We start from the raw sequence: 430,984 nt of genomic DNA on the forward strand, positions 1-430,984 counted from the left end.
ATGTCACTTTTGAGAGGCTGCCTTTTTTTGGCCCACTGATTTTTCCCTGTCAAGCCACCCTACCATATCTAAGGGATGTTCCATGCTTTGCTAATTACTATTTCAGGTGATTATAAAAAGTTATTTTGTTCTCTATTTAATCATATGCTTACATTCTTTGTTTGTGTGTTTATTTTTACTTAAAATAATTTTTCCTGTATAATTCCAAGTAAAGGTATATGTAATAATGATATATCTGGTTTCTCTCTTAGATAAAAAAATGTAACACTTGTAGAAGTCTTACAGTATGACAAAGAAATGTCACTTTCCTTAGGTCCACACTTGCTCTTAATTTTGAAGTTTAAGTGTCATGCAGATTTAAATGTAAAATGCACAATTTTTATATATATTTTTGTTTAGAATAAAAAAATGTTTCCCATCAAGTAAAGGCATAAATGACTGTAGTTTCAAATGTTTCAAAAATTTAAGTTTGTATGAAGAAGTGACCTGAAGTGACTAAAGCACTGAAAAATAATTCTTAACTGTAACGTGAAATACAAGTAATTAAACCCAAATTGTTATAAAGTTGAATTTTCTTGGGTACAAAGAATTATAATAAGTAATAAATTCTCCATACAACAGAACCAATTCATGATGTTTTTGGATTCCATTTTAAATCCTGTTATTAGGCTTAATCAGAAAAGAAAAAAAATAGGGAGACTTAAAAGAGGTCAGGCAAGCGAAGGCAGATTACAGGAAATCTTTGGCAAAGGATGCAAAGAAAAACAGCAAAGACTTCTTTACTTATATAAACTCCAGAAGGAAGGGGATGAATCAGATTCATCCAACTTGATATCAATGGTTCGACTGTTGAGGATCCTGTTCAGATAGCTGATTAACTGAATGAGTATTTTGCATCTACATTCACATGAGGAATTCTATATGGAAGTGGAGAACAGAAGCTTATTAAACTCTAACAGGTGGCTTAATGATTTTGTAATAACTGACAGTAAAGTGGAGGAGAAATCATTGAAGTTAAACATAAGAAAGGCACCTGGAGTGGATGGGAGCTATCCAGTTAAATTAAAGGAGGCAGCAAATAGCATTAGTAGAGGCATACGATGCAAGAAAGCAGGCTAATGCAGCATCAGACAAAAAAAAAAAAAAAAACACCCCTCCTCTTTGTTCCAAATGCCTGTTCAGCTCAGCTTTAAATTTATTTAGGCTATTAGCTTCCACAACAAAAGATGGAAGCCTGTTCCACCAATCAACTACCTGCTGGCTAAAGGCAAATTTCCACAACTCTTCTATAACTATCTTTCCTCAATTTCAAACTGTGCTCCCTCACATTCTTAGTCTGAGCAAGACGGAGCTCGATTCCTGGGCCTTATACATCTCGATTGAGATGTATAAGGCTTTGAATGGGCATTATACATCTCAATCAGATCATCTTGCAGGTGCCTACTCTCCAGGCCCTACAATTTGCAGAACTTAAGCCATTCTTGGTAAGAGCACCCCTTTGTTCCCCTTCTTTGTACTCTTTCTAGCAACTCTACATCCTTCCTAAAATGAGGCCTCCAGACCTGTACACCTGACCATTGCCTTGTATAACAGGATAATCACCTCCCTGTCCCTACTAGCAAAATTCCTATACATCATTGACAAGACTCCATGACCTGCCCTGGCAGCTCGTCTGCACTGCTCAGTGAACTTCATATTTGAATGCATAATTACCCCCAGGTCCCTTTCACTTTCCACTTCCCTGAGTGTAGTACCATATAGTTGGTATGTTTCCCTTCAGTTATTGCTACCCATATGCAGTACTTTACATTTGTCAATGTTAAACTTCAGTTGCCACTTCTCAGCCCATTTTCCCAACTTATCTAGATCCAGTTGGAGTAGCATACTGTCTTTACTGTCGTTAACAACACTGCCAACCTTTGTATCATCTGCAAACTAGGACATTAAACCCAATATACGTTTGTCAATATCATTGAGAAATATACAAAACAACAACGGGCTCAACACTGAACCCTGGGGAACTCCACAATTAACATTTGTACACGAAGAGCAGTGTCCACTGATTACCACTCTGTCGTCTCCCACTCAACCATCCCTTTATCCATTGTAGTAACTTACCCTTAATGCCATACCTCTCCAATTTATACAGCAGTCTTTCATGTGCAACAGTATCAAAAGCTTTCCTGGAATCCAAGTATACAATATCAAAATTATTTTTGGTATTCAGTTCCTTTGTGACCACATCGTAGTACCCAATCAAATTGGTCAGAAAAAACCTCCCTTTAACAAACCCATGCTGTGTCTTAACTATTACTGCAGTCTTGTCTAGATGATCTTTCAGTGCTTCTTTAACCAGTGATTCCATTATTTTCCCTGGACCACAAATTAAACCTAACAGGCCTGTAGTTACTGGTGTCACGTTTTGAACCCCCTTTGTGAATTGGTGATACATTTGCACACCTCCAGTCCACAGGGACCTCCCCTAAGTCCAAGGAAGCTCTCATAATTATGGCTAAGGGTTTGCTTACTTCCTTTGCTACCTCCTTTGGATGGGATCTATCCCATCCAAAGGAGGCACCTGGGGTGGACAGGATAGATCCCGTCCATCCCAGCTGCCTTCCTTTATGTTTAACTTCAGCAATTTGTTCTCCACTTTGCTCTCAGTTATTACAAAATCACTTAGCTCTCTATTAGAGTTTGATAAACTTCTGGCACTCCCCTCATTGAATAACTCCTCATGTAGATGCAAAATACTCATTCAGTTTATCAGCTACCTGAGCATGATCATGAATAGTCAACCCATCTATGTTAAGTGGTCCAATCTGATTCATCCCTTTCCTTCTAGAGTTTACATAAGTCAAGAACTGTTTGCTGTTTTTCTTTGCATCCTTTACCAAAGATTTCTCGTAATCTGCCTTCACCTGCCTAACCTTCTTTGGGACTTGATTACAGACTAGTTTATACCTGCCACAGGCTTCTGTGTCACCTGATAATTTTTATGCATCGCATACATTTTTCTTCTGTACCACGAGCCTCATTAATTCATTGACATCCATTTAGGCCTGAACCTTGAACAGTATTTCTTAGTTGGAATGAAAAGCCTAGTAGCCTCCAAAATTAATTCCCTGAAGGCTTCCCATTTAGAATTCAATGCTGGTAACATCATCAGTTGATCCCACTGTACAGAATTTAAAAACTGTCTGAGACCCCTGTAGTCACCTTTACGAAAGCAAAAGCCCTTCCCTTTAGCCTTGATGGTAGTTTATCTTTAAATAATTCCCACATCAGTACACTGTGACCACTGTCACCCAGTGGTTCTTTTATCTGCATATTCTTAATGCATGAATAATCACTGCTGATAATCAGATCAAGTGTATTACTCCCTCTGGTTGCCTCTTGAGCATGTTGCTGTAGAAAACAGTCATCCACAAAATAAATCCACAAAAGTCTCACTAGTGTGCGAGTGATCAACCCACAAGTTCCAGTCAATATCTGGAAAGTTAAAATCCACTATTATAAGACATTCTGATTTACTGGCCCACTATTCCACTATTTCTCTGCAAAATTGCTCATTATACTCATCAGATTCATTAGGCTTATAACACACAGCTACTCTCATTTTTCATTTCTGAGTGCTTATGTCACACCAAATTGACTCAACATTTCACTGTCCATATATGTCAAATGGATGCACTTCCTTAGATTTTGTGTTTCTTAACTAATAGCATAACCCTTCCTCCCTTCCTGTCCTGTGTATCCTTACTGTACATATTGTACTCCCAAATTCCAATTCTGCACTGCTTATATCTGTGTGACACCATGTCTCTGATATCCCAACAATATCTGCCTTTGATGCCTTGACTGGCACTTCATGCTCATCAAGTTTAACTATACTCCTAGCATTGGTGTACATGCAATTATACATGCACCTGTTCCTATTCTTGATTACCTTAACACAGCTGATGTATTTAATTGTTCCACTATGATTCCCAACAGGCCTGGAAATCTCAATTACCTTGCTTTCCAGGCTGCAGCTCATTCTAATTGAAGTAGTGCAAGAATCACCTCTGCCTGCGGCCACTGTTAACCAAGATAGCAGTTTTCTGACCCGCTTAACGCTGCCTCGATAGCATCAGCAAATATTCTTGCACCCTTTCTATTGAAGTGTACCCCATCCCTGTAGAAGCAGTCTCTTCTGTCAACAGGCACAGACCAGGCTGAAAAAAATTCTACCCCTTGAGCCCTGCACAATTTCTTCAGGACTCTATTCATATACTCCCTCCTATCATGTCTAGGCAGAATTGCAGACACTTTTACATTCAACTCTAACTTGTGACTTTTTTCAATGAGTAAATCTGCAGATTTCTTACTCTTAATGTTATTAGTTCCAACGTGCACAACATCACCTTTTGTGATCTTAAAAGATTTTATCTGCTCTACATCATCAACTTTTGCCCCTGGCAGACATACTCTGGTCCTGTTCCACCTATCCTTCTTGCATAGTATATTCATCATCACCCTGAGAATAGTCACCAACAATAACTAGTTCCTTTGGGACCAGCGCATTCTGCCTTGGAGATTGTCTCTTTTTTGCCTGATGCACAGAAGTGAGCTCTGTCATTGAGCTGGGCAGCTGAGAGATTGATGGGCCCCTCTTATTAATTTCTTCGAGGGCATTTACCCTAACACCTCAAGCTCTCAAAGACAATGTGATGAAGTAAGCAAACCCTCAGCCATAATTATGAAAGCATCCTTGGACTCAGGAGAGCTCCAAAAAAAAAAAATTTGCACATCTCCAATCCATCCCAATGGATTGGAGATGTGCAAATGTATCCCCAATTCACAAAGGGTGATATGAATAATTACAGACCTGTTAATTTAACTTCTATTCTAGTGAAAATAATGGAGTCACTGGTTAAAGAAGCATTGCAGGATCATCTAGACAAGACTGCAGTAATATTTCACATACAACATGGGTTTGTTAAGTGAAAGTTTTATCTCTCAAATTTTATTGGATACTATGAAAGGAACTGGATGCAATAAATAATTCTGATATCATATATGAGTACAAAGAAGGGCAACAAGACTGGTGAAGGGAACAAAGGGGTGCTCTTATGAAGATAGGCATAAGTTCTGCAAATTGCAGCTTCTGGAGACTAGTCACCTGCGAGGAGATCTGATTGAGGTGTATAAGGCCTTGAATGGATTGAGAAGCTCAATGCTGATAGGATTCTTCCTCTTGGTCATATTACAAACCTGATTTTTTGCTCAGATTACAAACCTCAGTTTGAATCTATGCCTCCTGAGGAGGTATAGATTCAAACTGAGGAAAGACAGTTGTAGAATAGATGTGCAGAAGTTTGCCATTAGCCAGCTGGTTAGTTGAATGCTGGAACAAACTTCCATCTGTTGTTGGAACCTCAGAAGGAAGGCTGAGGTTTTAAACTATTTTGGAGGTCATGGTCACTCAGCCTTCATTAGTTTGTGATTTAACACATTTGATTTTTGAAAACAGTTGTTGACATTTAGAGGTACTCCCAAGAGGTAGAGATTAGAGAAATGATAAAAATAAAATAAACACACACAAGATACTATGTTAGTTATAAAGGATTAAAATTTTATCATGAAATAAAAGATAGACTTAAGCATATTGGCCAGGCAAAAAAAAAAAAAAAAAAAGCATTTGTAGGCTATCCCTCCTTGTTATAATCGAGTAGGCCTCTTCAAAACTGATTCTGCATTTAATCATATTCACAAAGGAATGATATGCCCCAACAAAGCAGTAAAGGCCATGAGGCATCAGTATATTATCTGTAAACTGTGTGCAATTCCATTGTTGATTTGCCTGTTGTGATCGATGAAAACAAGTTTCTGGAGGAGTGAACTGTGCAACCCTCATGAGAGACTAACTTGGCCATAGTGAAAAAAGCCCATAAAAATTCCTTCTCTCTTCACAGAATTCAAACCCAGGTTTTTTCACAAAATATGAAAGGACAGCAATTGTAACCACTGTGCTATCTACAAGGGTAAAGGGATGATATATAAAATATATCACTGTATTACTGAATTTATATAAACTGAAAGATGTTATGTTTGTGATGATGTTATTTTGAAGGATCAATAGTCAATAAATATAAAAATTACATATGAATAATAAATAACACAAGGGAGGGAAAAAAAAAAAACTTTATGCATTTTTTGAATATAAAACTATCTGTACAGAGAATGAAACAGAATTATTATACATGATGAAAGAGAACACATTTTGAAAAATAAGCTAAGTTTAATTTTTTTCATCTTTTCAGTGTAGTGCATCACACCATAACCACAGTTCAATAATTTATGAATCAAATGGCATGTTTATACCCATCATAAGTTCTTGGTCCAAGTTTATGAATACTCAGAACTTTAATCTTCACTCAATAAATCTTCATCTAAACTTATTTCCTGAAAAAAAGAACAAAGTATATTTTTTAATATGAATTTTATTTCTTACTTAAATGCTATAATAATGATGGTACTCAAGTTTATTGTCATAATTATCACATTTATATTGGTTGTGTAAAAATATTTAGTCTGATCATGTAGCCACTTCTGAATACTATAACTGATTTCTTCATCTGTTTGTAATTTTTGCCGTCCCAGATGTTCTTTCACTGTGACGGTGGTGGGGGAGAGTCCAACTGTAAGGAGAATGTGTAAGGTTTTTCATCCCGAACTGTCAGCGTTGTTGATCAGCTTTAATGGTTTCCTGGACTTTCTCTTGCAAACTGCCTAGTGCATATTACTACATATTACTCTGTATTAAACACTGAACCTCAAGCATGCATACAATCAATATGAATTACTCCAACATTCCCAAAACTAGCCATATGACCACATTGGCTGATAACAGCCTTGAATTTATTTGGAAGTTTTTGTGGCACCATTCCATGCTCGTCTCCTTTGAATCAGGGGCAAAGTGATGCACCCATCAGATTAAAGGTCAGAAATCTCTTTGCAGGAATGAGTCTTCCTTCTATCGCAGGCTTATTACCTCTGGATCTGTATCTTATGTACAAAGGCTTTGCCTATTATATTCGTAAAGGATATCCTCTAACTCTTTCTGATTTGACCTGTGATCCTACTGTCGATCCAAAGAATGAAAAGGTGAAATGTTGGACTGAGCTTCATAAAAGATGGAAAGTGAGCTGGAATTCTTTGATCAAAGGAGCAGTGACCAAATGTTTTATACCTCATATTAAATTCACTACTGTACCTCAAAAAGTAATCAGCTTTGGTTTTACCAAGCCTTGTTACATCATACATTCTAACTGGCCATGGTTCTTTGAATGCTTGTCTTCTTCGATTCAATCTAGCTAGGTCAGGTACCTGTTTCTGCAGCACCTCTGAAGACTGGAGTCATGTCTTATTCTTTTGCCAGGTTTACCAAGATTTAAGACAAACATTACCTAGTACAGTACATAATTTCTCTCCTGGAAATGAAAGATATCTTACTGCAAATCAAAATGCCTTCTGAGCTCTACAGGAATTTGCCACACAGATTTGTAACAGACTACGCAGATTACTCAAACTGACTCCTGTACTCAACAAAACTACTTTTAGGGCCCCTCTTGCATTGAAGTTCAGCTTTATTTACTTGGGCTTCATTATTTCCTTAGAACAGTGTTAACTTTTATCTCTCTCTCACTCTCTCTCTCTTTTTTCCCCTTAAAATATTATTTTGTTCATTTAAATATTTTCATTCTAAAATTGTTAATTTTGCCAGTCCCTTTAGAGATATTGTTTTTTATTATATATATGCTAGCCCCTTTGGAGGCAGGATTTGCTGTTCTCCAGTTTAGAGACTGGATTTTCACCTGCTTGTGCCCAGATTTGAGCTTTCTGGGTACAGGAACTGCTGGCATCCACTGGTATTACACTTTTGCCAATGGATGTGGGATTCTTTGTGGTCTTCACCACTATACGTGATTATAGGAGACTGCTGCACCCATACGACTTGCACTTCTTCCTATGGGTGCTGGTAATATTACATTTAGTTCAGTATGTGTATAGTTGGGCCTACCTCCTCATGGCATGGCATGGATGGGTACTGGAAATCAGCCTTCCTGGTGATTGCTGCTTCCAGGTAAGTGACCAGAAACAACTAAACAACATACACACTATGCAAACATAGCACTACACTCATTTCTGGCCATTGTACAGAGTTTTGTATATCATCACAGAGGACCATGGAGATGAACTAATGTTTAGGGACCATCTTACATAAGACAACACATATGTTTACTTATGTTGCCCTACCCAGAGTAGTGGCATCCATCTGCTTTGCCACACCTGGTAGAGGATTTGAAGTATTTGCTTCTTTTCTTGTTTTATATTGTTACTTAGGTTGATTGTCATGTTCAGGATTGTTGCAGGTAACTGTTTCCTTATGTGATAGGATAATCCTGTATAAATAACTTCTAAATCCAGTGGGAGTTACCCATGATGACCTGCAGAGCACAAGTTGAAGTGGTTCTTGAACGCTCATGTGATGGTGAGGAGAGTCAACTTTTGCAGTGAGTCAAATTTTTTCTTGATTAGTGTTTTGTCTACTCTGTGGTATCATATACCAGCACCATATACCATGGGGGAAAAGATGCTTTTATAAAGAGTTGCTAAAGCCTTACCTCTCAGCCCCAATCTCAGCATATCACCCTCCTAATAAGGCCAACAAACTTTGTACCTTGTCCTTAATATATAGAATATGGTGCACAAATTACCCACAATGAGCTCAAGGTATTTCCAGTGAGTTTCATGGTTGACTTACTTTGCATGTGTTATAGATTTGTTTTCAAATTTTATGGTTGGGGATCTGTTGTCAATTTACCTTTCACAAATATGGCCTTTATCTTTCTAGGTGATATGTTTTGCTTACGCATCTTAGCCCACTGTGCAAGTTAATTCGGGACCACATTTGTTTTAATTCCAATTGCCATTGAGAATTTTACCTACCAGGAGCACAAGGTCATCTGCAAAGCTGACTATCTATATGAGATGTAGCTCTTTTCCCAAGAATTCATCAAATACAGCACTTCAACAGGAAAAGCTCAACACAGAGCCCTGTGGGCAGACCCTCTACATTTCTTTGTTTTAACTACTGTGTCTAACTGTAACTTTGGTTCTAACCGTAACTTTTCTATTATGGAAGTAGCTCTTGAGGAGTCTGAACAGGTTTGCTGTAAATTTCATATATGTGAATTCCCAACATAATGTGTCAAAAATCCCCCCCCCCAAAGTCAACTAGATAAGCTGAAATGTTAAATTTAGCAACATCATCATTATTATTATTATTAGCCATATGGTGCAAGAAAGCCCAAGGCTTATGCTGCACCAGCCAAAAAAAAATATGAGCTACCCTGAGAGAGAGAGAGAGAGAGAGAGAGAGAGACAAAAGTAGAAGGGAATCACCAAGAAAGAGAAGAATGATATCCAGCTCAGGACCCTGGGTGCAACATAAGCACACTAAAATCTCATTAAAATCATCACTGTGCTACATTGAATCAATAGCTATACTGGCTCATTCATAAAAGTTGGATAATGATTTTCTTCTGTAGTTTCCAACTAATTCTAGAAAGGCAAATGTTTTTCCACTGATCTTCCACTGATCCAATTTAATCAACAAACTTAGCCTTCTGGGACAACAACATCAAGTAACAAGTTGTCCATTTACATCTGCATGACAAAGCAGACACTTTAATGGATTTTTGCCTCTGAATTGAACTACTGTTCTATTCTTGTAACTTAAAATTAGCTGGAAATACAGTCAAAGCTCTTTATGGTGACCCTCTTTTTAACATCCTAACACGTTATAATGTCCCATATGGTTGGTCCCAGCCAATTTCTCATTAAGCTAATGCTATTTTATATTCAATGTAACGACCTTGAAAATAAAAGAATTTTACACCATAAATTTCCACCTCTTAATCTGAATTTTTACTTTTTTATTACAATATTCAAATTTAAAAATGACAGAACACTATAAATATATTGAAGTAATTGCAGCCTGACTGTGAGAAATCATTTGTTAAGATTTCACATGCTCTTTTCTCACAGTATGATAATGAAATGAACATTGGCTAGAAGTTCATTACATAGAGTGCATGTTTATCGACATGGCTCCAAGAAAGAGGATATAGCTTTTTCAATCGAGATAAAATTAAGATTTTGCAAGCTGTAGATAATGGTGTGCATTCTAAGACTGACATTGCCAAACAGTTTGGCATTCCTAAGAGTACTTACTCTGAAAGAAAGATCGGAAAAAGACAGTTTAGAGAAATATACTGCACCAGGTAGGATTTGAGCACGAAACGAAGTATCTGGATCTTGAAAAGGTACTTTTGAAATGGTTAATTATGATGCGTGCAGAAAACATTCCCATAAATGGTAATCTTTTAAAAGCTAAGGCTGAATCATTTGCGCATCAAATGGATATTTTTTATTTATTTATTTATTGTACTAGGTGGTCCCCAGCCAGCTTTCCTGGCATTCCTGCCTTGAAGAATTTAAAAGTTCAGATGGATGGTTCCAGAAATTTAAGGAAATCATTGAAATCATTTAAGAAAAACTACTGAAGAATGCTATTAAAAAAAAATTTGCTGTCTTGAAAGCAAAAATAAATGCGAAATTGACATCCTACAGGCAACATATTTATGTTTCAGCATGGAATGAAGTTGATAAAAAAGTGATTACCAATTGCTTCAAACATGCTGGATTTACCGTTTTGAATAATGTGATGTGTGAAGTTTTGAATGCTTCTTTCTCTGTTAATTGAGAAGTACAGTCCAATAATAGGGAAGAAATATTTGAGCATGTGCATCTTCACCTAAACTTACAGGAAAACTTAAGCTTCAAAGATTATGCAGAAATAATGGAATCTTCTGAAAGTTGTAGTGATGAAGACGAAGAACCTACTGTGGTTGAACAAGAAGTTGCAGTGAAAGATACTCATCAAGGATTAGAACTTGTACATTGATTTTTTCAATGTGCAGCTAACTGCACAAGTGAAATAACTGCTATCGCACATCTTCATAATTCTCTTTTAAAACATGCTCTTCCATTGAAACGGTGTGTTCTGACAGATTTTAAAATATGAAACAATTCTCTTGTTAGGTCTTGATAGATATGTAGCCTATGTAGTGAAATTCACAATTTAATTGTAACATTACTGCGCCCTACAATCAATTTCCTTGTTTAATACTATAGTAACATATTATAAATAATATTATATAACATTGTATTAGTAGCATTACATTAAATTTTCAAGCTTTTACTTGTTTTGTTGCTGATTTTATGAACATTCAATATAACGTCCTTATGATATAACAACTGTTTTTCTCATTCCGCTATGGGTTCGTTATACAGAGCTTTGACTGTATATCAATAACCTCAACTATCCATCATAAAAATGCTTCTAAATGTTTGAAGCATTTTTATGATGGATTTAAATAACTTGAATTCTTTATAATGATGAGAATTTCAAGACAATTCACAAAATATTTTAGATACAACTGAATGCAAACTTGGCCATCATCCAGGCATGGTAATGTGGGAGAAAAAGAAGTAGCCATTGATTTATTTTTTAAGGAATAATTTGTTTACCAAAATTTCTACCTTGTCATGTAAATGGCATAACCATTTATTTTGGTTTACTGACTGTTCTGTGCAGAGTTTTCTCTGCAATATGTTTATGCTTTCAGGTAGAAGTTCTCCCACCACACTATTAACATTACTGTAAAATTTATTCATGTATTTTCTAGTTTGTTGTGAGTTTAGTGTCTAACTAGAAATCATGAACAAAGAATGATAAAAATAAAGTTTTTGGGATTGGCTTTGAAATTTGTCCAAGGACATATCAACTCCAGAGCTTTTTTGACAAATTTAGGTAAAACGCTGTATACTACAAACAACTTTATAGAGTAAAAATGAAGAAAATTTGAAACTCTGTCAAAGAGAAATAAATCAAGATCTATTGTTTCCTAAGAGGCAAGGATTAAAAGTGACAAAATTGTGTGAGGAGCACAGTAAAGTGTTAAGCAAACAGAGTCAAAAAATGAGAATTGCAAAACTCTTTAGTGCTGTTCAGGAGAGTGTTTGAAAATTCAAGCTAAACTAATAATGAAAGTCTCACCAATGCTAGTTATTTGCTGTGATATTTTTCAAAGGTGGACTAAAAAAAATGTTGAAATTAAGCCTTATTTACATAAAAATCCATGAAGGTGCATTTTTAATTCACATGTATTTATTATATACATTTTTTGAGTACCAATCAATATTTTTATTCTGTTTAACTGCAATTATTTAAGAAATATATATCCACTCTTTATCTTACAATATATACATTTTTTTTTTATCGCTATGCTTTCTTGATAAAATAACTTGTGTGACACCTTTATCCACACTACCACTGTTGGTCAGGACGGCACTATAACTCCCAGTTTATATACAGCACATGCAAATCTAATGTTCCACATTAAAGAACTATAAACAAGTAGTGTATTTTTGGCTTGCCTGAAGATTTTTTGTAAAGCAATATTTATTGTCTAAGGATATGTTTTAAACACTTATTTAACTAGTGTTAAGTAGCAATGCACTCACTCACCACAGCATCAATATTTTCATCCAAAACAAGGTTATTAATGTCCAATTCTAGCTCTTGTTCAATCTGGGCAGCATCAATTTTTAAGTCAATACTCCCCATCCCCCTACTGTCAGTCCACGTACTTTGACTTTCCATAGAAACTATCGGAGAGGGTGTAACTGGTTCTGAAGGAATACTGATAGGATCTCCACCTATCTAAATAAAAATAAAATAAAAAAATCCTCATAATTGCATGACATTTACACACTAATTTATTCCTTCTTTTTAGCTACCTGAAACTGAAGTTGTCCTAAAAAAAAATAAGTGACATAAAATTACATCAGCTGAAAATTAATATGGTCAGCACTGTTATACAAAGTGCTCAGAAAAATATTTAGTTTTCATTGCTTATAATCACTGAATCATTATTTACAAAATTTAAGTGATGTGAAGTAGGAGACCATGAAAGTAACTTAGTTCTTCAGATGAGCGATCAGCAGTCTTATACAAGAAAACGGGCTACAAATGGTATCTCTGAAAACAGATCTGAGAAAGCAAAGTATCGAGTGAAATATCAAACTATAAACATATTTTATATGTAGACCTCACAACGAAAATTTGTTTATACAGTGGACCCTCACTTTATGATATTAATCCATTCCAGAGACACCATCATATATTGGTAAAATATAACATGAACTCAATAATGCAATGTGTTTTGGTAATTTGTTCCAAGACCTTGGAAATTGAAATTTTCTTCTTACTGTGCTCTTTAGGGAATATATCAGTTTACACAATGTTGTACGTGCACGAATTCAATACAGTAAATTTATGTCAAATCAGCACAACACACACAAAAAAAAAAAAATCACTTCAACTAAAGGATGCAAAAACAAAACGTGTCCAACACGTTCACAAACGCTGCAACTGTCCGAGAGGAAAGATCCTGTGGTCTGCTCAGAGACAATCATAAGCCCATCGTCAAGTGATATAAGTAGGCACTAGTCAGTAGAATCAACAGCTTCATAGAATCAAATTTCAAAAACCAATTTGAATCATTAAAATGCACTACCTTTCATCATTACATGTTCGGTTATAAGAATCAATTTTGAATGCCTTTGTGATTTTTTTTTTTTTTTTTTTTTTTAAGCACATTTCTGGAGGTACTACCATAAAACAATAAAAACAATTTGCAGTTTCTGGTTTAATGGGCTTCTCTGTTAGTTTAGTGCAATCTATTATAAACGGTCAGATTGAATTTGCAATAATACCGACAGCTGGAATTGTTTGGGTTTTTACGTTATTATGGTGAAATGTGTTTCCCCCTCCACAAAATCTTCAATTATATATAAAAAACAAATTTTCAGAATCTCTTTTTCATTCCTACTTTTTAAGCTTCATAAACTTGTGACTCGGTTTCTCACTTGCGCTTATCGTGTTAGTTGCAATTTGTACGTGCTGTGTTCTTTGTTCTTCATTACTTATCTTTTTTACCAAAAAAAAGTCAGTGCATACCAATTAGTCAGTATGTACACATTACAGTACATATTAAGTTATGTATGTAAGTGTAAATTTATTTTTATTTTGCTAATCCTTGGAAAATATTCTTCCAATTTTCAGGTATCATTTAATTTTGTTAATTGGTAAGGTAATGAAGTGTAAATTTGTGCTTAATATGTGGATAACATTCCTCTTACTTTTGCTTATTAGAATTGCCGTTTAATAGAATTAAAATTAATTTCACAAACCTGATCACAACCGGCACTTACTACATATTGTATGGTGAACGGTTGTTCATCATAAAGTGATTTGATTGTACAGTGAACCAATCATAAAGCAGGGATCCACTGTGTTTGAAACAGCAGGTCTTATTCTGATGCATGCAACCATAATATTTATGACTTTTGACAAAAGTATGGAAAGTACTGAGGGGACATAATTATGCATAATAAAATCTTTGTATTACAATATGGAAAAAAGGTTTATTTAAAGAAAAAAGGAGATATTCTGAGAAATCGATAACATTTTTTTAACCTTTTCATCATCAAATATTATCTGTAGAGAATTCTGTATATAGTATATAGAAAATGTAAAAGTAAAATTTAACAAAAATGTAACGATTTTTCAGTATCTTCAATTTCTAGAGTGAAACAATCTAGAACGAATGCTATTAAAAATATGTAAAAATGCCAGGATGGTGCAAATATCTGTAATGCATAGAACATCAGTGAGATATCTTCCACAGTATCTAACTCGAGGAAGAAAAGGTGTTAAATGCAATTGTTAAATATTGGGAGGGTAAATCTTCAACATTAGACTGCTCAGATCAAACCCATGGGTAAACCGAAAATCTGTTTATAAACTTTATTTTGAAAAGTAATTTAATTAGTCTCTATTAAGTCTGATTAACTTAAATTACCTTAATTGGGAGTTGAGTACATTTATTGGGAAGGAGTTATTACTCAACATGTCCCAAATAATATCTAAAGTATAATATACATTCCCGTTGGTGTATAACAACGAGGTGACATTGAGTGAAAATAACCTATCGTTACCAAGTTTTTAATATATTAAGTTTTTGAATAATACCTCAGTTTTTTATATCAAATTTTATGGCTTGTCTAAATGGTTTTATGATATTAGCAGAAGCATATGGTGCAAGAAAGCAAGCTTATATAGCATTAAGCAAAAAAAAAAAAAGAAACCCACCACATTTACCATTTCACCCGTCCAAATGGACGAGGAAGAACTGGACAAACTTTTGGAGCAAATGCTCCAAAAGTTTGTCCAGCTCTTCCTCGAACTTATCAACTTCCACAACATGGAAGTCAGTTTCCGTAATCACTTACCCATTGGCTAAAGGCAAACTTCTGCACATCTCTTCCACAACTGTCTTTCTGCAATTTCAGCTTATGCCCCCTCAGCAATCTAAGCAACAAGAAGAATCCCATCAGCATTGAGCCTGCTCAAACAGTTCAAGGCCTTATACACCTCAATCAGATCACCTTGCAGGTGTCTAGTCTCCAGAAGCTGCAATTTGCAGAACAGCCTTTCTTGGTAAGAGCATTCCTTTGTTCCCCTCACCAGTCTCGTTGCCCTTTTCTGTACTCCACATCCTTCTTAAAATGAGGCCTCCAGACCTGTAAGCAGTACTCAAGGTGTGGCCTGATCATTACCTTATACAAAGGAATAATCACTTCTTTATCCCTGCTCGCAAAATACCATATACAGTAGACTCTCAATTTACTGGGAAGCGGATTAACCGGGACACTTCAAGATGCCAAAAAAAAAAAAAAAAAAAACAACCAGAAATCATAAAATTCAAGTAATAACTAGAATAGGTATAAACAGATATTTTGCAAATAGTAAATAAGCGGCGTTATAAGTCGTCATTAGGAGATTAGTGTACCTATATTATATTGCAATCCCCGTTTTCTTAACACCCTCTGCTCAAAAAAAAAAAAAAAAAAACTTCAACCAAATGCTTAGTTTGTTTTAGTGTGTCGTGTCAATTGTTGTGTTCCGTTGTGTTGCTTTCAATTAAACATAAACAAAAACTTGAAAATACAGTAACTCCCCGACTTATGCAGATTCGGACTTATATGACTGAAGATTTCAGTGAAGGGGACACACATTTCACCATAATAACGCAAAAGCCCATAGAATTCCGGCTATCGGTACTATAGCAAATCCAATAAGATCGAGTTTACTACCCATTTATAATTGGTTAGACTACAGAAAAGCCCAATAACCCAGAAAGTGCAAATTGTTTTTGTTTTTTGGCAGTGACCTCCAGAAATGTGCTTTAGTAAAATGTGTGCTCACGTGGGGTGATAACCTTGTAAAGTTCTTTTCAGAAAATTTAATTTTGATTGTTATCATGGTGCCGACTAAGAGAATTAGTGACAGCGGTACTAGTAAATTTATCAAGAAAAGGAGAGTGATCAAGTTGGATCAGAAAATTAAAATAATAACAATGTATGAAAATGGCCAAACATTAACAAGTATCGCACGGAATTCAGATTTGTAAGTGGCAACGGTGAACACAATAAAGGAGAAAAAGAGAATACGAGAAGCAGTGAAGCGATCGGCACCAATGAAGGTCAACTATAATAACTAAGGCTACGAAATACATATCAGTTTTTACAGTACAATAACACGCGTTTTTTCTTCCTTTTATGTTTTCCTTTCTTATGTGCCACTGGCTACTTTATTGCTGTCCCCAGATCAAGTTTTAATTGAACTAATTAAAAATATATAACTATTATTCTTCATTCTTCTGAGGACATTGTAATTTTTGTAATTTTGGCATATTAGGGATATAGCAGCAATATTTTATTAGTCATTCCAGAGTTATGTAAAATTCGACTTATATAAGAAATCCTGAAACGTATCTCTTACGTATGTCGGGGACTTACTGTATTTTTGGATTAACCAGGAATTTCTTTTTATCATCCATCCCAGAAAAACGAGAGTCTACTGTATCTTTAACAAGATATCAAAGACCACAAAACATGACCTGCTCTGGCAGCCTGTGTGCACTGCTCAGAAAACTTCATATCTGACTGCACAATTACCCCCAAGTCTTTTTCATTCTCCACTAACTGAGTGTAGTGCTACGTGGTTGGTACATTTTTCTGGGCTTACTGCTACCCATATGCAGTATTTTACATTTGTCAAACGAATGCAAAAATGATATAAATAATATTTCACTTTCCTGAAGCTGAGGAAAGTAAAAAATTTTTATATCATTTTTGCAATGAAATCTACATCTGCTGTTAGATCACTGTTTCTTCAGGCATAGAGAATTCATTTAAGTTAGTTTTTATATTCATTTGAATAACGGAGAGTGCTAGCCTCAAAGCATTCTACAAGTCAGTATTGAGGCAATTCCTCTCATTCTTTTGAACTGATGAGACTTGTGGCTGAGAAGAAAAGTGCTTGGATGCATATAAATTATCTGGTAATACAAAAGCCTATGTAAGATATTAACTAGTCTGTAATCAAGTCACATAAGAGGTTAGACAAACTAGGGAGACTATGAGAAGTCTCTGGCAAAAAATGCAAGAAATGTAGCAAAGACTTCATTACTTATATTAACAATAGAAGATGTCTGTGGGGGGAATTGAATCACATTGATCCATTTGATGATGACAGTATAAGTGTTGATGGTCCTGCACAGGTTGCTGACAAACTAAATAGGCATTTTGCATCTACATTCACACGAGTTCTTTAGTGAGGGGAATTCCAGAAGGTCACCAGAATCGAATAGGGAGCTAAACGATTTTGTGATAACTGAGAGGAAAGTGGAAGAGGAATTGTTGAAGTTTAACATAAAGTGCCTGGGCTAGTATGCTACTGCAACAGGATCTAGAAAAATTATGCATTTGGGGTGAGAAATGGTAATTGAAGTTTAACCTTGACGACCATGTGGTACTACACTCAGGGTAGTGGAAAACGAAAACGACCTGGTGAAAATTGTGCAGTCAGTTATGAAGTTCTCTGAATAGTGCAGACAGTCAGCCAGGACAGCTCATAGAGTTTTGTCAATTATATACAGGATGTTTGCTAGCAGGAATAAGGAGGTGATTACGAATACTGCATACAGGAGGTGGTATATTAAAGGAGATGGCAAAGCAACTAAGCAAACCCTTAGCCATAAATTATGAGAGCATCCTTGGACTCAGGGGAGGTCCCCACGGACTGGAGATGTGTAAATGTATCCCCAATTCACAAAGGGGGATCGAAGGGTGACACAAGTAATTACAGACCAGTTAGTTTAACTTCTGTTCCGGGTAAAATAATGGAGTCACTGATTAAAGATGCATTGCAGGATCATCTAGACAAGACTGCAGCAATAATTCAGACACAGCATGGGTTTGTTAAGGGAAAGTCTTGTCTGACAAATCTGATAGGATATTATGATGTGGTTACAAAGGAACTGGATGCAAAAAATAATTTTGATATCATATATTTAGATTTCAGGAAAGCTTTTGACACTGTTGCATATGGACGACTACTGTACAAATTGGAGCAGAATGGTATTAAGGGTAAGTTGCTACAATGGATAAAAGGATGGTTGAGTGGGAGAAGACATAGGGTGGTAATTAATGGGTGCTGCTCTTCTTGGACTAATGTTATTAGTGGAGTCCCACAGGGTTCGGTGTTGGGTCCTCTGTCATCAATGATATTGATGAAGGTATATCAGGCTAAGTGTCGAAGTTTGCAGATGATACAAAGGTTGGCAGGGTTGTTAATGACAGTAATGGCAGTGTGTTACTGCAACAGGATCTAGATAATTTGGGCAGATGGGCTAAGAAGTGGCAACTGAAGTTTAACCTTGACAAATGCAAAGTACTGCATATGGGTAGAAGTAACCCCAGAGAAACGTACCAACTGTGTGGTACTACACTTAAGGTGGTAGAAAATGAAAAAGACCTGGGAGTTGTGCAGTCAGATATGAAGTTTTCTGAGTAATGCAGACAGGCTGCCAGGGCAAGTCATGGGGTTTTGTCAATGATATATAGGAATTTTGCTAGCAAGGAAAAGGAGGTGATTGTCCCTCTGTATAAGGCAATGGTCAGGCCACGCCTTGAGTACTGCGTACAGGTCTGGAGGCCTCATTTTAGGAAGGATTCAGATTTGCTTGAGCGTGTACAGAGAAGGGCAACAAGATTGGTGAGGGGAATGAAGGGATCCTCTTATCAAGAGGCTTAAGTTCTGCAAATTGCAGTGGCTGGAGACTAGGCACCTGAACTGTGATCTGATTGAGGTGTATAAGGCCTTGAATGGATTGAGCACGATGAATTCTGATGGGATCCTTCCACTTGTTCAGATTACGAACCTAAGGGGGCATAAATTCAAATTAAGAAAAAACAGATGTAGAATAGATGTGCGGAAATTTGCTTTTAGCCAGCGATTGGTTAATTGCTGGAACAAACTTCCATCTGTCGTTGTGGAAGTTGATAGGTTAAATAAATTTAAGGAGGAACTGGACAGGATTTGGAGGGAATGGTGTGATTTTTTTTTCCTTTTGGCTGATGCTGCATAAGCTCCTACACTTGCTTTCTTGCATCACATGCCACTACTACTATTACAGGACTGCAGGCCTCAGTTTAGGAAGGATGCAGAGCTTTCAGAATGGGTACAGAGAGGGAAACATGATTCAAAATGGTGCTCTTACCACAAAAGGCTTCAGTTCTGCAAATTGCAGCATCCATAGACTAGGCACCTGCAAGGTAACCTGATTGAGGTGTTTAAGGATTTGAATGGATTCAACAAGCTCAGTTCTGATGGGATGCTTCCTCTTGTTCAGATTACAAGCCTGAAGAGGCAGAAACTCAAACTGAGGAAAGACAGTTGTACAACAGATGTGCAGAAATTTACCTTTAGCCTGTGGGTAGTTGATTGCTGGAATGAACTTCCATCTGTCATTTTGGAAGTTGGTAGCTTAAATAAATTCAAGGAAGAACTGGACAAACTTTTGGAGTGAATGGAAGTGTTTTTTTTTTTTGGCTGATGCTGTACAAGCTTGCTTTCTTGCATCACACACAGTGCGCCAATTAAATAATGGGACTGATGCTACTACAAAAGAAGAATAACACTAAAAACCACTGGAACTTCTCTTCTGGTACCACTTTCAGGTGGTTAGTCACTGCAGCCTGAATGTCCTCCATTGTCCCATATCGCGTTCCTTTCATGGCTATTTTCATTTTGCGGAAGAAAAAGTAATCTGTGGGGACCAAATCTGAAAAATATGGGGGGGGGGATGTGTTCGATGATTGGAATCGATTTTTTCACAAAAATTGCGTGATGTTGACAGCAGAATGTGCGGACGCATTGTTACACAACAACCAATTTTTGGGGTTGAACATTTCGCATCTCACCCGACGAATTCGATCCCACAACCTTTTCAACACCTCCTTCATAGAACTTTTTCATGACTGTTGTCCCTTGAGGCACAAATCCTTTGATATTGAAGAAGACGATCAACATGGTTTTCACTAGTGATTTTTCTAACCAAACTTTTTTCTGACTGGGAAAGGATGGCAAACAGCATTCTGAACTCTGACGTTTTGTATCAGGATCGTACTGAAATACCCAACTCTCATCACCGGTAACGATTCTACTCAAAAACCTTGGATCATTGTCAACACATGCCATCAAATCAATGCAACACTCTAGTCTCTTTTCTCATTGCTCGAAAGTCAACGAATGCAGTACAAAACAGGAACAAATTTTTCTCTTACCCAGATCATTCAGAATTTCTCGTACAGATTCCTTACTGCTACCGATCATCTCAGCAAGGAACCTCGTTGAAATCGATCTGCCTTCAGTCACTTTTCTAACCTTGTGAAAATCTTTGGTGTTCGAACACAGATCGGCCAGCCAGGCCGGGGATCATCCTCTAACAACTCACATCCTTTATGAAAAGGAGAAAACCATTCAAACACTCTTGGTCGAGACAAACATCCATCAGCATAAACTTTTTTCAAATCGTCAAAAGTTTCCATAGCACTTTTTCCCAATTTACAATAAAATTTGATAACTGCTCTTTGCTCCATTTTCAATTTTCTGATGACATGCACAAAACTACCATTACCCCTTATGTCATAAATCACGAACTACTGACCGGATAAGTTTCTACTTGGACTTGGTGGAAAGACCACACTCTAGCACAGTGTTTCCCAAACTTTTTTTAGTCACGGAACACTTTTCATCTCACAATATATTTACGGAACACTTATATATTTACAAAACACAAGTTTAGTGGGAGCCAAAGAAATGTTTGCTAATATTTTATTACATACGACGCACTGTGCATCAGGATCATCTTTATTTCCAACGCATGTTATTGTTATTTGGTTTTTAGGAGCATTAGCAACTAAGGCCATATTGCTCCAGGAATATGTGGTGGTCATTCCCTGACCTTTCCGCATCCTCTGTATTTGGTAGTGATGGGCTCGAACCCTGGTCTAATCAAGAAGCGTGTGCTACACACTGCTGCTCCTTCCCACCTGGCTACGGAAGCGCCCTCCAACACATGTAAAGCCGAAATTCAAGTAACTGTTATCATACTTTCATTTTAGTCTTTTATTAGTTGATTCCTGTTTTTTCACTTTCAATTTTTGGGGATCAAAAGGCTGTGATTGTTCATCCTCATTTTGAAGTGTGACGATATTGTGTTCGTTTTCATCAATCACAGTTGCACTACTACAAGTACTTGCTTCTCATTTTAAAGTTCCTTTTTTTTCAACCACAAATCCACGGTAATTTATTTTAATAATAATATTTTAAAATACTGATAATCAACAAAAAAAAATTTATACAGGGTAGCAAGTTTAGTCGTGATATCAGTTCGTTTCACCCCTCTCCCTCAACCTGTGTACTCTGGACTAAATCGCATAAGAATGGCATATTAGATCACTACATTGTTACTTTTCGTTGATGTCATTATCTCTATGCAAAAGCATGCAAAAATAAAGTGTTCCACGGTCTATGCCAGTATATTAATAACCAAAAAAAAAAATGTTAAAAATTATAATGATACAAAAGTGGTGTATGCTATAAATATGCAAAATTTATTTATTTTATTTTTTTATTTATTAATTACGATTTTTCACGGAACACAGTTTGGGAAATGCTGCTTTAGCGGATCTAATCATGCACTATTTCAGTCTCTTATGTTAATACTAGACGCAGAGCGCATACAGTCTCGTTATTTAATTGGTGCACTGTGTATACCTCTACTAATGCTAAGGGGTGTGAATGGAGATGCCATTGTATGCGATTAAAATTTGTCAGCAACCTAATCAGCGTCACCAACAGTTAACCCATCGACATTAAGTAGCAGCCTAATGTGCTACTTAATCCCATCCTTCTACTGTTAATATATGCATAGAAGTCTTTGCTATTCTTGGCATTCTTTCCAGACTTCTTGTAATCTGCCTTAGCTTGCCTAACTTCTTTGTGATTTGATTACAAGCAAATTTATATCTACCATAGGCTTCTGTAACACCTGATAATTAATGCATCCCATGCACTTTTCTTCTCTGCCACGTGTCTCAATATTTCATCTGACATCCATTTAGGTTTAAGTCTTGGAAGACTATTTCTTTATCAGTATGTTTGTTTGTTATTTGGTTTTTAGGAGCATTAGCAACTAAGGCCATATTGCTCCGGGATATGTGGTGGACATTCTCGAACCCCGGTCTAATCAAGAAGCATGTGCTACGAACTGCTGCTCCTTCCCACCTGGCTACAGAGGCACCTTAATCAGTATGAAAAACCTAGTAGCTTCTTTGATTACTTCAAGTGCTTCCCATTTAGAATTTGCTGTTGGTAACATCACCAATTAGTCCCATTGCATTTGTTGTTGTTGTTTATTAGTTGTTGGCGCATCAGTTTCTGTGGCCATAATGCACTCCCATTGCATAGAATTTAAAAACTGTCCGAGACTGCTGTAGTCACCCTTACGAAAGCAAAAGCTTTTCCTTTTACCCTTGACAGTAGTTATGTCTTTAATTAAATTCCACATTAGTACACTGTGATGGCTGCCACAGTGGGTCTTTTTTACCTGCAGATCCTTAATGCATGTAGAATCACTGCTGATAACCAAATCAAAAGTATTGCTTCCTCTTGTTGTCTCTCTGACATTCTACTGTAGAAAACAGTCATCCAAGAAATCTACAAAATTATTGCTAGTTTGTGGATGACCAATTCGCAAATTCCAGTCAACTGGACATTTAAGATCCCACATTAGAAGAGATCCTGATTTAATGGACCACTATTTCTCTGTATAGCCATTTGGTATACTCATCCCAGTCAGTAGGCCTATAACACACTCCTACTGTCAATTTTGTTTTCCCAGTGCTTATATCACACCAGACTTATTCAACATTGCACTGGTCACCATTTTGACTGGATGCACTGCCTTAGATTCAATATGCTTCTTAGCTAAGAGCATAACCCATCCATCCCTCCTGTCTGTCCTTCTTGTATACATTGTACTTCCCATATTCAAATTCAGCATCACTCATGTCTGAATGACACCATGTCTCTGCTATCCCTACAATGTCTGCAGTTAAAGTACTTCAAATTTATTTACAATGCTCCTAGCATGACAGTACATGCTTTTAAGCTTAGTTACCCTTTCACAGCCCATGTATTCACTTGTTCCATGATGACCCGTAGTGGGGCCTCAATTCCCAGACGCCTTGTTTTCCCAGTTGCTGCATTTTCTAATAGAAGGCAGTGCGAGAATCACCTTCACCTCTGCCTGTGGCTCTAGTTAATCTATTAGTGTATCACTCCAAACTAGCAGTTTTCTGACCCACCTATCACTGTCTCTATATCATCAGCAAATACTGTTGTATCCCTTCTATTTAAGTGTATCCCATCCCTGCGCCGTAAAAACAGTCTCTCCTGTTAACAAGCACAGACCATGCTGAGAAAAATTTAACCCCATAAGCCTTGCACATTCTCTTCAGGATCGAATTGATTGACAAGGCTCTCAACATGTACTCCCTCCTATGGGCAGAATTGCAAATACTTTCAAATTCAATCCTAACTCATGACTTTTCCCCAATGCTGCCCCATACTTGTTAAGTCCTCAGATCTCCTACTCTTAATATCATTAGTGCCAACATGTCGCACTGTAAGCGATCTTGTGTAGAAATCTACGTTGCTGAAGATGAGCATGGCAGTAGCAGATTATTTTTTGTGAGAATTATTATAGAACTTACTTAAAAGGACCAAATTAAGTTTAAATTTTCACCTCTTCAATAAAACTGAGATCAGCATTGATGGATATTTGTGAAGAAACAGGCGTTTGTGCTGAGAAGAGCTTGTGAAACAGGAAAGTGGGATTGTATGTACTTATCATCAGCAGAACTATGCATGGGATTTCCAGTCAATGGGATAAAGTCATTAATATACAGGAAGAGAGAAAGTCAGCAAAAGAACAGAACAACTTTGGAGAAAAGAGCAGTCAAAAAAGAGAAGTTAAAAGAAGAGAAGCTAAAAAAACTGAAAACTTTTCAATGTTATGTACCAAAATATTAGTAAATAACATTGAAGAAGTATGAAAAATAACTCGGAAATGGGGGGGGGGGTGTCCTGATTATAGAAATATTTTGGGCTAGTCCACCCCCACAGAAAGTGTATAAAAAGGAGTATAACTGTATTATAGCAATATTATCATTATAACATACTTCAGAAAGAGAATATGAGCTTCCTGTTGCTCCATCAGTTGGAATATATACATAAGTTCCCAATGCTTCAGCTTCCTTCATTTCAGCTGAACAATTTCTCTCATGGTTAGGCTATAGAAAAGAGATTATATGCATATAAATAAACAATCCTGCTGACAGTAACGACAATTAAAAAAATTTATTCTGGCTCTATACCATTACATTATCATCAGCAGTTAAACATTAAAGACATTCCATTAAGAAATTATGTAAACAATATTACATAATTAAATAAAATTACATTTATGACCAAGTTCAGATATGTACAGTCAGTCGTCGTATAACACTGTAGTTGTGTTCCTAGAAAGCTTCGTGTAATGCAAAATTGTGCAATATAAATAACAGGTCCTATGGAAAAAATAGGGTTAGGTGCCGACCACCCAAGGTCGAACACACATTTGTAACTAAAACATTACCAAACACAATAAATAATTGTAATAAAATATTGCTAATGCTTTTGCTTCTATCGTAAGAAAACTTTCTTCGTTTGATCTTCTTTCTAAACAAATGACAAAGGTTCCATCTCTTTGAATTCTTTGTGTCGTGATCCAATGGCTTTTGTTACACTGAGTTGTTCCTGCTATGAAAATTGCTTTCATTTTCTGTGCATTCTTTCTAATTGCTCTCAGCGTTGCCTCATTTAAGCCTGTAGCATGCATAATAGCACGTTTTTTCATTTTGCTGAAAGTTTCACAATTTCATATTTTTCCTCATCAATATTGCTTTTCTTTTTCGTTCTGAATCTGTACTATCTTCACCAAGACGCTTCCTCTCACACTTTTTTTCAAGATTTTACTCATTTTTAGGAGATAAAGCACAATTACAGTATAAAAAGAACAAAAGTGAGGCACGCTTGATACCCATAAACAAAGCAGAGTGTGTGTAGCAACTGAATAAACAATGCAGTAAAGGCAGAAACACACTAGCTCACATTTTACTTAAGCACATTTCTGGAGGTCACTACCATAAAACAAAAACAATTTGCACTTTCCAGTTTATTGGGCATTCCTGCTAGTGGAATCTGTTAAAAACGGGTAGTAAACTCTATTTACTTGTGATATAATACCTATAGCTGGAATTCTGCGGTTTTTTTATGTTATTGTGGTGAAATGTGTTTCCCCTTCACTGAAATCTTCACTCATATATAAGAAACAAATTTTCAGAATCTTCTCTTGATTCCTGTTCTGTTGCATTCAGCTGGGAGTGATTCCAGAGTTTGACTGCAATTTCTTGTATATGCAAAGGCAAATCATGCATAAGCAAATTTGGTTGTGTTATTTACGACATCGTTCCCCTATTTATAATTCTGTAGGGTAAACACGTGTTATACGAGGACTGACTATATATCATTATCTCACTTTTAAGCATGACAAAAAAAGGAAACACTATTCAAGAGACAAGTTCTGACAATTTTTTTATTTTCTCCATTTTAATGTGATATGAATAACACAAATTAAGCACAACCCTAAACAACCCTATATCCTCCCGTGTGCAAGGGATAAAAATACTAGGCCTAGCATGTTGGAGGTGACTACTCAAACGTGAACTGACTTTGGCAGGGACCAAGGTGTGGCATTTACACCAGACAGGGATGCTGACCCTCTGACACCAAGCAATATTATTTTCATCATCCATTTTGCTTAATGAAAGCTTGAAGTGGCAAAAGCAGTATTTGGTCTCCAAAGCAAAGCCCTGCCTGTCTCTTCTGTCATTCAGCATGAATTTTGTCTTTTGAGGTTATGACAGGCATCATGGTGAAATTCAATATTCTTTACATTTCAAGGGTGCAGCTTTAAATTGTTTTTTCCAAATCATTTAGTGCACCACTTGATGTCTCTACTCTGCCAGCTGAGCATCGCCAATAAAATGTCAAGGAACCGAGTGTATCTTTCATAAAATTATGCACATTAATATTCCCCCTACTTTTCCCTCATCTATTTTTTAATGCATCACAAATGGTCAAAATAATGGAATGAACTTATCTGCAAAAAAAAACACCTTCTCAAAAACTTCCAATTTCATTTCACAAATTCCTTAGCAAATTTGAATAGAAATGGAATGATTTCCATTTAAAAATGTGCCAAACTCAACTTACTTTTTCTGAGAGATCTCAATTATTGGTTGCCTCAACTATCACTCATCTCATTTGTTCTAATTATTCACTCTGATTCGTTTTATTTCAAAGTTGGCATTTGTGTATGTCTGCACAAGGGCCACCAGATTAGAAAATCTCTTATTCAATGTGTAATGAGTTCAACCAAAGTGATATCATATAAGAATGGATGGAGGGGGGAGGGAGAGTACATTTGACAAAGTGTAGTTTTTTGTTATAAGCTTTTCAGAACCTCCTAGTTATAGTCATTAAATTTATTATGCATTCAAAGATTAAGTAGAAATTTTTTTCAGTGAAAATATTTTATTTTCAAAAACTTAAGTGATGTCTGTAACAAATTAATGTGAAATAACGCTAATTAAACCATATCAATTGTTGTTATCAAGTGAATTTTAATGTGTGCAAAATTTTACGATAAGTAACTCCCACACAATGGAACTACTACACAGAATAGAATGATTGATGACATTTTTGGTTTCCATGCTAAATCCTTGATCAGGAAAGACTTGAAAGCTGGACCATCTGTACAGAATATCAGATTATCTTCGACCCTGTACAGTTAGTCCCAGTTTTCAAATGCGGGAGTTTAACTTGCATATTTTATAATATTGTACACAATAAATTCACTTGATAACAGTCTTGATATAGGGTCTTGTGCTGGTGTAGTCTAACCAGCACAAGAGTGCAAGCAGAAGATATGGCTGTTGTAGAACTGGCTGCTGCCATATTTTTACACACTAACTCATAATAAGGGTATCTGAATATTGGCTCCATTAGCAATTTAGGCTCCAAAGTGTCACCCTTAGCTATTGTTACTAAAGAATGTCAATAACAAACCTCATGGATTAATAAAAAACAACCTTAAAACAAAACAGCAGATAAAAAAAAAAAAAAGTTGGTAAATTGGTGATTAACAAGACAAAAATAGTCTATCAACTTATGGAATAACGAAACATGCTAGAAATATGACATGACAATTTCAGTTGATTCTCCTAAACTGAAGGGTTAGCAATAAGTTGCTAACCCTTCAGTTTAGGAGAATTTAGGTCACACTAAAGAGATGACAGCAAAAAGTTAATTAGTTGGAGTGGGTTTATAATGAATACTGATGTCATGAGGTCTCAATGCTCATCTTATAGTTATGTCAAAAGTAATAGTGGGCAGCACCATCATTACTTTACATGGTTACAATTTTTGAGAGTCTGAAGTGACTAGTGATGGCAATTTCATATATAGGAAATAAATAAACTATAGAAGTTACGAAGATAAACTAATTAAGCTACGCTATTATATTGTGTAAACTATAGAAGCTATTTAAACACCTTGGCTATATCACTTACTGGAATATGTGGGTAGTTAGATGCAGGAATTATCCGTTCTTCATTTTGATCAAGATATTGTTCAGTTTTTATTGCATCATGTAAACCAGGAAATAAGTTTTCATAATCTTCTGGGTCTGCAAGGGCCTGAGAGGCTTTTTCATTCACTTTGGCTAGGTTTGTTTTCCACAACTTCACAACTCTGGGGTGAGAAAAAAATAAAATAATAAAATAATTTTTAACATTGAAGAGAAAAAAAAGCCTGAAAGGTTTGGTCAAACTTCCACTCACCAAAATAACAACAAAAAGAAAACAAACAAAAAAAAAAAAAAAAAAAAAAACCAAACATAGGCCAAAAATTCTTTCCTGCCTAATTACAGTGATACTCTTTGGGGTATTCTGAAAAGCACTGCTGTAAAGGCATATTGAAGGTATTCAAGTACTGTAGTTGCTCAAAACAGCTTCCTTGAGCAGCTATACAGGCATCAACACATCTTTGCAATGACTGCTGAACATGATCAAAATTATCAGGAATGTTGTGGATTGTGTGACAGTCAGCAGGCTATGATGATTCTCTTTGTTGCTAACCAGAAATGAATAGACTACAGCTTTTAGGTGTCGCCCAAAAGGTAAGCATCCATGGGATTCAAAATTTGTGAGCATGAAGGTCACAGTTGACCTACCCTGATTTATCCACCTGTTAGGATAACAAGTGTTGAGAACACATGAGCAGTATGGTTGAAAAGCTGGGGAGGTCAATTATGCATTAACCATCATGTGCTCTTGTCCCCACACATGGAATTCAAATTTGGTAAGCATGGAGGCTATGCAGTCAGCCCATGCTAACCCTATCCAACTGTCAGGATAACAGGTGTTCAGCAAATCGTGAGCAGTATGGCTGAAATGTAAGGGAGGGCCATTATGCATACGTCATATGTGTGCTCTTGTTTGTAATGGTACATCTTTGAGCAATGCAAGCAGATCATTTTACAAATAAAAGCCTTTGCAAATGTTGTCACCAAATCTATGGGCCATGCAAAATCCAATCAAATATTTAACAATGATACAAACATTGACAAGCTGTTGCTGATGCAGAGGTTAAATGATCCTATGAGGATTTTTCCTCTGCCCATAGCTGATTATAAAAATTGTTGATACCATTCCTAGTAAATTGTGCCTCATCCAAGAAGGTAACTAACAAGGTAAAGTGAGGATCAATGCACTGCTGCATGAACCTCTGTCAGAAAATTGTTTGGTGAGATGGACTGCACACTAGCTGTTGGTTGATTTGAATATTTTACTGGCACATCAGCTTCTATGGCTACAGTGCACCAAACTTATGATTTATATTTTATTCATCGTCTTTCGTTAGATGATTTTTATACCAAATTATAGTAATTTATGCGTTTCAGAAACTGGAAAATTTCTGATATATTAGATTTATCTGACAATATTGTTCTTAATGAAAATGTGTTCGTTCCTTTTAAGGATTTAAAGGTAATCTGAGGTGCTCGTGTAAAGTTAGGGCAGTCAAGTAAGATATGTTGGACTGTTTGCACCATTTGACAGTCAGAGTACTGAAGTGGAGATTCAGTTCGGAGCAGGTAACATTGGTGTGTCCTATTCTTAATCTGCTCGGTATAACTTCTTGTCTGTTGGTTCTTGTACCGGTTTTCCATCGTTGAAACAATAGTTTTATCTGTAATAATTTGTTACCAGCTTTCTCCTGCCATTTTTGTTGCTACTGTCTTTCGCAGCTAACACTAGCTGTAGATGAAAAAAAAATGTAGCTGTTGTAGACGAACAATCCTCCAAACTGTTGCCTGATCCAGCTATTAACCTTGTATTGAGTCTGGGATTATCCTCAGTCTGGTTCAGAACTCATTACAACTCAGATGCTTAGGTAGCTCTCTCTTCCCCCACCTCAGTGTTTTCTAAAGCCCTCAAACTTTAGTGTCATTACACTGCCCATACATTAAATGTACATTGTCACTTCAGGATTTGAATAAATGACTCATGTCCATAAGAATGAGACGAAATAAAATTCAGCTCAATGGCAATGCTGACAATACCATCAGGAGCAAGTAACAGGGTTTTAACTTGACAATGATGCATTTCTGGATCTATGTTTATGTTTATGTTAAATTTCTTTGTTTTGATAGGTAGAGCTTACTCAATTTCAGCTACACCTTCGGGAATTACACAGTATATTAATATTTTTATGACAACCCATTATGATTCCTTAAAATATAGGTATACAGATGAAAAAAAGATTAAGATCACACTTTCAGAATTTAAAGTTATGAACTGTAAAATTAATATATACAGTCTAATTTATAACATCAAATTCAAAAATTTCAGTACAAATATGACAAAAAAGGTCTGAATAACAAAAAACAAAACAAAAAACTAATGAATTTACAAAAGTGTTTTTAATCTTATTACTGCACAACAGTTACAAAATATCTACATTTTTTATGAATTAGCAAATTGGGTATATGATTATATAGTGAACAAACAAAGTTTACCACTTATGTATTTATTATTTTCTCATTAATTTCAAATATTTATTTTTCCTGCATTTCATATTTATTCATTTAACTTCTGATGTAAACAGGAATCTAGCTTATAAAAAATATTAAAATTTTATTTATTTTGAAATCCTATTTTAAATTTAAAATTTTCAAATAATGAGCTAAGGTTGTACTTGTTTTAAAATAAACAATATTTTTAAGAAAGCCCATTGATAAGTGTATTCACATATGAGTTCTATTAATAAGTAGTTTAACACTGTAGCAGTTAAGTGCTCAATTCTGTAGATATTCCACAAATAAAACGTGTGCATCATCAATTAAAAAAACTGTAACCCTTTGCAATCCAGCAAATAAATAATTGAAATGTTATGTGCAAAAATTATTTATTTTTGGGTTTACATCAACTAAACAGCATGGCTAAACATTTTAAAAGCTCTAATGCAATATTTCTTCATGGAAGAAAATATTCCCAAAACTTTCCATCCAGATAATCAACATTATTATTTTTTTTTACATTAGAGCACCTATCTACTCTGAATTCTGTTGTGGATGGACAGAGATGCAACATCCAAAATATCTAAGAAATCTCTTCCTGCTAAATACAATCTTGAAAGTTGAATTCTGTCTATTTTTCAGACTGCTATTCATATCAGTTTTTTTTTTTTTTTTCCCCCATTTAGTTCCATGTTGATAATAACATAAAAAAAAAAAAAACACCGTTAATTCATTTAGAAACTAAAACGAAGTCATCCCCCATATGAAACAGTTGTAAACTATCTTATTTGTAAGTTTCCTTTTCTTTCCCCTCAGTTTCTTCAGAAAGGTCTAACAATTTCTCCATCAGAAAGGCTTCATGAAATCTTAACAGCATGTCTTAATACTTTGCTCTAACACAGAGTCTAAGTTACTTAGTGGTTTTTACACTGCAGGACATATGCACACAAGCACATGCCATTAACAATTGAATACAAATGTAGACTTAGTCTTTCCAATTGTTTATATAATTATAAATGGATGGCAGTAATTGAGCCAGCACAGTGGGAAAACCAATTTCATAATCTGAAATTCTCACATTCATAGCACCACAATATCCGACTGAAAGAGGACAATGGAGTAAATAAATGGTAATACCATAATTGTTCCAGCACAGCAAAAAAATTCTGTAATCAGAAATGCTTTTTTTTTTTTGGTAGTTGTTGGCGCATCGGCTTCTGTGGCCATAATGCACCTCCCAAGGTTTTTGCAGTACTTTGATCCAAGCACGAGGCGGGATTCGAACCCGCGACCTTTGGGTTGCCAGGCAGGCACTTTACCCACCCGGCTAGCCCGGTCGGCCATCAGAAATGCCAGTGTGCATGGTGGCTGCAACATCAAGACTGGAAGTGGAATTTTATGATGGTGCAGTGACTGATATTAGACCAAAAAGGGTTAAACTTCCACACACAATTTGAGACCGATTTTTGCCTAATCTTTTAGAAGCATATAAAATACCTGGCATTCAATTTTTTTTTTCTGATTTTTTTTCTTGGTCAGAAGTAGAATATATTTATAGCATAAATAGTTTTTTTTTTAAAAAATAACCTTAACCTAAGCAGATGTTCACATTTCTTTTCTACACAACTGAAATGCTCATACTGCATCCACATGAAGATTTCTCAAAATATATTTTTTATTGGTCAACAATACCATATTTACTCAAAGATAATTTTCATCATATTTCCAAAACTTTTTTTAATTTATACCCCATTAAGTATAAGAAGCTTATAAGATGGAAACAATTAGGTAACTATCCTTTAATTTTTTCCCCTAATTAACTGTACTAGGAGTAAAAAGATGAAATATTATTCGTGATAGAAGCTTTTTTAATATTATAAAATCATAAAAAGTTAAGTCTCTGAAACTCAACCTTTAATTGGATTTGTCACTGCAGATGACAAAATTTTATTACCGACAGTAAACTTATTGCTGAATATCTACCAATATTTTATTACCGACTATCTATCAATATTTTATTACTGAGTATCTACCAATATTTTATTACCAAGTATCTACAAATCAAAAAAAATTCGAAATTTTTTGGAAGGTGGAGAAAGATGTTTTCAAATTAAAGGTACTAAAAACACTGATGCACATTTCTCTCCTTATGTATGCTAAAGAATTAAAATGTATATGGATCACATTACTAAAACAGTGTGTCTATTTTTCCTTTTAATCTCATAAAACAAAGTTCCAAATCTAAGAACAAAACACTTTGATAATTCTATATCATGCAACATATTTCTTACCTGGACACCTGACTAGGAAGATATGTACGAGCAAAGAAAGCAGCTTCGGGTAAACGATCAGTTTTAATAAGCACCTCTAATGCTTTCTCCTTCCTGGAGATATAATGATATTTAATAACTTAATAATAAATTACATAAGACAGAAAATGTTTAAAAAAACATTCTTGCAGATTTCATTTAAAGCAGTTACTTCAAAAATATAGCATGAGTTAATTAATTAATAAGAATAATTTAAGTCAATCTAAATTGAGCTTTAAGTATATAAAACAAAAATCTAACTTCTTGTATAAAAAAAAATATGACACACCAAAAACATTAATGACATAAAAGCTTACTGTGGCTTCACAAGTTTTTCTGTTTCCACAAAACTTTCTGGCTTCTAGGGCACAGTAGGTTAATTATAAAGTGCTATGCCACTCATATTTAAAGGTCAACTGGAAAGGATAATGTCAAAAGTTTATTGGTCTGGACAGGAACATTAAGTGATTTCCTAACTAGAAAACTGACATTTTCTGCTAACTAGCATTAATAGAGGCATACAATGCAAGAGGAACAATGGACAGGAACATTAAGTGATTTCCTAACTAGAAAACTGACATTTTCTGCTAACTAGCATTAATAGAGGCATACAATGCAAGAGAGCAAGCTTATAATACAGCATCAGCAAAAAAAAACAACCCTACCAATTTCACCCATCCATTCATTCCAAATGCTTGTCTAGTTCTCCCTTGAATTTAATTAAGCTTTCGACTTCCACAACAACAACAGATGGAAGTTTGTTCCAGCAATCAATTACCTGCTGGCTAAAGGCAAATTTCCGCACATCTATTCTACAACTGTCTTTTCTCAATTTCAGTTTATGCCCCTCAGATTCCTAATCTGAGCAAGAGGTAGAATCCTATCAGAATTGAGCCTGTTCAATCCATTTAAGAACTTATACACCTCAACCAGATCACCTCGCAGGTGTCAAAGTCTCCAGATGCTGCAATTTGCAGAACTTTGTAAGAAGCATTTCTTTGTAAGAGCACCACTTTGTTCCCCTCACCAGTCTTGTTTGCCCATACTCGTTTTAGCAACTCTACATCCTTCCTAAATTGAGGCTTCCAGACCTGTATGCAGTACTCAAGGTGTGGCCTGACAATTGCCTTATACAAGGAAATAATCACCTCCTTATCCTTGCTTGCAAAATTCCTGTATATCATTGACAAAACCCCATTACCTACTCTGACAGTCTGTCTGCCCTGATCAGAAAACTTCATATTTGACTGCATGATTACCCCCAGGTTTCTTTCATTCTGCACCACCCTGAGTGCAACACCACCCAGTTGGTATGTTACTCTGGGGTTACTGCTACCCATATGCAGTACTTTGCATTTGCCTATGTTAAACTTCAATTGCCACTTCCTCAGCCCATCTACCCAACTTTTCCAGATCCTGTTGCAGCAGAATAAGGTCATTAACAAACCTGCCAACCTTTGTATCATCTGCAAACTTTGACATTAAGCTTGGTATACCTTCATCAATATCATTGATAAATATACAAACCAACAATGGGCCCAACACTGAACACCGGGAGACACCACTAATAACATTAGTTCATGAAGAGCTGTGTCCATTGATTACCACTCTGTCTTCCCCCACTCAACCATTCTTTTATCAATTGTAGCAACTTGCCCTTAATGCCATACTGCTCCAATTTGTGCAGTAGTCTTCTGTGTGCAACAGTATCAAAAGTTTTCCTGAAATCCAAGTACATAATATCAAAATTAATTTTTGTATCCAGCTCCTTTGTGACCACATCATAGTATCCAATCAAATTGGTCAGACAAGACTTCCCCTTAACACACCCATGCTGTGTCTGAACTATAACAGCAGTCTTGCATTGCTTCCTTAACCAGTGCCTCCATTAATTTCCCTGGAATAGAAGTCAAACTAACAGGTCTGTAATTTGTGAATTGGAGATATATTTGCACATCTCCAGACAGTGGAGACTTCCCCTGAATCCAAGGATGCTCCCATAATTATGGCTAAGGGTTTGCTTACTTCCTTTGCTGCCTCCTTTAATATAACTGGATAGATCCCATCCACCCCAAGTGCCTTCCTTATGTTTAACTTCAACAATTTCTCCTCCACTTTGCTCTGAGTTATTACAAAATCACTTAGCTCCCTATTAGAGTTTGATAAACTTCTGGCATTCCCCTCATTGAATAACTCCTCATGTGTGAATTTAGATGCAAAATACTCATTTAGTTTGGCAGTTATCTGAGAATGATCATCTACAGTCAAACATTGATATCAAATGGACCAATCTGATTCATCCCCATATATAAGTAAAGAAATATTTGCTGTTTTTCTTTGCATCCTTTGCCAAAGATCTCATAATCTGCCTTTGTTTGTCTAACCTCCTTTGTGACTTGATTGCAGACTAGCTTATATCTACCACAGGCTTCTGTGTCGCCTAATAATTTATGTGCATCCCATGCATTTTTCTTTTCTGCTACAAGTCTTATTATTAGTTCAACTGACATCCATATGGACCTAAACCTAGAACAGTATTTCTTGCAATGGAACAAAAAGCCTAGTAACTTTCAAAATTACTTCCTTGAATGCTTCCCATTTAGAATTTGCTGTTGGTAACATCATCAGTTGGTCAGGGGTACATCTTTAAGTAAATCCCACATCAGTACACTGTGATCACTGCCACCTAGTGGTTCCTTTATCTGTACATTCTTAATGCATGAATAATCACTGCTGATAATCAGATCAAGAGTGTTACTCCCTCTGGTTGCCTCTCTAACATGCTGCTGTAGAAAATAATCATCCAATAAATCCACAAAAGTCTTGCTAGTGTGTGAGTGACCAACCCACAAGTTCCAGTCAATATCTGGGAAGCTAAAATTCCCCGGTATAAGACATTCTGATTTACTGGTCCACTCTATTTCTCTGTATAACTGTTTATAGTACTCAGAGTCATTATGCCTATAACAAACTCTTACCCTCATTTTTGCTTTCCCACTGCTTATGTCACACCAAACTGACTCAACATTTCACTGTCCATATATGTCAACTAGATGCACTTCCTTAGATTTTGTGTGTTTCTTAACTAACAGCATTACCCCTCCTTCCTTCCTTCCTTCCTTCATTCCTATCCCGTCTATCCTTTCTGTACTCATTATACTTCCTAAATTCCAATTCTGCATTCCTAATATCTGTGTGACACCACATCTCTGATATCCCAAGAATATCTGCCTTTGATGTCTTGACCAGCATTTCAAATTCATCAAATTTATTTACTATACTCCTAGAATTGGTGTAAATGCAAGTATACATGCACCTGTTCTTAATCTTAGTTACCCTAACACAGGTATTTACTTGTTTCATGACCCCCCAGCAGTTCCTGAAATCCCCAGCACCTTGCTTTCCAGTCTGCTGCTCATTCCAATAGAAGCAGTGCAGGAATCATTTCCATTTCTGCCTGCAGCTACTGTTAAATCTATTAGTCCATGAATACTCCAAGCTAGCAGTTTTCCAACCCACCTAACATTGCCTCGATAGCATCAGCAACTACTCTTGCACCCTTTCTTTTTAAGTGTATCCCATCCATGTAGAAGCAATCTCTCCTGTTGATTTGGGTAATATTACACGATATTAGGCACTTTAAATTTAAGAAACCCTTATGATACCTTTTTTTTGTAGGCTAAATATCAGTCCAAGAAAAATTTCCTTGAAATTGTGTTCCACAGAACAATTTCAGGAAAAAAAAATTTTTTTTTTTGATGCTCTACAGTAATGGTACATAGAAACAAAAACATGTTTAAAATAAATGCTTCCAACTACTTCAAACAAAACTACAAATTTTGATGAAGGTTATGCTGGTTGTAGTAATCATGCAGGATCTTTCCAATAGAGTACCAATTTTAATTGTATATATTTACTATAATACATACATCAATGTGCTTATAGTCTTTAAATTCAAAGTCTCGGGAGACTATGATGCCCCTAGCAATAACTTGACAAAAGCAGTGCACCGGTTGAATGCATACACTGTTGCAGAGTCCCAGAAAAATCTGTAAAATGTCCCCCAACAAACTGAAAGAATCATCATCATTAAAGTACAAGACTGGCTGAAAAGGTGCAAAACTATTTATATAAAAATTCAAGCGCAGCAATCTCTTAGTGAAAAAGAGTAGATTTCTGTTTTGTTCTGTGGTTCATACGAGCATTTTTGGGAGAATAATCCCGCCATTCTAACAAGCATATGGTTTTCACACAAAACCCATTTTCCACTTTGTTAACCAAAAAAATATGCATGCACATGCCACAGAAATGCACAGTGTGATGTGTTGTTTCAGCTTGCAATAGCTTTGGCCAATTTTTCTCGACAACGTTTACTGCTGACCATATTCTATGTAATCTTGAGCTTTCTTTTTTTTTTAAGTAGAAAGGGATTGCCACATACAGCAAATGTGCTAGATGTTCTCAACAAGCATTTTCATGACAGCTTGCTTTTTTTCTAATCTATTTTCTGCATGTTTTGGGAATGTATAGTTCTCAAGTACTCTTTAGATGTGAACCTATGCAATCTCTTTTCTCAAGAATATGTTTACAGAAACAACCCACAGTTCAAGAACTGAAGCAAGCAGCAGACAGCACTGATGAAGTGCTGTCGGCCACATTTTCAAAAACAAGGGATGTCGATGGTACACATATTGTAGATATTTCATGATTTTCCCTTATCCAAGACAACTAAGTTTAAAGATAACTTTAAATTGAATATATTCAGTAAAAAATGAATTGAATTTATTCAATTGAATCAATTGAAAAAATTGAATATATTCAATTAAAAAGATCTTTTAGGAATTTTTTTGTTGGAAAGAATGCATTCCAGGGAACTAACTCCACTCTGAGAAATCTTATTTTATTTAACAGTGAATTACATTCTTATTCAACGCAAGTTCACCTCCTGACAGGTCCTCTGACAACACAGATTTTACCACTTGTCACTCCTTTGTAGAGGTCTGGGTTTGAATCTCATTAGAAACGAAAAGTTCTTAATACCCCCCCCCCCCTTCAATCAAGGCTGTAGATAGGTAATCTCAGGTGGAGAGAGTGGGGAGTTATACTCAAGTTACTCCAGGTTTTTCAGCCAACAATATGCAGACTGGCCCATGAACACACTTGTAAAAACAATAATATACAGTATGGTTTTAGATGCTAATGTGCTATAATAAATAACCACCTCCTAACACAGGAAAACACCCCTATAAGAGCTTCAGTGAAGTTTTTAAAGATATACTATGGGAAAGTAATGCAACACCATTGAATTTACGAAAAGCAGGATTATAGGTGTTCGTGCAGCAAAGGCAGTAGTGGAGTCCACCCAGGTATTAATGCAGAAAGTGTTTAAGATCTTCAGTCAGTGGCTCATGTGGGATAAAATCAACAATGAGAAAAAAGTTGGGATGGTAGAAGATACTATATAATAGAAACACAGACATCTGGCTTATAACATATGCAAAAAATCAGAAGGTAACATTGAAAGCAATTAGCAAAACTTCAACACCAGACAATGGGAACCCACTTCCATTAGCAGAGAACACCAAGTTTAGGACAACAGGTCTATTTGGCTGTATGAAAATTTACAAGCCTCTAAGAACAGGCAAATCTGTTTGCAGCGACATTGGGAACAGTTGTAATGGTGGACTGAGCATTGGAAGCATGTAACGTAGTTAGAGAAATCACAGTTCCCATTATTTAGCACTAAAGGGTGCATAGCAATGTGGAAGAAGCTGCATGAAACAAAACAAAAGATACTGAATGCATCTTGCCCTCTGTGCAGGCTGATGGTAATATTCTTGTACAGGGACTGTTTTTGTAGTGTGGTGTGGTGTCTGACATGGGTTCTCTCTGTATTCTGGAGAACCTCTGTTCTTGGTAGATTATCTGAATACTGTTGTGGAATAAATCCATCCCAATATGATGCTGTACCTGGATGGTCCCGCCAAGACAACAATGCCACATGTGTGCCAAGACAACAACATATAAGTTGTGCAGGAGTAGCGTGTGGAACACATCAGTGATAAGTAAACTATGTACTTATCTACAGTAATCAGAGAAATCCAATTGTGAGATCATTAGGCACAATGCATCTGATCTAAGGGAGGGACAGAGAACAGTTACATCACAAATATTATTCAGTTTAAGGATTTGAGAAAATAATTAACAGAAGAACAATGACATTATTATAATAGCTATATTTTCAAATTTAAACTTACTTGCCCAGTAGAAAATAGGATAAAAAGGCAACATTATTTTTTCCACTTTCTTCAGCACTCTGTCCCAACTTTTTAACCATAGAGCCATTTCCAGATGAAGTAGCCAGCAATAAAAGTCCTCCATAGTCCTGAGCATGATGCAGGCATTCTTGTGCCAAATCAAACTTACAGCGACTCATGGCTAATTCGGCCAGCTGTTTCCACTTCTGTTCACTCTGGACATACATAGGGGAAACACAATTATTATGAATGTTTTATGTTATAGAGGAGGGGGGGGAAGTGTTCTACAGCATTAAGAAAACCTAGTCAAAACCAAAACATATTATATGTCATTTTGCCATCTTAACTACATTAGCTTTCTTCACAGAATGGTAATAATTACATATTCACAGAATCAGTTAACCTTTACCAAACCTTTTCATCTTGAAGAGAAAATGTTAACAATTTATAATGTCAGCATTTTACTACAACATAACTGTTAATACTGATACTAATGGAATGTTCTAAAAAAATATATATATATCACCCCACTTCTACTACAACAAATAAACTGTTCATGAAATTAGCTATTATAGCTACAAACAAAGTTGAATGTTTCAGTTCATTGATTTTTATAGTGATATGTGCAATGTCAACTATTAATATTGACCATCAGTTTTATGTGTAATGCTTTGAAATTCAAAAATATGCTAAGTGAAATCAATACTTATCTAAATTTGGTATGAATTTATCACATAACTATCATTTTATGACACAGTCATGGCTGCTTCTAACAAGAGGATATACCTTTCCATTCTGTGCAAGTGATTTAGTAACTTACCTGGTTATAGATCTGTTCAACTCATTTCTTATGTAAAATTGAGTTCCCATCATTTTTGAAATGAATTATGGGAACCACACTCTTGCATCCCCATGCAAAACTTATGCCTCTCTCTCTCTCTCTATATATATATATATATATATATAACTTCTCGTCCCTTACTATAAGGGACGGGAAGTTATGCTCCCGGTATTATCCTACATACAATTATATTAACGCTTTTTCTTTACTTTTTACTATTGACTATCTAATCCTATTTGTCATACCTCAACCTCATGATCTATTAGAGCAAATCGAGGGAGATTGAGGTACTATTACTATATGTTACCCTATTTCCTTTCTCCTTGTGTTAGCTATAACTTCTTTTGGTACCAATATATAAAAAATTATACCACATACGAATATGAAAATTATGGATGGATTTCTTTCCCACTTTCATTTTTCCAGATATTTCTCTATATATATGTGTTTAAGTTATCTGTCGGGCTAAATGTCATCTTGCCTGTTAACTACTAAATTATAACATACTATTTTATTAATATATTGGACCTTGTTAAACAGGCAGATGACAACAGAAACAGATAGCTCTGTTAATTATTGGTGGGATATATTGAGAGGGTTAGCCCTTGAAAAAGTCCCTTTCAATGTATCTATATACCTATAATTAACAATTTTTTATCTTTATATTGTATTGCTAATTAGAATTCTTTCCAGGGTTTGGCTATGGGAACCAGCATAGGCGATTATATAGTTCCTCAAGTGGTTTTGTTCTACAGGTCTATTGTGGTCTGCATGTTGATATACATATTTTTGTATTCATATAGTAGATTGTTTTTTACATTTTTGGCCTTTACTAGAATAACTACCTTATTGACCTATTAAATAGTATGTACTTATTTTACTTAGGCTATAACAAATAGTATACCGGCGGATGTAATGTACAATCGATTACAGATGGCATTAATCTGATCTGGGTTATATTATATTATATATAAAATTTTTATAAATACTCCTATCATTGATATATTATATTCCTAAACAGGAGATTGACAACAAGCATTTGTCATCCTGCTGCCTGTATAAAACCTTAAAAATCAATAAGTTCAGGCTGTTTTCAGAGAGAGAGAGAGAGAGAGAGAGAGAGAGAGAGAGAGAGAGAGAAAGAAAGAAATTGCAACATTCAAAGACAAATGAGATATTAATGATAGTCAGAAAATGCCTCTGAAACCATGTAGGAAGCTTTTACATAGCAGAGTTACATCCTCCAGCTTTTCCCAATCTTAAAACTAACTTGTCACAAAATACAGTATCACGCCAACTTTTTAAAATATATACATTATTACAAGCATGGAATAAGAATAAAAATGTTATTCAATAATAGTGCTGGACTTTTGTATTTAATTAATAACTAATAACTAATGAAAAAAATTAAACTGTAAATATAAATACTGATCAACAAAAACTAAATTTTTTTTAAATAAAAAATTAGTCAACATCAACTGTTTTTATGGCCCATGACCCTTGAGAATGCATGCAGCCCTTGAGTTTCAGCATTTTATTTCTTTTTGGCCCCTAGCCAAAAAAGGTGAGATGCACCAGGTGCACAAGAAATGTGTAAAAGAATTGAGAACCTTGGTAAATCTGTTAATCAAGAGGTCATTTTATAAAGGAAAAGTTCTGGAAGATTGTACCAAGATATTAGCTGGGCAGGACCTCAGAGGATCCTTTCCAAAATAATTATTGGGCATTATTTATTTATTCAATACTAATGGCTGAAACTTCAGGTATCTTCCTAATTAAAAACAAACTTTTATTTGAGCGCTTTTGGAAGTGAAAAATTGCTTACTTTGAATTATATATGCAAAGGACCTGTTGGGTCCTGCACAAGTATTTACTATTTTTTGCCTTCTGCTTCAATGTGCTAGTTTTGGCTACAAGCATAACTTAAAAATACATTGCTCTCCCACTGGCTGAAGCAGCTGCTATAGAAATTAGATATTCTTTGAGTTATGTTTAAAATTGTACAAAACGTGTTTTTTTGTCTTTTCTATTATTATTGACATTTTTTTTTTATTTGATTACACTACTCTTCATCTGGAAAAAAATTCAGTTTTCTCAGAAAGTGTTTCTGAATCATTTTCTAATGCTAATTTCAAAAATACTTCTGTTTATTTTCATCATGTCTGGTTGGTTTCTTCAAAAATCATGAATGAAAATTTCATTTTTCAAAAATTTTTATTAATTTTGGCAGCATCTGTACACTGAAATTATAACCACATGCTACTTTTATATTTAAATGCATGTTGAAAACACTATTAAAAAAGGGAAATGTGATAAAAAAAGTCCACTAAACACCTCATTTAAAAAAAAAAAAAAACTGATCTAAAATGGATAAAATTTTTGTTTCTTTGAGTTTCTTGCAGATCCTTCTCCTTTACAGTCCTTCAACATCCAGCAATAGTCAGCCATCATTGTGTTGACATTCCAACTCCCTTGGTACCTCATCTCCATGTCTTTAACATCCTGGTGAAGCCTCTCACCCTGTTCTTCACTAACACTGCCTAGATTTGCTGGGAAGTAGTCTATGTGGGAATATAAAAAATGTACTTTGACACTCATGTTGCAGCCCAGCTTCTTGAAGTTTTCCAACATATTTTCTTGTTATTCCATAAGAAGTTCTCAACAACAGGACCTGAAGCTAACCCATGCCTTTTTTCTTCTTTTATTCATAGTTCCCTCAAAAATACCCTGTTTTAGCTTATCTTGGGTGATCGATGGGAATTTAGTAACAAAGGCACTTGAAGCAGGAACCTGTCTGAGGTAAAGCTTTCACAAACTGTTTCATCAAACCCAGCCTGATGTGGAAGGACAGTTTTGGGGTCTACTAGTTCATGAACTATGTTCTTTGATCCAGAAAACAAATTGTCCCTCTTCAGCCAGACCTTGACATCCCAGTGCTTACTCCTTACCTGACTGTTCCACTCACACAACGAGCAAGGTATTTTTGTGTAGCCAGATTGCTGTCCAAGTAACATATACCATTAGAGGCCCTGGGCTAAATGCCATAGGAACAACAGGCCAATACAACCCACACTACATTTATTTATTTATTTATTTCTATTGTAGAGCAACACATCTTTGAGACTCCTCTTTGATGAGTCAAAAAGTTTCCACTGTGTAGGATTATAAATAATTTCTAAATAGTTCATTAAGTCACTTATTGCAAAAAACCATAGAATTGTCCTCAGAAAAGCAGAAACTAGTTCTCATACTCTGTCTGTCTGTAGCATGAGAAAAATGTCCCACATGCTAGATTTTTTTAACTTAAGTCTAGAACCAAGGAGTTCTGCAGATTCCTTTGGTAAATTTAAATCACTTACCAATCACCAAGTTCAAGTTGTGAAAACAGTTGTGGCTAGACTCAATGCCTTCAGGCATGTAGACTTCCAGTTTCATCTTCAGAAGTTTCACTTTCAGCTGCTACATTCTTCAATATAAGTGGAAGGCATGGAATCGGCAAGTTATCTCCATGTGGGATTGGTCTAATGGCAGATGGAATATTAGGATGCACAATGCCCTTCTTACTCTCTGCATTGTATCCCTCTACATTAACTAAGCAAAAGTAACAGTCATCAGAATGGTTTGCAGGCCCCTGCCAAATCATGGGAATTGCAAATCGCATAGTCTTCTTTTGACAATTTTTCCACAATCTCAATACTTCAACACAGGTTAGGCAAATTTTATGCGGAGCCCATTTTTTTTTTTATCTTGGCCAGTGGTTTCAAAATAAACATGATACACATTTTTTTACAAGTTCTGTAATATTTTGTCTTGAGGACTCAATCTTCAGACACAATTTTGTTATATTTGTGGAAGTTGTGTAGTTCTCAATTGCTTGAGAACTACATAACTTCCACAAATATAACAAAGTTCAGATTGTGTGAAGACATTTTACTCAAGTATGCACAAGTATGACATAACCTCAAAAATAAACTGAGCTCACATTGATAAACACTGCTGTATGGAGCTCTCAAGATCAAGAAACAAATGACTGAAGGCAGTGTTGCCAACATGTGAAGATTGTTTATAAATTCCCAGCACTTACTCCTAACTTAATACATTCCATAATACAACTTAAGTGATTTGTGAAAAACTGTACACGGTAGAAAAAAAGAATAACTTTTCTGAAATCGGCGTAAAAAACTGAGTTAAAAACAGCTATTAGTTTACAAACATCGAAAACCATAAAGCAGTGTTATTATTATGTTTATTTCTCTGTCTATTAATTTGGGTGTTGTCTCAAGACATAACAGAAACCTTATTATTACCTTAATAAACTTTTCAAAACTGTATGCCTCAAAACATGTGAATATCCAGTTCATCAACAAAAAGATAAGTGGTAGGTGAATGCAATGAAGACATGACTATGTCACTGGTGCAGATGAATTAAAGTAATCATTTTCTGTTGCTTTCCATTTTACAAGTAATCTGTAAGCCATGATTATCAAAATGTGCAACACAACTGAATATAACTCCACCACGAGCAATACTTAAAACCAACAAAATTTCATTGCAGTCACCAAAACAAACTACAGTGAAATAAAGATAACAATCTAGTAGCTAAAAAATAAGGAACTGAGAAATATGACTTCTGTTCGGAATGTGTTAAACATCAAATAATTATGACTGCTTCAAGAAAGAAGCTACTGCAGACTTTGCCCTCTTCAGAAATGTTGTTTATAAGTTCAAATCAGTGTTCTGGATCAGTAGGTACTGCTAAAGCTTGGGCTCTGAAGCCACAAAATAGCCATATAAATAGCTATTTCACTAGAAAGAAATCTGAATTTCATTACTTTTTTTTTTCATTGTGTTGAATATTCTCTCATACTCAGCATTGTTATGAGGAATTGTTAAAATGTCAAGCAAGATTTGGGATTATTTGTTATATTTCAAGATTCCTAGTGCAATTGTCAGTTACCTAACCAAGGACCACCATACATCAATTTTCTTCTTTTATAAAATGTTTGATAGGTTCTGATACTGAAACTGGTGGAACTGATACATTGAATTATCTATTTCTTTATCTTCGGGGATACTGAGAAGTACGTGACACTTCTCGGTATAGTTTTTTTTGTGCAAATTCAATTAAAAGTTAACATTTAACAATGCTTCTGAAAACATAGTTGCAACTTGCTATCTATGAATTCTGTTTGGAAATAGCAGACTTTTGACTGACATAAGGAAATGCACTTTGGTCACAGTAATTCCAACAAAAAGTCAGCAGGCTGCCAAACTAAGTCCACATTTTACCAATTTTATTCATAAAGATTCTACTATGAGTATATTAAATATCAGAAGTTGTAACACTTCATTGGATCATATCAATACAAAATCCAGTGGCAGCACAAAGTTGGTAGAATTTCATTAATGCTTTTTACCACATACATAGAATGCATATACAGTAAAGTTTGCCACAAATGTTGTGGTGGCATACTACTGATCAGTTTGTCATCCACTGACCTGTTGATGTTCATGATGTGTTATCCTTATACTCTTCTCTCATTGGTCTTTTATAATTGTGACTGACAGAGAAGGCTGCCTTTACTAATTTAAAAACAGTGATAAAGCTTTAATGATATTAGCTTTTATTAAACTAAGTGCTTTTATTAATCTTTATTGCTTTCAAGAGAGGGTACCTTCCTGTGCTGTATTGTAATTGAAAAAAAAAAAAAAAAAAAAAATATTGGCAGAATAAAGTTGACTTTGTTTCATGGTTAATTGAACAATTATGGAAAACTATTCTCAGGTGTTTATTATAGACGCATTTGTAATTAAAATAAGAAAAATTGAAGAAAATTTTAAAAATTCTAATTTTAATATAGTTTTACTGTTTTTCTGCAAAAATAAAAAGACAGAAAAACTGTTATTGCAAAATGATGGCAAAGTGTTATCAGCTATGTCATGATAGTGAATTCTCTGTTACAGAGTTAAGAGTTGGCGGCTATACATATTGCTTAAAACAATTATGCCTACTTTTATTATCTTACCTGAGATTCTTGTGCTAACTGATATGCAATTTTAACATCTCCTATTTGCAGGGCAAGTTCAAATCTGTGTTCTGGGTCAGTAGATACTGCTAAAGCTTGAGCTCTGAAACCCTGAAATAGCCATGCAAATAGAATATCATTTAATAAATGATAAATTTATCAATTTGTACATCCATGCGTTTATTATTACTATTATCAGTTATCAACTACAAGCCATTTATTCAAGTGGCTGAAACAAGGTTCAGCCACTTGAATAAATGATTTATTTTGAAATACTAAATCATATTTAACATATGTTATACATGACAATCTGCAGGCAACCACCTGCTCACTTAATTTTTTTTTTTAATGTGATGTTCCTACAAATGTCTTAAATATCAGTTGTTCTCAAAGCTCTCAGGATAGTCATCATTTTTTTTTTTTTTAAATCAATTGTAGAAGTTGTGCTAAAAGTCAGAAAACAAAAATAAAGGAAACTAAACTTCTATTATTTAATGAATTCAAACTTTTATGACCATATATAACAGTATGCTAAACTTCAAAATGGTGTCCTTTAATCTCAGTGCATGAAAACAGTTTTTTTTTGTAATTTTTTGCAAACTTTTGGTACATAACCCAATCAATTTTGGTGAGCTCTACTATCACTAGTTTTTTAAGTTCACACAATACAAGTACCCTGGAATAGACAAAGTCTTTCAAATGGCCCTAATACTGTATTATGGGTGATCACTTGATAGGTCCACAATGCCTAATCCACTTATTTGACAATTTTTGATTTCCCTAAAGTCAGTAAATTCTTAACTCCTAGGAAGTAACACATGCAGGAGTACCAACCCTGCATGAAAAAGAAACAACTTTCTTCTTCTTTTTTTTTTTTTTGATTTTAGGAAAGTAAAAGTCTGCAACACTGATATTTGTCTGAAGTAACATTTCTGTTGAGAATGATAGTACAACAGGCCCTCCTCAGAGCAATTCCAAGATAAACAACATCTAGACAGTCTAATCCTTGTTCATATCAACATTCTTGATGACTCAAACACAACTGTATCAATAAACTGTCTACTCATCATAACTGCTTCATCAGACCATAAGATTTCACTGGGTGAATTTATTATTTTAACACATCTGGAGAAACATTTCTGCAAATTCAACTTCCCTAACTGAATCATCCTCATCAAGTGTTTGCCACAGTTTCTAAAAGTAAACTTTGTATCCCAAATCTTTTAAAATTCTTATTAAAGTTACTCTTATTGTTGTTATTATTAAAATTAGCTCATCTGAAAGTCTTCTTGTGAATTTTTGGAAGTTCAATTCAGGGTTTCTTATAATATATGTAACATCCTCTGCTTAAGGTGATCAATCTTTGGGAAGTAGCAACACTTTCTGTTAACTCAAGATGTTTAATTATTTGATAGTCTTTGGAGAGTAATAAAATGTGGGAATACTTTGGCCATTCTCTTCATATGGTTATCATACCTGAATGATGAAATTTTACTACAGATTTTTTTTTTTTTTTTTTAATGGCGACCCCAAATGCAAAAGGTATTAAATTATATGGTACCATAGTACTTATATGGATTGAAGATATAAGCTACTTGACACTGGACTTAAATTTCTGTAAACTGTCATTTTAAAGAAATATATATGAAGGAAGGTTGTTCCAAAGAAAAAATGTAAAAGGGATAAATAAGGAAGATAAAAAGTTAGTTCTGAGAGTTTGTAGTTGAACAATGAATGGATGTTAACTAGTTAAAGGACATGTTCAGATTACTTTGGAAGAAATATGCAGAATTACAGATGCCAATTCAGAAGAACATGACCCATGAAAATAGAGCAGAAACTGAACACACACGCGCGCGCGCGTGTGTGTGTGTGTGTGTGTGTGTGTGTGTGCGCGCGCGCGAGAGTTTGTTTTGTTTGTTATTTGGAGCATTAGCAACTAAGGCCATATTGCTCCGGGATATGCGGTGGTCATTCCCTGACCTTTCCGCATCCTCTGTATTTGGTGGTGACGGACTCGAACCCCGGTCTAATCAAGAAGTGTGTGCTACGCACTACTGCTCCTTCCCAACTGGCTATGGAGGCGCCTGTGTGTGTGTGTGTGTGTGTGTGTGAGAGAGAGAGAGAGAGAGAGAGAGAGAGAGAGGAGGGAGGGGGATAAAAAAAAATTTGTGGGCACTACCTAAGATGTGGGAACAGTATTCCATGGTGGAGTGGATCTGAGATTTGTATAGTCAGCATCATCTGTTTAGGAAAAAAAATGGAAAATCTTAAGTTTTTTTTTTCAATGCAGAGGAAGTGATATTTGTGATATGCTCATGCACAAGGAAGATTAGAAGATAGGGTTATCTCTAATAAAGATATGTGACCTTGCTGACAAATCCAAATATTATTGAAGATGAGCACAAGACAAGCAGGCTTTCTTTTGTGAGAAATAAGACAGAACTGAGTTTTAGAAAGTTGTAACTAGGTTTTCTCTGCCCCACTGGAGAATTAACAGAGGATCAGTATTTTTGGAACTGAATATAAGCAAAGTTGTAGATGTTTGCGCAAAGAATGGTTTCACAAACTGGAAGGTGAAATGAAGTGTGCTATGAACAGAGCAACTATGGACAAGATTTACAGCCAGCAAAAAGAAGGTTATTAGTGTACAGGAGGAAAAGAGTGAGAAAGAACAGACCATTAAGGAATTTCAGCAATGTTTGTGATGTTAGAAGACAGCGAGCCATCTGCTACCACTTGCAGTGAGCAGGTGGAGAAAAAACAGGCTACTGAATTGCAAAAACTAGAAAAGCTCAAATTTAGAAGACTTAAGAAATGCTGAAAGTAACTGTCTGAGCATCACTGAATAATTCCAAAATGAGAACCAAAAAATATCACTGGTGGAGTGACACTGATGGAATCCATGAAGTCATTGATCAGGGGGAAGGTTTTTAGATAGTTGGCAGGTGATGGATTTCTCCATCATTTTGGAAAGAGTTGAAATAAGTGCAATATGATAATTAAAAGGGAAGGATTTATAATCCTTTTCAGGAACTGTGTGGATATGAGGAAATTTCCATGCAGAAGGAAAAACATCATGGAATAAGAGTGTGTGAAAAAGCAATACAAAGCAGGAGTAAGTTCTGGATTACAGGTTTTATGAACAAGAGAAGAATTGAATTGATGGCATTTGCTATGGCACATGGAAATGTACCAAGATCATTGATGCAATGGTTAGAGGAAAAGTAAGGTGCTAATTAGTTAGCTTTATATTTAGATAAGAATGCATTAGAACAATCAGGATGTAAAAGAAGTTGAAGTAAGTATGGACACAAGTTGTGGATGCAACTTCTGTTCATCCATAACCAGAAAATGACAGCAATCAGGAGGTTCAACTAGTCTTTTCAACACTGAGTTTTGATTTATTAATAATTTGCAAAATTAAATGCACAGGGCATAATCCTTATGGGTTTTGATAATTAACTATATAGTATCGGTGTAAATACACCATAGTTAACCCATATATTTAAACTATGTATGTAGTGTAGAGGGCATCGTTTTAATTGTATCTCATAATGTGGTTGCCTTCGCAATGAGATAACTACTATTGCATTACTTCAAATAAATAACGCTTCTCTAGTAGAGAAGACTACTGTTATTTATTTTCAGCGGTACCTGAAAACTATAGTGTATTTACACCAATACTATATAGTTAATTATCAAAACCCATAAGGATTATGCTCTGTGCATTTAATTTTCCAAATACATACCTCCACACCCTTTTGGCATCTCTCATAATGTGGATATAACTTCGCAACTGTGATGGCTTGTTGTATTACCTGGGTACCTGCCCCACTGGGATCAAAGCTTTCAATGTGCAGCTCTCTGATTTGAAGCACCACAATTTTCATCACAGCATTGATTTTTGGAAATTTATCACTTAATGAATTCCTCTCAAAGTCATCCTACTCACTGCTTTCGCAAAACTCTTCATTAGGCCAAGTTTAACATGGAGAGGTTGAAAGAAACTCTTCACTGGATCCACTAAAGGAACATACTACACACTTCTTGTTCCTGGTTCATATGAACTTCAAGGCTAGTCATGACTGATGTAACGGTTTGCAGTAAAACAGCTGTCTCATAGGAATAGGAAACAACAATATTTTGTGAAACCTCCTTGTATGCTCATTAAACATAACAATGACTTTGAGTCACTGCAGATATTTCATTAATGAGTGTTGCATTGAATTTCTCTAAGTAGCATCTTCATGTAATGGTACATCTCCTTTAGATGAACAGGGCAAACAATGGGGATGGATGGCTTTTAAGTTCCCATTATAAAAAGCGTTTTTCAAACTTTGCTGTTTCTTTTTCAATAGTGAGACATTGATATTCTTAACGTATTTCTACTTTATTCTCCTCTAAGTGAGAAGTTTGGCTTTATCTTTGGACAGGGCTAGATCTACAAGATCATTCAACTCAACTCAACTTAGGTGAACTCAGAACAGCTCTGGCTCCGATGTCTTTGTCAGGTGTTTACTCAGGATTAGCTGAAATTCTCAGCTATCTGCAAACCTTCATCGTATTCCCTTTCATTTTCTAAAGCATCTAGCCTTTGCTGTGGAGGTACTGGAACTGTACACTGTCATTGTGAGTAATTGGTCTCATTGCTGGATTCAGGTTCAAATAAACAATCTTTGCTGAGAACCCAGTTACATTCACAGAACAAAAGCATAACAGCACAGAACAATGGCATAAAATTTTCTTTTGTTCAACCAATCACATAATCCGTTCAAACAAGCAGTACAAATAATGTGTTGATGTAAAATATGTTCCTATAATAACTTAATTAGCAAAGAGTTGCACACATCAGAATTTGTTGGAGTGATTTTTACCTTTTGAGGCATGGTAATGAATGTGTTTCAGTAATTCAGTGGAACTCTTAAAACAATTTATAATCAAATAATTAAATTATGAAATAAAGGTACAGATATATCTGCAAACAGTTACATAAATATGAATGCATAAAGAATAATACCACTCACATACCTATTCAACCAACATTTAGGTTGGCTGAATAGGTATGTGAGTGGTATAATCAGTTTATGTTCATGTAATCTGCCTCAACATTAAAACTAGGCATGCTAGAGGAAAACTAAGAACAGATTTGAGATCAGCATTCGAACGTATATCTATTTCAAATATTTTTTTCAATGAAAAATACTTGTTGACATGTTATCTTTTCGATATTACTGTAGGCGAGTTATATACTTTTTGCATTTCAAAATTGTTTTTTTTTTTTATTTATTCTTTTAATAAAACGTGGTTATTATATTTATATGTTAATTATTGTTTGTGAATGTTTGACTTGATTTTTGGAAGAAAGGTAATTTCTTACAAAAATAAATTTTTATTAATGACATTAACAATCAATTTATCAAATCTAGAGTTTGATGTGTATAACCTAAAATTTATAAAACTTTTGTTCTATGGAGATTAATGACCTTCAGTTAATAACATAATTATAGTTATGAAATCATTCTGTGAATAGCAACATGATTAAAAAGCACTTACTGTTAGCTTTATTGTAAATATTTGCATACCATGCCCATAGTTGTAAATTATACTGTAAGTGAGTGACACCTAGAATATGCAGATTCATTTAAAGATTTGGTATTTATTTCATTTTATGATCCTAATTCTTCTTTGCAAATTAATTCTATATCTAAAGTATTTAAGATGATTGCTTCATCAAAAGAAACCAAATCTTAACATTTGGTTTCTTTTGATGAAGTACTTTTAATTTTAGTTTCTGCATTTGGATTTGCTGACATATACTTCTCAAATGTAGCATATTTTATAATATAAAATTCCAGTGTCAGACCTTAATAGCCACATCTTTGCTATTATTTCTTATGGAGAAATTAATTTGTTTAATGAACTTTTGCTTTATGCAAAAATTTTCAGGAATACATCTATTATATTACATAGGGGACTTGCTGTAATTAAAACTTCTCTTACTTCAAAATGCCATTCAATCAAATATATAAAATGAGGGAAAATAAAAAAAATTACTTGTTTTTCCAGGAAATGGGCAACTCTAGTTCTCTGTTCCCTAGGGATTGTAGGCAACACTTTGTCAGCTGTTTCAAAATCTCCTCTCATGACAGCAGTTTGATATTCAAGCACAGATAACAACAAGGAATAAGATACAACATTTAGTTCTTTATCTCCCAAGTAAAGCCTGCTATCTTTGGGAATATAACCCAACAGATACATTGTCCTGCATAAAATTATGTGGCCATATTAGATAAATAATTTATATTACTGGATTTAAAAATATTAATTTTACATTTATTAGAAAATAAATACAATAAATGTTAATTACTGAAAGAAAGTCAGTATGTCTCAATTTTGCTTTATTTCTCAAATCAGTCACATCCAACTGATTTGTTAACAGAGATAGGGCTGTCACACTTACCATATCAATATAATATCACCTCTACAAATATTACATAACTAATGAACATTAAAATGAAATCTTTTTTTTTTTTTTTTTTCTTGTTCTGCAAAATTACATTCATCATACTAAATCCAGCCTATTCATTAGAAAAATTAAATTTTATAATTAAGACAAAATTAAATTGTTTTTCATGTTTCCACAGCTGTGTGTGTGTGTGCGCACACACATGCAAAAGATAGATTTGCATTTCATCAGAGAACTGAATTTGAAGATTTCTGTGAATAATTTTATAGTATGAACCAGAGCTATAATGCTCAATATGTTCTAAGTTGATATCAGTATTTGTAAAAGAATAAGAAGTTTACCTCAATATGATATGTAGAATACTTCCGTATGATACTCTCCAGAAATTAAAACGAAAACAATTAAAAAATCGAAAATCTTACATTACAGTAAGAAATAATTAAAAATCAAATGAACACAATAAAAATTAATTTTTGTGTTCATTTGATTTTTAATTATTGTTAATTATTTCTTACTGTAATGTAAGATTTTCGATTTTTTAATTGTTTTCGTTTTAATTTCTGGAGAGTATCATATGGAAGTGTTCTACGTATCATATTGAGGTAAACTCATTCTTTTACAAAAAGTGAATAATTTTAGTATCATATATAGAAAATGTAGAAAACTGCTTACATATCATTATATCCAAAAGGGATTAAAAAAAAAAAAACACTTCCAGTATAAACCATCAAAAATTGATGTCAAATAAAAACTTCACAACAAACTTCATACTGAGTGCAAAAAGGAAAAAAAAAAAAAAAAAAAAAAAAAGCATTACATATAACAAATTGTTTTTTGAAGAAGATACTGTTATAGGAACTTCTTTGGCTGTGCACTCCATCTATAGCAATATTTTACTTTAAAAAATATATACATGTTACATGTAGTGTACATGCTTTTTTGCGTTCACTGTAAATTTTTATTGCAGATGCCAATAGATAATTTTCCTTGAAGTTTTGTTATTAGGTCAAACACCAAATAAATATTAGAATCTGTTATATGCACACCAATGATGGGCCAATAGCTTTGAAACAGTGCCGTCTGGGTGGTGGTACTCACTGAGAATAAGTAACAATAGTCTTCTCTATTAGTGAAGTGTTATTTATTTGAAGTAGTGCAATACATTGGCAACTCGTTGTGAAGGAAGAGCGCAACATGAGATACAGAGCAAATGATGTCTCCCACACTACCATCGTAGTTTCTTAAGAGTTATCTATGGTGTAACTACATTGATATTATATAAAAGAAAGTGCTTTGCTCCTCAATTGTATTATTATAGCTCTTTGCATGTCTCTTGAATTACCCTGTACTTTTAGTTTGTTTTTACATGGTCATAATGGGTTTCTCATAATAGATATATATTGTTAGAAAAATAATACCTGTGCATTAGACTTTTTTTTTTAACTTAAAATTCTCAACAGTTGTTTACAAAGAAAAAACACAAACATATCCAGAACAACACACAAATATAAAGCTCCAAAATGATCACAAACAGCAAACTGGATCAAAAACGAAATTGTGAAGCATATTAATCTAGAGTAGGAAAGCTTATCTCAGTAGCACACAGCCTCTTTGAAGATTAAAATTTTCACTTTTGTGGTTCTATCATTCATGAGACCAGTGCAATTGTGTGCTGTTCCGAATATATTTGGCATTTTTCTCTGAAAATATTTATTAGAATTTTTAGGGTAGAGACCGAAACTGAAACCTTTAATTCACAGGAATAATCCTATGTACGTGATGTGTTATTCTCACTGAAAGTGTTTATTTCACTTTAACAGAATTTGAATGTTTCAATATCTTTGCACTACCATAGAGATAACAATGTACTTACAAAATATGAAAACTGGTGACATTGTTTCTTGTATACAGTGACATACTTAAGAGATCCTTCAATAATATCTGTCACATTGTTATAAATGAACTGATCAAAATTATGACTGTACTAGGGTTTCAAGAATTACTTTAGTAATTCTTGAAACATCAGTAAAGATTTTGATCAGTTTATTAACAAGCTGTTGAACACAGTGTGTACACAAGCAGTAATCTGTCACCTTCAACGTATAGGTAAGGTTCAAACTTCCAAGATGCTATTTAAATTTCTAAATTATGAGAAAAATTGCATATTTTAGAACTATCTACAACAAAAGAGAATACTGCTTGGTCAAAATAAAGTGTATTTATAACACAAGTTTCTTTTTTATAAATCAGTATTAACTGAAAACTAATCCTGTTTTCTATCCTGAAATTGCTGTTGTATAAAACAATTAGAATTTCAAGGTAAAAACAGAACTACAATTTCAAGGTTCATGAAAAATTTCAATGTAAAATTTAATGTGCTGTAGGCAGAGCTATGCTTCCTGGCAACTCTGCTTACAGCATATCAAATTTTACATCTGGTATTTTGTATCAGTGATGTTGCAAATTCCAAACAAAGAATCACTGAACCTATTCTGAAATTTGATGCACACACAATTTTAATATTGATGCATGTTTTTTTTTTTTATTACTCAATGAGTGTTGAAGGCCTTTCTGCAGTAAAATAATTGGAAATAGGTAATATCTCCTCCATTTGGACTAATGGAGGAGATATTACCTATACAGTGAAACAGTCTCCAAAAAAAAAAAAAAAAAAACAGAACTACTAGAAATACTGCTCTGAATAAGGTTTTAATTAAAAAGTTCTGGTTTAGAGAGAGAAAGTTTAATAGCTAAAATGTAGGAATTTTATAAAGCAAATGATTAAAATTTCCAAAAGCTCACCTATCAAGGTGTGCAATTGTCACAATTTCTCCTCCAACATAGTAATTAAGCCGATTAACACTGTTAGTATAGATGAAACAGTCTCCAACCCACAAACCAGTCTTTACACACTCTTGAACTTCTCCCAACACCTACAAAACAGATCAGATAGAGATTAAAGACATACTAAATAAAAGATAATAATTTTTGCTCTATATTAAAAACAAAGTCACAAATATGTATTAGCATAACTTAGAAATTCTACCATATTCTTTTATATTAGAATGGTGATGTTCACCCTTCAAAACAATTATATCAAACTGATACTAATTTAATTGAGGCTATCATAAGATATATCTCTGTGCTTCAACTTTACTAGAATTAAGAAAGCAAGCATTCAATAATCATTCTGTAGAAAATAGCAGGCTATAAATGTTTCATATAATCACTCTAAAAAAATGTAATAAAAAGTTTGCCAAAAAACATTTAAACATGAAAAAAAATCTAATTTTGTCAGTAATTAAAATATTTTATTAAATGGTTACATTCTCATAACTTTTCTATAATTTGTCTTTAAGTTTGTCTCAGTGCAAATATTTTGATTCTGGCATCCCCTATTTGGTCTAAAATCTGAACATTCCTCCATAAGGTTACATTCAACAATACACCTAATCCTCTTCTCTGAGATACTTACATAGATTTTACCAAGGATACCAAGGAGTGAAATTCCTTTTTAATTTTCACACTCAGCTTCATTTGCCTTTTTATACAGTTTACTGATTCTATAATTCCCACTCTCTCTCTCTCTCTCTCTTTCAAAACAGTTCGAACACATGCAGCCACCTGCCAACATCCATTTACTGTCCAACTTCAGACTCACAGAACCAACTTTTCATCTTCCTCGTTTATTCATTCAACTGCTGTTTTCTGGAACAACCTTCCTTCATACATAATTCCTGAAAATTACAGTCTACAGAAGTTCAAGTCCAATGTCAACAAATATCTTCTTTCATCTTCTCAACCTCCAACCCAAGCACGGTACTAAATACTATAGGTTCTAATACCTCTTGTGTCTGGGGTTTACATAAAAAAAAAAAAAAACCAACAACACGTAACCAGCAGATCCTTGATGGGACTGATGTCTGCGGAATTTGGAGACCAGGGCAATACCTGGAAGTCTTCCTCATGTTCCACAAACCAGTCTCGAACAATCCAGGTGGTGCGCATGGCACATTATCCTGCTGAAAGACAGCACCGCCAGAGGGGAAGATTGTTGCCATGAAAGGGTGTACACCTGGTCAACAATGATATTTAGGTAGGTGGTAGACATTAGAGTGCCTGGCACATGGATGATTGGACCCAGGGTATCCCAGCAGAACATCGCCCAAAGCATAACGCTGCTGCCACTGGCTTGTTTTCATCCAGGCGCCATCACTTCCCCAGGTAAACGACACAAACATACCTGGCTGTCCACATGGTGCAACAGGAAACATGATTCATCGGACCAGACAACCTTCTTCCAATCACTCAAGGTCCAGTTTCAATGCTCGCGTGCCCATTGTAGGCACTGTCGCTGGTGAACCATTGTTAGCATTGGGACTTGGGAAAGCCTGTAGCTACACAGCCCCATTTTCAGCAGGGTTTGATGTACTGTGTGTTGTGACACATTACTCCCATCACCAACATTCCAATTACCGGTGAGTTGTGCCACAGTTGCCATGTATCATCTGGGAGAGCCTTCCTTCGCTCACCTCGAGCATCGATGAGCCGTGGTCATCCAACACCTCGCAGGCGGTTCATGGGTTTTCCTTCCTCCGACCACTTTCGGTAGGTACTAACCACAGCTGAATGTGAGCATACCACCAGCCGTGCTGTTTCAGATATGCTCTGACCCAGTCATCTGGCTATTACAATTTGGCCTTTGTCAAACTCGCTTAAGTCCTCTGCCTTTCCCAACTGAAGCACTAGAGTAACACTGATTAAAGGAGCTCAGTATCAGGTGTTTTTTATACAGTGTCCCAACCCATGCATGTGCCACAGTTCATCTGCAGTTGCTTCGGTTTGCATAACGACTTGCTAGTCATAATGTTTTGGCTCATCGCTGCATATGTATTTCACTTTATAATTCCTTATGTTTCAAAGATGGTACTTGTGCATATGTCTGTTCTGATATTCCCTGTCTGAGACTAAATAATTTGCAATCTCCTCTTTTCAATCTTCTCTGGATTAAAATCTTTATATCTACCTCATTTTGTCAAATTCATCTGTTGCCTCTATTGTTCTCCTAACTCCACTAATCATTTGTACCTCTCTGACTCCTCTCTTCGAAACTTGGCTTTCTCCAGTCCAACTTTTCTAACAGTTAGGTAATTTTTCTTGGTGATTTTAATGTTTGGTGATTTTAATGTTCACAACTCCAACTGGCTTCCATTTTCTAGCACACAGACCCAGCTGGTCGAGATGCTGAAGTTTTCGAATTACTAATGACCTTGCACAGATTGTTCATTTAACTAAAAGAATATAAGATAATCCTAACCAAGCAGCCAACCTGCTTGATCTTTTTCTCACAAACAACCTGTCTAAGTACACAGCTGAGGTGAGTGGTCTAGGCACCTCAGATCACAACTCACTGATGGTCTCTTCTCAAATGGAGCCTTTCTCTTGCAGTCATTCTGAACCCAGTGTTGTTTGTCATTACAAGAATGCAAAATGGGATGATTTGTGAGATTTCTTTTCTTTTTTCCCTCGGTCAGAGTACTGTTTCAACTCTTATGATGGCTGTTCAGATAGTCTCAGTAAAGTTATTCTTGTAGGGATGAAATCCTTTATTCCACACTCCACCTTAAAATCTCGCAGATTATCGTGCCCCACCCCACCCCACGATGATACCTGGACACGATAGTCAGTTATAATACCTCTCGTGTTGGGGTTTTGGTAAAAAAAAAATGTATGTATTGCCTAGTGCTGTTGAATCTTGCAGTTTTTCCAGGAGACCTTAACTGAAATAAACTGGTATTTTTATATTCTGGATGCACCTTAAAATTCAACAGATACGAGAATGAATCATAAGAAATATACAGTGGAATACAGTATATATTTAATTAATGTTTAATAAATTTAGACATTAAGAAGCATGAAAGTACTTACATCGAAAGCATCTTCAAAGCCATCTTCTGTTATCCCCTCTTTAGTTTCTCGTGCTTTATTTACTCCATCAGTATTATACTTCAAAATGTAAAAGGAATCTTCAACCGCAATGCACACCAGTTCTCCACCTTCTGACCAGAATACCTATTATATAGTATTAGAACTAAGTATATTTAGCATTCAAAATATCTCAAATTGGAAGCACTAAAATATAAAGTGTGTGTCTTTGGTAACATATGGGCAGATAGGCCAACTACTAAGGCTGCTGAATAAATTTCACAGTTTGTGCATCTGCAGATGTAACTGATTGTTGTACAGTTACATTATACAATAAGAGGATTCTCAGGTGAGATAGCCCAATAGAATCAAATGGCTAGAATGCAAGAAGAATTTTGTCTGAAGGAGGTGAAAAATCATAGGTTATAGAAAGTAGAAACCCTGCATTCTCCTCAAAAACCTAGTTCAGGAGGTGGAAAAGAATACGAAACAAACAGTAGAAAGATATTGGAAAAATGAAGAGGAAGAAAGAGCATAAACCAAACATAACTCAGGTCTTCTGAGGTCATCACTTCTTTTTCCAATTAATTCCCTGGATAACTATAACACTTATTTAGAAAACCTTTTCTCTTTTTTTTTGTTGCAGGAAGAAGTACAGTTTTATGCATATCATTGATGAAATAATAACTAAAGATACAGAGTGAGTCACGAAAAAGTAGCCTACCGCTCCATACTTGGAAGAACCAGCAGCCAATCAACACGTGACTAGCCACCTGCACAAACAAATCTTTCTCTCACAGATTAGTAGCATGTGTTACCCCTCAAGGTCAATCTCGTTGGAAGATAGTGTTTTGCATCATGCCTTATTCAGTTCCAGAAAGAGTTGCAATTGGTGAGGCATATGTGCATACAGGTTCATTTAAGGAAAAAAGAAGAATGTTTGCAGAACAGTTCCCCACTGCCAGGATACCAGCAAAACACTGTATACAGCAACTGATGAAGAAGTGGCATGAAACAAGAAGTGTCCTCAATGTGAAAAAGAACAGAGTTCCATCTATTCGTACGCCAACTATAGTGTGCGATATTCGTGAGAGGATGAAATTAAGCCCCAGGAAGAGTACCTGGAAATTAGCCCAGCAAGTCAGACAACCTGTGTACGTGTACTGCACTCTCTAAATTTGAAGCCGTTTCATGTAACATACATGCAAGAATTAAAAGAGACAGATAAAATGAAATGTGTAAATTATTGCAGGTGGCTCCTCAAGAGCGTCATTGATGGGATGCTCGATCCAACTCAATATTTTATGTCAGATGAAGCCTGGTTTCATTTATCCAGACACATCAATTCTCAAAACACAAGGTACTGGGCAACTGATAATCCACATCAACTTCACAAAGAACCACTTCACGACAAAAAAATTGGAGTACGGTATGCCATATCAGCAAGGCAGATCGTAGGGCCCTTCTTCTTTGAGACAACTGTTAACACAGATGTGTACTTTGCAATATTTGAAAGCTTTTACACACAATTAAACCCTGAAGTGTGGGTGTGGTACACATTTCAACAACATGAGGCCACTTGCCATACGTCCCACAGAGCGCTGGCCCAAATTCATGAAGCCTTTCCAGATGGAAGAACTGTCAGCAAAGATTTATGGCCCCCATATTCCCCAGACCTGTCCATATGTGATTTTTACCTTTGGGGTTACCTTAAGGGGAAAGTTTATGAGACGAACCCGCACACTCTTCAGGAATTACAGGAGAACATTCTTACTGCTATCACGGGCATCGATGGTACAGTGTTGCAGAGAGTTTGCCAAAACATGCCTCCTTGGGCTTAGCACTGTCTTGCAGCCCAAGGAGGTCATTTCCAATATCTTCTTTAGTGGCAGGTAATGTACTATACATTTATCCACTTGTGCATGCATCGTATTGTAGTTTCATTGACGGGGCTACTTTTTTCATGACTCACCCTGTAGAATTCTTGTAGTAAAGTTGTAGAATTCAGATAATTCAGTTTCACATTATGGAGATTATAATGTGCCAGGATGCAGAATTTAAGTTCCTGTAAATGGATAAGTTTCTGGAAATTTTTACTGTCTTCTTGATCAATTAACATATAAAATTGTGTTTTACAAATAGATTAAATAGCTTTAGTCATGTTATATAACTTATTTTTTAAATTTAGCTAGTGATTTTGTAACTTATGACTACTCTTACTGCTATTGTATTGGTGTTTTGGCATGAATATTGCAGCCCGTAACCAGTAATAAATAAATTGTAATAAGTAGATAAGTAAATAAGTAGATCGAAGATTCTAATCACTTATTGGCATATATCTTTGTGTTTAGCTAGGGATATAACTAATTTAACATTGTGATCGTTATGATATAGTGAAACTTATATCTAAAATTTGATAGCATAAGGTATAGGGTAAAACTAGATAGTGTGATGTCTCACCGCATTTAGGAATATATTAGCTTAGTGTAGTATTGTCAATTAAATTTAATAATCTTGTTAATTTTCATTGTTAATCAATTAAATTGTATTTAAATAGAAATCATGCCCCAGAGACTAAAGCAGCAAAGCAACGGCATAAAGTAGCAGGAGTGCTGTGGCTCAGGGGAGAACCGAAGGGGGGGGGGGATTCTCCAACGCATCACAGCCTAAAAAGAGTGTGCAACTTGTGAAATGTTTGCACACTTTCTGTAAAAGGACATGATCTATCCAAGGAGTTTCTTTGTGTGTGCAAGGTGCAGAGCATGTGAAGAAATTAGGCGACAACTCAGTATTCTAATGGACGTCTACGAAAGTTTGAAGAGAAGGGTAGATGCTCTTGAAGGAATTAAAATGTGAGACCCATCAAGCTTTCAGCTGCTGAAATCAATGCCAGAGCTCACTCTTGTGCATTGGGCAACACACCAGTAATCTTTAATGGAATGGATCCCAAAGGAGGCTAGTTATGATCGGTGACTCTATTATCAGGGGAAACGAGAAATATATTATGCAAAAAAGGATATGTGGAACAGGACCAATGGGCAAAAGTTGATGACATTGTAGAACAGATATCATCTTTTAAGATATCTGCTTTAGTGTACACACTGGCACTAATGACATTAAGAGTAGGAGATCTGCAAACTTATTTAACAAGCAGAGGTCAATGTTAAAAAAACTCACAAGTTAGGGTTAAATTTGAAAGGTTCTGCAATTCTGCCCTGTCAATCAATTTGGCTTTTCTTTACCACTTCATTTTGGTAGCGGAGGAGGTACTGATATTGGAGTGGCAGCTGATCCACTCAAAAGCCTTGGGTGGGCTTTTGTGAGCTCAATAAAGATCATGCAATGGGAGAGAATAACTTTCTTTGTGGAATAGTTATATCAGTTTACATCGCAATAGAATGCTTCCCTCCAACTTTCTCAGCACAAACAATTGACTTATTGCTATTTAAAGCTTCACTCTTTTCTTTGCCTTCTGATAGGATATGTTCAGTACTGCTTTGAGCCTTTGAATATTCTTCCTCTCCTCCCACAACAGGCATGCTCTTGAGTACGCAGGATGTTCTCCTTGGCAGGTGATGCATACAGGTTTTGTAGCTGAACGTCCCATAATTCCGTGGTGTTCCTTTGCACCACATCAAGCACATGAGCACATGCAAAGGCATCACAACAGGCCAATTGTCAGCGTCCATATTTTTGACACCAAGCATCTAAGGGATTCAGTACGTAACGGCCTTACTAGACAGTGCAGGTACCCAGCTGTGATGGAATTAGAAGTTGGAAAGTTGAAACAATGAGGTTTCTAATGGGTACCACACTCTCATTCCTACACACAAATATTTTCTTTATGGCTGTCACTCCTTGTGACCTAAGTTCAGAACAGATTTCTTCCTGATACTTTCATAAGATCTCACTTAGAGATCATGCCACGAGATGAATTCAGTGTTTTATGTGGGGTAACTGTAATTGTACTAGAGAGTCCTAGCCAGTTTTCCTCACAATCCTGCCACCTATTTATAATACAGTACAGATAATTACAAACTTACAGCCACTAATTAATACCCACTATTATAAGGAACTGAAGTTCTGCAGTTTGTGTAATGCGAATTTGAAGATCCAGCCAAGAAAAGTAGATAGTGAGAAATTGTATTAAGTTCACACACACACACACACACACACACACACACACACACACACACACACACACACACTGATGACCAGTCTGTAAAAAATTCTTTTTAATAAATAAAATATAATCCGGAAAGCTGAATTCCATACTGTAAGTATTCTTGTCAGTAAATTGCAATCAGAAGATGAACACAGATCTTCTGTACGTGCCAAATAGAGGCACTTACAGAAGATCTGTAATTCCCAAATAGAGATAGTTCAAAGAAATTGTTCCAACTGTTCGTCAGTTTTCATTTCAATTAAAACGTTACCAGAACATAGCTGTTTTACTGATTTAGGAGAGCCTGACAAACCTTCTAACCCCTTTTGTCTAAAGGGTGACATCTTTGCTATAGACTTTTCACTAGTAGAGTGATTTGATTTGATTTTTGATGGTGCAAAAACAGCAAAGGTTATAGTGCACCATGAAAAGGTTAAAATTCAAGAAAGATGAGACTGGTAACTTAAAAAGGTTACTTCATTGAACAGTGCATGTATACACAGGAATATAATAAATAAAATCAGTACAATGATAAAAGCAAATTGTATATTTCATATGAATGTATATATATTAATCGATTTTAAGAATTTAAAAACTGCTGACAATTGTCATTGTCATTTAAAATCTGACTGAGTGCATATGGCTCAGTCAGATGGGTACACTAGTAGAGTAAAATATCAAGAAGCGTGGTGTAGGTCCTGATACCTCCTCTGCTCTGGGTATTTTTGCTGCCGTGGTAGCATTATTTTCAATGTCACTGCTAACTGGTAGGGACTGTGTTGGGATCCCAAGAAAAAAAAATTCTTAATAATTAGTAGGATTCATGAGTGTTTATTTTTTGGTTCACTGCCTGGGCTCCCCACCCACTACAGAGCCCAAATGGGATGCCCACTACTTGGCAAGCAATAAATTCACTCAAGAATGGGATGTCATGGCTACCCAGACAGTATACCTGTACATATACCAGTCTGAATCCTGTCTCTCGGACTACAAGAGTAGGGGGTTATGGCATCAACACAGTTGACCCTTGCAAGCAAACCCACTAGACAAATGACCCTGGGTGAGGCATCTCAAGACCACCTGCCTTTTTGAAGTAGGGGGCCAAAGTGATGTGTTGGAGCAGGATCCTTCAACTGCCAAGATCCCCTTCCCCTCCTGAGTTTCCATGGGCCACAGCATACGGCATAGGTTCCTATGGTGGCAGCTTGGAACTTAAGCTGTGGCTATTAGATACTAGTGATTCTAATCTGGAGGATTGAATCACTGGGAAAGCCCCCTCACAAATACAGGTGCCCATGCTTGGGGGGGGGGAGCTCGATATTCTGTATTCCAGGATGCCTGGTTTACATCATCTGTTTCAAAATTGGTGGGCCAAGTCACAATTTAAATCCTACAGAGAATGCACAGAATTAACTTGAATGGAAAGTGAAAACAAAACAAAAGGATCTGCAAAATCTGAATTAATTATGCTCAAATGTTTTCAGAATGATCTAATATCAAAATTAACTATTTAAGGGGTCTAACTGAATCCTTACAAAAATTCATTAAGTGATTCGTGATAAAGGAGGGATTACATATTATTAAGGGGTGCTTACATATACCTATTCACTGCTCTTATATTATTTTATATTGCACATTCTGCTTTAATTAGTATTAAAGCAGAATGTGCAATTTTACACACAAAAATGTTAAATTGTGAAGAAATGAAATTCATTGAAAGAACTTCAGTTGACTATTTAATCATGCAATATAGGCAGGTTTTGTTTTTATTTTAATAAGACTGAGTTTCATTATTTTCATAATTTTAATTTCATTTAGTAGTAACATGGCAATGAAAATAGGGAAAATTTAAATATTTAAATTTCTGCTTATATATCCTAGAATTTCATTCAAACAAATTCTCAAAAAAGATGGTTGTCAGTTTGTAGGCATCCCTTAACTCATTACAGAGAACAGATATTCCCCATATACTAATAAGCACGGGTTATATCAAGGTGCTTTTTAAAATCAGCAAAAATAATTCAAAATAGTTCACTTTTTAATAACACCAAGTATTTTCAATTTATTTTGAATAATCCATTTTGATTTTATTTAAATTGGAAATGTACATTTTTAAAATAATTTGTTATTAAAATTAAACTACCCTGGAGCACTTTACAGAGATTTTTTTTTTTTTTTTTTTTTTTGATTTGGTAGTTGTTGGCGCATCGGCTTCTGTGGCCATATTGCACCTCCCAAGGTTTTTGCAGTACTTTGATCCAAGCCCGAGGCGGGAATCGAACCCGCGACCTTTGGGTTGCCAGGCAGGCACTTTACCCACTCGGCTAGCCCGGTCGGCGCACTTTACAGAGAGATGTGATTAAGTCTCGCATTGAATAAGTGCTCACATATAGACACAGAATGCAGTTTTTACAACTACCCCTCAAGATGGCACAAATAATCTTGAGCATCTTAGCATATGAATCTTGAATGGGTAAACTGAAGTATGCTTTTATTTCTTAGAGGGAAAGGCCAAGTGGGGGATACCATTTTTGAACAGTGACATTAAGTATGTACATGCATATTTCCTTTTGCAAAGGATCAATTTCTAATATAATAAAAATTGTGCTAATTTTGGTCTGAACATGCGTTCTAACAAAACTATTTCTACTTAATATAAGACATACATTTCCCAAAATTTATAAAGATACTGTCAAGTATATTAATTGGTTAAGACAAATAGTCTTTCTTATTCTAAACTATGATTTATAAAATTTATAAAATAGTTTATAATATAATATCAAATTTACATGCTTAGGCTGAATTTCTATCCTTCTAATCAATTCCAGTGACTCCCATTCGTAAAATGCAAGTCCACTTGCAGATCTCACTCCCAACATGTGCCCACCAAATGTAGCTAAAAGTATAAACAAAATAAACAAATAAACATAAATGATATAAAAGTCTACCTGTTACAGATTAATAAATTGATACAATAAATTTTACTATGGATTCCTAAATTATTTTTAAACTAAAAAAATTAAATGAATATTATATTTAAAATTAACACAGAAACATATTCAAATCTTTCATAAAGAAAAATTTCAATAACTGATTAGCGTTATTACAGGGGGATAGATAAGCATGTCTATCCCCTCTAATAACACTGGTCTTCATCAATTTTCTCCCTGAAATAATTGATAGATTCTTGTAGGAAATATGTTCAAAAACTCTGTGTACTTAAAATGTTGTCATCACCCTAAGTTTTCAAAAATCACAGGAAAGCCACGATACCTGTAGTTGGTTTAATCATCTTTTCCATCTATTTATTTATTTTTTCTAGAACATTCGAGAGCTTAACATTCAAGAATGTTCCGGAATGTTCTAGATTATTATTATGCACTGAAGAAAGGTTGGTTTGTTTGTTTGATTTTTAGGAGCATTAGCAACTAAGGCCATATTGCTCTGGGGGGATATGCCGTGGTCATTCCCTGACCGTTCCGCATTCTCTGTATTTGGTGGTCACAGGCTCGAACCCGGTCTAATCAAGAAGCGTGTGCTACGCACTGCTGCTCCTGTCCACCTGGCTACGGAGGTGCCCTAAGAAAGGTTGGGATGTTTCTGGAAGGTTCTAGAACTTTCCATGGAGTTCCCTAGAAACATTGCAAGCCTTCTAGAAACTTCTCTATCGGCATATTTACGAGCATGTTCCACACCAAGCAAGCATTTTTGTATTTCAAAAATGTTTATGTTTCAGAGAGCGAGTGGTGAACAAAGTTAACAAGTATTTTAGTGAATTAGTGTTTGTAAACAAGTGTTGTATGCCTAAGTGTAAATCATGAACTGTGTTTAAATTAGAAATAAAGATTTATAATTTTTTAATTGTGTTCTTATGTGTGCATACCGTATACGTTGCATTCGTGCTGAAATAAGCCTGATAGCTTTTGCTACATTTGACTGTGGCTTCCACTGCTATTTTAATAGCAGTGGAAGCCACAGTCACAACTTAAGCTTTTCTCACATTAACTCTATTTTGAATGTAAGGCTGGAGATCAAGATAAAGTATGGGCTCCAAAGATTTCCTGTAGCTCATGTTCAAGGACATTAACAGGCTGGCTTAGAGGCAGTCATAAATCAATGCCTTTTGCTGTTCAGGTGATAAGGCAGAAACCTCAAGACCAAATAAATGACTGTTACTTTCAGATAACCAACATTTATGGTTTTTCTGAGAAATCCAAGCATAAAGTAGAGTATCTCAACATATCTTCTGCTCTAGGGTCAGTTCCATGTGATGATACAATGTGAGTGCCACCAGAAACTTATGGACTTGACTCTGATTCGGGGTTGGAAAAGGAGCATCCAGAAGATGCAGAACCCAGAATAAGTACACATCCAGCTTTTCAACTCTTGATACTACAAAGCTGCATCTAATCACTCAGACAGAACTGAATGATTGGGTCAGAGATTTGGACCTCTCCAAAACCAAGGCTCAATTATTAGGATCACAGTTTCAGCAGTGGAATCTTCTTGAAAAGGGTGTCAAGGTGTCTTTTTATAGGAAGAGGCAATTTAACAAACTATTACTCCATGGATGGTGCTTTGGTTTATTGTAACAATGTCCAGGAATTAATGAAAGAGCTACATCTGGAGCACATCCCAGATGTAATACTTTTTTCTCAGACGGGAAAATGGAGTCTAAATATGTTGGCAGACTACTGTTAGAATCTTGTATGGGAGACACCAATGGACAAAATGTATAATGTGTTCTACAATTAATTCAACTTGTTTTACATTGTGAAAAACCAGATTTTCTGGGGAGGATGGATGGGGTGGAGGGCATGCAACTATTGTCTAAGACTGCCTAAGTCAATGCATGTGAAAGTTCATAAAAATTCCTTCCAGCATGACAGAATTTGAACACTGGTTTGCTATGTAGAAAACACTGGCATATTTTTGATAAAAGTTTACAAAACAAGTCAGCAAACAATATTTATTCCTATTTATTTAACAAAGCATTAATATCTATATTAGCATTATTAGCATTAGCTTTAGTAGAAGCAGGTGATATAAGATTGCTTTCTTGAATCATATGCCTCTACTAATGCTAATATAGATATTAAAATGCTCTGTTAAATTAATAGGAATAAAAGAACAGGACTAACACACATTTCTTCATAAATACTTCAAGCTGAACTACACACATGGAATAGAACAAATCTGTGAGAAAAATTAACTCTTTATACTCTATTTCATTTCTTCAAGTACACTACTTAACTTAATACTGACACACTGTATTACTTTTAAAAATTAACTTAAACATAATCTGCAGAAAAATAAAAAAAAAATCGGACTTCACAAAAATGATAGTTAATAGCCAAAGAAATTTATTAGATAATGGTAACAAGTAGAATTGCTACTTCTCTCTTGGTTTACATTATAATCTCTCAGCTTAAACAATTTTCTAGGTTTCAATTTTAAGGAAGGAGAACCAATGATGCTAAGACAAAAATAACACTGTGATTAAATTGAAGGTTATAATTTCTTTCTCCTCTGAGGGATAGGAAGTACACCAAATCTCAGTCTAACTATATTTGTAAAAGGTAACCCTTTTACATTTTGCAAGTATTTTATAAATTAAAATACTTGCAAAATACAAGTTGCATTTACAGTCAGCTCAGGAACACCAACACCAGACAGTGGAGGATTGGGAAAACTATGACAAAAACAGAATGAGTCCATGGACCCATTCTGGCAGGTGTCAACAATGCAGGCTGGCAGTGGTAGCATAAAGATATAGGCAGTGTTTCTGTAGTGCACACTGGGCATTTTGATACATTTAGATGCTACAAGTTATATGGAAATTGTTTCCAATAAAGCACATCCTTTCATGGCTGCAGTGTATCCACCTGTGAATGAGTTCCTCCAACAGCATAATGTGCCATATCACAAGCCAAAACTGTAAGAGAATTTGTTCCAGGAATGTGTGAAAGAATTCTGTGTACTCCAGTGGTCTCCTCACTCACTGATCTCAATCTAATTGAGCAGCTGTAGGATGTGGCTGTGGATCTCTTCAGAACAGAAATCTACAGCCATCCAATTCATAATTGTTGGAAGCCATTGTCAATGTGGACTATCATCCCTGTGGAACAATTTCTTTCAACATCTCAATGGGTCCATGGCATAATGAATCTAAACACTGTTTTGAGGACTAAGGGGGAGACACTTAGCAACATAATTTAAATAAATGTTATTTTATGAAGACATTATTTGGGGGGGAAAGCTTTAGCCAACCCTCTCTTGCAATATATGGCTATTAGTAATAGTAATAGCCATATAGTGCGGAGGAGCCACACGTTTTTGCTGCACTGGTTGGGGAAGGGGGGACAAGTAGATAAGAAAATACAAATTATTTGCTTGCTTCCTTCCTCACATAGGTAACTATCCAATTGACCTTTGAATTTATTCAAGTTACCTGTGAAGGCAACTTGTTCCAGCAATCAATGATCCCCTGGCTAAAAGAAAACTTCCTACAATCTATTCTAAACTTCTTCCCCTATAATTTGAATTCATGCCCCTGAGTTCTGGAATTATCTATAATGGTAAAAATTCTGCCTTCATTCATTTTACTAACCCCGCTTGGAGTCTTTTCTCGCATGGTTTCCCTTTTGCTAATCTCACCATGTGAGTTGCCTGTCTTTGGACCCTTTCAAGAAGCCCAATGATAGAACACCATGAGTTTTCTTGGCTTCCTGTTTACACTGCTCAGAATCTACCTATATTATAATTCCTAGATCCCTTTCTTCCTCTACTGTTTTCAATTCAACACCAAGTGTATAATTTATTTTGGGGTTGCTATTCCCCAATTGAATGACCCTGCATTTTGCTGCATTAAAAATGTTACTTTTCTGATCATTCTTGAAGTCTGTCTGTTCAAGTCATCCTGAAAGAGCACTGCTTGGTACTGATTATTAACTACTCTACCAATCTTTACATCATCTGCAGGGGGTTCGTTTCAACTACAGATGTCAAAACAGTTGCTGTTTCTTATTCCTAGTTTCTCCATTGCCATCTGCAGGCAATGCACTACATTGTCTAGCTCAGTGGTTTTCAACCTTTTTTTAATAACGGCACCCCTAAGTAATTTATTTTATTTTGCGGCACCCCTACTCAATCTTCTGCCTGTTAGATCCGATTCTCTCTCTGTGTGTATATATATATATATATATATATATATATATATTAGTTTGATTGCTTAGATGAATTAAACTTTAGTGTCTATTTTCCATTGGGTATTAGGGTGTATCCTGAACAGGAGATTTTGTTAGCATTTCAAGTCTAACATATTCCTAGGGGTCTGTGGTGGCGTTCAAATTATATAATAAACAATAATAAAAAGTTAGTTCTATTACTAATTATTTAATTTTAATTAATGTTATTAATCAATACTAAACAATACTAAATAACATTCCCTTATCTGGTCATCTATCCGCTACTTCTTCAGGGGCTTTGAGCGGATCGATAGCCAGTTTTAAAGGAATGTCTCATAATTACCCGTTTCTGTTAACTCCTTATCAGTTTTGCCTTTTTAGTGAGATTTTTTATCTCCTTTAGATTATTTAATTTATTAAATAATGATATTTTTATGCTAATTTGTCTTTAAATTTTTGAATATTTTTAATACTTAATTTAGGAATTCAGCAAACTGGTATAGGAGAAACAAAGCCCAACGGGTAATTATCGGAATAAGAGAGTGGAGCTATACTTATCTGTCCGGTTGTGGTGGTGGTCCTTCAGTAAAAGAGGGGTTAGCTCTTGTTCACTGTTTGTTTCATTCTTGGTTTGGTTTTTATTGCGCAGTCACGTCTATTGTTGCTTGATATTGTTGTAAGGTGATATTTTAGCAAGTCTTCCGATAAGTGGGTTGGTTCCCACGTCAGCCGGGGTGCGGCCTGGGTGGGGGGGTTTTTGTTTCCGTTTTTAAACTCCGTGGTGAACATTAATTTGAATAAAATGTGATATGTTTGTATTATATTTACAAGCGTTATTTATTGTTATTTACATAAGTTGGTTTGCTATCCCTTTGGGCTGGGCCGGTATAGCTTTTCTAAGGCATAACAGCCCGTTTTGTCCTCGGGGATAGCTATTTACATATTTACAGCCTCCTGTAAAGTGAATTTTACCTTGCGAATGGTTCCCCATAGATTAATTTTTTATTTTTATTTTTTATTCTGATTTTGAATTCTGATTTTGAAGGGTGGGTTAATATAGGAAACCGGATTATAGTGTGGTCAGAGGATGAGCCTCCTCTGAGCGTAAGATATCCGGACCTTAATTTAGGTTTTGGTATTGCTTTGTGATTTAGATATTAGATTTTTGTTATTAATAATAAGTGTGGCCGCTTTTATGTGGTGTTTGCTGTAATTGTAGGGTATATTGTTTTTTGTGAGTGTTTTTATCAGTTTGTTAATTGCTTTTGTTGTGTTTTCTGCATTACTGCATATTTTTATTATTCTGGTCGTTTGGTTCCTAATTGTGTTTCCGTATATGTGTTTTGCAACGTTGCTATCCCAGTGGATGAGTTTTATAGCTGGGAATTTGAAGTGGTCTCTTTTGTCGTAATGTTTAGTTTCGATTTTGTTATTTTTGATAGTAATCTGGCTGTCTAGGTAATATGCTTGTAATTTGCTGTTTTGGTTGGTACGTTCTATGCTGAGGTCGGTAGGATATATTGCTTGGGCTAGTGTTTCAAAACCGTCGTGGTTGATGATTAGGACGTCATCAATATATCTGAACATGTTAATTTCTTCTGTTATGTTATTTTCGAAGTGATGTAAATATAGGTTGGCAATCGCACTGGAGCAGCAAGATCCCATGGCTATTCCTCTGGTCTGTAAATAGATTCTGTTTCCTATCATTACGTAGTTATTTTTGACGTTGAGATTGACTAAATCGTTCCAGTATTGTTTTTTACAGTTTAAACTAATTTGGTGGTTTTGAAAATAGACTGAAAGGACTTTGATTAAATTGTCATGTGATATGCTGGTGAATAGGTTTTGGAAGTCGTAGGTGTATAGGCTACTTATCTTATTGCTTTTGTTTTGGATGTAGTCTAGATATGTTTTGTTGCTGGTGATTATTTTGGTACTGGTTATTTCATTTAATATAATTTTAAGTTTGTCTTTAAATAGGTTACTGGAAACTTTTGTATAACTGTTTTTCCCTGCTGTTATGAACCTTTTGCCGGTGGGTATTTTGTGGAATTTTGGGATCCAGTAAATGAATGGGTATTTTGTGATTTCTATTTTCAGTTTTAGTTTTTTGTGTAGTGCTATCATCTTCTTATTGACGCTGTTAGGTGTGGATACTATTTGTCTGTATGTTTCATGTTATATGATAGTTATTACAATAATATAATTATAAAAATTATATTTCATAATACAGATTATATATATATATATATATATACACACAGTATATAATAATTTTATTCTTTATATAGAAGGTACTAAGTAAATATCAATTATAAATCACCACAAAAAAAACATAAAAAACATTAAGAAAAACATAAAATCAAAGGAAGTGCACCCAGTTAATATAGATGAACAGTGCTCTGTTGAGTCAGTTTGGTGTGAGATAAGCACTGCGAAAGGAAAAATAAGAGTAGGAGTGTGTTATAGGCCTAATGACTTGAATGAGTACAATGAACAATTGTACAGAGAAATAGAGTGGGCCAGTAAATCAGAATGACTTATAATGGGGGATTTTAACTTCCCAGATATTGACTGGAACTTGTGGGTTGGTCACTCACACACTAGTCAGACTTTTGTGGAGTTATTGGATGATTGTTTTCTGCAGCAGCATGTTCGAGAGGCAACCAGAGAAAGTAACACTCTTGATCTGGTTATCAGCAGTGATCATTCGTGTATTAAGAATTTGCAGATAAATGAACCACTAGGTGGCAGTGATCACAGTGTGCTGAAGTGGGATTTACTCAAAGAGGTAACTACCGTCAGGGGTAAAGGAAAGGGTTTTTGCTTCCGTAAAGGGGAGTACAGTGGTCTCAGACAGTTTTTAAATTCTGTACAGTGGGATCAACTGACGATGTTACAAACAGTAAATTCTAAGTGGGAAGCATTCAAGGAATTAATCGTGGAAGCTACTAGACTTTATATACCGATTAAGAAATATCGTTCAAGGTTTAGGTCTAAATGGTTATCAAATGAACTAATGAGACTCGTGACAGAGAAGAAAAATGCATGGGATGCATATAAATTATCAGGTGACGCAGAAGCCTGTGGCAGATATAAGCTAGTCTGTAATCAGGTCACAAAGGAGGTTCGGCAGGCGAAGGCGGATTACGAGAAATCTTTGGCAAAAGATGCTAAGAAAAACAGCAAGGATTTCTTTACTTATATAAACTCTAAAAGGAAGGGGATGAATATGATTGGTCCACTTGACATCGATGGTTCGACTGTTGATGATCCTGCTCAGATAGCAAACAAACTGAATGAGTATTTTGCATCTACATTCACACGTGAGGAATTATTACAATTTGAAAATGGAAGAAGGTTATCAAATTGTAGCAGTGTGCTTAATGATTTTGTAATAACTGAGAGCAAAGTGGAGGAGAAATTGTTGAAGTTAAACATAAGAAAGGCACCTTGGGTGGATGGGATCTATCCAGTTATTTTAAAGGAGGCGGCAAAGCAACTAAGCAAACCTTTAGCCATAATTATGAGAGCATCCTTGGACTCAGGGGAGGTTCCCACGGACTGGAGATGTGCAAATGTGTCCCCAATTCACAAAGGTGGATCGAAGGGTGACACGAGTAATTACAGACCAGTTAGTTTAACTTCTGTTCCGGGTAAAATAATGGAGTCGCTGGTTAAAGATGCATTGCAGGATCATCTAGACAAGACTGCAGCAATAATTCAAACACAGCATGGGTTTGTTAAGGGAAAGTCTTGTCTGACAAATTTGATTGGTTATTATGATGTGGTCACAAAGGAACTGGATGCAAAAAATAATTTTGATATCATATACTTGGATTTCAGGAAAGCTTTTGACACTGTTGCGCATGGAAGACTACTGTACAAATTGGAGCAGAATGGTATTAAGGGTAAGTTGCTACAATGGATAAAAGGATGGTTAAGTGGGAGAAGACAGAGGGTGGTAATCAATGGGTGCTGCTCTTCCTGGACTAATGTTATTAGTGGAGTCCCACAGGGTTCGGTGTTGGGTCCACTGTTGTTTTGTGTATTTATCAATGATATTGATGAAGGTATATCAGGCTTAATGTCGAAGTTTGCAGATGACACAAAGGTTGGCAGGGTTGTTAATGACAGTAATGGCAGTGTGCTACTGCAACAGGATCTAGATAATTTGGGCAGATGGGCTAAGAAGTGGCAACTGAAGTTCAACCTTGACAGATGCAAAGTACTGCATATGGGTAGAAGTAATCCCAGAGAAACGTACCAACTGTGTGGTACTACACTTAAGGTGGTAGAAAATGAAAAAGACCTGGGAGTAATTGTGCAGTCAGATATGAAGTTTTCTGAGCAGTGCAGACAGGCTGCTAGGGCGGGTCATGGGGTTTTGTCAATGATATATAGGAATTTTGCTAGCAGGGAAAAGGAGGTGATTGTCCCTCTGTATAAGGCAATGGTCAGGCCACGCCTTGAGTACTGCGTACAGGTCTGGAGGCCTCATTTTAGGAAGGATGTAGATTTGCTTGAGCGTGTACAGAGAAGAGCAACACGATTGGTGAGGGGAATGAAGGGATTCTCTTACCAAGAGAGGCTTAAGTTCTGCAAATTGCAGTGGCTGGAGACTAGGCACCTGCGCGGTGATCTGATTGAGGTCTATAAGGCCTTGAATGGGTTGAGCATGCTGAATTCTGATGGGATCCTTCCACTTGTTCAGATTACCAACCTACGGGGACATAAGTTCAAATTAAGAAAGGACAGATGTAGAATAGATGTGCGGAAATTTGCCTTTAGCCAGCGGGTGGTTAATTGCTGGAACAAACTTCCATCTGTCGTTGTAGAAGTTGATAGGTTAAATAAATTTAAGGAGGAACTGGACAGGCATTTGGAGGGAATGGTGTGATTTTTTTTTTTTTTTTTTTTTGGCTGATGCTGCATAAGCTCCTACACTTGCTTTCTTGCATCATGTGCCACTACTACTACTACTACTACAAAATTAAAAAGATACTGTACACCGTTTTATAATGAAATAAACATAAATAAAAAAAATAAAGTAAGTAACTTAAACCCAAATTACGTGGCACCCCTGGAACGTTGTTGCAGCACCCTAAGGTGCCACGGCACCCCAGTTGAAAACCACTGGTCTAGCTGGTCAATCTGCCTACTTTTCAACTAACAATATGCAGAGGTGCACGAGTTTAAGCTATAAGCAGAGACACCAAATAAATGTTACTGTATGAAAACAAAGATTTAGAACACATGCAATTAAAATATATTATATTATGAAGACATACGAAGACTTAGAAGGAAACAATTGAGAAACAAGACACATGTATGCTTCATTGCCTAATATAGGAATTTTTATACCATGAAATTAAAAATGCTATACATCCCTATATTTTACTTTTAAACTTATGCACTGCATTATTTCTGGAAGTAATCAATCCATGACTTATTTTCAAGGTTTCTGCTATTATCACCAATATACATGTACTATTCTGATCAAACCTGTTATTTACAAAAATTTTCCCAATAAAAAATTGGGAAATTTTTTATTAGGAAAACTAGAAAATAAAACCAAGCACAAATGGGAATGGGAAGGCATGATGGGTTAGTACCAGCAAATACTATCAGATAACTGGAATGATATGTAATATGATATGATAAGTTACCTAGTTTTAATGAGCTTGAAATAGTGGCGTATCTGCAGAAAGAAATTCCAATTTTCCAGCATGAAGAACAAAGTTAATCAATATAAACAAATAATCTGGTAAGCACTGATGCGTGGCATACCATGCCAATAAATAATACAATCTGGCAAGCATACTGTCAGTAAATAATACCGGTCCAGCAAGAGTATTAAGCATACTGGGCAATCATCCGAAACCAAACTAAAATTGGCTTTTGCTGTATCAGCCAAAAATAAATAAATAAAATAATTAATTAAATAAAAAAAATATCTCTGTTTACCTCCTCACATTGTTGAGGAGGTAAACACAGACTATCCAGCTGACCTTGAGTTCATTTTTCTTATTCAATAACCAGGTATTGAATACTTTTCCCTATACATCCGACAGGAATGAATTAGAACTTTTACTCCGAAAATACATGTTTATAAAAAGAAAATGTCCTAGTACTCTAATTTGTGATACAATGAGAACAGTCAAAAATAATATTAACAATGCTCCAAGTAATATCTCATGTTCAGACCAACAAAAAGTCGCTTAAGTCACTTTACCCTTTTATTGTCAATTTGTCCATCAGTTACAAGAGATTTTTTGGAACACATATAGAACTCTAACATTTTCTTCACATGAAGTTTCAGAATCATGTTAAAAATTAAAAACGTAACGAGGAAGGGATTATACAGATGCACGGGATACATATAAGTTAAGAGACACAATACAAGATTGACTGCAAAGAGTACATCATTTTAAATACAGCAATACCCTGAAGTTACGCGATAGGTGGGTCCGACGAAAATCGCTTAAGTCGAATTCGCGTAAGTTGGGGTACAACTTTGCATATAAATACATATAAATTTTGTTTAATTGGGATCAAGGACTAACAAAGACACTAGTTTAAAAGAAAAATATTTAATAAAATTGCAGTTATTTATACATATTAATACAAATTATGTATTAAAAAAATAAATGAGTTACGTAAAAAAGTTATTTCAATGTCGATGGCTTCATAAAATCTAATATATTTGTCTGACGACAAAGCGCCTTCTTTTTTTCACGCAGAATTTCTTCGTAGCAAGCTAATAATTTTTTTATTCCTTGCTTTGTAGCTATAACGCATTCTTCATTGGAGTCTATGTTTTCTAAAATTTTTAAGCCCTTTTCAATTGAGCTGAGACCTTCTGTCAAGCTTGCAATTGTCATGTGCTTTTCTGGGGAAACTGGGTCTGAAGTGTCGGATACTTCAGTGACATTTTGCTAACGCTTCTCTATGAGCTCATTCACTGTTAACAGGAGACACAGCTTCTATAGGGATGGGAAACACTTAAATAGAAAGGGTGCAAGAATGTTTGCTGATGCTATCGAGGTAGTGTTAGGTGGGTCGGAAAACTGCTAGATTGGGGGGATACAAGGACTAATAGATTAACAGTAGCCACTGGCAGAGGTGAAAGTGATTCTTGCACTGCTTCTACTGGAATGAGCTGCAGCCTGGAAAATAAGATGCAGGATAATTCAGAGACTGCTGGGAATCATTGGGGTACAAATAAACACATAGGTTGTGTTAGGGTAGCTAAGAAAAAGAACAGGTGCATGTATACTTGCGTGTACACCAATGCTAGGAGTTTAGCAAATAAATTTGATGAATTTGAGGTATTGCTCAAAACATCAAAGGCAGATATTGTGGTGATTTCAGAGATGTGGTGTCACACAGATATAAGGAATGCAGAACTGGAATTTGGGGAGTACAATGTCTACAGAAAGGATAGACAGGGTAGGAAGGGAGGAGGGGTTATGCTATTAGTTAAGAAATACATAAAATCCAAGGAAGTGAAGCCAGTCGACATTGCTGGACAGTGCAGTGTCGAGTGAGTTTGGTGTGACATAAGCATTGGGAGATCAAAATTGAGTAGGAGTGTGCCATAGGCCTAATGATTCTGATGAGTATAATAAGAAACTGTACAGGGAAATAGAGTGGGCCAGCAAATCAGAGAGTCTTATAATGGGGGATTTTAATTTCCCAGATATTGACTGGAATTTGGGGGCTGTTCACTCACACACTAACAAGGCTTTTGTGGATTTATTGGATGATTGTTTTCTACATCAGCATGTTCAGGAGGCAACTAGAGGGAATAATACTCTTGATTTGATTATCAGTAGTGATTCTTCATGCATTAAGAATCTGCAGGTAAATGAACCACTAGGTGGCAGTGATCACAGTGTGCTGAAGTGGGATTTACTCAGAGGTAACTACCATTAGAGGTAAAGGGAAGGGTTATTGCTTTTGTAAAGGCGATTACGATGGTCTGAGACAGTATTTAAATTCTATACAGTGGGACCAACTGATGATGTTACCAACAGCAAATGCAAAATGGGAAGCATTCAAAGAACTTATCTTGGAATGCTACTAGGCTTTACATACCAACTAAGAAATATTGTTCAAGGTTTAGGCCTAAATGGATGTCAGATGAACTAATAAAACATATGGCAGAGAAGAAAAATGCATGGGATACATACAAATTAACACATGACACAGAAGCCTATGGTAGATACAAGTTGATCTGTAACCAAGTTACAAAGGAGGTTAGGCAGGCGAAGGCAGATTACAAGAAATCTTTGGCAAGGGATGCAAAGAAAAACAGCAAAGAGTTCTTTACTTATGTAAACTCTAGCAGGAGGGGGATGAATCATATTGGTCCACTTGATATCGATGGGTCAACTGTTGATGATCCTGCTCAGGTAGCTAACAAACTGAATGAATATTTTGCATTGACATTCCACACATGAGGAGTTATTCAGCGAGGGGAATGCCAGAGGTGTATTCAACTCTGGCAGTAAGCTAGAGAATCTTATAATAACTGAGAGTAAAGTGGAGGAGAAATTGTTGAAGATAAATACAAGAAAGGCATCTGGGGTGGATGGGATCTATCCAGTTATATTAAAGGAGGCAGCAAAGGAAGTAAGCAAACCCTTAGCCATAATTATGAGAGCTTCCTTGGACTCAGGGGAAGTACCCATGGACTGGAGATGTGCAAATGTGACCCCAATTCACAAAGGAGGATCAAAGGGCAACACAAGTAATTATAGACCTGTTAGTTTAACTTCTGTTCCTGGAAAATTAATGGAAGCACTGCAGGATCATCTAGACAAGACTTCAGTTATAGCTCAGACACAGCATGGTTTTGTTAAGGGGAAGTCTTGCCTGACTAATTTGATTGGATACTATGATACAGTCACAAAAGAACTGGATGCAGGGAATAACTTTGATATTATATACTTGGATCTTAGAAAGGCTTTTGATACTGTTGCACATGGAAGACTGCTGCACAAATTGGAGCAGTGTAGCATTGGAGGCAAATTGCTGCTATGGATAAGGGGGGGCTGAGGGGGAGAAGACAGAGAGTGGTAATCAATGGACACTGCTCATCGTGGACTAATGTTATTAGTAGAGTCCCTCAGGGTTCAGTATTGGGTCCATTATTGTTTTCTGTATTTATAAATGATATCGATGACGGATATCAAGCTTAATGTCCAAGTTTGCAGACGATACGAAGGTTGGCAGGGTTGTCAAGGACACTACTGACACTATGCTACTGCAACAGGATCTGGATAGGTTGAGCAGATGGGCTGAGAGGTGGCAAATGAAGTTTAACATTGACAAATGTAAAGTACTACATATGGGAAACAGCAACCCCAGAGCAATGTATCAACTCTGTGGTAATACACAGTGGTAGAGAATGAAAGGGACCTGGAGGTGGTTGTGCAGGCAGATATGAAGTTTTCTGATCAGTGCAGACGGGCTGCAAGAGTAGCTCATGGTGTATTGTCGATGATATATAGGAATTTTTCTAGCAGGAATAAGGAGGTGATTATTCCATTGTATAAGGCAATGGTCAGACCACACCTAGAGTACTGTATACAGGTCTGGAGGTCTCATTTCAAGAAGGATGTAGAGATGCTGGAACGAGTACAGAGAAGGGCAACAAGATTAGTGAATGGAACAAAGGGGTGCTCTTATGAAGAAAGGCTTAAGTTTTGCAAATTACTGTGTCTGGAGCCTAGGCACCGGCGAGGTGATCTGATAGAGGTGTATAAAGCCTTGAATGGTTTGAGCATGCTCAATGCTGATGGGATTCTTCCTCTTGCTCAGAATAATCACCTGAGAGGGCATAAATTCAAATTGAGAAAAGACGGATGTAGGATAGACATGAGGAAATTTGCCTTTAGCCAGCAGGTGTTTTTTGTGGAATAGACTTCCATCCCTTGTCGCGGAAGTTGATAGCCTAAATAAGTTTAAGGCTCAGCTGGACAGGTATTTCGAACGAACAGAGGGGTGAAGTGGAAGTGGTTATTTTTTATTTATTTATTTTTATTTTTTTTATTATTTTTTTTGGCTGATGCTGCATAAGCTTGCTTTCTTGCGTCAAATGCCTCTACTAATGCTAATTGTCAGCTCCTCACTATGTGAATCCAACAGCTCGTTAACATCATCACCATTGACTTCCAAATCTAACTGCCTGGCAAGATAAACAACTTCTATCATATGAGCAGCATGATCAGTTTCTGGCGTTGTTTTCGTCTCATTTTTGAAAAAAAAAAAAAAAAAAAAAAAAAAAGGACAAGGTTTCTTCCAGACACCATTGAATGATTTTTTGTGAATTTCATCCCAAGATTCTGCAATGATTCTTATGGCATCTAAAACATTGAATTGTTTCCAAAAGTCTTTAACAGATATCTCACTATTTTGTCTCATAGCTTCATTCAGACGTGCAAACGAACGCCTCATGTAGTAGGCCTTGAATGTTTTGATGACTCCCTGGTCCATCGGTTGAAGCAAGCTGGTTGTGTTTGGAGGAAAAACAACTTTCACACGTCGGTCAAAATTAATTAGGGTTGCAGGAGGGTGACCGGGTGCATTGTTAATAAGAAGGATCAATTTAAATGGAATCTGTTTAGACTTGCAATAATGTTCGACTTCGGGTATGAAGCGGTGACCAAACCAGTCCTCAAAAACGGAAGCTGTCACCCAAGCTTTATGATTTGACTTCCAAATCACTGGTAAGCTAATTTTAGATATATTTTTTAAAACTCTTGGGTTTTCGGAGCGATAAATTAAAAGAGGTTTTAACTTGCAGTCACCAGCTGCATTCCCGCCGACCATCATTGTCAATCGGTTTTTGGAAACCTTAAAGCCTGGAAAGTTTTTTTTTTTGTGAAAACGATGTAATTTCTGATAAAAGTTGAGCACGAATTCGAACACACACATAAATATGACAGTTGGAATGCAAATTCTTGTATATGTGTGCAGCTCATGCGGCAGCAAAGTTGAATTTTGTTCATCTTTCGCTCTCACTCTCCGCCATTGCACCGTATATCGATAGCATATGAAAAACGACCTTGAAGATATTGAGCGGCAGTGTTGCCAAACGAAAAAATCAAGACCCATGTAACTGTAATTTTTTTTTTTGTTATTTTTGGTTTTTTAGGAGCATTATAGCAACTAAGGCCATATTGCTCCGGGATATGCGGTGGTCATTCCCTGACCTTTCCGCATCCTCCGTATTTGGTGGTGACGGGCTCGAACCCCGGTCTAATCAAGAAGCGTGTGCTATGCACTGCTGCTCCTTCCCACCTGGCTACGGAGGTGCCTTACCCATGTAACTCCGAGTTCGTGTAAGTCGGGGTATTACTGTACAATGGCAGTAGTCCACTTGTTATTACAAATAGTTTGTCATCAGATAATTTCCAGACAGAGTTGTTAGCATGCTGCAAACACTTCCCCCTCCCCCATATAAATGAAGTGCACTCCCACATTAAAATTTTCTTTGAAATTCAAATTAGAAATCTTTGGTCATTAGAACATTCTAGTATTGTAATGTCACATTACTTAACGTCTATGTTCCACAGAAAATTTCCAAGGGATGTTCCATTCATGTTCATTCCATTCAAGTCACGTTCCACTGGAAATTTCCTCAATCACATTAATTTTTCTTATTCAAATTGTGATCATTCAGAATTATATGACCATTGACATATGTCTCCATTATATAAACCTTCACATTTTTATTTCTTTTTTAATTTATATGTTGGCAGATCATAATTATTCCAAAAACCAATGGTTTCAAATTACCAACATTTTTAATAACTATTAATTACTTAATCCCAAATAACGGAAATTCTTTTGGTGAAATTTTTTAGTCTTGGTCATGTCACTTTTTCACATTATTTTTAAATAAAATTTCATCAATATGGCATTAAAGGGAGAACACTGCAAGAACTGAGGTTACTTTATTTACATAATACTCAAATATCACTTACCATCAGCTCCAAATTCAGGTTTGAATGATTTCTTTTCTTTGAAGTTCTTGAAAATTTTCACTTGAGTACTATTTTCACGTACAGCATACTCTGAAGAGTCAAGGGCCCAAACAAATTCTTGAGCAGTGCCAAAGCTCTTATTTCGTAGAGCCATGGCAGTATAAATTATATATTCACCATCACCACACACTACAACAAACCTTAAAAGAGAAGTTAAATTTAAATACTGTTTGGCCAAAACAGTGAAAGTAGTAATTTTAAAATGAAGATGAAAAATATCAACAATGCTTTAAATATTTTCAAATACCATTAAATGTTTTAAATGTGAAAACAAAACTCAATAAAAATAAATAAAAAAAGGGCCTCTGAAAATTAATGCCAAAATTATTTAAGCCTTCAAGTATTTACAATTATTTTTCTATATATTCACCACTCTATATTGTATACATTTTTCCACCTTAGCTTCCTCTTGCTGTCAGCCTCCAAGAGCCACCTTACTGATAATCCCAATGACATCATCATCATTAGCAAAGCATTCCCTCTCAAAGCCATCCCTCAGTATTGTCAAACAGGTGGTAGTCTGATGGCATAACAGTTACTAGCGGGTGTTGCAGAATACTCCACTTGAATTCTGCAATGGTCTCTCTTGTAGAGATGCTAGTATGGGGTCTGGCATTGTCATGCTAAAGGAGAATTTTTCCTTTCTTCTTTGACCTCACTCCTGCAATTTGTGTTTTTAGCTCCTTTGATGCCTCCATATAGGGAGCAGAACTGACCTTGTATCCCAATTCTAGGAAATCTACAAGGATTATTATTGCCTTTCTCATCTCAAAAAATGAACTCATGATTTTTCTAGTGGATGGCTAATCTGAATTTTTTCTTTATCAATGAATCCATGTGTTGCCACTGTGACTCCATTTCATAGTGACGTCCTCTCTTCCGCGATGCACTATTAAGGAAATCATTGCTCATAGTGTCATTCTCCAGAAAATAGACACAATACTGCATTATCTTCTCCTTGTGATCTGGCATTAATATTCATGAATCCACATGGCAAACAATTTCCTTTATCCAAGAGACTGTACAGAAATATTTTTAACACATTCCACTGTCATATACATTACCCAGGTCTTAAAGTGCTGGTGTTTATGAATCAGTTTATCCACTCTTTTGATTTCCACCATTGTAGTGTGAGAATGCCCTGACCTTGGCATATTCTTGAAACCATCCACTACCACCATCATCACATGGCTAATCCACCACTAACTATTAATTATAGGAAACATTACTATGCTCACACTGACAAACCATATAGGGATGGTAGTTAAACATCAGTGAAACCTCAATGGGCACAATGTCCTCTGCTTTCATAAACTGAATAACACATCACTGCTTCATACACATGTCAACACCACTCATTTTCAAACTACTACATCCATGCCACCTGATGTGCAGTGCAATCATTTGCAGAATATTTAACAGCAAAGGTAAAGAAAGCCAACAGGAGAACCACAGTAAACTTACTGGTCAAACTGGTTTGTCACTGCTGCACTTTAGTGCTGTTTGCTCGGTACACAAATGGTAGGTATTATCGGTCTGGAGTAGAAGTCAAGAATGATATACTGACTGACAGGCAGGCATGGCAGATGATGTACTGATTGGTGTGTGAACACAACAATCAGTACTGATTGTTGTGTTCACACACCAATCAGTACATCATCTGCCATGCCTGCCTGGTGTGTGAACACAACAGATAACATCAGTTTAGTCTCACTTGCCTTAATTCATATGCAGTGCTGGATTAAGGCACAGGGTAGCAGAGCCCTTGTTGGGGTGCCATTCTTTAAGGGATGCAAAAAACAAAAAGAACAATGAGAAAAAAATATCTATATCCTTAGTAAAGAGTACGAAAAAATCTTTCTGCCAGGGCACGGAAATACCTTTGCCTGGCACTGTTCATATGCCCTAATGGTCACTTGCCCTAATTGCACATGCTCTAATGAATGCTTTCCATAATGGTAAAAAAAAAAAAGGCCAAGTTACCCCACTTGAATCCCATGGGAGCTTGAACCCCCTCCTGAAGTGGAGAGGGTAACCTGACCTTTTTTCTTTAGAATAATAGGTGGACTAGTGGATTAATTGTTTATTAACAAAATATTATTTTTTTTATTACTGTATTTTTATTTTGTTGTTTGTTTATTTTTAAAGACACTCGCGCAGATACACATGTATCATAATGTCAATCAACACCTCAATAGCTATTTGCTATATATATATATAAATTAAAAATATCAAATATAGTACCAATGAGTTAAAAACAGTGGAAATAGAGGGAAAAATAAAAATAGACTGAATATGTCAAATGCACCAAAGCAGCAGCAAAGGATGCAGATGTATATACACTGGTGTTCAAAGAAAGTGCATTACTCCTTAAAATTGTAATTGTCGTCGGCATAAGGCAATATTTCTTACAAACTGCATCAGATAAGATTGGCACGTGTAAGTGATGATGTAATATTGCATCAGCTGTTACTTTCAGCTATATAAGCACCCTCTGCAAGAGTTGCAGTCATTCCATGCTTGTTTCAGGATGGCGAGATACATGCAGTTGATGCCACAAATAAAGAGTGCTATTGTTGCTTTACATGAGGAAGCATGTCCTTCCCGTCATATTGCTTATAGAGTGTCTTGTAATCAGTCAACAGTTAAGTAGATTTCTTTCCAAATGCTAGAATACTGGTTCCGTTGATAGGAAAAATGGAACTGGATGCAAACGAGTCTCTAAGCCAAAACAGGACCAGGTTTTGAAGTGCTTATGCCTTAAAAACCGTAAAGCTTCTTTGTCTGAGCTGAAAAGAGAATGGGAAGAACATACAAGAGTGGTAGCAAGTGCAGTAACAGTCAGAAGACACCTCTTCAAAAATGGACTTGTACCTCTTCGTCCTATGAAGAAGCTCCTCCTCACACAAAAAATGAAAAAGGCCCGATTAATTTGGTGTAAGGAGCATGTCAAATGGACCCCCGAGCAATGGTTTTTTTTTTTTTTTTTTTTGGTTTGGTAGTTGTTGGCGCATCGGCTTCTGTGGCCATAGTGCACCTCCCAAGGTTTTTTTTTTTTGCAGTACTTTGATCCATGCCCGAGGCGGGATTCGAACCCGCGACCTTTGGGTTGCCAGGCAGGCACTTTACCCACCTGGCTAGCCCGGTCGGCTCCCGAGCAATGGAAGTCAGTTATTTTCTCGGATGAGAATAAATTCAACCTGCATGGCTCTGATGGGAGACAAACGATTCGCCGTAGACGTGGTGAAGAATACCATCAAAAATGTATGGTGTCTACAGTGAAATTCCCTACCAGCCAAATGATATTAGGGTGCATTTCATATTGCAGAATAGGTCACCTGCTGTTTATATAACATTCCGTAAATGCCAACGGATACCTAGCTATATTGGAAGACAAATTGCTGCCAACCATTACAGACCATTTCAACCTGCCAAGTAACTGCATCTTTCAGGATGACTCTGCTCCTTGTCATCGGGTGAAAAGTGTAAGTAGGCACCTCTGTAGTTTCTTTAGCTTCATTTCTGCATTAGAGGTTCGAGAGTAATGTGTTTACGTTTGTTACAGGTGAAAAAATGGTTAGAATAACTGCAACTTTTAGCTGGCCAGGAAACAGCCTGGACCTGAATCCTACAGAGAACTGTTAGCGTCGTGTGGAATCTGCAGTTGCCAGAATGAAACCAAAGACCCTTCGTGTTTGGACCCACGAACTATCAGCTGATTATCTTCAGAAATTGATCTTATCAATGCCTCGACGGTGTGTTGCTGTCATCAGGGCCACAGACAGTTCAACTATATGTATATATATATTAGTTTGTACCTAGTGAACCTTTCATTTTGTTTTCCATTTAAAACAATAAACTGAAACAAACTGAGGGCTTCTGATAACACTTCAGCCATAATTGTTGTTTACCAAAACTGTTGTATAAAGGTTACAAATGCTCATTTTGAAATATTTTGAGAGTACTTGTCAAATATTACTTAAGCTTTGCCTTAACTATTAATAAATATCTGTTGTTTATATTTCTATTTGTGATGCTAATCATTAATGTAGCATACCATTGCGAAAGAAGTTAGAAATGTGATATTCCTAGGTGATGCACTTTCTTTGAACGCCAGTATATATATGAATGTTATAATAAATATAAAAATGTAGATATGAGTTACACGGAAAGCCAAAAGCCAAAAAGAAGTAATAGCCAAAACATAAAAGAAATATTTTAAGGAAAGTGACCTGTAAAATAAAATAAAATAATGGTAGCTGTAAAATTTAGCTATAGTTCAAAAAGGAAAAATAGAGCAAAATACATTTAAATCTGATGTCAGCGAAAATAAAAATAAAAGTTGACACATGATCAGGTTTTTCATCAGGGGACTACACCAGACCATGCAACAAAGGACTGCGTTTCTATACTTGTCCAAAGCTGTGTAAGAGTAGAAATTTGAAAATAAAGTAAAAATAATCGAAAAAGAAAAGCAGTATGACTCCTAAAAGTATGGACAAGGTAGTCCCTATGCAGTGTTTATAATGAAAGTTATGATAAATTTAATTCAAAAGTTACGGTAAACTTAATACAAAAGAATTGAAGTAAACAAATACTGATAAGTCAAAAACGACAGTTAAAAAATTAAAAGCGTAAGACATTTTAGAAAATCTACACCTGAAATACAAAATCAAATGGGCAAGAAATGACAGGGTGAAAACACAAATAGTCAATCCTATAGCTGCAACCAAAGCGTTATCAAACAGGGACTGTTCTAAGCATTCATAATTTATAGTAATAAAACTAACGTGAGAGAGAGCTGTAAAAATAAATAACTAGTGACCTCTAAAATCAATAAAGAAATAAAGCAGAAGTAGTTAAATTTTAAGACTAGTTTTCATGCAAAGCAGCAGAAAGCTAAGACTTAAATTGGTAATAACAGTAAGTTGATACTAGAAGAAATTGAGGATAGATAAACATATTCAATGTACAGTTGATTCCGGCTATTTGGAACACATTGGAACTAGTGCATTTTGGCCCGATTAAGTGTCTGCCCCAATTATCCAAAGTTTCACGTAAATAGTTAAAAATACAATGGATCCCCGCTTTACAATTGGTTCATTGTACAATCAAATCACATTACGATGGACTCCCCATAGTAAAGTACTGTTCACTATACGATATGTAGTAAGCGCAGGTCATTGTGATCATGTTTGTGAATTGAATTTTAATTCTATTAAACAGAGATTCTAATTACGGAAAATAGGAGGAATATTATCCACAGACTATAAAAATAAAGATATTAAACACAAATTTACCCTTTATTACCTTACCAATTAAAAAATTAAATGATATGTGAAAATCGGAATAATTAATACGTATACTGTAATATGTACATATTAACTTTATCTTCAAACAGGCCTATGGGGCTGGGAAATTCCATACTGCAATAATTACACTCAAACACCAGCCAAGCGATTAAAAATTTTACTATAAAATAAAATAAAATACAAAAATAAAATATAATAAAATACTATGGTACAATATTGGGAGACTAAATTATTACAATAAAATAAAATATGATAAAACAATTGAAAACAATACTAAAATCGTTAAAATTTGCTAAAATACCGAAGCTTTCGGAGACTGCTGTCTCCTTCTTCAACAGTGTGCTATTACTGCAGTAACACATCCTTAAGTAGCAGGCCCATGGTCGGCATTCCCCACATGCGCATTGGAAATGGCAGTGGCTCGGGAGCGTGTCAAATGGAACCGGTCATCCCGTCCGAGGACAACCGCTTCAAACAGGGGGTATAAATGCATACCCTGTCAATAGTATTATGACTGGATGAACCGGTTCGCAAGCTCTCAAGCCACTTGAGCTCCCAAAATCCATGGGCACGGTCAGTAATGACTATGTCCTCAGAGGAGATCTGATGTTGCTTCTCCCAGAAATTCTCTGCCACAGCAGACCTCGCATAGTTTGCAGTCTTAATAGCGGTCATGTGCTCCCCAGACGGTCTTTTAAACGCTGCCCTGTCTCCCCCACATAACACTCCTCACAATCTGGGCACTTGATCTCATAGACCACACTACTAGTAGTCTTGGGCTACGGGATCTTTGACTTGAGACACCACTGTGCGCAACCTCCATCCCAGAAGTTGCACACAGTGGGTCTGACACTCCCGCAATGCCCGTACAATGCGTTCTGAAAGGCCCGGATAGTAAGGAATGTATGCAGTAGCCACAGGGGGCAGGCGACTCCCTACAATTGGACTCTACCCTATTAATATATTTGTCTAAGACCCTCTGGGGTACCCACACTTGCTGAGGTCTGCTGTAACTCTACAAATTTCCATTTCCTTATCCTCGGGGGTACTACAGTGGGTCCACACCCTATTCAACAATGCCCTGGCTACACTATTCTTATGTTGATAAGCCTGTGCTGAGCTGTAATGAACATACTGGCTACGGCACATTGGCTTTCTATAGATTGTTGTCTTTATTCTAGGCCCATCTCTGCTAACCAGGAGATCCAGAAACGAGAGGGACCCAGATGTTTCCACCTTCAAGGTAAATTGTATAAATGGGGAGAAGCTATTAAGGAAATTGAGCACTTCGTCTTCCTTCCCCTTTTTTATAATGGTGAACGTATCATCCACATATCTCCTCCACTCGCGCATGGGGAAATCCAACTGATGAAACATCCTGGTTTCTAGTTCCTCCATGGCCAAATTGGCCACAATGGCCGTGCCATGGACCTGCTTATACATAACATTTTAAAAAATCATGGTAGTGCTAGTGAGGCAGAACTCTATGCCTTACAGATATCATCGATACTTAATAAACCCTGGTTGCTTTATCTGCCACTACCCTCAAAATCAGCGCACAATGGGTTAGATTGGTGCTAATATATTCTAGCATCAATCCAATACATCTTCTAATATCTCTCAGGTCATTATGTAATTTGGAAATCCAAATACTTAAAACTTTTCTTTGATAGAGTTTGGTAACTCTCCCCAGATAGTCGTCATTAAATGGCATTCTAACCCGAAAGCCATGTGGCACCAACTCATGTGTTTTGCACCAATCGGCAAATCTCAGATGCTGCCTCTGTTTATCACTGCAGTAATAGTACACTGTTGAAGAAGGAGACAGCAGTCTCCGAAAGCTTCGGTATTTTAGCAAATTTTAACGATTTTAGTATTGTTTTTAATTGTTTTATCGTAATTTATTTTATTGTAATAGTTTAGTCTCCCGATATTGTATCATAGTATTTTATTATATTTTATTTTTGTATTTTATAGTAAAATTTTTAATCGCTTGGCTGATGTTTGAGTGTAATTATTGCAGTATGGAATTTCCCAGCCCTATAGGCCTGTTTGAAGATTGGTCATTTGATGCTTCGACACATCCACGAGTACCAGAAAATTAGCATAGCTGAAGCCAAACAGAGGCAGCATCTGAGATTTGTCCATTGGTGCAAAACACGAGTTGGTGCCATGTGGCTTTCGGGTTTGAATGCCATTTAATGACGACTAGCTGGGGAGAGTTACCAAACTCTATCAAAGAAAAGTTTTAAGTATTTGGATTTCCAAATTACATAATGACCTGAGAGATATTAGAAGACGTATTGGATTGATGTTAGAATATATTAGCACCAATCTAACCCTGATTCATTGTGCGCTGATTTTGAGGGTAGTGGCAGATAAAGCGACCAGGGTTGCGGACATTTACATGCGCAGGCAAACTAACAAATTCAATAGTTGCTAGAGGAATCTATGGTTGTACATAATAGGGATATTGGTAACTTTATTCATAACTTAAGTGGCAAACAGTTTACTAAAGAGCAGGAGGATTATTGAGCCTGGGTCCAAAGTTTGCTCTAGTACCTGCTAAGCCTTCCATTGTGGAGATAGCTATGGAAGTGGAGAAAGCCATCAACAAGATACCAGTGATCCAGGCTGATGAGATACGGGTTAGGATTACAGCAATTTTAAGTCGGGCCAGGACGGCACATTCTAATCTCAGCCATAGACATGAAAGAGCATTAAGACAGCTTAGACAGGATGAGGATATTATAATGTTACCTGCTGACAAAGGCAGATCTACAGTTATACTGAACAAAGAAGATTATTGTGCAAAAGCTCTAGATCTTTTATAGGTTACCAATGTATATAAAGTTACCCATCGAAATCCATTAGCTGGTTTGGAGAGACAAGTTAATAGCATTATATAGGGCTGGCATAAGGCAAGCAAAATATCTAAAGAAGTTTACTGGACTCTACATGCTTCAGGATGTCGAATACCCCGGTTCTATGGCCTCCAAAAGACGCACAAGGTGGGTGTTCCATTGAGACCAATAGTATCGTTTGTGGGTAGTTACACTTATGCCTTATCGGGATTTTTAACTAGAATTATTTCTCCTATAGTGGGACGCTCCAGTTTGGTAGTTAAAGATAGCAAGGAATTTGTAAATTTTATAAGAAGCCAGTTTATAGGTGAAGATGAACTTATGATCTCTTTTGACGTGGTATCTTTGTTCACGAGTATCCCCATCACACATGGGGTGCATTGTGTAAAATTGGCCTTGGAACAGGATGATACCTTAAGTGCTAGATGTTTATTAAGTATCGATGATATCTGTAAAGGCGTAGAGTTCTGCCTCACTAGCACTACCATGATTTTTCAAAATGTTATGTCTAAGTAGGTCCATGGCACTGATGGGTTCACCCATCAGTGCCATTGTGGCCAATTTGGCCATGGAGGAACTAAAAACCAGGGTGTTTCATCAGTTGGATTTCCCCATGCGCGAGTGGAGGAGATATGTGGACGATACGTTCACCATTATAAAAAAAGAGGAAGGAAGATGAAGTGCTCAATTTACTTAATGGCTTCTCCCCATTTATACAATTTACCTCGGAGGTGGAAACAGCTGGGTCCCTCCCGTTTCTGGATATCCTGATTAGCAGAGATGGGCTTAGAATAAAGACAACAGTCTATAGAATGCCAATGTGCCGTAGCCAGTATGTTCATTACAGCTCAGCACAGGCTTATCAACATAAGAATAGTGTAGCCAGGGCATTGTTGAATAGGGTGTGAACCCACTGTAGTACCCCTGAGGATAAGGAAATGGAAATTTGTAGAGTCACGGCAGACTTCAGCGGGTCTTAGACAAATATATTAATAGGGTAGAGTGCAATTGTAGGGAGTCACCTGCCCCTGTGGCTACCGCATACATTCCTCACTATCTGGGCCTTTCAGAACGTGTTGTATGGGCATTGCGGGAGTGTCAGACCAGCTGTGTGCAACCTCCGGGACGGAGGTTGCACACATGGTGTCTCAAGTCAAAGATCCTGTAGTCCAAAACTCTACTAATAGTGTGGTCTACGAGATCAAGTGCCCGGATTGTGGGGAGTGTTATGTGGGGGAGACGGGGCAGCGTTTAAAAGACCGTCTGGGGAGCACATGACTGCTATTAAGACTGCAAACTATGCGAGGTCTGCTGTGGCAGAGCATTTCTGGGAGAAGCAACATCAGATCTTCCTTGAGGAAACGGTCATTACTTACCGTGCCCATGGATTTTGGGAATGCAAGTGGCTCGAGAGCTTGCGAATCGGTTCATCCAGTCATAATACTATTAACAGGTGTATGCATTTACACCCCCTGTTTGAGGCGGTTGTCTTCAGACGGGATGACCAGTTCCATTTCCGATGCACACGTGCCTGCTGAATCACGTGTTTGAGTGCCACGGGCCTGCTACTTAAGGATGTGTCACTGCAGTAATAGTACACTGCTGAAGAAGGAGACAGCAGTCTCCGAAAGTTTCAGTATTTTAGCAAATTTTAATAATTTTATTTTATTTTATTGTAATAAGTTTAGTCTCCTGATATTGTATAATAGTATTTTATTATATTTTATAATAAAATTTTTAATCGCTTGGCTGGTGTTTGAGTGTAATTATTGCAGTATGTACATATTAACTAGTTGACATTTCTGTTCATTGACATTTGTGGGTGGGGGTTAAAATTTAAAACAGTATAAAGATAAGCAATTAAAACAAAGAACACGACACACAAAAATTGAAAGTAACATGATATGTGCAAGTGAGAACGGAGTAACAAGTTACGAAACTTTAAAAAGAGGAATGAAGAGAAGATTCCGAAAATTAATTTTTTTATATGATTGAAGATTTCATGGAAGTGTAAACACATTTCACCATAATAACCCATACAATTCCAGCAGTCGGTATTATCGCAAATTCAATAAGATCGAGTTTACTCTCCGTTTATGATATATTGCACTAACAGAAAAGCCCACTAAACAGGTGACTGCTAATTGTTTTTATTGTTTTATGGTTGTGACCTCCAGAAATGTGACCGAACCATGTGGTACGGTCAAAGGCAATTGTAGGATAATCTCCAGTGCTGTGGTCTCCTACCCTGATTAAACAGCATGTTGTCCCAATTAAGCGAAGTAAACCCTGGCTATTTTCTTGATTAGGTTCTGTTTTTTAAGATTTGCCCCAAATAAACGGCTGCCCCAATTAACTGGTTGCCCAAATAACCGGAATCGACTGTACAGATGATCTCCGCTTAACGCTGATAATTCGTTTTGGGAAAACAGAGCGCTAAGTGAATCCGCGGTAAGCAGGCGTCGCACTCCCACAGGGTAACATATGTATTTGTGAGTTGCGGTCGGTGCCACAGGATATTTCCTAATCAATAATAAACGGTAGTGAAAAGATCCACAAATGTCGTTCAAATATTTAATATTCAAATATTTGTACATATAAAATATTCTGCATTACATATGTATATAATAGAGGCCTCCGTAGCCGAGTGGGCAGGAGCGGGAGTGCAGTAGCACACGCTCTTTGAGTAGACTGGGGTTCAAGCCCCTGCCTGCTGAATACGGTCGATCTGCCAACCCGCACTGGACCAGCGTGGCAGATTATGGTCCATTTCTCTCAGCATGAATTGTTGTGGAGGCTTCCATCCTGCTGTGGGTTGATAATGGCTGCACTTTACTTTTTTTTACTTTTATAATTATGTGGTAACTACTTATGTATCAAAATTAAACTTAAAATTCCAATTGAAATCATGAATTTAATTGATCTAAATTGATTTAATTTAACTGATGAATTTAATCATGAAAAATGTGTCGATTTTGGGTTGTACTTTGGCCCTCTTCCTGGTAAACTAAAAGGGATTTTAATTTTAAACCTACCGCAGCATTACCACCCAACAATAAAGCTTTGAAACCTGGCATGTTTTTTTCTTCTTTCAATATGAAACTTTTCGTGTCCAAAAATGTCCTACTTTATCTACGTTAAAAACTTGAAGTGTAAGACATAATACCCCTCTTCGATAATTTTAACAAGTTCTTTTTTGAAAGCTTTGGCTCCTTGATCTGCACTTGTGACTTCTCCCTGGATTTTAAATCTATTCAACCAGCCCTTACTAGTTTTAAATGGTTCAACATTTTTTTTTTTTTTTGGCAAGTTTTCTTCAGATCATCATATAGGCTAATTTCTCTCTCTCTCTTTTTTATAATATTTAACTTAACTGAATTCTGAATTGGATATTATCTTCAATAAAATTAGTTAAAGTCTCACCATTTCAATCATAATAGCCGGCCTAGCCCTAGTTGCTTGCAGTGGAACAGCTCTGTCTTTCCCACTGCTAAAATTAATTTTTTATTTTTTATAATTGTTCTTACAGTTAAACTCGCCAGTCCTAAATTATGGCACACATCCACTTGTCGATGACCGGAATCGATTTGCTTCAAAGCTTCTAATTTAATTTTCAAATTTAGTGTTTTTCTTACATTTGTAGTCTTCGTACTGTGATCAGACGTTGTTGCTTTTTCATTCTTATCCGCCATTATTAACTCTTAGAAAATATAACTGCATTGGTTGCATTAATCATGATACAATGTTCAAGTAAACCGTCCGTTACGCACGATGTCTAATACTGTACTGAGTGATGACTAGACTTCGGATAAATGCATATAACGCAAATATTACAAGCAATATACTTGATAAATTTTTTAAAATGTTGATCTGTACTGCAATTAAATTAGCGTGCGAGAAAATTTCACCAAGTGTGAGGAAATTTCTCAAGTTGGCATGGGAAACGTTTTAATGCTGTTTTGCTATTCATTTTCAAGCTATCGACTCCATCAAATAAAATGATTTCATTAAATATGCCAAACATGCAATCTGTAAAAGAGCGTTATGGTGATTTGTGACAGCTTTATAGTCAGATACGGGTTATAATATAAGAACTGCATTATAGCGAATCAGCATAAATCGAACTGTGTTACGAGGGCCTGCTGTATATTGAATATAACAAATGCACCATAGCGTGCAAAGCAGCAGTATAGGATTGATTTGATTTTGATTTTATTGGTGCAAAAACAACTAAAGTTATACTGCGCCAAGAAAATATTAAAATATCAACAAGCAGCAGTATAGGATGTAGATGTGTATGTATAATAACTATGAAAGTTAATGCAAAGACAGAAGTGCAAGTCATACAAAATACCACAATATATAATGGGTTGCAATTATTAATATACTGACATTAATAAACTGTAATTAATAATCTGTATTTAATGCACTTGCGGTGGCAATGGATGCATTATGTCCATAATGTGTTGTATATAGTATTTATGGAGAAGATTATAGTAAGATATATAGGATTATATAACGTACAAAAGTTAATATATAAAAGGATAATATATAAAATTTATTTTTGCTTACCCACAATCTAGGTGACTTCGTCTGGGATCAACCATCCAAATTGAAAGTAAAACAGAGATAAGGGGTTCTCTGTTTCTGTGATGATCAATATGCGCTAAGAAGAAATCAATTTTGAGAAAAATATAATTTGGTGTAATATAACAAGTAATAAATTTAGAGGTTACTAAATCATTTGAATCCAATCCATATTACAATATGAAAGATTTTTTTTTTTTACTTGTTATATTACACGAAATTATATTTTTGGTATTCAATCTCAAAACTGATTTCACCTTAGTGCATATTAATCATCACAGAAACAGAGAACCCCTTATCGCTGTTTTACTTTCAATTTGAGTAACCTATATTGTGGGTAAGCAACAATATGTTTTGAACATTATCCTTTTGTGTACTAACTGTTGTACATTATGGAAAACATATAGGATGCTATGCTATACGTTTTCTATAGATCCATCAAGGTATATATCATATATCTTAATATGATTATCTTACTATAATCTTCTCTAATAATATTATAAAAATACTATGTATATATACACATGTTTATAGGTAGGAGGAATAGGTAAAGGGCTAACAGAACTGAAATTGTAACTATGGGGAACAAGGAAGGGACAGAAGGTAATAAGTAAATTAGAAGTACTAAATGCTGTGTATCCTATGACTTCAATGCTTTTTTTGAGGGCCAGCCGCCAAAATCAAAGGAAAAAATAGCAAGTAAGGCCCTGTTTCTGACATGAAATATATGTAGATTTGAAAAGCCTGTATGGAAGATGAGGGTTAAAGTTAAAGTTTAATGTATAATTAAATTTTAATTATGAGGCATACGTATATTTCATGGCTGACCTGACAGAGGCATTCCACCTCAGTCGGGTCAGCAATGCAAAGAATGAAAGAGAAACGTTAAAATGAAAGAAGATAACTTACTGAGGTAGAGTTGAGAAGAGAAGGTCTGTACTGCAACGTAGAATGACAAATGTTTCAAGTAAGTTTTTGGTATATGCTAACGACCCCTTGTGTAAGAAATAGGAAAAGGGTAAGTTAAAAGAAATAATTAAAATTAAAATAATCTAGCTACTCCATGTGTCATAGAATTGTAAGTTAGTGAAAATTGTCAAAATCAATTAAATTAAATTAAAATTACAAATGTATTTTGGGGTAGGAATTAAACACATGAAGTAGTAACAAGCTTACAAAGTAGCGGTAAATAGTCGCTAAACTTTGTTTAGGCGAGAAAAGTGTGTTAAAGTAGAAAAGGAGCATCTCGATATGGCATTCAGTGAACTAATGGCTCACAAGAAATAAAAATATATAGAATGGTAGAAAAGTGTAAAGAATACGGAAGACAATGAAAATAGGTCATGCTTGGACAGTTTGAGGTTGCTATTCCCATTCCTATAGTAGAACATAGTTCTGGGAGTATACTTCCAGTGTTTAAGTCAGTTATGTATGGTATATAAAATATGAAGTAATAAAAATAGTAAAAATAAAAATAAATTAAATTACTCCTTGGTTAGCCAATTGGTGGGTAGAAGTTTTTTAAGTTGTAAGACACCAAAGAGGCTAGGAATATAGACTATACAATATGTACAAGCCTAGCAGCTATAGAATATTAGTTAGCCATAATATTATTGATTTCAGTTGTGTAGTTGGTTAACTTTATATGTTTGATAATAAGTAGTGCTTTTTTTGATATGGTAATACAGGTAGGCTGTAGGAAACTGATTGTCTAGAAGCTTATTGTAGAGATTTCTGATATTGTTAACTATCAATTTTTTGCTATTGCATACGGTGGCTGTCCTGATACATTGGGACAATGATATTGGCATGTACCTTTTTGGAGATATTAGAATGCCAATGTGTAAAGTTAAATTTAAATAGATTGAAGTTGAAAACTTCACATTTATTGTATATGTTGACTGTGGTCTGAGAGTTATTAAGATCTATATCTAAATCAAGGTAGTTGATATCTATATCTAAATCAAGGTAGTTGGTTGCAAGGTTGTTATCATTGGTTTTTTCCAGAGCGAGTTCTGCAGGGTATATCTTGCCATTGATTTAAAAAAAAATTCTTATAACTAAATTGTGTGTGTGTGTGTGTGTGTGTGCGCGCGCGTGCGTGCGTGCGTGTAAAGAATCTGTCTTTCTTTTTCTATTATTTCCTAACCTACCCTTTAAAGTTAGGTTAGGAAATATAAGGAAACCTTTTATATTATTTCCTAACCTACCATTTAAGGTCAAGTTATGAAATATAATGAAAAATAAAGAAACCTTTTCCTTTTTTTGTAACCTAACCTAAATCAGTAATATAGTGAAAAATCATGAACTCCAAAAATCTGCTTTTAATAATGAGAAAATACATAATAAAGAATATAAAAATGAGCAGAACATTTTCATAAAAAAAAATAATAATAATAATCAATTTCATGAATACAAATTATATAGTTATGATATGTATTCATAACTATTCACAATTTGATTAAAATATTCTGAAAAGTGTCTTCATTTTTCCCATAAATTTGATGGCACATATATTCATTCATGTGACCTGTCAACATATTTTTACAGCTGTCATTTAGTCTCTTCCACTGGGCTTCGATGTTATTCGTATATGTTCCTGTATGTGGATCTACAAAATGTTCCTTATGTTTCACCGTTAAATGTTTGTAATTTTTTTTCTAAAGCTGTAATACACCTATATCCACGCCATTCATCTGTTATGATGGTAGTGTTTTTGCTTTCTGATTTTTTTATGAATTTCATGAACACAAATTTTGATTCCCTTTCAAATATTCCAAACACCCATTTCTTCTTAGTAATTAAATTTCGTCCTCTGATATTTTGATTTTACCAATACAGTTTTGTCAGCTTCTACAGTTTCCCCGATTCACCCAACTTAATTGGTTTTTTTTAACAACTGCAATTTGCAAATATCTCTTAATTTCTTATAAAACTTAACTGCTGTTACTTTTGAAATCTCCAGATGGAATACTGTTGTAGTTACTGGCGTGCACATTGACCAAAGGTATATAATATACATTATCTTTTTTAATGGAAGTTTTGTATTTTCCATAAAACTATGTTTTAATAAAGAAACTCGTACAGAACATTTTTTACAATGTCAGAACTTTCCACATGACTCTGATTCAATTAGTTTAAAATAATCATTGCATTTAAAACAGTACAATTTCAGTGTTATTAATTTAGTTTTCATCAAAAAATCAAGCAGCATTTCATTTTCTTTAGAAATTTCTATCTTTAAAAGATTCATCACTACTATTACCTGTTTACTGTTCATTACAAAACTAATTATGCATAAATACATATAATGCCAACCAATGACTACACAGTATCTTATTGTGTGTCATGCTGCTACCAATCATTTCATTGCATGTCACGCCTACGTGTCAATCAATACATTGTTCTTAACTTCTGCTCCAGACTGATAACACCTATCATCTGTTTACCGAGTGAGCAGCACTAGAGTGTGGTAGCAGCAAACCAATTTGCCTGGTAAGCTCCTCAAAGTTTGTCGTGGTCTTGTGCTGGCTTTCTTTACCTTCGCATATTTAACATTTAAACCTAGTGTTTTCACTTTACACCACTACATTTTGTAAACAACATCACAAAATTGGGGGAAAAAAAAATTTGGGGGGCATTAATTTTGTAGCACTAAGTATTTTTCACAAAATTGGAAAACACTGAAAAAAATATTTTGTTTAAATACATTAAAAACAAAACATATAAGTTTGTTTGTTGTTTGTTATTAGGAGCATTAGCAACTAAGGCCATATTGCTGCGGGGATATGCGGTGGTTATTCCCTGACCTTTCCGTATCCTCCGTATTTGGTGGTCACGGGCTCGAACTCCTGCCTAATCAAGAAGCATGTGCTACGCACTGTTGCTCCTGCACTAACTTATATGGCTACAGAGGCGCCATATAAGTTAGTGCAAATGCTTCATGTCTATACAAAGTAAATTAACCAAAGTTATAGTGACATTGTTTCATTACATCTTATATTGTGAATACCTTCATGAGTTGCCTATCTGGTTATACTTTGAATAAGTAACATTTCCCTAAAACAGAAGACTATTGTCGCTTATTTTCAGTGGATGTGGGAATACAGGATACAGGAAACATTATTTATTGAAAGTATAACTGGACAGGCAATTCATTGTGAAGGTACTCACAATATGAGATGTAATGAAATGATGTCACTATAATAACTTTGGTTAATTTACTGCACACAGACGCAATGCATTTGCACTAACTTATGTCTGTAAATTTTCCCACAGTCTGACACTTTAGTCCTGAATTTTTGTTAATTATTAAAAAGCAAATTAAACAAATACAATGAAAACAAATGGAGATAAGAAAGAACATCAGCTAAACAATTTAAATGATGTTTTATTCCCTCTTCCTCCTCTTTTTTTTTTGTTTGTATTGCATTTAAGTCTAAAATATTTCAAACCCACCTGCCATTAGGATTATGGGAAATTGTTTGTGGATAAATTTCACAGCTGCCCATATCCTTTACTTGTAAGGGCAACCGTTCTCCATCTTTTATTTCAGAATCAGTCATGGCTTTTAGATTGGCTTGTTGCAACTCAGAATGTTTAGCCCAAATAATTTTCCCTGAACTATCCATTGACATAGCAGGCTCTTCCCTTCCAAGCTAGAGATTACAGATATGGAAATTTATATTACAACCAAATAAATATCTGTGCAATACTTCAAATATATATTCAAATCATTAATTTAATTAATTCATGAATTAATTTATCACTGGTTCTTAAATCAAGTTAAATTAAAACAACTGGTTTTCAAAAGAACTATTCAACCCTCTAAATGAAATCTATACAATTATATACAACACAACGTATATACAATTAGTAAAGAAAAAATTGCAGCATCTAACAAAACTATGAAAATTGAGCCTTCAAACATAACATAGTTCTAATCTCATTTTATAAAAGTGCACCTAACAAATTTTTTACATTAATTCAATTAAAAACATGGAAAACAAGCAGTGCAAATATTGCTAACCCTGAATGTAGTCAATAACCTCAATCCTTGTGCATGCAGAGAATCAAAGGATAATGAGGTTAATAAGAGTATTACTGCTGACGGTGGCAAATGAAAGCATTATTGCTCTCACTGAAGAACACTTACACTGATGGAGGGATATGGCCTCCCCACCCTTTTGAAGTAGATTTTCAAAGAAGATAACTTGAATGTAGAACATGATGACAAAAGCAGAAAAGTCAAAGATGCACTTCATTGCTATAAGGAGCTTATAAGAGGTTAGGTTATGTTAGGTAAGATGTCATTCGATACTTTCTTCATGCTTAAGAATCCACCTCATTTTGGCTTCAGAATTTCAGCTATCAACTTCAACCAGCAAATTAGTCCTCATTTTGTTTCTTTTACACATTTGTTTTAATTTGTTACAGTTCATTTAAAATCATTATTCATTATAATAAATACAATATGCACATGTACTGTATAATTCCCTTTATTATTATAAATGTGTTTTCTCAGGCAACCACATCCCAAATTACTAGCTTTAAATTAATGGAAAATTTGTTTTCATTCAATGAATGACTTTGAAGGAACATATCTCTTTCATAAAAAAAAAAAAAAAAAAAAAAATTAGTGTAATGGAGTATGCTAGAATGAACGTGATTGGTTCTAGAACCTTGTTCATTCTAGAATATATTGAAATATATGTATTTAGGGGTAATCTGTTCCAGGCCCACAGTCTAGAGCAAAGTTACCATCCAATACGATTTAAACAGGAAAAATATAATACAAAACGAAAAATATAAGTGTAAAAATAATATAAAATTAATTTATTTAACTTTTATACACTGTACATAAAATCTGAAAGGCATAAACAATGTTTCCCTAGTGAAAAATATGAACAAACTTGCCCTAATAAAAAGCATAAACAATCTAACGCACATGAAAAGGATAAACAATCTTTCCCTAGTGAAAATTATAATCGAACATTCCATAATAAAAGCATAAAAAATCTTTCGCACATGAAAAGCATAAACAATATTCCTCCAGTGAAAATATAAACAAACTTTCTCTAATAAAAATCAAAAAAAAAAATCATATAGAGGTGGAAGGAGAGGAGTCATCATTCCTACTCATTTTGGGTGACTGTCCTGTGGGAGGTTCATCAGTTGGAGGGCATCTGTCCACCTTTTTGAAGAATGGATCCAGAGTTGACTGCTTTATCCTGGATTTTTGGACCTTCCAAAAGTGGGCTATCAAAAATGATTAAGGCCCATTTCCACAGCGGCAATATTTGAGTGATAATCTTTTATAAGCGAACACCTCTTTAAGGTCCTCAGCTGGAATGCTGTGGCTTTTTTCCTTGTCCTCGTCCTTCTCATCCCCAAAAGCTTTACTCTTCTTCAGTGCCTCTGCCTCTTCATTGTGAAGCTCTGCTAGCTTCTTCCTGTGATCCTCCACCAATTCCTCCACATCCTCCTCATTGATCTCCAGGCCCATGGAACTGCCCAAACACACAATTTCCTGCACAATAGGCTCTTCCTCCAACTGTTGAAAGCCTTTGAAGTCCCTTGGAGCCACAGCATCAGGCCACAATGGCCTCCAAGCTGAATTCAAGCACCTAGCAGAAACTTCCTTCCAAGCAACCACACAATTAGGAAAACAGCATCGGCTACATTGAAATGACCTTTTCAAAAGTCCTTCAGAGTCACATCACTGGAAGAAGTGGCCTCAAAACATTTCCTGAACAGTGCCTTAGTGTAGAGTTTTTTAAAATTTGCAATCAACTGCTGGTCTATAGGCTGGAGGAGAGGCATTGTATTAGGTGGCAAGAAGTGAACCTTGATAAAACTGAACTCATCTGGTAATTCTTCCATCAAATTAGGAGGGTGGGCTGGAGCATTATCCATGACAAAAAGAACCTTCAATGGAAGATCCTTCTCCCTAAGGCAGTCATGGACAGTGGGGCCAAACACCTCAGTCACCCAGTCAGAGAAAAGACTCCTGGTCACCCAAGTCTTGTGGTTGGAATGCCACAAAACTCAAAGGCGGTTTTTCCTGATGTTTTTAAAAGCTCTGGGGTTCTCCAAATGGTACTCGACCTTCCAGTCACCCGAAGCAGTGGTTTGACTTTACAGTCACCTAAAGCATTGGCACAAAAGAGCAATGTAAGCTGGTCTTTGATTGGCTTATGTACAGGCAAGGTGGTCTACTCCTTCGTGATATATGTTCTGCATGGCATTCTCTTCCAGAAAAGGCCAGTTTCATCACAGTTAAACACCTGCTACAAAAGAAAGCCTCCAATCCCCAATTATTTTCTTAAATTTCTCACAATGTTGCTCAGCAGCATCCCTCTCTGCACTGGCAGCCTCACCATGCATTACAACACTGTGTAATCAAGTCCTTTTCCTAAATCCGGTAAACCACCCCTTGGTGTCAAAAAACTCCTTCACAGAACCAGTACTTGTACTAAATCCTTAGCACCAAATTCCTCAAACAATTGTTTGGCCTTTTCACAAATAATCACCTCACTGACACTATCACCTGCCATTTGTTTTTCAATAATCCACACTAACAGAAGAGTTTCCATCTTTTCTGTGATATTACAACGTGAACTGCTTAACCTAGAGATTCCCTTTGCGACCTGTGCACTTTTTATTTCTTCCTTGTTTTTTAAAATTGTACTGATTGTTGATTTAGCCATACCATATTCAGCACTTAGATCTCCTACACTTTTTCCACTTTCTTGCTTGGAAATTATTTCTTTCTTAATGTCTAAGTTAATTAGCTTTCTCACTATTTTGCTGGCTCATGGGTAAAATTATATAGCAGAATAATTAAAAAATATATTTTTACTGCTAAAGGACAAATAAGCAGATAACTAAACTTTACAAATGATAACAGAGATGATAACTGATGCTCTAATCAAAGCTGGAAGGCCCAGACACATCATGCACATGCAATGTCAGCCGATAGTATTCCTCTGCATTTGTTGTAGAATCCTGATTTTATTGATAAAAACTGTTCATTATAGCATACCTGACTGTATTTGGATTTCAAGATATTATATATATACTGGAAAAGTCTTTTGTTATATACATTTCTAAATCTATGCCACCTGTTTTGATCTAAAACATCAGTGAGCAACTCCTTTTAGACTATTCAGTTGAACACACACACACACACACACACACACACACACACACACACACACACACACACACACACACACACACACACACACACAATTTGGCAATATAACTTTTTCTGAAAAAAAAAAGATGGCTTTATTTCATTTTTTAGGGGTGAAGTGATTAACAATGAAAGAGTTTAAAATGGTAATGATTTAACTTTTTTATTTTATCTTTTGGTTAGTACAGCCAAAGGCTATGGTTGCCTTGTACTATATGGCAAATACTAAAATACAGTCCTTGATTGGAGGATTACCTTATTTTTAAAATTTGCTTGTTTGTTCTTTGTTAAGAACATTTTTCGAATAGTAAAATCGAAAATTCAGATGGCATCCAATTAATTGATAGGTTATGTTCATAAAAACCTGCGTTAAGCAAATGGCCACTTATTATAGAAACTTATGTTACAAAGGAAGATACATTCCCTATAAAAGTCCAAATTATTATTTTTTAAAATTTAAATTAGATGATGATGAGTCAGTAAAGTTACAAAAGATAAATTTATATAAATGGTACAGTACATAACAATATACATATAAAAACACAATTGTATCCTTTTAACAAAATGAAAGTACTTTAGTCTCTACTTATGTTAATTGCAAATGTCCCTAAAAGTGAAAATTGCTTAAATACCATCAGTTACAAGATTTGTCACTAAAAATAACATTGTCATATGTACGTTCCAATTACAGAATATTAAGCCTCTGATAATGCTATCATGTTAGTGTGAAATTATTTAAATCTTTTCCTCATGCTACCTAGGTTCAAACTTTTCCATAGTGTTTACAAAGGCAGTTTTTGCCTATAAAATTTTAGTCTGCTAACGTGCAACATAGTGGCAAAGACAATACTGGCCAATTTGTGCTTATACAGTGAAGCACTAAGCATCTAAGGACAAAAAGAAGATTTAGAATATCTTACTTTTACAGAACGTACTTCCTTAAATGTTTGTGTTTGATTGGAATAAAAATCAATTGGGAAGGATTGAATTGGAATAAAACTTAATTAGGAAGGATTATGAGTATTAAAATTGTTTAAAATGAAATCTCACGCAGGAAAGGGCACTTTTCTCTGTGTTCATTATAGACTTGCTCCATGTTAAGAAATATGATAGAGAACCAAGAGTTCACCACCCAAACTCTTGGCTCTACCATATATGTGCAGTCTTTCATGCAACTGGCTATTGCTTTAAACACTGTACCCATACTGCCGTGGTTATACTCCTTTAATTTTAACTTCTAAAGATAATTTAGAGTAAATTCTCTTAGCATTTCATATTTCATATGTTTATTATGATGATTATTGATTATTAATTGCTCCTTTATGCCATAAAGGAGCAGGTCCAGGTACTCTGGTGTTGCAACACCCGAGTACTTGCCCACCCACCAACGAGAAGTCAATAAGCTTTGAAATGGTGCCATCTGGGTGGTGGTATCTGCTGAGAATAAGTAACAATAGTCTTAAGTATATCACAATATGAGATATACTTAAATGATGGCAATTGACTACTTTAGGTTGCTGCATACTAAAATGACACATTTGCACTAACCTGTATGTCAGTAAACTTTCTCACAACACGAGGCTTTACCCCAAAAACGTTTTCAGTCTGATAATAATTTTGGTTATTTGGGTTAATTGTTATTGTATCATCCAACCCTATTTTTCAGATATGGGTCCCTTGAATTATTACCAATTTCCTACAATGCAAGCATCTGAAAGAGAGAGATGCTGGGATGGATAAAGTTGTTTCATTTGAAAAGTGATTACAGAGACAAGACATTGGGTTCTATGTAAGTACTTCATAGTACTAATGCAATATTCATTGTAATACATAGAAATCGATTCATCACGAGTTTGAGATGTGTAGAACCGCAGAATAAATTACAGCTGATGAAATACTAATAAAGTCCCCCCCCCACACACTTTGTTCAGTAGCTGACTGAATTGTTTCTTCACTACTAAGGTATTCTGTACTTTTAATACCATTCATTAATTTCATCATCTCATAACCAGTATGTTAGAGATAGTAGAAAGTCCCTCCTTCTCTAATTTGTTTATCTCACCTCCCCAGTTTCTAAAGGACAATATACACTTCTAAAATGTGTTGTTCTCTGACCTGAGTGCTCTTGCAAAGAATACATTCTATACAGTTGTCACCATGCTTTTAAACTTCCATCATTAATAAAAATGACTAAAACAAGATTAAATGCCTAACTTTTCTCAACTACTCTAGTTGCCTCTCAATCTACAACTACATTTCAGTATTTTTACAAACTCTGAAGAAACAAACAAAAAAAAAAAAAAAACACACACACGCTTGGTTTCTATACAGAAGCACTTCTGAAGATAACTCACCCTTACTTTCCCAAACTTGACTGATCATTGTAGTTGGCTCATGCACTGGTAACCTTAGGTGACAGATTCCCATTTATATATAGGCTTGACAAGTCAATGTAAGCCTATACGTTGTTCTGTTTTGCTTAATGTGCAGCAGTATCTCCAGTTCTCTGCACTGAGTTCAATTTTCATTATCACTCTACCCATAATTTTTATTGTAGTTATCAGTTGTGATGATTCCTATTTATCAAGAAAATTCTTCTTTTCTAGTTTTCATTCCCCCCCCCCCCACTTATGGCATTAATGCAGATGACAGTGAAAAGAATACTTCTTTTCACTGTCATCTGCATTAAGTAAGAAAATTTTCATAATAATTTGTCTTTTTCTGCTTTATCTCTTAAATTCATTAACTAATAATGGTATAACAGTAGTCTGAAAACCTAAGTTGGTTACAACTGTTTAAATATAAAAATGAAAATTCACATATTTACACTTCTCACATTTAATTTTATTAAAAAACAAATCAAGTTTAAAACAATACTGCTATGCAACAAGTATGGCAAAATTATATTTCTATTTAATAATTTTTAGATTAACTTTAAACCAATTTTATAATAAATTGCGACAGAGATCGCGAGGTACCCTGATGAGAATGTTTTTAGTGAAATCCACCATCATTTGGTCCTTGAGGCTCTCACAAACATTCGCTCGGGTATGACAAGCTGGGCTTGTCAACTGGAAGTCTAAAACAATAATATTCAGTGACACTTGAGTCAAGTGGACCAAATTTTGGTGAAGTCCAGTCATTCTGTGAAAACCACATCCTCTGCTAGTACCTTCACGACGGTGGACCTGGATATAACTCCTGTGTGCAAATCCTGAAATATGGCACCTAGTATACTGGAGGTATACTAGGTGCCATATGTCAGGATTTGCCATCCAAGCGTGGTCACCTCCAAGAATGCTAACCCTCTGTGTTATTGGGCAATATTAAGTGGTAGACAACTGTGATTGACCAGTGCAATATCACTGCTTTGCTTATTGGAGACCTGAAGTGGTGGAACTTATGTTCAGTTTCCAGAATGAAACTCTGGCTACCCCCCCCCCCCATCCCAATCTCTTCCATCATGCAGTATGACTGATGTCTTTTGAGGTTGTGATGGGCATCACTGTGAGATCCAATCTTCTTTATATTTTGAGAGCATAGCTCTAGAACTGTGTTTACAGGCTGGCTGCATGTTAGTTCACCAGACCAAACCTATTGGTAACTCTTTAGGAGACTTCCAGTTCAACTAATGTACAATCTCACTGCCATTACTCTGCCAGATAGTGACTGGAGGGAGTCCAAGTGGTGGTGGGGGCATTGTTGAGGCCATGTTATTTCAAGGAGCTGGGTGTACACAAAATCCAAAAATTTTATTACTTCAAACAACATGTCTTCCCCATCTGTTCTTACTACTGAATACATCATGAACAGTCAAAGTAATAGAATAAACTTATCTGTGAAAAGATCTAAACCTCCCAAAACACTTCTTCGTTCATTTCACAAATAAATGTGGTCTCAGTTCCAATGATGTCCATTTCCAGTCTGACAAGCCCCACATACTTTTTCTAACAGAATCCCAATTATTGGCTGATTCAAAAACTGCTCATCTCAGTTTTCCAAATTATCTGTTGTATAATTCCTTTCAATTGTATTTGTGCATGTACCTGCTCTGATATTCTCTCAGAGACTAAATAATCTGGTCTCCTCTTTTCGATTTTCTCTGGCTTAAAATCTTTATCCCTGCCTCATTCTGCTAAATTCATCTGTTGCCTCTGTTGTTCTTCCAACTCCACTAATCACTTGGAACTTATTCACTTTCTCTCTTTGAAACTTGATTTGCTCCAATTCAACTTTCCTAACAGTGAGGTAATTTTCATTGGTGATTTTAATGTTCACAACTCCAGCTAGCTTCCATTTTTTAGTCACATGAACGCAGGTTGCTGAGGCTTTTGCAATTACTAATGACCCTGCATAGACTGTTCATTTACTTACCAGAATAACAGACAATACTAACAACAGAGCCATACTCTTGATCTTTTTTGCACAAGCAACTATTTCGAGTACATGGTCAAGGTGAGTGGCACCTCAAATCACAACTTGGTAATGTCTCTTCTCCAATGGAGCCTTTCTCGTGTGGCCATTCTCAACCTAGTGTTGTTTGGCATTAAACAAATGTAAAATGGGATGATCCAAAGATTTATTTTCTTCTTCTCCTTGGTCAGGTTACTGTTTCAAACTTCTGATGTCAATGTTTGCTCAGATCATTTCATGCCTATAAGAATAATTTCAGTAAAACTATCCTTGAAGGGATGAACTCCTTTATTCCACACTCCATCTTACACTCTTGTCCTTTATTTTTCCAATTAATTTTCCAATAAATGTGCTAAGGCTGTTCAAGAGAAGAATGCTGCATATCGTAATTGGCTTGCATCCAAATCTCCCAGTTCATTTTCTGCCTACACCAAAACGTGCAACAATTGTAAAGCAGTTATTAATCAGTCCAAAATAAATTTTGAACAGGCTAAGAAAACACTTCTTGTCCAAATGGTAGCCGAGCAGTCAGTCTCTCTTGCTAAAGCTATTGGGTACAACTTTACCTATCTCTAGTCTCACCTCTGTCAAAAGAGGACAATTCCACTGCAATCTCAGCTATAGTCACAGCTGACTTGCTAACATCCTACTTTTCTTCTAACTTGTGTATTGATGATCCTAGTAAACCACACCATGCAATTCCCAGTAATACTCCATTCAATGGCCCCTGTGGTATCTTCCAAAGGATGTCAGCGAACTTTGAATATTCTTGATGTCAAGAAAGCACAAAGTCCTGATGATACTTCTTCCCTTCTCCAAACTTGTGCTCCTAAGCTTATTCCTGTTCTGTGTCACTTTTTACACTTTCTTATTCCATCAGTGTTTTCCCCTTCTGCTTGGAAAGTTCCTAAAAAAAGGGTGACAAATCCCTCCCATCCAATTATCTTTTCATTGCACTTCTATTCTTTCTAAGGTAATGGAGAAATTCATTTACCTCCAATTCCTAAAACATCTAGAAACTTTCCATCCATTCAATGATCACCAGTATAGATTCCATCAGTGTCAATCCACTGGTGATGCACTGGCTTATGTTATCCATCTGTGAACAAATTCAATGGAAAAGTTTGGTGAAACTTATGCAGTTCTTGATATTTCAAGGGCTTTTGATTGTGTCTGGCATAAAGGTCTCCGAAATAAGCTTCCATCTTATGGTCTACCAACTGTTTTTTGTAACTGTGTCCAGTTTTCTCTCTGTCTGCTCACTGCAAAGTAAATGGCTCTGTCTTCCAACTTCACTAATGCTAGTGTTCCCCTTCAGTTCTTTTTCCCATTCTTTTCCCCCTTATATATTAATGATATTCTTCCACTGACCAGAAATCCAATCTACAGTTTGTTATTTGTTAGTTATTTGGTTTTTAGGAGCATTAGCAACTAAGGTCATATTGCTCCAGGGATATGCGGTGGTCATTCCCTGACCTTTCCACATCCTCCGTATTTGGTGGGCACGGGCTCAAACCCCGGTCTAATCAAGAAGTGTGTGTGCTACGCACTGCTGCTCCTGCCTACCTGGCTACGGAGGCACCCCTATCTACAGCTTTGCTGGTGGGGGCAAATCGCATTCTACCTTTCAATTTGAGAAACCTTGTCTTACACAAACTGCTTCAACTTCTCAAATATCCACTACCAATTCCGCTGATCTCCAGTGGGGCAAAGACAATTTAGTTGATTTCAATTCTTCTAAAACTCACTCCTGTCTTATATTACAAAAAAATGATTCTTCTGCTCCTATGATTATCGTCAATGACACTCGGATTTCTAGACAAGATCGCATATCTCTATTAAGGATTACCCTGACTTCTAATCTCTCTTGGCATAAGTACATCACAAACACTGCTTCCTCTGTATCAAAGAAAAAAAGCAAAAAAAACTGGGTTTTCTCTTTTGCTCTTGGCATTACTTTCTTCCAAACAGCTACTCACTCTGTGCAAATCTCAAGTTGCCCTACCATGGAATATTGTTCTCACATCTGGGGCGGTACCCCCAAAACCTCTTAAGGCTTCTAGACGTGATTCAAAAGAGGGCAGTTAGCTTAATTAATGACTCATTTTTAACAATCTCTCCACTCTGTCTCTGCTGTATGCTGTTTTTTTTATAGATACTTCAATGGAAACTGTTCGTCTGAGTTGGCTTCTATAATACTCTCTCCCCCCCCCCCCCCCAAACTGTCCACTTCAAACTTGCAGAACCAACTTTTCTTCTTCCTCATTTATTCGTTTAACTTTCGTTTTTTGAAAGGACCTTCCTCCATATGCGTTTCCTGAAAATTACAATCTACAGAAGTTCAAGTCTAATGTCAACAATTATTTTCTTTCATCTTCTCAACTTTCCTTCAACCCATGCATGGCACTAATACTATAGGTTCTAATACCTCTCGTGTTTGGGGTTTCATATATAAGGAAGGGCGGAAAAATCCAATTACAAGAGGAAGATCGACTTCATTTAAACAACTGAAACAGAAAGAAAAATAAGATATTTATTGAAATCACTACAATATAATGTCATTTAATCATTTTTCCTTTGTTGATATGTAAAAAATTTCAATATACCTTTATAATAATGCTACCTTCATCATAACCTAGTGCTACACTGTTCGAACCCCTCAGGCAAGCAATAGTCCATACCCTTTCTAAACCATAGTTAAGTGTGCTTTCAAGACGATAAGTGTTAGCATGCCAAATGCGTACTGTACCTGTAAAAGACAATTAAATCACATCTTTAAATAATAGGGGAAAAGAAAATCTAAATGATATTAAATTGACATGTGGAATCTGGAAGACTATTTAAATCTTATATTTAATTTTAATGATAGTGGCACTGCCTTATTTGAATGTCATTTAAATGCAATTCAACTTACTAAAGCAACAGCTGAACAAATAAGTTACACTTGTCTCAGTAAAATAAGCCAATCCAATTGCTAACCATAATTTGCACCCAAAAAGGTTAAATTTTTAATAATAGAGTATCTAGTTAAATTTTAAGAATTTTTTTTTTTGTATCTAAAAATTTAATAAAATTTATTAAAACTTGCAGTTCTGTGGTGCCCCAGTAAAAGTCTTATCTGAGTAGAATATTCAATTTTATGTTATTAGAATGTAGCAACTGCTGCATTTTAATTACATAAATTTTTTATATGTATGTAATACAGGTGAACCCTGCTTAATGCTGATAATTCGTTCCGGAAATACAGAGCTCTAAGTGAATCAGTGCTAAGTGAGCGGCGTATTCCTGTAATGTAACATTTTTGAGTCGTGGTCTATAACCAATGCAACTCATAAATGATAGTGAAAAGATGCTAAATGTCGGTCAAAATATTTAATATTAAAAATCTGTACATATAAAATATTCTCCGTTACATACATATATAATTATGTGGTAAGTAAACTACATTACGTATCAAAATTAAACTTAAAATACCAATTAAAATCATGAATCTATTAATCGAAAGGCCCTGGGCTGTTGAGTTTTCATACCTTTGATGGTTGATTTTGGGTAATACTTTGGCCCTCCTCCTAGTAAACTAAAAGGGGTTTTTACTTTAAAATCTCCCGCAGCACTACTACTCAACAATAAAGTCAACCGATCCTTCACTGCTTTGAAGCCTGACATGTTTTTTTTCTTCTTTTGTTATGAAACTTCTTTTAGGCATTTGTTTCCAAAAAAGTCCCACTTCACCTACGTTAAAAACTTGTTGAGAAATATAACACCTCTTTTCAATAATTTTAAGTTCTTTTTTCTTTTTTGAAAGTTTCGGCTCCTTCTTGATCTGCACTTATGGCTTCTCCCTGAATTTTAAGTTTATTGAACCAGCCCTTCATCATCATCATCAGCCATTTTCAATCCACTGCAGGATGAAGGCCTCTCCAGCAACTTTCCAGTTCCTTCTATTTTGAGCACTGGCCATCCATTTACTACCCACAAACTCGTAAATTTCATCTATCCATCTCCGCCTTTGTCTTCCAGGTTTTCTTCTAGCTCCTCTTGGATACCATTCTGTTATTTTCTTAGTCCATCTGTCATCATGTCTTCGAGCTATGTGTCCTGCCCAAGACCATTTTAGTTCTTTAGTTTTGATAAGAATGTCCTTTACTTGAGTTTGTTGCCTAATCCATGTGTTTCTCTTCTTATCTAACAGTCTGATTCCCAATATGATTCGTTCCATTCTTCGCTATGTAGTTCTCAGCTTCTCTTCCATTCTTTTGGTGAGTGCCCAAGTTTCACTTCCATAAGTCATGGTGGGGAGTATACATTGGTTCATTATTTTATGTTTCAGACAAACTGGGATATTGCTCTTCAGTATGTGACTATATTTCCTGAATGCTATCCATCCAAAATTCATTCTTCTCTTGACTTCCAGCCATTTATCATTATTACAGCTAATAACTTGTCCCAGATAAGTATATGACTCCACCTTTTCAATTACTGCTCCTTCAATCATTATTTCCCTTTCTGTGGCATACTTGTTCATCATTACTAGCTGTGCATAACTGATTAAGATTTTCCTCTAATTCTTTGGGATCGTGGCTTACAACCACAATGTCATCTGCAAATCATAAATGGTTTAGGTACTCTCCGTTCACATTGACTCCTTTCTGCGACCAGTCTAATCTTCTGAAAGCTTCCTCAAGGGCAGTAGTAAACAGCTTCGGAGATATTGTGTCTCCTTGTCGAACTCCTTTCTCAATTTTAAATTTCCTACTGTCTTTGTCTAGTCTAATAAAGGAGGTAGCACTCTCATATATTTTCTTCAAAATCATAATATATGGGGTATCAATGCCTTGTCTTTCCATTGCCCGAAACATTGCCTTATGCCGTATGGAGTCAAAAGCCTTTTCATAATCCACAAATGCCAGGCATAATGGTGTTTTATATTCATTTGCTTTCTCTATTAGCTGTGATATTACGTAAAGGTGATCCATAGTTGAGAATCCTGTCCTAAAGCCAGCTTGCTCTTTCGGTTGATTCTCATCAAGTATTCTTTCTAATCTGTTAGTAATGACCCTTGTGAACAACTTGTAGATGTGGGATAACAAACTAATTGGTCTATAATTTCCAATTTCTGATTTATCTCCTTTCTTATGCAGCAAAACTATGATTGCATTATTCCACTGCTTAGGCGTCACACACCTTTTCTAATGCACTTTGTGAAGAGCCTTGCCAGTTTTTGTGTTATGTCTCTTCCTCCCAATTTTAACAACTCTACAGTAACTTCATCTTCCCCCCGGGGCTTTCTGATTCTTCATTTCCTTCAATGCATGTTCTACCTCATCAGGAAGAATATCGGGTATGTCTTATGTGTTGCTACTTTGCAATCCATCTTCCCCACTGCTGGCATAATTCCACTGCTCCATGTATAATTCTCTATAGTAGTCTTCTGCTATTTGAATTATGCCTTCTCTGCTGTTTATAAGTACACAATCGCTATTCTTCGGTTTCAGTATCATTTGTCTTTCTGTATTACTGCTCATGGCTGCTGATTTAAATCCTTTGTTTTCCCTTAATGCTTGTTCTACTTTTCTTGTGTTAAATCTTCTTATGTCCTCTCTGAGTCTCTTTCTAATGGCTTTGCATAACTCAGTATACTCAATTTTCTCCCTGTCTGTTTTTCTTGCTTTTCATTTGTCGTCTTCGGTTCATCATGACAGATGTTTCTTGACTAATTTTTTCTTCTTTGGATTTCTTTTTCCCTATAGGTTTCTTGGGCTTTATCACTTTCAAAAAGTTGTAATATTCCTCGTCGATATCTTGGTCCTGAGCAATCTGCAGAAGCTCAAACTTGTTCTTAAGTTCCAGTACATACTGCTTTTTCTCCTCTTCTGTTATCTCAAAGACCTTTGTATTATTTACTCGAGTCAGTTTTTTTCTTTCCTTTCCTACATCTATATCAAGTGTACATCTTACCATTCTGTGATCACTTCCAACATTTACTTTATTCAGGACGGTAACATCATTCACAATATATCTTCTGTTAGTGAGGATGAAGTCGATTTCATTAGTAGTTAATCCATTCGGACTTTTCCATGTCCACTTTCTGTTCACCCTTTTCTTGAAAAAAGTGTTCATTACTGACAGTCCTTGAGATTCTGCAAATTCCACAAGTCTTTCACCTCTTTCATTTCTTTCACCAATTCCAAAATTTTCTATAGTTCCCCTTTTTGCGCTGTTTTGCCTTTTTCCAACCTTAGCATTGAAGTCTCCCATAATAATAGTGTAGTGGGTTTTCTGCTCATCTAGAAGACTCTCAATTTCGGTGTACATTTCTTCAACCTCTTCATCATCATGGCTCGATGTTGGTGCATAAATCATTATAATCTTTAGCTTGTACCTCTTAGAAATCTTAAGTATTAGTCTTGACACCCTTGGTGATGTACTTTTGAATTCCAAAATGTTGTTTTTAAAATCTTTATGGACCAGAAACCCAACTCCACCTTCACTCCTTTCACTGTTTCCATTGGTGTACAGCAGATTTCCACTTGATAAACTTATAAGTGATTCATTTCTTCTTCTTGTTTCAGCCAAACCAATGATATTCCAATTAACATTTTCTAATTCCTTTTCCAGCTCTAATATCCTATCTTCACCGATGAGTGATCTTACGTTATAACAGGCCAGGTTCAGTTTCCGTGCATGGCAGCCTGGTCGTACCTAGAGATTCTTAGCACCCTCTGCTTCCACTCTGATCCTCTTGCTGCCGTAAGAGGGAGAGTGAAAGCTGCTGGGGACTGAGGGCCATTTGTTTCGTTGTGCTGTCATATGCTGGAGGGTTTGGTCTTTTCCTCTTCACGCTGAACAGGCATCTTGAAGAGAACCACTCTACACGTTTGTTGCCACCTAAGTGACGTAACAGGGCTTACCATCAAAAAAGTGTGAATGAGTGGATTTTAGGGAGGCAGGCCAACCGGACTTCTCCTAAATCTTCTGTAATAGAGAGATATTGGATCCATCAGTGTTTTAGGCTGAGTGTCTGATAACACACAGGATACCTGTTCCCCTCTAAGCTCCTAGCCCTTACTAGCTTCAAATGGGTCCACATTTTTTCTTTTAGGCGAGCTTTCTTCAGATCATCATATAGGCTAATCGCTTTTTATTTAATAATATTTAACTTAACAGAATTGTGCGTTGAATATTATCTTCAATAAAATTATTTAGACGTCTCTCCTTTCAATTATAACAGCCAGCCTAGTCATAACCAATTTAGTTGCTTGCAGTGGAACAACTGTCTTTCCCGCTGCTAAAATACATTTTTTTTTTATAATTGTTCTTACAGTTGAATCTGCAAGTGGATGTGTGAAATCCTAAATGATTGCACACATCCACTTGTCATTGAACAGAATCAATTTGCTTCAAAATGTATAATTTAATTTTCAAATTCAGTATTTTTCTTACCTTAGTAGGCTTTATACCACGTCCACACGTTGTTGCTTTTTAATTCTTATCTGCCATTATTCATCTTCGAATATGTAACTGCATTGCATTAATTATTATACAATGTTCGAGTAAACGGTTCATTACTTAACACTGTACTGAGTGATGACTAGACTTCAGAAAAATGCATATAATGCAAATATTACAAGCAATATACTTGATCATTTTTTAAAATGTTAATCTCAGAATTACGTAACAAGTCACCGTACTGCAATTAAATTAGCGTGGAAGAAAATTTCACTGAGCGTGGGAAAATTTCACAATTTGACATGGGGAAACTTTTTAATGCTGTTTTGCTATTCATTTTCAAGCTATTGACCACATTACATGAAACGATTTTGTTAAACATGCCAAAAATGTAATCTGTACGGTAGTAAAAGAGCATTATAGTGAGTTGTGATAGCATTAGAGTAAACAGTGTTATAACGAGAGCCTGCTGTATATTATATAATATATTACATGGTAGTAGTTATAACTGTGATTGATACAGAATTCAAACACTTATACAGTTAGAAGCTCATAAATTCCATATCCTCCGGATATAGTATGTTTCAGATTTTTTTTTTTTTTAATGCAGACAGCTTAAGTATTCTGGGATACTTTATTTTTATCAGATATTACAGTAGCTCTGATCCCTACATCTCTGCAGAATGACAGTTGTCAGCATTAAGTTAAAATGTTAACTTGTGCTGCTGGATTGGTCCAGTGGGTAACATTCTTGCCTAAAAAATAAATGTTGCAGGTTTGAATGCTGCCTCTGGGTATGGTGTTGTGATTGTTGAATTCTTTTTTTTAATATGAGTTAGAAATGGTTCAATACGATTTCAAAAATTGAATGCCTTAATTAGTACTGAAAGTCTTCGAAAATCAATGATTTTATACATTACACATACATATAACAATGAATAACAGTCTATGAAACGTATAAAATAGAAAGAAATTAGTTTTTGGAAATTATTAATGGAACCATAATGCATAAATTAGGCATCAGCAGGAAGCAAAAATATTCAAAAGTTCAGGATTTTTGAGTTTTATATAAAATTTCTATAAAAACAACCTTTATGATAACTACTTTGATGAGTTTAATTAAATTACCCATGTTTTTTACTGATACAAACGATTCAAACATGTGCTGCCATCTGTTATCTGTGTGTGTTTTCAATTAAGAGTTAAAAACAGAGGCAGCACAAAATAGCTTTGAAAATCTGAGTAGGAGGATACACTTGTTAATCTTATTTTATAAGAGCCAAAAATTGGAGAAATTCTCTGGAATTCAGATCTAGAAATTGATGAAATCAAATAAAATTACACAAATTTATACATAAGTTACACATAACCATAAAAATTATGTCATCATTCAGGGTTCATTCTCTCCTCTGTGAGGTGTCCCACAAGGTTTTTCCCTCGGTCCTCTCCTCTTAAACATCTCAGCAGCGCCTTTGTCAAAATTTTCAGAACCATGAATGATATCAGTGATGCCAATAGACTTTAGCAAGCAGTTACTTCTGTTATGCATTGGGAAATTCACAATGGGTCTCACTGTCAATGCATGTCTGTCTCGCTCTCTTATTTGCTGGCCTTAAGAAGAAAGGCTGCTTTTTCTCCAAATATAGTGTAGATAATGCTGATATTGCCATTGTTGCTGAGGTTAGTTATCTTGGGGATTTTGTTTGTGAACAACTGCAAATTTGATAACCATATTAGAAATATAATTTAGTTTTCCAAGCAAGGGAACAGATCAGATTTAATAAAAGACAAACATTAGACAATCTTTAGTTTATGTTTTCTACTTTTTCTATCCTTGAATTTGAATCTCCTGTCTGGAATCCAAACACCTGCTACCCGATTCACTAGCTGGAACAAGTGCAAAGAAACTTCAACTGCTTTACTAAAAGAGGACCCATGTTTTACCAGAGTGTCTTCTACAAGCAGTTTTGTTACCATTTTAGTTTGGAGTCATTTGAAACTTGTACAGCTTTTCTTGATCACAAACTGCTATATCAGATTTTCACAGGACTGATTCTGGGACTAGACCTCCTTCAACATCTTTCTTTCCACATTCCTGCTGTAAACATATGAAAACAGCATACTTTTCACATTCCCAGGTCTCAACCTGACATACATCAGAACAGCTTTCTTCTCCATACAACTTCCCTTGCCAATGAACTGAGGCTGGATTTGACTGAAAACTTCATAAATTCTTACAGGCTATTCACAGACATCCAGCAGACCAGACAACCTTGAACCAGTAGCTTTCATTTTCGATGTTATGCAGCTGCTGACTCTGCAGTTTCTGATTGACTGCCACTTGTGTGGAATCCATCTGTGTCAAGCTTTTTTCCCCCTATATAGTTTAAGTTTTTTAAATTAAGTTTTAAATCTAGTTTTGCAAATATCTCATTGTGTATGGTGGTAAACATTTCAATGCAAATAGTGTAATTACTTGCATGCATTTTGTAAGGACTGCAATTCTTTTCCTTGGCTATATACAGTAAATGGGTCAACTGTTGTGTGATACTTGAATTGAAATAAATAAATAAATGTAGATAATATTAGTGCAACAAAACAGTGATAACAGGTTATGACAAAATATAATGAATAATGGAGAAAAATACAGACCTTTCAAAGGGAAATAGTGATTCCTTATTTCAAATAGGGAAATAACACTTCAAACCAGTTGATAATTTCACTCTAGCATTGGATTATCAAGTCAAAATAAGAACAACTTAATATTTAAAAATACTTCTAGTTAGTTTCATTTTTAAATATTTGAAATTCTGTTGGGGTGGGGGGAGTCAATCTACAGAAACTGGCTTAACAGCAGTAACTCACTCCTGAATTGGTAAAACAATACCAGCCAAGAATACCTTGGTTGGCAATTACAATCATATACACTTTACTAAGTGTAAACTTCATGAAATAACAATAATATTAATCAATGATTTGTTCACAGAGTGGTATCTCCAAAGGACTATAGAACCATCTCACTTTTAAATGCCTCCTGGTTTACTAATGTAAGGATGGATATAAATCTTGCTTAACGACAAAGTTATGATAGCAAACCTTCTTCAAAATATTCTTTAAAACTATTTTTAAATAGTTTTAAAGAAAATCTTTTAAATTCCTCTTGATTTGACTAATGTAACTAAAGCATTAGTCAAATCCTTAATGGGAGTTAACTTCTTCGAAACTGAATTGTTAAACAAAATGTTAAAGTGAATTGTGATTTTTGATACACTCCTATGTTATAAAGATAGATGCATTCCTTTACAAGAAACTAAGTAACAGATTCTAAATGAGCAGTTATTAGCTCATAATACAGTAACAGTGAAAGAATAGACATTTTTCACAAACATGATAATGACAAGGAAAAATTATATAATAGCATAATAAGAGAAGACTGAACCCAAATAGGCTCGCAACAATGAAAGAAACAAATTACAAAATAGAAACTTTTTTTTTTTTTTTTTAAATCTTACGAGTGTTTGTATCATCTCCGATTTAAATTTTAGGATAAATTATTCCTTAAATGAAGCAAAGTGGGCAGGCAAGCAAGCCTTCCTGCTTATCCCTGCAAGTCTTCCTCCCTTATCACTGCTTCAGTTCTCCTACTATTATCAATACCATGTGGCTTGATGGTTAAAATGAAAGCTTCCTCATTCAAAGGTCATATTTGTAGTTGCTGGTTGAGTAAAACAATATATTGTTCATAATTCTTGTTTTTCATGGCAAAATAGTTCTGACCTAGCATAAAAGAAAGAGGAAAAAACTGGTAATATAAAAATGCAAAAAATGAGAAAAAATATATATATAGTCCCTGGACTACTAAACTTTCACTTTAATCTCTAAATTGCAAGGACTGATATGAAGAGGTGAACTATAAGTATCGATAAGGAGCAAAGAAAAGTTGCACTACTTGGCCATTTTGTTCCATTTAAAGGAATAATTTATATTCAAAAAGTTTAAAATAAATCAGAGATGATACAATCATGCACTCCTTTATCAGTCACAGATAATGAAGCTTGCCTGTTGTTGCTATAAGTGGCTGAAGTTAATTAAATTATGTGAACTGATATCTATGTATTCTTCTGTTTGTACAATAGCTGATAACTTCACATGCTTTCATATACCCTAGTTAACTCTGCTGCTGCATTATGTCTATCTTTCTGAGAAAAGATGGCCATCGCAGTTTCTAAATCTTCAGACATTTCCTTGGTTGTTATATCCTTCACTGGCACTCTCACCCAAGGTAATTTTATACAGGTAACAGTTTTTTCCTTCCAAGTCTCAGTTACATTTGATGTTTTAACATTCATGTTACTTCTTTCTTTCAAGACCATTTCAGACCCATTTTAAAAGGGACTATTAAAATTAAGTCGATAAAATGAATCAAGCATTGCTAAATGATACTTTAATTTGGTTATAAATGTGGCAACAATTTAAGCTTGGAGCTCTACTGTTTTGTGGCATTCTTTTTTAATATGTCAGGAAAACAATTTGCAGAAATAATAAAGAAGAATAATTTCTACACAAATAATTTCACTGACACTATCTGAATAAATATTAGGAACAAATAATACAACAAAATTATAGGAGGCAGCAGTTATATTAAAGTTATATTAAAGGAGGCAGCAAAGGAAGTAAGCAAACCCTTAGCCATAATTATGAGAGCTTCCTTGGACTCACGGGAGGTACCCATAGACAGGAGATGTGCAAATGTGACCCCAATTCACAAAGGAGGATTAAAGGCTGACACAAGTAATTATAGACCTGTGAGTTTAACTTCTGTTCCAGGAAAATTAATGGAGGCACTGGTTAAAGAAGCACTGCAGGATCTTCTAGACAAGACTTCAGTTATAGCTCGGACGCAGCATGGTTTTGTTAAAGGGAAGTCTTGCCTGACCAATTTGATTGGATACTATGATGCAGTCACAAAAGAACTGGATGCAGGGAATAACTTTGATATTATATACTTGGATCTTAGAAAGGCTTTTGATACTGTTGCACATGGAAGACTGCTGCACAAATTGGAGCTGTGTGGCATTAGAGGCCAATTGCTGCTATGGATAAAGGGGTGGTTGAGGGGGAGAAGACAGAGTGGTAATCAATGGACACTGCTCATCGTGGACTAATGTTATTAGTGGAGTCCCTCAGGGTTCAGCGTTGGGTCCATTATTGTTTTCCGTATTTATAAATAATATTGATGATGGTATATCAAGCTTAATGTCCAAGTTTGCAGACAATACAAAAGTTGGCAGAGTTGTTAAGGACACTACTGATGTTATGCTGCTGCAACAGGATCTAGAAAGGTTGAGCAGATGGGCTGAGAGGTGGCAAATGAAGTTTAACATTGACAAATGTAAAGTACTACATATGGGAAACAGCAACCCCAGAGCAACGTATCAACTCTGTGGTACTACACTGACAGTGGTAGACAATGAAAAGGACCTGAGGGTAATTATGCAGGCAGATATGAAGTTCTCTGATCAGTGCAGACGGGCAGCAAGAGTAGCTCATGGTGTCTTATCAATGATATACAGGAATTTTTCTAGCAGGGATAAGGAGGTGATTATTCCCTTGTATAAGGCAATGGTCAGGCCACACCTTGAGTACTGTAGGTCTGGAGGCCTCATTTCAAGAAGGATGTAGAGCTGCTGGAATGAGTACAGAGAAGGGCAACAAGGTTCGTGAATGGAACAAAGGGTTGCTCTTACGAAGAAAGGCTTAAGTTTTGCAAATTACAGTCTGGAGACTAGGCATCGGCGAGGTGATCTGATAGAGGTGTATAAAGCCTTGAATGGTTTGAGCATGCTCAATGCTGGGATTCTGCCTCTTGCTCAGAATAATCACCTGAGAGGGCATAAATTCAAATTGAGGAAAGACAGATGTAGGATAAATGTCCGGAAATAGCCAGCAGGTAGTTGGTTGGTGGAACAGACTTCCATCCCTTGTTGTGGAAGTTGATAGCCTAAATAAATTTAAGGTTCAGTTGGACAGGTATTTCGAACGAATGGAGGGGTGAAGTGGAAGTTTTTTTTTTTTTTTTTATCTGGCTGATGCTGCATAAGCTTGCTTTCTTGCATGATATGCCTCTACTAATGCTAATGCTAAAATCAAACAAAGAAGAGGAATATAAATGATGCAGATCATTTCATACCCTTGCCATGATAAGCATGAAACTGAGAATGGTTGTTGTTTTGGTTTTTAGGAGCATTAGCAACTAAGGCCATATTGCTCCGGGGATATGCAGTGGTCATTCCCTGACCTTTCAGCATCCTCCGTATTTGGTGGTCACGGGCTCGAACCCCAGTCTAATCAAGAAGCGTGTGTTACGCACTGTTGCTCCTGCCCACCCGGCTACGGAGGCACCACTGAGAATGGCTATGGGATAAGGGCTCCATTGGAGAAAAGATCATTAAGCTGTAATATGAGCACCTAGAAGACAGCTAACATTGACACTGTACTTTCAAGGGTTACTGGTGAGGAAGAAATCAAGGGCCTTAAGTATGCAGTTAGGATTGCTTAAGTATCCTAGTAAGTAAATGAAGAAGCTGTGCAAGGCTATTAGTAACAACAAAGGCCTGAGGAACTCCACCCTGGGTCCTCAACTAGAAAATTGATTCCTGCTTGAATTGAACATTAAATGTCAGGAAAATTAGAAAATTGGTTAAGTTTCAAAGAAAACCAAAAAATGAGTGATCTGTAGAGCTAAGACAATGATGGAGACAAATAATTTCACAGAATGGAGTATAGAATTTAAGCCAGAGGAGAGCAAAATGAGGAGATTCTAGATTAGGAAGTCTCTGAAAAGGAATATCAGAATGAACAGATTCTAATGAAAGGAACCAGAGTGAATAATCAGGGCAAATGAGATGGGTAATGGTTGAGGCAACCAACAGATGAGAATCTGTCAGTAAAAACAGGACTTGGCCAATTACAGACACAAACACTAAGGCCTCAGAAACAAACATTAAGATCGGAACTGAGACCGCATACATTATTTGCCAAACTGCAAATAATGTATTTTGTCTTAAGCAAACAGCCAAGCAGTGGATGGAAGTTCCATTTAAAAACATAACTACTGTGTGGGCTCCTTTAACCCCCTGAAATGAGTCATGTTTGCCCTAATGAAGTGCAACACTATACGATTGCAGAAGTATTTCAATACAATTGTTGAAATAAAATCAAAATTTGTATGGTTTCACTCAAGAAGGGTCTTTCTGCTCCTTGATCGAAATAGCATTTATCTCTAAGTTGAACTTAAGCCCAAGCTTTAGTGCCAAGTGCGTGGTGCTCAGTCCTCAGAGAGCAAAAAGTTTATCCATGACATGGAGATAAAGCATATAATTTTGATTTTATTTAAACTACTGTGCTGAAATGTCCCTACAATCCTATGGTACTCCCTTTCTGTAATACATATTAAGTATACATTTACTTGTTGATGAAAAGCAAGCTCGCTAAAAACATGGAGCTCATTCTACAACGAGACACAAGACCACAGCATTTTCTATGCAGGGGGAAAAATATCACAAATATCAACTATATGAAATAGCTATTTTATATTTAGTTATTTCATAATTTTTTGCCATTAGTGTGTAATAAACATACATTAATTATACACAAGTGGAAAGCTAACAACTTTTTTTGATTCAAAATTATATCAGCAAACAAAGGGACAGTGACAAATGAAAGCCACGTTAATTTTTCAGCAAAAATTATTTAAGACAAGAAAGAATATTAGATTTGTTGCAAATACAATAATGAAATATGCAGCTGATATTCAATTATCATGAATCTAAAAAACCACATTAATTAGTTTATATTTTCTTTTACCCATTTTTGAAATTATAAAAAAATAAATAAACCTCAGTAAAAGAAATAATTAACTTACCATCCTCTGATCCAGTCATAATAATAGGAAGCTCTGGATGGAAGCTGACACCTGAAATATTTTGGGCATGCCCTTCTAAAGTCTGCACACAAGCCTTATACTAAAACCAAAAGATAATTTAAAAATGAGAAGATCAGAAGAATTCAGAAGTAAATGACGATTCTTTCAAAAGATTTTTTATGGAATTATGAAACAAAAAAACAACAGGTAGGCAGATTTCCATATGCACAGAGTGCCTATTGTCTTCCCCATATCTATCTCTTTGCACATAATTCAGAGTTTCATGAAAATTTATATTAGTGTTCTAGTGATACTGTATATTCTGGCATAAGTTGACTCAATATACAAGTTGACTTTTTCCTCTTTGCTGTGAAAATTCATGTCTAATAATATATTTGCCATAGAAGCTGATCCCCTTTTTAAGTCTTCTATTGCATTTTGTGTAGTTGTGCATTACAGTAAAATCTGAATTATTTCAACTCTTTCTTAAAAAGTTTACATTGCTACATTTTATTATCAGTAAATCATAATGTGGTATAAGCATATATAGTATCCTTTTTATAGCAATCAAAACCTGCAGGCATAGGTGACAACATGACATCACTCTTATTGACACTATATGTGTGTACAAGGGGGAGAGGCTTTGATTACATAACCAAGCCATTCTTTGTTGCCTGTTTAGTATTATATACTGCAAATTGGTTTCTCTGTAAACAGTACCTGAATATGGAAGTATATTTTTGGAGGTTATTACCGTGTTGGCCAAGATTTTTGCAGCTCTGGCAAATGCTAAGTTTTTATATATATTTAGTAGGCACCAGGATGCGGCTGCCCTTGTATTGGCTGCTCCCTGGTGGCAAAGTGGTCTGCCGGAAAAATTTTTCTGGCCAGTTTCATGGAGGTTCTAGACCATCAATGATGAACTAGGTGGAGATGGGCTTTTGCCTAGGAGCCACCCTCGATACCAGAACACAATCACACCATGCACCAGGAGGTCACATGTAACATGACATGTATAATGAGACCAGGAACATATTCATGGGGGGACAGAGGGGGAATATGCCCTCCCTTAACCAATAATTCAATTTTTGGTTAAGGAACACAGGAGGTGTTTTGTTTTATTTTCTCAAGGGGATTTCAGTGTACGAAGAGCTAACTGAAAGACAATCTCCAGAAAAACCATTGATTTTGTTCAGTGGCATAACTATTCCAATGCAGCTGCATTTGGGCCCAATCTCGAAAGGGGACCGTTAAATTTGGAAGACATTCATTTCTCAAGACAATCAACAAATTTCATTAATAAATGGGAATTTTTTTTAAAATTAAATGCAACACATTCTTATCAGCTCAGCGACTGGTCATCTGAGTACTGTTTTGACTGTGCAACACTTATAGAAATAGTATCAAATAAAAGATAGTCGTGATATATTCAGCAAAACCAGTGCCAAATATATACAGCGGATTCCGGTTATTTGGGCCGGTTAATCGGGGTAGCCGTTTATTTGGGGCAAATCTTAAAAAACAGAAACCAATTGAGAAAATAGCCAGGGTTTACTTTGCTTAATTGGGACAGCATGCCATTTAATCAGGGCAGGAGAGCGCAGCACTGGAGATTACCCTACGATTGTCTCCGACGGTACCACACGGTTCAGTCGAAATTCTGGAGGTCACAACCATAAAACAAACAGCAGTCACCTCTTTATTGGGCTTTTCTGTTAGTGAAATTTATCATAAACGGACAGTAAACTCGATCTTACTGAATTTGCGATAATACCGATAGCTGGAATTCTGTGGGTTATTATGGTGAAATGTGTTTACACTTCCATGAAATCTTCAATCATATAAAAAAATTAATTTTCAGATCTTCTCTTCATTCCTATTTTTAAAGCTTTGTAACTCGTTACTCCATTTTCACTTGCACATATTGTGTTACTTGCAATTTGTGTGTACCGTGTTCTTTGTTATTGATTGCTAATCTTTTAACTGTTTTAAATTTTAATCCCCACCCAAAAATGTCAGTGAACAGAAATGTCAACTAGTTCGTATGTACATATTACAGTACATATTAATTATTCCGATTATCACATATATTCTTCCGATTATCACGTATCATTTAATTTTTTAATTGGTAAGGTAATAAAGGGTAAATTTGTGCTTAATATATCTTTACTTTTATAGCATGTGGATAATATTCTTCCTATTTTCTCTAATTAGAATCACTGTTTAATAGAATTAAACTTCAATTCGTAAAAGTGATCAGAACGACCGGCGCTTACTACACATCGTATAGTGAACGGTACTTTACTATGGCGAGTTCCTCGTAACATGATTTGATTGTACAGTGAACTAATTGTAAAGGGGGAAGGGTACATTGTATTTTTAACTATTTTTGTGAAACTTCGGATAATTGGGGCAGCCGCTTAATTGGGCCAAAATGCACTAGTCCCGATGTGTCCCAAATAACTGGAATGGACTGTATATACAGTGTGTACATCACATCTGACTTTATTCTAGTGTTGAAGTTATTTTACATATTTTGTGTGGGTATACTGATTGTTGTCGGAAGGCAATATGTTTTATTTTAGAATTCACAAATTTGTTATATAACAGTCTAGCTATGGCCAGTGTTGTCATTTTAGTGCCTTAGATTTTTTTTCCCTTTTGTTTATCTGAAACGAAAAACTACAAGGAGCATGAATGAGTTATTACTATGCAAACCAGAGACACATCTAAACTGCCTATCCTTTGACCTCGCCTATGTCAATGGTGTTCTATAAGTGACCGATGCAGTGGGAGGAATCCTTCGTGTAGTTAGTATTTATCTCATGGTGTTCAGAGAGCGAATTAAACAATGACAAGGAAGAGTAAAACATCTACTTCGATCATGCCAAAATTAGTGGGTTTTGATCACACAAGTTGTTTTCCAATATCCCACTCCAAAGCATCATTAAATTTATGGTTTTGAGGTCATTTGCTATTTTCACAACAACATTCTACCCTTGTCTATTGCTTTCTTTCTATACAGCCAACAAGACTGTTTGGACTTTTGTCGCTTTTAATTCATTTTATATTTACTGTATCTGTTCTGTTTTCACATGTGGTAGGAAAATTTGTTGCAAAGTTACTTGAAGAAGAAACAAAACAAAAAAATTCAGCCAATCAGATATTTTCATTTTGCTTTATTGGCACAGAAAGAAAGCTCTGCAGCTCTTATGTACTATTCTGTGATTCTGCATTGTCAAATGTAGTGATTTTACATTTTCAAGTTTCTCAGAGCACGAAAAAAATAATTCACCTATTATAAGCATTCTTTTCTAACCTGTGATAGAGAGGCTGAAAATGTAAGTAAATTTATTATTCCAGTTTTCATTAGTTTACATGATGGACCATTCACAAACAGAGGTGGACTGGCCATAAGACTTACCAGGGAAACCCCGGTGGGCCCAAGACAGATGTGCAATTGCATGGCCATAAACACTGCTGTGAGGCCGATAAAAGTTTTCCCCAGTAAGAATTTTTCACCCAGTCCATCTCTGTTCACAAATGTTGAATGATCCACAATGTCTGCAATAGTCAAAAGGTTGTCCAGTTTTGATAATAATGTTACTCATTGCTGTATATTTCTTTTTTTTTTTTTCTTTTACTATTCTTTGCATTTTGTTACAACTTGACAGAACGATCTGTAATTTTGTTACTCTGGTGTCAGTATTTTTTTAAAATTTTTTTTTTTATTGAAAACCTGTTGCAGGATCATTTATAGATTATAGAAAGATGTCATATGAATTTCAAAAAGTATTTTTTTGTGTCCTCACCTTTTTTCCCCCTTTTGCATGCAGTAAACGACAAATGCACACCTCTGAACAGAGAAGTGTGCATTGATTTGCTTTAAGTGCACGATGAATGCCAACTTTATAGTGATTCTGTAATAAGTGATTTTATGAATGAATTTCCCCTTTATGCGCCAGGCGACCACATGGACAAAGGAGCTCACAAGATAGGGAGAATAGAAGAAACGGCACCATATTTAACGGGCATGGGTGGAAATAAATTTTTTGCTCACCAAATTAGAATACATGCAATATTTAAATTGTCAAATTTGACTAATTTATGTATACAGCTGAGCCAACGTTTCATGATCGGTGGGAGAAAGGACTTTTATTTTGAAAGAAAGAATTTGTATTGTTTTTAATGTTTAAATAAATTAATGAAAATATTAAAAATTGTGTATTACACCGAAATTCAAAGGTGGTGCACTTGCACCACACTGCTGGCACCTAGAGTCACAGGCCTGACCCCGGTCCCTCAAAATACGTGTACTTATGCACCCTTGCACTTGATCACTCAACTTTTACGGCCTTCAGGTAAGCATATTTATAATTCCAGTTTTCATAAATTTACATACACAAATTATGAATGGTCCATGACGTCTCACACAATTTGAGAGAACGGTTTGTAATTTTATTACTCTGAGGTCAGTAATTTATTTATTTTTTAATTGAAAATTCGTTGCTGGATCATTTACAGATCTCAGAAAAATATTATAATATGAATTTCCTCCAATCACTCAAAACTCTTCAACTTCCTTTCTTTGAAATTCGACGGTCTAATTTTCCTAATACAGGGGGTCACTTTATGCTGGTTCACTTTTCAAATTACTGGAGTAGACCACCCAGAACAAAGATGCAGTAACTTAAATCATTTCTACATGCAAACCACTGTTCTGAATAGCTTTAATAGAGTGCTGACGAAAAATTGCAATTCAATTACTTTGAGTAGGTAACTAATTTTTTCTTTTTTCGCTTATGAATTTTCATATTAAACTATAGTGTGTAATTTTTCCCCTTTTGAAAATGAGCAAAAAATATAGTCAACACTTTCATCAATGGCTCAAAGATGTTAAATCTAAGAACTGGCTCTGCAAATTAGAAGATGATTATTTAAAATGTTTTTGTAAATATTGCAAATGCAAGCTCACAGCCGAATTAAGTAATATTGAAAGGCATCATAATACAAACGAATCACAAGAAAGTGGAAGAGACTAGTTTTCAGCTTCAGAGTATTACCGTTCAAGAAAATTGGATACAGAACGTGCAATGGCAGAAAGCAGCACAGCATTTTTCATAGAGGGATGTAGGTTTTGTGGGCAATCTTTAAGAAAAAGATTGCAAAATTTTTGTATTTTTTAAAGCTGATGGTCACTCAAACCATGGGTGCCGGCAACATGGTGTAAAGTGCACCATCTTGCACCATGGACATTTGAAGTCCAAAGGTGGTGCAAGTGTACCACCATTGGATATCAAACTAATACACAATTTTTAATATTTTCATTAATTTATTGAAACATTAAAACAATACAAGTCCTTTCTCCCACCAATCACGAAACGGATCAGCTGTACACATAAATCAGTCAAACTTGCCTTAATTAAAATATTGCATTTTTTTTCCCAAAATTTGGTGAACAAAAATTTATTCCCACATCTTGCCGGCATTCATGACTTCAATGCCACCCAACACGACAGTGTGACAGAGGGGAAGTCAAAATGGAAAGAGACAGCAGTGATTAAAATATCTTACAAAAAGAAATGCCCATGGGAACATATTGCTAGGGCCTTGAAACTTAAGCTTCATTAGCTTCACTGTAAATCTGCCTCTGCACATACTTCTATTATTCTTTCCTTTTATTACAATTTTCTTAAATACATGTGTATTTCATAAACTTGTTCGTTCCATGTGTTCTATTGCCAAATGTTCAGAAATAATATATTATTGTCATTTTTTTGTGATTAATAAATATTATTATTCACATGCTTTCCTAATATTCATATAAAGATAATAATAAAATATGTGCATGTATAAGTGTTCCTAGGTCTGTCTAAAAAAAAAACCATTCAAATACCTCGTCGCCATGCCCCACCTTACGATGATACCTGGATACGCCACTGAATGAGACTGTAAATTTATATAGAATTGTATATAAATCTCTAAGTTTTGTACTTAAAATTGTGTGTTTAAATATATGGGAGGAAAAAAATGAAATGTATTTTTTAATCACTTCTCAGCCTTCTGGCTTAGATCGTATTGCATATTGTATTTTTTTACTATATATATATATATATATATATATATATATATATATTTTTTTTTTTTTTTTTTCCCCTCTTTCTCTTCTATTTCAGGGAAGGTTTATTTCTTCTTCCCCTTATTTTCTATCCAACTTTCCCTTCCCTTGCAATCCCCATACTTCTCATTCTTATCTCTGCTTCCTTTCCCTAAACACCTTGGGGCTCCCAGACTTGCCCAATAGCCACAATAAGAGTTTCAGTTAAAAAGCAGTCCCTGGCACGCCTCCTCATAGCCAAGGTTGGAAATAAGGGGGCCTGGTGTCCCCCCCTGCCCCTTGGCTGTGAAGTTGCTAGGTGCCAGCACTCAACACAAACAATACACATATACATCTTGCCTGCCTTGGCTTTATGCCTTTTCAGATGCTACAGCGGTATATAGGGAGAACCCTTGAAACTGCAATTTAAACAAAAACACCTTGACCTTGTATTTTTTACTTTGACAGAAGACTTCAAGAGGTTACTATCACTGAAATTGTCGAAAGAATAAAACAACTGTCAGTTAATGAGCAGGAGGAAGAAGTTATAAAATTCTTTAGAGAAGTTTGTAATGCCACCCTAACCAAAAAGAAACATAGGAATAACTTTGTTCCCTGGTGGTCCCAGGAATTGACTGATCTTAGGCAAAATTTGAAAAGAGCATGTAGAGATTTCCAGCATGCTAAGAGGAACAATCGGGTTCAGGAGGAGGTTGATTGCCTTGAGGAGATCTATAAGGCAGCTTAAAGACTATTCAACACCATATATATCGAGAAAAGGCAAGCTTGGGAGAGATTAGTTCATTCAACTTTAAATCAGGAACCATGGGAAGTTCCTTTCAAAACCGTTTCATCGGGATAACATTCATCCTGGTGAAGTTTTCTCCTGTGTTACTATTTCAAACAATTCTGAGACTATCATGGCAAGAATCTATCAATGCAATTCTTGACATTATAATTCATCAGGACATTATGGTGCCAGAGAGTTCAGCTCAGTCTGAATTGAGGTCTGCACATCAACATATTGTGGACCCAGCTCTGAAGAGCTATTAACTCTTAAATGAAAGATGGGAAGTGTCCTAGTTTGGACATTTTGGAAGTTTCGGTACTGAAAAGTTTGTTTGAGTCTGGGCTTTACGGTGCAAGAGCAACATGGTAGTACTGAAAAGAGTGTGGAAGGTTTGTCCCCAGTTTATTCAGAATCTATTAAACTCTTGGTTATAGAAGGGTACCTTCCCGGTTAATTGAAAATGAGTTAACTTAAAGCTTCTATGGAAAGACCCGGGAAAACATACAAATGATCCAGCACATTATAGTTGTGTGAGGTGACTTAAAATTCTAGTTTTTAGCATTAATAGAGGCACATGATGCAAGAAAGCATGCTTATACAGCATCAGCCAAAAAAGGGGGGACCCCCCCTTCCCATTTCACTGATCCATTCACATTCCAAATGTTTGTTGTTATTTGATTTTGAGGAGCATTAGCAACTAAGGCCATATTGCTCCGGAGATGTGCAGTGGTCATTCCCTGATATTTCCGCATCCTCCGTATTTAGTGGTCATGGGTTCAAACCCCGGTTTAATCAAGAAGCATGTGCTACGCACTGCTGCTCCTGTTTACCTGGCTACGGAGGCGCCATTCCAAATGTTTGTCTAGTTCTGCCTTGAATTTATTTAAGGTATTAACTTCCATAACAACAGATGGAAGTTTGTTCCAGCAATCAACTACCCGTTGGCTAAAGGCAAACTTCCACACATCTACTTTACAACTGTCTTTCCTCAGTTTAAATCTATGCCCCCTCAGGTTAGTAACCTGAGCAAGAGAAAGAATCCCATCAGTTTTAAGCCTGCTCAATTCATTCAAGGCCTTATACACCTCAATCAAGACCGCTTCGCAGTCTCCAGAAGATACAGTTTGCAGAACCTTTCTTTAGGCCTTTCTTTATAAGAGCACCCCTTTGTTCCCTTACCAGTCTTGTTGCCCTTCTCTGTACTCGTTCTAGCAACTCTACATCCATTCTAAAATGAGGCTTCCAGACCTATACGCAGTACTCAAGGTGTGGCCTTACCATTGCCTTATACAAGGGGACAATCACCTCCTTATCCCTGCTCACAAAATTCCTGTATATCATTGACAAGACCCCATGACCTACTCTGACAGCCTGTCTGCACTGCCCAGAAAATTTCATATCTGACTGCACAATTACACCAAGGTCTCTTTCATTCTCCACTACATAACACAACATAGTTGGTATATTTCTCTGGTGTTACTGCTACCTATATGCAGTACTTTGCATTTGTCAATATTAAACTTCAGTTGCCACTTCTCAGCCCATCTACCCAACTTTTCCAGATCCTGTTGCAGCAGCAGCAGCAGCATACTGTCATTAACAACCCTGCCAACCTTTGTAACATCTGCAAACTTTGACATTAAACTTGATATACTTTCATCAATATCATTGATGAATACACAAAACAACAATGGGCCCAACACCGAACCCTGAGTGACACCACTAACAACATTAGTCCACGTAGAGTAGTACTCATTGACCACCACTCTGTCTTCTCCCACTCAACCATCCTTTTATCCATTGTAGCAACTCGCCCTTAATGCCATACTGCTCCAATTTGTACAGTAGTCTTCCATGTGCAACAGTATCAAAAGCTTTCCTAAAATCCAAGTATATGATATCAAAATTATTTTTTGCATCTAATTCCTTTGTGACCACATCATAGTATCCAATCAAATTTGTCACACAAGACTTCCCCTTAAACCCATGGTGTGTCTGAATTATTGCTTTGAACACACTGTCTTTGTAATTTTTACTGTTGTCAGTATGTGGTGTACGGCATCCTCTATACAGTTGCCTTGCAAAGTAATTGCTCAATGATCTGATGTGGTCCAGGCAGGTTGGACACACCAGTCTGTAATTTATAAGCTATGAATTTGTAGCAAGAGGTGACATCAATATCACTTGCCCACACAGTGCAGTTGGCAGGTTATTTAGTCAACTTAATACTTGAAATGTGGAGGGTAACTATGCATTCAGTGTGTGTGTGTGTGTGTGTGTGCGCGCGCGCGCGCGCCTGCACTGTCTTCTGCATGATAAATGGCTTTTGATAAATGGTAATTATCATAAATGGTAATGATTTATCATCATTTTTGATAAATGGCTGAGTAAAACTTTCTCTAATGTTCAAATAGTAGCATATGCTGACAACCTGACTATCTTGGTCAGCAGAAATTCTAGAAAGCAATTGGAGGATACTGCAAACTTCGGTATTAGGGGAATTATCCAACTGGACCTTAATGCATAAACTTCGAATTTCATCTGCCAAAATGTTCCAGATACTTCTGAAAGGAAGTTTGGCTCCTAATCATCCCCCTGCAATAAAATATAATGGAACGATGATACACTATAATTCTACAGTTAAATATTTAGGCATATTACTGGATGACCATTGAAGTTTCCTACCGCATGTGAAGTATGTCAAATATAAATGTAAGGTTCTGACGGTAAAATTACAGCAGATTGCAAAACAAGATTGGGGAATTAAAGTACACATGTTGCATCTCTACTATAACTGCATCTTCTCAGCAATTATTTCCTATGGTGCTGGAGCTTGGGGGTTTCATGCTAATAGCATTAGCATTAGTAGAGGCATATGATGCAAGAAAGCAAGTTTATTCAGCATCAGCCAAAAAAAAAAAAAAAAAAAAACACACACACCACTCCCATTTCACCCCTCCGTTCGTTCGAAATACCTGTCCAGTTGAGCTTTAAATTTGTTTAGGCTATCAACTTCAACAACAAGTGATGGAAGTCGGTTCCACCAACCAACCACCCGCTGGCCAAAGGCAAATTTCCGCACATCTATCCGACATCCGTCCTTCCTCAATTTGAATTTATGCCCTCTGAGGTGATTATTCTGAGCAAGATGAAGAATCCCATTGGCATTGAGCATACTCAAACCATTCAAAGCCTTATACACCTCTATCAGATCACCTCGCCGGTGCCTAGTCTCCAGACTCTGTAATTTGCAAAACTTAAGCCTTTCTTCGTAAGAGCAACCCTTTGTTCCATTCACTAATCTTGTTGCCCTTCTCTGTACCCGTTCCAGCAGCTCTACATCCTTCTTGAAATGAGGCCTCCAGACCTGTATACAGTACTCAAGATGTGGCCTAACCATTGCCTTATACAAGGGAATAATCACCTCCTTATCCCTGCTAGAAAAATTCCTGTATATCATTGACAAGACAATAAAGTTGTGATTATTAATCAACTGCAGCAGGCTCAAAGATCTGCTCTTCTTTTGATGTCACGGGCTTGTAAAACTACGTCCACTGCTGCCTTACAGGTCCTACTTGGCAAAAGTTGCGGCCAATAACTTTGGCAAGGGACCAGAATACTCAGCTACCATTAGGGCAAGAAGCAAGTTTTCTACTCTTAGCCTGTTCAAACTCTAGTTTGGACTGATTAATAACTGCTTTACCACCAAATTATTTGCTGTATGATTCCTTTCGCCTGAAAGGTAGTACTTGTGCATATGTCCGTTCTGATATTTCCTGTCAGAGACTTGGAAATTTGGAATCTACTCTCTTTGATCTTCTCTGGCTCAAAATCTCTCTACTTCATTGTGTAAAATTCATCTGTTGTCTCTACTGTTCTCCAAACTCCACTAATCACTTGGAGCTTTTTGACTTCCCTCTCTTTGCAACTTGACTTTCTCCTTTGCAACTTTCCTAACAGTGAGGTAATTTTCCTTGGTGATTTTAACGTTCACAACTCCAGCTGGCTTCCGTTTTCTAGTCACACTGACCCATCTGGTCAAGATGCTGAGGCTTTTGCAATTACTAATGACCTTGCACAGATTGTTCATTTACCTACAAGAATACCAGACAATCCTAATCATACAGCCAACACGCTTGATCTTTTTCTCACAAACAACCCTTCTAAGTAAACGGTCGAAGTGAGAAGTCCTTTAGGCACTTCAGATCACAACTTGGTGATTGTCTCTTCTCCAATGGAGCCTTTATCTCATGGCTATTCCCAACTTCGTGTTGTTTGCATTACAAGAATGCAAAATGGGATGACCTGCGAGATTTGGCAAACTCCCAATTCTGTATGAGGCACAATACATTTGCGAAGGAATATCCCTCTGTCCTTTGGTGGTGTTCAGTTAAACTTAGAGGAAAGTTTAACTAGTGAAAAGAAGAGACTGCGTACTCATTTTGTCTCCTTGTGGAAACAGGACTGGTCTTCTGCTTTGGTCAGCTCTGTAATGAGAATTTTTTCCTGAGGTGAAAGAGTTTCTCAAAAAGGATCTACTCTGGATGTCACCAAGTCTGTGTGGAATGTTTCTTCTAACAGAACATGGTAGTTTAGATATATAGTTTAAATTGGGTCTCTCTGAAACTCCCCTTTGTCTTTGTGGAGCTGTTGAACCTGTTGACCATGTTCTCTTTGATTGTCCATCTTATTGTGATCTTAGGATTGAACTGGACTCATCAGTTTGAAACTTTTCCCCGGCTGTGAAAGGGGCCTTGGTGCAAACAGAAAATGTTTTTATTATCTTAAACTCTTTTGCTGGCAGAGCTTTCAAAAGAAGAGTGTTTCTGTGTCAATCTATGTCTCCTTAATTGAATGAGAACTTCACTGTTATATACTCAACACAAGTTGTGCCTAATATACATCTTCATGATATACTTGACTGCTTAGTGTTTCTCTGCTTATAATCCAGTAGATAGTATTTTGCCCTGTTTACGCTATGCACTTTTGTTGTCACTGGAACAGATTGTTATTATGGTTTACTGTGCCTGTGTACTTTCACCTTGTTTGGAAGCCACAGGTGCGTGGCTTTTGAACTTTCACCTATTCTGGAGGTCACAAGAAAGTCTATTGTACAATTGGTAATTGCAAATATTCTGTATTATCTGTTAGAATTCTGTATTATCTGTTATAGTGTAAATATTGTATTGTTGTTGTTGTTTATCTTGGTTTTAACTTACTGCCTGGGAAACTAGTGCTTGTGAACTTTCATCTCGTTGGAAGCCACAGGAATACAGTGTATTTGTAATTGTTATTGGTCCCTGAGAGCTGGATCAGTGATAGTTTGGTCATATTGTTTTATTATTTTTTTCTTTTGATTGTTTTATTGCTCTGGCTTAATATTAAATTGTATAATGTATAGTGTATTTGGTTGGTTGGTTTAGCTTTCACCCTGACTGGATTAAGTGTCAAATATGTGTAATCATTAATGTCTGCTTTCTTATGAACTTTCATTCTGGAAGACATAAGTGAGTCTAATTTACAAACTTTCACTTCTGGAAGTTGCAAGTCAACTGTGAAGATTAAATTTTAAATTCCTGGGTATTAGTTGGAGGTTGATGTAGTTCCTTTGCTGTCATTTAATCCTAAGGTCAATCATTCTTTGGCTTAGTAACTTATTCTGCTGGTAATGTCACTGTTATTATTATTATTGTGACCTTGTACCTTTTGTCTAAGGTTTGAGTGTGGTATATGCATATTTAAAATAATTAACTGTGCTGTATATGCTTTGATAATGTGTTTGATGGTTATGTTTAATTAGCTTTGATGCGCTGATGTCTAGTTACATTGAGATTGTTGTGATAAAGTTATTGAGATTCGAGTAATATACAGGTAGTTCTCGATTTTACGAGTTAATTCATTCCTAGCGTACACTCGTAAAGCGGGAATTAAATCCCATAGACAATGCTAAAAATAGGGGTTACGTTCTCAACGATGAAATTAGTTAGCTAATTAGTTTGTTTAAAAAATGATTGATTTATCCAAAGAAATTAAAATGTAGCCTCTATAATAATAAAGAAATTATTTATGACTTACAAATTTTAAAGAATGTTTATTCTTCATCATTGACTAAATGCACACTCATTTATCACTTATTATTGGCTCGGCACTCGTTAGTTTGTTGCACAAAGAGCTGCCTTCTTCAGAAATGCTTCAAGAGGCATTTGTTTCCAAGATAATCTTCTATTTTCTTTATAAATTTCGATAGATGCATAAGCATTTCTTAATGGAACGCACAAATTGCAACTAAAATAATTTGTGCAGAGTAACAAGTTTACGAAGTTTTGAAAAAAAAAAGGAATGAAGAGAAGATTCTGAAAATTTATTTATGTTTTTCATATGATTGAAGGTTTCAGCAAAGGGCAAACACATTTCACCATAATAACGTAAAAAAAACAAAAAAAGCACACAATTCAAGCTATCAGTATTTTCGCAAATGCAATAACATCGAGTTTACTACCTGTTTATAATTGCTTGCAGTAACAGAAAAGCCCAATAAACCAAAAAGTGCAAATTATTTTATGGTCATGACATCCAGAAATGTGCTTTTGAAAAATGTCACAAGTGAGTTCAAAGTTAGTTCTTATAACGGAACATATGATAACGATAAAGTGTAGTGCATTTTAGTGATTTGAGTTGGTAACTAATACAATTTACACTATAAAAACAACCTTTTAGGGAGTTATATAGCGAAAATTTGAACTTCCGAGGTCGTGGAATGAATTACCAAAAAACAATGTGTTATTGGGTTCACATTACGATATTTTCAGGATACAATGGTATCTCTGGAACAGATTAATATTATAAAGCTGGGTACACTGTATTGCATAGCTATGCGCAAGGTTTGAAATGCAGTATTTATGAATGTTTAACATTCATTTTTGCAATTAATGTTCATATTTTCGATTTTGTTGATACCTGATACTTTGAAAAAAAAACTCTTAAAGCAAGAACTGCCTGCACTCTATTTTTAACTTCTTGCTCTACCCCTGTCCTCAATCTGAAGATGTGTTTAAATATATTTTAGCTATTTTACTGGCCATTTGTCTGTTGGCTAGTTAAGTTGTTTGTTTAAGATGATATTTCTTTTATTTTACGAGTGTTAACCTGTTAGAAACTGTATATAGAACTACAGATATTATTGATTATTCTGTAGACAATTTTCTGTGTAGTTACATAGTTACTCTGCTCTGATGTTAGATGCTGTTTGTGGCAAAGTTTATATACAGCTAGTTAGATGTTCATAGCTTTCTTGTATATAGCTAGTTAGATGCTCGTGGCTTTCTTGTTCGACATTGTATATAGCCAGTTTAATTTGAGCTGAAGTTTAACTTCTACCTAACAGTAGTTTAAAGTTTAGCTGGAAGTTCCTTCCACTCTCCACTTATTTCTTTACTCTTTTCTTTACCATATTCTATTTCTTCTGTTTTCTGATGGATACATCTGTTGATCCCTCATTTTACTATTCTTTCCTAACCCAGACCAATTCCCATACTTCTCCCAACTTATACCCTTTCCAATTTCTCCATCAGTGGGGCTAGTCCCAACTGATGTGAGCAAAATGTTAGTAGATCCTGGCCACATCCTCATGGCAGGAATGGGGGATGGGGAGGGTGAGACACGGTGACCTGGTGTTTCTGCTTCTCATCTGGTAAGAGCCATCTGTCAGTTGCTACACAACAACAGAATAAACACTATACCTATACACTCCAACACTTTACATAAAAATGGCTGGCATTGCCATTAGCCTCTTCACAAGATGTTAAACTGTGGCTAATGGGGGGAACTTTGGGTCTGCCAATCAACACATGAATACTTGAAACGTCTTCTGCATGGATGTTCCATAAGGTTGACCAGCAGTTGATATCAGCACACACAAAATAATGTTAGCATTAGGTAGCAAATCTGTAACTACTTATAAATATTCAATAGTGTGATTTATATTTTCATCTGGCCTGGAATACAATGAAAGGTGACCCACCTTTATGACTGTAAGATCAGTGTTTCTAACTACTATTGCTGTAGAAGGGACACCTGAGTTGTATTCTATGATTTTATAGCCTCTTGGGTATCATTTAATCCTACCTGTGTGTGTGTGTGTGTGTGTGTGTGTGTGTGCACGCCCACAAACACACGAATTGCATAGATATCTTGGAGTACCAAGATATCTATGCAATTTTCTTCTAATTTGCATTTAATCTGATCTACAACAGTTCTTACTCACTGAGCATTCATTGGATGAGATTTAGAGCCTTAGTCACATTCATGTTATCAATCTGGCCCATAATTAGTCCTAGACTGTATAAGTTTAATCATCTTTTTTTTTTTTTTTTTTTTTTTTGTTAGTTGTTGGCGCATCAGCTTCTATGGCCATATTGCACCTCCCAAAGTTTTTGCATTTTATTGTGATCCAAGCACGAGGCGGGAATCGAACCCGCGACCTTTGGGTTGCCAGGCAGGCACTTTACCTACCTGGCTAGCCCGGTTGGCTCATCTTTTTATAACAGGGACTATATAATCTTTTTATATAGTCAGTCATCATTTCGGCTGCTGATTTTTATTTTTGCAATTGTGGCCAGGAACTGTGTAATGACCATAGACAGGTTCTTTCTGACTTCAATTCATGTGACCCACTTCCATCCATTATTTTGTGTGTGCTGAATGACATCAGCACACACAAAATAATGTTAGCATTAGGTAGCAAATCTGTAACTACTTATAAATATTTAATAGTGTGATTTATATTTTCATCTGGCCTGGAATACAATGAAAGGTGACCCACCTTTATGACTAAGATCAGTCATATTGGTCCAGCCAGCATAGATTTTGTTGTCCTTTTAAGTGTTGCCAAAGTCTGGGTGAAATTTCAGCAGTAACATTAAGAAGCCCATTTTTTCTATTTTTAGTTCCTCTCTTCAGTATAAATTCATTAGCAAACTTGTCTATGGTTATGATGTCCTTGAAGTTTTTATAATAGAAGTCAGTCATAAGCTCCCTTTCAGGAATTGACTGTAATATTTCAAAAGTTAATATATTTAGATTCCTTCCTTTTGGTTTATCCAATTTTAAGCCCAGTTTTTGGTATTTCAGGGTGATTTTGTAACCTGTTCCAGTCTTCTTTTGTTGCCACTTCTCATATAATACCAGTATTTCTGGTTTTTCTTAGATTATTTAATTTTATATCTTTCAAATGTGGTTTCAGTTTATTTATGACTGTTTCCTTAACAGTTTCACTTGTCTTTAGGTCAGTCATCTTTTGGTTTCGGAATAATATTTGTTTCATTAGCAGCTTAGTTATCACTTGCTTTTGATTGTCATTTTCTTTTCTTGCACTGGTCTTTGCCACTTGTGCATATGACGGTATTTACTTGTTTGTAATTCTCTTTTTCTTCAGTAGTCATTGAGTTTGGCTTTTAATATTTGATTTTCTAGGTTAAGTTCCACAAGTCTGTTTTAGTCTTCTTTTCCAGTCTTCTAAAACAGTTAACAATATGCAATCTTATGGCAGATGTTATCTATTGGTCTGCTTGTGCATAAACTCTTCAAAAAAAGTCTTACTTCTTTAGTTTGCTTTATAGGATCAGTTATATCCATTAGTTTTTCAAATTTTCTCTCTTCTTCACTTCTTTGTGGTTCACTTTCATTGATTTCCCTTATCTTTGTTTTCTGCTTGTGCCTTCCCTTTCTTAGCTAAGAGTGCCTGGGGAATGTTTTCAAGTTCATCCTTTGTTGTGTCATTTAGGGTTTTCTCCCTGAGAATTCTTATTTCATGCACAGGGAGACCCTTCTTGTTTGGATCATTGGTTATTTTTTCCATATTATTCGATTTTAACACCTTTTTTTCACAATATTCTAAGCCTGTAGACTAGCAAATCCAACAATACATTTGTTGGATTTGACCTATTAACACTCAAGTAACACAATTTTCCTTTTTTGGCAGGAAAATCACCTAAGACAAAGTAAATTTTTTATCAAGATCTAAGAATTTATTAATTTTGTTATTAGATCTAGATTCTCCATCCAAAACAACCTTAAAATAACCAGTTTTAAATATAGTATAGTCAAAGTCTTTGTGCTTTTTTGATGTGGAAAAAAGTCTGTAGTTGAGACAGTAGGTTCGCTACCACTGACACTGTAGCAATCGTGCAGTTGAAAAACACACTCAAAGGCGCAAAAATATATTAAAGCAATCCCAAATAACAGCCTTACCTGACTCAAGTTACTTCTCTTCATCTGTAATCAGCTTCAATGTCAAGAAATCCATGATGAAATGCCTGAAATAATCTCAAGTTTTCTCAGCTGCTGTCGACCACTGTCTGCCATTTATCTATCATGTGGAGCTACATGCAAACATGTCTTATCTCCACAACTGCAGTGCCTCCCCGGACTGTTATATAGAGGGAGTCAGTGCATAGGTTTAAAGATCATATGAGAAAGCATAAAAAAGCAAATAGCATCCATTGATTATAGGAAATCTGCTGGCTGAGCACTTCTGAGAGGAAGATCAAATTTTCTCCAGAGAAGCAACCAGTGTGTAGTGTGACTCATACTCTAATGCTAAAAAATGAGTCATTTTCTCATCTTTACTAATTTATGTGGTTGACCTATGCTTTAATTTTCACCCATCTTGCACTTTGACTAGTATTTGTATTAGTGGTGGCAAATGATGCAAGAATGCAAACATACAGCATCAGCCAAAAAAAAAAAAAAAAACCATCAACACTTCCCATATCATCTGTTCATTCCCTCTAACAGCTTGTCTGGTTCTTTCTTACTTGAATTTATCCAAACTACCTACTTCTATAACACTAGATAGAAGTTTATTCCAACAATTCAACTACCTGTTGGCTGAAAAATTACACACATCTGTACTGCAACCATCCTTCAACTTGAATTTATACCCCCTCATTGTGTGTTCTGAGCAAGAGGAAGGATTCCACTGGCATTGAGCCTCTGAATGAATTGGGCCTACTCAATTAGATCTCCTTGTAGGGGTCTGCAGATGCTGCACTTTACAGAATTGGAGCTTTTCCTGGTAAGAGCATGCATTGGTTCCCCTACTAATCTTGTTGCTCTTCTCTGCACCTGCTCCAACAGTAACAGTAAGGCTAAACAATAAACAATTTCAAAATGACCAGTTGGCTGAAGAAAGGCAAGGTACATGTGCAGTGTGTACTACAATAAATTATGTGAACAAACAAAAAGTGAAACAGAAAATTATCATATGCTACTACTAAATAGTAGAAGCATACAATTGTTGTTGATGTTATTTGGTTTTTAGGAGCATTAGCAACTAAGGCCATATCGCTCCGGGGATATGCAGTGGTAATTCCCTGACCTTTCCACATCTTCCGTATTTGGTGGTCACGGGCTTGAACCCCAGTCTAATCAAGAAGCGTGTGCTACGCACTGCTGTTCCTGCCCACCTGGCTACAGAGGCGCCAAAGCATACAATTCCCATACTATTTTCCTAAAGCGGAGATGGGGGAAACCCCTGGTGCTGTCAGACAACTAACACAAACACACTAATGAGTTACAAAATGAATTATACTTACATATGATTAATCAGTTTTTCCATTGTATTATGTAACATTTTATATTTCTCTTGCACATGAAACATTATGGTTTACTGAAAAGGATGCTCAACAGCTCACTGGAAAGAATGTCAATTTCATCCTTGCTACTTTTATCCCTAATGAGAATTTATATCAGATTTATCTATTTAGTACAATGCAAGTGATAAAAAGGTTTCCCAATTATCCATCACAAATTAAACTAGAATGTATACAATTTATTGTTTTGACAAAAAAAAAAAAAGTTAAGCTGAAACTTGCATCAAAAATAATGATTCATAAAACCGAAAAATTTCAATCATCACTACAAAATCCCTAATGACTTCTCTGAAGGAAAACTTTTGAATAAGAAATGCAAAAAAAAATGTATAATACTACATAAAAGTAATTTAATCAGAAAGTTGTTGTTATTGTTATTTGGTTTTTAGGAGCATTAGCAACTAAGGCCACATTGCTCCGGGATATGCGGTGGTCATTCCCTGACCTTTCCGCATCCTCCGTATTTGGTGGTGACGGGCTCGAACCCCGGTCTAATCAAGAAGCGTGTGCTACGCACTGCTGCCCCTTCCCACCTGGCTACGGAGGCGCCTTAATCAGAAAGGGAATGAATTAAGAGGAACTTCTTTTGAATAAGAAATACAAAAAAAAAAAAAAAAAAAAAAAATGCATAATACTCCAATAAAAGTAATTTAATCAGAAAGAAAATGAATTACGTTTAACTACTCCTAAAGTTAACTGTTTATGTTTTTCTTGTTTTTTTTTTTTTACCTGATAGTCCCATATCTTAACAAGTCTATCATCTGCTCCTGAAATCAAGTATGGTTTGTCTCCTCCATGATAGTAGTCAACGCAATTAACTCCTTTCTCATGACCTTCTAAGGTGAAGTTAGGTGAACTTGATCCTAACTGCCAAACCTAAAAGACATTCACTTGTATTGCTTTGCTCTTAATGATAACAATTATAATAGCAAAACCATGAATCAGAAATGTTTCTAAAAAATGGCTTAATTATGAATTCCTTTCCAGAATTTCACTTATCTGATTTCAACCTAAATTCTTCTAAATTATAATGAAATGTTTCTAACTTCAGAAATCTTAGTAATATACACGAAATGCAACATTTACTACTCTCATAAGAGTGCATTTTAAGAATACTGATTATATAATATCATAAGAGTAAACAGAAAGGTTGGGTGGGTGTGTGTGTATGCATATCAAATCAACTAAGGCTATTAGCCATCAGTATATTATGTCTGTAAATTGTGTATATTCTGTGGTTGATTTGCCTGTTTGCTAGATGAAGAAACCCAAGTTTCTGGGAGAAAAACCATATAATTCTCACCCAAAACCATTAACTTGGCCACTATAAAAGCCCATAAAAATTCCACACCTCAGGTCTTTTCCACCTGGTGAGTGGAGAAGAGTGATTATACCAACTGTGCTACTTATGAGGGAAACAAAAATAGAAGAGAACTTATAACATTAGTCCTCAGTTAATGACAGGCAACATTTTTTTTGTGATGCCATGAAGATTTAAATGTACATCGAGCACATATACTAGCATGTAATTAAAAATACTTTTGAAATTTTTCAATAGTGAGAGATAATACATCTTAGGATGCATTATCTCTCAAGTTATACATCTTGGGAGAGTCAACTGATTTAGAGACAAGAAAACAATCCACTAAACAATTATTATTATTATTAGCCATATGGTGCAAGGAAGCCTGAGGCTTATGCTGCACCAGCCAAAAAAAATTCCCATGTTACCCCGAGAGAGAGTCAGAAGTAGAAAGGAATCACCAAGAAAGAGAAGAATGAGGATATCCAACTCAGGGCCCTGGGTGTGCCAAGCCCATACTCACCAGATGTGAGCCCCTGGGGTTAATTTGCTCAACTTAATTTACTTATCAACAATTACTTTATCATTATTATTAGCCATATTTTATTGAAATGAATATTTCATAAGAGGCAGTTGTATCTTTCCCATATGCCGTCATATAAAAGTCAGTAACTATAATTCACTTACATAATTATTAAATTTTACATATATAAGTACTAAATATGATCAAGCGAGTTCGAGATAAAAGACATTGACCAAACTTTTTTTTAAACCTTTCTATAAAATTTCCTATATTTTTAAAGCTTTCTAAAGTGAACAGCTGAAGACGAGATGTTAAAATAATCAGGAATGATAGAGCAAGAATAACCATTACACCTTAATTAATTACAGACTTCTTCTATGACATGAGGATATTTTCCCCTTTAATGGTATCATAACTCTTAACATTATGCTGTATACAAAGCAGCTTTTTATTCTATTATTAAGTACCGTCAGACAGAAAACACATACACTAAATTTTAGGACTTACTATGAATGAATGACAAACACAATTTATAACAATTAAGTGTTAAAAATTGAACATGTCAACCACAGCAAATGGCAATTAGATAACCAATAATGATAAGAATCTCCAAGCTAAATTTACCAATCAATTGAAACCAGGTGTTTTGCTTCCTAAGGCATACAGAAACTGACGTGCACACTGAGAGCTAGCCCATATGCTGCTGCTGCTGCAAAAAATGCATAATCCATTGTCAACTGTTGCAATGGCTTATATGCTACAATGAAATAGTTACAAAGGGGTTGTAAACTCTGTTGGCTGTAGAAAGTATAAATAGAAATAATTTTTATTTTAAGTTTTTGTCAGGCAATGTTATTGCAGGGCTGCAGAATTTTCTCAGAAAATGACAGTCAAACAAGGAACAGTAATGACTGATGATATGTGTTGAAAACATGTTTGAATAAATTTCAGTATCTGCATTTCACTGCACTCAGGAGGCATATGATGGCAGCATTTTAGAAAAGAGCCCCAAAAATTGTTTCTGTGTAACTCATTGTGTGTGTGTGTGTGTGTGTGTGTGTGTGTGTGTGTGTGTGTGTGTGTGTGTGTGTGTGTGTGTGTGTGTGTGTGTGGCGGGGGGTTTCTTTCAGATGTTCAAAATGTCTGATACATTTTGAACATCTGATACAACCATTTCTCAATAGTCCGATATATGGTGGTGCATGTTAGCAGTAATTCTGCCCGATTCCTATTGTATCATTATCCACAAATCCTTCGATGCTTGTAGTTTATAACTGTACACTTTATCCTTCAGATATCTCCATTTTCCATCAGATATCAAGCTAATATATGTCACTCAGGATATCTTAAATCATTTCCCAAACAACAGTTTCTCTGAAATATTAGAAAATTAGTGGAGAAACAAGACAATTGTATTGAACTAGATGGGGAGTATGTTGAAAAGGAATAGCCATCAGAATCTCAACAAAACATGGATTCAGATTGAGGAGGGACAATTGTGGAACGGATGTGCAGAGGTTTGCCTTTGACAGGCGGGTGGTTGACGGTTGGAACAAGCTCCCATCTATTGTGGCAGGATCAAGAACTTGAATAGATTCTGGGCAGAACTAGACAAGCATTGGGAGTGAATGGATGGGTGAAATGGGAAGGTTTTTTTTATTTTTGGCCAATGCTTGCTTTTTGGCCTCATATGCCTCTACTAATGCTAATGTTAAAACAAAGTTTTATATTTTTTAAATTTGTCTCAGTCTTTTTGATAACCACTGTATAGCTATAAAAAAAAAAAAAAAAAAAAACCCAAACCATTTTCCATGCAACGGAAGAGAAGTTATACGAGGGTGGTTCAATAAAGAATCCCCCTCACCTACTTCCACATATCGCAGAGTCATGATATTCTGTGTGTAACATCATACATATCTCTGTGCTAAAGGTGTCAAATTTCAGCCCTATGTTTTAATTTGTTTTTCTCTTACAGAGCTGAACATGTGACAAAGTAGTATCATGGACAAAGTTGAAGCCAGAGCTGTAATCCAGTATCTGTTCTTGAAGGGGAAATCTAAAAAAATCCATGAGGAGATGACTGCTGTATATAAGGATGAAGCCCCATCCTATGGCATTGTGAAACACTGGCATAGACAGTTTAGATGTGGCCGGACATCGGTAGAATCTGAGCCCATTCCAGGTCGTTCCCATTCAGCCATTGATGACAGCCGATCAGAAAAGTGGAGTCCTTAATCATGAAAGATCGCTGGATATCTGTGCTTGAATTGTCCCAGGAGGTGAAGATTAGTGTGGGCTCTGCTGAAACAGTCCTTCATGACCAACTCCATTTATGGAAATGAAATGCAAGATGGATTCTCCGATTATTGACTGGTTTCCAGAAGGCTCATCAACAACAGAAATCACAAGAGTTGTTAGACCTGTGCCAAAAAAATGAGGAATAATTTTTCTCTCGTCTAATCACTCAGGATGAAAGCTGGATACACCATTTCGACTCTGAAAGTAAAAGGCAGTCCATGGAATGGCGACATCATGGTTCCCCCCCCTACCCCCACAAGAAAGCAAGGGATCCAAGCCTCAGCAGGAAAGGTCTTGCTGACAGTGTTTTGGAATGAGAAAGGCGTAATAATGACTGAGTACCTGTCGAAAGGTAGAACAATTACAGGTGCCTATTATGCCAACTTACTCACAAAATTACGGGAGAAAATCAAAACATGTAGGCGTGGCATGCTGTCCAAAGGTGTGAGAATGCTTCAACACAATGCCCCAGTTCACACTATTGAAATTGCAACAACACAAGTGGCCATTTGTGGATATGAAATACTGCCCCATCCAGCCTACTCACTCGATCTTGCACCATCGGACTTCTTGTTTCTTTCCCTCAAATCATTTCTTGGGGGGGGGGACTTCCCCGATGAGACACTCATTTCTGCAACAGAGTCATGGTTCAAAGACCAACCTCACCACTTCTACAAAAATGGCATCTGTAGCCTTATCCATTGATGGGAAAAAAAGTAAATCTGCATGATGGCTATGTAGAGAAGGACTAAAACCTGTGCCAAGAATCAACAGGCTAGCACCTCTGCAGCTAGGTCAGGGAGATTCTTTATTGAACCACCCTCGTGTATACAAGAAAATCAGTTATAAAATGTTTAAAATTTATGGTTATTTGAATACTATGCATAGTGCTGATCAGCAAATATGAGTCTTTTACGAGCAAATTTCCCCGAATGCATGGAGGACTCTTGCATTCTTGGAATGCATGTAGGCTGGTCAATGGTAACAACTTTACCAAATGCACATCATGGGCTACTAGTGAGTTTCTGATGGCAGTGGGCTATGTGGAGTTTTTGTGGAATTTAAGTTTTGGAAAATTAATAGTTTGTAAATAAAACATTTAAATATTAATTTGGTTTGATCATCCAACATTAGAGTGAAAATATTATTTTTTTTATACAATAATATCCTCTGCATCTATTTATGTATTATGTGATTTCATCAGCATACAGATTAGAAATCCAGTGAATTTAATTTTGACTTCTGTACAGCCAAGCTAGACGATTAATGCTAACAGGAATGAGTTTTTATTCTGATTTTCAGAGCTATTTTCTTACTGCTGTTATAAACTGTCTAGATTACCTTGAAAAACATAAGATAGGGCAGCAGCTATTTGAAGATTTCACACATAAATAGCCATATTATCTGAAACTACTTCTGAATGTTTATATGCATACATACTAGGCTACTTACAGTTGAAAACTGTATATAAACATATATGCTCCATAGAACACACATATGAAAAATGTGTAGATATGTACATATGAAAGGGTTAAAAAGTTTTATGTGCTCTTTACATTAAACTCAGCGAAGTATCTTATTTTATATTTCTTGTGTTAGAATTTTGAAATCTTACATCATCTAATTTTCTTTTTGCTTTTTTTTTTTTATTTTGTTGTGACCTTTCAATTATTTTGTAGAAAGTCCAGCAGAATGCTGACACATGTTTATGTTTGCCAAGATTATTAATCTATGATTAGTTTGAAACATCTGCAAAACAAAAAAGTAAGCTGCAATAACTTGTCTTATTGCAACAATTTTTAAAAATATTACTGTTTAAAGTTAAAAAAAAATAAAATTTCATCAGTTTATTTCCTAAGTAACCAACAGTTGTTTCCAAATCTATATTGTTCATATAGATTTGGATTAGGCATAAATTCAAATTAAGAAAAGACAGATGTAGAATAGATGTGCAGAAATTTGCCTTTAGCCAGCGGGTGGTTAATTGCTGGAAAAAACTTCCATCTGTCGTTGTGGAAGTTGATAGGTTAAATAAATTTAAGGAGGAACTGGACAGGCATTTGGAGGGAATGGTGTGATTTTTTTTTTTTTTTTGGCTGATGCTGCATAAGCTCATACACTTGCTTTCTTGCATCACATGCCACTAATACTACTATTGTATAGCATGTCACAGACAATGCCATCCTTTCATTTTTAAATGGCTTTAATTTGTGATGATCACATTCATAACTTCTGAATCAATGTTTATATTTGCTTTGCCCTTATAAAGGCATCCAGTAAGCATTTAAGGTACAGTGTTGAGTATATGGTCATCAACAGAAAGTATTATGCTAATCGATATGTATTAAGGTGAAAATTGTTCATTCTTCAATTGTTAAAACTTGAATATCGACCAAAACAACTTAAATCTACATTGAGAATTTAATTTCCTGTAAATACAAGTTGCTTCTGTTGGGGCCAGAGGCATAGTATACATGTAGTGAACTAGTACAATGCACCAAGGCCCCAGCAAAAGGAGAGGATTAATTCCCCTGACATTCTTATATCAAATTGATAAAATTAACAACAGCTCATTTTATCAATTTGATATAACACACAAGGATCTGCTATGCCACTGGTTGGAGCCACAACTAACTTTCCCTTGTCGGGTTTCCTAACTACAGAGAACCATCCACAAGCACACGGAGTAAAAGAAACTGCTCCAGTGTTTGTTAAAACTTTTTCATGAAAAAATTCTGCACGGGTTCATGATCAAATCCTGTCTTTTCAGGGATACACACTATGGAACTTTCTTTTTTTTAAATGCAGAGATGATGCATATAGCTGGAGTCAGAGGTTGTAAAGAGCTTACTGATTACAAGTTTTGACCATAGTTCTTGTTACATCTTCAAGAGCCAAAGAAGCATAAATTTTTTTTTTTTTTTTTTAAAGGAGATTATCATCCATAAACTCCCAGAGAAAGTTCACTTATTTATTCTTTAAGTCCATGGGGAAGTGTTAGCAAGATGGTCACAATTTGTTTACGATGTTAGCTGAGCTCTCACCTGACCATTTTGATAAAGCTACCTTACTTCTCATGTTCTAATTGCTTTATAGGGCAAATTTTTCAGGGGAAAGTGTTTATTACAGTAACTCATTTTTCAGGGTGATTTCTCTCTTTGTTTACTGTGGGAACATGAAGTTCCCTGATAAATGACCACAGCTGTCAGTTTGAAGATGCAAATATACATCAATATTTTCTGAATTTTTGATTTTGCAGGCATAATATATTAACCTTACATTGTAAAAAAAAAAAAAAAAAAGGCAAAAATCTATTTTTAGACATCCTGCTGATTATTTTTTTTGAAAATAATCATTTGCATGCAGTCAAGGTAAAAGCTTACAGAAGTTAACTACTTATGGCTACACTATGAACTTGTAAGAGTCTTAGTGTGAAAGTCTGCAACCACTTAAGTTTTACTTATTTTTGTAATAAAAATATTGTCATTATGAATATATTTTCATAACCAGGAAAAAAATTAATAAAAAGTATTCACAAATGGTCATGCTAAAAATGCTTAAGTTTTGGTTAAAATTCACTTTGTGAACCCACTCAACAAAATAAAATGTGCTTCCTGATGGGTTAAAAAGCAACATGAAAACTGAGTGAATTATGCTGACACAGGGCCAAGTAACAATCAACACTGAGCACAAAACAAAGTCCAGCTATTATATAAGTGGTTTAAACAATACTGAAGTGAGTGTGCTTAATTGTGTATATTAACTGCAGAGGGAGAAGATGCACTAATGAGGTGTGCTACCCAAGTTGTTAAAATGTATCAGAAAAGAAAGATTCATTTAACTTATCCAATTTTACATCATGTCCCTTCAAAGTACTCTCCTTAGGAACTAATACAGAGACCTCTAATTTTGTAATCATTGAAAGCATGTCTGAACTTATTTTATTTTTTTTGTGTGTAATACTGTCAAGTATCCTTCCATTTAAAAATCTGGGTTATCTTGAATCTGTTTATGAAGATGGCCAGAGTTCATTTTTCTGTTTCATCTGTTAACAGATGAATTTGCAGAGATTCTTTACACATTCTTTCAATAAATGTAGCAGCAGCTTCCAAAAAAACTGTTTTTCACACAAATCACAAACAATGAGATACACTTCCTGATGAATTAATGAATTCTTGAACCCTGCCAAATTTTCACTTGTTCTGCTTTGTCAATGCCATTGAGAACATTATCTTTTTTGCAAAGTTTTGTCACCACCAATTCCTAAAAAAAAGCACCTGAATGTTTATGCTTTTGATAAAGTATCATTTTCAAAGGTGTATATACTAACTGCAGGGGTGATAGTATACTAAAAATCATACTATCACCACCTAGCTAGAAAAATTCATTCCACTACTATAGCATGTTACTTGACCATTCTCAACTTTTAGGTAACACCTAATTTCTGATAATTCTCATATAAAACTATTTCATAAAAAAAATTATGCATTGGCAAGTCTTGTGAATCTAATTGAATGGTTATTTTTCTGTAACTATACAATTGAATATTTTAATATACATTACTGAAAGAAGTGGTGAAAAACAGTTATATACTTAATTTGTACCCAGATCCCTCATATCTTTCTTATCTGACAAACAAACAGGCTGGATTTTCTATTATGAGATTCCTGCAACCTAACCATAATTTTTTTTTTTTTTTTTTTTTTTAACATAATGCCATCCTTTTATTCACCCTTCATAATAGTTAATTTACTCACACAGGATATGTTCTTTCAGTGGCATATTTATATCAGTATATACAGGTCTGTGTGGGAACTAACCTTCACTGTCCTGTCCAGAGAAGCACTAGCAAAAGTATTATTATCTTTTGGATTAATAACAATCTGCATGACATAATGTGTATGTCCTTCAAACACTTGAGTGCAAGTCCACTGTTTTTCCCAATTCCATAACTTGATAAGCATATCATCTGTAAAAAAAAGCATACATTAATATACAAAATATAAAAATACTACTAATGGAATAGAAACAAATAATAAAACAAAAACAAGGATTTTGCTTTCTTAAAAAAATGAATAAATTCAATTATGTATATATTAAACATTATGAATATAAGCCAAGTAAAAACACAAACTCATTTAAGTATAAGGATAACCAAGTTTCATGAGATGGAAGCTCACATAGCAAGACAAGATAGTGAACTCCTTTAAACAATATTTATTCTGTACAATTAATTTTTTATCTGAAAAAAATGAATTTGGAAAATAATGACTCAATATCATGTTATATTTCAGATATCATCCCAAAATTCAATTTTGTATTGAATTAAATTATAATTCTAGTTATAATAACCTCAAAATGAAATCCAAAATCCATCTATTTACAAAAGGTGACACTGCCAACACTTTTGAAAAGTGCCATGCTTTCCACCACTGATAATAACCCTGATCTTTGGGACTTCTGTAGTAGGAAGCTAAAATTTATAGGGATTTATATTCCCAAATGGCCACATTTTTATAAGTTTTCAGGAGAAAATACGATGGTAAAGTCATTATTTTCTAATTCATCAAATAACAACATATCATTCTCCAAAATAATCAGGATCAAAATAATTTAAAGCAATACAGAATTCTCCTCACCCACTAACCAAATATTTAAATTTAACCCCTCCCTTTAAATTAGGATTCCAATCCACAGCCCATACCCAAGATTTCACTTTCAGAAATACTCTCACCCTCGAAATTAGATGCTCCCCACACAAACAACTAGAGTGAAGTACAGAAAATGTAACAATTTTACTCTTTCCCACAGAAGAGCAATTAAACAATTAAAACCAGGCCATAATGCATATTACAAACATTCATTTGTTATTGTTATACAATAAATTACTGGAATTGTGCAAATAGATAAAGATATTAAAGATACTCATTATGGACTAGGGTCACTGCCAAAGCAACTTAGCTTTATGACAATAATAACAGTAGTCAGGAGTAAAATATCTGAAGGAAACATTAGTTATGGCGTAACAGCCTGGTGAAATGATGGAGTACACCAGCATTAGAAGAAAACATATTACATTGAATGGACAGAAATCATGGGATACCTACCTAGAAACGGGAGGGACCACCTTTCACCTGGATAAGGGCAGTCACATGGCGAGGCATTGAGCCCACTAGTTCACAAAAGCGTTCCACAGGCATTTCCATCCATGCTTGCTGCACCGCTGTCCATAATTCCATCGCATTCCTGGGTGGAGGATCCAAAGCTCGAACAGACCTTTCCACAGCATCCAGAATATTCTCCACAGGATTCACGTCCAGTGAACAGGAAGGCAATTCTATGGTAGTAAAATCTGCAGAATGCTCTTCGAACCATGTTTTAGTCACCGCAGCTCTGTAGGGAGGTGCACTGTCCTGCTGGAAGAGTCCATTGCCCCGTGGTTGCACAATGACCACGAAGGGCTGCAGATGGTCTACAAGGATGGATATGTAACCTGGATCGTTCAGAGATGCATCGACTTACCAGAGGTTCCAAAGAGTGCCAGTTGAATACACCCCGGACCATTACTGACCATCCACCAGCCTGAAGTTCCTTGTTGACATTTATTATGCATTTAATAGCATATTATGCATTTGTTAGCATTTATCAATGTTAAATCTCAAATGCCACTTCTCAGCCCATCTGCCTAATTTTTTTTTAAGTCTTTTTGTAGAAGTATGCTTTGATTCCTCTTATTAACTACCTGTCAACCTTCATATCACCTGCAAACTTAGATGTTACAACTTTTGATATGAATCATCAAGATCATTAATAAACATTAAAAACAGTAAGGGGGCCCAGCACTGAAGTACCCTACTAATAACACTTATCCAAGGACAGCAGTGCCAATTAATAACTACCTTTTGTCTTCTTCCACTCCACATCCCTTTATCCACAGAAGTAATTTGTCCCAATAAGCACGCTGCTCTTATTTGAACAGCATAATTACAGTGATGGGCATAATTGAGAGATCATAATGGATTATTTTGATCAGAGCAAATTCAATTATTTTTGATAATACTTACGTCATTTGAATGATTCATTTAATTATGCTCATAACTAATCTCATATGGAACAGTGTCAAAAGCTTTATCAAAATATAAGTACATGATGTCAAGGTTATTTTTTTCATTCAGTTCCTTTGTTACTGCATCACAGTAATTAAATGCATTGGTCGGACCAATCTCCTCTTAACAAATTCATGCTGCAATTGCCATATAACCATATTCCTGTCAAGGTAATCCTACATTACTTCTTTATATAGTATGAACCAGAGCTATAATGCTCAATACGTTCTACGTTGATATCAATATTTGTAAAGTAATAAGAAGTTTACCTCAATATAGTATTTAGAACACTTCTGTATGATACTCTCCATAAATTAAAACGAAAAAAATTGAAAAACTTACATTAGAGCAACAAATAATTAAAAAATAAGAAAATTAATTAAAAGAATTTAACAAAAAAATTGCAAAATGATTTTCCTTCCTGAGGCTGACAACGCTTTTCGACCATATGTCGTGATCACAGGAATGAAAATTACCGAATAGGGGTGAGCATGAACCTTAAATAGGGATTATTTGTCTTCGTGCATGCGTATAAAAGACCACGAATCGGAGATCAGATAGGGCTGATGAACATTAACAGAATTTGTGTAATTTAATTTCTACGGTTTCTGCAATTAATAGTCACATATATTTACATTGGACACTTAAGTATTTTGGCCTCGTTAAATAAAAAATTATCTTTTTCGTTAACGGTGTGAAAGGCTAATTCTGACGCTGCTGAACAAGAAGCACAAACTGAGGCTGCATGTTGATTAACGCGAATATTCAAAGGAAATAGCGTCGAACCTTGGTAAGACGAGTTGCAACCACTGCAAGAAATGTTGTATACCAGGTCATTAATTTATGTTGCAAACGAGTAAAGGACTGAGCGATTGTTCAGTATAGTGTGTAATTTCCGTATTGGCCTGGTCACAATTTTAAATTCAGTATCTTTGAAGAATCTGTTAAGCTGTTTATGCCACTGTTACCGAATTTAAAATTGTGGCCATGCCAATAGGGAAATTACACACTATATTGAATAATTGCTCAGTCCTTTTCCTCATTTGCAACACAAATTAATGACCTGGTATAAAACATTTCTTGCAGTGATTAAGACTCGTCTTACCAAGGTTCGATGAGTTTTCCTTTGAATATTCATGTTAATCAACATGCAGCCTCAGTTCTTGCTTCTCGTTCAGCGTCAGAATTAGCCTTTTACGCCGTTAACGAAAAACATACTTTTTTATTTAATGAGACCAAAATACTTCGTGTCCAACGTAAATATACGTGACTATTAATTGCAGAAACCGTAGAAATTAAATTACACAAAAATTCTGTTAATGTTCGTCAGCCATATCTGATCTCCGATTCGTGGACTTTTACACACATGTGCGAAGACAAATAATCCCTATTTAAGGTTTATGCCCACCCCTATTCGGTAATTTTCGTTCCTGTGATTAAGACATACGATCGAAAAGCACTGTCAGCTTCAGGAAGGAAAATCTTTTTGCAATTTTTTCGTTAAATTCTTTTAATTAATTTTCTTATTTTTAATTGTGTTAAATTGAGCTTTGTGTTAAATTGATTTTTAATTTTTTGTTACTCTAATGTAAGTTCTTCGATTTTTTTCGTTTTAATTTTTGGAAAGTATCATACGGAAGTGTTCTACGTTTACATCTACTCATATTTATTTTGTCTGTAAATTGCGTGTGTGCTCTTGTTGATTTGCTTGTTTGCTGGACAAACCCCCCCCCCAGTTTCTGGGGGGGGGGAACCTGGCTGCCTACGCCTGAGACCGAAAAACTCAGCCACGGAGTGAAAAAAGCCCGCTAAAGTTCCTCGCGTCATTGACGGGATTTGGTAAACTTCTCTTATTATTTTACAAATATTACTTCTTTATTCAATGATTCCATTATTTTCCCTGGAGCAAAAGTCAAGCTTACAGGTATTGAATACTTACTTTGATGCAGTAACAAAGTAACATTCAATCTATAGGGATCTTCTCTGAATCCAAGGATGATCTCAGAATTATTGCCAAAGGTTTGCTTACTTTTTTTTGCTGTTTCTTTTAATAAAATTGGATAGATTCCATCAACCATAGGGCGACTCATTTACTTTTAGCTCAACAATCTTTTCCAATTTCTTATCAATTATCACAAAATAATTTAGCTTCCCATTATAACTTGATATAAACAGAATCACCAATAGTTATATCATTCATATCTTTGCTGTAGCTTTTCAAAGCAGAAAACTACAGCAAACTGCTGTAGGTTTCTACTGCTGTAGCTGAATTTCATGTTGCCTCTTCTGAGTGTGACATTAGAAAGCAAAAAGAATCAGTGAGCTGTTCAATGAACTGTCTGGCAGTTCATCATAGTACTGCCTAGTTCTTGAGTAATAAATGCCATTGTGTTATGGGAATATCCACACACACTGTTCGTAATAAAGATTGCATTCATAACTTTGTTTATAGTATACCACAGTATGATGGTAGTTTTTCTATCTATAGATTGTATAGATTTTCTTGTGTGACAGTGAGTAAACTTAATAATATGTTCTTGTGCTACATACTATTAAGTTTACTATTATTAAGTATGGCAACAGTGACTATACATTCATGAAGTAGCTGCTCAGACCTTACTTGGACTATGCTCTGAGTAGTACATTCCTGATCAGAAACTATCATTTTTTTTTTTTTACCAGGTTTTATTTATATTTGTAAAATTTTACTGCCAAAATTTTGTATAATAAGTAAATAAATCTATTTATTAATAAAAGTATGTTAATAGTTTTATGTATTTTTTACTATTTTATTGCATTCAACGTAGTAAAATAAATGCACCCTAAAATTGAGGTTACTTAGACAAGGATACTTATAGATGTTGTTGTTTGGTTTTTAGGAGCATTAGCAACTAAGGCCATATTGCTCCGGGGATATGTGGTGGTCATTCCCTGACCTTTCCGTATTTGGTGGTGATGGGGCTCAAACCCCGGTCTAAGCAAGAAGCGTGTGCTACACACTGCTGCTCCTGCCCACCTGGCTACAGAAGCGCCATACTTATAGATGAGGTTACTTATATATGTTTTGGATAAACATCCAGTAATTGGAATATTTGCTATTTCTGCACTGCTGGAGTCCTGCAGATGCTGGATTTTTACTTTAATACCAAAATGTCTTATTAATAGCTTCAATAGTAAATTTTCTAAAAAAAAGTGTATATAAGTGTTCAACTCTTTTATACTAAAATTTAGAGCTTATTGTGCAGCTACTAATAACAAATGTATCTAAAAATTTTTCAGTTGGTCAGATAATAGACAACGTAAAAAAGAGATACTAGGCTAGGACAATACTGTTTTGCTGATGCAAATCAAACTCGTGATATCTTATGTGATATAAGATATAATTTAGTGGTCTATTGATAATTAAACTCTGTGTAAATTAAATGCATTTAACTTTAAGTGTTTAACTTTTATCTTATATGTTAAATTAAATTACAGTTGAATCTCATTAATACAAAGTTCAAGGGACTTAAATTTTCACATTTCGTAATAACGAGGTTTGTAGTAAAGAGGTCCCCCAAAAGTGTCAAAATTTTACCTTTTTTTTTTGCACATATTATACATATCTAAGAATAATAATAAATAAATCGATAAAATTAATTAATCTAAATTAACAAAAACAAAAGCCTTGTCTAACAATACAGTAATAAGAATAACACACTCTTTAAAGATTTTATTTTATTTGTAAAATAAACTAAGAGAAAAGTAATTAACAGAAATGAAAATATCATATAGTATATATTTTGATGTATACAATATTTTAATATCACAGTAAAAAGAATTAATCTTAATATAAAAGGAGATATACAATCCATTAACTTTTTGATAAATTAATCTAATTTTAAAGAAAGAATCCAATGTTCTCTGCACAGTTTTTGTCATATGCATTTTTAACTGCAGCACAGACATTATCAAACAGTTGTTTCTTTATCAACAGTACTGCAGGCTAACACATTCTCTATTATGCTCAATACATTTTGGGCATCTTTTTTAGATGGCAGTGTGCTTTCGCTATCGCCGGTAATAAAAGCATCATCGTTTTGCTTGGTGCTTAGCAGTTCTTCTGGTGTTGCATAGCTGTGGTAGAAACTACTTCACATACCTTCACAAACTTGTCAAATCCACCAACAAAATCCATATGCACCTTCAAATTCTCCCATTCCTCAATGTTGCTATCACATTTGTCTGCTGGACCATGTTTTTCAACGATATTACCTCCAATCAACTGCTTCTTTCTGAAGCAGTTGGTTATTACACTTGATGGAATACTGTCCCAAGCAATAACAAGATTACAGATAGCATCCAAGACATTCAAATTTAGTTGCAAATTGTTCTCTCCTCTTATGTTGAGAATCAAGTAGCTAATCAGGCAGGCTCTATATGTTCTTGTGATTATAAATAATGCCTTGATCCAGTGGCTGCATAAAACTGGTGGCAATGGGAGGTTAAAAACAATAGGTGTATATTTGTTAACTTAAGCATCTCAGCACTTAAGTTAAACGATCTAGAATAATCAAAATGTTCCTTTTTTTCTTAAGCCATTCTTCAGTCCACCTTTGATAACCAAGACTGAAAAATTTTGACCATAAGCCAAACACTTCTAATACCCTCATAATCACAGGGAAGTTGGTTAATTTCTTTAAATCATCTAGGCTCGGAAAACTTACCAATCACAAGGGGGTATGGTTTTGTATTGCCATTTGAATTGCAGCATAACAGAACAGCGAGTTACTTAATTTTTCACCATGACAAGACTCTCCTCAAAAGGCAAATGTTTTGTTTGGCAGCAAATTATAAAATAAACCTATCTCGTCAAGATTAAAAATATCATTTGCCTCATATTTTTAAAGAATGGAACATACAGAACACAACAAGTCTGTAGCCTTTTTTTGTCGACTAACAAGACTCACTGCAAACATTTCGAAACCGAGTTATTCCCGTCTTTAAATCTTTGGAGCCAGCCACTGCTGCATTTGAAGTTGCTGTTCTTGCAAAATCGGACCTAATATTGGCAGATTAGATGCACGCATTTCTTGTAACCACTCGAACATTTTGTTTCAAGCTCCTCGTTTTTTGAACCAAGAACTTATTTCCTGTTTATTATCTCTGCTCCAGTGTCACACACTTCAAGTTTTTTTTTCAGTTTATCAGTATAAAGTAGGTAAAGGGATGTTGTATTCATTTGCAATGTCCGTTTTGCTAAGTTCAATACTATCAGCCTCATGTATGATTCAGTTCAATTTCCAGGCTTAATTCATGTAAAAGCCTCATACTGAAAAATAGCCAGTTTACATTTTGTAACCATAACACTACCAGATGAGATTTAATATGTACAAACTTTAAATTAATTTAAAGACAAGTTCCAAAAAAGACATTGGCTCATATAAAATGGCACAAAAAAATAGATTACTGTATGCTGTAGCAAAAGACTCTTTGAACTGGCATAACAATTGCAACTGACCTTAATCCCATGGAGAGCAAGGGAGTATAGTAAACTTAGAAAAACTGTTTTTATTCTTTTGTTAATTTAACATTTCATCTTTAAAAATTATGTTTTTCAGAGTGAACTTATGTTGTAGCTACCATAAACTTGTTTTGTTTACAGAAAAATAATTTTTAATAAAGGCAGTGCAAGGGAACCGGGTGGCCAGAAGCAATAATTAGACAGCTGTGCGCCAAGATTTGCATTAAACATACAAAATAACAATATTTATTTCCCACAGGGTGAAAATGAACTTTGTAATACATATCTGAATTTTGTAATAAACGAATATATTTACTTAGAAAAGCCTAAGTACCATTCCCCTTTCACAAGGGAATGGTATGTGTTTCATATAGCATTAGCAGAGGCATATGATGCAAGAAAGCTAGCTTATGCAGCATCAGCCAAAAAAAAAAAAAAAAAAAAAAAACACTCCCATTTCACCCCTCTGTTCATTCAAAATATCTGTCCAGCTGAGCCTTACATATATTTGGGCTATCAACTTCCACAACAAGGGATGGAAGTCTGTTCCACCAACCAACTACCCGCTGGCTAAAGGCAAATTTCCGCACATCTATCCTAATCTGTCTTTCCTGAATTTGAATTTATGCCCTCTCAGGTGATTATTCTGAGCAAGAGGAAGAATCCTGTCGGCACTGAGCATACTCAAACCATTCAAGGCTTTATACACCTCTATCAGATCACCTCGCCCGTGCCTAGTCTCCAGACACTGTAATTTGCAAAATTTAAACCTTTCTTCGTAAGAGCAACCCTTTGTTCCATTCACTAATTTTGTTGCCCTTCTCTGTACTCGTTCCAACAGCTCTACATCCTTCTTGAAATGAGGCTCTCGAGACCTGTATACAGTACTCAAGGTGTGGCCTGACATTGCCTTATACAAGGGAATAATCACCTCCTTATCCCTGCTAGAAAATTCCTGTATATCATTGCCAAGACACTATGAGCTACTCTTGCAGCCCGTCTGCACTACTCAGAAAACTGGCACCTCCGTATCCAGGTGGGTAGGAGCAGCAGTGTGTAGCACACGCTTCTTGATTAGACTGGGGTTTCGCATCCACCAAATATGGAGGATGCGAAAAGTCAGGGAATGACCACCATATATCCCCGGAACAATATGGTCTTAGTTGATAATGTTCCTAAAAACCAAATAAACAACAAGCTCAGAAAACTCCATATTTGCCTGCACAATTACCCACAGGTCCTTTTCATTCTCTACAACTGTCAGTGTAGTACCACAGAGTTTATACATTGCTCTGGGGTTACTGTTTCCCACATGTAGTACTTTATATTTGTCAATGTTAAATTTCATTTGCCACCTCTCAGTCCATCTGCTCAACCTTTCCAGATCCTGTTGCAGCAGCATAGCATCAGTAGTGTCCATAACAACCCTGCCAACCTTTGTATCATCTGCAAACTTGGACATTAAGCTTGATATACCATCATCAATATCATTTATAAATACAGAAAACAATGGACCCAGCACTGAACCCCGAGGGACTCCACTAATAACATTAGTCCACGATGAGCAGTGTCCACTGATTACCACTCTCTGTCTTCTCCCCCTCAACCACCCCTTTATTCATAGCAGCAATTTGCCTCCAATGCCACACTGCTCCAATTTGTGCAGCAGTCTTCCATGTGCAACAGTATCAAAAGCCTTTCTAAGATCCAAATATATAATATCAAAGTTATTCCCTGCGTCCAGTTCTTTTGTGACTGCATCATAGTATCCAATCAAGTTGGCCAGGCAAGACAAGTTGGCCTTAACAAAACCATGCTGTGTCCGAGCTATAACTGAAGACTTGTCTAGATGATCCTGCAGTGCTTCTTTAACTAGTGCCTCCATTAATTTTCCTGGAACAGAAGTTAAACTCACAGGTCTATAATTACTTGTGTCAGCCTTTGATCCTCATTTGTGAATTGGGGTAACATTTGCACATCTCCAGCCTATGGGTACCTCCAGAGTCCAAAGAAGTCCTCATAATTATGGCTAAGGGTTTGCTTACTTTCTTTGCTGCCTCCTTTAATATAATTGGATAGATCCAGTCCACCCCTGGGTGCTTTTTTTTATGTTTATCCTCAACAATTTATCCTCCACATTCCTCTCAGTTATTACAAAATCATCTAGCTCACTGCCAGGGTTTACTTCACCTCTGGCATTCCCCTTCCTGAATAACTCCTCATGGTGAATGTAGATGCAAAATACTCATTTAGTTTGTTAGCCACATGAGCAGGATCCTCAACTGTTGAACCATCAATATCCAGTGGACCAATCTGATTCATCCCTTCTAGAGTTTACATAGGAAAAGAACTCTTTTCTGTTTTTCTTTGCATCCTTTGCCAAGGATTTCTCATAATCTGCCTTTGCTTGCCTAATCTCCTTTGTGATTTGGTTACAGATCAGCTTATATCTATCATAGGCTTCCATGTCACCCATTAATTTATAAGTATCCCATGCATTTTTCTTCTCTGCCATATGTCTCATTAGTTCATCTGACATCCATTTAGGCCTTGAACAATATTTCTTAGTTGGTATGTAAAGCCTAGTAGCTTCCAAGATAAGTTCTTTGAATGCTTCCCATTTTGAATTTGCTGATGATGTTGGTAACATCATCAGTTGGTCCCACTGTATAGAATTTAAATACTGTCTCAGACCATCGTAATCACCTCTACGAAAGCAAAACCTTTCCCTTTACCCATGATGGTAGTTACCTCTTTGAGTAAATCCCACTTCAGCACACTGTGATCACTGCCACCTAGTGGTTCCTTTATCTGCAGATTCTTAATGGATGAAGAATCACTACTTATAATCATATCAAGAGTATTACTCCCTCTAATTGCCTCCCGAACATGCTGATGTAGAAAACAATCATCCAATAAATCCACAAAAGCCTTGCTGGTGTATGGATGACCAACCCACAAATTCCAGTCAATATCTGGGAAAATAAAATCCCCCATTATAAGACTCTCTGATTTACTGGCCCACTATTTCCCTGTTCAGTTTCTTGTTATACTCATCAGAATCATTAGGCCTACAGCACACTCCAACTCTCAATTTTGATCTCCCAATGCTTATGTCACACCAAACTGACTCAACACTGCACTGTCCAGCGATGTCAACTGGCTTCACTTCCTTGGGTTTTATGTGTTTCTTAACTAATAGCATAAACCCTCCTCCCTTCCTATCCTGTCTATCCTTTCTGTACACATTGTACTCCCCAAATTCCAGTTCTGCATTCCTTATATCTGTGTGACACCAAGTCTCTGATATCCCAACAATATCTGCCTTTGATGTTTTGAGCAATACCTCAAATTCATCAAATTTATTTACCAAACTCCTAGCATTGGTATACACGCAATATAAATGAGGACTTTGTATAAACAGAGTTTGTATTAACAAGATTTTACTGTATTACTGTGTATTGGAAGCAACACAAAATATGAAATTATGGGAAACTCCCCAACTTAGACATCTGCTTCAGAAACATCACACTTGTAATCAAAACTCCATAAGATATACAATATAATGATGTCATGAAGGAATAATCTTCAAATACTTATTTTTCTAGGTTAAATACATATACAGGTAACTCTCCAATAATATGGTAATCTCATATAACATGGTTCCTATATTATCATAGCTTTATCTTGTCATAGCTTTACCTAATCATAGCTTTATCACACATCTCTGAGTGATAAAGCTATGATTCTGATACAGTCCACAACTGAAAAATTGTCTTTTGAGCAGTGCTTTTTTTTTACTTTCTTTAGGCATAATTTAATTCACAACAAAGAAATTATTTCAATGTGGTTCAAAGTTTAGTAACATACCTGGAAAAATTTATAAATGATAAAATAAAAACCAAAATAATCTTACAAAAACCTTAAATGCCACGAACTGCACGATTCAAAGTGACAATTTTTTATGCTCTCAAACAAGCATGAGCTCAATAGCACATAACCCAAAACAGGGATTTTCCAACAAAATAAAATATGAAAATTTTCTAATTTTTTTTTTTTTTTTTTTTTGCATAGCTACTAGTGAGTCAACAGTGGGGATTCACAAAAAAGAATGGAAATGTTGAAAAATTATATGCAACATAGCAGGGTTTCCCCTGCACAAAATCTCAAAAATATCATGTTAAGAGAGGTTTGCAGCAATTCTCTAACCATGTTATATAAGTACCATATTATACGAGGACTGTGGCAATTTATCAATCGTATTAGAGCAAAACCGTGTTATAGAAGTACTGGGTTATACAGGGGGCTGCCTGTATGCACACAATTACAACACTACATTATAACACTCCTTTCATAGCACTATCCAACTTTGGTACTCTTTACTTCTGGTCTCATGATGAATCCTGTGAAATGGAGTCATTTATAGTACTCTTTGGGGTTGGTGTCCCTTCGAAAACACTATAACAGGAGTTTAATGCAGATAAAATATGCCGTATTCCTATTGTTCATGAACATGAAAATCAAAATGTATTACATTAGTCCAGTGCTTTATGTAAAAACCATGGAACCGAGAAAGAAACTACAAATTCCCCATTGCTATTATCTGAGCTGATAATTTTGCTCACAAATTGCAACAGATAACCCTACAAACTCTAAATTACAGAATGCAAACGTCTTAATTTGAGAACTGTGTGTAATGTACATTACTACATTTACTTCAAAGATAAACACAGTAAAAATTTTATTGCTTCGATGTTAAATTTCCATCATGCAATTAGCATTTAATTAAAAATGAAACAATGCTGACTGGCCTGCTCAGATGCGAGATAATATTACCCCCCCCCCTAAATCATATGCCAGATTATTGGATTTTTACTGTATTTATAAAATTAAAATATATACAAACAAACCAATTTTGGTTATCTGTCAGATTCCAATGTATGAATTACAAAATTCCACTAATGGTAATGTAGCAATTTGTTTTTAAAGTAAAAGTTTAAAGACTATGTTTACTTTAATTAACAGTCCTATTTTATTTTTCAGTATGAAGTTTTTACTAGCTATAATCTTCTAAAAATTTGTGCATAATATAAATATAATGAATACATTACCACTTGAAGTTATGATAAATGGCTGTGTAGGATGAACCACTATGGAACGTATATAGTCTGAATGAGCCTCAAACATATGTACTCGTTCCAACGTATTATAATTGAAGACCCTCACTTGCATGTCATCCTATGTTAATGAAAATTTTGATTATTAACATTTCTAAAAATGTTTAAAAGTGCCAATCAATATTACACTATCAATATTAAAGTTAAATGCTTTCTAATTCATTTAAAATACATATGATTTTTAATATTAATAAAACTTTAGCATAAATCAACATTTCCCACTTCTATGAAATATATAATTTGTAGAAATGGAAAACACCGATTGTTTGGTAACACAAATTTTTGCTAACATTACGTAGAGCAAGAACCACCTTCTTTTGTCAGGTATAGGGTGCATAAAAATTCTTTCACTATAAAAACTTTCACTAAATTTCACAAAAAAAAAAAAAAGTAACTAAGTGGCTCAGTGCACAGTCATCCTCCTTCCCCCCTCCCCAAGAAAACAATTTATTAAATTTGTATCAAAGAACAGATCAACCCTTTTGATGTCATTATAACACACAATGAGAGTGATCAACAATGTTGCCATAGCTCGAGGCTATTCATATTTGTGGTACAAGGATCAACGTTAACAGAAATAAGAATGTCAGAATTCACTCTTATCTCTGAATCTAATATTGTGTTGTGACTCATAATGGCGGAGGGAGGAAACAAGAACATCTATAACACATATGACACAAAGTATAAAGTATGTGTCTGATGAATGGTGGCACCTGGAATGTCAATTCAACTCCACCATGTTTTGCTGTGGTGATAGAGGATATGCCTGTAGGTAAAAAAACAGAACTAAACATGAAAGAAACCATTTCTAGTTAAATTAGGGATTCATATTGAATTAAATTTTGTTTAGAGTTAGATTTTCTTTAAAAATGGGGGAACCATTTTGAGATAGATAACCTGAAATAGTTAACCACTCAACTGTTTGTAAGAAAAGGTTCTTACTGTTCATACAGAAAATTACACAATATTAAACAAAAAGTTATACAAGCTGTTCGTATAAAAAGAAATTATACAGAAAATTTTCAAAAATGTATGGAATTATACAATAGTTACACAAAGAAATTATTACATATTCAGAAAAAAAAAGGGGGGGGGGGAGGGATTAATCATTAAAGTTAATAAATGTCCAGTCCAACAATAAATGCCCAATCAGTCCAAGACATACATAATAAATTTTACAAGAAAATGGCACAAATTATGTTATTATCAGTGACATTTCATAACGTGATTAGAATCATATAAGCAATGACAAATTTTGCGGTAAAAAAAATATGAACCAAACAATTGAAATGAATGTTACAACTTATACAATTTGTGTTACCAGGATGATAGCAACAAGTAAGTTTTTTGATACTTAAAATAAGAATTTAATCAAGGGTGGAAGCCTGGTGAAGTTCTGAAAGAATTTGAGAATTATAAATGAATTTAAGAAAGTTAAGTATAGGTATTGATCAATAAATGCAAAATGGGTTTATAATTCAGACAATAACTGTCGTCCTTTAACAATGACAGAGCTTGAGATATTCTGAAAGGACTGAAAGAAAGTAAGAGAGGAAATGAAGACAAGATTCCTCACCAGGAATAACAGGACCAGTGTCAGAGTAACTGTGACTGAAATTCATTGTAAATAGGGCAAAAGAAAAGAACGTGGGTAGAATTCTTGGCACAAACTGCAAAGACAAAGTTCAGAATTGGAGAGATAGAAATAGGCATGTTAAAGTTTAAGGGACCATGTTCTGTTAAAAGAAAACTAGAAAACATGCTGGGAGAAACCATTAAAGAGTCTTTTTATTAACAAATGTAACTTCTGGAATAAATAATTTTGTAATTAAACCTTTTTGGGAATCAGACCAGTGAAGTTGCCAATGGCCATTTTAAAATTCATTGTTTTTCTTGTTTTTGGACTGGAGGACATGTCAATTTGAATTCCATTGAATTCTGCAGGAAGACTTTTATAAATGAAGTAGAAAGTCCACGGTAAGTTAAATACAGTTAGCCCTTGTTTTGTGCTGGTCCGATTTGCACCGATTCGCAGCAGTGCCAATTACTAACCACAACGCCATTTTTTTTTTTTTTTTTTTTGCAATTTTTTTTATAAATTGAAAGTTTAAAATCGTCAGACAAAATTTATCGGCATTATACTGTGTCATGTAACATGCACTGTTCACATAATTTAGGACAATCTGAGCCAATCGGAATTAGCGCATTCGTATCACAGACGAGAATGATTCCCACCCTCGAAATAACCACTCGTGGATGCGGTAGCAAAGGTCCATGCGGTGAAGCATTTGGTTGGTTGTTGTTTACACTACTTACATGTGTTGGAAATTTATTACACCAACATTTTTTTATTAATTGTGCTATTAATAAATTAAATAATAATAATAGTGATAGCCGTGTGCAGTTTTTTCCAATCGTGTTATAAAGTTTTTAATTTAATAGAATAAAGACATGCCGTGTCTGGTAAAAGTAGTTAATTGAATCCTAGTGCTTGTTTGTTATTTGATTTTTAGGAGCATTAGCAACTAAGGCCATATTGCTCCGGAAATATGCGGTGGTCATTCCCTGACCTTTCTGCATCCTCCGTATTTGGTGGTGACGGGCTCGAATCCCGGTCTAATCAAGAAGCATGTGCTACGAACTGCTGCTCCTTCCCACCTGACTACGGAGGCGCCGTAGGCAGGTGGGAAGTGCAATATTCGGAGGATAGAATCTGATGAAAGCCACCCTAATGTATGTAGGGTTATGAATATGCCTTCATTGACTATTACTACAACTATGAAGAATGCTAATAAAATAAAAAAAAAAAAAAATCTATGCAAAGTGGTAGGTAAAATTTTTGGTGCCCAGAATCTAACCCTGTGATTTCTGATTGACTCCATCATATAAAGGGTTCCATTGGCACCGATTGCATTTGCGACTGTCCTCCCCCCCCCCCCCGGAACCTAATCCTGACGTAAATTGAGGGCTACCTGTATAAGTCTAAAGGTAGTGAACCACATAGAACTTGTAGGGCAGAGGTAGAGACAGTTCTATATGCCCTAACTAGTACTAGGAGGAAATTGCACTGGATTGAACCAAGCTGGGACTGAACTGTAATCAATTTAGTGAGTCTAAACCAGGCTGCAGAGCATAAGTGGTAATTGATAAAACAGCAGATTTGTATAGCATATGCAAAATCTTATGGTTCACACCACAGTCCAGATGGGAAATGCAAACATTCTAGGATGTTACTAAAATTAGATAACAAAGCGATTAGTCTGTAAGACTGGGGAAGGTAGGAGACTTGCCAGGTTTCAACAGAAATCTTAAGATAGCAGATTTCAACAAATTTGGGAAAACAGACCATTGCAAACATTTATTACATAAATTTAGAACAACATTTGTACAGCAGGAGTGAAGTTTTATCAAAAACTTCCCCCTAGATAAGATATAGGTGGGAAGTTTTTGATTAAACCTAATCAGTGATCCTTGCCAGGACACTAATTAGGTTTAATCCAGACATGGCAGAAGATAATTCAACAGGGGTAAAAAGAAGCAGCAACCAAGGAAGTAAGGTTGTTGCAGACATTGAGGTTGTCCTTGAGGTTGTCGCAGACATTCTCTCAGATATACCAGACAAGCTGTACTTGCTACCTGGGAGTCTAAAATGCTGATAGAACTGATATTCGGGTGACACTCAAGTCAAGTAATAGTGGCATGTGATGCAAGAAAGCAAGCATATGAGCTTATGCAGAGTCAGCTGGAAAAAAAAAAATGCACACAATCATTCCCTCTAAATGTCTGTCCAGTTCCTCCTTAAATTTATTTAACCTATCAACTTCCACAATGACAGATGGAAGTTTGTTCCAGCAATTAACCACCCTCTGGCTAAAGGCAAATTTCCACACATCTATTCTACAGCTGTCTTTCCTCAATTTGAATTTATGACCCCTTAAGTTTGTAATCTGAACAAGTGGAAGAATCCTATATCAGAATTCAGTGTGCTCAACCCATTCAAGGCCTTATACACCTCAATCAGATCACCTCGCAGGTGCCTAGTCTCCAGCCAATGCAATTTGCAGAACTTAAGCCTCTCTTGGTAAGAGGATACCTTCATTCCATTCACCAATCTTGTTGCATTTCTCTGTACACACTCAAGCAAATCTACATCCTTCCTAAAATGAGGCCTCCAGACCTGTACACAGTACTTAAGGCGTGGCCTAACCATTGCCTTATATAGAGGGACAATACCTTCCTTTTCCATGCTAGCAAAATTCCTGTATATCATTGACAAAACGCCATGAGGGCTTTGTCAATGATATACAGGAATTTGTCAATGCAGTCTGCATTGCTCAGAAAACTTCATATCTGACTGCACAATTACTCCCAGGTCTTTTTCATTTTCTACCACCCTAAGTGTAGTACCACACAGTTGGTACATTCCTCTAGGATTACTTCTACCATATATTCAGTACTTTGCATTTGTCAATGTTAAACTTCAGTTGCCACTTCTCAGCCCATCGTCTCAAATTTTCTAGATCCTGTTGCAGTAGCACACTGCCATTACTGTCATTAACAACCCTGCCAGCCTTTGTATCATTTGCAAACTTCGACACTAAGCCTGATATACCTTCATCAATATCATTTATAAATATACGAAACAATATAAATATACAGTGGACCCAACACTGAACCCTGTGGGACTCCACTAATAACATTAGTCCATGAAGAGCACATAAGTGGACTCAATTTCGGAGAAGTCTGGACGGTCTGTGACAGCCAAATCTGCTGCTTGCACCTTCACGATGGTGGGACTGTTAGTAATCCTAGGTATAACTCCCATGCACAAGTGCCTTGTGGGTGACCACCCAAGATGTGAACCAATGCAAGCAGGGGTTGAGGTGTGGCAATCACACTCATGGAGGAATGCCGCACCTCTGTGATACCAGGTAATAGATGATTGATGGTGATAGATGAATACTACGTGATAGATGACTCATCAACCAGTGCAATTCCACCACTTTGCTTATTGGAGGCTTGAAGTGGTGAAACCCATGTTTAGTCTACAGAGCTAAGTTCCGGTCAACCCTTCTCCCATCTCTTCCATCATGCAATATGACTGAGGACTTTTGAGGTTATGATGGACATCATGGTGAAATCCAATCGTCCTTACTTTTCATGGGTACAGCTCTAAAACAGTGTTCGCAGGCCAGCCACTAGTTAGTACACCGGACTGAACCTATTAGTAACTCTCTAGGAGGCTTCCGGATCAGCTAGTGTATAATCTTGCTACCTCTACTCTGCCAGATAGTGACTGGAGGGGGTCTGAGTAGTGTGTATGCAGGGGGACGTTGTCAAGGCCACGTTATGTCAAGGATCTGGGTATATTCTTATCACGTGTACGCCATATCAAAAAATTCATGTGCGATACAGCATGTCCCCCCCCCACCTTTTTCTTATTACTGAATACACTGTGAATTGTCAAACTAATAGAATAAGCTTATCTGTGAAAAGATCTGAACCTCCCAAGCACTTCCTAGTCCATTTCACAAATATATGTGGTCTCAGTTCTACTCTCAACGATGTTCATTTCCACTTGCAGTCTGCCAAACCCCATGTACTTTTTCTGACAGAATCTCGATTATCGGTTAATTCAACTATTGCTCATCTCAGTTGCCCAAATTATTCGCTGTATGATTCCTTTCGCCTCAAAGGTGGTACTTATGTATATGTCCATTCTCATATTCCCTGTAAGAGACTTGGTAATTTGAAATCTCCTCTTTTCAATCTTCTCTGGCTTGAAATCTCTCTACCTAATTCTGTCAAATTCATCTGTTGTCTTTAACATTCTGCCAACTGCACTAAACACGTGGAGCTCTTTGACTTCCTTTCATTGCAACTTAACTTACTCCAGTCCAACTTTCCTAAAATTGAGGTAATTTTCCTTGGCGATTCACAACTCCAGCTAGCTTCCGTTTTCTAGTCACACCAACCCAGCTGGTCGAGATGCTGAGGCTTTTGCAATTACTAATGACCTCGCACAGATTGTTCATTTACCGACCAGAATACTGGACAATCCTAACCATACAACCAACATGTTTGATCTTTTTCTCACAAACAAACCTAAGTACATGGTCGAAGTGAGTGGTCCTTTAGGCACCTCAGATCACAGCTTGGTGATTCTCTTCTCCAATGGAGCCTTTATCTCATGGTTATTCCCAACCTCGTGTTGTTTGGCATTAAAGAATGCAAAATGGAATGAACTGCGAGATTTCTTTTCTTCTTTTCCTTGGTCAGATTACTGTCTCAAAACTTCTGATGTCAACATTTACTCAGATCATGTCAGTGAAATTATTCTTGTAGGAATGGAGTCCTTTATTCCACACTCCACTTTAAAATCTCATCCTTTATCTAAACCTTGGTTTTCTAATAAATGCACTAAGGCTGTTCAAGAGAAGAATGTTGCATGTCATAATTGGCTTGTTTCCAATTCTTCAGTTTCATTTTCTGCCTACACCAAAGATTGCAATAATTGTAAAGCAGTTATTAATCAGTCCAAACTAAATTTTGAACAGGCTAAGAGTAGAAAACTTGTTTCTTGTCCCAATGGTAGCCAAGCATTCTGGTCTCTTGCTAAAGAGCTATTGGCCCCAACTTTTTCCCATCTCTCTGTGAAAACCAGATGGTTCTGTTGTAACTTCACCCAAGGATAAAGCTGACCCGCAAACATCCCATTTTTCTTCAAACTCATGTATTAATGATCTTGGTAAAACACCTCCCACCATTCCCAACACACTCCACTCAATGACTCCTGTGGTCTTCTGTCAAAAGGATTTTGACAAATCTTGATGCTAAGAAAGCTCCAGGTCCCGATGGTATTTCTCCACCTATTCTCAAAACCTGTGCTCCTGAACTTACTCCTGTTCTTTGCCGCTTTTTTCACTTTCTTATTCCAAAGGTGTTTTCCCTTCTGCTTGGAAATTTGCCCATATCCAACCAGTTCCTAAAAAGAGTGACAAATCTCTCTCATCCAATTATTGTCCCATTGCAATTATAGTAAACTCTTGATTTAACAGACTAATAGGGGAGAAGGGGTGTCCGTTAATACCGAAAGTCCATTAAATCGAATGTAACCTGGGGGGAGGCATTTTTAATGTAAAAAAGAGCTATCAACACTGTATTTTAAAGAAAAATGTTGCAATTTGGTCTTGGATATCAGAAACTTTTTTTTATGCCATAAATTTCATAAACATGTGCTACTGAGATGCCTTGTTCTCATTTCTCAATTAGCTCTAATTTCTGTGTCACATTTAAGTTCACACACTTTCTTTTAACTCCTCTTAACTTGATGCCTTTTTAAATTGTAAGGATTGCAAAATTAATTAATAAATAAAGTCACAATTCAGAAATCACAGAAACACTCTGTATACAACCTGACCACATGATAGCTTTAGGCAGACTGAGACTGAAACAAAGCGAGTCAGTAGACTGCAGTTTAATGTCCTGAGTCACATTCAGCCCGCAAGTCACCGCTTACTCTTATCTGGAAAAACAGCTATTTGAACACGTTTTTCAGAAAGAATAAAAAATAATTTCCTGAATTTGATTATAAAAATAAAAGCAGGTAATTATCAAAACAATAATGGAAATAGGTAATTATTAATTTTTAATTAATAATAACACTGAAGTTTTGTATAACCTAAAAAATATAATATGGTTGAGATTAATATGTACATTACTGTATTATTATTTGTCCAGTCCGTTAAATCGAGGGTTTACTGTACTTCTACTCTTTCTAAGATAATGGAGAAATCAATTAACCGCCAACTCTTAAACTACCTAGAAACCTTCTGTCTGATCAACAATCGCCAGTATGGTTTCCATCAGTGTTGATCCACGGGCAATATTCTGGCTTACGTTACCCATTTATGGACAAATTCAATGGAAAAGTTCAGTGAAACACAAGCAGTTGCTCTTGACATCTCAGAGGCTTTCGATCGTGTTTGGCATAAAGGCCTTCTAAACAAGCTTCCATTTTATGGTTTGTCAACTATTTTTTGTAATTGGTTATCGAGTTTTCTCTCTGATCGCTCACTGAAGGTGATAGTAGATGGCTCTCTGTCTTCTAACTTCTCCACTAATGCCGGTGTCCCCCAAGGTTCAGTTCTCTCCCCCACTCTTTTCCTCTTGTATATTAATGACTTTCTTCCATTAACTGGAAATCCTATCCATAGTTTTACTGATGATAACATATTGCATTCTACTTTACAGTCCTGCTCAATCAGCTTCAACTTCTCGAATATCCGCTACCAATTCAGTGGGGCAAAGACAACTTAGTTGATTTCAATCCTTCTAAAACTCAGTCTTGTGTTATATCTCGCAAAAAAGATTCTTTTGCTCCTATGCTTATCTTTGGTAACACTCCGATTTCTAGGTAAGTTGATATATCTCTTTTGGGGATTACCCTGACTTCTAATCTCACTTGTCACAAGCACATTACAAATACTGCTTCTTCTGCATCTAAAAAACTTTGTTTTCTCTTTCGCTCTCAGTGTTACTTTTCTTCCAAACAGCTGTTTACTCTGTACAAATTGCAAATCCAACCTACCATGGAAAAATGTTCCCACATCTGGGGCAGTGCCTCCAAAACCTCTCTAAGGGTTCTAGATTACATTCAGAAGAGGGCAGTAAAGTTAATTAATGACTCTTCTCTCTCTCTCTCTCTCTCATAGACGTTCTGTTTCTGCTGCATGCATTTTCTATAGATACTTCCATGGGCACTGTTCTTCTGAATTGGCTTTTATAATTTCTGCTCCCTCTTTCAAACCAGTCCGAACACATGCCACCACCAGCCAACGTCCATTTACTGTCCAACTTCAAACTCACAACACCAACTTTTCATCTTCCTTATTTATTCATTCAACTGTAGTTTTCTGGAACAACCTTCCTTCGTACGTATTTCCTGAAAATTACCGTCTACAGAAGTTCAAGTCTAATGTCAACAAATATCTTCTTTTGAATAATCTAACCCCATGCATGGTACTAAGTACTATTGGTTCTAATACCTCTCATGTTTGGGGTTTTCATAAAAAAAGGTAAAGTAAATAAGATTAATGACTTTTAGATTTGCCCTGTCAGAATATCTTTATGACAGGGAAAATCTAAAAGGGGATAATCAGCTAAGAAGAGAGCATCCAGAATTTAATTTACAATATCTGTCCAAGAAAGAGATTCAGTGTTATTACTTATAACATTATTATAGATAATAGGTGCATTTAGCTTGTTTCTAGTAATTTTGTAAACTGTGTTCCAGGGAGCTTGATTACCAACATGATGAACAAATTTCTTCCAGGTGTTAAATTTGGATTTAGCAATGAGTTTCGTATATTGATGTTTTTTTCTAAGATAGACTGCGTGGAGTTGGCTGACATCATCAGCTGGCCAAGAACGTCTATGCCATTGATAATTATTTCGGGCACAGAAAACGATGCCAGATTGTCGATTCGTTGTTCCACCAAGGAGTAGTAACATGTTTTTTAGATTTCCTTTTAGTAAAGTGAGTAGCAGTCAGCTGGAGACATATTTTCAGAAACTTCAGAAAAACAAGAAAATTCAGAAATCCAAATATTAGAGAATTTTTGCCAATTAGCATTTAGCAAGGAAAAACAAGAGGAGGTGGAAGAATACCAGGAAGAAATGGAAGGAACAGGTTGAATTTGAAAGAAAATTGCGCAATGATTAGAAGTTTAATCAACATAAACTGTCCAAGAACAGATTTGGTTTAAAATAGAGGAACAGCAGAGAGTTAAATCAATATTGGATTGACCAATAGAAGAAGAAAAAAGTATAAGGTAGATCAGGCTTGTTGAGAATATCAAGTCAGTGCTGCTGGATAAAGTTTTCAGGAAGACTACCATGAGGGCTGGAAGAAGAACAGAACCAAGTCACAGACTGCATTAAAATCACCAGCTATAATAAAATTTGCAGGGCAAGGTTCTGAAAGCATGGTCGAGAAAAGAAAAATTCCATCCAATTCATCTTTAGGGCAATAAACTGAAAAGAAATAGATACTTCTGAAGGGACCAGAGATATATGCACAAGTTACAAATTGGGAACTAGACAGCCAATCAAAGTAACCTCCAAATCATCATTCAAAAGCACAATAGCAGAACGAGGCTGTTGATGCAGATAAGACTTTTGGTTGTGGGAAAACCAGTAATCATTGTGTGCAAATAACAGGGCTCCTGAATTAACAAATTATCAATAGATTTCTCTAAAGAGACTTACAGAAGCTCATCTGCAACAGTTTTTGATTTTTGACCATTAAGCTGAAGAATTTTAACAGAAGAATTGTTGTGTGTTGGAATTATAATTTAAGGATGTATTATTTATATTGAGTATGATTCTTTACATTTTCCAAAGCTCATATATATATATTCACTACAGGTAACATCTCTGACTGAATGTTTATGATCCTTCTTTTTATGCTTACAGTTGCAGTAATAAGGGGCTGATCTTTATTGGGACAGTACTCAGAGACGTGTCCAGTACGGGCACATTGACTGCAAGATAGAATATCCGAGACATGAAACCGAGACACAAAAAACACCTGGTAACCACTTTTTTTTTTTTTTGGTAGTTGTTGGTGCATAGGCTTCTGTGGCCATAATGCACCTCCCAAGGTTTTTGCAGTACTTTGATCCAAGCCCGAGGCGGGAATCGAACCCGCGACCTTTGGGTTGCCAGGCAGGCACCTTACCCACGCGGCTAGCCCGGTCGGCTCTGGTAACCACTGTGAAAGGCCTACATCTGCAAGAAGACCAACCAATATACAAACATTCTAAGGAGATAGAAAGTTTATATATTCTTGAAGGAAAGCCTAGAATCCAATTCATAGTTTGTCCAGATTTTGAAGTAGTACTAAAACAAAAAGTAACTTCTTTATCAAAAGTCATTAAAAGAAAAACCTTGTTCGCTAAAGTTTTTATAAAAAAAGATCAAGTATTTCTTCCTTGGAGGAATTTGTCTATATCATAAATTAAAATGGTTGATTTTAGAATTTTAGGGGGGGGGGTTTCATCTTAATATCCGTATCAGACAGCAAAGTTAATGAAGTTATCTTACAAATATCTTCTGAGGTGGCTGTTTCTACAGTAATAACTTTGTTCTTTATCAATTTTATTTTAACCTGTTTTAAGGACTATCAGAAAGTCTACAGATCTAGTACTGATGGAACAAATAAGATTACATTGGATTTAGGCTTAGGTTTAGATTGAGTGGATTCTGTAGAAGTAGCAATATCCAGGTTGTGTTGATAATGGTTAAATAATTTTATGCTTGTATACAGGCAGCTCAGCACTGTCCCTCGAATTCTTTAAGGCATCCAGATAGGATGTGGTATGTGAAACTGATGATGAAAAAATATCTATATATTTTTGCAATTCCTCATTTATAACTAAGTTTTTCATTGTCTATAATTCTAAGCCACAAAGTTTTTCATAAAGAAACTTAGTTACTCTAGTAAATCTACTGCTTTCATCAGTAAAAAGTTCAACAATTTCTTTACGTATTTTATGAGCCTAGCATCAACAGAAGCATCAGCTATTGAAACAACAGTATTTGTTCGCTGACTGTCTTGATTTTGAGAATTATCATTAGGAGGAGAATCTATTCTAACAAGACTTACCATGAGGGATGCATTTAATTTTGCATCTGATTGAGTTGATGTTATGTCCTGTGCCCAAAGGAGGAAAATCCTCTTTTGAAATATTAGTATCAACTGCAACAGTTCTGTCATCCATGTTAAATTCAGAATTTAAAATTAATTAACAGTCATTAGCCTTACTTCCTTAATTATGTGCTGTTATTCAATGGTATGCAAGGACCAGAGGTGGGGGGAGGAGATAACAGAACAACTTAGCAGCTCACTAATGCAGGGTCAAGGTCACGTTGCTATCAGACACATTGGGCTTGAAAGACACTGAACAATGGACAAAGCTCATGTAAGAAGTAGCAACAATGACCATGAATTAAATTCATCCAAAACTAGATTGTATGTATAGCTTAGCTTAATTTTTCAGCACTCACCTCATAGTAATCCACTTAGTTGGTGGAAAGTTTTACCACATACATAGTGGTTATAGGATTCTAATAACTTACGGGGATTATGGATTTAAGAACTATGTTATGGGTTTTAAATTTTTTGCTAAGAAAGGAAAGTACACCTTCCATTCTATGGTTGCCTAATTAAATTAAATTAATTGAAGAAAGATAAAAGCTAATAGCCGCGCATGAGCGACTTTCGAAATCGTCTTCAGTTAGCTATAGTGGGGGGAAGAGAGCGTGGGAGTGTGTTATATACTGGGTTGGGTTCCTGAAATGCATTTCAGTGCACATGGAAACTTAATACGTGCTAAATTCCAAATGGGGGGAGACATTGGTGGGAATCTTTTTGTTTAATACGTTAAGTGATGTATGGCGCTTAAACCTCAATGACGAGGTCTTCGTTTTGAAGGATTTTATAGCTGGAATTTAATTTGACTACTGTGATGGCTGAATCGATGAGTGGGTTATGATTATAAAATTGGACATGTTGTGTTATTCTGTACTTGCTAAATTAGATTTTACAGAACTAACACCACACATCCAATTTTATAATCATAACCCACTCATCGATTCAGCCATCACAGTAGTCAAATTAAATTCCAGCTATAAAATCCTTCAAAATGAAGCCCTCGTCATTGAGTGGTTTAAGCGCCATACATCACTTAACGTATTAAACAAAAAGATTCCCGCCAACTTCTCCCCCATTTGGAATTTAGCACGTATTAAGTTTCCATGTGCACTGAAATGCATTTCGGGAACTCAACCCGTATATAACACACTCGCGTGCTCTCTTCCCCCCACTGTAGCTAACTGAAGACAATTTCGATAGTTGCTTGTGTGCGGCTATTAGCTTTTATCTTTCTTCAATTAATTTAATTTAATTAGGCAACCATAGAATGGAAGGTGCACTTTCCTTTCTTAGCAAAAAATTTAAAACCCATAACTTAGTTCTTAAATCCATAATCTCCATAAGTTATTAGAATCCTATAATCACTATGTATGTGGTAAAACTTTCCACCAACTAGGCGGATTACTATGAGGTGAGTGCTGAAAAATTAAGCTAAGCTATACACACGGTCTAGTTATTACATTACAGCACATAAGGACTCCTTAAAAATCAAGATTCATCCAAAACTTATGTTTTGTCTGCTCACATTAATCTCCACTTGCATCTGGCATTTCCAAAGGTCAATCTTGATATGACAACACTAAAAACAACTCAATACTGCAATTTTAATTTCACAAATCAAGAAAAATTTATGGAGCAGAACAAACAACAACCAGACACTATGTTCCCCCTAGCAGTTAACACATATGATACAATGATAAATGCAACTAACAGTTTTAACACTCTTTTCTGCATGGGATCATATGATTTCACATGCAATCTGCAATATAAGTGGCTGCTGCCACTGGTATAATTGCTGGTTGACAAAGACTGAATCAACAGTGGAAAGTTCCAGCTATCTTTTTTTCATATTTTTCAAAAGCATTTTAACTGTCACATAGTTACATGTACACAGTGTGGCAAAAAAAAGTAACAAAATTGAAATGAAATAAGGCAAAATATGAATAAGGGAAATATTTTCATACGCTTCTCTCTCAAAATAGTGCTGAAGGAACCAAATACAGGCATACCTCGATTAATAGGATGCGTTCCACGAAATTACTTCGTTAAGCGAAACTTCGTTTTCAGAGGTAAAAATACTATGGCCAGAATAGGGATACGTTCCTATGTAAAGAAAATTAAAAGCTTTTTTTCGAACAAAGAAAAGTTTTATTAAATAAACAGTCAACTTACATACAAAGTGAAATCACATTTTAAAATATGAGGTTAAAGTTGATTGTTTATGCTTTTTTCCCCTTTCATTTAACAATTGCCTATACGGAGTTATTGCATTTAACACTGATCGCTTAACTATAACACTTCTTCCTAAGTCAGGATCATTTTCACTAAAAAAATTTAAAACGTTTTCAATATCATTTAAGCACCTTTTTAAATCTTTGGTTGTTAACACTTTTTCGGCAGGTACTTCTTTAACTTCGCCTTCACTATCTTTGTCTTCGTTGCTAACAAGGCTTTCTAAATCTTCCACTGAAAAACCATCATCTTCTGCATTCAATAAATTTCTAACATCCTCTTCATCGACATTTTCGAAACCTATTTGATTGAGCCATCTGGATAACTTCATTTCTAATTCTTGGATGTTATTTTCTTCTTCTAGTACAACTTCTGGCCATATTTTGCGCCAAACTCCATTTAAGCATTTCTTAGTGACTTCTTTCCAAGAACTATCAATGCTTTCTATTGCGTTTTTAATGGTGTAGTTTTTCCAAAAAGTTTTAACTGTCATTTCCTCTTTATCCTCTAGTTCAGTTAAATTGCTTAAAGTTCGACGCAGATAATAAGCTTTAAATGATGCTATTACTCCCTGATCCAATGGTTGAATCAGGGAAGTTGTGTTTGCTGGAAGAAACACAACTTTGACAGGAATGCATGTGTCCAACGTGTTAAGATCAGTAGGATGTCCCGGAGCATTGTCTAACAACAAAAGAGCTTTTTCTTCAAATTTGTTTTTTTGACAATACTGTTTTACTCCAGGACAAAAGTGGTTAACAAACCAATCAGTAAATAACTCCTTGGTAACCCACGCTTTTCTATTTGCTTTCCATATTACAGGTAAATTCATTTTTATGTTACCTTTTAACGCCCTCGGATTTTCTGAATGGTAAACTAATAACAATTTTAATTTATAATCGCCAGAGGCATTTGATCCAAAGAGTAACGTTAAACGGTCTTTGGCTGTTTTGAACCAAGCAGCTGATTTTTCTTCAATAGAAATGAAGCTTTTTGTTGGTAGCCGTTTCCAGAACAAACCGCTTTCGTCAACATTGAACACCAAATTTGGTGGAAAATTTTCACGTTTAATTATTTCCTTTAGTTTTTCTGGAAACTTATTTGCAGCTTCAACATCTGCACTTGCAGCTTCTCCTGTTAATTTTACACTATGAATCCTGGCCCGTTTTTTAAATTTCTCGAACCAACCACGAGAAGACCCAAAGGTTTCCGTAATTTCTTCAGTTTGTTTAGATTTCAGGTGATTAAACAAAAATGGAATATTTTTTTATGTTAAATGGGGCTTGAAATTGCGGACTTCGTTATATCGAGGCTTCGTTATCAGAGGTAACGTTAACCGAGGTATGCCTGTATACTCATTACAACATTTGTACAACTCTTGGAAAACCTTGTGTGCTCTGCTATATATAGTTCTGCTGTCTCAATATTCTGAATATAGTAGTAGTTGTAGGTTTTACAGCAAAATGGCAGATAAACACCATTATGCACCAAACAATGGTAGGAGTAGTAGAGGCATGTGATGCAAGAAAGCATCAGCCAAAAAAAAAAAAAAAAAAAAAAAAAACCAATTTCACACATCTATTCCCGCTAAAAGTTTGTCCAGTTCCTCCTTGAATTTATTTAAGCTATCAACTTCCACAACGACAGATGGAAATTTGTTCCAGCAAACACCCGTTGGCTAAAGGCAAATTTCTTCACCAACCTTGTTACCCTTCTCTGTATATGCTCAAGCAACTCTATATCCTCCCTAAAATGAGGCCTCCACACCTGTATGCAGTATTCAAGGTGTGGCCTGACCACTGTCTTATACAAAGGGATAATCATCTTTTCCCTACCAACGAAATTCCTGTGTATCATTGACAAGACCCCAAGAGCTGCTTTGGCAGCCTGTCTGCACGGCACAGAAAACTTCATATCTGACTGCACAATTACACCCAGGTCCTTCATTCTCTACTACCCCTGCTTGTAGTATCGCACAATTGGTACGCATTCTGGGGTTACTGCTACTCATATGCAGTACTTTGCATTTGTCAGTGTTAAACTTCATTGCTCAACTTTTCTAGATCCTGATGCAGTAGTACACTGCCATTACTGTCATTAACAACCCTGCCAACCTTTGTATCATCTGCACACTTGGACATTAAGCCCAATATATCTTCATGAATATCACTGATAATGATAAATATACAAAACAACAGTGAACCAGACACCAACCCCTGTTGGACTCCACTAATAACATTAGTCCACAAAGAGCAGCACCCATTGATTACTACCCTCTGTCTTCTCACACTCAACCATCCTTTTATCCATTGTAGCAACTTACCCTTAATACCATTCTGCTCCAATTTGTACAGCAGTCTTCCATGCACAACAGTGTCAAAAGCTTTCCTGAAATCCAAGTATATGATATCAAATTTATTTTTTGCATCCAGTTCCTTTGTAACCACATCATAATATCCTATCAGATTTGTCAGACAAGACTTTCCCTTAACAAACCCATGCTGTGTCTGAATTATTGCTGCAGTCTTGTCTAAATGATCCTGCAATGCATCTTTAACCAGTGACTCCATTATTTTACCCGGAACAGAAGTTAAACTAACTGTAGTAATTACTCGTTCATCCTTCGATCCCCCTTTGTGAATTGGGGATACATTTGCACATCTCCAGTCTGTGGTGACCTCCCCTGAGTCCAAGGATGCTCTCATAATTATGGCTAAGGGTTTGCTTAATTCCTTTGCCACCTCCTTTAATATAACTGGATAGATCCCATCCACCCCAGGTGCCTTTCTTATGTTTAACTTCAACAATTTCTCCTCCACTTTGCTCTCAGTTATTACAAAATCATTAAGCACTCTGCTACAATTTGATAACCTTCTGCCATTTTCAAACCTTAATAACTCGTGTGAATGTAGATGCAAAATACTCTTCAGTTTGTTTGCTATCTGAGCAGGATCATCAACATTTGAACCATCGATATCAAGTGGACTAATAAGATTCATCCCCTTCTTTTTAGAGTTTATATAAGTAAAGAAATCCTTGCTGTTTTTCTTAGCATCCTTTGCCAAAAATTTCTCATATTTGCCTTCGCATGCCTAACCTCATTTGTGACTTGATTACAGACTAGCTTATATCTGCCATAGGCTTCTGTGTCACCTGATAATTTATATGCATCCCATGCATTTTTCTTCTCTGCCAGGAGTCTCATTAGTTCATTTGACAACCATTTAGGCCTAAACCATGAACAATATTTCTTAACAGGTATGAAACTTTAAGTAGCTTCCACGATTAATTCAGTGTATTAAGAATTTGCAGATAGAGGAACCATTAGGTGGCAGTGATCACATATACTGATGTGGGATTTACTTAAAGATATAATTACCATTACGGGTAAAGGAAAGGGTTTTTGCTTTCATAAAGGTGACTACGTTGGTCTCAGACAGTTTTTAAATTCTGTTATTACTGATGATGTTACCAACAGCAAATCCTAAGTTGGAAGCATTCGAGGAATTAATCGTGGAAGCTACTAAAAGTTTCATACCTACTAAGAAATATTGTTCAAGGTTTAGGCCTAAATGGTTGTCAAATGAACTAATGAGACTCGTGGCAGAGAAGAAAAATGCATGGGATGCAGATTACAAGAAATCTTTGGCAAAGGATGCTAAGAAAAACACAAATATTTCTTTACTTATATAAACTCTAAAAGGAAGGGGATGAATATTAGGCCTAAACCTTGAACAATATTTCTTAATAGGTATGAAACCTTTAGTAGCTTCCACGATTAATTCAGTGTATTAAGAATTTGCAGGTAAAGGAACCACTAGGTGGCAGTGATCACAGTGTACTGATGTGGGATTTACTTAAAGATATAATAGATATGATATAAAATATATAAGGGCATAAACTTAAAGATAAAAGCAATAATGCCTAAATGCACGAATAATCACTGCAGATAATCAGATCAAGAGAATTGCGCTCCCTGATTGCCTCTTGAACATGCTGCTGCAGAAAACAATCATCCAATAAATCCACAAGTAAAGAAGTCCTTGCTGTTTTTCTCAGCATCCTTTGCAAAAGATTTCTCATAATCTGCTTTCGCTTGCCTAATCTCCTTTGTGACTTGATTACAGACTGGCTTATGTCTGCCATAGGCTTCTATGTCACCTGATAATTTATATGCATTCCATGCAGTTTTCGTCTCTGCCACAAGTCTCATTAGTTCATCTGATATCCATTTAGGCCTAAACCTTGAATAACTTTTAGTTGGGACAAAAAGCCTAGTAGTTTACAAAATTACTTCTCTGAATGCTTCCCATTTAGAATTTGCTGTTGGTAACATCATCAGTTGGTCCCACTGTACAGAATTTAAAAAACTGCCTGAGACCACTGTAGTCACCTTTGCGAAAGCGAAAACCCTTCCCTTTATCCCTGATGGTTGTGATATTTTTAAGTAAATCCCACATCAGTACACTGTGATCACTGCCACCTAGTGGTTCCTTTAGCTACAAATTCTTAATACATGAATAATCACTGCTGATAATCAGATCAAGAGAATTGCCCTCCCTGGTTACCTCTTGAACATGCTGCTGCAGAAAACAATCATCCAAAAAATCCACACAAGTCTTGTTAGTGTGTGAGTGACCAACCCACAAGTTGCAGTCTATATCTGGGAAGTTAAAATACCCCATTACAATACAATCTGATTTACTGGCAAATTCTATTTCTCTGTACAACTGTTCGTTGTACTCATTAGAGTCATTAGGCCTATAATGGTAAACTGCAGCCATTATCAACCCACTGCAGGATGGAAGCCTCCTCAACAATTCATACTGAGGGAAATAGACCATAATCAGCCACGCTGCTCCAGTGAGGGTTGGCAAATCGACCGTATTTAGCAGTCAGGGGCTTGAACCCCGGTCTACTCAAAGAGTGCTACTGCACTCCTGCTCATGACCACTCAGCTATGGACACACTCCTACTCTCATTTTTGCTTTCCCATTGCTTATGTCACACCAAACTGATTCAACATAAACACTATCAAATTAGCATCCTTTCAATCTCATTTTCAGAAAGATAAAAAAGTCTTATGGAGCCAAATCAAGGGAGTAAAGGGATGGTTGAGTTTTTCAAACATCCAATCATCTGAGTTATCCATCATTATCAATCAAACAGTGTGGAACAAACTTAACTGAAATTTTTATTTTCCCAAGTCTCGGTATTATGGACCTTATTGATTTCTTATTCTTTTAACTCATTTGTTGGCATTCTCGGTGTTAAGTGGCAGTCACTTGCTAGTAAATTGCATACTTTGTCCACCAATTTGGGGCTGCAGGTCACTTTCAGTCATCTACCTGGAGGATTATCTACTGCACATGCTCTGCCCTTTTTTTAAAATATTTAAATCAACAAAACGTTTGTGCTGGGAGAATGCCTCATCCCATTAAGCTGTTTGTAACATTGTGTTTACATAAAACAATGTTGATCCGTTGGTCCATCGTTTGGTTTATCACAATGACATTAGGCACAATGCACAAAATAACACCCATACAAAAAAGCAAACTTGAGGCCAAGTGGTTTAGGTTGGTGGGACTGCCAAAGGTAAAGAACTCTGCTCATCCACTAATGGCAGCTTCTCGTTATGACACACTAAATGGACACCATCAGTCATATACTGATAAGATTTGCCTTTGATCAGCAGCACTGCAATACCCATGGCTGCAAAATACTAATGGATGTAAACAAAGGACCACAGTCACTCCCAGTATCAGGGGAAAACTTACCAGCTACTGGCAGCCTCCCCACTAATCTCATGTTCAAAAATTTCTAAACAGTACATAACTTTTTTCTTCTTTTAATCAGAACTGGCTTTGCCTTCACAAAAGGCAAAGCCAGCTCTGATTAAAAGCATGGCCATTTGCACGTCATGGCCATGCTTTAATGAAAACGTTTGCAGCAGCCCACTGCACCCAACAGTAAATGGCGGAGTGATTACAATTAGCAACAACAAATTTTCTTAAACCTACATAAGAGAAAATGTAACTTTTATACCGTTGGTAAAAATTTGTGTTAACATTTATAGTATGATCCCCCTTTCCGATCAATTGTTTCTGAAATGTGTCATGATGCAGTGATGGACAGGGTTATCCCCTCCTACCAATTGCTTTCATATATTACACAAAAGGCTGGTAAACTACCAGAATTACAATAAATTTATCCAAATAAACCAAAGCAAGTTACAACCGTAAACAGGACATTAACCAATCAAAGAAATGATTTAGTATTAGTATTAGCAAGCAATGCAAGAAAGCAACCTTATACAAAAAAACCTCACCCACAACAATTTGCCTAATCCTTCCTTAAATTTATTCAAATTACCTACTTTACACTACCAGCTGGAATTTTGTTCCAACAATCAGTCTCTGGCCGAAAGCAAATTTTTCGCACTGAGAAAAAGCATGAATCCACCAGCATTTAGTTTACTCAACCCATTTAAAGTCTTAAACACTTCAATCAGATCTCCTGATTCCCTACACTGGAAAAGCACTGCTGACCTATACGTAATGCTTCTTGCTTCCTGAAAGTACTGTCAGTCCTCAAATAGCACAATACTTGTGTTCCTAGAAACCCCTGTGCAATACAAAATCGTGCAATGTAAATAACAGGTCCTATGGGAAAAATAGGGTTAGGTGCCGACCATCAAAAATTGAACACACATTTGTAATTAAAACATTACCAAACACAATAAATAATCATAATAAAATACTTATGTATTTTATTACATATTTCATCAGTTGGTCCCACTGTACAAAATTTAAAAAACTGCCCAAGACAACTGTAGTCACCTTTACGAAAGCAAAAACCCTTCCCTTTATCCCAGATGGTAGTAATATTTTTAAGTAAATCCCACATCAGTACACTGTGATCACTGCCACTTAGTAATAGTCGTAATAAAATACGTATTTTATTATCGTAAGTATTTTATTATAACTATTACGTAATAAAATATTGCTAATGCTTTGCTTCTATTGTAAGCAAATGTGTTCTTTGTTTGATCTTCTATCCAAACAGATGACAGCCATTCCATCTCTTCCAATTCTTTGTGTCTTGATCTAATGGATTTTCTTACACTGAGTTGTTCTTGCTATGAAAGTTGATTTTATTTTCTCTGCATTATTTCTAATTCTCAGCGTTGCATTTAGGCCTGTAGCACTTGCAATATCACATGGTCTTTCATTTCACTCAAAGTGTTTCACAATATCATATTTTTTCTCTATCGACAGAGACAGACTGGCCATAAGCCTTACCGGGGAAACCCCGGTGAGGCAGAGGCCAAAAGATGATAGAGGCCGGTACACATTTTCCCGGGTAAGAATTTTTAACCCAGTCCGCCTCTGTCTATCAATATTGTTTTTCTTTTTTTCTTTTTCTCTCTGAATCTGTAGTGTCTTCACCAGGATGCTTCCTTTTTTGCACCTTTTAAGTATTTTACTCATTTTTAGAGAATAAAGCACAATTACAAAATGAGGAGACATGCTTGATACACAAAGCTACACGTGTGTAGCAACTGAATAAACAACGCTGTAAAGGCAGAGACACACTATTAACACCTCACTACTCACATTTTACTAAAGCACATTTCTGGGGGTTACTACCATAAAACAAAAACAATTTCCAGTTGCGTTTCTGCTAGTGGAATCTGTTATAAACCGGTAGTAAACTTGATCTAATTGCATTTGCGATAATACTGATAGCTGGAATTGTGTGGGTTTTTATGTTATTATGGTGAATGTGTTTCCCCCTCACTGATATAAAAAAACAAATACATTTTCAGAATCTTCTCTTCATTCCTATAGTGTTACGTTCAGTTGGGGTGATTCCACGTTCGACTGCCATTTCTTGTAAACACAAAGGTGAATCGTGCATAAATGAATTCAGTTCGTGTTATGTACGATATCATTCCCCTATTTATAAATCATGTATGATCGAATTCATGTAGTGTAAACACGTGTTATATGAGGACTGACTGTACTGGAAAAAGATTTTATTGCCCATCCTCAACAAAGCAGATGTTACCAGAGAGCCACCCTCATATTCACTATGCTCTATTTTACCAATCTTATGTTATCCACAGAATACATAAGTGGTGATTGTGACAGGCAAGAAAAAGTGTTGATCACACATTTGGATATCGAAGCTAAATGTCACAATGTCCAGATTATTCTACAACTTCTCATGCAATGATACCAGATTCATGGCAATATCCATACTTTCATAACAGCTTTTTCCCTAACAGGTTCCTAACCATACAAATTAGAGGCACAACCTATCTCACACACTCAACCCCCCAACTGGGAAACTTCAGGGCAGAGCCTTTTCTAGTCCCATCTTCACAGCCATTATAGCACCTCTTTTTGATTCATCCAAAACATCGCTGTATTTGATGATGACAGATTCATCACACAATAAACTTAACCAAGACATTAGTCTCAATCACTCAAGAAATAAACACATCTCCAAACAAAATACTACATGTAACAATATGGATTCAAAATAATCTGAATAAAATGGAAGATGAGATATTTTTTGTTATTTGGTTTTTAGGAGCATTAGCAACTAAGGCCATATTGCTCCGGGATATGCGGTGGTCATTCCCTGACCTTTCCGCATCCTCCATATTTGGTGGTGACGGGCTCGAACCCCGGTCTAATCAAGTGTGCTACGCGCTGCTGCTCCTTCCCACCTGGCTACGGAGGCGCCGGAAGATGAGATATATCCACTGAAGTAAAATCCATTGTCTATTCAGCTCTCCATCCAAGGTGATGCAATACCAGCTGCTAAACACCACTGATAATCGGCTGATCTTTGATCAAAAGCCTAGGTTTGATCTACATGTGCAAATGTTCTTCAACAAGGCTGCTTTGGCTTCATTGGATGAGCAAAGAGCACTTAAATTTAATTCACAGATTGGGCAACTATTGTCAAATACATCAAAAACATTGTTATTCACCATTACTCTATGCTACTGCTGAAGTGTGAATTTCAGCAGTTCTCGCTGCCATTAAAATTGTGGCAGCTTTATGAATGATCCATAAACCATCAGAACCAGAGGCATGGCTCAAGTCATCAGTGGGGGAAAATTTTTCAATACCCCTCCCCCAACTTACTTTCTTTTTCACTAATGAACACAACCCAATACACTACACACATTTTCTTCACTTTTATAGGAAACCACAAGCGTACTAAAAATGAACCAATAAAGAAGTATTTAGTTTTGAGGGCTACTCCATATTTTAACAGTCTTATATCGTATTATATATGATTTTAATATTTCTTCACATTTAGCTGGGGCAAGATTTGATTATATGATAGTAATCCATTATGTACAAGTCTGCAGTGTTCATCACTAACAAACAGAAGACTGAAATATGTAGAGTGAAACTTATGAAAGAAGTATAAAAAGGATTTAAAATCCTTTTTTACAAAAGAATCTTATTTTTAAAAAAAATTGTTCACAAAAAAAAAAAAATGTAGTAGAGAATTTTTATAATTTTAATAACTTACATAAGATAAAACTAAAAATTTAATCAATAATAATCTGTTGTGGTTTGTGATGAAATTTTGAGCAGAAAAATGCCAAATACCTAAAAAAGGATCAAAACATTTTAAACACAGTTTTCAATGAAAAGGATCGGCTGAACGATTCCAACATTCTTTTATGGCATCACAGAGTAAAGTTACTATATACTGCATGTGTATTGGGAGCACTAAAATAAAATTAAGCAATAAAAACAAGCTTTTATTTATCTTTACTTTACTGGTAAATACACAGTAGAAGATAATTTACAGTGATCATATAGTGGTGGCTGAAAAAAACTTTATTCAGCATTGGACTTGAAGATGATATACTGGTGAATCTTCAAGGTCATACTCTTTAAAATTCCATAAACTTTCTACAATATCTAACACTTTTTTTTTAATGCCATATTCCTCACATATACTTCGACACTAAGCCTGATATACCTTCATTTATCGATGATGCTGATGAAGGTATATCAGGCTTAGTGTCGAAGTTTGCAGATGATACAAAGGTTGGCAGGGTTGTTAATGAGTAATGGCAGTGTGCTATTGCAACAAGATCTAGATAATTTGGGCAGATGGGCTAAAAAGTGGCAACTGAAGTTTAACCTTGACAAATGCAAAGTACTGCAAATGGGTAGAAGTAACCCCAGAGAAACGTACTAACTGTGTGGTACTACACTTAAGGTGGTTGAAAATGAAAAAGACCTGGGAGTAATTGTGCAGTCAGATATGAAGTTTTCTGAGCAATGCAGACAGGCTGCCAGAGCAGGTCATGGGGTTTTGTCAATGATATATAGGAATTTTGCTAGCAGGGAGAAGGAGGTGATTGTCCCTCTGTATAAGGCAATGGTCAGGCCGTGCCTTGAGTACTGCGTACAGGTCTGGAGGCCTCATTTTAGGAAGGATGTAGATTTGATTGAATGTGTACAGAGAAGAGCAACAAGATTGGTGAGGGGAATGAAGGGATCCTCTTACCAAGAGAGGCTTAAGTTCTGCAAATTGCAGTGGCTGGAGACTAGGCACCTGCGCGGTGATCTGATTGAGGTCTATAAGGCCTTGAATGGGTTGAGCACGCTGAATTCTGATGGGATCCTTCCACTTGTTCAGATTACGAATCTAAGGGGGCATAAATTCAAATTAAGAAAAGACAGATGTAGAACAGATGTGCGGAAATTTGCCTTTAGCCAGCGGGTGGTTAATTGCTGGAACAAACTTCCATCTGTCGTGGAAGTTGATAGGTTAAATAAATTTAAGGAGGAACTGGACAGGCATTTAGAAGGAATGGTGTGATTTTTTTTTTTTTGGCTGATGCTGCATAAGCTCATACACTTGCATCACATGCCGCTACTATTACTACTATACGAGAAACAGGCACACTAACTTCTCTAACAACTTTAATTTCTGTGCAACGCTTATGCTTTCTCTTTCTACCAGTTTCGTAGGATTATGTTGATACACTGTGGGTGAGGTTATAATGAATAATTATTATAATAAACAGAGCACTGTGACATATCTGAATGACATAATAGCAACTGGGGTGCTTGCTTATCAGCTTATCTCATGAGCATACTCAACATGCATAAAGTGCTAAAATTGTAATTTAACAATAAAGCACAGGGTTTACTTTACTTTAAAATATTAAACAACAATGTTTCACATATTTAATAAATTTCAAAAAAAATAAATTTTATAATGCTATCATACTTCCAAATGAGAGGGGATTAGAGGGAACCCAATTTACAGTGTACTGCATAAATAAGAAATAAGGAACTGAACCATATAATCATTGGTCACATATTAGAATGGATATCATAACTCAGTGTTGAAATGCAGAGGTATTTAAAAAAAAAAGCAATTTTATTTTAACATGCACCCCTTTAGTTACTCGATTTATTATTGGATATTATTATGGCATAGTCGGAAACAAACAATTTGGAGTGTTGGTTTCCCTATACGGCTCTGATTCTTCAAGGAGGTACTAACTTGAGTTTAATGACAAGTGAATTTTAAATTACTACAGTATAACTAGAGAGAACACTAACTGCAGTCCGTAACAGCAACTTATAAAAATATGTATGTTGTTTATCAATTCATGCATACACTGTGTTATGCCTTTGGTATATATGGTATATAGACATTGCACTTATAAAGTAAATATCAACAAATTAAAATTTAATTATTAATTTTAACACAGCAGTGGTCATGCCCTCCTAATCTTAACAAAAATGGTTGTGTAGAACTTGACAGGCCAAACTTTTTTTTTTTTTTTTTTTTTTTGCTTGAGGTATACCAATTCTTGACCTTTTATTAATGAAGTGCAATACTTATTAAATGTATTTCTTATTTTTAATAAAAAATTTGAAAATTTAATAACTACATTTTTTGCACCTCTTTTTTTTTTTTTTTCAGTAAAACAAAACTTCTGAAGGTTTTGGACAAACACGAAGTGCTTAAACAGCAGCAGTGCTCTGGAAAGAGGTGCTGTCAACAAAGGGAGACAGTGTCTGTATGATCATTGCTGTGTAAAGCTCCATGTTGCACAGCAAACATTATAGAGAACTGGTTCATGTACAACAATACTGAAAAGTTGGACTAGTAGGATCAAAGTCCAGAATTAAAACCTACTAAATATCTGTGGGATAAACTGAAGTGCCAAATTAGGCTGCAGAAAAAAAAAAATGGAGATTTTCCAAATTGGCTCTGGCAGAAGGAATGGAGGGAAATTCTGGCTGACATCAACTGGAAGCCGGCAGGAAGTATGCCCACAAGGGTTGAGGTTGTCGTACAGGAAATCCCTTTTTGTAACTACTTTTGTGTCGAAATACTTTCGTCATATAATGTATTTCTAAAATTAATTCAATCAAATATAATTTCTATTCATTATATCTCAAAAACAATTACACTAAATCATCTTAGGAAAAAGAACAAAAACTTACAGAACCAGTGATAATCCAATTTTTACGCGGTACAAACTTTGCTGCTCTTACTGGAAGGTCACACACTTCAAATGACTTTACAAGTTGCTAAAAATGTAATGAAACAAGCATATATATATATATATGATTAAATTACTACTTCAGCATATAATAATTTGTAATAAATGACATAAAATAATAAAAATGAGTAAAAAGAAATGCTATAAATTTTTATATGAGAATAACTGAAATAATCAGGCCAAAGTAAGAAAATGACATTCATCTCTAAGCCCTTTCAACTACAATTCAATGGCAAATATGCATCACTATATATAAAAAAAAAATTATTGCTACGGTTATTTATCAGTAGGATTGTTGTTATTTGGGTTTTAGGAGCATTAGCAACTAAGGCCATACTGCTCCTGGATATGCGGTGGTCATTCCCTGACCTTCCCGCATCCTCCATATTTGGTGGTCACGGGCTCGAACCCCGGTCTAATCAAGAAGCGTGTGCTACGCACTGCTGCTCCTGCCCACCTGGCTACAGAGGCGCCTTTATTAGTAGGATGGGGAAGACAAAGACCTTCATATAAAGATCTACCACACTAAAGCAGTGGTTCCAGACAGGGTCGAAATGTCTTCCATTTTGTCACTTCTTATACTGATACGTAATTTTCATTACCTATTATTTTTTCACAGGTTTTAGTAATTCTTTCCTAATTTTCCAAATGACTGAAGCAGTAAATGACTTCAGTTTTAACTTTTTGCAAATGACTGCCACCCATTAACTCACAAATAATTTCCACTTTCTCCTTGATTCTAAAAATTTTTCTTTTTGTGGCTGCAATTTAAGTGTTTTATCACAACAAAAATGAAGTTATGAAAGATCGTAATATCAAGATACCTTCAAAGATTATAAGACGACTGAATTTTTCATCAGAAGCAATTTCAAAAATCTTATGCTTTGTAAACACCGCAGAAAAATCTCATTGGTCTCAGTTCTCTTCATTTCTTGTGAACTGAAATTCATTGGGAAAAGTCCAACTAATTTTCACTTTTTGAAAAACACAAGACTTCATTCACAGCACCATTTAGTAATTGCATTTCTTCAGGTCAGTTTGTATTGTTATGTAAAAATGTCTTAATTTTTACTTTACATTTGCCTTTGAAGGCTATTGCTTCGCCAAGTCACCTTATACTTTTTATCACTACTATACTTGTATTACAAAACTCACCCTGTGCATAACGATGCTCCTCTTCTTTTGAGCGTACGTTCATTGGCACCATGCCAGGTAAAGACAGCAGTTGCAATACTATCTCACTTTTATTAGTATTAGTAATGGCTGCATGGTGCAAGAAAGCCTATGGCTTATGCTAAACCAGACAAAAAAAAAAAAAAAAAAAAAACCCCGAATAAAACAATGATTAAAAAAAGAAAAAACAAAACTAATAATTAATAAAAGAAAAGGAAATTAACCCTATCATCCTATGCGTTTCCCTCACCCGAAGGTACTATCCAGATGACCTTTGAATTTCTCCACAGCCTCTACCACCCATGTAGGCAACTTTTTCCAGTAATTTATAACTTGAATTTATGTCCCCTAGTTCTAGCATCATGAAAATTTTGTCCTCATTCATTTTACTGATGCCTCTCAGAGCCTTAAACACCTCAATCAAATTTCCTCTAAGGTGTCTCAGTTCCAAACTGTGCAACCCACATATTCGAAGTCTTTCTTCATAAGGATGCCCTTTTGCCGATCCCACCAGGCGAGTTACCCGTCTTTGCACCCTTTCAAGAAGCTCAATGTCTTTCTTTAGGTAGGGTCTCCATACTTGAACACAGTATTCCAAGTGTGGTCTAACACTTGGAATACTGTCTGGTCAATGCACAGCAAGGTCAAATTAGTCTGGTCAATGCACAGCAAAAGGTTATTACTCAATCGGATATTGACGAACATCGTGGATATAATATTCGTAAAACGAAGAGAAATTAAATGATCTTCATCTGAGAAAAGAGAGTAATGACAATAAAGAAACAGACTTTAAGGTGAAATCTGAACCTTAAAACTGCAGAGGCGATTGTTGTCTGGAGATTCCTTATGTCAGGAATCGGACTTTCAATCCAGTGACTACAGCTGAGAAGTCTAGAAATTCCACCCCATGCAGATGTGAGGTTCATTTTCTCATCATAAGGCTCATTTTCATTTTATTTTTTCCCCAAAATACCAGTCCCTGGGATTTTACTTCCCCACGAAATTAGCGCTTGAACCAATAGAAGCATAGAAGGGGAAGGGGACACACACACACACACACATATATATATATATATATTCAGATCAGAGACAAAGAATCAGGACTTGTGCTAGGAACTTGTCATTTCATACTTGTTCTGGAGGGACTTAGAGACTTTTGCTGCTGACCTACTGCTGCATTCTGAAGGCTTACTTCATCTTCCGACCGATTGCAGGCCCCAAAGTCTTTCAAACGTAAGCTATCAGAAGAATCATCGAAGACTAAGACTTAAAGAAACTTGGAGAAAGATTTCTTTTTCCTGAATGAAGCAGAGATTTTTCTGGTAAGTATCATCCTAACTTGGACACAATAGCTTAAACATGAATGAAAGTGTCAGACGTTCATAATTTACTCTTAACTTGATAGTCTAATAAGGAACATCGTAGGAACACTTACTAATGTAGTATCACTCTTACAACACCTTAGTAATTAGTGTTAGACACATGTAAATTCATTTTTATTAATGTAATTCATTAAGCTTAGACTGTTACATATTGAGTCCGTGCAGTACATATACATATGCACCTATACACTTGAACTGAAGGATAAGTGTTCATTCCTAGAGTACAAGCAGTGCCAAATGAAGACCACATGAAGAACGCCGACATAATTGAACACATGCATAATTAGCCTTATGTATATAGTATATCATTTTATCTTTTTGGTAAGTAATAGAGCTCATTGTATAATCAGTATTTTACTTGTGTTTATGCTAGAATTAATAAACTGTTTTGTTTAATCATCTTTGCCTGTGACCTATTCTCTTGCAACACGCTAATCTTAGCACAAGATTTATAGTAAAGGAACCATATTTTGCGGCATTCTGAGATCTATCTTTAATATCTACATACTTATAGGAAGATTTCTGAGTATAAAACAGAACGCACGATCCAAGCTGCAAGTTCTCCTTATCACTACGTTAAGCAGAATTTTAGAGCATACGAGATCACTGTCCTATTATTGAACCACTAGACAATCACTTATGTTCACAGGTTTTTCTGGGACATCTTTAACTAAGATTTAATATAACCAAAACAGCTTTCGAACTCAGTCCGTGCACAAAGCAAGTTAGTTAACATTGATAGGTAAAGGCTTACTCCTGCAGACCACTGATGCCCAGGAAACAGCCTGTGTAACAGTTCCAGAAGCAACCAGAGAGGGTAATACTCTTGATCTAGTTATCAGCATTGATCAGTGTGCTGATGTGGGATTCACTTAAAGATATAATTACCATCAGGAGTAAAGGAAAGGGTTTTTGCTTCCGTAAAAGGTAAGTACAGTGGTCTCAGAGAGTTTTTAAATTCTGTACAGTAGAATCAACTGATGATGTTACCAACAGCAAATTCTAAGTGGGAAGCATTCAAGGAATTAATCGTGGAAGCTACTAAAAGTTTCATACCTATTAAGAAATATTGTTCAAGGTTTAGGCCTAAATGGTTATTAAATGAACTAATGAGACTCGTGACAGAGAAGAAAATGCATGGGATGCATATAAATTATCAGGTGACACAGAAGCCTATGGCAGATATAAGCTAGTCTGTAATCAAGTCACAAAGGAGGTTAGGTAGCCAAAGGAAGATTACGAGAAATCTTTGGCAAAGAATACTAAGAAAAACAGCAGGGATTTCTTTACTTATATAAACTCTAAAAGGAAGGAGATGAATCTGATTGGTCCACTTGATATCAATGGTTTGACTATTGATGATCCTGCTCAGATACCAAACAAACTGAAGAGTATTTTGCATCTACATTCACACGAGTTATTAAGGTTTGAAAATGGCAGAAGGTTATCAAATTGTAGCAGAGTGCTCAATGATTTTGTAATAACTGAGAGCAAAGTGGAGGAGAAATTGAAGTTAAACATAAGAAAGGCACCTGGGGTGGATGGGATCTATCCAGTTATATTAAAGGAGGCAGGAAAGGAAGTAAGCAAACCCTTAGCCATAATTATGAGAGCGTCCTTGGACTCAGGGGAGGTCCCCACAGACCGGAGATATGCAAATGTATCCACAATTCACAAAGGGGGATCGAAGGGTGACACGAGTAATTACAGCCCAGTTAGCTTAACTTCTGTTTCGGGTAAAATAATGGAGTCACTGGCTAAAGATGCACTGCAGGATCATATAGACAAGACTGCAGCAATAATTCAGATACAGCATGGGTTTGTTAAGGGAAATTCTTGTCTGACATATTTGATTGGATATTATATGATTACAAAGGAACTGGATGCAAAAATAATTTTGATATCATGGATTTCAGGAAAGCTTTTGACACTGTTAGTAGTAGTGGCATGTGATGAAAGAAAGCAAGTGTATGAGCTTATGCAGCATCAGTCAAAAAAAAAAAAATCACACCATTCCCTCCAAATGCCTGTCCAGTTCCTCATTAAATTTATTTAACCTATGCGTATGAAAGACTACTGTACAAATTGGAGCAGAATGGTATTAAGGGTAAGTTGCTACAATGGATAAAAGGATGATTGAGTGGGAGAAGACAGAGGGTGGTAATCAATGGGTGCTGCTCTTCAAACTAATGTTATTAGCGGAGTCCCACAGGGTTCGGTATTGGGTCCACTGCTGTTTTGTATATTTATCAATGATATTGATGAAGGTATATCAGGCTTAGTGTCAAAGTTTACAGATACAAAGGTTGGCAATGTTGTTAATGACAGTAACGGCAGTGTGCTACTGCAATAGGATCTAGAAAATTTGGGCAGATGGGCTGAGAAATGGCAACTGAAGTTTAACATTGACAAATACAAACATTTGTCAATGCTAAACATATGGCTAGAAGTAACCTCAGAGAAACATACCAACTGTGTGGTACTACACTTAAGGTGGTAGAAAACAAAAAAGACCTGGGAGTAATTGTGCAGTCAGATATGAAGTTTTCTGTGCAATGCAGACAGGCTGCCAGGGCAGGTCATGGGGTTTTGTCAATGATATATAGGAATTTTGCTAGCAGGGAAAACGAAGTGATTGTCCCTCTGTATAAGGCAATGATCAGGCCACACCCTGAGTATTGCGTACAGGTCTGGAGGCCTCATTTTAGGAAGGATGTAGATTTTGCTTGAGCGCGTGTGTACAGAAAAGGGCAACAAGATTGGTGAGGGGAATGAAGGGATCCTCTTACCAAGAGACACTTAAGTTCTGCAAATTGCAGCCACTGGAGACTAGGCATCTGCGAGATGATCTGATTGAGGTGTATAAGGCCTTGAATGGGTTGAGCACGCTGAATTCTGATTGGATTCTTCCACTTGTTCAGATTACGAACCTAAGCAGGCAAATTCAAATTGAGGAAAGACATATGTAGAATAGATGTGCGGAAAATTTTCCTTTAGCCAGCGGATGGTTAATTGCTGGAACAAATTTCCATCTGTTGTTGTGGAAGTTGATAGATTAAATAAATTTAAAGAACTGCACAAACATTTAGAGGGAATTGTTATTTTTATATTTTTTTTTTGGCTGATGCTGCATAAGCTTTCTTGCATCACATTCCACTACCACTACTACCTAAACATGTAGTAGTAGTAGTAGTAGTGGCATGTGATGCAAGAAAGCAAATGTATGAGCTTATGCAGCATCAGCCAAAAAAAAAAAAAAAAAAAAATCACACCATTCCCTCCAAATGCCTGTCCAGTTCCTCCTTAAATTTATTCAACCTATCAACTTGCACAACGACAGATGGAAGTTTGTTCCAGCAATTAACCACCCGCTGGCTAAAGGCAAATTTCTGCACATCTATCTTTTCTTAATTTGAATTTATGCCCCCTTAGATTTGTAATCTGAACAAGTGGAAGGATCCCATCAGAATTCAGCGTGCTCAACCCATTCAAGGCCTTATATACCTCAATCAGATCACCGCGCAGGTGCCTAGTCTCCAGCCACTGCAATTTGCAGAACTTAAACCTCTCTTGGTAAGAGGATCCCTTCATTCCCCTCACCAATCTTGTTGCCCTTCTCTGCACACGCTCAAGTAAACCTACATCCTTCCTAAAATGAGGCCTCCAGACCTGTACGCAGTACTCAAGCCGTGGCCTGACCATTGCCTTATACAGAGGGATAATCACTTCCTTTTCCCTGCTAGCAAAATTCCTATATATCATTGACAAAACCCCATGACCTGCCCTGGTAGCCTGTCTGCATTGCTCAGAAAACTTCATATCTGCCTGCACAATTACTCCCAGGTCTTTTTCATTTTCTATCACCTTAAGTGTAGTACCACACAGTTGGTGCGTTTCTCTGGGGTTACTTCTACCCATATGTAGTACTTTCCATTTGTCAAGGTTAAACTTCAGTTGCCACTTCTTAGCCCATATGCCCAAATTATCTAGATCCTGTTGCAGTAGCATACTGCCATTACTGTCATTAATAACCCTGCCAACCTTTGTATCATCTGCAAACTTCGACATTAAGCCTGATATACCTTCATCAATATCATTGATAAATATACAAAACAACAGTGGACCTAACACCGAACCCTGTGGGACTCCACTAATAACATTAGTCCAAGAAGAGCAGCACCCATTGATTACCACCCTCTGTCTTCTAGCACTTAACCATCCTTTTATCCATTGTAGCAACTTACCCTTAATACCATTCTGCTCCAATTTGTACAATAGTCTTCCATGCGCAACAGTGTCAAAAGCTTTCCTGAAATCCAAATATATGATATCAAAATTATTTTTCGCATCCAGTTCCTTTGTAACCACATCATAATATCCTATCAAATTTGTCAGACAAGACTTTCCCTTAACAAACCCATGCTGTGTCTGAATTATTGCTGCAGTCTTGTCTAGATGATCCTGCAATGCATCTTTAACCAGTGACTCCATTATTTTACCCGGAACAGAAGTTAAACTAACTGTTTAACTTCTGTTCCGGAATGAGTGAGTACTGACAGTTTTTGGAATGAGTGAGTACTGACAGTTACTGTTACTATGCCACTGAGAATTAGGCTATCAGTACATCATTTAGTCATTCCGCAACAAATACTTGCTACATCCATGAGCATAAAATGTATCTTCTATTGCTGTTTATTATTACCTAAACACGTTTCTGAAAACTGCACTATAACAGAATCTGTTTTTGATGTGTGTATTTGATCAGGTACAGCACTTCGAACAAATCCTTTGATTGTTGTCACCTATAAGCTGTTGAACTTGGGTAAAATATTACAATGACTCATTATGTCTTGTTAAAAATTTGCTCTGTATCAACTCATAATTGCTATGCTCTTTATAAACAGGAAAGTTTGGTCTTAAAATACATTAGATCCAACCATTTATTATTTTCTCGCAATAGCTGTGACCTTATTTATACCTATATTCATCATAAGTGAACGCTACCGAATTTAATTTTTTAAGCATCTGCAACATCAGCAAGTTCATAAGAATCACACTCTTTCTCATAGTCACTCTATACTGATTCTGTAACAGCACTCAATGTTGATTTTGAACTGCAATAAAACTTCACATTAACACCCTATATGGGAAAATGCCTGTCTGCGAACCTGAATGTCTGCTAAACTCAAAAGAAATATATACACAAAATGTGAGAAAAATAATTGTTCACTCAAAGCAGATTTGCATTAGCCTGATATAACAACAAATTAATTTGGTATGTGAATGCTCAAAAGATGCCACTGTAAGCCCTACTTACAATGTTTTAGCTACATTCAAGAATTATAGATCAACTTTTTTTTAAAATCAAATATTGTATTACTTCCTCTGTATTGTAAAAAAAAAAAAAAAAAAAAAACCACTACGCTCGCTCTCTGCATTATTCTGGAAGAGCATATGACAAAAGATGTACTGAAAACTGGGAGAAAAAAAAAAGTTAAATAGGCCTCCGTAGCCGAGTGGGCAGGAGCGGGAGTGCAGTAGCACACGCTCTTTGAGTAGACCGGGGTTCAAGCCCCTGACTGCTGAATACGGTCAATCTGCCAACCCGCACTGGACCAGCATGGCAGATTATGGTCCATTTCCCTCAGCATGAATTGTTGAGGAGGCTTCCATCCTGCAGTGGGTTGATAATGGCTGCACTTTACTTTTTTTTACTTTTTTAAGAGATAATATACAAATAAATATTATTCAAATTGCTTTTGTTTTAAAGAATAAAGGGAATTAATGTGGTAACTAGATAGAGAGAAAAAAGAAATTACTTTTAATTGGATATTTTGAATAAAACTTCACTCTGAGTGACATGTATATAGCTGAATTTATTGGATGGCCGATGTTACTCCTAAATTTGTATAAGGCTGAACAGAAGAGAATGTAAATGGAGATTAATAAAAGAAATAAACTTACAAAAGACAAACAGATTTAAGCTGAGGAGGATGAAATAACTGTGTTACAGTCCATATGTCATGGCCCTTTACCAGTGGATTTCAAGGGTCTTAAACTGGGAAAGAATGGTGAGAAACACAGCACTTTATGCAAGCAAACTGAAATGGTGGCAGCAGCTTACTTGCAAACACTGATTGATTACTGTTTTCTGGCCTTCACTGAGAGCTGGGATGGAGTTTCTAGTTCCAATTTATTAGCTGCAAGAGGAAGCTGACATAGATTGGTTATGGCTTGCCTCAAAATCTTGCTTTACATTCATTGGGACTTTCTCAGACCAGTAGTAGAAGAGCTAACATCAATGGATGTCTGGTTGGCTTGTTGCTTGTCTGGACGGTCTGTCTTGAATTTGGTGTGGTCTCCTGGTACCAGTAGGGGAGAATTCTAGGTGTGAAAGAAAAGAACAGAATGGAAGGGCTATAGAGGTTTGGGGGGGGGGAACTGAGGAACCTCTGACCTGCATCTACGTTAAGGAAGAGAGCAATCCAGGAAGAGGTGGTGGTTGGGGAGGGGGGGGATACAGAGCGCGCAGATTGTCCAATGTTTCTATGATGTTTAAAGCTGGGCCACGTTGGATGACAAGGCTTCCACACTCTCTTCAGAAGGGATTGTGTGCAATTTGAAGGATCATGGGGCTAGGGAAATTGAAGCCCTCATAGATGATATAATAACCCCACTCCCTATCTCCAAATTACTCCTCTAGTCCCAGCTTATTCTACAATGCAGGTGCCCAGTACATGGTACAAATGTCCAACACAGTGTTTACTATATAGGCAGTCAACCCTGCAGATCAAGTCCTAAATTCAGTGGGGAGGGAGGGAGGGAGGGAAGGCATTATTCCACAGCATCTGTTTAAGTTTGGAATACCAGTGAAATATATTTTCAAATTTCTATTACCTGCTTGTGAAAGAATGCTCTAAAACTCCTATATTATGTTAAAATTACATTAAGTTTTATTCAAAAACTAAATGCAACTAGGCATAATATCATAAGAGCTTAAAATTATTTATTTAATATCGGTGTAAATACATCATAGATAGCTCTTAAAGAGAAAACTACAAAAGCACAGTAAAAGGCATCATTTCATCCGTATCTCATATTGTGATCATCCTTCACAATGAGTTATGTATTGCACTACCTAGAATAAGCAATGCTTCACTAATAGAGAAGTCTATTGTTATTTATTCTCAATAGTCACCACCACCCAGTTGGCACCATTTCAAGGCTTGTTGGCCTTTCATCAGATACAATATGAGATACAGATGAAATGATGCCTTTTACACTACTTTTGTAGTTTTTGCTTTAAGAGCTATCTATGGTGTATTTACACCGATATTAAATAGATAATTTCAAGCTCTTATGATATTATGGCTAGTTGCATTTAGTTTTTGATTATAGTATTATCACGTACACCTTTTGGCATCTCTCATATTGGCAATATCAGGGTACCTGCCCACCCACAGATGAAACACCAACAAGCCTTGAAATGAGAATTACCAAGAATAAGTAACAATAGACATCTCTATTAGTGAAATGTTGCTTATTCGAGGTAGTGTAATACATGGTAATGCATTGTGAAGGATGATCACAATGAGATACAGATGAAACGATGCCTTTTACACTACTTTTTTACTTCTCTTTAAGAGCTATCTATGGTGTATTTACACTGATATTAAATAAATTAAGTTTTATTTAAAGCAGCTTGAGGCTGTATTTTTATATGCATGTTAATTTATTACATAAATGTGATACTCTGGACGGTCTGTCCAGAGTATCACATTTATGAACAGTGGAAGCAGCGTACAGAGTACGCTGATTCCACTGTTCAGGAGATTAATGTATGAAAAAACAAACTTTTAATTTTCTGTAGTGTTATTACTTACAAACATATCCTATTTGCTTGTAGGAATTTTTATTGCTGTGTTAGTGATAGCTCTTTTTGCAAAATATTGACTGTTATAGAATAATAGATGTAGTAGCTAACTATAGCAAAAGTAGAATAGGTATATTTCATTATGAAGAGAAATTAATTTCTTCATTATGAGGAGAAATTAATTTTTTGCTGCTTCTACACTAATAAAACTACCCCTGCAAGTGTATGTGACAATTGCAGCAAGTGCAGTTTTCATGAGAGGATCATCTGATCGCATACTGCAATAATCAAGCTATTATAATAGGGTTATTTCCTGGTCAAGCTGGTTCCAGGATACATGTAGTTTCTTTTCATTCAGATAGTCAAAAATATACTTTTATGAATATTGTATTAGTATGTATGCTTATAACAAATCTATCAAATTTAGCATTGTCATATATTCAATATCAAATGCCTTGCCCACATAATTTATCTTTATATTTTTCTTTTCTTTTTAAAAAATAAAACTAACAAAATACACATTTATACATATTTATTTGTTTGTTACTGTATTTAGGTATATATTATTATGCTAACAAAAAAAGAAGGTGAATATTATTGAAGCTATTTTCTTTGCTAAGTTTAAATAAGTGGGGGGTGACTTGACACTCCAGACTTTTACAGTTAAAAAAGCATTCATTCTAATTAACACAAATATTGCACACCATAATGGTCAAAAGAGAAATTTAACTGTTCTGCATTTAGTATATTGTATCAATGTTTCAGGATATGTTTTTCTTTTTTACAGTGTGTATTAAAAGAGAACTCTATCAGCAATATAGAGAACGTGTCATCCGCCTACTCCATCCACAATCGGTGCCTCCGTAGCCAGGTGGGCAGGAGCAGTAGTGCGTAGCACACGTTTCTTGATTAGACAGGGGTTCAAGCCCATGACCACCAAATACAGAGGATGCGGAAAGGTCAGGGAATGACTGCTGCATATCCCCAGAGCAATATGGCCTTAGTTGCTAATGCTCCTAAAAACCAAATAACAAACCATCCACAATATTCACCTCACAATTCATTCAATTAATTCTTGTGACCTTTTCCTGTCCATCTCTTTGATCTTAAGTAATACCGGAAATCTGCAGCAAAAGTTTATTGTAAAGAAGCAAGAGATATACTTTTAATTAAGAAAAAAATTACTGTTTATTTATCCTTCCAAATTTTGACCAATAGTATCTTTGGTATTTAAGAAATTGAATCAAATAAAAGTAAAAATTTAAAGGCTTTTAAAAATTCTTTAACACTCTGCAAGTGTATGTGCATATGTTTATTTGACATGTAAGACCAAAGGAGCAGTTGCATGTATACACATTTTGAAAGTTGTTTCAATGATCAATGAATTATGTCATAAGTATAATTGTCTTGAAACTCTATAGGGACATGCCAACATCTATTAATTTGTGTTTAAAAGTAATAGTAGCTATTTCTGTAGCTACAATAATTTCAAAAATTGGTGTAAGAGGGCATAAACCTTCAAAAAAATTCAAAACAACCATAATCATACTTTCAAATCAGATTTTAGCTAAATAGGGCACTCAGAAATTAAAGAAATTCTCTGGAATTCTGATCCAGAAGTTGAAATTGAATCAAATATATATATATATATATATATATATATATAAGAGCAGAGGATATTATTATTATTGCATGGGTTAAAAAAAAATAATAAAATAATAAGTTTTTATTTTTTAATAAACAGAAATGAATCACTATTTTACCACATATTGAGGAAACTGCAATAAGTATTATATTTGTCAGGAACTACTCTCTTATCTGCATGCAAACAAAAATGATAAAAATAGAGCTCATAATTAACAAGTGGAATTAATAGATAAGAATAAAACAGAAACACAGTTAGAGGAAATAACCCACAGAATTCCATAATAACACTACTGCTGTCTGTAATCAAGCAGAAAGACATCCCACAAGTAAATGCAAATACCTATAAAAGGAAAATAATGAAATAAATTAGAAAGATAAGGGACCCCAGGTGTGATTTTGTTGGGGGGGGGGAGTTCATGAACCTTTTTGATTATATTTCTAGTGAACTGCTGAGAAGCAGCCAAGTATTCACTGGTACTTTATGGGGAAAAAAAAAAAGGGTAACCTGCAGCCATTATCAATCCACTGCAGGAGGGAAGCTTCCTCAACAATTCGTGTTAAGGGAAATGGACCATAATCTGCCATGCTGGTCCAGTGCAGGTTGGCAGATTGCCCAGACTTAGCAATCAGGGGCTCGAACCCTGGTTTATTCAAAGAGCATTTCCTCCATTTTCTTTATGACAGGATAAACTAAGGAAAGTACAAACTTAAATAAGTGAGCCCTCTAGAGTCTAACATAAGAAAATGAAACTACAATACGTAAATTGATGCTGACCAGTGATGAACTGGCTAAGCCAAACCTTTGAAAATATGCACAAAGTATACAAAATCATACTATTGAAAGAAATAAAGCATTAAAATAAAACAAAAGCAATGTCAATTGGTAAATTAATCAACTAAGTGAACCAATTGAAGCAAATTAATCAATAGCAATTAAACAAAAAACATAATAAAAGGAAAACAGGGAGGAGGATCTAATTGTAATGAAGAATGCATATAAGAAAAATAATGTGGCTGGGAACTAGAAAGAAAGATACAAATGGACTGTGTGCTATCTGTATTAGTTATAACAAAGATGAAATGAAGAATGTGGTATCATTACACAATATCTGAACAGAAATTAATCCCTATTTTACCATGTGAACATATTGCTGAAACTAGCAAGTATTATGTATGCCAGGAACTGTTATCTTGTATGCAAACAAAAATAAAAATTAACAAAAATTAGAGAAAAACGAGAGAAAAACTCACACAGCAATAATTGCTATCCTATTATAATAGTGCTTACTACTGCCTGTATTCAAGCAGGAATTGGAAAGATGTCTAACATGCAAACACCAACACCTCATAAAAGGAAAATAATGAAAAAACTAGAAGGTAAGGGAACCACAGGTTTCATTTCATCAGGGACCCACACATTTAGAACCCAATCATTTTTTTAAATTATTAATTTTAAAGTGGAATTGAGCTATAAAGTCAAAATAGGGAAAAAAAATTAATTTGAAAGCATTTATCAAAATAGTTTTTCAATTTTTATAAACTACCAAATTATTTGGGGGGAAAAACTCGCAAACTCCTTCACATAAGAAAGGTTAAGAAATTATTTTTATTCCTATATTGAGGAATCCTCATCTACATTCCCACATGAAGTTTTTAGGATTGGGAATACCAGAAATATACAAAGTTATAACCAGAAGTATACAAAGTAATAACTAAGAAGAACACAGAAGAAAAATTAAGGCCAAAAGTAAGACACCTGGGGCTGATAGATTGGTCAAAATCTGGAAGCTTTGAAGGAATTAGTGAAATATGTGTCACCCTTTTTCAAATAAAATGCACTGTAAATGTACTAGAAACAGCAATCAATCCCTTTGCCAAACCTTCCTCAATATCATGTAAGATTGAATTAAGGGATTTATTACTTTGGTCCCATATAATATTCACAAATTGTTTCTTTTACAAGGAACAGTTCATTGTAAAAGAAACTAGATGCAAGAATTTTGTGATTTGCACTTTGGAGTTTATTTTTATTTTATTATACATTTCATTTCTTTGGGTAAATTTATATGCATATAATTCGAGACAGGGTGACACTTACTAGTGCATACTTGAACCTCTGCCGTGACATGACCTTTGCTTAGTTTGTTTTCATCTTTGACCCAAAGGTAATTGACCAGGGATTTAATGAGCAGTACACTTAATTTTCTCTTTCTCTGATGATGTGTAGAAAACACATCAATGATTCATAGATGAAATGGAAGATATTTCAGGGAACTCAAAACATGACAATCACACTCAAAATATGATTTATCATAAATAAGACAATTATTCCCTTAAGAATTAAGATGAATAAAAAGTAATCAATGATAGTATCTAGAGCATTGATTAATGCAGGATTCTGGCAAAAACAAAATGTACAAATTAAACAAAATAATTTGTACATAATTTGTAATTCATAAAATAAAATGCACAAATTAAAATAATGACTGTACATAAAAGCAATAAAAATGGCACATAAAATCACTTAAGATAAACTGGTCAAAGTTAAAAATATCAATAATAAATATGATAAAACAATCTTATCCTTCAGCATCTGTATGGTACCTTTCTCAAAAAGAAAGGACATTGGCTAGGGCAGTGTTTCTCAATCTTTTTACTCTCGTGGCACATTTTCCAAAGAAGAAAAATTTCGCGGCACACCTACGTAGTCATAGAAGAAGAAATTTCTAAATTTCGCAGCACACTTGGAAAATTTTGCGGCACACTAATGTGACGCGGCACACCCTTTGAGAAACACTGGGCTAGGGTATATGCTGTACATCAGTGGGCAGGATAAAATATGCATGCACACACACAATGCTATCATGAGAACAGTTACCTATGTCATGGGGAGAAGGTCTATGCACTAGTGAAGGAGAAAGAGAAGATATATATGCTGTGAGCATGTCAAGTAAGGAAGACGGGGAAAGTGACAGAAGCAAGTGTTTGTTTTTTTACACTTTATAGAAGCTGCACACTTGACATAAGCACTCTTAAAACTTTTTAAACTCTTGTGAGAAAAAATATAACTGATGCAAGGTGAAAAGTTTGAGACAGCTTCATTGTTCAGATTTCCTTTCTAGACTAACAGAATGTAATGGTACTTACTACCTGGAAGATATACTCTAATTTTATTATTATTTTTTTTAAATAGTTGGACAGTACTACGATAAAAAAAAAAAAAAAAAAAAAAAAAATTGATTTTTTGTGATTTTCTGGCTGTTTACTGGTCAAAAAATTACATTTAAAGCATTAGTGCCATTTCACTGGCCTATGATTTAGTCTTCAATCTTGTCACAGAGAGTTAGGCCAGCTAAGGCCCATTATGAGATGTCTTTGGCTAAGAATGCAAACAGTTTTCTGTTAAGTGCAGAAGAAGCAAAGGGATTAACGCAAATAATTGGAAAGGCCTCTTTCTTTCTTTTTTTTTTTTTATTAATGGTAGCACAATAAGCACTGGTTATAGTGATCACCTTTGTAAATTGAATTGTGATTCTAATAAGTGAAAGATCCAGTCTACTATCTTTTTATAACAGATTATACAAACAAAAAGCCCAATAAACCGAAAACTGCAAATTGTTTTATTGTCGTGACCTCTAGAATTCTATGTGACCTTCAGAAATATGCTGTAGAAAAATATGACAAAGATTACTGAGTTTTCTCGAAAACCATGAGTGAATTTCAGATTAGTTTAGCTCCAAATTCGGTAAGAATAATATTGTCCCAAAACTGTGCGATTTATTATTTTTTTTCAATTTTTTTACGGTAAAGTGTGAATGAAAAGAAAATGCACAGTTTTAACACTGCAACAAAAACTTAAATTATTAATAGGATTAGAAAAGGTGAAAATTTTGGAAATCTCTCCAAAGAGTTTGTGGGGACTTTGACAATTTACGACATCAAGAAAAATTCCAATGCTATAACAGAATTTGTGTCAATTATGGATAGTGAAGGAGGATCTAGCAGGAAAAAAACAATGTCAAAACCTGAAAATGCCACTTTAAAGTGCACTTTATTTTCTTCAGAAGCGAAGTTTAGGTAAACCAGTGTCTGGCCAAATGTTATGTGGAAAATCATTGGATTTCAATCGAAAATTAAGAGGCAATGAAGATTTTAAGGGAAGCACAGGTTGGCTGAAAAACTTTAAACTGAGACACAGTATATGTGAATTAGATATTCAAGGCGAGAAACTTTCTGCAGACGAATTGGCAGCGGCGTCCTTGTAAGTTTGCTTCAGTTATAACAAATATGAGAAAGAAAACATTTATAATGTTGAAGAGACGGGCTTATTATGGAAAGCATTACCGAGAAAACCCTAGCCACTAAAAGAGAAATGCCTGCACCAGGTTTTAAGATGATTAAAGAGCGAGTTACAATTGCTATGTGTGCAAATGCTACTGGGACGCACAGATTGTCCATGTTCATTATTGGTAAGTTGAAAAAACCAAGAGCATTTAAAAATCTTTCTTAATTTTCCTGTTTCGTATAAAAATCATAAAAATGCCTGGATGGATGTTTGTTTTCCAAGATTGGTTTATATATATATATTTTTGATGAATCTTAATTATTTAATTTAATCATAAGGTAAGATTAAATTCATTTAATCTTACAGTAAGTTTTATTATCCGGAAAATTTGGCTATCCGGAAGAGGTCTGACATCAATTATTCTGGATAACTGACGCTCCATTGTTCAGCCAGCTACTGATTGCAGACATGTTAGCCTAGCTCAAAGCTGATGTCCCAGTTTATCCTAAGTGAACACTTAGGATAAACTGGGACTTAGGATAAACATTAAGGTTGGAACTCTTAGCAGGCTAATTAAGCTTTTGCATATTTATGTCTTCACACCAAATCACTGTAGACTGTTAATGTACACAATGAATCACATTTCGGGTGGATACGTAAATAGTAATAATGTAAGAATAATAACAACAAAAAAGAAGCAAAAAGCCAATAAATTTTATGCATGAACTGAGAAAATTTTGTTTCTGTGCATCCACTATATTGTCCATTCATTCCTCCAATGAGCTGTTGTTGTTTTGTTTGTTATTTAGTTTTTAGGAGCATTAGCAACTAAGGCCATATTACTCCGGGATATGTGGTGGTCATTCCCTGACCTTTCCGCATCCTCCATATTTGGTGGTGACGGGTTCGAACCCCGGTCTAATCAAGAAGCATGTGTTACGTACTGCTGCTCCTTCCCACCTGGCTACGGAGGCACCTGCTGTTGTTGTTATTTGGTTTTTAGGGGCATTAGCAACTAAGGCCATATTGCTCCAGGGATATGCGGTGGTCATTCCCTGACCTTTCCGCATCCTCCATATTTGGTGGTCACGGGCTCAAACCCTGGTCTAATCAAGAAGCGTGTGCTACACCACTGCTGCTCCTGCCCAATTGGCTACGGAGGCACCTCCCCCCCTCCAATGAGCATACAGAGATCTAGTAGTATGTAGATCTAGTAGTAGTAGTATACTACATTACTAGTAGTATGCTCCAATGAGCATACTACTAGTAATGGCTACATAGTGCAAGGAAGCCTATGGCTTATGCTGCACCAGCCAAAAAATAAATAAATAAATAATAATAAAAATAAAATAATAATAAGAAGAAAATTTAAAAAAATAAACAAATAATTAATAAAAGAAAAGGAAATAGACAACCCATGCATTTCCCTCCTCTAGGTAATTATCCAGCTGACCTTTGAATTTCCCTAAACTGTCAGCCTCCACCACCCATGTAGATAACTATTCCAGTAATTCATAACTCGTTAGCTAAAATAAAACTTTCTGCAATCCAGCCTAAACATCTCCCCGATAACTTGAATTTATGCCCCCAGTTCTAGAATAATTTATAACCATGAAAATTTTGTCCTCATTCATTTTTCTTTTGTCTCTCAGAGCCTTAAACACTTCAATCAAGTCTCCTCTAAGGTGCCTAGTTTTCAAACTCTGCAACCCACATATTTAGTCTTTCCTCATATGGATGCCCTTTTGCCAATCTCATCAGGCAAGTTACCCATCTTTGGACTCTTTCAAGAAGCATAATATCTTTCTTTAGGTGCGGTCTCCATACTTGAACACGGTATTCCAAGTGTGGTGTGGTCTAACAATAGCCTCATAATGGGATTATGACGCCCTTATCTCTACTAGAAATTGTTCGATAAATCATCACTGAAGCACTAGATATGATGTTCAATAAATCATCATATCTAGTGCTTCAGCTAAAATATGGTATATGGACAGTGTATGCGCTATGTATGAAAAGAGAAATAACTGCCAAATTTCTGTTAGTCCAATTTGAATGAAATTTGGAATGGCCTGACAAATATTTCTGAAATATCCAAATATAAAATTTTCAAAATCCATGCAATAGGAGACCATGGAGAGACAGACAGACAGACAGACATGGTCATATTGATGACAACAAGTGCTTTACTCACATTTATATACTAATGTAACTACAGCAGAGCATCGAAAATCCGAACGAGCCAGCATTTATTTTTTATGCTGGTGCCATGAAATAATTACAGAAAGCACCAGTTATTGTGATTGTGTTTGCAAATTGGATTTTTATTCTATTAAACGGCAATTCTAATAAGCGAAAATCAGAAGAATATTATCCAGAGGCTTTAAAATGAAAATATAAAGCACAAATTCACAATAACTGCAATAATACTACACTAACCATAAAACTGATACTTTATTAAAATAAAAATGGTATAATGGAAGCCGAATTAAAATTAAACTGGTAATAAAATAAAACACTGTTTATACAATAAAATATAATATAAAATACACAATAAAATAAAACATGATATAAATTACCGAATAAAAGTGATAAAAACACACCACCGTACCAGCTTTCAAAGGCATCCGCCTCCTTTATCAACAGTAATACTAACGTGCTATAGTGCATCCTTAAATATCTGTAGGATCACGGTACACAGCACGTGTTACCAGAGGAATATGGGCAGTATCCTCCATATGTGCATTGGAAGCTGTTACTGTCGACTGTTCGCATAGATTTTGGGACCACAAATGGTTCGAAAGTTTGTGGACTTGCTCTTCTGAGCATAACACTAATAGAGACAGGAATCCACATTCATCCTCTCTTCAAAATTGTGATTCTTGGACGGGATGAGCGGTTCTGCTTGGCAAGCTCCTGAGCCATTTCCAATGCACATATGGAGGCTGCTGAACAGATGTGCAAAAAAATTTTGTTCAGCCAGAGAAAGAGACAATAGTTTGTTGGAACAAATATCCATTTGGTGTTGTGGAAGTGTGGGTAGTTCGAATAAATTTAAGGTAATATTAGATAAATGTGTTTTTTTTTGTTTTTTTTTTTTAGCTGACACTATAAATTTGTTTCCTTCCATCATTTGCCACTATTAATACTAACTGTGAATGATACCATTTTCCAAGTTTCTGAACTTTGTGGGATTTGAGTGATCACAACTATATTAATCAAACAACTATACAGGTGGGTTACCTGTGATTCATGATTCCACACATGTACATTCCCATTGTACAAACTAGCTAACATCCATGGTTCTGTCGGATGAAGATCAACACATTTTACTCGATCAGAACGTGCAAGCAGCTTTCTTTTGACATCCAGTTTAAGAGGCTACAAAAAGCAATATTAATAATAAAATAGCAGTTGTTTTAAGTATCTGTTAATTAAATAAGAATCCATATCAATAATAAACCCAAAAATATGCAATTTTAACTGAAAAGGTACACATCAATTATATGCACTAAGTGTGTTATCGTTGACTCCATTCAGTCTAATTCACTACTGATTTCAAAGAAGTCAATATCGTTGACTCCATTCAGTCTAATTCACTACTGATTTCAAAGAAGTCAATATCATTGACTCCATTCAGTCTAATTCACTACTGATTTCAATATATTAGTACAGTGCTTTGTTTTCAAACAGTTTTATACTGTATTTATACAGTATACTTGTATTTATTCATAATAAAATTTATCTGGTAAACTTAAAAAAAATAAAAAAACTAGCAAAATTTTTGTTTGATAACAAATTGTTAAATCTGTATTACTATATGATAAGATCCTGACTCTACAAAAAAAAAAAACCATGAAAGGATATCCGTGATACAGCCATCACAACAGATAAGATGTGAACTACTTACAAGCATTTGTATAATTTATCAGTCTTACTTGGGGATGGAACAAAATTGGCGATGAAGAAAAATCAATTCTTCAACAATCATGCAGGACCTGACTGCTGCCCTTCAAAATCATCTTTTGATCATTAATCATTAATTAATGATTAAAAAATATGAATTGTTCCTAAATATACAAACTTTTATTCAAAATGTCTCAAAAAATTATTTTCTCTCAAAATTGATTTTTAACAAAAAATTATTTTTGTCCTGATTATTATTATTAAACTGTTTATTCTTTTATTTGTTTGACAAAGCATATTAATGTGTGCAAATATAAAGTTTAAATTTGATGCTCTTAATGGTTCTGAGCTGGAAAACAAAAGTGACTGTTGGCTTCATGTTTGTATATTATGACTATTTGTTTATCCATTTTCAGCAGTATTAATTTTTGTTTTTTTAAGAATAACAGCACTTTTAAAATATAATTTTTTTATAAAAAAAATTAAAAAATTACATGTACTGCAATCTATTAGGAAAAGAAGAAATAGTACAATAGATAGCACAAAAATAAGTTATTAGTATACTACTGATGATCATTATGAAAAATAACTAAGTTTAAATGCTAATTACTGTAATATTTTGGTAGTATGATAATATTTAGGTTATTAACTAATTACTGTTAAATATCAATAAATATTTTCATTTTCCATTATATCATATAATACTAACCTAAACACAAATATAGTTAGAGGGCAATGCAATATGGTAGACACACACATGGTCTTTTCTTATTCAGCAGCACAGGATAGCTTTGGGTTAATTCTATGATTTTGATTAATTGTGCCACTATCTGTCAAACCAATGGTCAATTATTTCCAGTTTACAACTAAATTAACCCCATTATTTCTAGTTTAATTAAATCAACTCCCCAAATGATATAATTTCATCATATTTTCCCTATAAAATTCTATATTTATTAATAAACACCTGTTAAACTGAAATGTGGAACATGGAAACATTGTACATTGCAAATTGCTTTCACTTATACACTGATGGGTGCTGGTCCATATGAATGCCCATCAATGTATACAGGCTGTAATCAGCAGGTTTGTTTGTTTGTTATTTGGTTTTTAGGAGCATTAGCAACTAAGGCCATATTGCTCCAGGATATGCAGTGGTCATTCCCTGACCTTTCTGCATCCTCCGTATTTGGTGGTGACGGGCTCGAACCCCAGTCTAATCAAGAAGTGTGTACTACGCACTGCTGCTCCTTCCCACCTGGCTACGAAGGCGCGTAATCAGCAGGTGATAAATTTAAATATTAATAATAATCTAGCATTTTGTTAATGTTAGTTTTAAAATCCCTTTTACCCTTCTTCACTATTACCCTTAGTTGCATACAAGTAATTGGTGCATTATGCATGCTAGTATACAAACAATTTATAGTTTAGCTACGGCACATATTATAGGTTATTACTCAAATAATTTCAACAGAATAATAGTTTTAATTATAACACACACACACACCTTGAGAACGATTGTTTGAAAATATGACAACAAAAATAACAAATTAATAATAAACAATAATAATTAAACAATTTACATTTAGGGGATGTACCGACATAAGGAACAAAAACCAAAATAGTTGCTATGGTCTTACATGCATCATTAAAGATAGAGGCCATTAAAGAAACTATTCAGAAGTTTAACAATCCAAGAGTCCTGTCTTGACTTTTGGGTTCCTATTCCTATATAAAACAGGAAATGTTATATTGTTGCCCATGATAACAAATAAAGGGCAAATGTAGCGATATTCCACTGCAGTGTTAGATCTGACATCATGGGCCAGTACCCCCAAATTTTTCCATATATGAGATGATTTCTTACCATGAGTTCGAATATTGTGTGCAAAAAGTGCAATATTAACTAATACGGTACTTACAGGTTGTTGTTAAATATCAATAAATGTTTTATGAATTACACACCTGCAAACTATATTATTATATTTAAAAAATGCCAAACTATTTTTAAACTCTTAAAAAAATGCAAATTACACACCTGCAAACTATATTTAAAAGGCAAAAATGAGTACAATGAATCAGTGATGAGAACAAAACAAAGATAACAGGCAGTGGCCAGGGCTAGATTTAGACATTTGGGTGCTGTGGCCTACATTTTTAGAAGCACAAAATAAAAAATAAAAAAAAATTACAGGGGAGCCCTGGAACAACTGGGCCACTACATCTCAATAAATCTGGCTTTGGTGGTGACAAGGTTGTGACAGTATCTAATGAGTTGGATCATAATGCCATGACTTTATACTTAATTTGCGCATGTATTTATTGTGGGTATGATGTACTTTTTTACCATAAAAAATTTTATACATATTCTTGTGTAATAAATTATTTTATTACATATTTAATTTCTTTGGGTAAATTTATAAGCATATAATTCGAGAAAGGGTGACATTTACTAGCACATACTTGAATCTCTGCCTTGACATGACCTTTGCTTAGTTTTTGATCTTTGACGCAAAGGCAATTGACCAGGCATTTAATGGGCAGTACACTTAATTTTTTCTCTGATTGTGTGTAGAAAAAGCATCAACGATTCATAGAAGTAATTATAATTTTTAAGCAGGCTCCTTAGTCTCTGATGGTATTTCTAAGTCTGGCAGACCTTAATCTCCTTATGTTCTAACTGTTGAACATGCATCAACCCCAGATAATTCTAGGTGTATCCCTCTGTTATGGCTTGAAGCTCTTCAGATGGTAGTTTTGGCCAAGTGGATTTCTTAATTTTTCTTAATTTGAATTTATGCCCCCTTAGGTTCATAATCTGAACAAGTGGAAGGATCCCATCAGGATTTAGCATGCTCAACCCATTCAAGTGTTTTGGTGTTGGGTTGATTTTGTAGATCTTCAGTGTCTCTATCAGCCAGCTATGGGATATGGGGTTGCAGAAGTGGATGTCGGCCAGGTACAGGTTACAGTGCTTCCTGTAGGCTTGCTCCATAACTATCACAAAGATCTCAATTGCTTCTTGCATCCTTTGCTCATCTGGTTACATCCCTTCTACTACTCAGCCATGATGTTCTGGCTCTCCAACCGGACTTGTGCAGGCAGATATGAAGTTTTCTGAGCAATGCAGACAGGCTGCCAGGGCAGGTCATGAGGTTTTGTCAATGATATATAGGAATTTTGCTAGCAGGGAAAAGGAGGTGATTATCCCTCTGTATAAGGCAATGGTCAGGCCACGCCTTGAGTACTGCGTACAGGTCTGGAGGCCTCATTTTAGGAAGGATGTAGATTTACTTGAACGTGTACAGAGAAGGGCAACAAGATTGGTGAGGGGAATGAAGGGATCCTCTTATCAAGAGAGACTTAAGTTCTGCAAATTGCAGTTGCTGGAGACTAGGCACCTGCACGGTGATCTGACTGAGGTGTATAAGGCCTTGAATGGGTTCGGCACGCTGAATTCTGATGGGATCCTTCCTCTTGTTCAGATTACGAACCTAAGGGGGCATAAATTCAAATTAAGAAAGGACAGATGTAGAATAGATGTGCGGAAATTTGCCTTTAGCCAGCGGGTGGTTAATTGCTGGAACAAACTTCCATCTGTCGTTGTGGAAATTGATAGGTTGAATAAATTTAAGGAGGAACTGGACAGGCATTTGGAGGGAATGGTGTGATTTTTTTTTTTTTTGGCTGATGCTGCATAAGCTCATACATTTGCTTTCTTGTATCACATGCCACTACTTCTACTACTACTTACGTTTTCTTGGTAACGCAGCTGTTCAGGATCTTATATATTGTTGGAAGACAAGTGATCAGCCAGCATTTGCTGAGTTTGTGGCATCTTGGTTCTTAGCCTTCAGGTAGGTGATTTCCTTGAGTCAGAAACCCTGGGACTGTGTCAGGGTACCTTATCATCTGGGTGATCTGCTCCACTATATGCCTGTGTGTGCAGCTGAACGTCTTATATACTAAACAGATAACATCCATCCCTGGGGTTTGCAGCTGTGGGTCTTCCTGATCATCTACAGTACTTCTTCCTCTTGAATCTCCCATTGTGTCATCTTTTGTATGTTCTTAGTTTTCTTCTGTTCTGAGTCTATCCAGGCCATTACAGCTAACTTTGTTGATCCACACAGGTTGTCCCAGAACTCCTTTAATGCTTTCTAGTTAGCTTTCTTTCTGGGGGGGGGGGGGTGCATTGCTCTACTCCTCCTCCTCTTGTCTGGCATTCCTATAGACAGTATCTAGAGTCTGGGTACGAGATTAGCCTGTGCGGACGAAGCTCTTTGACGCTCTTGGAACAGAGAAGTTTTTCCTGATTTATTTTCTGATTTATTAGCCTAAATTGTCATATTAACTTATTTCTAGAGTAGATTTATATTCCTAGTTACGATACTTAGTTTAAAGTTTAACTTAGACAGAGATTTTGTAGGTATTACTTAGTATCGGCAACGGTATCAAATCCACGTGTTACAAATTGAACGAGAGGTCTTTTTTTTTTTAACCAAATTTAGTCGATTTATTAACCAATTGTTATATTAAATTATCTTCTATAAGAAGATTATAGACCTAGTCAGGATCCTTAGTTTATTCTAAATTGAGATAGCGAGATTTGGAAGCTAATCAATACTTACGAGTCGGTAGAAGTACCGTTCGTGAATTCCCGCCATTTTTACACGATAGCATAAGCTTAGTGTTGTATAGTGCATAATATAATATTGTCAATTAATCAGTAAATCTATTAATCTTGATAAACTTTATTGTCCATTAAATTGTACTTTTAACTCTATCTATATATATATATATATATATATATATATATATATATAACGACTTAATCGTAACAAATAATTAATACATAACTATAGTGGTACACGTGATACAGAAGTTATATAAAGGGAACTCGTAGAAAACACTAGATACCAAAAAAATAAATATAGCGTTATAACTGTTTTGGGATATAACTTAAGGATTTAATTTTGTTTTGAAATTTTATTAAATTAAATCGGAATCATGACTCAGACCAGAGCAGCAAAGCAAAAGGCTCAAGCTAATGGGAGTGCTGTTGTTCAGGGGAGAACTGAGGGGGGCAGTTGCCCTCTGAATCACAGTCTTTTAAAATGCACTGTTTGCTTGATGTTTGCGGAGCAGTCGGGTACGGGACATGATACTGCCAAGGGGGATGTCTTTGTGTGTGCACGATGTAAGGAGTGCAAGGAAATCAGGCGACAACTCAGCATTGTTATGGGCCTTTATGAGAGCTTGAAGGACAGGGTGGATGCCCTCGAAGGAAATAAATTGAGGGGCCCATCAAGCTCTCAGCCGACCACATCAACGCCAGAATTTGCACTTGGTCATCAGGCAACACAGAGGCAGCCCCCTAGGCAGAATGCGCTGGTCCCACAGGAACTAGTAGTTGTTGGTGACTCTATTGTCAGGGAAACGGGGAACATGCTTTGTAAAAAGGATAGGTGGAATAGGACCAGGGTATCATCATCAACTTTTGCCCCTGGCAAAAGTTGATGATGTTGTAGAGCGGATATCATCTTTTAAGGGCACAAAAGGTGATATAGTTGTACACGTTGGCACTAATGATATTAAGAGTAGGAGACCGGCGGAATTACTTAGCAAGTACAGGTCACTGTTGAAAAAAAGCCATGAATTAGGGTTGAATTTGAAAGTGTCTGCAATTCTGCCCGGACACGATAGGAGGGAGTATATGATGAGAGCCTTGTCGATCAATTCGGCCCTGGAGGGATTGTGCAAGGCTCAAGATGTAGAATTTTTTTCAGCCTGGACTGTACTTGTTAACAGGAGAGATTGCTTCTACAGGGATGGGATTCACTTAAATAGAAAGGGTGCAAGAATTTTTGCTGATGCTGTCGAGGCAGAGTTAGGTGGGTCGGAAAACTGCTAGTTGGGGGTGATACAAGGACTAATAGATTAACAGTAGCCACTGGCAGAGGTGGAAGTGATTCTTGCACTGCTTCTATTGAAATGAGCAGAAGCCTGAAAAACAAGATGCAGGATATTTCAGAGACTGCTGGGAGTCATTGCGGCACAAGTAAACACATGGGTTGTGTTAGGGTAGCCAAGAATAGAAACAGGTGCATGTATACCTGCGTGTACACCAATGCTAGGAGTTTTGTAAATAAATTTGATGAATTTGAGGTATTGCTCAAAACATCAAAGGCGGATATTGTTGGGATATCAGAGACGTGGTGTCACACAGATATAAGGAATGCGGAACTGGAATTTGGGGAATACAATGTGTATAGAAAGGATAGACAGGACAGGAGGGGAGGAGGGGTTATGCTATTAATTAAGAAACACATAAAGTCCAAGGAAGTGAAGCCAGTCGACATCGATGGACAGGGCAGTGTCGAGTCAGTTTGGTATGACATAAGCATAGGGAAATCAAAATTGAGAGCAGGAGTGTGCTATAGGCCTAATGACTCTGATGAGTATAACAAGATATTGTACAGGGAAATAGAGTGGGCCAGTAAATCAGAGTCTTATAATGGGGGATTTTAATTTCCCAGATATTGACTGGAATTTGTGTATTGGTCACTCGCACACCAGCAAGGAGTATAACAAGATATTGTACAGGGAAATAGAGTGGGCCAGTAAATCAGAGTCTTATAATGGGGGATTTTAATTTCCCAGATATTGACTGGAATTTGTGTATTGGTCACTCGCACACCAGCAAGGCTTTTGTGGATTTATTGGATGATTGTTTTCTACATCAGCATGTTCGTGAGGCAACAAGAGGGAGCAATACTCTTGATCTGATTATCAGTAGTGATTCTTCATGCATTAAGAATCTGCAGATAAATGAACCACTAGATGGCAGTGATCACAGTGTGTTGAAGTGGGATTTACTCAAGGAGGTAACTACCATCAGAGGTAAAGAGAAGGGTTTTTGTTTTCGTAAAGGCGACTATGATGGTCTGGGACAGTATTTAAATTCTATACAGTGGGACCAACTGATGATGTTACCAACAGCAAACTCAAAATGGGAAGCATTCAAGGAACTAATCTTGGAGGCTACCAGGCTTTACATACCAACTAAGAAATATTGTTCAAGGTTTAGGCCTAAATGGTTGTCAGATGAACTAATGAGACGTGGCAGAGAAGAAAAATGCATGGGATACATACAAATTAATGGGTGACATGGAAGCCAATGATAGATATAAGTTGGTATGTAACCAAGTCACAAAGGAGATTAGGCAGGCAAAGGCAGACTACGAAAAATCCTTGGCAAAGGATGCAAAGAAAAACAGAAAAGAGTTCTTTACCTATTTAAACTCAAGAAGGAAAGGGATGAATCAGATTGGTCTACTGGATATTGATGGTTCAACAGTTGAGGATCCTGCTCAGGCGGCTAACAATCTAAACGAGTATTTTGCATCTACATTCACACATGAGGAGTTATTCAGGAAGGAGAATGATGTAGGTAAAGTAAACATTGGCAGTGAGCTGGATGATTTTGTAATAACTGAGAGGAAAGTGGAGGAGAGATTGTTGAGGATAAACATAAAAAAGGCACCCAGGGGTGGATGGGATCTATCCAGTTATATTAAAGGAGGCAGCAAAGGAAGTAAGCAAACCCCTAGCCATAATTATGAGAGCTTCTTTGAACTCAGGGGAGGTACCCATAGACTGGAGATGTGCAAATGTAACCCCAATTCACAAAGGAGGATCAAAGGCTGACACAAGTAATTATAGACCTGTTAGTTTAACTTCTGTTCCAGGTAAATTAATGGAGGCACTGGTTAAAGAAGCACTGCAGGATCATCTAGACAAGAATTCAGTTATAGCTCAGACGCAGATGGTTTTGTTAAGGGCAGGTCTTGCCTGACCAATTTGATTGGATACTATGATGTAGTCACAAAAGAACTGGATGCAGGGAATAACTTTGATATTATATATTTGGATCTTAGAAAGGCTTTTGATACTGTTGCACATGGAAGACTGCTGCACAAATTGGAGCAGTGTGGCATTGGATGCAAATTGCTGCTATGGATAAGGGGATGGTTGAGTGGCAGAAGACAGAGAGTGGCAATCAATGGACACTGCTCAACGTGGACTAATGTTATTAGTGGAGTTCCTCAGGGTTCAGTGTTGGGTCCGTTGTTGTTTTCGGTGTTTATGAATGATATTGATGATGGGATATCAAGTTTAATGTCCAAGTTTGCAGATGATACAAAGGTTGGCAGGGTTGTTAAGGACACCACTGACGCTATGCTGCTGCAACAGGATCTGGAAAGGTTGAACAGATGGGCTGAGAGGTGGCAAATGAAGTTTAACATTGACAAATGTAAAGTACTACATATGGGAAACATAACCCCAGAGCAACGTATCAACTCTGCGGTACTACACTGACAGTGGTGGAGAATGAAAAGGACCTGGGGGTAATTGTGCAGGCAGATATGAAGTTCTCTGAGCAGTGCAGACGAGCTGCAAGAGTAGCTCATGGTGTCTTGTCAATGATATACAGGAATTTTTCTAGCAGGGATAAGGAGGTGATTATTCCCTTGTATAAGGCAATGGTTAGGCCACATCTTGAGTACTGTATACAGGTCTGGAAGCCTCATTTCAAGAAGGATGTAGAGCTGCTGGAACGGGTACAGAGAAGGGCAACAAGATTAATAAATGGAACAAAGGGTTGCTCTTTCGAAGAAAGGCTTAAGTTTTGCAAATTACAGTCTGGAGACTAGGCACCGGCGAGGTGATCTGATAGAGGTGTATAAGGCTTTGAATGGTTTGAGCATGCTCAATGCCAATGGGATTCTTCATCTTGCTCAGAATAATCAGCTCAGAGGGCATAAATTCAAATTGAGGAAGGACGGATGTCGGATAGATGTGCGGAAATTTGCCTTTGGCCAGCGGGTGGTTGGTTGGTGGAACCGACTTCCATCACTTGTTGTTGAAGTGAAATGGAAGTGGTGTGTTTGTTTTTTTTTTTTTTTTTTTTGGCTGATGCTGAATAAGCTTGCTTTCTTGCATCATATGCCTCTACTAATGCTAACTCTGATTTTCATCAAGAATGCAGTTTTCTCCTTTGGGCACTCTTCCTGTGTTGGCAAAATCTCTTACTGAAATTCTGCTTAAGGGTGTCCAGATATTCTTTGATCCTCTGATTATAGGTCTCGTGGCTGTGGATGTTGTATTTCTGATGAACTTGTTACTTCAATTACCTTCGTCAGTACTGGGTCAGTTGGCCTATCTTCAATCTTAGTGCTCCTATCTTCTACTGTAGTCTTCTTTCCCAGACAGGTGTTTCCTTGTCTTTGTGTTGTTTTCTGTTGGTCCTAGTGGCTACTACAGCAACCCAGTAAATGGCATCTAGTGTTACTTTGTTGTTGTTGAAGTAATCCGGTATTATTTTATAATTAAGGTGGTCTGTGACTTGCCAGAGGATTCTGTTCCCTTCTTCTGCTCTCCTTCTATTCTGGGTATTGCAACTATGTCTACTTCTAGTTCCGGTTTGGTTGTGTCTGTATTCTTTGTTCTTTTCCCTATTTTTTTCTTTATTCTAGGTATTGAAACTTTGTTTATACTTTGGCTGCTCCAGGTTTTACTTCTTGTGCTTTTTATTCCTCTAGTTCTGATTTGGTTGTGCCCATATTCTTTGTTCTTTGTAGTTGGTCGCTCATATGCTGCTTGATTTTTTTCAGGTTCTTCATGATGACAGTCCATCTCTGGCTGCTATTTTCTGTTCAGAACCTGAACAGTTGGAAACCATTCTAACCACTGTGTAGTTCCATCCAGTATATTGTCATACTGGTCTCTAGCTTGGTTACTTGGTAGTATGTTCTCACGATGAATGCATTCATTTCGATGTTCCACTTCATGCGTTAGCCTTTTCTTCCTTCCTGGATGGTCACTAGCACAGTTAAGCAGGATACACTTCCAGTTGGTTGGGTAGGATGGTCTTGCTCTTCTCTTGTGGTAGCCATACGGGAGACAGAGCTACTGCTCCACTATCTTCCTCGGGAGAGTCTCCAACTTTTCGAACAAAACCCTCTGCCTAAGGGCTGAACGAGAGTGACTTTATCCTGTGCCACACTTGATGTAGTATGTTCAAGCTGGATGTAGGCAATAAGGAGATTTCTCCTTATCGTCTTCATCCAGCTATGGAGGTGGACCTGTTTATCTTTAGCATCAAGTAAAATTGAGCTGAGTCTACAATTACAACATGCAAAAATAATATCATCCAGAAAATTGGGAAACCAAGCAAGAAACAACCTGTCAATAACAGCATGCAAAAATGAAATAAGCATTGGCACGAGCTGGAAAAATCTGTTCCATCTTAACCCCTAACGTTTGATTTTGGGAACTAAAATTCCAACGTGCTGTCTCAGAGATACATCTTTTCTTTTTTACCGTAAAAGAAAATTATTGTACTGCATTTTATCATAGAAGAAATTTTATTGTATTTTATTTTTCATTGTATACAAGAAATCAGTGGACAGAAAAGCCTTAAGTTTTGAGTGGCAAAAAATTGGAAGTCTTCCTCCTCACATAAAGTTCAAAGTTGCTGAATGAGTTTAAGAGATTTTTGAACATTTCATGATAGCCAGTTAAAAAAACGATAATGTTAAGTAATAATAATGAATGCATAATAATGTATGTAAGATAACCTATATATAATAATGTATGTTTTGTATAATAACAAATCTATGTCTACATATAAAACAATTATCATTTTTATTTGCCTCAAGGGAACAACCTCATAAGAGAGCGTACATAAGCATGTCCTCTCCCTTATGAGGTGAATATTTAACTAGATGAAGTGAATCACTTCATCTAGTGAAATATGAATACTATGTTTTGAAGGCTGTTTTAGCTTCCAAATCATACATGCACCCCCCTCCCTGAAGTTAAATTTAAAAAATTTCTGGTTTTTCTGCTTCTGGACCATTATTACATACTACATGGATGACAGAACGACCACTTTGTTTTATGTGTGGTATGGGAAATAAATATAACATCTTACATAATAAATTCATACACTGCAGTGTGTAGTTGTTTTATTGTAAAGAAACTCCTTTGGAATTGCCCTTTCATTTATTTTTTTAGCATGGCAATGCTAGTTAATCCCTACTCTTTCAACAGTTTACAACTTTAAAAGATTGATGCCAATTATCAAATGTCCATATTTCTATTTGTACTTCATACTGAAAATGCTTGTGTTGGTTCTAGATATATCGTCTTGTTTACAGAAAGTATTTTCAGAGCCTTTGCCACAACAGTTATATCCACTGAAAAAATAACTATAATACCCATAGTTTTCCAGTACTTCTTTGGGTTTTTTTTTTGTGTCCTTGTATCAGGTGGCTCCTAGTTCATCTGTGATGGTGCAGAATCTCTCCAAAACAGGCCTGATAAAAGTATTTGTGTGTGTGGTTAGTGTCAGGCCACTTCAGCACCAGAGTGCAGCCAACACCTGGGCTTGGTGCCCGTCCCAAGGCACGAAGAGCCAGGTCATTGTCTACTATTCCATGCGAGCACTGTAATGCACAATTCCACACCCATCATAAGAAAGACGTTGCTCCTCAAACCACACTTAGTGGTGCTCAAGCCCACTACAATGGACACACACAAATCAAGTGAAGATGTTAAGAAAGCTGTGATGGACTCTCACAGAAGACCTAAAGAGCACAAGAATAAAGTCCATCAGGAAAACCCGGAAACACGGGAGTGATAATTGAAACTGACCAGCGATGACGCTAAATGCATCTTAGAAAATGTCAAAATACCCACCCTTGGATTGGTAGCTCAACCACCAAGGCAGAAGGGCCCGTCCATCATGGTGTATGACCTGGAAAAGGACACATCAACCACCATTATAGAAGGGATTTACAGACGAAACCTGCAACAAGACCTACCATAAATTGGGTGATTGAACTAACCTCAGACGCCTGGAGAATCATAACGAGGCACCCCCAAATATACATAAACTGGGGAGCACATCGATACAGGGAGCATGTAGCAGCCCCAAAGTGCTTCCGCTGCTGCCGACTTGGGCATACAACACATACCTGTTCCGAAACTGTGACCTGCGGCAAGAAGGGACACAGTTTCAACTCCTGCCCACACAAGGGTAAAGACCCAGTTTGTGTGAACTGCAGGGACCTGAAGATGCCGCATACACACACCCTTCACGATACGAACTGTCCTACCTACCTGAAAATCAAGAGCATCCACCAGGAAAGAATCAATTATGGGAACTCTGAATAAAGAATATAACAAGAGTCTAAAATGTATGCAAATAAAGGCCCAAAGAGCATATTCAGTCGCAGGCCAAATCACAAAAAAGGCAGAAGAAGAACACTGCGATGTTCTACTAATTCAGGAACCCTAAACATTTGCAAATAAAGTCCGGGGATATCCCTTAAGGTACAAAATTGTACAGGCAGATGGTGTAACCCCCTGGGCAGCCATCATTGCGCAGAACCCGGACCTAACAATCACCAAAGTCACTCATCTCTGTTCACACTGTGTCGCCTCATCTCTCTCTCTATTGTCAGCCAGGAGAGGACATAATACCAGCAACCCACTACCTCATCCAAGCACTAACCGAGCTCCCACAAGACAGAGTACTCATCTCAGCCAACGTAAACTGTCGTTCCCCCCCCTTTGGTTTAGCTACACCCAGGTGTGCAGGGGGTCAGGAATAGAGTGCGCTTGGAAGAATACATCACTGCCAGTGGACTAATAGTCCAGAATCGCCCCAACAACTTACCAACTTTTGCCTCCACCCTCTGGGAGGCAACACTGGATGTGACATTAGCTACCAGGTCAATCGCCAATTACATCATGGACTGGGTGGTTTACAGGGAATGGACCACATCAGACCAGCATGCAACTTCAAGCAGCACAGGTTTGCGGTGGATCTTGCCAGATGGGATCAGTTCAAAGAGCAAATCATACTAAACATGCAGAACCAACACCAGGATGGTACTCGGACAAGAAATCCTGACACTCATCAGTGTGCAGTGACCAAAGAGATTACAGATGCGGCCAACAAAGCCATAAAAAAGAAAAATCTGAAACCAGGAGCGTTTCATGGTGCCATGGTGGTCGAGAGAGTTAGATGCTCCACGCAACCAAGTGCAAAGGAGAAAACGAGCCTTCCAGCAGGCAAGGCGTACAGGCCCCGCCTAAGGATGTTGAAACGTTTAAGCAGCAATACCGGGAGACATGCCACGGGGTAACAGCCAACCGGAGAGATACGGTTGGCACCTTTTTGGACGCCATATTCACTCCTCCAAACGACCAAAATACCCCTGAACAGGAAAAACTTTGCAGTAACAATGGTGAATACAGCACTACTGGCCACAAGACACCCTTCACAATGCTGGACTTGCACCTAGCCATCAGCAAACTGAGAAATAGGAAAATGCCTGGAGAAGACATGATTGAACCTGAGATTGCAAAAAAGGTAGTTGAGTTTGCTCTGGACCTTTTGCTAAACCTCTATAATCACAGTTTGGCAACGGGAAAATTCCCAACAGATTGGAAGAAAGCTGTTAAGCTTCTAATCAAAAACCCCAGCAAACCACCACACCTACTAGAGTCATATCGACCCATTGCCTTGCTCTCAGTGTTGAACAAGGTCTTTGAGCAACTCCTCCAAGAAAGAATAGAAAAGTATTACAACTTGGCACAACTTCCAGCGCCAAACCAATACAGTTTCAGGGCACAAAGAAGCACAACCGATGCTCTAGAAAACATTGCTCTGGCACTTCAAAACTATCAGAGCAAATATTTGCTGCTCATCTCAGTTGATTTCGCTGGGGCATTCGACACTCTTTGGTGGCCGAGCATCCTCGCACGGCTGAGGAGGGCGGAACTGCCCCAAAACCTATATACTTGCATCAAAAGCTACCTCTCAAATAGAAGAGTTGTCCTTTGCCAAACTTGAACAACAAATACATAGGGGCTGCTCGCAGAGCTCTGTGCTTGGACCTCTCCTCTGAAACTATGTGCTGGATGAATTTCTGGCCATGGATCTGGGGGATGTCTGAGTGCAGGCCTTTGCAGACGATCTCACCTTGCTCATAGCCAGAAACTCTAGGTCACAAATTGAAACTGTTGCCAACAACGCCCTGGCTGTTCTGCAACACTGGACCAAGCTATATCGTCTACAAATATCACTGATCAAAACTCAATCGATCTTGCGAAAAGGGCACCCTGCCCCAACGAGACTGCCGCTAATCAAAATACAAGACAAAACCATTAAACTAACAACCGAGCTAAAATACTTGGGCATCACCCTAGACAGAAGCTTCACATTCCTAGCACACCTAAAAAATCTACAGAAGAAAATGAAAACATATGCAGCGATGATAAATAGAGTGGCAAGAAAAGACTGGGGGCTGAAGAGGCGTACCCTTGCCCTCTTATACAAAGCTGTATTTATCCCTGCGGTGACTTATGCCTCTGGAGTCTGGTACAACAAAGCCACGACTGTGGTAAATTCTAGAAAGCTTCTCACCATCCCAAGACCGGAGCTACTCACCATAACAAGAGCTTGCCACACAGTCTCCGCCCCCGCACTACAAGTGATGACAGGAAGCCTGCCCCTTGACCTGGAAGTGGTTTGAGCTGGGATGAATTTCCAGCTTGGTTGGGGCAAAAGCACCATATACAAAGAGTTCAAAACAGATCCTGCAAGCAACAGAGCAAATGAAAAGAAGCAGCTTCTAGCTTACCTCCATTGGATATGGCAACAACGCTGGTCCCAAACAACAAAGGGACAAATAAAAAAAATTCATCCCTGAGATAAATACAGTCTACCCAACACTACTGACCTGGTTTTCCCCAGGTCTTCATGTTACATATCTGATGACAGGACATGTCACCATCAGAAGTACTGGTCATCATTAGCATTTAGCATTAGCATTAGTAGAGGCATTTGATGCAAGAAAGCAAGCTTATGCAGCATCAGCCACAAAAAAAAAAAAAACACCCACTTCCACTTCACCCCTCTGTTCGTTCAAAATACCTGTCCAGCTGAGCCTTAAACTTATTTAGGCTATCAACCTCCACCACAAGGGATGGAAGTCTGTTCCACCAACCAACCACCCGCTGGCTAACGGCAAACCTCCGCACGTCTATCCTACATCTGTCTTTTCTCAATTTGAATTTATGCCCTCTCAGGTGATTTTTCTGAGCTAGAGGAAGAATCCCATCAGCATTGAGCATGCTTAAACCATTCAAGGCTTTATACACCTCTATCAGATCACCTCGCTGGTGCATAGTCTCCAGACACTGTAATTTGCAAAACTTAAGCCTTTCTTCGTAAGAGCACCCCTTTGTTCCATTCACTAATCTTGTTGCCCTATACTCGTTCCAGCAGCTCTACATCCTTCTTGAAATGAGGCCTCCAGACCTGTATACAGTACTCTAGGTGTGGCCTGACCATTGCCTTATACAATGGAATAATCACCTCCTTATCCCTGCTGGAAAAATTCCTGTATATCATTGACAATACTCCATGAGCTACTCTTGCAGCCCGTCTGCACTGCTCAGAGAACTTCATATCTGCCTGCACAACCACCCCCAAGTCCCTTTCATTCTCTACCACTGTCAGTGTAGTACCACAGAGTTGATATGTTGCTCTGGTGTTGCTGTTTCCCATGTGTAGTACTTTACATTTGTCAATGTTAAACTTCATTTGCCACCTCTCAGCCCTCTGCTCAACCTTTCCAGATCCTGTTGCAGCAGCATAGTGTCAGTAGTGTCCTTGACAACCCTGCCAACCTTTGTATCGTCTGCAAACTTGGACATTAAGCTTGATATACCATCATCAATATCATTTATAAATACAGAAAACAATAATGGACCCTAATCTTCCGGACTCATCTTCCGACTAGTGGACAACCCTCGTGTGCCTGTGGATCCCCTGAGACCTGGGACCACATGGTGCACGAATGACAACACTATGAGGACCTCAGATTAGTATTAATCACCAAGATTCGATTCATCCCAAGAAATAATGAACACCACCTTCTGGAGAATGCCAAGACTTTCAGAGCCTTCTCAGACTTTGCCCAGACCATATATGCTAAGCAACAAACTTTATCACAACCACCAAACCCCAACTAGGAAAGGGGCGAGATAAATGACAACAAAAGGAAATACCAACAATGGAGAAAGTGCAAACAACAAAACACCTAGAAAAACAGCGACCACAAACAGCTTCCTCCCAACCCAACCCAACAGTTGACTCAAAAACCACAAATGATCACAAGAATTAGTGACAACCGGCACTGCACACCTGACTTAAACCAGAGATAACACAAAAGGAAATTAATCCCAAGGAAAGGACAATCATACTTGAACAAACACATGGATGTGACAAACTGACCAGCACCACAAGGAAAGGACAACCAAGATATTGGAATGAAGACCAGGACAGCAGCTGATTGCTGCCTAAGCCATACGGCGACCCAGGCTGGACACCTAGCCAAGCCTTCTTCCAACCCCTATCCCCGGCAGAGGGTGGTAACTTTTTGGCACCTTCCCCACCTTCCATCCAAACCTCCCTCTGGTGTGGCATGGACATGCCACACTGCCTAGCAGGGGTCATTTCTTCTAATGACCCCTTACTTCTACTTCTACCCCCCAGTCTTCAGCCTCCCCTCCCTGCCACTATCTTTCATCTAGCGTATAGCCCACACATCTAAATTTAAAAACATCAAAATTTTGCTTGACCTATTAGGCCTTTTAACACATTTCTCTAGTGTTCAACCCCAACCAGCGATTTCCTAACAGCAATCTCATTAAGCATTTACATCAAACGTGTGAATTTTTTTTTTTATTATTATTTTTTTTAATTTTTCTTGAAATCCCAGGAAATTAGGTGGCAGGACCTGCCAGAGCAACTTGTGATACTGGACACATCTGGCTAGCCTCCATGTGGCGAGGTATGGGCAACATTGGGCTCCATTAGGGGCCTGGTGGCCAATAAGCCGCCCAAACAATGGGCACAACACATCACACTGCACAGACATGGCCCACACACTTTCAAGTCTCTGGCTTGACAGTGTACTGTCCTCGATACAGCGAACACACGCGGAGATGGGAGAAATCCCAGGTGCCGTCTGACACGAACATGCCTTATACCCACCATAAGTAGTGCAATACCAGTGGGTGCACTTTTCTGGATTATTAAGCAAACATGTCTGGAATTCACAACTACCTCTAAGATCCATAAAGATCTTTGTTCGTACAACCAGATGCTGCAATGGAATAGCCAACTTGGCAATTTTCGATAAACTTTTCAAGGACCTCACTAACCAAAGAAGAAAGTTTGGTTATTCTTCATATACATCTGTCTCACAAAATTATCACACCTAAGACATCAGAAATGCAAAGCTTTCTTTGCTCATTGTGCACCTAACATTTCTCTGCCAGTTTAATCGGTAGCAAACAGAGTACTGATGTCTTAACTTTTCAATTTGAATAGTGGTTTACACAAGATTAAAAAAAAAAAAAAAAAAACTTTAGTTTTTAGTTTTATAGTAGAAGAAATGGAATATTGCACCTTCACAATGGTGGGACTGTTAGTAATCCTGGGTATAACCTCCATGCACAAGTACATGGTGAGTGACCACCCAGGTGTGAACCAACGTAAGCAGGGGTCGAGGTGGGGCACCCACACCACATGGAGGAATGCCACCCCTCTATGTTACCAGGCATTACTAGGTGGTAGATGACTCTCATCAGCCGGTGCAATACCACCACTTTGCTTATTGGAGGCTTGAAGTGGTGGAACCCATGTTTAGTCTCTAGAGCTAAGTTCCGGTCAACACTTCCCCATCTCTTCCATCATGCAGTATGATTGATAACTTTTGAGGTTATGATGAACATCGTGGTGAGATCCAATATTCCTTACATTTCGAGGGTACAACTCTAAAACGGTGTTCACAGGCCGACCGCTAGTTGGTACACTGGACCGAAACTATTGGTAACTCTCTAGGAGGCTTCCAGATCAGCTAGTGTATAATCTTGCTACCTCTACTCTGCCAGATAGCGACTGGAGGGAGTCCGAGTAGTGTTTATGAGGGGAGCATTGTCGAGGCCACGTTATGTCAAGGATCTGGGTATATTTTTACCATGTGTACGGCATATCCAAAAATTTCATTACTTCATACAGCATGTCCCACCCACTTTTTCTTACTATTGAATACACCATGAATTGTCAAACTAATAGAGCAAGCTTATCTGTGAAAAGATCTAAACCTCCCAAGCACTTCCTAATTCATTTCACAAATAAACGTGGTCTCAATTCTAATCTCAACGATGTACATTTCCACTTGCAGTCTGCCAAACCCCATGCACTTTTTCTAACAGAATCTCAGTTATCGGTTGATTCAACTACTGTTCATCTCAGATGCCCAAATTATTTGCTGTATGATTCCTTTCGCCTCAAAGGTGGTACTTGTGCATATGTTCATTCTGATATTCCTTGTCAGAGACTTGGCAATTTGGAATCTCCTCTCTTTGATCTTCTCTGGCTTAAAATCTCTCTATCTCATTGTGTCAAATCATCTGTTGTCTCTACCGTTCTCCCAACTCCACTAATCACTTGGAGCTCTTTGACTTCCTCTCTTTGCAACTTTACTTTCTCCAGTCCAACTTTCCTAACAGTGAGGTAATTTTCCTTGGTGATTTTAATGTTCACAACTCCAGCTGGCTTCAATTTTCTAGTCACACCAACCCAGCTGGTCAAGATGCTGAGGCATTTGCAATTACTAATGACCTTGCACAGATTGTTTATTTACCTACAAGAATACCGGACAATCCTAATCATACAGCCAATACGCTTGATCTTTTTCTCACAAACAACCCTTCTAAGTACACGGTCGAAGTGAGAGGTCCTTTAGGCACTTCAGATCACAACTTGGTGATTGTCTCTTCTCCAATGGAACCTTTATCTCATGGCTATTCCCAACCTTGTGTTGTTTGGCATTACAAGAATGCAAAATGGAATGACCTGCGAGACTTATTTTCTTCTATAACTTTTTTTTTGTTTTCTACCACCTTAAGTGTAGTACCACACAGTTGGTATGTTTCTCTGAGGTTACTTCTAGCCATATGATGTACTTTGCACTTGTCAAGGTTAAACTTCAGTTGCCACTTCTTGGCCCATCTGCCCAAATTATCTAGATCCTGTTGCAGTAGCACACTGCCATTACTGTCATTAACAACCCTGTTAGTATATCACAGTGAGTCACTACAAGAGAATTACAGCACCTATCAGAGAAAAAACTGGAAATTCTGGGTCCCACTGTGAGACTGATGTTCCCTCCCAACACACACACACACACACACCTTGTGTCCTTTAACAAACATACCATTGAACTAACCAACAAAACCAGCAGACCCATGTTCATCTTGATGGTGGGGGTGCATGCTGGCAATGCAATCCATCTAGTGAGTATAAAACACAGTTGACCCCCAACACGCTATCGCTTGCAAAGGAGGCCTATTTGGTTAATTTTTTATGCCAAAATTTGGCTTCATATGAGTAAAAAACATTGAATTTTTTGGGGTACCTAATGGCCAGAGCAGAAAAATGAATTACTAATTCAAAAAAATTTCAGTAATAAATTAAAATGCTACAGACATCTGTATTTTAACTTAAATTCTATATATATATATTGTTCAATTCACCAGAAAAATCTATTTCAATTAACAAAACACCCAAGTTTTTAACCCATTCTGGAAGCACTGCTGGCTGCATATACCTTTTTATGTTTTAATTTCAAAAATCTTTCCTCCAGATGCTACAGTGAAAGGAAAAGTCAAGATTTTTCTGACCTTTTTCCTCAATGCAGCAATTCTGAGAGCATAAGTATTTGTATATAATGCATGGTAACGTGAACTTCTGTAATTACAGAACATGTCATATCACTGAATGTACTGAACTTATACCACAACCAAATACAGTTATCTCCACTTCTTTTCAACTTTTACTTTTTTTATAGACATTTCATGGTCAGATTTCCATCTGATAAGCTGCACACTTTTTTTTTGTCAACTGGAGCATGGGGCCCAAGGCAAATATCTTGTTTACCTACTTTACCTTGCCTTAAAGGCCTGACCATGTTGGTCCTCTGACTCTTCACTGCACCCCCTTCCATCCACAATGTATGTGGAACAAATTTTCTACATTATGCCTTTACAGAGCATCTTCATTAAATATCAACATGGCTACACTGCAATGGTTGAAAATACAAATACTACTTGGTTTCCTCATGTGATTTTCAAATAGTTTTGTGTGCTCTTTCAACCATACAAGCCAATATTAGCCCCCTCTCTCTCTTTCTCTCTGACCCTTCACCCAATGGCGAAAATATAAATTCTACCTCCCCCCCACCAGATGGCCAAAAGACCTTCAGATGATCTTTAAAACCATAGAGTAGTAAGATACAGTGTCCACTTGCTGAATTACTCCCAGCACCACCAGTTTCATACTTATAAACTAACATGGCCATCAAAACCCACAGTGTACTAATGCATATGCCCATTGCTAATAAAGTTGTTACTGTCTTTGAAAAGATTAATCTTCGTTGAGCATAGCGAGTTCATTTTTCATTGCATTTTTGGTTACTATTATTATAATTATTTGTGTATTATTATTATGATTTTTTTTTTTGTATTTGTCTGCTGACATTATGAACAAGAAGTGCTTCTCATGTAATAAATCTGGAGTGCAATTATACCGATTTCCGAAGGAACATTTAAGGTAATTTATTGAACCAGGAAATATTTAATGAAATGTTAAAAAATAAAAATAAAAAACTACTGAATAGCTAATTAATAATTAATTCCAAACTTATTACATTAATTAATATGAATAGTGTATTGATACACCAGGGTCCTGAGCTGGATATCACCATTCTTATCTTTCTTGGTGATTCCCTTCTACTTTTTCTCTCTCTCACTCTCTCAGGGTAATTCAGAAATTTTTTTTTGGCTGGTGCAGCATAAGCCTCAGGCTTCCTTGCACCATATGGCTAATAATAATAATATTAATCAAAGTAATAGTTTATCAAATAATTAAATAATTTTAATTTATAGATGTAAAGACATGATTGGGTTAGGAAGTTTACTCTTCCCTTCTAAAATGTGCAGTTCTATAAATATGCTATTCCTACTCATATTAATTTTTTATTTTTTTTTCTGGGTTACTCACTGGCTGAAAGCAGTTGGTAAGTATCACAGAGGCAAGTATGATAGTATTCGACATCAAGATAATTATGCACCACTATTATATAATAATGCTAGACTGTGTGGATCTCATTTTTATGATTGCTGTTTCACAAGCACTGAAAGGGAAAACCTTATCAAATTTGCTTGGCCAAATACTGTTTCTCTTTCAACTGATTGTGAGGTGTTTAGTCCATGTTTTTCAGCCATGTCCGACACAAACAACTATGCTGAGTGATGCTTTGCATGAAGTACCTGGGGTTAAGTACTTTAACCCCAGGTACATCATGCAGGGTTAAGAATAGCCTTACTGCAGCAAAATAGGCATTCCTTTTATCCCAAATTCGGTCACCTGAATACAGCTTGAAAGGCAGAAGGTGGACAGCCATAGAATTTGGTCTTAATGTTTACCTTCAAAGCTCAAGTACTTAAGTTATTGAGAAGGAATCTCAATTTACCATGCAGAAAAACCCCGAAGCATTTAACGTTGAACACTGCTAATAAGGCAGGATTCTGCCCTGTTTTGCTGAATTGTTTAAGGAAGCAAATAACAGCTATGCAGGAAAGAGACAAACTGCATACAATGAATAAACAAAGTACATTATCTAATTGTAATGATGATGATGTTGCTGCTGTCCTTGACCTCTCCAACCATACTGATACTTTGTTTGAATTGGTTCATGAGGATGATAGTTAGCCAGTAAGTCTCACTGACAAAGTGAAAGAGTCAGAAGTTTGGGTTTTAATGGCACATCAGCAACTAGGGCTATAATACACCAAAAGCACATCCCATACAAGATAACAGTAAAAACTGCAGTGATGTAGTTTATTAGGTCACTATGTCAGATTGAAATGGCCATCAAAGGACTTGTTGAATATGATATGTGAATCAAATATCTTTTTTCTGAAGTTGATTTGGTATTTCATAAAGAAAATTTGGTAAAAAAAAAAAAACATCTTTATGATAAAACATGTTTTATTGACTGAGTGGATTTGGAACCACAAGCACAATGATATGCAAAAAAAAAGTGCTTTTCAGTCTTTCTTAAAAATTTGTTAAAACAAAAAGTGAAAAATGTGAACTTGGCTTACCAGTCTAGTCAAGCATCAAAATCCCTTACAAAATAAATTGAAATGTGTTATACACATGTAACTAGGAAATGTTAAACTTGTACTGTCAAAGCTAGAGGGAAAAATTGTTGATTTTTTTATTAGAGATCAGTTGTATCAAAACAATATTAACTGATTAATTTGACTATTCTGAACTACAGAAAACATGACAAATCCACAAATAAGATACTGTACAACTCCATAATTTGGATGGAATTTATTGCTTGGTGAACTCCAAATCACTGAAATGTCTTCAAAGTGTCGTCTTCTGGCTTTCAGAGACATTCCAAAGTAATCTTCAGAATGTCTCTAAAAGCCAGAGACCTGAAGAATATTGTAAATATGAAAAATACCTGTTTCCTTTTTATAAAAAAAAAAAAAAAAAAAAAAAATAGTTCAGAATTTGAACTATTTGATCTGTAACCATAAGACTACTTTATACGTAGTCTTATAGTCATAGTTACACTGGTTATTTTTAATTTAGATAGTTTTTGTTGATTACTACTTAATATATGTAAAACCGTTATTTCGTTCGAATCTTGCAGCCATTGTTTTTGCATAGAGTAGTAGGGAATTCAAATTTTTAACTGTGATAACTAGGTAGCTCTAACGTATAATTATATAGTGTAATATGCATCACTGCATTTAGGATTCTATTAGATAGCGTAGTATTGACAATTAATTAATTAAATTTATTGATCTTATTAATTTAAAATATGCCCAAGACTAGAGCAGCAAAGCAATGGGCACAAAGTGGCAGGAGTGCTGTGACTCAGCGGAGAACTGAGGGGGGCGATTCTCCAACGCATCACAGCCCTAAAAAAATTTTCAACTTGTGAAATGTTTGCCGAACTCTCTGGTACAGAACATGATCTAGCCAAAGAGGATGTCTTTGTGTGTGCCAGGTGCAGAGTGTCTAGAAATTAGGCATCAACTCAGCATTCTACTGGGCATCTATGAGAGCTTGAGGTGGAGGGTGGATGCCCTCGAGGAAATTAATATGAGGGGCCTGTCAAGCTCTCAGCTGCCCAACTCAACGCCAGAGCTCACTCCTGGGCGTCAGGCAACACAGCGGCAATCTTCAAGGCAGAATGCACTGGTCCCAAAGGAACTAGTTATTGTTGGTGACTCTATAGTCAGGGAGATGGGGAATATATTGTGTAAAAAGGATAGATGGAACAGGACCAGGGTATGTCTGCCAGGGGCCAAAGTTGATGATGTTGTAAAGCATATATCATCTTTTAAGGGCACAAAAGGTGATATTGTTGTACACATTGGTACCAATGACATTAAGAGGAGATTTTTTTTTTATTATTATTAGCCATATGGTACAAGGAAGCCCGAGGCTTATGTTGCACCAGACAAAAAAAAAAAAAAAATTCCCAAGTTACCATGAGAGAGAGAGAGAAGTAGAAAGGAATCATCAAGAAAGATCAGAATGATGATATCCAGCTCAGGACCCTGGGTTTGCCAAGCCCATACTCTGCAGATTTACTTAACAAGTACAGGTCAATGTTGCAAAAAAAAAAGTCGTGAGTCAAGGTTAAATTTGAAAGTGTCTGCAATTCTGCCCAGACACGATAGGAGGGAGTACATGAGAGCCTTGTCAATCAATTCAGCCCTGGAGGAAATGTGCAAGGCTCAAGGGGTAGAATTTTTTTTCAGCGTGGTCTGTGCTTGCTAACAGGAGAGACTGCTTCTACAGGAATGGGATACACTTAAATAGAAAGGGTGCAAGAATATTTGCTGATGCTATCGAGGCAGTGTTAGGTGGATCGGAAAACTGCTAGCTTGGTGGGATTCGCAGACTAAAAGGATAATTGGATAATTGTCTTCCAAATTTTTCATTGATTCCGGATTCTTTGTATTTTTGTGTAGTATACAAAAAAAAAAAAAAAAAAAAAAGATTTATTAGCTGCTATGGTTAGCAGCTAAATGAAGTGCATTTCACAGGATGTCATGCCAAAAGGAAAAAATATATAAAAAGAATTAAAATTAAATATATGAAAACATGTAAATTACATATGTATACTTGAGAAATGAATTTAAATTATAAGGGAGAAAAGAAAAAGATGGGGACACAAACAGAGGTTTCAACTGAGGAAGAAAACGACTTCGTTTAATGTCACCACACGGCTATCATAATCATTTTGTCTAGTTAATCTGCCAAAAGTTTGCCAAAATCTTTACTTATATTTCGTTATTTTTCCGTCTTTTATAGCGTCTTTTTTTGTATTGGAACGATAATTAATTGAGAATATTTCATACTAATAATCGGTGAATCGATATATTGTCCATCGCAATTACAAAACTGTGGAAAATTCTCCAAACTCTTCGCAATGTTCCGGCCTGTTTCTTAGGTCCGAAACTGGTGGCTCCAATTAACATTATCGCCTATGGGAGTGGACACTGTAGTTACCAAGGCAAATGTGGCTCCCCCCGAGTCCTCAGACTCTTTCCACCCGAGAGTGGCGGATCTGGCAGTACGGTACTTTTACCACTGACTTTACATCCCCTACCAAGAGCTGGCTGTATGGTAGTTTCATAAATGAAGTTACTAGCACTCAAACAAAAAAAGTTTCAGAAACTTCGTTGGAATACGAGGGCGATTTTGAACTTCCCTAAGAAATATTTGTCCCCTGTTTAAGTACACTACAGAATCAAGATAATACCAAAAAATATTTTTTTAGAATGCCGCTCTATCTTGCATTGCCTACGCGCTTTGAACAGTAATAGAACGCCTAAATACGGAGACTCCCACAGACCCCAAACAAAACTTCATACATTCACCCCAAAATCACAAATATGAATTTTCAACATAGAATATTCATCCATACATTATCTGCATATAACACAAACTATTTACCATTTTCTTTGCCTTGTTAAAATTTCAAAAAATATGAATGTGAAAGAACAACAACACAAATAGAAAGCACAAACAAGTAAGCTGACATTAATCCCGGCGTGCTGTTTACCGAAACGTGGCTGATTCAACTGCGCAAACTCAAATTACATTCATATCAACGACCACTGAAATAGAGTACACGACTCTTCTCCTGTATCCATTCAAGATAGCCCCAAGATTACGCATACACGCAGGCGCACAGAGAAAAGTCGTACTACTCTGCGCCCTGGCGGATATCACAGTGATTAACAGGATTACAGTACAGTAAATCGGATTGACCAATTACTTCACAAATAATCAACACAGTCTTCTCAAAGTGAATTGAAACATCGTAAAGAATAAATTCTAGATATAAAGTTCAAGTTGTGAATCCAATCAATGAATCCATTAGTATTACCATAAGCAAGGGCACATGATGCAAGAAAGCAAGCTTATATAGCATCAGCCAAAAAAAAAAAAAAAAAAACCCTTATTTCACTCATCCCCTCGCTCCAAATGTTTGTCAAGTTCTGCCTTGAATTTATTTAAGCTAACAACTTCTACAACAGATGGAAGGTTGTTCCAGCAATTAACTACCCGCTGGCTTAAGGCAGACTTCCACATATCTGCCCGTAGGCGCATTAGACCATAGTAGCTTATGCGCCATTAAACGCCCATAACAACAACAACATCTGCCCTACAACTGACTTTCCTCAATTTGAATTTATGCCCTCTCAGGCGATTATTGTCAGCAAGAAGAAGAATCCCACAGCATTGAGAATTCTCAAACCATTATACACCTCAATCAGATTACCGCGCAGGTGCATAGTCTCCAGACACCGTTATTTGCAAAACTTACGACTTTCTTCGTAAGAGCAACCCTTTGTTCTGTTGTTCACTAAATGTTGTTGACTTTCTCTGTACTCGCTCCAACAGAAGGATGTACGAGTACATCCTTCTTAAAATGAGGCCTCCAGACGTGTATACAGTACTCAAGGTGTGGCCTGACCACTGCCATTTTCTACCAGGGATAAGGAGGTAATTATCTCCTTATACAAGGGGATAATCACCTCCTTATCCATGCTAGAAAAATTCCTGTATATCATTGAAAAGACACCATGAGGTACTCTTGCAGTCTATCTGCACAATTACCCCCAGAACCTTTTCATTCTCTACCACTGTCAGTGTGGTACCACAGAGTTGTTATTTAACTCTGGGATTACTACTTCCCAGATGTAGGACTTTACATTTGTCAATGTTAAACTTCATTTGCCACCTCTCAGCCCATCTGCTCAACTTTTCTAGATCCAGTTGCACCAGTGCACTTCCAATTAGTGTCATTAACAACACTGCCAACCATCGTATCGTCTGCAAATTTGGACATTAAGCCTGATATACCATAATCAATATCATTCATAAATACAGAAAACAACAATACACCCAACAGTGAACCCTGAGGGACTTCACTAATAAGATTAGTCCACGAAGAGCAGTGTCCATTGATTAACACTCTCAGTCCTCTCCCACTCAGCCATCCCTTTATCCATAGCAGCAATTTGCCTCCAACAGCACACATCTCCAATTTGAGCAGCAGTTTTCATGTGCAATAGTATCAAAGGCTTTTCTAAGATCCAAATATATGATATCAAAGTTATTCTTTGCATCCAGTTCCTTTGTGACTACATCTTAGTATCCAATAAAATTTATCAGACAAAACTTCCCCTAAACAAACCCATGCTGTGTGTGAGCTATAACTGAAGACTTGTCATATTGATCTTGCAATGCTTCTTTCACCAGTGCATCCATTAATTTCCCTGGAACAAAAATTAAACTAACAGATCTGTAATTATCTGTTTCTCCCTTTCATGGTCCTTTGTGAATTGGGGTCACATTTGCACATCTCCAGTCCATAGGCACCTCCCCTGAGTCCAAAGAAGCTCTCATAATTATGGTTAAGGTTTGCTTACTTCCTTTGCTGCCTCCTTTAATATAACTGGATAGATCTCATCCACCTCAGGTGCCTTTCTTGTCTTTATCTTCAACAATTTCTCCTCCACTTTACTCTCAGTTATTACAAGATTATCTAGCTTACTGCCAGAGTTGAATAAACCTCTGGCATTCCCCTCCATGAATAACTTCTCATATGTGAATGTAAATGCAAATATTCATTTAGTTTGTTAGCTACCTGAGCAGGATCATCGACAGTTGAACCACCGATATCAAGTGGACCAATCTGTTTCATCCCCTTCTTTCTAGAGTTCACATAAGTAAAGAACTTTTTGCTGTTTTTTTTGCATCCTTTGCCAAAGATTTCTCGTAATCTGCCTTCGCCTGCCTAACCTCCTTTGTAACTTGGGTACAGACCAGCTTATATCTATCATAGGCTCCTGTGTCACATGTTAATATATATGTATCCCATGCATTTTTCTTCTCTGTCACATGTCTAATTAGTTCATCTTGAACAATATTTTTTTTTTGGTATGAAAATCTTGAACAATATTTCTTTGTTGGAATGAAAATCTTGAACAATATTTCTTTATTGTTATGAAAAGCCTAGTAGCTAGCAAGATTAATTCTTTGAATGCTTCCCATTTTGAAGTTGCTGTTGGTAATATCATCAGTTGGTCCCACCGTATAGAATTTAAATACTGTCTCAGACCACCGCAGTCATCTTTACCCTTGATGATAGTTACATCTTTGAGTAAATCCTACTTCAACACACTGTGATCACTGCCACCTAGTGGTTCCTTTATCTGCAGATTCTTGATGCATGAAGAATCACTACTGATAATCAGATCAAGAGTATTACTCCCTCTAGTTGCCTCCCGAATATGCTGATGTAGAAAACAATCATCCAATAAATCCAGAAAAGCCTTGCTAGTGTGTGAGTGACCAACCCACAAATTCCAGTCAACTCTGGGAAATTAAAATTCCCCGTTATAAGACACTGTGATTTATTTGTCCACTCTACTTCTCTGCACAATTGCTCATTATACTCATCAGATTTATTTGGCCTATAACACACACTTTCCTTTTTCCTTTCCCAGTACTTATGTCACACCAAACAGACTCAACATTGCATTGTCCACTAACATAAACTGGATGCACTTCCTTAGATTTTATGTTTCTTGACTAACAGCATAACCCCTCCTCCCTTTCTGTCCTGTCTTTCCTTTCTGTACACATTGTACTCCCCAAATTCCAGTTCTGCACTGCTTATGTCTGTGTGACGCCATGTCTCTGATATCCCAACAATATCTGCCTTTGATGACTTGACTGGCACTTCAAGCTCATCAAATTTATTAATTATACTCCTAGCATTGGTGTACATGCAAGTATAGATGCACCTGTTTCTAGCCTTAGTTACCCTAAAACAGCCCATGTATTTACTTGTTTAGGTGATAACAATATCAACTTTTGTGCCCTTAAAAGATGATATCTGCTCTACAACGTCATCAACCTTTGCCCCTGGCAGACATATCCTGGTCTAGTTCCATCTATCCTCTTTGCACAATATGGTTCCCGTTTCCCTGACAATAGAGTCAATGACAACAACTAGTTCCTTTGGGACCAGCGCATTCTACCTTGCGGTTTGCCGCTGTGTTGCTTGATGTTCAAGTGCAAACTCTGGCATTGATGTGGGCAGCTGAGAGCCTTTCAACTTAAATCCTTCGAGGGCATCCACCCTGTCCTTCAAGCTCTCATATAAGCCCATAACAATGGTGAGTTGGCGATTGATTTTCTCGCACTCCTTACAATGCGCACACACAAAGTCATTCCCCTTGGCAATATCATGTCCCGTTCCTGACTGATTCACAAACATCAAATAAGCAGTGCATTTCAATAGACTGTGAGACATAGGATAACTGCCCCCCCCCTCAGTTTCCTCTGAGCCACAGCACTTCCATTAGTTTGAGCCTTTTGCTTTGCTGCTCTGTTTTCAGTCATGATTTCCCTTCAAGTTCTATAAAATTCGAATACAAAATATAACCCTAAACTTATATCCCAATGCAGTTATAACACTATATATACGTGTATTTCGGTATGGAATGTTATCTCCGAGTTACGTTATATGACTTTATTATCCCCTGTCAACTTATTAGCATTAGCATTAGCAGAGGCATATGATGCAAGAAAGCAAGCTTATTCAGCATCAGCCAAAAAAAACGAAAAAAAAAAAAAAAAAAACCCACTCCCATTTCAACCCTCCGTTCGTTCGAAATACCTGTCCAGTTGAGCTTTAAATTTGTTTAGGCTATCAACTTCAACAACCAGTGATGGAAGTCGGTTCCACCAACCAACCACCCGCTGGCCAAAGGCAAATTTCCGCACATCTATCCGACATCCGTCCTTCCTCAATTTGAATTTATGCCCTCTGAGGTGATTATTCTGAGAAAGATGAAGAATCCCATTGGCATTGAGCATGCTCAAACCATTCAAAGCCTTATACACCTCTATCAGATCACCTCGCCGGTGCCTAGTCTCCAGACTCTGTAATTTGCAAAACTTAAGCCTTTCTTCGTAAGAGCAACCCTTTGTTCCATTTACTAATCTTGTTGCCCTTCTCTGTACCCGTTCCAGCAGCTCTACATCCTTCTTGAAATGAGGCCTCCAGACCTGTATACAGTACTCAAGATGTGGCCTTACCATTGCCTTATACAATGGAATAATCACCTCCTTATCCCTGCTAGAAAAATTCCTGTATATCATTGACAAGACACCATGAGCTACTCTTGCAGCTCGTCTGCACTGCTCAGAGAACTTCATATCTCCCTGCACAATTACCCCCAGGTCCTTTTCATTCTCCACCACTGTCAGTGTAGTACCGCAGAGTTGATACGTTGCTCTGGGGTTACTGTTTCCCATATGCAGCACTTTACATTTGTCGATGTTAAACCTCATTTGCCACCTCTCAGCCCATCTGTTCAACCTGTCCAGATCCTGTTGCAGCAGCATAGCGTCAGTATTGTCCTTAACGACCCTGCCAACCTTTGTATCATCTGCAAACTTGGACATTAAACTTGATATCCCATCATCAATATCATTCATAAACACCGAAAACAACAACGGACCCAACACTGAACCTTGAGGAACTCCACTAATAACATTAGTCCACGTTGAGCAGTGTCCATTGATTACCACTCTCTGTCTTCTGCCACTCAACCATCCCCTTATCCATAGCAGCAATTTGCCTCCAATGCCACACTGCTCCAATTTGTGCAGCACTCTTCCATGTGCAACAGTATCAAAAGCCTTTCTAAGATCCAAATATATAATATCAAAGTTATTCCCTGCATCCAGTTCTTTTGTGACTACATCATAGTATCCAATCAAATTGGTCAGGCAAGACCTGCCCTTAACAAAACCATGCTGCGTCTGAGCTATAACTGAATTCTTGTCTAGATGATCCTGCAGTGCTTCTTTAACCAGTGCCTCCATTAATTTACCTGGAACAGAAGTTAAACTAACAGGTCTATAATTACTTGTGTCAGCCTTTGAACCTCCTTTGTGAATTGGGGTCACATTTGCACATCTCCAGTCCATAGGTACCTCCCCTGAGTCCAAGGAAGCTCTCATAATTATGGCTAAGGGTTTGCTTACTTCCTTTGCTGCCTCCTTTAATATAACTGGATAGATCCCATCCACCCCAGGTGCCTTTTTTATGTTTATCCCCAAAAATCTCTCCTCCACTTTCCTCTCAGTTATTACAAAATCATCCAGCTCACTGCCAATGTTTACTTTACCTACATCATTCTCCTTCCTGAATAACTCCTCATGTGTGAATGTAGATGCAAAATACTCGTTTAGATTGTTAGCCACCTGAGCAGGATCCTCAACTGTTGAACCATCAATATCCAGTGGACCAATCTGATTCATCCCTTTCCTTTTCGAGTTCAAGTATGTAAAGAACTCTTTTCTGTTTTTCTTTGCATCCTTTGCCAAGGATTTTTCATAGTCTGCCTTTGCCTGCCTAATCTCCTTTGTGACTTGGTTACAGACCAACTTATATCTATCATAGGCTTCCATGTCACCCATTAATTTGTATGTATCCCATGCATTTTTCTTCTCTGCCACATGTCTCATTAGTTCATCTGACAACCATTTAGGCCTAAACCTTGAACAATATTTCTTAGTTGGTATGTAAAGCCTGGTAGCCTCCAAGATTAGTTCCTTGAATGCTTCCCATTTTGAGTTTGCTGTTGGTAACATCATCAGTTGGTCCCACTGTATAGAATTTAAATACTGTCTCAGACCATCATAGTCGCCTTTACGAAAACAAAAACCCTTCCCTTTACCTCTGATGGTAGTTACCTCCTTGAGTAAATCCCACTTCAACACACTGTGATCACTGCCACCTAGTGGTTCATTTATCTGCAGGTTCTTAATGCATGAGGAATCACTACTGATAATCAGATCAAGAGTATTGCTCCCTCTCGTTGCCTCACGAACATGCTGATGTAGAAAACAATCATCCAATAAATCCACAAAAGCCTTGCTAGTGTGCGAGTGACCAACCCACAAATTCCAGTCAATATCTGGGAAATTAAAGTCCCCCATTATAAGACTCTCTGATTTACTGGCCCACTCTATTTCCCTGTACAATATCTTATTATACTCATCAGAGTCATTAGGCCTATAGCACACTCCTACTCTCAATTTTGATTTCCCTATGCTTATGTCACACCAAACTGACTCGACGCTGCCCTGTCCATCGATGTCGACTCGCTTCACTTCCTTGGACTTTATGTGTTTCTTAATTAATAGCATAACCCCTCCTCCCCTCCTGTCCTGTCTATCCTTTCTATACACATTGTATTCCCCAAATTCCAGTTCCGCATTACTTATATCTGTGTGACACCACGTCTCTGATATCCCAACAATATCTGCCTTTGATGTTTTGAGCAATACCTCAAATTCATCAAATTTATTTACCAAACTCCTAGCATTGGTGTACACGCAGGTATACATGCACCTGTTTCTATTCTTAGCTACCCTAACACAACCCATGTGTTTACTTGTACCGCAATGACTACCAGCAGTCTCTGAAATATCCTGCATCCTGTTTTTCAGACTTCTGCTCATTTCAATAGAAGCAGTGCAAGAATCACTTCCACCTCTGCCACTGGCTACTGTTAATCTATTAGTCCTTGTATCCCCCCCAACTAGCAGTTTTCCGACCCACCTAACACTGCCTCGACAGCATCAGCAAAAATTCTTGCACCCTTTCTATTTAAGTGTATCCCATCCCTGTAGAAGCAATCTCTCCTGTTAACAAGTACAGTCCAGGCTGAAAAATATTCTACCCCTTGAGCCTTGCACAATTCCTCCAGGGCCGAATTGATCGACAAGGCTCTCATCATATACTCCCTCCTATCGTGTCTGGGCAGAATTGCAGACACTTTCAAGTTCAACCCTAATTCACGGCTTTTTTTCAACAGTGACCTGTACTTGCTAAGTAATTCCGCCGGTCTCCTACTCTTAATATCATTAGTGCCAACGTGTACAACTATATCACCTTTTGTGCCCTTAAAAGATGATATCCGTTCTACAACGTCATCAACCTTTGCCCCTGGCAGACATACCCTGGTCCTATTCCACCTATCCTTTTTACAAAGGATGTTCCCCGTTTCCCTGACAATAGAGTCACCAACAACTACTAGTTCCTGTGGGACCAGCGCATTCTGCCTAGGGGGCTGCTTCTGTGTTGCCTGATGACCAAGTGCAAGCTCTGGCGTTGATGTGGGCAGCTGAGAGCTTGATGGGCCCCTCAATTTAGCATTAGCATTAGCATTAGTAGAGGCATTTGATGCAAGAAAGCAAGCTTATGCAGCATCAGCCAAAAAAAAAAAAAAAAAAAAAAAAAAAAAGTAACATAAATAAATAAAAATAACCACTTCCACTTCACCCCTCTGTTCGTTCGAAATACCTGTCCAGCTGAGCCTTAAACTTATTTAGGATATCAACTTCCACGACAAGGGATGGAAGTCTGTTCCACCCACCAACCACCCGCTGGCTAAAGGCAAATTTCCGCACATCTATCCTACATCTGTCTTTCCTCAATTTGAATTTATGCCCTCTCAGGTGATTTTTCTGAGCTAGAGGAAGAATCCCATCAGCATTGAGCATGCTCAAACCATTCAAGGCTTTGTACACCTCTATCAGATCACCCCGCTTCGAGGGCATCCACCCTGTCCTTCAAGCTCTCATAAAGGCCCATAACAACGCTGAGTTGTCGCCTGATATATATTATATATATTAATTTATGATGTTACGTTTGAAAAACTAGATCGCTATATTTATTTAGTTAAAGTACAATTCAATTCAAAATGAAATTTAATAAGATTAATAAATTTTACTGATTAAGTGATACTACTATACTCGCTAAATAATTTTCCCTTAAACCTTACGCTGTCTAGTTTTCCGTTAGACCTTACGCTGTCTAGTTCGGTGTTGTATCGTATAACAATGGCGGCAAGTTATGAACGGTTGTTATGGTTAATCTACGGACACGCGCTATTATTTACTTTCCAAATCGCGCTATCTAAATTCAAAATAAACCACTCAGCTTGACTAGGTTTATAAGCTACTTATAGAATATAATTATTGATTACACTCTTGTGATTTTTAGACTCACTTTTCAAGAGGTAAAAATAATTCCATAGGTACGATGTCAGGTCTTACTAAAGGGGACAGGGGAATCAGTATTCCGACGATTCATTAAACTTTAATCATCATGCACAGCAAAATAATTCACAATATTTAAATTATCGGGATGAGGAGTGACCATAGACACAAGTGTGCAGTCAGTTTGTTAACAAAGTGTTCGCTCAAGAAGAATTTTAGCTAAGCATCGTCCTAGCAAACCACTCATTATATAATGGACAAAAGATTTTGTTTTATGTAATGGGAAGCAACAGGGCCGGCGGAAGCGGGCCCTGTATTTTTAAATAATATTGATGATGGTATATCAAGCAGAATGTCCAAGTTTGCAGATGATACGAAGGTTGGCAGGGTTGTTATGGACACTACTGACGCTATGTTGCTGCAACAAGATCTGGAAAGGTTGAGCAGATGGGCTGAGAGGTGGCAAATGAAGTTTATCATTGACAAATGTAAAGTACTACATATGGGAAACAGCAACCCCAGAGCAACGTATCAACTCTGTGGTACTACAGTGAAAGTGGCAGAGAATGAAAAGAACCTGGGGGTCATTGTGCAGGCAGATATGAAGTTATCTGAGCAGTGCAGACGGTCTGTAAGAGCAGCTCATGGTGTCTTGTCAATGATATACAGGAATTTTTCTAGCAGGGATAAGGAGATGATTATTCCCTTGTATAAGGCAATGGTCAGGCCACACCTAGAGTACTGTATACAGGTCTGGAGGCCTCATTTCAAGAAGGATGTAGAGCTGCTGGAACGAGTACAGAGAAGGGCAACGAGATTAGTGAATGGAACAAAGGGTTACTGTTACGAAGAAAGGCTTAATTTTGCGAATTACAGTGTCTGGAGACTAGGCACCGGCGAGGTGATCTGATAGAGGTGTATAAAGCCTTGAATGGTTTGAGCATGCTCAATGCTGATGGGATTCTTCCTCTAGCTCAAAATAATCACTTCAGAGGTCATAAATTCAAATTGAGGAAAGACTGATGTAGGATAGATGTGCGGAAATTTGCCTTTAGCCAGCGGGTAGTTGGTTGGTGGAACAAACTTCCATCCCTTGTTGTGGAAGTTGATAGCCTAAAAAAATTTAAGGCGCAGCTGGACAGGTATTTCGAACGAACGGAGGAGTGAAGTGGAAGTTTTTTTTTTTTTTTTTTTTTTTTGGCTGATGCTGCATAAGCTTGATTTCTTGCACCATATGCCTCTACTAATGCTAATGCTAATGCTAATAATACCTATTTTTGTCTGCAGATGGTACCTTAATGTGAAGTGTGCAGATGATACCTTAATGTCAAGTCTGCAGATGATACTTTAATGTCTCGTTTGCAGATGATACCGATTGGCAGATTTGTTAATGACAATAATCGGGGTGATCTACTGCAACTAGATCTCGGAAAATTTTGTCAATGGGCTGAGCCATGGCAGTTGAAGTTTAATTTTGACAAATGCGAAGTACCGTATATGGGTAGCATTAATCTCTGAGAAATTTATGAACTGTGTTGTGCTACACTGAAAATAGTGGAAATTGAAAAAATCCTGAGGTAATTGTGCAGTCAGATATAAAATTCCCTTAGTAGTGCGGACGTTCTGCCAAGGCAGCTCATGGGGTTTTATGATTGATATATAGAACAAATTTCTAGCATGGATAAAGAGATGCTTATCCCTTTTACAAGGCTATAGTTAGGCCGCATTTTGAGTATTGCATACAGGTCTGAAATCATAAGTTTATGAAGGATGTAGACGGCTGACACGATTGCAGAGAAGGAAACAGAAATGCTGATGGGAACAAAAGAGTATTCTTACCTGTAATGGCTCCAATTCTGCTAATTGCCGCGTCTGCAGGACTAGGCACCTGCAGACTGATCTGACTGAGTTGTTTAAGGACTTGAATGGATTGAGTAAACTGAATATGAATGACAGTCTTCCTCTTACTGAAACTACACAAACAAGGGGGCATACGTTTAAGTTGAGAATGGATGGTTGGAGAATAGATGTGCCGAAGTTTGCCTTTAACCAGCGGGTTGGTGATTGTTTGAACAGGTTTACATCTCTTGTCGTGGAAGTGGATTATTTGAATAAATTTAAGGTGAAAACTAGACACATTCTCGGAGCGCGTGGATGGATGAAGTGTTTAGGGTTTTTTTTATTGTTGTTGATGCTATCTAGGCTTTCTTTCTTGTATTATTTGGCACTACCTCTAGTATTTCTACTACTACTATACTTTACAATTTCCATCCTTTGCTAAAACAAATCAAATCGAAATTCCCCCAACTATAAGTTAGACAACATTCTGTGGAGGGCTTCTGTGTTCTAACCCATTCTGGAACACTAGGAATTGAAAACGAAGATCTGGCAGAAAAACAGTCAGTAAATTCATAAGTGATTGATATGAAGGTTGGTGCTGAAGACGAAAAAACCATCGTAGTAGTAGTAGTAGTGGCATGTGATGCAAGAAAGGTAATGTATGAGCTTATGCAGCATCAGCCAAAAAATAATAATAATAAAAAAATAATCACACCATTCCCTCCAAATGCCTGTCCAGTTCCTCCTTTAATTTATTCAACCTATCAACTTCCACAACGACAGATGGAAGTTTGTTCCAGCAATTAACCACCCGCTGGCTAAAGGCAAATTTCCGCACATCTATTCTACATCTGTCCTTTCTTAATTTGAATTTTTGCCCCCTTAGGTTCGTAATCTGAACAAGTGGAAGGATCCCATCAGAATTCAGCGTGCTGAACCCATTCAAGGCCTTATACACCTCAATCAGATCACCGCGCAGGTGCTTAGTCTGCAGCAACTGCAATTTGCAGAACTTAAGCCTCTCTTGATAAGAGGATCCCTTCATTCCCCTCACCAATCTTGTTGCCCTTCTCTGTACACGCTCAAGTAAATCTACATCCTTCCTAAAATGAGGCCTCTAGACCTGTACGCAGTACTCTAGGCGTGGCCTGACCATTACCTTATACAGAGGGATAATCACCTCCTTTTCCCTGCTAGCAAAATTCCTATATATCATTGACAAAACCCTATGACCTGCCCTGGCAGCCTGTCTGCATTGCTCAGAAAACTTCATATCTGACTGCACAATTACTCCCAGGTTTTTTTCATTTTCTACCACCTTAAGTGTAGTACCCCACAGTTGGTACGTTTCTCTGGGGTTACTTCTACCCACTGAGTAATAGACTTATCGTACGATAAGTCTATTACTCAGTGGGAAAATACATGAGCATTAGCATTATACATGGCTGGAACATATCAACAACAGACTTATGGAAATTTAAATCCAATCATCATTCTGGACGATAAGCAGCAGCAATGTAAAAAAAAGAAAAAGTAGTTCTTGCTAGAGCAAGTATTGCTCACGTTCGTATTGCTCATTGTTATCTTCTCAGAAAGGAAGACCCTTTGTGGGGTACTACTAACTTTCCGGGCTTAGAGAGAAACCTATTTTATTATTATTATTATTAGCTATATGGTGCAAGGAAGCCTGAGGCTTATGCTGTACCAGCCAAAAAAAATTCCCGAGTTACCCTAAGAGAGAGAGAGACAGAGAGAGAGAGAGAGAGAGAGAGTTAAAAGGGAATCACCAAGAAAGAGAAGAATGATGATATCCAGCTCACGACCCTGGGTGTGCCAAGCCCATACTCACCAGATGCGAGCCCCATTTTACATGACTGCCCCCTGTTAAATTGCCTAGTTAGCAACAGAAAAGACTAGAAACATTTTGCTGCTCTAAGTGTTCAAGAAACTATAACATATATTAAGAAATGCAAATCTAGATGAATTCTTCGCCTTCTAAAGCTTCTGACTTCTGAGCTGCTTGCTCATTATTACTGTTATTATTAGACGTCAAGGAAGCCTGAGGCTTATGCTGCACCAGGGGGGAAAAATTTTTTCTGAGTTACCCTGAGAGGGACAGCGGGAGGAAGAGTCAGAAGCAGAAAGGAATCACCAAGAAAGAGAAGAATGATGATATCCAGTTCAGAACCCCGGGCGTGCCAAGCCCCTACTCACCAGATGTGAGCCCCTGGGGTAAAAAAAAAACAAAAAAACTTCTACTATTAATAATAATAATAATATAAATTTTGACAAGCACAATATTGTAGCCCTTGTGCCTAACATTTTATATCGACAAGTGATATATGACTGCTTATTATGCTACGGTCTGTTTTTACATAAAATAATTTACGCGTGACCGTGTGCCATCGAGTGGGAACAGCAAATTTAGTGACACTGCATCAACGAAAATTCCCCCACCCCTGATTTTTGCCCTCCCATGAAGTGACCATAAATTGCACAGGGTAGTATCTTACACAGATGGTAAATTAAATATTACTTAGTCTTGTAATAACTAATTAATAATCTTATAATAAAGGATGCATTCTTCAAGCACGGCAGACAAGGTTTGTATAACGAATATTCTAAATACGATTTCGAGAATTTCAAGCGGGGTAATACTTAGTCGAATATTGTGTAAATAACTAAATATTGATGTACATAGCGGACATTTGATTTTTACACAAAGTTAGTAAGTTTTTACTCTGTGGATTTTTAGCAAAAGGATGCAATAAAATTTTTAAATTCGGACTACTCCTAGGTATAAAAGAAGCAGCGATCAGAAACAATAATTTACCTTGTAACTAAAAGAATGTTGGGAATCTTCCACGTGCCCCTCCTCCTTTTGGCACTTATATATGAAGTACTCAAGGGTTTCACGATTTTTGCATGGAATAGGCTGATTTTAACTTTTAGATTACTGTTTTTGTAAATAACATTGCCACAGTAACTTCAAGAAAAAAATATATTTAGAACCAGCCGGGGGATGATTATTATCCTCTGCGTTCGGAGGTGCGGGGATTAGCCAAAAGCTGGAGGCGTGTACAGTATTTATTAGATTAAAAAAATTCATTCATTTTGCGTATCCCTTACAACATTTTAGTTTCATAAGTGTTACTTGCCTACATCGACAAACGTCCAGCACTGACTGGCAGTGAATATCACCTGCAGAGAGAAAACTGGATATGGGGGAGGTACCCATAGACTGGAGATGTGCAAATGTAACCCCAATTCACAAAGGAGGATAAAAGGCTGGAGGTCTGGAGTACAGGTCTGGAGGCCTCATTTCAAGAAGGATGTAGAGCTGCTGGAACGAGTACAGAGAAGGGCAACAAGATTAGTGAATGGAACAAAGGGGTGCTCTTACGAAGAAAGGCTTAAGTTTTGCAAATTACAGTGTCTGGAGACTAGGCACCAGCGAGGTGATCTGATAGAGGTGTATAGAGCCTTGAATGGTTTAAGCATGCTCAATGCTGATGGGATTCTTCCTCTAGCTCAGAAAAATCACCTGAGAGGGCATAAATTGAAATTGAGGAAAGACAGATGTAGGATAGACGTGCGGAAATTTGCCTTTAGCCAGCGGGTGGTTGGTTGGTGGAACAGACTTCCATCCCTTGTGGTGGAGATTGATAGCCTAAATAAGTTTAAGGCTCAGCTGGACAGGTATTTTGAACGAACAGAGGGGTGAAGTGGAAGTGGGTTTTTTTTTTTTTTTTTTTTTTGGCTGATGCTGCATAAGCTTGCTTTCTTGCATCAAATGCCTCTACTAATGCTAATGCTAAAGGCTGACACAAGTAATTATAGACCTGTTAGTTTAACTTCGGTTATAGGAAAATTAATGGAGGCACTGGTTAAAGAAGCACTGCAGGATCATAGCTGAGACACAGCATGGTTTTGTTAAGGGCAGGTCTTGTCTGACCAATTTGATTGGATACTATGATGTAGTCACAAAAGAACTGGATGTAGGAAATAACTTTGATATTATATATTTGGATCTTAGAAAGGCTTTTGATACTGTTGCGCATGGAAGACTGCTGCACAAATTGGAGCAGTGTGGCATTGGAGGCAAATTGTTGCTATGGATAAAGGGATGGTTGAGTGGCAGAAGACAGAGAGCGGTAATCAATGGACACTGCTCAACATGGACTAATGTTATTAGTGGAGTTCCTCAGGGTTCAGTGTTGGGTCCATTGTTGTTTTCTGTATTTATAAATGATATAGATGATGGTATATCAAGCTTAATGTCCAAGTTTGCAGATGATACAAAGGTTGGCAGGGTTGTTAAGGACACTACTGATGCTATGCTGCTGCAACAGGATCTGGAAAGGTTGAGCAGATGGGCTGAGAGGTGGCAAATGAAGTTTAACATTGACAAATGTAAAGTAATACATATGGGAAACAGTAACCCCAGATCAACGTATCAACTCTGTGGTACTGCGCTGACAGTGGTAGAGAATGAAAAGGACCTGGGGGTAATTGTGCAGGCAGATATGAAGTTCTCTGAGCAGTGCAGACGAGCTGCAAGAGTAGCTCATGGTGTCTTGTCAATGATATACAGGAATTTTTCTAGCAGGGACAGGGATGTGATTATTCCCTTGTATAAGGCATTGGTCAGGCCACACCTTGAGTACTGTATGCAGGTCTGGAGGCCTCATTTCGAGAGGGATGTAGAGCTGCTGGAACGAGTGCAGAGAAGGGCAACAAGATTAGTGAATGGAACAAAGGGTTGCTCTTACGAAGAAAGGCTTAAGTTTTGCAAATTATAGAGTCTGGAGACTAGGCATCGGCGAGGCGATCTGATAGAGGTGTATAAGGCTTTGAATGGCTTGAGCATGCTCAATGCCGATGGGATTCTTCCTCTTGCTCAGAATAATCACCTGAGAGGGCATAAATTCAAATTGAGGAAGGACGGATGTCGGATAGATGTGCGGAAATTTGCCTTTAGCCAGCGGGCAGTTGGTTTGTGGAATAGACTTCCATCACTTGTTGTTGAAGTTGATAGCCTAAACAAATTTAAGGCTCAGCTCGACAGGTATTTCGAACGAATGGAGGGGTGAAATGGGAGTAGTGGTTGTGCTTTTTTTTTTGGCTAATGCTGAATAAGCTTGCTTTCTTGCATCATATGCCTCTACTAATGCTAACCATAAGTTTGAATTATGGGATGAGAAGTTTAGACTTGATTGCAAGAAGTTTTCTTTTGTTCCCCCCACTAATCTTGTTTTTCTTCTCTGCGCATGTTTGGACAGATCCTTATCCATCTGCAAATGATGCTTCCAAACCTTTAGCAGTACTCAAGATGTGGCCTAACCAGTGATGTGCTGGTAAATTTTTAACAATTGGCTCGCTAAAAAAAAAAAAAAAAAAAGGACCAAAAATGTGTATATATATGTATTGTAAGTTTTACCGATTTACAACAATTTGGAATACAAAAATATCAAGCAACAATAAAATATTCATTTTTTATTGTAATTTCCATATAGCACAAAATATTTTTGTTGAATTTTGCCGAGCTCTTGTATCCATAGCCAATCTATGGTTGTAATTCAACCATGATTTTACAAATGGAGTTGCATCCCAATCTGTTAACTCTTTTCCCAATATTTTTGTCCTCATTAAATCCAGTATGTGCCGATATCACGATGATATACCATGACACTTTTAGAAATGCAAAATCTTGACAGATGTCAAGCATGGGAATGTCATTACCTTAAGGAGCGGCCTACGCAAAATTAAACAGATGTTTGTTGGAAATAATATTCCTGTAAAATTGCTAGCAGAGATAATCTCTTCATAGGCTGTCATGTAGGGAAGAGGCAGGGGAAAGGAAGCACAAAGGGTGCTGAAATAAGTGCAACCTGCTGGATTTTCCATGTAATTACATATAAACGTATCGCTCAAATGTCACTAGCCATTGTGAATTGAAGTGCATGCTGCTCTACAGTTTATAGCCATTGTCAGTTTAACGACCTGCTTGCAAAATTCTTGAAAATTTTTAACAATCAACTCGTGTGAGCTGGCTCCAGTACACCACCGGGCCTAACCATTGCCTTATAAAAGAAAAAAAGAGGGGGGGGGGGATAAGCACCTCCTTATTCCTACATATCCTTAACAAAAACCCCATGAGTTGCTGTGCTTCTTAACTTAGAGGTACAACAGCTCCCGATGTTAAAATTCTGAATCTCTTATGTCTGTGTGTAACACCTTGTCTCTGATATCCCCACAGTGTCTGCATTTGATGACCTGACCTGTACTTCAGATTCATCAAATTTATTTATTGTGCTCTTAGTGTTGGTGTGCATGCAGGTATACATGCAACTGTTTTTAATCTTAGCCTATGTGTTTGCTTGTTCTTCGAAGGCCCCTGCAGGTCTCCCTAACACTTTGCTTTCCAGACTACTGCATGTTCCAGTAGAGGCAGTTGAAGTATCACTTGCTAATTAAATTAGGTCTATTCTTAATCTCATAATTAAGAACACCTGTATGACAATATCACCTTTTGTGCCCCTAAAAATGTTCATGACATTATACAGCAGTACAATGTCATGAACTTTATTCCCTGGCAGATATATTCACTGATCCTATTCCACCTGTTCTTTTTGCACAGTATATTTCCCGTTTGTCTGCCAATCGAGTCATCAACTATAGCTACTTCCTCAAGGATCACTGTTGCAGAGGACGTCATTGTGTTGTCTGATGCTGGGTCATAGGCTCAAGTGTTGGACTGGGTGACTGTGTTCTTGATGGGTCCCTCTCTTTAAATCCTTCAAGGGCATCAATTCTATTCTTCAGAATGTCATATAGTCCCATTAGAATGCTGAATTTGCATTTAATTTCCTCAAGCTCTTTACAATGAGCACACACAAAGGCACCTTTATGGCTGAATCATGTCCTGCTAAAAGTAACTTTACAAAGAGGGCACAAGTAACACACACACAACAGCAACATAATACATAATAGACCAATACATTGACAGTAGCCACTGGCAGAGGTGAAAGAGATTCTTGCACTGCTTCTATTAGAATGAGCAGAAGCCTGAAAAACAAGATGCATGGTATTTCAGAGACTGCTGGGAGCCATCGCGGTACAAGTAAACACATGGGTTGTGTTAGGGTAGCTAAGAATAGAAACAGGTGCAGGTATACTTGCGTGTACACCAATGCTAGGAGTTTAGTAAATAAATTTGATGAATTTGAGGTATTGCTCAAAACATCAAAGGCAGATATTGTTGGGATATCAGAGACGTGGTGTCACACAGATATAAGGGATGCAGAACTGCAATTTGGGGAGTACAACGTCTACAGAAAGGATAGACAGGATAGGAAGGGGGGAGGGGTTATGCTATTAGTTAAGAAACACATAAAAACCAAGGAAGTGAAGCCAGTCGACATCGCTGGACAGTGCAGTGTTGAGTCAGTTTGGTGTGACATAAGCATTGGGAGATCAAAATTGAGAGTAGGAGTGTGCTATAGGCCTAATGACTCTGATGAGTATAATAAGGAACTGTACAGTGAAATAGAGTGGGCCAGTAAATCAGAGAGTCTTATAATGGGAGATTTTAATTTCCCAGATATTGACTGGAATTTGGGGGCTGGTTAATCACACACTAGCAGGGCTTTTGTGGATTTATTGGATGATTGTTTTCTACATCAGCATGTTCGGGAGGCAACTAGAGGGAGTAATACTCTAGATTTGATTATCAGCAGTGATTCTTCATGCATTAAGAATCTGCAGATAAATGAACCACTAGGTGGCAGTGATCACAGTGTGCTGAAGTGGGATTTACTCAAAGAGGTAACTACCATTAGGGGTAAAGGGAAGGGTTATTGCTTCCGTAAAGGCGACTACGATGGACTGAGACAGTATTTAAATTCTATACAGTGGGACCAACTGATGATGTTACCAACAGCAAATTCAAAATGGGAAGCATTCAAAGAACTTATCTTGGAAGCTACTAGGCTTTACATACCAACTAAGAAATATTGTTCAAGGTTTAGGCCAAAATGGATGTCAGATGAACTAATGAGGCATATGGCAGAGAAGAAAAATGCATGGGATACATACAAATTAACACATGACACAGAAGCCTATGATAGATACAAGTTGATATGCAACCAAGTTACAAAGGAGGTTAGGCAGGCGAAGGCAGATTACGAGAAATCCTTGGCAAGGGATGCAAAGAAAAACAGCAAAGAGTTCTTTACTTATGTAAACTCTAGAAGGAAGGGGATGAATCAGATTGGTCCACTTGATATTGATGGGTCAACTGTTGATGATCCTGGTCAGGTAGCTAACAAACTAAATGAATATTTTGCATCGACATTCACACATGAGGAGTTATTCAGCGAGGGGAATGCCAGAGGTGTATTCAACTCTAGCAGTAAGCTACAGAATCTTGAAATAACTGGGAGTAAAGTGGAGGAGAAACTGTTGAAGATAAACACAAGAAAGGCACCCGGGGTGGATGGGATCTATCCAGTTATATTAAAGGAGGCAGCAAAGGAAGTAAGCAAACCCTTAGCCATAATTATGAGAGCTTCCTTGGACTCAGGGGAGGTACCCATAGACTGGAAATGTGCAAATGTGACCCCAATTCACAAAGGAGGATCAAAGGCTGACACAAGTAATTATAGACCTGTGAGCTTAACTTCTGTTCCAGGAAAATTAATGGAGGCACTGGTTAAAGAAGCACTGCAGGATCATTTAGACTAGACTTCAGTTATAGCTCAGACACAGCATGGTTTTGTTAAGGGGAAGTCTTGCCTGACCAACTTGATTGGATACTATGATGCAGTCACAAAAGAACTGGATGCAGGGAATAACTTTGATATTATAAACTTGGATCTTAGAAAGGCTTTTGATACTGTTGCACATGGAATACTGCTACACAAATTGGAGCAGTGTGACATTGGAGGCAAATTGCTGCTATGGATAAAGGGGTGGTTGAGGGGGAGAAGACAGAGAGTGGTAATCAATGGACACTGCTCATCGTGGACTGATGTTATTAGTGGAGTCCCTCAGGGCTCAGTGTTGGGTCCATTATTGTTTTCTGTATTTATAAATGATATTGATCAAGTTTGCAGACGATACAAAGGTTGGCAGGGTTGTCAAGGACACAACTGACACTATGCTGCTGCAACAGGATCTGGAAAGGTTGAGCAGATGGGCTGAGAGGTGGCAAATGAAGTTTAACATTGACAAATGTAAAGTACTACACATGGGAAACAGCAACCCCAGAGCAACGTATCAACTCTGTGGTACTACACTGACAGTGGTAGAGAATGAAAGGGACTTGTGCAGGCAGATATGAAGTTCTCTGAGCAGTGCAGACGGGCTGCAAGAGTAGCTCATGGAGTATTGTCAATGATATACAGGAATTTTTCCAGCAGGGATAAGGAGGTGATTATTCCATTGTATAAGGCGATGGTCAGGCCACACCTAGAGTACTGTATACAGGTCTGGAGGCCTCATTTCAAGAAGGATGTAGAGCTGCTGGAACGAGTACAGAGAAGGGCAACAAGATTAGTGAATGGAACAAAGGGGTGCTCTTACGAAGAAAGGCTTAAGTTTTGCAAATTACAATGTCTGGAGACTAGGCACCAGCGAGGTGATCTGATAGAGGTGTATAAAGCCTTGAATGGTTTAAGCATGCTCAATGCTGATGGGATTCTTCCTCTAGCTCAGAAAAATCACCTGAGAGGGCATAAATTGAAATTGAGGAAAGACAGATGTAGGATAGACGTGCGGAAATTTGCCTTTAGCTAGCGGGTGGTTGGTTGGTGGAACAGACTTCCATCCCTTTTGGTGGAGGTTGATAGCCTAAATAAGTTTAAGGCTCAGCTGGACAGGTATTTTGAACGAACAGAGGGGTGAAGTGGAAGTGGGTTTTTTTTTTTTTTTTTTTGGCTGATGCTGCATAAGCTTGCTTTCTTGCATCAAATGCCTCTACTAATGCTAATGCTAATGAGTTTGTGCCCCTTTAGTTAGGGCTGTAGTGTGACAATCACTGTTTTAAATGTTGCCCTGTGTTTCAGCATGTTGGTTTGCCACTTGTTATTCGTTTGGAGAAGTTATGGTTTGAATTCTGTTGATGACTAGAGCTGTGGATTTTTTTTTTTTAATATAATATTAGTAATGGCAAATAATGCAAGAAAGCAAGCTTATACAGCATCAGCAGAAAAAAAAAAAAAAAAAAAAGCAACAACACTTCATATATCACCAGCCCATCCCCTCTAATATCACCAAATGGGAGTTTGTTCCAACTATCTGCTAACTGAAGGCAAATATGAATTACCTTGAATGGGTTGAGCACGCTGAATTCTGATGGGATCCTTCACTTGTTCAGATTACGAACCTAAGGGGGCATAAATTCAAATTAAGAAAAGACAGATGTAGATTAGATGTGCGGAAATTTGCCTTTAGCCAGCTGGTGGTTAATTGCTGGAACAAACTTCCATCTGTCGTTGTGGAAGTTGATAGGCTGAATAAATTTAAGGAGGAACTGGACAGGCATTTGGAGGGAATGGTGTGATTTTTTTTTTTTTTTTTTTGTCTGATGCTGCATAAGCTCATACATTTGCTTTCTTGCATCACATGCCACTACTACTACTACTAACTACCCAAAAAAAAAAAAAAAAACTGGCCCACTCTATTTCCCTGTATAGTTGTTCATTTACAAATCAGAGTCATTAGGCCTATAATACACTCCTATTCTCAATTTTACTTTCCCAGTGCTTATGTTATTACACCAAACTGACTCAACGTTGCACTGTCCACCCATGTCAGCTGGAAATCACTTTCTTATATTTTTATGTATTTCTTAATTAACAGCATTACCCCTCCTCCCTTTTTATCCTGACTGTCATTTCTGTACACATTTTACTCCCCAAATTCCAATTCTGCATTCCTTATCTCTGTATGACACCACGTCTCTGATATCCCAACAGTGGTGCTTTCAGTGTCTTCACCAGCACCTCAGATTTATCATATTTATTTACTATACTCCTAGCATTGGTTTACATGCAAGTATTTTTGTATTTATTATTTTATTTTATTAATAACAAGATACGCAACAGGTAACTAATAAGCGTATCTGAAAGCAGAACAATGAACAGAGTTCATAACAGTAATAAGGAATCAAACAATAAGATAAACATTGATATAGATTCAATATATACATGCACCTATTTTTACTCTTAGTTATCCTAACACAGCCCATGTATTTACTTGTTCCATGATATCTCCCAGCAGTCCTGGAAATCCCCAGCACCTTGCTTTGCAGGCTCCTGGTCATTTTAATAGAAGCAGTGCAAGAATCACTTTCATTGATGCGTGTGGCTACTATTAATCTATTACTCAGTGAACTCCCCCAAAGCTAGCAGTTTGCCGACCCACCTAACACTGCGTTGATAATACCAGCAAATATTCTTGCACCCTTTTTATTTATGTATATCCTATCCTTGTAGAAACAAGCTCTCCTGTTAACAAGCACAGACCAGGCTGTTAAGAATTCTAGCCCATGAGTCTTGCTCAATCTCTCCAGGCCGAATTGATTGACATGGCTCTCATCATATATTCCTCCTTTCATGTCTGGGCAGAATTGCAGACACTTGCAAAGTTAACCCCAAATCAAGACTTTTTTTTCAACATCGAATTGTACTTGTAGTAAGTCCGCAGATCTCCTACACTTAATGTCATTAGTGCCAACGTATACAACCATATCACCCTTTGTGCCCTTAAAAGATATCTGTTCTAGAACATCTACTTTTGCCCCTGGCAGACATACCCTGGTGAGATTCCACCTATCCTTTTTGCACAATATATTTCCAGATGGTAGGGTCACCAAGAATAACTAGCTTCTGTGGGACCAGTGCATTCAACCCTGAAGATTGCTGCTGTATTGCCTGATGCACAATAGTGAGCCCTGGCATTGAGTTAGGCAGCTGAGAGCTTGATGGGGCCCCCATTTTAATTCCTTCCAGTGCATCTACCCTACTCTTGAAACTGTCATAGAGCCCATCAGAATACTGAGTTGGTGCAGAGAGTGTCTTTACACCCTCTGTACCTAGCACGTACACAAAGACATCCTCCGTGACTAGATCATTTCTTCCTGTTCCAGAAAGTTTGCGGAACTTTCTGGAACAGGAAATGGTGGTCCTTGAGGTTGTCACAGACATTCTCTCAGATATGCCAGACAAGCTGCTCTTGCTACCTGGGAGTGTAAAACGCTGATGGAACTGATATTCGGGTGACCCAATTTCGGCAAAGTCCGGACGGTCTGTGACAGCCAAATCCTCTGCTTGCGCCTTCACGATGGCGGGATTCTTAGTAATCCTGAGTATAACCTCCATGCACAAGTACATGGTGGGTGACCACCCAGGTGTGAACCAGTGTAAGCAGGGGTCGAGGTGTGGCGCCCATACCACATGGAGGAATGCCGCCCCTCTATGTTACCTGGCAGTACTAGGTGGTAGATGATTCTCATCAACCGGTGAAATATCATGACTTTGCTTATTGGAGGCTTGAAGTGGTGGAACCCATGTTTAGTCTCTAGAGATAAGTTCTGGTCAATCCTTCCCTATCTCTTCTGTCATGCAGTATGATTGATGACTTTTGAGGTTATGATGAACATCGTGCTGAGATCCAATATTCCTTACATTTCGAGGGTACAGCTCTAAAACGGTGTTTGCAGGCCGGCCGCTAGCTAGTAAACCGGGCCAAACCTATTGGCAACTCAACAGGAGGCTTCCGGATCAGCTAGTGTATAATCTTGCTACCTCTACTCTGCCAGTTAGTGACTGGAGGGAGTCCGAGTAGTGTGTATGCGGGGGAGCATTGTCGAGGCAACGTTATGTCAAGGATCTGGGTATATTCTTGCCATGTGTATGCCATATATCCAAAAATTTCATTACTTCATACAGCATGTCTAACCCACTTTTTCTTACTATTGAATACACCATGAATTGTCAAATTAATAGAGCAAGCTTATCTGCAAAAAGATCTAAACCTCCCAAGCACTTCCTAATTTATTTCACAAATATACGTGGTCTCAATTCTAATCTTAACGATGTCCATTTCCACTTGCAGTCTGCCAAACCCCATGTACTTTTTCTGACAGAATCTCAGTTATCGGTTGATTCAACTACTGCTCATCTCAGATGCCCAAATTATTCGCTGTATGATTCCTTTCGCCTCAAAGGTGGTACTTTTGCATATGTCCTTTCTGATATTCCATGTCAGAGACTTGGTAATTTAGAATCTACTTTCTTTGATCTTCTCTGGCTTAAAATCTCTACCTCATTGTGTAAAATTCATCTGTTGTCTCTACCTTTCTCCCAACTCCACTAATCACTTGGTGGAGCTCTTTGACTTCCTCTCTTTGCAACTTGACTTTCTCCAGTCCAACTTTCCTAACAGTGAGGTAATTTTAATGTTCACAACTCCAGCTGGCTTCCATTTTCTAGTCACACCGACCCAGCAGGTCGAGATGCTGAGGCTTTTGCAATTACTAATGACCTAGCGCAGATTGTTCATTTACCTACAAGAATACCGGACAATCCTAATCATACAGCCAATACGCTTGATCTTTTTCACACAAACAACCCTTCTAAGTAGGCGATCGAAGTGAGAGTTCCTTTAGGCACTTTAGATCACAACTTGGTGATTGTCTCTTCTCCAATGGAGCCTTTCTCGCATGGCTATTCCCAACTTCGTGTTTGGTATTACAAGAATGCAAAATGGGATTACCTGCGAGATTTCTTTTCTTCTTTTTCCTTGGTCGGATTACTGTTTCAAAACTTCTGATGTCAACGTTTGCTCAGATTGTGTCAGTGAAATTATTCTTGCAGGAATGAAATCCTTTATCCCACACTTCACTTTAAAATCTTGTCCTTTATCTAAACCTTGGTTTTTTGGTTTTCCAATAAACGTGCTAAGGCTGTTCAATTGAAGAATGTTGCATGTCGTAATTGGCTTGTTTTTAATTCTTCAGTTTCATTTTCTGCCTACACCAAAGCTCGCAACAATTGTAAATCAGTTATTAATCAGTCCAAACTAGAGTTTGAACAGGCTAAAAGTAGAAAACTTGCTTCTTGTCCTAATGGTAGCCGAGCATTCTGGTTCCTTGCCAAAGCTATTGGCCGCAACTTTTGCCCATCTCTGCTCCTACCTCTGTCCAAACCAGATGGTTCTGTTTTCACTTCAGCCAAGGATAAAGCTGACCTGCTAGCATCCCATTTTTCTTACAACTCATATATTAATGATCTTGGTAAAACACCTCCCACCATTCCCAACACGCTCCATTCAATGTCTCCTGTGGTCTTCCATCAAAAGGATGTCAGAAGGATTTTGACGAATCTTGATGCTAAGAAAGCTCCAGGTCCCGATGGTATTTCTCCACTTGTTCTCAAAACCTGTGCTCCTGAACTTACTCTTATTCTTTGCCGCCTTTTTTCACTTTCTTATTCCAAAGGTGTTTTTCCTTCTGCTTGGAAATTTGCTCATATCATCCAGTTCCTAAAAAGGGTGACAAATCGCTCCCATCCAATTATTGTCCCATTGCAATTACTTCTACTCTTTCTAAAGTAATGGAGAAATCAATTAACCGCCTACTCTTAAACTACCTTGAAACCTTCCGTCTGATCGAAGATCGCCAGTATGAATTCCATCAGTGTCGATCCACTGGTGATATTCTGGCTTATGTTACCCCTTTATGGACTAATTCAATGGAAAGGTTTGGTGAAACACAAGTAGTTGCTCTTGACATCTCAAAGGCTTTTGATCGTGTTTGGCATAAAGGTCTTCTAAACAAGCTTCCATCTTATGGTTTGCCAACTGTTTTTAGTAATTGGTTATCCAGTTTCCTCTCTGATCGCTCACTGAGGGTGATGGTAGATGGCTCTCTGTCTTCTAACTTCTCCACTAATGCCAGTGTCCCCCAAGGTTCAGTTCTTTCCCCCACTCTTTTCCTCTTGTATATTAATGACCTTCTTCCATTGACTGCAAATCCTATCCATAGTTTTGCTGATGATAGCACATTGCATTCCACTTTCCATTTTGAGTTGTCCTGCTCAATCAGCTTCAATTTTTCGAAAATTTGCTACCAATTCCTTAAATGCCGATCTTCAGGTAATTTTCCAGTGGGGCTAAGACAACTTAGTTGATTTCAACCCTTCTAAAACTCAGTCTTGTCTTATATCTTGCAAAAAGGATTCTTCTGCTCCTATGCTTATCTTTTGTGACACTGCGATTTCTAGACAAAATGATATATCTCTTTTGGGGATTACCCTGACTTCTAATCTCTCTTGGCACAAATACATTACAAATATTGCTTCCTCTGCATCTAAAAAACTTGGTTTTCTCTTTCGCTCTCGGCATTACTTTTCTTCCAGACAGCTGCTCACTCTGTATAAATCGCAAATCCGCCCTGCCATGGAATATTGTTCCCACATCTGGGGTGGTGCCCCCAAAACCTCTCTCAGGCTTCTTGATTCCATTCAGAAGAGGGCAGTTAGGTTAATTAATGATTCATCTCTAACAGAGTCTCTCCACTTGCTTTCTAATAGACGTACTGTTTCTGCTGCATGCCTCTTGTACAGATACTTCCATGGGCACTGTTCTTCTGAACTGGCTTCTATAATTCCCGCTCTCTTTCAAAACAGTCCGAACATGTGCCACCACCAGCCAACATACATTTACTGTTACCCCTGTTACTTGGTTCCCTAATATATCAATCACAATGCGATTGATATATTAGGGAACAATGTGACTATAATGCAATTTTCGCTTTGGCTCATGCGCGATTTCATCTGCGAGTAACACCAGGTGAACATAAAACCCGGCACCAAGCTGAACGTAGCGACCTGTGCAGCAATACATACAAGTTTACGAAGCTTAAAAAATGTCAAATGTCAAAGAGCTATATTTCCCATTTACTGTAACTGTATTGTCGGAGACACTTGTCATTCTCTGTATTCACAAGATTTTTTGTTCAAACAGAAATTTTGTGAGACGGGATAGCCTGAGCCGAGGAGCACATTCCTGGAGGTCACTACCATAAAACAATAAAAACAATTTGCAGTTCCCAGTTTATTGGGCTTTTCTGTTAGCTCAGTCTAATTATAAACGATCTTACTGCATTTGCAATAATAGTGATAGATGGAATTCTGTGGGTTTTCATGTTATGATGAGATATGTTCACCTTCCTCTTCAATCATATAAAAAACAAATAAATTTTCAGAATCTTCCGTTTTGTGTGTGCCACATTTATTGTTATTGATTGCTTATCTTTTTTACTGTTTTAAATTTCACAATCCAAAAAAAAAAAAAAAAAAAAAGTCTGTAACAGAAATATCAATTAGTATGTATATATTACAGTAATAATTAAGCCATGTACATAAGCGTACATAGTCTCCGACCAGTACAACTAAATGGAAAATATAGCTCTCACACATTTGAAGTTTAACCTGTTTACATGTGAGCTCAATGTATGAGGTGATAAGTGTTTCCACCTTAAAGGCAGAAACACACTACATATTCTCACCTTACACACACTGAACCTCATGTATCTCTTATCTCAGTTCATCTGCATGCGTTATCCTACAAGGGTGCATCGTGGATTGTTCTCCTGCATTTGTTAACTTTTCTTTATACAAAGTATATTCATACAGCATCCCAGACATGGTTAAGCGTCCTGGTTCCAAGAAGCCAAGCAGTGAGTGCAAAAGGAAAGCATTAAGTATAGAAGAGAAACTTGAAATATTAAAATGTTTTGAAAGAAATGAGAGAACATGTAATATGTCGAGAGCAACAGGCTTAAGTGAATCCACATTGCGCACCATCAGAGACAGTGCCATGAAAATAAAGCTACATATATAGCTGGAACAACTTCAAGTGCCACAAAGTCAATTAGAACAATACCTAAAGAAATGGAAAGTCTGCTAAGCATATGGATTGAAGACCAGACCAAAAAAAAATTGGGAGCAAGCTTTCTCACAGTGAAAGAGAAAGCACTAACTATATATGAAGACCTTAAAAAGAAATCGCCAAATCCTTTAGAAGTGGCTCCTTTTAATGCTAGTAGTGGCTGGTTTAGTGTCTTAGCATTAGTAGAGGCATTTGATGCAAGAAAGCAAGCTTATGCAGCATCAGCCAAAAAAAAAAAAAAAAAAAAAAATAAATAAATAAATAAAAAATAACCACTTCCACTTCACCCCTCTGTTCGTTCGAAATACCTGTCCAGCTGAGCCTTAAACTTATTCGGCTATCAATCTCCACGACAAGGGATGGAAGTCTGTTCCACCAACCAACCACCCGCTGGCTAAAGGCAAATTTCCTCACATCTATCCTACGTCTTCAAACAATGCTACTCTTTTCACAATGTTAAGCTGTCTGGCGAAGTTGAAAGTGCAGATGAGGAAGCCACAGAGGCATTTCCACCTGTGGTACAGAAAATAATTGAAGGCGGCGGCTTCACATTGTATCAGATATTCAATCTGGATGAAACAGGTCTCTATTGGAAGCGTATGCCTTCAAGAACCTACATCTTTAAAGCAGAAGCACATGCCTCAAGATTTAAGGCTGCAAAAGATCTCTTAACTGTGATGTTCGCTGCCAATGCCAGCGGAGACGAAGTTAAAACCAGTAGTGGCTTATCACTCTGCCAATCCACAAGCTTTAAAAAGGAATTGTGAAATCCAGCCTTGGTGTTCACTATAGGTCTAGCAAGAAAGGTTGGATGACTGGGCAAATATTCACTGATATTTTAGTTGAAGCTTACCGTGACGCTTTTAAGAATTATTGAAAGAAGAAGAACTTAGATTTTAAAATTCTAATACATAATTCTTGATAACGCACCAAGCCATCCTCAGATGGTTGCTGAATTCTCTCTGAATATCAAATTCATCTTTTTACCTCTGAACACGACCTCTCTATTACAGCCCCTTGACCAGGGTGTGATAGAAGCATTTAAGGCAAACATTCAAGATTTTAATTTCTGCTACTGAAGGTGACAAGGCACAAACTGTTATAGAATTTTGGATGAGATTTAACATCAAAATTGCCATTGATATGATTGTAGAAGCCTGGAATGATGTTACAAAAGACTGCTTGAATCGTGTGTGGCAGAAACTTATCCCTAATTTAATTTGCTATTTTGAAGGCTTTGAACCTACAGAGCAACTAAAACAAATCAAAGCAGGTTGCGTTGCTTTTGCAAAAGAAGTTGGGTTCGAGGAAGTAGAAAATGAAGATGTTGAAGAACTTCTAGAGCAGGGGTGGGCAACTTTTTTCGTCAGCGGGCCGAATGAAATTTTCGTATCATGATGCGGGCCGGAATAGATTGAACGATTTAATAAAAAAAATCAGAATCTAAAAAATGTTATATTACTTGAATTACCAAATTATTAATGTATTTTTAAAAAAAGTAAATACACTATTTAAATTTGTCAGAGCTCTATCTGTTTTGACAAAATTTTCAAAGTATTCTGTTGCTTACGCAAACCACATTTTAAATTTTCTGCTTCAGTTTTCATTTGTTCCGGTGAAAATAGCTTATATTTTACGAAATGCTTTTTTTGAAAAATGCCTTTTTAGATTATATTCTTTAAAAACGGAAATAGTTTCGTTACAAATCAAACGGACAGCTTTATCGTCTATATTTGGAATTAAATATCTGAATGTCCAATTATCATTGAAAATGCGGCATTCGGCATCAATTTTTCTTTTTTTTTTAATTGGCTCATTTTATGGGCTATAAATTATATTAAATTAAAAATTGTAATAATTAGAAAAGGCATAAAACATAAAATATCTCGCACCAATATTATTTTTTTCAATAAGAAGTCAAACCCAAAGGAACTTCGTTCGATCGATGCTACAATAATAATTAGGAAATAACTCTTTGACGCTGTGTAGAATCACTTGGTTACTGTTGTACTGGCCGCTTCCGAATTGAACCGAATTAAGCCGAACGTTTACGGCGAGTGTAGTCAGGTATGGATTTTCTATATTTATGCATTTACCGAGGGGGCCGGATTCAACATCGTCGCGGGCCGGCTGTTGCCCACCCCTGTTCTAGAGTCTCAGAATGAAGATCTATCTACTGAAGACTTGCAACAACTTGTTGCGGCCAGTTAAGTGGAAAGTTAAGATGAGGATGACAGTGAAGTCCAGCAGCTTCCCCATGAGAACTTAAAACAGCAGAGTTATCAGCTGCTTTAAGTGTAATTGAAATGCACATGCAGTGGATTGAAGATAATGATTGTAATGCTGAACATAGTAGGATAGTGCTTGGTGGCATTCAGACCCATTTGGAACCATACAGGCAGCTCCTTTATGAAAGGAGGCAGGAAAAGCAACAAAAGCTAGATAGCTATTTTAAACCAGCACAGAAGAAAGAAAATCAGGACAGTGAATCACACCCTTCCAAATCGGGTATAACAACATTTCACCCTAAGAATGATAACCCTCCTACCTCTTCGCTTTAACTCACCAGCTTCACCACACCCACTTCAAACAAGCAAACTTCATATCTTGTCAAGGTAAAGTGCTATATTTACTGTAATATTTATTTATTTATTTATTAGAAATTTAAGGTGTTTAAACCTGTGTTAGAAATTTTATTGACTGAACATTTTTTTTTTTTTTTTGAGTGCTCTGCCCCCTTATCCCTTTTTTCTCATAAGCCCTGTTGTTTTTAACGCGTGAAATACCATAATGCGGAAATTTTTAGAAACACATATTCTGTGTTATAGCAGAACTGACTGTATATGGTAAGTTAAAATCCCCCATTATAAGCCATCCTGAGTTACTGGGCTATTCTCTCTGCAATTGTTCATTGTTCTCATCAGAGTCATTAGGCCTATAACACACGTCTACTCTCATTTTTGCTTTCAGATTGCTTATGTCACACCAAACTAACTCAACATTGCACTGTCCACCCATGTCCACTGGATGCATGCCTTAGATTTTGTGTTTCTTAACTTACAGCATAACCCTTCCTATCCTGTGTATCCTTTCTGTACGCATTGTACTCCCCAAATTCAAATTCTGCATTCCTTATATCTGTGTGAAACCACATCTCTGATATTCCAACAATATCCACTTTTGATGTCTTGACCAGCATTTCAAATTCATCAAATTTATTTATTTATTATACTCCTAGCATTGGTGTACATGCACTTGTTCTTACTCTTAAGTACCCTAATACAGCCCATGTATTTTCTTGTTCCATGATGACACCCAGCAGTTCTTGAAATCTCCATAAATACTGAATGACTATTTGCCTTGCTTTCCAGGTTACCACTCATTCCAACAGACTTTATTATTATTATTATTATTATTATTATTATTATTATTAGCTATATGGTGCAAGGAAGCCTGAGGCTTATGCTGCACCAGCAAAAAAAAAAATTCCTGAGCCACCCTGAGAGAGAGAGAGAGAGAGAGAGAGAGAGAGAGAGAGAGAAGAAAAGGGAATCACCAAGAAAGAGAAGAATGATGATATCCAGCTCAGGACCCTGGGTGTGCCATGCCCATACTCACCAGATGTGAGCCCCTGGGGTGAATTTGTTAGCTTAACTTCTGTTCCAGGTAGAATAATTGTTTAAATGATTAAAAAAGTATTGAATGATTATCTAGACAAGAATGCAATTATTCCGCACTTACAGATGGATTTGGGGCAATCTTATATGCCCAATCTGATTGGATACTATGATGTAATAACAGAGTAACTGGATGAAAAAAAAATTATTTTCATATCATATACTTGAATTTCAGGAAATCTTTTGATACTGTTGCAAATACGAGACTATACAAATTGGAGCTGCGTGGCATTAAAGGTAAGTTACTGCTCTGGATAAAGGGACGATTGAGTGGGAGAAAAGAGAGTGGACAGTAATGAACACGTGCTGCAGCCCATTTTCTAAAAGGTGTTGTAGGATAGTGGATGTAACACAAATAAGAGGTGAATCTGTACTTGGAGTGGCCAAGGTTTATTGCTGTGCCTGTTGTTGTTTTCTATATTTATTGATGATATTGATGAAGTTATATCAGGCTTAATGTCTAAGTCTGCAGATGATACAAAGGTTAGCAGAGTAGTTAATGATCAGGGAAAAGCTAGAAAAATTAGGCAGATGGGCTGAGAAATGGCAGTTGAAGTTTAACACTGACAAATGCAAATACTGCATATGGGTAGCATGAATCTGATTAATGTACCGTTTAGTACTACACTCAGGGTAGTGGAAAATGAAAAAGACCTAGGGGTAATTGTGAAGTCAGTTATGAAGTTTTCAGAGCTGTGTAGACAGCCTATCAGGACAGCTCATGGGGTTTTGTCACTAATATACAGAAACTTTGCTAGCAGGGACAATGAGTTGATTATCCTATTGTACAAGGCAATATTAGGCTCCATCTTGACTACTGGATGCCTAAGTTTGGGAAGGATGTGGCTCTGCTGGAAGGAGTGCAGAGAAAGGCAGTGATTGTGATTGGAATGAAAGAGTGGGTTACCAAGAAAGGCTTCAGTTCTGCAAATTGCAGAAATTGGACTAGGCATCACTTTAGTGTTATGATCTAATTGAAGTGTTTATGGATTTGTATGAATTGAGTTAGCTCAGTGCTGATTGGATCTTTCCATTTCCCCAGACTATACATGTGAGGAGGCATAAATTTAAATTGAGGAAGAATAGTTGCAGGATAGAAGTGCAGAAGTTTACTTTTGGCCAATGGGTGGTCGATCGTTGGAACAAATTTCCATTTGTTGTGGAGGGAGTTAGTTTGAATAAATTCAAGAAAGAACTAAACAAACAAACTAAACAATTGGAGGGGATAGACAGATGATGTGGGGAATGGTTTTTTTTTTTTTTTTTAATCCCACCACTGCTGCTCTGTAAGTTTTCTTTCTTGCATCATTTGCCATTACTAATGCTAATAATTGGTTATGTGTTGGAGAAACAAATCAATCCTTTTAAATTCTCTCTCAGAATTTAACTGCTTGCAAATTACAGTATATGTAAATGCTGGTCCATGAACCAGTACTATTCTGTTGTTTAAATTCATTCCACAGAATTTAAAGAGAATGAATGCTAGTCTTCCGATTTTCAAAATAAGAGGTGGAAACTGTATTTTGTGGGATGCCAGTTGTTGTAGCTTTTCTCTAGAATTTTAGTGATCTACTAGTGTGAAAGTGTGGAGGCTTCTGCTCTAGATAATAATCATAATTTTGTAAATAAAATGTAACCACTTTTCCCCTCCCTTCACTGTGCCTCATGTATTTTTATTTTAAAATATTAGATTGTATTTGTATTAACTAATATTAACATGTATGTGTATTAAATAATATAGATTATTGATTGTAAAGCAGCTGTAGCATGGCAACCCAAGAAACCTCTTACAATTGAAACTGTACAAGTTGCACCTCCAAAAGCCGGAGAAGTAAGAATTAAAGTAAGTATAAGTATATATATATTTTTTTTCTTTACTGAAGGATTTTGTGGGCTGGGGAAAATTAATATATTAGAGTGGAAGTATTTTCAAGTAAAAGTGTTTTATTTTTAGTGCATTTTTAATTATGATTTATTCTATTATTTCTGCCTATCTGTAGATTTTGAGTAGTTAGGCTTAAATTATATATATATATATATATATATATATATATATATATATGAGAGAGAGAGAGAGAGAGAGAGAGAGAATTTTATGGAATGAGAGAATTACTTCCTAGTGGGATGCTAGTATCGCAACATGCACTACACAGCTAGGTGAGGGAATACTGCTTACCATTCATCACTAGTAAGCTTGTGAGAACACAGAACGACTGTGGGCTACTGTATCGTGATGTTGCTGTTTTCTTTTGCACTTTGTGGTGTATTATATTTGGAGTTCTTTTCTGTACTAATTGTGCCACTTTTTGCAACAAATTGGGTGGTTGGCACCCACCACTCCCTCTCAAACTCTCAAATGTGCCCGTAGGCACAAAAAGGTTGGAGACCATGGGCTTAGAAGTTATTGAATGAAAAACTTGAACTAGGTAGCTTAGAGGAGACATGAGTGACCTTTAGAATGTTTCAGAATGTTGTAGTAGTAGTAGAGGCATATGATACAAGAAAGCAAGCATATGAGCTTATGTAGCATCAGCCAAAAAAAAAATATATTCCATACATCAATTCCCTTTTAAAGTTTGTCCAGTTCCTCCTTGAATTTATTTTAGCTATCAACTTCCACAACAACAGATGGAAGTTTGTTCCAGCAATCACCTACCCACTGGCTAAAGGCAAATTTCTGCACATCTATTCTACAACTGTCTTTCCTCAATTTGAATTTATGCCCCCTCAGGTTTGTAATTTGAGCAAGTGGAAGAATCCCATCAGAATTGAGCCCGCTCAACCCTTCAAGGCCTCATATACCTCAATCAGATCACTTTGCAAGTGCATAGTCTCTAGGCGCTGCAATTTGCAGAACTTAAGCCTTTTTTTTTGGTAAGAGGACCCCTTGGTAATGACAGTAAAGATAGTATGCTACTGCAACGGGATCTAGAAAAGTTAGGCAGATGTGCTGAGAAGTGGAAACTGAAGTTTAACATTGACAAATGCAAAGTATTGCATATGGGTTGCTGTACAAGAGAAATGTACCGGCTATTGTGGTACTACACTCAGGTAAGTAGAGAATGAAAAAGACCAGGGGGTAATTGTGCAGTCAGATACGAAGTTCTCTGAGCAGTGCAGATGGGCTGCCAAAGCAGGTAATGGAGTCCTGTCAATGATATACAAAGTATAAGAATTTTGCTAGTAGAGACAAGGAGGTGATTGTCTCCTTGTATAAGGCAATGGTATGAGTACTGCATACAGGTCTGGAGGTCTCATTTTAGGAAGGATGTAGTGTTGCTAGAATAAGTACAAAGAAAGATTGGTGAGAGGAACAAAGGGGTGCTCTTACCAAGAAAGGCTTAAATTCTGCAAGTTGCAGCATCTGGAGACTAGGCATCTGCGAGAGGTGATCTGACTGAGGTGTAATAAGGCCTTGAATGGTTTGAGCAGGCTCAGTGCTGATGGGATTCTTCCGCTTGTACAAATTACGAACCCGAGGGGGCACAGATTCAAATTTAGGAAAGACAGTTGCAGAATAGATGTGCAGAAGTTTGCCTTTAGCCAGCAGGTAGTTCATTGCTGGAATAGACTTCCATCTGTTGTTGTGGAAGTTGATAGCATAAATAAATTTAAAGCTGAACTAGACAAACATTTGAAGTAATCTAATGGGTGAAATGGAAAGTTTTTTTTTTTTATGTGAATGATATCTATACTGGGGGCACCAGGGCGCTCAGGGTTTCACGAAAAGTTAAATGCCTAACTGCTGCTATATTTCCGAAACTAATAGACACTAAGTATAAACAATTTATTCTTATTTTTTTCAGGTATATAATGCTGTCGACAAATATGCAAGAAAAAATTAGAAATTTTGATATTTAATATCATTTTTTTCGAAAAACTAAAAAGTTCACCTTTTGGTCATTTGCCGTTGCACCTTGGTTACTTTCACTCTCAATAGCAGTGATGCATGCGCCCAAGAAAACTCAATTGTATGCGTACAATTGAGAAACAAAATTGTTGCCCTTTGCGAGCTCCTCAAGGATATATAACTAGATTTCAAATTGGGTTTTTAGTTTTTGAGAGTTGAACAACTCGTTAAAGTAACTACTTCATTCAGTTACTTTCATTTGTTGAGCAGTGTGGTTGTGTTTCATTTAGTTAAGTCAGTGGTTTTCAACTGGGGTGCCGCAACAACATTCTTGGGGTGTTGTGTAATTTAGGTTTAAGTTACTTAAAGTTATTATTATTATTATTATTTTTTTGAAATTTATATATTTATTTCATTATAAAAAGGGTACGGTGCAATATCCATTGTACCATATCCTTTATATTGTACTTTATTTTGTGGTGATCTATAATTGATCTTTATTTAGTACCTCTATATAAAGAATAAAATTATTATATAGGTATATATTAAAAGGTCGAAAACCACTGTGTTAGGTATTTCTTTTGGCCTAGGGTGCCGTGAAAAAAATTACTGGGACAGTAGGGGGCGCCGTGAACCGAGAAAGGTTGGGAACCTATGAGTTAAGTTGTGAGGATGCCGAAAGTTACATCAACTAAACATGTTCAAAGATTGCAAGAAAATCACAAATCTAACATTGAAAAGCAAGCACATTCCTTGACTTCATGGAATCAACATTCGATCTTAAACTTGCATCAGATCGTACAAAATCTACTATGTGGGGTCAGTCATGTATCGACTTGGTTTTTTTTTTTTTTTTTGATTTGGTAGTTGTTGGCGCATCGGCTTCTGTGGCCATATTGCACCTCCCAAGGTTTTTGCAGTACTTTGATCCAAGCCCGAGGCGGGAATCGAACCCGCGACCTTTGGGTTGCCGGGCAGGTACTTTACCCACTCGGCTAGCCCGGTCGGCGTATCGACTTGGTCTTCAATTGCAATGTTAATAGCTTGAATTGTTTCAACTATGCATCTTACTTTAGTTACCACAAACCTTTATTGTTGATTATAAATGAAAATACTGAATAAAATAAAACTGATTTTATTAAGCTTAAATTGTATTTTTTATTTCACATGACGTTATTCACGGATCCACCTTTGGCTCCATGGAGCTAACGTCGTTTTTTTTTTTTTTTTTGCTGATGCTGTATAAGCTTGTTTATTTGCATCATATGCTTCAACTAATGCTAACTGCATTGCCACTGAGGCGCCTCTGTAGCCAGGTGGGAAGGAGCACCAGTGCGTAGCACATGCTCCTTGATTAGACCGGGGTTCGAGCCCATCACCACCAAATACGGAGGATGCGGAAAGGTCAGAAAATGACCACCGCATATCCCGGAGCAATATGGCCTTAGTTGCTAATGCTCCTAAAAACCAAATAACAAACAAGCATTGTCACTGAAGATGATTGTTGGGTATTTCTGTATAACCAGCAACAAAGCATCAGAGCATGCATTGGAGTTCAATATCATCACCAAGGCTCAAAAAATTTCCTTTACAGAAGTTCAGGATCAAAATAATGCTGATCATGTTTTTATTGACAAAAAGGGTGTGATTCACAAAGAATTTGTACGAGAGAGAGAGAGAGAGAGTTCTGCGTACAGGTACTTCAAAGACTGTTTAAGCTCATTTCCTGGGTGTGGCCACAATTTTGAGAGAAAGACAGCTGGTTCTTGTTGCACCAGAATGTCTCTTCCCATACCACACTTGTGAAGACATTTCTGATCGAACATGGCATCATACACCCATCTACTCTGCTCTCCCAAACTTCCTCTTCACCAGCAGACTTCTTCCTTGTTCCAAAGGTGAAAACTGCCGTCAAAGGAAAGTGATTTCAGGATTTTGAGGACATAAAGAAAAATGTAAAATTGAACATCTCTTTGGATGCCTTTGCTGACTCTTTTCAGACAAAGAAACTTTTCAAAAAAACTTTTAGTATAGTGTAATAAGTGCATTCAATCAGGTGGTGATTACTTTGAATAAAAATAAAACTGTTTTTGAGGTCCTTCACTTTGTTCTTTTTATTGTATCAGTCCAGGAACTTTATCACCACATCTCATATATATTTGATTTAAACTATGAGGGCTGTTCTGAAAATACATGGACTGAGATCATTTCTCTGAGTCTGAGTCACTTGGTATGGGTCTGCTTTTCGAAATAGCATCCTTCACTTTATATACACCTTTTACAGCAATTCATTAGCTTCTGAAACACGTGCTGCAGCCCATTTTCTAAAAGGTGTTGTAGGATAGTGGATGTAGCAGATTTAACTACATTTTTGTTAAATTTTTTTCCTCTCACCTCTTTTTTGAGGCTCGGGAAAGCCTAGAAATCACATGATGTGAGGTCTGGGCTGTATGGAGAGTGGTCTAGTGGTTGACCGCCAATTTTCACTAAAGCTTGCATTGCTGGTTGTGCGACATGTGCCCTAGTGTTATTTGAAGAAGAAACCATTCTTGATTAAGCAGTTCTGGTCTTTTTTTGCAAATTGCCCCTTTGAGGTGAACTCTCAATGTGTTGGCATATTATTCTCCATTTACAGTTCGTGTCTCAGGAACCCGGTGCTGAAGTATTATTCTGGCGGCATCAAAAAACAAAATCAACATAGATTTTTTTGATGAACCAAAAACTCAATTTTTTGGAGGCGGTGAATCGTGGCATTTCTCTATGCTTGGCGGCTGTTTGGACTCTGGATCAAAATGGCATGTGATTATTTTATTCAAAAAGTCTGACTCTTCTTCCACCTTGCCAATAAAGGCTTGGCAAAAATTAAATGCGGCATTCTTTTTGTTTTGCAGTAAGATTGCACAGTACCCACCTTGTGCAAACACGTGACATGTTAAGGTGTGTCTTTACGGTTTCTTGAAATCTTGCTACACCAACATTCAACTGAACTGCCAAATCACGAATTGATAAACATCTATTTTCTTTCAGTAATATTTCGGCTTCCTTAATGTTTTCATCTTTCATTGAGGTTGATGGATGCCCACTTCTTTGTTCACCTTGTATGCTTTTTTTTTCCATCCTTAAAATGCTTCCACATTTAAATACGGCCGGTCTGCCCAAGACTTCTTCACCATATGCTTCTTGAATCATCTCAAATGTATTCTGACCATTTTTGCCTAACTTTACACAAAATTCAATTGCGATTCTTTGTCTGATAATTAATGAAATATCTTTCTCATCCCCCATCATAAAACACTTCACATAAACTCTTATAACGAACACAATAATGAATATTACATGATATGCTTGCACAAACTAACTAAGAAAAGGTGGGGGAACATTCCTAGACCACAAACTTGTCACTCGTTTCCATAGCAATGAAGCAGTGTTGCGCGTATTTTCAGAACAGCCATCATATATGCAGAGACACAGATTAAATCTTCTATACCTTCTATTATATTATCTGTAAGAAGTGTCCTAATTATTTATAACATGTTTAAATTATGAATATTGATGTCTTTAAATTTACAAAATTTTATTGGTATGTTAATTGTTTTATGTATAGATTCTGGCAACAGGAGTTTGCCATACTGATTCCTATACATTAGATGGTTTGGATCCTGAAGGTAACTTTCCATGTATTTTGGGTCATGAAGGTGCAGGAATTGTAGAGAGTATAGGGCCAGATGTTAATTCAGTACAGCCAGGTAATGAATTTTAAGTTACCATAATGCAGATGAACATAATCTTACAAAACAAAAATAAAATAAATTTTACTTATGGAATGTAAAGGTTATATGTGTATTTCCTGTCCCATTTTTTAAAATTTTTTTTTATTTGCTTAGTGATATAATGGTGCAACCAGACGCATTGGTTCACATAAACTTTACTTGCATTGACATCCGGTTTACTAAAACTGTTGATTAAACAATTGAACATATAGCAAATGCCTCAAGTACTGTGATGAATAACTGAATTAATTAAAAGCAAAGCTTATTGTCAATGACCATCAAATCATTAATAACTTATTATAACAGTTTAAATCATTCTATGTTAAAATATACCTTGAACTCAATACATTCAGAGCCTTAAAAAACCTCGAAGAGATCACCTCACAGGTACCTAGTCTCAAGATGCTGCAATTTGCATAACTGAATCATGTTTTGGTGAGACAGGCTTCATTTATTTGAATTTCTTCGTTTTTTCTTAATTTATTTATAAGGTGAAAGGGAACGAAGCCTGCCTTGATAAGACAGGCTTCATTCCCTTCACTAATTTTGTTGCCCTTCTTTGCATCCTTCCTAAAATGAGGCCTCCAGAACTGTATGCAGTATTCAAGATGCAGCCTACCATTGCCTTATACAATGGGATAATCACTTCCTTGTTCCTGCTAGCAAAGTTCCTGTATATCATAGACAAAACTGCAAAATTAACTCCAGGTTTTTTTTCATTTTCCACTACCCCGAGTGTAATACCACACAGTTAGTATATTACTCCTGGATTACTGCTACCCATATGAAATACCTTGCATTTATTGCATTTACAAGGTTAAACTTCAGTTGCCATTTCTCAGTCAAACAGCCTAATTTGTTTAGATTTTGTTGCATCAGCTTACTTTGATTACCGTCATTAACCACCTTGCCAACTTTTGTATCATCTGCAGACGCATTAAGCCTGATATACCGTCATTAATATCAATAGTAAATATAGAAAACAACAGTGGTTCCAGCATTGAACCTGGAGGACTCCACTAATAACATTACTTCCTGAAGGGCAGTGTCCATTAATAATCACTCTTTCTCCTACTCACCCAGGTAGTAACTTATCCTTAATGCCACAGAAATCTTTTATTTGTACAGAAATCTTTTATGTGCAATACTATCAAAAGCTCTCCTGAAATTCACATATATGATAAGAAAATAATTTTTTTTTTCATCCTCTGTTACTGCATCATAGTATCCAATCATATTGGGCAGATAAGATCGTCTCTTAACAACTCCACTGAGTGCAGTATAATTGCATTTCTGTCTAGATGGTCATTCATTACTTCTTTAACCAGTGATTCCATTATTTTCCCTGTAACAGAAGTTAAGCTAACAGGTCTGTAGTCACTCATGTTACCCTTTGAGTGACACTCATGTCACCTTTTGAGTGACACTAGTAATGACTCCTCAAAGTCTCTCTTATTTAGGAGAAAAAGTCATTTTTATTTACATCATTCCTGTAATGTCAAGAAATTAGTGTTTTGCACACAATCTACAGTGCTTTTAAATACAGCTCCAAGGAATTTGATTTTAAAAATTACAGCATGTAATTACCATTATTTTAAGTAGGAAATATGCCTTACAGTTAATTAATTATTCTGTTTCTGAAGTTCAGCCTAGATTAAAGAAACTGATTTAGTATCCTACCCAAATGTAAGTTTGGGTAGCATATTAAATTGTACTTTCTTATCACTGATAATTAGTGCACTGTTTACTGAAATAAGTCTTCACATCTACTGACAGTACATTATTTGTCTTTTCATGTAATAAATTAGGATCTGAACAAACACAAAAACCTTTTTTCAGTTCAGTAAAGATGATAATAATAGTAGTGTCTGCATAATCACATGCCATCAAAGTTGCAGTAATTGCTGTACCAGCAGCATACTCTGAAGCTCTGGTTTGGTTTTGTTACTGTGTCAGATGATATTAATATCATTGTGGCTTCAGTGGTAGGTATTGAGTGCAGAGGTGTGTTATATATTGAGTCAACTTTGCATTCCCTACAGGAAACCAAGCACAAATTTGAACAAAATTACACTGAAACTATAAGTTGTTGATGTTTCGAACCTTAATGGTACCAAGTCTCTCTACCTTAGGTTGGTCATACTTGAACAACTTTATCATATGATTTCTAATAAAATCATGTGATAATTAGGAATGCATCGGGTTGAACTTTTTTTCATGCAGAAATGGTTCAGTAATGATGTTGTATGGTATGATGCTTTGATTTTAGGTGCACGAATCTCATGACACTGAATGATAAAATTGTCATATGAATGTTAGAAGTTACATGGAAGTAGTGGGGCTTTTACTTCTAGTTATTGTGCAAAATAATTTTGCCTACTATTTACATTGCACATCCTGCTAGGCTGGTATTATATTTGATTACCATTTTGTTTGTTAACAGATAAAAAAAATTTACTTATATGAAAATAATTGATATCCTAATCAAAAAAAGTATATCGTTTTAAGTTTTAAGGTTGAATTTGTAGTTGATTTTGAGATGGCTATTCACAATGCTCTCAGGTCTGTTTGGCACTAAACCAGTATTATTGGATGTCAATTTCATTTTAGGTAAGCTTAGTTCTGAAAAATACAAGAATTAAGTTCAGTTTTTGAATATAAAAATTTGGAATTGATATGTAGGGAAATTGTTTATCTAATTATTTGCCATTTCATTTTTGAATATCAGTGAAGTTGACAGTTGTTTGTGAATGATTTTATACCTGTAATGCCCAATGACAAAACACTGATTCCTTTTGTTGATTACTTGGTTTTCACATATATAGAAGAGAATGCTATATTTTTTTAGAATTATCTAATAATAAGCAAGTTCTAGTATGGAATAGACTAATATGTCAGTGAATCCCATTCTAGGTTTAATTCATATTTTTATAACACTCATTTGTCTATTTGTACATTTAATAATTTTCTTACAGAAACTTACATTAAAATTACAAGTGCCATATGAAATGAAATTGTCCCTGATCAAAGTTTGCAAACAACAAAAGTTGTTAAATGCAAATTATATGAATACTTTAATAAAATCACTAGACATGATGTTCATATCTATAAAAAAAATTCATAAGTAATTTGTTAAGGATGTCTAATTCCATATGAATGTGGTTATTCAGTCCAATGCAGTTGAACATCGCCTGACATTAATCCAAATTGGATCATAGAATGTCTTTAATTCCCATGAGTTCCCCTGGTTTATTGCACTCAGATAAGGCTCGTTGACCACACTGTTAACTCGGTTGTCCAAATTTTAAGCCCTATAGCAATTCCTCCTACAATTCACTTTAGGAATCAATACTTCTCTGGCTGACCCTATCTGGATTATTCCAACCACTTCTCCCTTTTATCCTTTATAAATTTCTCCACAGATTTTTCCTCAATAAGTTAAGTGTTTTATTTTTCAGCATATTATTTGACATAAACAAAATCATATCACAAATATATACATACCTGCTTCACACCCTCTATTTGATTCAGTCTAGTTAATCATAGATTTTTCCAAATACAGGCAACCCCCGTATAACACGGTATTTCTACAACATGGTTTCGCTCTAACACGATTGATAAATTGCGGCAATCCTTGCACAACAGGGTTTCGCTCTAACACAGTTTGAGAATTGTTGGAAATCTCGCATAACACAGTATTTTTGAGCTTTTATGCTGGGAAAATCCTGCTATTATGTTACATGTAATTTTCAACATTTCGATTCCTTTTTGCGAATCCCTGTTGTTGACTCGCTGGTCATTATTGCCTTCATGATATTTTTCTAAAGCACATTTCTGGGAGGTCACTACCATAAAACAATTTTCACTTTCTGGTTTATTGGTCTTTTCTGTTGGTATAATCAATTATAAATGGGTAGTAAACTCGATCTCCATTAGCATTAGTAGAGGCATTTGATGCAAGAAAGCAAGCTTATGCAGCATCAGCCAAAAAAATAAAATAAAATAAAAATAAATAAATAAATAAAAAAATAATAATAAATAAGTAAAAAATAACCACTTCCACTTCACCCCTCTGTTCGTTCGAAATACCTGTCCAGCTGAGCCTTAAACTTATTTAGGCTATCAACTTCCACGACAAGGGATGGAAGTCTGTTCCATCAACCAACCACCCGCTGGCTAAAGGCAAATTTCCTCACGTCTATCCTACATCTGTCTTTTCTCAATTTCAATTTATGCCCTCTCAGGTGATTATTCTGAGCAAGAGGAAGAATCCCATCAGCATTGAGCATGCTCAAGCCATTCAAGGCTTTATACACCTCTATCAGATCACCTCGCCGGTGCCTAGTCTCCAGACACTGTAATTTGCAAAACTTAAGCCTTTCTTCGTAAGAGCACCCCTTTGTTCCATTCACTAATCTTGTTGCCCTTCTCTGTACTCGTTCCAGCATCTCTACATCCTTCTTGAAATGAGGCCTCCAGACCTGTATACAGTACTCTAGGTGTGGTCTGACCATTGCCTTATACAAGGGAATAATCACCTCCTTATCCCTGCTAGAAAAATTCCTATATATCATCGACAATACACCATGAGCTACTCTTGCAGCCCGTCTGCACTGCTCAGAAAACTTCATATCTGCCTGCACAACCACTCCCAGGTCCCTTTCATTCTCTACCACTGTCAGTGTAGTACCACAGAGTTGATACGTTGCTCTGGGGTTGCTGTTTCCCATATGTAGTACTTTACATTTGTCAATGTTAAACTTCATTTGCCACCTCGAAGCCCATCTGCTCAACCTTTCCAGATCCTGTTGCAGTAGCATAGTGTCAGTAGTGTCCTTGACAATCCTGCCAACCTTCGTATCGTCTGCAAACTTGGACATTAAGCTTGATATACCATCATCAATATCATTTATGAATACAGAAAATAATAATGGATCCAATACTGAACCCTGAGGGACTCCACTAATAACATTGCTATATTTATTTGTATTTGCTATAGTACCGATAGCTGGAATTCTGTGGGTTTTCACATTATCATGGTGAAATGTGTTTCCCCCCCCCCCCCTTCCATGAAATATTCACTCATATAAAAAACATAAATAAATTTTCAGAAACTCATTACTCTGTATCTCACTTGTGCATGCCGTGCTCTTTGTTATTTATTGCTTATCATTTTTACTGTTTTAAATTTTACAACAAAAAAAAAAAAAAAAGTCAGTGAACAGAAATATCAATTAGTATGTACAGTACATATTACAGTATGTATTAATTAAGCTATGTATGTAAGCGTAAATTTATTTTTATTTTGCTAACTGGAAAATATTCTTCCAATTTTCATGTATCATTTAAATATTTTTTCTGTTTATACTCCGGCACGACAACCAGGTCAGAGTTTACAATAAATCATCAATACAAATATTTATCATATTTAGTAGTCATGGGGCTTGAACCCCGGTGCACTCAAGGAATGCGTGCTATGCACTCTTTCTCCTGACTGCTCAGTTATGTCAGGCCTAAAGCTGGGGTCCACTGTATTTTGTTGGGAGATCCCTGGGTTAGCTTCTGTGCAATTGAACTTTTGCTTGTTTGAGACCATAAAAAATAATTGTGACTTTGAAGAGTGCAGTTTGTGACTTTTAAAGAGAGCAGAAGGTACATGAAATCTAGATGCTGCTCAAGAGATTGTGCTTAGCAGCAGTGAAGAGGAAGAAAATTAAATGAATGTACATTACTCACATATAAGTATAACAGTTTGTAAGGTAATACGTTTGTTCAGTTATTACTATTTAAGTTATTACTTTTATAAAAATAAAGTTAAAATATTAGGTTATTACTACTGTAAAAATTAAGTTTCCGATAGTTATAAAAAAAATGGCGTATTTTTGTTAGCTTTTGGAATGTAACCCCCTCCCCCCCCCCCCTTTGTACTGGTTCTTAGTCCTGTATAACACGTTTCACATTACACAAGATTTTGTAGGAACCAAATTATTGTGTTATATGAGGGTTACCTGTAATCAAAATTTGATTCCAATGCACCATAGGGCTAAAAAAAAAAAAATCACCACTGTGGGAGGAGGATGTATATGTTTAAATAGTTATCCCACTGGGCATACGTTAACTCTTATACTCTAGTAACGTTATATCAGTTCTTGCCCAGTGGATAACATTATAATTTAGTATTAATATTACATTATATCTTCTTATTTCATTTTATTCTTCTCTGTATCTACCTTTAATCCTAATCTTATCAAAAATGACTTTACATTAACATTTACAAATTTATTAGTTGATATCAAAATGATCCATTAATATCTGAATTTGCCATTCATCCAACATTAACAAAACTTGTGAAAACCTAGAATTAGATAAACTAATTATGATTGCTGCCAGGCCAGCAAATTGGCCAGATGGTGCCCCTTTGCAACCTATAAATTCAGTCACAGACTGATATACTGTCTCTTTTCCTACTGACCTTCACTCACAATGTTTTTTTGAGATTTAAAGTAAATACTGCAGTATTTTATTGGGACTACAGAAATACATATGCATAAGACATTCATTTTGTATGGCTGTCCGTCCATTCAAAGCTTCTGACGAAGTAGCGGAGAGAATCTAATTTTTCCATTTCCTCCCTAATCCTTTTATATTACTTTTCAAATTTTTCTTTTATTGTTTTTTCAACATGGTTCTTTAGCTATAAGATCATACAAATTCAAATTTAGTATTTAACTAGTAAAATTAGGAATTATCATTAATTTAAAAAAAAAAAGAAAAAAAGAAAACGTGAACTGACTACTGTCAGCACCATTAGGCCTTAATGCCTGAAATGCTTTCCATCTGAATTATAAACACACCAGCAAAAATGGATCCAAAAAATAAATAGAATCATATATATATTTCATTATTTTCAAATAATATGCCTTAATTTAATAATAAAAATACTTTTTGTAATAATAATAATAACAACCACCAACAGAACAGACTGCATCATTGTCCTTGTTTTCCCAAAAGTTGCAGGGCTTCTTATCGAGGTGGCACATGAAAATTAGTTAAGATTAAAATTTAAATGATCCCACTCTGATTAGCACAGGTTGGTTTTGGTGTAGCCCACTATAGTGGCATTGAACAAATATTATTATTATTAGTCTGAAATAACTATGTGACAGTTCATGTTTTAAGAACCATAAAATGTCACAGTAAGGATTAATCAGAAGTGCTGTATGATAACAAGTTGCTGTATGATAACAAGTTATTCATGTTCAGTGGGCATTTTATATCAACTAAGGGCCACAGAACACACATATTACTGCTCATTTTAAGCTCTTCAGTATTTTTAATTAATTTTGCCCACTGTGAACTGATGCAAAAAGTGCACATTTTTCTCAAAAGAGATGTTGCCATTTAAAAATGAAAATTGTCACCTTTCATTTTAGCTTCTTTACCCACCAGACAATATGCATTGAGAGAAGAATCTTGATATTACTATTAATATTAGTAGGCAAATGATGCAAGAAAGCCAGCTTATACAGAATCAGCAAAAAAAAAAAAAACAAAAACATCCAACATCAATATCATCTGTCCATCCTTTCTAATAATTTGTCTAATTCTTCCTTAGTGTTTCAAAAAAAAAAGACAGTGAGGTCCAAGGTCCAATTCACATTAAAGTAAATAGCTTTAAATACAAGCAAGCACTTACCTTCATTTTTTCCAAAGTACTGTTTGCAGGCGTTATACGCCGACCGGGCTAGCCGAGTGGGTAAAGTACCTGCCCAGCAACCCAAAGGTCGCGGGTTCGATTCCCGCCTCGGGCTTGGATCAATGTACTGCAAAAACCTTGGGAGGTGCAATATGGCCACAGAAGCCGATGCGCCAACAACTACCAACTCACACACACACGCAGGCGTTATAGTTTGGAAATAAGTTACAATTCATACTACCATCCAAACCAACAAACAGGTACCCATCCATTGTTAATCTGTGAATTTAGATAGACATGTACAACTAATTTCAGATGAAATTCCAAAAAAGACAAGGGGGGGGGGTAATTGTGAAGTCAGATATGTTCGCTGAGCAGCACGGACATACTGCCAGGAAAGAGCTCATTCAATGATAAACAGTAATTTTCCCTGCAGGGATAAAGAGGTGAGTGTCTATTGTATAAGGTGGTTAACTGCAGCTTGGGGATTGCATACAGATCTGGAAGTCTCATTTTAAGAAGAATGTGGATCTGTTAGAATGGGTGTAGAGAAGAGCAACAAGATTGGTTAGGGGAGAAAAAGGTGCGCCCCTCACCAATATTATCAGGAAAGACTTCAGTTTTGAAATTTCGGTGTCTGGAGACTAAGTACCTGTGAGGTTATTTGATTGAGGTATTTAAGGCTTTGAATTGATTGACCGAGCTGAATGCTGATAGCAATCTTTCTCTTGCTCAGACTGCACACATTTTGGAACATAAATTCAAATTGAGGAAGGATGGTAGTAAGATAGATGTACGGAAGTTTGCTTTCAGCCAGCAGGTAGTTGATTGATTGAATAAACTTCTCTATCTGTTGCTTTGGAAATAGTTAGTTTGAATAAATTCGAGATGGAACTGGACAAATTACACTACCCAACATGATTTTTACCTCCAGCAAATCAATGGTTGTTTCTGGTCAAGTTTTATGTATAGAATTTAAAATCAATCATAAAAATTTCCTATCACGTCTCAGTTTTAAGATATAGATAAATAACTGGCTTCTGTACAAAGATATCATTATTGTTTGAAATACAATTTTTAAACTTATTAACTTTTGGTTGATTTTGTTTATTGGGCTAAAAGTTAAGCAAGTACATCATTACTGTTCTTATAGTATATTTTGATTTCGATGCACTTTTCCAGACAGGTCAGTATTTTTATTAATTTTATTACACTATTCAATATATAGTGTATGATAATATTTAAAAATAACCAAATGCACAAGGCATAATACGTTAAGAGTTTAATATTTATATAATGTTGGTGTAGATATACCATAGATAACTCTTAAGAAACTACAATGGTAGTGTGGGAGACACACTACCACACTACCACAGATGTGGGAGACATCATTTGTTCTGTATCTCATATTGTGCTCTTCCTTCACAACGAGTTGCCATGATATTGCACTACCTCGAGTAAGTAATGCTTCACTGATAGAGAAGACTGTTGTTACTTGTTCTCAGAGAGTACCACCACCACCCAGACGACACAGTTTCAAAGCTATATCTTCACAACTGGGTTGTCATGTCTGCAATACCAGGGTACCTGCCCAACCACTGATGATAGGCCAATAGCTTTAAAACGATGCCATCTGGGTGGTGGTACTCACTGAGAATAAGTAACAATAGTCTTCTCTATCAGTGAAGCATTACTTATTCGAGGTAGTGCAATACCATGGAAACTCATTGTGAAGGAAGAGCACAATATGAGATACAGAGCAAATGATGCCTCCCACACTACCATCGTAGTTTCTTAAGAGTTATCCATGGTGTATCTACACCAACATTATATAGATATTAAACACTTACTCTTAAAATATTATACCTTGTGCATTTAGTTATTTTTAAATATTATCATATACACCTTTTGGCATCTCTCATATTGTGTGATTACCTTCACAACTGGGTTATCATGTCTGCAATACCAGTGTACATGCCCACTCACCAATAATAGGCCAATAGCTTTGAAATGGTGCTGTCTGGGTGGTGGTACTCACTGAGAATAAGTTTGTTTGTTTGTTATTTGGTTTTTAGGAGCATTAGTAACTAAGGCTATATTGCTCCGGGAAATGCGGTGGTCATTCCCTGAACTTTCCACATCCTCCGTATTTGGTGGTGACGGGCTCGAACCCCTGTCTAATCAAGAAGCATGTGCTACGCACTGCTGCTCCTTCCTACCTGGCTATGGAGGCACCACCTCTGAGAATAAGTAACAATAGTCTTCTCTATTGTTACTTATAAGAAAGGCACCTGGGGCGGATGGGATTTATCCAGTTATATTAAAGGAGGTGGCAAAGCAACTAAGCAAACCCTTAGCCATAATTATGAGAGCATCCTTGGACTCAGGGGAGGTCCCCACAGACTGATGATGTGCAAATGTATCCCCAATTCACAAAGGGGGATCGAAGGGTGACACGAGTAAATGCAGACCAATTAGTTTAACTTCTGTTCCAGGTAAAATAATGGAGTCACTGGTTAAAGATGCATTGAGGGATCATCTAGACAAGACTGCAGCAATAATTCAGACACAGCATAGGTTTGTTAAGGGAAAGTCTTGTCTGACAAATTTGATTGGTTATTATGATGTGGTTACAAAGGAACTGGATGTAAAAAATAATTTTGATATCATGTACTTGGATTTCAGGAAAGCTTTTGACACTGTTGCGCATGGAAGACTACTGTACAAATTGGAGCAGAATGGTATTAAGGGTAAATTGCTACAATGGATAAAAGGATGGTTGAGTGGGAGAAGATGGAGGGTGGTAATCAATGGGTGCTGCTCTTCGTGGACTAATGCTATTAGTGGAGTCCCACAGGGTTCGGTGTTAGGTCCTCTGTTTTGTATATTTATCAATGATATTGATGAAGGTATATCTGGCTTAGTGTCGAAGTTTGCAGATGATACAAAGGTTGGCAGGGTTGTTAATGACAGTAATGGCAGTGTGCTACTGCAACGGGATCTAGAAAATTTGGGAAGATGGGCTAAGAAGTGGCAACTGAAGTTTAACCTTGACAAATGCAAAGTACTGCGTATGGGTAGAAGTAACCCCAAAGAAACGTACCAACTGTGTGGTATTACACTTTAGGTGGTAGAAAATGAAAAAGACCTGGGAGTAATTGTGCAATCAGATATGAAGTTTTCTGAGCAGTGAAGACAGGCTGCTAGGGCAATTCATGGGGTTTTGTCAATGATATATAGGAATTTTGCTAGCAGGGAAAAGGAGGTGATTGTCCCTCTGTATAAGGCAATGGTCAGAACACACCTTGAGTACTGCGTACAGGTCTGGAGGTCTCATTTTAGGAAGGATGCAGATTTGCTTGAGCGTGTACAGAGAAGGGCAACAAGATTGGTGAGGGGAATGAAGGGATCCTCTTACCAAGAGAGGCTTAAGTTCTGCAAATTGCAATGGCTGGAGACTAGGCACCTGTGCGGTGATCTGATTGAGGTATATAAGGCCTTGAATGAGTTGAGCACGCTGAATTCTGATGGGTAATTCTTCCACTTGTTCAGATTACGAACCTAAGGGAACATAAATTCAAATTAAGGAAAGACAGATGTAGAATAGATGTGCGGAAATTTGCCTTTAGCCAGCGGGTGGTTAATTGCTGGAACAAACTTCGTCTGTCGTTGTGAAAGTTGATAGGTAAAATAAATTTAAGTAGGAACTGGACAAACATTTAGAGGGAATGATTGTGTGAAATTTTTTTTTTTTGGCTGATGCTACATAAGCTTATACACTTGCTTTCTTGCGTCACATGCCACTACTACTATTAGTGAAGCGTTACTAATTCGAGGTGTGCAATATCATGACAACCCGTGAAGGAACAGCATAATATGAGATAGAGAGCAAATGATGCCTCCCACACTACCATTGTAGTTTCTTAAGAGTTATCTATGGCGTATCTACACCGACATTATATAGTTTATGATAAACAACACTACAAGGATTCACCCTATATTCAAATTTACCAATTGCTTTTACTGTTTTCAGATTAATTCATTTTTAAAATGGAGAATACAAAGCACAGAACTTGCATCAATTACCCAGACAACTTCTGCTATGTTTGTGGACACTTAACCCCAAAAACTCAGAGGAAGAAAATATATAATGTCACAAAAGTTGCATATTCATTGTACTTCAGCTGCAAGATCGGTGACCAAGAAAAAAATTGGGCCCCACATATCTGTTGTATTACTTGTACAGCGAACTTAAGGCGGTGGTTATATGGCAAGCTGGAGCATTACCTTTTGCCATCCCTATGGTGTAGCATGAGCCCAAGAATCATTTCGATGACTGCTATTACTGCATGACAAAAATAAAAGGTATTTCCAAAAAGAGCAAGCACTGCATCAAATATCCAAATATCCCATCAGCAATTAGGCCAGTGCCACATGGTAAAGAATTGCCAGTACCTGTGCCACCAAAATCTTGGGGTATTGGAAGTAGTGATGAAGGTACAGAAGAAATCGTTTTACCAGATGTTGCAGAACCATGTACTTCACATGGTTTGGACTACGAGCCAGAAAAAGAAAAGGCCCCACACTACATTGAAGTTGTTGTTGTTATTTGGTTTTTAGGAGCATTAGCAACTAAGGCCATATTGCTCCAAGGATATGCGGTGGTCATTCCCTGACCTTTCCGCATCCTCCTTCCCACTCCTTCCCACCTGGCTACGGAGGCACCCTACATTGAACAAGAAGAATTAAGTGACTTGATCAGAGACTTAGGCTTACCCAAAGAGAAGGCTGAATTACTCGGATCCATACTACAACAGTGGAACTTACTCAGCAAAGGTACAAACATTGCAATATACCGTAAGCAAAATGAAGAGTTTTCAAGATATTTTGCAATGGAAAACAACGTGTGTGTCTGCAAAGACGTCGTTGGTCTTATGCACGAACTGAACATTGATCCCAGTACCTCTGAATGGCGTTTGTTCATTGATGCATCAAAGCTAAGTTTGAAAGCAGTATTGCTTTATAATGGAAATACTTTACCACCAATTCCTTTTGGTCATACTGTTGGCCTGAAAGAAACTTACGATAATATGTCCCACATTCATGCTACTATGTGTTACAATGACTATGGTTGGAATATTTGTGGTGATATCAAAGTGATTGGACTGCTTGTTGGGTTGCAAGGTGGTTTCACTAAATACTGTTGTTTCCTGTGTTTGTGGGATAGTCGTGCAACAGCCAAACACTACGTTGTACAACACTGGGAAAAGAGAGATGAATATATTCCTGGCAAAAGCAATGTAAAGTATGTTCCATTGATTGATTGATCATTCAATCACTCAATTACAATCAGTTACAATCTTGATGTGTAAAGATGGAAGAAAAACCACAAAAGGTTTTTCTTCCATCTTTACACATCAAGATTGATTAAGAATTTCACTAGGGCACTGGATAAAGAAAGCAGAGGATTCGCATATTTACTGAAAATGTTTCCAAATTTATCTCATGCAAAGCTGAAGGAGGAATTTTCATAGGTCCTCAAATAAGAAAGCTCCTAAAAGATGAAGAATTTCAAAGAAACCTGATTGATGTTGAACTGGCTGCATGGAGATCTTTCAAGGCTGTGGTACACTGATTCCTCAGAAAGAGAAAAGAAGAGAACTAAGAGCAACTGGTGACAAACTTGCTGAAATGTAACTAGGACATTGGGTGTTGAATGTCATTGAAAATGCATTTCCTTCATTCCCATCTGGATTTCTTTTCTAAAAACTTAGTATATGTCAGTGATGAACAAGGAGACCGTTTCCACCAGGACGTATCTGCAATGGAAAAACGATACCAAGGTCGCTGGGACTCTGCCATGATGGAAGATTACTGTTGGTTCCTTAAACAGGAAAGCAATCTGGCATTGAGTGGGAAACATGTCTAAGTAACATATATTGTGTGTAATAATTACAACAATGTATGGTGATATTGTATAAAAACAAGGGGTATTTAAAAAAATGCGTACATCTTTTGATGTAGATGTGACAGAAATAAAAGATTGATATTTTCATAATTGGGACATTAATTTTGTTCAGAATAACCAACTTTTGTTCCAGAGGTATGACGAAAAAAGAATTGTCGGGTAGTGTTATTAGAGGGGTTGGATAAAGTGAAGTGGGAATTTTTTTTTTTTTGCTAATTCTATTGAATCTCACTTCCTTGCATTTCTCTTAGTTGCCGATACTAATAGTGATAAGTTTGGCTAATTTGTTATTGTATTACTTATTTCAAATGCAAACAGTAGTTCAGAGTGACAACAAGAACTGTTATTTTCAATTTTTTTTGGATGTATATACTACTGTATTTTCCCTGTATTTTAGGATAGAAAAGAAAAGTCAGTTTGCAATATGTTGTGTGTTCCAGCTATGCAATAAAACAAACATATTTGCAACATTAAGTTCCAAGAACACACTTTTTGGGGGGGGGGAAGTGGCAACACCAATATTAGTGTTATTCGGCAGATTATTTTTGTTTTATTTATCTTTTATTTTTTTATCTCTTATTTATCTATCTTTTATTTATTTTATTATTATTTATTTTTTGTTTATTTTTGTAAATAGCATTAATTAATATTTGCCTTTCTAAATGTGTTAATGCTGTAGATTTCTGCAGAGCTTTTATTTTTTATTAATTGAGGATATATTGAAACTAATGACTTTAAATATAGTTGATTGCCTATCATAATGACATTTTCAGTTGTCCCCTGCTATAGCACAAGTTCATTCAGTACATGTTAACTATAGTTCTGTATTTTTTGATATCCCCTGCCCCCCACAGTGTTATGCTTTATTCCCTCAGAATATTCACTCCAAATGCCTTGGGAGGAGTTACCCATTAGCAGGAGTTTGGGTGACTAAGAAGCCCTGTGAGAAAAAGGAAAACTTTTTAATGCTTGTCAGGCTGATTTTTCTAGTTAACTGTGCTTCACAGTGTATACCTTCAAAAGCATGCTCTTTGATTTTATTATTAAAAATTGTTTTTGTTTATTTTATTGTATTTTTTATTATATTATATTTTTATTATATTATAATTGCTTTTATTAGTATTATTTCAGCAAATACATTTTACTTATAATGTTTTATAACTACATTAGACTATCAAGCATGACACTTGTTACAAGTGTTGAACAGTTGTAATAGCTAGGTGGAAAGATTGCATATCTATTTTTCTGTTTGGTTTTAAATTTTTGGTTGATTGTCTACAAATAAATAAAATATTTAATGAATTTTTAGAAACAATAACAAAAAGCAATAAATATATGTATATTTTATAATTAAAGAACATCTTTGATATTTCTTCTATTTTAGTAATTGCAGGTCTCTAAATAGTGAGGTTATTACATATCTCATTTATACATAAATCCACTATTAGGCCTGATGTCACTAGCAGTTCTCTAGAATGAATAAGAAAAATGTGTAAATGGAACCTAAATTATGTTAATAGGACAGATTGTTTCTACAGGGATGGGATACACTTAAATAGAAAGGGTGCAAGAATATTTGCTGATGCCATCGATGCATTGTTAGGTGGGTTGGAAAACTTGGGGAGGATTCACAGACTAATAGATTAACAGTAGCCGCAGGCATCAGTGAAAGTGATTCTTGCACTGCTTCTATTGGAATGAGCAGCAGCCTGGAGAGTAAGGTGCTGGGAATTATCGTGGAACAAGTACATACATGGACTGTGTTAGGATAACTAAGAGTAAGAACAGGTGCATGTATACCAATGCTAGGAATTTAGTAAATAAATTTGATGAATTTGAGTTGCGGGTCAAGACATCAAAGGCAGATATTGTTGTGATATCAGAGATGTGGTGTTGCACAGATATAAGGAATGCAGAATTGAATTTGGGGAGTAAATCTGTAAATCCTTTCTGTAAATCCCACATCAAGACTGATGTGGGATTTACAGAAAGGATACACAGGGTAGGAAAAGAGATTAGACTGTTAATTAAGAAAGACATAAAATCTAAGGAAATGCATCCAGCTGACATGGGTGGACAGTGCAATGTTGAGTCAGTTTGTTGTGACAAAAGCAGTGGGAAAGCAAAATTTGAATAGGAGTGTGTTATAGGCCTAATGACTCTGAGTACAACAAACAATTGTACAGAGAAATAGAATTTGCCAGTAATCAGATTGTCTTATATTGGGGGATTTTAACTTCCCAGATATTGACTGTAACTTGTAGATTGGTTACTCACACACTAGCAAGGCTTTTGTGGATTTATTGGATGATTGTTTTCTACAGCGGGAGGCAACCATAGGGAGTAATACTCTTGATCTGATTATCAGCAGAGATTCTTCATTCATTCATTAAGAATCTGCAGATAAAGGAACCACTAGGTGGCAGTGATCACAGTGGACTGATGTGGGATTTACTTAAAGATGTAACTACCATCAGGGGTGAAGGGAAGGTTTTTACTTTCGTAAAGGTGATACATTGATTTCTGACAATTTTTAAATCCTACACAATATGATCAACTGATGATGTTATCAACAGCAAATTCTAAATGTGAAGCATCCAAGGAAGTAATCTTGGAAACAACTAGGCTTTTTGTCCCAACTAAGAAATCATATTCAAGGTTTAGGCTTAAATGGATGATAAATGAACTAATGAGACTCATGGCAGAGAAGAAAATGCATGGGATGCATATAAATTATCAGGAGACACAGAAGACTATAGTAGATATAAGCTAGTCTGTAATCAAGTTACAAAGGAGATTAAGCAAGCGTAAGCAGATTATGAGAAATCTTTGGCAAAGGATGCAAAGAAAAACAGCAAAGACTTCTTTACTTATATACCCTTGAAGGAAGAGGATGAATTAGATTGGCCCAGCCCACTTGATATCAACAGTTCGATTGTTGATAAACCTGCTGAAGGTAGCTGACAGACTGAATGAGTATTTTGCATCTACGTTCACACATGAAGTCTGTAGGAAAGTAGAGGAAGATTATCAAACTCTAGCAAGGAGCTAAATGATTTTGTAATAACTGAGAGCAAAGTGGAGGAGAAATTGTTGAAATTGAACATAAGAAAGGCACCTGGGGTGGTTGGGATATATACAGTTATATTAAAGGAGGCAGCAAAGGAAGTAAGCAAGCAAACACTTAGCCATAATAATGAGAGCTTCCTTGGACTCAGGGGAGGTCTCCATGGACTGTGCGATGCCCCTTTGTGAATGTGTCCCCAATTCACAAAGGGGTATCAAAGGGTGAATTTTGCCTTTAGACAGCAGATGGTTGATTGTTGGAACAAAATTTCCATCTATCGTAGTGGAGGTCAAAAACTTAAATAAGTTCAAGGCAGAACTAGACAAGCATTTGGAGTGAATGGATGGGTGAAATGGGACTGGTTTTTTTTTTTGGCTGATGCTATATAAGCTTGCTTTCTTGCATCGTATACCTCTGCTAATGCACATTCCCAAATGCTATATCTGTAGATTAAATCTGCATCTCATATTACAGTGCCTAAAAACTCTTGAACTACATTTTGAAAATGTCTTTAAATAAAAATACTATTAGTATATAGTATATTTTTCTTGTAAATTATACTTTCATACATTTTACCTGTTTTTAGGTGATCATGTTATACCTCTTTATATTCCTCAATGCAACGAGTGTAAATTCTGCAAAAGTTCCAAAACTAACTTGTGCAGCAAAATTAGGTAGGATATTTAAAAATTCAGATCTCTCTAATATTATATGTGAAGAGTTGCATGTTCTCACATTTGAATACTAGAAAAGTTTTCTAAAATAATAAAATTTTTTAGTTTTATTTATGTATATTCTCAATGATTTCTGTGCAGTAACAGTAAATTTGGTTTAAATACTGTTCACTCCTATTAAATATTACTGTTTTAATGTTCTCTCTTGATCCCAGTTCATAAAGGTCATTGATGAATCACATCCTCTAGATGAAAACTTTAGATTTAAGAATATGATTCTTAAATATGATTAAGAATATGATTCTTAAATCTCTTCTGATGGGCATCAGAGAGTTTAAGGTGTAGGGTAGATGCCCTCAAAGGAATTAAAATGGGGGCTTATCAAGCTCTCAGCTGCCTAACTCAACGCCAGAGCTCCTCTTGTGCATCAGGGAACACAGCAGCAATCTTCGGGGCAGAATGCCCTAGTCCCACAGGAGCTAGTTATTGTCGGTGACTCGATTGTCAGGGAAATGGAGAAATATATTGTGCAAAAAGGATGGTTGGAATAGGATCAGGGTATGTCTACCAGGGGCAAAAGTTGATAATGTTGTAATGCAGATATTATCTTTTAAGGGCACAAAAGGTGATATTGTTGTATACATTGGCACTAATGACATTAAGTTAAGGAGATTTGCAGACTTACTTAACAAGTACATCAATGTTGAAAAAAAGTCACGAGTTAAGGTTGAATTAGAAAGTGTCTGCAATTCTGCCCAGACACAGTAGGAAGGAGTATATGATGAGAGCCTTGTCAATCAGTTCAGCCCTGGAGAGATTGTGCAAAGCACATGAGGTAGAAAATTTTCTCAGTGTGGTCTGTGCTAGTTAACAGGAGAGACTGTTTCTACAGGGATGGGATACACTTAAATAGAAAGGGTGCAAGAATATTTGCTGATGATATTGAGGTAGTGTTAGGTGGGTTGGAAAATCGCCACCTTGGGGGGGGGAGGATACACAGACTAATTGATTAACAGTAGCTGCTGGCAGAAGTGAAAGTAATTCTTGCAATGCTTCTATTGGAATGAACAGCAGCCTGGAAAAGAAGGTGCTGGGGGCTTCAATGACTGCTAAGAGTCGTCATGAAACAAGTAAATACATGGGTTGTGTTAGGGTAACCAAGAGTAAGAACAGCAGCATGTATACTTGCATGTACACCAATGCTAGGAGTTTAGTAAATAAATTTGATGAATTTGAGGTGCTGGTCAAAACATCAAAGGCAGATATTGTGCGGATATCAGAGACATGGTATCACACAGATATAAAGAATGCGGAATTGGAATCTGGTGAGTACAATGTGTACAGAAAGAATACACAGGATAGGAAGGGAGGAGGTGTTATGCTATTAGTTAAGAAACATAAAAACTAATAAAGTGCATCCAGTTGACCTTGGTGGACAGTGCAATGTTCAGTCAGTTTGGTGTGACAAGCATTGGGAAAGCAAATTTGAGAGTAGAAAGTGTATTATAGGCCTAATGACTCTGATGAGTGCAGTGAACAACTGTACGCAGAAATAGAGTGGACCAGTAAATCAGATTACTTTATGGGGGATTTCAATCTGGGAAGTTAAAATTTTCGAATTAAAAGACAATATGATTTCTCTGTACAGTTGTTTGTTGTGCTCATCGTAGTCATTAGACCTCTAACACACACGTACTCTCATTTTTGCTTTCCCAATCCTTATGTCACAACAAACTGTTTTTCCCTCTTTTTGTCTCTCTAACATCTCCTGTAGAAAATAGTCATATCAAAAATCCAGAAAAGTTCTGCTGGTGTGTGAGTGACCAACCAACAAGTTCTAATCAATATAGGTGCCTCCATAGCCAGGTGGGCTACGGAGGCACATATATTGATTCTATATACAAGCTTCTTGATTAGACTGGGGTTCGAGCCCATGACCACCAAATATGGAGAATGCTGAAAGATCAGGGAATGACCACCGCATATCCCTAGAGCAATATGGCCTTAGTTGCCAATGCTCCTAAAAATCAAATAACAAACATAACCAATCAGTATATGGAAAGTTAAAATCTCCCATTATAAGACATTTTGATTTACTCAGCTCTTTCCTTATGCATTTGTTCATTGTACTCAACAGAAACACTAGGTCTCTAATGCACTCCTATGCTAATTTTTGCTTTCTCAGTCCTTATGTCACACCAAACTGACTCAACATTGCACTGTCCACTCATGCCAACTGGATGCACTTTCTTAGTTTTATGAGTTTCTTAACTAACAGCATAACTCCTCTTCCCACCCTATCTTGTGTATCCTTTCTGTACACATTGTACTTCCCAATTCCAATTCTGTATTCCTTATAATCTGTGTGACACCAAGACTTTGATATCCCAATAATATCTGCCTTTGATGTTCTGTCCAGCACTTCAAATTCATTAAATTTATTTGCTATACTCCTAGCATTGGTGTACATGCAAATATACATGCACCTGTTGTTACTCTTAGTTACCATAACACATCCCATGTATTTACTTATTCAATGATGTGACTCCCAGTATTGAAATCCCCAGCACCTTGCTTTCCAGTCTGCTACTCATTCCATTAGAAGCAGTGCAAGAATCACTTTCACCTATGCCTGCTGCTGCTTGGAGAGGATTCCATCCCCTCCAAGTAGCAGCAGGGCTGAGAGGTGGCAACTGAAATTTAACATTGACAAATGCAAAGTACTACATATGTGTAGCAGTAACCTCAGAGAAATATACCAATTATGTGGTGTTACACTCAGGGTAGTGGAGAATGAAAGAGACCTGGAGGTAATCGTGCAGTCAGTTATGTAGGTTTCTGAGCAGTGCAGACAGGCTGCCAGAGTAGGTCATGGGGGCTTGTCAATGATATACAAGAATTTTGCGAGCAGGGATAAGGAGGTGATTATCCCCTTGTATAAGGCAATAGTCGGGTCACACTTTGAGTACTGCTTACAGGTCTGGAAGCCTCATTTTAAGAAGGATGTAGAGTGAGTTGCTAGAACTCACTCTACATCCTTCTTAAAATGAGATGGGCAACAAGACTGGTGAAGGGAACAAAGATGTGCTCTTATGAAGAAAGGCTTAAGTTCTGCAAATTGCAGCTTCTGGGGACTAGGCACCTGCAAGGTGATCTGATTGAGTTGTGTAAGGTCTTGAATGAATTGAGCAGGCTCAATGGTGATGACGTTCTTCCTCTTGCTCAGATTACAAACCTGAGGGGGAAATAGATTGAAACTGAGGAAAGACAGTTGTAGAATGGATGTGCGGAAGTTTGCCTTTAGCCAGCAGGTAATTGATTGCTGGAACAAACTTTCATCTGTTGTTGTGGAAGTTGATAGCTAAATAAATTCAGAACTAGACAAACATTTGGAATAAATGGATCAGTGAAATGAGAAGGGGGGTTTTTTTTTTTTTTTTTTTGGCTGATGCTGTACAAGCTTGCTTTCTTGCAACATGTGCCTCTACTAATGCTAAATAAGCATTAATAGGAGCTGAGGGATCCTTTTTGCAAGATATAAGACAGGACTGAGTTATAGAAGGAATGAAATTAATAAGTTGTTTTTGCCCCACTGGAGATTAGCATTTAAGGAAAGTTGTTTCAAATTCTTGAATATTTACTGCAAAATCATCATGTGCTTTCATCAGCCAAACTATTGATAAGATTTCCTGTCAGTGGAAGAAGGTCATTAATGTACAAGAAGAGGAGGAACACCACCTTGTGGAACACCATTAGTTGAGAAATTAGAAGACTGAGAGCCATTTACCATTATCTGCAGTGAGTGGACAGAGAGAGAGAGAGAGATGGTTGGAAACCCATAAGATGGAAGCTTATTGAGAAGACCTTTATGCTGAACATGATCAAAAGCCTTTGAAATGTCAAGCGAAACTACTTGAGTTTCACCACTCTTTTCCATTAAATTTGTTGACAGATGGGTAACGTAAGCCAGTATATTACCCATGGATCAACACTGATGGAATCTGTATTGGCAATCATTGATTGAATAGAAGGTTTCAAGATGCTTAGGAGTTGGCAATTAACGGATTGCTCCATCATTTTGAAAAGAGGAGAGGTAAGTGCGATGGGATGTTAATTGAAGGGAGGGATTTGTCATCTTTTTTACACACTCGTTGTGTACGAACAAATTTCAAAGCAGAAGGAGAAACACTGGTGGAATAAGAAAGCATACAAATGCAACATAGAACAGGGACACAGGTTTTGAGAACGTGTAGAAATACCATCAGGACCTAGTACTTTCTTGGCATCAAGACTATTCAAAATTCTTCTGACATCTTTTTGATGCAAGACCCCTGGAGGCATTAAGTGGATTGTACTGGGAATAGTTGGAGGTGGTTTTTCATTATTGTGAATACAAGAGTTAGAAGAAAAGTAGGATGCTAGTAATTTCAGCTGTATCTTTAGCTGAGGAGGCAACAGAACCATTAGGTTTTAACAGAGGTTGGAGTGTAGATGGGCAAAAGTTACGGCTAATAGCTTTGGCAATAGAATGCTCGCCTACCCTTTGGACAAGAAGCAGGTTTTCTACTCTTAGCCTGTTTAAAATCTGGTTGAACTGATTAATGATTGCTTTACAATTGTTGCCAGCTTTAGTGTAGGCAGAAAATGAGCTGGAGATTTGGATGCAAGCCAGTTGGGATTTGCAACACCTTTATCTTAAACAGTCTTTAACATATTTATTGGGAAAAAAAAGGTTTAGATAAAGTATTTAAGATGGAGTATGGAATAAAGTATTACATCTTAATAAGAATATTTTCATTGGCATGATCTGAGAAAACATTGACATTAGAAAATTTAAAAAAGTAATCCAACCATTTCACAAATTTGTAGTGCAAAACAAAATATAAGACCCAAAATGGCTGCAGGAGAAAGGCTCCATTGGAGAAGAGACCATCACCAATTTTGATCTGAGGCGTGGTCCTAGAGAATTACCAGTAGATTTGCATCAGTGAATTGTCTAGCGGCCAGATTGTAAACATTTAGAGCTGTATATTCTTGAAATGCAAGATCAATAATTTAATATCAATAAAATTTAGTATCACTATAGTGAATATGTAAAATTGGCTTTATTTATAATAATATTGCCCTTAGGAAAACAAGAGCAAAATCCTATCATATCCTATTAGGGAATAGGTACTTTTCTACACCTTTGAGGATGTTGATTGATCTCGACACTGAATTAGAATAGATGAAGACATCGTATTGTAAAGATGTGGTGAAACATATTCTCACATTGTTACTCAGTTACAGTAAAGGCATTCTCTAAAGGTTTGAAAAATCTCTTTTATTTGTAAGTAGGTATACATATTCTCTAGTGCAGGGGTCCCCAAACTTTTAGAGAATTTGGCCACATGAATTTTTGGAATATTTGGCAGGCTGGAGAAAATTCCTAATTACTGAAAACTAAATTCTCTGCATAACTTTGATATTTGCAGACAAACAAATTTTATACCTACCTATATCTACAGATTCAAAAATAAATCAATGGATATGTAATATAAAATATACCAATTTGTTTATATCAAATTTTAATTATTACTTATTTATTATACTAATCACAAAAATACAGTCAGTAATACAAAATTAATTATTACTTATTTATTGTACTAATCAAACTTACAATTAATGTGATGAATGTGGTTATAGAGTGCAACTAAGTTTCGTTATATTGGGTTTTAAAGTACTAGTTCCAATTCTTAAAAAGTCAGAAAAGTTAAGAGTGGGTCAGTTAGACGTTATCGTATTTTTGATTTTACATATTTAATTTTTGAAAAGGTCTGCTCACATATACATGTACTTCCGAAAATTGATGTAACCTTTACTTGCAAAATTTTTAATTTTTGGATAATCTGACTCAGATAATGTTGAATAAAATTGAATTAGATTTTCATTTTTAAAAATTGTCTTCAGTGCATCATTAGATTGAAGATCTACCAACTCTAATTGTAAATTCTGATCAACATCGTTGACGGGTACTTCAAACGGATTTTGTAAAAGTTCAAATACCTTTGAATTATTTTTAAAATCAAAAAATCTAGCTGCAAAATTTTCCTGCCACAAACTAACATTTTGAACAAAATTTTCAGTGGAAAAATTACAACTAGGCATATTTTTAGCTAAATTATTCCAACATGGAAAATGTGAAAAATTATTCTGAAGCAGTTGACTTAATAATTCCAGTTTTGTTTCAAATGCTTTGACATTATAATACGATTCATTGACAAGTTTCTCACCCTTGTAGTTTCATATTAAGAAAATTCAGGTGTTCACATATATCTGTTAAAAAGGCAAGGTTCCACAACCATTTGAGACCTGACAGTTCCGAAACAGATTTCAATTTTTCATTCATAAATAGATCTATTTCAATCCTCAGTTCAAAAAATTGCTTCAACATGTTACCATGACTCAACCATCGTACTTCAGTGTGGTACAACAAATCACCATATTCAGCCTCAATCATTTCAAGAAAATTTTTTAATTGTCGACGATTCAGACCATTCTTGCAAATAAAATTTACTGTTGATATTACAGTTGACATGACTGAATCTATGCCCAAAAATTTACCGCACAAAGACTGCTGGTGAATTATACAATGAAATTGCATTGGTTTTTTAATATTTTTACTCTCAAGATATTTATGAAGCTGACCCAAGAACCCAATTTTAGTACTGACCGTATTTTTAGTGCCATCCATCGTAACTGCTGATAGAAAATCCCAATTCAATTCAAGGCTGTCATTTGCTTCTGACACTCAAAAATATTTTTTCACCTGTTGTTGTATCTTTCAAGCTTTTTAATGCCACTAGCTTTTCAATTACTGCAAAATTTTAATTTACACCTCAGATTTAAATTAGTAATTGAACTGTATGGCTTGTATCTTCACTCTAATTAATTGCTATTGAAAAATGTGTGAATTCACAAACTTTTTATATGAGTTGATTGTGAACATCGGCTCCTAAATCTTCAATTCTTCTCATTACAGTTGATGAAAATAAACTTACAGATGCAAAATTCTTTACTTTCTCAGTGGCAATAATTTGAGAAGCTTGAAAATTAGCTCTGATTGCAGATAAATTTTGATGAGTTAAAAGTTTTTTTTTTTTTTTTTTTTGTAGTTGTTGGTGCATTGGCTTCTGTGGACATAATGCACCTCCCAAAGTTTTTGCAGTACTTTGATCCAAGCCCAAGGCGGGATTCGAACCCGCAACCTTTGGGTTGCTAGGCAGGCACTTTACCCACCCGGCTGGCCCGGTCGGCAGTAAAAGTTCTAATCTTCTGTTATTGACTTTGAAAAGTTTGGGTTAGTTCTTGGAGTTTTTCTGCCTCAAAGCTCCTTGACATTTATCGTAATTTGAGGCATGTTTTGTGGTGTAGTGACGTTTCACATTATATTCCTTGAACACCTTCATTGCAAATAAAAACGCGACATTCAGAATCTTTTTTTCGACATGGCAGTGTGCTACTGCAACAGGATCTAGATAATTTGGGCAGATAGGCTAAGAAGTGGCAACTGAAGTTTAACCTTGACAAATGCAAAGTACTGCATATGGGTAGAAGTAACCCCAGAGAAACGTACCAACTGTATGGTACTACACTTAAGGTGGTAGAAAATGAAAGACCTGGGAGTAATTGTGCAGGCAGATATAAAGTTTTCTGAGCAATGCAGACAGGCTGCCAGGGCAGGTCATGGGGTTTTGTCAATGATATATATAGGAATTTTGCTAGCAGGGAAAAGGAGGTGATTATCCCTCTGTATAAGGCAATGGTCAGGCCATGCCTTGAGTACTGCGTACAGGTCTGGAGGCCTCATTTTAGGAAGGATGTAGATTTACTTGAGCGTGTACAGAGAAGGGCAACAAGATTGGTGAGGGGAATGAAGGGATCCTCTTACCAAGAGAGGCTTGAGTTCTGCAAATTGCAATGGCTGGAGACTAGGCACCTGTGCGGTGATCTGATTGAGGTGTATAAGGCCTTGAATGGGTTGAGCATGCTGAATTCTGATGGGATCCTTCTACTTGTTCAGATTACGAACCTAAGGGGGCATAAATTCAAATTAAGAAAAGACAGATGTAGAATAGATGTGCGGAAATTTGCCTTTAGCCAGCGGGTGGTTAATTGCTGGAACAAACTTCCATCTGTCGTTGTGGAAGTTGATAGGTTGAATAAATTTAAGGAGGAACTGGACATGCATTTGGAGGAAATGGTGCGGTTTTTTTTTTTTTTTTTTTGGCTGATGCTGCATAAGCTCATACACATGCTTTCTTGCATCACATGCCACTACTACTACATCAACTTCGACATGATTTTTATGGGGTCACTGGAATAAAAAAAAAAGTACTTATAAATATTGAAGTAAGCACTGATGTGTCTTAAAATTTTATGAAATATTTTAACATAAAAGGTTATTATATTCATATCACTCTTATATTATGTAAAATTAATAATATAGTTTATTAGGTTGTTTTCCTAATAAACTACATTATTATAATATAAAACTATATTATAATTAATAATATAGTTATATTATTATAGTTATATAATAATATATATTATTAATTATAATATAGTTTAATAATGTGATGTTTCATGTATCTTACCGATACCCAACATCAGACCATGCTATGGGGAGAACAGAAAGGGCTACAAATTTGAATATTTTAGGATATTACAGTTACCAATAATACAATTGCAGTTGCCAATATTACAATTTGCAAATTGTGATTCTTAAGTATTAAGTTTTGAATTGCTGTTACAATAGAAAACAAGAAATCTAATGTGATACAAAGAGATTAAATTCATACCTGCCAACAGCCTCCTCTTGCTGATGCTACTAGAAACTTTAAGTGCATACAGGCTGCCAGCAGTTAATTTATAGTAGAGGGATTAATTCCATTAACCATAGGATAGTATCATGTTTTTATCCTGGATCCGGGCTTCTTGTATAGTAAGAAGCCAGGGCTGACCTTTGCACCCATACTCTGGCCATCAGGGATTCATGTGCATTCTGGTTCAGGATCTTTCCGATGCCAATCATCAGACCATGCTGCTGGTGCCAGTTTTTTCCTGAATCCAGGATTCTTGTCTAGTGGAAGCCCAGGGTGACCTTTGCTCCCATACTCTGAAGATCAGGGTTGATGTGCAGGCTGGCAAGGGATTAGGAAATCCCTAATTACTGTCTCTAACACCTATTGCCATTTAATGACAGGGTCCAGATTAATGGATTATTTTAACGATGTTTCAAAGAATAGCTTTGAGTGGAAATAAGAGAATTAATATCTAAACAAGACTGAGCTGATGACACAAATGTCAACACTATTAATCAACCGACAAATGTTAAAATAATCTGTAAAATGTGTTTTTCATAAATTTGATTGTGATCTAATATAAAAATTAATTTTTACGATCTAATTGAAATATCCGTGGGCCAGATTTTACAAAAAATTGCGACCCGGATCTGGCCCAAAGGCTGTCGTTTGGTGACCTCTGCTCTAGTGCAACTCATTTCAAAATGGTCTTTTAGTGTATTTGTTAAAAAAAAATTCCATGTGCATTGTGAATGTTTATATTTTTCCATTAATATTATATTGTGTACTAAACCTGTATCTTGCACTGATATTTATTTATTTTTGTGACTATTCAAATGTGATTATTCCAACAAGGATTTGTGGTCTGTCATCCTGGATGGAGGCCACTTCTGACTAACAAAATTGAACATTTAAATTTGGCTAAAGAACTCACAGAGTGATCATCAGAGCAATGGAAATCTGTTGTTTTCTTGGACAAGTCAGAATTTAACTTTTGGTTTTGAAGTTTTCTTACCTTTTCTTCTGAAGGCGAAGAAAAGGTAAAAAAAAAAAAAAAAAAAACTTGTTCAAACTGTCTAGCATCAGCAGTGAAGTTTTTACAAGTCAGATGATAAAGGATTATATTTTGAACAATGGAATTGGTTTCTTACATTTTGTGAAGGGTTATCTGAATGCACAGATATACTAAAATATCCTGGAATTTGTATATCCTGGTATGTGATTGCTTCTTACTTTCAACAGACATCCAACTACATTTTCCTGAATGGCTCTGCCCTTTGCCATAGAGCTGTGTAAGCATTAATAAACTGCTCTTAGTATTTAATAATTTGAATGGTTTGTTTGTTTTTATTAAGATTTCCCTGTAGTTGTTGCCATGGAGCTGTCCATGCCCATGTTGTTAGATTTGTTGGTGCATCAGCAACTTAGTCTATAATGCACTAATTACTGTCTAATATCTTCTTCTTTTGTCTTACAAGTGATATGGTTCATATATTGTGATATTTATTTATCAGTTTTAAAAAGAGAAAAATGTCATCCATGTCCTCACAATCTCCTAGAACACACTGTAATGATAATTGGTTGCAATTATGAAAATGAGAGAAGAAAGCAGTTTTCCGTTCTTTCAGATATAGCAGGCAGGATTCGTCTCGGGCTGGATTGCCACTGTTTGGGTTTTCTCTTGATTTCAAGAAGTTTATTAGTTGTTTGATCTTTCCACATGCGTGCCCACTGTTTTTTATACTTCTGTTTGATAATGGATTTATGATCAATATAAGGAGCCTTGAAATTAGGTGGTAGCACATTTAGCAGCAAAATCTGCCTACTCATTTCTTGGGATTCCAACATGTCCATGGATCCAACAAACTATTACGAGCTGTCCATGTCTGTAAAGTTCTCATAACTGTGCCCAAATTTACTGTACCAGAGGATGACTAGGAAAGAATTTACACTGTTGAGCATTAACAGCACTTAACGAGTCTGTATATGTGATGGATTTAGTATACTAAAACATAGTCTCTAGGGCTAGAAGAATACCATATAATTCTGAGGTATAAGTACTGCATTCTGACAGGAGCTGTCTGGAGATGGTGGCATTTGGTAGTACTACAGCAGTACCAACTTCACTACCAGCCTCGGATCCATCTATATATATTTGAATGGAACTTATAAACTCAGTGGAGTGGGCCATGTGGATTTGCCTAATGTTGGAATCTGGAAGATTGTTCTTTCCCCATTGCTGAAAGTGTCTATCAGTATATATCGGGGACGTTTGCCATGCCTGGGTTTCCATGCTGGTATCCTGAAGTATGTTAGTCAAATTCAGGTCCCAGCTTGTGATTAGAGCTTGAAGCCTAATGCCAGATGGTTTATTGAGCCGTGGTTTACTTTCATAGAGGATTTTCCTGTAGTAGGTACAAGTGTAAAAAGGTTATAGTGTATTTTAATCTTTAATTGTTCGGGCTGCACAATTCTTTTTTTTTTTTTTTTTTTTTTTTTTACTTAGTTTGATTTAAGTAGCCCAAACTGTTGAATTCAAAAATGTAATACATTTTTGAGTTCAGTAAAGTTTTTGAGTAAATTATCTTAATGTTAGTTTGCTTATTCATAGGATACCAAAATCTGAACACCCCCAACACACATTTAGATTAACATAATTATTGAGCTCAAAAATGTAACATTGAAATAGTTTACTAAATACCAATTCACTTAAAAAAAAAATCTCATTCATTCTCTGACTTAAAATTAAAGATGGCAAACACATTTTAACATCTTGTACTTCTTAGCTAAACAAGCATGGAAAAATGAATTCAACACACTGAGGAGCTGTGTATACACAACATCTAGCACTTGGGCATTTTCTTATGACATTCTCCTTATATCATTACAAAAATCTCAACAAAAAATTATTAGCAGTTATCTAAGTGATTTCTAACAGTGAGGCAGGGTAGCCCAATCTCTGTCCCTATCAAAAAATTTAGGCCTTTCGAGACATTGGAGATACCGACTTTTTCTTAAAACAAATTTATTCTTCCAGGACATCAGAGAAAGCTCCTGAACAAATAATTAAACGTTACCTAAAATGTCAACTACTTCTTAGGTGACATATTATTTCTCCTGTCAGTGTGTGTCATTGCAGAGTGTAATGAAAGCTTTTAATAATAGCTAGGTGCTTGATTGTAACTTGAGCAGATGAAGGAAAAGTGTGGTCGCTAGGTAACATCCATTTAAGGAAAATCTTAAATGTATGGTCATTAAACATAGTGTTGACAGCAAAAGAAAACCTTTTCCTTATTTATCAAACTTGACATAAGCACAATATTTTGTATATATCAAGGTCACAGAATATAAATAATAATTAATTTTCTTCTCCTGTTTCAATTAAAAGCAAGTCAAAGCAGCATATAAAAAGAAGCATCTATTCATTAAACTCCATAGCATACTCTTCTGTTTACATTTTGAATGCATTGTGCAACACAAGGTAACAATACACTAACTCAACCTACATCATGTGGCCCATTTCTGATTAGAGTCTGAGTTAAACATGGCTGATGTGAAGTATTGCTAACTTGCTCACAACAACATTGTATAAAGACTGACTAGCTAACCTTCCCCACGAGGTAGGTATAACTATTGAAGCTTGTGCGCCATTAAACACACACACACACACACACATACACACACACACACACAAACCTATGAATATTGAACTGCATCATTTGTATTATGTATTTTTTAATCCCTTTGTTCAATGAATTACAGTCAAATAGTAACATGGTTTATGGCAATAGCTAGTAAACCATGTTAAATACACAAAGATAAAAACTGCTAATAGAAGAAAACTTAAATCTTACTTAATGTAAGTTTTGAGTGCCTGTTAATCTTCTCACGTGAAAATGAAATGTACTAGACTTCTATACAAGATTGATTAAGGGATGAGCCCATTAAGAGACTCATTGACAGGAAAAATCTCTTCTCCTAGTGCAGTCAGAAATAGTTGGAACAAAAATGGATAATGCTGTAGCAGAAAAGAAACCCTAGACACTTTAAGAAAGTATAATTTGTGTTGTGACATCATGAACTGTCAAGAATCAATTTTATCAGTGTTTCAGCATTGGGCTGCAGTCGTTAAAGACAAAGGTTTGTAAAAAAATGTTAATGAAAAGTTATCTTACATTAGTCACACATAGCTTAAATTGTTTAATTAATATTATCAGCGTAATATGTTTTACAGTTTTGCAAAATGCCTTTAAAATTTTTTCTTAATTGGAGAAAACAGTTTTTTGGAGATTTTATTTAATCTAACAAAATACATGAAAAAATATTATATTTAAATATGTGGCTTTGATATCTTTTTTGCCTAAATATTTTATGTATTAGCATTTCAGTTAAGTAAATATCCTCAGAATATTAAAAAAAAACACTAAAAATTAAATAAAATGGTTTCATTGAATATTATTATATGCATTCTATTAGTATTTTCTTTTTTATATGTCTTTAATTCCTTTAGAACAACCCAAGGAAAAGGTGTGATGCCTGATGGTACCTCCCGATTCACCTGCCAGGGAAAAGTTGTATATCACTTCATGGGTACAAGCACATTTTCTGAATACACAGTTGTAGCTGAGATTTCAGTTGCTAAGGTATGCACGCACATGCACACACAATTAATTAATAATTTTTAATATCTTTCTCTTTAAATTTATTTCTCAGGGCTGTTATATATGAGTGGTATAAGGCTTTGCTAATGCTTTCTACTTTTCTAGAGTCCTCTTCATCGTATAAAGCTTATTCGATTCTTATTTCTCATGCTTATTCGATTCTTAGTTCTCCTAAAACAGTGAAATGTTTTTTTTTTTTTTTTTTGGAGGGACGGGGTGTATTGTGCTTGTGTCTGCAAAAGTATGTGAAAAATGCCATGTAGGGCATCTTTCTTTCAGTTTGTTAAACAGCTAGAAATCTGATAATGCCAGATCTGAGGAATTGGGGAACTAGTATTTAGTATTGGAATTAGTAGCAGCAAATGATGAAAGGAAGCAAGCTTATACACCACCTAATGCACCAGCCAGGAAAAAGTTCTGTATCATTTCATGGGAACAAGCACATTTTCTGTAGCCAAGATTTCAGTTGTCAAGATATAAATGCATGTGCACACACGCACACTAGTTAATTAATAATTTTTGATATCTTTTCTCTTTAACTTCAGTTTATTTCTTGTAGGGTTCAACTTCAATTTGTTTCTCATAGTCAAAAAAAAAAAAAAAAAATCACTTCCCACATGACCCTCCAACACCTGTAATAATTTGCATATTTCTTCCTTAAATTTATTTTTAACACCAGATGGAAGTTTGTTTCAACAATCAATTACCCACTGGGTGAAAGTGAACTTCCACACATCTATTTTGCAACCATCCTTTCTCAATTTAAATTTATGTCTCCCTCGTTGTCTGTGCAAAAGGAAGGATGCTATCAACATTTAGCTTATTAAATTCATGCAGTACCTTAAACATCTCAGTGAAATCACCCCACAGGTTCCTACAGATGCTGCAGTTTGCAGAGCTGAAGTCTTTCATGGTAAGGGCACCTTTTTGTTCCCTCAAAAATCTTGCCCTTCTCTGCACCTTTCCAACAGATCTAGAGTAGACCTTCCTCTTTTTGCCTAACATGCTGCTTTACAAAACGGTCATCAAATAAATCCACAAAAGATTTGATAGTGTATGAGTGACCAACTTACAAGATTCCAGTCAGTATCTGGAAAGTTAAAATCCCATATTATAAGACATTCTGGTTTACTGTCCCACTCTATTTCTCTATATAGTTGTGTGTTTTACTCATCACAGTCATTCGGCCTATAGCACATTCCTACTCTAATTTTTATTTTTCCAGTGCTCACGTCACACCAAACTTACTCAAAATTGCACTGCTTTCCATGTTGACTGGATGTACTGCCTTAGATTTAATATTTTTCTTAACTAAGAGACCTCCTCCTCCTGTCTAACTGTCTAATCTTTCTGTGCACGTTGTACTCGCCTTATTCAATTACTGCATTCCTTATGTCTGTATGACAGTGTTTCCAATATCCTTACAATGTCTGTATTTGATGACTTAATCAGTACAAATTCATCAAATTTATTTACAGTGTTGCTAGCATTAATGTACTTTAAAGTATACATGCACCTGTTCTTACTCTTAGTTACTCCAATACAGGCTATTGTATTTACTTATTCCATGATGACCCACAGCAATGATTGAAATCATCCACACCTTTCTTTCCAGGCTACTGCATATTCCAATAGATGCAGTGCAAGAAACTTTTTCCTCTTCCAGCAGCTCTAGTTATTCTGTGTATCTATCCAAACTATCATTTTTCTGACTCACCTAACACTGCCTCAATAGCATCAGAAAATATTCTTGCACCCCTTCTATTTCAGCATATTACATTTCTGTAAAAACAGTTTCTTCTGTTAACAAGCACCGACCACTTCAAGAAAAATTTTACCCCACAAGTCTTGCACAGGCTCTCCAGGGCTGAATTCGTTGAAAAGGCTCTCAACATGTACTCCCTCTGTTGGTCTGGGTGGAATGCAGACACCTCCAAATTTAATCCTAACTTCCCACATTGCCTTATACTTCTATAAACCTTCAAATCTACTCTTAATATCATTAGTGCCAACGTATACAGCATTATCACTTTATGTACCCTTAAAAGATGATATCTGCCCTACAATGTCTTCTTTTGCCCTTTGCAGATATACCTCTTCTTTCTACCTTTGCACAATATATTTCTTTTTTTTTTTCTATTGTCCTATCCTTTTTCTGCATATTATATTTCCCATTTCTCTGACAATAGAGACACTGACAATAACTACCTCCTGTGTCACCAGTGCATATTACCTTGGGGATTGTTGCTGTATTGCCTGATGTACAAGTGTGAGCCTTTAGCCATCATTTAATTGGATGGGTCTTTATTTTAATTCCTTCAAGGGCATCCACCCAATTCTTTAAGCTCTCGTAAATGGCCATCAGAATGTTGAGTTTGTGCCTAATTTTTTCATACTCTTTGCCCTGAATACCTCCCTTGGCCGTATCATGTGCCATTCCAATAGTCTGCAAACATTGTGCAAGTAGCGCATTTTGTAAGGCTGTAATTTGTAGGGGAATCCTCCCCCTTAGTTCTCCCTGAGCCACAGCACTCCTGCTAGGCCTGACCTAGCTGAGTGGTCAGGAACAAGAGTGCAGTACTAGACCCTCATTTAGGGGACTGTGGTTCAAGCCTGTGATTGCTAAATATGATTAACGGTTGTATTCATGATTTATTGTAAACTCCTGTGACCTAATTTTCGAGCTGCAGTATAAACAAGAACTTTTTATTTTATTTTAAGCCCATTGCTTTGCTGCTAGTGTAGAATACTACACTAAACTAATAGATACCTAAATGCAATAATACGTATTATCCTATCAAGGTTACATTACATGTTATGCTAACTGTTATGTAGAGTTTTAAATTAGGATTAATTAGTATTAAATTTTGTTTTAAATTAGATTAAATTTTTCTAAGAACAAAAATATATGCCAACCTATGTGATTAGAAACTTCAAGCTACTTATTTACCACAATTAAAACCCCACAATTCCACTACCATGCACTGCACTATTATATTGTGTTGCTGGGCTTTAGTCTTTAATTCATCTAAAGCTGAATTAGTGACTAAAACCCAACAGCAACATGTTGCTGCATCATAGTTGCGAGTCATATTGTTGCTAGTCAAATCTTAATAAATTCATGCTGTGATTTCAGTATAACTGCATGTCTGTCAAGATGATCCTGCAACTTCTTTAACCAGTGACTCCATTATTTTTCCTGCAACAGAAGACAATCTTATGGAGCTGTAATTAGTAATTTCACCCTTTGATCCTCCTTTATGAGTAGGAGAGACACATTTACGTCTCCGTTCTGTATAGACCTCTCCTGAATAAAGGGTGCTATTGTAATTATGTCCAATGTTTGTTAACCTCTGGTGCTGCTTCATTTAGTGTAATTAGATAGGTTCCATCAATTTCTCTCCCACTTTCCTCTCAGTTATCACAGAATCATTTAATTCCCTGTTAGAATTTGATATACTTCTATCATCCCCATCCATAAAAACATTCTTCATATGTGAATGTAGATGCAGAATATATATTTTTTGTCAGCAACCTGAATAGGGGATCATCAGTTACACCATTCACATTTAATGGACTAATCTGATTTATCTCTTTTATTCTAACGTTAGCATAAGTAAAGAATTCTTTGCGCTCTTAGCTAAAGACTTATCATAATCTATCTTAATTTGCCTAGTCCCCTTAGTCATTTGATTGCAGTTTGTACTTACTGTAGGTTTCTGTGTCTCTTGATCATTTATAATCAACCTAGGCATTTTTCTTTTCTATCACTAGTGCTTCAACAATTTCTTCTCTGAATGCTTCCATTTATAATTTGCAGTTGGCAACATCAGTTGGTTCCAATGAAATGAATTCAAAAAAACTGTCTAAGAGCATTGTAGTTTTTACAGAAGCAAAACCTCTTTCCTTTACAATAGGTTACATCATCTTTAATTAAATCCCACATCAATATGTCATAATTATTGCCACCTGTGGTTCCTTTATATGGAGATCCTTAATGCATTAATAGTCACTGCTGATAATTAGATCAAGATATTATTTTTTCTTGTTGCCTCTCTAACATGATGCTGTAGAGAGTCATCCAATAAATCCAGAAAATTTCTGCTACTGTGCAAGTGACCAATCCACAAGTTCCAGTCAATAACCAAAAAGTTAAAATCTCACATTATCTTGAATGGCTGAGAGATTCATCACCAGATGGTCTGTTTAACATTTTGTAAGCCTCAGTGGCTCAGATTCACATATCTGTAAAAAAATGATGCTATTTAAGACTCAGACATGATAAATAGCAGACTCTGATCAGAGGAGTGACAGTGGCAAGTCATTTTAATCATACTCCATGTTTAATATTAGTATAGTGTACTTAGTGTAAGCAAACCTTTAGCCATAATTATGAGAGTTTCCTTGGACTCAGAAGAGGTACCCATGGACTGGAGATGTGCAAATGTGACCCCAATTCACAGAGGAAGATCGAAGGGTGATACAAGTAATTAGAGACCTGTTAGTTTAACTTCTGCTCCAGGGAAATTATTAGAGGCACTGGTTAAAGAAGCACTGCAGTATCATCTAGACAAGACAGCAGTAATAGCTCAGACACAGCATGGGTTTGTTAAGGGTCTTGTCTGACCAATTTTATTTGATACTATGATGTGGTCACAAAGGAACTGGATGCAAAAAAATAATTTTGATCTAATATACTTGGATTTCAGGAAAACTCTTGATACTGTTGCACATGGAAGACTACTGTACAAATTGGAGCAGTATGGCATTAAGGGCAAATTGCTGCTATGGATAAAGGGATGGTTGAGTGGGAGAAGACAGTGGTAACCAATGGACTGCTCTTCGTGGACTAATGTTATTAGTGGAGTTCCCCAGGGTTCAGTGTTGGGACCATTGCTATTTTCTGTAATTATTAATGATATTGATGAAGGTATATCAGGCTTAATGTCTAAGTTTACAGACGACGAAGGTTGGCAGGGTTGTTAATGACACTAATGACAGTAAGCTACTCAACAGAATCTAGAAAAGTTGAGCAGATGGGCTGAGAGATGGCAACTGGAGTTTAACATTGACAAATGTAAAGTACTGCATATGGGTAGCAATAACCCCAGAGTAACATATCAACTGTGTGTGGGTACTACACCCAGGGTGGTAGAGAATGAAAAGAACCTGGGGGTAATTGTGCAGTCAGATATGAAGTTTTCTGAGCAGTGCAGATGGTCTGCAAGAGTAGCTCATGGTGTTTTGTCAATGATATATATATAGGAATTTTGCTAGCAAGGACAAGGAGGTGATTATCCCCTTGGACTAAGGCAGGGTCGGGTACCTTGAGTACTGTATATAGGTCTGGATGCCTCATTTTAGGAAGGATGTAAAGCTGCTGGAATGAGTACAAAGAAGGGCAGCAAGATTAGTGAATAGAACAGAGGGTTGCTCTTATGAAGAAAGGCTTAAGTTTTGCAAATTACAGTGTCTAGAGACTAGGCACCTGCAAGGTGATCTGATTGAGGTGTATAAAGGCTGAATGATTTGAGCGAGCTCAATGCTGATAGGATTCTTCCTCTTGCCCAGATTAATTACCTGAGGGGACATGAATTCAAATTGAGGAAAGACAGTTGTGCAGAAATTTGCCTTTAGTCAGCAGGTGGTTGATTGCTGGAACAAACTTCCATCTGTCATTGAAGTTGACAGCTTAAATAAATTCAAGGCAGAACTAGCAAACAATTAGAGCAAATGGATGGGTGAAATGGGAAGTGTTTCTTTTTTTTTTTTTTTTTTGCTGATGCTGTATAAGCTTTCTTTCTTGCATCATATTCCTCTACTAATGCTAATGTCTGTACAATAAATTTAATCCTCAAATGTGATATAATGTTAATAATAATTTACATAAAAAATAATATTTCATAGTTTACTTGTTTGTGGTAATTTATCTTTTATTTTATTTTATTTTCTATAATAAGAATTAAGTATTCGCTTCAAGATATAAATATTGACAGAAATCTTTGTTTCTTGAAATCTGGCTTATTTTAGGTAAATCCAAAGGCCCCATTAGATAAAATATGCTTATTAGGTTGTGGAATACCAACGGGATATGGTGCTGCTCTAAATACTGCTAATGTGGAACCAGGATGTAGTGTTGCTATATGGGGACTAGGCACAGTTGGTCTGGCTGTGGCCATGGGATGTCGAGAAAGAGGTGCAAAAAGAATCATTGGTGTAGATATTAATCCTGACAAATTTGAAAAAGGTTTGTTTATAACTTTTAGTTTAGTAATTTGATAAAAGAATAGATGCTCTTTTGTGAGTTAAAAGTATTTTAATTAAGCATATTATATTAGTAGTGGCAAATGAAGGAAGTAAGCATATACAACTTCAACAAAAAAAAAAAAAAAATAATATCCATATCATTTCTCTATCACCCCCAATAATATTTCTAATTCCTTCTTAAATCAAAAGTCTTAGAAATGTCAAGATAAGCATAAGCCAATGTGCCACCAGCGACATTGGTGTAATTCATATTGGCAATCATTGGAAGATTGGTAGTTGATGGATTTCTTCATTACTTTGGATAGAGTAGAGATAAATGCAGTGGGACAATAATTTGTCATTCTTTTTAAGAACTAGTTGGATAAGTTCAAATTTCCAAGCAGAGGGAAAAGCACAATGAAAATGTAAAAAAGTAACAGAACAGGGACAAGCTCAGGTGCAGGGGGTTTTGACAACAAGTAAAGAAATACCATTGTGACTTGCAGCTTTCTTGCACTAGGATTTCAGAATTCTTCTAACATCCTTTTGTCAGAAGTTCATGGGAGGTATTAAGTGAAGTGCAGTGGGTATGTTCAGTGCTGGATCAAGGTATTTCAGTGCCCTGGGAAGAATGATTTTTTGGTGCCCATTAGCATTTTAGTAGAGGCATACGATGCAAGAAAGCAGGCTTATGCAGCATCAGCCAAAAAAACTCTCCCATTTTTTTCCAAATGCCTGTCGAGCTCAGCCTTAAATTTATTTAGTGGAAGAGTGAAGATGGAAGTCTGTTCCACCAATCAACCACTCACTGGCTAAAGGCAAATTTCCGCACATCTACTTTACTGAGGATATACCGTGGCGGCATACAGACGTTTGTCGATTTGAAAGCAAGCATTAAACAGCATGTAGACAACATCCCCAATGAGATGCTACGCGAAACTGTTGCATGCAGTCCTCCATTTTCAGAATGTCATCTCAAGTGAAGGAAAGCACATAGAACAATATCTGTAGATTTCTAAGTTCTGGTATTAAGATCTAATCCTAAGTTAAGTATTCTATCTCATGTTTACAGTGCCAATTTCTCCCCTGGTAGTGGAAATTTGAGCTAATTTTTTTTCCTTTACATATTGTTTCCCCATACCCTAAATGACATACCCATCGATTTTCACAGTGCTATCTCTAATCATTTCGACACTAGGGTCTCCTGAATAGGGAAACTTATATGAAACTTATATTCATATATATAACCACCCTGTATCAAACAGGGTGGTTATATATATGATACAGGACCCTATATGTCCTGTATCAAAGGTCATTAAATTACATGCACCTTTGGGCATATCATCTTCTTCACTCTTTCCACCAGTGTACAATTTCTTGTTCTTACCTGTGAACTTTGGTGCTCAGGATAGAACAGTACAAGTACAGATGGACAGAAGTTTTGGCCAATAGCTTTGGCAAGAGACCAGGACATTTGACTACCATTTGGACAAGAAGCAAGTTTTCTGCTGTTAGGCATGTGTAAATTTGAGATTGAATTGATTAATAACTGTTTTACATTTGTTGCAAGCTTTACTGTAGACAGAAAATAAAGACGGAGATTTGGCTACAAGCCAATTTGCAATTTGCAATTGGATATTTATTGGAAATCAAAGCTTTAGATAAAGGATGAGATTTTAGGATAGTTCTACTGACATCAGAAGATTTAAAACACTAATTTTTATAATTCCAAATGACATAAGGCTAAGAATGTCCGAGAGAGAGAGAGAGAGAGAGAGAGAGAGAGAGAGAGAGAGAGAGAGAGAGAGAGAGAGAGAGAGAGAGAGAGAGAGATGGCTCCATTGGAGAAGAGCCTATCACTCAGAGGGCAATCACCACTTCAAGCCTCCAATAAGAAGAGTGGTGGTATTGCACATCAAATGATGAGGATCATCTACCACTGTGGGGCATGGCAGATCATAGTAAATGGACATCATTGAGATTGAAACCAAGACCACATATATTTGTAAAATGAATGAAGTTTTTAGGAGGTTTAGATCTTCTTGCAGATAAGTTTGTTAAATTAGTTTAACTATTCATAATGCATTCAGTAAATAAAGTAGAGAGAAGAAATTTTGGATATGGCATACACACACTATTCAGACTTCTTAGATCAGTAGCTGGCATAGTAGAGGCAGTGAAATTATATACTAGCTGATCTGGATGCTTCTTAAAGAATTACCAATAGGTTTGGTCCAGTACACTGTCTAGTGGCTAGCCTGTGTGAAAACCATTTTAAAGCTATCCTTGAAAGACAAGGAATATTGGATCTCACCATGATTCCCATGATAACTTCAAAAGATTATACTGCATGATAGAAGAGAAGGGAGGTTGCAGGAGACTGAACATGGGTTTCATCACTTCAAGTCTCCAATAAGCAGAGTGGTCATATTGCACCAAGTGATGATAGTCCTCTACCACCTAGTATTGCCTGGTGAGACAGATGAGCAGCATTCCTCTATTTGGTACTGTAGAGAAGGTGCAAGCAGAGGATTTTGTTGTCACACAGTAATCAGACTTTACCAAGATTCAGTCGGCCTCATAATTGGGACTGATTATCAATGTTTTAGACTCCCAGATAGCAACCTCCTAGCTGTCATACCTGGAAGAATGTCTGTGAGAAGCCTCAGGAACCAAGCAAAATTATAATTGCCTTTAATTTCCCATTCAGAATGGGGACATTGAGTCCTGAATTCATGTTCATTTAGGAATCTATGAGCCAGATGATGTACCAGATGCTCTTTGTTCGATCAAACCTTTTTTATGGGTTCCACTTCTGCTTGACTTTTGTTTTCATGATGTCTGGGTACAAACCTCATTTTTATTTTTTTTCTAGAATTGGAAATCAAATAATGGTAAGTAACATGAGGTATCATTAGTTGTCAGCATTATGATGCATTTAGGGCTAAAGCCTCAAGCTACGAGCAAGTTTAGACTATGTATATATTAAGTGCAATAGCATCATTAATACACAGCCATTTCTGAATTAACAGAATATTTATAAGGTGGCATCGTTTTTATGTTATATCTCATATTGTGAATACCTTCACAACGAGTTGCCACGGTATTCCACTACTTCGAATAAGTAACGCTTCACCTAAGGAGAAGACTAATGTTACCTATTCTCAGATAGGTACCACCACCCAGACGGCACCGTTTCAGGGCTATTTTGTATATGTGTGGGATAATAACTCGACTATCCACTTGTCCCTATTAGACTTAGAAAAGCAAAAAGGTAGAGGAAAAGAAACAGTGTAGAAGAATGAAAGGGACAGTAACTCCTTCAACTAACACCACTCAAAAACTCAAAATCCTCGAATAGGCAATGCTTCCCCAGTTTCCAAGAATAGGTAACAACCTATTCTTGGAAACTGCGGACATCATCAGGCTCCCCCTGGTGCCGTTTCAGGGCTACTTGGCCCTTCTTCAGTGGATGGGTAGGTATCCAAGTGATACAATGATGGCAAAACAGTTATGAAGTATAACTCCACAATATGAGAGATGCATCTTAGTCTAAATGCATCATACCATCAGGCACCTCTCATATTGTGGAGTTATACTTCATAACTGTTTTACCATCATTGCATCACTTGGGTACCTACCCACCCATCGAAGAAGGGCCAAATAGCCCTGAAACGGTGCCGTCTGGGTGGTGGTACCTATCTGAGAATAAGTAACATTAGTCTTCTCCTTAGGTGAAGCGTTACTTATTCGAAGTAGTGCAATACCATGGCAACTCATTGTGAAGATATTCAAAATATGAGATATAACTTAAAACGATGCCGCCTTATAAATATTCTGTTAATTCAGAAACGGCTGTGTATTAATGATGCTATTGCACTTAATATATATTGGGCGCCTCCGTAGCCAGGTTGGAAGGAGTAGTAGTGCATGTCACATGCTTCTTGATTAGACCGGAGTTCGAGCCCGTCACCACCAAATACGGAAGATGCGGAAAGGTCAGGGAATGACCACCGCATATCCCGGAGCAATATGGCCTTAGTTGCTAATGCTCCTAAAAACCAAAACAACAACAACTTAATATATACGTTGTCAGCATTATCTAAAAATGTAGTAATAACCTTTTATTTTTATAACACTCAACTGAGTAAATCATATGGGTCCGTTTCAATGATAAGAATTTAGAAAAAACTGAAATCTTAAGATTTTTAGTTCTTCAATTCTTTGAAAATTTTATGAACAAACTAGAAATAAAGTTGTACCTTAGCTTTTTTGGATGTTTGATGTTAAAGTGGTATAACATTAAAGAGCAAAAAGAACAACTGAACCCATTTCTATCTAATTCTGAAACAACAGTAGGTTGTTTCATTGTTAATTTTGCATATCTACTGTACCGTTTTATGGGTTTAGTATTTTATAGCATAAAATTATAGTGAAATGAAATATAAAATAAATAGCTTACAGATATATCTTTAAACACAAATTTTGGATTATTTAAACTTTTTATTTTTAAATAAACATCTGGAATGTATAATCCAGTACTAATTCAAGCCTACAGGCCAGTAAGGCTATTGGGGTTGTGCGCATCGAACCATTCAAGCTAATTATGAGAGCATCACTGGACTTGGGAGTGATTCCATTTGATTGGAAAAGTGCCAATGTATCTCCAATACATAAGGGCAGTTCTTAGAGTGAAGTGGGAAATTACTGGCCTGTTAGTCTAACTTCAGTAATAGGGAAAATCATGGAGACAATGATCAAGGATGGAATTCAGAATCATATAGATAGAAATGGAATTCTGAAGGATACTTGGCATGGTTTTGTAAAGGGAAAATCGTGTTTAACTAATCTGTTTTGAGAGGATCACTCATGGGCTGTACTTGGGGAATAATTTCAACATTGTTTATTTGGATTTCAGCAAAGCATTTGACTCGCACATGAGTGGTTACTTTATAAGTTGGAACAGGTTGGAATCACAGCGAAAATCCTTAGATAGATAGCTGGATGGCTTCAGGGCAGGAGGCAAAGGGTTGTGATAAATGGTTATTCCTCAGGTTTGGTTGATGTAAGAAGTGGAGTTCCCCAAGGATCAGTATTAGGACCACTGTTGTTTTTGATTTTCATAAATGACATCGATGAAGGGATAGAGGGCGTGATGTCTAAATTTACAGATGATGTAAAGATTGGTAGCATAGTTAATGATCACTACCAAGTAGAGCTTCTTCAGAGTGACCTAGATAGACTTCAGTGATGGTCAGAAAAATGTCAGCTATGTTTTCATCCAGCAAAGTGTAAGGTATTGCACCTGGGGAACAGTAACTCCAAAATAACTTATACACTTGGCGGAGCTGAACTAGATGGTAGTGGAGGAAAGGAACTTTGGTATTACGATACTGTCAGACATGAAGTTCTCAGAACATTGTAGACAGGTTGCAAGGTGTCCTATCGATGATTTATTGAACAATTACTAATAGAAATAAGGACATAATAATCCCATTATATAAGGCTATTGTTGGACCACACTTGGAATACTGTGTTCAAGTATGGAGACTGCATCTAAAGAAAGACGTGCTTCCTGAAAGGGTCCAAAGATGGGTAACTCGCCTGGTGAAATCACCAAAAGGGCATCCATATGAGAAAAGACTTCAAATATGTGTGCGCTATAGAGCTTGGAAATTAGGCACCTTAGAGGAGACTTGATTGAGGTGCTTACGGCTCTGAGAGGCATAAGTAAAATGATTGATGGTGAAATTTTCACAGATATAAATGATTTTAAATGATTTCAAGTTACAGGTTGAGATGTTTAGACTGGATTGCAGGAAGTTTTATTTTAGCCAGCGAGTTATAAATTACTGCAATAAGTTACCTACATGGGTGGTATAAAGGCTGACAGTTTAGGGAAATTCAAAGGTCAGCTATCTATTTCCTTTTCTCATATTAATTATTTTATTTTTTTATTTTATTTTATTATTATTTTTTTTATTCTTATTTTTTTTATTCTATTTATTTTATTTTATTTTATTATTATTTTTTTAATTAATTTTTTTCTTCTTATTATTTTTTTTATTCTATTTATTTTATTTTATTTTATTATTATTTTTTTAATTAATTTTTTTCTTATTATTTTTTTTATTCTTATTTTTTTATTCTATTTATTTTATTTTATTATTATTTTTTTTAATTAATTTTTTTCTTCTTATTATTTTTTTTATTCTTATTTTTTTTATTCTATTTATTTTATTTTATTTATTTATTTTTTGGCTAGTGCACCATTATTTTCTTGTCCATCTTTAGTTCTCTCTGTTGTCAAGATGCTACCTATCTCATGTGTTACATATGTAAATTGCAATCACTCAGCAGCATCATTCTACCAGGAATGATATATATATATATATATATATATATATATCATTCCTGGTAGAATGAGTGTAATATATAGTGTGTTTATCACTGGAATAATCTATGTCCCCGAGTGATTGCAACTGATAATCTGTTATTTGTTTGAGTCAGTAAACGCTGTTACCAAATGGCAGTGAGCTTGTACAATTATTTAGGAGCTTAGCTGTGACCCTAAATGAGTCTTGAAATCAGTGAAATGGGGCTTGTTTGGTAGATATCCAAACTTTCATTGTGAAGAAGAGATTCCTATGTCATTTAAGAATCAACTGACTTCTTCTGGGAGTTGGTGCTGCTTGGAATTTCAAGTTGAAATCCCAAGCAGCACCAACTTCTCTTGTGTACCACTCTTACAGTGGCACACAAGAGAATTATTTACCACTGTAAGACCTCAAGAGTTTTGAAAGCTTTATCTTCCTCCAGTATTTTTGATCTGTAGTAAAGATTTACATCATCAAGAACAACTTTGCACAGAAAGCATTGCAAATTGTCATCAGTGCTCTTGATTGCCTGATCAACCTTAATGAGATGAATTAGCGAATGGTGAAAATGGAATGAAGATATCCATCTTATTTCCTGCAATTCAAAGTTAGTCATACAGCTCATAGACTAGAATATAATTGCTAATATCAAGCAATACTATCATATGATCACATTCGCTAAATGCTCAGAGGCAGTTGATCTAGAAAAGCCTACGTAAGAGAAGTTTGGAAATGCTTCAATGATAAGAATGCAGTATAGAACATTGCCTCTGATGAAGCCAGTTCTTATTTGGTGAATGCCATATAATGGCAGTTATGGTCTGAATATGTTGCTGGTTTCTCTGGATTTCAAGAGGAGACACTTGATAAAATGCAAGAAAGGATTGTTAAGCTGGGTAACAGGTTAAGTTGGGAATGAGATCCCTGTGAGGTTGAAGAACTCTTGGTGTGCACACACAAGATCTGTGTCAGTTGAGTGAATTGATTTGTCTGATTAAGAGATGGAGAAAGGCAAAATTAAGAAATTTGACACTTATGGGTTTCTTCAAGCAATTGGGTAGTAGTGACGGAGCTTTTAGACAAGTACCCGAATACAAACAGAGAGAGAGAGAGAGAGAGAGAGAGATGGTTTGATTTGATATTTAGTTTTTATGGCACAAAAACTACTAGGTTATAATGTGCCATGACAAAAAAAAGAGAATATTGTTGCAACAAAGATTGGTTTTCACCTTTCCACAAATCTTCATTGCTACAAGGAAGTCCTGAATGAGAGGGAGAAGGCTAGGATGCAATCAATTGTAGATCACTTTTTCAAGGAGGAGAATTAGGCTCCAGGAATGCATAGCCGTCAACTTCTGGATTTCAAGTTCCTGGTATGTTGGTCGAATATGTTCACCCTTCAAGAAATAAATTAATGTATGCACATTATATGTTTAAATGAGTAAAACTATCATTAAACTAGGAATGAGATCCTTGTGATGTTGAAGAACTGTTGGTTTTATTAAAAATGGGTTTACTGCTTCCTTGGAACCAGTTATCATTATAACATACATGTCTATTGCTCCATGACCATTGTTTCCATATCTGTTGCACTTTTAAGGAACCAACTAACAACTGATATAACAACACTAAATAGTTTTAAAATTCACAACTGGTATACCGAAAACGGATTTAACTCCACTGATTTTCTTTTCTCTTAGCAAAGAAATTTGGGTGTACTGAATTTGTCAACCCTAAAGACTTTGAAAAGCCAATTCATGAGGTACTAATTGAAATGACAGATGGAGGTTTGGATTATACTTTTGAGTGTATTGGAAATGTAAAGACAATGGTAAGTAATCTACAGTTCACATTCTTTTGCAGTTATACGACTGACTTTTGGTGGGATGGAAGGACAGTTGGGATTAGATTATTGTTGTTATAGCTAAACAATCAACTGAGTGAATACAAAATCTGTTATTTCCATCTTCTGTTTGGCCATACCACATGTTAATAGGATGCAATGAAAAAACTAATTTCCTATTTTAAAATTACTTATTTTACTGGGTTTTGTTAACTGCATGACTTTGTTTTAGTCAGTTATACTTGGTGAATTCATAAAACATATATATAAATGTTTATATTTTATAGATAATGTGGTATTTCATAGGGTATTTCATCAAATTTTATTGGAAGAACTGAAGTTCACCAAAAATTTTTGAATCCAACACACCGGCTCATTTCCACAATAAATTTTTACAATAACATCATGAAGACAGAATTTGCACTCCGTGTAAATCAGTTTTTTTACAAACCAAGTGTTGATAAGGCTGAAATTATAATTAATTTCATTTGGAAGCTTATAATAATTAGGCTTCCAAATGAAATTACTGGTTATAGAAGCATTAGCCATTAAGAAGTGCAAGAATTAAAAATGCCAACATTCTAAATAGAACATTGGTAAATTTGTGCCTCCCTGTTATTTTTTATGGCCTCTTGTGATTTGTGTCTTCATCTCCTCTAGCGTTTCTCATAGTGAGCATAACTGATCATGTCTCCATTCCAGGAAATGGATAAGGATTAGCTGGCTCTCTCTCTCTCTCTCTCTCTCTCTCTTCATCAGTTAGGGGAAAAAAAAGCACTTTTTTTTCCCCTAACTGATGACTGGATTTTGGCTCTTTGAAGGCATTCTAGATTGTCCAGAATTGTTTTCAGTGCATTAAAGCCTATTTTGACTCTTGCATACATTTCCTGGGTCTCAGAGCAAGTCTTCGCAAATAATTTTATCTATTCTCTCATTTTTCACTTTCACTGTAATGCGAGGACAGCTTGATCGTGGCAAACCATTGCCGCCGCTACCACCGTCATAAACATTGATGCTAAATGTGCTCACATTGACTGTCATAGATGCTAAATGTGCTCACATTGACTGTCATAAATGTGGGCGAGTCACCCACCCAGACATGGGCGAATCTCAAGTGTAATGTTCTCTGTGGCGCCTCCGTTGCCAGATGGGTAGGAGTGGCAGTGCGTAGCACACGCTTCTTAATTAGACCGGGGTTCAAGCCTGTGACCACCAAATACGGAAGATGCGGAAAGGTCAGGGAATGACAACTGCATATCCCCGGAGCAATATGGCCTTAGTTGCTAATGCTTCTAAAAACCAAATAACAACAACAGCAATGTTCTCTGCATTCAGGAACAAATTAACACACCACTGAATCACTCAGATCACTGTTACCCTACATTTTTACAGACTGCTACAGCCCTGCCATCTGGTATGCACTGTTGGAACTTGCAGATACTGGCAGTAATGTTTACATTTTTATCCTGTGTTACATTTCCAGAACATATACCTATTTGTATCTATATAGTTATGCCTGGAGGCATATATGAGTCTCTGGTCCAACTGATGGATTAGCATCTCATCACAACATTTAAATCAAATTAAACCTGCAGCAGATAGACAGTAATTCCTCTTTGTCATTTGGTGATTGCTGTTATAAGTTGCTGACTATATAACAAATATAAAGTAATCTCTAGATGAAGTCAATAATTGGCTTGGAATGCATGCTGGAGGAAACTGTGCCCTAATGCAATGAAAGACTAGAAAAGCATCTCATTAGTAGAAGAAGAACTGTGGAGAATTGAAACAGTGCTGTGACAGAAGATTTTGGTGATCTCAAAGAATGCAAGGTGAAAGCAATGATGAAGAAGAGTGATGTTATTCAAAAAACCTCAGCTATTGCTGTAAGATGCTAGCAAAGCTTTTGGACATGTTAAGGTGTTTTAAATGGAATTTGATGGAGGAGCCTAAAATTTAAAGGAGTATTGATGACTTATGGTTCCTTATGAGGAGGAAACTTGCATGGATTTGTAAAGAAAGATGACTTTTTTGATTTGTAAAAAAAATTACTTTTTTAAAGAATATTGCAACTGTACCTTTTTTCTCTGCACCCTTGTAAGCCACCTTTACAAACAGATCTTTAGGAGAATCTCATATCTCTAATCTATTCTCTTATATCACAGCCACAGTAATTATCTTTTTAATGTTGACACCGTCTATGACAGCATAGGGATTTTGTCACTTGTTTGGAGGTCTTGAATCTCATCGATGACTGGAGGAATTTCTAACGGTCTCTTCATCAGTGCTGTAGTTAAATGATTTCAGGCAGAGGATGTAGAGTTCCTTCTGCATGGTATTCTGGATTTTTCATCCTGAAAATTGGCCATGAACAACATGAAAATTGGCCTGTGAACATACAGACATATCTAATACACAGTAGAGTAATATGGTCTAAGTCACTGTTGCTCCTAAAAAAATTGACAATTTTCCTTGTATTTATTTTTGTTATGGTCAGTATAATTATTACTACCACTTGTTAATTCTTGTTGATCATTTATTGAGTTGTTATTAGTTTTTTTAGAAGAATCAGTGACTTAAAACCATATTGTTCTGGTGTATTATGTCTGTTCAAGTTGTGTTCATGGACTGAAAAAAAATCAGAATAATTTGTGTGGCAAAATTCCTTCCTTCCAAGGTCATCTAACTACAGCCCAAATTGAAGAGAGAAACCTTTAGAAAAAATCCTCTAGTCATTGATGGGATTCATACTCAGCCCTCTCCAAACAAGTGAAAAGTGACAAAAATACTATACTGTCACAGAGGAGTAGTCTGCTGGAGTCAGTGATTGTGTATTTGGAAGTTTGCCATTGCCAAAGAATGTGCAAATGGATATGTGAGGAACCTATAGAGCACACAGCTTTATTGGGTTGTTGTGTTCTATAGGTCATCTTGTACCATATCAAAAATTTCATCTTTAACATCTTCATGGTAGATTTTATGGTCAGGCGCCTTGCAACATTATAAAATCATAGCTCCTAACTCTCTGGGTTTAGGATGAAGAATTTTTTTTTTTTTTTTGTTTTGTGTCTCAGTTTTACCCCTTTATCTCACTGTCATAACATAGCTTGTAACATGATTTTTTTGTTTTTTTACAGAAATCTAGTTTTTACAGTGAAATTGGGACTATTTAAAAATTATGCAAATAATGCTTCTCATAATTAATGAATTGGCCATCAAGTCTTCAATGCAAAATATGAACATGTGATGATAAAGTAATTCTTCTGTAATGTGCAACCAGTTCACCATACTTGTGTGGTGCAAAATTAATATCTCAGTAGGATGCAAAAAAAAAAATCCAATATATGTAAAATTTCAGGAGACAATATATTGTAATATTTTTCACATATTGCAAAATATAGATGAGGGTTTTTTTTTTTTTTGGATTTTATATCACCTGTATATATAGTACACAAATCAAATGTGTAGTGTATGCTGAGGTAATTTTTCAGTTTCAAGTAGTGGAAATCACAATGTATTAGGATTAGTAGTGGAAAATGATACAAGAAAATAAGCTTATAAAGCATCAAAAAAAAAAAAAAAAAAAATTCATACATCATCTGTATCCCCTCCAATAATTTGTCTAGTTCTTCACTGATTTTATTCAAACTGCCTACTTCCACAACAACAGATATAAGTTTGTTCCAACAATCAACCAGCTGAAAGCAAACTTCCACAATTCTGTCTGCAACCATCCTTCTTCAATTTGAATTAATGGCCCCCTCATGTGTGTAGTCTGAGCATAAGGAAGAATGCCGTCAGCATTGTACTTTTTCAATCCATTGAAAGTCTTAAAAACCTCAATCAGGTCATCTTACATGTGCCCAATCTCCAGATGCTACAATTTGCTGAACTGACTTCTTTCTTGGTAAGACTACCCTTTTGTTTCCTTTGCCAATCTCTTTGCCCTTCATTACACCCATTCCAGCAGATCTACATCCTACCTAAAATGAAGTGTTCAGACCAGTATGCAGCACTCAAGATGCAGCCTAACAATTGCTTTGTACAATGGGATAATCACCTTATTTCTGCTAGCAATGATCCAGTATATCATTGACAAAACCCCGTGAGCTGTCCTGGTACCCTGTCTGCACTGCTCAGAGAACTTCACAGCTGACTGAACAATTACCCCCCAAGGTATTTTTCATTATTCACTAACTTGCCCGAGTATAGTACCACACTTTTGGTACATTAACCTGGAATTACTGCTACTCGTATGCAGCTAACATTGAACATGCATTTGCTAACATGGAACTTCAACTGCCATTTCTCAGTTCATCTGCCTAATTTTTTGAGATCTTGTTACAGTAGCTTACCTGATTGCTGTCATTAATCACACTGCCAACTTTCTATCACCTCAAACATAGATATTGAGCATGATATACCTTCATCAGTACCATTTAATATCTCAACTACCTGTGAAAGCAACTTGTTACAGCAATCAACACTGTGACAATTTCACTGCTAAAAGAAACTTCCTGAAATCTAGTCTAAACCTCTTCCTCTGTAATTTGAATTTATGGCCCCTGATTCTGGAATTCTTTATAAGCAGTGAAAAATTCTACCTTAATTCATTTTACTAATCCCCTCCCAGAGACTTATAAACCTTAATTAAGTCACCTCTGATGTGCCTGGTTACCAAGCCTGGCCCACATAATCAGTCTTTCCTCATACGGTCTCCTTTTGCTGATCTCACCATGCAACTTTCCTGTCTTTGGACCCTTTAAAGAAGCTGTCTTTTTTTGGATGAAGCCTCCATACTTGAATTCAGTTTCCAAATGTGGTCTTACGATTGCCATATACAGCAGGGTCATGACCTCCCATTTCTACAGGATAATTCAGTAAATCATTGATAGGACACTCATGGGCTTTCCTGGCTGCCTGTTTACACTGCTAAGAAAACTTCATATATGCCCATATCATAACTCCCAGATCCTGTTTTCCTCTGCTGATGTTAATTCAACCCTGCCAAGTGTATAATTTATTTTGGGGTTGCTATTTCCCCAAGTGAAACCTTCCATTTTGCTGCATTAGAAATAGCTGCTGCTTTTCTGATAATTTTTTAAGTATGTTCAAGTCATCCTGAAGGAGCACTGCTTGGCACTGATCATTAACGACTCTACTTTTTCCTACTTTTCAACTAAGCTGAAAGCAATATGTGAAAATGTTTAAAATTCGTGTGAAGGTTATCATTAAACAAGTCGCATAATACCAAAATGTAGGTTGTAATATGAACACTAATAATAATGATAACATCACCAAGGTTTCTGTATTCTTTCTCTCTGTGTAATAAGATAAAAAAAAAAAAAAAAACAGAATGAAAAGTGCTAAAAAATCACGTATCGTCATGATTTTTACTAATTTGTTAATATTCCCAAGATTCTCTGTTGAAGAGTCACTTATACAGCTGTAATTGACAGCTATATAATCTTTCTTAATAATGCAGGACATATTATGCAAACTAATCAAAATTTAGAATGAAAAAAAATAACAAAATTACTTTCCTCTATATAATCCTATAGAGGAAAGTTCATTTGGTTGTTTAGTAACCATCAAATACATGACACTTAATATTCAGTATAAATACATACTGAATGTATAAACTAATATAAATATTAGAACTGGACTGTTCTAATCTTTTTTTTTTTTTTTTTTGTTACAGTATGAAGATTAATATTAGCAGTTACTTATTGAGTTTTTTTGTTTATATTTGTAGTTTCTAATTGGTTTTAATTTTTCTTTCCAGAGAGCAGCATTAGAATCATGTCATAAAGGATGGGGTCAATCAGTTATTATTGGAGTTGCAGGAGCAGGACAAGAAATATCTACCCGACCATTTCAACTTGTTACTGGTAGAGTTTGGAAGGGATCGGCATTTGGTGGTAAGAGCTGATTTTATTCCTCTTTTCCTTTTACAAAATTTCAAATATACTCTCCAAGACAAAAAAAAAATAATAATAATTTTTTTCAAAAATCAAAAAAAAAAAAAAAAACCCAGTGATATTGATCTCTTTCTTTAATCGGAAGGGAATAATTCACAAGGGATTTGATCCACCAGGTAAGACAGTGAAAAAGAAATAGTATGCACAAATTTTAGATAATTTGTTTCAAAGAATTCACTGAGTAAGGCCTCAGCTTTGAGAAAAAGGAGGTTCCTGTTGCATAAAAACTCTACCATTCTGTGCTAATTATTAAGGAGTGTTTGGCAAATTATGGGATTATGGAACTAAACCATCTTCCCTTGATTTACCTTCCCCAGACTACTTTTGTCCCACAAATTAAAGTACATGCTGAAAGGACAGTGATTTGATGATGTAGAAGATATAAGAAATGTAATGTGACAGAGGAATTGGTGCAGTTAATTTTTAATGTGGTTGAAAAATGTTTTTTGCTGGCAACATTTTTTAAACACATCTAAGGGTGATCTCACAAGTGTGTGGCTGCACATGATAATTACTTTGCAAAATGTTAAAAGATTTTTTATTATTATTTTTTTATTTTAATATCCTGTTTTCTTTAAGCTGAATCAGTTCTGGAACTTGATTGCCAAACCTTGTATATTCCTAACAGTCAAACTGACACATAGCTATGGGTAAAATTTATAAAAAAATACCAAACAAGTGACAAATTATCACGGGTCAATTCTGACACTATTTGGCATGCAGAGTGTTAATTATTGCAGAAATACCTGAAATTTAAGAATTTCAGAGTTCATCTAACACTCAAGAAACGTGTGGTGATTCTGGTTTAGTCATTAATGTGATATACAGGAACTCCCTGACTTACATAATACTCGACTTTACATAAGTTTTTGCCGGCTGGTGTAAACTTAAAAAAATTTGTGGAAACGTATTTTGCATTCCACAAGAATAAATGGAGGTATTGTGAAAACATTGCAATGTGAATCCAATAACACTGTTTTTTTTGGTAATTCATTCCAAGACCTTGGAAGTTGAAATTTTCGCTATATAAGCTATTTATCTCTCTAAAAGGTCATTTTTATAATGGGGCGCTACCCTTTCATCATTATCATATGTTCCGTTATAAGAATCAATTTTGAATGGCTTTGTTGATATTTTTCTAAAGAACTTTGAAAAATATCAACTTTGTTGATATTTTTCTGGAGACTAGGCACCTGCGCAGTGATCTGATTGAGGTGTATAAGGCCTTGAATGGGTTGAGCACGCTGAATTCTGATGGGATCCTTCCACTTGTTCAGATTACGAACCTAAGGGGGCATAAATTCAAATTAAGAAAAGACAGATGTAGAATAGATGTGCGGAAATTTGCCTTTAGTCAGCGGGTGGTTAATTGTTGGAACAAACTTCCATCTGTCGTTGTGGAAGTTGATAGGTTGAATAAATTTAAGGAGGAACTGGACAGGCATTTGGAGGGAATGGTGTGATTTTTTTTTTTTTTTTTTTTGGCTGATGCTGCATAAGTTCATACACATCCTTTCTCGCATCACATGCCACTACTACTACTACTACTACAACATTTCTGGAGGTCATGACCATAAAACAATAAAAACAATTTGCACCCTCCGGTTTATTGGGCTTTTCTGTTAGTGCATTTAATTATAAACAGTTAGTAAAATAATCGATTTTATTACATTTGCGATAATCCTGATAACTGGAATTGTGTGGTGTTTTCTGTTATTATGGTGAAATGTGTTTCCCCTTCACTGAAATCTTCAACCATATAAGAAACTTAAAAAATTTTCAGAATCTTCTCTTCATTCCTATTTACTTCTTATAATGGTGAAGGGAAAGGGACCAACGGAAAGTGCGAGTACTAGGAAACGAAACAAAATTGATTTAGAAATGAAGATGATTAATTAAGAAGTACGAAGCAGGACAAAGTTTGTCATCTATTGCACAGAATTAGGTTTCACTGTTTCAACAGTGAATACTATTTCAAAGGACAGTGCCCGTATAAAAGAACATGTTAAAGGATCAAGGCATTTAAGATCAACAGTGATTACAAAACAGCATTCCGGTGCTATATCAACGATGGAAAAGCGAATGAAAAATCAAGTTCAGAAGCAAGTGCCCTTGAGTCCAAAGGCCATTCAAGCAAAAGCAAGAAGTATTTACGAAGATATTAAGGATAAGTACAGCGAACCCCAAGCCAAGTTCGTGGCAAGCAACAGGTGGTTTAATAGGTTCTAGCATCATGCTGCTTTCCAAAACATTAAAGTATGTGGTGAAGTCGCCAGTGCTGATTTTGCAGCTGCAGAGAAATTTTGCGATGTGTTATAAAAAACCCTTTCTAAATATATATATATATATATACACCGTATTTCTTCGATTCTAAGACACCATCGATTGTAAGACACACCTTAATTTCAGTACCTTAATTTTAGAAAAAAAGCTTTGATTCTAAGAAAATATAAATAAATAAAATAAAACACTTAAAATAAATCTAACAAATATTTTTATTAAAATAGAATTCAATTTACTAACAACAATAGTACCAGTATTTTCAGCAGGTATAAATAAATAAATTTTCTGTTTATACTCCGGGATGGCCAAACGGTCAGAGGAGTTGCCATGATAGATTGAATACAAGAAACAGCACCGTATTCAGTAGTCACGGGCTTGAACCCCGGTCACTAAAGGCACCCGCGCGCCTGACCACTAGGCTACGGCGGCCTTACAATATGTTATTCATCACTTCCTTCTGAATCTTCTGAGCCACGATATCTGCATCTGAATCAATATCAGAGTCTACTTCACATTCAGGGTCAGATTCTTCTGAGCAATCAAGAGCATTGGTGATGCAACATTTTTTAAATGAGTGCTTGACTATTCTTTCTAAGATCAGCTTCCAAGCTGTTGATACCCATTCTGCCAATTTTGATGCCGGCGCTTTCTTAATTTTTCCGGAAGGTGTCAGCGGAAGGTTGTCGGTCAACAGCCAGGATTCATATTCCTTTCTCAAGTAATCGTTAAATGGTTTGTTGACTGAAACGTCAAGTGGTTTCAGTTGGCTAGTCATGCCACCAGGAATCACAACCAAGTCACTACATTTTTTGCATATTTTATTTTTACCCATTCGGACAAATGTCTACGAAATGCATCAAGTACTAGCATTCTAGGTGGGTTACGAAGACTTCCAGGACATCTATTCCACACAACATTTTAGCCAGTCTTCCATGAGCTCTGCCGACATCCATCCATTTTTTTTGTGCACGCACAATAACATCTTTGGAAAATTTCATTCTTCGGTAAGTTTTTCGATTTAAAATTAAATATGGTGGCACTTTCGATCAGCGGTGATGCATAGCATCACAGTGATATGCTGCTTTTCGTAGCCCGTGCTTATAGTCTTGATTTCTTTAGCATTGATGGTGTAATTTCGAGGCATACTGGGGTTCGAAGAAGACTGGGGTTTCATCAGCATTTCCAATTTGACTAAACTCACAGTTTCTTTTTTTCCTTAATTTCATCGCCTGTCGCTGAAAGTTAATCAGCTTCTGTTGAAAGTCTGCACGAATTTTTTGACAGATAGATGTTTGGCGCCTTAATGATAATCCACTACAACGCACGAGTCTGTCGCACCAGCCGTGACTGCCTTTAAAAATTATTTTCTCTATTCCGAGGGACTTGGCAATTTCTCCGGCTTTCAATTGCATGGCTTGTCAAGTGATGGGTAATCCTTTTGTGCGTGTCTCCATTACAAAACATATCACAGCTTCATCAACTTGTGGAAATCTTCCTTTCTTAGACCCTATAAAGCACTTGGTTGTTGCTGTGTACAAAAATATGGAATTGCGATCATTTCTACAATGATGATTTACTTCACTGATGTCAAAATGTCGACCCGCAGCTCTATTTCCATGTTCTTTTGCATACACAGTAACTTTTTGCTTCAATGCCACTTTGTAGTGCAATCTTTTTGACATTTTAATGTGCAATAAGGGATGAAAATTAATGAAATACTGTAACTCTCCTTCTTACGTACTTTCGAAGTTACAAACAAAACTTTCCAGTTTTCACTGAGTGAGCTCCACTGTAATGAAATAACAGTGGCTTCACATTTTAAAAGCATGTGAACTCACCCACTCCACTTTATTTTCCAATGGAATTGGTGACTGTCATCATCATCATCATCAGCCATTTTCAATCCACTGCAGGATGAAGGCCTCTCCAGCAACTTTCCAGTTCCTTCTGTTTTGAGCACTGGCCATCCATTTACTACCCAAAAACTCATGAATTTCATCTATCCATCTCCGCCTTTGTCTTCCAGGTTTTCTTCTAGCTCCTCTTGGGTACCATTCTATTATTTTCTTAGTCCATCTGTCATCATGTCTTCGAGCTATGTGTCCTGCCCAAGACCATTTTAGCTCTTTAGTTTTGATAAGAATGTCCTTTACTTGAGTTTGCTGCCTAATCCATGTGTTTCTCTTCTTATCTAACAGTCTGATTCCCAGTATAATTTGTTCCATTCTTCGCTGTGTAGTTCTCAGCTTCTCTTCCATTCTTTTGGTGAGTGCCCGAGTTTCACTTCCATAAGTCATGGTGGGGAGTATACATTGATTCATTATTTTACGTTTCAGACAAACTGGGATATTGCTCTTCAGTATGTGACTATATTTCCTGAATGCTATTCATCCAAAATTTATTCTTCTCTTGACTTCCAGCCATTTATCATTATTACAGCTAATAACTTGTCCCAGATAAGTATATGACTCCACCTTTTCAATTACTGCTCCTTCAATCATTATTTCCCTTTCCGTGGCATACTTGTTCATCATTACTTTTGTTTTAGTTTTAGCCATATTCATCTTTAGTCCAAAATCCTTACTAACTGTGCATAACTGATTAAGATTTACCTCTAATTCTTTGGGATCGTGGCTTATGACCACAATGTCATCTGCAAATCGTAAATGGTTTAGGTACTCTCCGTTCACATTGACTCCTTTCTGCGACCAGTCTAATCTTCTGAAAGTTTCCTCAAGGGCAGCAGTAAACAGCTTCGGAGATATTGTGTCTCCTTGTCGAATTCCTTTCTCGATTTTAAATTTGCTATTGTCTTTGTCTAGTCTAATAAAGGAGGTAGCATTCTCATATATTTTCTTCAAAATCATAATATATGGGGTATCTATGCCTTGTCTTTCCAGTGCCCGAAACATTGCCTTATGCTGTATGGAGTCAAATGCCTTTTCATAATCCACAAATGCCAGGCATAATGGTGTTTTATATTCATTTGCTTTCTCCATTAGCTGTGATATTACGTGAAGGTGATCCATAGTTGAGAATCCTGTCCTAAAGCCAGCTTGCTCTTTCGGTTGATTCTCATCAAGTATTCTTTCTAATCTGTTAGTAATGACCCTTGTGAACAACTTGTAGATGTGGGATAACAAGCTAATTGGTCTATAATTTCCAATTTCTGATTTATCTCCTTTCTTATGCAGCAAAACTATGATTGCATTATTCCACTGCTTAGGCGTCACACCTTTTCTAATGCACTTTGTGAAGAGCCTTGCCAGTTTTTGTGTTATGTCTCTTCCTCCCAATTTTAACAACTCTACAGTAACTTCATCTTCCCCCGGGGCTTTCCGATTCTTCATTTTCTTCAATGCATGTTCTACCTCATCAGGAAGAATATCGGGTATGTCGCATGTGTTGCTACTTTGCAATCCATCTTCCCCACTGCTGGTATCATTCCCTCGCTCCTTGTATAATTCTCTATAGTAGTCTTCTGCTATTTGAATTATGCCTTCTCTGCTGTTTATAAGTACACGATCGCTATTCTTCAGTTTCAGTATCATTTGTCTTTCTGTATTACTGCTCATGGCTGCTGATTTAAATCCTTTGTTTTCCCTTAATGCTTGTTCTACTTTTCTTGTTTTTTTTTTTTTTTTGGCGCATAGGCTTCTGTGGCCATAATGCACCTCCCGAGGTTTTTGCAGTACTTTGATCCAAGCCCGAGGCGGGAATCGAACCCGCGACCTTTGGGTTGCCAGGCAAGCACTTTACCCACCCGGCTAGCCCGGTCGGCACTTTTCTTGTGTTAAATCTTCTTACGTCCTCTCTGAGTCTCTTTCTAATGGCTTTGCATAACTCAGTATACTCAATTTTCTCCCTGTCAGTGTTTTTCTTGCTCTTCATTTGTCTTGCTCTTCATCAGTTCATCATGACAAGTGTTTCTTGACTAATTTTTTCTTCTGTGGATTTCTTTTTCCCTATAGGTTTCTTAGGCTTTATCACTTTCAGAAAGTTGTAATATTCCTTGTCGATATCTTGGTCCTGTGCAGTCTGCAGAAGCTCAAACTTGTTCTTAAGTTCCAGTACATACTGCTTTTTCTCCTCCTCTGTTATCTCAAAGACCTTTGTATTATTTACTCGAGTCAGTTTTTTCCTTTCCTTTCCTACATCTATATCAAGTGTACATCTTACCATTCTGTGATCACTTCCAACACTTACCTTATTCAGGACGGTAACATCATTCACAATATAGCTTCTGTTAGTGAGGATGAAGTCGATTTCATTAGGTGTTAATCCATTTGGACTCTTCCATGTCCACTTTCTGTTCACCCTTTTCTTGAAAAAAGTGTTCATTACTGACAGTCCTTGAGATTCTGCAAATTCCAAAAGTCTTTCACCTCTTTTATTTCTTTCACCAATTCCAAAATTTCCTATAGTTCCTCTTTCTGTGCTGTTTTGCCTTTTTCCAACCTTAGCATTGAAGTCCCCCATAATAATAGTGTAGTGGGTTTTCTGCTCATCTAGAAGACTCAATTTCGGTGTACATTTCTTCAACCTCTTCATCATCATGGCTCGATGTTGGTGCATAAATCATTATAATCTTTAGCTTGTACCTCTTAGAAATCTTGAGTATTAGTCTTGACACCCTTGGTGATGTACTTTTGAATTCCAAAATGCTGTTTTTAAAATCTTTATGGACCAGAAGCCCAACTCCACCTTCACTCCTTTCACTGTTTCCATTGGTGTACAGCAGATTTCTGCTTGATAAACTTATAAGTAATTCATTTCTTCTTCTTGTTTCAGCCAAACCGATGATATTCCAATTCACATTTTCTAATTCCTTTTCCAGCTCTAATATCCTGTCTTCACCGATGAGTGATCGTACGTTATAACAGGCCAAGTTCAGTTTCCTTGCATGGCAGCCTGATCGTACCCAGAGATTCTTAGCACCCTCTGCTTCCACTCTGATCCTCTCGCTGCCGTAAGAGGGAGAGTGAAAGCTGCTGGGGACTGAGGGCCATTTGTATTGTTGTGCTGTCATGTGCTGGAGGGTTTGGTCTTTTCCTCTTCACATTGACCAGGCGTCTTGAAGAGAACCACTTTACACGTTCGTTGCCACCTAAGTGACGTAACAGGGCTTACCATCGAAAAGGTGTGAATGAGTGGATTTTAGGGAGGCAGGCCAACCGGACTTCTCCTAAATCTTCTGTAATAGAGAGATATTGGATCCATCAGTGTTTTAGGCTGAGTGTCTGATAACACACAGATACCTGTTCCCCTCTAAGCCCCTTGGTGACTGTAGTAACGGTCAAACTTGGAGGTGGAGTTTCCACGTAAAAACAAAACGTGTGGTGCTGTGCAAAGCGCGGAAAAATTTGAAAAAAAAAAAAAAACTGTGATTGTCAGACCCCATCGATTTTAAGACGCACCCCGTTTTTAGAGCCATTTACAGGGAGAAAAAAGTGCATCTTAGAATCGAAGAAATATGGTAAATGGTTAAATGTAACCCCTTAAAGGTAATGTTTAAAAAGTTACATATGATGAAGAGGTCTTCTGTTGAAGAAATGGTTTCCTTGAATAAAGATTAATAAATCAGATATGACAGATGCATCTAAAAGTGCAAAGCAGCATTAAAAGATGCAAGCATATATATAAGTTTGTATTAATATATTGAATAAAGTATGATAAATGGATGTGAAAGTGCCAGTAACTAGAAGGGTAAGGAAAGTAGAAAAAGAAGTGTAGTAAATTTGTGAAAGGTGAAAGAATGTTAATATCCTAAAGGTTATGATGAACATTTTTCATCATAACCTTTAGGATATTAACATTCTTTCATATTGATTTTATGAATACGCATTTGGGTTGTTTATATATTAACAATTGACATTAACTTTATTCTTATTAAATATGCAACTTAGAAACTCTTATAATAACATGCTACATTGGCAGAGTAGACTAAATTTGGCCGAGGAGACTATTTCTGCTCTGGATAGTGCTCCTAACTATGTTAATACACTGATACATACACAAATAATACACACACTTCACAGAGAAATCTAGCATATAATGCTTCTGGCTCTAATATCTGAGATCCATTTCTTAAATTTCAATGTTGTAATAACAAATTGTCTTACTTGTCCTTATATGCATCTAAATCATGCTACAATTAATATATAGGTGCCTCCGGGTTGGGAAGGAGCAGCAGTGCATAGCACACGCTTCTTGATTAGACCGGGGTTCGAGCCCGTGACCACCAAATACGGAGGATGCGGAAAGGTCAGGGAATGACCACCGCATATCCCGGAGCAATATGGCCTTAGTTGCTAATGCTCCTAAAAACCAAATAACAACAACAATTAATATAAATGCTCAAATATTTTGTAAAATGAATAATGTTATATATATGATCACTTGTCGTACTTGCAATGTTAAATATATTGGTCAAACCAGTAATAATTTACATATCAGAATGAATCTACATTGTTCAGACATTAATACTTACAATAACAAGTCTAGTAAGAAAACAGGTAATCTTGAACATGATATTGAATTTAGACATTTCCAAAAACATACTTTTGGTAATATTTTCATTTCAATACTTAATGTAATTAATAACATAAATGAAAGATTACTGCAAGAAGAAATTAGCATGTTACAATATAAAACACTATATCCATACGGACTGAATAACAGATTTGATCAAAAATACATGACTAATAATTTGAAAGACATTTGTGTTTATAATATTTCAAATTGCTAAACTTCATAAATCTAAATGCAAAAGAATATAGTAAATCCAAAACATTTAAGAGCGACCGAGAACAGCTAGAGGATTTCATAGATTTATTTAAAATTTAGGACACCGATCCTATAAACATTGGTAAAATACATAATACACTCTTCAGCATTAAACTTAGTGCACTCAAAGCCCTAAGCAGGAAAGCCAATAATTATGTCTTTGGATTTCTCACCTTATGCACATTACACTGAGACATTGTTAAATTCAGAATTAATATTTTGAATATTAACAAGCAACCAGAAAACTCTGTCCTTGTCTTATATTTTCAAACTGAAATGATGGATAATTTGGATATACATAGAACTATTAATTTACGTAACGACTTGCTACCTATTAATAACTTACATATTAATATCAGATTTAGATATGCTAAACCATTTGGTCTTAAAGCATGTAACTATAAAATAATAGCTACAAACCTTCACAATATTAACATTGGACAGGATATATGTATTTGCCACAAGCCTTCATTTCTTAGATGCGTAGATCCTGATCATAATCACATTATAACCGGCGATTTAGATATAATCCCATATCCCGAGCTTAGAGATATTTTATCACTCGGTTTTAAGTTTCAACCTAACCTACCTATTAATAAATCAACTTTTAAAAAACTGTTATATCTAGATTTATTAAAATACTGCATAAGATCTGCATACAAATATAACATACCGGTTGAGGCATACCACATGTGGCTAAATATCATATTTAACAAATATAATCAATTGAAATTCATACCGGATAATCTAAATAATACAAAATTAATAAATAAGCAGCTCAAAGAAATACACAATCATTTTGTAATTACTCCGGTTGACAAAAGCTGCTTACAATTATGCAATTATATAAGTCATATTACATAGAATTTTTTTTTTTAAAAAATGAACTGAAGCCCCTCGACAATTTAAAAGATGTTCTCCAGAAACTATATGTGGAACATAAAAATGCTATAAAGTTTGATTTAACCTACTGGGATACTCGAATAAATTTATGTATTTTTAAGAATTACGTATATGACGGAACTTCGTTATACTTACAAGTGAATGGCACCCCTATGGGAAGTCCAGCATCCTGCATAATTGCAAACCTCTATCTATATTCTACAGAAAGGACATTCCAAGATAACCTACTTATTGTCCGCATTTCATTCAGGATTACAGCAAATTATATCCAGAAGAACTTGTATTGGAAAAAACTAACAATTCTGATACCATAGCAAATTACCTGGATCTTCGTATAGAAATATTCCATAATAATATAGATGTAAACGTATATAATAAAAGAGATGCATTTAATTTCAGTGTAGTTGGCCTTACAAACTGGAGATCTAATATATCGAAATCAGTGAATGCTAATATCATTTTATCCCAATGCCTGAGGATTGCTTCTATTTGCAATAAAAACACAACCTGTTCAGCAAACATAATAGCATTGTACAATAAGTTGATAAATAATAATTTCCCTATCGCTTACCTGAAATACCACTTCAGGAAGGCGATAAATATAATTAATTTCAAAAATTTATTTTCTGAACCCATTGCTTCAATATAATTACCATAATTACGGATTTAGAGCCATGTATATTTTGTACATAGGATACACTTTGCTTTCTTGGTGTCTTACGGCATAGAAAACTTGTACCCACCGCCCTGCAAATTATAGTGTATCATTTATTTTATTTTATGTTATTTTATCTTATCTTATTTTATAATTACGCTGTATATACTTAAGTTCACGCTAAGGTGACATGCAAATTCAGCTCAGGGTCCTACTATAGGAACGGGTTTGCGATCCTGGGCATACCCGAGCTACAACTTATATCTTGTATTGTCTTTAAGCTGTCCTACACTCTTTGTTCTTATTTCTCTGAAATTATTAGGGTAATCCGAGGATGTAGGAGAAACTATTTCTTATTTGTACTACTATATTTTCGCCTTTATGGAGTTCAGGTTCTATTATTCTTACTCTATTAGTCTTTATTCTTCTTACTATCTGCATGTTTCTCTTTTTGTTAACTTAACTTTAATTAATTAATTATTTATTTATTTATTTTTACCCTATCCATCACATAGGGGTCACCAAATATATATTAACTCACTAGAGGGATTGTTATTTCATGACGACTATTGTTGTTACTACATTATGTCCTGGATACGGTAGATATGCCTTATACTTTATATTTATTCTTATTTTAATTATTAAATTATGTTCTCTGTCGGGTCAACGATGTTCAATATGTGCTTACATTCAATGTACTTTCATTCAATGTTCAATATGTGTTTATAATATCTTCCTTTTGATTCTAAAATTTTTAACTACCTTTAATTGGTTTAGATTCAAATTACTTAATCTCTTGATTTTTTATATTTTATATATCTTACCAGATATTGATCATTACAGAAACAGAACTTCTTGTCGTTTTTTGCCTTCAGTCTGGGTGGTTGGCCCTAGTTGAAGTCATCTAGATTGTGGGTAGACAACGATAAGTTTTATGTATATATATTTTTTATATCCCTTGCGTTTCTTTAAATCCTGCTTGAATTACCTTCTATATTATTATCTTCAATATTATACAAAAATATATTATGGTTGTAATGCATAATTGCTCTAGCAACTGCATTGACCCATAAGTATTAGTTACAGCTTGTTACAATTTATTAACTTTCTTTCCATATTACTCATATATAATATAATTACAACTGAATGTAAATTTGTATAAAGTACATTAATGTACAATAAAAGAATCCAAAGTGAGCCTTTAAGCCAATAGAACAAATGTACAGTTTTTGGCCTCGTGGTGTAATGTTCAATCAATAATTTGATGGCATTAATCTGATCCGGGACACTTTTCCTACCTTTCTGTTCATTAAATACATATATAAAGTGCAGCTATTTGAAAAATTAAATAGTTGTACTGTTCTTTAAAAATATATTGTTGTATAGAACAGATTATATTTCTTAGGTTGGAAAAGTTGTGAGAATGTGCCTAAGCTGGTGGAAGAGTATTTGATTGGAAGATTGATGGTGGATGAATTTGTAACACATACTAAGGTCTTGGATGATATCAATGATGCTTTTGACTTAATGCATTCTGGAAAGTCGTAAGTCATGGCAAATTATTAAATATGATATGTTATGTTATATTTTGTATAGAATTAAAATGTGGTATGGTATTTTGATTATTTACATTAATTACATTGCTTTAACAATATAAGGAGATCTTATTTAATGTCCATTTTTAAAACGTTTTGAAATGATTACATAATTTCAAAACATTTTAGAGTTATATTCAGTAATCTGATTATTAGTAGTGATTATTCATGAATTGAGAATTTCAAGATAAAGGAGCCACTAGGTGGCAGTGATCACAGTGTACTGATATGGGATTTGCTTAAGGATGTAACTACCATCAGGGGTAAAGGGAAAAGTTTTTTTACTTTTGCAAAGGTGACTACAGTGGTTTCAGACAGTTTTTAAATCCTGCGCAGCAGAACCAGCTGATAATGTTACCAACAGCAAATTCTCAATGGGAAGCATTCAAGGAATTAATCTTGGAAGCTGCTAGGCTTTTCATACCAAATAAAAAATACTGTTCAAGGTTTAGGCCTAAATGGATGTCAGATGAGCTAATGAGACTCGTGGCCGAGAAGAAAAATGCATGGGATGCATATAAACTATCAGGTGACACAGAAGCCTATGGTAGATATAAGCAAGTCTATAATCAAGTCACAAAGGAGGTTAGGCAAGCGAAGGCAGATTTCAAGAAATCTTTGGCAAAGGACGCAATGAAACACAGCAAAGACTTTTTTACTTATATAAACTCTAGAAGGAAGGGAATTTTGCTAGTATAACGATGATTATCCCTTTGTATAAGGCAATGGTGAAGCCACACCCTGAGTACTGCATACAGGTCTGGTGGCTTCATTTTAGGATGTAGATTTGCTAGAATGAGTACAGAGAAGGGCAGCAAGATTGGTGAGAGTAACAAAGAGGTTCTCTTGCCAAGAAAGGCTTAAGTTCTGCAAATTGCAGTGTCTGAAGACTAAACACCTGCGAGGTGATCTGTTTGAGTTGTATAGGGCCTTGAATGGTTTGAGCAGGCTCGATGCTGATGGGATTCTTTCTCTTGCTTAGATTACGAACTGAGGGGGCATAAACTCAAATCGAGGAAAGTCATTTGTAGAATAGGTATGCAGAAATTGCCTCTAACCAGCGCGTAGTTGATTGCTGGAACAAATTGCCATCTGTCGTTGTGGAAGTTGATAGCTTAAATAAATTCAAGGAAGAACTGGACAAACATTTGGAGTGAATGGATGGGTGAAATGGGAAGTGGTTATTTTATTTTATTTTTTTGTCTGATGCTATATAAGCTGTTTTTGTTGCATCATATGCCTCTATTAATGCTAGTATTTCTGCTGTTCTGAGTTATTTAATTTCTCCAATTGCCAGGGTTGGCCAACTGCAGATTGTAGGTCCCTAGGAATAATAAATATTTACAAACAAACTTCTATATGGTTCCATCTCACCATTTAATATTTCTTTGGGAGGAGGGGGAGAGCATTAAATCAGTTTAAATACTAAATGAGATCGAGTGTTTCACATTGTTTTGCCTTAGATTGATAATATACTTTCAAATATGTTTTTAAAATAATAAAAACATTTTAAAGTACGATAATCTAAAGCAGAACAATGTGAAACACTCACCCTTGTTATTTTATTAAAATCATGAAAATAAATAAATCAGTGTCTTTATTTTGCATTGTGATTAACCTGTTTGCACAATTATGTCCCATAACCAGTTTTTAATTAAGATGGCACCTGACATGCAGAGAATTCCCCATCCCTGTTTTTGTTTGCTTTTTAATATTCATATGGAAAGTTTTTAGGATTATTTGTCCACAAAATGTGTTATTCATAAATTGACAATACAACGCCCATTTATAACACTTTCTTTAAGAAAATCTTTTTCAGTTAACTCAATGGTATGCATCTGTTATGTTAAGTAAGACCTCCTGTATTCTATATTAGAAATGTTTTAGAGAATAAATTTCTGCTGTCTGTTTCTTTATATATTTAATATTAAATCAGTAATTATTAATTAAAGAACTAATACAGCTCTTTCTGTCCTTCTCCCCTTTTTTAAAATTTTTTTGTATATTGCTTTTGAATATAACAGTACTCAGTATATACTTTTATCCCACAACACTAGAATGAAGTAGAAGCTTGTTCCAATCTGGGAAAAAGCTCTAGAGTAAAATTTTCAGTTTATACTCTAATCTTAAGTATAAACAGAAAATTGTGTAGCGCACACACACACACACACCATATGGAAATTTGGATTGCTGGACATGCTCGATCTTTTCTGGAGTATGGTGGATAAAGGCACAACACTGCTCTATGCATTGGCAAAGAGTGATCAGATTATACAGGGTGTCTCAAAAATACACGGCATAACTTCAGGAATGAGTTCCTCGTATGTAGACAATAAAAATATTTTATATCAACATAGTTCCGGAAATGCTTGGTTTCCGAGTTTTGAAGATCTGTCTATGACACTTAACTGTTCACATCACCTGATAGTAATTGCTTAAAATGTCCACCTTCTGCTTGAATACAGGCCTCACATTGATGTCTCATGGACTCGCAAAGACGATGCCAAATTCCTGGCATGTTTCGTATTGTCTCACAACCTGCCACAATTAGATTGCAGAGAGTTTCCACATCAGCTACCGGAGTCGAATACACCAATGACTTTAAATGGCCCCACAAGAAGAAATCTAGTGGGTTTAATTTAGGTGAGCGTGGAGGCCAGGCATTTGGTCCACCTCTACCTACCACCACCCAGGAAACCTTCCATTCAGGTAATTGCAGGCTAGGTGGCTGAAATGTGCGTGAGTGCCACCGTTCAAGAAGTGTGCTTGTTGATAAATGATCAGTGGCGTGTTGTCCAAGAAATCAGGTATGTTGTTTTCCAGAAAGTTTCTGTATGCCTGCCCTGTGAGTTTCTTTGTAAGTGCATGGGGGCCCAAATAACTTATCACCAAAAACACCCGCCCAGATGTTGAAGCTGAACCACTGTTGGTGATGTGATGGAAGAATTGCATGTGGGTTTTCCTCAGCCCATACATGCTGATTGTGAAAGTTTTGGATTCCGTCTCATGCGAACTGTGCTTCATCTGTGAATATCACTAAGGCTGGAAAGTGAGGAGTTGTACCACACTGCTGCAAGAACCACTGGCAGAACATTACTCGGGCAGGGTAACGTACCCTGCCATTAATGTACCCGTTGCAGATGGTAAGGATACAGTTGATGTTCTCACAATAGTCGGATTCAACATCCAAATAGTCGAATGTTGAACAGCCAGTTTCATTGCTATTCTGTGTATATTGATTCCAGGAGTGGCATGCACAACACAAAATCTCCTCCTCTACTTCAGGAGTCGTAGATCTTGGTCATCCTCTGTCGGCAGCACAAAGTGTACAGGTCCCATGTTTACAAAGGCGGCGATAGATACCTTCAAACGTTTTCCTGTCTGGACATCTTCGTTCTGGGAACCTTTCGTGGTACAAACAACAAGCCTCCAGGGCATTCTGTCTGCCAAACCGTACATAAAGTGCATATCTGCTTGCTCCTGATTTGAGTACATGGTAGGAATGGAGAACCACCCGATTCTGTCAGTACCTTGTGATGAAGGAAATCACATGCAGAAGATAAGACATTCCGGTTAATAACTCAGGAACCAATCATTTCTGGAACTATGTTGATATAAAATATTTTTATTGTCTACATATGAGGAACTCGTTCCTGAAGTTATGCCGTGTATCCACACCCCGTATATGGAATGGAACGGACTGAAGTTATCAGGTGTGACCACAGACATAAACCAAGAGGGTTTAAGTGTTTTAAGAAAACAGAGGCCCCGAGTGCCAAGCGATAGTGCCCAAGCGATATTTTGTGCGATACATAGCGTTCTTTCTCAGCGGATTAGTTATATTTATTTTCCAGTGTCACTATTCTTCTTGTTTTTCTTAAGTGATTCTTTACTTAAAAGCTTTGAAGTAGAATCCAGAAAGGAAATACACCTTTCTTTCCTTGTGTGTATATATATATAATCCTTACTAACCTAACTAAACCTATAAACCGCTTGGTCACTGGTGGCACCGCTCCTGCCTCCACGTGGCGGGGCTGGAAACCTGGGAGAAGAAAAACACTCTCCCGGGGCAAAAAGGAGCAAAGATGGACATAAATAGACATGCCACTTATGGATCTCATGATCCAGATCTCTCAAACAGAGAAGACTTAAATGCAGGAAATGCAAAACGGCAGAAAAAAGAAGGAACAGAAAGCCCTGCTCCTCTTTTTTTGATACTGCATTCTTTGACTGACAATCCTTTGAGTAAGCTCTCCCCATTCTTAATACAGAAATGTTTTGAGAATGTGGCGGGCCCACCAAAAATGGTTAGAAGATTAAAATCCGGAGACCTTCTAGTGGAGATGAACAAGAATAAACACTCGGAAAAACTATTAAAAATATCGACTTTTGGTGGAATTCCCACAAAGGTTACCCCGCATGCCACCTTAAACTCCTCTAAAGGGGTAATAGCCGAGTGGGATCTCCTTAACGTATCTGAGGAGGAAATCGTTCAGGAATTAGGCGATCAAAATGTAATAAATGCCAAAAGGATAGTCATTAAGAAAGATGGGGTTCTTACTCCTACCTGAACCGTCATTCTTACATTTAAAACACCAATTTTACCAACAACTGTTAAAGCTGGATATTTAAGGTGCAAAATTCGACCTTATATTCCAAACCCAGTCCGGTGTTTTAAATGCCAAAAATTTGAACACTCACAAGCAGTCTGCAGGGGTGTAACCACCTGTGCCTCCTGTGGTTCAAAAGAGCATGTTCACACAGACTGCCCCACTGAAATACAAAGCTGCCCAAACTGTAAGGGGAATCATTCAGCATTTTCAAAGGAGTGCATCCAGTGGCAGACTGAAAAGAATATACAAAAGTACAAAGTGGAACACAAGGTGCCATACCAAGAAGCAAAAAGACATTGTTTAATTTCAAATAAATTGCCATCTTATTCTTCAGTTGTAAAAAAGCAACGATCCATAACAGTACAAACAGATTGTTCAGTTCCGCCAAGTATCTCAATTTCTGATTGGGCCAAGTCAGTCCTCTCTACACTAAAAGAACAGCCTACCCAACAGCAATCAACTCATTCGGTAAACACACCATTGACAATACCGCCAGATAAAAATCCTGTAAAACAGCCAGTTAATCAAACAAGCTCTGAAATAAATAATCAAAAAACCAGTACTGATACCATGGACATAGATAGAAATTCACACCGAGATGAACCACTACTTGAACTTCATGCGGAAGAGGAGGACATGGATCACTAGACCAAATTTCCCAAAAAGGGAAAAAAGACTAGACAGGTGCAAACAGACCACATCCCGTAAGCAAGCAGACACACCCGATAATCCTCAATAATGCACAGAATCATTCAATGAAATTGTCGCGGACTCAGAGCTAACTTAGACGATGTTTATGACTTAATTACCGAATATAAGCCTGCTGTTCTTTGTCTACAGGAAACAAACCTGACCTCTAAAATAACTATGAGCGTAAAACACCATATAATGCTTAGAAAGGATAGGAACGACTCAAATACAGCACATGGAGGTGTAGCATTGCTAGTAAACTCCAGAACTCCTTTTAGACCAGTCCCACTGCAAACAACTTTAGAAGCAATTGCTGCTAGAGTTATGGTTAAGATAGCAGTAACAGTTGTTTCCATATACCTTTTGCCAAACTATTCATACTCTCTAGCAGATTTGAATGATTTAGTTACTCAGCTGCCACCACCTTTCTGTATCTTAGGTGACTGGAATGGGCATCACCCCCTATGGGGTTCCTCGCACCTTGATAAGAGAGGTCAGTTAATTGAAAAATTTCTTGAAAGGCACAACTTAACATTATTAAACAATGGGACTCACACGTACGTGCATCTTTCCTCAAGGTCAACTTCCGCAATTGATCTTTCAATATGCTCGCCAAACCTCCTTCCTCTGATTGATTGGACGGTCACTGATAACCTGCGAAATAGTGACCACTTTCCAGTAATATGCACACTATCGGCTAACTCTCCTCCTCAAACTGAGATAAAAACTGTTTGGAAATTCGACAAAGCTAACTGGAAGAAATATCAAGAGCTGGCATATCTAGATATTCAGACTATCGAGACCCTCACCATTGACTCTGCCGTAACTTACATAACTCAGCAAATGATAGCAGCTGCAGAAACCAGTATACCCAGATCATCCATGAAAACTCGCTCCCACCCAAAAATATGGTGGAATGAAGCCTGTAGCAATGCGAAAAAAGAAAAGAATAGATACTGGAACTTATTTCGTAAATACCCAACCACAGCTAACCTCATACAGTTCAAGAAAGCTAGAGCTAAATCTCGTCACATACAACGAATAAGCAAAAAAGAGACATGGTCTAAATATGCCTCCTCTATAAACAGGACCACAAATATCAGAACTGTTTGGAATAAACAGTTCTGATAAACAGTTCTGAACTGTTCGAAGAATTAATGGAAAATATCCACCTATAACCACTCCAATAATATATCTAAAAGGCAAAGAAATCTGCAATCCTCCCGATATTTCTAATACATTAGGTGAAACCTTTGAAAAAATCTCCGCTGTAACCGCATTTGAGCCAAGTTTCCAGGCACATAAAATACAAGCAGAAAAACATAATCTCAGTTTCAGTACTTCACGACAGCATCCATATAATGTACCCCTTACCATGGCAGAGTTACGTAGCGCACTTGCAAGATCCAAAAATAGTGCTGCTGGCCCTGATGGAGTGTACTATGCCATGATATATCACTTGAGTGAAGAATCCCTTTCTGCTCTGCTAAAACTGTATAATAGAATCTTTGGCGAAGACTACTACCCTACCAGTTGGTGTCATTCTATCGTACTAGCTTTCCCAAAACCAGGAAAGGACCATTCAGATCCAGTAAATTACCGACCGATAGCGTTAACTAGTTGTATAGGAAAAGCATTAGAAAAAATAATTAATGCCAGATTGACTTGGTTCCTAGAGACTGAGTGCATTCTAAGTCAAAATCAATATGGATTTCGAAGAACTAGATCAACACTTGACCTTATGGTCAAAGCTGAAAGAAATATCCGAAATGCATTTCTCAGGAACGAACACCTAGTGATGATATGTCTTGACATCGAAAAAGCTTTTGATACAACCTGGAGGTATGGAATTCTTCACGATCTCTATGAATCCGGTATTCGTGGTCATCTTCCAAAATTTATCCAGAACTTTTTGAGCAATAGGACCTTTCAGGTACGATTTCACTCTGCTCTCTCACAAACTTTTGTGCAAGAAGAGGGGGTCCCTCAAGGTTCTGTGCTTAGTGCTATGCTCTTCTCTCTCAGGATTAATTCCATTACAAAAGTTATTCCCGACACCGTTGAAACTTATCTGTATGCTGACGATCTGGCAATCTCAAGCCACTCACAAAACATGCGTTTCATTGAAAGACAGCTTCAAGGTACAATTAACAAGCTTGTTCAGTGGGCCAAAAATAATGGATACAGACTTTCAAAACAAAAAACAACAGCAATTCATTTTTGCCGTAAACGGAATTTTCATCCAGATCCCGATTTACATCTTGATTCTCATCCAATTTCTTTTCAACAGAGTATTAGCTTTCCTGGACTAATTCTGGATAGAAAACTTAGTTTCTTAGAGCATATTAAACACATTCGTACAACCTGTCTAAAGAAGCTGAATCTCCTCAGGGCAATTTCCGCTATGTCATGGGGTGCAGATCGGTACATGCTGCTGCACTTATACCGGTCGCTCATAAGATCCAAACTAGACTATGGGTCACCTGCATATGCCTCAGCCAGAGAAAGTGTATTAAAATAGCTCGACCCAGAACATCACAATGCCCTCCGAATTGCACTGGGAGCTTTTCGTACATCGCCAGTTCAGAGTCTCTATACGGAAGCACATGAACCACCCCTATTTCTTCGACGGCAAGCTCTGTTATTAAGTTATGCAGCAAAAATCAGAAGTTTCCCATATCATCCTATAAAACAGTATTTATTCACCCCAAAATGGCATAATTTGTACCAAAATAAACCTTTGCAGAATAAACCATGTGGCATTAGATTACAAAGCATAACTACGTGCAGCGAACTAAATATGAATGACATAATTCAAGATATTAGCACGGCTATGCCACCATGGCAAATACCCTTGGCCAATGTTGACCAACATTTCCAACAATAGGGAAAGAATGCACTTCCAAATTTCAGTATTCAGCAGATCCATGCAACTCACTCTTTTCAGTTCTCTAGTTTTACCCAAATTTACACTGATGGTTCCAAGACAGATAATAAAGTTGGAGCAGCTGCAGTTCTACCAAACAATACAATATCCCAGCAGCTCCCTTTGGAGTACAGTATTTACACTGCAGAACTGTATGCTATCCTGATGGCTCTAGACAATGTAAAACAGTCATTATATCCTCAAACTATTATCTACACCGATTCCTTAAGTGCTGTATCTGCTCTTCAGTGTAAATTTCCTTCCAGTCATCCGTTTCTACAACAAATTCAAACCAAGTTAGCGCAGCTTCTTGCAAACAGGCAAAAATTAATTTTCTGTTGGATACCTGGGCACTCTGGAATCAGAGGAAACGAACAAGCGGATCTTGCAGCCAAGAACACCAGTCACATAAAATCAGACATGCAGATACCTTACACAGATTTAAAACGCATCATACATACCAATGTTAGAAAAAAATGGCTATCCATTTGGCAGGGAGAAAAGAGCAATAAGCTTTTTCAGATTAAAAAGGATCACAAGAAGTGGCTATCAAGCCTAAGAGGCAATAGAAAGGAAGAAGTAGTACTTGCTAGAATTCGAATAGGACATACTCACCTAACTCATAGTTATTTACTCACTCAGGATGACCCTCCACGATGCAACAACTGTCAAACTCAACTCACAGTAAACCACTTGATCATTGAATGCCCATTATATCTGAGAGAATGAAAAACAGCTTTCTCTTCACATCTATATTCTTCTAATAAACTTACCTTACAACAGATTCTCGGAGACCGACAAGATATTAATGATGTTTTTACCTTCCTCAAATTGATAAACAAATATCACCTGATCTGAATCCTTTTATTTAATATAACAATCATGTATCAAATAAGATTGAAATAGGTGCATTATGGCCTTAGTAGCCCTTGCATCAATAAATCCAACAAACAACAACAACAACAAGAAAACAGAGGACATGCCATAGGACCAGCTGTTCCAATTTGGCTGCATAGGATTTTTTTTTTTTTTTTAACAAACTCTGAAGTGCTCCTGGGTGACATTTTGCATTAATTGCGGTCTTTAATTCGTGCCAAGTGGAACTTTTTCGAACAGATCATATTTAAAAATACTGCAGTATCCATCTCCCATTAGACTTTCTGACAATGCAGGAGGGCCAGTCAAGGCAACAACTATACCTGCCAAGATATTGATGTGAACTGGTACTGATGCTGCCTTTGCATAGTGACGTGGAATATTCTCTGAACAGAGATGGTTATTGTGTATATTCCATCTCTGCTGAAACTGCCTTCATTCCTGAATAAAATAGCAGTAAGAAAAGAGGATGAATAATGCACTATTACAATAGCCTCTGATGAAATTGTTCACAGGCAGGATAATTTGCTGAAGTCATAGCTTGAACTTTCTGAAAATGGTATTTCAACAAGCAACAACTGCTCATGGATAATTTGCTACACAGTTGTTGCCCATGATGGCTTTGATGTCATTCCTGAAGTTATGCCGTGTATTTTTCATCTCAGCAGAAGTTTTCCTAGTGCTGGTTCTGGGATTGTCTTCAGTTTCTGAATTGATATCTTCCTAGTGATAAGACCTTTCAGCATGTTGATGAGTATCTTAGGGAGACTAGCAGCATTAACCCTTCAGCTGTCAACAATGGAGGAAGGGGGAGAGAAAAAGAGAATGAGAGAGCCCTATATACACATATATTTTAGGCTTTTCTTGTTATTTTATTTAAACTATTGATCGTGAAGTTTAAAGTCAAGTCACTTTTAGCCCTTTACTTGTTTGAATCAGTCTGTCTGCTCATTTTCTTTCTGCACATGGCCTGTCTCACTATAAATGAGTTTCTTTTCCTCTTTCTTTATTGCACAAAGTATCAAAGCCATTGCCACTCATCTCAGCAACAACAATTATTGAGTTACTAATGCTATATTGCTAATTACCAATTGAATTACTTATGATTATTAATTACAGGTGTTTGAGACATATAGGAATAATGAATCCCATAATATGCTTGATAAAAAAAAAAAAAATTCACCACACTGCACAATCGTTTGGCTATCGAAATACTTTTTATTTCTATAAACCATTGTTGGCATAGGCAAATGAAGAGTCTCCGAAAACTGTGGACACTTTATTGGCAAACTGCTTTTTCTTTAACTTCTTGCTAATTTAATTACCATATCAATTAGTTACTTTTTAACATGTTACATTATGGTCTGCTGTGCCTACTTATCAATTAGTGGTAACTTAATCGTATTTGCTATGATACCCAATGTTAATTTTACGCTGTCAACTGCAGAACAAAACTTTTAATCATCAGGCTTTGCTTTTAAAAGCCTTGAACTGCATTAATAACCAAAATGAACCACTTTTTTTTTTTTTTTTTTTTGCCACTAGGGCTTTATATATTTAAATAATTGTTCAGACATTCTCACCTAGTAGCTAGTTATATCAGCCATTAAACATTATCAAATTTTATTCAGTGGCATAGAGCAGCAGTTCCCAACCTTTTTTGACTCGCGAACCCCTTTCAACATAATATTTTTTATCGCGAACCCCTTTCAACATATTTTTTTATTGCGAACCCTTTTCAACATAATATTTTTAAAGCGAACTACTAAGCCTATATTCTCTGAAATCATATATTTCTAAATTTTTATTGTAAAATATTTCCAGTACTACACTGGTGTACAAAACTAAAGGACAAACACTATTTCTAAAAGTTACAACCACAAAATCTTTACTTAAGGTACTCTTTACTGATGAGAGTAGATTCAGTCTCAGCAGCGATTCTGGACGTCAGCAAATCTGGCACACTGCATCACCCCACAAACATCACTGAAAGGGATCAATATGGGGGTCAAGATGTTCTCGTCTGGGGAGGCATTATCTTGGATGGACGTACACAACCCAGATACTGGAAGGCAGCACTGTAACCGGTGCACGTTACTGTACTGAGGTAATCCTTCCCCACGTGCATCTGTTCTGAGGTGCGTTGGTGCCGAGTTCGTATTTATGGATGATAACGCCACACCCCATCGCATTGCAGCTGTTGATATGCTTTTGGAAAGGGAGGACATTGTTCGTATGGATTAGCCCACCCGTTCCGCCAATCTAAATCCCATCGAATACATATGGGACGCTGTGGAGAGAGACGCCTAGCAGCACATCCACACCCACCAGAAAATGTTCGCCAGCTGAAGATGGTGCTGGCAGAGGAATGGACAATGTTGCCGCAAGAACTTATCAACAACATTGTTCTAAGTTTGCACAGGCAGTGCAAAGCCTGCATCGACATTAGGGGGTGGCTGTATCTCCTACTGAGGACCACCTCTTCCCTTTGTTCCATCTTTGGGTGATGCATCTGTATCATGGCAGCCAGTGCTCTGTTGCCATTTTTGAATAAAGTCCCTCTGTACCGTTTTGTTTCCGTTGTTGTGTCAGGTTTTTGTTTCCTTCATCATTTCTGTACCTCACGAGGTTCCTTTGGTATGCTTTTTCCCATATTCAGGCCACTCCTATGAGAAGCTACAGGTAAAAACTTGACTGGTCCTTGAGGTTGTCAAAGACATTCTCTTAGATATGCCAGACAAGCTATACTTGCTATCTGGGAGTCTAAAACGCTGATGGAACTGATATTCGGGTGACACTCAAGTCAAGTGGACCCAATTTCGGCGAAGTCTGGACGGTCTGTGACAGCCAGATCCTCTGCTTACACCTTCACGATGGTGGGACTGTTAGTAATCCTGGGAATAACCTCCATGCACAAGTACATGGTGGGTGACCACCCAGGTGTGAACCAACGTAAGCAGGGGTCGAGGTGTGGCGCCCACACCACATGGAGGAACGCCGACCCTCTATGTTACCAGGCAGTACTAGGTGGTAGATGACTCTCATTAACCAGTGAAATACCACCACTTTGCTTATTGGAGGCTTGAAGTGGTAGAACCCATGTTTAGTCTCTAGAGCTAAGTTCCGGTCAACCCTTCAATATCTCTTCCATCATGCAGTATGATTGATGACTTTTGAGGTTATGATGAACGTTGTGGGGAGATCCGATATTCCTTACATTTCGAGGGTACAGCTCTAAAACAGGCCGCAGGCCGACCGCTAGTTAGTACACCGGACCGAACCTATTGGTAACTCTCTAGGAGGCTTCTGGATCAGCTAGTGTATAATCTTGCTACCTCTACTCTGCCAGGAAGTGACTGGAGGGAGTCCGAGTAGTGTGTATGCGGGGAGCATTGTCGAGGCCACGTTATATCAAGGATCTGGTTATATTCTTACCACGTGTACGCCATATCCAAAAATTTCATTACTTCATACAGCATGTCCCACACACTTTTTCTTACCATTGAATACACCACGAATTGTCAAACTAATAGAGCAAGCTTATCTGCAAAAAGTTCTAAACCTCCCAAGCACTTCCTAATTCATTTCACAAATATACGTGGTCTCAATTCTAATCTCAACTATGTCCATTTCCACTTGCAGTCTGCCAAACCACATGTACTTTTTCTGACAGAATCTCAGTTATCGGTTGATTCAACTACTACTCATCTCAGATGCCCAAATTATTCGCTGTGTGATTCCTTTCGCCTCAAAGGTGGTACTTGTGCATATGTCTGTCCTGATATTCCCTGTCAGAGACTTGGCAATTTGGAATCTCCTCTCTTTGATCTTCTATGGCTTAAAATCTCTCTACCTCATTATGTCAAATTCATCTGTTGTCTCTACCGTTCTCCCAACTCCACTAATCACTTGGAGCTCTTTGACTTCCTCTCTTTTCAACTTGACTTTCTCCTGTCCAACTTTCCTAACAGTGAGGTAATTTTCCTTGGTGATTTTAATGTTCACAACTCCAGCTGGCTTCCATTTTCTAGTCACACCGACCCAGCAGGTCGAGATGCAGAGGCTTTTGCAATTACTAATGACCTAGCACAGATTGTTCATTTACCTACAAGAATACCGGACAGTCCTAATCATACAGCCAATACGCTTGATCTTTTTCTCACAAACAACCCTTCTAAGTACACGGTCGAAGTGAGAGGTCCTTTAGGCACTTCAGATCACAACTTGGTGGTCTCTTCTCCATTGGAACCTTTATCTCATGGCTATTCCCAACCTTGTGTTGTTTGGCATTACAAGAATGCAAAATGGGATGACCTGCGAGTCTTCTTTTCTTCTTTTCCTTGGTCGGATTCCTGTTTCAAAACTTCTGAAGTCAACGTTTGCTCAGATCGTGTCAGTGAAATTATTCTTGCAGGAATGGAATCCTTTATCCCACACTCCGCTTTAAAATCTCGTCCTTTATCTAAACCTTGGTTTTCCAATAAACGTGCTAAGGCTGTTCAAGAGAAGAATGTTGCATATCGTAATTGGCTTGTTTCTAATTCTTCAGTTTCATTTTCTGCCTACACCAAAGCTCGCAACAATTGTAAAGCAGTTATTAATCAGTCCAAACTAGAGTTTGAACAGGCTAAGAGTAGAAAACTTGCTTCTTGCCCTAATGGTAGCTGAGCATTCTGGTCTCTTGCCAAAGCTATTGGCCGCAACTTTTGCCCATCTCTGCTCCCACCTCTGTCCAAATCAGATGGTTCTGTCACTTCAGCCAAGGATAAAGCTGACATGCTAGCATCCCATTTTTCTTCCAGCTCATGTATTAATGATCTTGGTAAAACACCTCCCACCATTCCCAACACACTCCATTCAATGCCTCCTGTGGTCTTCCGTCAAAAGGATATCAGAAGGATTTTGATGAATCTTGATGCTAAGAAAGCTCCAGGTCCTGATGGTATTTCTCCACTTGTTCTCAAAACCCGTGCTCCTGAACTTACTCCAATTCTTTGCCGCCTTTTTTCACTTTCTTATTCCAAAGGTGTTTTTCCTTCTGCTTGGAAATTTGCTCATATCCAGCCAGTTCCTAAAAAGGGTGACAAATCCCTCCCATCCAATTATCGTCCCATTGCAATTACTTCTACTCTTTCTAAAGTAATGGAGAAATCAATTAACCGCCAACTCTTAAAGTACCTAGAAACCCTCCGTCTGATCAACGATCGCCCGCCAGTAGTGATTCCATCAGTGTTGATCCACTGGTGATATTCTGGCTTATGTTACCCATTTATGGACTAATTCAATGGAAAGGTTCAGTGAAACACAAGTAGTTGCTCTTGACATCTCAAAGTCTTTTGATCGTGTTTGGCATAAAGGTCTTCTAAACAAGCTTCCATCTTATGGTTTGCCAACTGTTTTTAGTAATTGGTTATCCAGTTTTCTCTCTGATCGCTCACTGAGAGTGCTGGTAGATGGCTCTCTGTCTTCTAACTTCTCCACTAATGCCGGTGTCCCCCAAGGTTCAGTTCTTCCCCCCACTCTTTTCCTCTTGTATATTAATGACCTTCTTCCATTGACTGGAAATCCTATCCATAGTTTTGCCGATGATAGCACATTGCATTCCACTTTCCATTTTGAGAAACCTTGTCCTGCTCAATCAGCTTCAACTTCTCGAAAATCTGCTACCAATTCCTTAAATGCCAATCTTCAGGCAATTCTCCAGTGGGGCAACGACAACTTAGTTGATTTCAACCCTTCTAAAACTCAGTCTTGTCTTATATCTCGCAAAAAGGATTCTTCTGCTCCTGTGCTTATCTTTAGTGACACTCTGATTTCTAGGCAAAATGATATATCTCTTTTGGGGATTACCCTGACTTCTAATCTCTCTTTGCACAAGCACATTACAAATATTGCTTCCTCTGCATCTAAAAAACTTGGTTTTCTCTTTCGCTCTTGGGGTTACTTTTCTTCCAAACAGCTGCTCACTCTGTATAAATCGCATATCTGCCCTGCCATGGAATACTGTTCCCACATCTGGGGTGGTGCCCCCAAAACCTCTCTCAGGCTTCTTGATTCCATTCAGAAGAGGGCAGTTAGGTTAATTAATGATTCATCTCTAACAGAGTCTCTCCACTCGCTTTCTCATAGACGTACTGTTTCTGCTGCATGCCTCTTCTACAGATACTTCCATGGGTACTGTTCTTCTGAATTGGCTTCTATAATTCCCGCTCTCTCTTTCAAAACAGTCCGAACACGTGCCGCCACCAGCCAACATCCATTTACTGTCGAACTTCAAACCCACAGAACCAATTTTTCATCTTCCTCATTTATTCATTCAACTGCCGTTTTCTGGAACAACCTTCCTTCATACGTATTTCCTGAAAATTACAATCTACAGAAGTTCAAGTCCAATGTCAACAAATATCTTCTTTCGTCTTTTCAACCTCCAACCCAAGCACGGTACTAAGTACTATAGGTTCTAATACCTCTCGTGTTTGGGGTTCACATAAAAAAAAAAAAAAAAATTTTTGCACACCAGTGTATGTTTTTATAAGCGACATAGCATAATAATAAAAATTATTATTAAGCATCATTTATACTTTGTAAAGCAGTTATTAATCAGTCCAAACTAGATTTCGAACAAGCTAAGAGCAGAAAACTTGCTTCTTCTCCAATAATAGCCGACCATTTTGGTCTCTTGCCAAAACTATTGGTTGCAATTTTTGGCCATCTCTGTTCCCACTTTTGTCAAACCAGATGGTTCTGTTGTTACATCAGCCAAAAATAAAGCTGACCTGTTAGCATCCTATTTTTCTTCCAACTCATGTATTGATGACCTTCGTAATCACCTCAAACCATTCCCTATACACTCCATACAATGCCTCTTGTGGTCTTCCATCAAAAGGCTGTCAGAAGGATTTTGATGAATCTGATGCTAAGAAAACCCCAGGTCCTGATGGCATTTCTCCACTTGTTCTCAAAACCTGAGCTCCTGAGCTTATTTCTGTTCTTTGCCACTTATTCCAAAGGTGTTTCTCCTTCTGCTTGGAAATTTGCTCATATCCAGACATTTCCTAAAATGGGTGACAAATCCCTCCCATCCAATTATCGTCCCATTGCAATTACTTCTACTTTTTCTAAAGTAATGGGGAAATCAGTTAACCACCAACTCTTAAAACTATCTAGAAACATTCCGTCTGAACAACGATCGCCAGTATGAGTTTCATCAGTGTCGATCCACTGGTGATGTTCTGGCTTATGTTATCCATCTAGGGACAAATTCAATGGAAAAGTTGAATGAAACTCAAGCAGTTGCTCTTAACATCTCAAAGGCTTTCATTCGTGTTTGGCATAAAGATCTTCTAAATAAGCTCCACTCTATGGTTTTGCCAGCTATTTTTTGTAATTGGGTATCTAGTTTTATCTCTGACCACTCACTGGTTAATGGTAGACGGCTCTCTATTTTCTAACTTCTCCACTAATGCTGGTGTTCCCCAAGGTTCAGTTCTTTCTCCTACTCTTTTCCTCTTGTATATTAATGCCTTCCTCCTTTGACTGGAAATCCTATCCATCGTTTTGCAAACTTTTACCTGCTCAAACAGCTTCAACTTCTCGAATATCCACTACCATTTCTTTAAATGCTGATTTCCAGTGGGGCAAAGACAATGTAGGTGATTTCAATCCTTCTAAAACTCAGTCTTGTCTTATATCTCGCAAAAGGATTTTTATGCTTATCTTTGGTGACACTCTGATTTCTAATCTCTCTTGACACAAGCACGTTACAAATATTGCTTCCTCTGCATCTAAAACAACTTGGTTTTCTATTTCGCTCTTGGTGTTACTTTTCTTCCAAACAGCTGTTCACTCTGTACAAATCGCAAATCCACCCAACCAATGGAATATTGTTCCCACATCTGGGGCGGTGCCCCCAAAACCTCTCTCAGGCTTCTAGATTCCATTCAAAAGACGGCAGTTAGGTTAATTAATGTCTCATCACTAACAAAAAAAAAAAAAAAAAAAAAAACCCAAATTATGATATTAGGGTCACCCATAAATGATTACATACATCTACCTGTATATTTATTGTGTGAGAATGACCAACTCAGCCGGAATGAAAAATGCCCATTAAAATTCCTCACATCATCGATGGGATGATGGGATTCAAACTTAGCCTTTCTTTTCAACCCAGTGTGAGGAGGACGGTGACGATACCACTGTGCTACCCGAGCAACAGTCTTATCTCTAACAGTCTCCCCACGCTCTGTCTCATAGACCTTTCTATAGATACTTCCACGAGCAGTTCTTCTGGATTCATCATACCGGTACACCCATCATTTGTCACCAACCCGATCAGTTTGCTGAGCTTTCTTGACTAGCAAATTCAGGAACTTGATCACTGCTTGATACTCAACTTTGTCAACCCTAGCATCCTTCCTCGGATTCCGGGCTCCACCACTGGTGTATGATCACCTATGGGAAGGAAATTTCACAATGTTAGTTATTGAATATGTAGACAACTTATATTAAAAATGGCATCATCCTACTGATGTTTTATCTAGGTCAGGGTACGAACATTTTGAAACCTCCTCATATTATGATGTACAATTTTTCCTACAGACTTGTGAATTACTGAAAATTGTAAATTACTGAAATGAACCACATTTTATTTGCCATTGGGCATTTTCTTCATTTCATTTAAGTTTTCAAACATTAAGATAGGTTAAAGAAATATGCAAAAGGACTGCAGAAGATGTCCTCAGGTATCCTGGACCTGCTGAACAAAAGGACATTTCAGAGTTCGGCACTGGCATAGTCTGATGAATCTTGCATTGCACCACATCCCACAAATGTTCAATGGAATTGATATTGGGGGAATTTGGCAGCCAGGAGAGCACGCCAAATTCTTGAATGTGATCCTCTCACCATTCCAGCATGATGTGAGCCTTGTGACATGGGCCATTGTCTTGTTGAAAGAGTCCAGTGTCATGTGGATATATGAAGTCACTGTGTATGGCAAAACTTCATCCGAAACAATGCCAAGGTAGCATAAGGCAGTGGGGGGTAAGATTCAGTCAGGAGGATGAGTTGAATCAGTGATGACCATGAAATCATCCTCCAAACTATGATACCACTGATGCCAGCCTGTCCAACTGTGCAGTCTGGTTGCAGCTGTTCCCCTGCTTGCCATTGAATATGCACTCATCCATTTGCATGATGGAGCTGGAACCTTGATTCATCAAGCCATGATGCTTTTCCAGTCATCCATTGTCCAGGAATGGTACTCCTGTGCCCTCTGCAGGCAGAGGTATTGATGATGATTGGTCAAAATGGGCACATGAGCCTACTCGAAGGCTTATTTGCAAGAGCATCTGCTAAAAGGTGTGCTCGGAACTGTTTCTCTGTGCATGCTGGTTGTAGTCTGCATCAGTTGAGGAATTATGAGCTGTCAGCATGTGTCAACTGCTGTTCACCTTGACTGTCAACCAGTGGTTGTCTCCCCATCCCAGCACGTTGGGTGGTTGTGTCCCTCTTTGGACAATTTCAACCAGACCTTCACCACAGCAGCCCTCAAACAACCAACAATGCTTGCAGTTGCTGAGCCACTGGTCCCTACTTTCCTATCACTGCAAATCAATTTCGGTTCAAACTCTGTCAGCTCTTTCCCTGTCTCCCCTTTGCATGGGCTTAGTACTAACAAACTGGCAGGTGCTACCCTTGCCATCACTATATATGCTGTGTTGGTCAGTGACATCACTCCAAAGTACTGTGGGATGCATCCACTCATTGAGACAAGGGTGGTCATAATGTTTTGGCTCATAAGTGTATATATTTCTCATAGTGCCAATACAAAAAAGTTTTATTTATATTTACTAATATTTTAAACTGAAGAAATAAAAACTGTTTATTTACTTTAAAATAAAAACATTGCAGTTATTCACATTTATCAAAATTTTAAAAAAATGAAGAGGCAAACAAAGTTTATTGAGTTTGTTGTGATAAAAAAAAGGTAAAGTGCAGCCATTATCAACTCACTGCAGGATGGAAGCCTCCTCAACAATTCATGCTGAGGGAAATGGACCATAATCTGCCACGCTGGTCCAGTGCGGGTTGGCAGATCGACCGTATTCAGCAGTCAGGGGCTTGAACCCCGGTCTACTCAAAGAGCGTGTGCTACTGCACTCCCTCTTTGAGTAGACCGGGGTGGTCAGGAGCACTCCCGCTCCTGACCACTCGGCTACGGAGGCGTTCTGGCCTGTGAATTTGACGTTTGGTGCCAGAATTGTCGTCTTCAGTTTCACTTGATCTTATAAGTGAGTTTTTGTCATCTGTGATCACTGTAACATCTTGATTATAGTCATATGTAAAATGTTTATTCACATCAGGTTGTGCCAAAGCAGCAAGAGAGTAAATGATAAGCATGTTGATGCAGTCATGGATATTTGAAAGCATCCTTCCACATATCATTGAGGTCCTTTTTGCTGTCAAATAGAGATTTCAGAACATAGTGTTATACCATGTTTTTCAAAAATCATGAAACCTCTCATTGTACTCATCAATCAAGGCATCATGGACACCTATATTTATGTATATATACAGTAAACCCCCGCTATTCGCGGGGATTACGTTCCTGAGAAATAACGCGAATACTGAGTTATGACTCCCATAGTAATAAAGGGGTTCCGTTCCAACATATGAAATACATAAGAAAAACTAATCTAAAATTTTGTCTATGTATGTATTATATGTACCTTCATAATATGACTATGTACATAGACAGTACATTGTGAAATGCAAGCATATGGCATCGAAATGAAAATAAGAAACAATTTAATATTAAATGTAATATTTATTAGAAATTTTAAACAAATCTTTCAAACCAGCGCCTTTGCTAGCAAAAAAACTTATCCCGCCAGTGCTATCACCAGTTTCGCTAAAGTTTTGCTTTTTCACGAATGATGAGTGTGAACTTAACGGAATTTTATTTTGAGTTTGGTCTTCTATCCACAGATTTAAAGCCTTTTCCATTTTTCCTAATTTAACATCACGAGTTATAGAGCAATTTTTTTAAGTAATTAGCGCGTTTTCACGGACACCATGGCGGATTTTTTCTTCCGATTTTTTGATCGATCGTACCGTTGACTCATTGATTTTATAATGTTTTGCCACTGAGGAGACACTTTCACCATTAGAAATTTTGTCTAATAACTCAATTTTATTCGCTAATGTCATCATCTTCTTTGATATTTCACACTTCTCTTGTTATTTGTAGCCATATTTTTGTACGGGTTAGAAAGAACTTGTCCACAATAAAGTCACTTTCTTCCATTAACACACTCAGAAAAGTCTGTTTTAAACTGCAGAACAGTAGATTTATCACTTTTGTAAGCATATAAATTTATAAATTTATTCAATTTATAAGTGTATAAATTAAAAACAAACGACGAAACCTTCCATGACAGCGCATAACACATACTGAACAAGGATTAGCGAGAAACATCCTCGCTCGCGATTTTGTCATCCCTCTCCCCCAATCCACTGAGCGCTGTTTTGACAAGGAAAGATAATTTTAGCCACGTCCATGTTTTTTTATGGCGGAAAATATTCACGGCCTTTTAAAATTCACATTTTTTTTTTTTAGATTTCATTTTATATTAAATCAGCGATCGCGGATATGCGAAACCGGGAATACAAATACCGCAAATAGCGGGGGCTTATTGTATATTAATGGCAAAGTGTAGAATCAAGGCATTATACAGAATGCCAGGCACAGTATGAAACTTTTTTCTTTATCATCTCATCCTATGATACAGTTATTAAGTGAATCATAGTTCTGATTTTTATACAAAGGTATACTACATATAGAATTTTTTTGAATTTGTTTCTTATCTTTTTGTATATTTATACTGTGTATTAATTTTGCACCTTACTTACTTATTTTGTATAAAAATATTATAATAAATTTTTACACCCACAATATCCCTATTTTATTTCTAAACTTTTTTTTACATAAATATCGTTCAGTTTTCACCCAGAAATACTGCTCCTGATATCTCACTGTAAAAATGAGTATATACCTGTTGTAAATACTAAATATAATATAAAAAAAATGTTTATGACATGAAAACTTTGGGGACTTTCCATTCGCTTTATGTTTATTAAATGCATTTTCCACTACTATGTTCCTAACATATAGAATTTTTTTAAATTTGTTTCTTATCTTTTTGTATATTTATACTGTATATTAATTTTGCACCTTACTTATTTTGTATAAAAATATTATAATAAATTTTTACACCCACAATATCCCTATTTTATTTCTAAACTTTTTTTTTTTACATAAATATCATTCAGTTTTCACCCATAATATGGTCCTCTTTGAATTTTATAGACAGATCATTTAGTAAAAATAATTCCTTCTGGATTAAATACAGTATTAATAACTGCACTGGCCCAACTTGATACCACCTCAGAAGACAGCCAAAAAAAAAATATATAATAATAATAAATAAATAAATAATTAAAATACAATGAATAAATAAATCACCAATTCCTGGTTCTTATCCAGGAACTCTTTTTTTTTTTTTTTCTGTGCGTGCATGCGTGCGTCTCTGAAGGAGTCCCAGACTGGACTATGGCAACCCTACTGTGTGTGTGTACGAAGGTACTGTACCCAGAAAAACTGATCAATGCAGTTGTGAATATGTTTGTGCAGTATAATCCTAGGCATTCTGTACAGGCACCTCCGTAGCCAGGTGGACAGGAGCAGCAGTGCGTAGCACATGCTTCTTGATTAGACCAGGGTTCGAGCCCATGACCACCAAATATGGAGGATGCAGAAAGGTCAGGGAATGACCACCGCATATCTCTGGAGCAATATGGCCTTAGTTGCTAATGCTCCTAAAAACCAAATAACAACAGCATTCTGTACAATGTCTGGATTCTACACTTTGCCTGTAACATATACACTTGGGATGTGTTGTTTATGTTGTGATCAGCCTCATAGCCTATTAGGTAGAAGAGTATATCACCCATTAGTTTCTGCTCTTGGACTGTGGAGGTGGGCCAGACAAAATGGGTGGCTAGAAGCATTCTAAATGTATCACGTACTGATAAATCCCACCCTGTTATCCAGTCAAGAAGATAAGGTCAAGCCAATCTTTGATCTTCTTTTATCTAAACCTGATCAGGTCAAGTGAAAGATTGCACAAGATTCATGTTAATGGTATTCAACTAGGGATTTATTTTTTACTATTAATTTTTTATTTTTTAAAATTTTTTATATGATTTTTAAAATTTGATTCCTGCAATAGGATTCAGGGTCATGAAGTCTATGTTATAGACTTCAAAAATATTCTGTATGTTAAACAACATATAGAATATTTTTGAAGTTGGAAATGCATTTAATAAACGTAAAATGGATGGAAAGTCCCCAAAATTTCATGTTACGAATATTTTTTGTTATATTTAGCACTTGTAAGCGGTATATATCCATTTTAACACTGAGATATGAGGAGCTGTATTCCTTGCCCCTCTCCAAGTTTGCCTTTGTATAAAAGTCAGTACTGTGACCGTAATAATGGTATCATAGGATGATAAAGAAAAGTTTATTTTGTATTTCACCAGGCATTCTAAGCATTACAGACATTGCCTAGGCATTCTGTACAATGCCTGGATTTTACACTTTGCCTGTAACATATACACTTTGTGATCACTGAATTATGCCTGCCTAATATCATGTTGGGCTGCTAATCAATCACATAGGGATCTGCAACTGTTCTTCCTGCAAGGCACAGTGTCGGAGTAGATGGTGGTTGTGTGTCTAAGTATGAAAAAAGACTACTGGTTCTGCACCTGTAGTCTACACCATCCAGAATCAACCATCAATGAGGTTATTGTGAAATGGAAGTAAAATAGTGATGTCATTGTCTACCAATGCACAGAAAGACCACGGAAACTCACTCCATGTGACCTTGAGGGTACGTGGAAGGTTAGTATGACTATTTTGTCAGACATCTTTGCAAAATTTCAACCAGCAATTTAAGTCATCAAGAGGGGCTGAGGTCTGTACAAACAACTATGTACAGCTAGTCCAGAGCCCCACAGCTTCAGTTTTTATGGGAGAGTGATGGTGTATTAGTGAAACATCACCAACTGCAATCTGCAGTCTCGATTTGCATGGTGCAATAAATGCTGTAATTGATTCAAAGTGCAGTAGAATTCAGTTCTATGAAGTGACAACTCTTGCTATATATCATATTTTCTGTTGTATAAGACTTTTTTTTACCCTATAATTAATCCTAAAATCAAGATGCATCTTATACACAAAGTAATGAAAGCCATTTTTTAATTTTGGTGTTTTCTATTAACAAGTATAAGGTGAGTGACATGGACCCTTAAAGGTAGCTTAAATGGGTTACACGTCTTCTGTACATGTTACACATGGAAGACTATTGTACAAATCCATCTGTCGTTGTGGAAGTTGATAGGTTAAATAAATTTAAGGAGGAACTGGACAGGCATTTAGAAGGAATGTTGTGAATTTTTTTTTTTTTTTTTTGGCTGATGCTGCATAAGCTCATGCACTTGCTTTCCTTGCATCACATACCACTACTACTACTACCATAGTGTGAAACAGTTACGTTGCTATTTCGTGTTTTGGTTTTCGTTCTATTAGCAATGTCAATACTGTAAGTAGTAATTGTTATATTTAGGTGTTTTGTGTTGTAACTTTATTTTGAAGAAAGTGGAAACCTTATTTTTTTATTCACAGATATGGCCAAGTTAAATAAGAACAAGAGGGTGTCTTATACCGTGGGCTGTAAGTTGCTTGTAGTAGCTTTCGTGGAAATACATGGCAATAGAGCAGCTTCACATCATTTCATGCCCCCAACAACTGAAAAAATAATTAAAATTTGGCATCAACATAAAGATAAGATGTCTGTGAGGCAAAGAGACACAGTGGCTGGGTTTTAAACCACCATAAAAATGGAATAGCAATATCTACTAAGATGATACAAATAGAAACCCAGAAATTTGCCTTAACCCACAGTATTTTAGACTTCAAAGGTGGACCATCTTGGTGCTACGTTTTATGAAGAGAAATGGGCTTTCCGTGAGGACTTGAACAAAGTTGGCTCAAAAAATGCCCCCTGAATGAGAAGAAAAAATTATTTCTTTTCACAAACACATCGTCAAGTGCAGACAGAAGAAAATTATCGAAATAGTACACGTTGCCAATATGAACAAAACACTAATAACCTTTGACGTTCCATCAAATAAAACAGTGAACTGTAAAGGCAAAAAGTCAAGTTGCATAAAAACTAGTGGGCATGAAAAAACTAGATTCACGGTTGTGTTTTGCTGACGGAACAAAACTGCCACTCTTTCTAATATTTAAGAGAAAAACACCTATAAAAGAAAAAACACCACCCTCGGAATAATTCTGCACATGCATGAAAATGGATGGATGGACAAAGTGGAATGAAGAAATGGATAGAAAAGGTGTGGAACCGAAGAAATGGAGCATTGATGAAAAAAGATTCACTTTTTGGTGTTGGATCACTTAAAAATCTCATATCACGAATTAAATTTTTAAAAAATTTTAAAGAAGCAATACAGAATTGGCTGTAATTAGTAATAGTAATCATGGCATGTGATGCAGGAAAGCAAGCGTATGAGCTTGTGTAGCCTCAGCCAAAAAAAAAAAAAATTCACACAACCATCAACCATTCTCTCTAAACGTTTGTCCAGTTCCTCCTTAAATTTATTTCACCGATCAACATCCACAACAACAGATGGAAGTTTGTTCCAGCAATTAACCACCCGCTGGCTAAAGGCAAATTTCCGCACATCTATTGTACATCTGTCTTTCCTCAATTTGAATTTATGCCCCCTTAGGTTTGTAATCTGAACAAGTGAAAGAATCCCATCAAAATTCAGCGTGCTCAACCCATTCAAGGCCTTATACACCTCAGTCAGATCACCTCACAGGTGCCTAGTCTCCAGCCACTGCAATTTGCAGAACTTAAGCCTCTCTTGGTAAGAGGATCCCTTCATTCCCTTCACCAATCTTGTTGCTCTTCTCTGTACACACTGAAGCAAATCTACATCGTTCCTAAAATGAAGGATGTATACAGTACTCAAGTCATGGCCTGACCATTGCCTTATACAGAGGGACAATCACCTCCTTTTCCCTGCTAGCAAAATTCCTGTATATCATTGAAAAAACCCCATGATCTGCTCTTGCAGCCTGTCTACATTGCTCAGAAAGCTTCATATCTCACTGCCCAATTACTCCCAGGTCTTTTTCATTTTCTACCACCATTAAGTGTAGTACCACACAGTTGGTACTACACTTAATTCCTCTGTGGTTACTTCTACCCATATGCAGTACTTTGCATTTGTCAATGTTAAATTTCAGTTGCCACTCCTCAGCACATCTGCCCAAAATTTCTAGATCCTGTTGCAGTGGCTTACTGTCATTAACAACCCTGCCAACTGTTGTATCATCTGCAAACTTCAACACTAAGCCTGATATCCCTTCATCGATATCATTGATAAATATACAAAACAACAGTGGACCCAACACCGAACCCTGTGGGACTCCACTAATAACAGTAGTCCATGAAGAGCAGCGCACATTGATTACCACCCTCTGTCTTCTCCCACTCAACCATCCTTTTATCCATTGTAGCCACTTACCCCTAATACCATTCTGCTCCAATTTGTACAGTAGTCTTCCATGTGCAACAGTGTCAAAAGCTTTCCTGAAATTCAAGTATATGATATCAAAATTATTTTTTGCATCCAGTTCCTTTGTAACCAGATCATAATATCCAATCAAATTTGTCAGACAAGACTTTCCCTTAACAAACCCATGCTGTGTCTGAATTATTGCTTCAATCTTGTCTAGATGATCCTGCAATGCATCTTTAACCAGTGACTCCATTATTTTATCCAGAACAGAAGTCAAACTAACTGGTCTGTAATTACCCGTATCACCCTTCGATCCCCCTTTGTGTTTGGAATTCCCAGAGACCTAACTTCTCAGCTTCAACCACTTGATATATCTCTCAGCAAACCCTTTAAAACATACATGAGAGAAGAGTCGAACCATTGGATGATAAACACAAAGCCACGAATATACACCCAAAGGAGCACTGAAACAGCCAAGTTTTGCACTGGTGTGTCAGTGGGTTAAGGATTCCTGAGAAATAGTACAGAACTCTTTTAAAAAATGTGGAATCAGCAATTCGTTAGATGGGACTAAAAACAATTTTTTGTATGAACCTTCAGATGATAAAGATGAAGAACAGAATGACAGTGAAATTAATTTTGGTAGTAAGAATCCACACCTCAATCAAATACACCTCAATCAAATCACCTTGCAGGTGCCTAGTCTCCAGCTGCTGCAATTTGCAGAACTTAAGCCTTTCTTGGTAAGAGGAGCCTTTCGTTCCCCTCACTAATCTTGTTGCCCTTCTCTATACTCGTTCCAGCAGCTCTACTTCCTTCTTGAAATGAGGCCTCCAGACCTGCATACAGTACTTAAGGTGGGGCCTGACCATTGCCTTATACAAAGGAATAATTACCTCCTTATCCCTGCTAGAAAAATTCCTGTATATTATTGACAAGACACCATGAGCTATTCTTGCACCCGTCTGCACTGCTCAGAGAACTTCATATCTGCCTGCACAATTACCCCCATGTCCTTTTCATTCTCTACCACTGTCAGTGTAGTACCACAGAGTTGATACTTTGCTCTGGGGTTGCTGTTTCCCATATGTAGTACTTTACATTTGTCAATGTTAAACTTCATTTGCCACCTCTCAGCCCATCTGCTCAACCTTTCCAGATCCTGTTGCAGCAGCATAGTGTCAGTAGTGTCCTTGACAACCCTGTCAACCTTCGTATTGTCTGCAAACTTCGACACTAAGTTTGATATACCATCATCAATATCATTTATAAATATAGAAAACAATAATGGACCCAACACTGAACCCTGAGGGATTCCACTGATAACATTAGTCCACGATGAGCAGTGTCCATTGATTAACACTCTCTGTCTTCTCCCCTTCAATCACTCCTTTATCCATAGCAGCAATTTGCCTCCAATGCCACACTGCTCCAATTTGTGCAGCAGTCTTCCATGTGCAACAATATCAAAAGCCTTTCTAAGATCCAAGTATATAATGTCAAAGTTATTCCCTGCATCCAGTTCTTTTGTGACTGCATCATAGTATGCAATCAAATTGGTCAGGCAAGACTTCCCCTTAACAAAACCATGCTGTTTCTGAGCTATAACTGAAGTCTTGTCTAGTTGATCCTGCAGTGCCTCCATTATTTTTTTTATTTTTCTATAAATTCTTTAACCAGTGCCTCCATTAATTTTCCTGGAACAGAAGTTAAACTGACAGGTCTATAATTACTTGTGTCAGCCTTTGATCCTCCTTTGTGAATTGGGGTCACATTTGCATATCTCCAGTCTATGGGTACCTCCCCTGAGTCCAAGGAAGCTCTCATAATTATGGCTAATGGTTCGCTTACTTCTTTTGCTGCCTCCTTTAATATAACTGGATAGATCCCATCCACCCCAGGTGCCTTTCTTGTGTTTATCTTCAACAATTTCTCCTCCACTTTACTATCGGTTATTATAAGATTCTCTAGCTTACTGCCAGAGTTGAATACACCTCTGGCATTCCCCTCGCTGAATAACTCCTCATGTGTGAATGTTGACAAAATATTCATTTAGTTTGTTAGCTACCTGAGCAGAATCATCAACAGTTGAATCATGGATATCAAGTGGACCAATCTGATTCATCCCCTTCCTTCTAGAGTTTACATAAGTAAAAAACTCTTTGCTGTTTTTCTTTGCATCCCTTGCCAAAGATTTCTCATAATCTGCCTTCGTCTGCTTAACCTTGTTTGTAACTTGTTTACAGATCAACTTATATCTATCATAGGCTTCTGTGTCACGTGTTAATTTATATGTATCCTATGCATTTTTCTTCTCTACCATATGTCTCATTAGTTCATCTGACACCCATTTAGGCCTAAACCTTGGACAATATTTCTTAGTTGGTGTGTAAAGCCTACTTGCTTCCAAGATAAGTTCTTTGAATGCTTCCCATTTTGAATTTGCTGTTGGTAACATCAGTTGGTCCCAGTCTATAGAATTTAAATACTGTCTCAAACCAACGTAGTAGCCTTTACTAAAGCAATAACCCTTCTCTTTACCCCTGATGGTAGTTACCTCTTTGAGTAAATCCCACTTCAGCACACTGTGATCACCGCCACCTAGTGGTTCCTTTATCAGCAGATTCTTAATGCATGAAGAATCACTACTGATAATCAAATCAAGAGTATTACTCCCTCTAATTGCCTCCCAAACATTCTGATGTAGAAAACAATCATCCAATAAATCCACAAAAGCCTTGCTAGTGTGTGAATGACCAACCCACAAATTCCAGTCAATATCTGGGAAATTAGAATTCCCCATTGTAAGACTCTCTGATTTACTGGCCCACTCTATTTCCCTGTACAGTTTCTTATTATACTCATCAGAGTCATTAGGCCTATAGCACACTCCTACTCTCAATTTTGATCTCCCAATGCTTATGTCACATCAAACTGACTCGACACTGCACTGTCCATCGATGTCGACTGGCTTCACTTCCTTGGATTTTATGTAATATAGTGTTAGTAGTGGAAAATGATGCAAGCTTATATAACATCAGAAAAAAAAAAACACTACTCATCTCCTCTAGCCATCCCCTTCCCCTAATAATTTGTCTAATTCCTTCTTAAATTTGTTCACTCACAACACCAGGTGGATGTTTGTTCCAACAATCAGTTACTCTCTGGGTGAAAGCAAATTTTCACACATCTACCCTAAAATCATCCTTGTTGAATTTAAATTTATGTTCCCTTATGTGTTTCATCTGAGAAAGAGTTTGGATGCCAGACATTTAATTTACTCAATCGATTTATGGCCTCAAGTACTTCACTCAGATCCCTTTCATAGGGGTGCCTCTGTAGCCAGGTGGGAAAGAGCAGCAGTGCATAGCAGATGCTTCTTGATTAGACCGGGGTTCGAGCCTGTCACCACCAAATACGGAGGATGTGGAAAGGTCAGGGAATGACCACTGCATATTCCCGGAGCAATATGGCCTTAGTTGCTAATGCTCCTAAAAACCAAATAACAACAATAACCCTTTCATAGGCACCTAGCTTCTAGACACTGCAGTTTGCACAACTAATGTTTTTTTATGATAAGGGTACCCTTTTGTATCCCTGACTAATTTTGTTGCTCTTCTCTGCACCTGTTCCAACAGATCTGCATCCTTCCTAAAATAAGTCTTTTAGACCTGTATGCAGTACTCGAGGTACAGCCTAACCCAGTGGTTTTCGACTTTTTTTTAAAACAGTCCCTAAATGATTTGTTTTATTTTATTTTGTGGCACCCCTACTCAATTTTATGCCTGTTTGATCCGATTCTCTGTATTTGTGTGTGTGACTTAAAAATCCAAATTACGTGGCACCCGGTTGAAAACCACTATCCTAACCATCTTATACAGTGGGACAGTCACCTCTGTTCCTGCTTATCACCAGCAGAAACCCATGTGCTGTCCTAGTAGCCTGTCTATACTATTAAGAAAACCATGTCAGACTATACGGTTACTCCTAATTATTTTTCAGTCTTTACTACCTTGAGTATAGTATCTTGCATTTTTAAATGTTAAGCCTCAATTGCCACTTCTCAGTCATTCTGTCTATTTTTTTTTTAGGTTTTTTTTTTTTTTTTTGCAGTATCATACCCTGATTTTTGTTATTAACCACCCTACGAACCTTTATCATCTTCAAACTTGGACATTAAAGTCTGTCTTCATCATTATCATTAATAAATATTGAATTATTAGTGGAGTCCCACTGAACCTTGTGGAATGCTGATAATAAAATTAGTCCAAGAGCAGTACCCACTAATAACCACTCTCTGCCTTATGCCTTATGACCCCTTTATCCATAGCAGTAACTTGCCCTTAATGCTGTGCTGTGCTGTGCTGTTCCATTTTGTAACAGTCTTGCAAAAATAATTCTAATATACAATATCAGAATTTTTTTTTTGCCAATGAGATTGTCGCTTAACAAATCCATTCTGTGGCTGCCATAAAACTATTCCTGTTTAGATGGTTCTGCCTTACTTCTTTAATCAGTGACTCCATTATTTTCCTTGGAACAGAAGTCAAGCTTACAGGTCTATAATTACTCACTTCTCCCTTTGATCCCCTTTATGAAACAGAAAGACATTTTCACATCTTCAGTCCATAGATACCATCCCCTTAATCCAGGAATGGTCTCATAATTATGATTAAAAGTGTACTCACCTCTTTTGCTGCTTCTTTTAATATACTGATGGGATAAATCTAATTTCTCTTCTACTTTCCTGTCGGTTATCATAAAATCATTTAGCACCTTAGAATTTGATATATTTTTAGTATCCCCTTCACCAAAACTTTCTTCATTGTGATTGTAAATGGAAAATATTTATTCAGTTTGTTAAAACCAGTATAGGATCAGCAGTAGTTGCACTATTCATAGTTGTGGTTAATTTCTTTTCTTCTCGTGTTAACATAAACAAAAAAACTCTTTGCTGCTTTTCTTTGCATTACTAGCTAAAGACTTCTTGTAAGACTTGATTGCAAACTAGTCTGTACTTACTGCATGTTTCTGTGTCCCTTGATAATGTATAATCATCCCATGCATTTTTATTATCTGTTACTGTTCTCATCAGTTCATCTTTCATCCGTTTAGGTTGAAACTTTGAACTGAATCTCTTAGTTGAGATTACTTTCCTGAATGCTTATCATTTAGATATATAACTTTCTATATATTACAAAAGTCTGATTACATCCTTTTGATGTTACACATTGAGAGCCAGAATTTAAGGTGGTTTTTTTTTTTTAATTTTGCAAAACTTAACGTATTTTATATACTTGCATAATATGCTGCTTAGGAGTGAAACTCTTGTTTTTTTTAATAAGTTTTTCAGTTAAAGTAATGTGTTTTGTCAATTGAAATATATTCTTCATTTGTCGTTTCATCAGTATTGTCACAAGTCATTGCAAATTATCGTCACAGCAGTATTATCAGTAATAGCAAAATGATAGTGAATGCAGTTGAATTCGTACCAGCAGATACCTAATCCTTAACTTTTGTTCAGCTATGTGGAGAGTATCTGCCGCCCTTGTGCAATTGTAAGAAATTTACAGTTAATGTGTGACTTTCTAATTTTGATTGGAACTTTTTTATATATGAAAGTTGAAAGTGTTTCGTGGCAAATTTTTGCAGCTCACCATGCTTGTCAGTCAGCAGAGTGATAATGTGAACAATGTTGAATTTTTATCAATGGCATAAAAAGATATATATATATCTTACATGACTTTCTAATTTCAGTCAGAGCAGTTTACTTGCAAAATTCAGTTCTTCATACCTACCATCAGAGCTGCTTTTCCTCCCACATGTTTTGACTGTGTTTCATGGCAAATATGTTTCAACTTACTGCACTCGTTGGAAATGGCAAAGGGATAGATGCACACCGAATGCTTGTCAAATTTACAAATGTATACCAAAGGCATAAAACGAAACTTAGCTTTTGAATTTTGTTCTCTCCATGAAGAGGAACAAAATCACCTTGGATATTGTTTAAAAATTTCCAAGCATTCATATTCATAAAAAAGGTTGTGTTGCAACTTTCTAATTTCAGTTGGAGCTGTTTTATGTATGAAAGTCAGCCATGCTTACCATTAGACAATATAACCAAGTTGTCACCATGACAGTTTCTGGTTACCAATGACATAAGTGGATATATGATCTAGCCAAGGAGGATGTCATTTTGTGTGCTAGGTGCAGAGAGTGTGAAGAAATTAGATGCCAACTCAGCATTCTGATGGGCATCTATGCCCATCAGAATGCTGAGTTGGCATCTAATGCATCTAGCATTGAGTTGGCATCAGCTGCCCAACTCAATGCTAGATTTCACTCTTGAGCACAATAGGAGGGAGTATATGATAAGAGCCTTGTCGGTCAATTCGGCCCTGGAGAGATATTGCAAAGCTCAATGAGTAGAATTTTTCTCAGTGTGGTCTGTGCTTGTTAACAGGAGAGACTGCATCTGCAGGGATGGGATACACTTAAATAGGGTGCAAGAATATTTGCTGATGCTATTGAGGCAGTGTTAGGTGGGTCGGAAAACTGCTAGCTTGGGAGGGGGTGATACACATACTAATAGATTAACAGGCAGAGGTGAAAGTGATTCTTGCACTGCTTCTATTGGAATGAGCAGCAGCCTAGAAAACAAGGTGCTGGGGGACATGAAGGAACAAGTAAATACATGGGCTGTGTTTGGGTAATTAAGAGTTAGAACAGGTGCATCTATACATGCATGTACACCAATGCTAGGAGTTTGGTAAATAAATTTGATGAATTTGAGGTACTAGTCAAAACATCAAAGGCAGATATTGTTGGGATATCAGAGATGTGGTGTCACACAGCTATAAGGAATGCAGAATTGGAATTTGGGTTGTACAATGTGTACAGAAAGAATAGGAAGGGAGGAGGAGAAGGGAGGAGTTAGGGACCTGTGAGGTGATCTGATTGAGGTGAAGGCCTTGAATGGTTTGAGCAAGCTCAATGCTGACAAGATTCTTCCTCTTGCCAGATTAATCACCTGAGAGGATATAAATTAAAATTGAGGAAAGACAGTTGTAGAAAAAATGTCTAGAAATTTGCCTTGAGCCAGTAGGTGGTTGATTGCTGGAACAAACTTCCATCTGTCGTGGAAGTTGACAGCTTAAATAAATTCATGGCAGAACTAGACAAACATTTGGAAAGAATGGATGGGTGAAATGGGAAGGGGTTTTTTTTTTTTTTTTTTTTTTGGCTGATGCTATATAAGGTTGCTGTCTTGCATCATTAATATTGCCTCTGCTAATGCTAATATGGCTTTTAATTCTGTTCCTTTGTTTGCAGTTGTATTTTCAACATCCCCTGAGCTGTTGAAAAAAAAATTCTATGTAATAAGTGAGCTTTTTTTCATCCAAAAGTGGGACACATTTGTCCATAGTTGATATGACACGATTGTCATAATGCTGAATTTGGATCAGTGGCTCAAGAGCATACATAGCTGAATAAATTCAGTTTTTTTTTGTTACTTAGAAGGAAGTTTTTATTTTTTAATGAAATTTGCATAACAAATTCTAAATAGCAATCTCTTTGCTGCTAAAATTGTGAACAGTGAAAACAAAACTCTAACTTGTAAAAGGACAGGCAGGTGTACTGCAATGAAAGTGACTCTCCAGTAAACAGATTGCAGCAGGATAAGTTTGCCATAGCATATAACAGCATCACATTTTCAAATTTTGCGAAAAGCCTTAGTGATTTTAGGTCCTGAATTTTAGCATTCCAAATACAGAGTTCCAAGTTGTATATGTATTATCAAAAAAAAAAAAAGAAGAAAGGGAAACATGAGGAAAATCCAGTTGTAGGATGTTGAAATATAGTAAAAGGATATGTAATCACACCTTTAAGTGCAAGAGAGCTTACAAAGAGTGTTGCATAACAAAATAACATATAGTGGTGGTGTTCATTTTTTTTCCTATAAGTTACTAGTTTTTATAGGAAAAAACTAGTAACTTATATTAAGACAAATGCATACTACTATACTTTGTTTCTTCTTTGTAAAGAAAAGGAACACCAGAAGAAAGTAAAGAGAAAACTAAAAAAAAAAAAAACTATATAAACATATTAAAATGAAAAATAGGCAAATCCTGAACAGTAAAAAGATAAAATGAATTATGGATTATGGTGTTAATGTAAGATGTTGGGGTGAAGATTATGAAAACAATATAAAGTAAAAAAGGTTGGATGAGAATACATTAATACCAAGAACTAAATAAGTCATCATTGGTCATCTTCAGGGGACTACAGGTGTGATTTTCAGCAAAAGTGTAGCACATCAAAATTGTACTATATCCAGGATATAGTACAGTTTTGATGTGTTACACTTTTGCTGAAAAAGGAAATTAAAATAGGCAAAAAATTAAAAAAATTTAATTTTTTTATTTTTGCCTATATAAAACAATAGGTTTGCAACAGACTTTGCCAGAGCAGATGTATAGAGTAGTCATGACACTATGTATAATTGATTAATTGTAAATTAAGCAAAAAGTTAAAATTAAAAGTGCAACGTATGAGTGAAATATTAAAAAGAGGTAAGAAATAAAAAGAACTGTATAATTATTGGTGAAAGATTGTTATGTGCTGTAACATGCAAAAAAAATTAGGGTAGTTAGGAACATAAAAGTTGAACCTCAAGATAGAGTGCCCTCACACAAAAAAAGAAATGGTTAGTAGCGGATTGAATATTAATGTGTCTAGGTTTTTAGGGTAGGTAAATGACTCTAGAAGTGAGAAGATAAAAAGTGTTGAGGAATAGAAGGCAAAAGGAATAAAGTATAAAGAATGTCTATTGATTTCTTGGGTGCCATAATAAATAGGTAGACAGAAATAGGAAGATAGTTTAAAATAATAGTGAAGGAGTAATATTAAAGAATACTTGCAGAAAAGTTACTGTGAAAATAGAAAAAATAAGCGAAAAATTATATTATCAATATTTGGAGAAAAGTCACTGTGAAAATAGAAAAAATGAGTGAAAAATGATATCAATATTATAAATATTATGGGGGGAATGAAGAATTAAAAACAAATTAGAAAAATTTAAATAGGGAATTGTGACCTAAAATTATGACACAGGCAAAGAGAAATTAACATATGCCAAAATGACAGGATAGAGATATGAAAAACACTAAGAATTGAAATAAAAGATAGATACTGTTGTAAATAAAGTTTTATATTATGAATGGATAAAACACCAGTAAAAGAATGCATTGTGAGAATTGTTATGATAAATAACATTAAATGAGCAATGGGTCAAGATTCAGTTAAGGGTACCCCTTCCAGACTGCTAGTGATACAGCCATGATTGATGGGTGCTGACTCTGCCCAGTGTTACATGATCTCCTGGACATATGGAAACATGACATCTGGCACTGACACACACTGTGTCACCCATACCAGATGTTACCATATGTTCAGGCTATGAACTTCGCTGGCTGTTTGAAATGTCACATGGTGTTAATATTTGATTAGCCGATTATTTGATTTTTTGGATGCGTAATTAAAAAGAAAAGTTGTTTGGTTTTGGAAAAGGCTGAATAATGTGTGTATCGGGGATGTGAGGGCAGAAGCCCCCAGAAAAAAAAAAATTCCCCCTATTTGCGTATCCGATTGCCTTGGTTAAGTGCGGGTGGCTCTTCTACTGGGTGATTTATTCCTGCAAAATATTAAACGCAAAACACATGTGAAAATGTTGGATCATTTAGAAAACATAATGCAATTGATGAGGTTGAGTGGTTTCTGTGGTTTTGGCATTTCTTGTTGATTGGCATTGGCAATTTTCAGTGTTAATGCTCGTGAAATCGTCTGGTAATCAGTGGTTGCACATGGTGTTCATTTTTTGTTACAAATCATATGGTAATTACTTGTTTTTTAATGTTTGGGCAGAAAAGCAGTGGATAGAGTTGGCAGCCCCTATCCTCATCTAGTAATGTATAGGCAAGAAGAATCAATGGTTGCACGTGGTGTGAATTTTTTTCCTTGTTTTTTAAAAAAATTGCCTTTTCTTTTTCTTCATTTCAGCTCCAATTTTGTGGGGAAAAGTGGGGATTTCGGGTTGCCACCCCCCACCAAAAATTAAAACAAAAAAGCATTTCTGTGTTCACTCACATTAGCAATTCTCGTTGTTAATGCTCACAAAATAGTCTAGTAATGAATGGGCGAGAAGAATCATTGGTTGCTTGTGTGAATTTTTGTTACTTGTTTTTTTAAAAATTGCCATTTCACCTTTTCTTTTTAATTTCAGCTCCGCTTTTATGATGTCTCATGACATATTGCAATCCCCGAATAACATGCATTTTTGTTACTTTCTTTTTTAAAAATTTGCCATTTCCCGTTCTATTTTTCTTTATTTTCAGCTCTGCTGTATTGTTATGTCATGTACGTGTGGTCGAGGAGAAGAGGGGGCATTTTTGTTTGTTTTATTTTTAGAAATTGTTGCTTTGCCATTCATTTTCTTTCGGAAATTTCCTTTTAAATTGCCATTTCTTTTCCTTCGTTTCAGCTCTATCCGATGTATTCAAATGTCATGTGACATTTTGTAATCCCCGAAAAAACGTGCTTTTTTGTAACTTGAATTTTTAAGTTTATTGGCTTTATCCTTTGTTTTCAGCTGCCATATTTGCTGCTGTGCCATGGGGCAAGGAGAGGAGGGGGAATGCAGTGAGTGGGCGGAGTCAACTCATCAATCACTGCTTTCCCCTTCCTCTCCTCACCACCATTTTGAAAGGGGTATCCGTTATTGAATCTTTACCCTAGTAAAATCTATCAAGAAAAGGAAAGCAATCGAGTTGGATCAGAAAATTAAAATAATAAGGATGTATGAAAATGGTCAAACATTAACAAGTATCGTGTGGAATTCAGATTTGTTAGTGTCAACAGTGAACACAATAATAAAGGAAAAAGACAGAATATGATAAGGGGTGAAGGGATCGGCACCAATGAAGTCAACTATAATAATCAAGGCTACGAAATACATATCAATTTTTACAGCACAATAACATGCGTTTTTTCTTCCTTTTATGTTTTCTTTTCTTATGTGCCACTCCGACTACTTCACCGCTGTCCCTAGATAAAGTTTTTAATTGAACTAATTAAAAATATATAACTGTTTTTCTTCATTCTTCTGAGGATATTATGTGGATTTTGTAATTTTGGCATATCAGGGATATAGTAGCAATATTTTATTAGTCCTGGAACGTATGTATCTCTTATGTATGTTGGGGATTTGCTGTATTTTTAATTAACCGGGAAATTGATTATCCCGGTTTTTTTTTTTTTTTTTACATCTATCCTGGAAAATCAAGAGTCTACTGTATAGGCAAATGCTTAAATCTTTACTATAAAAAAATTCACAACCAGGTTAATTTTTTGTAGTAAAGATTTAATAGAGGCTAAAAGATGCAAGTATTGCTTAACCATGTGAGATAGTCCTCTCAACCCCTCTGTGCATAACCAAATCAGCTACTCCCCCTCCTGTCTGAAATAAGGAAGTAAGTTCAACACTTAGGTCCATTAAAAATTCTTTTAGGCAGAGAGCTTGGGTAATTTGATCGGGACCAACACCCAGGAGAAGCAAAATGAACTTGAAGTAATTCTGAATAAAAAAATATCAAAATCAGAAACATCATTTACGGAATGTGTGTGTGAGGTTTCTATATAAGTAATTTGCATGAAATGTCTTGCGACTGGCTGCATATATAGAGCTAGTTAGTACATTTATTTTTTGTATATATTGTGTAATATAGTTAAAAGTTATCGTCTGGCTGTTTAGCTAATGGAAGACAAAATTAGGAAAGTAATTAGGATAAAAATAGACATTCCTGCCCTCGTATTACACTAATAGTAAACAGTCATGGTTCTGTTTGTGATTTGTAGGACCTTTGAAAGTAGGGAGAAGGATATCATTGTCCCTCTGTATAAAGTGATGATAAGATAGCATTTAGAATATAGTATTCAGAATTTGGAGACACCTAAAAGAGAGAGAGAGAGAGAGAGAGAGAGAGAGAGAGAGAGAGAGAGAGAGAGAGAGAGAGAGAGAGAGAGAGAGAAATCTGGAGAGGGTGTTCAAAGAAGGATCACTAGATTGGCAAGTAATGCTAACACAATTTATTATTCTGCCACAAGCATAAATGTTGGCTAATCTTATAGATTTCTCAGCACCACATTCAAATGTCCTATCAGATATATATATATATATATATTATCTGATGTGCAGTTTGAGTGATTTTAAACTCTAAGTCAGCGTTTCCCAAACTTTTTTAGTCACGGAACACTTTTCATCACAGAACACTTACGAAACACAAGTTTAGCAGGAGCCAAGGAATTGTTGCTGATATTTTATTACATATGATGCACTGTGCATCACGAGCATCTTTGTTTCCAACACAAGTAAAGCCGAAATTCAAATAGCTGTCATTATACTGGTCTTTTATTAGTTGGTTCCTGTTTTTTCACTTCAGATTTTTGATCAAAAGGCTGCGATTGTTCATCCTCACTTTGAAGTGTGACAATATTGTGTTCATTTTAATCGAGCAAGTTGCACTACTAGAAGTACTTGCTTCTCGTTTTAAAGTTCCTTTTTTCAACCACAAATCCATGGTCACATATTTTAATAATAATATTTTGAAATACTAATAATTATCAAAAAATTTATACAAGGAAGTGTTTAGTTATGATATTGTTTCGCTTCCTCCTCTCCTTCAACCCTTCAGTCTAAATTGCATACGAATGGCATACTAGATCACATTTCTACTTTTTCGTAGATGTCATTACCTGTACGCATACTTCTCTATGCAAATTCCACGAAAATAAAGTGTTCCGCGGTCTATTTGATTACAGTAAGACCCCCATATCTGTGGGGGGATACGTTCCAAGACCTACTGTGGATATAAATAAGCAGCATGTTCGAGAGGCAACCAGAGAAAGTAATACTCTTGATCTGGTTATCAGCAGTGATCATTCGTGTATTAAGAATTTGCAGATAAAGGAACCACTAGGTGGCAGTGATCACAGTGTACTGATGTGGGATTTACTTAAAGATTTAATTACCATCAGGGGTAAAGGAAAGGGTTTTTGCTTCCGTAAAGGTGAGTACAGTGGTCTCAGCGAGTACAGTGGAGATGTGCAAATGTATCCCCAATTCACAAAGGGGTATTGAAGGGTGACACGAGTAATTACAGACCAGTTAGTTTAACTTCTGTTCGGGGTAAAATAATGGAGTCACTGGTTAAAGATGCATTGCAGGATCATCTAGACAAGACTGCAGCAATAATTCAGACACAGCATGGGTTTGTTAAGGGAAAGTCTTGTCTGACAAATTTGATAGGATATTATGATGTGGTTACAAAGGAACTGGATGCAAAAAATAATTTTGATATCATATATTAGGATTTCAGGAAAGCTTTTGACACTGTTGCGCATGGAAGACTATTGTACAAATTGGAGCAGAATGGTATTAAGGGTAAGTTGCTACAATGGATAAAAGGATGGTTGAGTGGGAGAAGACAGAGGGTGGTAATCAATGGGTGCTGCTCTTCGTGGACTAATGTTATTAGTGGAGTCCCACAGGGTTCGGTGTTAGGTCTACCGTTGTTTTGTATATTTATCAATGATATTGATGAAGGTATATCAGGCTTAATGTCGAAGTTTGCAGATGATACAAAGGTTGGCAGAGTTGTTAATGGCAGTGTGCTACTGAAACAGGATCTAGATAATTTGGGCAGATGGGCTAAGAAGTGGCAACTGAAGTTTAACCTTGACAAATGCAAAGTACTGCATATGGGTAGAAGTAACCCCGGAGAAACGTACCAACTGTGTGGTACTACACTTAAGGCTGTAGAAAATGAAAAAGATGGGAGTAATTGTGCAGTCAGATATGAAGTTTTCTGAGCAATGCAGACAGGCTGCCAGGGCAGGTCATGGGGTTTTGTCAATGATATATAGGAATTTTGCTAGCAGGGAGAAGGAGGTGATTGTCCCTCTGTATAAGGCAATGGTCAGGCCACGCCTTGAGTACTGCGTACAGTTCTGGAGGCCTCATTTTAGGAAGGCTGTAGATTTACTTGAGCGTGTACAGAGAAGGGCAACAAGATTGGTGAGGGGAATGAAGGGATCCTCTTATCAAGAGAGGCTTAAGTTCTGCAAATTGCAGTGGCTGGAGACTAGGCACCTGCGCGGTGATCTGATTGAGGTATATAAGGCCTTGAATGGGTTGAGCACACTGAATTCTGATGGGATCCTTCCACTTGTTCAGATTACGAACCTAAGGGGGCAGAAATTCAAATTTATTTATTTTATTTTATTTTATTAATAACAAGATACACAACAGGTAACCATTAACAGTGTATTAAGAGTAAATTAACAGTGTATTAACAGTAAATTAAGAAAAGACAGATGTAGAATAGATGTGCGGAAATTTGCCTTTAGCCAGCGGGTGGTTAATTGCTGGAACAAACTTCCATCTGTTGTTGTGGAAGTTGACAGGTTAAATAAATTTAAGGAGGAACTGGACAGGCATTTGGAGGGAATGGTGTGATTTTTTAATTTAATTTTATTTTATTTTTTTATTTATTTATTATTTTTTTTTTAATTTAATTTTATTTATTTTTATTTATTTATTTATTTTTGGCTGATGCTACATAAGCTCATACAGTTGCTTTCTTGCATCACATGCCACTACTACTACTACTACAAGGCAGTCATAGACTTTATTAGGAATGTCTCCCATACTGAATTGGTATGAATTTTCACCAACAAGATAAAATAAGTAGATACTTGTATATGTGCTCATAGGGTACATTCACTATAACTACCTCCAATCTAACCTGTATCTACTTCCAACAAGTGCACAGGGACATTTTGTTCACCTTATAGAATGAGAACCACTTAACCAGTCTTTTTCCATTTATATCTTTTGATTTGCTGCTAGTAAGATTACTACTATCCTTTGGCTTTTAGATATGCTGAACCATACCCAAAGAACTGAAGTATTTGGATTATAATTCTCAATTCTGTTATCCATTACATTAGCAGATTCTTTATCTCTGCCTCGGTGTTCTTTTGCATAATAATAAAAGTTAATGACACTATTGGTGATATATTTTTTGTGTTGTATATATTTTCTGTTTTGCTTTGAATTGAAAATAATTAATTTTAATATTTAACTTTAATTATTGAGTTAAATTTAATATTATATTTTATAATTAACAATTATAATAACACCAAAAATAATGATTAACTTTTTTTAACAGGCTCAGGACCGTAATCAGTTTCTGATACAATCTGTGAATATCCATCCAAAAGATATTTGTTATAATGTTGTATGTCATGCAGTTCTTAATCATGATGAAATATCCACTTGTACATAAGTGGAATACAAAAGGAATAAAAAGTATTTTTTTATGATCTATGTCTACTGAAACTGAAGCAGATTTAAATGAGAATAAAGACTATTTTAAAAATCTGAATGTTCTTATATTTGAATTGTAACTCTTATAAGTAAGACTTCAGGAAAGTGGCATTGGTAAAATATGATTTATGCGACATCACACAGGTAAGAAACACTTCTATTATTAAGGAAACAAGAAATGTGGTGTTCCTTAATAAACTTGCAAGAATGCATATACACAATGTATTTGTAATATGTGTGGACAGCTGTTCTGATACTTGAAAACAGATCACATGTCTTAGTCTTCCTTTTTATAAGTTTCTTTCACTAACTATGTGAGTAATACATTGTACAAACTCACTTTCACTTATTTAGGATTCCATATGCCCCATTTCCACGATAAACATGCAGAATATGGAGTCAGAAACTGAAACGAGAAACAGACTTGTGGAATTTGCTGTCATGATTGTCTCTCACACGCATAATTTAAATATAAAATTGGATATGCTATAAAAACTAAATTCATACCTAGAAGAAAAATAAATGGAAAAACAGGAAGTATAAAATTGTGAAATGATACTTTGAGGAACAGGAATATTTTTAACCCAGACACCGTATGTAGTATTTATAAATTTGAGAAGAATATGGAATTAAATTGAATCAAGGTAGGCAAATTCAAAGAAAAGTTTTTTGTAATTGGTTATCAAGTTTTCTCTTACTGTTCACTGAGGATGATGGTAGATGGCCCTGTCTTCAATCTTCTCCACTAATGCTGGTGTTCCCCAAGGTTCACTTCTTTCCCCCATTCTTTTCCTCTTATATATTAATGACCTTCTTCCACTGACCAGAAACCCTATCCATAGTTTTGCTGACGATATCACATTGCATTCCACTTTCCAGTTTAAGAAACCTTGCTCTGCTCAATAAGCTTCAACTTCTCGAATATCCGCTACCAATTCCTTAAATGCCGATCTCCAGTGGGGCAAAGACAACTTAGGTGATTTCAATCCTTCTGAAACTCAGTCTTGTCTTATATCTTGCAAAAAGGATTTTTATGCTTATCTTTGGTGACACTCCGATTTCTAGGCAAGATGATATCTCTTTTGGGGATTACCTGGCTTGTAATCTCTCTTGACACAAGCAGATTACAAATATTGCTTCCTCTGCATTTAAAAAAACTTTGTTTTCTATTTCGCTCTTGGTGTTACTTTTCTTCCAAACAGCTGTTCACTCTGTACAAATCGCAAATCCACCCTGCCAATGGAATATTGTTCCCACATCTGGGGCGGTGCCCCCAAAACCTCTCTCAGGCTTCTAGATTCCATTCAAAAGAGAGCAGTTAGGTTAATTAATGACATCTCTAACAGAGTCTCTCCACTCGCTGTCTCATAGATGTACTATTTCTCCTGCATGCCTTTTCTGCAGATACTTCCATGGGCACTGTTCTTCTGAATTGGCTTCTATAATTTCCACTCTGTCGTTCAAAACAGTCCGAACACATGCCCGTCACCAGCCAACATCCATTTACAGTCCAACTTCAAACTCACAGAACCAACTTTTCATCTTCCTCATTTATTCATTCAACTGCTGTTTTCTGAAGCAACTTTCTTTCATACGTTTTTCCGGAAAATTACAGTCTGCAGAAGTTAAAGTCTAATGTCAAGAAATATCTTCTTTCATCTTTTCAACCTCCAACCCAAGCAGGGTACGAAGTACTATAGGTTCTAATACCTCTCGTGTTTGGGGTTTTCTTAAACAAAAAAACCTTCTTAATATCCGCTCAAACAGCTTTAAATCGTGTGCTTATGCACAGTCATCACTAACATTATTGCAGATGACCCTAATAAGAAAGAACTGTTTACCTTCCAAAATAAGATAGTAATATACCCTAAAATATAACAGGTTTTGCAATAATGTTAGCATTTCCTGTTAACCATTAGAAAGACACAATATAGAAACAAATCCTGAAACCCACAAGACTCCCAGGGACTCATATCTGATGAGTATGGGCTTGGCACACCCAGGGTCCTGAGCTGGATATCATCATTACCTTCTATTTCTGACTCTCTCTCTCTCTCTCTCTCTCTCTCTCTCTCTCTCTCTCTCTCTCTCTCTCTCTCTCTCTCTCTCTCTCTCTCTCTCTCTCTCTCTCTCTCGCTCTTATGGCCCTAGCAGCCTACGTTGGCGTTAAATCTGAACACAACAACAACAACAACAACAACCAGGAGTGGTTTTGGACCACTGTTGTTCCTAATTATTAGAAACATCAACAAAGGGATAGAGGGTATGTTGTCAAAATTTGCAGATGATGTAAAGATTGGGAAGTGATTGATGATCAGTGCCAAGCAGTGCTCCTTCAGAATGACTTGAACATTATTATTATTAGCCATAAGGTGCAAGGAAGTCTGAGGCTTATGCTGCACCAGCCAAAAAAAAAAAAAAAATTCCTGCATTATCCTGAGAGAGAGAGAGAGAGAGAGAGAGAGAGAGAGAGAGAGAGAGAGAGAGAGAGAGAGAGAGAGAGAGAGAGAGAGAGAGAGAGAGAGAAGTAGAAGGGAATCACCAAGAAAAAATAGAATGATGATATCCAGCTCAGGACCCCGGGTTTGCCAAACCCATACTCACCAGATGTGAGTCAGAAAAGTGGCAGCTATGTTTAATGCAAAAAAATTCAAGGTCACTTGGGAATTAAAAAGTATAGAAAGGGATTCATTTATCAATGATTTATCAAATGATACTCTGTAGCAATAAGACAATTGTAAGAGGATCCAAAGCTAGGCAACGTGCATGGTAACCATACAAGGAAAGACTTTGATATGACGTGGGTTACAGAACTTGTCAACCAGGCACCTTAGAGAAGATGTGAATGAGGTTTATAATGCTTTGACAGGGCTTGGTAAAATGAATGAAAGCACATTTTCAGTTATAAAGAATTCCAGAACTAAGAGCTATAAATTTAAATTATCAGGGAAGTAGTTTATACTATATTGTAGGAAGTTTTCTTATAGCCAGTGAGTTGTTGATTACTGGTATGAGTGGCTTTAGCAAGTAGTTGAGGCCAACAGTTTTTGTGCTTCACTCCACACAAAAGTTTGGAGTGAAGCACATAATTTGCCTATTTTCTTTTTTTTTCTCCTTTTTTTTTTTTTTTTCTAGTGTGGCAAAAACATTTGGTTTCTTTGCACTGTATGGCTAATACATGTTAATATCAAATATTGATCACAATGAAAAGGCATCCATATAGCCTGCGATGTATTTTTGTGTTTATTTGTAAATGTCTAAATAGTTTGTTCTTTGATTCATTTTTATTAGTGTATAACAAATGTGAGACATAGAAGCAATTATTTCAATTTACATGATGCAGTTTCTGATGCCACCACTGTAAGTATGAATAAATGTCTTACTCCGCACGTCTGTTTAAATTTTTTTATTATAATTTTTATTAATTTTTACTATTCATAAATACAAAGAGGCATAGCTCTAACATTCAGATTCATGTTTGTATTACTTTTTTTTTTTTTTGGACTCTAGAATATACCCAGAATTTTTGCATTCTTCTAAATTTCCCTGTAATTTACTGTAGTTTTTGCATAATTTGTCACTATGCATCTTCTTTCTCTTTCATATAAACATGCCAGTAGAGATCCTGGATGAATGAACATGAATTTAAGTTCTTTTTCTATAGAATTAGAATTTCTATAGACCTCTTTGGTTGGGGCTGGTTGCCAATCTTAGTTGGAGAGAGAGAGAGAACAGGGTTTCTCTATGAAAAACTATTTGCCAGGTTTTTTTTTTTTTTTTTTGACCCAAACAACTTGAATATTGGCCTGTGCCAATTTTCAAGTTGTTTGGGTCAATTGACAATATGGCCTAAGCCACTGATGCACTTAAAAACCAGCATTTTGGAATTTTTTTAAGTCCTGTGATGGTTTTTAAGTGCATCAGTGGCTTAGGCCATATTGTGCTGTTATGAATTGTGTCCACAAGTCCGCGAAGTTTAGGCTATCTACTTTTCAGTAACAGTTGTGTTTGTAACATTAGATGCCTATAGCTCTGTAACCTTGGGAATGGGATACTTATTTTATATAAATGTTATTTATAAAACATTTTCTACTCAAAATCATCTAATTAATTAACAGTCCTTGAAGTTTAGGCTATCGTTTCAGAAAGCATTCTGTTTTTACATGTAGGATATATTTTTTTTTTTTTTTTTTTGGACTCTACATTGTAGGATATATTTTTACATTCATCTGCTGGGCATTTTTCTCCTATGTATTCTTATTCTTTTGGGCATTTTTTTTTTTTTTTACCCTGGAATTTCTGCTACTTGTAAGTTGTACTTTTGAGAATCAATCTTTATTCCTTCATGAAGATGTTTGGATTGTATGAGGGGCATTTGAAAAGATGTGGGGGTCATTTGTGGGGCCCCAAGTATATGAAAGGGTAGTTACAGTGATAAAAATTTTTGAACTTTAAATATGTATAATACAAAATAATAACAACCAAATTTCATGCAGTTTCAATTATATTTTGTATTATTCGTATTACTATCGTATTTTGGAAGGTAAACAGTTCTTTCTTATTAGAGTCATCCGCAATAATGTTACTGTTTGAGCAGATATTGAGAAGGTCTTTTTTGTTTATGAAAACTCCAAATGAGAGGTATTAGAACCTATAGTACTTATTACCGTTAGGTTGGAGGTCTGAGAAGACGAAAGAAGATATTTGTTGACATTAGACTTGAACTTCTATAGGCTGTAATTTTCAGGAAATACGTACAAAGGAAAGTTGTTCCAGAAAACAGCAGTTGAATGGATAAAGGAGGAAGATGAAAAGTTGGTTCTGTGAGTTTGAAGTTGGACAGTAAATGGATGTTAGCTGGTGGCAGCACATGTTTGGACTGCTTTCAAAGAGAGAGAGAGAGAGAGAGAGAGAGAGAGAGAGAGAGAGAGAGAGAGATTGGGAATTATAGGAGCCAATTCAGAAGAACAGTGCCATGGAAGTATCTGCAAAAAGGCATGCAGGAGAAACAGTATGTCTATGAGACAGCGAGTGGAGAGACTCTGTTAGAGATGAGTCATTAATTAACCTAACTGCCATCCTCTGAATGGAGTCCGAGAGAGATTTTGGGGGCACCGCCCCAGATGTGGGAACAATATTCCATTGGTAGGGCAGATTTGCGATTTGTACAAAAAAGTGATGCCGAGAGCAAAAGAGAAAACCAAGTTTTTTAGATGCAGATATTTGTGATGTGCTTGTGTCAAGAGAGATTAGAAGCCAGGGTAATCCCCAAAAGAGATATATCATCTTGCCTAGAAATCGGAGTTTCACCAAAGATAAGCATAGGAGCAGAAGGATCCTCTTTCTTCTGAGTTTTAGAAGGATTGAAATCACCTAAGTTGTCTTGGCCCCACTGGACTTTGGCATTTAAGGAATTGGTAGTGGATATTCAAGAAGTTGAAGCTGATTGAGCACAGCAAGGTTTCTAAAACTGGAAAGTGGAATGCAATGTGATATCGTCAGCAAAACTATGGATAGGATTTCTGATCAGTGGAAGAAGATCATTAATATATAAGAGGAAAATAATGGGGGAAAGAACTGAACCTTGGGGGACACCAGCATTATTGGAGAAGTTAAAAGACAGAGTGCCATCTATCATCACCCTCAGTGAGTGATCAGAGAGAAAATTCGATAACCAATTACGAAAAATGGTTGACAAACCATGAGATGGAAGCTTGTTTAGAAGACCCTTATGCCATACGCGATCGAAAGCCTCTGAATTGTCAAGAGCAACTGCTTGTGTTTAACCAAACTTTTCCATTGAATTTGTCCATAAATGGGTAACATAAGCCAGAATTTCACCAGTGTATCGACACTGACGGAATCCATACTCGTGATCCTTGATCATACAAAAGGATTCTAGGTAGTTTAAGAGTTAGCAGTTAATTGATTTCACGTTACTTTAGAAAGGGTAGAAGTAATTACAATGGAAAGACAATTGGATGGGAGGGATTTGTCACCCTATTAAGGAACTAGCTGGATATGAGCTAATTTCCAAGCAGAAGGAAAAACTCATTTTGAATAAGAAAGTGAAAAAAGGTGGCAAAGCAGAGGAGTAAGTTCATGAGTGCAGCTTTGAGAACAAGTGGAGAAATACCATCAGGACCTGAGGGTTTCTTAGCACCAAGATGTCAGAATCCTTCTGACATCCTTTTGAAGGAAGACCACAGAAGGCATCGAATGGAGAATGGTGGGAGGTGTTTTACAAAGATCCTTATTACATGAGTTGGAAATAAAGTGGGATGCAAGCAGGTCAACTTTATCCTTGGCTGACTTGACAATAGAACCATCTGGGTTTGACTGAGAACAGATGGGCAAAAGTTGCGGCCAGTAGCTTTGGCAAGAGACCAGAATGCTCGGCTACCATTAGAGCAAGAAGCAAGTTTTCTACTCTTAGCCTGTTCAAAATCTAGATTGGACTGATTAATAACCGCTTAATAGGCTGTGATGTCATTTTTGATTCTCTTTTTTGTGAAGGTAAGTTGAACTGATTTTGATACGTTTAGTTCCAAACCTATTTGCAGTAGATAGGCTACAAGATTGTCGATCAGGACGGAAACTTGGCGATTTGTGAAATGAGTGTTCTTTAGAATGTAAGCCTTTGGCTTACTAACTTGGGTAATCTCCTATGAAATGTACAGCTTGATTAACGAAGGTTAAGGGTTGTGATTGTCCTTGGAAAGGCCGATGTTAGAAACTGTCTAGCGGGTAGAACCAATGCAGAAACCTTGAAAACGTGAGGAAAGGTAAATGAATTGATAAATTAATAGGAGGAGCTTGTGATTTGAAAATTTGAACTGGAATGGTGGTGCAGGGAGGTTGTCGCTGAATGGGGGGTTGCCGAAGTAGAGTCTGCATGTGTAGCACAGTGGTATCAGCACTGTCCTCACACCTGGTGGAAAAGGCCTGGGTTCGAATCCCGTCAGTGACGCGAGGAATTTTAGTGGGCTTTTTCACTCCGTGGCTGAGTTAGTCTCAGGCATAGATAGCAAGTTTTTTGTCCAGCAAACACAAATCGACCATAGTACACACTCAACAAACATAAGTCACAGCATTGTAGATGAATTTAATGATTCGGGTGGCCTAAATATGATAGTTTGTTTTAGTCAGTTTGCCGAAGTGATGGAAAGTATATATTGTGAATAGTGCTCTAAGAATGTTTTTGGTTACGAAGGAGTAGCAGCGGTGGAAAGCTAAAAGAAAAGGGGATTACAAAGGACTTGCTGAGATATCAGATTTCAAAGGACAGGGGAACTGCAATCAGATGCCAAAGAAGTCGGAAGTCCAGACCACCGATTCCGGGGAACGAAGTACCTGATTTAATTTTAAACCTAAACTATCAGTACTGGCTACATAGGTCACCGGAATAAATGTTATCTCCACAAGGCATATATATCTTTCTCCCTTCGTAAAAGAGGGATGTTTAAAAGCATAACAGCAAACTGCCTGCATCACACAATATTGGTTAATAGTGATAGAACTAGAGTTAAGTATATTGTAAGTGGAGACAGCCTTACTGCCCAGAAGGGCAGATAAGGCTATCTGGACTAGTGTAAGTAACAATTAAGATCGTTTATGGTAATAGACGGGACAATACAAGAAAATTACGTATGTGGAAGGAAATCTAGCACCAAATCCTGTCACCTAGAATAAGTACATGATACTAGCTTTATTTTGCCTGTATGTATGTATATATATATGTATAGTTTTAAAATGTCTCATTAAAGAACTAGTTAAATTTAATATGGATTTGTGAATTATTGTTCCTCTGCTCAACTATGAACTAAACGAAGGGAATCTCGCAGTCAGCCAACTGGTGAGTTTGGGCCTAATATATAAGGTACATGGCCTCCGTAGCTGAGTGGTCAGGAGCGGGAGTGCAGTAGCACACCCTCTTTGAGTAGACCGGGGGTTCAAGCCCCTGACTGATAAATACGGTTGATCTGCCAACCCACACTGGACTAGCGTGGCAGATTATGGTCCATTTCCCTCAGCATGAATTGTTGAGGAGGCTTCCATCCTGCAGTGGGTTGGCTGCAGTTTACCTTTACCTTATATAAGGTACAATTGTATAGCCCAATCCATAAGGTAGGACTAGGACTCCGGCCAATTAAAGCAGGGAGGCACATCTGGAAGAATTAGCCATAGTAGTGAATAATACCTACAAGATGTTAAGTATAATTTGAGGTCATCTGCATATGATGAGAAATCAGTGTACCTTGCGAGGAAAAGTTTAAGGGCAGCAGCGAACAGTAGACCGGACAGGACACCTCTCTGCAATACTCTCATTATAATGCACTCCTGTTGGAAGGATTTATGGCTGATGATGAGTTGTCTTGGTTTAACGATTAGGTTGATGGTTTTTAGCAGGCGTCCTGTAATGCCAAATACTTTTCTAGAATGTAGATGACAGCGGGAATTGAAAGCTTATCATAAGCAGATGAAGTATCAACGAAGATGACGTCCAGCTGAGATTTACTGTTGAGAGCAGTTTGAATTTTAAATAGGGTATCCAGGAGGTATGCATATGTAGATCCTTTGGGGATCAGTATGCAAATGTTTTGGGTCTATGAGAGAAACATCGGTCTTCAATGCTGATAAGATAGTTTTCTCATACACTTTTAATAGAGAGCAGCCCACTGATATCCGTCTCAGGGTCCTTAGGGTTTCTTCTTTTGGGTATGGGTTGTACCCTAGCGATTCCACATTGTCGGGATTGATCCGGAATTCAATATGCGATTAAAGATTACAAGAAGGGGCTCAACACAGTGAAGGTACTACACACTTTAAGCATGTAATAGAAGAAAGCTGTCAGGACCAATTGTAGATTTATTGGGAGTCTATTGATGGTATTTATAGGGTGTTGTTTTGTTAGAGTTATAGTTGAAAGGGCCGTCTGGAAGGCATGACGAAATCACTTAGGTTTGGGGGATTTTTTGATCTGATGGTGCCTCGTTGAAAGTCAAAAGAAATCCATTCCTGAAATACCTTCTCATTGATATGGAAATCTTTGTTGGATTTGTATGTAATATGTTTGGAGTGGTTTATTCTGTTGGGTACCATCTGCAAGATTGCTTTTCGTTTACATTTGAGAACGGTTGCCCGCTCTTTCTTGTACATCTGGTAGTCAGCTGCGTTATGGTACTTTTTCCATATTCTGAAAGCTTTTTGTTTCCTCTTACATTCCTCTCCAAGTATTTGATAGAGAATACTGTTTTGGTAATTCACCTCATTCCCGAAAGCTTCACCAGCATTTGAGTTTATAGTAAAGTTGAACTCAGACGTGATGGGAGAGTGATCAGAAGGGAAGCTGTGGTGTTCAGTGGTCAGACCAAGGTGTGGGAGATTGTGGATACACTTAAATAGAAAGGGTGCAAGAATGTTTGCTGATGCTATCGAGGCAATGTTAGGTGGGTCGGAAAACTGCTAGATTGGGGGGATACAAGGACTAATAGATTAACAGTAGCCACTGGCAGAGGTGAAAGTGATTCTTGCACTGCTTCTATTGGAATGAGCCGCAGCCTGGAAAATAAGATGCAGGATATTTCAGAGACTGCTGGGAATCATTGGGGTACAATTTAACACATGGGTTGTGTTAGGGTAGTTAAGAAAAAGAACAGGTGCATGTATACTTGTGTGTACACCAATGCTAGGAGTTTAGTAAATAAATTTGATGAATTTGAGGTATTGCTCAAAACATCAAAGGCAGATATTGTGGGGATTTCAGAGACGTGGTGTCACACAGATATAAGAAATGCAGAACTGGAATTTGGGGACTACAATGTCTACAGAAAGGATAGACAGGATAGGAAGGGAGGAGGGGTTATGCTATTAGTTAAAAAACACATAAAATCCAAGGAAGTGAAGCCAGTCGACATCGCTGGACAGTGCAGTGTCGAGTCAGTTTGGTGTGACATAAGCATTGGGAGATCAAAATTGAGAGTAGGAGTGTGCTATAGGCCTAATGACTCTGATGAGTATAATAAGAAACTGTTCGGAGAAATAGAGTGGGCCAGTAAATCAGAGAGTCTTATAATGAGGGATTTTAATTTCCCAGATATTGACTGGAATTTGGGGGCTGGTCACTCACACAGTAGCAAGGCTTTTGTGGATTTATTGGATGATTGTTTTCTACATCAGCATGTTCGGGAGGCAACTAGAGGGAGTAATACTCTTGATTTGATTATCAGTAGTGATTCTTCATGCATTAAGAATCTGCAGATAAATGAACCACTTGGTGGCAGTGATCACAGTGTGCTGAAGTGGGAGTTACTCAAAGAGGTAACTACCATTAGGGGTAAAGGGAAGGGGTATTGCTTTCGTAAAGGCGACTACAATGGACTGAGACAGTATTTAAATTCTATACAGTGGGATCAACTGATGATATTGCCAACAGCAAATTCAAAATGGGAAGCATTCAAAGAACTTATCGTGGAAGCTACTAGGCTTTACATACCAACTAAGAAATATTGTTCAAGGTTTAGGCCTAAATGGTTGTCAGATGAACTAATGAGGCATATGGCAGAGAAGAAAAATGCATGGGATACATACAAATTAACACGTGACACGGACGCCTATGATAGATACAAGTTGATCTGTAACCAAGTTACAAAGGAGGTTAGGCAGGCGAAGGCAGATTACGAGAGATCCTTGGCAAGGGATGCGAAGAAAAACAGCAAAGAGTTCTTTACTTATGTAAACTCTAGAAGGAAGGGGATGAATCAGATTGGTCCACTTGAGATCGATGGGTCAACTGTTGATGACCCTGCTCGGGTAGCTAACAAACTAAATGAATATTTTGCATCGACATTCACACATGAGGAGTTATTCAGCGAGGGGAATGCCAGAGGTGTATTCAATTCTAGCAGTAAGCTAGAGAATCTTGTAATAACTGAGAGCAAAGTGGAGGAGAAATTGTTGAAGATAAACACAAGAAAGGCACCTGGGGTGGATGGGATCTATCCAGTTATATTAAAGGAGGCAGCAAAGGAGGTAAGCAAACCCTTAGCCATAATTATGAGAGCTTCCTTGGACTCAGGGGAGGTACCCATTGACTGGAGATGTGCAAATGTGACCCCAATTCACAAAGGGGGATCAAAGGCTGACACAAGTAATTATAGACCTGTGAGTTTAACTTCTGTTCCCGGAAAATTAATGGAGGCACTGGTGAAAGAAGCACTGCAGGATCATCTGGACAAGACTTCAGTTATAGCTAGGACACAGCATGGTTTTGTTAAGGGGAAGTCTTGCCTGACCAATTTGATTGGATACTATGATGCAGTCACAAAAGAACTGGATGCAGGGAATAACTTTGATATTATATACTTGGATCTTAGAAAGGCTTTTGATACTGTTGCACATGGAAGACTGCTGCACAAATTGGAGCAGTGTGGCATTGGAGGCAAGTTGCTGCTATGGATAAAGGGGTGGTTGAGGGGGAGAAGACAGAGAGTGGTAATCAATGGACACTGCTCATCGTGGACTAATGTTATTAGTGGAGTCCCTCAGGGTTCAGTATTGGGGCCTTTACTGTTTTCTGTATTTATAAATGATATTGATGATGGTATATCAGGCTTAATGTCCAAGTTTGCAGACGATACGAAGGTTCGCAGGGTTGTCAAGGACACTACTGACACTATGCTGCTGCAACAGGATTTGGAAAGGTTGAGCAGATGGGCTTCGAGGTGGCAAATGAAGTTTAACATTGACAAATGTAAAGTACTACATATGGGAAACAGCAACCCCAGAGCAGCGTATCAACTCTGTGGTACTACACTGACAGTGGTAGAGAATGAAAGGGACCTGGGGGTGGTGGTGGTGCAGGCAGATATGAAGTTCTCTGAGCAGTGCAGACGAGCTGCAAGAGTAGCTCATGGTGTATTGTCAATGATATATAGGAATTTTTCTAGCAGGGATAAGGAGGTGATTATTCCCTTGTATAAGGCAATGGTCAGGCCACACCTAGAGTACTGTATACAGGCCTGGAGGCCTCATTTCAGGAAGGATGTAGAGCTGCTGGAACGAGTACAGAGAAGGGCAACTAGATTGGTGAATGGGACAAAGGGGTTCTCTTACGAAGAAAGGCTTAAGTTTTGCAAATTACAGTGTCTGGAAACTAGGCACCAGCGGGGTGATCTGATAGAGGTGTACAAAGCCTTGAATGGTTTGAGCATGCTCAATGCTGATGGGATTCTTCCTCTAGCTCAGAAAAATCACCTGAGAGGGCATAAATTCAAATTGAGGAAAGACAGATGTAGGATAGATGTGCGGAAATTTGCCTTTAGCCAGCGGGTGGTTGGTGGGTGGAACAGACTTCCATCCCTTGTCGTGGAAGTTGATAGCCTAAATAAGTTTAAGGCTCAGCTGGACAGGTATTTCGAACGAACAGAGGGGTGAAGTGGAAGTGGTTATTTTTATTTATTTATGTTACTTTTTTTTTTTTTTTTTTTTGGCTGATGCTGCATAAGCTTGCTTTCTTGCATCAAATGCCTCTACTAATGCTAATGCTAATGCTAATAATAGATTCAGCATCTGGAGCATCTGGTTTCCCCTGGTAGGAGGTGCAGTTTGGTGAACTAAGCCAAATGTGCCAATGATTGATATGAGATCTTCAGTGGCCTCATGTCTAGTCGTCTGCATGTTGAAATCGCCTATAATGAAGGTGGGGACATTGGGGGCTAGGTTGGCTGCTATCCATGATATCAGTTCACTTCGTGAATCTTCTGTGTGGTCGGGGGATAGATATACAAGACAAATTTGTAGTTGTATGGCATCCTTTCTTAATGTGGCACATAGGGCGTTGAAGTTATCTGATTTTGGTTACCTGAAATCTGGACTGCTTGAAACTGGATGAGTACAGTAACGCAAGACCTCTGCCGCATCTGCTATCCCTGGAATTATGGAGGCTGAGGTAATCGAGAAGCTGATCTATGACATACAGTTGCCTTCCGTGAGATAACCAGGTTTCGGTCAAGCAGATGAACTCATATATTCAGCTAGTAACATGATGGTTTGTAGAGGGTGTAGTTTATTGCTAATACTGCATACATTTTGGTAGAAGCATTTAAGGGGAGTTATTGACACAGGTTGGAATGAGACTGATGTTGGTTGCTGTCCCTGTGTTATTGTCGATCTCATGCGATAGGATGTGGAAGAGGCCCGTTTTTTGTACATTTTTACTAAAGTTCCTGGAGACCAGATGCTAGTATCTAGGACTTTTATTTCATCCTGTTAGTCACAAGTGATTGTGAATGAAGCATAGGAAGAATATATTGTTTTCGCAGGTCTCACAGCTACCTTGATCCCTATTTGTTCCTCAAAGAATTTAGATATACCGTATTTCCCCATGTAAGATGCTCCCATGTATAAGACGCACCTTAATTTTGGGGCCCGAAATTTGAAAAAAAAATGTGTTACATAAAGTTATTGAACTTAAGTTTTATTCATAATAAAATTCATACAACTCATCACTGTCAAAACTCCCATCCATTAGCTTGTTCTCATCTGTGTCTGATGACGAATCACTGTCTTTATATATTGCCTCGCCCTCAGTTCCATCTATGGCATTTGAAATGCCACACTTCTTAAATGACTTGACAACGATCTCAATCTTGATATTATCCTAGGATCTTTCATCCAGGTACAAACTTCTCCTTTAGTTGGTTTCTTCACTCCTTCACTCTTCCTGCTGGTGTCAGATTGTCCCCAAAATACTTCATCCATTGGTTCCATTCGTCTCTCATGTCAGCTTTGAAGGGTTTGTTAATGCTGACATCAAGTGGTTGGAGCTGGGATGTCAAGGTATAACGTCAGGTTTATCGCATGTTTTTTGCTCTGCAGCAATCTTCTTTGTATTTTTTGTTGTGTGCCCTGAACTGATCAAGCACCAATAGGGCAGGTTTGCGTAAGAGCCCACCTGGTCTCCTACTCCAAACTTTCTCAAACCAGATCTTCATCATAATGGCTCTTTTCATGTCTACTTGTCTTCACAGTTACAGTTTTCACCCCTTCTTATCACCAGTTCTGTTACTTGGGACATCAATGACATTGAATGACAAAACGATGAAATTCAAGGCCCTTCTGCTCATAGCTTTCAGGCATCTTTTGGGCAAGTCTGGTGCGTGTACGCATGCTTAGTCCATTCCGTTTCATGAATCTGAAACACCTAATTGTGTCCTCCTTTGAAATCAGTAACTTCTTTTTCATCAGCAATTTTTCTTGCCTCATGCTGAACCATCTTTGTGGACACAGGAATTCCAATTGCCCTTTGCTCCTCAATCGAGTTTGAGCACGAGAGTTTCCTGTGCGGACGTGCCTTTCTGCCGCTACTGGAACAGAGAAGTTTTTTCTGATTTATATTCTGCTTTATTAGTTTAAATTGACATATTAACTTATTTCTAGAGTAGCTTTATATTCCTATTTACTGTACTTAAAGTTAAAGTAACTTAGATAGAGATTTGTAGGTATTACTTAGTATCGGAAAGGGTATCAAATACACGAGTTTACCGTTCATAGACAGCCGCCATAGTTACGTGAAAATTAATCAGTAAATCTATTAATCTTGTCGAACTTCATTGGCAATTAAATTGTACTTTTAACTATACATATAACCACATAGGTTACGGAACATAAATAATTAGTAAAAATAAATAATTAATACATAACTTGATACGGAAGTTATATAAAGGGACTTCGTAGATAACACTCGTTACTGAAACGCGACACAGCATATCCGGAATTCGATAGCATTAGCTTTGTCTGGTATAGTGCATAATATAATATTGTCAATTAATCAGTAGATCTATTAATCTTGTTAAACTTCATTGTCAATTAAATTGTTCTTTTAACTATATATATATAACGACTTAGAGTACAAACGTAACAAATAATTAATACATACTTGATACTCGTTCGTGAATTCCCGCCATTTTTACACGATAGCATAAGCTTAGTGTAGTATAGTGCATAATATAATATTGTCAATTATTCAGTAAATCTATTAATCTTGATAAACTTTATTGTCAATTAAATTGTATTTTTAACTCTATAAATATATATAACGACTTAATCGTAACAAATAATTAATACATAACTATAGTGGTACACGTGATACGGAAGTTGTATAAAGGGAACACTAGATACCGAAAAAAAAAAAAAAAAAAAAACTATATATATATCCATATATATATATATATATATATAATATAACTTAAGGATTTAATTTTTGTTTTAAATTTTATTGAATTACATTGGAATCATGACTCTAACCAGAGCAGCAAAGCAAAAGGCTCAAGCTAATGGGAGTGCTGTGGTTCAGGGGAGAACTGAGGGGGCCAGTTGCCCTCTGAATCACAGTCTATTAAAATGCACTGTTTGCTTGATGTTTGCGGAGCAGTTGGGTACGGGACATGATACTGCCAAGGGGGATGTCTTTGTGTGTGCACGATGTAAGGAGTGCAAGGAAATCAGGCGACAACTCAGCGTTGTTATGGGCCTTTATGAGAGCTTGAAGGACAGGGTGGATGCCCTCGAAGGAAATAAATTGAGGGGCCCATCAAGCTCTCAGCTGCCCACATCAACGCCAGAGCTTGCACTTGGTCATCAGGCAACACAGAAGCAGCCCCCTAGGCAGAATGCGCTGGTCCCACAGGAACTAGTAGTTGTTGGTGACTCTATTGTCAGGGAAACGGGGAACATGCTTTGTAAAAAGGATAGGTGGAATAGGACCAGGGTATGTCTGCCAGGGGCAAAGGTTGATGACATTGTAGAGCGGATATCATCTTTTAAGGGCACAAAAGGTGATATAGTTGTACACGTTGGCACGAATGATATTAAGAGTAGGAGACCGGCGGAATTACTTAGCAAGTACAGGTCACTGCTGAAAAAAAGCCGTGAATTAGGGTTGAACTTGAAAGTGTCTGCAATTCTGCCCAGACACGATAGGAGGGAGTATATGATGAGAGCCTTGTCGATCAATTCGGCCCTGGAGGGATTGTGCAAGGCTCAAGGGGTAGAATTTTTTTCAGCCTGGACTGTACTTGTTAACAGGAGAGATTGCTTCTACAGGGATGGGATACACTTAAATAGAAAGGGTGCAAGAATTTTTGCTGATGCTGTCGAGGCAGTGTTAGGTGGGTCGGAAAACTGCTAGTTGGGGGGGATACAAGGACTAATAGATTAACAGTAGCCACTGGCAGAGGTGGAAGTGATTCTTGCACTGCTTCTATTGAAATGAGCAGAAATCTGAAAAACAAGATGCAGGATATTTCAGAGACTGCTGGTAGTCATTGCGTTACAAGTAAACACATGGGTTGTGTTAGGGTAGCTAAGAATAGACACAGGTGCATGTATACCTGCGTGTACACCAATGCTAGGAGTTTGGTAAATAAATTTGATGAATTTGAGGTATTGCTCAAAACATCAAAGGCAGATATTGTTGGGATATCAGAGACGTGGTGTCACACAGATATAAGTAATGCGGAACTGGAATTTGGGGAATACAATGTGTATAGAAAGGATAGACAGGACAGGAGGGGAGGAGGGGTTATGCTATTAATTAAGAAACACATAAAGTCCAAGGAAGTGAAGCCAGTCGACATCGATGGACAGGGCAGTGCCGAATCAGTTTGGTGTGACATAAGCATAGGGAAATCAAAATTGAGAGTAGGAGTGTGCTATAGGCCTAATGACTCTGATGAGTATAATAAGATATTGTACAGGGAAATAGAGTGGGCCAGTAAATCAGAGAGTCTTATAATGGGGGATTTTAATTTCCCAGATATTGACTGGAATTTGTGGGTTGGTCACTCGCACACTAGCAAGGCTTTTGTGGATTTATTGGATGATTGTTTTCTACACCAGCATGTTCGTGAGGCAACAAGAGGGAGCAATACTCTTGATCTGATTATCAGTAGTGACTCTTCATGCATTAAGAACCTGCAGATAAATGAACCACTAGGTGGCAGTGATCACAGTGTGTTGAAGTGGGATTTACTCAAGGAGGTAACTACCATCAGAGGTAAAGGGAAGGGTTTTTGTTTTCGTAAAGGCGACTATGATGGTCTGAGACAGTATTTAAATTCTATACAGTGGGACCAACTGATGATGTTACCAACAGCAAACTCAAAATGGGAAGCATTCAAGGAACTAATCTTGGAGGCTACCAGGCTTTACATACCAACTAAGAAATATTGTTCAAGGTTTAGGCCTAAATGGTTGTCAGATGAACTAATGAGACATGTGGCAGAGAAGAAAAATGCATGGGATACATATAAATTAATGGGTGACATGGAAGCCTATGATAGATATAAGTTGGTCTGTAACCAAGTCACAAAGGAGATTAGGCAGGCAAAAGCAGACTACGAAAAATCCTTGGCAAAGGATGCAAAGAAAAACAGAAAAGAGTTCTTTACATACTTGAACTCGAGAAGGAAAGGGATGAATCAGATTGGTCCACTGGATATTGATGGTTCAACAGTTGAGGATCCTGCTCAGGTGGCTAACAATCTAAACGAGTATTTTGCATCTACATTCACGCATGAGGAGTTATTCAGGAAGGAGAATGATGTAGGTAAAGTAAACATTGGCAGTGAGCTGGATGATTTTGTAATAACTGAGAGGAAAGTGGAGGAGAGATTGTTGAGGATAAACATAAAAAAGGCACCTGGGGTGGATGGGATCTATCCAGTTATATTAAAGGAGGCAGCAAAGGAAGTATGCAAACCCCTAGCCATAATTATGAGAGCTTCTTTGGACTCAGGGGAGGTACCCATAGACTGGAGATGTGCAAATGTAACCCCAATTCACAAAGGAGGATCAAAGGCTGACACAAGTAATTATAGACCTGTTAGTTTAACTTCTGTTCCAGGTAAATTAATGGAGGCACTGGTTAAAGAAGCACTGCAGGATCATCTAGACAAGAATTCAGTTATAGCTCAGACGCAGCATGGTTTTGTTAAGGGCAGGTCTTGCCTGACCAATTTGATTGGATACTATGATGTAGTCACAAAAGAACTGGATGCAGGGAATAACTTTGATATTATATATTTGGATCTTAGAAAGGCTTTTGATACTGTTGCACATGGAAGACTGCTGCACAAATTGGAGCAGTGTGGCATTGGAGGCAAATTGCTGCTATGGATAAGGGGATGGTTGAGTGGCAGAAGACAGAGAGTGGTAATCAATGGACACTGCTCAACGTGGACTAATGTTATTAGTGGAGTTCCTCAAGGTTCAGTGTTCAGTCCGTTGTTGTTTTCGGTGTTTATGAATGATATTGATGATGGGATATCAAGTTTAATGTCCAAGTTTGCAGATGATACAAAGGTTGGCAGGGTCGTCAAGGACACTACTGACGCTATGCTGCTGCAACAGGATCTGGAAAGGTTGAACAGATGGGCTGAGAGGTGGCAAATGAAGTTTAACATTGACAAATGTAAAGTACTGCATATGGGAAACAGTAACCCCAGAGCAACGTATCAACTCTGCGGTACCACACTGACAGTGGTGGAGAATGAAAAGGACCTGGGGGTAATTGTGCAGGGAGATATGAAGTTCTCTGAGCAGTGCAGACGAGCTGCAAGAGTAGCTCATGGTGTCTTGTCAATGATATACAGGAATTTTTCTAGCAGGGATAAGGAGGTGATTATTCCCTTGTATAAGGCAATGGTTAGGCCACATCTTGAGTACTGTATACAGGTCTGGAGGCCTCATTTCAAGAAGGATGTAGAGCTGCTGGAACGGGTACAGAGAAGGGCAACAAGATTAGTAAATGGAACAAAGGGTTGCTCTTACGAAGAAAGGCTTAAGTTTTGCAAATTACAGAGTCTGGAGACTAGGCACCGGCGAGGTGATCTGATAGAGGTGTATAAGGCCTTGAATGGTTTGAGCATGCTCAATGCCAATGGGATTCTTCATCTTTCTCAGAATAATCACCTCAGAGGGCATAAATTCAAATTGAGGAAGGACGGATGTCGGATAGATGTGCGGAAATTTGCCTTTGGCCAGCGGGTGGTTGGTTGGTGGAACCGACTTCCATCACTTGTTGTTGAAGTTGATAGCCTAAACAAATTTAAAGCTCAACTGGACAGGTATTTCGAACGAACGGAGGGGTGAAATGGGAGAGGGTTTTTTTTTTTTTTTTTGGCTGATGCTGAATAAGCTTGCTTTCTTGCATCGTATGCCTCTACTAATGCTAATGCTAATGCTAATCCATATCTTAAATTCCCTCTCTAAATCAGGCCATTTTGCTGACTTGCCTCTAATGGCCTTCTTCTGCCCTGGCGTTTTCAGTAGGGTTTCTTCTTCCCGTAGCCAGTCTCGGATTGTTTTCTCAGTTGGAGGAGGACCAAACTTACATTCAGCAGCACGATTTCCATTCACTTTTGCAAACTGGATCACTTTTAACTTGAATTCAGCACTGTATGAAAATCTTTCTGAGCCATTTCTGGGCAGAACGTGGCAAAACGTAACCTAATATACCGGTAACAAGTGCGAAACAATGAGGGCAAAGACAACAAGCGCGAAAAAGCGGGAAATGCAAGTGAAAAAATCTACAACCACTATAAGACGCACCCAGTTTTTATACCCCAAATTTTTCGAAAAAAGGCGCGTCTTATACATGGGGAAATACGGTATTTTCACCGGTTGTGATGGTCCAAGTCTCGATATAAAGATTTTCGATTTTGTTTGGATGGATGATATATTGCATATTTTCTCCAATATGTTGGATTGGTCAACTGGTTTTGCTTTGTTGGAGCATACTGGTGATTTTTCTTGAGTGGGACTGATCCTCTGGACTACCAATCTATTTACAGAACTATCTTGGTGAGAAATTGGATAATTGGCCGTTAATGTCACTTCCAAAGGCGAATTAAGTCGCGATCGTTTGAAGAATTACTGCTCGGAGATAATATGTGCATAATTGGGTTTTTCATTGGTGTCACCACTTATGCTTGAGTGTAGGCATGGGGTATTTTGTGAAGTCTCATTATGAGAAATGGCTGCTTCAGATATATAATCGATATGGCACCTAGGTATCACAAGGGTGCTCTGATACAGGTAATTCACTCATATTGATGGGGGTAGGCAGGTCGCTATGTTTCCTATTAGTAAAGATTTTTTTTTAAAGATTAGTTTTTCTTTAGTATTGCTGGTTTGAGATTTAGTGGGTTTCTTCTTAATTTGTTGACTATCATGTGCTCGTACTATGTATTCATTTGGTGTAACTCCGTTGCCATTTTGAAGGTTTTGTTCTACTACAAGGCTGGTTCACAACGGTGACCTTATTTATAATTACTTGTGCCTTGAATAGTTGTTCTTCAAGTACGCTTGAGTTTTGGGCTTTAATTTGCTTAATCTCATTAATAAGAGTATTCAGCTGACTGTTTATGAGAATAATCATCACCAATCTGTGTGCAGTTTTCCACGTGCATCAAAGTTGTTACCGGTTGGTCACATTTTGTAGCCGGAGTAGCTACGTCATGGATAACTCCTTCAGGTTGGCATTCAACTGCCCTGTGGTGCAACAAAGAAGTGGAGCCTGCGTGGTCATCCGTGTGGGAATTATTGTCACCCCTCAGCGATTTGTACCTGCTGATTGGTAGTTTCCGGTGTGGTGCTTCAGCTAGGATGTGGTAGGATAGCTTTTTTCCACTCAGCAGATGATATAGTTTCAGTTGATGTGCAGGGTATCTCATTACGTCCTGAAGTTGGACCTGGGGCTGGTCGAGGCCCTAGCCTTTTGTGGACGACCTCATCCTTACTATTGGTGCGGACTCCAGATCCCAACTGGAATGCATCGCCGACCAAGCATTACAGAAATTGCAGCACTGGCTACAAGAAACCATTTACAAATCTCACAGACTAAAACCATATCTATCCTACTTAAAGGAACCCTCCAAGTACTACGTCCACCACAAATCAAAATAGACGGAGTGACATACATAAGGACAAAATAAGGCAATCTCAGCACTGGTGGCCAGGGTCACAAGGAAAGACAGGATTAAAAAAAACGAACTCTGAGGTTATATTACAGGTCTACTTTCATCCCATCAATAACTTATGCAGCTGCAGTATGGTATAACAAACGATACTTGTAATCAACAAAACAATCCTGGATATGACGCAAAGGACCATCCTACTAACAACCACACGAGCATGCAGTACAGTGAGCACACCTGCGCTCATTGTACTGCATGCTCGTACACTCACTGTACGCTTCTGTGGACCTAGAAGCTGTAAAAGCAGGCCTACTCTTCCTGCATACCCAGGGGATAGCCGCCACCCACCAGGCATTCAAAATCAACCCAGCGAGTAGTTCACAAACAAAAAAAGCCCGATTGCAGACCTACTTTCTTAGGGAGTGGCAACAAAGATGGAGAGATTCGACAAAAGGGGAGATCACTCGCAAATTTTTCCCAGATCTCAACAAAATATATCCCAAACTTGATTTGATTCGATTTTGATTTTTGTGGCGCAAAAACAGCAGGGTTATAGTGCGCCATGAAACGGTTAAAATTAAAAATTAAAGTTAAAAACTTTTAAAAAGGTTACTTCATCAAAAAGTACATATATATACGGACATATCAATAAATAAAATCAATACAATGATAAAAACAAATTGTATATTTCATATGAATGTATATATATTAATCGATTTTAAAAAGTGTTGACATATTGTCATTTATAATATGACTGAGTGTATATGGCTCAGTCAGATGGGTATAAGCAGTAAAACGAGCATTTCTAAAACTGGTACAATTACATAAAATATGTTGAACGGATAAAATGGTGTCGCATTGCTCGCGCATAGTAGGGTCATCAGCTCTCAGCAAAAAGTAGTGTGTCACATGACAGTGTCCTATGGGGAGCCGAGCAAGAACAACTTCCTCTTTGCGATCCCTGTGTAAGCTGGACCCCCAAGGATGGATCACAGGCTTAATCCGACCTAGTTTGTTTGTAGTAATCAGGCGATGCCACGAATTTTGCCACTGATATTGTAAGTTATTACGGATCATTTGCCTGTAGTCTGTATAGGGGACTAACAGGTCAAGATTATCCGTCAGGGCTGCCAATTTGGCTTCAGTGTCAGCCAAATCGTTTCCACTAATCCCGATGTGCTGGGGATCCAGCAGAAGCGGATATCGAATCCACTTGCATAGAGGCTGTATATGATTATCTGCTGAATTCGGGACAGGGTTGGATGATTAGTGCGTGACACCGCTGATAAAGCCTGTAGTGCACTCACTGAATCGGCATATATAATACACCGTTGGTATCGATGTTTTCTTATGTGATCTAGAGCTAACTCTATAGCATGCAGCTCTGCAGCATAAATGCTGCAGTCAAGGGGTATCTGCCCTGATATGGTATTATTTGGAAAAACAGCAGCAGATCCCACATACGATTCTGACTTCGAGCCGTCTGTGTAAACTGGCAAGAAGTCAGAATGTTCTGCACGATGTTGTGAATAGAGCTGAAGGTAGACAGAAGACGGCGTATTAGACTTCGTCGCAATCTTAAGCGAGAAGTCACATGCTGGTGTTTGTGCATGCCAGGGTGGAAGGGGCTCCTTTGGTGATCGAGCAACCTTGTCTACCAAGATGTTAAACTCATTAAGTTGCTCTTGAACACGAATGCCGAATGGGCGATTGGCAGTATGTCGTGTGTTATAAAGATTTTCCCATCGTGGCTCAAAAATGGATCCATGTCAGGTGGTCTGGCCAGGATTTCAGCTTGAAGGCATATTGTAGAGACAACTGCATTCGTCGAAGCGACAAGGGTGGCTCATTTTCTTCGACATACAGACTTTGGATAGGTGATGTTCTGAATGCACCAGTAGCAGTACGAATGGCTTGATGATGGATGGGTTCAAGCCAACGAACAGCGCTATTTCTGGCAGATGCATATACCTGAGACCCATAATCTAATTTTGAGCGTACAAGTGCACGGTACAGACAGAGTAGAGGGTATCGGTCTGCACCCCAAGATGTAGAAGAGAGAGAACGAAGAATGTTAATCCCTCTCGTGCACTTTGTGCGGAGCTGATGAACGTGTTGGACAAATATCAGCTTTTTGTCAAAAATGAGTCCCAAGAATTTCATCTCTGATACAACTGGAATGGTGCTTTGTTCAAGTGGTAATTCAGGCTCAGGGTCCAGGTTACATTTGCGACAAAAATGGACGCAAACGGTCTTCTCCCGTGAAAACTTGAAACCATTGGCCGTGGCCCAGGAGTTAAGACGATCAATAGTTTCTTGCAGTTGTCTCTCAATAACCCTCATATTGCATGATTGAGAAAATATGCTGAATATTTTCATCGACGTAGAGTGCACTGTTTATAGTTGGAGGAAGTTGTTCAGAAATAGAATTTATTTTAATGGCAAAAAAGCGTGACACTTATGACAGTTCCTTGTGGTACCCCCTCCTCTTGGCAAAAGGACCGTGAAAGGGAGGATCCTACACGAACTTGAAAATATCAGCACGATAAAAAAATTTTAATATACACGGGAATGTGACCTCTTAGACCGAGATTGTAAAGTTCTTTTAAAATACCAAATCTCCAAGTTGTGTCGTACGCTTTTTCCATGTTGAAGAAGATGGACACCAAGTGTTCTCTTTTTAGGAAAGCATCTCGGATAGATGTTTCCAGTCTAATTAAGTGGTCCAGTGTGGACCAATTTCTTCGGAAGCCACACTGAAATCGGGAGAGGTCATTCGATTCTAAATACCATAAGAGACGAGCATTGACCATTCTCTCCAATATTTTGCACAGACAGCTAGTCAGAGCAATAAGACGATAGCGTTTCGGAGTTTTAGTATCTTTTCCTGGCTTGGGAAAAGCAAGAATAGTTGCTTTGCGCTTGGTATCCGGAAAATGCTCTTCAAGAAAGATTGTACAGGAAAAGCAGACGGTCCATGGATTCTGGTGAAAGATGTTTGATCATTTCATAATGGATGTTGTCTGGTCCAACAGCAGTAGCCTTTGTACGGGCAAGTGCTGTTTTCAGCTCGTGGATAGTAAATGGCCCATTATATGCGTGGGAACCCTTCGATGTGAATTAAGGGCCTGTTTTTCACTGTTATGCTTTAAGACCAGAAACTCTGGGGAGTAAGATGATGTTGCCGAGATGTTAGAAAATGTTTCCCCATGAGCATTGGCTATTGCAGTACATTCTGCAATAGTACATCCATTATATTCCAGGACCGATGAGGGGTGTACTGTGTATTTCCCCTTCATTTTCCGGATTTTATCCCAGACCAACTTAGTACTAGTGGACTGAGTAATTGATGAAGTAAAGCGGATCCACGATTCCTTTTGACTCTGACGGCGGATGTAGCATACTTTGACTCGTGCGCGTTTAAAGGCTATATGGTTGGTCGTGGTAGGATATCGGCGAAATATCCCCCACGCTTTATATTGAGCCTTTTTTGCTGCTGTGCATTGTGAATTCCACCATGGTTTTGGAAATGGAGGAAACAGTGTGGACGTTTTTGGAATTGTAGTTGCAGCTGCATGGACAATATTTTCTGTTATGTACGTGACTACATCATTGATAGGGTCCTGACTGACTGCAGAGATGTTAAAATTTGCCAGGTGTTGAAAGGAACCCCAGTCAGCCTGATCAAACTTCCACCGTGGTAACGTGAAAGGAAGACACGGTCTCCCACTGTGTAACGAGGTTATCACAGGGAAGTGATCACTTCCATATGGGTTCTCCTCCACTTCCCAAGTGAGTGAAGGGAGTAGAGAAAGGGGGCAGATAGAGAGAGAGAGAGATCAATGGCAGAAAACGTACGGGTAGGCATGTGGAAGAATGTATTTGTTCCAATATTTAGAAGGGAGAGATCATTGTCATTTAGCATATGCTCTATGACTCATCCTCTTCTATTGATGCTAGCACAACCCCCACAGGGTATTATGTCAATTGAAATTCCCGAGAAGTAAGAATGGGGAAGGCAACTGCATTACAAGATCATCAAGGTCTTCCTGGGAGATGTCAGTCCCAGGTGGCAAATAAATAGAGCACACGGTTAATAAAAAATCCCACTGTAAGGCAAATTGCAACAGCCTCTATGCTGGTTGTAATTAGCAAGGGCTGAACAGGAGTCTGGTTGCCCACAAGGATAGCGACTCCTCTATGAGCAGGACCATTTGCAATTCTATCCTTACGAAAAATTGAGATGTTACGCATGGTGGGACCATCATTTGCCTTTAGATAAGTCTCCTGCAAGCAAAAGCAAACTGGCTCGTGCTTTTGCAGATGTCATCCCTTGATGTCATCAGTATTTCGCTGGAATCCACAACAATTCCATTGTAGGAATTTAGCCATTATTTTGGCTTGGTGGGTCCATCAGGCGGCTTCCGAGTTGCTGAGGGCTTACTTTTATCAGTCTTGGGTTTATCTCTTTTTGGGAAAGTTTGGACGCTGTCCGGTGTTCATTTCTTCCTCCTCGAAGAGTTCCAGGACTGATTCATCCGGTACCTCCTTGTCCTCTACATCCATTGTTTCTGTTATTATTGGTTGCTCTTTTTTACCACTTCGTTTTGGTAGTGGTGGAGCACTAGGAGGTACGGATATAAGAGTGGCAGCTGACTGTGTTTTTTTGGTGGGCTTTTTTGAACTCAATAAATAGCGTGCAATCAGAGTGAATGACTGTCTTGGTGGTACAGTCATCTCTGTTTGTGTACCGATAGTGCACTTCGCAGAAACCTTCTGAGCATATGAAGGTTTCCCGCTATTTATTGGTTGTATGCGTTTTCTAGCCTCTGGGTAGGAGATGTTCAACTCCGTTTTAATTTTTGAATCTCCTTTTCGTCCTTCCACCGCTGACATGCTCGAGAGTATGCAGGGTGCTCTCCTTGGCAGTTAGTACAATTAGGCTTAGGAGCTAGACATTCCTTGCTCTCGTGATGTTTAGCACCACATCGGGCACAGGCAGGGTTACCACAACAAACTGTTTGTGAGTGGCCGTACTTTTGACATTTAAAACACCTCAGTGGTTTTGGAACGTAAATCCTCACTGGGCAGTTTAAGTACCCTGCCTTGATGGAACTTGGTGGCCGTGGAGTGTTAAATGTTAGGATGAGAACTCAGGTCGGGACGTGATTCCCATTTTTACGCATGGATATTCGCTTGACAGCTGTTACTCCTTGTTCTTTTAATTCAGAGCGGATCTCTTCTTCACAAACGTGAAGAAGATCCCACTCTGATATGACACCTCGTGAAGAGTTCAAAGTTTTGTGAGGGGTTACGATGATGGGTATTCCCCCTATTAATGTGGCTTTCAAAATTTTTTCGGCTTGATTTGTGTTTGATGCTTCAATTAAAATATCTCCAGAACGCAGCCGTTTTATGGATTTGGGTGAACCTGCCATCCCTTCTAATCCTTTCTGGATAAAGAAAGGAGACGTTTTCCCAATTGACTGCTCTCCAGTGGAATGGAGAATGAGGAAAAGAGGTGTCACAGATGGTGTTTTCTCCTCAGTTCTGGCTCTTTTAGCAGAATGGCTGTGACTCTCATCTGACGATCGATTAGGTAGGGGCCTTGTTGGGGCCCCAGAAGAAGAGGGATTTAAATTACTCATTGGAGTAAGATAAAACTTTCCGATGCCCTAAGTACCTCACCCACCACGGAGCCCTACGAGGGGACGCCCACTCATGAACTAGCAGGTACTGCGTACACGAATGGGACGCCAAGTTCGCTTAGGAGCACCATACCCACGTATCCAATAAGCCTTGATCCCGTCACAGGACCAAAGAGAGGGAGACTTATTGGAATGCAGTTGACCCTAGCAGTAAGAACCACCTGCCGATTGATCCCAGTCGGGCCGGTCCGGTACCACCCGTCTTGTCGAAGCAGGGGCCAAAGGGTTTATTAATGCTGGGCCCCCTCAACCACGGGGATCCCTCTTTCTAAATTCCACGGGTCGCGGCGCAGGGCTGCACACGCTGGATTCCAAAGATGTAACCCTGGAACCAAGGTATGGGTGTTAGATCCCAGTGATGCTACTCTGGAAGTCCAGCAGCATCACTGGGAAGTCCCCTCACCACGTACAGGTGCCCATGCATCACGTCGAGGGGATATCCCAAGCAACAGGTCTGGTACTTCTCGGGGTTGCACCTGACTTTTATAATAACAGGACACGGACCCTTCAATGAAAAGCTTTCTGGTTTCGGTCTCACTGATTACCCCAATTGCACATGTGGGGAGGTCGAAAACTGGAACCACGTGATTTATGACTGCCCACAATACGAAAATCTCAGATGCATCCTCATAACGAAGATAAAATACTTCCCAAAAGGATTGGAATCCCACTTCATTAACACCGAGGAGGATTTATAGAGCACTTTCCCAGTATGCACAGGACTTCTTCGCTAGGAGAAAAGTGTTAATCGCCATACATCGCAACTGACTGAGCCTCACCATAAACTACTACGTACAAGATAGAAACCTCTGAAAATTCCTGAAGCAAGAAAAATAGAAAACAAGGACGGGCTTGCTCCATGAGCAGTGGCGCCTCCGTAGCCAGGTGCGAAGGAGCAGCAGTGCGTAGCACATGCTTCTTGATTAGACCTGGGTTCGAGCCCGTCACCACCAAATACGGAGGATGCAGAAAGGTCAGGGAATGACCACCGCATATCCCGGGGCAATATGGCCTTAGTTGCTAATGCTCCTAAAAACCAAATAACAAACAAACAAGCTCCATGAGCAACCCAACTTGAAATGAGTGACACTGGAGTGAAGAACTAAAGTGCAACCTAGCTGCCTAATGCCATATGGCAATCTCAAGAGGGCACCCTGCCCCCCCTTCATCTTTAAACCCACTATCCCTGGCCGGGGGGTAAGGGATAGTCTCCCTGCCTCCTCCCCTTCTTGCCATCCCACCTCCTCTGGTGGAGCATGGGCATGCCCACTGAAACCTGGGGTTGCCTTCCCTATTAGTTCATACTTCTGCCTTTCTCCCCCCCAAAACTAAACCAAATTATTATATTTAGGCCACCCGAATAATTAAATTCATCTGCTCTGCTGTCTTATATCTGTTAATTGCGTGTATTCTATGGTCGATTTGTCTGTTTGCTGGACGAAAAACCCCAGTTTCTGGGGGGGAAACCTTGCTACCTACGCCTGAGAGCAACAAACTCAGCCATGGAGTGAAAAAACCCCATTAAAGTTCCTCGTGTCATCGACGGCATTCGAACCCTGGCCTTTTCCACCCGGTGTGGGGAGGACGGTGACGATACCACTGTGCTACTGGCGCAGACTCCTTTCCTCCCACTCTATCTGTACATAAGCGTATGCCATACAAGTCAAAATTTTAACACTTCCAAATTACTGCTCACTCAAAATTCGGACTATCTGAAATCTTGTGATATTCCCCCATGCATCCTATCATTCTGAAATGTATATATATGTATGCATATACATGGATTTTTTTTTCTTTTTAGGTCCTAGTCACTGAAATCTCAGGAAACTAGGTGGCAGGACCTGCCAGAGTAAATATCCAAAACTACTGGGTACCTGGTCTGCCTGCACGGAGTGAGGTGTGGGCAACGTTGGGCCCCAGTAGCCAAACAATCAGAGGAACAACTGTACTTTTCATTGCCCATATACTTTTAAATCTCTGGCCTTCCCATGAACTGGTACACCCACAGTAAAAGCACCGTGGAGGTGGGGGAAACCCCTGTTGCCGTTTGACACAAAATATACCTTACGTTGGGAAGGTGCCCTTAATCCCTCATTGTCCTTGCATAAAACACACGAAAAATTGCATCTCCGTTGCTTATTCATTTTTTTTTTTATTATTATTTTTTTTAGGTCAATTTTGAGGCACGACCCACAAAAGGTAGACAGCACATAACACAGATAATTCATAGATCAGTGTTTAATATGCATAATTTACATTCGGCTATAGTAAAGACTTCATTCAATTCAGTCATGTTTGGATGTCTGATGGAAAAAATGCTTGTGTTTGAAGCCTAACAGGCTAAATTGGTGGTATTTAGTTCGGCGTGCTTGTCACCGACCTTAGAAATGCAGTTAATCTGTTTGCAGGGGACGTGAATCTCCGGGAGTTAGTGATTGACATGTATCACTGGAGAAACTGAGATACCCTGACCAGTGTAGTCACGCGAATAGTGAGCTCCGTGGAAAAAAAAGTTATTTTTATTGTGAAAAACATTGAATTTCTGATCGCAGATGTTGGAAGAAAGAGCAAATTGCACACGATGTACAGGTCACCTTTTGTGACTTTTTGTCAACCATTTTTAGAGATATGTACGTTTTTAAGAAATTTTCCTATGTAAACCAGTACAGCAATACGCTGGCAGCATATGTTTAGAATAATCGTTTTGATTAGAGCGGACCAAACTTTGAAAAGCCCTACAAACCTACAAAATAATCTCTCTTTATTGCCCTCATAAGATTCTTTAGTTATTATCCGTAAAAAAAATAATATTTTTATATAGTCTAGAGATATTTTATATTTTCTTTTCTCGCGTTCCCGATCCCTTATTATCGTAACAATAGCGACGCCATCTTGGATCGGTATTATTATTATTATTATTATTATTATTATTAGCCACATGGTACAAGGAAGCCTGAGGCTTATGCTGCACCAGCCAAAAAAAAAAAAAAAATGCCTGAGTTACCCCCCCACCCCGTGTGTGTGTGTGTGTGTGTGTGTGTGTGAGAGAGAGAGAGAGAGAGAGAGAGAGAGAGAGAGAGAGAGAGAGAGAGAGAGAAATAGAAAGGCATCACCAAGAAAGAGAAGAATGATGATATCCAGCTCAGGACCCTGGGTTTGCCAAGCCCATACTCACCAGATGTGAGCCCCCGGGGTGATAACGAGTGAATTGCTTCAAAGCTGTTTAATATCGCATGCTAGCTGAAAATAATTGCCAACTAAGACTGATACTGAATGTATAAAGAAGCAGGAATACTTGCAGAAACCGCTTGTCCAGTATAATATGAAATATTTACAGAAATTGGAAAAGTCCTGAGGGTACGTGGTCGTAACTGACGTCTAGTGCTGTCCAAACCACAAAAAACGAGAGATTTTCGGCAAACCTTTTAAGGGGAAAACGTCATCGGATCTTGATTCAACAAATATTAAAAAAAGGATGGCTCCCTCTATTAAAGGAACCACTCAGAAAAGCTTTAAGACAAATACTGGAGGTTTTATCAGTGTCTAAACATGCGCCACAATTTAAAGCCTCTCCAACCTTTGAACTTTAAACACCAGTATGTGTTGCAGGTATTGTTCGCCAGCGTATTACAGCCACAAACTGATAAAAGGATTGACAACCCCGATAATCCGATTATCCGGAACCTTTGCTTATATGGATAGCAGAAATCACAAACTGAAAGAAACTCAGCCAAAAGAGCAGGACGACGAGATAACCCCCCCCCCACCCCAGAACAACAGGAGGACACAGAAGATGCCTGTCCAGGGACCCTCCCCCCCCCAAACGCAAAGCAAGCGCAAAAACAAAAAGCTGTTAACAGCAAAAATAGAGCGGGGAACACGCTCCCAAACAGAATAAGGGCACTCAGGAAAATGTCAATGCAAACAAAGAAAAAAAACAATGAAAAATGAAAAGCAACAGGACACTCCCCCCCCATGGATCCCTCCCTACCGGTGGGCACTGTCTATGAAAAGTCACAGGCACTCAAAACAGCACTGGAATCAATATTTAAAGAACCGAATAACAGGATAACCACCTTTGTGAGGTCGCAAATCGTCACAATCTTTAACAAGATTGTGACAATTTTAACAAGATTGTGACAATGCTTTAACAAGATGGAGACTTTTCAAGACCTATGTTGAGAATGAAAAGGTCACCGTGAGGCTGCAGCCCTATAAAGACCGTGGGGCAAATAAAATGCAACAGCGTGCTCCCACATATACCGAAACGCTGAGTAGTAACCAAAATCAGGGAAAACAAACTCAGAGCGGACCCCCAAAAAAAAAGTAAGCAACCTCTCTTGATGACACCCAACTTAGTTGTGCTTAGAGCTGTGGCCACAGATGGCCCCCCAGAAAAAGAGAACTAGTGAAGAAATAAAGACAACTGTGATGAAGGAAATAAAGGATGACCTCAAACTAATAAGATAAAGTCAATACGGAAAACGAGGAATGTAGGACACGTTATTGAAACGGAGTAAAACGAAGATATACAGACGATAATGGATAACAAAAATTGCCACCTTGGGTTTGACTGCAGAATTGCCAAAAAAGAGAGGCCCTGCTATCATTGTCTTTGATACAGACAAGGACCTAACCCCGGAACAGTTAACCACAGAGATCATAAACAGAAATCTGAGACCGACACCCAGCAACTACAGGAACAGCGAACCCTGGTGCAGCCCAGGTACTCCATCAGATATAGGGCAGGACCAAACAGAAACTGCGTTCTAGAGCTGGCCCCGACTGTCTGACAGCAACTAAAGAATCAAGAGAGAATCTACGTTGAATGGGGATCCCACCGATTGCGGGAGCATGTGGCAGTCCCGAAATGCTTCCAATATTGTAAATATGGCCACACAACCCATACATGTACACAAACAGAATCAACCTATTGTCAAGGAAACGGGAAACATGCTTTGTAAAAAGGATACTTGGAACAGGAACAGGGTATGTCTGCCAGGGGGCAAAGGTTGATGACGTTGTAGAGCGGATATCATCTTTTTAGGGCACAAAAGGTGATATAGTTGTACACGTTGGCAATAATGATATCAAGAGTAGGAGACCGGCAGAATTACTTAACAAGTACGGGTCACTGTTGAAAAAAAAGACGTGAATTAGGGTTGAATTTGAAAGTGTCTGCAATTCTGCCCAGACACGATAGAAGGGAGTATATGATGAGAGTCCTGTCGATCAATTCGGTCCTGGAAAGACTGTGGAAGGCTCAAGGGGCAGACGATTTTTCAGCCTGGTCTGTACTTGTTAACAGGAGAGACTGCTTCTACAGGGATGGGATACACTTAAATAGAAAGGATGCAAGAAGATTTGCTGATGCTATCGAGGCAGTGTTAGGTGGGTCGGAAAACTGCTAGCTTGGGGGGATATAAAGACTAATAGATTCACAGTAGCCACTGGCAGAGGTGAAAGTGATTTTTGCACTGCTTCTATTGGAATGAGCAGAAGCCTGGAAAACAAGATGCAGGATATTTCAGTCTGCTGGGAGTCATTGCGGTACAAGTAAACACATGGGTTGTGTTAGGGTAGCTAAGAATAGGAACAGGTGTATGTATACTTGCATGTACACCAATGCTAGGAGTTTGGTAAATAAATTTGATGAATTTGAGGTATTGCTCAAAGCATCAAAGACGGATATTGTTGGGATAACAGAGACGTGGTGTCACACAGATATAAGGAATACAGAACTGGAATTTGGGGAGTACAACGTCTACCGAAAGGATAGACAGGATAGCAAGGGGGGGGGGGGAGGGTTTATGCTGTTAGTTAAGAAAGACATAAAATCCAAGGAAGTGAAGCCAGTCGACATCGCCGGACAGTGCAGTGTCGAGTCTGTTTGGTGTGACATAAGCATTGGGAGATCAAAATTGAGAGTAGGAGTGTGCTATAGGCCTTATGACTCTGATGAGTATAATAAGAAACTGTACAGGGAAATAGAGTGGGCCAGTACATCAGACAGTCTTATAATGGTGGATTTTAATTTCCCAGATATTGACTGGAATTCGTGGGTTGGTCACTTACACACTAGAAAGGCTTTTGTGGATTTATTGGATGATTGTTTTCTACATCAGCATGTTCGGGAGGCAACTAGAGGGAGTAATACTCTTGATTTGATTATCAGTAGTGATTCTTCATGCATTAAGAATCTTCAGATAAATGAACCACTAGGTGGCAGTGATAAATCGCACTTCAGCACAGTGTGCTGAAGTGCAATTTACTCAAAGAGGTAACTACCATCAGGGGTAAAGGGAAGGGTTATTGCTTTAGTAAAGGCGACTACGATGGTCTGAGACAGTATTTCAATTCTATACAGTGCGACAAACTGAAGATGTTATCAACAGAAAATTCAAAATGGGAAGCATTCAAAGAACTTATCTTGGAAGCTACTAGGCTTTACATACCAACTAAATATTGTTCCAGGTTTAGGCCTAAATGGATGTCAGATGAACTAATGAGACATATGACAGAGAAGAAAAATGCATGGGATACATATAAATTAACACGCGACATAGAAGCCTATGATAGATACAAGTTGATCTTTAACCAAGTTACGGAGATTAGGCAGGCGAAGGCAGATTACGAGAAATCTTTGGCAAGAGATTCAAACAAAAACAGCAAAGAGTTCTTTACTTATGTAAACTCTAGAAGGAAGGGGATGAATCAGATTGGTCCACTTGATATCGATGGGTGAACTGTGTGGGATCCTGCTCAGGTAGCTAACAAACTAAATGAATATTTTGTATCGACATTCACACATGAGGAGTTATTCAGCAAGGGGAATGCCAGAGGTGTAATCAACTCTGGCAGTGAGCTAGAGAATCTTGTAATAACTGAGAGTAAAGTTGAGGTGAAATTGCTGAAAATAAACACAAGAAAGGCACATGGGGTGGATGGGATCTATCCAGTTATATTGAAGGAGGCAGCAAAAGAAGTAAGCAAACCCTTAGCCATAATTATGAAAGCTTCCTTGGATTGAGGGGAGGTACCCACAGACTGGAGATGTGCAAATGTGACCCCAATTCACAAAGGAGGATTAAAGGCCGACACAAGTAATTATAGACCTGTGAGTTTAACTTCTGTTCCAGGAAAATTAATGGAAGCACTGATTAAAGAAGCACTGCAGGATCATTTAGACAAGACTTCAGTTATAGCTCGGACACAGCATGGTTTTGTTAAGGGTAAGTCTTGCCTGACCAATTTGATTGGATATTATGATGCAGTCACAAAAGAACTGGATACATGGAATAACATTGATATTATATACTTCGATCTTAGAAAGGCTTTTGATACTGTTGCATATGGAAGACTGCTGCACAAATTGGACCAGTGTAGCATTGTAGGCAAATTGCTGGTATGGATAAAGAGGTGGTTGAGGGGGAGAAGACAGAGAGTGGTAATTAGTTCACACTGCTCATCGTGGACTAATGTTATTAGTGGAGTTCATCAGGGTTCAGTGTTGGGTCCATTATTGTTTTCTGTATTTATAAATGATATTGATGATGGTATATCAATCTTAATGTCCAAGTTTGCAGACGATACAAAGGTTGGCAGGATTGTCAAGGACACTACTGACACTATGCTTCTGCAACAGGATCTGGAAAGGTTGATCCGATGGGGTGAGAGGTGGCAAATGAAGTTTAACATTGACAAATGTAAAGTACTACATATGGGAAACAGCAACTCCAGAGCAAGATATCAACTCTGTGGTACTACACTGACAGTGGTAGAGAATGAAAAGGACCGGGGGTAATTGTTCAGGCAGATATGAAGTTCTCTAAGCAGTGAAGACGGGCTGCAAGAGTAGGTCATGGTGTCTTGACAATGATATACAGGAATTTTTCTAGTAGGGATAAGGAGGCGATTATTCCCTTGTATAAGGCAATGGTGAGACCACACCTAGAGTACTGTATACAGACCTGGAGGCCTCATTTCAAGAAGGATGTAGAGCTGCTGGAACGAGTAGAGAGAAGGGCAACAAGATTAGTGAATGGAACAAAGGCGTACTCTTACGAAGAAAGGCTTAAATTTTGCAAATTACAGTTTCTGTAGACTAAGCACCAGCGAGGTACTTAGTCTACTAAACATCTGATAGAGGCGTATAAAGCCTTGAATGGTTTGATCATGCTCAATGCTGATAGGATTCTTCCTCTTTCTCAGAATAATCACCTGAGAGGGCATAAATTCAAATTGAGGAAAGACAGATGTAGGATAGACGTTCGGAAATTTGCCTTTAGCTAGCGGATAGTTGGTGTTACAGACTTCTATCCCTTGTCTTGGAAGTTGATATCCTGTATAAATTTAAGGGCTTAGCTGGACAGGTATTTCGAACGAACGGAGGGGTGAAGTGGAATTGGTTTTGTTTTTTTTTTTTTTTTGGCTGATGCTGTATAAGCTTGCTTTCTTGCGTCATATGCCTCTACTAATGCTAATGCTAACCTGCGGTCACTGCTCTGGCAGGGGACATGAATATAAAACGTTTCCAAACAAGGAGCAAAATCCAATCTGTACAAACTGTAAGGCAGGGAAAATGGACTATTCGCATTCTATCAGAGACCCGAACTGTCCAGTTTGTCTAAAAGTAAAAGGGTTTTACCAGTCACGAATCGACTATGGAGAGACGCCCTAAAGAGTAGAGCAGATTCAAAATTGCAATAATACAGCATAACACGCAGAGATCTAAAGCAGTGGCCCAGCATTTTAGGGTCATAGTGGACGAGGAAGCAGCTGACGTCCTACTACTACAGGAACCATATACCCACTCAAAACGAGTGTGCTGATATCCGGCAGCATACAAAATAGTCCATGACGAGAGTGACACCCCTTGGACTACGGTTGTGGTTCGCAGTCCCAATTATACTTTGATTAAAGTAACAGCTTTGTGCACCCTGGGCGGCGTGTGCCCACATCTTAACGCCATTGGGCCAAATCTATGCTGTGGCCATTTACAGCAGGCCGGGCGAGGACATCGCACCCATCACCAGGTACTCTCATTATTTCCTGTTATGCCTGCCAAGTATTCCCAGGCTCTTTGTTTGCTGTTGTTTATCTCATCCGTATATCTGTTTCTTGCTTCTCTATAGCACTCCTTCAGTATCTGGACCTCGTCTTGCCCGTTGAAAGAGTTTTCTTCTTCTCATGGTCTCCCTTCTGAATTGCTGGATCTCGTGAGTCCACCACGGGACTGCTCCCGGTTTGGGATTTCTCTTCATTGATGCTTCACTCGCCGCAAGTATTATTTCAGTTACTCTCTTTTGATTCTCGTCTGGGTCCCCATTCTGGTTTGTTTCCAGGTGTTGAGCCGCAGCTGAACAGTCTGAAACAGTCTAAACCTTTCCCAGTTCGCCCAACGGATGGCGAAGAAACGATTTAGTGTTTGTTTAGGTACCAGTAGCCTGTTTAATGATCTTCTGATTTGGCAGGTAATCACCCTGTGGTCGGAAGTCGTCCACGAGTCTCTGACGATTGAATCCTCAACGTACCCTGCAAGGTTTCCCGTGGACAATGTGACATCAACGGTCACCTCTCACAGGGTATTACAAAATGCAGGCATCCGGTGTGGTCTGTTCAGGACAGTGAACCGGGAGTTCAAGAGAAAGTCCTCTGAAATCTGTCCATTTCTGGTAACTCTCCTGTCTGGGGTCAGACTGTGCCAGGCTGGGGAGCGGCAGTTTAAATCTGCCCCGAAGAACAGATTCAAAATTGCAATAATACAGCATAACACGCAGAGATCTAAAGCAGTGGCCCAGCATCTTAGGGTCATAGTAGACGAGGAAGCAGCTGACGTCCTACTACTACAGTACCATATACCCACTCAAAACGAGTGTGCTGATATCCGGCAGCATACAAAATAGTCCATGACGAGAGTGACACTCCTTGGGCTGCGGTTGTGGTCCGCAATCCCAATTATACTGTGACTAAAGTAACAGCTTTGTGCACCCTGGGCGGCGTGTGCCCACCCCATCTTAACGCAATTGGGCCAAATCTATGCTGTGGCCCTTTACAGCAGGCCGGGCGAGGACATCGCACCCATCACCAGGTACTTGCAGGCCTTGGCCGACATGCTCTCTGATAATTGGCGCAGATTTACTTTTATACTAAAACGACGAAACTGGGTAATGGCATTAACGCCTGTAAGTCATATACAGCAACGTATGCACCATTCAGTTTTTTCTTATTATTAATATTTTCCTTGGAGACTTCTTTCACTTTTTTGGTGCAGGTTATATGAATCAAGCAATTATTTTTTTCCCTCTTCATCTGCATTTTGAACGATTTGCAGAGATCACATTGGTCCTTCTTCGGTACATAAAATGAGATGTTAAACTCACCTCGAAATATACTATTGAACATGGCCAAGTTTGCAAATGGTAGCTGCTGTTTCTCACGATCTTCTTCATAATCACGGTAAAGATCTGCAAGACTTTTACCACTCTCAATAAACTTACGTGTAGCTGAGCTCTTAAATAATGCTACTCTATTCTAGGAATAGCGTTAATAAATTTTCTTACTCTCTGAGTTCAGGATCAACAGTGGGTAGCTTTACGTTTTCCTGTCATCTCGCACTGAAGGAATCCGGTATCACTTTTCTTAACAATGCTGTCTGAATAGGTCTATCATTTATATCAAGGGTAGCCTTGAAAAATGCCTTACATACTCTAATACGAGTCACATTTTCCTCAAAATAGAATGTTGAATTCAGATTTCTCAAATCCTGTGTGCTTGAGTATCGGTATTTTGGTTTGATTTCTTCAGTGTTGCCTAACTATGAATTCCCCTTGCCTTTGTAAATCAGCAAGGTTATTTCCTGTCATTTATTTTTCCACTGCAACACAACCTACATTTCTCTCCACAAGGTGGGCATACTTTTCTCTCAGAAAATTGTTTCTTAGATTTTGATAACAATACGTAGGCTTTCCCAAAATTTCTGAACAATTTCACTCAGAATCACATGACACTGCATAAACATTACTTCCTTCAGGTTCAGATGTGGTAACAGGTGAATTGGTAAACTCTTGAACTGTGGATGAACTTCCAAGATCAGGTTGATCTTTATTTGGCGTCGTATCATCACTTGTCGGATTAATCGAATGTTCCTCCTCTGTATCACCACCTGTAGTCAGATTGTCTTGTTTTTCCTCTGCAACACCACCCCACCTGTTGTCGGATTCGTTGAATGTTTTCTTTCTAAATGCTTCGGTTGCCATTTGCACTATAATACTTACGTTACTCGATGAATGCATAATTATGCTGCGTTAAACACTGAAAAGGAAATTATTCGTATTATTTCATCAACAGTGACATTATTATTAGCTATATGGCACAAGGAAGCCTGCAGCTTATGCTCCACCAGCCAAAAAAAAAAAAAAAAAAAAAAATCCCGAGTTACCCTGAGAGAGAGAGAGAGAGAGAGAGAGAGAGAGAGAGAGAGAGAGAGAGAGAGAGAGAGAGTCAAAAGTAGAAGGGTATCACCAAGAAAGAGAAGAATGATATCCAGCTCAGGACCTTGGGTGTGCCAAGCCCATACCAGATGTGAGTTCCTGGGATATCTCGAAATGTATTCAAGAAATGTTACCAATGATCGGTTGAAATGACTCAATTAAAAATAAAACAATTTTATCTTCAAAAAAGGAAAAATCATACAAATTGATCAAAAGTGACATAACCCAAAATGTAATAAAATCATTCAACATGACAGAACTCGAAATATAACCAACTATTTATATTTACCTTGATTGGCTAAAGTGACACAATCCAAAATGTTTTTTCTTCACACTTCGACCAGCAAAACTGTCTTAACTCTAAATATTACATGTATACACTCCAAGATCAGGTTGGACCAAGATCCACATTTCAACCATATAAATGACAACTCAAAATATTGCAGCTTTGAACTTCGTAAGCACATACGTTCACCATATGGTTTAGGTGAACCATACAACTGATGTCTCTTGTAGAAGGTAGTATCTCATTTGAAAAGTTGAGTGACACAAGTGCCATCCGGCGGACAGAATATGAAGTTAAGCTAGTGCACTTTTGATGATTGATAGATGAATGTTTACCAAACCCCTTCATGGTGATAACTCAAAAATTACAGTTTCAGTTGTCACTTTAGAAATACATGTGCAAAATATTTGTATTGTAGCAGTCATACTTACTGCAGTAGTAACTTCAGTATTAGTAAAAAAACTGTCAGAAAATGTCAGAATCGTACTGAAGTAGTAATTTCAGTAAGATTCTGCCATATTATTCAAGAATTCTAAAATTTTAGAAATCCACACTATTGTACCCAGTCATCATCGTAAGGGGAGGCATGACCAGGTTTTTTTTAATACCTAGGAACATTATACACAATTACTTCGATGCATGGTTAAAGGGGTATAAGCCCCATCTGTCTACCCCCCTGAATCGAGATATCATACCAGTCATGAAAAATGCGTCGCGTTCTAATCACATTAGTGCGAGCATGGGAAGCACCTCTGGTGGAAGCCACAGATGACATCGCTTCTGTGACCAATGAAATTTACTCGGTAGAAAGTTGATAAACTGCGAGCCCATTTTTAAAATATTCACAGCTCACCACTGGTTGTACTAATTAGTATCTCCTAATGTGATTTTCATATTCATATTGTGGTTTTGATAATGGCAACTTGTGGTTGTGTAACGATCCAAATATATTTTTTTTACATTTGTGGTAAATATGTTGTGGCAAAACAAAGGCAGGATATAAGATTTGTGAAAAATGTAGTGGCAGACAAAAAAAACTGCATCACATATTTTGCACTGCATAACTTTCATCAACCGGTGAAATACCACCACTTTGCTTATCGGAGGCTTGAAGTGGTGAAACCCATGTTTGGTCTCTAGAGCAAAGTTTCTGGCATCACCCTACCCCCCATATTTCCCCTTTAACCCATGCATGGTACTAAGTACTATAGGGTTTGATACCTTTCGTGTTTGGAGTTTTCATTAAAAAAAAAAAAAGAAATGTTTGAACTGAATTTGTTAGAAGGGATGTACACCAATGAGCCTCAACATTATGACGACCTACCTATGATGTTGGTCCTTGTGCAGCCAAAACAGCTCATACCCGGCGAGGTATGAATGCTACAAGATTTCTAAACGTCTTATGGTATCTGCTACCAATGCGTAACCAGCAGATCCTTTAACTCGTGTGAGGTCTGTGGTTGAGATGCCACAGATCAGAGCTGCTGTTCCAACACAAACCACAGATGCTCAATGGGATTGATGTCTGGGGAATTTGGAAGCCAGGGCAATAATTGGAAGTCTTCCTCATGTTCCGCAAACCAGTCTTGAACAATCCAGGCGATGTGGCATGGTGCATTATCCTGCTGTAACACAGCACAGCCAGAGGGAAAGACTGCTGTAGTGAAAGGGTGTACCTGGTCAGCAATGATGTTTAGGTAGATGGCAGACATCCGAGTGCCTGGCACATGGATGACTGGATCCAGGGTATCCCAGCAGAACATCGCCCAAAGCGTGACACTGCTGCCACCGGCTTTTCATCCCACGGTGCCATCACTTCAGCAGGTAAACTACACACACGTACTCAGCTGTCCACATTATGCAACAGGAAATGTGATTCATCAGACCAGACCTTCCAATCAGTCAAAGTCGTTTGTGTTCCCATTGTAGGTGCTGGTGAACAACAGGCATTCAGAGCAGCCTGCGGCTATGCAGCCTCATTTTCAGAAGGGTTTGATGTAGTGTTGTGACAAATTACTCTCATCACCAGCATTCCAATTACCAGATAGTTGCTCACAGTTGCCCTTCTTTTGCCGCATACCATCCAGGAGAGCCTTCGCTTACCTTGCGCATCGATGAGCTGTGGTTGTTCAACATCCCCACAGCAGTTCATGGGTTTCCCCTACTCAGACCACTTTCGGTAGGTACTAACGACAGTGACCGTGAGCATCCCACCAACTGTGCCGTTTCGGATATTCTCTGACCCAGTCTGGACATTACAATTTGGCCTTTGTCAAACTCATTTAAGTCCACTGCCTTTCCGATCTGAACAAGAGTAACACTGATTAACAGAGCTCAGTTATCAGGTGATTTTTATACAGTGTCCTAATCCTAGCATGTGCCGTAGTTCACCTGCAATTGATTCGGTTTGCATACCAACTCGCTGGTTATAATGTTTTGGCTTATCGGTGTATATCGCTGTGAATGAAATCCAATAAATGACCACTTGATTTAGATAAGAAATACTAGCATGGCAATTACCAAGGCATAGTCGCTCTCTTAAGGCCCGATCCAGGTCTTCTCTTCACATCACTGGTTTCACGCTTTAATTTCAGCACCCGGGATACTGTTGACTGGTGGCAGCCTATTTTATCAGCGATAGCACACATAGAAAGCCCTTCCTGGGCCAGAGCAACAGCTACACTTTTTTTCTTGGTGTCATCACCCTTACGGCTGATGCATACCTTGCAATTATTGTCTGATGCAATACCTTTGCTTTGTGACAAACAAAATGACTAATCAAACAATATCTTACGTTTTACTACAAATGTTACTTTTTTTAAGGTGATGCAGTTTTTTGTCTGCCACCGTATATGCCACATGTTTTGTTATTAAATTAGACCACTGAAACTATAGTCCTCATAAAGTGTGCTGTACGTGTGTGTGGAGGGTTAATACCTTGACAGAAGTTTATTTGAAGTAATTAAGCTTGCTTTAAATTCATTTGAAACAGTACTACCCAGGGGCTCACATCTGGTGAGTATGGGCTTGGCAAATCCAGGGTCCTGAGCTGGATATCATTCTGATCTTTCTTTGTGATTCCTTTTTACTTCTCTCTCTCTCTCTGGGTAACTCAGGAATTTTCTTTTGGCTGGTGCAGCATAAGCCACAGGCTTCCTTGCACCATATGGCTAATAATAATACCCTCAGGAATTCTTTTCACAATAGTGGCTGTTAGGAAAACTCTCAAGATATGTGCAGGCAATACTTTGATGCATATTATCAGATAAATACGTCTATATCTAACCCCGGGGGCTCACATCTAGTGAGTATGGGCTTGGCAAACCCAGGGCCCTGAGCTGGATATCATCATTCTTCTCTTTCTTGGTGATTCCTTTCTACTTCTCTCTCTCTCTCTCTCAGGGGGTAACTTGGGAATTTTTTTTTTTTTTTTGGCTGGTGCAGCATAAGCCTCAGGCTTCCTTGTACCATATGGCCATTAATAATAATAATAATAATATTACTCTGTCCCCACTTCTATTTACAAAGTGTAGGTCATACGGAAAAATTCTACATAAAAAAAAGCTTTGCAGAATCCACATCTTGAATTAATCTGCAAGGCTTTCAAGCGTATAATCCCTCCTATTGCGTATGGGCTGAATTGCAAACACACATTTTGAACTAATTTGCAGTATTTTTTCATGGTCTTATATTATCCAATAAATCATCACCATTAGCATAGGCATGCGATGCAAGAAGGCAAGCTTATGCATCAGTCAAAAAAACCCCCCCTACCATCTCACCCCTCCATTTGTTCCAAATGCCTGTCCAGCTCAGCCTTAAATTTATTTAGGCTATTAGCTTCACCAACAAATGCTGGAAGCCTGTTCCACCAATCAGCTACCTGCTGGCTAAAAGCAAATTTCCGCACATCTATTCTACAACTATCTTTCCTCAATTTGAAACTGTGCCCCCTCAGGTCCTTAGTCTGAGCAAGAGGAAGAATCTCATCAGCATTCAGTTTGCTCAACCCATTCAAGACCTTATACATCTCAATCAGATCACCTCGCAGGTGCCTACTCTTTAGGCACTGCAATTTGCAGAACTTAAGCTTTTCTTGGTAAGAGCACCCCTCTGTTCCCCATCTTTGTACTCATTCTAGCAACTACATCCTTCCTAAAATGAGGCCGCCAGACCTGTACACAGTACTCTAGGTGTGGCCTGACCATTGCCTTGTATAACAGGATAATCACCTGTCCCTGCTAGCAAAATTCCTTTATATTATTAACAAGGCTCCATGGCCTGCCCTGGCAGCCATCTGCACTGCTCAGCGAACTTCATATTTAACTGCATAATTACTCGCAGATCTTTTTCACTTTCTACTTCTCTGAGTGTAGTACCACACAGTTGGTACATATCTCTTCGGTTATTGCTACCCATATTCAGTACTTTGCATTTGGCAATGTTAAACTACAGTTGTCACTTCTCGGCCCATTTTCCCAACTTATCTAGATCCAGTTGGAGTAGCATACCCTCTTTACTGTCGTTAACAACCCTGCCAACCTTTGTATCATCTGCAAACTTGGCCATTAAACCTGATATATACCTTCATCAATATCATTGATAAATATATAAAAAAAACAACAATGGGCCCAACACCGAACCCTGGGGAACTCCACTAATAACATTTGTCCACAAAGAGCAGTGTCCATTGATTAGCACTCTCTGTCGTTTCCCACTCAACCATCCCTTTATCCATTGTAGCAACTTACACTTAATGCTATACCTCTCCAATTTGTACAGCAGTCTTCCATGTGCAACAGTATCAAAAGCTTTCCTGAAATCCAAGTATATGATACCAAAATTATTTTTAGCATTCAGTTCCTTTGTGACCACATCATAGTATCGAATCAAATTGGTCAGACAAGACCTCCTTTTTAAAAACCCATGCTGTCTTAACTATTACTGCAGTATTGTCTAGATGATCCTGCAATACTTCTTTAACCAGTGATTCCATTATTTTTCCTGGAACACAAGTTAAACTAACAGGTCTGTAGTTACTTGTGTCACCTTTTGAATCCCCTTTGTGAATTGGTGATACATTTGCACACCTCCAGTCCATGGGGACCTCCTGAGTCCAAGGAAGCGGTCATAATTATGGCTAAGGGTTTGCTTACTTCCCTTGCTGCCTCCTTTAATATAACTGGATAGATCCCATCCACCCCAGGAGCATTCCTTATGTTTAACTTCAACAATTTCTCCTCCACTTTGCTCTCGGTTATTACAAAATCACTTAGCTCCCTGTTAGAGTTTGATAAACGTCTGGCACTCCCCTCATTGAAGAACTCCTCATGTGTAAATGTAGATGCAAAATACTCATTCAGTATCAGCTACATGAGCATGATCATCAATAGTCAACCCATCTATGTTAATTAGTCCAATCTGATTCATTCCTTTCCTTCTAGAGTTTACATAAGTAAAGAACTCTTTGCTGTTTTTCTTTGCATGCTTTGCTAAAGATTTCTCGTAATCTGTCTTTGCCTGCCTAACCTCCTTTGTGACTTGATTACAGACTAGTTTATACCTGCCATAGGCTTCTGTGTCACCTGATACTTTATATGCATCCCATTCATTTTTCTTCTCTGCCACGTGCCTCATTAATTCATCTGACATCCATTTAGGCCTAAACTTTGAACAGTATTTCTTAGCTTCATTTAATATCATTATTCCCACATGAATTAATGCTCTCGTTATTGGTAATGACACCATAAGGTGATAATATCACCAGTTTTTGCTCTCAGCAAACACACCCTAGTTTTTCTTGAAAATTTGTTTTTATGTAATTAATAAACTTACTTAAAAAAAAAAAAAAGAGTCCACCTATCCTTATTACAAAAAATGTTACCCACTTCCTTGACAATAGTCGCCCAAGAAAACTAAATCCTCTTTAACCAGAGTAGTATGCTGTTTGGGAATTTTTTTAAGTGCATCAGTATCTATGGCCATTGTGCACCAAGAGTAGCATACATTTGACTACTTTGTTCTGGGGCATCTCTTGGCAGGGCATTAAATTTGGCCCTATACCTAACTGTTTCAAGAAACATGCTTTGTCCTTTTACCTTGAATAATATGGGCTTGAATTAGAGAAATCTGTAAAATGGAATGGGAAATTATCCTTTCTGGTGAGAGGGGGGAAATACTGTAGGACATTGTATATTTGCAACTCCAATAAAAATAGAAAAACAAAATATTACAGGATATCATGTAGAAAATTTGTGTTTGAAACATATAATTGTTGTCTGCTGTTAATACTACTGGCTGTCAGGATAAAAATTGCTAAAACCCATTAATTTAAGTGTTTTCTTTTGTAAAATGAATATGTTTTCCAATGAGAATTTTTATATAACAAAAACATTATTTTTCATTTTTCTTGAAAAATTCTGTTTTTTTTGAAAATTTGTTTTTATGCAATTAATAAATTCACTTTAAAAAAAGTCTATAGTGTCACCAATTAAAAATTAACCTAATGAAGAGTTAACTTTTCATTAGCTTAATAACTGAATAATAAGAAATATTCAGTTTCAAAAGGAAAGAAGACCTTTGATTCTTAAAAATATGCTGGCTGATAATGCCTTTATGGAAACTTTTATAATGGAGATCACTGGAAAAAAAACTTTAGCTTTTTGTGAAACATATAAACTTAAAAAAATAAAATAAAAATGTTTTTCAGCATTGATAACTTTAATGACAATGTTCCTTGCTCTGAAGTGTATTTCAAATGAAGTTTATAGAAATATCAATAGCAGTATCAGAATAGTTGATTAAACTGTACAGTTTTATAAGGGAACTACTTTGAAAAAAGATTATGTTCACTAACAATTAAGGTATACATTTCTGCTTATTTTAAAATTGGTTTTATTACTTCATTGTTGTATGTTCAACGAGGTTATATGACACAAGTTTATAAGTTTTTTTTGGAAGCTATATTTTTTCCATAATCATATGCATGAATTTATGAACCATTTAAGGAGGTAATATCTCTATGACAAGTTAAAGAGGGAATATGACTCATCTGTAGAGGAAGAAAGATGAAATTATAGGCATGGAAGAATGTTTAAAATTTGTTTTCTTATATACAGAGTGAATCACGTTGTTAAACAGCAAAAATGAAAGACATTGTTAAATTGTTAACAGGAGAGATTGTTTATATTTGTTGATGCTATCGAGGCAGTATTAGGTGAGTCAGAACACTGCTAGCTTGGGAGGATTCACAGACTAATAAATTAACAGTAGCCACAGGCACAAGTGAAAGTGATTCTTGCATTGCTTCTATTGGAATGAGCAGCAGCCCGGAAAACAAATTGATGGGGATTTCAGGAACTGTTGGGAGTCATGAAACAAGTAAATACATGGGCTGAGTAACTAAGAGTAAGAGCAGATCCATGTATACTTGCATGTATACCAATGCTAGGAATATAGTAAATAAATTTGATGAATTTGAGGTGCTGGTGAAGACACCAAAGGCCAATGTTGTTGGAATATCAGAGACATGGTGTCACACAGAGATAAGAAATGCAGAATTGGAATTTGAAGAGTACAATGTGTACAGGAAGGATAGAAGAGGAGGGGGGTGATGCTGTTAGTTAAGAAACACACAAAATCTAAGGAAGTGCAATCCATTTGACACAGGAGGACAGTGCAGTGTTGAGTCAGTTTGATGTGACATAAGCACTAGGAAAATCAAATTGAGAGTATTATAGGCCTAATGACTCTGACGAATACAATTAACAACTGTACAGGGAAATAGAGTATGCCAGTAAATCAGATTGTCTTATAATGGATGATTTCAACTTTCCAGATATAGACTAGAACTTGTGGATTGGTCACTCACACACTAGCAAGACTTTTATGGAGTTATTGGATGATTGTTTTCTACAGCAGCATGCTCAAAACACAACCAGAGGGACTAATACTCTTGATCTGATTATCAGCAGTGATTCTTTATGCATTAAGAATCTGCAGATAAAGGAACCACTAGATGGCAGTGATCACAGTGTACTGATGTGGGATTTACTTAAAGATATAATGACCATCAGGGGTAATGGGGAGGATTTTTGCTTTTGTAAAGGTGACTGCAGTGGTCTCAGAGATTTTTTAAATTCTATACAGTGGGACCAACTGATGATGTTACCAACAGCAAATTCTATATGGGAAGCATTCAGGGAATTAATCTTGGAAGCTACTAGGCTTTTCATAAAAATAAGAAGTACTGTTCATGGTTTAGGCCTAAATGGATGTCAGATGACTTAATGAGACTCATGGCAGAGAAGAAAAATGCATGGGACGCATATAAATTATCAGTGGAGACAGATGACTATGGTAGATATTAGATTACTAGAAATCTTTGGCAAAGGAGGCAAAGAAAAACAGCAAAAACTTCTTTATTTATGTAAAGAGGTTTTTGACGGTTTGATTGTGGATGAACCTACTGAGGTAGCTGACAAACTGAATGAGTATTTTGCATCTACATTCACACATGAGGAGGTCTGTAGGGAAGTGGAGGCCAGAAGCTTATCAGACTCTGGCAGGGAGCTAAATGATTTTGTAATAACTGAGAGCAAAGTGGAGGAAACTGAACATAAGAATGGCACCTAGGGTGGATGGGATCTATCCAGTTATATTAAAGGAAGTAAGCAAACCCTTAGTCATAATTATGAAAGCTTCCTTGGACTGGAGATGTGCAAAGGTGTCCCCAATTCACAAACGGGGATCAAAGGGTGACTCAGGTAATTACAGACCTGTTAGGCTAACTTCTGTTCCACAGAAAATAATGGAGTCACTGGTTAAGGAAGTGATGCAGGATAATCTAGACAAGACTGCAGTCATAGTTCAGACACAGCGTGGGGGAGACAAATTTTATTGGATGTGGTCACAAAGGAACTGGATGCAAAAAATAATTTTGATATCATATACAGTAAACCCCCGCTATTCGCGGTCGCTGATTTAACATAAAATGAAACCTAAAAAAATGTGAATTTTAAAGCGCCGTGAACATTTTCCGCCATAAAAAAACATGGGCGTGGCTAAAATTATCTTTCCCGGTCAAAACAGCGCTCAGTGGGTGGGGGAGAGGGGTGACAAAATCGCAAGCGTGGATGTTTCTCGCTAATCCGTGTTTGGTGTGTGTTAAGCGCTTGCCATGGAAGGTTTCGTCATTTATTTTTAATTTATATGCTTTTAAATTGAATAAATTTATCAATCTACCATTTTGCAGTGTAAAACAGACTTTTTCGAGTGTGTGTTAACGGAAGAAAGTGACTTTATTTGGACAAGTTCTTTCTAACCCGTACAAAAATATGGCTACGAATAACAAGGGAAATGTGAATGTGAAATTATCAAAGAAGGTGATGACATTGGCGAATAAAATTGAGTTATTAGACAAAATTTCTAATGGTGAAAGTGTCTCCTCGGTGGCAAAACATTATAAAATCAATGAGGCAACGGTACGATCAATCAAGAAATCGGAAGAAAAAATCCGCCATAGTGCCCGTGAAAATGCGCTAATTGCTTCAAAAATTTGCTCTGTACCTTGTGATGTTAAATTAGAAAAAATGGAAAAAGCTTTAAATCTGTGGATTCAAACTCAAAATAAAATTCTTAAGTTCACTCATCATTCGTGAAAAAGCAAAACTCCTTTATCAACACTTTAGCGAAACTGATGATAGCACTGGCGGGATAAGTTTTTTAGCTAGCAAAGGCGCTAGTTTGAAAGATTTGTTTGAAATTTCTAATAAATATTACATTTAATATTAAACTGTTTCTTATTTTCATTTCGATGCCATATGCTTGCATTTCACTATGTACTGTCTGTGTACAGTCATATTATGAAGGTACATATAATACATACATAGACAAAATTTTAGACTAGTTTTTCTTATATATTTCATACTTTGGAACGGAACCCCTTTATTACTATGGGAGCCATAACTCAGTATTCGCGTTTTCGGTATTCGCAGCATTTCTCAGGAACGTAACCCCCCGCGAATAGCGGGGGTTTACTGTACTTGGATTTTAGGAAAGCTTTTGATGCTGTGGCACATAGAAGACTACTGTAAAAATTGGAGCAGTATGGCATTAAGAGCAAGTTGCTACAATGGATAAAGGGGTGGTTGAGCGGGAGAAGACAGAGTGGTTATCAATGGTCACTGCTCTTTGTGGACTAATGTTATTAGTGCAGACCTCGAGGTTTGATGTTGGGCCCATTGTTGTTTATCAATGATATTGATGACGGTATATCAGGGTTAATGTCAAAGTTTGCAGATGATACAAAGGTTGGCAGGGTTGTTAATAACAGTAATGATAGTATGCTACTGCAACAGGATCTGGAAAAGTTGAGCAGAGGGTTGAGAGGTGGCAACTGAAGTTAACATTTACAAATGTAAAATACTACTTATGGGTAGTAGTAACCCCAGAGTAACATATCAACTGGGTGGTACACTCAGGGTAGTGGAGAATGAAAAGGACCTGTGGGTAATTGTGCAGTCAGATATGTAGTTTTCTGAGCAGTGCAGACAGGCTGCAAGAGTAGCTCTTGGTGTCTTGTCAATGTTATACAGGAATTTTTCTAACAGGGATGGGGGGTGATTGTCCCCTTGTATAATGCAATGGTCAGGCCACACCTTGAGTACTGTATACAGGTCTGGAGGCCTCACTTTAAGAAAGACGTGGAGCTGCTGGAATGAGTACAGAGAAGGGCAATGAGATTGGTAAGTGGAACAAAAGGTTGCTGTTACCAAGAAAGGCTTAAGTTTTGCACATTGCAGCTTCTGGAGACTAGGCACCTGCAGGGTGATCTAATTGAGGTGTATAAGGTCTTGAATGGTTTGAGCAAGCTCAATGCTGATGGGATTCTTCCTCTTGTGCAGATTACTCACCTGAGGGGATATAAATTCAAACTGAGGAAAGACAATTATAGAATAAATGTGCATAAATTTGCCTTTAGCCAGCGGGTGGTTGTTAGTTAGAACAAACTTTTTTTCCATCCGTTGTAGTGGAGGTCAACAACTTAAACAAGTTCAAGCAGAACTAGACAAACTTTCGGAGTGAATGGATGGGTGAAATGGAATTTTTTTTTTTTTTTTTTTGGCTAATGCTAAATAAGCTTGCTTTATTGCATCATATGCCTCTGCTAATGCTAAATAAATGAAGGTTTTTTTTTTTTTTTTTTTTTTAAAGGATTATTAGCAACTAAGGCCATATTGCTCCGGGGATATGTGGTGGTCATTCCCTGACCTTTCTGCACCCTCCATATTTAGTGGTGCGGAAAGAGCTAACTTTAGTGCCAATACTCAAACTCAATTATTCAATATTATAATTGGATCATACAGATTAAGCTTGTGTCAAATATTAAACTATTATATTGTATCAAATTTATAGAAATTAAACAAGCCTTTTTTTTTTTTTTTTTTTGAATTAGTCACTGAGTAATTTTATTAAATTCATTTTTTTTAAATAATATTTCTTGGGGTGACATTTTTATACCTGATACTGATTTTATAAAAACCTTATACTATAACAAATCTGAACTGATTAAATTAAATTCATTTCTGTATAATCCAATGCCATGCAAACAAAACATTGAAAAATATGTTTCTAATCTACTGTTATTTGTTTAATCTAACAAGGAAACTCATTTGAAGATAATTAACTTTTAAGCATCCTAGGATGATTGAGATTAAAATTACATTATTTACCTGTTCACCCCTTTTACAGTCATGCATGTGTGTACAAGCATGCACACACACATTCATTTAAGAACCATTATATTAAAAGGATCCATTGGTGTGAAAGATACAAAAAGGGGAAGGGAACATTTTTTATTTTGATCAAAATCTGCAACTTTATTCTAGGTGGGAAGGAGAGAAATAACAATCATAAAATACTTCTACTGTATCTGGCTATATTTTGGGAATAATTAAATGCTAATTCCTGAAGGAGCGATTATATTGTAACAATCTAATAAAAGCGAGCATTCTTTCTGCAGAAAGTAGTTGAAAAACCACATACTTAAGAGACCAAGTACAATTATAACTTTTCAAATATTAAGATTGTGAAACAAATTCCTTCAAGGGGATGATTATGGTTTCAGAAAAGTATTTATGTCATATTTTGTACTTGAAAACAATTTTCAGCTTTATAAACTGAAGTTTTTTTCATCTGATACACATGGTATTTGGCAAAATAACTGTTCAATAAAATCTTTAATAACAATCATAAATTATAACATTAGGTAACTGACTAGATAAAATTTTAATTTCATCCCTGACCTTATTTGTTTTGTTTTGTTTTTTTACTTTCCAAAAATGGAAAGAGTTTATTAGATTGCTATGTCTGTGTGTCCTTCCATATTAACTATTGTATTTACCATCTGTTTTCAACCAAATTTACACTGAGTGTGAGATGGTCCTAGGACACCTTGACGAGAGCATTTTTATTTCTGTCATCTTGAAACAAGATGGTTACCAAATTATAAGCACTGTTCACTTAGAATGCTTGTATTTACACATTCTGATTCAAGCCAAATTCACACTAATACATGAATGGGGGGTTCGGGTTATCGTAAAGAGGATAACCATCTTGAAGCTAGATGGCAGCCACCCAAATCATGCAAACCAAATTTACAACATACAAAAGAAGATCCTTATTGAGGACGTTTTTGGGCAGATACCCTGACTCAAATCTGAAATAGGATTCATTATTCACAAGGATAACTCTAAATAGATCTACAAGGCTGAGACAATTCATGTTGATGATTACGCTTCACACCAGCCAGAAGATAAATAAATTCAATACTCTAACTAAAAACACTTTATTTACAATAAAATAAGTATAAAATAGATATATATATATTTACAATAAAAATATAAATAACACTGATAAAATATACTAAAATAAAAATTAAAAGCGATAAAATTTGCTGTAGCTTTCGGAGGCAGCAGTCTCCTTCCTCAGCAGCATATGTGTACTGTGCGGCACATCCTTAAATAGCAGATCCACGGCACACATCACATGGTTCCACGGTTGGAATTTTCCATTTGCGCACCGGGACCGGAAATGGCTTGGGAGCACGCTAGCTGAAACCGTTCATCACGTCCAAGAACGACAGTTTCCAGGAGGGGGTGTAGACGTCCACCCCTATCCCTATTATTTTCCCGGAGGATGCTGTCATCACAGATCATGCACAAGGGTTCTGGGACCGTAAATGGCTTGAGAGCTTACATATTGGGGCAGCTAGCAATACTATTAATAGGGATAGGGGTGTACGTCTACACCCCCCTCCTGGAAACCGTCGTTCTCGGACTTGATGAACGGTTTCAGCTAGCACACTCCCAAGCCATTTCCGGTCCCGGTGCGCAAATGGAAAATTCCAACCGTGGAACCATGTGACATGTGCCATGGATCTGCTATTTAAGGATGTGCCGCACAGTAGACATATGCTGCTGAGGAAGGAGACTGCTGCTTCTGAAAGCTACAGCAAATTTTATCGCTTTTAATTTCTATTTTTAGTATATTTTATCAGTATTATTTATATTTTTATTGTAAATATATCTATTTTATATTTATTTTATTGTAAATAAAGTGTTTTTAGTTACAGTATTGAATTTTTTATCTTCTGGCTGGTGTGAAGCTTAATCATAAACATTATTCACAAGGTTGTGAAAGAAATGAAAAAGTATTACTTCACTACTTCTACTTA

General features: G+C 37.0%; 2 protein-coding genes across 2 annotated transcripts; one reads left to right on the plus strand and one right to left on the minus strand.

The window, feature by feature from the left end:
• Positions 1–6,319: 6,319 nt before the first annotated feature.
• beta'COP (coatomer subunit beta') lies at positions 6,320–235,455 on the minus strand. Its single transcript, XM_090389611.1, has 21 exons — positions 235,246–235,455; positions 209,379–209,516; positions 189,717–189,803; positions 163,194–163,320; positions 150,294–150,442; positions 142,079–142,225; positions 122,812–122,911; positions 110,045–110,187; positions 99,287–99,486; positions 82,006–82,205; positions 65,612–65,718; positions 58,661–58,804; positions 55,535–55,665; positions 52,321–52,528; positions 46,264–46,374; positions 39,397–39,611; positions 33,122–33,214; positions 28,324–28,504; positions 24,832–24,942; positions 12,641–12,835; positions 6,320–6,447 (listed from the first exon to the last, which is right to left on the minus strand). Exons 1-21 carry the CDS (start codon positions 235,246–235,248, stop codon positions 6,409–6,411), a joined length of 2,829 nt encoding a protein of 942 aa, XP_090245737.1. The 5' UTR covers positions 235,249–235,455; the 3' UTR covers positions 6,320–6,408.
• Positions 235,456–248,289: 12,834 nt separating this feature from the next.
• LOC150089713 (alcohol dehydrogenase class-3-like) lies at positions 248,290–378,773 on the plus strand. The gene is made up of 10 exons (XM_090368752.1): positions 248,290–248,330; positions 268,102–268,203; positions 273,815–273,956; positions 291,298–291,385; positions 304,739–304,871; positions 310,920–311,136; positions 319,213–319,343; positions 325,141–325,276; positions 337,369–337,507; positions 378,628–378,773. The coding sequence occupies exons 1-10, from the start codon at positions 248,304–248,306 to the stop codon at positions 378,650–378,652; spliced, it is 1,140 nt and encodes a 379-aa protein (XP_090224878.1). The 5' UTR covers positions 248,290–248,303; the 3' UTR covers positions 378,653–378,773.
• The last annotated feature ends 52,211 nt before the right edge of the window (positions 378,774–430,984 follow it).

This window comes from Mastigoproctus giganteus, chromosome 2 (genome assembly GCF_048544385.1).
Source record: "Mastigoproctus giganteus isolate SK-2022 chromosome 2, ASM4854438v1, whole genome shotgun sequence".
NCBI classification, from domain to species: Eukaryota; Metazoa; Arthropoda; class Arachnida; order Uropygi; family Thelyphonidae; genus Mastigoproctus; species Mastigoproctus giganteus.

Excerpts from the sequence above, each read along its gene's own strand:
- beta'COP (XM_090389611.1), bottom strand. Across the intron at positions 39,612-46,263 it reads AGTTAGCACAAGAATCTCAG|AGTGAACAGAAGTGGAAACA; the intron begins GTAAGATAATAA and ends ATGTATGTCCAG. Across the intron at positions 6,448-12,640 it reads ATGAAAATATTGATGCTGTG|GAAATAAGTTTAGATGAAGA; the intron begins GTGAGTGAGTGC and ends TCTTTTTTTCAG.
- LOC150089713 (XM_090368752.1), top strand. The coding sequence starts at position 248,304 with ATGCATTCTTCAAGCACGGCAGACAAG. Across the intron at positions 248,331-268,101 it reads CTTCAAGCACGGCAGACAAG|ATTATTGATTGTAAAGCAGC; the intron begins GTTTGTATAACG and ends TAAATAATATAG. Across the intron at positions 325,277-337,368 it reads GAAGGGATCGGCATTTGGTG|GTTGGAAAAGTTGTGAGAAT; the intron begins GTAAGAGCTGAT and ends TATATTTCTTAG.